Source organism: Mauremys mutica, chromosome 1 (genome assembly GCF_020497125.1).
Source record: "Mauremys mutica isolate MM-2020 ecotype Southern chromosome 1, ASM2049712v1, whole genome shotgun sequence".
Taxonomy (NCBI): Eukaryota; Metazoa; Chordata; order Testudines; family Geoemydidae; genus Mauremys; species Mauremys mutica.
This window is the reverse complement of record NC_059072.1, coordinates 211201106-211777821: the sequence shown is the minus strand read 5'-3', so window position 1 is coordinate 211777821 and position 576716 is coordinate 211201106. Positions and strand designations below refer to the sequence as shown.

The following is a 576716-nucleotide window of genomic DNA, read 5'->3' as shown; positions in this document are numbered from 1 at the left end:
GCTTTTTACTCCCAGCAGATCGACCCTGTCGCTCAGGGAACCCCATCCTGCACCCGGACTCTGGCAGCAGCTGCCCTGCTGATCACAAAGGCAAAGAGCCTGACCCTGGGTCATTTTACCACGGTTTGGACCTCTCATGCCTTGTCAGCCCTTCTGCGTAGGGGCACAACCCAGGTCTTTTCGGCCCATCGTCAGCAACAGCTAGAGGCCGAACTCTTAGAAGACACTAACCTAATTTTTGAAAGGTGTGGGCCCCTTAATCCAGCTACCTTGCTTCCTGACCTGCCAGTCCTCCAGGATCAGCACGACTGTGTGGAAGTAGTTTATAGCATCTTACAGATAAGGAACAACCTGTTTGACGTGCCACTGGACAACCCTGATTGCATCCTCTTCTCGGACGGAAGCTCCTTCTATGTTGATGGCAAGCGTTTCACCGGTTATGCAGTCACCTCTGAATGGGACATTCAAGAGGCCGCCTCACTGCCAGGCAACTGGGGAGCCCAGGCCGCCGAACTCTATGCCCTGGCCCGAGCTTGCCAGTTGGCCGCTGGTAAGACCGTTACCATTTTTACTGATAGCAAGTATGCTTTTACCCTGTACCGGTACCTGCTGCTGAACTACAGTCGTGGGAGAGCCTCGGAGCCACTCTGGTCAAAGGGACCTGGCTTATGCCGGATGGCCGAGCCTGCCTCCCTCGCTCCACATACCCCGTGGCAGTTCGCTGGCACCATGATAAGGGGGGTCACTACGGCACGCACGCCCTTGTGGACACCATCGCTCGCTTTTGGTATGCTCCAGGCATTCAACCCTACTGCCTGTCAATAGTGAAAGCATGCAGCACATGTCAGCGTAATGGACCTGCTCCGCCTCTTAACAAAATTAAGGGTGGAAGACCTCCGCCTGCTGCTCCATTTCAACATCTTCAAATTGACTTTGCAGATATGCCAAAGGCTTTTGGGAAAAAGCACCTCCTTGTTTTGGTTTGCCCTCTGACTTCATGGGTCGAAGCTTTTCCTACTGCTAATTGTACTGCTGCCACAGTGGCGAAGATCCTCCTTAGAGACATTGTACCCCGTTTTGGCATCCCTCTCATACTTGACTCAGATCGCGGACCCCACTTTACTGGTAATGTCCTTGGCCGTTTAGAACAAGGACTGGGCATTTCACACTCCTTTCATACACCCTACCACCCCCAGTCTAGCGGGAAAGTTGAGCGTATGAATAGGGAGCTTAAGCTTACATTGGCTAAATACTGTCAGGAAACAGGGTTAAAGTGGCCTCAGGTACTTCCCTTGGTCCTGTTTCACCTTCGTACTCGCCCAACCCGCGTATTGGGATTATCCCCCTTTGAACTGCTCTATGGACACCCCCCTTTCAAAGGCAGGGCGCTACCACATGCTGATGTTTCACTATTGGGAGGGGATCATATGACCGCGTGCCAGTTTCTCTCCCTACAGGCTCGCCTCCGTACCCTTTGGAAAGCCTCGCAGTTTTCCCAGACCGTGCCACTAGAAGAACAGATCCACCCGTTCCAACCAGGGGACTTCGTCTGGGCCAAAAAGTTTGTTCGTGGCGACACCCTCCAGCCGAGGTTTACTGGACCCCACCAGGTTCTTTTAACAACCCAGACTGCAGTGTTCCTGGAAGGACGCAAATCCTGGATCCACCACTCCCACGTCAAGCCAGCCGTAGTGGACCACAGTGACGGACCAGCAGCTCTTGCCACCACTGAGGACACTGCCTCTGACCAGTGGACCAGCTTACCTCTTTCAGACATCAGACTTAAATTGACTCGAAAAAAATGAGAGGACCTTTTATTCTGACAACTGTATGTTTTTTATCATGCCTTTTTAGTTTATTTTCTGCTTATGAAGATAATGCTTTTATTAGATATTCCCACGAGGTTAAAACTCGTATTTTAGGAAATAGAAGTAATTGCTGGGTATGTACTCAATTTCCAGTAAATGCAGAACAGGGACTCCCCTTCACACCCATTCCCCTGACCACTGCTAATATGACTTGGATGCCACCGGCTAGAGTAAAAGATCCAGTCCAACACAATCTTACATGGGACAAAACAGGAGTGCCAATTAACAGATATCTCAGGGTAACCAATCAGACAGGATCACTGTGTTTTGTTAAAGAAAAGGGGTCAACTTTTGTGGGAACAAGTAAATGCAACATGTATTTTAATGGCACCGCCTTTAGTAAAAATCTTGGCTTCAAGCCTTGCGCATCCCACTTATCCCATATGTGGATCCCCCACAAGCCTTCAGAGTCAGCTTTTAAGAAACCCTGCTCAGATCACGAGGGTGTCCAACTAATTGTTAAGGGATATACGATTGCCTTCTACAACTGCTCAAGCAGTACTACACTGCACTTTGAAAACACCACTACCAAATTGTGCCTCTGTGGTTCGCACAACGACCCTTCTGCGTTACCAGGGGAACAGTGGTCCAACGGGTGGTGGGTTACCTCCTACTTTGAGAAATGGAATACCCGAAACGCAATGTATGGAACATACTGGGTGTGCGGGCCCAAAGCTTATTACTTTCTCTCCCCTGATTGGGCAGGGTCATGTTATTTAGCGTGGCTCACACCGCCTTCTCGCATCTCCCTCACCTCCCCCCATTTTCCCCACGTTCGTAACATCCGTGAAACCTTCAGAGATATTAATATCCGTGATGGTTTGTCGTGGCAGCGGTGGGCTGGTCTCATTAGCTTGAGGGGTGGTGTCATCCGTCTACAGGGACTACTAGAATCTTTAACCAATGAAACTGCGACTCTATTTGAGAATCAGGCCGGGGAAATGTCCCAGCTGCGCCAGTTAGCTTTGCAAAACCGAATGGCTTTAGACATAATGTTAGCAGCCCAAGGAGGAACTTGCGCCCTCATAAATGAAGAATGCTGTGTTTTTGTAAACGACACCTACCCTGACACTTTTCAACGTACCAAACATCTAAGGGAAATGGCTAAGAACTACTCCTCTGGCCAGCCACCTTATGATTGGTGGGGAGCCTTATGGAATTGGCTGCCTGGATTTGGGTGGGTTAAAAAACTCTTGGTGGGTATTGTTGGGGCCATAGTAATCCTTATAATACTGTGTTGCTGTATTCAGTGTGTCCCCTCCCTCATAAACTCATGTAGGTCAGTTTATTCTTTTCCTACTTCAGCCAAAGGCCTTACTCTCTTCGAGTTGGCCCAGGCTGAAATTGCCAAGCGGCCCTTGGCTCCTTAAAATGGGGTGTAGCTTTTGGTAAATAGTTATCCCAAAGCTACAAATGGAGGAATGTTGAGTCTGAACTTTTTATAAGTTTAAACTTAACCCAGACTTGATGTCTCTATCTGAAACTTTTAATCAAAGCTCTGACCTGCGAACTACTCATGACACCCCCCTCCCCTTAAGTAGCCATCTCCCCCTTTGTCTTTTCTAATTTACATTTTAACCTGTTTTATCCTGTAGAATCTTGTTTGATTATGCATGACCATTATGATCTGTTAATCACTTTGTTTACTTCTGTGTATAAATATTGATGCTCACCCCTAATAAACTTGCCACACTTACTCCGAAGGCTTTTAAGCTAAGGATAGTGTGAGCCCGTTGATCAACGAAGTGTTGTCTGGTCTCTGACAGATTTGTGAGCCCCATACCAACTCCGCACGAACTCGGGTGCTGGAGAGGTGAGTAAGGACTTGCTTTTTTACCTAACACTACTAATCAGTTGCTGTGTTCGATCTCAGAGATAGCTGCATTTTAGTGATGTAGTCAGAGGATTACTTTAAACAGTTTACAACGTGTTTTGGATTCTCTGGATGAAGGAAACTACATAATGTAAGACATTATTTGATCTGATTCCTCTCCTACTCTGTCTCAGTAACTGCTACCACTGAACTCTGCATCTGGCAAGGTTTACTGCTGGATTCCATATTAAATATCAACCATTGTATGTTGGCAGGAAACAGAAGGGCAGACGACACAGCACAGCAATTGATATCAGACTGCACAATTTAAAATAGTTATAGAGATCAATATAAAACAAAAATCTCTCTCGTTAGGAAGTAAAAACTCTACAATGGCCAAAACTGCTGCTACTTCAGTCACACCTTAGCTAACACATGAATTTAGCCAATAGTTTTGGACCAGCACAGATCTGTTTAAAATATAGTTTTTTCAAAAGTTTGTGAAGTACTTTTTAATAGTTAATGCTTTCATGCCCATACTATTCTTCTTTCCTGCTGTAGCACCCTGAGATAGTCAATCAATGGACACAGAAACCATATCTTAAATAATGGTTGTGTCAGAAAGGAAATATTAGGCTTGTTCTGTGAAAAGAGAGTACCATGAATTTCCCCCCTCCTCCCAATTTCCTTCCCTGATTACAATCCTCCCAGCTACAGAATCCATACAATTGTTATTGTCACTTTGGTTTTATTGTCTCTGCTCCCTCAGGCTGCTCCAATCCTGTCAACTTCCTGTGCTGCTCCAATCTCTTCTAAGCTCCTTTGTGCCTCACCAATCCCTAGTTAATTCTTCAAGCAACTCCAGTCCCTCTTTTCTATCAGCTTCTGTGCTACAAATTATCTTTATTCACTCAATATTTATGAAGAATATTTCACTTGCCTTTAAACAAGAAATGGAAGCACTTTGATAAACAGACTGAAAATATAGATTGCAAAATCCAAAAGAGATTTGGAGGTGTGGTTTGAATAATCAACTGAAAGTTTGGGAGTCATATTCTACACAGATTTTCACTGTGCACATCCCCAATGGGTTTGCATGAAGTAGGGTAAATTGGCACAGAAACTAGCCACATATTTTTCTGAATCTATTTAAGGCTCAGTTATTTTCTCTCAGTCCCTCTTTGCATCTATCCAACTGAATCCTTCATCCGACACTCCACTCTCTCTCCTAGATCACAACAGGACCCCTAAAACGTAACTCCTTTAAAATGGTCAGGCCTTTAGTTTTGGTTATATTCCTTGGACATTTGAGATATGGCTCTCTCTGCTGGCCTCCAGCCATCTACTGTGTTCAACTCTTTAATGCTCACAGAGCCCCACAATGTATTATCCCACCTATGATTTCCAAGCAGCATTGGAATTCACAAAGTTTGAGGACAGTGACCAGCTAAGCCTAAATCATCATCATCTGTATTGTGGTAACACTGAAAGGTCCGATTCAGGCTCAAGGGTCCATTATGATAGGCACTGTACAAACACCCAGTTAGAGACAGTCCCTGTCTTGAATAGATTACAATCTGAAAGGAAAAATGGATGAAGAGACAGAGGATGGGATACAACATACAAGCAAAGTTCTCAGGGTGATGACAGGCACATGTCTCGTTAGTCCCCTTTTTTGTTTGCTTTCTAAAAAAAAAAAAAGTACCTGGGTTCTTTTTCTGAGTGTTGTAAACTGTGAGACTCAGAAATGTACGGCTAGAAGGAGCCTCAGGAGGTCATCTAGTGAGTCCATCCCCACACACAGGATTAAGAGTACCTAGACCATCACTGACAGAGATTTGTCCTTACACGCCTCCAGTGATGAGGATTCAACAACCTTCTAGGTAACCTGTTCCAGTGCTTAACTATACTTATAATGACTCCTCCTCCCGCCCCACCCCTAATATCCAATCAATCTCTCTTACTGCGAACTAAACCAGTAACTTCCTGTCCTGCTCAGTGGACATGGGGGGAAATTGATCACCAATACCCTACTTATAACAATCTTTTACATATTTGGTCATCATGTCCCTCTTCAGTCGTCTCTTGACTGAACATGCCCAATTCTTTCAACTTTTTCTCAGTTCACTAAATCTCTTATAATTTTTGTTCTCTCTCTGGACTCTCTCCAATTTGTCACATTTTTCTTAAAGTGTGGTTCCCAAAACTGGACACAATACTCCAGCTAAGGCCTCACCAATGCGGAGTAGAGTGCAGTGATCACCTCCCATGTCAGATATATTAGACTCCTGTTAATACATCCCAGAATTACATTTCCCTTTTTCACAACAACATCATAGTGTTGACTCCTATTTAGTTTGTGATCCACTATCATCCCCAGATCCTTTTCAGCAGCACTCTGTGTAGCCAATTTCTTATTTTGTATTTGTGCATTTGATTTGTCCTTCTTAAGAGCAGTCCTTTGCACTTGTCTTTACTGAATTTCATCTTATTGATTTCAGACCAGTTCTCTAATTTATCAAGATCATTTTGATGTGCAAAGGTTTCATCCACCCTGATTCTGTGCCAACATTGCCCTGGGACAGATTTCTTGAGGGGACCTTTGTTGGGGTAGCCTTCAAGACCTTATCCAATTGGTTCCCAAGAACTCAGTTCTACTTCAAACTCATCACTGAGGTTTTGTTATTGGCATCCAGTCAAACTACACTTGAGCTGATCAGGCTGAAGTGCAGAGAGTGGGTAAAGCAGTGTTAGCAACTCTCATGGTTTTGTCACAAGTCTCATGATAATTGTTTTCCTTAAAGCTTCTGGAGTCAAGTGGATGTGTGATGCTTTCAGCCTTCATTCTTAAAGAAATTAAGTGTCTAGTCCTCATGGCTATGGGGAGAGCTTCAAAACGTGACCCCAATGCACCCTAAAGACTCAAAAAGTAGAGGGCAAATAAAAATAACACCACATCTATTATTTTTACATAATCCCCTGATTTTTGAACATTGGGGGTTGGCAATACTGGTAAAGGGTATACCGCACACCGAACATACAGCTTCATAAATCAGCCTATAGAGACGCTTACACTGAATACTATTGATTGATACATCATATCACTCACTTTATGATTGGTCTACTTCTTTTTGTAGCCAGTTCCTAACTAGAGCATGAGCTTTCATGCACTACACTAAGCATTAGGCCACAGCTGCGAGCTATTACACATGTTTACTAGTCAACTATTTTTTGCATATTTACCAGGCTACTGTAAATTCATGCTTTGTTCATGGTGTCGTGTCCTTTCTTGAAATAAACCTACAGACTTGAGGTGAAGGATGATAAATATCCCAGGTCTCCCATAGAAACAGTGTGCTAGAAGCACAGAGGATTAAGGCAAAAAACTTGGCCCTGTGGTCTGACTAGGTGGCATCAACATAGCAACAAGTTAATGGGTTGCATGAAGCACAGTCAGTTGCTTCCTGTCAGTACAAGAGCCAGAGAGGGGGAAGGGCAGCCTCGGTCTACAATGCTTCCTAAGCCCTACAGATCACCCCACAACATGGTCTGAGCAGGAGTGGGACAGAGGAGCTTGAGAGTGACTCAGCTGCCATGTAGAGCACCCTGAGCCTGCTAGGGGGAGGGCACATGAAGATTTTGGGAGGGGAACAAAGGTTTGCTGGATCTATGCCTCAATCCAGCCCAGACTAGAATAATAGATTATTAGGGTTGGAAGGGACTTCAGGAGATCATCTAGTCCAACCCCCTGCTCAAAGCAGGACCAAACCCAACTAAATCCCCAAATGGCCCCCTCAAGGATTGAATTCACAACCCTGGGTTTAGTAGGCCAATGCTCAAACCACTGAGGTATTCCTCCTCCTCCCCCCCAATAGAAGGGATCTTTTTTCCCTCTCTGTCTCTGGGAGTGTTACACAAGGTTGTGCAATGTATGTTGATGCACTAGCCTCTCCTGTATTCATACAAGATCCTGCACTTTCAAGTAAAACACAAGCCTCAACATGGTCTTAGGAGGTTTTCATTTGCTTCCAGAGTGAAAACATGTTTGCCAAGCATCAGTCTGATGCGATCTGAAGCAGCTGAAATATTAAAATGCACAAAAAGAAAATATATAATAGAAATGCTGGCAGACCTTTAATTATTGCCATGCTTGTGGGCACCAACATAATAATTCAAATTAAAATCCTCTCCCCCTCCTTGCATTTTTAAATAAACCTCATGTAGTTTGGACTGAAGGACTGTCCTCGCTTGTCCTTTTCTCTCAAAATGGTTGGAATAATATGCCTGGATACAGAACCAAAATTAAGGGCACTCTTGTCCAATTGTCGGTACAATATTTTTAAAAACTAGATAATATTGGCTGGGTTTTGAGGGGCATTCTTGATTCCAGTCCCCAACTCCTCCACTTAGTAAGGGTCGCAATACTCATTATTAATAGCAAGACTGAAGCACTGTTGCAGGCTTCCCTACAGCAATGCTTTTGATAGTGCTGGCTGGCAGCACAGCAGAGTATCCTTGCTGAACGGGGCACAGATGCTCTCATTTTCCTCTCCTAGCTGCTCTATAGACAGATTCTCCAGGCTGATTCTTTTCTCAGCTACAATGGCAAAGATCACTCTAGATTACACGGGTGTAACTGCAATCAGAATCTGGCTCCTTGTCTAATATTGTGGCAAGAAAGTTAGCTGCTTAGGTTAATTTCTGCAACTAAATTGGTTTATATAGGATGAGCACAGCAGCAGCAAAAGTACAACAGGCCGTACAAAACTGCAGCTCCCACCTCCTCCTGAGGAGAATGGAGGGAAAGTATGGCAGAGACATACTTACTCTCCTAGCCGGCAGATGAAGCATACTCATACCATGCAGCTATTCTTTTGCAGGAAATGCATTACCTATCTCTCCCACTATGACCGCATACAATTCATAGTGGCGGACTTAATTTCATCACTCTCAGAAAGGCTGTGTTATCTACAACTCTTTTCACTGTCACGCTGTCTGGAGGAGCTCACAACCGTGAGTGCCTACCTCAGGGCAGGCTGTCAAAAACCGCGCAGACCTCTCAAACTGGTGGGGTGTTCTATAATTAGATTTCACCAAGCCAGGAACAAATGTGAACTCCTGGATCACTGTACCAGTCTTAACATGGAGTCAGAGACAGTCCTCTAAGGGTATGTTTACACAGCAACTAGACTTTCAAGCTTGGCAGTCTACATAGGAAGGAAACAGCCTCGCGAGCTCGAGTTGGCTAGCACAGGCCAGCCATGGGTCTCTAGTTGCTGTGTAGACATACCCTTAAACACTCTAGTCTATCTTGCCACCCAGACAAACTGGACTTAGTGATAAATGGTCACATACCGCCAAATAAATAAATAAAACCCCACACAATATTCAGGTTGCTTCCAGTCCCAAGAGACTAGTCAGTCACTTACCCCAGATCAGTTGGTACCCTAGATCTTACCCAAAAGACAACAACATCTGTAGCCAGTCCTGTAATAAACTATCTAAAGGTTTATTAACTAGGAAAAAGAAAGGAGAGAGTTATTTACTGGTTAAAACAAGTAAACATCTGCACACAAATGAGTTACCATCTAAATCCCAAGAACGATAGAGCTGTAGTGATCTGGCAATTCCAAGTGTCTTTTAGGGAAGACTCTGGAGGTCACCGCTGGGGATCTCTGGTTTTGGTTTAATTTCTCTGGCCCTGTGAGAGTTCAAACAGCAAAAAGATGAAAAATCTTTATGTCATCTCTTTTTATTTCCCTCTTCCAACATTCCAAGCGATGAGGCCTTCTGCACATACCTCTCCGTGGGTGGGGCAATTAACGATGCTTTTGTCTTATAATGGCCCACTTAAATTTTGATAGTCCTCCTGGATGGGCAGGGGGACAGATTCCCATGCCTGGGTTCACAAATTCAGAGCAAACATTTTCAAAGTTTGAAAGCAAAACTCACATATTTTCTTATAGCGTGGAATACAGACATTACAAGTGAGATTACTGCAAGCAGCAACTTACAAGTATTTCAGAAAGTCTAAACACTAAATACATTCTTATAAGACTAATACCTGTTCTGCACAAAGCTAACATATGGGTGGACGGGTCTTGTCTCCAGCTACGAGTTTGTTAGTTCTTAGCTAATGCTTGGAGCCTGGGCAATAGCTGGTACCTGGTCTGCCAGCATCACAACCACATTCTGAGAGTCCACGCTGCTAACCAAAGCTGCATCATTTCCTTACATGTTTTACAACTGAATTTAACTTGGGGATTGTTATTTAGTTCTGGGTTATTTCAGCTTGTGGTCTGTATTGTTTGAGAGAGGCCTGGACTAGTTCCCCAAATGCAGGACTAGGGCCCAGAAATTGACTGACACACCAAATCCTTCTGTGGCCTTGGGCAAGTCACTTTGCCTCTCTGCCTTAGTTTCCCCATGTGTAGAATGGAGATATATTTATCTACATCCCAGGGATGTAGAGGATTCATTAGTCAACTGGTCTGTTTTTAAGTGAAAGGGGAAGAGCATTTTACAAATGTTAAATATTGTTTCCTTGGGACCACACACACGCAGCACGGCTACTTCAGAAGCTCAAGAAATGTGAAGTGGAGAACACTGGGTTTGACACCCCAGAAGGATCTGGGAGGGCTGAAGAGAGGACACTCGTGGTGACAGGATGTGACTCACCACTGCAGTGCCTCCTACTGGCTGTATGGGGAATTAGCGCTGCACCCTCTCTGGTGGTGTCTTGCCTGCTGTCACCTCTGTCCTGGACCCACACCACTCCCAGGACCACAGCGTCCTCTTCAGTGACACTGCCCTCTGGCTGTGCCACACTATGTTTCCCCTCATTCCAGGGGGACCTGCAGCCTACTGTCCAGCCACTCCCTTCAGTGGCAAACTACAGTCCACGGTCTAGACACTTCCCACGTGGCTCCAGTACCCTCTTGCCCTTGCATCAGGGCCTCAGTCTGCAGATCCCTGCAGCCTGCCAGGAGCTGCCTTTAGTTCTTTGGGTCTCTGCCTGCAGCACTGCTCTGTCCAGGGTGCTTGCAGCCCTCTGCCTGCAAGGCAGCCAGTCCTCTTCCCTTCTCAAGCTGCAGGGAGTGACTGACCATGCTCGGTTCTGCAGCCCTTCTTATATGGGCCAGCCTGACCTGACTCGCTGCTCCTGTAAGCCCTTCTGTGATTGGCTGTGTCAGGCAAGAGTTAAAATTTAGCTAACAGCTAAGACAGAAGCCACAAATCAATCGGGAATGTTTCAGTAGCCCAAGGCCACTGACAACTGTAAACACCTAATAAACTTATATGGTCAAATGCCCATCCAGTAACTCAGCTCTTAGAACAGAACAAACCCTCCCTTCACAGCCCACCGGGTATCTGTAAGCACTCATCCCTACACACACACACACACACCCCGCCTTTTTCCCCTGCAAGGTAGCCATAAATACTTAATGCAATCAGAATGACCTCTATACGTACATACTGTTCCTATTTTTATCTTTGTTCAGGATTCTCTCTCGACTTGTACCAATGTCTGTCTCTGTATGTACAAATAAATGCAAATACATTTATAAGAGAATGTATATAACTGGCCACTGTGGCACCATATTTTTATCAGTCTTCCCGGTACCATGAATAAACCCCCTTCAGTATTGTCTGTGCTTGCCTAATTCTTGGAGAAAAGAAATTTTTTACTTAACAGTTGCCTTCTGCACAGCCTCCCTAGGGCTGCTTTTAACCCCTTTTCTGCAGACACCCCATCACACACCCTCCCCCTTAAGACCAACCGCCTGGGTGTGAGGGGGAGAGAATTACCTTCCCTACTTCCCATGCAGCTGCACCCGCAGGATATTCCTCTCCTGCCTCAGCTTATCCACCAGGAGGCACCATCTGCCACCCTCCTTCAGGGTCTGAAGTCCATATTGTGACATGTTCTGCTCCTGTGTGGGTTCCCTTGTTCATCAGGGTCTTCTTATCCACCCATTCCCTATTGCCCCTGTGGGAGATGGCTCCCCACTGGGTCCACAGTCATCACTGCCACATCCCTCTGGGCAGTCTCTGACCCAGCCAGGCTCTCAGGCATCCCCTTTTTATCCCATCTTCTCCAAAGGGGGCAGTGTTTTTTTAATATGGCCCTCTTCACGGCACCAGAAGCAAGCCCTTTGCCTCCCCTTGGCCCTGGGCCTCCCACTGTCCTTCCCTTGCTCAGCCCCTTCCTCTGGGCTAGCTTCAGCCCTGCAACTAAGAGAGCACTCCCTCCTCAGGTGCCCCTGCTGCCCACAGGTCCAACACGCCCATCTGCTCCCTGTTCTCCTCACAGGGAGGACTCTCTTGGGCTCCTGCCCCTTCCCAGTCTCTGGGAGAAGCTTCTGTCCCCCACCCTGGTAGGGGCAAGCTCTCTTCCAGTGTCCTTGTTGCCCATAGGCAGAACATTCACTTGGCCCAGCTGCCAGCCCCGGTGCTGGGCTTCGTCTCTCACTCTCCGGAGCCTCTATAGACCCCCCCCCCACTCGCAGTGACTTGAATAGGTACAGCTGCTGCTCTGCTAGTTGGGTCATACAGGCCTGCAGGTACTCCCATGCCTCCCATTGTCTCTGCTGGATTGTGAGCACCTGAAGCAGCAGGGTCTGAAGTCGCCCTTGCTGCTTGTTGGCTCCTTTTCACAGGGGCACCAACTCTGGAGTCCAGTCTGGGAAGCCACAAGAACCCTCTGCAAGAAAGGCCTCTGCATACTCTGACTCCATTGTCTCCACCTTCTGTGTCCCCCAGTCTCTTAACTCAACTCTGAGACAGGCAATCGTCCCCAAAGTCTCTATCCTCCCCTTATATCAGGGGTGACCATGTGCCCACATTCTCCACCACATGTGACAGGATGCAACTCACCATTGCAGTGCCAGCTGCTGGCTGTATGGGAAATTAGCACTGCACCCTCTTCTGATGGTGTCTCAACCAATGTCACCTCTGTTCCTGGACCCAAGTCACTCCCAGGACCACAACATCCTCTTCAGTGACACTGCCCTCTGGCTGTGCCACACTATGTTCCCCCTTCTGGGGGAACCTGCAGTCTACTGTCTGGCCACTTCCTTCAGTGGCAAACTGCAGTCCACAGTCTAGACACTGCCCATGTGGCTCCAGCACCCTCTTGCCCTTCCATCAGGGCCTCAGTCTGCAGATCCCTGCAGCCTGCCAGGGGCTGCCTTTAGCTCTCTGCCTGCAGTACTGCTCTGTCCAGGGTGCTTGCAGCCCTCTGCCTGCAAGGCAGCCAGTCCTCTTCCCTTCTCAAGCTGCAGGGAGTGACTGACCCTGTTCTGTTCTGCAGCCCTTCTTATATGGACCAACCTGGCCCTGATTGGCTGCTCCTATAAGCCCTTCTGTGATTGGCTGCCTCCTGCACAGCCTCCGTAGGGCTCCTTTTCTGCCAGTGTGGGGCAGATGCCCCATCACACTCAGCCACAGAAGGGAAGGGATGTGCAGCATGAAGCCATTTTTACTCTCCTAGTAGCTGAATATTGAAGTGTTCCAATTCCTAATGGTGGCTGAAGGATTAATGACATGCTGAGAATAACTAAAGGGAATTAGTAATGGCATAGAGGGACTCTCCTGTAGGTCACTTGTTCAAGTCCAGCTAGATAGGTAGTGGCCAATGTGAAACCACTAGTTGCCAAAGTTCAGTTCCAAGTGGATGAGTGCGCACACCACCAAACATCCTACCAGCGCTGGGAATCTCAGCAGCGAGGCCCAGGAGTTGGTGGGCTCACTGTCCCATCTGTCCAGGTGGTTCTTCCAGAACAGGATTGAAGCACATTGGCCAGGCAGTGTGAGGAAGCCTGCACAGCTATTACCCATATTGTACCTATTCTATGGGGGAAAGGAAGGACTTCAGGCCTCCAGGTTTATTAATCCAGCATCTTTCACCAGTTCTAAATTTCGTTTCAAAGAATTACAAAGGAAAACAACCTATTCTATCCAGCTAATATATTGAGAACCTGTCTCAGGGAACTGAAGGATTGGTGTACATGCTGACTGCTGTCACCGGTGTGCAGGAAAATCTGTGATCAGATGATTGGAGCATGCTGCTGCCCTTGCTCTTGTCTTGCCAAAACAGAGAAAGGGGAAGCAATAAAAAGTAATAGCTTTCCTAATTTGGCATCTAAAGAGAGTGAGTGAGACAAAAACAATTACACATGCTTATCTTTCACCAGTGCCATCCTGCACCCTCATCAAAATGAGAGCTGCCTCATCATGAAGACAACACTAAAAGCATGTCTGAGTGACACTATAACTTGCAAAGGGGGAGCCATACTATGGAGAACTGGCACAAGCCTAGGAGAGTTTGAGGGTGATATATGCACACCACCGTTCACGTTCCCTCTCCACATAGCTGCAGCCCTTGTACATGCTCACACCTGGTCCCACCTTCTCACACCCCCAACCCCCTCAAGTATACCTGCATATATTTGTACATGAATTGCTGCATGACGTGCTTTGCTCTGTGTGCAATGCACTCAGGGGACCTTATTCCTCTCCCTCTTACACCAGTGTAAATCTTGCTGATGCCAATGGAGATAGACAAGAATAAAACTGGTGAAAGTGAGCTCAAAAGAAGGCAATTCATATAGTGATTTTTTTATATCTATGTAGACTATGGGCTTGGTCCAATGCTCACTGAAATCAGTGGAATAATTCAGATAGATCAGATCCTATATGAAGGAGTATCTTTAGACACAGACTGTAGGCCAGGCCCACAGTTGATGTAAATCAGAGTAATTGATGAAATCAATGGAGCTATGTCAATTTACACCAGTTGAGGATCTGGCCCAGTGCGATTAACTTTTTTCAAAATGACAAATCACGTATTACTCTAAAGACAGAGGAAAAGCCATGAAATCTGTCCTTTATGTTACTTTCTCCATGCCAGCAATGGCTGTAGTGGCCACAGACATGTTATGTGACCACAAACACTAGGACAGACGGTTTGTGTGTCTGTGCATGGGTGGGGAACGGGCTCACACAATCAAGAATGGGGTCTGAGGTGTTCACATGACAACCTCTCCATTATGGTGCGCTCCATAAAATGGAAGAACCCTTGGTCTAATTTACATTAGCTAAAACTTGGGGGGAAGGGAGGGGGAATCAGTTAAAAAAAGAAAATTGACAGACATTACCACTCTGTTGGATCTTAAAGCAAGTCGTTTTTGCCTGCGTTTAAGAAAGTTGCTGCTCCTCCATGAAGCTATCTCTTTAGAAGGTATATAATGATAATGCTCTCTCTTTACAGAGTTGGTCATGTCTGTGCAGGTCCATTCCTGTCATTAAAAGAGCTTGTTTTAAAATAATGTTGCCACAGAAAATGATGGAAAGGAATCACTTACAGAAGTGCTGTTCTCCACTCACTTCTTATCACTATGGTGCGCTCACAGTAGAATCCTATGCGTCATTGTGTACCAGAAGAAGAGGTTCTATATCCGGCCAAGATTTCAAAACAACAACAAAAGTGGGTGCCTAAATTTAAGAGCCTAAATCCATATGTGGGCATCTAAATAAGTGGCCTTGTTTTCAGAAGGGCCGAGAGCTCCCACTAATTTAACTTCCCGGTTCCCCTCTTCCTTCACACCAAGCCCCTTCTGTACATGGTGTTTGTACTATTGTGACAGTACTGAGACACTCATGTGCACCAACAAAACATCCTGCTGTGCTTCTTGCATGGAAGAGGATGGGGAGGAAAAAAGGATCCTTTGATCCTCCCCCAACATTTTTGCCAAGCAGCACAACAAAAGGCCAAACCCAACCGAGCATATCTTCCATGGTGCTGAATATTTTTCTTCCTCTTGATACAGTTCGTTTTACCCCTTGGCCAAAGGCCAGTACAAGGACTATGTAGCACTTCAGTTCCACTTAAAGCCCTCAAAATACAGTGTAAGTGGGACTCACGTGGTGCATAAGCCTCGTGTTGGCCCTCTGCACCGCAGTGAATGTCACTCGGTAACGCCTTTGTTTTGTTAGACATTTGAGCCTTTTATTTGGCTTACTGGATTTGGAGGCAGTTCACTCTACTTTGTTCAGTCTCTTCTCTCCCTGCCGGAGCCTCATCAGTGGCCTCAGAGAACATCCTGTACCCTGCTGAGAGATCCACTCACAGGAGGACACAGCAGCTGGAGTGACAACCTGCAGGGTCCTTAAAACTGGGCAAGGAGACTGAGAATTAAGTAAACAAGCTTGTCTCTCTAATATCCTGGGACCAACACTGTTACAGCAACACTGCATACAAGCTGGAAAAGAGGTGAGACCAGGAGTTGCATCATCTAAAAGAAACAAGAATCACCCGTCACTGAAAGTAGGAGGCCCTTCAAATATGTAAGTGCATCACTGAAATCACAGCAGAAAGAAAAGCTGTTTTAAGAAAAGTATTTAGTCTATTTAGTGAAGGGGCCAAATTCATCCCTAGTATAACTTTATTGAAGCCAATGGAGTTACACCAGAGTTGGATTTGGCCTAGCAGGATTAAATCATGGGTACCAGTGGGTAATATTAATTTGAAATAGTGGGGAGGGAAAAGGCGGGAGGAATGATCCACTTAAAATTCCAGGATAAGTTATTTTTTTGGTAAAATCCACAGCTATGTTGATTAGCTTCACTCTGGTTGCTAAGCAACATGGTCTTTTGTCTATAGCTACACAGTGTTTGGGAGGAGAATGCGTAGGGATAAAATTAAAACAGCTTCTATATTTAAAAAAATTCCATGGCTTTCCTCAACTAAACAGAAACCAAAATCTGTCTCCTTGACTTTCACCTCTTTTTAAAACACACACACACACACACACACACACACACACACACACACACACACACACACACACACACACACACTGAAGACAATTTTTTGAAAAAAGCTGTAGAGAGTTTAATCTGAGAATATGTATTTTAAGAATGTTCTATGCCCGATAGAGAAACCAGGACAAGTCACACGTTCTGTAAATACAACATCAATATTCACCTGCTGTATCCCTAACTGGCATTTTTTTAACTCCTAGATTCAGAAATATTTACAACTTTGCAGTTGTTGGTGGAAAATGTTACTTTTCAGCCAGACAGTTTGGCTTTTCCAATTTGCCTTAATGAACTTCAGACAGCTATCCCACCCTGGCTCAGAAACCACATACTTAAGTAACATATAGTTGTAGAAATGTTGAAAGCAAAACCATATGACTCTGGTTATGAAAACCATGCATCTGTAGATGCAGCATTTGTAGCAAAATTCAGCTAACTGAACCTTTGATTTCAATATATACAGCTTTCTTTTAGGCCCTAGAGCTCAGGCGTCCAGTAGGAAATAGCTTTTGGATCAAGAAATGCATAGAGAAAATTATATTTCATGAAATTTGTGAAAATCCATGAGCTTAGAGATATCTAAAATAATCATTTATCTGTAACAAAGAAATGAAAGTACTTTTATGTTTTGATATAAGAGGAAAACTAAATCCCTGCTGTATAAGCATGGGATGGTAGGTGAAACATAACACATCACACAAACTACTGTGAATTTGTGCCTTCCTTCCTCAGTTTATGTTTTACTTTCCTCTTCAAAACACATGTACAGACGCACACACTTTGATAATACAACAGTAAATGTTAAAAGAAAAATACACAATCCTTAAAGAGCCCAGTTTCCTTTTTGGCAGATAGGGCCATGGATTTAATTCTTGATTCACAAAGGAAACACCACAGGAAAATGCTCTTTGCTAACTAGCATGTGGGCTGACTGGAGGAAATTTCCATATCCAGAAAAACGGGCATGGGAAAAAGACACTTTTTTTTTAAATGTTGAAACTCCTTTTACATTGATCTCATGAGGAACTGACGGGTTTGAAAAGGAGCGAATTAGCCTTTTAACACACAGCCTCCGCAGACAATCTCACCGTTCTAAGCAGCCAGCAGAGGAGCCTGCCAAGCCCCAAGAGGGAGCCAATTACAGATCTAAATTCCTTTACTTGCATTGTAGGTTACCCGGGAGCGCAGACATCAGTCCTGCCTTCCAGGAGACATATGCCAAGGAACAGACTCTGAAATTGTACTCTTCAGGCCACAGAGGGCTCAGGATCCTTCTTACCTACTATCACTTAACTAGGGGCCAAATTCTGCTCCCAGTCACATCAGAAATTAAAATTTTCAGTGTGATTTAGACAGATTTGGCAAGTTATGCAGCCCTATCACAGAGAACATCCAAATAGGATTCTGTCTTTCCAAAAACATGAGGATCTTGGCAAACCGGGAAGGTATGCAAGGGGGAAAAAAACAGCAGCAACAGAAAGAGAAGGGTGAGCACCAAAGGAAGAGGCTAGGGAGGAGCTGTTACTTATTTAACAACTCAAGTAACAAAAATCTCATTGCCAACTAGGGAAAAATAAATTATTTCATAGCATGTAAGGTTGGCTGTACTTCTCTGCCTAAAATCCTCGGCACATACTCAAGATGGCTAGCTGCTCCCTTGCTCATACCGCCCTGGCCACACTTCTATATTTAGCACACGAACTCAGAGGTAGCGTGGGTATGTCTGCTCAAGCTGGAAATTACATCTTCAGCTCCAGTGTATACATACAGAGGACTGTTAGTGAGTGCTCCCAACACTGTGGCTAGCATCAAAAGGAAGCAGGGGAGCTCACAACTGAGCATAAGGGAATCCCAACAGTTTCTAATCTCTTAAAAAAAAAAACTAATAGATTTCCATTGCAGAAAGACTGGCATGGGAGCTACTTTGAAAGCCTTGTTCCCAAGACTCATGTAGGACACTGCAGGGCTCCAACCAAGCTGCTGGATAATTTACACTAATGCCACTGATGTTTGACACAATCTTAGATAGAGTGCATATAACATTGCTGTTCTTGATCAGCGTCTCTTCTATTGGAATGAAATAATCTCTCTATACATATACCCCCACCAGCGCCATGTTCTTCTTAACTCAATTTCCTTCTTCTCTAGTTCTGAGAGAACCAGCATGTGAAAGTGTGAGGAAATCATAAGGTATGGCCAGGGGCGGCTCTACAAATTTGGCCGCCCCAAGCAGTCATGCCCGGGAGGCGCCCCCGAGCCGCGGGAGTAGCGGACCTCCCGCGGGCATGACTGCGGAGGGTCCGCTGGTCGCGCGGCTCGGCTGGACCCCCCGCAGCTGCGGGCGGTTCGCTGGTCCGGCGGCTCTGGTTGAGCTGCCGCAGGCATGCCTGCGGGAGGTCCAGCCGAGCCGCGGGACCAGCGAACCGTCCGCAGTCATGCCTGCGGGAGGTCCACCGGAGCCGCCGGCCGAGTGGACCTCCCGCGGGCATGACTGCGGCAGGTCCACCAGCCCAGCCTGCCGCCCCCCCGGGAAAGGGCCGCCCCAGGCAGGTGCTTGCCCCGCTGGGCTCTGGAGCCGGCCCTGGGTATGGCTCCCCCTTCTGTACTGGAATGTGATTGTAGCAGAGAAGTCACACAAAGGTCATCAAAGCCAGAAGATTGTTCTCATCATAAGGTGGCCTAGTAGACAGAGCATTGACATGGATGTACGAGACCTGGATTCAGTTCATGAGTCAGCCATAAACTTCCTGTGTGACCTTGGGCAAATCACTGAATCTACCTTGTACCAAAATAAAATAGGAATATTTTCCTACCTCAAAAGATATTAAAAGGAGGAAATCTATTAATGATTGTGAGGTGCTCAGATACTATGGTGATGAGGGACATCTGAGTACCTAGACAGGGCAGAACATCCCATAAGACTCACCTGCCATTGGATCTACAACCTGCTGCACTATTTTCCTTTTTGCCCTTTTATATGTGGGTGTTGTAACTCAGTGGTTCGCAACCGTCCCAGACTACTGTACCCCTTTCAGGAGTCTGATTTGTCTTGCATACCCCAAATTTCACCTCAAAAACTACTTACTTCCAAAAATCAGACATAAAAATGCAGAAGTGTCACAGCACACTATTACTGAAAAATTGCTTCCTTTCTCATTTTTACCATATAATTATAAATCAATAGGAATATAAATATTGTACTGACATTTCAGTGTATAGTATGTACAGCAGTATAAACAAGCCATTGCCTGTATGAAATTTTAGTTTGCACTGACTTCACTAGTGCTTTTTATGTAGCCTGATGTAAAACTAGGCAAATATCCAGATGAGTTGATGTATCCCCTGGAAGATCTCTAAGTACCTCCATGAGTACACATACCTCTGGTTGAGAGCACTGTTTAACTTAGCCAAATCTTCTGAGTAGTTATAGTTATCTAAACCAGAGCTGGAAACCAGGCTCTTTTGGGTTCGGAGGGATGGCATAAGAGGGATGGGTTCAGATCAACCTAATCAAATTTGAACCTACTCCTCATTTTAAAAAAAAGAGGAGGAAAAAAAAGATTCGCATTCCAGGTTTTGATTTTGCACATCTCTGCCATGGTATGTGTGGCTGTTACAAAGTAAGGGCATTTTCATAACAGCGTAATGAAATTTAATGTCAAAATCAGTTACATGCAGAAATCTATGCATACCAAAATGAGGATATTTTTCTCTGAGTTACAATGCATATTTAAGGCTTTGAATTCAAGACATCTCAGGCAGAAGGACTGACATTTTACAAGGGAGCTGTAGCTAGGTTGTCCTGATCAGCTGCAAAGAGCAACTAAAAGACTGTGATAAATAACCAATGACAGGTAGTGCTAAAATATAAACTCTGTTTCCCAATCAATACACATACGGGCGGGCATAAGGTCCATCTTCCTTACAGATATATTTACTATTCTACAAACAATTCATTGGTTTTGAGTATGCTTGTGATCATCTTTTCAGTTGCAGTGGGGACGTGTGTTAGGAGAAGCACATCATTCCCCAATCTTCCTTTTGAGTTGTCTTCAGAGAGTTTGCTGCTTGTGTCTGAGTCCTTTCAGCAACCAAAACAGATGGTGTCTGTCCACACTCTCTGCCCAGAATATGAGACTCTTAGCTGCATGACCAGTGACTTCCTACTGGTTATCAGTGAATAAAACTGCCCTTGTACTTAAGGCAACCCGGGATGAGACTACAACAGTCTGCAGAGCAGGCTGTCTGAGTAAGAAAAGCGAAGGGTGAAAGGAGATGCAGAATGGATTGTCTATCCTAATAGCCTCATGAGAAATCCTTCTCTGGTGCCTTTGGTCAGTGTTAAGAGGCAGATTTAGGGGGCTTCCAGAACACAGACCTAGCCAATTTTCATAATAAAAATACATTTATTGTTTTGCCTTCTTTTTGCTAAATACCAGAGGCAGATGCAGACTACTGTCAATTCACACTCCTCGTTTTAACAGTAACAACTGAGAGACAGGGCTTTTCCTGGGAATTAACGATTACCTGAGAGTGGAGTTGAAGCAGCAGGCCATTAACGTCACCCAGTCATTAATTCCCTAGGAAATGTCCTGTTCCTCAATTATTAGTTACCACTATTACCCCCTTTCCCTCCCTTTTATTTTTATAAGAAAAAAATTAATGTTTTCTCTTGGTGTTTTTTCCATGGCACCATCACTGCATCACCACAGGGGAATGACATTGACTGGTGCTGCTGCAGGAGTTGGGGATTTTTAGGGGCAGGGAAGTCATGGCCTGGCAAGTAGCCACCCCTCACAAACTCTGCTTGAGTTTGCAATAATCTATCTTGTTTTGCAGCAGCCAGTAATAAGGAAATATTCCTTCATGCTTATGCTGAACAAGCACCTGCCATCCAAAATGGGTCATCTGTAGTGTGGGCAAAGTTCTCGGATTTGATACAGTTTAGCTCATTTTGAGAAAAAAGTCGGTTTCCAGGACACAATACAGGAGCAGGCGAGGGGAGCACAAAGTTGCAGCTCACCAGCAGCAGTGGTCAGAGGCTTTCTCAGGGGCAGTTCTTACAGCCCCTCTTACCGGTGCTGACATCATATACTCCCCCAGCTCTGGCCTTGGATTGTCAGCTGAAACATTGCACGGAAGGGAGGGAGACATGCTCCCACTCCATACAGCCACTTCCCCTTAGAGGCATAGAGTGCTAGGGCGGGTGCTCTGATCCCCTTCACAATGTGTTTGTGCAGAACAAAGCACTGGGTTTCTGCACAAGAGGAAAGGCTCACATCCCCCTTTTCTACAGCTACCACACTCTTGAGGTCCAAGCTACAATAAAGACAGAGCATCTGTCATTCAGAGGCGACGTAGGCAGTCCCTTGACTTTATGAGAGCTGAAGTTCAGAAACATGCTTGTGTTTTCCTGGAGTCTGAAAAGGTTTCCTGTTTGTTCTAAGACAAGTCTAGCTGCCCTTTTTTTTTTGGGGGGTGGGGGTGGAGGGCACATTCTGTACTACTTCACCACCTGTGTGCAACCACAGTAAAGTCAATGGAGTTGCACAGAATGCAAACCAGTGCAGATTTAATCACATCGAGCTCTGGAACCAATGTCTGTTTGCAGACTTCAGATAGTTGTATTAATCTACTGAGACTACAGGGAAGAGAGGTGTCATAAGTAGTTAGTTAAGGGTTAAGGTCTACCTGTAAAGGGTTAACACAGACCTGGTGAAACACCTGACCAAAGGACCAATCAGGGAAGAGAATTTGAAAATCCCAGAGAGCGGGAACTTGGGTCTCTGTGTTCTTTGTTCTGAGTTCTTAGCCGTCTGGACCTACACCAGACCAGACGCTTAACCAAGTCTGCTCATCTTTCTGAACTAATTTCTTCTATTCAAGCTAGTGAGTATTAGAAGAACTGGGTAATTGCATATAAGAATCCTGTGTCTGCAATTCTGTGTGTTTGCATTGATTATTCGTAATTTTGCCTGTATTGTTTGTACTGAGGAAAAGGGAGAAATTTCTCCAGGGATTAATAAGATTAGACCCTATGAATGTCTATCTTGGATTCATAGAGATTGTGTATTTTTTTCTCTTCTTCCTTTTATTCTTTTAATAAACTCTTTTAAGTTCAGGACTTGGTTAAGTTCCTTACCTGTGGATTCAGGGGAAGGAAGCTAGGCACCACTCTGTGGAGACAAGGATTGTCTCCAAGCAGAGAGAGAGCAGGAGAGGGAGGGGGGAAGTGGGCTGCTTCCCTGTGTGTAGAGATTCAAGGGGTTTGAATCTGGGTTCCCCAGGGGAAGCTTGGGGGACAGGCAGTGCGTCAGACACGTTAACCTGACTGGTGGCAGCGAGAAGGAATCCTACCCTAAGGGTTAGGGTGGGGGGAGAATACCTGCGGGTCCCCATCTTTGAACCCACAAGCTCAAAGTGGGGGTGAGATCCCAGGACATGGTGGCAGCGGAGTTTCGAACCCATTGTTAGAAGGAGTTTTTTCAGCTGGGCTACGCTGAAGGAAGCTATTCTCTTCTTCTAGAGCAGGAAAGCAACCTGAGAGAAGAGGTAGTTTGCTAGTCTTCTGTTTCTAAGTGGTATTGTTAGAAGCAGTTCCAGCAGTTTGGCTGGAGGGAATTAAGTTTCCAGCAGGCTTTGTTGAAAGCAGTTTCTTTCGGGTGGCATAGAAAAGCACCTTGGAGGAAAAGAAAGTGTGTGCATTCCTTAGGTGGGGGGAAGTGCCCTCACAGGTTTGCTGGGCACATAAGGATTCTCAAGCCAGAAGTTTTTAGCTCTGGTTGCAAGGAGGTGTGTCCCTCCTTTGTGTGATCAGGATTCCTTGGGTGGGGGGAGTGCTCCTCCGAGCTCATCCCGTCCAACAGGGAAAACAGGTTTGGTGAGGAGAGAGAGCTCCTGAAGCCAGTTTTTTTGTCCTGTGACTTTTGAAATGCAGAAGCCAGGAAGCCGAGATTTTCACTAGTCTTTTCTCACAGAGAGACAGAGAGTTTTTTAGATTTTCCCTGTTGCTCAGTACAGAACAATAGAGAGTTGCAACACACAATTTGCTATACACAGAATTAATTACCCTTTCTCTACTCAAGTTATCATAAACAGGGAGGGGGTGTCCAGCACCCCAAGGCACAGATATGACGGAAACAAGTGACCAACTAGAGCTTGCTCGATTGCAAATAAAAATCCTGGAAGCCAAAGAGAGAGAACACCAGATGGCCATGGCGGCCATGGAGGCAGACCAGAAAGCCAGAGAGGCAGACCACATCAGACAAATGGAATTAAGAGAGAAAGATCTGGAAATCCAGAGGCAGGCTCTGGAAGTAGAACAGGCTAAGCAGCATAATCCACCACCCCATCCACCTACTGATCAAACTTTTCGGAGAAAATTTCCCGCCTACAGGGCAGGTGAAGATGTTGAGGCCTTTTTAGAAAACTTTGAGAGGGCCTGTATTGGATACCATCTTCCTAAAGACCAATACATGATGGAGCTGAGGTCACAGCTCAGCGGACAATTATCCCTTGTGGCAGCTGAAATGCCTAAAGACCAGATGGACGACTTTCCACTGTTCCTAACCAAGGCCAGACTCAGAATGGGCATCACCCCTGATCACGCCCGTCAGCGTTTCAGAGCCCAGAAATGGAAACCAGAGATGTCATTTCCAGAGCACGCTGCTTACCTGGAAAGACACTATTTCTCCTGGATATCAGGATCCAAGGTTGAGGAGCTAGACGACCTACACCTCCTGATATTGATGGAGCAGTTCCTAGATGGTGTTCCTGAGAACATTAGACGCTACATCCAAGATGGTAAACCTAAAACTCTCACTGAGGCAGGAGAGATTGGAGCCAGATGGATGGCATCGGTAGACAACACGAAAGCTACTGCCAAAGGGAGCGATTCACACAAGGTACCCACCGAGACTAAACCTTACCATCGAGGGCCAATCAAGCCCACACCTACAACCCAAGCACAGTCACACCCTACCTCTTCTTCTACCTCACCAGTTTCCAGTAAACCAACACCACCCCGTGACCCATCAAGTGGGCGATGTTTTGGATGCAATGAACTGGGGCATATCAGAGCCAAATGCCCAAAGAACCTGAACCGGGTCCAACTCCTTGCACCTGCACACCAAGGAAACCCGGAAGTAGATATCTCTCAAATACCCATATGCTTTAGGGAAACTTTGAGAGTGGACGGAAAGGAAGTTATCGCATGGAGAGACACTGCAGCACATGTGTCAGCTATCCACCGAACCTTCGTGGACCCCAAATTCATCAACCCGAAAACCAAAGTGACAGTTCGCCCCTTCATGTCAAAACCTGTAACATTACCTACAGTGCGTTTACCTGTCCAGTACAAGGGCTGGTCAGGGACGTGGACTTTTGCTGTCTATGACAATTATTCTGTCCCCATGATACTGGGCAACCACTTGGCCCATCACGTTGAGCCGCCAGAAACAGAGGGAGTGGTTACACGCAGCCAAGCCAGACGAGCTGCTGCACCCATACCTGTTCCTGAGCCATCCACCAAGACCCCGTCTGTGTTACCAGAGACCCAGACAGAGGTGGTGGAACCGGATCCCATGCCAACACCTACAGCAGCCATAGTACATCCAGTCCCAGAACCGGAACTGGAAGAGCAACCAGCGCCAGCACCGGCGCCAGCGATTACAACTCCACCGCCAGAGGGCGACAACGGGCCTGAACTGGAAAAACCAGCACACAAGCCTACCCTAGAGGCTCAGCCGGAGCCTGAAATAACACCTCGTGGACCAGCGGAGAGCGGTTCACAGTCAACAGAAACAATCTCATCACCTACATCACTTCCAGAGGAACTGGTGTCTCCCGCCTCAAGGGAACAGTTCCAGACAGAGCAGGAAGCTGATGACAGCCTCAAGAAAGCATGGGCGGCGGCACGCAGCAACCCACCGCCTCTCAGCTCCACTAACCGATCCCGGTTCGTTGTGGACCAAGGACTTTTATACAAGGAAAGTCTTTCTGGTGGACACCAGGAGGGCTGGCATCCTCAAAAACGGTTGCTAGTTCCGACGAAGTACCGGGAAAAGCTCTTAAGCTTAGCCCATGATCATCCCAGTGGCCATGCTGGGGTGAACCGAAGCAAAGACAGGTTGGGAAGGTCCTTCCACTGGGAGGGGATGGGCAAGGACGTTGCCAAGTATGTCCGGTCTTGTGAGGTATGCCAAAAGGTAGGAAAACCTCAAGACCAGGTCAAGGCTCCTCTCCAGCCACTTCCCATAATTGAGGTCCCATTTCAGCGAGTAGCTGTGGATATTATGGGTCCTTTCCCAAAAAAGACCCCCAGAGGAAAGCAGTACATACTGACTTTTGTGGACTTTGCTACCAGATGGCCGGAAGCAGTAGCTCTAGGCAACACCAGGGCTCAAACTGTGTGCCAGGCCTTAACTGACATTTTTACCAGGGTGGGTTGGCCCTCTGAAATTCTTACAGATTCGGGAACAAATTTCCTATCAGGGACCATGAAAGACCTGTGGGAAACTCATGGGGTGCATCATTTGGTTGCCACCCCGTACCACCACCAAACTAATGGCCTAGTGGAAAGGTTTAATGGAACATTGGGGGCCATGATCCGCAAATTCGTCAATGAACACTCCAATAATTGGGATCTAGTGTTACAACAGTTGCTGTTTGCCTACAGGGCTGTTCCACATCCCAGTTTAGGATTCTCACCATTCGAGCTGGTATATGGCCATGAGGTTAAGGGGCCATTACAGCTGGTAAAGCAGCAATGGGAGGGGTTTACACCTCCTCCAGGGATTAACATTCTGGACTTTGTAAGCAACCTTCAAAACACCCTCCGAGACTCTTGGGCCCTTGCTCGAGAGAACTTAAGAGATGCTCAAGCGGAGCAAAAGGTCTGGTATGATCGACATGCCAAGGAGCGGTCCTTCAAGGTAGGAGACCAGGTCATGGTCTTGAAGGCGCAACAGGCCCATAAGATGGAAGCGTCCTGGGAAGGACCATACATGGTCCAGGAGCGCCTGGGAGCTGTTAGCTACCTCATAACATTCCCTGATTCCTCTTTAAAGCCTAAAGTGTTTCATGTTAACTCTCTAAAGCCCTTTTATCCCAGAGAATTACAGGTCTGTCACTTTACAGTTCAGGAAGGAGATGACACCGAGTGGCCTGAAGGTGTCTACTACGAAGGTAAAAGAAATGGTGGTGTGGAAGAGGTGACCCTCACCACAACCCTGCAACGTCTGCAGCGTCAACAGATCAAGGAGCTGTGCACTCACTTCGCGCCCTTGTTCTCAGCCAACCCAGGACGGACTGAGCAAACCTGCCACTCCATTGACACAGGTACTGCTCACCCGATTAGGACCCCACCCTACAGGGTGTCACCTCATGCCAAAGTTGCTATTAAACAGGAGATTGACAACATGTTGGAGATGGGTATCATCCGCCCTTCTACCAGTGCATGGGCATCTCCAGTGGTTCTGGTTCCCAAACCAGATGGGGAAATACGCTTTTGTGTGGACTACCGTAAGCTCAATGCTGTAACTCGTCCAGACAACTATCCAATGCCACGCACTGATGAGCTATTGGAAAAGTTGGGACGTGCCCAGTTCATCTCTACCATTGATTTAACCAAGGGATACTGGCAGGTACCACTAGATGAACCCGCCAGGGAAAAATCTGCCTTCATCACCCATGCAGGGGTGTATGAGTTTACTGTGCTTCCATTCGGACTGCGGAATGCACCTGCCACCTTCCAAAGGCTGGTGGATGGTCTACTAGCAGGATTGGAAGACTGTGCAGTTGCATACCTCGATGATGTGGCCATTTTCTCTGATTCATGGCCTGAACACCTAGAACATTTAAAAATGGTTTTTGAGCGCATCAGGCAGGCAGGACTAACTGTTAAGGCCAAAAAGTGTCAAATAGGCCAAAACAGAGTGACTTACCTAGGACACCAGGTGGGTCAAGGAACCATCAACCCCCTACAGGCCAAGGTGGAGGCTATCCAACAGTGGCCTGTCCCAAGGTCAAAGAAACAGGTCCAATCCTTCTTAGGTTTGGCCGGATATTACAGGCGATTTGTACCACACTACAGCCAAATCGCTGCTCCACTAACTGATCTGACCAGAAAAACCCAGCCAAATGCAGTTAAGTGGACTGATGAGTGTCAGGAAGCCTTTATCCAGCTTAAGGCGATGCTCATGTCTGACCCTGTATTAAGGGCCCCGGACTTTGACAAACCCTTCCTAGTTACCACCGATGCATCTGAACGTGGGGTAGGAGCGGTACTAATGCAGGAAGGACCGGATCACAACTTCCATCCTGTCGTGTTTCTCAGCAAGAAGCTGTCTGAGAGGGAAAGCCACTGGTCCGTCAGTGAAAAAGAGTGTTACGCCATTGTGTATGCCTTGGACAAGCTACGCCCATACCTTTGGGGACGGCAGTTCCAGCTACAAACCGATCATGCTGCACTAAAGTGGCTTCATACTAACAAGGGAAACAACAAAAAACTTATCAGATGGAGTTTAGCTCTCCAAGACTTTGATTTTGAAATTCAACACATTTCAGGAGCTTCCAACAAAGTTGCTGATGCACTCTCTCGTGACAGTTTCCCAGAATCTAGTGGCTAAAAAGTGTTCTTTACATGTTATATGCTTAGTAGTATATGTAATAGTGCATGTGTTTATTACTCTGTTGGTTTTGCAGTTTAGGAGGAAATCACCGCCAGTGCTCCCACTGTTGGTGATTTGGGGGGCGTGTCATAAGTAGTTAGTTAAGGGTTAAGGTCTACCTGTAAAGGGTTAACACAGACCTGGTGAAACACCTGACCAAAGGACCAATCAGGGAAGAGAATTTGAAAATCCCAGAGAGCGGGAACTTGGGTCTCTGTGTTCTTTGTTCTGAGTTCTTAGCCGTCTGGACCTACACCAGACCAGACGCTTAACCAAGTCTGCTCATCTTTCTGAACTAATTTCTTCTATTCAAGCTAGTGAGTATTAGAAGAACTGGGTAATTGCATATAAGAATCCTGTGTCTGCAATTCTGTGTGTTTGCATTGATTATTCGTAATTTTGCCTGTATTGTTTGTACTGAGGAAAAGGGAGAAATTTCTCCAGGGATTAATAAGATTAGACCCTATGAATGTCTATCTTGGATTCATAGAGATTGTGTATTTTTTTCTCTTCTTCCTTTTATTCTTTTAATAAACTCTTTTAAGTTCAGGACTTGGTTAAGTTCCTTACCTGTGGATTCAGGGGAAGGAAGCTAGGCACCACTCTGTGGAGACAAGGATTGTCTCCAAGCAGAGAGAGAGCAGGAGAGGGAGGGGGGAAGTGGGCTGCTTCCCTGTGTGTAGAGATTCAAGGGGTTTGAATCTGGGTTCCCCAGGGGAAGCTTGGGGGACAGGCAGTGCGTCAGACACGTTAACCTGACTGGTGGCAGCGAGAAGGAATCCTACCCTAAGGGTTAGGGTGGGGGGAGAATACCTGCGGGTCCCCATCTTTGAACCCACAAGCTCAAAGTGGGGGTGAGATCCCAGGACAAGAGGAAACTGCTCTGCTGTGACATACCTGTATGCAAATGTAAGAATCTGTAATGACATTTTCACACTCAGGTAGGTCTACACTGCAAAAAAAAAAAAAGTTCCACAGTAGCAAGTTCCAGAGCCAGGTCAACTGACTCAGGCTTGTACATTTGGGCTAAAAATAGAGGAGATATTCCTGCTGGGTTTCAGAGCTGAGTCTCCTGCCCAAACCCAACCATCTACACTGCTATATTTAGGCCCAAAGTGCAAGCCCATGTCAGCTAACCTGGCCTCTGAGATTTGCTTCCATGAGTTTTTTGGGGTTTTTTTTGTTTAAATAAAGAAACACAGCACAGACATACCTAGGTCTCCGGCTTACAAGCATTTGTCAGTTTTACCAAGGACCCATTTTAAGTGTTGGATAATGCTGCTGAGTTACTCTACGTTTTACAGTGGTTCTCAAACTTTTTGTATTGGCAGCAAGCTTCTGAGTGTGACCCTCCTCCCCATATAAATTAAAAACACCTTTTAATATTTAACATTATTTTAAATGCTACATTTATAACTGTATAGTTGAAAATGTATTAGCCTTTTCTCACTGATTTTAAATTAAGACTAAAACATTTTTATCAAATTATTGTTATAAGCAAAAAAGTTATTTTTTAAAATAGTTACTGTTTAATACTGGGGAGACACAAATAAACTGTCAATATCACTTTTCACAGCAAACTTACTAGCGCCCCATTGCCACCCTTACTTCTGTACTGCTGATGGCAGGTGCTGCCTTCAAAGCTGGGTGGCCAGAGAATAGTGGCTATTGGCCAGGTGACCAGCTCTGAAGGCAACGTGGCTGCCAGCAGCAGCACAGAACTGAAGTCTAAGAGGCAAGTGCACACTCCAGCTATGTATTCCTCTCTTTGGACTGCTGAGGCTTTTCCTTCCCTTTAAGCCCAGAAGAGGCAGCCATTCTGAGAAGGGGAAAGTGGCTCTTCATCACAGCTGTTTCCCAATAGCAATTAGGGGAGGGCACAGCTAAGATGAATCATCGGTTTTTCTCCTCCAGGTGGTTTTCCATACAAGCCTACAAAAAATAGTTATTGACTAAAAGCATATGGAAGTGGGAGGTCAGGTAGCTGCTACTGGATGTGGGGCTAAAGCTTTATAAAAAGGAGGGGGGAAATCTTCTTCTAGCCAGGCAGGAGCTCAGAGGAGAACTGAAGCCAGTTTGAATAAGCTATTGCTTGGGAAAGATTTAAGTTTTGTCTCTGTAACTGAACTTATGTGGTTTGGTTTTTTTAAATCTACTTTTCATAAAATGTGCTGAGAAGAGATGGCTAATGACAACTTGGTTTACGGACACCACACCTCTCTGCTCAGACTACAGCATCAGCAACATGGTGTCATGTGGCCATGGTTTTTGTGGTTTCAACAGAGCCCAGTTCCAAAGAGTCTGAAAAGCAGAGCACATCAAGGGATGGGACAAACACCTGCCCTCTCACTTCTTTTCAGACAGCTGGCATTGCAAACTTTAAAACAAGGACTTCAGCTCTTGGCTGCTCATTCAAACATGCTCCACAGCTCAGCAGGGAGTAAAACAAACAGCACATACTGTCCTGAAAACACAAATTGAGAGAGCTCCCTGAAGCAGCACTATTAGATAAGGTTCTACTATTGGTTGCACCTGGGAGAACTCTCCTGCACCCAGGTTTCCCCTTCCAGCTGGATGTGTCTCACTTGGCTAAGGAAATTGTGGGACGAAGGACTCAAGATGATGGAGGCTCTTTTCAGTGTTCTGTACCACCTGTCACAGCACCCATCTGTCCTTCACCCAGTAAGGATGCTGCGGCCAGTGCAAGGTTTGATATTTATTATCCAGTTCCCCACTGCATATAATGAAATCACCCAAGTAGCCAGATCACACCATCAGCACATGATGTTTCTGGAGCAGCAGAAATTTAGACAATCTGTATATAGTTCCACCTTTCTGCTTCTAGTCCAGCCCCTCTTATTAAAAACTTGGATCCACCCCTGATAATAGATGCTGCTTAAACTAAAAACTTCTCCATACTGAACTCCAAATATTGTTTCAAGCTCTTTTGTTTCTGTATTGCTGTGTCTAACACTGAGAATGTGGCCAGATACAGATTAACATGGAAATAAGACAGTTAATCTTTTATGGGTAGAAGGCTCCTGTTTTGTCAGCATAAAATAAAAAAAATTTCATACTAGTTTTCCTAGCCAATTTGCTGACAGGTAAAGGATGGCGCTTCAAGCATGTAACTACGTGCTAGAGAAAACAATCTATTAGACATTTTAATTGGTTTCATGTGGGTTTCATTACATGGAATAATAGAGAAACACACTCATTCTGTATTGCAGAAGCAGGTTACTCCACCCCATCACCCAAAGGCAGAAGGGTTCTCTTTATTCCTGAACCCCTACCCCTCCATCCATTGTCTGTGGCACATATAGGGATAGAAAGTGCAATCCCTCATGAGTCCTTGGTCTGTGGGCCATTTACCCTAACCAATTCCTTTTCCATATGTGAAAAGTTCCTTCATGCCCAGGGATCTTTAGGCAGTAGCTGTAATCTCCAAATCAGCAGATCAATACAAGCTATAGTTACTGTTAAACGACATATTGTATATTGGGAAAGAGGAGAGAAACAGACATAATTTACTTTACTCATGTGTAGACATAGGTACAGGAAGCTGCAGTACCGTAGGTCAAAAAACATATGTTACAAAGATTAAAGACTGATAGTGGAATCATTACTCACTCAAAATGTTTCCCACTCTGGTTAACTCCCCACCAAAGTCCTGTACAAGTGCCTTAACGCCTTATGGGGCCCTATTTTGGGCTCTCCCCAGCAAGAGTCTCTCAATTTCTTGCTAGCTGTCTTTCAGGCTCAGCTCCAGGTCTTCCTCCTGTTCTCTCTAGAGCAGGGGTCGGCAACCTCTGGCCCGAGGCCCGCCAGGGTAAGCACCCTGGAGGGCCAGGCCAGTTTACCTACGTGCCGCCTCTGCAGGTTCAGCCGATCGCGGCTCCCACTGGCCGCGGTTCACCGCTCTGGGCCAATAGGGGAGTCAGGAAGCGGCGCGGGCTGACAGATGTGCTGGCCACGGCATCTCACAGCCCCCATTGGCCCAGAGCAGCGAACCGTGGCCAGTGGGAGCCGCAATCGGCCGAACCTGCTGAGGCAGCAGGTAAACAAACCGGTCCGGCCCACCAGGGTGCTTACCCTAGCGAGCCGTGTGCCAGAGGTTGCCGACCCCTGCTCCAGAGCTTTGCAGAGTTCCCAGCCTGCCTCTCTCAGATTTCCTATTAAACCAGGAGCCTCTGTCTCCCTACTTCTGGCTTAGGGACTAGCCTCCTTCAGCTCTGGGCAGGCTTCCTTCTTTATAGGCCTGTGGCTGCCCTTGCAGACACACCTCTTTCCCAGGCACCACAATGGGGGTCCTACTTAAGATACTCTCAGTTTCATTAACCGTTTCCTGTGTCCTGTTCCTTCTTACCTAAACTCTCCTTGGGGAATTACCCTTTCAGGCACAGGGCCCTGAACTAGCCCTATGACAAGAACATGCCATTTTCTTTACTGAGGGTTGTTTTTGATGTGGTTTTTGTTTGTTTTGTCTCTGCAAGAGATTACACAGCAGGAGGAGAGAGGAAGGGGAAGCAAGAGGAAGAAGGCTTATGACTGGGGTGGGGTTGAAGGTCCAAGAGTAGATGTCAATACTGAAGTCACACAGCTGAGAGTCTGTGGGGACTGGCTCCAGGTGCTGTTGCTGAGGTTGGTGGTGGTGGTGGTAGCGGTGTTGCTGCTGCAAGTGGGCCTGCAAGGGATGGGGCCTTTTATAGGTTGCTCCCAGTTCTTCTTCATGACAACCAGCATCTTTTCCTGGGCATGTACAACAGTTAAATTTCCTCCATCCTCTCAATCAGCTGTTGTCCTCCTGACAGACATTCTGTAGCCTTCATCAGTGCACACTGGAGCACTTTTAATATCCAAGTTAAGTGATGTAGGCAGGGAATATTCTAAGACCTCCATGCCCAATAGAATCACCAGGTTGTACAAACTCCTAGATCTCATCCAATTCTCCAGTGTTTTGCCTGTGCATGTATAATGGCAGGTTTTTTCCATTTATTTCTGCCCTTTGACAACAGAAGACTTTCTTCTCTCCAAGCTTCCACTTTACAGTAACTTACCTTGTTTGGGAAGGGCTGGATTCCCTTTGGAGCCATCAGTGCTGTTTCTTGCTTGCTGAAGAATGAAATAGAGGGTTTCCTCTCCTAGGAGAAACACACAGGGGGACTAAAAGCCCGTATCAAACCTGCTAGGTTCTGGGACACAAACTCAGGACCTATACGGCAGTGCTAACCCCTGTGCCAGCCCATTATCTCATTTATTAATAAGTTTAAATCCTCATCTGTAGGGCCGGATTTCCAATTAGGCATGTGCCTAGGGGCAGCTCAGCATTCTAGGGATGCCTTGCCTCTCTAAAACTGTGCGCAACACAAAGGTCAGATGGAGGGGGGTGCTGAAGATGCTGTGCCTAGGGGCGCGTAAGGTGTAAATCCGGCCCTGCTCATCTGTTGTGGTACAACGGAAGCCTGAGGGTGAATAAGGCAATGAATATTTTCAAGAGCCCCACTTTTGTGGTAGGTTAATCTGAGGCAATTTAGGTACAGGCCCAAGTGAATGCTTAAATCAAAGCAAAAACATCACTGGCCTCAGGATAAGAAAAACATTTTAAACATAGCTGGTCTGAAAAAAGACGGTTACTCACTGTTGTAACTGTTGTTCTTCGAGATGTGTTGCTCCTATCCATTCCAGTTAGGTGTGCGCGCCGCGCGTGCACGGCTCTTCGGAACATTTTTACCCTAGCAACACCGGCGGCCGGCTGGGCGCCCCCTGGAGTGGCGCCGCTATAGCGCTAGATATATACCCCAGCCAGCCCGTCCACTCCTCAGTTCCTTCTTGCCGGCTACTCCGACAGTGGGGAAGGAGGGCGGGTCTGGAATGGATAGGAGCAACACATCTCGAAGAACAACAGTTACAACGGTGAGTAACCGTCTTTTCTTCTTCGAGTGATTGCTCCTATGCATTCCAGTTAGGTGATTCCCAAGCCTTACCTAGGCGGTGGGGTCGGAGTGAGACGTGGCAGAGTGCAAGACTGCGGAGCCAAAGGCTGCATCGTCTCTGGATTGCTGCACCAACGCGTAGTGGGAAGCGAAGGTGTGGACAGAAGACCAGGTGGCCGCTCTACAGATGTTCTGGATGGGGACATAGGCCAGGAAGGTGGCAGACGAGGCGTGTGCTCTTGTAGAGTGAGCTGTGAGACGGTTAGCTGGTACACAAGCAAGCTCGTAGCATGTTCTGATACATGCAGTGACCCAGGAGGAAATCCTCTGAGAGGAGACCGGCTTGCCTTTCATGCGCTCCGCAACTGCTACGAACAGTTGGGGCGAACGCCGGAAGGGTTTTGTTCGCTGTATGTAGAAAGCCAGGGCCCTGCGGACGTCCAGGGTGTGCAGCTGTTGTTCCCGACTCGAGGCATGAGGCTTCGGGAAAAAAACAGGAAGGAAAATGTCCTGGTTTAAATGGAAGGCCGACACCACCTTAGGGAGGAAGGCCGGGTGTGGCCGAAGCTGAACCTTGTCTGCATGAAAGATGGTGTACGGTGGACCGGCCGTCAGGGCCTGGAGCTCGGAAACTCGCCTCACTGAGGTTATGGCGACGAGGAAAGCTGTTTTCCACGAGAGATGGAGCAGCGAACATGTGGCCAAGGGCTCAAAGGGGGCTCTCATGAGCCTGGCCAAAACCAGATTCAGATCCCAGGGTGGAGTAGGATGCCGCACTGGCGGGAACAAGCGATCTAGGCCTTTGAGGAAGCGGGAAACCGTCGGATCGGAGAAGATGGACCGGTGACCGACGGGCGGCCTGAAGGCGGATATGGCCGCTAGGTGCACTTTCAACGATGAGACCACGAGACCTTGCTCCTTAAGTGACCAGAGGTAGTCCAGGATCGTTGGTATAGGGACAACGAACGGATTCAGGTCTCTCTGATCGCACCAGATTGCGAATCGCTTCCATTTCGAGAGGTAGGTCGAGCGAGTGGAGGGCTTCCTGCTCTCTAGCAGGACTCGCTGGACCGCCACCGAACAAGCACGCTCCGCGTGGGTCAACCACTCAGGCACCAGGCTGTAAGATGGAGGGACTGCAGGTCCGGGTGGCAGAGCCTGCCGAAGTCCTGCGTTATTAGGTCCGGCCATAAGGGGAGAGGGATGGGATCTCGTACTGAGAGCTCGAGCAGCAGAGTGTACCAGTGCTGTCTCGGCCAGGCCGGAGCGACGAGTATGAGGTGGGCCCTGTCCCTCCGAAGCTTGAGAAGCACCCGATGTACGAGCGGGAACGGAGGGAAGGCATATAGGAGGTGACCCGACCAGGAGCAGAGGAATGCGTCCGACAGGGAGCCCGGGGCGCGACCCTGGTACGAACAGAACTGGTGGCACTTCCTGTTCTCTCTGGAGGCAAACAGGTCTATCCGGGGAAACCCCCACCTCCGGAAAATTGTGTGCACCACATCTGGGTGGAGGGACCACTCGTGGGAAAGGAATGACCTGCTGAGACGGTCGGCCAGCGTGTTCTGCACTCCTGGAAGATAGGATGCTACCAGGTGAATCGAGTGGGCTATGCAGAAGTCCCACAGGAGCATCGCTTCCGTGCAAAGCGGGGAAGATCGGGCCCCACCCTGCTTGTTGACATAAAACATCGCTGTCGTGTTGTCCGTCAACACCGCGACACAACGCCCTTGGAGACGGGAGCGGAAGGCTTGACACGCGAGGCGAATCGCCTGCAGCTCCCTGACATTGATATGTAAGGAGAGCTCTCGGGGCGACCAAAGACCTTGGGTGTGCAGGTCGGCTAGGTGCGCCCCCCACCCTAGCTCTGAAGCATCCGTGGTCAGAGTGACGGATGGTTGAGGAGGGCGGAAAGAGACTCCAGCACACACGACTTCTGGGTCCAGCCACCAGGTGAGCGAAGCGAGGATCGGCTTCGTGGGCGTGACTACCAAATCGATGGAGTCGCGGTGGGGCCGGTACACTGACGCAAGCCAAATTTGAAACGGGTGAAGGTGCAACCTCGCGTACGGAGTGACGAACGTGCACGAAGCCATGTGGCCCAGAAGGCGGAGGCAGGAACGCACCGTTGTCCGTGGAAAGGATTGTAGGCCCCGAACTAGGGAGACCAGAGACTGATGCCGAGGTTGGGGCAGGCAGGCCCTGGCCAAATTGGAATCCAGGACCGCTCCGATGAACTCCACTCTTTGCGATGGAGTCAACATCGACTTCTCGGCATTTATCATAAGTCCTAGGCGCTGAAACAGGGCTAGGATCGTGGTCATGTGAGATGCCACCAGTCGGACTAGCCAATTGTCGAGATACGGGTAGACATGTATCCGACGGCAGCGGAGGGCCGCAGCAACCACTGCCATACACTTGGTGAATACCCTCGGCGCTGTGGAGAGGCCGAAGGGTAGCACTGCGAACTGGTAGTGCGTACTGTTGACAACGAAGCGCAGGTAGCGTCGATGAGGAGGGTAAATCGCGACATGAAAATATGCATCCTTCATGTCGAGGGCGGCAAACCAGTCTCCCGGATCCAGGGAGGGGATGATAGTCCCCAGGGTCACCATGCGAAACTTGAGCTTGACCAGGTACCTGTTGAGCTCTCGGAGGTCGAGTATGGGTCGTAGACCTCCCTTCGCCTTGGGGATGAGAAAATATCGGGAATAGAATCCCCTGCCCCGCATGTCGTGAGGCACCTCCTCTATGGCACCCAAGCTCAGCAGAGACTCGACCTCTTGTAAGAGGACTTGCTCGTGAGAGGGGTCCCTGAAAAGGGACGGGGTGGGGGCGAAACAAACTGAAGGCGGTAACCGGACTCTACCGTGTGTAGCACCCAGTTGTCCGATGTAATCTGGGACCACGCCGGGAGGAAGTGGGAAAGACGGTTGAAAAATAATGGGGAAGGATCCAGTGGAGAGACTGATGGGCCGTCCTCGGGCGTCCCATCAAAATGCCTGTTTCGGTCCTTGAGGGGCCTTGGAGGGCGCCTGGGACTGGGTACGCCGATTGCCCGATGGTCTATGGCGGTTCAGTCTGCCTCTGCGTCCATTATCAGGCCTCGACCTGGACTGATTGAATAGGCGATAGGGCTGCTGCCTGAAGGACCTCCGCTGGGTCGCAGGTGTGTGCATGCCCAGGGTGCGGATGGCAATGCGCCCATCCTTAAGGGTCTGGATTCTGGAGTCCGTTTTCTCCGAGAATAGGCCCTTGGTATCGAAGGGCAGGTCTTGCAAAGTATACTGGACCTCTGGTGGCAAGGTGGACGATTGCAGCCAGGAGATCCTCCTCATGGTCACTCCTGATGCCAAAGTCCTGGCTCCGGAATCTGCAGAGTCCAGTGAGGCCTGGATGGAGGACCTGGAGGCTTTCTTGCCCTCTTCTAGCAGGGCGGAGAACTCCTGCCTGGAGGCTGTGGGAATCAACTCCGTGAACTTAGAGAGAGCCACGAAGTTGTCGTAGGCATAGCGGCTAAGGAGAGCCAACTGATTTGATATTCGAAGCTGGAGGCCACCAGCCGAATAGACCTTTCGGCCCAACAGGTCCATCCTGCGCGCGTCCTTGGACTTCGGCGCTGGCGCGGGCTGCCCATTTCTTTCCCGGTCATTCACTGACTGTACAACGAGGGAGTCTGGGGCCGGGTGTGTATACAGGTACTCGGTCGGGGGTACGGAGTACTTCCGCTCCACTCCTCGAGCAGTGGGAGGGATGGACGCAGGCGATTGCCAGATTGTAGTGGCATTTCTTTGAATAGTCCGAATAAAGGGCAGCGCCACTCGCATGGGGGCCTCAGCTCCAATCACATTAGTGACTGGATCCTCATCCTCAGTGACCTCTGCGACCGGGAGGTTGATGGCTTGTGCCACCCGACGGAGGAGGTCCTGATGGGCACGCAAGTCAATCGGTGGGGGATCCGATGATGAGGACCCCGCCACCGCCTTGTCCGGCGAGGAAGACGAGGAATGGCCCTGACCCATGGCTAGCGGCTGTGGCTCGTCCATGGGGTGCGAAGTCTCCGCCTCTATGGGATGTTCCGCCGGTACCGGTGGCGGTGGAACCTCAACCGGAGGTGATGGAGGGGGCCTGCTGACGGTGGCTTCCGGCACCCTGTGGTCGGAGGGCCTGTGTCGCTGGAGGGAGGGGGCGCCCTGAGCCTCATGAAAAGCCAGGGGGTCCAGAAGCCCCATTGCTGAGGACCGTGGTCCTGTCCTTGGGGGTCTGCTCGGTGATCTGCCCCGCTGTCCTCGTGCGAGGCGACCGACGGTTGGCGGGAAGGCCACGGGGGGGCAGAGGCGCTCAGTGACTGCGCCGTCGATGCCACTAATCTGTCCGTGTACGGTGCCGGGGACCGGTGCCGATCGTCGCGGTACCGGGAGCGAGAGCGGGACTTTCGACCGCGTGAGTATCGGGAGGTCGACCGCAATCTCGACCGTCGTCGACAGGAGCGGCTCCGAGAGCGGCGACGGGAGCGGTGCCGTGATCCGGGCCTTCTTCGGTGCCGACGGTCCAGAGACCGGGACCGGGATCACCTCCGGGAGTGCGACCGGTACCGCGATGAGGAGCGGTACCGGGACTGCGACCGGCACCGAGACGGAGAGCAGTACCGGGATGGTGACCGGTGCCGGGACCTGGATCGGCGTGAAGGTAACCGTCTCCTGGATCGGGATCGGGAGCGGGACCTGGATCGCCTTCTAACCCGTCTGTCAGGGGAAGGAGGCCGTATCATGGCCGGCTTGCCCACTGACTGCACAGCCCGCACCGGTGGTGCCGGGGGCCGGAGGCTCGGTGCCTCTGTTAGTTCTATGAGCTCCCTCGCCGTCGAGAACGTCTCGGGCGTGGACGGGAGAGGCAGCTCGACCACGGCTTGCACTGGGGGGCACGGAGGTACCGGACTCAACGGCCCTGTTGGCGCCGGAGTCAACGGTACCGCGCATGGTCCGTGCGCTGTCAAGGTCGGTACCGAAGGCGCCGCCACTGGCTGCTGGACAGGTGGCCTCGATGTAGCAGTCTTCCCAGACTTGGGCTGCGGCTTCCGTTTCCCGGATGGTGAGAGGGAACAGTGCCGGGGCTTCGGTGCCGGTTGTTTCTTCAGAGACTCGGTACCGGACCGGTGGGGGACCGCTGGAGCGCTCCGTGCCGAGGACGACAGCGGAGCCGATGGTGTCGGCACCGCAGGGGTAAGCGCCAATTCCATTAGGAGCTGCCTTAATCTAATGTCCCGCTCCTTTTTCGTTCTAGGCTTGAACGATCTGCAAATAGGGCACTTATCTGGTCGATGGGCCTCACCAAGACAACGCAGGCAGGAGTCGTGAGGGTCCCCAATCGGCATGTGCCGCTGGCAAGCCGCACAGGGCTTAAACCCCGGTGTCTTGGGCATACGCCCGCACCGGACGGGAAAAGAGGGGCTAAGCCCCCCTAATTCCCCTAAATCTACTTAATAATTTACTTAACTAACTATCTTAACAACTATATACACTAACTACAAAACTAGAACCAAGGTGAGCTAGGGAAGTGGAGGACAAACGAGCACTCCACTGTTCCAACTGGCCATCACGGGCGGGAAGAAGGAACTGAGGAGTGGATGGGCCTGCTGGGGTATATATCTAGCGCTATAGCGGCGCCACTCCAGGGGGCGCCCAGCCGGCCCGCCGGTGTTGCTAGGGTAAAAATGTTCCGAAGAGCCGTGCACACGCGGCGCGCACACCTAACTGGAATGCATAGGAGCAATCACTCGAAGAAGAATAAATATTTGTCTAAACTTCCAGACTGCAAAGAGTTGCCTTTTCTCAGGTGATTCCTTAGTGCTGCTTATCGGAGGGGCTTTTCCCTTTCTCTGCCTTCCCACCTTTCAGGAAAGCACAGGCAAGTGCTTGGAGCACAGTCTTTCCAATTCCCCCTGCTGCTCGAGAACAACCACCTCAGCTCCTCAGCTGTCAGTCAACTCTGACTGACAGAGGGGAGCCATGTAATCATGTGCTGATTACTATGAGGTCCTATGAGAACAGTCTCACTCAGATTATGTATTTCAAGTACATTTACTTAGATTTCCACACATGCTATCATAGTTCCAGATGACTTTGTGCATGCCGCCATCCCTGGCAGAGAGTGCCCCATTACCTAGTGAGAGTAAATATGCCTCGTAGGTTATCAGCAAAGCAAAGCTCTGATTAAATGATTGAGAGTACCAGACAGATTTCTGAACTTCTGTAGATCCAAGCTCCCAGTTCCATGCAAGACAGTGGATAGGCTGTAGTGTGGAGAAGTCTGGGTTTTTAATTGTTGTTGTTCCTTCCTTTTGTTTTGCTCTGTTTTTGTTTAGTTGTTTTGTTTTTAACTCACTTTCTGTTTGAGCTGATTCATGCCTTTACAAATGGTCAATTCACTTGTCAAGTCAGGATCCATTGAAACTCAGTTAAGATCATTCTGAGGGTAAGAAAAAGACAAATATGAAATGGCTTCATAATATAACCAAAGGCTGCTCAGAACACACCCCAACACTCCTCCATCTCCAGGGCTAGCCTCAGGCATAAGCACTGCAAGGGACTGCTTGGTGCCTCAGGAACTCACAAGCCAGCCCAGCCTTCCCCATCTCTGGCAATTAATTCAGAGGGAAAGCAAACTCAGGGACTGATCTCATAGCCTCATAGCAATAGAACCTATAAATGGTTAGGCCAGTCTATTTCACTCCACCCTCAGAAAACCACACCCCTCCTTATAATGATATATTGGAGTATATGAATTAGATAGAAACATTTTCTGAACTAATTAAGTCAGATTCAATTTCCTCTGAACATGGCTATCTTATTGACCTAAGTTTACTTATATGGCCTCCATTACCTTAGGAGCTGAACATCTCACAGGTTTTATTTGTATTTATCTTTTCCACACCCATGTAAGGTAGGGCAGGGCTATTATCCCTATCATAGAGGCTGGAGCACCCACCAGCAGCGCCTCGCCCTGCCCCACCGCCCCAACTCACCTCCGCCTCCACTCCGCCTCTGCCTCCTCCCCTGAGTGCGCTGCCGGATCCTGCTTCTCCCCTCTCCCTCCCAGTTCTTGCACTGTGAAACAGCTGTTTCATGCAGCAAGCCTGGGAGGGAGGGGGAACACGGTGCACTTGGGGGAGGAGTCAGGGCTGGGGTGGGAATTTGGGGAGGAGTCCAATAGGGGCAGGGAGGGGCGGAGTTGGGGCGGGGACTTTGGGGGAGGGTTGGAATTGGGGTGGGGGGGTTGCGAGCACCCACCAGCGCTGAAAAAAAGTTGGTGCCTGTGATCCCCATTTCCCAGGTGGGGATCTGGGGCAAAGGGAGGATAAGTGACATGCTCAATATCACCCAGGAAGTCTGTGATGGAACAGGGACTTAAATATAGAATAAGGACTTGAACTCAGGTTTAGCTAGATCCTAAACTAGGGCCCTAACCACTAGGCCAGCCTCTCTCTCTAGTACATGAGATAACCTATAGACTGAAAGAGAAAAAGTAGAGCTCTGTGACAAGACTTAAATACTATAGGACTTTGCTTAGAGTTAAAGTTTTTTTAAAACTTTAAAGTTAAAGATCTTCTCCCCACAGTATGACCAGTATTGTAACAAGATGCAATACTTGTTTTTACAGCCCCCTAATGGTGAGAGTGGAAAGGAAGCCATGAACTATGTGATGTTCCAAGCAATGTCACAAAGGCATACCTCAATGCACCTGGCACTGGTAACTGAATAACCTTTACTGTGACACATATGTAATGCTTACATCTTTAATTAAATATGTTTATATAAGAGAGGGAAGGAATCTTCCTGGGGAAAAAACGATATAACCAATGTGGATGGTCCTAGCTAAAAGACAACTTACCTGAACTAGCAAACAATTAAGATAATCAAAGCATTAGTTTTTAAGGAGCTGTCACTTTTTACAAAATAGTATGTGCCTTGGAATCTACAGGGGAATTTAATCGGACATACTGTATGAGTTACTGTGTATTACAGGGAAGAGGTTTCAGTACAGTGGGAAAAGGGGAGCAGAGTTTGCCTCTGTGCTTCCTAGTTGGGTTGGGAAAGGGATGAACGGTATTGCCAGTCCCAAGCATTCAAAAATCATGATTCAGCCCCCCAAATCATAAGATTGGCTTAAAAGTCACAAAATTTTAAAAAATAAATGTGAAGTCTTCCGGATGCACTTGAGTCGCATTTTAATGCTTTTGTCTATAACCACGAGGGCTAGAAAAACTTACTTAAAAATAAAAAGAAAGAAAGAAAGAGCTGAGATTCTCATGTATTCAGAAGACTCAGGGAGCTAGGGTTTAAGAAAGACACCAAATATTGTGAGTCTCACAATAAAATTGCAAGAGTTGGCAACTTTGGGTTGAACTCAGAACCTCACATGAGAGACAGAATGTGCTGTCTGGGAGGACAGAGTTTGTCTTGGGGAGAAAAATTATGATATTTGTGGACACATAGAAAAAACAACATAGTTGAGGCCTAAATCAATATCCATACCTGTTCTCACATCTAGAATCAGCAAGAACTGTACATGTAAATAAAGCTAGATTATATTCATCTCATGCTTGTGTTTACTTATTTATCTCCTAAAAAGAAATTAAACTTCTTATGGATTCTTATGCCACCTGACCACTCAGGTGCCACTGTCCATACTACAGCCACAGTAGTATTTATTCAATATTTATTCAACATTCAGTTGACTATCACAAGATGACCCTACTACAGGCTGGAAATGCAATATTCCCAGAGCTGTTCAGGAATTTTACATCAAAATGTTTTGGTTTTTTTATGGAAAATGCAGTTTCTACAAAAACAAAATTTTCTGTGGGAAAATTTTGATTGTGCTGAAAATTATCAGTTTTCTATTGGGAAAATCAAAACAAAATATTTCACTTCATATCAGGTTGACCTAAATAAAAATGTTTTGTTTTAGTCAGTTCTGTAGCAGTCTGTGTCTGCTTGAGTTGCCACAGTGCCACGTGAGAGTTGTAGTTCAGGTGCTTATTGTACTTATTCTTTCCTTTGGGCACAGTCTCCATGGCTAGACTACATGTCCCAAGATGCACTGTGGTCTCCCTTCTGATGGAACTGATTGGTATCACAAGACCATAATGTATCAATGGGAGATGCAGTCACACTGGAGAGCCCAGGCCACACAGGAGAAGGAAAATGTAAGACTTTAGAACTACAAATCCCATGAGGCGCTGTGGCAGTTTAGGGGACTGATTAATGTCAAACTGAGCTGTTTTGATTCAATTTAACAAACCAAAACTAAACAGTCCATTTCAGGAATGTCAAAATGAAACATTTCAAATCAATTTTTTTTTGGATCTTTCTGTTCCACAAAATATTGCAATATGTTGTCTTCTTGTGCCATTTCAGAATGAAAACAAATATTGAAACAGCAGAATTTTCCACAGAACAGAAATTCCCAATTTTCAACCAGCTGTCAGGATTATACACAGTATCAAATGCAAAGAAGCAGTGTTGCCACCTGACAAAGGAGGGTGAACAGCTCCCAGAACTGCTCCGACCACAGCTTGGAAGGGGGAGAGGGAACCCTGCTGCAGCCCTCCAGGCCTGCGAGAGGGGAGTGAAGAACCTCAGGAGGAGCAGAAGTGAGGCTGAGCTGAGGGGAAGTTGGAGGAGGGGGTTGAACTGGTGAGGACATGCTAATGGGGTGCTGAACTGAGGTTGGAAGGGCTGAACTGAAGGGGGCTCCTTCAGCAAGGGCCAGAATGACCTTACCCAATAAATTTGGGAGAGTGGGCAACACTGTCTCACACTCACACTGGGGAGAGGCAAGGGGAGTTCAAAACTCAATAGACAGCCCAAAAATAAAATCAACTCCCTCCTCCCCCAACAATATAGTCTTTTAAAAAGCCTCCTGATTGTTTGGGCCAGTCTCCTGGTACTTTGGGGACTGACTCATGATTTTTGATCTCTTCAGGTTGGCAATCCTGAAATAGCCAAAGCAAAGGTGCCAACTTCTGCTGGCACCGGTGGGTGCTCGACTCCCTTCTGCCCTCGACCCAGCCCCAACTCCACCCCTGCCCCGCCCCATTCCAACCCCTTCCCCAAAGTACCCGCCCCAACTCCGCCCCCTCCCTGCCCCTATTCCAACTCTGTCCCCAAATCCCTGCCCCAGCGACACCTCTTCCTCGCCTCCTCCACTGAGCGCGCCACGTTCCCACTCCTCCTCCCTTCCTCCCAGAGCTTTTTACGCTGCAAAACTGTTGTTTTGTGGCAGCTGGGATGCGGCGCACTCAGGGAAGAGGCGGAGGCAGAGGTGAGGTGAGGCGGGGGGGCGGGGAGGGGAGCTTGGCTGCCAGTGAGTGCAGAGCACCCACCAATTTTTCCCCAGCGGTGCTCCAGCCCCAGAGCACCCATGGAGAAAGCGCCTATGAGCCAAAGGGACAAATAGTATTTGTGTTGTTTGTCACAAATGATATAGTAGGAGAAATGGACCTCCAGTGGACAGTACTATCATCACACAAACCTTCTGTGAAAATAATGAAAATTTACAGCAAAATATAATTAAAGGGAATGGTCTAAACTTAACAAATTTCACATCAGTCTATACAATAGGCATTCCCAGCTCCTGCTGATGCCTCAGTAAAACTAATATTTCTTCCATCATAAATGCATTGCAATAGCCTAAGGGGAAACAATCCAGAGGTCTGTGAGAGTTGAAATAGTAATTTGTTTTGAAGAAAATTAAGGAGTGACGGGCTCTATTTGAGAAATTAGAGGGAAAGAGTTTTTGTGCCTTTGTTTTAAACAAAGAACTGGGTTTGAGTTTTATTTTCCATGAGAAAAGTTCTGGCTAGTTTTGCAAAAAGTCACCTGGTTTTCACATGAGGAAATACAGTATTTCTGTGACAAAGCCTGTCATTGTTTTCTTTATCAATTTTATCTTTCAGAGGTTTGTAGCTCAGAGATATGTGCTTTGTCCTGAAACTTTACAGTGCTTTTATAAACTTTACAAAGGATTTATAATAATAAATGTATATGGCTCTTTACAAACATAGATAGGTCATTATCCCTGCCCCAAAGAACTTGCAGATTAAGGGGAGGTCTACACTAGTGTAAGGCCAATTTTCAATTATGCCATTTTGTTTTGATAAAGCTGTTGTTTGGCCTCCATGTTGTTATCCCCTTCTTGTTTGCGCCCTTTTCAGTCCAAGGCAGGAAACTGCAGGGTTATAGAAATTTAATCTGCCTGGATACTGCTGGCAAGTCTGCCCAGTAACCAGAAAGAGCGGGAAAGAACATGTGATCAGGGTGTAGTCTATATAAGGACTTGTCACACAGAGACTGGTTGCTGTCCATCCCAGTGGCAGCCCAGTGCCTACAGTCCTAGCCAAGACCTCAAGTCAACCCTAGATGAAAAATGACTAGCGTAGCTTTGGTTCCTGATTCCCAGTGTTATTATTCCTGGTTCCTGCATCGTTCCTGAGGGTTCCCAAGTTCCTGTATTCCAGTGATCCTGTTGTGTTCCTGTCCTTGAGAGTGGTCCTAGTTCTGTCAAGCTTATCAGCTATAGTGATGTATTAGTTTCCTTGATTCATTGTACCTACCTGTCCTGTATTATTCTGGGGTCCCTGGCTGCAGGCCAGACTATAGTTAACGAGCAAGTACTTTTGCTTTGTTATATGTTTTCTGTTTGTTAATAAACCTTGTTCTGTTTGTACTTTATACCTGCCTCTTTGGTATTAATCATACCCAGTGATAGATAGGGGAGGGGGATGAATCTGTAGTGTGGAGGTTTGGAGGTAAATCCGTAGCTCCCTGTTGAAATAACCTGCGTAGGGGTTTAACAGTAGAAGCACTACGTCGGCGCAGCTGCACCACCGTAGCACATCTGGTGAAGATGCTCTATGCTGACAGGAGAGCGCTCTCCTGTCGGCATAATTACTCCACCTCAACGAGAGGTGTAAGCTATGTTGGCGGGAGAGCATCTCCTGCCAATACAGCACTGGTGTGGACAGCACTTAGGTCGCTATAATTTGTGTTGCTCCGGGGTGTGTGTGCTTTTTTAATCCCTGAGCGATGTATGTTACATCGATTTAAGCGGTAGTGTGGATCTGCCCTAAGATCAACAAGACAAACACAGACAAGAAACAGGACAAGATGAAGAGGAAAGGTCAGGAAAGGGAGATTATTGCGATGTAGAGAAGTAAGGAAGGACTCCTGGAAGGAATGGATTTAAGGAGGAATTTAGTAGAGAGAGTGGGCTCCATGGATAGAAAACGGGAGACTGGACAAAGCATAGAGGGCAGAATAATAGCTGATCCAAATCACAGAATGCAAGAGAGAGATCAACAGAGCAGTAAGGCTAGAGGATTGGGAGATACAGAGGGAGCAGGTGGGGAAATAGGAGGAAATAAGATCAAAGATCTCATGAAATGACTTTAACTAACCATGGTAAGAGTAGGTGTACCAGGTATATCCTGAATGAGAGCAGAGAAACATAGGGGAGTCTTTCTAGAGCATGATCTTTCCTTATTAACATCATTACTTTGTTTCTCATTAGTGTACCTAGAGTGAAGCACCCGGAGATTCATGGATGGCAGCTGTTTCCTCTCATTCTAAAACATTGACAAAACTATATGCACATAAGAAGTAACATTTCCTTTAAGAATACTGGGTGGTTAGTCGTTTGGGTTGAGAAACCTTCAGGTTTACTGCTGTAGGCCTGTGGGTGTAACTTATTTTCTCTGTTTTAGCAGGCCAGCCGTTTTTGTTGGAGAGAATTTCTCAGTTATAAAATTCCATGGCTTTACAGATAATAGATAAAGTGCTAAGCAATAAACTAAGATCTCCAGAACTAGGGGCCATGTCTACACTACAGACTTTTGCTGACACAAGTTACATCGGCATAAAGCCACCGCAGTTAGTATATCACTTGTGCGCATGCATATTTGGCTACTTGCATTGGGGCTGCATGTACTCACAAGGAGGGATTGTTTTGATGCATAGTGTGGTGCATTATGGGTACGTGTCAGTGTGCAAATTGCCCTGTCCAGTGCACCATCTTTTAGGAAGTTTTGACAATGCATGGTGGAGCAGCAACAAATTGCAACTCTCTCAATCCCATAATGTCATCTGTATCCCATAATTTTCGTGTCTATTTTGAAAATCCCCCAAACCTGCGCAGCACTTGTCGTTGCCTGCCATCTCTGCCAGAAGCATGGAGCCTGCACAGTTCTGCACTATTGTCATAAGTGTTGCAAGCACAGGATGCATGATCTTCCAGTATTTGCAGAGCCACAAGAAGAACCAAATCTGAGAAGATCATGATGATTTCTTGGAGGACAGATTGCTGTGGGATACAGCGAGAAACAATTTAAGATGGGATTCATGGAGCAGCTGCAGATGGTGGAGTGCTGCTTCTGGGCCTGAGAAACAACCATTGATTGATGGGATTGCATCATAAAGCAGGGTTGGGAGGACAAGCAGTGGCTGCAGAACTTTCAGATGTGCAAGGCTATATTCTTGGAGCTGTGTGTCAAGCTACCCCAGCCCTCCAGCATGAGAATACCCAAAATGAGAGCTGCACTGACAGTGGAGAAGTGAGTGGCAATTGCACTGTGGAAACTTGCATCACCGGATTGCTACCTGTCAGTGGAAAATAATTTGGAATTGGAAAATCCACTGTGGAGGCCATTGTCATGCAAGTGTGCAGGGCCATTAAACTTTTCCTGCTACTCAGGACTGTGACTCTCAGCAATGTATAGGACATAATAGATGGATTTGCAACAGTGGGGTTCCCGAACTGCAGTGGAGTGATCAATGGCATTCATAGCCCTATTTTGGCACCAGACCACCTTGCCACCGAGTACGTCAACAGAAAGGGCTACTTTTCTATGATTATGCAAACACTGGTGGATCACTGTGGGTGCTTCACCAACATCAGTATGGCTGGTCAAGGAAGGTGCGTGACACTTACATCTTTAAGAACACAGAACTGTTCAGAAAGCTGCAAGCAGGGACTTTCTTTCCCAACCGGCAGATTACCATTGGGAATGTTGAAACACCAATAGTGATCCTGAGGGACACAGCCTAGTCCTTTCTCCCCTGGGTCAGGAAGCCAATCACCAGCCACTCTGACAACACTAAGGAAAGATTCAACTACTGGCTCACCAGGTGCCCGATGATAGTTGAATGTGCTTTTGGTTGATTGAAGGGGCACAGGTGTTGTTTACTCACAAGATTGGATCTCAGTGAGAAAAACATCTCAATGGCTGTAGCTGCCTGATGTGTTCTGCATAACAACTATGAAGCAAAGGGGGAAAGGTCATCCCTCAGGTGGAGTGTGGATGTGGAACAGATGTCTGCTGAGTTTGAAGAGACAGACACAAGGGCTATCAGAGCTATACAGCTCAGGGAGGCTTTGAAAAAGCACTTTAACAGCAAGCCCAAGTAATGCATTGTGACCTGGCCCTGCAGTTTGGTGGCCTGTTAGGAACTGTGTGATGCTTGGTGCACATCTATGAATATAACTTTGTCAATGGACCTATTAATGTTGTGGTGCTTTCTCTACATTTATAATGATTACACTGTTTGTGTCACTGATCCTATGAGTTGTAACACACTGTACAATAATGAGTGCTTTCACTACTGCCAGGCATTCTGCAGCATATGTTGGGAACTAATAAAGATGAATGATTTTCCAAACAATACTGTTTTATTGAGTAATGAAAACACTTAAAAAAATTCTGTGCAAATTAAAAGCAAATACATTAAAACCTTAATAAATGTATGGATCAGTGTTTAAACAAGGGGAAGGAACATTCATAGACATGGTGGCTATGCATACAGCAACCGTGGCTCTCACAGGTCAGTGTATGTGTAGTTGTGGTTGTCCTTAATGTCCCCCAGTGGAATGGTGAGCCTAGGGATGCAGCCCCTGCGGTCCTGTGGAATGTTGAAGGTGAGCATAGGGGGGTGCTATACTGGAGTTCTCCATGGACTACAAAGGGAGGTGAGCACAGGAATGTTGAACCTGGAGGTCCACAAGAGACTGCATCATCTGTATTTGCTGCCAGAAAAGCCCCATTATGCCATGGTGCATCTAAGGCCTGGTCTACACTAGAAGGGGATCGATCTAAGTTACGCAACTTCAGCTACGTGAATAACGTAGCTGAAGTTGACATACTTAGATCTACTTACAGTGGTGTCTTCACTGTGGTAAGTTGATGGCTGACACTCTCCCATCGACTCCGCCTGCGCCTCTCGCCCTGGTGGAGTACCGGAGTCGACGGGAGAGCGCTTGGCGGTTGATTTATCACATCTAGACTAGACGTGATAAATCGACCCCCGCTGGATTGATTGCTGCCCATCAATCCAGACGGTAATGTAGACAAGCCCTACATCTCCAACTCCTGGGCCTTTCTCCTGTCTGCTCTTTCCTTCTCCATACAGCCTGCAGTATTCATCCTTCAGGCCCTTTGCTCAAGGTACGATGCAGCACTGGCTTGCAGGATCTTGCTGAACATGTCATCCCAAGTCCTGTTCTTTCTCCTCCTTCTCTGGCTCAGGCCTTCCGCAGGTGTGGCAGGTGAACCCCTCAAGGCCACAAAGGCAGCAGCTCCAGATAAAACACACAGAGGTACCACTGTCAGTATAGTCAAATGGAAAGCAAAACTTTAGATTCAGAATTCCCTTCCCTTGCTCTGCTAAAGTTGTAAACCAGACATGCTTATTGATGCTTCTGCTTTGGGGTGCTTGTGCATGGTGCCATTCACAGCACCAGCCATGGTGAGTATGACCTGCTGGGGTGATGGAAATGAGGAGGGAATTGCTCAGCTGAATGAAACTATGAGAATAGGGAAAATGCACTGAATACTGGCACCTTTTCCCTCAGGTGGTGACAATTTTAGCTGATCTCACTCCAGAGAGTAACAAAGGCACAGAGAGCACAGCTGATGCTAGTGTTCTGAAGCCACCTAGGCCCATATGCTGCTAGCCTGTACTGCAAAAGCGCCTGCCAGAGTTATCACTGACTGCTGTGGGAAAGCGTCCTACCGTGGAGGAAGATAAGGCTGCCATCCCTAGAAATCTTTGGCAGAGGATTGAAGATCACCCCCAGGAATGTTTCATTGCAAGCTTGATGCAGATGCGGATGCAGATATCTGCAGACCATGTTTTCAGATTGCAGATGGATGTGGATCCAAATGTTATATCTAGAGCCCTGCAAATCTATGGATATCTGTGGACCATGTTTGCACGGATACAAAGTTTGTATCCACACAGGGCTCTAGTGGTGTTACTATGTTGGCATAATGGAGAGCTTGCATCAGTGGGAGATGAATTTAAGTGTGGACCATGCACAACTAAGTTGATGCAAGGCAGCTTACATTGATCTAACTTTGTAGTGTAGACCAGGTCTAAGACAACCAGTTTCAGCAGGACAGGTCCTATAATGGGTTAGCCTGTGTTGGGGTATGGTACTGGTTGAGCAGGCCTATTAATACACATTCCCTTATGCAGAAGCTGCTGCCTCCCATATCTTGCCTCTCAGGATCTCTCAGAAGAGGCTCTAGATGGGAATTCTCCTTTCCATACTGCCCAGGACACTCCTGAGACTCTGCCTCTTCCTGGGAAAGGCATATGACTGAACAAACCCCTGTGTTCACACACTGCACCCTATTGTAATAATCTTTGTACAAAGTATGCCTTGCGAGGAGTCATTTGAAAACTCATAATTTACTGGTCAGTATTGTCCTCATAACATATATGTGGCACCACTGTATGTGAAGTTATAATATTTCCCTGTATGATGTTATTAACACATGTTCCAAACCCCGCAGCCCTGCCCAAGCCGAAGTCAGCAAACAGGTCTGTCCTAAACAAAGAAATGTGTGCGCGCCTTAATTTGCATTTAAGCAGTAAACAGAGTCATCAAGCAGGAAGGGAAAACAAAGGAAGTTCAAACAGGTGGGGAAAAAAACAGCAGGGAATATACTTCCACATAGGCTCTTTCTCTCCTGGATCTCAGCTGGAAAAGTTTTTCAAGAGGGGGACTGAAACTATTAAAAGGAGGGACAAACATCCCAAGACACCCCTCCTCTCTCTCCCTGTCCGTCTCTGTCACCGCACCTAAGACGACAAAGGAAAATAGTCACTGGACTCTGAAGGCAGGGTCCTGACCTGAAAGTTTGGTCAGTAATCTACTGGAGCATGTGGTGAGATTCAACTTTGCTGAATCTAATATTGTTTGTTAAGTTACGCACTAATATGCATTTCATCTTTATTTTTCTTGTAATCATTTCTAACTTTTATGGCTCATTACTTGTACTCATTTAAAATCTCTCTCTTTTTAATTAATAAACTTGTTTTACTGTTCTATTTAATCCAGTGTATTTAAATTGAAATGTCTGGGTAACTATTTAAGGTAATAAACTGGCATATCATTCCCTTAAGGGAATAATGGACTTAATATATTTTTACTGTCCAGGAGAGGGCTGGGCAGTACAGGACATACATTTCTAAGGAAAGATCCGGGACTGGGGGTGTGTTGGGTCACCCTGCAGCATAACCAAGGCAGGTCAGAGCTAGGGAGTTGCTGGCAAGCTGCAGTTACACACAGACACATGCATGTTGGAAGGCTGTTTGTGAGTGGCCCACGTGGGAACTACTACAGCAAGACAAAAGGCACCTGAGGTTGTAGGCGGGGTGACACAGCCCCCCCACTAGTTGTGACTGTGCCCCGGTATATGACAGGGCAATATCACAAACCCATCTGTATGGATTTTCTCGCTCTGTCAAGGTTCTTTACATAGGGAGAATCATATTTGGAAGCTCTCGAGCTTAATCAGTGCTTTTGTAGCTGGTATGTGTGGAAGATGGAGTGCTGTGCGCATGTCTGTGCGGAAGAATAGATTGCTGTATGTAATTTTAGTCAAGGACAGAATGAATTTCACCAGCAAACAGTCAATTTCACTCCAGCACACTCATTGATTAAGTTTGCTGGTGAAATTCATTCCCTCCTTGAAACTGACTAACTTGGCTGGTGAAATTAATTCCATGCAAACTCCATGAAATTCAATACTTTGCAATTTACACTACTGTGAATTTAAAAAAGAAAATTGTGATTTACTTGAAGCCCTACCTATAAAGAATGGTTTTATGAGACAAAGCTTCAGGTGCTGTCAATCTTACCCAGTTCACCTACCCCTCACTACAGGGCCAAAGGCAGAGGAACTCGGAACGATGTCTTAAGCTCACATCTGACACTGCCGTAGCCCATTCTCCTCTCCATAGCAATGTTCAATTCTCAAGTGTATCTATGGGAACTATGCATACAGAACCTGAGGAAAATACACCGCCACATATTTGTCTAATTCCTCTCCTCCATCCTCCTTTGTGCATAGGTATTACAAAGGTCTTAAAATAGTGTGCAACATGCCACATCTTTGCTGCAGTATCTACAGCAGATACTTGAGGCATCTGCATATCGAGAGGCGGTAGGTATGTAGGAAGCCTGTGGCTGGAGCTGACCTGCCGAGCTCCAGGCCACCCAGGGGGTCAGCTCTGAAGGCAGCACTGCCTGCCAGCAGCAAATTTCTCCATTGCTCTGCTGGTTGGCAACATAGCCTTCAGCTGACCCCCCTGGCAGCAGCCTCCATTCTCCGCTCTGCCTTGCAGCCAGGACAAATGCCCAGTTTTGGCAAAAAAGTAGCGACGTCCAGGACAGAGCTGAAAAAGAGGACTGTCTCAGCCAAAACAGGACCTGTGGCCACCCTACCATACAGATACACACTGACACACACAATGAAAGCAGTGCACTGTTCAGGAGCGAGAGATGGATATCTACTGTAATTTAGGATGGAAAACATCAGGTTATCCACTTTTATATGAAGATCAAATTCTCCCCCGTGTAATCCTTAATCAACAGCTCTTTGAAATTCTGATTCCTAAAGAATGTAATGTTGTCCATTTGCTGACATGAAAACTCCATCATAAAAAGCAAAGACTGGTATTTCTTCTGCTTCCCTACGCTGGAAAGCAGACTTCATGCACCAAGGTAATATATTGTTAGAGCTGGTGCAATTAACAGAATTTCTTCATAAGAGTGAAATAAGTTTTATTTTATTTGTAACCGTGTTTGCTATTTTTGTTAAACTCCTTCCTCTCAGCTCCTGCCCCAAGTAGAAATTCTGTCAAGAAGATTATTTTTGGCCAAGTCTCCTTCAAAAAGTCAAAAATCAGTAATCTCCCTTATAGCAACCTTGAGGCAACCTTGAGGAACACAGTAAAGGATGTTGATGGTAGTTTCTATGTGCATCTTACTTTATCTAAAGGCAACAAATGAAATATTAAATTAAATAGCATTTAAATGAGTCGTTTCAACTTTAGCTTTTTAGCATTAGACTCTCCTCGGCCTAGTGGCACGAGGCAACCCATTTTTCCACACTGCTGTCAGTCCAGAGCAAGATGTTTCATTCCTTTGTAAGTTGTCTCCATGATGGCATATCCTTTTGATTGTCCTGCAATTGATCATTCTTTGTCCTCCACACCTTCCCTTCCCTCCAGGTGGGATCCAAGCTAAGACATACCATATGCTTCTGCCAGAGGGTAGCCTGATGGCATGGCCAAACAACTGTAGCCTTCTCTATCTGATTACTAAGTCTATAGTGTGTTGACCCGTGCAGCGTACCACTTCCACATTGGTTATATGATCTCTCCAATGAATTCCCAAGATTTTTCTTAAACAATACTGATGGGGTGCATTTGACTTCCTGTTGTGTACTTCCACGTTTTTGAGGTGTACAGTAGGTTGCGAGGACAATAGCATTGTACAATCTCATTTTAGTGTGTGGATGTATTTCCTTATTCTTCCAGACATTTGATCCATTGGTTTTATTGACCCTTGTCTTCCCTTCTTTAAGTGAGCTGGCCATTAGCAGATATTGTACTTCCAAGATAGATGAAATAATCAATTCTTTTGTACCCTTCTACATCAATCACACATATGGCCATTGTTGAAAGCCATCTCTCCTATCTCCATGGTCTTGTTCTTCTGTTTACTGACATGAAGCCTCACTTTGGCCACTTCTCCTTTAGCCGTTGGTCTGGCTCCTACTCTTCGACCCTCTCTGGCTTGGGTGGCCCTACCAGGAATTCTACTCTTGCCAGCATAACTCTCAGGGTCACCAGGGTGCACATGTCTTCCCACCACAACAAGGCACTGTCCCTGGGGAATGATTTAAACAAGTCACTTATCACAAAGTGTTTCTCAAAGTGCACAGAGTAAATCAAAATCAGAAGAACACAAGGAAACTGGGCTTTAGAAAAATAACCTTGCCCTTCTATACCATCAACATCATAAAAGACCTTGGAAATCCACTACAGTAAAAATGTTTCTCACTTACACAGAATAAAAGTATTCATGCTTCAGTCTTTTTTAAAGAAAATAATGGGGCAAAGTGAGTCCTGATGTAACTGCATTTAATTAAATCAATTTGGATACATTTGGCCCAGTGGGTTGTGAAGAGGGGAGTTGTAGAAATATCCTGAAAAGCCCTTAAGTAATAGATCCCACAGGTACATAGAATTCCACTCCACATTTTCCTGCTGAGTTCCTTTGCTAGAGTGAATCACCAACATAAACACTCAAACAACAGCTTCAGCTTACAAACAAAGTCCATTTTATTAGATTCAGCTAGTGTGACCAGACAGCAAATGTGAAAAATCAGGACAGGAGGTGGGGGGTAATAGGAGCCTATATAAGAAAAAGACCCACAAATCAGGACTGTCTCTATAAAATCAGGACATCTGGTCACCCTAGATTCAGCACCATTTTTAGGCAGCAACTGTAAGCCGAAACTCCTCATGATAAGCTGTGTCTCTCCCTTTCTGCCATCGCCTTACTATAAAATTATTGTGGGATCTCTTGCAACTTCTCTTAGGTCCATGGTCTGTGAGGTATTTGGAACTGCACTGAGGTCACATATTTCTGTAGCTGTTCTGAACAGCTACAGAAGGAGGTATTAGCAGTAAAGACATGCCCTAAACTCATTTAGTGGTGCAATAAATAGGACCATCTTATAGTGAAGTGCCTTTTCCTCTCCCTACCACCTCAGAAAGAAAATACCAGAAATACCTAACTAAAGTAGAGTTTCATGGTAACAGGAAAGGGCTCGCTTGGCAAAAATACACCCCCGCTTCACCATAGGAGTGGAGGTGGGGATCGCTCTTGACCCCTTGTCGTTGCAAGAGGCGCTGGCAGCTGTGCAGGTGAGGTGTCTGTGGAAAGCCACAGCTGAACTCTCACTAGGAGAGCGGCAGCAAGATCAGGTACCACCGATTTTTCATCTTTTCCCCTGAAGGGATAGTGATGATGTTTCCTTCTCCCTGTACCTCTTTGTTCTTGTGACCCTCCTCACTATCTCCCATCCTCCTGCTCCACCCCCTGGCCACAGGGCTGTTGCTGTGCTGAGCTGCCCTACACTTTGGACATGTCAACACCCTCGATACTACAGTGCCCTAGCAATGCCAGCTTAACTCCGTGCAGTAGATGCAGCCTAGGCTACAGTGCCAGAAGGGAGTTTTCCACCAATGTAGGAACCCCACCTCCTCGAGCAAAGGTAGCTGGGTTGATGGAAGCACTCTTTCATTCGCCTAGCTGTGTCTACACCAGGGGCTAGGTTGGCATAGCTGTGGAGCTCAGGGATGCAGATTTTTCTCACCTACAAGAGCTGTAGCTATGTTGACCTATATTTTAGGCCTAAAACGTTGGGCAGAGGAGGAGAGAAGAATAGCTTAGGCAAGTAGAGGAGACAGAGCCTCTATCCAGGCTGCTCAGCACAGTGTCCCCTACTGCTGGGTAGCTGGCATTGCAACTGCAATAGTCCTATGACAGGACTGTAATACCCAGGACAGCCTCAGCCAAATCAGGACAACAGGCAGCTATGGTTTCACTATAATCAGAGTGCTGTGTATCATGTGATTCCACTGCTGAGGAATTCATTCTTTGCTGCAGAACTGTGATCCAGAATATCAGCTTTCTAGTCCTTAATAGTTGCAGACATAACCTCAAAACCAGGAACTGAGTGCCAACTGATACAGCTTCACCCGCTTGAGTCTGCAGAGCATCTGAAACAAAAGTTCTGAAAGATGTGACCTGCCTCATTCATCTCACTAGGGACTCCTTGATTCAATGGCTGAGTAACGTGGCATTTTCCCCATATGGCAGCCACGGAATAATTTTTGCCACAGAATTCACTATTTTGCGATACTGAGTGCCTGACATTTTATTTTCTGTCTCCCTGCTCTGCCAGAACCTTCCTCCAGCTGCCTCTTAGGGCTGGTCTACACCCAAAGCTCACATCAGCATAGCGATGATATGTGAAAAATCCGCACCCCTCAGCAATGTAGTTAAGCCAACCTAACCCCCGCTGTCATCGGCACTAGGTCAATGGAACAATTCTTCTGTCGACCTAGCTGTTGCCTCTTGGGGAGGTGGATTAACTATGGGAAATGGGAGAACCCCTCCTGTTGCTGTACCAAGGGTCTGTACTAAAGCCCGACAATGGTGCAGCTGCAGTGCTGCAGCATTTTAAGTGTAGACATAGCCTTAGTCTCCATCTTTCCCCACAGGAGTTAATTGGATTGCAGTACATGCCCTGCACTATTTGATATATTGTGAGGAGGGATAGCTCAGTGGTTTGAGCATTGGCCTGTTAAACCCAGGGTTGTGAGCTCAATTCTTGAGGGGGCCATTTAGGGAGCTGGGGCAAAAATCTGTCTGGGATAGTACTCGGTCCTGCTGTGAAGGCAGGGGACTGAACTTGACTCAATAGCCTTTCAAGGTCCCTTCTATGAGATAGATAGGTTAGAGGGGGGTGCTGGACTCCAGCTTGCAGCTATGGAGTGGGGGCAAAAGTGTAAGCTGGCAACCTGTCCTGCTTTGAGTTCAGCAGCCATGGTCTGGAAAGCTGGTTCATAAGTTCCTGAACCTGGCTACAAATTCTCCTCTTCCCAGGCAGGTGTTTTGGGGAAGGAGGTTCTGAGCTAGATCACCCAGAGAACATCACAGGAGCTGACAGCTGGGGAGCCAGGGAAGTGGCACACTGAAACCAGCTATAAGCACTCCCCTTTCCTGGCACACATGTAGAGAAGGAGGTCTAGAGCCTCCTCAGGCAGGTGCTGAGAACAAGCTCCTTTCTGTAGTTGGCCTGGGCTCAGGCATAGCCTCATTACATCTTTTGCCCCTGAGTCCCATACAGAAGCCCCATTCCTGGGCAATATCACTGTTCCCAGCTGGAGTTCAGCTCATCTTCAGGGTCTTTTCAGAGTCCAACTACAGTTCACTTGTTTCTGGTCCCTGGAGGCATTCCTACCACCAACTTCCTTTCTTTATAAGCCTATCCCAACTCCACCGCCAGCTGGGCTTCATCAGCTATTAGGCCTCATCAGTCCCTGGCTCTCCTAAAGGTGCAGCCTATAAGGTTAATTGGTCTATTTTACCTGTTCAGGCCTTGTATAGGGTAGATAGCCCATCATAAGTCAATTTCACCTTTTTAAGCTCCCTTTCTCCAGGTGGCACATGTTCTGCAGATGTGCCAAATAGGCACCATTTGAGTACAGGAACATCATCTAAGCAGGGCACAGAAATGTACCTTGTGATCTAATCAATGAAAACTAACCAATACAACTCAAATTTCCGAACTGCAAATACTCTTAATCAACTCCTCACAAACAAGCGACAGACGAAGAATTATTTACAGAATTTATCAGTAAATAATTCTGTAAAATTAAGATGTTTTTCAAAAATTGTAAATTGTTCTGAGGCAGTTTATGAACACAAAAAAGTGAACATCATCAAATACATTTCACTATGAATTATTCTTTCAGCTCTCCTTATGAGTAACTGAGTATTCTCACCCAGCTAATGTCCAAAAAAGTTCTGAATACTAAAAGAAAATAACCCCTTGAGGGCTACTACACCAAGTATTGTCTCAGAAGCCTGCCCCACTGCCATAGTATGAAGCAGGAGAAAATGCCAAAATGCGAGAAAGAGAAGAGATAAAAGAACAGTGAAAAGAATATGTCTGGTAGCTCAGCTGTGGAGTAGGCGATCATAGCTATCAAAAACCGTGATCTGCAGCTCTCTTTAAAATAACTCATTTCCTATGATCTATTTTTGCACTGGGTAGAAATACAACGCTGCCCCATAATCTATTTTTAGCATTTAAGTTCTCATGCAGGAAATCATTAATGACAAAGTTTAAACAGTATGCAAACTATGGTATGAGTGAACAGTCCAATTCTGCTTCCATTGAAGTCGATGGCAAAACTCCCACTGAGTTCAATCAAAGCAAGATTCGAGTCACTGGATGATCTTGCACCGTTTTGGCAATGGAAGTTTTGCCATAGGCTTTAGTGGGAGCAGAATTGGACCCCTATGGTATAATCAGATAGATAGCCAAACACATGGAATGAAAAAAAGCATAGATTATTTGTTTTTATTAACTAAACTTTTTTGAGTATTGATTCAGAAACACAGTATGTTGAGTATCATAAATACCCAGAGGAAATATAAAATCAGAGTGCAGCAGATATTCTGACAGTCTTCCAAAGTCTGGTTTTATTAGCTGGACTACGGTGCCAAATACTTTTCCATGTTATATGGTAATTGATAGTTTATTCAAATGATAAAGAGAGGAAGTAGTCAGATTACTTTTCTGCGTGCACTGGGAAACTTTGTGCCTATAATTGTAATAGTGTGGTGAAAATGTATGCATGAGGTATAACATTTGTATCTGTCTCATGTCATGTCACATGTTGTAGAACTGTATATAGCTCTGAAAGCACATGACTTCTCAAAGGCTCTGATCTTGCACACACTTATGCACATGCATGTAAATAGTTCCATTGACATAAAACATTTGTGTAAATATTAGCAGGATTGGGGCCTAACTCAGGGCTCATCTACACAACATGGATATTCAGGAAAGTTAATCCAAATTACCTAAAGGTGTGAATTTAAAGAGAATAGTTAAAGCACATTAAACCCCTGCATGGACACTCTCATTCAGAATTAAAATGGCCTTCATTCATCTTAGCTTTAAAACAAACCAGATTAAGACCACTGTAATTCTGAATGAGAGTCCAGACTCTGATTCAGGACAATGCTCAAGCACGTGAATCCCCCCTATTCAGAAAACCATGTGCTGAAGTCCAATTGACCTCAATGTAATTTACACACATGCTGAAGTGCTTTCCTGAATTAGGGTCTCAGTTAGTGATTTCTACATTCTCAGACCACTGGAGAAATATAATTTGTGGTTTAGGGAAAATCATAGCCCCAACGACTTTAAAGCAGGATGAAATACATTTCCTGTGCTGACCTCCAGATAATATCAATTTTGCCAATGTGTGTACAACAGGTTTTTTTTTACATTTGATAGACATTTTTAGTAGGAAATCGCTGATCAACATACCACAAAAAATGGTTCTGTAGGCTGGAATTATTTTTCACTAGAAAAAGGAAAGGGAATTACTCTTCCTTTCTGCAGGAAATCTTTACAATGGTGTATTCTTTTCTTAAACCAAAGCTGGTAAATCAGTCTATTCATCCCCATTGGAAAAGATGGGTTTCCAACAACTATGATTATCCAGGATTTTATACTTGAAAATTGTACAGTTACTCTTAACCCAATTCCACAGAAGTTTACTTACGGTGTTTGATTCTGGAACATCACGGTTACTTACGGTGTTTGTTTCTGATTAGTTGAAACAATAGTAAAGAATAAAATTGTCAGACACATAGAAAAACATAAACTCTTGAGCAATAGTCAACATGGTTTCTGTAAAGGGAAATCGTGTCTTACTAATCTATTAGAGTTCTTTGAAGGGGTCAACAAACATGTGGACAAGGGGGATCCGGTGGACATAGTGTACTTAGATTTCCAGAAAGCCTTTGACAAGGTCCCTCACCAAAGGCTCTTACGTAAATTAAGCTGTCATGGGATAAAAGGAAAGGTCCTTTCATGGATTGAGAACTGGTTAATGGACAGGGAACAAAGGGTAGGAATTAATGGTAAATTCTCAGAATGGAGAGGGGTAACTAGTGGTGTTCCCCAAGGGTCAGTCCTAGGACCAATCCTATTCAATTTATTCATAAATGATCTGGAGAAAGGGGTAAACAGTGAGGTGGCAAAGTTTGCAGATGATACTAAACTACTCAAGATAGTTAAGACCAAAGCAGATTGTGAAGAACTTCAAAAAGATCTCACAAAACTAAGTGATTGGGCAACAAAATGGCAAATGAAATTTAATGTGGATAAATGTAAAGTAATGCACATTGGAAAAAATAACCCCAACTATACATACAACATGATGGGGGCTAATTTAGCTACAACGAGTCAGGAAAAAGATCTTGGAGTTATCGTGGATAGTTCTCTGAAGATGTCCACGCAGTGTGCAGAGGCGGTCAAAAAAGCAAACAGGATGTTAGGAATCATTAAAAAGGGGATAGAGAATAAGATTGAGAATATATTATTGCCCTTATATAAATCCATGGTACGCCCACATCTCGAATACTGTGTACAGATGTGGTCTCCTCACCTCAAAAAAGATATTCTAGCACTAGAAAAGGTTCAGAAAAGAGCAACTAAAATGATTAGGGGTTTAGAGAGGGTCCCATATGAGGAAAGATTAAAGAGGCTAGGACTCTTCAGTTTGGAAAAGAGAAGACTAAGGGGGGACATGATAGAGGTATATAAAATCATGAGTGATGTTGAGAAAGTGGATAAGGAAAAGTTATTTACTTATTCCCATAATACAAGAACTAGGGGTCACCAAATGAAATTAATAGGCAGCAGGTTTAAAACAAATAAAAGGAAGTTCTTCTTCACGCAGCGCACAGTCAACTTGTGGAACTCCTTACCTGAGGAGGTTGTGAAGGCTAGGACTATAACAATGTTTAAAAGGGGACTGGATAAATTCATGGTGGCTAAGTCCATAAATGGCTATTAGCCAGGATGGGTAAGAATGGTGTCCCTAGGCTCTGTTTGTCAGAGGATGGAGATGGATGGCAGGAGAGAGATCACTTGATCATTGCCTGTTAGGTTCATTCCCTCAGGGGCACCTGGCATTGGCCACTGTCGGTAGACAGATACTGGGCTAGATGGACCTTTGGTCTGACCCGGTACGGCCTTTCTTATGTTCTTATGTTCTTAACATTTATAATACTCAAGTGCAACAAAAATTGTGAAAATGTAAGAATTTTACACAGTAAGGTTCTATTCAACAAGATAACTAAGCATGTGATGCTTAAACTTATGTACATGTTCAAGTACTTTGCTGAAGTGGGGCCTAAATGTTGTTTCTGAATTATATTTTATTATTGTTATTTATGTAGCATACACTCTGTGATAAGTGCCAAGTTCTACACTGTTTATTTTAATAAAACAAAGTAAAAAAGAAAATGCAATGTGTAGAATAATGCTTCCCCCCAAGCAAATTATGCATAGAGCCAGAAAGGCTAATCACAGAGTCAAACAAATTAGGCACACAGCCAAGATTCCCCTCACATAGCATGGTTTAGCAATAGTCAGCTCATACTTGAATACAGCCTAGTTCCTGGTCCTTCCAGCTCATTCTCCAAACAACAACCACCTCATTGTCCCCCAGCAATTTTGGAAAACAAAACACACCCAATCTCACCCCAACTGATGGGATGGAATACTCCTTTAGCTGACAATGGTCTCACTGACCACGGAAGGATCAAGACTTGATAAACTTTGCACACCTGGCTGCCAAGTGTCCCAATTTTGGCTAGACTGCCCCAAATTGGAGATAAATTCCTACATTCACTCTATAATAATGATAATAGGAGATTAGTATATCTCCTAGAGCTGGAAGGGACCTTGAAAGGTCATTGAGTCCAATCCCCTGCCTTCACTAGCAGGACCAATTTTTGCCCCAGATCCCTAAGTGGCCCACTCAAGGATTGAACTTACAATGCTGGGTTTAGCAGGCCAATGCTCAAACCACTGAGCTATCCCTCCCCCCTCTGCTTCTAATTTGTGCTGTTAATGAGAAAGCATCCTTTTCTGTTCAGTTTTATTCAGGCACTTACAGCACACTCATCTCCATATTACTGAGTGCTGGCCAGAAAGGGCATGAGGTACAGCAAGGGCATCCAGGGGAAATGCTGATTGACCACCTTAATGGCCACCTAATGGCCACTGTCAGGTGCAGGACTTTGTACAGGTCCCTTCCCTCTACTGCCTCTTGAACTGCTGTCTTCTTTTCCCTAGGCCAGTTCCCTACCTTTCCTCTAATCATAGAAGAAGAAAGGAAAAGGGAAAATGTGCAGGAGAATAAAGTTTTCACTAGATATTATTCTATATCATTACTATGTTTCTCAGACAGGCATGGAGCAGCATATTGCAGTGGGTGCAGTGGTGCCTCACTGTAATTTTGCCAACACAGTTTCTAGGCTGTCCCTGGTTCACTTTTATTGAAAAGGCGGCAAAGATACCTGTCAGGATGAGCCATAAAAGCATCACCAATGTTGATGAGTTTTGGGGACTCGGGCCGCCATCAGATGCCAGTCATCTTCCTCCTTGTGTTTTGTATTTGCTTCACAGTAGAACACCCAGCAGTGTATGTCCCTGTTATCATCAGCCCTTGAAAGGGAAGCCTTCTCTAGAGCGGTGGTCTCCAAACTTTTTTGATCGCTCACCCCATCAGTAAAAATTTTTTGAGCACGCACCCCCCAATATATGTATATTTATTTATGTATAAATTATAAATGTGTACTACTATACTAATATATTATGTACATTACAAAACATACAAAAATAGAAATTAAAAAAGGATGAGATAAAGATGAAATAAACAATATTTTTAAAAATGTTATTGTATTTTATTTATTAATGGTAAAAAAACCTTTTCGCGGTCACAAAATTTTTTATTATTAATAATAATCTTTTTTAGTGAGAGTAATGTGATTGAATATGCTTCATTATTTCTGAAAATCTTGGTTTAACACTTTGTGATACAGCGATTTGAAGGTCTGGATTAGGGTTAGGATGCAGGAGGGGGCTCAGGGTGGGGTGCAGGGTCTGGCAGGGAGTTAGGGTGCAGGAGGGTGCTCAGGGTGGGGGTGTGGGAGGAGGCTCAGGGCTGGGGCAGGCAGGAGGTGCAGAGCACTTACCTGGGGCAGCTCCTGTTTGGTGCAGGGGGCGTACAGGTGGCACTGCCCCCATGGCCACGATTCTGGGAGCCACGATTCTGGGAGCTCCCCTCCACCCCCCGGGCAGGGCCACCCGGAACGCAGGGGCTTTAGGGGCTGCAGGGCCCTGGGCTAACGGGGGCCCTGGGGCCCTGGCCTGCAGCTCTAAAGCCCCTGTGAGCACGGGCCGGAGGACTCAGGAGGAGCAGGGGCAGCCATGCAGCCACCGGCTGGAGAGAAACGCCGCTTTCCCCGTCAAAGCGCCGCTTCTCTCCAGCCGGCTTTGAAGGGGAAAGCGCCGCTTCTCTCCGGCTGCTGGCTGTGCGGTTGCCCCTGCTCCTCCAGGGGCCGGAGGACTCAGGGCCACATTCTGAAAGGGGCTTTACAGCTGCAGGCCAGGGCCCCGGGGCCCCCTTAGCCCAGGGCCCTGCAGCCCCTACAGCCCCTGCGTTCCGGGTGGCCCTGCCTGCGGGGGGGGGGGCAGCTTCCCCGCTCGCTCGCTCGTTCCCTCCCTCCTCCGGCCACCCTCTTTTCTTTTTTTCCCCTCCAGCGGCGCGCCTCCCACCACGTCCCCCAGTGGATCGTCTTGCGCACCCCACTTTGGAGACCACTGCTCTAGAACTAAAGCTTGTCAGATCTGGTTTGAATGCGGACTGGTGGGTACTTAACTCATGGGCAGTAAAACAATGGCCCCCATTCCCAGACAGGTGTGTGTCCTAATGTACATATACTGCTGGCGCCATTTAATTGACACCGAGATAATAAGGACGTCCACTTCCCTGGGATCCATGGCTGGGAGCCCTGTCCGTGAAATGTATTTAATAGCCTTTAAATTCTGTTTTATTGTGACACTCTGAGACCACGTGCTGGATTCTAGAGAAGGCTGGAAGCTGATGTGGCAGCTCATTAACATTCAGGTAACACTGTTCTATACAACACAGCATTTACTTTTACATTTAAAATGTTCAGGGGAACAATTCAGGTGGCATTAAAGTGAAAGGGCAATTGTTTAAGATGCATGAAATATTCAAAATCGACCCTTTTTACAGCACTGAAATAATGCAGATGGAATGCATAGAAAGTACCATTTACAAATGTACACCTTGTCAGTAGCATTGTTTTTGTTCACAATGTTTCCTGACGCCTGTGCTCTGTGAACCCCCAACATCAGCTACCAGGGACGGGTGGCTAATTGGAACATTCTTTGCCCATGGAGGTGTCCCTGTTATTCAGATCCTATCTTCTGCCTGAACCAGCTTAGTCCAGAGTCTATTTTATTTTAAAAAACGTATAACCCCTTGTTAACTTTAAGGCTGCGGAAAGCAGGGAAACGCCCTTTCTTCGATGTTTTACAAAGGCCATAATGAACTCTCTTTGCAAATAAAGTCGTTAAAGAAGAAGTGAAAATGTCAGGCTGCATCTGATTGCCAGAAGAGTGGCTGTTTCCCACACTGAAAAAGAATAGCTATTTGCCCCTGAAACTCCCCCACCCCACAGTGTGAAATGGGGATTTTGCAGTTCACTAGTTTTCTCAGACAGAACCCCAGTCCCTTCTGACTCTTCATGGCAAGAAGTGGAGTAGTACGGAACGTGTTGAATGCACCCGATTTTGCACTGCCTTCTGCCAGCATACGCCAAGGCACGGGGCCACCAGCACAAAGCCACTGTAACCTCAAGTGTGCAAGGAACCTGCAAACAGCAGTGCAGCGTGAAAAGTAGGTAACGCTGGCCAGGGAGGGGAAGAGCATGACAGGGTAGCCAGCAGCAAATACACTGACTGCTCAAACCATTCCCCAGTGAATCCCTTCCTTCAGTGGCTTCTGCCAGATGGGCTCCTATTGAGTGCTCAGAGGAAAGAAAATCTAGCCTCACTCAAAAAAAACCCACTGGAGGTGGGAAGAACAGGTAGTGTTTTCAGTCTTCCCTCCCACAAGCTGAATTCCACTCACAGTCAGGGAGCAAAGTGAAACCCTCAGATGGAAGGAGGTGCAAATTGTACTTTCCTGTGCTGGCAGGGGTTAAGCCCACCCAATAGCTTTTTAAGGGTGGTGTTTAGGGTTGCCAACCTTCCAGGATTGTCCTGGAGTCTCCAGGAATTAAAGACTAATCTTTAATTAAAGATTATGTGGTGTGATGAAACCTCCAGGAATATGGCCAACCAAACTTGGCAACTCTATTGGTGTTCACCGCATTATTTTGCTAAGCCAGAATATCTGTGGACATGAGGATACATACAGTAAATTGCAGAAGCAAAAATCTATCCATGAACTGGATAGGGCCAATTTTTTTAAAGATGACCATTATATTGGTGCCAGCAATTTTGAACACACAGACTGAGTCATCAAGCAGTCTTCTACTGGATTTACATTCATGAATTCTGTTCATATGAAAAATGGCAAATGTCCATTTAGGAGGTGGCTGGTTATTATTTATTGGTCACTGGCAGTGCGCTTGTCCTGCAAAACACCCAGAGAAGATGCAATCCTTGCCATAAAGAGTTTTTAAATGTAAAAGGGTCTGGAAGTTCCTTCAGGAAACTTAGCTCTGTAGTCAATGTCAGCTGGAAAAACAGCAGAATGATCTCTAGTAAAGAAAGATAATTTCAGACCCAAATCCCTTTGTAGCTGAATTGTCCAGGATCTTTCTGGATAATAAAGTAATGAAGGATTTTCTGACAGTGTAATTAGGTGGACAGAAAGATTGAAGGAAAGTGAATCTGATGCAATCTAGGTTTATGCTGTTGTTTGTAGATTAGCACTCTTTATTCTGTGGTTTCACAGCTGTTTCCCCCCAAGAGGACCTTGCATCTACTTGTCACAGATGACAGGCTGCACTGTGCCAGAGGCTGGATCCCTTCTTGCTGGCAGATCAGTGATGAGTCTTCCAAATAACTCCCTTCTTGATTATGTAATTATAATCTATAATAAACAATGTATTTATTTAGAAATTTTATCAGCACCCACAACTAATGTACTGGGGATCTTCTATCATTTAAAAAAATTACCAGATAAATCCTTAAGCTTATAGACTTAATAAATACTACAACATCTTCCCTGCAGACAAAATGACAACCCCCTAATTCCAAATATTAAATTGTTCCTAAGATTAATCAACAGTCTGACGTAAAAAATACATCTTGCATCTGTTCTTATTCCCACCAAACCTCTGTTCTGGAGGGAGGAGGGTGCAGAGGCGTGGGCCTTCCAATGAGACAAAGAAGTCCTAGTTCTCCTCATGCTGCAAATAAATTTTCGTGATCATAAATCACTTTGTAAACCCAACTTTGTGCCTCCATTCAACCTCAGAAACCAGTGCTTCATGGGCCATGAAGAATAATAATCCAAGGCCAGATACACAATATCCTCCTTGCAAGAATTCTGTCCAGAAAAGTAGTAATGGAAGCACTAATGGAAATCAGGGTCATCAGCTGTGACTCTGATCCTTGCCCTTCTTGATTGGTAAAAGAACACTAGTCATACCTAAGGCTAAGATTTAGTCATGGGTATTTTTAGTAAAAGTTATGGACAGGTCACGGGCAATAAACAAAAATTCACGGCCTGTGACCTGCCCATGACTTTAACTATAAACACCCCTAACTAAATCTTAGCTGCCCTGGGGCCCCGATGCTCTGGGAGACTCCAGGCCAGCCCAGCCACCTGCTGCTCAGATGGTCTGTGGGGCCAGCTGAACCAGCCACTGCTCAGGCAGTCCCCAGGGCCGTGCTCCAGCTGCTGCTCCAGCCCACCCCGGGACTGCAGCTTGTGTGGCTGCCCCCCGCCCCTGCCCCCTGGGGCCGCTCCAGCAGTGGCCAGTGCAGCTGTCTGGGGGGCCACTCCAGCAGCAGCCGATATAGCTGGCCCCTGTGGTCAGCCACACTGGCCACTGCAGCTGCAGAATTTCACAGTGGTCACGGAAACCTTCGTGACCTTCGTGACAGACTCGCAGCCTTACTCAGATCCTCATGTGACGATGGGAATCAACCACCTACCCCTGATTCCTCATCCAGGCCCTGTGCCCCTCCCTACCTTGACTTTTGGGCCCAGTCTCCCTATCATGCCCTTGTCCCTCTTTGCCTCCTTGCCTCCTCCATCCCCCCAGACCTGGATCCTCACACCCCTTGGATTACAGTCAGGCTGTTCCTCCTTCTCCTCCACCACACTGCTTGGGTGCCAGCAGGGGAAACATTGAGAGCACAAGAGAGAACATCTCATCTCCCTGCTCTCAGCTCCTGTGCCCACCAGCACCGTGGACCCCAGCAGGCAAGCGGAGCATTTCAGGGGAAGTCCTGATCACCCCTTGCACCTCCAGGTTGGAGCATGCTCAGTGCAAATGGAATTTGCAGAGAATGTAGCAGCAAATCTCTAACAAGTTGCTACTGAGCATTTGCGAACTGAAATTTTCAGAGGCACATAATTTGGCCAGATATGGGAGGTTTTTCACAGAAAAATCAAAAGGCACCTCTCTGACACCAGAGACACCTCTCCTGCCAAATTTCAACTCCCTGCTGCAAACCTCAGAGGCGCTAAAACGTCACAATGAAACAAGTTATAAGAATTTTATCATATAGGCAAAATAACATAATGTCTCCTACTCTCAATCTGAGAAATGGCTGAATCATTTTAGCTGAAATTTCTCCCCAAAATACCTTCAGACTGAGGCTGACACCAGGCATGGAAAATTTCAACCCAAATGGTTAACGTCTGACAAAGTTATAAGCAACTGAAAATAGGATCTTATAATACAGTGGTTCTCAAACTTTTGGACGGGTGACCCCTTTCACACAGGAAGCCTATGAGTGTGATCCTCCCCCTTATAAATTAAAAACACTTTTAAAATATATTTAACACCATTATAAATGCTGGAGGCAAAGTGGGGTTTGGGGTGGAGGCTGACAGCTTGCAACCCCCCACGTAATAATCTTGCAACCCTCTGAGGGGTCATGACCCCCAGTTTGAGAACCCCTGCTATAATAGGAAGTGTCGGGCAAACTTTAGCACAGATGTGGCTATCTGCATTGCCTATAATATCTTCATTATCAGGGCCTCAGATACTATTGTAATGGTTGCTATTAAAATACCTCCAAACTAATGTCCCCATATTAACCTTCCCTTTTGTGGAAAAATACCTATAAACTAGTAACGTGAGTTGAGAGTGCTCAGCACCTTGTCAGGTGGCTCTATATGAATGGACTAATTGCTGTCTGGCCTTGGCATTGACCCCTGCACATAGGAAACAAAATGAGATAGAAATGGCAAAGCAATGTGGAAACATGCTGGCATTTTACTAAAAGACTTGCAGCTGAAGAACATAGATGCCACCTTTTTGTCTTTAAACATTATATACCAATCCCCTTCCTACAGCCCCTTGAATTTTCTTCATTGCCTTCTGGACAGGGAGAGGGAGAAGGCAGAGAATCCAGAAGTGACAGCTGAATTCTCAAATCAAAACCCAATGAGCTGGAATACTCCCATCAAAATAGATGATGGCGCCTTTATTGAAAATCCTCTCCAAGAAATGGCTGGCTCCCGGAGTACGCTGGGGCAGCCAACCATCTCTTGGAACACAGTTGGTATAAATGAGTAACAATCCAAGGTTGGATCCATGCCAGACTTCCAGGTGTCAGCCAGATTTGTACATGCACCACTGGGATATTTAATCTTCGGCCCCTTGGCTCTATGAAAACCGACCTTTGCTCAGGGAGCAGCTCCACTCTAGCTCATCCAGTAAAGGGAATTGACAATAGTGAAGCAAATATTTTAAAAAGGTCTTTGATGTGGCATAATTAAAGGGGGATGAGCCTAAGGGAGGAGACTACAGGGTGGTATTGCCAACAGCTGCCATTAGGAACAAAGCTCTTGTGGCAGCAGCTTCACTGCTGGGAACTAACATGTACATGAGCCAGTCTGACATTCCAGCAAAGGGCAGGCGCAGCCCAGCACAAAAGCCACCACATGCCCTGGATGGTGAGGCCTGCCAGCCTGTCTGCTGTAGGGAAACGCTTGGATTTATCAACTGATGCCTTGGTTGCTAAAACAGTGGAACGGTGTTAGGAGTGAGAGCACAAACAAACCCACCTAGTTAAATGGGATCATACGAACATTTAACAAGTATGTCTGATCCAGGCTGTTCAGCAGTTGTTTGAGTTTCTTTATCCTGAAATACTAAAATTGGAATCTTTAGGGAATAAGAAGAAACTAGAGAGCATTGAGAAGCAGCATCCAACTCAGCGCATATGCTTGGTTTACCGTACAGTGAGTACAAATTCCACTGACTCCCTCTGGATCTTTATTGTTTTCCCGTCACACAAATTCCCAATCCACAGCTCAAGAACAACTTTAGTTCCAAAAAGAGCTGTGTACCAGACAATAAATTATTTGAAAATAAGATAAAACCGTAATGGTCCCAGCCGCCCCGTACAATGAAGGGACATCACACTGAGTCCCAGAGTGGTCCCTTCCTGCGGTCTGATTCTAGCCCAGTGAAGGCTCAGCTTGCTATAGAGTGATACTTATTTTTGGAGCATACAGCTGCTTGGGCTACCAGCTGGCAAAACTTACACTGACTCAGAGGCTGAGGTTCAGACACCCACAGTCAGAGCTGAAGTGTTGTGAAGGGAGAGATTGAAGTGGTAGATTGAATAAATCAGCTTATCTGTGCCATTTCTTCCAAAGAGGGGCCCAAAATATTCCAAAAGGGAGAGTCCCCCAAAGTGATTAAGCCATTTCCCCCTTCTCAAGTAGGAAAAGAGCACCCACCCCAATACTATCAGGAAGCACTCCACGTTCTTCTTTCCCCTATGTGTGGGATCGTGGCCTTGAATTTTAGGTCAATACAGACCACCTTTCATTTTCATCCATGCTTGACAAGAACACAAAAGGGCCTGGAGGATACATACAGGAGATTTATTAGCAGAACCACACAGTTAGACTCCAAACAAAAGCCTTAGATCTAAACACCTCTAAACTTTGGGCTGTTGGAAATCTAGGCCTGAATTTTGCCACTGGCCTCAATCTTTATAACAGGTTGAACCAAAATCTCAGATCCAAACACTCGGCCAGATTCCAATACCTTTAGTCACATTGAGTAGCACCGTACTCCACAAAGAGTCCTAATCTAAGGGAAAGGGGACCAGAACCCAGGGCCGCCCAGAGGGGGGGGCAAAGGGGGCAATTTGCCCCGGGCCCCGGGCTCCGCAGGGGCCCCCAAGAGAAGAGTGGAGGCTCCCGCCTCCGCCCCTCCCTTGGAACCTCAGCGCATCAAGCGCCGAGTCTCCGGCCGAGCCCCTGAGCCCCGCCCCGATCCGAGCCGCGTGGTGAGGGGGCGGGGTTGGGAGCTCCAATGGGGCCTGAGCCCCGCCCCGCTCAGAGAGGCGTGGGGAGGGGGCGGGGCAGCTGCCTCCGCTGGGCGTGGAGCTCACAGCCCCGCCCCCTCACCACGCAGCTCTGAGAGGGACGGAGCTCAGGCCCCACCGGAGACACGCTCGGGGCCGGGGCCAGGGCTGGGGCTGGGGTGGGGAGGGGCCGGGACGGGACGGGACGGGACGGGGGGGAAGCGGGACCTGCCGCCGCCGCCGAAGCGCAGCCCGGTCTTCGGCGGCGGGGGCTCCTTCTGTTCCGGGACCCGCCGCCGAAGTGCCCCGAAGGCCCGCGGCGGGGACCCCCCCCCGCCACCGAATTACCGCCGAAGACCGGGCTGCACTTCGGCGGCGGGTCCCGCTTCGGCGGTAATTCGGCGGCGGGGGCTCCCACCGTGGGTCTTCGGGGCACTTTGGCGGCGGGTCCCGGAACGGAAGGGCCCCCCGCCGCCGAAGACCCCGGGCCCCCGGAATCCTCTGGGCAGCCCTGCCAGAACCTGGCCCTCTTCAGCACTCTACATCAGGATTCAGATCCATGTTTTGCAACTTGGGTCTGTCCCTGAGCAATCTGGCTCATCTGGTTATACTTTTTCCCCTAATTAAGTTATATGGTTAGAACATGAATGAAATACTTCTGCAGTTAAAAAAAAACATTAAAAGCCTTTCTCCAATACATTATTGAAATTCATGTCAAAGGTGTAAAATTCAGGCTATAGTGTGATGTCATTTGCATGCACTAACTTTATTCTGACACTAGGCTGAACCAAACAAAGAGGGCTAATGAAATATACGAAGGCAGCAGTGGTTTTTTGGCTGGAATTAGCACTTTTAGTACTTTCTGTTAGAACAGATAATCATCTCATAAGCTTTTCCTTGATGTGCACTTTGATTCCATACACACAGGTTAACACCGGGACATGAATTAATTAGTAACATGGTGAAAAAGCTCCCTAAAGTCAATGCTCCATTAATATTTAAAAATTCAAACAAAATTATTCTTTACACAGCCCTGTTTAATCTCATGCTTTGCCCTTGGAAGCTGGACCTAACTTCTGAAATGAAAACATCATGCAGAACCGCATGCTACAAATCTTACTTGAGCGCTCCTCATGCCCATTCAGGAACTTACACTAGAATTTGTGCACTTGATTCAGCAGAAAAGACCTCTGCCTTTCTGAATTACTTCAAGTACAGATACAGTCAGAAAAGCAACTGTGTAAAAATCATAGACTCATAGAAACATAGCGCTGGAAAGGACCTCGAGTGGTCATCAGGTCCAGCCCCCTGAACTGAATCATGACCAAGTAAACCAAACCATCCCTGACAGGTGTTTGTCCAACTTGTTCTTAAAAACCTGCAATGACAGGGATTCCACAACCTTCCTTGGAAGCCTATTCCAGAGCTTAACCTTTCCCTACAGGTCATATCTAAGCCTTTTATCATTTTTGTAGCTCTCCTCTGGACTCTGTCCAATTTGTCCACATTGTTGTCCAGAACTGGACACAGTACTCCAGCTGAGGCCTCACCAGTGTCGAGCAGAGCTGGACAATTACCTCCCATATTTCATATATGACACGTCTGATAATATACCCCAGAATGAGACTAATCTTTTTTGCAACTTCATCACATTGTTGACTCATATTCAATTTGTGATCCACTGCCACCCCCAGGTCCTTTTCAGTAGCACTTCCATTTAGCCAGGTATTCCCTGTTTTGTAGTTGTGCATTTGATTTTTTCTTCCAAGTGCAGTACTTTGAACTTGTCTTTACTGAATGTCATCTTGTTCATTTCAGACCAATTCTCCAGTTTGTCAAGGTCATTTTGAATAATTATCTTCTCCAAATGGTACCTTCTTGCTCATCATAATTGCTCCCTGTGAGTATATAGAGACTCAGAGACAAACATAAATGTTTCTTAGTTTTACTCCTGTTAACCCAGCAGAGGCTACACAGTTCTGGGAAAGTGACCTGGATTCTATTCTGGCTCCTGTATCAACAACAGAATTCTCAACTAAAAGTACCAACTGCAGAATTTTTACTATTAGTAATGATGAATGAGCCAAAGAGAACCCAGTTTCATTCTCATAACTCAGGTTGAACATGCAGGAATGGTAATTAGAAAAAAAATCTTTTCATTTGTAAAGTAAGCAAATGAAAAACTGAAGTTACTGAGAGACAATAAGCATTAGTTGTTTTCCTGAGGTGATGCTTACATTTGATGGCCTTATTCAAACTTATTGGACCTACACAAAACTTTAACTTGTTTGGTTTCATTACAGTGACCATCTGTCTGTACCTTTAAAATCACTAATGCTTCAGTCTCAAGCATATCAAATAACTTAATAATGTGCATGTGTAGTCTTATAGAAACATCTCAGTTATAATATATAGGGAGCTGGCCAGGAATGTTGCTATTATTATATACACACACACACACACAAAAATAAGGGACACATTTTTCACAAAAAGAATTTCCTGTTTTCCAACCAGCTCTAATTATATATTGTGACCTAATAGATGGAGGAGGGAACTGGAAGTTTTGACTTCCAATTTTGATTTATGACTCTACAACTGACTCAGTGTGTGATCTTGGGTAAGACTCTTAACCTCTCTGCATTTCAGTTTGCTCATCTGTCGAACGTGGATGCTACTTCTCCTGCATCCCACTGATGTTGTGAAGATTAATTGATTCCATGCTTGTAAAGACTTTCGGATCATAAAATGAAAAGTCTTACAGAAGTTCAAAGAATTCTATTTTACAATATTTATAAATAAATAAAACAAAACTGTATTTTTTAGATCTTATTTTTAATATAGACTTGGAACAGCCTGGTCTTAAATATGCTTCTCTCGTGGAAAATGGATTGGATGCCAGGGCTATAGCCAATGTTTTCTCCCAGGTCAGTAGCTCTCCCTGGGTTAAGAAATGTGAGAATGTGGCTGTAGGCCAGATCTCTTCTGCAGAAAGGGAGTGGAGCACCAGGCTTCTGGCCAGTACTTACCAACAAAATCTGCACTTTTCTCATAGAAAGCTAATAGGAAAATGCATCTGCAAGCCAATGAGTTTTGCACTGCTGAGAACTCTGCAGCTGTCTGACTAGGAAATTAACATGACATAAGCTCAGAGGCCCTCCTGTATCTTGAGGGAAGGCAGACAGGGGTTAATAACTTTGGCCAGTCTTGTACTTAATACAGGCTATAGTTCTGTCAGACCAAATCACTTAAGGTAGAAGACAATTTTGGAGCTTACATTTCACTATAAGGCCAAAGATGGGAAGCCCAGGATTCAGACCAGGGTTTCCTGACCTGGCTCGGTGTATTTATTATATATTCTGCAGTACAGGGAGGAAGAGCTATGACTGCTGTTTCTCAGTCAGGAAGGGTCTACTGATCTGTAAACTGCAAATGAAGAGGGGATGCAGTTACGTTTTCTGCAATATGTTTGTTGCAGCTTCTTTCCTCCATTGCTCTCCTGTGCAAAGTAAACAGGGTGACTAGGGTCATCAGCTAGCCACAGCGTTTCTGCAACAGCTCAGATAGGAAAGGAAGAAAGCTATGTAACAGAGGAAGGATGGTCCAGTTGTTAGTGCCCTTGCCCATCACTTGGGAGGTCTGATTTCAATTCCCTTCTCTGTCACAGACTTCCTGTGTCAGTTAGGCACTTAAATGCCTTTAAAAATCTGGCCATTTTCTGTGCTTCTGTTCTCCTTCTGTAAAATGGGGCTAAAAGCACTTCCCTCCCTCAGAAGGGTGTTGAGATGATAATGCATTAACATCTGTGAGGTGTGCAGATACTACGGGAAGTGGGGCCATATAAGTTCCTAAAATAAATAACAGCCATAAAGTAACCCTCTTGCACAGCTGTCATGTAGTTTAGGAATTTATATGGCCCCACTCCCAATAGCATGTGAGTACCTCACAACCCTTAAAGTATTATTATCACAACACCTCTGTGAGGTAGGGAAGTATTAGCCCCGAGAATATGTGCTTTATTTTTGTGGCAGATTATTTTTCTTTTTCAGAACAATCAGGCAATAGGGTACATAAACGTTGGCAGAGACATTACTGTACATCACTGTAAGCGTTGGCAAAAGGGAACGTTCAGCGTATCAATTCGTTTCACAGAGTGTGGTCGGGATGGAGATGTATAGCAGTAACTGTCAGTAACAAAACCTTCTTGTGTCTATACGTCAATGCTAAAAGCTTCAAACGGTGGTCAGGAAATAAAGAAAGCATTTGGGGAAAGCTTTACTATATGCTGGCTCATGGCTATCTGCCCCAGCTTGAGTTGTCTATATTATAATATTATTTTTCCTTGTCTGCAGACAGAAATAAAACCTTCTAACTATATTTAAGAACCATGTTGTAGCCTAAGTGATAAAGGAAGAAGGAGATGGCATTAGCTGGGCCAGCTGGAATTTTGAGCCTTTAAACGCTCATATAAGGCCGCTGGCAAGCAGTGATGGGTGCAGCTTGCAAAGTTTGTTGCATATACATGGCTCTGAACCAAAACCCCAAACCCAAAGACCCCATAATTTTAGGAAAGTTCTGATCTGGATTTGAATCTGGACCTAGCACTTGGGTACATTTTCAGTGTGGAAATTGCATTTTGACTTGACTAAGTATTCCAAAGTTTGGCTGTGATTTGACTCTTTGATCTAGAAATTGGTCTTGAAAATTCAACAGGCGTTTTGTGCAAGGATTCACACGTGTGTAGGTGTGCGATATCTGGTACTGTTGATTTCATCCAGATTAGAAATATCACGATGGGCTTACCTGAGGTACTTGGGTGTTTCTGGCCCCATTCAAAAGTGGGAAGTGGAGAGAACTGTGAAAATTAAATTTAAAAACTTAACCACACTTTCCAAACCTCAAAACATAGTCAGATCTGGGCGGTTTAGGTTAGGACTGGTTCTTATTTTATCCAAACCATTTGCTCATCCCTATTGGTAATCTTTCTGCACTAATAGGTCAAATGGAGATTAGTGTGCTTTGTGCATGATAGATGGATAATTAGACTGAGAAACTGCAATTGCAGGGAACTTCCTGGTATTTTTAATGAAGGGCTCACGCCTGCAAGGCGCTGAGCACTCTGGCCCAATCCAGCACAGCACTTACATGCATGCTTGAAGATAAGCACATGAACAGTCCTGCTGAAATCAATTGCAAAACTGAGTACTAAACATGCGTTAACAGCAGAGGTGGCTGACATTGTTCAGACCCAAACCTCCAGGCCAAACCCAAAATAAATATTTTAGGTTCATAAAAATTGAGGTAACTTTCCCCTCAATTGATTTTCATTTTTGCACCTTCTGCACTCTGGACCCAAAGAGCCCTGAACTTTGTGGATTGTTCAGTAACCGTGGGAACTGAAGATAACAAAGTGCTAAAGCACTCCCTGCCAGAGTCAGACAGACACAAGGGACAAGAGACCACATTTTTCCTGACTTTTTCCAGCTGGTTCAGAGAATTCAGCTGAAATGCAGCCACTTTCTGAGAAACCATGTGGAAATAGCGGCTCGTGAGCTAGGCTGCCCCTCCTGCTCATATGGGAGAGTTTCAACCAATCAAGGACACAGAAGAAATACCTAGTGACTCACACCAAGAAAAATGGAGGGCCAGGTTCTCTCCTGTGCCAAGAGTATAGGAGAGAGAATGGACCATCAGAGAGCCCATGGTGATTCTTAAACTGTCCTGGCCCTAGCCCAGGCTAAATTAGAGCAGGCTAGGGGGTGTTTCAATCTTACAACAACTAGCTCTATAAGGTGACCAGGCGTCCGGTTTTCAACTGGAACACCCGGTCGAAAAGGGATCCTGGTGGCTCCGGTCAGCACCACTGACTGGACTGTTGACTGTCTGGTTGGCGGCGCCCACTCAGAGGGCTAGGCTGGTCTCCACGCCGTGCGGCTCCTGGAAGCAGCAGCATGTCCCCCCTCTGGCTCCTAGCTGTAGGGGCAGCCAGAGGGCTCCGTGCACTGTCTCCCCCCAAGTGCCACCCCCGCAGCTCACATTAGCCAGGAACCGTGGCCAATAGGAGCTGCGAGGGCGCCTGCAGATGGGGCAGCGCACAGAGCCACCTGGCCGCGCCTCCACATAGAAGCTGGAGGGGGGACATGCCACTGCTTCCGGGAGCCGCGCATGCCCGAGGCTTCCAGTTTGGCAGGGCAATGCCAGCCCCTGTCCCCCAAACTATACCCATGTTAAAAAGTGGGAGGGCATGGACCCCTTGGCCCCTGGTTCTCGTGCCAGCAGCCCCCCGACTTTTACAAAGGTTCGGGTATGCCAGGCAGAGGGGAGCAGTTGGTGTAGGAACAGGCTTTTCTGTCTTTATGCCAGCTGAGAATGCCTCTTTGCTAGACTGAGTGGCACAAAGGGGATGGATTGGGGCTGAGACTCAGCTCAGAGTCTTTACCACCCACAGTGGTTAAATGGACTGGACGTTGCAATATTGCCCACTCTACGTATAAAGAATACTGCAAATACTGATGTAGAGGCAAATGTCATGGTACAGAAAATGCCCATATTTTAAAGCCGCCCACTGTAATTTCCCTCACGTGACCTATCCCAACAAATCAGGCTCAGACTTGAAAATGCACTGTGAATAGCACTGGATAGGGCAACAAAGTTTGCAAAAAGCCTCTACAAGTGGCTTACGGACAAACCATTGCTGATTCACACAAACACGCACACACGACTCAATCCAAGGATGACTCTGAGTATGGTTTGAGCCACACAATTCACTATGCCACATGAGGAGCAAGTACCGGTATTGGGATGAAAACTACAGGTGACGTATAATCAACAGTAAGTGAGGCTTTTGAAGGTGTGCAGATATCATTTATCTCACTGAAGCCTCTATCGCATTATGATGGTCTGAATATAATTATATCAGCTGCACACGTCAGCTGGCATACAGAACCTTTCCAGCTAGACTGACCTGCTGTCTTTTTCAGATCACTGAATTTATGCTGTAACCCAGAGGATTTTATTTAGAGGAAATCAACCCATTTCCCTTAGATCATCTTCTCCCAAGCACAGAAACACAGAAATTCTTTTGGAAGCAATTCATTTTTTAAGGGCCTCTTTGTTAGGCACAAAGAACAGGAGTACTTGTGGCACCTTAAAGACTAACAATTTTATTTTAGCATGAGCTTTCGTGAGCTGCAGCTCACTTCTTCGGAGGCACGTTCATTCTAGCATACACGCCATCCACCAGCATCTTGTAAAACTTTACTGGGCTTACTTGTTTCGTGTAAAGCAACACAACATAGCTGTCCTTCATCTACTGCCTCCTTTGCCTCGCATTGAAATGGTCCTTGGGTTGATTTTGAGCTGTAGAAAATGGGGGGGGGGGGGTTCAGCTGCCTCTGAGAGTCTGTGCTGCTGCCTCTAATACTCTCTGAATGCGTTAGTGAATTAGCTGCATAATTTTTCTGTATAGATTCTGAAGCGATTCACGGTTATAAGATTTGTGTGTATGTTTACTGCATGGAAAGTTCTAGTCTGTGATTCAAATGCTGCCATCCAATTAGGCATAGACGTTTTCCTTTCAGTTTGGCAAAAACACCAGAATGATTTCCCAATGACACAGATGCTTTATCTGCACAGAAACCCTCCAGATGCTCACACTGTCACACAAGAAATTCTTGCCTGGTCCAGGCTGTTGAAGGCTGTCCAGCAATGCTCCACTGATCCCAATAGCATTTACAAAATAAAGCTCAATCACATTCCCCAAAAGAAAAACAATATTTAAATAACATGAAAGTGGTGACACCAAGGGGGTACTGGTCGGGGCTGAGAACATCTGGACCCTCAAATTCATGGACAATGAAGACTGGCAGTTCCCAAGGGTGCCAGATGTTTTAGAGTTTTTGCTGCTTTGTACTTAATTTCTGACAAAAATAAGGATTTGTTTTGGTTTTGGAAGGAAAGGATTGTAAGGGCTTTCAGCCCCTGATCCAAAGCCCATTGCAATCAAAGGGCGTGTTCCACTGACTGCACTGAGCTTTGGATCAGGCCCAAAGTAGAACAAAGTATCACATGAAAAAGCAGCAAAGAGTCTTGTGGCACCTTATAGACTAACAGACGTTTTGGAGCATGAGCTTTCGTGGGTGAATACCCACTTCGTCGGATGAAAGCTCATGCTCCAAAACATCTGTTAGTCTATAAGGTGCCACAAGACTCTTTGCTGCTTTTACAGATCCAGACTAACACGGCTACCCCTCTGATACTTGACACATGAAAAAGGACACCTGAAAAGTGTCTTTGGAAACAGAAATTAAAGGGATGCTGTCAACTTAATGAAGACCCCAAATGTAATGTTGGGGGGACGGGGGGAATCTAAATCCTTACTTTCTACATTGGTTTTAACTTTGCTTGTAATCCTTTCTGTTTGCTTCGAGCATTTGTCACTGGTGTCCAGGACCCAAAGCTCACAGGATGGAATGTGTTCATGAGCATACATGTGTGTGCATGCATATGGACACAGCATGCAAGGAACAGCCATCACAGAAGTAGCTACCTGAGCAGAGTTCTGAGTCTCTCGAGTGCTCAACAACCAGACAGCAGGCCCCTTCGGCAGCTGCCATCATGATGCCCCACAGTGAGATGAAGGGATGAAGAAAATGCTGCCTGGACCCCTGCATGGTGATGTGAAGCAGCTGTTTCCAGGGCCTCTGCAGGGGAGGAGGAGGCAACCAATGGAACCCCCTGCAGTGGCAGAGAAAGAACCCCACATCTGTTCCTCCAAAGGCACCTCTCAGAGGAGGGGTGGAGCAGCCAGCCACTCCACCAAACACCTCTTCAGCTATAGCTGGGGGACAATTTCCCTTCCCCACTTGCTGCTACTGCCAAAGGAAATGCTTTTGGAGCATCCCCAAAACTTAAGATGGGAATTGATCAGGGATGGTCGCTTGATGTGGGAAAGGAGTGAGTGTGTGTGGCAATTGGTCAAACCATGCAAAGGAAGCAGTAGAAAGGGGCATTGGAAAATACAGGAGTTTTGTCTTAAGTTTATTTTCATTTTGGAGGGGTTGGGAAGGAAATAGTTACTGACCGGGGCCCTGATTCAGCAAAGCACTTAAGCATGTGCTTAATTTAAAGCATAGTTCCATGGATTTCAATATATGCTTAAAGTTAAGCATGCACGCAAGTGCTGAATCAGGGCTCGGAGGGTAAATGGGAGTAGGGGTGAAATACTGGACCAAATCTAACCCTGATGCAACTCCACTGCTTGCACCAAGGCTGAATTTGACCCACAGGGTATAAATGTGAGGATTTTTTATTTAAAAATATTTAATAGTGATATAACATTAAACAGATTTATTTACTAACATTCTCATTGCAGCATTTTATGCTTATGTACTACAATGATAAGTGCCGTATAAATGCTTAAATAGCTCTTTCTGCATATTCCCACCGCCATAAAACACTGTTCCTTCAAGAGGTGGAAAGAAAAGTAGCTTCCAAACCAGGAGTAATAGAATTCTGCATTTGAAGATCGCATGGCTCCCAGGGCAATGTATATGCGTTGATATGAGCTGGCTGTGACCAGAATACTAACAATAACAATTTCACTTTAGACCAGGGATTCTCAGGACAAATTTTTCAGTGGCCTCAGAGTGCAGCCACCAACTTGTGCTCTCACACTTTTTCCTAAAATACTTAATTAGCTTTAGGAAACCAAATAAATATGCACATATACATGTCCAAATCATAATTTATTTACTGCTAGCTAGTAGGTCTGTTGTGAAAAGTGATATTAACAAACATACAAGTTTCACTTTTCACAGCAGATTTACTCAGCCCTGGGAAGCCTGGGGACAAATTAAGCCCTGGATGGAGGGTCAGGGGAGGAAGTGGGGGGCCAGGAGAGATGGGGGTGGGGCACTGGAGTCTGAAGCCCCGCAGCCAGAGCCTGCCTCCCCGCCACCCAGGGCTGAAGTCCAAAGCCTGACCCCACCGTTGCTGGGAAGATGGGAAACCCACCGGCTGCCTGCTCCTCCACCTTTGTGCCCTGGGTGTCTCCATAGGAGGGAAGGGCCCAACCTCTGCTGGTGGCCCCAGCAACCAACATCAAGGTGGTGCATCCAGATGCAAGAAGGAGGGGCCGCTGCTTTGCCTTCCCTCCTCCAATCACAGCCAAGAGGCTGTGGCCACAAGAAAAGCTCCTGGTGGCTGCATTTGAGAAACACTGCTTTAGACCATGCTCTCCTGGGCAGGATCCTTACGTTCTTGCATTTAGCAGTACAGCCCCACGCACATATGTAACACTGTAGAAATAGAGTAATTCTCATTAGTATCAGCAAAAACTGTTGTAATGCTAATGTAAGACAAATTAGCGAACAGATTTTATTTTAATTTCGCACTGATTTCTTTAGTTATAAAGTGAAACATAAAACAGTTATTTCAAATTATGGTTCTGAAGTGGACAGTGCCTCTTTTTTTTAGAAACACAGGGGTCATTCTGTTCCTTGTCTTGTTTCTGGAATGTATCATATGCAAACATATTCCTCTAATTAAGAAAGAGCATGATCTAATGAGAGAATTATCTAATGTACTGGGTTCAGGGATGAGAGCCAGGAATTTCTGATTTCTACTCCTTGATCTGACATGGTCAATGGCCAAACTTTCTCTGTCTTAGTTTCCTCATTTGCAAAATGGCAATAATAATACATACTTCACCTTCCTACCTGACAGGGGTGCTGTGTAGATCAGTTACTATTTTTTCAGTGCTCTGACCATGTGAAATGATACAAAAATGAAGTGTTATTATTTTATTAAATAATAGAAAAACATTCTTTAAATTTCCATGTAACTTTATATGAATATTATTTGCTTCAGGGAAGTTGTGTATTGCACCCTATAGAATTTTTAGTACTTTCAAGAACAATATTGTGTGATATCTTCATGTTTTAACCTTGTCATTAATTGGTTTCTGAAGCCATGTCATTTGGTGTTAATGATGCAAGCAATATTGTTTAATACTTTGATGCTGCCTGACACATTATTGCTCTGGTCTGTGAAATGGGAGTGCTTTTTAATACTTCTTCCTCTTTCTAAAATGTTATTTAATTTATTACAAAAGTTTTATAAAAAACAGCTCTTTCAGAACACATCATTTCTAGATAAAATAAAATTATAACGGTCTTTAAAAATTACTGCAGTGACCTAAACCTCTGAAGTAAGACTTTCCCGAGCTCTGGTATTTGGGAAAAGTACTGTCGTTTATTATACTACAATATCCCTCTGTAACAACTGTACACAGTACAGCTTGAAATAGTATAACTGACGTGTCATCATAGTGGAATGTAGCATTTGTTTATAAGGGACTGTTCTAGGCAGAAGTTCTGCAGTGAATCAGGGAAAGAGACAGAGCAGTTTTAGACATAATACTGTTTTCCTTATTCAGATAAAGCCCTATGTTCAATGTAAGAAAAAAAAATGACCTCTGTGGTTCTTTACTACTGTCATATGCCAATAGGAGCAGAGGCAGGAGCAGTGTTTTGTTCAGAGGGGATCCAGTGTCCGTTATGCTCTGAGAAGCACCGGTTGCACCCTTGCTATGGCACTCACCTGAGAGGTGGCAGATCCCCACTCAAATCCTTTCCCATAGGACACAGGGGGAACTTGAACGAGTGGTCTCCCACATCCTAGGTGAGTGTTCTAACCACTAGGCTAAAAAGAAAGCTGCCTTCTTCCCTCTCCCCTTGCTGTTCTGTGTGGAGTTAGGTGGTGTCTGAGCTTCCCTATCAGACTGGGCCCTGCATGCGAGTTCAGCCGAGTCTCACCTATCTTTCACTGTTTTGTGGCTCTCTAGCAGAGATAGGTGCCTCCCTGCAGCCTGGACTTAGGCACTTATCTCTGTAAGAGGGATGGACTTAGCACACACCTCTCATTGGCATCTTCTATTGGCTAGCTTAGGCAGCTCCCCACCTAGAGTTCTGGCTTTTGTGGATCTCATTCTAACGCTCCCCCTCCCCACCCCCCGCCATTCACTGTAGAGGAACCTAGGGATCTAACTCTTCCTGTCATTTTCTAAGCACCTACGTCCCTTTGTGGATCCAAGCCTTAGCTTTTTGTTGTTGTTGTTGTTGTTGTTGTTGTTTTGGAGAGGGGAAGCTTCGATGGATACAGGGTGCAAAGCAGGGAAACCATAAGGGAGTTAACGTTCATGGGTAATTAAAGTCTTCATAAAAACCTATGTAAGCCTCACAGAACCGTGGCCCCTTGCTGAGAGAATATGGGCCCGGGCTAACAATAAGAAAGAAGCCTCATTTCATCAATGACTGGCTGAGCCCACACACAGACTTTGGATCCAAAGAGCTGAAGTTCATAGATATTCTTAGCCGAGATTTGGGTTCAAGCTTATTTCTAATTTTCATATATCCAAACAATGCTGGCCTACTACTCCACTTGCCAGCTATCTAAGCAGCTTCAATGAAATGCTGCAGCCCCCAGTCTTTTCTGAACAACACCAACTTTCTATACCTAAGGAATGGGGGGACTCCACTCAGAGCCAATCATGCCTCTTTATAAGAGGGCACCAATGTACACAGATCTGTTACGGTTGCCTCTATAGCATTCCTAATCCCAGCCACCATATTAGGGAGAGAGAGAAACTGGCACGAAGGCTAAACCCAGGACTCCTGCATGGCAGAAGTATAGGGCTAACCATGCGTTCTCACATTTTAGTTTCTAGGCAGTCTTTTCTTGAAAACGCCACCACAATGTGCTTCTGCAAAAGCTTGAGAAGGGTCTCAACTACTGTAGCTAATTATAAAACATCTTTGGGTAAAGAAATGCTGTTGTATCCTTCAGACCCATTGTTCTGACCTCATTTATTTCTTCAAGACAGGTGTCAATGGCACCACAGTCTGTCAGTGCTGATTTCACATTGCACCTGACATTTTTATCTTGTTTCTAATAGCTTGGCAGTTCTTTGGGTTTTATCTGTGTTTTGAATGGACATAAGGAGCTAATGATTTTTATGAGAACATGCAGTAAAGTGATTCCAAGACAAAAGACATTGTACTAAGCAATTGTCCTAAAAAGATGCTCTGTTACACAGTTAATTATACACAGCAATGAACGTACAGTGCCTGTGGACAAGGGTCTTCTGAAAAGTATGTTATTTTGATCATGCTAATTTGTTTTAGATGTCTTGTTCTATATCTTCAATAATAGCACCATTATTATTAATCAATCCAAAATGTCAATTACCTAACCGATGAAGTAGATTGGTTATAAAAGTAGCTTTTTTCCAGATGTTGCAGATTACCAGCAACTTTTTCTTTACCTTTGCAAGTAGTTTCAGTAAATATTTGGGTTGTTTACTTCGAAACAACTGTTTGTGCATGAGCCTTAGTTTCTGTTAAGTTTTTATACAGATACATGTTTTTGTTTGAAGTTTCATGTGTATTTTTAAAGACAGCAATAAGCTTCATATCTAAATCCTTAAACTTTAGAATTGTTTAAACCACTTAACTGTAGACCTTTTTAAAACTATCAAGGTCTACCCCACTTAAGGTCATGTGGCTCATTCCATACCCACACTGACCCATGTAATCGTCTTTATGGCATTGTTCAGGGATAAAGATTGCTTTTTCCGGATGCCCTTGACTAGATACTCATCTCTTCCCCCACTTCTGACTCAGTGTCCTCCGAGATTAGAATTCAGTTTCTTTCACTTCAAAGTGCCTCAACACAGTTATCCTAAATTTAACAATCTTCACATCCAATACAGAAGGAAAGCACAAAATGAAAGCCAGCTAATAAAACTATGTTTAGTGGGTCCCTAGGAAAAGTGCACTCAGCTGGCCCCAAAACTTAGTTATAGAATATTGGTTACGTAGGATGAAATCCTTATATGGTAGAAAGATCTGTTAGTGGCTTGCAGCTGAATTCCTGTTTACGCTTCCAAAGGGTTGTGAGATGCATGGGAGCAGTTCATACAGAGCTATGGTTTCAGGTGGTTTATGTATGGTTAGGGTGACCAGATGTCCAGATGTTTTTAAAGGGACAGTCCCATTTTTGAGGACTTTTTCTTATATAGGCACCTATTACCCCCCTGTCCCGTTTTTTCACAGTTGCTGTCTGGTCACTCTATGTATGGTTCATGTTTTGAAGGTAATCACTGAAACTGCAAGGGTAAGAGACGTCTGTAAAGTCTTAAATTCTAGCACTTCTCACGTAAGAGGTTCTAGGGTGGTTTGCTGTGATTTATTACAGGAAACACATTTTAATTGTCTTCCCCCCACAAAAAATCCACAATTTGGTAACCTAAACTGATTAACTTCTTACATTGCCTTTCTCAAACCAGGTTCAGTTTGATTTAAGCATGTTCTCCCAGCCCACAACAGGTATCAATAACAGGCAAGACTCAGTGCAGAATGTGATCATACGTAAATACAAGTGGGCTGATTTACAGAAGTATTTAATACACACAATTCCCATAGAAAAACATGGGAATAGGAGGTGCTCAACAACTTTGAAAAATCAGGCTACTTGTATTTAGGTGTCTAACTATGGATGTTGGAGCCTGATTTTAAGCACCCGAATTTAAAAATTTTGGCCTTAGCCTGGTCTACACTTAAGTGTTAGGTTGACCCAGCTACATCACTCAGGGTGTGAAAAATTCACACTCTGAGTGATGTAGTTAAACTGACCTAATCCTTGGTGTAGACAGTGATAAGTCAACAGAAGAATTCTTCCATCTACCTAGCTACAGCCTCTTGGGGAAGTGGATTACCAGATAGCAAATGTGAAAAATCGGGACAGGGGGTGGGGGGGTAATAGGAGCCTATATAAGAAAAAGACCCCAAAATTGGGACTATCCCTATAAAATCAGGACATCTAGTGACCCTACGACAGGAGAATTCCTCCCACTGGTGTAGGTAGTGTCTACACTGAAGCACTACAGCTGTGCCGCTCAGCCCTGAAGCTGTGCTGCTGTAGCACTTCAAGTGTTGACAAGTCTCTCACCCTTGCAGTTGCAGTGATTGCATTCAGAACATGCACCATCTTGTGAGATTTGGCAGTTTTTCTATAAAATTTAGTCTAGCATCAATGTAGGCAGATTATAATAAAATACTAAACTGTTGTGAATAAGCTTTTACCTCTTATTAAAATGTAAGAGCTGGGTCAGATAGGATAGGAAACAAATTTATAACTCCCCACAGAAATTCTGTAGATTGGAGGGAGGGGAAACCCTGCAGATTTCTCCAAAATTACCTGCAAATGTCCATCTGCCTTAGCTCTGACTCAGCTTCAGTCATCATCTAGGCAGCTCTAGGCCAATGTTTACTGTACACAATAGAAAAAGCTGTAGTGGGACAGAACTGGAACCTGACAGGGAAGGATAACTAATAAAGTGAAATGCTGCTCTGGATTGTTTTGGTTTAATTTAACCTTTGGTGGGGGGCTGCAGAGGGGTATGTCAATCTGCAGAGTATGCAGCTCTATTGCAGACCATAAGATGGCGCTAGAAGAGTGCTTTGTACATAATGAAACCAATTTAAAATGTCTAATCAAGGAATGTGGAACTGTTTCTTGTTTCTGCCTTGTGACACCCTACACATGCCATATTTGCTTTGCCTGTTCCTCAGGGCTTGTTTACTAAACTCATCAAGAATGTTTTGAAATGGTTTGTTCATTATATTTTAATTCAGCTAAGATTAGCATGCATCACATAGAAATCTGAATCCTGTGGCACCTTATAGACTAACAGACGTTTTGCAGCATGACCTTTCGTGGGTGAATACCCACTTCTTCGGATGCAAGAAGAAGAAGATGCATCCAAAGAAGTGGGTATTCACCCACGAAAGCTCATGCTGCAAAACGTCTGTTAGTCTATAAGGTGCCACAGGATTCTTTGCTGCTTCTACAGAACCAGACTAACACGGCTACCCCTCTGATAGAAATCTGAATTACTTTCCAGGCAACGTTGGATGAAAACTTGTGTGTTGTGTACTCTATGATGTTTTAGTACTGTTTGTATTAATAGTTATGACAATTGTTCAATATTGGGGTTAAGTTATGTCTTCTTGGACATTTTCACACGCTTTGCCCTAAGGGTGGAAAAAACTGACAGACTCTCATGTGAAATCCAGTTCCAGCTGGAGTCGCTGTGGAACTTTGGTGCCCTGGTGCTTGTAAAAAGGATTCCACGACTGTTAGCTGTCGCTGTCCATCTGAGAGGCAGTCGAGTGCGGTTCCTTTGCACGGCAACAGACCGAGACCAGCGTTGTCAAGGAGAGCAGTCATATACCATCTAATCAAACTTATCTGTCCAGTATCCTGCATATCCAGAGTCACCAACTTACCTGGGTCCAGATCCAGTCTGATCCTGTGTTCTTCTCGCCTTGGTCCAAAATCAGTCATCAGGCGATTTGAGGTCCAGGGCCCTCCGAACACCAGCTACGAAAGAAACAGCATTTTCTCATCATCTGCCCAGAAGCCTCTGACAGAGTAGAGTATTGGGGTATTTTGGTTTCCTTTATTTTACTTTGTTACCAGGGGAGGGGTATTTGGGGCCCGGGTTTCATACCCATGGGGCAACCACAACTGTTTGTTATCTTTTTACGGTTAATAGTTTTCCCCTTTTCTATCTTTGTTGCTATTCCCAAATAAACTGTTTGTGTTTTCAAAGAGCTTTGTTTCTCTCCTCTTCTTTCCCTACATACACACGTACATAGGTGGGAGGAGTGGACCAGATAGACACTTCACAGGTGACAGACCCTGGGTGCGGGTGAAAAAGACCTGCCTACTGTAATTGGGGGTTTCTCCCTTTTATTTCACCACCTCTCTTATCCCCATTACAGCAGAAACACAGGAAAATGTAAGTTTTTTTTTAAATTTAATTAATTATTATCACTGCCTTCTACACACTCAACTTGTATGCCTTTAACTATACCAGCATAGTTAAAGGAAGTACAACTCCTCAGGTGTGGACACAGTTATAACAGTAGAGCTTATTTCTGTGTGGGATCTGCGAACAACCAGTATAACTGCCCACACTTGGGGTTGTACTGGTATACTTATATCTTTTTTTTTTTTAAATCACACCCCTAACAACATAGTTATACTAGTACAAAAACTGAGTATAAACAGGTCTACTTCATTCAAAGATGGTAATTACTCTGGACTGGAACTCGCATGACTTTGAAGCTGTGAATCTTTAGCTAGATAAAATGGAGTTATTTCTTATACATACATAATAAATAAAAAAATCCTATTTTTAATTGTTATTAATAACCACCAGGATGGTGCACTACACCCCAAAATTATTAGAATGTGGAAAAATGTTTAAAATACTTTTCTAAACTTCAAAGACAATCATTCAAGTGAGATTAATGAGGAAAAGAAGTGTGAGGTCTGGTGGCTAGGGGAGGGTCCTGGGGTTGGAGTCAAGATCCCAGGGTTCAAGTCCTGACTGCCACTGACTTCCTGTGTGATCTTGGGCAAGTCTCTGCCCCTTGCTGAGGCACCTCCCCTCAGTTTATCTGCCTTGTCTAGTTAGACTGTAAACTCTTCAAGGCAGGCACTGTAGCTTACTACTGGTATGCAAAGTGTTCAGACAATGGGGCTCTGATCTTAGTTGGGGCTTCTAGATTCTACCATAATATAAATAAATAATAAAACATTGTGTGGGGGATGGGTAATAAACATGGGGCACCAGTGGTCAGACTAAGATAATACCCCCGCCATTTCTATATTTGACTAATGTACAGAATCTTTATTCATGTCTATGTGTATAGCAGCTGATCCTGAAAATTAGAGACTTTTCCTGTATGAATGGTGGCTCTCAATGTGGTTCAGATGAGAAGGCTAGTAGTCTCCAAGATTCAAAAGCCACTTATAGGCTGCCTGGGAAAGGAGTAAAAGCACAGTGTGTACCTCCCTCCCTTTCTTCAAAGGTGCTGAAAGCATCTGCCTGCTGTTTAGACAGGAGACCACCTGAGTTAACCTAACACACTGGTGTCCAAGGCACTAAGCTCTGACGTAGTTTGGTGCTAGCCAGTGGTGAGCTTCAGCCGGTTCGCAGCGGTTCGCGGGAACCGGTTGTTAAATTTAGAAGCCTTTTTAGAACCGGTTGTTCCAGGACAACCAATTCTAAAAAGCTTTTAAATTTAACAAAGGCTCGGGCAGCTGTCTGCCCGGCCCCGGCCCCAGCTCACCTCCGCCTCTCCCCTGAACGCTCCGCCCTCCTTCTCCTCCCCCTCCCCTGCTTCCTGCGAATCAAATGTTCGCGGGAAGCCTGAAAAAAGGAGCAGGCAGGTAAGCCGGGCGTGTGGGGGAGGGGGCGGGACGGCTCCTCCTGGCCCTGGCCGAGCACCCCCGGCTCGGGCAGGTCCCGCCTGCGCGGCTCGGACCCGGCCCAGCTCGGGCACCGCAGCTGTGGCTCCGGCTCAGGTCTCGGTGCCAGGGAGTCGGACCCCGCGGCTGCGGCTGCGGCTCCGGTCCCGGTGCCGGCCGGGGGAGTCAGGCCCCGTGGCTGCAGCTCCGGCGCTGGTCCCGGTGCCAGCCAGGGGAGTCAGGCCCCGCAGCTGCGGCTCTGGCGCCGGTCCCGGTGCCGGCCAGGGGAGTCGGGCCCCGCGGCTGCGGCTCCGGCGCCGGTCCCGGTGCCGGCTGGGCCCGGGAAGTTGGGCCCCGCGGCTGCGGCTCCGACCCTGGCCCCGACCCCAGCAGGGGTAAGAGGCCAGGGCCAGGGCCGGGACTGGGGCGGGGGAGGAGGGGTTGGATCGGGCAGAGGTTCTGGGGGGGCAGACAGGGGATGGGGAAGGGGGGGTTGGGTAGGCGCCGCGTGGGAGTTCCTGGGGTCTGTTGGGATGGTGGTGGATGGAGTCGGGGCAGTCAGGGGACAGGGAGCGGGGCAAGTTTGGCAGGTGGTGGGGTCCTGGGGGGGAGTTAGGGTTGGGGGTCTTGGGAAGGAGTGGTCAGGGGACAAGGAGCAGGGCAGGGGGGGTTATGGGTTGTGGTTTCTGAGGGGGGGCAGGACGTGGGTGGGGGGTGTACTCACTGGGCGGTTCCCTACCGGGTCTTCGGTGGTGCGTCCTTCAGCCGCCGGAGCCGTGCCGCCGAAGACCCAGTAGGGAACCGGTTCCTAAGATTTTGGCAGCTCATCACTGGTGCTAGCCCAGTAATACGTTTATCTGAGACCTTTGGCAGTTATTTGAGCTGTCTTTTATTAGCTCAGCCTAGGAGCCCAGGTTTGCCAACAGAAATGAGACTGTTCCTGATCAGGGCCGGCTCCAGCTTTTTTGCCGCCCCAAGTGGCAAAGCAGGAAAAAAAAAAAAGATAAAGCTCTGATCGGCAGCACTTCGGCAGCACCTCTACCGCGCCGCTTCATTCTTCATTCTTCGGTGGCAATTTGGTGGTGGGTCCTTCCCTCTGAGAGGGACTGAGGGACCCGCCACTGAATTGCCGCCGAAGACCTGGACGTGCCGCCCCTTTCCATTGGCTGCCCCAAGCACCTGCTTCCTTCACTGGTGCATGGAGCCGGCCCTGTTTCTGCTCACATAAAGAAGCTTCAAACAAGGACAAGATCCCTAGAAACACAGGCAGTTCAATGGCAGGGCTGACAACTTTTCATACTGGACCTGTCTGTCACATTGTAAGTACTGTAAATCCCTAAAGCAGGCACACATGCCTCCAAATGATAGTCCTTCTGATGAGTCTCTCTGCATGTCAGCAGTCTGAAGGCTAATAATAGAGCAAGGCTCTGGAACTTGCCCAGTCTCTTGACACAGTAGCAAAGGAGTTGTCAGCCCTCACTAGTGGAAGCACACATTCCATTAGTGCATCAAAAATGTCAGGAACTGCAGAGGAAGCATCACAGAAATCCACACTGAGTGTTTCCTGTTTCATTTTAAAATTCCATATTTATTCTTTCTGCAGGTTCTAGATAAGTTCTCTATGTGCTGTAAGCCCTAATAGTATATCTCATTAAATGGACTTTTGGACTGGTGTTTACAATTAGGGTCTGGCATCAGGAAATCATTATTCCCTGTGTGGAATAGTTAATAGGGTTTGTTAAATAGGTGAAGTGTTGTCCAGTGGTTAGAGCAGGGAATTAGGAGTCGGGACTCCTTCTACTGTCCAATACTTTCACCACTGTGGCAGCAGAATAAGGCCCCTGGATTCTGTCACTAGCTGTGCTAAGTCTACTTTAGGAAATCTATCCACTTCTCACAACAGGCAGTGCTGAAAACAGATAAGTGCAAGTATAGATGGGACCCCACTATGTTCAGCACCATTTCAGAAACTGCGATTGAGCCTATAATGCTAAATACAGTTTAGGCCTATCTATACTTACAGTTGCACCACCGTTAGTAGCAGTACAGCTGCACCACTTGCTAACATGCTTGTCATCATTTGGCTAATGGCTTTTAGCAAGTCACTTAAACTCCTGAGCCTCATACACTAAGCCGTGGTCTACACTACAAACTTAGGTCCGTATAAATATGTCACTCTGGGGTCCAAACCCCTGATCAATACAGCTATACCTACCTAACTCCTGGTATAGCAAGTGCTATGTCAAGGGGAGGGCTTCTGTTGTCATAGCTACTGCCTCTTAGGGATGTGGAGTACCTATGCCAGGAGGTAGCATCTTCACTAAGCGCTACAGTGGTGCAGCTGCACTGCTGCAGCACTTTCAGTGTAGACAAGCCCTAAGCTTTTTCTTATGAACCATCACTGCACTACCATCATTTTATCTTCACTGATGACAATGCTAGTGGAGACAGGGTTCCAGACAGCTGCGGCATTTTAAGCACCACATTACAGTAACTCCTCATTTAAAGTCATCCCTGTTAATGTTGTTTTGTTGTTATGTTGTTGATCAATTAGAGAACATGCTCATTTAAAGTTGCACAATGCTCCCTTATAACGTTGTTTGGCAGCCACCTGCTTTGTCCACTGCTTGCAGAAAGAGCAGCCCATTGCAGCTGGCTGGTGGGGGCTTGGAACCAGGGTGGGCCAGCAGCCCCTCTATCAGCTCCTCGCTCCCCTAATTTCCCTGTGCAGCAGTAGGGTAACCAGATGTCCCGATTTTATAGGGACAGTCCTGATTTTTGGGTCTTTTTCTTATATAGGCTCCTATTACCCCACCACCACCACCACCCCGTCCCGATTTTTCACATTTGCTGTCTGGTCACCCTATACGGCAGCTGCCCAGCAGGCTACCAATTGCCGGCAGTTCAGCTGTCCCTCCCCACACTGCCATGTGCTGCTCCTGCCCTCTGCCTTGGAGCTGCTCCCAGGAGCTTCCTGCTTGCTGTGCAAGGAGGGGAAAGGGGGGGCTAATGTCAGGGTGTCCCCTCCCCCCTGCTCCCGCACCCCACTTACCCCATCTCCATAGAGCAAGGGGGACACACGCCAGGGCTCAGGACGGAGGGAGCTTGCTGGTAGCAGCTGCTGTCTCAACTTGCTGATCTACTTAAAAAGGCAATGTACTTAGAGTGGGGTCAGCGTACTTAAAGGGGCAATGCGCATCTCTCTCTCTCTTGCACACAGGGTGTGCATCTCTGTCTGCCATGCTGTCTCCCGTCCCTCCATTTGTGCTGCCTTGTAGAGTCTGAGGCTACATTAACAACGTGTTAACCCTTGAGGGCTCAGCCGAGTGCTAGTTCATCATTTAGCAGTAAGGCATTCCCTGGGAAATAGCCCACCCTCTGACTTCACCACCTCAACCAAGCTTCACCGTCATCATTGCTGTGTACAGTACTAAATTGTTTGTTTAAAACTTATACTGTGTGTGTGTGCGCGCGTATATAAATAGTCTTTTGTCTGGTGAAAAAAATTTCCCTGGAACTCAACACCCCCCATTTACATTAATTCTTATGGGGAAATTGGATTCGCTTAACATCATTTCACTTAAAGTCGCATTTTTCAGGAACATAACTACAACGTTAAGTGAGGAGTTACGGTATCTAATCCAGCTCAGGGCAAGTCTGCAGAACACGGTGCTTCAAATGCTGGTGGTCACTAGTTCTCTTGCACTTACCAGAGGCGCTGATTTTCTGAGTTCTCAGGGGGTGCTCGACCCCAGCTCTGCCCCAGACCCCGCCCACACTCCACCCCTTCCCCCAAGCTCTCACCCCTGCTCTGCCTCTTCCCACCCCACCTCTTCCTGCCCCATTCCGCCCCCTCCTCCTGCCCCCTGCTGAACAGCCAATTGTGGCAGGTGGGATCTGGGACGCTGGGAGGGAAGGGAAGGAGCTGATTGGTGGGGCCTGCTGGTGGATGTGGAGCACCCACTATATTTTCCCCATAGGTGCTCCAGCCGCCCCACAGCACCTATGGAGTCGGCGCCTATGGCTCTTACTACCAATAGAAGAACTGAAACAGTAGTACAACAGCAGGAGATTTTAGAAAACAAATCCTTATAGAGACAAGGTCCATGTCACCTCATTTTTGGCCTGCCCTAAGCAGCAAATTGCAGTATAGTCTGTTTCATCAGACAATTTTAAGACTTGGAGGTTTTGCCACAAGAGACTGAATACAGGAGAAAAAATTCACTCTCATAGAAGCACAACTTGGATCTTAACCAAGATCCCAGAGAAAAGGGTCAGAGTTCTCCCACTCTGTACATTTATGGTATTATTCTCCTATACTGGGCTTCCCTGAGAAACAGACTCCCACTGGGCAGCGCAAAGTGGTGTAAAGGTTTAGCAAAAGTTCAATTTCATAGCAGAGCTTCTGCTATTTTCCCATGGAAGAAACAAACACAAATGAGAGCAAATGAGAACACAAGAGCAAGACGCAGCGAGTGGGACAGAAAGTTCTTTTACAAACCACCTTCCTGTTGTGATTTGTGGAGGATAACAAACCCAAACAACAAAACAGAACAAACAACATAAAAGAGGCCAGAACTGCCAGCTACAGACCCTTGTTCTCCTTCCTGCTTCCAGCAGAAGGATAGCAAGTTACAGAATTGCCAAAGTTAACCACCAAAAACATCATTAACCAGGCCCCCAAAAATCAGGAAGTTGGAATAAAAGTCATGAGGTGTTTTAAAAACCAACAACTCTGGGGTTCTTTTTATTTTCCTGTTGGGTTTTGAGCTCCAGGGTTCACATTTTCAAGCTTTGCTCTGCAACCATAAGGGCCTGAAACCTTTTTTTTTTTTTTTTTTAAGTGAAAGCTGAGATTTGTTTGCCCTGTTGTTGTAGCCATGTTGGTCCCAGGCTGTAAGAGAGATAAGGTGGGTGAGGCAATATCTTTTATTGGACAACTTCTGTTGCTGAGAGAGGCAAGCTTTTGATCCACACAGAGTTCTTCTTCAGGCTGAGATTTTTATGTATTAACATGACTTCAGGAGCTGGGGCTTTAAGAAAAACATCAAGTGTTGTGAGACGCCTAATAAAATTGCAAGCTGACAAGACAAGTTATGTAGATATACGACAAAGACAAAAGTGATAACAGTCACATGACAGTTAGCCTCATTCTGATCCTTGATGTAAAGGGACTGTTGCCCCCTTACTAACATTCAGTGGGGGTGTTTTGGTTGGCTAGCTCCCAGCACTAAAAGATTGGGGAGAGGCCAATGCTCCAGGTAAGCCTCAGCCTCTGAGCCTGATTGAGAGGGCGGGCAGGCTAATCAGGGAGTCAGGAGGGGTCCCGTCCTCTGTGTGAGCTGGAATTGCCTGGGTCAGACAGAGTGGGGCCGAGCTAAGGAGAAAGCAGGGGCCCAAGCTGAGCTGGGGAGCAGAGCCGTGCCAGATCCAGAGGGGCCAGAAAAGCAGCTCAGGAAGTAGGTCAGAGTTGGGAACAGAGCCAGAGACACAGCCTAGGGAGAGAACAGATCCTGTGCTGGGAGCAGAGCTGCATCCACAGAGCCAGGTGTGGTGAGCAACTGGGGCCAGCCAAGGGGGGACCTTGGGCAAAGGGCCCAGTGCAGAAAGATACCCCCAGCCAAGGGTCCTTGCAGGCCAGGCTGGGAGGGGGATCTTAACCCGACGGGGGGCTGATGCTGGGAAGAAGGGTCCCACCACCCAAAGCCCAGAGGCGTGTGGCCACCACCATTGCAAGTGTCCAACCCACAGCATCCCTGCAGCACTGCCAGGGCCTCAGAAGGAGACCAGGGACCTATAAAGAACAGACTGTGAAGTGCCCTGATGTCCAGAGACACTGTTTGTAATGTTCCCTGCCACAGAGCAGGGTGATGTGTTTTCCTTTAACCTTTCTCATTTTTCCTTATTCTTTTTTTAAATTAATTGTTAATTAAACAACTTGTATTTGCTTTAAATTGTATGAAATGATCAGTGGGTCAGGAAAGCATCCAGTGCAGAGAGAGCACCCCGGAGTGGGGACACCTAGCCCCTGTCCCAGGTGACCACAGCAAGGTTGGGGGTCGAGCCCCCCAGGAATCCTGTGCCCAGCCTTGTTGGGGTTACGAGGACTCTGCCAGACAGGAGAGTGGAAGGGGAGTCCTCGAGGGCAGGGAAGCCTCTGGGTAAAGGAAGTGGGAGCAAGAACTCAGATCATTTCACTAGCCCACTTCACCAGGTAGTGCAGAAGTCAGGAAAGTTCCCCACGATAGTGGGACCATTCCCCCGCTTACATTGAGACAACATCTCTCCCACCACCACACTCACATAACAGCAGTGTAAGATCCTTGATTTAAATTAAATGCAAAAGTACTACTAATCATAACCTTTTCCCTTGTGCTTCCTTCCATGTTGCCCCTTACACTTGGAACACCTATTCTCATCCCCCAAGCACCCTCTTGCTGATTTGTAGCACTCCTCAAAAGTCAGCTCATTAAGCCATCCTTCCTACGCTATGCTCATTATCACCCCTTTCTTGAGCCATTGTCCTGTGGTTGTCTAATTTAGATTACAAGCTCCTCAGTGCAAGAAACATACTTTCTTATCTAAGTAAAATACTCTGTATCATTCATTTACACACACCCACACCCCTATATTAGAAGAACATTACAGTTGCAAAGTCAAGCACTCAAAAATTAGGACATGCCAGAATTAAGGTTGCATATTCAACCCACTTATGCATATGTACTAGGATACAATTGTTAGTTACATGATCATGTACTATTTTTTCCACCAGACTTTTTCCTCATTCAGTGCCCAGGATGGATGGGGCTCACTGAACAAGCTGTGATTCAATATTTTGTTTTATCCTCATTGTTCAATGGGTGGCCTCAGGCCATGTTTACTGCACACTATTCAAATGCTGCTGTGAAGACAGAATTAACTTCCTCCTGGAAATGTCTATGGTGCTCATCACTGTGGTATATCAGGCCTTCAAGAACATCAATAATTTATTTTCACAACACCTCTGTGAAGTGATATTGTTATTCTGAGACACAGAGATTAACATCAAATGTCCACTAATTTGGGGTGTTTGATTTGAGGGCCTGACTTGTCAGAGCACTTAGCAATATGCAGCATTTTAATGTTCAAAGCACAGCTCCCATAGATTTCAATTGCAGCTGTGAGTGATCAACACTTTTGCAGATCCGGAACACACAATTAGTGGCCACCTATGAAAGGTTTGGTGTAAGTGACTCGCCCTGCATCACACAGCAACTCTGTGACACAGATAGGGATAGAATCCGGTTCTCCAGGGCAGTATTGCATTGTCTTAATCATGAGACCCTCCTTCTCTTCCTGTGATCCCATCTCACTCACTACACATCTTCCAACTACTGCAACAAATGAGGCAAGAATCCTACAGACAACCAGCCTCCTTGACTACACAACTCTGATTCAAACCCAGGGCATGCCTCCTGTGGCAGCATGGTGCCTCACTGAAGTCACTAGAGCATCAGTTAGGCACAGAAGCCCATTGCACAGCTATCACTGCAGAGCCAAAGCCCCAGTATGTCCTGGGTCCAGTGTTTTCCCCAGGTATTGAAATGGGGGGGGGAGGAGGGCTGTTTGAATTTACAGGGGGGTGAGGGCCCATGGTGAAACCGTGAGGGCGAAGGTAGGCTGTATGGCACCATAGAAAAAACTGAAAAAAAAATGTTTGACAGAACACTCATGTTTTAAAATCATCACATAAATTAAAGTTGGTTACTCAAGCCTTGTATGAAGCCGTACATCTACATCCTTCTTGGCTTTTTGTTGCAATTTTGCACAACTCTGTTTATGAACTTCCCAATGCAGTGCATTCACCTTTGGTGGCTTCTCATATGTCCAGTCCTTCCAGTCCTTCAACTGATATGCTCATTAGTTCTGTCACATGACCAGGCAGTAGGCGACTTCTTTCAGAACACAAAATTCTATTCAACGAGAAAAAGAACACTCCCCTGTAGCTGTTGGGAGTAGCAAGGAATGATTTCCTACTTCTTTCATCCTAGGAAATATAGCACAAAGATCGGGTCAAGCCACTAGTGATGATAAAAAAGAAGTTGAAGTAAAATCTTCATTCATTTGTCATATGATATTCCACTCTGTGTTCAAATTCTCCACTCAACTGTCAGTGTTTTATAAGGCAGGCATCTGTAAAAGCTACGTAGAAGTTGAGCAGAATCCAGAAGTTGCTGTTGTAGATTTGTAAGAATCAAGTCTGTGTACTTTTTCAGCTGGCTTAACAAATACTTCTTGTCCTCTTCACTTAAGGAGTCAATGTAAGTACCTTAATTAGTCAACTTTTGGACTGAAATCTTTGCTTCTTCCAGTATGTTTTCAATAGATATCTCTCTGATTGATCAAAGTGTAGATTCTATTGCTGGACAAAGATCTACTACTGTTGTAGCAGATGCCTGGATGGCATTGTTTAACGACCCAAGTGATTTCAACAGTAGATTTATAAGAGAGAGAATGGCAATTATCTTCTCTGAACGTAGCAGCAAAAGTACCAGCCTCACTACTTAGATCCATCCCATCTCAGTAGATGCTTTCCAAAGCCAGTAATAATGGTTGCAATAATTTTAAGACAACAGCCAAGGATTGCTCATGAGAAAGCCAGAGGATTTTCCCAGGTTGGACTAATTTGAACATCAGTCCCACTGTATCATCAGTCTTTTTGAACTCTTGCAAATAAATAAATAAAATACAATGAAGACATTAAATGTATGGCTTTTTTTAATGTCTCTTGAAGATTCTGCAGCTTGTACTAGCAGTAGCTGGAGTAGATGGCCTCTGCAGTGTGTATAGGAGAGATTAGGGTTATCCTTTTCAGAGAAGTTTGTAGCTCCATCAAATGCACAACAGCCATCTCTTTGGGGTTCAATTTACAAGCATTTAACTCTTCTAAGTTGTCACAGATGCAGTTTATGAGGCTTCTATATCCTGAACATCTAGAATGCATCTACTAGCCTACCACTGACATCAAGATAACGTACACAATGATTTAATACTTGGTGCCTATTTGCATCGGTGCATTCATGAGTCATGTATGCACATTTTCTGAATGTGGTGAGATAGTTCTTCGCTTTTTCAACTGCTAAGTCTTTCACTGTTGCACTGTGAGCTTCTAACCAGTCAGTTAAGTTTCTTGCAGAAGGACAGTGAGCATTTGCCGGTCTTGGTCAGAACCAGTGTCCAACTTCATGATTAACAAGTGGCAATGCACTTAACATTGGCCTCTAGTTTGTAGTGTGTTGAATCTCTTGCTTAAACAGAAAGAATGATATGACAGCCATGTTTGTTCGCATAAACCAGGAGTGGCCAACCTGAGCCTGAGAAGGAGCCAGAATTTACCAATGTACATTGCCAAAGAGCCACAGTAATATGTCAGCAGCCCCCTATTAACTCCCCCCCCCGCTCCCAGCACCTTCCCCTCCCTCCCCGCACCTCCCGATCAGCTCTTTTGTGGCATGCGGGAGGCTCTGGGGGAGAGGGGGAGGAGCGAGGGCACGGCAGGCTCAGGGGAGGGGGCGGAAAGGGCTGGAGCGGGGGCAGGGCCTGTGGCAGAGCCAGGGGTTGAGCAGTGAGCACCCTCCGGCACATTGGAAAGTTGGTGCCTGTAGCTCCAGCCCTGGAGCTGGTGCCTATACAAGGAGCCACATATTAACTTCTGAAGAGCCACATGTGGCTCCGGAGCCACTGGTTGGCCACTCCTGGCATAAACTATGTTGTGTCTCCAGCATTCTTAACAACCTCATTAAGTGTTTTTAAGATCCACTTTGACAGTGACTGGTTTATAAGGCTTTCTGCATGTTGATACAGTCCAGAGGCTTGGTATTTTGTATCCTTTTCATGTAGTTTGTCAGCATTAATTTGGTGATTGCTCTGGCAAACCAAGCTCCTCCTGTTTTACCAGTTGTAGCAGTGGGAAGCTTTTCTTCTTTATAAGCCTTTTTGCAAGAGGTGCACCAGTAACCATCTTCTGTAACTTCAATAAATGGGAAAACTTTGACCAACAAACATCGGGAACTGCCTTGAGATTGTGGAGACACTGTTTCTTCAGTAAATAGCAGTATTTGTGCTTTGGGCTGTTCAGATGTAGCTACACCACTTGAAGATTCAGCTGACATATTGGTATAGTCTTGATATGTTCTCCATATTGGTTCATTTTTGATGCCTTTGAATGGAAAAAATTGTTTTTTTGTCTTTTTATCTTCACTTTGACCTGCAACTATGAAACAGATATGCATAAATTAAATGTTTTCTTAGGATACTGCAAATTTAACAATGATAATGCAAATTATACCAAACCACATAGAAGATTTAAATTTCTAAAACAAAAAATATCAACATTTTCAAAAATATATTTAATTGGAATTGACTTTTGAAAAAATTATGATATAATAATACAAATCTTTAGCACATAAATTCCCCAAGATAATGACCTCTCAAGATAGCAATGATGTGAGATAACTAGTGCATTTTTTAAAATTTGGCCTACTAAGAAACATACATTTATATGTTTCCGAGTCACAAGTCTAGCATTTTGGAGCAAAGTCATTAAAACATAGTCCAACAGAAAAATGTTCCTTTAATGTGCCCCTCCTCACTCACAGTTGTTGTCCTTGGTCAATGGAGACCCAGAGTTCAGAGATGCTTTCACATGAGTTCACCTCCCACTGGAGGGGGGGCAGGGAAGGCACCTTGCTCATTCCTCTAACTGCTGTTGTTCTTCATGCCACCGTTCCATCATCTGCTCCATTGCTAATGGCCCTGCACCATCACCTTCTGCTGCCACCTGCCTCTCTACTGTGACCTCTGTGAGTTGGGGCTTGGCTACACTTGCAAGTTGCAGCGCTGGGAGTTACAGCGCTGGTCGTGCAGCTGTGTAGGGACAGCGCTGGAGTGTGGCCACACTGACAGCTACCAGCGCTGCAGTGTGGCCACACTTGCAGCATTTGCAGCGCTGTATTGAGAGGCGCATTGTGGGCAGCTATCCCACAGAGCACCTTGGCCCATTTTGGCGCTGTGGGTTGTGGGAAGGGGACGGAAGGGTGCGGGTCATTCCGCTTCCTGTCCCAACGCCCCGTGGTGCATCGCTTCGCATCCCAGCATTCACAGTTTTTCCGGCCACGTTTGGCGCCCTTGTGAGTCTCTTTCTGTTTTTTACTCTCTGTCTATGAATCGCGATTTCTGTGGGAAATGGAGCCCGAGCTGCTGAGGACTGTGCTGATGAGTGTCGTCAGCACAACACGTTTGGCAGTTGAGCTCTTCCTTCAGCTCCAAAGTGACAGTGAGGAGTCCGACGATGATATCGAGTCACCTGCCGCGTGTGACACTACAGTGCTTGTGGCATTCACGGAAATGCTCAGCACCGTTGAACACCGCTTTTGGGCTCGGAAAACAAGCACTGAGTGGTGGGATCACATCGTCATGGAAGTCTGGGATGACGAGCAGTGGCTGCAGAACTTTCGGATGAGAAAAGCCACTTTCATGGGACTGTGTGCTGAGCTCGCCCCCACCCTGCGGCGCAAGGACACAAGATTGAGAGCTGCCCTGACAGTGGAAAAGCGGGTGGCTATTGCAATCTGGAAGCTGGCAACTCCAGACAGCTACCGGTCGGTCGGGAACCAGTTTGGAGTGGGAAAGTCGACCGTTGGAATCGTGTTGATGCAAGTTTGCAGGGCAATTAATCGCATCCTGCTAAGAAGGACCGTGACTCTGGGGAACGTGCAGGACATTGTGGATGGCTTTGCACAAATGGGTTTCCCTAACTGTGGAGGGGCGATAGATGGGACGCATATTCCTATTCTGGCACACACACCCCCACCTAGCATCCGAGTACGTTAATCGGAAGGGGTATTTCTCTATGGTTCTCCAGGCGCTTGTGGATCACTGTGGGCGTTTCATTGACATTTACACAGGCTGGCCTGGAAAGGTGCATGATGCACGCATCTTTCGGAACAGTGGCCTGTTCAGGAAGATGCAGGCAGGGACTTATTTCCCAGACAGGAAGATCACAGTAGGGGACGTCGAAATGCCCATTGTGATCCTTGGAGACCCCGCTTACCCGTTACTGCCTTGGCTCATGAAACCCTATACAGGGAAGCTTGACAGGAGCAAGGACCGGTTCAACTACAGGCTGAGCCGGTGCCGAATGACTGTGGAGTGTGCTTTTGGGCGTTTAAAAGCCCGCTGGAGGTCCCTGTATGGGAAGCTAGACTTGGGGGAAAGCAGCATCCCCGCGGTTATATCCGCATGCTGTACCCTCCATAATATTTGTGAAGGGAAGGGTGAAACATTCAGTCAGGCATGGACCACCGAGGTTCAAGTCCTGGAGGCTGAATTTGCACAGCCAGAGAGCAGGGCTACTAGAGAGGCCCAGCACAGGCTACAAGGATTAGGGATGCCTTGAAGGAAGAATTTGAGGCTGAAAGCCAACAGAAATGTTTGCTGCCTTGCATGGGAGTGAAGTGCAGTGGTTACACTGTTTGGATTCTATTATCCCTAACATGATTTGCAGTGACTGTTTCTTTACTGGGATAAGGTATCTTTCACTATCTGCAATAATAAAGACTGTTTTCAAAGCCAAGATTTATTTTATTGAAAAGAAAAAAACTTCATTGACAGAGACACAACATTTCAGGAACCTAGGGCAGGAGGGTGGGTTGGTGAACTGTACAGTCACAAGTTTGCATATGTCCTGTCTGCAGTGCTGTGCAATGGCTGCTGCACTTCAGGGTGCATATACTGCATGGTGATGGGGGTTGAGTGCAGAGGGTAAGAGTCGTAGTTCTCAGGGCTGGTTGGTGAACGTACAGGTGTTGGAAGCAGCTGGTGGTGGTAAGAACCTGGATGCTGGGGAAGGGGGTTTGGAGCTGACATTGGGGCAAAAGAGAATAAAATTTGGGACGGGGTGGGGGCTGTGGGGCAGCACGGGACTGCTCTGCCTGCATGGCTACGAGTGCCTGGAGAGAGTCCGCTTGGCGCGCCAGGATGCCTAGCAACTGGTTTGTGCTTTTCCTCTTTGCCACAGCGTTTCTCCGCCAATGTCTCTGGCGGATCCTGCTTTCCCTTTCTCTCCACTCCTGCAGGTGTTTACTCTCTCTAGCAGAGTGATCAATAACTGTTTTCAGCATGTCTTCCTTGGTTTTTCGCGGCTTTTTCCTCAGATTCTGTAGTCTCTGTGCTGTGGTGGAGCTTGGCAGTCCAGCAGTCAAGGTCACTTTTGGAAGGCAAAAATGGCAACAGTTAACAGGGTAGCATTGTTAATTATCTCATCCAAACAGTAATTCCCACACACTGAAGGAGTTTACAGTCTTCACTTTAGCATACTTTTCCCATACCAAATAAGAGCACACATAACACAACAGGAGCCACGAAATGGTGAGTAAGGGGGACTGATTGCTTCAGGGCTGTGCAGGGGTTTCTGTGCGTTGGGGACAGCAAACAGCTGCAGGGGGGATCTGCACTAAACAGTCTCCCAACATTTTCGACAGGAGTTACTCCTGGAAGATATCTCGCTGCTGCGGGTCACCAGGGAAGAGCGGGAAGGTCTTCTACAGCAATGCGGATTCCGCCCTGGACCCTATGCAGCTTGCCTGTGTGCAGCAATGGTCCCCCCACCCCTCGCGGCACAGTGGCGCGGACACGTTAGCCTGACTGGGACAAGGACCACAGTGGCTCTCCCTATAAACCTGCGCAGGCACATTGCCCACGCTCTGGCTGAAACTTTTGAGGAGATTACTGCAGCCGATTACCGCGACGTGATAGACCACATCAATGGGCTATTCCACATCTAGGCATGCATGCATGCAGCCTTAACCCCCCCTCCTCTCCCGAAACATTTCCACCCTGAAAATAAAAGCCGCTTACCGGTAACCCGCTCCTCTGCTTGTCCTTCAGCAACTGCTGGCTGCTGCGATTGGCTACCTTCCTCCTGGCTTGAGAAGAGCTCCTGGCTGCATGCCTCCAGGGACTCTGGGTGTCTTCCCCCATCCCAGTAGCTTCACTCGCGGTTTCCTCCCCCCCCTCCTCCTGCTGTCCCCCACCCCGCTCAGAAGTGTCCATCGTGGTCCTCGGATTGGCAGTGGGGTCACCCCCAAGTATCGCATCCATCTCCCTGTAAAAACGGCAGGTTGTGGGGGCAGCGCCGGAGCGGCAGTTTCCCTCGCAGGCTTTGTAATAGGCACTCCACAGCTCCTTTACTTTAACCCTGCATTGCAGCGCGTCCCGATCATGGCCCCTTTCCAGCATGGACCTTGATACCTGCTCAAAGATATCATAATTCCTACAGCTGGAGCGCAGCTGGGACTGCACAGCTTCCTCCCCCCAAACACTAATGAGGTCCAGCAACTCGCCATTGCTCCATGCCGGGGCTCGTTTGCCGCATGGAGGCATGGTCACCTGTAAAGATTAACTGATTGCACTCCACACCTGGCTGCAGCAAACAGGAAGGGGATTTTTAAAATTCCTGGGGCATTTAAAGGGCGGGTCACCTGAGGCCAGAGCAGTAGAGTGCAAACTGATGAGCAGAGTGGCTGAACAGGAATTCTGGGATATCTCCTTATTCCCTGGAGGCCAATTAAAGCGCTGGTGTGTGTCCACACCCCAACCCGACCAGGTGCACAGCCAGCGCTGCAGCCAGGGAGTTGCAGCGCTGGATGTGCCTTGCAAGTGTGGACGGAGAATAATTGCAGCGCTGGAAAGCCTCCACCAGCGCTGCAACTTGCAAGTGTAGCCAAGCCCTAGGTCTCTTAAGGTTCCACCCAGCTCTCAATGATTTCGGGCTTGGCTACACTTACAAGTTGCAGCGCTGGGAGTTACAGCGCTGGTCATGCAGCTGTGTAGGGCTAGCGCTGGAGTGTGGCCACACTGACAGCTACCAGCGCTGCAGTGTGGCCACACTTGCAGCACTTTCCAGCGCTGTATTGAGAGGTGCATTGTGGGCAGCTATCCCACAGAGCACCTCGTCCCGTTTTGGCGCCGTTTTGGCGCTGAGTATTGTGGGAAGGGGAAGGAAGTGTGTGGGTCATTCCGCTTCCTGTGTGCCAACACCCCGTGGTGCATCGCTTCACATCCCAGCATTCTGTCTTTCTGGCAACATTTGGCGCCATTGTGAGTGTTTTACTCTCTGTGTGTGAATCGCGATTTCTGTGGGAAATGGAGCCCGAGCTGCTGAGGACTGTGCTGATGAGTGTCGCCAGCACAACACGTTTGGCAGTCGAGCTATTCCTTCAGCTCCAAAGTGACAGCGAGGAGTCTGACGATGATATCGATATCGATTCTCCTGCCGCGTGTGACACCAAAGTGCTTGTGGCATTCACAGAAATGCTCAGCACCGTTGAACGCCGCTTTTGGGCTCGGGAAACAAGCACTGAGTGGTGGGATCACATCGTCATGGAAGTCTGGGATGACGAGCTGTGGCTGCAGAACTTTCGTATGAGAAAAGCCACTTTCATGGGACTGTGTGCTGAGCTCGCCCCCACTCTGCGGCGCAAGGACACAAGATTGAGAGCTGCCCTGACGGTGGAAAAGCGGGTGGCTATTGCAATCTGGAAGCTGGCAAATCCAGACAGCTACCGGTCGGTCGGGAACCAGTTTGGAGTGGGAAAGTCGACCGTTGGAATCGTTTTGATGCAAGTTTGCAAGGCAATTAATCGCATCCTGCTAAGAAAGACCGTGACTCTGGGGAGCGTGCAGGACATGGTGGATGGCTTTGCACAAATGGGTTTCCCTAACTGTGGAGGGGCAATAGATGGGACGCATATTCCTATTCTGGCCCCCCCCCCACCTGGCATCAGAGTACATTAATCGAAAGGGGTATTTCTCTATGGTTCTCCAGGCGCTTGTGGATCACCGCGGGCGTTTCATTGACATTTACACAGGCTGGCCTGGAAAGGTGCATGATGCACGCATCTTTCGGAACAGTGGCCTGTTCAGGAAGATGCAGGCAGGGACTTATTTCCCAGACAGGAAGATCACAGTAGGGGACGTCGAAATGCCCATTGTGATCCTTGGAGACCCCGCTTACCCGTTACTGCCTTGGCTCATGAAACCCTATACAGGGAAGCTTGACAGGAGCAAGGACCGGTTCAACTACAGGCTGAGCCGGTGCCGAATGACTGTGGAGTGTGCTTTTGGCCGTTTAAAGGCACGCTGGCGTTGCTTGTATGGGAAGCTAGACTTGGGGGAAAGCAGCATCCCCGCGGTTATATCCGCTTGCTGTACCCTCCATAATATTTGTGAAGGGAAGGGTGAAACATTCAGTGAGGCATGGACCACCGAGGTTCAAGTCCTGGAGGCTGAATATGCACAGCCAGAGAGCAGGGCTAATAGAGAGGCCCAGCACAGGGCTTCAAAGATTAGGGATGCCTTGAGGGAAGAATTTGAGGCTGAAAGCCAACAGTAATGTTTGCTGACTTGCATGGGAGTGAATTGCACTGTTTACACTGTTATTCTATTATCCCTAAAATGATTTGCAGTGCCTCTTTCTTTACTGGGCTAAGGTATCTTTCACTATCTGCTATAATAAAGACTGTTTTCAAAGCCAAGAATTGTTATATTGTAAAGAAAAAAAATTCCTTGACAGACAGACAGACACACAACATTTCATGAACACAAGAGGGAAGGGGTGTGGGTTGGTGAACTGTACAGTCACAAGTTTGCATATGTCCTGTCTGGAGTGCTGTTTAACGATTCCTGCACTTCAGGGTGCATATACTGCATGGTTATGGGGGTTGAGTGCAGAGGGTAAGGGTGGTAGGTATCAGGGCTGGTTGGTGAACGTACAGGTGTTGGAGGCAGCTGGTGGTGGTAAGAAACTGAATGCTGGGGAAAGGCGGTTTGAGCTGACATTGGGGCACAAGGAAAAAAGCTTTGGGACGGGGGGGGGCTGTGGGGCAGCACGGAACTGCTCTGCCTGCATGGCTACGATAGCCTTGAGAGAGTCCGCTTGGCTCGACAGGATCTCTAGCAGCTGGTTTGTGCTTTTCTTCTTTGCCACAGCGTTTCTACGCCAATGTCTCTGGCGGATCATGCTTTCCTTCTCTCGCCACTCCTTCAATTCCTTTCTCTCTACAGCAGAGTGATGAAGAACAGTCTTCAGCATGTCCTCTTTGCTCTTTCGGGGATTTCTTCTCAAATTTTGTAGCCTCTGTGCTGTGGAACATCTGCCCACTCCAGAAGTCAAGGTCACTGTAGAAACCCAGAAATGAAACATTTAACAGGGGCAGCATTGTATCCACTATCTCCAGACATGAATTGTTACACTGAGGGAGTTCGCACTTTAACATTCTTTTCCCACACGCATAACACGACAGAAGCCACGAAATGGTGAGTGAGGGGTGCTTATAGAAGGAGAAGTGGGGCTTGATTGATAGAGGGGGGCTGGTTGCTTCGGGTAATCTGGAGTGATAGAGGGGTTGAGTGAAGATGCAGCTGCAGGGGTGATCTTCACTATCTACCTATCTCTTCACTAAAGAGTCTCCCAACATTTTTCACAGGAGTTAATCCTGCAAGATATCTCCCTGCTGCGAGTCACTAGGGGACAGCGGGAGGCTCTTTTACAGCAATGTGGATTCCGCCCGGGACCCTACGCGGCTTGCCTGTGTTCAGAAATGATCCCCCCCCCCACTCACGGAACAGTGGCGCGGACGCGTCAGCGTGACTGGGACAAGAAACACAGTGGCTCTCCCTATAAACCTGCGCAGGCATATTGCCCACGCTCTGGCTGAAACTTTTGCTGAGATAACTGAAGCAGATTACCGCGACGTGATAGACCACATCAATGGGCTATTCCACATCTAGAGGCTGGCATGCATGCAGCCATAACCCCCCTTCCTCTCCAGAAACATTTCCACCCAGAAAATAAAAGCCGCTTACCGTTAATCCGCTCCTCTGCTTGTCCTTCTGCAACTGCTGGCTGCTCCGATTGGGTACTTTCCTCCTGGCTTGAGAAGAGCTCCTGGCTGCATGCCCACTCTGGGGTGTCTTCCCCCATCCCAGTAGCTTCACTCGTGGTTTCCTCCCCCCCCCCGCCTCCGCCGCCGCCGCCTCCGCCTCCTCCTCCTCCTCCTGTCCCCCAGCCTGCTCAGAAGTGTCCATCGTTATCCTGGGATTGGCAGTGGGGTCACCCCCAAGTATCTCGTCCATCTCCCTGTAAAAACGGCAGGTCGTACGGGCAGCTCCAGATCGGCGATTCCCCTCGCGGGCTTTGTAATAGGCACTCCGCAGCTCCTTAACTTTCACCCTGCATTGCAGTGCGTCCCGATCATGGCCCCTATCCAGCATGGACCTTGATATCTGCTCAAAGATATCGTAATTCCTACGGCCGGAGCGCAGCTGTGCCTGCACTGATTCCTCCCCCCAAACACTGATGAGGTCCATCAGCTCGCCATTGCTCCATGCTGGGGCTCGTTTGCCACGTGGAGGCATGGTCACCTGGAAAGATTAACTGATTGCACTCCACACCTGGCTGCAGCAAACAGGAAGGAGATTTTTAAAATTCCCGGGGCATTTAAAGGGCTGGTCACCTGAGGCAAGAGCAGTAGAGTGCAAACTGATGAGCAGAGTGGCTGAACAGGAATTCTGGGATAACTCCTTATTCCCTGGAGGACACTTAAAGCGCTGGTGAGTGTCCACACCTGCTGAGCAGCGCTGGATCACCAGCGCTGCACTCCTTATACCCCTGCCGGGATGGGTTTTCAGCCAGCGCTGCAACCAGGGAGTTGCAGCGCTGGTTGTGCCCTGCAAGTGTGGACGGGGTGTAATTGCAGCGCTGGAAAGCCTCCACCAGCGCTGCAACTTGTAAGTGTAGCCAAGCCCTTTAGCTCTCTGTGGGGGAACCTCATTGCTAGTGCAGGCTGGGCAGCATCTTCCACATTAACCCTATCTCAGAACAGGCCTAAGCCCATAGACCTGCTTAGCGATAATTTCAGCTCTAGTGGTCACTTAACAAAACAAAAGATTCTCAATAGAGCCTAATCAGCTCTATACTTAAACAGGAGAGTTGGGGAGGTCAAATGGTGCCTGTAACCAGTAGTGCCTTAGGCAGAGCCCACACCACCAGGCATAACACTTATCCTCACTCTCAACTGGGATCTGGCATCCAAACCCCCTGCTTAGCGAGGTCAGTTCAGTTGAGGGTGACCCCCTCAATCAGGACAGGCTAAATACAGTTTTGCTGCCCTTTACTCATACAATAAGGATAACCATATTTTATTACCCCTGCATTCAATTTTCATTTTTTTATTAAAGATAATGCTAAAATTATCTAATGCACAGGTTAAAGAAAAAGTTTCATTCACCTGGGTATAATGCTTACATTATTCAAAAGTACAAAGTTTGATTTTAAAAGTCATAAAATACATATAGTACATAATCTGCAATATCCCAAATTAAGGTTAATAAATTTAATAATACAGTTGAAATATTAGCATCCAAATATTTGGATACATCACTAATAAAAAGTTATACTAAGTGTAACTTGTGGAAAGCAAAAAGTGATTTGTAACCCAACACCAGCCAAAACTGATCATTTGGGCAACACAACTCTGTCTGCTGGATACCTAGACAGAGTAGGTGTATTCATGTAAATACAGGCTGGTCCTAAAGCCTTTTCTCCCCAGCTCATCACTAGCTGCAGGGGAGAGAGCTCATTCAGACCTTAATTTCAAATTATGATTTGTAAGCATTAGGTCAGCCAATAGCGCCAAAATGAATTTGCCTAGGGTTACCATTCGTCCGGATTCTCGGGACATGTCCTGCTTTTTGGGTTAAAAATAGCGTCGGGGTTTTTTTGTAAATATCTAAAACTGTCCGGCACTTCCCCCCCATGCAGAACAGCGCAGCTGACAGGGCAGCCGGCTGGATCGTGCCACTCGCATGGGTCTCCGGCAGCCAGAGCCCCTCCTCCGCTTCCCCCCTCCAGCTTCAGATCACCGGCTGGGCGGCCTCCGGCAACTCTCGAGCTCCTCCCTTCTCCTCCTCCTCCTCCCCTGCTGCCCAGCGCGCCGCCCCGCAGCACTCTGCAGGGGGGGGACCGGGCTGTGCGCTCCGCTGGGGAGCGCGGAGCCCGACACGCTGGTCTGAGCTGCGCGGTAAGGGGGCCAAGGGCCTGGAGAAGGGACAGGGGGGTTCTGGAGGGGGCAGTCAAGGGACAGGGAGTGGGGGGTGGGTGGATGGATCGGGAGTTCTGGGGGTCCTGTCACCGGCGGGGAGTGGTTGGATGGTGCGTGGGATCCCAGGGGTCTGTCTGGGGGCGGGGGTGTGGATAAGGGTTGGGGTAATCAGGGGACAGGTAGGGGGTAGGGTCTTAGGGGGGCAGTTAGGGTTGGGGGGTCTCAGGAGGGAGCAGTCAGGAGACAAGGAGCCTTAGGTAGGGGGTGGGGTCCTGGGGGGCAGTTAGGGGCAGGGGTTCCAGGAGGGGACAATCAGGGGACAAGGAGAGGGGGGGATTCTGAGGGGGGCAGTCAGGGAGTGGAAAGTGGGAGGGAGTGGATGGGGGCAGGGCTCCCCCCATCCTCTTTTTTGATTGTTGAAATATAGTAACCCTAAATTTGCCGACATTGTCATAACAAACACAGCTGTGTGAGGACGCTAATCATTGTTCATACTTTTCAAACCTATATGCTTTTTCAGGTACAAGTATTTTATCATATACAGTATATGCTTTTAAAGTGTGTATTAGGGTGACCATAGTTCCCAAAGGGAAAACAGGACACCAGGTGGAGCTAGCCCAAGTGCCCCATGCCCAGGCTGCTCGCCCAAGCCCTGCCTGCCACCCGCATGAGGCTGGGGCTGGCATTGCTGCTCACTTGGGCCTTTGCACAGGGTTGGCATCACCACTTTCCCCCATATGTTCCTCTGCACCCCACTTTTGCCAAAAAAATTGGGATAGCCAGGACAGGGCTTAAGAAAGGGGCTGTCCCAGGCAAAATGGGATGTATGGTCACCGTAGCATTAATATTTCATTTTTCAATTTAAATTTCTAGTCAACTAAATGGAATTTTTCTCCCATTAGAAAAAAAATTTAACAACTAGATCTGGTTGGAAAACAACTAAATTAGCCACATTGCAGATAACTAGTTGATCACTGGGGGGAAGGGAAATCCCTGCCTGGGCCACTATCTTTGGGAGCCACAACACAGAGAAGCAGGACACACATACCCAACAGCACATTCCTGTTACCAACAAAAACCAGCAACAGCCTCGAGGGCAGAGGCCAGAGCCACCAGCAAAGGCTGACTGGAGGAGTCAGAGGAGCAACACTCTGGAGAAGCAGCAAAGAATCCTTTGGCACCTTATAGACTAACAGACGTTTTGTAGCATGAGCTTTCGTGGGTGAATGCCCACTTCTTCGGATACACTCTGGAGGAGGCTGGGAGCCCCTGGCAGGCTCCCACCCATCTTTGCTGCAGTCAGGCCAAGTACACCACACAGCCGCTACCCCTGGGGGCAGGGCAGCAGCAAAGTAGTTGTCACCCACATCACTGTGTGGGGTGAGCAGGGAGTCGCTGAGGGCGGCACACAGCCAGGGCTGGAGAGCCCCTGCTCCCAGAGCTGAGCAGGCTCCATAGCCAGGCGGGGAGGGGGCTGCTATATTCTGCCAGTGGTGCTGGAACCAGGATTTCTGCCCCCCCCGATTTGACACAGTAATAACAAACACCGGATACATTTCCATTAGCAGCATCGCTGCACCAGAGGCGGCCAGCGCCGCTGTGTTCACACGGAGCCACCAAGGTTGCTGGGCCTGTCTCCTCAGACGTGTGTGGAAGAGGGGGGCGCAGCGATCCCCTATATTGTGAGTGGTCAATTTAACTGTCAATCCGCCATGTGCCGGGCCCCGCCTCCTGCAAAGGCTGTCACGTGGGATAGGATGGAGCACACTGGGGGTGGGGGGGAGGGAGGGGTAGATCTCCCGCATTGTGAGTGGTCACATCAGTTGCCATTTATGAGTAGAGCTGCCGGAGAGACCCCGCCCCTTACCCGCTCCCAGACGGTAACGAGGCCGCTGTGCAAAGATCCCTCACCCTGTGAGCGGCCAGGCTGGGTGTCACTCAAGAAAAAGCCCCGCCTCCTGCCCGGGCTAGGGACTGGCCGGTCAGTTCCGGGGCAGTGACGAGAGAGGAAGAGAACTCTCACACTATGAGTGGTCAGTTCCCCTGTCACTCAGAAGATAGCCCCACCCCTTACCCCTCGGACCTACCAGATGGGCGCTCTGTGAGTGGCTGGCGGGACTGTCAGTCAGTACTCTCGGGAGGGCGGGGTTTGTGGGGCTGAGTGTGTACGGCCCGGGCGTCCCTCTGCCCCAGTCTCGCAGCTGTCGGGCCGTGGCTGGGCCGGGATGGGGCGGGCCGGGATGATGCTTTGGGCCCTGGCAGCGGCGTGCCTGGCTGGTAAGCGGGGGCGGGGGGGGCCGCTCGCAGCTGGGCCCGGGGCAGAGGCCGTCAGCGGGCGGCGGCGGCGGCGGCGGCTCTAGGGATCAGCGAGGGGCGGGGGCGGTAACCGAGTCCGAGGAGCGGCTGAACGGCCGCCCGCTCCCTCGTGAGCAGCCTCCGGCGCCCGGGCTCCGGGGCGCTGCGCCCCCAGCGCGGGGGCGGCCGCGGTCCGGCGCGAGGCGGAGCCGGAGCCGCTTTGCTGCCCGTGTCTCGTGACCCTCTGGCGCCGGCTCGGTCACTGCGCGGCTCCCGCTGGCTGACGGGGCCGGTGGGATCAGCCCGGCGGGCCGCGGCCGTGACGTCCCCTCGGACTCCGGGGTTATTCCCGGCCGCTGCCCTCCCACTGGGCAGCGCCGGCGGCGGCCGCTGCGGGAAGATCGGCCCTTCCCGGGGGGAGGCGCCGGGCGGGTGTCTGGTCGCGGCCGAAGGGGCAGCTCCCCGCGGGTGACCCGCAGCGCCTTGCCCGGGTAGCCGCATCCACACGCCGGCGCTGCCCGGAGCCTGGTTTGGCGCTGGGGTCTGGCGGGATCCCCAGGTTCCTAGTGCCTCACCCACCAGCCTCATCGGCTGAGGAATCGATGCCCATCGGTTCTCTGCAGCAGCTGCCGGGAGCCTTCCCTGCTCTCCTCGGGGTGCTGCGGGGGAGGCAGGTCCCCTCCCTCTTTGGCGGACCAATGGGCTTGGTTCAAAAAGTTCAACAATTGTGGGACACAGACATTCTCCTTTCACACCGCTGCCCATGAAGGCCACAAGTTGGACATCAGTGTCCCAGGGTGTGATCCAAAGTGTCAGTTGTGGTTAATCCCAGAACTTTCTGGTCCTGCAGAGAGTTACCACCTGAGCCATAAATTGACTCCTTATGATTACATTACCCTTCTGTGTTCGGATAGGAATATGCTTGATGAATTGCAACTCAGAATTGTGTTCCAGGCTTCACAGAATGTGTAGCTCCATGAGTCATTTTTGGTCAAATGATTATAGCGTAGCTGGAAAAACGGTTGGCTTCCGAGTTCAAATGCAGTTTTGTTCACTGTGACCTTGAGCAAGTAACTTAACTATTTGTGCCTGTCAACCTAGCAAGGAAAATTGGGTTTAAAAAAGAAAAAGCTCTAAATCAGATACCATCTCAAAGCCAAATTGTCCAGAGCAAATTGCGTGAGTGTCTTGTAGCCTGTGAAGTAGTAAAGAAACATGTTAAGGCTGACAGGCTACCATTATTATTATTATTAGTCTATAAATTGCCCCCACACATATTGATCCAGAAAAATAGTATTTAGAAGTGAGGGTCCTTACTTTATTAAAACTGCCGCTGTTCAGCAGGATGAGCTGCCATCAATAAAAAAAGTGCTTGAATTTTAGCAAACGACTGTAGGTTGACCTATTCCTCTGTTCTTCTGCATGCCATTGTTTTGAGAGCAACAACATGAAATTCTTGAGGCACACTTTGTACAGTTGCTGTGAATATGTCATATCATGGCTTATATTTACTGTCAACACCTGCCTGGAATTTATGATCCAGAATCAGGTTTCGGAGCATAACCCTCTTCCTCCAAGGTCAAAATGGAATAACTAATTGAATAATTTACTAATGGAACCTCTTTCATACCTTGATTTTGTTTAACACCTCAATTTGTCTATATGTAACTCTGTACTGGAATTATCCATTGCATCCTACTACGTTGAAATTAATGGCTCTCTTCGGCTGTCTCTCTTAACTTGGTAGATCTGTGCACTGGAAGGCTGAGAATCAAGAAGTGGTTGTTGCAATCCAGGTCAGCTTCACAGGGTTTTAAGAAACTCGTGCTTTACCAGACTTGCCTGTCAATAATGTTTCTGTTTTAGGTGTCTCTGGTGATGAGTTTAGTGTCTTACGATCACCCCAATCTGTCGTTTTCCGAGATGGAAGTTGGCCAATACCAGGGGAGCGGATCCCAGACATAGCTGCATTATCCATGGGCTTTTCTGTTGAAGAAGTATGTTTCAGTTTTCATTTTGAAAAAGCTGTAAAATGTAAAATTCTGATTAGTTGTTTCTGAGAGCTTTGAATTATAGTTGTGGTACACAGATTTTATAAAATGTGATGGAAATAAAGTAGGAACTAGTAAAATAGACCACTAAGAGGAAATTCAGAAACCTTGGGAATCTAACTTGTGTTCTTCCTTCTCTATAGTGAAACTGTTATTAAAGGGCTAACTGCAATATAAATGATTAATAATAAAATGTCTACAGGTCCTCTTGTGTTCTATCTTTTGCACTATGAAAATACCCTGTTAACAGGCAACTACACTTGCAGTCTTGAAACTAAGAGCAGAACTTCTTAAGAATAGTTGTAGTGGCTTTTCCATTAAACAAAGCAGAACTGATTATGTACTACGTGCACTGAACATCCGCTTGAGGCACAAGGTAAAATCAAATACTTTTTGGCCACCTAGGCAACTTGATTTTCACCATGCTGCTTTTCCTGGGGTATCTGTGAAATGAAATGGAAAACTTATTTTGTTCAGCAGTCTATTCCTTCTTCTAAGCTAGGTGGTCCATGCTTAACTGTGAGGGCCCTTGGGTCTGTCCAAAACTAGCACCCCCCATTCCCACCCCCCACCCCCATATAAAGAACAAAATGTCAGAAGAGTGTGGGGAAGGAGAACCCTCCAAATTTTGTTACAGCTCAAAACACTCATTCCTCCACTCAAAACAACAAACACACAAAGTGAAAGTAGATATCAGTATAATGATTAAGGCTTTGATCCCATAATGAACTCCATACAGGCAGACTCCTGCAGCTGTGGGGAGCTCATTGCAGAATTGGAGCCTTAATTTGTGGTCTTGACATGACTCATAATCTAGGAGAATAGAAACTGCGCTGTAGGAGATTTTTAGGATTCCACCTTCAGACTCTCTGGCATTCAAACTTACATTTTTTAAAAAGCGATCACTTGTGTATATTAATGCACTTTTAAGTTATCGGGCAACCTAAAAGATTTGAACTTCCCCATTTGCTGAACAGGCTGAAATGTTAAGACAGGGGTCTCCAAAACAAATCCTTCTGCAGTTCTCTCCCTGTAGGGGAGGATAAAACTAATAATCTTTTTTTTTCTCGTAATGGGGATCTCAATCAATTTCTCTTTCACGTATAAGGAATATATAGGTCATAGCAAACATGATTAATTTTAAAATGCATTTAGCTTGGTCTTGTAAAATTGCCATCTGTATTGAGTAACTTTTTTTTTTTTTGTGGGTGAAAAATATCCTGGTCAACGTTCATGTAAATTCTGCAGATATACAATTACATGCAAAATAGACTCAGCTCTTGCTCTTAATAAGCTGCCAAAGCATCTGTCTATGTTGCAGAACCCTTCCACTGCTTCAGAACCTAATTACTTCTACTTAAATGTCAGAATCATTAGCCTTTATTGTTTATAGTTGCACCAGAAACATCCCGGCAATGTATTTTTCCATTGTGGCTAAATATTATTGGTCTATAACAAGCATATATTTGAATAAAAATATTCCTCCAACTAGCTACATACTAGAGAAGCTTGCTACTTCCCTCAAATCATGGGAAGTTGCTTTTCATATCACTAGAAAATGGACTCTTAGTGAATCTTTTGGAATGTAGCAGTCTTGACTGTGAAACTTGGTTCAGTAGCCACATAAGCAGTTTAATAAGCCAACATTGTACAGTATGTGAATGACACTTTTTCTTACAATAATTTTATGGAGGACCTGCTGTTAATAGAGAATTAATAAAGAAACGGGGGGGGGGGGCTTTCAAGCCTTTAGACTCCCTACTAAGTTTCCAGTAGGTTCTATAAATATTTATTGATATCACTGCAAATTCTCCACGTTAACCATTTGATATAGTTTGATGTGTATTTTTTTCTTTGATTTCAAGCTAAGCAAAAGGTTTTGCTTTTAAATTTGTTACCAGGACCTTTCCTGGCCTGGACTTGCAGTGAGTGATATATTTCATCGTCCTCGAGCTACTGTTCTGGTGACTGTGAAGGGGGTAGACAAGCTGGCGATGCCTAAAGATGGAATTTCTTACCCTGTTGAGAATGTAAGTATCTGCAGTTTTTTGTATTTGTGTCTGTTACTCATACTTCTGTTAATACTGAAAGTATTGCTTGGTGTTTGAAAGAAATCCCAAAAGCTTACCTTTCACCAGTTATGCTTTTTATACTTGACATAGCTTTTCATGTAGTCAGAGAATTAAGGCCAGAAAGGACCATTAGATCGAGTCTGACCTGGAAATCACAGGATGGTAAACTTCACTAAGTTTCCTTTGCATTGATTCCAGTAACTTGTGTTTGGCTAAAGCACATCTTCCAGAAAGGCATCTAGTCTTGTTTTGATGACATCAAGAAGTAGAGGATCCATCACTTCCACTGTTAGTTTGGTCCAATGTTAAATTGTTGTCACTGTTTAAAAAAAAAAAAAAAATTGTGCCTCACATCCAATTTGAATTTGCCCACCTACAGCTTCCAGATATTGGTTCATGTTATGCTTTTCTCTGCTAGATTAGAACCCTTTAGTATACATGGTGTCTTCTCTGTGTGAAAATACTGACAGTGAAATTGTCACTTCTCAATCCTTTTTTGGATAAATTAAACAGGTTCCCTTTAAGTCTTTCACTGTAAAGCATTTTCACCAGCCCTCCAATCATTTTTGTGGGTTTCTGAACCCTCTACAATCTTTCAAAATTCTTTTTAAAGTGTGGCCACCAGAACTGGATGCAGTTGTCCAGTTTTAGTCTCACCAATACTGTATGCGGAAGTAAAATCAACTCCTTATTCCTACTAACTCCTCCCCTGTTTATACATTCAAGAATCATATTAGTCCATTTTGCCACAGAATTGCACTGGGAGCTCATATTGAGTTGCTTGTCCACTAGGAATCCTAAATCATTTTCAGAGTCACTGCTTTCCAAGATGCAGTCCCCCATTCTGTAGATATTGCCCACATACATTATTCCTACATCTATATCTTTGCATTTGACTGTATTAAAAGCCACGTGTTTGAATGGGCCTTGCATACAAAGCAATCTAGATTGCTGTCTATGACTACCCTATCCTCATTGTTATTTACCACTCCAACGATCTGTGTCATCTTTTTTCAGCAATGATTTTAATGTTTACTGTCAGATCATTGATGAAAATTTTGAATAGCATTGGGTCTAATATTGATCCTGCCACAATTAGAATCACTCCCATTCAGTGATTTCCCCATTGACAACTACTTAGAGATCCATCAGTTAGCTCAGAGGTGGGCAAACTAAGGTCTGATGGGCCACATCCGGCCGGGGGACTGTCCTTCCTGGCCCCTGAGCTCCAGGCCGGGGAGGCTAGCCCCTTCCCCACTGCCCCTCTTCCCCTCAGTGCGCTGCGCTGCCAGCACTCTGGCCTGCCGCTCCTGCTGAGCAGCGTGTCGGCGGGGCTGCAAGCTCCTGCTGCTCTGAGCGGGATGGTAAGGTGGCGGTGGGGGATGGGGGGTTGGATAAGGGACAGGATGTCCCAGGGGGCAGTCAGGGGACAGGGAGCAGGGGGGATTGGCTGGGGGGGGGGGAGCTGTCAGGGAGCAGGGGTGTGGATAGGGGTCGGGGCAGTTAGGGGACAGGGAGCAGGGGGGTTATGGGGTGGGGACCCGGGGGGCAGTTGGGGGTGGCAGTCCTGGGAGGGGGCTGTCAGGGGACAAGGAGCAGTGGGGGTTGGATGGGTCGGGCATTCTAAGGGTCGCAGTCGGGGTGGGAAGGGGCAGATAGGGTGCAGGGGCCAGGCTGTTTGGGGAGGCACAGCCTTCCCTACCCGGCCCGCCATATAGTTTTGCAATGCTGATGTGGCCCTCGGGCCAAAAAGTTTGCCCAAGCCTGAGTTAGCTGGTTCTTAATCCATTTCACATGTACTTTTAAAAAATGACACTATATAATATCAGTACTCAGAATGTTGTGTGGTACTAAGTCAAACACTTTTTGTACCAAAGTCTAAGTATATTACAAATGTGTAGTTAACTTTATCAACCAAACTTGTGATTTCATTAAAGAATGAAATCAGGTTTGTTTGAGATCTATTTTCTATAAAATCAAGTTGACTGGCGTTAATTATATTCCTAGTCTTTAATTCTTTATCAGTTGAATCCTGTATTGGCTTCTCCATTCTTTTCCCCAGGATTGATGTCAGGGTAACTGGCAAATAGTTATCCAGGTCATCTCGCTTGCCCTTTTTGAATATTGGCACAAGATTAGTCCTCTTCCAATTTTCTGGAATTTCCCCAGTATTCCAAGATTTATTAAAAATTAACATTAGCAAGCCAGAACTCCTCAGTGAACTCTTTCAGGCTTCTTGGAGGCATATAATCTAGGCTTTGTGGTTACAAATTGTTTATCCTTAGTAGATGATTGTTTAACATCCTCCTTAGTTATTAATGGACTGGAAAGTACTTCATCATCCTCATGTGATAAGAGTACATCATCCTGCTTCTTTCAAATACAGAACAGAAATATTTATTTTACTTTACCATCATTAACAATTTAACCATCTGTCTAGTAATGGGCTTAATCCGTTGCTAGAATTTATTTTGTTCCTAATAAGCTTTAACTTCTTATTGTTTTTAACCTCGCCAGACAGATTTTTCCCCAATGTCTTTACCTTCCCTCATAAATTTTCTATACCATATAATGTCTAATTTATATCTATTTCCTCCTTTTTCCACTTATGTATTGCTTTTAAATTTCTAATGTTGGCATCCCTGTGCCACTGAACCAGGATGGGCTTTTAGCCAAAGTTGTCTTCGTTTTTTATTGTAGAATCATGTCTTTTTGGCCATCTAATAAACTCTTCTTTAAGAACTCTCTATTTTCATTCACATTTCTCTGTCTAAACTTTTCCTCCCAATCAATTTCACTCATTTTTCCTCAGTTCTGGAAAATTTTTCCTTTTTTGAAGATGAAAGAGAATCAACTCTGAATACCCCTACAGACTCCTAAAAGAGCAGTCAACCTTTGCAAAATCATCCTGAAATGTTTTGTTGTAGGTAGAAAACCTACTACTTCACATTATCATAATGATGAAGTAGTTAATATTTTACTCAGTCATCAAAAGTGAATGGGTGACTAAAACTTTGCAAAGTTGAGCTGTTCTTGAGAACAAAACTAATACTAATTTATTAAATTTGTCCTCTATCTCCTCATAAGCCATGTGCCTCTCCAACATCCCTCAAGGAATGTCTTTATCTTGACACAACTAAACAGTTCATATTTTCACATTGTCTAGCATTGAACTGGTTGCTTTGGGAACCCTTACTCTGAATTTCCTAGTACCCCTTGTAGATTTAACATGAGCATATGAAGGTGGCATTTTCTTTTATAGAAAACATCTTTGCTGTAGGGTGGGTAGTATGCATTCCTTTCCTTTTTGCATCTTCATTTTTAATACGATTTAATAAGGTTAATTTTGTATTTAACAAGGGACTCTAAAATTGTTCCCCTTTTCTAAACTTCTGGGGAAAGTATTAAATGCTGAGACCATGCCCACAATGAATACAGCCACATCTGTTGCACTTTTATCAATTAAGACTGGCTGCATGCAGGCTGTTGTATAAATGTCTCTGTTTGAGCATAAGTATGTAATCAATGCACAAAACAGAAAGTCACAGTTTTTGTCCCAAGGAGTTTTCATCCTTATCTACATGTTGCTTTAGCCAGAATTCCTTATTAGAGCTTTATTGTTTTTCAGGCTGTTCCTTTCAGTCTTGACAGTGTTGCAAATGCTATTCACACCTTGTTCTCTGAGGAAACCCCTGTAGTCTTGCAGTTGGCTCCCAGTGAGGAAGTGAGTATTGATTCATCTCCTAAACCATTTGAAATAAGAGTTAAGCCACACAATTGGGAACTGGTGTGCTTAAACCTCTTGGCTGTATGAGCATCTTGTATTACCAAAAAAAGAACAGGAGTACTTGTAGCACTTTAGAGACTAATACATTTATTTGAGCATAAGCTTTCGTGGGCTACAGCCCACTTCATCGGATGCATAGACTTCTTGCTGTATGTTCTAGTCTATGCATCCGATGAAGTGGGCTGTAGCCCACGAAAGCTTATGCTCAAATAAATGTGTTAGTCTCTAAGGTGCCACAAGTACTCCTGTTCTTTTTGTGGATACAGACTAATACGGCTGCTACTCTGAAATCTTGTATTACAAAAGCACCTGCATGTGTAATGGAATTAATCTAAGAAGTTTGAAAAATCCAAAACTGAACTATTCTCATATTACACAATGACTGTTCTTACAGAGAGTTTATATGGTGGGAAAGGCAAACTCTGTATTTGAAGACCTTTCCGTCACGCTGCGGCAGCTACGGAACCGCCTTTTCCAGGATAACTCCATTCTCAGTTCAATTCCCCTCAACTCTCTCAGCAGAAACAATGAGGTAAGAAACAGTGGCCGATGAATACTGCTTTAATTAAACTGCCTCTGATCTACTTTTATGAGTTCAGTTTAAGAAATATGCTCATTCATTTTTCATCTCCTTGTTGTCTTAAGGGGGAAGTTGCTCCCCAAGTTTCAATATTTAAGTACTAGAAAATGGTGATTAATTGATTTTTGGGCATTGTTTGACCCAGTAACAAACGTTGCAGGACCAAAAAAAGCTACTGCTTATAGCTGCAATCTGCTGAGATGTGCAACAAAATTAGGCTGCCTCATCTTCAGTTTCTGTTCAGAAAATACTTGTTTCTCTCCCCTAGGTTGACCTGCTTTTTCTGTCAGAACTACAAGTCCTGCATGATATCTCCAGCTTGGTGAGCACGACTTTTCAAACACACTCTATATCAGGGGTTCTCACTCTGGGGGTTGGGACCCCTCAGGGGGTCACGAGGTTATTACTGGGGGTCCCGAGCTGTCAGCCTCCACCCCAAACCCCGCTTTGCCTCCAGCATTTATAATGGTGTTAAATATATAAAAAGAACTTTTAATTCATTATTATTTCTATGGGGGGGGGGTGTCGCACTCAGAGGCTTGCTGTGTGAAAGGGGTCACCATACAAAAGTTTGAGAACCACTGCTCTATATGTCTCACATATGATTGAGGGAATTTTGAAAGACACTTTTTGTTAAAGTCTGACATCCTATGTGTGAAGATCTCTAGGGCAGTGGTGTCCAAACTGAATTCCCAAAAGCCATTTGTAGGTCTTAGGGATTTGAACTGTGGGTCAAAAGTGTTTTAAAATGTGTATTTAGAGATTGAAAATGTGTTCCCTGAGATGCACCCTGTAGTTTCTGAGCTGAAGTGTTTGAATTAGCTCTGCCACGGAAATGAGGGGAGGTGGCATCATTTCTTGTCCCTTGCAACAGCCCTGGTGTGAGCTGGGGCACTCTGAGCCGCTGCTTCCCTTTCCAACATCGCTGAGGAATCCCCAGCAGGTGATTTGTGGGTGGTTCCTGTTTTCTTTATATGCTGCCTAATGGTGCAATGGGAGTAGAACTGGGTAGAGAATATGTACCTGATACTAGCTCCTTGACCTTCTTGAAATTAATGATTGTTCTGCCCCCTAGATGAAGAGGTTGGACATTGCTGCTTTAGTGCATGTTTCCACAACAACTAGTCAAAAGCTATAGCTGGCTGAGTGGGTTAAATTTCAGTACAGAGTTATTACAGAATCATAGGACTGGAAGGGACCTTGAGAGGACATCTAATCAAAGCTGCAGAAGCTATCTGTAGCCAGCATCCCAGGCAAAGGGAAAAAAATTGTAGGGAAGGATATTTCAGACCAAGCTGGATGAGCAAGCATCTCAAACAGGTGATTTAAGAGAAAGCAGCAAGCCTACATGAAATGGAAGATGGGAGGGATCAGCAAGGAAAGCTACTTCTTGGAGGTCAGAAAGTGTAGGGATAAAGTGAGAACTGCCAAAAGCCAAGCAGCATTGGACCTTGCAAAGGGAATTAAAACCAATAGTAAAAGGTTCTATAGTCATATAAATAAAAAGAAAACAGGGAAAGAAGTGGGGCTGCTAAACACTGATGGGATGGAGATTAAAGGTAATCTAGGCATGGCTCAAAACCTAAACAAATACTTTTCCTCCGTTTTTAATAAAACTAATGAGAAGCTTAGGGATAGTGGGAGGGTGGCCAATGGAAATGAGGATATGGAAGTAGAAATTACCATATCTGAGGTGGAAGTCAAACTCAAACAGTTTAGTGGGACTAAATCTCAATCTAAATTTGGATAATCTCTGTCCAAGAATATTGAGGGAACTGGCACATGAAATTGCAAGCCCAATAGCAAGGATTTTTAATGAATCTGTAAACTTGGGGGTCATACCCTATGATTGGAGAATTGCTAATATAGTACCTATTTTTAAGAAAGGAAAAAGTGATCTGGAAAACTACAGGCCTATTAGTTTGACCTCAATTGTATGCAAGGGCTTGAAATAAACTTTGAAAGAGAAAGTAGTTAAGGACATAGAGGTGAATAACTGGGATAAAATACAAGGTGGTTTAACAAAAGGCAGATCATGCCAGACTAACATGATCTCCTTCTTTGAGAAGAGAACTGATATATTTTTTTTTAACAAAGGAAATGCAATAGAGCTAATCTACTTCATTCTCAGTAAGGCATTTGATAGAATTCTACATGAGAAATTGTTAGTTAAATTGGAATAGATGAGGATTAATATGAGAATTGAAAGGTGGATAAGGAACTGGTTGAAGGGGAGACTACAAATGGTCATACTGAAAGGTGAACTGTCAGGCTTTGAGGAAAATTAGTGGAGTTCCTCAGGGATTGGTCTTGAGACCAGTTGTATTTAACATTTTTTATTAATGATCTTGACACGCAAAGTGGGAGTGTGCTAATAACATTTGCAGATACCACAAAGTTGGGAGGTATTGCCAATATGGAGGAGCATTGGAATATCATACAAGAGGATCTGGATGATCTTGAAAACTGGAGTAATAGAAATGGGATGGAAATTTAATAGCACAAAGTCAGGTGCTTAGGGACTAAGACATAAAGAATTTTTTCACAAAACTGGGGATGTATCAGTTGGAAATGAGAGGAGGAGAAAGATCTGGGTGTATTGATTGATCACAAGCTAACTATGAGCTGCCATTGTGATGCAGCTGTGAAAAAGGCTAACGCAGTCCTAGGATGCTTCAGGCAAGGTATTTCCAGTAGAGACAGGGCTACTAGGATGATCAGAGGAGTGGAGAACCTACCTTACAAGAGGAGACTCAAAGAGCATGGCTTGTTTAGCCTAACAAAAAGAAGGCTCTGGGAAATACAATTGCTCTCTCTAAATACATTAGAGGGATAAGTACCAGGGTGGCAGATGAGTTATTTAAGATAGCACCAGTGTTGACACAAGAACAAATAGATATAAACTGGCGATCAGTAAGTTTAGGCTTGAAATTAGTTGAAGGTTTCTAACCATCAGAGGAGTGAAGTTCTGGAACAGTCTTCTAAGGAGAGCAGTGGGGGCAACATACCTAACTGGGTTCAAGACTGAGCTTGATAAGTTTATGGAGGGGATGACATGATGAGACAGCCTACAGTGGCATTTGGCTGATCTGTGACTGCTAGCAGCAAATATCTCCAATGGATTGTGATGGGACACTAGATGGGGAGAGCTCTGAGTTGCTACAGAGAATTTTTTCCCAGGTATCTGGCTGGTGAGTCTTCCCAACATGCTCAGGGTCTAACTGATCACCATATTAGGGATTGGGAAGGAATTTTCCCCTGGGTCAGATTGGCAGATACCACGGGGATGGGGAGGTTGCCTTCCTATGGGGCACGGGTCACTTGCAGGTTTAAACTAGTGTAAATGGTGGATTTTCTGTGACTTGAAGTCTTTAAATCATGATTTGAGCTCTTCAGTAACTCAGCCAGAGGTTAGGGGTCTATTATAGTAATAGGTGCGTGAGGTTATGGCCTGCAGTGTGCAGGAGGTCAGACTAGATGATTGTGATGGTCCCTTTTGGTCTTAGTCTATGAGGACTTGCCAGTATACCAAAGACCAGAAACAAAATTAAGGTTAAAAAAATGCAGTGATGATAGAGGCAGGTTCAAGTCGCTGTTCTCCCACAGATTGTGTAACTTTGGGCAGATCACATAGTCTGTCTCCACTTCCCAGATGCAAAATGGGGGTAATAGTACTTCCCTAGCTCACAAGGGTCATGGGGATGCACTCATTAACGATTGTGAGGTGCTCGGATTCTGGGGTGATTGGGGGCATAGTCAAATACCTGAGATTTCACATCTTGAAGAAATATTCTTATATAGCTGGGCAGCAGAAAAAAAAACTTCATCTTTAATAAAATTCACAGCAAAGGTCAGTTTAGTAGCACAGGAAACCATGGGTATCCATGGAATTTATGCATTTTCCTTCATGCTGTTATACAAGCTCTCTATTATTACAGCAATCCTAGAATGAGGATTTTGACATAAATTGTAGGTGTTCCTTAAGTTTATGGATGAGACCCCTTTCAGTGGAACTGTAACTCTTGTTGCATGTGCCTCTTTAAAACTCTCTCTGGCATAAGCTTACCCAGGCACTTGCTACCCTGCCTCCCATTTTGAAGACCATATAGCCAGCTGTAGACACTTCTCTGATCCAAGATGGCAAGTTCTGGCAAACTTCCAAGTCTGCATGGAATATGTCAGACAAAAATGAAACTGACTCAATCAGTGATTAAATCTCATTGGAGTGAGTATTTAAACTAACTCATTTTTTCCCTGTGGTTCACTTTTTCCCCCCCTTAAGTTGTCTAGACATAAGCATCTGGCGAAGGATCACTCCCCAGACTTATATTCACTGGAACTGGCTGGCTTGGAAGAGATTGGGAAACGGTATGGAGAAGATTCTCAACAATTCAAGGATGCCTCTCAGATTCTTGCTGATTCCCTGCAAAAGGTAAAAGGAGATCTACCATAAATACTGTTCTGTAAAGTCTGTCTGAATAACAATTCTAATGTGAACAGTACTGGTTTTGTATTAACAAGACAGCAACAGGTCTAACAATCTTGGCAGCATATTTATTTTAATTAATTGTTATCTTCCTAATATGAAAAGGCTATTAGTGCCACATGAGCTCAGGATCAGCGCTGTTGTGTAATTTAATATCCTTCCCTCATCCTCCCCAAACTGTGTCACATCAACATTCATTGGTCATACAGCATCGTACTGTGAATTGCCATTCCTTTGTGTTGGCCTCTCCATCTCTTGGTTCGGTAAACTCTAGTCCCTCTGTCAAGTATCAAATCAAACTTCTGTAGTTTGGTCACCCCTGAGCAAGAAAGGTATTAGAGGGCCTTTTTTGCAGGTTAGATCTGTTTGTGAAGGAGTCAGAGGGTGATATTAACAAATGTGTAAATCAGTAAGTCCTGATGAATTGGTTTTAAAACAGATACTTTGTGTTTATAGGCATTTCTCACTCAAACTAGCTGAAAACGTGAAGGAAATAGCTCTAGCTTTAGCTCAGCACAATGTGGTCAGGTGCTGTGTGTTCTCTCCCTCCCCCCCCCCCCCCCTTGAGCAGTTCTACCATTTCCAAGTCTCCCAAATATCCGCTCTTTCACTCCTTTCCTGAGCAGGCTGCCAGTTGTGGATTTTATCTAAACAAATGTCCATCAAGATCTAAGACAACTCCATCTTGCTAGTATCCAAAGTCTGATGCCAAAATATAGTGAGGCCAAATACTAGATACTTAATTCACTAAGTTAAACAGGTCTCTTCTGTAAAATATTGCATTCATATACAGCAGTGCCGCGTGTGTCAAATGTTAACGTTTGATCAGAATTGCTCTCAAGTAGGAATCTTAGATTAAGTACAGAATAGGGAAATACATGGGCCAGAGCATGTATAATGGGATATTGCCACTTTCATATCAGAGCACATGTTTCTTACTGACCTCCTACAGATACTCTTAGGATCCTGGACAACTGTCCGGTGGTCTGTAAAGAGATGGTCTAAACTAGCTCTCAGTTGGCATTCTTCTTAGCAGACTCAAATCATTGGAGACTTCCATTTCTCCAGATTGTTCAGATCTGCTGCCTTGGTGCATCTTCTGTTACAAGAGTCAGATTTAGTAACTATTGCATATATCTGAAACTAAGCTATTGTTGCTCTTTCAGTTTGCAGATGAGATGTATAATCTCTACAGTGGGAATGCCGTAGTAGAGGTGGTGACTGCAAAGACATTTGATACTCCCCTTGTGAGGAAGAGTCGGTCCATTCTCCAGACTGCAGAGGTAATGAATGCACTTTAAACCCCTTTTCTGCAGACGAACTATTAAAAATGTGACCATGTGCATCGCTCCATTTTGTAGAACTAGAATATTGACTTGATACTGTAGCAATCTTTTAAACTTTTAGTGGCTTAGACACTAGGCATGATGAATCATAGAGTATCAGGGTTGGAAGGGACCTCAGGAGGTCATCTAGTCCAGCTCCTACTCAAAGCAGGACCAATCCCCAGCTAAATCATCCCAGCTAGGGCTTTGTCAAGCCTGACCTTAAAAACCTCTAAGGATGGAGATTCCACTGCCTCCCTAGGTAACCCATTCCAGTGCTTCACCACCCTCCTAGTGAAAGTTTTTCCTGATATCCAACCTAAACCTCCCCCACTGCAACTTGAGACCATTACTCCTTGTTCTGTCATCTGGTACCACTGAGAACAGTCTAGATCCATCCTCTTTGGAACCCCCATTTCAGGTACTTAAAAGCAGCTATCAAATGAACAAACATAGCAAGTGCAATGACCTAGTCTCCATTTACGATGCCAGTCACGTAGGTGCATTAGTATTTAGTGCAAGTAACTCCAGAATTGCCTGTGCAAAATATCCATCTCTTGGTATGGGCAGTCTGAATGTTAGTATAATGAGAATATGTTCTGTGTGCAGGCTGACTTCAGAAGCATTGTGAATGCTGGCCTCCAGATGTCTCACTTCTTTAAACTTTCCTTCTTTCACTGCAGAGTACCTCATATAACCTAGGATATTCATACAACTTCAACTACGCTGTGGTCTTCAACATAATTCTGTGGCTCATGATAGGCCTTGCATTAGCTGTGATTGTAATCTCCTACAACCTCTGGAACATGGATCCTGGCTATGACAGCATTATTTATAGGATGACAAATCAGAAGATAAGAATGGATTGAACTTCAGTCCAGGGAAAAGGAGTATGGCCGCTTCTGAAGTGTATTAAAATAATATTTTGGCATGGTTAAATGTGGACATCTTTAAAGCTGCTTTTATTTCTCTAATGGTTCCTTGTGTTTTCTTTTTGTCTCTCTTTAGATGCAAGTAGTACTACCAGAGTGGATTTACAAAGCTGAATCTACCGCCTGCTATAAAACCATGCCCTAATTATTACTAAACTATATAACTTCATTCCATTTTGGTAACACAAAATGAATTTTAGAAATAATACTCTGTATTCCTTGTGATTAAATATGTGAAAAAATGCACTGAAATGATAGCAACTTTCTGATTTAAACTTTTTACACAGGAGGTTTAGAAACTATTGTTAAGCTGTGTTGTATATTATGAACCAGATGTAAATGTTTGTTTGATGTAAATATTTCTAATGGTACATGTAGTGTTCAGGGAAAAACAAATTATAGCCCTATTTATGTAAAGCCTTCACTATGGGAATAGTTCCACAAGAACAATTCTGGTTGAAACAGTATTTGGGTTTTTTTACATTCCAGCCACCACCATGAACCATAGCCAAAATGAGGCTTGGTGTAGATCTTAACATCAGCTCACTGCTGCATTTAAAAGGACTGCAGAGAGATAATAGGTAAGAACACTGGTGTGGTTGGGCTATACAGTTAGGAAACTACAAATATAGAAACTAGTCTGGGTGCTTAAAGTTTAATGTAATATACTGTAGAGGCTTACATTATGATGCGTCTGATTCTTTTCATGTATGTTCAAACACCTGTTTTTGGTGGTAGAAGTGGACCAATAACTGGCACTTAGCCACACTCCATTTTTATTACTCATGTGCTTCAACCATTAATAAACAGAACAAGTAACATTTGCTGTGGAGTTCATTTATTTTTCCTACAAAGTTCCATTAAGGGGTAGTCATACTAAGTACAAAACTGAGTTAACTTAAGCTAAACCAAACAAATGCAGAAGGCTACATGTATCTAAATACATTAGGCCTTCTTGGAAAAAAAATGTGCACACATGAACGCTGGCTTTTATGCCTAGCTCAGTTTGCCCCATCTGTAAAAAATTGGGATGATACTGACCACCTTTTGTAGCGGGTTTTTCATGCATAGATCTTAAAGTGCTTTGAAAGTTAATACCTAATGGCTTTCACAAGCCAGTAGTGCTCTAACTATTCAAAGCTGCTCCCTGTTTTCTATATTGTTTACACAAAACCTTTACCTGGGTAACTAGTAGATGAAAGCCTATGCTGTTGTACAGGTGTATCAGGTGACTCAAGTAATCCACCATCTGTGCTCTGTATCTAGTTAAGTTTTCCTTAGGCTTGCTGTGACCAGTGAAGGCAGCTTTCTTTCGTGGCATTGTGTATGGTCAAAGCCTAGAGTGGTACTGGTAATAGTGCTCCCATATACCGGTATGTATGGAAACTGTTCACTTGTCTAATTCTTCAACCAGATAATTTCAGGATTTGTGGTAGGCCTCCACACCAGTGTGTCTGTGCACTGTTTTCCCAAATGTCACACGAGTAAACATGCTAACATAAAGCAGCATATACTAGTGAACAGGAAACCATATAGAGCAGCAGTAAAGCTGCAAATGTAGGTAGTATTTTGGGGCTCTTGTTCTGTGCTGTAGTGAACATGTTCCCCAAAGCTCGTGCACAGAGCTGCCCCCTGGCTGGAGGCACAACCAGCTCTGTTAGCCCCCTTCCCCATAGCGGTTACCCCCACCTCCTCTGATCAACTGTCACATTCCAACTGCCACAGAATCTTTGGCCTCCAACATTCCATCTGGCTCTTGCAGGGTGCAGTGCTTGAACTTGCTGATATTCTAAAGAAAAAGCTCCCAATCATATTCATAGCTGTTTCCATCCTTTCACACTGAGTCAGAGATCCTTGTTTTTTTCAGAGTGATACACACACAATGACAGTCCTGGAAGATGTGTTCATGGGTGCGGGTGGTGAATGAGTGGCTATGTTCAGTTGGAGAGGTGGCTTTGAAGAACTATGGAGTTGGGCCAAGTAATCCACCAGCTGTGCAGTCTTCCTCATACAATCAATGAAATTTGCATGCAAATTAGCTATAAAGCTAGTGTGGTAACTGGACTCTTAGTAGGGCATAGATACATGCCTTAATGTAGCTGTGTACTGCAGGGATGTAAGTTTTAAAATCAAAAGGGGTGAAAATTCAAAAATTGAACAATAGCCAACTAAGTGCCAGTGATGATTCAAGCTGGTGATATTCTAACCAAAAAGCCCTCAGCCATGTTTGTAGCTGTTTTGATTGCCTCACCCTGCCTCTACAGCCATTCTAGGCTTCAGAGTGACTCTCAGGGAATCTTATTTCATAGGGGCTTGTGCTGAAAGCTCCTGTTAGCATACTGCAATTAAAGAGTTGAAACTCATATGGCTTAGTACAGTTTTATTTCACGAGGAAACCGACAGTTGCTGTCTGCAATACAGAAGCAGCAGTGTAGTCTTACTGTTTTATAACCTAGGATATTGATTCACTTTGCTTGTTTAACTCACTCCATCAGTAGTGGAGCCTTTTCCATCCCAAAATAGAAAATAGCCAAACTAAGTTACATTCAGCAGCTTTGTGGAAGTTGAAAGTGGGTGGGGCAGTTAGTCTGTCACATGTTCATGTGCTGTGCAAGCTTGACTGTGTCTTTAGTCTTAGTTGGGTAAGATGCTGCAGCTTAGGCTGGGTGCCCTACCATCAGGCATGTCAGCAGCAGTGTATGTAATGGAATTTAGAGTGACAGTTTACCTAGTATTAAATTCTTGAACTGGGTAAAAAATACTTGCTCTTTAATAACTGGTCTCCTAGAAGAGACAGTACATGTTCTTCTGAACAACTAACAGCTCCTCTAACAATGAAAATATGTCCTATCTAAACTACAGCCCATTACCTGTTTGAGCTTGAGTTCAGTTGTGATTAAGATATGTTTGCTTATTAAGTATTCTACCATGATTTAAGTATAAAACCAGGAATTAGATATTACTATACCTCAGTTATACCATATCTCCAGTTTGTCATCAGTAGGATAGTGTCAAATAGATTTGACATTTCAAATTGCTAAGCAGTCTTGACTATAAAATAGTACTAGAGATGTTGCTATTAACTTTCACTACCTTCTGATTTTGGCTGATGTGGAAAGAACCCATTACACTGCATTCCACCTCAAATGCAGCATCTTTGCTAGGAGAGAGGCAATCATGTTGGCTCTATCAGATATATATAAAATAAACTGTGCCTCTTCCGTTATCTGTATGTCAGGTTATCAATATGTCACCATCAGAGGAAAACTTGGTGGTTGGAAAAGGAGCAGTCAATAAGGGCCTGAGATTATAAACACATTGAAATCAATGGAACCACTAATTGATTTCAATGGGCATTGGGTCAGGCCCTTATTGACTGCTCATTTTCAAACCACCAAGGCTAACTATTAGAGCAGGTACTTCATAGTTGAGTAGTAGATTTGGGGGATGGGAAGAAGGGAAAGATGTTATACAGGGATCTCATCACCACCAAAAGGACTAGCCTGCAAAACTAGAGTTCATTCAAAATGAAACACTAGCTTTTTGTTGTTGTAGAAATAAGTGTGCAATGAGAGCTTCAAGTTATGACAGTGCAAGACTACCATAATCTGTAAAAAAGCTTTTATCAGTGGTCACTGATACCTAAGAGGAGAGAAGGAATATTTGCAATGTTCCCCACCCCACAAGTAGTTATATCATTCTCTGCTGTACAGTTAAGTGAGCAGAATTCCCATTACAAAACAACAAAATAAAACCCAAAAAGTCGTTGTGGCAGGGAGGTTGGACTCTTTGGAACCAGTTCCTGCTGTTGATGCTCTGAGACCTAAGGTAATATAGCCTCAGTATTGATTTTGGCCTCCCATAGTTTGTCTACTTAACTAGACTATTGTCAGATTATATATATATATATATATATATATATATATATATATATATATATATATATAACCCACACTTATCCCTTAAACATTAAACTGATGTTTTTCCATTTAACTTATTTTTATGGTACTCTAAGAAAAACTGAAATGAGCATATAGTCAAAGCCTGTTAGAAATATTGATTGTTTTCCCCAAGATGTGAGACACACTAATTATTAATTCTCAACTAACCAAAGAAAAGCCACCACTCTCTACCTGTACATTTTTCTTTCAGCTAGTGAGGAGTCTTTGAAGGGGGGGAGAGGAGATGGTGCTGTCCAGTATATTGATTTCAATACTTCAGCAATATTATCTGAGAAGTAAAATTCCAAATATCCTGGCCCTTTATAAACTTTAGTTAACATACATTTCTGTACTGATTATCTAGACCTAAAGAGTAAGTCATAAAACTGTCAAATCTAACAAAGGACTGACAGAGCTGTCATTTTAACAAAAGAGGGCTGAAAGAAGCAGCTTTTGCAATAAGAAGGAATTGGAAATCAAAGTGTCTAGGCTGACAGCTACATTCTATTTATTTATTTATTTATTTTTAAACAGAACTTGCGACTCCAACTTTCAGCTGTCCCATATCTGATACTCTTGTTCCTAATCTGCTTACTCCAATAGGAGCCTTTCAGTGAAGTGTCACTTAAAGGGCAGCACCAGTAAGAGATAACAGGCCACTTGAGTGGAGATAGTGATGCAGATTTTTCTAAACTTTTTAAAAGATGGTAAGTAGGTATTGAGTTCACAATCACAGCAGTTTTCTTTAACTCCTGCATCTTACATTTAAGTTGATCATTGTACATCAACATGCTCCTACTGATTCTAAAGTTTGTCAGAGCCCCTTAGTTTAAATCTCTAACTTTTGCCATTGAGGTAGCCTCCCTTCTCCAGTTCTGTTCTAGTATCTTGCCTCCTTCCTGTGATGCTTTAGGGCTCCAGAAACATTAGCTCTGTTTTATTGCATGGCAGGTTGTGGAGCAGAGTCAGAATACTCACATTTCCCACCACCCATTTTTAAAGGTTCATTTCTACTCCCACCTCCTTTTCAAGCCTGCCTATACTCCAACCACCACCTTATCTTAACACCCAAGTTTGTGTGATGAGACAATACCAGCCTGCTTACATCCTAGAGCTGGAAAGGGTCTTGACACCACTCCTGACTGCAGGCCTCCCAGCAGCTTCTAAATCTAACTTCTGAAAACTGCAACTCGTATATCTGTTTTTCTTTTACACTATTTCCTACATAACCACTGGCCCAAAAGGCACCTTGTTTTGTTTGTATGCAGCAATCCACTACCATTGTAATACAAAATTGATGTGACACGGTTTGGGGAGGATGAGGGAAGGATATTAAATTACACAACAGCGCTGATCCTGAGCTCATGTGGCACTAATAGCCTTTTCATATTAGGAAGATAACAATTAATTAAAATAAATATGCTGCCAAGATTGTTAGACCTGTTGCTGATCATTCTCCTGTAAATTACATCTGTTTTGTTCAAGATCAATGTGGCAAGGCAGAAAAGCCAGAATCACTATAGACACAAATTGTAGGATGGAAATATGGGTCTCTTCCCAATTTAGTTCTTTGTGGTATATTTTCTATTAAATATGCCTCAGATATCACACACATTGGAGATTAACTCCTTTGCACTGCTGAATGGAAAATATTGAGAATAGACCCTGATGTCCCATTCTTTTGGGGGAAGCAACATGATAGTTCTTTTGTAGAGAAAGTCCCATCAGTTAGAGTTCATAGAGAAGGATTTTTAGGATAAGGCAGCCATGGAATGAGCAGGGTCCCTGAAGAGCAAAGGGCCAGGAGAAACAATCACATGCCCAGTGGTAACCAGCTCCTTCATCCAGGTGTCAGATGGTGTGATAGACCACATATCTGCAGAGTTTAGTGTGCAGCACTCCAAAGGAGTGGAGGTTAGCTGGTAGCGGAGGTGAGCTGGGCTTCTTAGATAAGGAAATAGAAGGAGTGGAGCAGAGTGTCTTGGTGCTAAACTCCACAGCATCTGTAGAAATGAAGCGTGAAATGAGAGACTGATTATGAGGCAAAGAAAGAGCCAGAGGCCCACAGAGGCTTCTTTTTGTCACCCCAGCGACAGAGGACAGGATGACCTCAAGCACTGGAGCTGGGAAAGAGGATTCTTGCTCCTCGTAGCTTTTCCTAGATTCTCCCCCACAAAAGTGTGATCCTTTTAAGCAGGAGATCAGCTAGATTAAATTTTGCACACTTCTCATCATTCCAGCCTTCAAATTAAACATGTCCATGGTCATATAGTGATAACCTCCATAGATCTTGAAGTGATCCTGGCACTTTTGCAGGCATGAGTAAGGAAGAGCCCTTGACAGAATCTGAAAGAATACTAGCTTTGTGGACAGGTTCAAGGAGAGGGGACATAAAGGAAGAGACCTTTTCTGTGGTCCACCTGCAGAACACAAACGTTGAGCAACTCTGAGAGTAACTGCTATGATTTTACGGGTCCAATGAAAAGCCAAGTCTTCTGCCAGTGGAATTAAAGGCGAGGGGCGGGGGGGTAATCTCTGGTTGAGGAGATTTGCATCCACCTCAGGGACTGGTAATATTTGGGTCCTCTAGGGAGACTGAGTTCCACTTTGGCCTGAGACAGGAGTTGAGACCTTTTTTCCACATGTTCCCACTCTACACACTACATGGAGAATGTCAAGGTGCAGGGGAAAGATGGTTCATACCATGCTAAGGAAAAGTCTTGAAAATGAGATGACCTGCTCTCAACAGGGGTTTGATTACTGTCTTCCACTCCCCTAGGTTAATCTTCATCACAGTGGGCCCTGAAGGAGGGGCGGAGGCTGGATCTTTTAGCCTTCTCATGGCTGTGCACCTTAGGAAAGAATTAGGAGTAGAGGAGGAGGACTGAAGCGAGGGTGCCATGCTTCCCAGTCAAAGACAGCAAAAGAGATGGGAAGAGAAAGGGCAAACAGGGGGCTTATTTCCTGTCAGGTAGAGCCATAGTGCAAGCTGTCCCTCTGCAGGCATAGGAGAATGAGAAACTATAACAACCAGAATTATGTGAGAGTCATTTTCCTGTGAAGGGGCTTTGTGCCACTAACTATGCAAAGAGGGTTTTGGAGGATGGGAGAGATTAAATAAATAAAACCAGTATATGACCACAGCCCCTACATATAATCACAGAAACATAGAACTGACACAAAAGGAAATGAAAAATTAATCTCTCATCTGCTAGCAGCTACTTGGCTCAACCAGTTCCTCCCTATTTGTCAAAATCAAATCCAGAATAACTCTTCCACTATCTGCTTTCTCTATCTTCTGTAATAAAATCTTGTCCCCAGTGCATTCCAAGAACTTGTTGGATAATCTGTGTCCTGCTGTATTATTTTCCCAAAACGGGTCTGGGTAGTTGAAATCCCCCATCATCAAGTCCTGTGCTTTGAATGATTTTGTTAGTCATTTAAAAAAAGCCTCATCCACGTCTTCTTCCTGCTTAGGTCATCTATAGTAGACCCTACTATGACATCACCCTTGTTTTTTACCAATTATCTGTACCCAGAGACTTTCAACAGGTCTGCCTTCCACTTCTATCTTGACCTAAGTACATGTATACATCTCTGATATACAAGAAAACACCTCCTCCCTTTTTTCCCCTGCTTGTCCTTACTGAATAAGTTGTACTCTTGTATACCAATATTCCAGTCATGTGGATTATCCCACTAAGTCTCAGATGCTAGTTATGTCATAATTGTGATTATTTCACTAGTACTTCATTTTCTGTTTATTCCCCCATACTTCTTGCATTAATAATACAGACATTTAAGATGTTATGAGATTTCTCCTCTGTCTCCCCTCTTGTCTCTCCTTTGTCCCCTGCTACGATTGCCTATGTTCCCCCCAAATTCCAGCCCTTCACCCTGGTCTCCATGCTCTGGAAATACCTGTGGGTTTTTGTCTCCTGCCAACATCAACCTACTTTAAAGCCCGCATCACTAGGTGACCAGTCTGTATCTGAAGCTTTCCTTGACAGGTGGGCCCCATTTCTGCTCAGCAGTCCCCCTCAGAACAGCATCCCATGGTCAAGGAAGCCAAGGCCCTCCTGGCAACACCCTCCTCACAGCCAGGCATTCACCTCCAGGATGTGTCTGTCTCTGCCTGGGTCCCTACCCTTGACCAGGATTGATGAGACCACCACCTGCTCCCCAACTCCTTCACTCTCACTCCCAGAGTCCTATAGTCACTTCTGATCTGCTCAGTGTCCTACCTCACAGTATTATTTTTGCCTACATAGATTAACAGTATGGGGTAATAGTCATAGGGCTGGATGACCCTTGACAATCCTTCTGTAATGTATTGGATACAGGCTCCTGGCAGGCAGCACACCTCCTGTGGTGCCTATCAGTAGGCACCTCTCGCACTGGATGGTCTCCCCAGCCTGGCTTTCTATGACGGGGAAATGAGTAGAGGCATCCATGGTTGGGTTCTCTGGCTGGACACAGGTGCAGGTGGAGGAGCCAGGAGCAGTGTTGGCACTGGTGATGTAGCCTTTCCAAACCATGATTTTTTTCTCTCTCCCGCCTATAAAATCCCTCTCAAACTTCCCTGTTTGAGGCTCCTTGGTTATTTAGCAGCTGGCTTTTAAGCCCCTCTCTCCTAGTCAGCCCTGCCCCCTCATTAACACACAGAGAAAGGGTGATCAAGGCTCAGAGGCCAGGAGGTGAGAGCCTTGCTCATGCACACTCAGCTAGCTGCTAGTAGGCCTCTGGCCCCCACAACCACACAATTCCCAAAAGACCACACTGTAAACTTTAAGCAAACCAGAAGAAAAACCAACCAGACAGACAAGCTCACTCACCCCAAGAGTTAAGCTCTCGCTTCTTCAGCAACACCCCTCCACCTGCAGCTAGAACCCACCCTAGCCTGCAATAACCCCTATACACAAGTTTATGGTCACTGGATCTGCATAAGTGAAGACTCACTGGCATTCGCCAACCCACTACCTTCAGGCTTCTCCCTGGCACCTGCTCCAACACCACACACCACTTCTGTAGTCGGGTTTCTCCATGGCACTTCCACTGATGATTTCACTTTAAGTGAAGATCGCTAACGTGGCAATGGCAGATTTGCATCCATCAGCTGAAGATTTGGGGAAAGGCCCATGAGTGGGGCTCCACAGGACATTGATACTACACAGGGTGTCAAGGCATCCCTTTATGACTCTTGAAAATCATTACATTTGTCATGCTGAGGAACAGTGTGGATTCTGTGAAGGATTCAGTTGTTAAATTACCTTGGCTACATAGATTTCTGTGTTGTGCTTCTCACATGACAGATGAGGGGATATATGGTGTGGAAGTTCTGTGCAACAATGCTCTGTTATTATAAAGAGAGCAGAGACACTGGCTGCTGCTGTTGGCTCATTCATTACCAGAATCAAGAGACTCACATAATGTTCCCGCAGACATTCCCCCATATCTTTTATAGACAGCCTCTGGTGAGATCAATCAATTTTTACAACAGCCCAGGGAGTGATTCTCTCCAGCGCATGCTCTCCACTTTATGCCTTAACTAGACACTGATAAACAGGGCTCTGAACCTGGCTTGGAAAAGCAGCTTAAGGAAAAAGAATCTTTTAGACCAATTTGAGATGAATCATCAGGAAAACTCTTCTGGGACAGATGGAGGAATAGTGGAGATGACACAGCTAGGGTACATCTATGCTCAAATGCTGGCTAATGACAGCTTTCTGAACATCAGGACTCTCCTGATGACGACGACACATGGACATACAACATCAGCTACAAGACCAAAGAGAACCATCCTACTGGTTCAGAATCTCAAGATTCGCGGCACAATGATGGATTCTACAGCAACCAGCCTTGCCATAGCTATCTTGTTACCTAGGATCACCAGGCTCAACACATCACTTACTTCCTGCTGATTTTCATGGTAATACTCCAGAACACTGCATAAGCACAGTCAAAGTGCACAGGGATGTCAAACTCAATCACAGAAGGCCATGTTTTATTTTTAATTATGGTTCATACATTTATGAAAAGATACTCAATTCATCCAGTGAGTGTGGGGTGTGTACAAAACCAAGGGTAGAATATGGCCCATATGTACTAAATAAATAAAAGTTTAGCTTAGTTACTTGTTTAGTATCTTATAGTCACATCCACGTCACTCAGTAGGAAAATACACCCACCCACAGGAGCAGTGCTGTTTATGTCCTTCATTGCTTTTCATTCTTCATCCTTCTCAGTCTTTCCTCCTACGTCTGTCTCTCCTTTCTTCCCTCTTCACTTCCTTCCCTGCAGCATCAGTTCGCACCTCTTGCCCATCCACTAAGATCTTCAGATATGAAAGTGAATGATATCTAAATGTAATCAATTTGGTTTTAACCCCCAATGAGTTAAATGGGGGGTAGGAAGGTCACACGTCTGAGTCACTCTTTCAGGCTCTCTGCAGTCTTAAAAATACTGCAGCAGGTTACTCTATTATCATATGGATGGTTTTCATCACAACTGTGAAGAAATATGAATCTTTTTGTTGTTGTTAAATGAAATCTTAGAGTCTATAAACTCTGAACACCCACACGGGCCCCATAATTCCATAAAAAAAGGTGGGTATTTGATGCCTTTGCATCAGACCCTAGGTTTAGGGATGGGGAATATCCTCTCCTTGGCTTTTCAGTAATTTAAGCAATAAACTGAATCTGAAAAGAATGAGAACTTTTTTGAATTCTCGCCACTGGATTTTAATGCGTCAGGATTTCTTCTTGTTAAAATACAATTAATCACAAGGATGTTTTTTCACTCCATTGAATGTCATGTTACTGGAAATGAATACATTTCTTGGTTAGTGCTCTGGCAAAACGTATTTTGTAAATGTTATATGCTTCATAAAAAATGGAATTTAAGTACTGTATTTTGTTAAGAGGTTACTGCCTATTGAAAGGCCTTAGTGCCAGTATATTTCTATTCACGTGGTAAGCCCCTCCCTGTTAGTAGTCACTTATAATGCTGGAGTCAAAGTCATTTGTGAGAATAACTGACAGAACAAAGGAGTCCATTACTATACTTGTATAATCTATTACAGTATTTAGACCACTGCTGAACTGACAGACAACTATTACTACATCATACAGGAAAGCAACTAAGCCCAGAACATCGTCAATCAAAAACCTTGCTAATGGAGAACTTCAGCACTGAGCCTCAAAACCCTTTAAACTGCTCAGACAACTATCTCAAATCCTAGGAATCTATTTCTGTCATCCTTGTTCTCTGCAATAGTAAAAAAAATAAAATGTGTCAATTGTTCTCAAACTTCGAACTGCAACTGGGAGCTAGATTCTTCTCCTATTTATCTCCATAGCTAAACTTCCATTGACTTTGCTGGGGGCAGGATCAGACCCTTTTTCTAAAGTGAACACCTCTAATAATTGCTGTAGCCAATACTCACAGTGTCAGATTTTCAAAATATTAGTTATTATAGTGTAAACTATAGTAATAAGGAATATCACTGGCTTCTGGGAACCTCCAGGGAGGTGAAGCTAGGCCACCTCTTTAAGAGTAAATGCAAAAAAGTACCATCTGCTCACTTGGCTTCCCATACACCTGTTCCGCTATTCTAACAACAGGCAGGCTGGTGAATTCCAGCAACACCGAAAAGCAGTTGCCCAGTCAGAAACTTGAAAGAAAGAAGACTTTTCTAGGCCATGAAAAAGGGACCAATATATACATAAAAACAACAAAAACAATGAATCTGAGGAGAGGAGACACAAATATTAACGTTATACATTCATAATATATGAATTTTGTTCCTTTTATTGATTGCAAAGTCTTTATTAAAAAGAAATGGTAGATCTCAAGAGATTAAATACATTTATGTTGCTGCCAACCCTTTTAGAGGGTACTGGAAAGCAAATGTACCTTAACATTCACATTTTGTAAAAATGAGGTTTTATAAAAAACTAAAGACTAACAGAAATGTTTCCATTAAAAAATAAAAAGTCTAATGAAAATAGTTGCCGGGAACATTTAAGTAAAAATAGTGTCTGAAAACAACAAACAACAACAACAATGTAGCACTAAGAAACTGAAATACTGTAATATTGACTGCACAAAATTGAAACTGACCTTGCTGATCTCCATTATGTTAAAGAAAAAAGAAATAAAACTGAAAAAAGCAAAAATAAAGGTTTAAGTGCCTGTTTTTTTTTAAATTACATCAGTTTCAGTATTCTGAAAGGTCACTGATTTTAAATGTTTTATTATAAATGTATGATTATTTTAGTTGACAGTGTCCCTCACTTGCAATGTTTTTGTTCTTAGTGGGAAAAACTGGGATTAATAATCTCAAATTATTAATTAATAATCTCAAATAATCTAACAAAATTATGCTCTGCCAGTACTAAATGCATCATCTGTTGGCATAACTAAAAATTTATTTTTTTTGAATGTTTTATTGTGCTTGCAAAAAATTCTTTACAAATAATAATTAAAAAAAAAAATAAAAAAGGCACAAAAAGCCAGGACTTTGTTCCATTAAAATTGGTACTACGGGATTCTGACAGCTGCAAATTTAGCAGAAATCCTGAATCCACTGTTCTCAGGGTTAAGCAACTACATAGGACTTGACCATGCAAAGCACCACTGAAAGAAACATGGATAGTTAAAGCATTGGTGATGAGCATTTTCTCAAGAACGGTGCAGCAGTCTGCACGTGGTACTGAGAGATGCACGCAGTTTTGAATCATGTGAGCAAACCTCCATGCTCATGTTGCAATGAGCGCTCATGAATGGGAAAAATGGCCATGCCGTGAGTAAAGACAGGACATGGTCAGGGAACGGTGTAAATCTGTTGTACAGTGGTCATTTTAATTATTTTAAGATGGTTTTGCTGCCACCCTTAAATATTGCTGCTTTACACCAAAGTGACTGAGGAGCCAATGTTAAACTGAGAACAGAGGGTGTTATGAGGCCCAGACACAGAAACAAATGAAACTCTCTCTTACAGCCAGCTGCTCGAGGCCTCATGGTATATGCTAGGGACTGTATTTTTGCTGCCCAACATCCAATCCATTCAGCTTAATTGCCTTAATGGCTCAACAACAACAACAAAGCCCCAGTGGTTCAGTACTGCCTTCTCTCAGTCTCCCATACCCTTGCAAGATCAAGTCCTTCAAGCCTACAGTTTATTTCCTGGCTCTAGCTATGTTTCTCCACATTCTTGAAATTGAAAAAGGAGGCGGTGGGGTGGGAGGGACGGAGTACATGACATTCTTCCAAGAAACAAAATCATCAAACCACAACAGGAAGTTTTGAAATTTTAGAAAGGCATCTCATGACAATTCACCCTTTAAGTTTGTATTCCAAGCCACTGAAGAGGCTAGGCATACCCTCATGCAGTGAAAGACAGACTACTTGTCAATCACTTACAGGAACTTCTCTTCAAAATACAGTCACTGGCATTTTCACAAAAGTTGCTCTTTGGGAATACACTTCATTTTCTTTAACGAACAACCTATATTTAAACAAAAAAACAAAACAAAACGCATCAGTGAATCTTCCTCTAATCGAATGTTGCACTTGTTTCTTACATCAGTATTTTTTATGCTTTTTAACCTGGTGGGTCCCAACCTGTGGAACAAATCCTCACGCAGATTATCTCTTTATTCCTTCTTTTAACCTGTATTTGATCATTTCTGTAAAGATGTCTGAATCTTAACAATTCCACATCTGCTGAAATACTACAATTGATGGCCCTGACAAAACGTGTCTCTATTAAACAAAAGTTTCACTAACACTGTGCAATAGTCACTGCCATTCATTATCATAGCCTAATTCGTTCCCTGGGAGATGCCCCACTAAAGCATGTGTGTCAAAGCAACACATCCTGATAAAGATAATTATTCTACATGACAGTACTCTTTTCCTCAAACTCCTTTACAAATTTTTGCTTGTAACATCCAAGACAGCTTGAGAGGAAAAGCACATTTCCTAAATGAGTAAACTTGCCTTCATCTTCCTCCTGATCAGGATATTCTTTCATGGTCTCTTTCATAGATCTTCTTTGGTTGTACCCCTCTTTTTCAAGGCCTTCCAGCCTCTGCATATCTGCCTGAAGACTTATTTGGAGATCACCACTGTCCTTTAAGAAGTTCTTTGTCATCTGTATCCTATTTAAGTTCTACAGCAGCAGCAAAAAAAACAAAAAACACATCTTGATGGAGCCAAATCATTACATATAAGCTTCTTCAACTATCACACTTTCTCAATATTTGCTCTCTTACATATAATTTCCACATCCTCTAATTATAAAAAGGCTTTTTTGTTGGCTTGTTTAGGATTGCTGCATTTTCTGGCCAGAAATAGAGAGTCCTGCTATTAGACTCTCATTTATTTTAAATATGCAGTGTTGTAGCTGTGTCAGTTCAAGGACATTAGAAAGACAAGGTGGGTGAGGTAATATCTTTTATTGGACCAACTTCTGTTGGTGAGAAACAAGCTTTTGAGCTTATACAGAGCTGACCTGAAGAACTCCGTGTAAGCTGGAAAGCTTGTGTCTCTCACTAATAGAAGATATTACCTCACCCATCTTGTCTCTATGTATTTTAAGAGCTAATTTGTTTTAAGCTTTTTTTAGAGCAAAAGCTGGTGAGTGGGAGTGTAGCTTCAGCAAAACGAGGACAGAGAATGTGGGAAACACGTGAATCTGAGGGCAGGTTGCCTTTAAATTCTTCTCTGCTGAGAAGCGTTACTCTGGTATGATAGATCATCTTTAAGATACTGGTCCATGTAAAGGGCTTGTTCGGACCAGCCCTGTGGAGGAAGGATTTTTATCATGTAAGCAGATAAAAATTTGACAAAGGCAGGTAATCGTTGATAGAAGATTGGACTGTAAACCTGCCTCTGTCAATGAAGTCCGAATAGCTTCACAGCAAAACAAATCCACTGCGCATCTTACCAAACCTGTTATGGCACATGCACCGTACATTTTACATTTAGATAATACTTAGTCCTGCCTTGAGTGAAAGGGGGCTGGACTAGATGACCTCTCAAGGTCCCTTCCACTTCTATGATTCTATTGTCTCAGACTTTAAACTATAATAGTAGATTAATATTCTGTTAAAGTGGAGTGACACTAACAAAGAGCAAGAAAATTATAGCTTATGGTTGTTACAGTAACCTTAATTCATCCTGACATGTGTGTGTTCTAGCACATGCTACATGTATTTGAATGTATATTCCCAGTTCATTTCTCCTCTCCCCACAAGCAAGAAAATTCAATGCAAAGACTGAAGACTATCTAAACTCTCTATTTTTTAAAAGTGAGGGTGAAATGAGTTAAGTTTATTTGTAAGATATTGGCCTATTTGCAATTTCAATTGAAAAAAATATTCCCAATTTTTGGCAGGTTCCCCCACTTCATCGTATGATGATGTGAGAGGAAAAGCCACTTGCAGTCTTTGGTAATCAAGTCTTCCCTGCTCACAAATGGAGACTACAGGAGGCAGTTTATCCCCGAAGAGATCTTTTCAGATGGTACAAGCAAGCAGCAAGAAGGGCCTGGGAAAAGCAATTCCCAACTCAGAGACCAGCAGGCAGCATATACTACAAACATGCAAGGAAGCCAAATTACAGCACCGTGGTGGCCACATCTTTGCACGGCATGCAAGTTTAAAATATCTGACATCATGGTAAAGGATTTTTTTTAAATTTAACTATTGTTTAGGATTTTTTTATTTGAAAAGGTGGGGTTCTTGTAAAAATCCTCATCTTAATCTGGCGTACAGGAAGAGAACTAAATTTAAAAAAGTTAGAAGCAGCTGATGATGGGAGGAAAATGTAGACTAGGACAAAGGTTCTCAGACTATGTCTGTGGACCACCAATAGTGTCAAAATTTCAACCTGCGCAATCAAATATTTGGTGACTGGAGGAGGAGGGGAAGAAGGTGACCATGAAAGGATCTCTCTCAAAGCGGACAGGAAAATGAGAGTTGGAAAACACCGAGACCAAAAAGAGATGAATTTGAAAATATGGCACCAGTATTGAAGGGATATTCTTGACTCAGCTTTGGGAGCACAGCAGAAGTGGGGAAATGTGGGACATGGAAATGATCAGCAAAGGGCAAAAGTCTTTCCCTCTTTTTAAAATGTTTTCTTATGGATGCTAAGCATATCATGCATGCTTCTGGGGGTGAGAAGCATTCAATTTATATGAGAATTATGCATGCTACATACTTTAGTAAACAATTTTGTTTTGTCCTGAAACATAAAGGAAAGCCAACCTGAGGGCATTTTTCCAAGAGGCATACTCAACTGCAGAGAATATTTTCACTAGCAACAACAGTTCTTCAAAAACACTTGCAAAAGGTAAAATTGAGTTTGTTCAATAAAGATGTCAATGAGAATGGAAGACTGAGGATAAAGAAATGCCACGTTTGTTAAACATTTGTTTTACTTCCTAATTTACAGTGGAGGAAGAGAATGAGCCATATACAGATTGATCACATTTCCCGGAATGAGGGGGAGGAACTGCTGTGTAAATAACAACTGAGACTGTTGAAAAGGGGAGTATTTCTTACAACAGAAAAAGGAGATCCAGACAACATACTTTTCATGGAAGACACTGAAAAAAAGAGATGCTAGAAATTACATACGCATTGGACAGTGTCCAGGTTTCAGGGTCAAAGTTTCACTTACTTTAAGAAAGCTTTTTGCTCAAGGTTTCACTTTAGGTTCTTTCCAGGTTAATTGAAGATGCAAGAAGGACGTAGAGGTGCTTAGAAAAAAATTAAAAAGACACCCAACAAGTCTGGTTCTAGCCCTAGAATAATCAAACCCGTTTATAGCTTTTATCTTTATTGTGACAAGTCAGATGAAATTTGAGACAATATCACAAGGTCTCACAGACCACCAGATGGGTTCAACCAGGTTTGTCCAGGCCGTAGGAATTATTTTACTTGTTCATTTTAATACCTTCCCACAGAATTTAAACTGAGGAAAAAAAATTCCTTTCAGCCTGGGTTCAGAGCCTTGTAAAAAGTAAACAATCCTCCCCCCAGTCAAGGCTTCCTTGGAGCTCAAAAAGGCTCTCTGCAGCCATGGTTTCAGTCTTGTTTTAAAACAACAAGAAAGGGCTTTTTAGATAGCATGTTCCTCTTCTCTTCGCCTCCACAGAAGGTTTTGCTCCTGGTGCGTGGCACTCAACAGCACCTGGGAGTACCTCCCTCTTATTAGTATCCTGGGAAATTAATACATAGCAGCTGGCCCAGTCTGGTTACTCTGACAATCACTAGGGTAACAGCAAGCTCCTGTAGTCTTGACTACAGACAGTGTTAACCCTCTTTCTGCCAGTCCCTGGAGAGGATCTACAGACTTTGTCACAGCTTTCAGCATGCTCGTGCAAAGCCTTATGTTGAGATCAAGGTTACATTTTTTAAAATTTTCTTGTAACTTAAATAGAGGAAAGATTTAAAAATTCACAGAAATACTGTCAAGGTAAGACTTGAAAAAAAAAATACAAAAAGTCTTCCCTTACCTCTGCTACTAACAAAAAGGTTAAAGTATTAAAAGCAAAATAATTTGAACCTAGTTTACTTTTCTCCTTTTGTGGTGTTTGCTCTCTCTGATTTTTTACATGTACAACAAGGAAAACTGACTAGTCAGTTTCATTTTGTTTCTGTTAGCTAATACAATGCTCATGTTTGCAAACATGGGAGGGAAATGTTTCTATTTTAAAAAACTAATTTTTATTGGAATAAAAAAATAAATTTTAGGTTTTGTAAAAATGTTGTTTTAAACAAAACTTTTTTTTAAATTAAAATTCCCAACAGTGTTTCCTTCAGCTATATATGCAGAAGCAAGTTTTAAGACAATTAGAAGTTTGTGCTAAAAACCTTCACAAGTTATTTTTTTTAAAATGCACCTTTAGAAATTCCAATAACTCAAACATAACACCATTAATTTTAGGACAAAAGTTTAAAGAAAATATAGAATGTGCAGGGGAAAATTCAGCAAAGATATCCTGCTTGCTTAAGGGAATTGTTCTATTCTAGGTGCACATATGTAACTACTATTAATGCTCAAGAGAGTTACATAACTGTATCAAAAGAGGACAAGAACATCTTGAAAAGCAGGCTATATAGACACATGCATATCAGGGATCTTGCGCACAGATTATTACCATATTAAATCAGGGAAATTCAATGTATGTTGTATACAATATTCACATTTTAAATCATCTTCTGTACCTCAACTAGCCAGTCTTGAATGCTGAAGTTTAGGAGTCCCTGGAAAGGTGCTCTCAGCAGGCAGTCACATTCCATTCCGTATCTCAGCGTCAAACTGCCTAGATGTAGTTAGTACTGAAGTGGGAGGTTTTTTGGAATGTCTCTTATGCTCCTGGAGGGATTTCAAGTTTACTATATGGTAAACTGTAAGCTTGCCTTCATTTGGCTAGGCCTTTTCCAGTAAATATTGGTTTAAACGCAAAAGAGGAATCCTGTTCATTACCCAGAATGAGCCATTAACTGGTTTCCTTTAAATATCTGACTAATACGTTAAGTCTTCTTTTTTGTTTTTTTAAATTTTAAAAGTACCTCTTCAGACAGCATCTCCTGCTCTTCTACCAGAAGATAGATCTCTTTAAGTCTTTCCTTTATTAATTCCATCTCTATTTCACTTATTTGGCTCCCACTCATGCAAACTTCTGTTTCTCCTTCCAATCCATCTGGCTGATCATCTTCCCCTGGTATATAAACAGCCCAATCCGATGACAGAAGCTGTTTGGTTTAAAAGAGGAAAATGAAATAAGTGATTAAATTTAAAAAGGCATTCTTTCTGGGATCACAGAGAGCTCTAGTTAATGCTACTGTAATAGAGCAGCCCTTCATTTTATGGTTTCAGTAGCGTAACAAAGTACTCAAACTATGCAATGAGTTCAGATTAAATGAATCTAAATACTTTTCTATAATCTTTATCAGTGTTGCTCCTGAATACGTCTAGCTCCTCATTTCTATAACTGTACAAAGTGAATTTTAGGCTAACTTTTACCTCCAACACCACAAAGCAAGCACTTGTGGTGTCATGTCTTGATTGTGCTGGGCACCAGGTTAAAGGTCTAGTGCTCTAAGCACATGAAATTGACATATGGAACACTAACTCCCATAATTTAGAATATATGGGGGTACATATAAAATGGTTATTTCAGGATTTCAGCTAATTTGTTCCAACATGCATAAGCGATCAAATTTAGGTGTTCTTAAACAGCTGCCTGACCACATGGTGCTGGCTCTCATATTCCATCAGGAGAAACATCACAGGGATGGGGTGGGGAGGGGACAAAAGGAGGAGTAAAAGAAGCAGGCTGGATAAAAATCTATGATTTTAGAAAAACAGATTATTTAAATCAGATTTTTAAAATTTATATTAAATACAGGTTTATTTAAAAAAAATAAAAGGTGCAGAGAATATTTTTTCATTTCAGTTTATTCAGCTAGTTCAGTTCAATGATTAGTTCATTCAAAGTTAGGAAAACAATGGGATGGGAGTTGAAAAAAGCATAAAAGCTTGTTTTTCTTTTTCTATCTATGAATAAAAGCTAGATGTGAGAGGATGGGATCTACTAATTCTAAAATCTTAAAGGACATGGTGATCAGAAACAATCAGTTCAATTCACTAACTACAGATAATACGTCCTTTGTTTAATACATCAGTTCATTTTAAATGCAAACATATTTTGATAAACTTTTCTCATATATCCAGCACAATTAAGTTTTATTTAACAAAAAAATAAATAAATAAATGCTTTTTAAATTGAATTTATATCTAAATAGAGCTTGACAGAAGTAAAAAAAATCAATTTAGTAAATAAGAAATGCACCATTCACCATTTTCTAATAAAAAAAGTAAGTGTTAAGAATCTGAATAAATGTATGTTAAGCTCTTTAGTTGCTTAAATAAGTGTATAAATATAGCATATGTTCTTGATTAGCAAAAAAGATGTACCACGTTTAGCACAAAGGCTGTATTTAGTTGCAAATCAATATGTTTTAATGGTTTCCAACCAGTGAGGCTTAACCTCTTTTTAGGAAAATAATTAAAAAGTATAAATGCAATGCAAAACAAAATTAAAATCAATTTATTTAAATTGCTTTGAGTTAAATGAAGCCACCCTGAGAACGAGAAAATGTGAGTAACTCTTTTTGAAAAGTACAAAGCATTTATCATTCCAAAGACAGAAACATAAATACGTACTTCCATACACCTGCTGTTATTTTTCATGAAAGAAATTGCTGTGGTTGCCTCAGGGGTGTTATGCAACAGAAAAAAGATGGGGAGGTGGTCCATGTGATGGAAAATGGGAGAAGAAGAGAGCCCTGAAATAATCTGTCCATCATGGTATTGTTCACACTATGAGAGTGTGATGGTCGTTATACCGTGCCCTTTAACCCTATTCATTCCCTTTTCTCCCCACCCTTTTTCTTTTTTTACACAGAAGTCAGTCTTTTGGTAGAAGTTGGTGATAATATGTATAAAGGAAGCATCTATGAAAACTACACTGTACTGTGTAATTAAACAGCTCTGCACCATTCTCAGTCTGTAGCTTCAGTTCAAAGACATAGGAAAGACAAGGGCTGTATCTCTTGAACATTTGGAGGTACTGCCTACGGAGTGTCAGAAGTTATCAGCTTGCTGTGGTGACAGTTTTGGAGTTTATCTATAGCCCTTACAGGGAAGAATGAAAGAAAAGTAATTTGTTCTCTCTAGTGCCTCTGCAAGAGCTTGTTTAATGGGCTGTGTCACAGTTGAGGGCAACTGCACCTGTAGTTCTCTGTGTGGTCCAGCAACAGCACCCACATTACAGGCTTACAGTTCCAGCTGTTGCCTTTCTTGGGCGGAGACAGACGTCTCACCCCAGTCAGAATGGAATATTTCTGGGCTGCACAGTTCCCTGTCTTCACTGTGTTATTCCCAGCAGAGACAAGCTGCCCAAGCACAATTATTTGCTTTCTCTTCAGAGGCTGATAAGAGTGATTGTCAACAGTAGTATGTTACCTCACAGCTCTTTTTATGCAAGTCTTCTTTATTCTTAAGGTAAAAGCACTACCGAGAGAACATACTAAAAACAATAAAAGAAGCTTCATGCATGCTAATAAGTTTACCAGAGATCACCCCAACTGTACCATGGGCTCCAGGAGCAGTCCTTCAATACTTCACCAAAGGATTTCTTGTTGGATACAAGTTCATCACCGCCTCAGCTCAGAACTAGCATGCAGTCTTACGTGGCCTCAGTAGGCCCAGTCTTACCAGCCCTACCCTAAGAATTGGGGCCCTCTATGGATAGGGATCTTGTCCATTTGCTGGATCAGGAAGAATAACCTGAGCCAGTTTAAAACCAGGCTATTCATCAAAAAAATCCTTTCTTTGCCTGTTGGTCCCTGGAGAATCCAGTTTGAACTAGTATATTGCAACCTCTCCAAGGGGTAGCATCGAAGGTCTGATAAGAGAGGAGTTTCATTAGCATTCCCCTCCTGCTAGAGCAGGTGCATATAATTCCACAACTGCACATACACAACTGCATTTTAATACAGTGGACCCAAAGGTAGTAAGCCTAATTCAGTAAGGTGTAGCTTAATTCTATAAAGTTCATTCAGGATATTGCAGAAAATTCTCAGTCGGTCACAGGCTCAAAAGCCTATTTTAATAAAACCACTCTATTCTGTCGATTAGTAACAGAAAACAAGCAATACCAACAGTGACTTAAGCCCAGAAAACCCTACCAACATTTCCACTTATCAGGCAGCATGATCAATTTCAGTTCTTTTCTGCACAGACCAATTCCTCAAATGAATATTCCCTTAAAACCAACTTCCCAACTGCTGCTTAAACTTGTTGGCAAATAGGTGGCGTGGCGCAGACAACCTTTCGTTTTATCCCCTCATCCCACCACATTGTGCAGCAGCCACATATAAAAGTAAATACAGGTCTATATAACCTCTTAAACACCTGAAAAGCAGCTGTAATATTTAATATTGGAAGAAGTAATAAGTTGGATGGACATGCCAACTCCCCTAAGATCTCTAGATATAAACAGGTAGGACAAGAGCATGTGTAGAAGAATGAGATACTCTGGGGTGTGGAGCTGGTACTTGTGTAGAAGTCAGAGTCAAGAGGGATATCTGCGCTGCGAGTAGTGTGGTCCTGACCCAACATCAGGAGGAGGATTATAGATAAACAACTACTTCTAGACTGGGTACAAGACAGATAGATGAGGCAGACTCAGCTCTCTTGCTTATAGTAATAGATAGAGGATTGCATTCAGAGGGCAAGTTAGGAAGATGCTGTCTCTTCAGTACAGAGGGGAGGGCGAGATAAGTCTCTGATCTGTATATGAATATGAAGAGACAAACAGGTTAGCGTAGCTCCCTCATAGAGGGAGGGTAAATTGGAGGAAGGAGCATGGATGGTTGCATTGGAGGAACAAATGGCCCAGCAGCCCAGGGACTGGGGAACCTCAAAGGTGGCATATAGCTACCAATCAGGTCTTGCGCCAAACAGAGCTTGGATGGACAGTAGGACCAGGGCCAAAACATCTGGTAGAAAAGGGCTGTTTCTGAGAACTGGCTGGTTCCCGCTCAGCCTCGCAAATATTCCATTTACAGTGGTGAGTTACCACAGACCCAGAACCTGCAAACACTAGAGAGTAGCGCTTCCTATGATGAACAGTCCCATTGACATAAGGTATTTGACTCTTTTTGTAACGTACAATGAGACTGGACATTTAAACAGAGTAGAAAAATATAAACCCCCAGTGAAATTCCACAGACTTTTAAAAGTCTTTGCAGATTTCTAATGTACTGGATTATACCTACAATTTATAACAAAAAACTACAGACCAGAATTATTTCTTTTACCTTTTCTATCCTTGTACTAGCTGTCATAACTTCTGGAACATTCTGGAGTTCCTTTAATAAATTCTGAATCTTCTTTCCAAACTCTTCCAACCATAAAGAAGAAACTTTCATTTCTGAAGAATGCATTAACTCATTGCGGCACTTAATCACCTAAACAGGAGAATGAAGAAAAACAGCACTGCCACATTACGGTCATAACCATCCTATCACACAATTTACAGCATTTTACAGAATATGTATTAATTAAAAATAGTTCTTGGAAACAGTCTGGGAGATTTTACCTCTCTGACTTTCTTCTGGTCAATACCACTGAAGTGATCACAAAAGTTGAAAAGGTTTAGAAGAGCAGCTGCATCACACTTGTCTGGTCCAGAAATATCCATCTGCCCACGAGGCATATAAGCCTACATAACAAAAGTGCACGATACCAATGTCATTTCTGGTTTCAGGAAGTACACAAATATGTGATTTCCTTATCTGCCTATAAGCACTGTTTATGTTTCAAAATGATATTGCCTAAAGTAAATGCAATAAACTAGAACACAATCTCTACAACTCCACTTGCTACATTTGCCATTTAACAATGTGTTCAAGCAAATGGTTATTTCCTTCACAACCCTTAAATCTTTCCCTACTTGGTTATTTGATTCTGCAATGAAGTCACAATGCTAAATGAACACTATAACATATTGTATAGTTATACACACTCGTGACTTCCCTGCATCACTAGGGAGTTGCACACTTTAAAGCAGTGGTTCTCAAACTTTTTTTTACTGGTGACCCCTTTCACATAGCAAGCCTCTGAGTGCGACCCCCCTTATAAATTAAAAAAACACTTTTAAATATATTTAATACCATTATAAATGCTGGAGGCAAAGTGGGGTTTGGGGTGGAGGCTGACAGCTCGTGACCCCTCCCATGTAATAACCTTGCGACCCCCTGAGGGGTCCCGACCCCCAGTTTGAGAACCCCTGCTTTACAGCTTGTGTCGGCTCAGTTCTTCCCTCCATTCCCTGCATGAGCTTCTTTTGTGCCCCACTCCTATCCCCCTCTATTTCAGGGACACCCCACACCTCAACTCCCTCCTTCATGCCAGGGGCTCTGTGTTTCCTCCCACCATCAGTAAATGACATAAAATGCATGTCTAATACATTGCGTATCTGCACATCACGTTACTGTAAAATACAGTATATAGAGCAGTATAAACAAGTCATTGTATGAAATTTTAGTTTGTACAGACTTCGCTAGTGATTTTTATGTAGCCTGTTGTAAAACTAGGCAAATATCTAGATCAGTTTATGTACCCCCTGGAAGATCTCTGTGTACCCCCAGGAGTATACCTATCCCTGGTTGAGAACCATAGATCAAAGAACTGGTTGGTGGCAGCCATTAACTCCTTCCATTTATAACAATACCCCCCCCAATCTCAGTTCTGCCTAGTCTCTCAATACAGTTTAAGATGTTGACATCCAGAATGACTTGTTTCCTACCCCATGGAGGAGTGGGGGGGCAGGGGCGATGGATTCTTCCTAAAAGTGATGGAGCTACGAGGCCCTGCCCCCTCCGTGGCCCCTGGCCAAGCTGGAGCCGAGTTGGGGAGCCCAGGCCCCTCCATCTGGCTGGGGTGGGGACATAGGCTTGGGGCTGCTCTCAAGCCCCCGGGCAGGTGGAGGGGTGGGTCCTCACAGCTGCCCAGGGTAATGCCCAGGGCTGAAGTTGTACTTTTTAAGTGAGGTGAAACTTGGGGTACGCAAGACAAATCAGACTCCTGAATGAGGTACAATAGTTTGGAAAGGTTGAGAACCACAGCAATAGACCATAACAGATCTGATTAAAGTTGCTAGGTCTGCTAACCAGATGCCAGGGCATCATGTGTCCCCCATTTCACCCTTTTGCTTTTGTGATTTTCACCAAAAAAATTGATATTCTCCCCACCAATGCCGAGAACATTCCTTGAAATTTTGCAATTGATCTGATGTGGCACTGAAAAGTTATTGCCTTACAGACAAACAGACGTAGCCCCTCAAGTTGAGCACAGAGCTGTGCAAGTTCAGCCATTTGGGTGGGAGATTAGTGAGTGAAGGGAAAGAGAGATTTTAAATACACATATTTGGGGGGAGGGATAGCTCAGTGGTTTGAGCATTGGCCTGCTAAACCCAGGGTTGTGAGTTCAATCCTTGAGGGGGCCACTTAGGGATCTGGGGCAAAAATTGGTCCTGCTAGTGAAGGCAGGGGGCTGGACTCAATGACCTTTCAAGGTCCCTTCCAGTTCTAGGAGATTGGTATATCTCCAATTATTATTTATTATATCTGCAATAGCAGACAAAACCAGGAAGGGTTGTGGTGGGTGTGTAGGAGGGTATTACTTTTCACTTCAGATGCACTGTTGTTCACGTGTACCAGCACATCATACCACCCCTGTTCCTGGAACACTACCCAGCTACAATATTTTCTAGAATGAAGCACCAGGATTATATGGGGACTTTACCCGGGGTTAACTGCCTGCCTGCACAGACCACCACCACTAACACATTGGTTCAGACAGATGAAAGTAGCCTAGTTAGTAAAAAAGTTTGTGTGTTATTTTGCGACTCTTAAGGGGTTTTCTTTTTTTAATTAAATAGGTTAAATTGAACTTCATCTTTTCATGCACAAGCTTCACTTTTAAAGAGATCTGTGAGACTACAAGTATTTATTCCATTGAGAATTTAGATACATTACTGAATACTTTACAGACCATGTTTCAGTTAGTGGTTATTTTAGAGGATGTTCAGCAAATCAGGAAGCAGAGCAGAAATGCCAACAATTTTGCATGGTACCATTGAACTTTACAACACTGTAAATATTACCAAATACTATTCCTAATACCTTTTCATTGTATTTCTTAGTTCAGCCCAAAGAAATATTGCTATACACTGGCCTGGATTTAAGCCTAGTCAATGTGTTTTCAAATCCAGGATGAAATAAAAATGAAATCACGCTGGTTAAGCCCAAAAGGGTAGTGACCTGGATGCTCAGATCATGGAAAAGCACAAGGTTAGCCCTTGAAACCTTTCCTTTTGTCTACTATTAGCAAGAAAAAAGGACAATACATGTGCAAGTTTGTTCTCCATGGATGAAATCCTGCCCCCACTGAAGACAATGGGAGTTTTGCTATTGTCTTCTACAGGGCCAGGATTGCACCATAGGTCCAAATCCTGCTCTGACAGACTCCTATCCAGCCAAACTGAATTCATTATGGAACCACACGTGGATGAAAGTGAGGACATGAGCTGACCCCAAGTGTGATTCTTCTAAACAATGAATTTAATTATGTTACCTTTGCAAGTTCCCATGAGTTAGAAGGCCAAAGCCAAGGTTTGCAGTTTCCCCAGTGAACTTCTCCATTCCTGTTGGTGTGATGATTCAAAATCTCCTTTTTCCACTCTGTGCACAGTGAACAGCTGGACTGAAACTAAAAAGAAAAAAATAGGAAAGAAACCAAAGTAATTTACCTTAGTACTTGCACCCTTTAAATTACACTTTAAAAAGCGCACAGGGTTACTACTACATTGCAGCAGAAGCTAGAAAAAGGCTTCAAGGAATGTTCATTCAGAAATTTGATCAAATGCACAGATTCTTGTATGCAGTGTGCTGAACTGTTATGAAGAGATGTAATTGAGAATTTAGGTATAATAAATACAGTAGGTTAGGCCAGTAGCCTCTCACCTGTAGAGACCTGGGTTCAATGAGAGTCAGGACTCAACTGGAAATGAGTCTGAAGCTTCTCCTATCCAGGGTTGAGGCCAATGCTAGCCAGATGTCTCAAATGAGGCTTGCATGACAAACCCCGTGGTGAAAGAGAAGAATGCTTTAGCAGCAGAATTTGAAGTTACATATTTTTTCCTTATAGTTTACATTAGGGTTAATAAAAGACATATCTGAACATGGTTGAATCCTTAGGGTATTTTCAACTCGGAAGGATGTCTTAACAGATAAAGCATATAACAGTTTATTCCAATTTAACTTTTCTGATTGTTCACTCTCCATGTGAACGCACATACAAATACTCCTCCACCTTTGCCATTAACTTTGTAGGGCAGAGGGATTAAATGTGTAGGTGAATTAGACTGTAAACTCCCCAGGGCAGAAACTTTGTTTTATTTGTAGTTCTAATATAGTACCCAGCACTCTTATAGGGCTGCACAAATAAATAATTGTGGGTGGCGCTCAAGAACACCAAAGTGAATGTTTGTTATCTTGAATTATGTTACAGGGTTTGTTTGTTTTTTTAATGTACTCTAACAGAGAGGATCAGTGAACTGCCAGCTCTCAATATGTTGTTTCTGGTATGTAATAATAGTGATTATTATTACTGGATATTATGGAGTCACAGGTCATGCTTCCACATGCTGAAGTTGAATTTAATTTTGCACTTAACGCAGAAATTTAACCACTCTGTTATGTATGAAAAACACAGTATATCCTCTACAAGACTATGGAATTTACTCTGAGCACAGAATGAGTTTTCTGAGAATGTACAAGTAAATTCATTCATTAGTTTCTATTAATTAAAATAGATACACGTCTACCCCGATATAACGTGACCCGATATAACACGAATTCGGATATAACGCGGTACAGCAGCGCTCCAGGGGGGCGGGGCTGCACACTCCGGTGGATCAAAGCAAGTTCGATATAATGCACCTATAACGTGGTAAGATTTTTTGGCTCCCGAGGACAGCATTATATCGGGGTAAAGGTGTACTTTAAAATATTCATCCTGTCTTAGTCCTTTTTGGCCCTATGAGCTTAATAATGGAGTATGCGGACACCATCATAACAACAATAGGATCATGATTAAGGCATTTGAGAATGTAGTCCCAGATCAGACTAAACAGATTTTTAAAAAACATTTTATTTATTTAATTTCTTCAAGGTGTTACTATAGAGCAGTCAAGCTAGTTTTGGTGCCCTTACTGCATTTCTATACCTTAATTTTGTTGGACTTCTTTTATATCTAAGCATAACTCTGAATTTCCTGGGTTGATAATGCTTGCTTTTAGATAATTACAATATCCACAAGTGGTATCTAACACAATGTTCATACTTCTACGTTACCGTTACAATAAATTAACATGAGCGAAAGGTAGATGAGGAATCTCATTATGGTGCTTAGGGGAAGCTTTCTTCACAACATTAAACTACCCTACATAGATTGGCACAAGCATCAGTTTTCCCTCACAAGAGTACTAAAGAAGCCATGGGAGAAGCTTCCACTATGCCCAACCCTAGCCAGTACTATTAAACCTTCACTTTCATGTGCACTAACACTTACTACAGTAGACCCTCCGAGTTACAACACCTCGGGAATGGAGGTTGTTCGTAACTCTGACATGTTCTGTAACTCTGAACAAAACATTATGGTGGTTCTTTCAAAAGTTTACAACTGAACATTGACTTAATACAGCTTTGAAACTTTACAATGCCGAAGAAAAATGCTCCTCATTTTTTTTTGTAGTTTACATTTAACACAGTACTGTACTGTATTTGCTTTTTGGGGGAGAGGTCATCTCTGCTGCTGCCTGATTGTGTACTTCCACTTCTAAATGAGGTGTTGACTAGTCAGTTCGTAACTCTGAAGTTCTATTGTATTCACCTTTCTTTATCTTTCCTGGAAACTAAAAACAAAAGTTTTATCACAACTAGGGCTGTCAAGCGATTAAAAAAATGAATCATGATTAATAGCACTGTTAAACAATAATAGAATATCATTTAAATATTTTGACGTTTTCTACATTTTCAAATATATTGGTTTGAATTACAACACAATACAAAGTGTACAATGCTCACTTTTTATTTTTTATTATAAATATTTGCATAGTAAAAATAAAAGAAATAGTATTTTTCAATTCATCTAATACACGTTCTGTAGTAAAATCTCTTTATCATGAAAGTTGAACTTACAAACATAGAATTATGTACAAAAAATAACTGCATTCAAAAACAAAACAATGTAAAAGTTTAGAGCAAGCGTCGGTAACCTATGGCACGCGTGCCAAAGGCAGCACGCAAGCTGATTTATCGTTGCATGCTGCTGCCTGCCTGGGGTCCCCGCTGTCGGCCTGGATGGACGGAACCCCGGGCCAGCAGCAGGCTGAGCGGGGCTGGTGGTTGGGACCCCAGACCCGCAGCAGGCTGAGCCACTTAGTCCGTTGCCAGCCTCAGGTCCCGGCTGCCGGCCTTGCTCAGCCCACTGCCAGCCTGAGGATCCATCCGCCGGCCCCTGTAAATGTAAAATGTATTACTGGCATGCGAAACCTTAAGTTACAGCAAATAAATGAAGACTTGGCACACCACTTCTGAAAGGTTGCCGACCCCTGGTTTAGAGCCTACAGGTCCACTCAGTCCTACTTCTTGTTCAGCCAATCGCTCAGACAAACAAGTTTGTTTACATTTGCAGGAGATAATGCTGCCTGCTTCTTGTTTACAATGTTACCTGAAAGTGAGAACCGGCGTTCACATGGCACTTTTGTAGCCGGCGTCACAACATATTTACATGCAAGATATGCTAAACACTCACATGCCCCTTCATCCGTCAACCCGCATTCCAGAGGACGTGTCCATGCTGATGATGGGTTCTGCTCAATAAGAAAGCAGTGTGGACTGACATGTTCATTTTTATCATCTGACTCTCATGCCACCAGCAGAAGATTGATTTTCTTTTTGGTGGTTTAGTTCTGTAGTTTCCTCATCGGAGTGTTGCTCTTTTAAGATTTCTGAAAGCATGCTCCACACCTCATCCCTCTCAGATTTTGGAAGGCACTTCAGATTCTTAAACCTTGGGTCAAGTGCTGTAGCTGTCTTTAGAAATCTCACATTGGTACCTTCTTTGTGTTTTGTCAAATCTGCAGTGAAAGTGTCCTTAAAATGAACATGTGCTGGGTCATCACCCGAGACTGCTATAACATGAAATATATGGCAGAATGTGGGTAAAACAGCAGTAGACATTCAAGTCCTCAGGAGGGAATTGTGTCATAAATTTAATTAATGCATTTTTTTTTAACAACCATCATCAGCATGGAACCATGTCCTCTGGAACAATGGCCAAAGCATGAAGAGGTATATGAGTGTTTAGCATATTTGGCATGTAAATACCTTGCAATGCTGGCTACAAAAATGCAATGCGAACACATGTTCTCACTTTCAGGTGACATATATAAGAAGCGGGCAGCATTATCTCCCATAAACGTAAACCAACTTGTTTGTCTTAGCAATTGGCAGAACAAGTAGGACTGAGTAGACTTGTTTTATATTGTTTTGTTTGAGTGCAGTTATGTAACAAAAAAACCCTACATTTATAAATTGCACTTTCACAGTAGAGATTGCACTACACTAACTTGTATGTTGTGAATTGAAAAATATTTTTTTTCATTTTTACAGTGAAAATGTTTGTAACAAAAATATAAAGTGAACACTCGACACTTTGTATCCTGTGCTGTAATTGAAACCAATATATTTGAAAATGTAGAAAAAATCCAAAAATATTTAATAAATTTCAATTGGTATTCTATTGTTTAACAGTGCAATTAAAACTGTGATCGATTGCATTTTTTTATAGCGATTCATTTTTTTTTAGTTAATCACTGTAATTAATCACAACTGATCTTCAAAACAACAACAAAAAGATATCTAGCTCTGTATAACGGCTATGTATGCCATGCAAAGAGACAGGCGTTTGAGAGCAAATACAAGGGTCAACAAGGCTTTAGGCAGTTAAGTGCCTAGCAGACGAGAGCACAGTAAGCTGCAGAAGAAGCAGGGTAGAGATCCAGTTAGTCCCATAGCACCCTCTGCTGAGCCAAAATTGGACTCAGAAATTGAATGGCTGGGATAATAATGGACCATACAACTGAATTCTAAAGCAAAGAAATTCTCCATCTCTGAATTTCTTGTCTAACATCCCACCTAGAACTTCTTTTCTGGGCTAACAATCAGGAACCCCATTGTGAAGGAAGCAGGGAGGGCCCAATCCTGCAGCCTTCCTGGGACTGTAGTCGGTGATTAAGTTAACGGAGTTGTGCAGGTAGAACTGCGAGGTCTCTCATGTAGGTCTAGTTGCAGTTAGGGCTGGAAGAGAAGCAGCCCTGCCCCCCCCCCCAAGTCTTTAAGAACTAAGGTACTCAAAAAATGAGTGAAATAGACAAAGAGAAAAGGATAATGGTCTAACACAACACAGTGCTCACAACTCTGTGCTCTGTTCCTAAACTCCAACACCTCCTTCCAAAATCAGCCCAGTTTCTCTGTGTGTTGGTACTGATTTAAGCAGCAGTGCCATGCATAACATTGCTGATGCCAAGTGTTCAAAATTCACGAATCAGCCCTCTAAAAATCATTAGCATTTTAAAAAGTAACATGCTGGGCGGGTGGGGGGAATAGTTGCCTGCTGGTTCTCGAGCCTTCAGGCTGCTCTCAGATCATGTTTTCAAGGTTTTCTCTGCAACCAAGAGGGCTACAAACTTATGTCAAATGACAGTCCAGAATCTCTCATCATCCCCACACAGCAGAAACCGGAGCTTTAAGAAAACTCTATCATCACCAGACGCACAACGACATCACCAGAGCTGGCCATGCTGACTAGTGCGAGGTTGGTGCTCGCCACGCGGCACAGGCTTGCCAACCTTGCAGGAGTGTTCTGGAGACTCCAGGAATTCAAGATTAATCTTTACTGAAAGGCTGTCACGTGAGGAAGTCTCCAGGAACACATCCAACCGCAGCAGGGGGCCGGGGAAGGCTGGCTACACACTGGGGTAACAAAGTGCACAGGCCGAGCGGAGCCTAGCACCTTTGAACGGCGGGGGCAGGGCCACCCAGGGGTGGGGTGGGAAGTGGGGCACTTTGCCCCAGGCCCCACAGGGGCCCCCACAAGAATATAATATTCCATAGTATTGTAACTTTTTTCTAATGGAAGGGGCCCCGGAAATTGCTTTGCTCGGGGCCCCCGGCATCCTCTGGGCAGCCCTGCGGCGGGGAGGGACCCGCTCCCCCCATAGGCCCCCCCCCCAGCACTTGGGCGCTACCTGCAGTCCAGCAAGAGCAACCTGAGCGCGCTGGGGGCCCGGCTCTCACCTGCCTGCCCCGGGGAAGGCAGCGGCTGCGGCAGAGGCGGCCCGGGGGCGCCAGGCGGGCGAGCAGCTGGCGGTGGAAGGCGCGGAGCTGCTCCCCGGCGAAGCGCTGCAGGGCGTCCCGCAGCAGCAGCAGGCAGTGCCCGGCCTTCACCCAGTTCTTGTACTCGGCGCAGTTCAGCCGCGCGGCCAGCTCCGCCAGCGCCATGGCCCCGCCGCCTTCCCGGGAGGTGGGGGCCCGGCTGGCCCCGCCCTGCAGCGCGGCCGGCAGAGGTCGCTGAGAGCCACGGGGAGCTGGGGAGCGTTGCAAGCTCATTGCCTTCCCCTGCAGCGAGGCCGAATAGCAGGGCCTGGCTTAAGCGGGGAAACAATCCTGCGTTTTATCTGAAATAGGGGTGTTTAAGCTGGTCTTTCACAGTACCTGTGGTTGGAGCCCTGGGCCTGAGTGTTGTCAAGCCCCTGCCTGGCTGGAAGGAGGGCGGCTCCGGCCTTGTATTTACCACCATCCCCCATCGAGGTTCTCATGTAACCCCATAATTCCAGCAGCTGGAGCTTTAAGAGAAACAACTCTAGCACTTCGCATACTGAAATGACAAGATAAGCGTCACAGGTTGTACTTGCAGAAGTCATGAATGGGCCCTTCTAGATCAGTTCCAAATGCAAATCCCATCTCCCAGCCTCAGTTGATATAGGCTACACACAGATTACCCCACATTGTTAAGGGAGAACAGCACGTCAATGAACTACTTCTTTACTGCTCTGATAGCACAGTAAGGGATGGCAATTTAGACTATGATGCATGCATGTTAGGACAGTAAAGAACACAGCCCAAGCATAAGGTGCCACATTCCCAAAACAGTGCAAAGTCACAAAGCCATGACAGAAAACCCTTAGCAGAACCCTGAACACTTAAAGGCCACCAGAAGTTAGTAAAAGCATAAGTAAAGCAGTACATCTTACAGCTCAGGCTTAGACATTTATAGAAGAGGAGCCTTTGTCTTTGTGTAAGTCCAACCAAATTCATTTTGTCCAACTCGAGAAGTCTGTTAGCATACCTCAGAAAGGTTCTATGCACAGATCCCTATGATGATTAAAAAATATCCTACTGAAACGTAATTACAGTGGAATTCCTGAGAGCCACTCAGATTGCTGAATGGCTGACACCATTCACTAACATATTGCAAAAACCCTTCATCCTGTCAGAAGCCAAGTTTATCCATCAGCATGCAAACATTTTCTGCTTTGACAGATGAGTTTATTTCTGACAGAATTACATATGCTAGAAACTAAAAATTCTCTAAGCCAATCAGAATGCAGCATGTCACTACTACAGCCAAGAAGAGAGATCACTCTGATGCACGTTTTTATCAAAATACATGTTATCCTACCATCCATCAGGTGGAACCTACGCCATTCACATAGTATGAAGGAAATAAAAGTAAACAGAATTTAGAAGTTTCACTCATCTGCTTTTGAAAATAAATATCCACACTTTGCATAATAATCTTCCTTAGTATTTGTGCAACAGCAGAAGAACGATCTCAATGTAGTTTCCACTATAAGATACTGTTTTAAAGTTAAAGTTTGGCAATGTTATAAACATTTGGACTGAAATTTTCCATGCTAGGTGTCTGCCTCAATTTTTAAAAATAAAAAATTTCAGCCAAAATGCTTTAGCAATGTCAAAAAAAAGGAGGGGTGGGAATGATGTATTGCCCATTTAAAAAAAAAATGCTGGCAACCTTTTCTTTGAAAAACTCGTGTTCCCAAGCTTTGGAGCAGGGACTTGAAATTTGGCAGGGATGTGCCTTTTATCATCCCTGTGAAAACACACCCAAATTTGACCATGTTATAAGACTTGAGGAGAGGAGGGGGCAGAAGGTGTCTCACCCTGTGCAGTAACTGAGGTTCTTCGAGATAGTTGTCCCTGTGGGTGCTTCACTTTAGGTCAATCTGCACCCCTGCACTTGTAATCAGATTTTTAACAACAGTGCCTGGTTGGGTCATGCATGTGCTGTCCCCATCTTGTGCTATCTCACATGGTCACATAGGACTGTGCAATCAACTCTCCCTCCGTTTCTTCTCTATTACAGTCTATTGTGCAAAAAAACTCTGAAGTAGAGTGGAAGGAGGGTAGTGGAGCACCACATGGACAACTCTCTCAAAGAACCTCAGTTACTGCACAAGATGAGTTAACCTTTTCTTCAAGGAGTGTCCCTGTGGGTGCTCCACTTTAGGTGACTGTAGAGCAGTGCCTTTCTATGGAAGAAAGGGGCTTCAGAGTTGCAGTCATGGCAGATGATAAAACCACAATTACCAGTAAAGAATCTGACAACAAGTGCTGCTCCATGGCATAATGCTGTGTGAACATATGGTCTGATGCCCAGATTGCTGCTTTGAAGATGTTCATAATTGGTACATTGTTGAGGAAGGCTATCAAGGCAGAGTGCACTCAGGTCCCTGGTGGGGGCTGTAGCTGTTGATGGTGATAGCAAAGGTGAAAGCATCTGGAGATCCATTTAGATAGCCTCTGTTTGGATATGGCATCCCCCTTAGATCATTCTGTGATGGAAAGAAATAACTTTAGTGACTTTTTGAAAGACTTTGGCCTCTCAATGTACAATGCTAGTGCTCTTCGGATGTCCAGGATGTGAAGCATTGGTTCTTGTTTATTCCCGTGAGGTTTTGGGAAGAACGATAGGGAGATGGATGAGTTGATTCAAATGGAATGAGGAAACTACTTTAAGTAAGAATTTGGGATCTGGTCTTACGGTAACTTTGTTTTTGAAAAATATTGTGTAGGGGGTGTGGCATGACGGCCCTGTTCTCCTACTCATCGGGCGGAAGTGATAGTGATGAGAAAGGCCACCTTCAATCGAGAAGTGGAGAAATTAATGGATGGATTGTGTTGGATGGGTCCAGCAATAGAAAAAACCCTCAACATTGTTGTTTAGAGGTAAGTTATTGGGATGTCGAGGGCTGGGAAGGGAGTGGTCTCCGTCTTGCAGGTCTCTGCCTCTGCGGGCCACATTGCCTCTGAGGGTGTGTGTAGGTTGCAGATCTAGATCTTTGCGCCAAGTAATACTTGCCCGATTTTTTGTGTGTGTGTGTGTGTGTGTGTGTGTGTGCGTGTGCGTGTGCGCGTGCGTGCCCCCAAAGATTTGAGTGTTGCTCATGAGTCCTTCAAAGTGTGAAGGGACTCGTGTTTTGGCTGCGAACAGCTTGGGGCCTTCCAACAGGACACAGTTGGTTGTACCTCTTTTGGAAAACCAGAGAGGTGGAGCCAGGAAGCTTGTTGCAGTATCTGCTCTTTTGCAGGCAGGCGGAATTGTTGCTGGGATCTGCCAGATGGTCTTGGTTGGGTCTACAAGAGCCTCGTTTATTGGGAAAGCAATCTTGGAGGAGGTTGAAGTCTGGAGGATGTCCAACAACTTATGTTGGGCCCCCACAACTTCTTCCAACAGTATCTCCAGGGAATCCTCAAACTTTTCCTGCAACTGTTTAAAGTCAACCGCTGTCATGGGTGGTGGGGGCATGATAGCTTCATCCGGAGATGATGAAAAATTGGCATCTGGCATGACTTCCTAATCTGAAGTCTCCTGCAGTTCCTCAACTGCCTTTTCCAGAGGTTCAGAGGGCCCAGGTACAGAGGGTGATGGAGAATGCCTTGACCTCTCCCTGAGTCGACTGGGAGGCTTAGGGTAGTGTTGGCAGCACGCTGCTCATGGGTCCCAGTAAGGCTACTGTGGTGAAAATGGCATACATGGCGGCATCCATGGGCGTCTGTTCCATCCTTGAGTTTCAGGTCTGGTATTTATGGTGCTCTGGTGGACCTGGTCTTGTAGCTGTGAGTATAGGTGAGGAGTAATAGGAGGAGTAGATTTCCCCTTCATCATCATCCTCCTCATTGCTAGATGAAGGAGGAGCTGATCTGGGTGGTGTGGTAAGATGGCACAATACCGAGCGTGCTGGAGTAAGGTCGGAACCAAGGAGTGGAGATTCCGGTGCCAAGGAGACTAGAATGTCATAATGGAAAAGAAATTGTTGAGATACCGAGAGCATCAGTATCAAGGAGGGTGTTATCAGCCATACCGATGCCTTTTCCGTGGTTGTCAGTGACGAGGGTCATGCACTATGTGCTGTAGAGGCAGAAGGTGGCACCACAGACTGTAGCACTGCCAAGCTGCTCGGTGCTGCATGTTAGAGCAGCTCCGGCAGTACCAAGGCAGGGATGATAGTTTCCCTTTAGTGCCTTTTTCCCAGCCAGCCTGCTTAGGGTCTTTGCCTTGCATGGTACCCATTGTACTAGATGGTCCCGCTACCTCAGAGATCAACGGTGTTGGTGTGGTCAGTACCAATGGGGTCCGACAGGTTGGGGAACGGTCTTTTTTTGGCGGTTCCTTGAGGACAAGTCGGAGCCCGCTTATTTGTTGTCTTTTTAGCAGGGTGTTCCTCTGAGAGGGTGGTGGGGAACTTCTGTCAGATGCTGCCATTGGTGCCCAGTGCCCAGGAGGAGTCTGTGATTTCAGATGTCAGACGCAGAGACTTCTCCATCATGAGGAGTTTTAGCTGTAGATCCCTAGCTTTCCTGGCATGAGCCTTGAGATTGTGGCAGCGTGAGCACTTCTATGGTATGTCTTGCTCCCAAAGGCAGCAGACACATTGTGAGTGCCCATCAGACACCAGGATTGAGGACTGGCAAGTGAGGCAATTTAAAACCCAGAGAGCCAGGCATGAGGGAGGCTAACTGTACTATACTAAGGTGTATCCTAATATCTGAAACTTAAATTCCTAAGAATAAAAACCAAAAAAATAAGAATGAACGGGGAAGACACAGGGTAATAAACTAAACTATTAACTATTGGTTAACTAACTAGTATTCTAAAATTAAAGATAGACTAAGATTAGCTCAGAGGCGCTGCCAATTGTTACATCTCAAGCCCAGGGCGATGGAGAAGAAACAGAGGGAGGGAGGGTTGATCACACAGCACTATGTAACCGCCTGAGACAGCACGAGACAAGGACAGAACATGTGCGACCCAAGCAGGCACTGGAGAATTTTAGTAGCAATTACAAGCGTACGGGCGCAGATTCACCTAAAGTGGAGCGCCCACAGGGGCACTGCTCAAAGAAGAACAGCAGTTTGCATGTGCTCAGTGGAGACTTGCTGGAGCTTAACAGAAACTCTATGAGCATGCTCCATCTTCTCACAGCTCTTACACCTGCAACATCTCCATAGAGCAGCTAGCTTTGCTCCAGCCCCAGACTACCGGAGCAAAGCCACACTTTCACTATCATTGCTGCTTGAGGTTGGGGTAGGGTATCAGAACTGAGAGCAAGGAGCCCGTCCCTCCTGTGCTCACAATGACCTCCTGCTGGCACCAAGGCATCATGGAAGATGAAGCTTCCTGATTCAAATGCAGACAAGATTCAGACCTAGGGTGTTGTGAGGGAGGGGCGGTGGGGGAGTAGATTGGGACAAGAAGCCTGGGCAATAGAGACTGGGACTTGAGGCTGACAGGACTAATGGAGCAAGGAGAGAGAGGTGACAAGCTGGGATGTGGGGGGAGAACTGGGTAGAGACTGGGGCAAGGATCCAGAAGTGAGGACACAGATTAGATGAGAAGCTGGAGGAGGAGACTGGGACCCAGAAGAGACAGGGAGCATGAGTGGAGAAGGGAGCAGGAGCACTGCCAGCTTTTTTGCCGCCCTACGCGGCAGAAGGTTCGGCTGCCACGGTCGCCGCCCCCCAAATGTTAGTGCCCTAGGTGACCACCTAGGTCGCCTAATGGGTTGCGCCGGCCCTGGAAGAGAGAGACAGACTGGGGGACTGGAGAGTGAACTGGCACAGGCTAGGCAAGGAGACTGGGACTAGACATTTGGAGGAGCAAGACTAGGATTTACTGGCAAGGAGATTGGACCAGGATCAGAAGCCTAAGGAGTAGAGACTCTGTGCAACCTTAATTCAGCCCCCTATGTTTCCATTGTCTCTGTCTGTCTCTCTCATTCTTCTGTCAGGAGGCAGCTGTGTCTGAAACAGAGTCAGAAAGTACCAGAAAGTGCTGTGCTCCAAGGCAGTATTCTCAGTTACTCAAATGGACCGCCAAAACTTTCCATAACAATAATGCTCTGGGAATAATTCAGTGTGGTAAGTGGGTGTAAGGGTCTTTCTAAAGTGCTCAGCCCGTCCAAAGCCCTCTGTCTTACAGCACTTGTGTCCCTGAACGTTGGTAAAACAGTGATCACATCCCCTTCTCCAGAAGCTGGTTCCTTAGGGCAGGCAGCTAGTGAATATTGGAATTATCACACCATGAATAGTAACCCAGTCTAGTATCTGATGTAATACTTTTTCAGCTCCGTGAGTTCTGGTCTACTGCAGACATCATTAGTGCATCCCCCATCTAGTTTCTAATTTCAACCTGCATGTGAAGGCAGGAGTTGAATGAATAAAGTAGGTTAAAAGTTTCAAGTGTAGAGAGTTTAACCATCTTTCACATAATAGATAAATACAAGAGAAAGGGACCAATATACACAGAAGAAAAAAAAGTAGCGGAAATTTGAATCAGAGACCAACGTGAAGGATGTTCCAGATAGCAGGAACTTCAGAGGAGATGGCTCTTCCACCAAAAAGGAGAGATGCATGTAGAAAGCCCAGGAAGCAGCTGCTAAAGAGAGAAGAGTAGAAACACAAAGTCCATAAAGCAGGCAAGAGTAAACCCATGGAGGATTTTTAAAATTAGTTTGGAACTGATTCTTAAGATGAATGGGTAGTCAATAGAACTATTTGAGAATCTTCATTAAGACTGACAAACTTTTTCATACCTTCCTTTTACTTGCCAATTTCCCAATGTAGTGTCCAAGTTGAGAAGTTAAACATGAAGTTATTTCTTCACTTTTCTTAGTCAACTTCAGCTCTCCTGAATCAGTTTGTCCAACTTCACTGAACACAATTTGAAAACAAGATTGCTTCGTAATTCTTCTACTTCTCTCTCCACCATCTGACCCCTATTCCAACATTATATGCAAAATTAAGGATTTCAATAGTAACAGCAGTATGGGGTGGGGGGGTGGAGTCCTTAAAATGAAAGGCACAAGAAGAATGCAGGAGCACTGAGAAAAAATGCCTACTCGCACTATATCACGTGGCCTTTGCTATGTATATATGGTGTCTTTTCACTTTGATAAAAGAAAACTAAATTTATATTTTAAATAGTGTTTATAAACTAGAATTGATATACTATGCAAGTACAGTTTCCTTAAGATTTAAAAATAATCAGAATTATTGGTAGAGTGAAGAAGTCATCGTTGGGGAGCAAAATTATTTCTTCCACAGGGTTGGGGGCAGAGAAAGGATGGGGCCAAAAACGCAAACAGCCATGTAGGAGATAAGGCAAATGATCTGAAGTGGCTGAAAAAAACCCTGATAGTATTTTTAATTATAAAAAGTGTCACATCTAAGACAACAACACGTATATCAAATTTTAGTCAAACATTTTACAACGATTCACTTCCTAAAGTGATATAATAGAGAGAGAGGGAGAAGTTCTTGGAAATCATACAATCTTAGTTTAAGGTTTTTTATCTAGTTTATTAAATATTGCTTTTTTGGGGTCATGTTAACAACAAGCCCAAATAATTTGTTTAAAGATTCAAAGCAGTAATATTAAAATACAGTTTCAATATAAAGTTTGTCACAGTTTTACAGTATTCAAAATGACAGATCTGCCTTAAAAAAAACAAACCAACCAATTCTATTACACCAAAACGTAAGAAAAAAAACAAACAAGTTTGGCATTTTCCATAATCTTCGTATAAAACAGAATATTAAATCTATTAGCTGCAAGCTGACACTTTAATCTATTACCTAGTCTGAAATGTATCCCTTAAAACACACTATACAAGAGCACTATATAAAAGTTATGGGTTGATGATCATTTGATGAAAGTGCATCCCTGAAAGTTTCCCAGTTTAATATATTTAGCTCTTTAAAAAAACATAACATGTCAAAATGTCCTTTTCTCCTTTTTTTAACTGAAGGCTTTACTTCAGAGATTGATATTTTTGCTGCTGAGTCTCTTGTTTTTCATCCTTGTTTTAAAAGTGTCTATGGGCGCCCACCAGGGGATAGGGCAAGATTAACCATTAAATCACGAACAGCTCCAAATATTGTGCATTCACCTGGAAAAGGAAAAAAATACAAGTTAGCATGACAGAAAAAAATGAATTAAACAATCAGGGGTTAATTCAATTTAATTTGTAACAAACAAAGTATGCTACTCAAGCTCGCTCCACACTGGGCTCACATAGTGCTTTCTGATTTTTAAATACCGTGTAATACTTTAACATAGTCTAAACAACTATAATTTACCCACACTGACCAATGTTTAAAGGATTGTTTAGACTATGGTTTTAGCCTTAGAAGGGAAAGCTCCTTAAAGACAGTGCTAATTAAGACTTGCAAATTCCACTGACCTCAGGGACTTAGCCTGCATGAATGTGTCATTTCAGGAATGTTGTTTTTGTATCTCTGGTTCAAGTTTCCAAACCCATTCACTCCAACAGAGTTAGAATTCGTGAATATGTCAGGTAAAGTAATTTCAGCTTGAATTTCTCAGCACAGTGTCTGGCCAGCCATAAATCTGCCAGAAACTAGTGGCAGCTAGTATTAAGGCTTTAATACCTTTTGAGTCTCATGAATCCATGGGATGATTTATCATACAAGGAATTTCTAGTTCTTCTGTAACCTGTTCATAAAAAGCTTACGAGTGCTGCACCTTATCAGATTTGGTTTCATAAAAACTTCAAGAAATTGACAGAAGTTTACATATAGTTGCTGATTACGAGCAGCAACTAAAGATTTAAAAAAAATCAAGAAGTTGAAACTAGTGCTGGGTGGAAAATGGTTTCCTGTCCACAAGAATTTAAGATGTCAAAAAAATTCCCATCCTAAAAATCAGGATAAAAAGGCAAAATCAAAATGCAAAAAAGTTTTAGATGGGGTCAACTGAATTTTTTTAAAACACTTTTCACTTAAGTTAACTTGAAATGACGTTTCACTTCAAAATTTAACACAAAACATGAAACTGTTTCAAAAATATCAAAGTGGGACATGGACAATTTCAAAATTTCTCAATTTTTTTGAAATGGGAAATTCTTCAAAATCAACCCTTTTTCATGAACAGTTTCAACAAACCAGCATTTCCAGCAACAAGTTCCCCAAAATGTCCCTACTTGAAACCTCTTGTGCAGATCAGTTTCAATGACCCCAACAGTTGTTTTAGAAGACTTTGACAAAAATATAAAAATATATAGCCACCACAAGCCAAGGTCAAGAATTTTTCATTTTTATTCCAGCAAGACTCCATATCTCAGGCCACACAGTTCTCTAATTCCTTTCCATCAGGAAATGTACAGCAAAGGGTATGGTACAATTTAAAAAAATAAAGAGTTTAAAACAACAAGTTTTTGCCTAGTCAGGTTCTTTAGGATACATTCTTCCTCTCCACTTAACTTTGGGCTTCTTAAGCAGTGTCAATTAAGATCTGTTATGTTCTGCTGCTGAGGGACGATGGTGTGATCTAAGTGATTATAGTAGAGTGCACTGGGAGCCATTAATCCCAACTGCTGAACCAAACAGTCACAGCATGACTTTGGACATGTCCATATCTCCTTGCACTGTACACCAAGCTGCAAAAATTGGCTAAATAAAATGAAATACCTCAGTGAAAATCAGATATTTAGAAAAGGTTAGCTCAGGTGAAGTGTAACAAAAAAACCTGAAGTGTTTGAAGGCCTTGGTCCTACAAGGTCCTCCACATAGGCAAACCCTGGCAAATCCCCACAGCTTGCAGAGCAGCTTGCAGGACCGAGGCACAAGCTTAACCACATTGGTCCACAAAATACGGTTTCTCTTGGGATTCTCTGCCTTTTTTCAATGTAAGGTTAATCTTTTATTGAACAATTGGTATTTGATTTCCTTTTGGGGAGGTGGGGGTGGAAGTCTTTCCTGAAAGAGATTCACTGCGTATTCACTAGGAGTTAATGTTTCAGGGAAACAAAGATTTAGGCAGTGTTTAACAATAGGTACCTGAAAATAAAACTCTGCCAAAAAAGTCACTTTTCAGTTACTAGTATTTTATTAAAAGGAAAATGAAGTTGAGTACAAAATACTCTCTCACAAAAAGAGAGAGCAAGATAAAAGATACAGCCAAAATGAGGCAACACTGATTATAGTATACAATAAGTGTAAATAGTACCATAAGTGTTACTTCATGGATTTTTAATCAGTTCATCTCATTTGTCTCATCCTTCCTCAAATATTTCAGTTGTGAGCATAACACAGGTAAGTCAGTCTTGCCATTTCCTGTCACTTTTATTGCTGCAATCACATTCCTACAGTGGATATGTTTTTGTAACCACAAAGATGGAACATTTATCATCTATAGTCACAATCATTCAGACAATAGGTATGTGTCTTTGTTGAAATTAAACAATTTGAGACATTTTCCTAAACCATATTTACGGATACATTCTTGCAACAACTATAGTTTTCTGACAATGGATCGGAAGTAGGTGTTAGAATACAGGGAGTGCAATTCTCTGTCCTTGGCTAAAACCAGGCAGGAAGCTCTCCCTCTTTTCCCTGACATGGGGAGTCCCTGTTCCACTCCGCTGGTGTGGTGAAAATTCACCAAGCAGGGGAATTTGAAGTGAGACCAGCAGAAGGAGCTAATGCCTTGCTGGGAAGTTTCTGGGTCTCCGGATCCTTCCAACTAGTGGGTGGAGCTGCATAGCATTTGTCAAAAGTGATGTCCCAGCAAAGAAACCCTTATTCACACCTCCTGTAAAAAAAGAGATCTGTCCCCAGCTAGCTATCCCTCTCCTTCACTGGGGACAGGTATAACCTTTCCTACCCCACCAAAGAGACAAAAGGAGAACCCCCTCCACCCACCTATACATCTTTCCAAAGGTCTTAAACCTTTAAAATGGCAGCAAACTGCATCATGCATTTCAAAAGTTTCCAATAGAGGGACACCCCCCTCTCCTTTTTTTTTTTTTTTTTTTTTGTTAATAACACATCAATACAGACACTATATCCTGGTAGAAATGGGGCTGGAGTACACAGGGATGTCTCCTACCTACTCCACATATTTCCTTGACTGGCTAGGATCCTACTCGAGGACATGAGCGCCTTTCAGATACACTTTTTTCTTGTCCCCATTCTGTTCCGTGGGCTGTGTCCCATCTCATTTAATCAAGATCTATGGTCATAGCTACAAAAACTGGTGAGCTCCACCTTCCTATCTTGATCAATTTACCAAAGAACAGATCTCAGTTTTGGACATTACAAGTAGCTTTGAAGATTGTTCCCTATGCTGTGGCATTCCTACGATATTTTACTGTGGATTTCATTTAATCATAACTTCAGGAACTGAGGTACTACAGTTAGGCTCAGAGAAAGATCTATATTTTTCTCCACTAGTACTCAACAAGAGAACTTGCTCTTCTGATACATTCAGTAAACTTTGTTTTTTGAAGGAGTGCTATTTACCCAGCTGAGCATTCCAATCTATTGTGTACAGAAATCCTGTGGGTAAAAACTCCTTGTTAAAAAAAAAAAAAAATCACCACTGTGTAAGATGTTATTCCAAAACATCAAGATTATCACCTATTAATTTTAAGCAAACAATTATGTTTGGTTAGTTAAGTGGAACAAACATGTCCTGTTATAGGTAACATCATGCTCAGTAATAAAGTGCCCAAACCTATTTATCTTTAAATCTACAAATGGGGAGGTGGTGTAGGACTGAGATCGCTCACACATGACCCTTGGACAAATGAAATTGCAAGTTCAAAGTTATTTCTGAGAGTTCAATTGCCCTCTTCCTCATCCTGCTAGTTCTCAGAAAGTGTCTAATACAGGATAAGAGTCAAGCCACAGAAGGAATTAAAGTAGAGGACCCTATGAGGTCTGGGAAGCCTTGCCCAAGCCTTATTTGTCTCCCCCCCCCACTCATCTACATTGCTAGTAAGTTTAATATGACAGAAGATGCAATATTAATGTGAACATGGCATGATTTCCATCAAAATAGGTACATCTCTACCAATTTACAATGTTAACATTCTAAAATTCTGTCACTCCAAATAAAGCATCAAGCATAACAGAAGTATTGTGAATTAGATTAAGATATATAAATACTTAGAAGAGAAGCAGAATTCAGCCTTTGAGTTCACCATTTAAACCCTATCGGGGTGTGTTTTAAAAAAAAGTGTCTTTTTTAAAAGTGGTTAAATAAAAACGTTGCAGCAAAATTGAAACAATTCTCATTCTTAGAAACAACTTACATGCAAGAGCTTCGCAGCGCATTTGGTAGAAAGTGAAAGTTTTTACTGCACCCATTACAACACTGGTAGAGCGTACATTCAGCAAACAATCACTCAGATCATTTTTCATTCTTCATGATACATGGACAGTGTTTGATCAGTGCTTTAATATATCTTTATGCTATTCTATTGAAATGGTTTATTAATCTATGGTAAACCATGAAATCAGATGTTTTACCACAGCATTGCAATTGTTATTTACACTGAGTCCACTCATGAACACTATGTTGCTGTGACTGCAGTAGCATAAGCCATGTCAAAATACATGCATTCTACCTCCTAGACAAACAGTAAACTAGCTTGTGCCATTAATACAACCCTCTGGCACAAATAACTGGTATGGTCTCAACAGTAATCAATAACACATAAATTAACCCTATCAGGACCTGCAGATCACCTTAAGAAAGGCTGATCGATCCTCTCTCCACAAAGACATGCATTACAAATCACAAACTAAATCCCACTTATTCTTAAGTCTGAATACTTCTTGAGTTCTGTCTACTGGATGTGTACAGTACCTGGTCGTGGAGAATTCTGTTCTGCAAACCTCTTTAGAATATTGCTAACCAATATGGGAGCAGCAACGGAAGAGTTCTGCTGCCTGGGAATGTCTGCCTGTTGCGTTGTACCTGAAGCCATATCATAAATGATTGGGACAATAATGCTAATGGCTTCCTGTGGGACTGTAGTTTTCTGTGTTAACTGAAGCTGTGAGTAAAACAAAAAAGATAAAAAGTGCATTAAGATGAAACAGTATTTTTCAGATACACACATAATGTTAGGATAGTTGCCTTGCTACTTCAAGCCCTAGCTTGTAGTCAGGTCCTTTTTAATTTCATTTCCTTTTACATTATCTCTATGTGGGGAACACCTTCAATACAGTAACACACAAGAACTAGGTGTCACAAAGATTCTACACCTAAGAAAAGGTATTGAAGTAAAACTAATTGTGGCCATAGCTTTCCACATTGTCTTCATACACCATACAGTCTTCACATTTTATGAGAGCCCCCTGTCCAAAACAGAACTGCTCACTGCAGCAAAAGTTTTAAACATTTCTAGGCCTATATTTTATACATATCTCATGTTTCATAGATAACAGCTCAATAATTAGGAATAATCTACATCCAGTCTCAAGACACTATAGTTGAAATAGCCTCCTAAGGACCATTCGCACTGCCAGGTACAACTGATTTTGTAACTGGTTAAAGGCACCATCATCTAAACCTGACTATTAACACAGTTCAGTTTGTGTCCACACAGTGGCTTTCCTGCCATCAGACCACATTTGTATCACAACATTCTGGGAATATGCAAGCAACTATCCCATAGTGTTTCAGCAAAGAACAGAAAGACCAGAGGGGACACATACAGAATGGCACCAGCAGTGCATGAAGCAATGGACTTTATGATACTTTATCACAGCATCTACAGAGAACAAGAAGGAAGACTAGCCAAAAAAAGGTCCACAGGAATAGTAATGAGGTCATAGCCGCAGAAAGGAAAAAAGTGTGAAAGCGTTATAGAAAAAAACAGTATGCAACCCTAGGCCTCTTGCAACAGCAGCATTTTTAGCTACCATGGTTACTAGCCAAGAGTAACCAATCCATGTGCAGACAGAAGCCAGGTTTACAGAACTGACCCTTCTACTAGCTGGTTAGTAACACTGCTCTTCTTTCAGACCCTGTCCACGCTGCAGCTTTTAATAAAAAGACAGCTATTATACTTACGAAAAACAACATTTTGGATTTCAGCACAACAGCAGGTGTTCCTGGAGGTGCAATTGGTGGGGCACTGGGAGGAATCGTTAAACAAAACTGCACATTCCATTTCAATTGGCTTGCTTGATCAGGGAACTGTTTTAAAAATATGCCACAGAGAACATAATAAAGCAAGGCACATTAAGGTAACATATGTGTTTGACTATTGTAACATGTTGGTACTGTTAAAATGACACTTAAGCTAGACTCTTCAAGCTTTCAGATTTCACATTTAATATAAATATAATTAAGAGTTAAATCTCCTCTTGCTATGAGAATGGTTCTGTGAATCTACACTGAGATAGTAATGAAAAGATACTATACAAACACATAGTTGTGTGATTTTCATCAAATGCGTCAAGTCTAGGGAGAGGACAAGTGTTTGTTGACCTCTTAGTAAGAAGTACAGTGAACACATCTTTATTGAATTTATGTATTTAATATTAGATTCTGTATCTTCATTTACACTACAGGGTGGAATTCATTCTGCAGTCACCACAAACAGATTTTTATTATTTCAAGTGCAGACTTTGGAGTTGAGCAGACTAAACGTTGTCAATAAAGTTAAAAAAATGTAACTTACCAACTCCAGTTTCATGATGTGTACACAGTCCCTGAGGATATGCGTAGGAGCGCCTAGTAGTTTTGTAAAAGCTATTAACGTGTTTGCTTTAAATGGTGGTCCTGCAACCTACAATAATACAATACCAATTAGTACTGTCCATCTAGATCAAAATTGGTCCATTTGCTATTTACATAGCACCACAATTGTGCATAGCTGTTAATCACTACTCTTATCCTGCAGCCCTTACTGTCATCATTAGTTCCACTGATCTCAAGAGAATTATTCATGAATAAGAGCTGCAGAATAGGCCAATATTAAGGTGACATACAAAACAAGACTCTGAATGTTAGTAGTTTAAGTACATACTCTTGTTTCAAAGAATTTCTCCAAAACTTGTAGTTCCTCTGGCTTCCATTGTCCTGCATTTTCAGGTGTTACTTTTAGCTGCAAAGTCTGGTTGGTTTTCGGATTAAGGGCAACCCTGCACTTCAGTGCATCTGTCTTAAACATTATTACACCTGGTTCATTGGAGTTTATTAGCTGTAGCTGTATGAACAGAAACAATGCATCTAATTAGTACTTCATGGAACAGCAGAAGAACAAACTCACTCCTCAGGACCCCCTCCTCCCCCCCAATTTTGAAGGCTGTTTCTTTTAACAAGAGCACCAATTAAGATTTGGCCATATAAAAACAACACCTTCAGGAATAATACAGTGCTAGATTCCAGCCCCGACTTGGCTCCTTTTGCATTGGTCTGGAAGCACAAAGGAGTAGAAACTGACCTCCTCTCCACAGCTGTTGATTACTTCAGCATGGAGAGAATCTTCAGCACTTCCTCCCCATCCCTAGGGGTGAGGGTATGGCTGGAGCACACTGAGTTCTGGTCATTTCCAGCTGGGGGGGGTGACTCCTTGGAATGTACAGCCAGCTGGAAAAGTTCAGAGCAGCCCCAAGCCTGCTCCATGCACCACTTAGAGTATAACCACCCCCAAAATCAGGGATCCATAATCTGACACCATAATGGCTCTCCACCCCACCCTGCTGCACCTAGGGGGGACTGGGTATCAGAGGATCTGGGCCCCACTCATCTTTTATTTATTCATTTTTTTAAAAGAACAGCTATCACGTTATATGGCTGCACAGTTTTTCCTTTTTTGGGGGGGGGGGCGGGGGGAAGAGGGCAAGGGAAGGGAGGAGAAATCACACAATATGTTGCATACAGCTAGGAAAGGTAATTTATCAAGAACTCAGATACTACTGTGATGGGGAAACGTAAGTGCCTACACAGAGGGACCAGATATTTACTGTAGTCAGATAAGTAGGAGACTCCACACCTAGAAGTGTGGGTTTCCCCGAAGTTAAGGACTTCAGAATATGGTCAGCCTAAATTTGGAGGGGATTAAATTGTGTTAAACTGTATTAATAGACTGATACAGTATTGTTTCACGTTGCCAACAGCATGAAAAGCATATGCAAGAAAGTTAAAATGTAAGTTTGAGATCCTCTATATTTATATAGAGATTTACTAGCATTAATTAAGCCCTCACTTCCCAGATGTGAGGGTTAGGCAAGTATTACGCCCATTGTACTGATGAAAAGAACTGAGGCAAGAAGAGTCAGTACTTTTTTCTTAAGTTCATACTTGAGTCAGTGAGAGAGCCAGGAATAGAACAAGGAATTCTGACTCTTCAACCCCTACTCTAATCACTGGACTTCATTTATTCTAGATCTATTTTACACAGTTCTTCAAAATAGATGTTGAAGGTGTATGGTGTTCCAACTAGAAAGTTGGAAACATTTATTAGTGGCAACATTCTGGATATCTGTTCTTACTTTCTCTTTTTCGGAGATGCTGAAAGCAATTACAATTCAGACAGAATAGTTTGTGATTTATTATGAAGCAGACCTACAATGCAAGCATGTGACAAACTACTATTTAGAAAGTTACACTTTAAAGTCAATAGTTAGAGTTACAAATTAATCACCGTTTCTTGCTGGATGATCCTCTGAAGGTGTCGCCTCATAATAACTGATCCAAGAAATCGCTCTAGAGGGGAGCAAAGATAGCTGCCGGCTAGTCCTGGTACAAGCCCAGGAGTAGGAGAGGGCAGCAGTAGAATATTCAAGGCACTGTGAGTGAGGATCGTGGGGATAGATGCAGCCCAGGAGCGCTGAGGTAGTTTACGAGGTGGAGGCATATTAGTTGGCATTGTTTGGGAACCTGATGGAAATAGAAAAATTCTCACTTATTGAAAGTGTACAGAGTTTGACTGCACGTTATGTTTTCAAATTTTTGGAAGACACTGTACAAAAAAGTAACAAAGATGACAGTCCTTGCCCCAGAGAGTGCGCAGGGTGTCAGACAGGATGGAACTAATGGACAAAACCCAGAAGTAAATGGGGATGGGTTTGGAGGAAGAGGTAACAACAAGACTAATAGCATTACCATGAAAGCAGAAGTTTCATCCTGCCAATTTCATAAATTTAAAGACTAATCTTTGCTTTATCTTATAGAATCATAGAATATTACGGTTGGAAGAGACCTCAGGAGGTCATCTAGTTCAATCCCCTGCTCAAAGCAGGACCAACACCAACTAAATCATCCCAGCCAGGGCTTTGTCAAGCCGGGCCTTCAAAACCTTTAAGGATGGAGATTCCACCACCTCCCTACATAACCCATTCCAGTGCTTCACCACCCTCCTAGTGAAATAGTGTTTCCTAACATCCAACCTAGACCTCCCACACTGCAACTTGAGACCATTACTCCTTGTTCTGTCATCTGCCACCACTGAGAACAGCCAAGCTCCATCCTCTTTGGAATCCCCTTTCAGGTAGTTGAAGGCTGCTATCAAATCCACCCCTCGCTCTTCTCTTCTGCAAACTAAATAACCCCAGTTCTCTCAGCCTCTCCCCATAAGTCATATGCTCCAGCCCCCTAATCATTTTTGTTGCCCTCCGCTGGACTTTCTCCAATTTGTCCACATCCTTTCTGTAGTGGGGGGCCCAAAACTGGACACAAACTCCAATCTTCCCAGGTAGTTCCTCCTCAAGGGGATTTACAGCACTAGTTGCCATACAACATAGGACCAACTATAGCAACAAAGTCAAGTAGTTACGATCATTATACTGAACCCCTGAAGAGAATCTCGTAATGTTAGCAACTAGTATATCGGCCCTTTTCTCTCTCCCAAGCATCAGAGGTTAGGGGTGAGCCAGCAGATGGCAACTTTGTACTCAATCAGTTGGCAGAAATGATCAAGAAGTATAGTTAAACCAATCTTGCCAAGACCATTTTACAGTGTTGAAGTGTGACATTATACTATTCTTGTACTCATATGTACTTTCAGATTTTCTTCACACTACTGCTATTCATCTGGACTTCTCCCGACCTTGAGGCATCAAAGGCTTAAACACAAATATTCAATTTCAACAGCTCAGTAAATAAACAAAAAACCTTCAGAACCAGATAAAAATAGATCCAGTGCTAACCATGATTTGACTTGCTTTCCATTTTTTATTAATTATTTAAGACTCACGCTGGGCCAGAATAAATGCATATATGTAGCAGAGTATTATTTTACTACGAAAGGGTAGCAGATAAAAATAAGGAATGCTACAAAAGAGATAGCACTAGAAATATTAACTTTAAGTGCTTCACAATTATAATACTGTTAAATATAACTAACTTGTTCCAGCTCGTGGGGAATGAGAGGCATCTGGGACTGGAGAATGGAGAGAAGGATTGGCTGGTGACATTCCAGGCATGCGTGCAGCCGGTGAGGGACCAGACACTTGAGGAGATCCCGGCCAATTCCCTGCACGCTGACTGGGTGACATCATTGTGTAGGGTGAACTAGGGTCTATGGTACCTGTGAAATTCTCAAGGTTATTTTTTTAATTAACGCTTTTCTTAAGTCATAGAAAATATGGATCACACACAATGATTTCAAACAAAGTATTCAAAAACTCAGTGTAAAATACCAATATGACACATAGCATCCACTTCCTTTTATCTCATACTCCATCTGTAGCTGTTTGTAAGATGTAAGCATTTTAAGGAATTAAATTTAAAATAGAAGTTTACACATTTATTACTTTGCCTTTAAATTCTATTAGTTATGGACTAGATTCTGCAAAGGGATTCTTCCATACAGAGTACCACTGACTACAGCAGGTCTCTACCTCCCACTAGCTGTATGAAAGCTGGACACAGTGAAAGACAAAGGGTGTAGTTTACTCAGGTAAATGCCTCAGTCACTTCACTTCACTGCAGTCAAGTTCCATAATAAAATCCATTCGTGTATGCTCCTAAGAACATAGACTGTAGTGTCTACAACAGACTGTTTCTCAGTTACTTGACTGATATGCTGAAAAATAAATGCCAGTCTTAAGTTTTGGTGATTTAAGTAGTAGTGGTGCTATAGAGAGCAGAATCTAATGTACTATAATTATAGAGGAAATAATTTGAATAGAGTTTTCCAAGTAATTCAATAACTGAAGGGGCGGGGGAGGATCAGTTGCACTTTTTTGTGCACTGTAAAACAAGACGACTTGGTCAACAATTTTCAAGTTTTAAGTTACTGAATCTCTTTAGCCTGTTCTCAGTTACTTCCCTTTTTGATTCAAGCTGCATGTGAAGGTAATTAACTGAAGTTGTTTTACATTTAAAGATACAGGGTAAAGTAATTAAATTCAGCTGAAACCATGGCCTCGTAGTGATAATGCATGATAGTCTAGGTCAATTTTTCCCACATTAGTAAGGGGCAGTGAGTGATTGGTACAGTAACTGCTCACTTAACATCGTCCTGGTTAACGTTGTTTTGTTATGTTATTATATTATTGATCTATTAGAGAACACACTCAAGGGGGGAGGGATAGCTCAGTGGTTTGAGCATTGGCCTGCTAAACCCAGGGTTGTGAGTTCAATCCTTGAGGGGGCCACTTAGGGATCTGGGGCAAAAATTGGTCCTGCTAGCGGAGGCAGGGGGCTGGACTCGATGACCTTTCAAGGTCCCTTCCAGTTCTAGGAGATTGGTATATCTCCAATTATTATTATTATTAATTATTATTATTATTAAAGTTGCACAATATTTGCTTACAACGTTGTTTGGCCTTGGGGGCCTGGAACCAAGATGGGCCAGCAGCCTCCCCATCAGCTCCCCCCCACCCTGCCAGCAGCCCCAGAGATCAGCAACTCCCGCCTTCCCTCCCTGCAGCTGATTCCCAGCATTCAAGAGGCTCTGAGGGGAGGAGGGAGGAGTGAGGATTTCATGCACAGCCTTCTCCCCTGAACCTCCAAAACATCCCGAAACAGCTGATTGCGGCGGGTGGGAGGGGTTTTGCAGCATTCAGGAGGCTGGGGGGAGGGGAGAGAACGTAGCATGCTCGGGGGGAGGGGTTGGAGCACCCCCCCAGCACGTTGGAAAGAACAACAAGAGGAGCAACTGGACGATCCATCCTCTTTCACGCTCTGACTCCACCACCTCAACCAAGCTTCATAATCATCATTGCTGATTACAGTATTAAACTGTTTGTTTAAAATTGTTTAAAACTTATGCTGTATATGTATATAATGTCTTTTGTCTGGCAAAAAAAAAATTTCCCTGGAACCTAACTCCCCCTCCCCCCCCCGTCCCTCTTACATTAATTCTTATGGGGAAACTGAATTCGCTTAACATTGTTTCGCTTAAAGTTGCATTTTTCAAGAACATCACTACAACATTAAGTGAGGAGTTACTGTACTTAATTTTCAATAGACTAGCAACACCTCAAAGTTGTTGAAAGCATCTGTATGGCTATAATTACCAAGAAAATCCACATCCGCACAAACTGCTATTTCAAGCCAATTGCTGAACACATTATTCCAAACAGTGTAAATCTCCAGACCTGAAGAAGAGCTCTGTGTAGCTCAAAAGCTGGTCTCTCCCACCAACAGAAGTTGGTCCAATAAAAGATATTACCTCACCTACCTTGTCCCTACGTCTGCACAGACAGGGCTTAATTTTAAGAAACAGTTTACTCATGTCAATATAGAGATGTACTAGTACAAGAACTCACCATGTGGGCTGGTAAAATTAGCTGTTTGTCCCATTGTTATTCCAAGGGAAGAAGGTGAAGGAGTTGGACCAAATGACGCTGGTGATGGAGCTCTCAAAGCACCACTAGGGGAGCTTGCAGCATGCAGATTTCCTAATAAAGACATCCAGACACAAACAGCAATTCATTATGTTTTCTACTTTTCTTTCAAAAGCTTGAGTAAACCAATAGCAAAGAAAATCAGAAAAAAGGATTGTCTTTCTTAGAGACAGGTCATACTAGAGTTTTCGGAGTGACCTTTACCCCCAGAAGCTGCATCTTGGACATGAACCAGCAACCAAACACTCTTACTGAGCAGACAGGATACTAACTTATACAGTAACCAATCCTTCTTCAAAGGCAAATGTGAACTAGAAATTCTATGGTACATTTTACATGTACAATACATGATATTCTTAGGTAATAGGTATAATGTTTTTCCTTGTTACAGCAGGCGCATCAACATAACTACAGTTAAGGTTGCATAACTATTTCCAGTTTAAGCTCTGTTCTCAGGTGCTCATAACTTTAAGTTTACACTTAGTTTTGGTCTCCATCCAAGTGTAAATGTCTAGGAGTAGAAAGCGGAAATAGCCTTTTCAGAAAAGGATCTTTAAGTGAAGATGTTTGATTTGACCAAATTAGGAGCCTGTAAAAATAATTACATGTTATGCAAGCACAGTAAATGCCAATTACAGAACCATGGCTGACGTTCATGCAGAGCTCACATGCAGCATAGCTAAGACCAACCACGCTGCGCATGTCTCATAAGTAACAAAAGGTCACTTTATGAGAGAAGTATGCCGTAAATCATACTATTCTTTAGAATATAAAAAAGTGTACATTCCATAACATCTATTGCCAATATAGAATTGAGAGCCATCTTACCTGGTGACTGTGTATGCATCATGGAAGGAGATGGGGTCACTGTGTTGTGATAAGATGTGGGTGGTGAAGTAAGAGGGTAAGCTCCTGATGCTCCTGCCTGTTTTGCAAATGGCTGAAAGTGTCAACACAGTAAAATGGAAGTCTTCAGTGATTTCACGCTGAATCTACTAAGTACTAATATTAATAGATTTGGCAAAAAAATGATGGTAGTTTGATATCAGATCTGTCTAATCAACTTAACACCATAGCATCCAAGTCTTCACACCTCCTTATTCAGGGCTTGTTGCTTTGTTCCACAGTTTTTGAAGAAGTCTTTACGCCCTTCTTTCAAACCACATAAACACTACCTTTACACATCTAACCCTCTTCTTCACTTCCACCCTCCAAAGACCAAAAATCCAATACAGGCCCTCAGGGTACCAAAAAAATCTTATTTTAGGCCCTCATTGTTTCCCCTCGATTACATATGCCTTTTCTGTTTTAAATAAGACATGTTGAATGATTCTCCTGAATAGCAGTCAACATGCTATGTGCTATCTATGATGCTATCTCAAAGTAAACATACATTTTAAAACATGAATAAATCTTCCAAGGGCTAATCCAAAGCAGTATAGTTTATACTCACCTCTCATCTGCTATTGCCACCCCTCTCGAGGAAGAGAGACATACATTTTTCTAAAAAGGTAGATATAATAATGGAGAACAATGGAGATACAGTGTAACTTGTAGTTTTATTATTTTGCCTACATTTTACCTGTTGCTGTGATTGTTGGGGTTGAAGTTGTGATATCAATGAATCCATCATGTCCCCCCCAATAGGAGAAGGCGGATTATCATCCTCATTTACAGATCGTCTTCGTGCATCTTGATTGCTGTCAACAAACATGTTCAGGAATGTCTGTGGATATATTTGATTATTATAAATTTATTTACACGCCTCTAACAGCAATTCTATACTTATAATTGATCTAAGTATCAATAGCAGTAGTGTATGTGTGCTATTTATAACTTATTCTGTTATCCTTAGATTAAAATATAAATTCCATTACTTGAAATAGAATTCAGAAGATCAGGAAGTCAAAGACCAATTTGGTTACTAAGAAACTGTTGCTGTTTGCCACTCTGGCAAGTTCACCCGCAAAATTCAGTAGCCTTTCATACCAATCTCCTATTAAAAAGGTAGTAAATGTTTTAAGCAACTCCAGTTTTCTAGATCAGTACAAGTTTATTCACATAGAAGTTTTGGCAAAACAACCCCCTTCCTGTTAAGTTCTACTGGCTTATCCCAAACTATTATCAAAAGATGGAAAACTAAGTATCCAGCTCTCAAATATAAAAAACTGACTCAACGTTGTTATAGATCTTCCTGAGTTTGATTTAACCATTTGTAAAGCATATAGCTCTCAAAAAAGGTTTAAAACTTAAAGGTATAACCAAGAAATAAAATAAAGGACATAATAATTTGAAGTAAATGTATAGGAATCATCACATACTAGTCACTGAACAATAATTTTATAAAGATTCTGTATTTAGATAGGACTGTCAGTTAAGATGTAGTTGTAAAGATAATTTTTACACTTGCAAAATTATAAGTACAACAATTCCCTTTTTCACCTCCTCAAATAGAAATAAACCCTTTACTTAGAAGGTATCCTCAAGAAGAAAGTCAAGTAAACTGGAAAGGCATATGCTTTCCCAGTGTCCCCTGACCAACAGCCAATTTCCTAGAAGGCTTTGAAATTTTTGTTTTTTAGCCAATGGGCACAGGAAAGACAATGAATTTGATTACTAAGGATATCAAATATTTAGCTGAAAAGAGGTTTCTAGCACAACTAAAGGACATTTATGCACAGCACTAATTCCCAGAATCAATGGCTTATAAAAAACAGGTATAAAAAAACGGTAAGAGCACAGCTAGTCACTGGAAGTTTCATTAAAAAAAGATAAAAACAGCAACAAAAAAAACCCCACCACACTTCTGAAAGATACAATTTACTTGGAGGAATTATGATCAAATCAGCCGGTGTCATTTCAAGAGATTCTTCTCTTCTTTAAAGAAAGACCCTATAATACCATTGAGTGCCCACAGAACCTTACTTAATTTGATCAAAAATAAATCCAAACTTGTTAGCCTACAGAAATGCAGGCATCCAGAGAACTTTAAACACTGCCCTACAGTGTCACTAAGCAATAATCATATGATTAAAGTATTTTAGTGTTATTGGTCCCGGATTATACTAAACTGATTTTTACAGTCTGATTTTTTCCTTCCCATCGACCCCGTTTCTATCCCACACTTATGTCACTACATGGCATTCACACAACCTTAAAACTCTATGCAAACTGTTCAATACTTAACCATATTTGGGTTTATTTAAAATGGCAAAATCCCTGTGGTGTATTTTACTATTTACTGATATGTACTTTCAACCATAAAACCATCTTAATATAGCTTGCCTAAGAATTTCCCTTTCCCTTCCCCCCAAAAATTTACTTGATTAGTATAAAAATAAACCCAAAGAGAATGGTACCATGAGAGCTTTCTAATGACATGAAGCATCAGCCTTAACATTAAAAACTTTAAATTGCTGTATTCACTTGTCTGCTCTAGCTGCTTTATGCTATTCTGGAGCAGAGCATGCTGACCAGTTAAACTACATTTTGAGCTGCTTCGCATTGCCAGAGCAATAAAAAGTACACGTCTACCCCGAAATAACACAAATTCGGATATAATGCGGTAAAGCAGTGCTTGTGGGGGGGAGGTGGTGCGCGCTCCGGTGGATCAAAGCAAGTTCAATATAACACGGTTTCACCTATAACACCGTAAGATTTTTTGGCTCCCGAGGACAGCGTTATATCGGGGTAGAGGTGTACTGGGAATTTATACTCCTAATTCCCCCTTGCGTCTCCCAGTATACCCTGCACACATCCCCAATTCCTCATTCCCTCCTGCACACCCATTTTCCCCTCTCTCTCTCTCCTGCATCTCTTACATTCCCCTATACACAAGCACACCAGTCTTCTCCCTCCTTCCTGTCCCCTTCCCCACTACAGACCCCCATTTCCTCTCCAACTGTGTAGATCTGGAGCAAGGGTAGATGCTGAAGAAAAATATTTAGCACTAGTGTTGATTCTTTGCTATTAATTTTCATAACTGAAAGTTTCTGACAGAGGCTGGTGCATAAAAAAATCTTTCCGAAAATTCAGAAATTGCCCTCTTTAAAAATGGCTGCCATTCCCATTTCTCACTAGGACTGAAGCATACATGCCCTCTTTCAAAAGGGCCACTGCCTCCTATTGTTTCCAGTGAGAGCCAACTCAGCCATCATCTTTAAGAGCAACCTCTGGCTTCAGTCCTACTGAGAACAATGGGAGACTACAGCCTTTTCAAAGAGGGCAGTTCTACACAGGCTTTTCTGAAATAGAAAATTATCCATCAGCCCCTGCTGAAGAAGTGTTCAACTATGGGAGAATGGGGGAAAATTACCATTAATCCTTAAAAAAAGTCTTTAAATGTAGCTTTGGCACAAGATTTCAGTGAGGTTTAACTATGAAAGAAGCCTCAAGTGTCTGCATTATTTCATTACTAAAATCATTCAGGGGAAAAAAACAAACAAAAAAAAAACAGTCTCACATTGAGAGCTAAGTTTCTTGTTGGACACATTTTGAGTTAAAATAAATTTATACTAATTAACCAGTTTACTTGTAAACCAGAAAATTCTGTGCTCAAAAAGAGTAAGTGCTGTAATTTTGAGGAGATACAGTGTATACTTCACACATAAATTGACTGTAAATGAAAAGCTAATCTCAACCTACACAATGGAACAATGAGTGATGATTCCATAAGATGCCAGAAAACACAAGATCAATTACCTTTAGTCCTGGTGCAGGGTAAAAACCTTCAACTATTTTACTATTGTCAAAAAGACTATATGCTCCATCACGTATTGCCACCACCCCACGGCTCCGGCAGTAGATGTCAATGCAGTACATATTCCTAAAAGCCAGCCTGATGTGCGTGGGTGACTGTGGCAGGATTGAGAAACACTGATAAGCAATGTTGATGCGTTGAGTCAGACCCAGCATTGGCACAGTTGGAAGTTTGTTGATGGCAACTAATGGAGCTTGAGTATCAAACAATACCTGCAAGAGAACAGATGTTGAGACATCAATTAGCTTCCAAAATCAATCACAAACAGTTTACCTTTAAGGGAACCAGGCCTAGTCTACACTACAAAGTTAGGTCAAGGTAAGCTACCTGGCATTGACCTAGCTATGCATGTGTCTAACTTAAATTTGTCTCCCACCGACATAACTACCCTTTACAGCGACACAGTAATACCACCTCCCCAAGTCACAGTCAATGTACTGAGATCAACACAGTGAGAATGTAGACACTGCATTATTTATGTTGACCCTAACAGTCCTCCAACAGCTGTCCCACAATTCCTGACACTGGCCGCTCTGGTCACTCCACTGCCCAGGGGTCACAGAGGCCCCTCCCTTAAAGCCCTGAGAATTTTTGAAATGCTGTTTCCTGACTGTCCATCTTGGCACCTCTCCAGTTCTGAGAAACTGCATATATCACCATGCCAGCTACACATTCCAGCCACGCTCCAGTTTGGAGTCGACAGGAGATACTGGATTTCCCAGGCCTGTGGAGAGAAGAGACTGTGCAGGCATAGCTACAGACCAGCAGAAGAAACACGGACATCTACAAGCAGATTGTACGGGGGATGCAGGAAAAGAGGTAAACAAGGACTAGCAGCAGGGCCGCACGAAAATGAAGGAACTGCGTCAGGCATATCAGAAGGCCAGGAAGGCCAACAATCAATCCAGTGCTGAGCCACAGACCTGATGCTTTTACAAAGCCATACTTGGCAGATATTCCATCACCCCACACGCCACCATGGATACCTCTGAAGAGCCCGGGACACACACCCCTGCTGTGAACAGGAAGGACGAAGAAGAAGCAAGTCATGAAACCAGGGGGATCAGTTATGCCACGAGCCAAGACCTGTTTGAGACTCCACCACACTCCAGTCAGTCCTAGCAGTCACGCATGGGTGAGCCCAATGAAGGGAAAGGATACTTGGGCAAGTCTGTAAATATATCTCCCATTATGGTCTTGGCAATCCCAACTTAGCAGGACACAGCGGTCAACTTTTCATTAATTTACTCATAGTAGAAGAGGTAACAGCACAACTATAGAAGGTAGTGCTATCTGCTTTTCACTCCCCTGTGGAGTTAGGAAAAGGGGCCATGCAGAGCAGTTTGTTTATGTATACAAGGATGTTCCTTGAATCCTCCTGAGTGATCCTGATGAAACTTTCATGGAGATACTCTGCAATCCTCTCCCAAAGGTTTCTAGGGATGGCAGCCTTATTTCTTTCTCTACTGTAGGGCACTCTCTCACACTACTCTGCAGTAACTTCAGCAAGCACTGTTGCAGTAAACAGGCTTACACATACAAGCCCCAGTGGCTTCAGACACCGGCAGCAGCTGTGCTCTCTGTGCTTGTTTCCCTCAGGAGTCAGATATCAGCCAAAATCACTGCCGCCTGTGGAAAATGGTGCCTTTGCCCTATACTCAATTTCATGCAACCAAGCAATTCCCTCCTAATTCTGAATCTTAACTTTCACTTTCTGTTGTGACTATACTGAAAATGGTACCGCTGCATGTTTTAACTATAGCTGCTACCATTCTGGCCTTGAGGGGTTCACGCTCTAGACTCGCGGAATGCTTGAGCCAGATAAGGACGACAAAAAGAATGACTTTGGATGACACGTTCAGTGAGATCCTGCAAGCCAGTGCAACATCAGACCATGAACAGATAGATCGATCTAAGATGGCGGAACCGGAAACCACTCCCAATCCTCAGACTTCAGAAGAAGAGAAAACTGAAACAGCACCAGCTCAGGAGGTTGCCAGCCCTGAACAGGACATTAAGCATCCACTACAAAACAGGTGGGCACTCTGGTTCTTCAAAAATGACAAAAGCAAAACCTGGCAAGCAAACCTTTGTCTGATCTCAAAGTTTGATACTGTTGAAGATTTTTGGGCTTTATACAACCATATCCAGCTCTCTAGTAATTTAATGCCTGGCTGTGACTACTCACTTTTTAAGGATGGGATTGAACCTATGTGGGAAGATGAGAAAAATAAGCGAGGAGGCCGATGGCTAATTACATTAACTAAACAGCAGAGACGAAATGATCTTGATCGCTTCTGGCTAGAGACACTGCTGTGCCTTATGGGAGAGTCCTTTGATGACTACAGCGATGATGTATGTGGAGCTGTTAATGTTAGAGCTAAGGGTGATAAAATAGCAATATGGACAACTGAATGTGAAAACAGGGATGCTGTTACGCATATAGGGAGAGTATACAAGGAAAGATTAGGACTTCCTCCAAACTAGTGCTTGGCTATCAGTCCCATGCAGACACATCTACTAAGAGCAGCTTCACCACTAAAAATAGGTTTGTTGTTTAAGACGACACCTTCTGCGTATTCTTTCATAGGAGACTGCGTCAAGCAATCGAGATTTGGGAGCTGAACTAAAGCCTTTTCAAAAGCAGAGTAGACTGCGTTTAAATTTGATTTCCATCTAAATGTTGCTAAGATTTGTGAGAAGTCTCATTCGCCTTTGTCTTGTACTTCTGTGTTCATTTTTTCTTCTATTTTGGCTGAAGTAACCATTATTCAATCAAAGGATTTCAGGACACAGTACCCCCAGAATCCATAAAGATTTTCCTGGCCCACTCTGTAATAGCTTAGTAGGACATTACTATTACAAAAACATTTGTTTATCCACAATATTCAGAAAAGAAAATGCATCTCTATACCTTACAGAAAAAATTACTTGTTTTATATTTGCATTGTATGCAGTAACATATTTTGCTGGTTTGGAAAAAAAGTATGGTGCATAGAATTTTCTAGCAATTTTCTTAATACAGCATTGTCTTAGCTGTAACCTATGCTGATGGCTGCTAGACTTAATTTATTTGTTTCCCTAATTGATAACATTAATGATACTCTGAGTTCAGTTGTTCTTGCTCATGTAACATTGGTGAAGGATCTGGGAATATGACAAAGGTGGAATAAACATTAATTTTGTGCATTCTTTGGTAACTTTTTTTTGTAACATCAAAGCTTTGCTACAGACTTCTGCATTTCAGTCAAATCAGTGATCTATGTTTGTGTGATTTCCTAAACATAATTGTGAATTTTTTTAAAATTAACACCATAATTTACATTCCTTACTAGAAATAGTATGTCTGTTTTTGTATCTTATGCTGTATTTTAATACTTTGTATTACTTAGGTTATAGTCTTTGGTTAAAAATGGCTCAAGTAGACAAGCAGTCCCATTCATATTAAGACAGTGTACAAAACTGTAAATAAAATGTGTACAGTGAATTGTCTTTTAGACAAAAAAAAAAAAAGACCAAACAGCCTGGAAAAGGAAAGAGTGGACAGGCAAAAGACCCAGGACTCCCAGCAGGAAAAGAAGAAGGAGATGCACCAGGACATAATGGGGCTTCTCCAGTAGCAAACATAGATGCTGCAGATTCCTGTGGACCTACAGGTTCAACAATTACAGGCTCACTTCCCTTTGCAGTACAGAAAGAACTCCATTACAGCACCTCCCTATACCCCTCCTCAACATTCTCATGTGGCATCAGGGGCTGCATCTCTACCCCTTATCACTCCATCCCAGGTGACATTAAGGACAACCACAACTACATGTTAAGTAACCTGTTAGATCCACAGTTGCCATATGCATAGGTAAAATGGACATGAATGTTCTCTCTCTTTGTTAAATTTTATTCCATTATTAAGTTCTTAATGTATTTACTTTTAAATTGCACAGAATATTTTTGCACTAGTTTTCTTACTGAATAAAACTATTTGGAAAATAATTCATCTTTATTATTAGTTCCCAATGTATGCTGCAGAGTGCCTAGCAGTTATGAAATCACCCACTTACTTGTTATTGTACAGTGTGACAACTCATAGGATCAGTGACAAACAGTGTAATAATCATAAATGTACTAGCACTGCAAAATTAGTAAGTGCATTGACAGTGTTTTATTCATAGATGTGCACCACGCATCACACAATTCCTAACAAGCCCCAAAACAGCAGGCCTGGTAGAGCACAGTATATCACAATACATTACTGTGGCTCACTGTTAAAGTGCACTTTCAAACCCTCTCTGAGAAGTATAGCTCTGCCCTTAGCTCTAACAGCCCTTGTGTCTAGCTGTTCAAACTCGGCAGACAGCCACTTCATCTCTACCCGCAATCCCGGCAGAAACATTCCCCTTTTGCTTCACAGTTATTACACAGGACACAGCAGGCAGCTATAACCAATAGGATGCTTTTCTCACTGAGATCCAACGTCGTGAAGAAACACCACCAGCATCCGTCCCTTCAATCTACCAAAAGTGCATTGAATTATCATTCTGCACCAGCTGAGCCAGAGCTAAATCTTTCCTTGGTGCTGTCCAGGAAGAATGTATGGCTTCATGAGCCTGGGGAGCAAGGGGTAAGCTGGGTCTCCCAGGATCACTATTGGCATTTTAGCATCATCAACAGTAACCCGCCTGTTGAGAAAGAAAAGTCCCTGCTCGCAGCTTTCTGAACGATCCTGGGTTCTTAAAAATGCAAGCATCATGCACCTTCCCTGACCAGCCAACATTGATGTTGGTGAAGTGTCTCCGGTGACCCATCAGTGCTTGCATAACCATAAAAAAAAAAATAGGCCCTTCTGTTGATGTACTCTGTGGCAAGGTGGTCCGATGCCAAAATAGGGATGTGTGTGATGTCTATTGCTCCACCATAGTTCAGGAACTCCATTGCTGTAAATCCATTCATTACGTCCTGCAGATTGCCGAGAGTCACCGTCCTGCACAGCAGGAGACTATTAATAACCCTGCACACTTGCATGACAACAGCTCCCACAGCAGATTTTCCAACTTCAAAATGATTTCCCACTGACCAGTAGCAATCTGGCATTGCACATTACCACAATGCCATCACCACTCCCTTCTCCACTGTCGGTGCTGCTCTCATTTTGGTCTCTGCACTGGAGGGGTGGATGAGCTCAGCACACAAAACCAGGAATGGGGCCTTGCGCATCTGAAAGTTCTGCAGCCGCTGCTCGTCATCCCAAACCTGTATTATAGTGTGATCCCACCAGTCAACACTTATTTCTCGGGCCCAAAAGCAGCACTACCATTTGCAGCCGCACCATGAACAGCACCACCAACGCTAAGTTGGTTCTTGCTATATCCCACAACAATCTGTCAAAGCAATTGTCACATTCCCCGCTGATTCATCTCTTCTTGTGGCTCGTCAACTACCAGATTGAGTGTCCTGGGCTTGCAACACTTATGGCAATAGTGCAGAGATGTACAAACTCCATGCTTCTGTCAGAGAAGGCAGACAGCAAGGAGCACTGCATGGGTTCATGGGATTTTTTTAAAAATATGTGAAAATTATGGGCTATAGATGACATTATGGGATGGAAACAGTTGCACGCTGGGAAGTTGACCTCTTGCTCCCAATCACCCTGCATAACTCATTTCTGCTCCACCAGGCATGCCAAAACTACCCAAAAGAGTATGTGCTGGACAGTGGCAGGTTGCACACTGGGATACTTACCCATGGTGCTCCACACCGTGCATCGACACAAGCACTCTTGGTGAGTATGCGCAGCATGGATGCAAGGAGCCAAGAATGCATGTGCACAAGCAATATGCTAGCTGCGATGGCTTCATCCCAGTGTTACTTGCATTGACCCAAGTTTATAGTGTAGACACGGCCTCAGAAGAAAAATCAAGTCATGGAGGATAATGAGCCCCGACCATTACCTGCTCTTCCTCAATCAAAAAGAACCATCAGTAATTTATTAAGGGCCAGATTCTGATACCCTTGAAGGAAAAAAAACAAAAAACAAAAAACCTCAACCATCAGAATCTGGGCCTTAATTATCTTACACTTCTCTAAATTCTATCTTTTCATGAAGAGAAATAAAAGTTACCTGTAATAACTGGACCACATTTGGTGTTTTATTGAACATCTCCTGGAGCTGGTGTAGGATGGTATTGTGACAGTTACTGCAACCTGAATTTGGGCCAACTGTTCCCAATGAAATGTGGAATTTCTGATGTATAGAATTCCACTGAATACTGATCTATAACACCAAGTAAGAAGACAAGAAGTCTTAGAAACTGATTACAACAACCAGATTGGATTGCAAGTTGTGAACCAGAAAATGAAAATTAAACATACATAAATATGAAAGTAATTGAAGCTAAAATGCCATGTAGAAAGCTATGCTAACTTTCTACAAAAGCGTGGGGGCTTTTGTTTTTGTTGTTGTTGTTAAGAAGTGTATATAGGAAATCCCCATGAGGATAATTAGCAAGAGATGGGGAGGGGGGAAGGAAACTATAGAAATAAATTAGGCTATTTCCTTAGTGTGTTACTCAGAAACCAGAAGCCTCATTTGACCAAAAAGGGATGAGATAAGGGAACTGGACTTGAACCCTTGATTACTTCAATATCTACAAAACGGATGCATTGGTGAGGCTGGATGCGTCTCAACTACAACACACTGAGACGCTATGATGCGGTAGGCCAATGTGTAGTGGCAATGTCATGCAAAATCCAGTGCGCTATTCATGCCATTTATGGAAAGTAACTAACCATTACAATACATGTTCTACATGTGCAAAAAATGCTCCTAAAAAACCCAGGTTAAAGAGAGCCATGATAATTCCATGTGGCATTGAAACAATCCACAGTAAAATGGGGAAATGTTTCATGAGATTCCTTTTTAGATTAAAAGTGGAAAAAAATGTTAAATTTCAGCAGTTTTGTCAGAGCCTTCATTTATTTTTTTATTTTTTTTTAAAGACCGCATTCCATCCATAACTGGCATTTAACAACATACCAATTATGCAAATATCTAAGCATCCAGCAAGTTAATGATGGTCTAACATCTATTACTTATAGCTTCCCTGCTTTTGTTAATATAAATTTTTTACTGTTATTTTAATAAGGTGGAGGGCTTTTTGCTTAAATTCCAAAAGCTCTGAACCTGTATAGTTTCTGTTTTCAAATGTAGCTTTAGAAGTGTACTAAGAAAGTTACTTACTGAGCTTCCCTTGGTAGTTCCATAACAAAGGATAAGCTTGCGGTAGTTGTAGACACGAACCTCTGAGAAAACATTCAGATGGTTGGGTATTTCTTTTGAAGAGGAAAAAATAAAAAGATGAGTGAGAAAGCTTACATATTTATATAAGATGCACCAAAAATGTAAAAGAAAGGACAGGGGAATATTTTTGTACCTGGCAAAGATCGTGCAAACTCCAGCACACATTCATATAGTCGAGCAATACTGTTCCAATCATTGAGGAACATCTCAACAACTTTTCGACCTCCAACTGGTTCAGACAATTGGTTTTCATAAGTCAGGTAGACATGACGTGTTGGTCCTGCAATGTCAATAATGATTAGCATTTGACAGAGAACATGGTAAAGAGAAAGGAGTTAAATCTGCAAAATATTTCTGCAAAACTAACCTTGCTCCCTGGAAGATGTGCTGTTAAGTGGACAGTTCGCAAATATCAGCTCAGCCACCCATGTGCGGTTATTTCTACCTTGCAATCGGAAAGTGCAATCAAGGAGAGACCGGTCCAGAGCCTTCTGGGTTTCCTCGCTTGTACCTTTACATGGAGGAATTCTGTCCATGAAGAAAAGAGTGCACAATTGTACACATTACAGCTCCATGAGTGCATAATACATGTTAAAGTATTTTCCAGAATGACATTTAAATAACTTTACTTGAAAGAAAAGATGCTCTGCAGAATAATGAATGGAAGAGACCTGGGATTGGAGAAATGAAGCCTCGAGCACCAGCCCTGCACTCCCATTGGCCAAGAACCACGGCCAATGGGAGCTGCGGGGGTAGTGCCTGTGGGCAAGAGCAGCGCGCAGAGCCTCATGGACCCCCCTGCTTAGAAGTCAGACCTGCTGGCAGCTTCCGGGGTGCAGCGCAGAGCCAGGACAGGCAGGGAGCTTGCCTTAGCCCCGCTGCACCGCTGACTGGGAGCTGTCCAAGGTAAGCCCACGCCCCAACCTCCTGCCCCAACCCTGAGCCTCCCACACACACTCTGAACCCCTCATTTCTAGCCCCACCCCATAGCCTGCACCACAACTGCACCTCAACCCCCTGCCCCAGCCCAGTGAAAGTGAGTGAGGGTGGAGGAGAGCGAGCCACCAAGGGAGGGAGAATGTAGTGAGCGGGATACAGGACCTCAGGGAAGGGGCAAGACAGGGGCCAGGGCCTGATGGTAAGGGGCAGGGCTAGGGTGTTCAGTTTTGGGCAATTAGAAAGTTGGCAACCCTAGGTGCGTGCAAGGTCACAATGCATGGAGGATGCCATTTTGTTCTACAAAATGGCATCCTCTGCACAGCATGACCACACATGCACAATACTACTAGGTCACACTGTGCAGACGAAATCATTTTATAGAACAAAATGGCGTTCTCCATGTAGCATTAACTCACACATATGGTGTACAAAAGGTCACCCTGTGAAGGGGACACCATTTTGCTCTTCAAAATGATGTCCTCCATGCTCTTTGGGCTCCCAAGCTAAAAAGACTTCATTAAAATGGCATCATGCTGGCAAAAAGTTTGGGAACCCCTCTCCTAGAGGGACTCTAAGTTGATGCAATTTGCATCTTCTTTCCAACACCCTCAACTTGTTACAAGTTCACATTCCCTCTACAGACCTTCTTTCAGACTTGCTTAGACTTCATACATCACTTTGAAACATGGAATATGGAGTATAAGGGCTTGTATGCACAGTTGTGTACTGCTTTAACTATAACTGTTTCTAAATCAATAGTTAAAGCAGCACAACTTTAGGGTAGACACAGTTATATCAGTATAAGGGTGCTTTATCAGTATAGTTTATTTTCATTACAGAAATATGAAGAGGTCACACAATATTATACAAAAGGTTTTTTTTAGGATGGATATAAATCCTCTTGCTTCAGGGTATAAGCTAGCCAATAAATGAGGGGGCTTAGGAAGAAACTCCATCTACTAGCAGTTTCTCCCTTCAGGATTCCTTGCACCTTCCTCCAAAACAGCTGGTTTTAGCCACTGTGGGAGACAGAACACTGAACACATGCACCACTGGTCTGATCCAGCATGACAATTCCTACGTTCATGGCTTAAGCTGTGACTGCATCAGAGAACTCTCCTCATGAGCCATCACTAGAGGTCACCTGGAGTTGCCGGAACTAGCTGTCTCTAGATATTAGGATCTGGGGCTATTGATGAGTATTCTCAGTGAAAAGCCCTCAGGTTAGGAATGAGTTTCTCTCCACTGGTCCATTAGAGCCCAAGTCTGTTGATCTTCAGGGCACAATACCAGGGACTCTTGTTAAAGCATTCAAGCTTTGCTTGAGGACAAGTGATTTGAGATGTGGGGAAATAAAAATTGCTGGCTTCTACAGAACATTCCTTTTCTTTCACTTATTGAAAAAGGTAAAATTATGTTAATTTTGGGAGTCCCAAGATACAAGAAAGGGAACACTGTTCAAATCTACAAAAATAAATGAAGGAGGAAGTACAGTTCAAGAGAACCATATACTGCTATATTAAAGACTTCACCTGGCAGACGGATGAGACGGAAGCTGGTAAGAAAAGGGTTACCTTTTCCGTAACTGGTGTTCTTCAAGATGTGTTGCTCATGTCTATTCCACAATAGGTGTGCGTGCTCGCCACATGCACCGGTGCCGGAAGTTTTTCCCCTAGCAGTACCCGTAGGGGAGCACCCCTAGTGCCCCCTGGAGTGGCACCTCAGTTCCTTCTTGCCAGACAACTCCGACAAAGGGGAAGAAGGGCAGGATGTGGAATACACATGAGCAACACATCTCGAAGAACACAAGTTACGGAAAAGGTAACTGTCTCTTCTTCTTCGAGTGATTGCTCATGTATATTCCAAGCTATATCTGTTGGAGGTGGGTAGGAGTTCACAAACTCTCGAGACAGAGCACAACCCTGCCAAACCTGGAGTCTTCCCTACTCTGGAAGACAATTGCATAATGTGAGGTGAATGTGTGAACTGAAGACCATGTGGCAGCCCTGCAAATGTCCTGAACGGGACATGGGCTAAAAAGGCAGCCGATGAGGCTTTTGCCCTAGTTGAGTGTGCCCTCACAATTGACGGGGGAGGGATTCCCACCAGGTCATAACAGGTACGGATGCACGAGGTGATCCATTTGGAGAGCCGCTGAGTGGAGATTGGCTGACCCCTCATGCATTTGGCCGAGGCGATGAACAGCTGCGAAGACTTCCTGAACGGCTTAGTCCGCTCCAGGTAAAAGGCCAGAGCCCGTCTCACATCCAGCATGTGGAGGCGGCACTACTCACTGGATGCATGGGGCAGAGGACCATCAGGAAAATGTCCTGACCCATATGGTAGGTGGAGACCACCTTCGGGAGGAATGAAGGATGTGGGCGGAGCTGGACCTTATCCTTATGGGACACCATGTAAGGGGGCTTGGAGGTCAGGGCCCTGAGTTCTGAGACCCGTCTAGCAAACATGATCGCCACCTGGAAGGCCACCTTCCACAAGAAGTGCAACCAGGTGCATGTAGCTAACCACTCAAAGCACCAAGTTCAGGTCCTACTCCGGGACTGGGGGTCTTGAACCTGTCTGGTGGGAGGGAGGCCCTGGCCGACATTGCGTCCAGGACTGCCCGATAAACTCTATGTGCTGTACCAGGATTAACGTGGACTTGGTGTCGTTTACCAACAGGCCCAGGGTGGCACACGGACAGGAGGAGAGCCACGTGATCCCACATCTGCAACCGGAACTGCCCTTGACCAGCCAGTCATCCAAATAGGGGAAAATCTGGACCCCATGATGTCTGAGGTAGGACACCGCCGCCACCACAGACATGCACTTTGTGAATACCCGGGGAGCAGTGGACAGGCCAAATGGGAGGACCGTAAATTGGTAGTGCTCCTGCCCAACCGTGAAACGGAGGAAGCGCCTGTGCCCCTCTAATATATGAATGTAGAATTACGTGTCCTGCAGATCAAGGGCGGTGTACCAGTCCCCGGGATCTAGGGAGGGGATGATGGACACCAGAGAGACCATGCGGAACTTGAGCTTTACCTTGTACTGGTTCAGGCCTCACAGGTCCAGGATGGGCCTGAGCCCCCCTTTGGCCTTCGGGATAAGGAAACAGCAGGAGTAGTACCCCTTGCCTTTGAACTCCGCTGGCACCACTTCCACTGCTCCTAAGCCAAGGAGCTGCCCCACCTCCTGCTCAAGCAGGGCCTCGTGAAAGGAGTCCCCCAGGAGGGATGGGGGCGGGGGGTGGTTGGGCGGGGTAGAAATAAACTGGAGGGTGTAGCCCTGGGAGATGGGGTTGAGGGCCCATCGGTCTGAGGTCAGCCGTGACCACTCTGGGAGAAAAGCACACAACCGGTTGAGAAGGGTAGCTTTACTGCGTGTGGATCCCTGATGTGAACTGGTAGGTCGCCCCCAGGCGTCCCATCAAAACTGCCATTTTCCACCTGTTCGCCCTTGGAGGACCCCGGTTGGGGGGCAGACTGGGACTGCCTCTGCGGGCGTTTCTTATAGTCCTGCAACTTTTTATAAGTGGGCTCGTATTTAGAGTGGATGGCCTGGGTGGGATCCTGCTGCAGCTTAAACGTAGGTATAGGTAGAGCCGGAACATAGAGGCCAAGTGTCTTAAGCGTAGTATGGGAATCTTTCAGGCCATGCAGCTTCACGTCCGTCTGTTCTGCAAACAGAGCCTTGCCATCAAAAGGGAGGTCCTGCAAAGAGTTTTGCGCCTCACTGGACAGTCCAGACTGCAGGAGCCACTACTCTGCTCAACCTGAGCCAGAGGCTTGGAGGCCAATGGGGACCGAGGACTGCCCAACACAGGTCTAGCCTCTCCCCTGGTCTTGCTCCGAGGTCACAGTGGAGAAGGCCTCTTCTTAGCCTTCTTGGTGTGCCCCACAGACGGGGAGCGGTGCCAACTGGTAGATGGCACCGAGGGGTTGCCATGCACGGACACCGCGGTGCCCAGTGCAGCATGCCGGAGTCAGGATAGCCCGGAGCCAAATGTCTCTGTCTCTCTTGGTCCGAGGCTTGAAAGATCTGCACATTTTGCAGTGATTGCTGACATGGGTTTCACCCAGACAGCGTAAATAGTCCGTGTGCGGATCACTCACTGGCATCGGTCACCTACAAGTGTCGCACGACTAAAAACGCAGGGCACAGGGCGTGCCCTGGCCCGGGCGCACTAAACTAAACTAAGTTACACTAACTACTTCAACTACAGGTACTATTATACTGAACAAACAAGAGTTCTGGAGGAAAGCTGCAGACAAAAATAAATAAATAGGTGTGTGTGTACACACACACACACACACACACACACACACACCCTCCTCATAGAACTGGAAGGGACCGTAAAAGGTCATTGAGTCCAGCCCCCTGCCTTCACTAGCAGAACCAAGATCCCTAAGAGGCCCCCTCAAGGATTGAACTCACAACCCTGGGTTTAGCAGGCCAATGCTCAAACCACTGAGCTATCCCCTCCCCCCCAGACAAGCTGGAGCAGAGCAGTTCCAAAGCACCTTCACTGGCGGCAAGAAGGAAATGAGGGTGGGCAGAGCATGCAGTGCCCCTTATAACCCTTATACAGAGGTGCCACTCCAAGGGTTGCTAGAGGCGCTTCCCTACAGGTACTGCTGGGGGGGGGGCGCGGCGGACAAACAAACAAACATAAAAAAAACTTACGGCACCGGTGTACATGGCAAGCATGCACACCTATAGTGGAATACACATGAGCAATCATTCAAAGAAGAACTATTGGCTGGATGCATTAGTATAATTCACATTCCTGGAGAGAGGTACTGTGAAACCTCCCAAGCCAAGGTTCTAACCTCCTGATTGCTAAGAGATGCACAGGGAACCTGGGACACAGGCTACTAGTAGAATGGCAATTCCTGCCAAGGATGGTAGCAGGAGATGCTAGGTTAGCAAGCCATCTTTGGCTGGAACAAGAAAGGACAGATCTTGGCTACAATTTTGTCAGAGGTCACAGAATCCTTGACTTCCAGAGACCTCCATGACTTGAGCCTGCAGCAGCAGGGAGCTACAGGGTCCCTCTGCCTCCTGTGGTGGCTGGGAATTGTGGGGGTGCCCTGGAGCTCCAGGCCACTGTGGAGGGCAGAGGTGCCCCAAGCTGAGAGCCACTGGAGGTGGAGGAACCCAACAGTTCTGAGCCGGGGCCCCTGGGGTGGTGTGGGGACCCTGCAGCTCCCCATTTGCTGTAAAAGTCAGGGATAGGTCACGGGCTTCTGTGAATTTTTCTTTATTGCCCATGACTTTTACTAAAAATATGCATGACAGAATCTTAGCTTTACTTATAGCTGCTGTGCATTTGTCATGTTTGGAAGAGAAAAAGACCATGCCCTTTGGCTGGTCAATTCTCACCTATGAACAGACACCAGGACTGGCTGTTCCAACAATAAAGGGCAATACATTATTCTCCTACTCTTCCCCTCCCCACCGCAGGCCACATTACCTTAAATGACTGAGGTTGTAAAATAAGCCATTGTTTAAAACAAAAATGCTTTTCAAAGTTTACTGTTGCAAGGTGTCAAACTCTTCAAATGCTGCTTTTTCCTAATACTGTTCATGTACTTGATAAAATGAAGTGTATAACAATATCTTACTTTAATAAACGTATAGCATGGCTGAAGCCATCTCCTTCTACCTGTACTCCTTGGTGCGGAATCTCCATATTAGACAACTAAAGAAAAAGGAAGATTTCACTAAGTTATAACAAACAAACTCACTCAACGGGGGGGAGGTGGGGGGGGGGGGGCGGGGAGGTGTACACTTTCCCAAGGTGTGTGTCTTGCTACAAGTGACAGTTTCACATTCTAAGCATGGAAAATTGAGAACATGGGGGGGCACACTACAGACACTTGTCTCTCCTTGACTATCTCCCCTTTTCTCTCTTCACTTTCTCCTGTCCCCTATCCTGCCTTTCCCTCTCCCAAGCATCAGCCGTGGCAGGGAGTCACAGCTCCAGCTGGAGTAGGAGGACCGAGCTCTAAAGCACTTAGTTGGCCCATGCAAACAGATTCCTGACATTGGCCAGCTGCACATTTAGAATGGAAGGCAGAGAGGACTAGAGAAGGAGCAGTATGCAGGCATGTCTGAAGACATGTTAGCACGTGCCTCCTGTAGGGGGGTGGTTACCCCGCTCCTGCCCTGAAGGGCTTAAAACAGCCCTGGGAGAGGGCTGTGGCAGGGGAAAAGCTGGGCTGATTGGGAAAGCAGCCACAGCTGTAGCCAGTTCAATCAGGGCCCAGCTGGCCCTTATAAGAGGGCAGTGGGCCAGAAGGATGAACAGACACTCTCTAGCTTGCTTGAGAGAGAAGGACCTGGCTGCCTGGGAAGCTGAGAAGGGTATCTAGGGTGAAGCACTGCTGGGGAAGGGCAGAGGGAGCTGAGGAGCTCCAGCCTAGCAAAGCCTCAGGCTGCAGGCCGAGTTAAGGGCCAACAAAGGTACTGGGGCTGCAGAGGGGCAGCCCAGATATAGGCAGAGGCAGCTGGTCCAACCACCCTTGCCAATGATGAGTGGTTTATAGACTGCAATCTGCCCCAGGGAGCGGGGGCTAGATGACTGGCAGTAGCCACTGAGGCACACTGGGGATGGGGGTTCCCCTGGGTGGGGAGACCCAGATTGTGGGTTGCTGCTAGGGGGCAAAACCCTGATGGTAAAGGGCACCGGGGTCCGGGAGGGACACGAGGGGCCAGCTGCAGGCGAGACATCAGCCAGCAGAGGGCGCTCCGGAGCTGGAAAAGAGCTAATTCCCTGGACAACCAGCAGGAGGTGCCATGCTGGTGAGTCACCCCACCCCACCCCCAAATATAGATAAATCAGTTTATACAAAGAAATTCTAGGAAAACTTTAATCTCATAATACTTACCTCCATACGAAGTCCTATAAATGGCATATTTGTATCACACATTGCTACAAGATGAGCTAGGACTTTATTGAAGGCACACATTTCTCCAGATCGTTTTGGTTTCTTAGATTCTACAGAACAATGATCACCAGACAACTAGAATTCAAATAGAGAAAAGACGATATGTACTAGCCCATTTGGAATAAAAACAGTCACCCTTCAAAAAGGTCATGATGCAGAACAAAAGCTTGATCAGCTGTTATGTTTGAAATGAAATACTCTCTGGGCACATATGGTTACTCTTAAGGGTTAGAGGACTCAATATGGTTTATTTAAAAGCATTCTCTAATTTTTTCACAAAACAATTTAGTGTTTAACACACTTGCAAACCTTCTTTGCGTAAGCTAGTTTACTGAGTCCACACACAGCACTCTCCCCAAAATATTATGGGTCTCCTGAAGTACCTTTCCACATAGCGACTAGACCAACTCCTCAAATAAGAGGGTTTGGGAAGTTGCAATCTGCATTACCTTACAATCATTTAAATTCCCTCTGAATATCCATTTAAGCCACAAGACTTCAAGAAACCTATTACATCTTTTACATATTCACTGTATCATTGAAATATATTTGAAATACACTAGCTTTTGCTCAATAATCACAGCATCTGATTGATGATGCCTCATCCTTTCCCCTATCCCTTCTACTGTCCAGTCAGCCTCCTCATTGCTTTATATCTGAAGTTAGTTTGTAAACTACCTGAGCAGATGACACGAGGGAACTGGAGCAAAAATGTAAAGAACACAATCCTATCAACAAGCACTTTCAAATATATAAAATGGCATATTTTTGTAAAACAGGACACCGATAATACATAAACATATCTAATGTTTTGGAAACTAGAAAGGCTCCAGAACTGCCAAAATTATGTAGCGTAGACAAGGGTCTAGTTAAGAGAAAAAGAACCCTCCACACAAACAAGAGTTACTTAAACACAACTGAAATAACCAAAAATTATCACAATCATTCTGCTTATTTTTTTAATTAAATACAAAGTCACAGTTAAAACATACACTTTATACATCTTTAAACATTAGGTCCAAGAACACTGCACACTTAGGGTATGTCTACACTGCAATTAGACACCTGCAGCTGGTCCTTGCCAGCTGACTCGGGCTAGCAGGCTCAAGCTAAGAGGCTGTTTAACTGAAGTGTAGATGCTCAGGCTAGAACCCAGGCTCTAGGACTCTGAGGTGGGAGGGTCCCAGAGCTCCAGCTGCAGCCCAAACATCTACACCACAATTAAACAGGCCTACAGCCCGAGCCTAAGTCAGCTGGCGCAGGCCAGCCACAGGTGTCTAACAGCAGTGTAGACATACCCATAGGAGCGTGACCCTGCAGTGAGCACAACACAGACAGGCTCTTTGCAGGAGTCTCTGTAATGACTTCAGCAGGACTTTGCCATGCAGATCTCATTGTAGGATTACAGTTTTAAAGTTTCCATACCAACAGCACTTTAAGTTTATTACCTTTCAAACATTCATCACATTTTTAATTAGAAAATGTACACTAACACTCCATCACATGAACTCAAAGATCTTTCCATCTATTCACCACTTCTTGTAAAATACCTCCCTAAAAAACCACCTACATATATTCAATCCATGATAACACCAGGCAGCATAGGCAAAGACTACCGTATATACTCAATCATAAGCCAGTTCGTTTATAAGCCAACCCCCCCAAAGATGGATAAGTAAAAATGGAAATTTTTTTATAACCTGTTCATAAGCCAACCCTATAATTCAGGGGTCAGCAAACTTTGGCTCCCGGGCCGTCAGGATAAGCCGCTGGTGGGCTGAGACGGTTTGTTTATCTTGAGTGTACACAGGCACGGAGGTAAACCTAAGTAAACAAAGTGTCCCGGCATGCCAGCTGCTTACCCTGACGGGCTGGGACAGCAACTGGTGGGGATTTTATTTGGGGGGGAGCGGGGGGAGAAGCTGGGAGTCAGGAGAATAACCCCTGTGACCACCCCCTACAGGACCCCACCCCTAGCCTGGGACCCCCACACATTTCCCATCCCATCCCTTCCCACCTTATCTGGGGAGGGCCAGGGGAGGAGGTCTCTGGCCTGGCTGGAGCTGCTCCGGCAGGCTGGGCAGCGTGGCCACAGCCTGCTCCGGCAGGCCAGACCGGGCGGTGCAACCACAGCATGTTCCAGTGGGCTGGGCCGGGCGGCACAGCCGCAGCATGATCCAGCAGGTCGGGCAGCGCGGCCACAGCCTGCTCTGGGGTGCGGGGCAGAGCGGCACGCTGCAACCTGCCAGTCCCGGAGCTGCAGCTGCTTCAGAGGCTGGGAGGAGAGCAGCATGGCCAGGAGCGGAGAGATTCTGGCCCCGCCTCTTCCCTTTTGGCTGTGCTGCCTCTCCTTGCTCCCTCTGTTGGGCAGGAGGGACTGTGTCCCACCTCTCCCTCTCTATACCTATTCATAAGCCAATCCCCTTCTCTGGTGCTTCCCTTTCTTACTAAAAAATTCAGCTTATGAACAAGTATATATGGTACTTAAAAAGGTAAATAGTTGATCTGTTTTTAATCACTGGAGTCTAGTAACCTTGAAATTTTGCTTTTAAATGTATACAGTTTTAACTATTTGAGTATCAGAGTCAAGTTTAATTAAGTTACTATTACTATTCTAATATTAACAAATTAATGTTGCCTTTATCTAAAATATACTTGATTTAAAATAAATATGTAAGCCCAGCTTGTCAAAACTAGTAGTACACCTCTATAACTCGACCCGATATAACATGAATTTGGATATAACGTGGTAAAGCAGTGCTTGGGGGGAGGGGTCTGCGTGCCTCCAGCGGATCAAAGCAAGTTCATTATAACACAGTTTCACCTATAACAAAGAAAGATTTTTTTGGCTCTCGAGGACAGCGTTATATGGGGGTAGAGGTATAATAAAGTCAGAATGACTCAAGCCCCCTAATTTGTTTGTAAAGCTGCTAAAACAAGGGAAGACCATACACAGTGAAAGGGTATTTGACTAAGGTCTCATCTACAAATGGAACTTATTATGGAATAAGGCAGGGTGTATGTTTAAAGCACAATAACTTTTCTGGAATAGCTATTGCAGAGTAGCTTATTACACAATAGCAATTCTGCTTCATTTCCTCATGTAGAAGAGAGGTGACGTTATCTGATTAAAATATGACCATCTAGATCATTGTTGCTACCAGTTATATATTTGCAGCAAATCTTGTACAATGGTTGTTGAGTGAGGGGTCTATGAAAAGGTTATGATTTGCTAGGTCTAATTATGCTATCTGTATGCATTTATCATTTTTGTATGTGAAGTTCTAAGTACTGGCTCTATAACTGGATTTCAAACATTTGCTCCTGGGCTAACGCCCACAAAGTAATTAGCCAACACATCTTAGAGGGACTATTCAAATTGAGTAACCCATCAAAAGAACATTTAACTAACAATGGACCATAGGAGACACCCATCTACACTTAATGAAATTTCATGCTGTGACTAGGCAAAATGCATGGACATGTGACTTGCCCATGTGACTCCAAACTCCATCTTATTGCTATGATTTTCCACAGTAAGAACAATGGGATGTCTTCAACATGGCAAAAGCTATAAAAGGCCCTGGAAACAACTCCATTTGGTATTCAATCCTGCTTCTTACCTCTGGAGGAATTTTGCTACAAACTGAAGCTCTGAACAAAGGACTGAAAGACCCATCTAAGCTGTGGATGTGTTCCAGAGACTTGACTTAAGCCAGCAATTTACTCCATCACTACTACAAGCCTGAACCAAGAACTTTGCCATTACTGTATGTACTTTAGTCCTTTAACCAATTTTAACTCTCACCTTTCTTTCTATGAATAAACCTTTAGATTTTAGATACTAAAGGATTGGCATCAGCGTGATTTTTGGGTAAGATCTAAGTTATATATTGACCTGGATGTGTGGCTGGTCCTTTGGGATCAGAAGAACCTATTATTTGATTAGACCGGTTGTAAAGAACCACTCATCTCTGAATCCAGTGTTCTTGGTGGTGATATAAGAACTGGAATGCCTGAGGAGACTGCCTTTATGTTTTCTTGTTAGCCAGTGTGGTGAAATAGGAGTTTATTTTTGTGGCTGGTCTGGTATATCTTATAAAAGAATAACCACCAGTTTTGGGTTGTGCTTGCTCTATTTCTCAGGGGTTTGTCCTGAATTTGGCACTCTCTGTTATGACCCACTAAGACACTGTTACGGAGGTGAGCTACGCAACATTTCAAAATATACCATTATTAAAGCTGGCAGTTATCCCCACTAGCTGCATCTAACTTTGAACTGGGACAAATTAGGTACTTATAATTCACCTACAACCAGACACTATTCACAATCTTAGGGCAAACACAGGTTTAATGTTTGTTTCCATATGGAAATACAAACCTTGCGCTTGGCACCGCCTTTTGCTTGTTTCCCACTTTTTGTGTCTAGTACCAACTCCTCGATGTTTGGTTTGAATTGCTGTAGTAAAAGTGCAGTAGCAGGGCTGTCATCTCCTTCAGGACAGCTCACAGAGAGAAAATGATTCTTGTACTCCAGTTCTGTGGGGTTGCCAGGAACTTCAAACATCTCTACCACCTATGTTTAAAACAAAACATTCATTTTGAGAAGAACCTTGACAAAATAAAAAAAATAAACAAACTACATTAGGTTTTTTTCCCTCTTCCAAAAACTGTTTTGTCTCTTTCTAAAAAGATTGTATTATAGTAGGGAAAAGAACTCAGGAAGAGAAGGGAGACCAGCCTGCTAGGAAATAAAAAGACCAGATTTTGGTAACAAAACCAGATTATGTTCAGACAAACCATTATTAATAGACAGACCCTAGGAGCTAGAGAAATGGGGACTAGACATTTAAAGCAATCATCACTGGTAGCCAGTCTATCATGCTGTATTTACTATTTAAAAGGAAAAAAAAGAAGAAAAAAAAAGAAAAAAGTGTTTGTTACGCTTTTGTCTCCAGGCACCAAGTTCAGAAAAGTGTTTTTCAATTACTTACAATGTAATACTGTGGAAGGCGAGTGAGTTTGATAAACAGTTTGTGCTTGGAAAGGTTTCCAACAGGATGGCTAGCATAATTAGCTAGCTGCAATGTTTCACTGGTTACTGTAGGCAGATGTTTTATAGACTGTTTGCATCGCTGCTGTCCAAGCCAAAACCTTGCATTAAAAAAGAAAGAAAATTAGTGCTTTGAGTTTTTATGTATTAAAATGCTCCAAAACAGTAAGTCATACAGGGTCACTATCAAATTAAAAGTTATATACAAAGTGAAGTTAATGTAAAGTTAATTACCCTAGACCAATAGAATTTTAAAAATTAGATTTACTTGTCACTATTTATGTTTATATTTTGTCTCCATCAGCTTGGGTAATAATTCAATTTCATTTATTTATAGTGTATTTCACTTTTAGATTCTTATTGCTGCAACACTTGGATTTCAGAGACTACAGGGAAGTGTTCTTTCATTTAAGAACTATATTCAGTGAGATTTTAAAAGACATTGCTGCAAATATTTCTGCAGGATTACAGAATTAGAGAATACCTTAGAAAACCCTGGAGGTTTTAGTGAGTTCACAATGTGGCCCCTTCCAACTTTACCGTGACCCATTACAAAAATTTACTGGAGAAAAATTCTTCTTACTTCAGTGTTCTGGCAAGCCATGTCACAATTTTTTAAACAGACACTGACACTGCACTATTCTGTTACTTTCTGGGTTTCTGCTATTTTCTAGCATAACTATATGAACCTGAAATTTCAGGGATGAAGAAGGCCTGATCTATATAGAAGATATTACAGCACATTTATCCTAATATAAAACTGAATCGGAGTCAGAATATTTGAGATATTTACAACTGGATTCTGATCACACAGGCAAGACAACAAGTCACAGCTAGGTCTGAGAATAAGCCAGAGATATATAATTTGATTTTCAGATGTACTGAGCATCCAGTTTCTGTGGTCTCCAGCTGGAGTTTTGGGTGCTTGGAACCTCTGCAAGTCAGGACAATAATGCCCAAAGGTAAGCCTGCCATGTCCTAATGGCTGTTACAGAATAGAGAATAGCTGCCTCAAGGTTTGCAATGCTATCTTGGCCTTCAGTTACAGGCCACAATTTATAACACAGGAATGTTGATAATTTCCCAGGATGCCAATAGAGTATGACTCTTACAAAAGTGTGCTGGGAGTTGTGGGAGCTGCACACGCGCGGGGGTGGGGGACGGACAGATCGAACCCGGATGACAGAAAAGACGGTTACTCACCTTTTAACTACTGTTCTTCGAGATGTGTTGCTCATATCCATTCCAATTAGGTGTGCGCGCGCTGCGTGCACGTTCGTCGGAAGATTTTTACCCTAGCAACACTCGGTGGGTCGGCTGGGCGTCCCCTGGAGTGGCGCCACTATGGCACCGGATATATACCCCTGCCGACCCATCCGCCCCTCAGTTCCTTCTTGCCGGCTACTCCGACAGTGGGGAAGGAGGGCGGGTTTGGAATGGATATGAGCAACACATCTCGAAGAACAACAGTTACAAAGGTGAGTAACCGTCTTTTCTTCTTCAAGTGCTTGCTCATATTGATTCCAATTAGGTGATTCCCAAGCCTTACCTAGGCGGTGGGGTCGGAGTGAGACGTTGCAGAGTGCAAAACTGCTGAGCCAAAGGCTGCATCATCTCTGGACTGTTGAACCAGAGCATAATGTGAAGCAAAGGTGTGGACCGAAGACCAGGTAGCTGCCCGACATATCTCCTGGATAGGTACACGAGCCAGGAAGGCGGCAGATGAAGCCTGAGCTCTGGTAGAGTGTGCGGTGAGGTGGTTCGAGGGTACATAAGCCAATTCGTAACAAGTACGGATACACGCCATTACCCACGATGAAATCCTCTGGGATGAGACAGGTAGACCCTTCATTCGGTCTGCCACTGCGACGAAGAGCTGGGGCGTTTTACGAAATAATTTTGTCCGCTCGATATAAAATGCGAGTGCTCTACGGACGTCCAGGGAGTGCAATTGTTGCTCCCGTCGTGATGAGTGCGACTTCGGGAAGAAGACCGGAAGGAAGATATCCTGGTTGACATGGAATGCCGATACCACTTTAGGGAGGAATGCCGGGTGTGGTCCCAACTGCACTTTGTCCTTGTGGAACACAGTATACAGTGGGTGCACCGTTAGAGCACGAAGCTCGGAAACTCGTCTGGCCGATGTAATGGCTACGAGAAAAGCTGTCTTCCAGGACAGGTATAGCAACGAGCATGTTGCCAACGGCTCAAATGGGGGAAGACATAAGTCTGGTTAGAACCAGGTTGAGGTCCCATGTTGGGATGAGGGCATCGTACTTGTGGGTATAGGCGCACCAGGCCCTTGAGAAATCTAGAGACCATAGGGTGTGAGAACATGGAGCGGCCACTCCCCCCTGGATGGAAGGTAGAGATGGCCACCAAGTGCATCCGCAACGAAGATACCGCCAGGCCCTCCTGTTTGAGAGACCAGAGATAGTCCAAGATGGTTGGGATCGAGGCCTCAGTGGGGGTGACACTGTGTGTCCCGCACCAGCAGGAGAAACGCTTCCATTTGGCCAGATACGTTGACCGGGTGGAAGGCTTCCTGCTACCCAGGAGTACTTGCTGTACTGAGGCAGAGCAACGCAACTCTGACTGGTTTAGCCATGCAGCAGCCACGCCTTGAGGTGAAGGGCCTGCAGGTCTGGGTGGCGAAGTCTGCAGTGGTCCTGCGTTATGAGGTCTGGGTGGAGTGGCAGGGTAATCGGGTTGGCTAGTGACAGGTCGAGCAACGTGGTGTACCAGTGCTGCCTGGCCCACGCTTGAGCGATCAAGATTAGGTGCGCTCTGTCCCTGCGGAGTTTTAGCAGGACCTTGTAAACCAGTGAGAACGGCGGGAAGGCATAAAGCAGCTGGTTTGTCCACGGTATCAGGAATGCGTCCGAGAACGACCCCGGTGAGAGGCCTTGGAAGGAGCAGAACACCTGGCATTTCCTGTTCTCGCGGGAAGCAAACAGGTCTATGTGGGGAAATCCTCACCTCTGGAAAACCGAATGAACAACATCCGGGCATAATGACCACTCGTGGCAGAGGAATGACCTGCTCAGTCGATCCGCCAGAAAGTTCCGAACCCCCGGGAGAAAGGACGCTACCAGGTCTATCAAGTGGGCTATGCAAAAGTCCCAGAGTCTGATGGTCTCCTGAAAAGAGGGGAAGATCGAGTCCCTCCCTGTTTGTTTATATAGTACATGGCCGTTGTGTTGTCCGTAAACACTGAGACACAGCGGCCTCATAAACGTTGCAGGAACGCCTGGCATGCCAGGAGAACTGCTCTCAGTTCTCGGACATTTATGTGCAGCATCAGATCCTGAGGTGAACAGAGGCCTTGTGTACGAAGGCTTCCGAGGTGCGCGCCCCAGCCGAGAGAAGACGCGTCCGTCATCAGGGACACTGAGGGCTGAGGCGGATGGAACGGTAGCCCTGCACACACCAGGGAGGGAGTCAGCCACCAGTCTAGAGAGCCTAGAGTCCTCGGGGGAATGGTGACTATTGTATCTATTGAGTCCGTGCTCGGGCGGTATACCGAGTTGAGCCAAGTTTGTAACGGATGGAGGCGGAGCCTGGCGTGCTTGGTTACGAACGTGCATGCAGCCATGTGACCCAAGAGACCGAGACAAGTGCGAACCGTGGTCGTCGGGAAATTCTGCAGACCGCGGATGATTGTTGCCATTGCCTGGAACCGCGGCTGTGGTAAGCAGGCCCTGGCGAGATTGGAGTCCAGGGTCGCTCCTATGAAGTCTAACCTCTGTGTGGGAGCCAGAGAGGACTTCTCTATATTGATCACCAGGCCTAGACGATTGAATAGGTCCCTGACGATGCCCACATGCTGGGTGACTTGTGTCTCGGAGGTCCCCCGGATGAGCCAATCGTCCGGATACGGAAACGTGTATCCGACGTCGGCGGAGACATGCGGCGACCACGGCCATGCACTTCGTGAATACCCTTGGGGCTGTGGAAAAGCCGAAGGGCAGGACTGCGAACTGGAAGTGTTGACGGTCGGCTACGAAGCGGAGGTACCTCCTGTGCGGAGGAAAAATGGTGATATGAAAATATGCGTCCTTCATATCGAGGGCGGCATACCAATCTCCAGGATCCAAGGACAGGATAATGGTCCCCAGGGATACCATGCGCAACTTCAACTTCATCATAAACTGGTTGAGTCCTCGCAGGTCTAGGATAGATCTGAGACCTCCCTTTGACTTGGGGATTAGGAAATAACGGGAGTAAAACCCCTTGCCTTTTTCGTTCTTCAACACCTCCTCTATAGCCCCCATGGTGAGGAGTAACCCCACCTCTTCCAAGAGGAATTGCTCATGAGAGGGGTCCCTGAAGAGGGACGGGGTGGGAGGGTGGGGTTGAAACAAATTGGAGGTGGTATCCATATTCCACCGTGCGTAGGACCCAGAGATCCGAGGTTAACTGGGACCACGCCAGGAGGAAGTAGGAGAGACGGTTGGAGAAGGGAGAAGGATCCTGGTCTGTAACTGGTATTCCGTCCTCGGGCGCACCTTCAAAAGTTAGATTTTGGTCCCGGTGGTGGTTTCGAGGGACCTTGATTTTGGCCCCTTTGGGGTCCTGATTGTTGTCTACGCCCACCTCGGCCGCGCCGTCTGTCAAAGTCCTGTCTGTTTCTAGGCACAAAGTATGGCCTGGGAGGTTGGGGGCAGAAGGACCTGCGTTGGGTCACTAGCGTGTGCATGCCTAGCGAACGCATTATGACCCTATTGTCCTTCAGGCTTTGCAGCCAAGGGTCAGTCTTCTCCGAGAAGAGGCCTTTACCATCGAACGGCAAGTCCTGGATGGTGTACTGCAGCTCAGGCGGGAGGTTGGAAACCTGAAGCCAGGAGATACGCCTCATGGCAACACCTGAGGCCAGAGTCCTGGCTGTTCAGTAGGCTGCATCGAGCGAGGCTTGGAGGGAAGTTCTGCCCACCTTTTTTCCTTCCTCCAAGAAGGCCGCGAACTCCTGGCAAGAATCCTGAGGGAGTAGTTCCGTAAATCTCCCCACCTCCGTCCATGTGTTGTAATTATAGCGGCTGAGGAGGGCTTGTTGATTCGCCACCCGGAGCTGTAAGGCACCCGCTGAGTACACCTTACGGCCGAGCAGGTCCATTCACCTAGCCTCCTTCGATTTTGGAGCTGCCGCCTGCTGGCCATGGCGTTCCCTCTCATTAACTGACTGAACGACCAGTGAGCAGGGAGGAGGATGGACATACAAATACTCGTACCCCTTAGAGGGCACCATATATTTATGCTCGACTCCCCTGGCCGTAGGTGGGATGGAGGCCGGCGATTGCCATATAGTGTCGGCATTGGCCTGGATGGTACGAATAAACGGTAGAGGAATCTGGTGGGAGCATCCGCCGACAGAATGCTCACTACCAGGTCCTCCACCTCTGGGACCTCCTCCACCTGGAGGTTCATGTTGAGTGCTACCCTCCTGAGGAGGTCCTGGTGGGCCCTCAGGTCGATTGGAGGAGGGCCCGAGGAGGATGTCCCTGCCACCGCCTCGTCGGGAGAAGAGGAAGAGGAGACACCTGGGACGAGAGGGTCCTGCGTGGCCTCTTGCTCCTGAGCAACCTCCTGCTCCAGTGGGACTAGGGAGTCCAGTGGGCAGACTGGAGCTTCCTCCGTACCAGCCGGAGGGGGACAGCTGATTGTCGCCTCTGGCACCCGGTGCTCTGATGGTGCCGAGCGGGACGGGACTACTGGTGCACCTTGGGCCTGGTGGTACGCCCAAGGCGTCCAGAAGGACCACTGGTGTGGGCCTAGGTCCTGGGCCTGTGCCTCTTGGAAGACCCCAGTGGGCACATCGGACTCGCGGTCCTGCGCATAATAGCTGTCCGCGCGGGACGACCCTGAAGCGTGTCTGGATGGCCATGGAGGAGTGGAGAGGCCCTGAGCAGAGTCCCTGTCTCTAGCTAGCCTAGCTCTACTCAGCACCGGAGACCGGTACCGGGAGCGAGATCGGGACCTGCGACCGGAACGGTCCCGGGAGGTCGACCGCGATCTCGAGGCTTGGCGTAGGGAGCGGCTACGGGAGTCACGGTGCCTGGAGCGGTGCTGGGAGCTGGAGCAGTGCCGAGAATAGCAGGCCGGCGACCGGGATGCCGACCGGAGCCGCGAGTGCGACCGGTGCCAAAGAGGAGAATGGTGCAAGGACTGCGAGCGGCGACTGGAGCGGGAGTGCCGCCGGGACCTGGAACGTCTGTGGGACCGTGATCTTGAACGGTGCCGGTCTGCTGTACTGACAGAGGGTGGCTGTATCAAGGCCGGCTTGCCTATAGACTGTATCGCCCGCACCGGCGGTGCCGGGGGCGGAGGCAGCGTCGACTCTGTCATTGAAATCAGATCCCTCGCCATTGAGAATGTTTCCGGCGTGGACGGGATAGTAAGCTCTACCATGGGTCTAGCCAGGGAGCTGACAGGCACCGGACTCAACGGCCCTTGTGGGACCAGAATCGACGGTGCCGACATTGTCAGTGCCGCGGTGGGTGTCGGCAACGGGCGGTCCAACTTGGACGAGCTTCCTGGCTGCAATGCAGGTGGCACGGAAGCAGCAGGAGTCTTAGACTTTCTCGACCTTGGGGAGAGGAAGCGGCGTCGAGCCGGCCTCGGTGCATACTGGAGCGGTCCGGTGCCGAGGAGGTGCTTCTGCTCGAAGAGTGACCAGCACTCAGTGCCGAAAGCGAAGGGGTGAGAGCCGCCTCCATGAGGAGCTGCTTTAGCCTAACGTCCCGCTCCTTTTTTGTTCTTGGCTTAAAAGCCTTGCAAATGTGGCACTTAGCTGTCAGATGAGATTCCCCGAGGCACTTCAGACAGGAGTCGTGCGGGTCTCCTGTCAGCATCGGCTTGCGGCAGGTCGAGCACGGTTTGAAACCCAGTGAGCCGGGCATGGGCCCCAGCACCGGGTGTGGGGAAGGGGCTATTCCCCAAACCCCTCTTAACTATATTCTATTAAATATACTATAAAGTGATAAACTAAGTTGAACTATATAAAAAGTTTTTAACTATATACACAACAAGGAACAAGAGAACTACAAGTAGCTAGGGAAGTGGAGGTCAGCTAAGCCACGCTCCACTGTTCCAATGACCGACACAGGCAGTAAGAAGGAACTGAGGGGCGGATGGGTCGGCAGGGGTATATATCCAGTGCCATAGCGGCGCCACTCCAGGGGACGCCCAGCCGACCCACCGAGTGTTGCTAGGGTAAAAATCTTCCGACAAACGTGCACGTGGCACGCGCACACCTAATTGGAATCGATATGAGCAAGCACTCGAAGAAGAAGATGGGATTTTGTTTTCACATGGCTTTAAATTGTATTTGTATTACTTGTTACAGTCAGGCTTGGGAGGCTCTAGGGACATAAGGACATATATTTTATTGAGTTAATACATTATTTGCTTAAAATTATTAGATGCCTCAATCTTAGGGCTTCAGAGGACATCTAAAATCTATAAGTTAGAATAGGGGTAGGCAACCTGCGGCACGCGAGCTGATTTTCAGTGGCACTCACACTGCCTGGGTCCTGGCCACCCATTCGGGGGGCTCTGCATTTTAATTTAATTTTAAATAAAGCTTCTTAAACATTTTAAAAACCTTCCTTCTTTTACATACAACAATATTTTAGTTATATATTATAGACTTATAGAAAGAGACCTTCTAAAAACGTTAAAATGTATTACTGGTACGCAAAACCTTAAATTAGAGTGAATAAATGAAGACTTGGCACACCACTTCTGAAAGGTTGCTGACCGCTGGGTTAGAACATCTCTTAATGGTATAAATTGATCAAAACTGAAGCGCTAAAATAACTGGATAAGAAGTGGAATGCATTATGCTGACAATGGGCAACTCCTGTTCCTTCCTCTGCTGCTACAAAGGGGAGGAGGGAAACAGGATTTGGGGAAGCTGTGCATGTGTGCATGCACGGTGAAATTTTGACCCTAATGAAGTCAATAGGAGTTGACATGGACTTCAGTTGGGACAAGATTTCACCCACACGATGCTGTGAAGGCCAACTACAAAGGAGCTCCCTGTGCGCACACACACATGGGGAGGAATTTTCAGACAGACAGAGTGAGATAAAGATAGGCTAGGAAAGGGCTATGGAGTCTACTCCAGCAGAGGGAAGAGGAGATAGCCAGCACCTTAACTTACTTGGGATAGGGAAAGGCTATGTCTCCCACCATGCTAAATAACTTATTCTTGTATGTTATAATACATAATATGTAAGTCAAATGAATAATTGCAATATCACTTACTTGAGCTGTTGAAGCCAAGGGATAATGCGTTTCATGTCATCATTGACCGACTTTTCTATGTCATCCAGTGTCAGCTGGTCTATAAAAATGCAATTATTTAAGTGAAAAAAAAGTCTAACATCTACTTTGTAAATAGTGAATCCGATGAAGTGGGTATTCACCCACGAAAGCTCATGCTCCAATACGTCTGTTAGTCTATAAGGTGCCACAGGACTCTCTGCTGCTTTTGTAAATAGTGAAATTCGGACCTCTGAGTAAGAAACAACTTCTTGTATTTCTGTCTAATTTGAGTCACAACCACATTTTTGTATATATACTTAAAAGTGAGCAGTAACTCTTTTGAAATACTACCCAAGCACAAAAAAATTATTATACTGTTCAGAAAAACTAATTTATTTTCTCATACAATTTGAAGCTTAAGTCACCGAACTTGTTAGGCATACGGTGTTGAATACACACATACAGGAGCAGAGTCTTAAAACCTGTCTGGTCACACCAGGTGTTTACATAGAGCTCTAGATAAAATGTGCATTACATCACTCCATTCAATAAAAGCACCACCAAATCACGATGAATCATACAAAACATGCAATTTAAACAAAGCCTAACTATTTAGCGTTAATCCTTCTACAATAAAGTATTCAGAATATCTTAAATTAATTGCAAATCCAGTCACATTAAGGATTTGTAAATTTATATACCTAATGTTAGACCAAGACTGCAACATTCACTCATGTAAGCCTTATTCATCTACACAGTTCCATGGAGTCAGTGGAATCACTCACATAAAGGAAGCAAGAGTAGAGCCTTTATAAAGTATTAAGTATGGCCTATTTCACCTACTTACCGATTCCATAAAGCATTAGTTGGAACATTCCAGAATGAAGATCTACAAAAATGTGAAGACATTCTGATCGACCACATGGCTCCAAAATTGGAACAACAAGAGTTGGAAGAGCCGTTTCAATGAACGCTAAATAAATATAAAAAATTACTACATTGCACATGACATTCTGATCCACTTAATTAAACAATGGCCCACCACAGTCAACCAAAACTATGGTCCTAATCCTGCCAATCCATATGCAACATCAGTAATCCTCACTTGTAAGTAGTCCCATCAAATTCAGCAGGACTATTTACACATTACTACATTTATCATGCAGGTAAGGAGTTGCAAGATAAAGGCCCCTATGTTGAAACAAGGTTAATGTTGGAATAACAGCCAGAAAAGCAATGTATAGTTAAGGGAGAAATCCCTAACACCTACTAATAACAGGATGCACCAAGAACATTAAAGACCCTATCCAACTGCTATCAGTTTCAATAGGAGTTGGATCAGGCCTAAGTGCTCCATCCAAAGGCTACTGAAGTCAGTGAAAGGACTTGTATTTCTTTTTGACTATAACAAGTTTCAGACTAGAAGACTTCAGCCCCCGCCATCCAAAACATCATGCACTACAAACTTTAGCTTCTGTACTACATGTAAAATTAGATATTTGCTAGAAACATTAAGTACATAAACTTTCTGAAGCAGTTATCAATGTATGATGACCAGGCCTGGTGCAAGGATGTTTCACGCCCTAGGCAAAACTTCCACCTTGCGCCCCCCACCCTCCCGCAGCAGCTACCCTCCTCCGCCCTGAGGTGCCCCCCTTGTGGCAGCTCCCAACCCTCCGCCCTGAGGCACCCCCCCCCCCGCCCCATCTCACCCCTGCTCCGAGCATGAGCACCCCGAGCACGCCATGGCTGCTTCCCTTCTCCTGCCTCCCAGGCTTGCGGAGCCAATCAGCTTAGGCGCTGCAAGCCTGGGAGGCGGGAGAAGTGAAGCAGCCACGGTGTGCTCGGGGAGGAGGCGGGGCAGGGGTGAGCCGGGGCGGGGAGCTCCCCCCCGTCTTACTTGCTGCAGGCAGCCCTCCCCGCGCTCCCCTGCCCCAGCTCCCTCTGCCTAAATGCCAGTGGCGACCGGGGCGGCCGAAGACCTGGCCACCACGGTCGCTGCCAAAGAAAATGGCGCCCCCCAAATCCCAGTTCCCTAGGCGACCGCCTAGGTCGCCTAAATGGTTGCACCGGCCCTGATGATGACTTGAAACCATATCTTGCAGCTTGTGAATACATTTTACTTTTTTTAAACTTGTCATTAAGCTGCAAGATGCACAGAGAAACAAGGAACGAGAAGTGAGGTGGACAAAGATGACAACCATTTTCATGCACAATAAAAGAAATAAGATTAAATGTAAAAGTCATAACAAATACACATACAATTGTCATTAACATTGTAGCTCTTAAGGATGGCTTTCAGCTCCTGAAGTTTCTGATGAGATCTCGCATGCACGCTGTCTATTAAGAGTTTTTCTATTGATAAGTGGTCAATCTGTAGAAACAAAATTACAAGAGCAAATTTAAAATAAAATCAAGGTACTATGAGAGGAGCACGCAATACATTTGAGTAAGAATTCCTAACTTTACAAGTGAACATTTTAAATTGGTTCACTGTACAATTCTCAATATACCTCAATATATTCTTAATATACCATAAATTTGTACCCACAACTGAAATGTCTGGATAACATCAAAATAACCTTAGCTCTGCCCCTAGTGCAGCAACTTAACACTGGAAGGATAATTGGGGGAAGAGAAAACTAGAAGAACTTACGGCTTGTCTGCAGAGAAAAGATTCACAAGTTATACTGGTATAACTGCCCATGTGGAAACACTTTATTTCGGAGTAAGAGTGGCTTTTTTTGGCTTAGCTTAAACCATTTCCAAAGAGACAGACACTAACCTGAAAAATGCCGTCTTTATACCAGAATAAAAGTGTGTCTACTCAGGGTTACATCAATATAACTATAGTGGTTTAAATTCACACTTTTGCTAATACTATAGCATGTAAGACAAGCTCTCAGAAACAAATCTTACCCATCCATAACAAAGGGTCTCAACTCAGTGACCAATAGCAGTGGAACTCCTTCCTCATAATCACATATTGGATTACTCCAGTTTCTTCTATAACCATACAAAAACCACAACAAATATTGTACAATAGCCTGCTTAGACAAACAACTTACTTCAAGTCATCATTCTCCATTAAGACTCCATAGATTCATCTATATTTTTATTTTTATGTTTTGTTTAGGACCTTATTACTATGATGTCCTACTGTCAATCTACCCAATGTGATTATTATGCAATTAACAGTAAATATAGAGGGAGTGTGTAACTATGCATACAAGCTCTCTAGGCTCAGATCACCAAGTTATAACAGTGAGATGAAGTGAGCCAGTGTGTGATAAGTCATACACTGAGAATGTCTCCACACATACCTCTACAAACTGCAGTCCTGTTTTAGGAACGGTGCTCAAACACATGCTTGAGTTCCACTGACGTCAGTGGGACTTACACACATGTTGAAAGTTAAGCATGTGCTTTTCTGACTTGGGGCCTGTATAATTACACCGTAAACTCCTTACACCTATTATGAAGTAAGCCGGAAAGTGGGAGGAAGGTCATGGTACCATTACTATATCAGTGGCTATCAGCCAACTATTGTACTATTGTCCAAGCTTCTTAAAACGCTGGGGGGGTGCAGAGTCCTTCATCCTTACAATGAAAGGGCTGACAGGATTAAGCCTTAGGTATGAAGAGAACAAAGAATGGAAGATCGGGGCTAGTGTTAACTTCTAGTGTTACTAGAGGGGCAGAGTTAAGGTTTGTTTTGTGCTGTAAAGATTTCCCACTGTAAGAATGTTCATATAACTAACCTTAGTTAACTATTTCTATTGCTTACTTTTTATGGTAAGCACTGGTATCAGCATGTCACAATCGAACTTGACAAGGAAATTACAAAAGACTTAATTATTTAAAAATTCAGGGCAACAGAGGTTTGTTTTGCCCAACTTAACTAGTACCATGTCAATGGAAGCTACCAAAATAAAAATCGCACCCAAATAGGAATGGGGGTTATAGTTCTTTATTTCAGACCACTCTGACTATCCCCACATATTTTCTTAATTTAAGATTGGGGCGTTAGTAGATTAAAGAGTCAATAAAACAGACCAGTGAGATTATCTACAGTTACTGTGCAGAATTAAGTTTTACATTTCTACAAATTGAATATATATAAATCTTTTAGTATAATACTTATACCTATAGGCCAAGGTTTTCAAACATGACTAGTAGTTTTGGGTGGACAACTTCAGACACTCTGAAGAGGCCTATTTTCAGAGGGCGAGTATGTGGGAACTCCTGAAAATTAGGCCTTTTAAGATGTCTCAAGATGGCCACCCAAAATCACTAGATACTTTTAAATCTCTTCGCCATAGTTTCGCACCACCCCTTTGTGATGCAGTAAGTGAGGCATTCAGAAATTTTATGGTCAACTTTGAAATATCCTCTAAATCAGCAATTTGTGGAGGTCACAAAAGAAATGGCACTTAACCTAAAATAGAATTTGATGCTGGACTAGATTCTGAACTCTTCAAATAGAATCTAGTAGTGAGACTATATATCAACTCAATATAGTTATAACTGCTTGATTTGGAAAACTAAATGCCTGCTGCAGCTAGAGAGCCTTACCTTCATGGCTCTTTCCATTAATTTGGAGTCACAAGCTGGCAGGGGAGGTTCATGGGAAATTTGTAAGGGTTTTGAGACATCACTCTCATCAATTTTAATGGTGACCTTGTGAAGAGATGCAGTCCCGGTTTTTCTCCCAACCACCTGTTGGCTTAAAATTAAAAAAATGCAATACTAAATAACTTTATATTTTAAAACAATAGCCTAAAAGTTATTCTTGCTGAAGCACTCCAAGCCATGTTGTGATATTACAGCTAATGTAATCATAGTGAGTAGGAAGACGTTTCTTCAATAGTCAATATCTGATTGCGAAAGCACTGCACAGAAAACATTAAGCAAGTTGTGCTAAATTAAAAGTGATTAGAAAAATACAGTGACAAAATGAAATATTTAAACTGGAGCACATAATTAGTTTACGAGGCTCACTATTTGCAGGATATCAAATAAAATGTCAGATTAAAGCATGTTAGATATATGAATCAAAACAGCATCAACAGTTATGCTAATATATGGCACCTAAATAAATGTGGTTCAATTTTCTGAGGTACTCACCACCCACCATCCCCACCTAAGTCAACATGATGTGAAGGTGCTCAGCATTTCTGAAATTCAGACCATATATTTAGGTGATTAAATATGGTAGTTGAGGAGACTTAGCTTTCAAAATTCAGGTTTGAAAATTCTGGCCTAAGTTTATTAATTACAAATACACCAACATTTAAGAGTCTTCTTCTTGCATGTCTGTCTGTCAATATAAATAAGTCCTTGGAAATTATTTAACTTACTTCCAAACAGAGAGTGAGAGACACTTCCCTGCATGATATCGTTCCACTTGCACAAGGTCACCCCAGCGTTCCCGAATCAGCATTAGTGTTTGTGAATGCAAAACTTCTAGTTGAAGCGATAAGCAGAAAGAGTCTAAGGAATGGAGTTAAGCAAATACAAAGCCTCTGTATGCTATACCAATTCACAGTAAGACAACAGAAGATCATAAATCTTTTCTATGGTTCTTTATACATACCCATTGCTTCCCCAAGACAGATAAATACTTGTTGGTAGTTTATTTTGTACAGTATCAAGTATTTTTCAAAGCTGTCTTTATCTAACTTCTTGCACAGAATCCTCTCTTAGGCCTGGTCTAGACTAGGGTGGGGGGGTCGAACTAAGGTACGCGACTTCAGCTACGCAAATAGCATAGCTGAAGTCGAACTACCTTAGTTCGAACTTCTTACCTGTCCAGACGCCGCGGGATTGAAGTCCGCGGCTCCCCCGTCGACTCCGCCACCGCCATTCGTGGTCATGAAGTTCCGGAGTCGACGGGAGCGCGTTCGGAGTTCAAACTATCGTGTCTAGATTAGACGCGATAGTTCGAACTCCGAGAAGTCGAACGCTACCCGTCGACCCGGCCGTAAGTATGGACGTACCCTTAAACTTCTAGGGTACTCTTTTCTAACTGCTTCAAATATTTGAAATCAGGACTGCCTTTTGGTGAAAGGAGAACATTACAAGAAATGCAGTTCATAATGAAGTTGGTAGGGAAAAAAAAACCACTCTTAACATTCTTAAGATAAGCTTGTAGTGTATTTCTGCATAGAATCACTCGTTTCATTGACAAGTATTTCACATTACCCAAATATTAATTGATTCCTTGTGTGCACAAAGTCAATTTAATGACTTGTGCATAAATTATTTTCCACTTTATTGACTAATAGAATGGCAGTGTTTGTAGACTTCTGTTGCATCTGTGGACAGTAAAGATTGTTGGCTACTGCACCTTGAAAGTTAGCATTTTATTCTATATCATTTGCCACATGCAGCTACCGAAGTGTTGTAGGGGTAAACAGTTTAGTACACAAAGCTACCCATCCAGTTTGCTTCCAGGTGACTTGAACAATCAAGTGAATGATGCAATCCAGGTAAGTATTGGACACTGCTTCTTGCAATGAATCTTTCCTGCTGGACCATGAGAATAACCTCAAAAACCATTTCCACTACGCTAATGGGCATTATCCTTGTGCTTAACAGCATTTATGTTCTCTTTTAAGCTCTAACCACTAGAGTGTGAGGCTATTATGTCATTCTATTAAAAAGCAATCTTTGGAAGGATACGTAGGCAGCTGTACATGTCCTGAAGCGGTTTCTCATCAGCAAAGAGTCGAGACTGGACCAACTGATGAATGAAGCTGATCTGCATACTATGAACCAAAGCTCGACCATCTTCCATGAATTAAAAATAGTTCACATTAGAGATCTAGACATCAAGTCATTTTAAGAAAAAGACCACCACACTGAATAGCTTCCAAAAGGTTAAAAGGTATTTAGCAACTTGGGTTCTATACAGTTCTCTCAGTATATTTGGGGAAATGCCATTGAGACTGTACCCCCTAAAGGTACAAAGTACACAGAGCAAGGTGGTGAAAAACAGGACGTTAAGTATGATTTATCCATATCAAGTTGGTGGCATGCAAATATAGGCTGTACAATTAGTTTTAATTCTGATTAATAAAACAACCATTTTGAGAGCAGAACCCCAGATCAATATTAAGAACATAAAAATAAAAGACTTCTGATGTTACCTCCAGTCTCTTTGTCCTCAACCAGAATTTCCAGTTTGAGGAGGCGCCATGGAACGTCAGGGTCATCTCCCATCACTGTCAAAGTAGCTTCAAACTCCCCCTCAACTCGAAATTTCACACGGCCATTAGCTAGGAGAAATCATGAACTTTTTTTATGCTCAGCATGCTAAACAGGCACCTCAAACTTTAGAGTGCAAGAGGGCTTCTAATATAAAACAAAATTAATCTTCTATGATCCCTAGTCTGCTACATGCATTTCTACAAAATTTTAGTCAATTATTAATGTTTGTGAAAGAGGAAATACAAGCCAGCACAGTGTGGGCACATCCCATATAAATTTCCTTAAACAGTATTACTTTAGTCAGGACTTCTAACACATCTGCCAGTTCAGTATAGATTATCTCCTGAGCAGCTTGCAGACACTGAGGCCACGTCTATACTTACCCGCCGGGTCGACGCGGCGAGTTCGACTTCTCGGAGTTTGAACTATCGCGTCTGATCTAGACGCGATAGTTCGAACTCCGGAAGCGCCGCGGTCGACTCCGGTACTCCACCGCGGCAGGAGGAGTTGCCGGAGTCGACCTTGGAGCCGCGGAGTTCGCTTCCGTGGCGTCTGGACGGTAAGTTATTCGAACTAGGGTAGTTCGAATTCAGCTACGTTATTCACGTAGCTGAATTCGCGTACCCTAGTTCGAACCAGGGGCTGTGTGTAGACCAGGGCTGAATCACATGAAAAAATATTTAACTGGTAGTTTAACATTTCCAGAGATGAAAGACTAATGAACCTACTTCACCAATCACTAAGAGTGTATCTACACTTACAGACACTATACCAGCACAGCCCTCTACTATAGATGCAGCCTACACCGACAGAAGAAGTTTTTCCTGTCAGTGCAGGAACACCACTTCCCTGAATAACATAGCTGTGTCTGCACTGGTCGGAACAACTATGTCAGTCAGTGGTATGGCTTTTTCACACCCTGACTGACATAGCTATGGAAATATAACCTTTCACTATATACCAAACCTGAAATGTCTACCCTCATCTTTTTATTCTCTGATGCACGCAAGTGTTCACAGTGCCTTGTGCGTGTACCCAAGTGACAGTCCAATCATTTACAAATTTATGAACAAGACACCCAAGTTTAGTACAAGTAATGCACCTTGATGAAGGCTACCTATACCGACGGTATTGGCCTCCGGGTGGTATCCCACAGTGCACCATTGTGACCGCTCTGGACAGCAATCTGAACTCGGATGCACTGGCCAGGTAGACAGGAAAAGCCCCACGAACTTTTGAATTTCATTTCCTGTTTGCCCAGCGTGGAGCTCTGATCAGCACGGGTGGCGATGCAGTCCCAAATCCAAAAAGAGCTCCAGCATGGACCATACGGGAGATACTGGATCTGATCGCTGTATGGCGAGGCAAATCTGTTCTATCACAGCTCCGTTACAGAAGACGAAATGCCAAAGCATTTGAAAAAAATCTCCAGACAGAGGCCACAGCAGGGACTCAGCACAGTGCTGCGTGGCAAGCGTAACGGAAAGCCAAAGAATCAAATGGACGCTCATGGAGGGAGGGAGGGGGTACTGAGGACTCCAGCTATCCCACAGTCACCGCAGTCTCCGAAAAGCATTTGCATTCTTGGCTGAACTCCCAATGCCTGTAGGGTCAAACACATTGTCCAGGGTGGTTCAGGGTATAGCCCGTCAATTCCCCCCCAGAAAGAAAAGGGAAAAAAATCGTTTCTTGACTTTTTTCAATGTCACCCTATGTCTACTGAATGCTGCTGGTAGACACGATGCTGCGGCAGTGAACAGCAGCATCCTCTCCCCCCACCCCGGTGGCAGATGGTACAATATGACTGCTATCCATCGTCGTCATCAGCCCGTGAGTGCTCCTGGCTGGCCTCAGGTGAGGTCGGCCAGGAGTGCCTGGGTAAAAAATAGGAATGATTCCCGGTCATTCCCAGTAGATGGCACAGAACGGCTGGTAACCGTCTGCATCATAGCAACTGGGGGCTGAGCTCCATCAGCTGAGCTCCATCAGCCCTTCATGTCTAAAGAAAAGATTCTGTACTGCCTGGACTATCATAGCAGCAGGATGCTGGGCTCCTCTCCCCCACACCGCTTAATGTCCTGCCTGGACTATCATAGCAGCTGGAGACTGCCTCACCCTCATTTTATCTCAGTAACAAGTCACTGTTTCTTATTCATGCATTCTTTATTACTTCATCATACAAATGGGGGGGGACACTGCCACGGTAGCCCAGGAAGGTTGGGGGAGGAGGGAAGCAACAGGTGTGGTTGTTGCAGGGGCACCCCCCATGAATGGCATGCAGCTCATCATTTCTGCGGGATCTGACATGGAGCGGCTGTGCTCTCTGGTTCTCTGATACACTGGTTCTCTAGTACACTTGCCCCATATTCTAGACAGGACTATTTTTAGATACCATAAAGGAGGGATTGACTCGGGGAGTCATTCCCATTTTTGGCTTTGCGCCCCCGGCCGACCTCAGCCAGGGGCACCCATGACAGCAGCAGACGGTACATAATGACTGATAACCGTCATCTCATTGCCAATTTACAATGGCAGCAGACGGTACAGAACGGCTGATAACCGTCTCTGCTATCATGCAAAAGCAAATGAATGCTCCTGTGTGGCGCTGCAGTATCACCTCTGTCAGCGGCATCCAGTACACATACGGTGACAGTGTCAAAAGGCCAAACAGGCTCCACAGTTGACATACTATGGCGCCTGCCAGGGCAATCCAGGGAAAAAGGGTGCGAAATGATTGTCTGCCGTTGCTTTCCCGGAGGAAGGAATGAGTGACAACATTTACCCAGAACCACCCGCGACAATGATTTTTGCCCCATCAGGCACTGGGATTTCAACCCAGAATTCCAAGGGGCGGGGGAGACTGCAGGAACTATGGGATAGCTACGGAATAGCTACTCACAGTGCAACACTCCAGAAACTGACGCTAGCCTCGGACCATGGACGCAAACCGCCGAATTAATGTGCTTAGTGGGGCCGCGTGCACTCGACTTTATACAATCTGTTTTACAAATCCGGTTTATGTAAAATCGGAATAATCCTGTAGTGCAGACGTACCCTCAGATAGGGAAACAAGGCACAGAAGACTGACTTGTCCAAGGTCCAAAGTAAGCCCATGAAGGAACAGAGAATTGAACCCACGTCTCAGGTTAGCACCATAGCCACTGGATAATCCTTCCACTCAAGGGCCACTGCAATTATGTGACTAAGTATGCCATATGATTATATAACTTGCCATTCTTTTACAAAGACCACGATGGGTAAAATTTATAAAGTAACAGAGTCACTTAAGTACTTTTGACATTTTTACCCAATACTACACATTTAGACGGAGTAACTGACAAATCCAGAAAATTCAAAGATTAAAAGCCCAAGTCAGTTACCCTGCCTAGAGAAAAATGGATCCACTATTGAAGTTTCAATGACTTCGTATTTACCATTACATGCACTAATGGACAATTTTATATGCAAAACCCTAGTTGCTAAAAATCATGTTATTAGTTAACACCAATGGGAAGATGAGCCACAGGAAATGAGGGTGGGGAGAAACAGAAAAGAGAGGCCATCTTGTCTGCCAAACATCAGTAGGGGAGGACATGGAGTAGGAGCAGTCCCCTGAGCAGTCGAAACTGTGTGCAGAAATATAAGAAACCATGGTTCATGAAGACCAATGCTACAGTCAGAACAGAAGAGCAACCTTTTCTTCTGTTGTCAGAGTAACGTTTTTTGAAGATTTTACAGTCGGTTTAAATAAGATTATACAACTCCCAGTTCTTGCAGGCTGTGGGAAGTATGTACACTAATGTCACATAGGGGCAGGGTTTCAATCTTTTTAGACGCTTAGAAACTTTTTCCCAGTTATGTTTTAGTTAAAAGTCTAAAATCACTATTTTAAATAGCCTGAAACAATTGAGTCTTTAAAAGTAACTTCAGGTCCTTACCAACTGTAAGATTCGCCAACTGTGGAGGAAGATCTGTAGTCACTAGTCGATGTCGAAGAATCTGGTTTAGCTGATGAAGTGTAGTTTGCTTTTCATTTTTTGTTATTGGGTCAGGAGGAATTATTTTATCCTGTTAAGGTAAGTATCAACATGTCTGTCTCTCTCAGACTGAAGAAAACCACTACTAAATAAACCAACTTTCATAAATGATACAGAAGACCAACACTGGAAGTCTGAAAGTACAATAGGATACAGTATTTATATTTAAGCAGGCAGTTTTAAAACATGCATTCTATAGCCTCTTGAATTTGCCTTCCAGTGAACTGGATTGTGCCCTAGACAGACCACCTTATATTTAGGAAGAAATCACTAAACTCAGCCCACTTCAGACTATTCCAGACCTTGTACATCAAGTTGCCTTAGTATTCTTAAGTGATATTGCTACAAAAATTAAGGTTGATAGCCAGATTTTTATATTTAAAAGAAAAATAATCTAGAGTTCTACAATCTTACATGACTTTGGAAAAGCTTGCTTAACTAGAATGCAAGCTAAACAAGGAAATTACAAAGCAGTATTAAAGATAGCTGAAGGTGTTTCCATGGATCTCTAGATACAAAAAAAGGCAGCTGTTTAATTCTGGAGGGATACTATAATAGCACGTATTAAGAGACTCATAGCACCATCCAGAGACAGTGTGAACAGCGATTTCAATCTCATCTTAGGTTAGTTGTATATTTTTCTGGGGTTTTGGTTTAGTGTGTACAAATACCAATAAATGACTAATAAAAAAGGAAAAAGGTTTGTTATTATGTTGGTCCTAGAGCAGAAGTAGTCTAGCAAGATAAAATCCTTGATAGGGAAAAGTTAGCTTGTTGATAAGAATATTCTACATATAAACAAGTTAGAATTTTGCACATTTTGTAACTGGTTCTGTATTAGCATGCACTTTAAAGAGATATGTACTTGATCTGCAGTAATTACAGGAGGAGAAAGATGTTTGACACTGTTAGTTTCACTAATTTGTGTTTGTTACCTGATAAGATATTTTAGGAGGGATCTTTTTCAGCTATACTGTAAAGACATTTACCCTTATACATGTTGGGAGACGTGGATATGACCCAGTTGTCAACACATCAATAGCATATGGGATAGCAAAACTGGGCAGGCGAGCATGAACCAAAGCATCTCTAGCTAGTGATGCTAGACGATCAGCAGTGTCCACAAATAGGATAGCTTGTTGATCTAGAAAACTTGATATCATCTATAAAAGAGAAAAAAAATACTGACTGCTGAAGTCAATCCCTTGCCCAAAGTAACTCTAAATAATATTTCCCCCTTTTCTCTCCTTCCATCCCACACAATTCAAGAAAGCCTATCTTTGGGGTGAGGTGGAAGGAATATTTTAGTAGTTTCTTAAATAAATACTTACTCAAGGACATTTATACATTTTATTTCTCCCATCAGCAAACCCTTTACAGATAAAATGCCAGAGTACCACTCTTTAATTAAAAGTAAGTACCTCATTTCACTTCTACTACAGGGAGGTTCAATTCTGAATTTAAGAAATTCCTGGAGAAGGAAGACAAGTTCAGGGAGCTTAGTAGGAACAGTCCTGGCTCCCTGCCTTTGCACTACAATTCAAAGTTCCCTGAGAACAGAGCTTCCATTAGTGGGTGGCAGCTCTCTTTACTTCTCTTCACAGATCATGTGGAAAACATGAATGAGAGCTTGGGATTATTTATTTATTTATTTAAGTAATTTCACAAATGCTTTATCTGTGGGGTATCCATCACCAGAATTATGAGAATAAGAGTATTTTGGAGGCAGTGTTGCTGTACCTGTGTCAGTCCCAGGATATTTTAGAGACAAGGTGGGTGAGGTAATATCTTTTATTGAACCAACTTCCATTGGTGAGAGAGACAAGCTTTTGAGTTTACACAGAGCTCTTCTTCATGTCTGGGAAATGTACTCATCGGTCCCATAAAAGATCTCTCATCCACCTTGTGTGTCTAATATTTTGGATGGAATGTTAAAGGAGGATCATTTGGTTTCAGTTTGTACGCCACAGAAGAGGTTTCCACTCCTACATACTCTGGTATATTTGTGGCAGTTCATTTGTGGACTGTTACTGGATTACCACAATACTTATTTATATTCTACCAATAAACTGACTTTTTGCAACATCCTGGACTTTGAACTTATTTATTCAAGAGCAGGACTTACGGTAACTATCTCACAGTGCCTATATAATGTATTCAAGTGTAACAATAAGAACTAGTGCTGAGATCAATGCCCCGGCTCTCCCCTCTACCCCATCTCCTAACCTCCTAATGTTCTGGCTCCTGATAAAATAATATTGAAGACAATATGCAGTCATGCCTTTTGCTTTCCCTTTTCATGAGTTTTTGGGGTTTACTGCAACAGTGTGACTGTCTCTTAAAGAGAGAAGAAGTGATGCATTACTACTATACAAACTATAACTTACAATTATTGAACAGAATGAGAAGAGCATATCATTTAATAATGTATAATTTCATGTACATCATCATATGGAATCTGGCTTTTTTAATGTGAGCATTTTAGAATCTATTCAGAGGGTACTAAAAAGCCCACCAACAAGTATTAGGTCATTTTACACCAAGTTAAGTTGCTAACTTACCGCACATTTTTCCACTTTCCCAGCATTGTTAGCCCATTTGACTAAGGCTAATAATCGAACAAACAGTTGACGTGTGCGGCTTGCAAATTGCACTATTTCTATTTTTCTGTTAAAAAAAAAAAGTCAGTCAGTACTGAAACATCTCACAAAGGTGCAGTTCAGTTGCAGTGCAGTTTGCTAAAGACAATTACATAGAAAATGCCATGCATCAAGTAAAGTTAATACTTTGCATAATGTAGCATCAATTTCAGTTGTACAATTTCTGGGGGGGCCCCCCCCCCCCCCCCCCCCAACATGCTTTAATCTTTTCATACATTAGGGCATGGTGCTGAAAAGTGAAAATTCAGGATATCTTCCTGAGACACTTGTTTTTTTCCTCTTTACTTACAGAAATGTTACATATCCAGTCTTCCTCCCTCCTCCCCACACCATTTTTAACAATTACTCTATCTGCTACTGGTTGAATGCCTATATCCACAGCCTCATGTGTACTCATCACCACAGCAGAAGCCTGTCTATACCAGATAAGAAAGCCAGAGAGTCATGCTTGGATCTCAAGTCACGCTTTCATTCCAATCTCTGAGACACCATCTATGGTATGGGAAGCTTCTGATCTCAAATAATTTGGTCAGAACCTACGACTTCCAAGGAGTTACTTTGAATTTACACAATTTATTGCTGTAAATGCTGCTGCAAGAACAAGGTTTAAGCTACATTAAACAATTTACAAAAACAATAAATTATGATTTGTAGTCAATAAAGATTCATAAATTTAAGGTCAGAAGGGACCATTATGATAACCTAGTCTGGCCTCCTGCAAAACACAGGACACAGAACCTCATCCAATAATTTCTGCATCAAGCCAAAAAATTCTGTTGGTACTAAAGCATATGTTTTAGAAATATATCCTGTCTTGAAGACTTCAAGTGATGGAGAAACCACCACATCCATAGGCAAGTTGTTCTAAAAGTTACATTTAAAAATTTGCATCTTGTTTTTAATCTGAAATTTTCTAGCTTCAGTTTCCAACTGCAGGTTCTCATTGTATCTTCCTGGTAGATTAAAGAGCCTTCTATTATAAGAAATCTCTGGCTCATGTAGGTATTTCTAGCCATGATCTAGACACCTCAATCAATTTAGTCTATGCTAGAGAAGGTTGAGCCCCTTAAATCACAATATAGTGTTATTTTCCAGACTGCAAATCCTTTTTGTAGCTCTTTTCTGAACCTTCTCCAAAATACTCTTTGAAGTATTAGCACCAGAACAGGACATAGTATTCTAATAATGGTATCACTAATGTCCTATACATAAGTAATACCACCCTCCTGCTACTATTACTACAACTACTAGTGGATAGTCCCCAGATCATCACAGATCCCGTTAGCTAGAGCACTGAACAGTGAGCTCAGATTCAACTGGTTATCCATCACTATCCTTAAAAGCCTTTTATAGAGCCACTACATTCCAGGATATAGTCCCCCACTATATAAATGTGACCTACACTCTTTGTTCTTAGATGTATGAGCTTGCATTTCGCTGTATTAAGAGACATATTGTTTGATAAAGATGGCGCTTCAAAAAGCTAGTGTAAAGCCTGTATAAAACACGTAAATATAAATAAGAGTAAAACAGATTTTCTGATCACTACACAAGAGATCACTAAAAAGCCTGCTCCTCTGTATTAATGGATATTTAGCAAGTATAAAAAAAATTGTCCAGAAAGTAGATTAAGAGTGAAGTAGGAGTAAATAACTGTCTTGCCATTAGGAGGAAAAGTCAATCAGTGTTTCAGAGCTATTACTGTAACTTAGTATTTATTTGTAATTATTAAAACCTTACCTTAAACAACTTCATAAGTCTGCTTTTTAATTAAAAAAGTAGATTCTTTCAATCCTTCTGTGTAGACAGGGCCCTTATTGCAAATTAAAAGGACATCTACTGTTGTTGAGACACAATACCTCATTCACTGACTAAAAATACTGAGCAATAATTTTGGAAAACTGAAAGTTTATATAGCTATTCAAAGTATCTAAACAAGAGTTTTCTTTTAATACTTCCCAGCAGGAGCTCTTTGCTGATGTAAAGCAGAAATGAGAATTCAACTCCTATTTGTTTACATTGGAAAGCAGGACCCTTCAGAGCCGATGTAATCCAAGTTCCATTTAAAAATACATATGATATAACAGTCATTAATCCACTTAGATCAAAAATATACATTACTTTATATGTCACTAGAGAGCAAGGAAGGAAACAGGAATTATGAACAGTGAGAATGCACAAGTTACCTGTTATTAAAAGCCAAACCCATCGTCTCCCCACCATGTTACAAATGAGTTCTCAGTACCACTGCACCATATTATCAAGGTAGTTTCCTGTCCAACTGCTATTTTGTATTATTGCATGTAATACTGAAAGTAATTTACTCTTATCTTTGTGAAGCAGTTAGAATCTAATATTAGTGGTGTCCTTTGTATATAATAAAATTGCATATCTTTCAAAAAGATCCTAAAACAACAGGATCCATAATTTCCTACACGCTTTGCTTATTGAGAGGTCCTCAAGAAGAATACTCTAAGTAAGGGACTTAAGCTCTAATTAAAATCCATGTTAAGTTTAAGACTACCTCCATCACTGATGGGCATATACTGCCTGTCACCAAGGCAGCATCCTGCAAGCTTTAAGAGGTTCAGGAGTCTGGTGCTATTAAGTTTCTCTGCATCATTACTGCTGCTATGGTAGCTTTCATATGCAGGAGCAACAAAGTAAGTTGATTAATTAAGCAACATCCCTTACAGCAATTGTAGGCAACCTTAAAGAGCTAGAGAACCACTTCGCCAAATGGCATCAGACAACAACACATCCTAATATCACACTGTAGCTTACAATATACTGATCCAAATATCACAATTCTATTACAGACACCACAGATTGCTTGTGCCTCTATGTAACCATTCAACATTGTCTTTCTTTTCTCCTACCTCTCTCCCACCTAGTGAAAGAGATCCAAGCTGATTCAGTCCATTGACCAGCTTGACCGTGTGAACCTCACAAAGCAAGTTCCCATTAAACTCACAAATGCCACAGCATGTCTTCAAGAGAAGAGGAGAAAAGAAGTCTCAAGAAAACATCCCAATTTTTGATTCCCCCAAACCATGATCTGGAAGTGGAAAAGTTTAAACCAGGGGTGGGCAAACTTTGGCCCGTGGGCCACTTTCGACCTGTCAAACGTTTAGATCCAGCCCTTGAGCTCCCGCCGGGGAGAAGGGGCAGGGGCTTGCCCCATTCCACCCAGCGCTCCCCAGCCCCCGCACTCACAATTCCCTTGATGAGCACCATCTTCTGGCACACAGAAACACACTGCTCAGGCACGACTTCACCACACTGTTTCCAGGATCAGAACCCCGCCCCTACGCAGCAGCGTGCCCAATCCCCTCCTCGCCTCCTACAGCCTCACCCTCAAGAACCTCAAAAATGTCCAGGGGCCGCACCCATCTCAGCTAGGGTGCCTCCACCCATGGCAGTGCCGGGTACGGCCACCTTGGTGTCACTGCCAGCAGGGTCCCTAGGAGTTCCCGGTACTGCCCCGTAGAGCCCCGCCACACCACACCCCATGAGTCCCCCCTCTCTCCACCTCAGTAACATCCCTTATAGAGCCTCCTCAATGGTACACCCCATAGAGTCCCCCTCACCGACTGGGCATTCAAGGTCTGCCATACAATTTCCATACCCATATGCGGCCCTCAGGCCAAAAAGTTTGCTCACCGCTGGATTAAACCCTGTTAAAAAATAATTTTGTACAATTGAAATCTATGCCATATTATGCAAAGTACATGCTTGACTTGATACATAGTATTTTCCATATAACTGTCATTAGAATTATTAGGATTGTGTGATCTGCGTATATCTTCAAACTAAACTAGATCAAAAGAAAAAGTTAACACAGATAGCAAAGAAGCCAACATTACATTTTCTGGCAGGTTCTATAGAAGCTACTCAAACCTCCAAACTAAGCACATTAAGTACTTTGAGCTTAATAAAAAAAGGGATACATTTCTGAAGTCTAGAAAACTAGGAGGGGCAAATAAGAGGTTTTATTCTATGTACATTTTTAAGCTACTAGTCCTGTATTGGTAGAAATTTCTTCTCAACACATCTATATTTGTTTAGGTTCTTATTCTCTTTCCAACTAGATTAAATATCAGGTCAGGCACGCCCATCCTCCAAGTTTTAATGTCCTATCACTTCCCACACAAAAAGGAAATGCCCTAATATGAACTGCACCTCCTGCTGGGGAAAGAACTGTTCAGAAGCACATTAACAACAGAACCCAACAATTCTAGGCAGTTGCAAATTAACATTGCTATTCCTGTCACAAAAATGTTACTTCTGTACAGTAACACAAGGACAAGCCACTAAAGAAATAATTTTTAAAGGTTCTTTTATTCAGGCAAATCTTGAATTGAGAAAATATTTTATTTCAATGATCCCACACTCACCTCAATGTTAAATATTAAATTTAAGCATACATTAATAGCCCACTCTTGTTGTGACTCACCTTTCCATGTCAGTCTTTCTTGGTAGTCTATTAAAAACATAAAACCATTATTTAATGTTATATTATTACATTTCAATCATTTAGATATTTAGCTATACATTCATTTGCATCCAGTGAGGAGATCTTATTATGTAATGATTACATTTAAGAGTTAGCACTACTCCAACATGAATACATCACACACTTTGGAAAGTGTGTTTCAAGAAGTTGTGTAGTATTTCGCCGTATTCATGAAACTAAATTTGTCAAGTTTTACTGTTCAAAAAAGGTGCTGGTTTAATAGCTCTAGAAATAAGAGTTGTCTATTTATACACACAATAGGTGCAAAATAGGCAGCATCAGCATTAGATCCACCATTATGCCCTACCAGCCTGCCTAAAATTGGAATTAGAAGAATCAACTTGAAAGATGGAAGACTTTAGCCTATCCGCTGAGCTAGCCACTATTGATATCTATAAGTACTTATAAGGCCCCCAATCACTGTACCTCACTGATAAACCTCCAGAAGACAGGACAAAGACCAACTAGTTTATTTCATGTAGACTTAGATGACAATTACAACTTTTGGCCCAAATGATACGTGGATTGCTGCCTGTAAATATCCACAAAGCTATCTCATTATCCACCTCCAAATTCCTCCTCAAAACTCTTTTTTGTCATGATGCCTAGAAAAAGCTTTGCAATGGTTAAGCCACTAGTGTGCACAGACCACTGTCTATCATGCTGACTAATGTTGTCTCTCTGTTGAACTCCCCCCATCTATTTATAATAGTCTGTTCTGTCTTGTCATGCTTAGATTGTAAACTTTGCAGGCAGAAAGTGTTCTTTGTTCTATACTTGGAAGCTACATTTTTGGTCACAGATCTAGACACATCAGTACTTTGTTTGGACAGTTAATTCTAAGCAAGGGAGATCATCACACAAAAATAAGGATATTTTATAGAGATAAGGAGCCCCTCTGCTAGCCAAATGCACAGAACATGTGGCATGTATTGAAAACCTAGGACATTCACATTTGGTTGAGATCCTGGACAGTCTATAATTCAATAGTCGATCAATTGTCCAACATATTCTTCAAGCACTGTTAACCCTGACAGTTTTATTTTGTATTAATTACATGAAGTTCCAATGTTTGGTATCATATCATAGTACACAGTGTGCCTAATGCAAATATTTTTATAATACATAGAGCTAACTGAATGTGAGAATGCAAGAAGTCAGTACCACTTACATTCAGTGCATTTTACTGTGGAAAAACCTAAAACTCTAATTAACACACACTAGACACTGAACCAAGATTGTTTTCTTTACAGACTACCTGTAAATAGGATTTATAAAATGTCAGTGCACCCACAAATGTGCATCTCCAAAACCTGCTGAAATTCTAAAGTGGCTGGGCACATCATGAGAGTAAGCTAGTCCATGGAAATACAGTTTACATGATCAGATTCAGTAGTTCTTGTTCTGCACAGAACTATGGGTACTTTCCCATTGGCTCAATAAATTACTCCTTTCCCTATACCCCCTACACTACCCCGTTAAATTAATCAGAATAACTCAAGAGATGAAAGGTAGTTTAGAAGCTAAATTAAACAAATTGTTCAGATTTACGTTCATTCCTTATTTGTTTTCACATCAAGAATTGCAGCAACCAATAGTAGAAGGAAACAAGATAAAGATGGACTAGCTTAGTCTCATTATCCAAGCTATTTTTTTATTTTAAAGCTCTTCAGTGTGAGACGTCAGAACTTTAAGACTCTCTCATAGTGTAACATATTACTAATGTAATTAATTTTAAAACTTGCAAGTTCCAATGTCATTAAAATTAATTTAGAGGCAAACGTAAATGCTTTCCGAACAAAAACTACGTTCAAGCTTCTTCTCTGTTCTCCATCTTTTAGGCCATTTGACGGATCCCCACAATTTAGCAGGGGGTGGGATGAACCGGGAGCAGGTACAAAGACGCACAAGGTCTAGTACCCCCGGGGTGCAAGCTTCGGGCAGGGGCAGCTCTGGGCACCCAGCTCCCTCCGCCCTCCCCAGGGGCAGGGAACAGGGCGCCGAGCGCGGCACTCACAGGTCCGCCAGCACCGTCAGCTCCGCGTAGGTCCGGTGCAGCAGGAAGTCGATGAGGGTGCTGAGCCGGTAGCCGGGGCTGGCCGCCGCCGCGGCGGTGCCCGGGGCCGGGGGGGCCGGGGCCGAGGCGGGGCCGCCGCCGGCCGGGACCAGCTGGTTACTCTCCAGCTGTACCGGCGCCATGGGGGCGGCAGCGCGTCAGCCCGGGCAGGAAGCGCGCGGGGCCCCGGCTCCCCCCGGGACCCGACCAGCCGCAGGGACCCCGCGGCGGCTCCCCGCTCCCCGGCACGAGCGGCCGAGCTCCGGCAGCAGGGGACGGGGAGAGAAGGCGGCGCCAGGAGCCTCCGCGGAGCTCAAAGCCCGCTGGGCGCAGGGGCCGCCGCCATGATGGGGGAGACCGAACCGGAAGAGAACCGCTGCGGCGGACCGGAAAGAAAACCCTTCCGGCAACCCCGCGGGCCCAGGGCTGCGCCGCGGCTCCCTCCAGGCAGCGCGGGGGGCGGGGCTAAAGCGCAACGGTCCAAGCAAGCGGCAGCGGCGGGAGTCGTTGGGGCTGGCGCGAGCTTGGGTGGGGGCGCGTCTGGCGAGCGAGTCGCAGGGGCGGGGCTGCTCTAGTGAGAGGGGGCGGGGCAAGCAGCTGGGGGCGGGGCTGCTCTAGTGAGAGGGGGCGGGGCAAGCAGCTGGGGGCGGGGCGACGGAACGCAGCCCGGGAATGGCCCTGGCGCTGGGGCAGCGCGCGGCAGGGAGCCCGGCCCGCCCAGCGCGGGCAAGTGGCGGGGAGGCGGCGGGAAGCTGTGGCTGCTCTACTCGGGTGGCCGGGCTGTCACCGGGGGGCTCGCATCAGGGGCATCACGTGGAACTGCACCCTCAAGGGCAGGGTCCGTGCACTTTGTAGGGCCTGACTTTTGCAAAGTGCATAATCAGGTCGGGTGCCTCCGTTTTTGGGTGCCCCATGAGACATTTTAAAGGGGCCTGATTTTCAGACAGCGCCGAGCATTCACCTTCTGCAAATCACACCCCGGAGAGGTGTCACAAGTTGGACACATACACGTACGGGTTTAAAAAAAAATACTAATAATGTGGAAAACGTGGAATGTTGCGCAGAATGTTGCCCTGGCCTTACATCTTACAATCTAAACAGAGTCGGTCCTAGTCATTTCTTATTTGGATTTAATTCTAGTCACTGACAGAAGCCATAGGCAAAAGAAAGGAAATATCTGCCTCAAATGTTGAAGCAAACTAGTGAAAATAAGGAATCAGTAAGTAACTGGTTTCATTTTCAAAATGTACAATTATTAAATATTTGTGTTACTGTTAGCCAAAAGGGCTCGTTTCCCCCTGGAGCTTACCTAATTACACCAAGGAGGCACGGAGACAGGAAGACAAGTACCACACCCTTTATTGATCGGTCAGCTGAGCGGGTGCTCTGATCGGCTAGTGCCAGAAGAGAGACACACCTTCCATGGCCAGATGGGCTTACCTTTATACCCCGAAACAAACAACTTAGCCTACGTTTGTCTACGTCATTTGGTTGACCTGTAGAACCTGTACATGCATCTGTTAGGGGATAATTGGATATGCAGGATACATATATCATTTTGTGGGGGCTACAAGATACATCTGTTGAGGATACATTTGTCATTCTGAAGGGGACACAAGATACATCCGTTGACCCTTTGTACTAGATACTTTGGATGCATACATGTGAACACAGCTGCATACACTTGGGGAGCCAACATATACTTGGGGAGCCAAACAAAACTGATAAGCGAAATAGCTGACTTAGGTAGATACACGGCCTTCAGTCTAATGAGTTCTGTAAGCTTTCCAACACAGTTTGGACAAGCATAACATAACTTTGGTTTACTCAGGCCTAATACGGAAAGGCTTCATTAGCACTATGATTTTTCCAACAACTCCCCCCTTTGAGAATACTCACCAAACCTTTTGGCTGAGTTTTCTCACACCTTGAGGCCAAAAAGCAATGAAGCCCTGCAGAAATATTTACAACTGCTCTTTTAAGCTTAGTCACCCCCAACCCAGGAATGAATGCATGGACAAAAGAGTGGAACCTTGTTCATTTAACAACTAAGGGATCGGGGCACTGACTATAACTCAGGTAGGTATACCCAGTGGTTTAATTTCCCAGATGTCTCGGTGAATAATTTAATCCCATATGCATCCTCCCCATGGACCCGGCAGGATTCGGTATGTGGGAGCCACACCCACCCCAACCGCTCCATATGCTTGGAAGGAGCACTGTAAATGTACACACTTCCACCCAGAAAGTGTCCAAGTATGTCTTCATGACCACAGATCAGATGGTACTCCTGATATGTCTGTAAGGGCAGTGGGTCAAGTCTGGTGCTCAAGATCACTTCAAATGGCCATCAGCTGGTCATCGAGGAAATCCTGAAATTTTAAACATACTAGATCCCACTGCAATGCCTTCCCAGCCTCAGTGATATTCAATACCATCTCTGTCAGTAACTTCTGGGTTATAGAACTAAGGGTGGAAATGACATGTAACTTACCAACTCCAGCCTATACTTAAGATAGCTGAGCTTCAAAAATAAGGCTAGTGGCCTTTTCTAGTTGGCCCAATTTCTTAGCATATTCTTGGCTTTGAAAAATAATTCAGATGACTGCAACACTATTGGCCCCAGCCCACAGGGATCTGGTCAATTCCCCTTTCTCCAGAGGAAATAACCCAGGCTCTTTGTTGTGCTAAGCTAATGGCAGCCCCTTGTGAGCAATCTGGGTATGTAAAAGTGATCTGAAAACTGGATAAAGACAATGTCATTTAAAATCCAATTAGGAAGGGCAATACATACTAAAGGATTTATCCAAAACACAGGGCGCAGCCTGTAGAATAAACCCCAAAATCCAATTAATTCCACATTCCCAAACATGGGTCCCACAAGTTTTTTTCTGCCAGTGTATAATTCCTCGGGTTTCTTCACCAGGGTCAGTTCTCAATGTCCTTTTTAGTCAGGAATTCCTGGACTTTGGCAGTGTCAGTGAAGTGAGTGTTTCTTCTAGAAAAGTTCAAAGGCACAGTTGGTCTGTCAGTGGACAAGGGAGAGGTTAGCTAGCACGTCACCTTGTCCTTTTTCCCTGCTGTCCAGAAGCACAGTTGAACTAGAAGAAAGAATAGGCTAATCATATAGGAGAGTTCTCCTGATGTGGACGGGTCTTTTTGCAGTGAGAATCATGGGTCCAAGCAATCAGTCTTTGGCACATCACAGCGGTGTTGGTAATCAGCAGGACTCAATAAGGGCCTTTCCAGTGTGGAGCCAAAGCAGTCTTCGTTGGTGGACCTGTACATTGATCCGGTCTCCAGGTTCCATGGAGTGGCAGGGCTGCTAGGGTCTTCGGGTAGTGCGTCTTTACCTGTGTAAAAAGGAAACCTAACACATTGCATTAGTGTCTTTGCAGATTGTACAGCCCCCCTTTTCTGGTTGTTAGCCAAGTGTCCTTGAACGAAGTCAGTGTATCTCTTTTTTTTTTTTTTTTTTTTTTTTTTTTTTTTTGACTGAGCTTGCTAGTTAAAGTTTTTCTCATTTAACTCGTTCTTTTTCCTTTTCCCCTTTTTGGCTTCCTTTTTTTTTTAACCTACAAAGGAAACTTTTACGTTTTACTTATACACCTTTTGACTTTTACTTTTTACTTATACACCTTTTGTTAACAATGAACACATACACATTGCTGTTATACAGTACATTAGTCTTATTATTTAATATATGCCACATATACCCTTCTACTAAAATAACATTATTACAGAGCTTTGGAACAACAAGCCAGGACAAGCACACCCACTTTGATGAGTTCATTTAATACAAGCTCTAGTTCAATAGCTTCCCACCATCCCCAGCCCTCTGGCTAGAAATTTGAGGTAGCCAGAAGGATGCCATGCACAATATGGGGAGTGGGTTAACTTTTCATGTCCTCGCTTCCAAAGACTGTTAGTATGCAAATTTTAACAACAATTTTCAATTAAAAGATTTGGCCAATGTAGTTTCTTTCTCTTACTTAAGAAAATATATTAGACTTTAATAGATCACATTTTTCTGATGTATCCAAACACTTTGTATTTTAAGTTGAACAAAACAAATATCTGCATTTCAATTCAAGCCTTCTGCTTTATTTCAAACCAGACCATCCCATGAAAATATTTTTACTCTGCCAGTAAATCACGATACGTTGAATGCTGTTCAGCTGGCATTAGTTTTCTTTGATTATCTGAAAGACCAAAACAGAGGTCTACCCCTTCTGGGCAGTCAATTATTGCTTAAAATATACAAATACCCTTGTTGATTTCAGGCAAAACAAGGGAATTACCCCATATTGTCTTATATGTGTTTCATAGACAGCCCAGATTTCAGTGGCCTCTACCTTATCAGTTAGATAATTTGCATTAATACAGATGCTTTCTGGCTTGCTTTTTACTTTTAACTCCTGCTTTTAAACACTGAAAGAAAACATCACCACTTATAGTGCCTTAGAGCCTAATAAATTTTCATTTACATAGCACTGTATACATTCTTCAGCTAATTCAACAAAATTGTTCATAGCCAAATGATTGCAATCTAATAATTTCTTTGCCTGAATTTATTTACAAACATTTAAAAAAAAAAACACCAAGAACTTTTCTCTTTAGCATTTTTACAAAGTTCAACTACTATTCCCTCCAGCAACTACAGAGTTAACTTTTCACTCTCCTTCAGATCACTTGCTCTTTCCTTATATCACTTGCTTGGCTCCCAACAGCCACTTACCAATCCAAATCGCCATTCCAAATATCCTCCTGAGTATTTGAAATCCCCATGCTTACACTCACTTACTTCTTCCTTCCACGAGACCCTCAAAAGTTTCCAACCTGTTCTCCAAGCTCTCTGTCTGTTGCCTGGCCGCCTGGGCCCGATCCTTTTTTTTTTTTTTTGCTGAACCGTTTCTTTCATGGGCTTCTGCCCCCACCCTTCTGGTCTTTTCCCTAAAACATTTTATTCATAAGACTACCCGAGTCCTCCCGTGTGAGGCTCGCCACCTGGGCAAAACGCATGGCCCACTGGCGTTTAACTATTTAATTGCCTCTTGTAGCAAACACACTGCTGTTACGGCGTATGCTGAGCACAAATGGTTAAATTTTAACAAGTCCCTAAAGGACTGGTACTTGCTTAGCCAGGGCTTCCTTGTATAACTGGAAGTCCTGTCTCAAGGCCTGCAACTTGGCCTGGCGCAGGTTTGAGTTGCTGCCTGGTTCATGATCTATGCTCTTAATTGCTTAATTCCAGTTATCAAATACACATTTTTTTCCTTTTCTCCAACTACTCTATTGCCCAGTCCTGCTACGACTGGGGGTAGATTCACCTGCCACCCTTCCTGGTCAACCAGGGTGGAGAGAGGAATGCTAAACCCTTCTCCAGTTCTCAGACTTACTGCAGCTGAGAATGGGCACACCTTTAATTATGCAATCCTCAACATATAACACCAACAGAACCAAACAAAACAAACATAAAACAACAAGGGTAAAACAAATAGATGGTGTAAATTCTACAGGGTTCCCCCATTCTCTATTGCTCACCAAACTGTGACAAATTTCTGTTACCAATTTATGCCTCATGTCAGGTGATCAAACTGACACTGCAGGACGTTGCAGGAGGATAGAGAAAATACACCATATAACCAAATTTTAAAGCTTCATTAAAATGATAAAACAACAATGGAGAGTGTTGGGAATGCTTCCACATCACTCATAAAAAATACGAATGCCCCATACTTACACATATCCAGACTGGCCACGTCTGTATATAACATTCAGAAAAGGGGAATAGGTGGACGGGAGATTATCCTGTATACAGCTTGTTCAGAATTTCCAACATGCTTCCGCTCTTGGGAAGGCTGTTCTTTTACACCCTGGAATCTCCTGCGGTGTCTCTTTCAGAGATTCTAGTCCAGGTCAGCTACCTCTGGCTTCTCCAGTGTCACCAAGCCACACCAGCACCGGCATCCGTCACAAAGTCAGACTGTTGGATCTCACCAAACAGTTAAGCTTTGCAAATGTAATCTCAGTTCTGTAACTTGTACTGCCTTTGGTTTGCTTGACCTTGAGCATAAAACAACTTTCTCTTTTTATCTCTGGGCGAAGCTGAGTTTTAAATTAACCCGTTTCTAGACAAATTGCTCACACTGTGTCAGAGGCTTTTCTTTGGTGATTAAAAGCTCCTCTGAGATATATGATCTTATCTAGATTAAAGGTCCCTTTTAATGGGCATTGTTTAGATGGATCTTCACGCGTATAAAGATTCCAATTCTCTAAATACCTGCAGGTTTTAGAACCATAATGTACGTACATATAATATGCTGGGGTACCCTTAGGGGGTGAGGTGGAATGTTTAGACTGTCCCTTACCCACACGGAAAAGAAGGGGGGGAGAGAAGATGGGTTCACACGCTCCTAGACCCGGTTACAGTTTTGGCTTCCAGCATACCAATAGAACAAGAAACAAAAGTACCCCTACCAAAAAGAAAAGCCAGCCCTGGGGCTGCTCTAAGTCCCAGTAATTGTTCAGCACGGCCCACGGACTCGTGGAGTTAATGGAATTATTCATTAGCCGTGTCTGAACCTAGGTACCTTAACCAGAAAGCTTTTACCCACACACCTTCCTATTTGTGGGTTCCTTTACCATTAGGGGCCCAAGGTCCCAACCCGCACTTCGGGGGCGTTAATCCTCAAACCCAGGAGGTAACGCACTTACCACGCCCGGAGTGGCCACGTCTGGCAGGTGGACTCCCCTCTTCTGGTACTGTCTTGCCTCCGTGTCGGCTGGAGTTCTCTGTGGAGGGGGCGTAGCCGTCCCGGCCGATTGCGGCGACCCGGAGCTTGAGCAAACCAATAGCTCAAGGTGGCCACTCTCCTGAGCCGTCCTCGGCCGCCGGTCAGCGCCCCCAACAGGGAGAGAAGTCCCGGCGTGGAGTCGCCATTTTGTTAGCCAAAAGGGCTCGTTTCCCCCTGGAGCTTACCTAATTACACCAAGGAGGCACGGAGACAGGAAGACAAGTACCACACCCTTTATTGATCGGTCAGCTGAGCGGGTGCTCTGATCGGCTAGTGCCAGAAGAGAGACACACCTTCCATGGCCAGATGGGCTTACCTTTATACCCCGAAACAAACAACTTAGCCTACGTTTGTCTACGTCATTTGGTTGACCTGTAGAACCTGTACATGCATCTGTTAGGGGATAATTGGATATGCAGGATACATATATCATTTTGTGGGGGCTACAAGATACATCTGTTGAGGATACATTTGTCATTCTGAAGGGGACACAAGATACATCCGTTGACCCTTTGTACTAGATACTTTGGATGCATACATGTGAACACAGCTGCATACACTTGGGGAGCCAACATATACTTGGGGAGCCAAACAAAACTGATAAGCGAAATAGCTGACTTAGGTAGATACACGGCCTTCAGTCTAATGAGTTCTGTAAGCTTTCCAACACAGTTTGGACAAGCATAACATAACTTTGGTTTACTCAGGCCTAATACGGAAAGGCTTCATTAGCACTATGATTTTTCCAACATACCTTAGTGTCAGAATTTAATAAAAACATTTTAAAAAATAATTTGGAAAACTGAAACGTGGATGGGTAATTATTTTTAATTTTAGGATTGTGCCTCTCTAATGTGATAGACTTCTTTGAGTACATCAACAGAATAATAGATGGAGAACCAGCTGACAATTTTATCTGGACTTTCCGGAAGTGCCTTTGACACAATTCCTAACAGACTATTAAAGAATCTGAGTAGCTAAGGCTACATACTAGGACCAGGATTATTTAGTTAACATATGTTTAATGTTTTGAAAAATGTGAAATATTTGCAGGTGACACAAAATTATTCAGGATAGTGAACACTACAGAAAGCTGAAAGGTATATCTAAACTTCCTATCAAAGGTAGGTTAATGGGCAGCAAAATGGCAGATAAGATTCCGTGTTGACAAATTCAAGCTAATACACATAAGAAGAAATTATATAAACTCATACATATGTTTGGCATCTAAATTAACTACAATCACTGAAAAAAAGACCTGGGTGTCACTGTGGAGAGTTCTATAAAAAATTCTGCTCAATGTGAAGATAAGATAATATAAATATCACAGCTCTATGTCTTATTTCAAAGTGTACTGCAATTTAATTCCATAAACAATGCATGTAGTATTAATGCAGGATATTCTATACATTGAAGATGCGAGACTGAAACATTATCTAAATTATATTCTTTCATACAATAGACCTCACTAAATTTTACTAACTGGGACATTGATAGTGAATTACTGAATTTTGCAACTTAGTAAGTAAGAATAATACAACATAAATGTACTTTATCTGTAAATGAAGTGTTTTGTAATTTGACTGTTATAACACTCTCCTATTAAATCTTTGCTGAGAAGCAGGGAGTGGATCACTGGGGGAAGTAGGGGGTTTCCAGGCTAGTTAAATTCAAATTAACAAATTTCCCCTGTACTTTTATTTGCATGCATTCACTTAAGTTCAGCAATTCCCAGGCTTCTGCCTATTAAAGTTTTCTACAAATTTATCTATATTAATAATGAGAAGAAAGCATGTTTCAGTGGACAGGGAACTACATTAGGAGTCAAAGGGTCTGGGTTCTGTTTCCATCTCTCCCACTAACCTGCTTTGTGATCTCCAACAAGTCACTTCATTTCTGTGCCTCAGTTTCCCCACATGCAAAATGGGGATGATGATACTTGGCCTCCTTTCTGTAGCACTTTGAGAGCTACAGATGGAAAGTGATAAATAAAGTACAGCTAATAAAGCATACTGTAGATATTTTAGATTGGCACACAGATATTCATAATAGAACTTAGATGTTGGTGAATCAAAAGTATTTCTATTTAACTGCAGACTGACAAGGTTTTAGAATCAAAGGGGAAGGCAACTTGATAAATTTCTTTTTCTTGAGGAGGTTAAATATTTGTCTTCCCCTGGAGCCATCTTTTAAATGTTTTATCTGAGCCAGGAAGATGGACTGTACTCTTTATATGGGTGCTTTCTAACTATCCTGTCACAGTATATTTTAGAGCTTGGTCATTTGGTTCCCAAGTACAACAAATAAAATGTCAATCTCTGCTGTCACACAGCACTGTTTAATGACACAAATACTTTCTTCACTTGATACTGAAGAGCTCTTCTAATAGTCATATGTAAATAACACAAAAATATACATTTCAGAGGTTTTGTTGATCGATCATTTGTTTTATTTACAGGCTTGCTATAGTGTTTAGCATTGTAATATCTGAGCGCCTATATAAATTATATGTGTAATAAAAGTTTTATATAAATAATATGTTTTATATAAATCTCATGCTTTTAAGAAGTAGTAAGGCAGAAAATGTTTGTATAATTCATCTTTCACATACAAGATCCATTACTGTAATGCTAAGTAAAGTGGACTAGTTTATGAAGCTTCAAACTTTTATTCAATAAAACTAAAATACACAGTACTTACAAACTAACATACATCAATGTGCATTATACAAATATCAATGTCAAAATGTTTAGGTTTTTCCATTGTAACAATCTTATCAGTATCAAACTTTCATCTACATGGATATGAGGCAGTTCAACTGAAAATTATTGATGCTACTGTAATCACAAAGTAATATAATGGAACAAATTACTAGTTTATTGTAGCATTTGTTTTTATTAGTGACTACTTTATCCTTTGAAAATTCAGTGTTCTGTAGCACAGACCATTTGTTTGTCAATTATGCAGGATTTTTATATCTACAGTAGAGCATTCTTTATACAACAGGGAGAGTATTAGCTATCTATTGCGTATATGTACTACTTTTGTGTTTATTAAAAGTCCATGTTTTTTTTAAATGTCTTTCTTTTTTAAATGTCATTTTCTTTACTTTTGTTCATATGATCATATCTGGAAAACATTTGGTTTTTACATTTTTAAATTGTAGAATAATTTACATTAACAGGTTGAAATTTTTGTGGTAATAACTGATGCCTTGTAAAACAGTGTGTTACTGTGACAGAGAATTGCTTGTACAGTTTAGTAAAGTACATTACAGTTCTAATTATGTCTTGAACAACTTAAGAAAGAAACATTCTCCAAGTCAGAAAATAAAATCTTTTATTTTATCTGTGAATATACAAAAGTCCCTTCTCTTGAAATACTGCAAATTGGATAGTTTTAGATTCTGACCATATTCACATTGCTCTGAACTTTACTAACAAAGTAGATATCCACTGTAAATTCTAAATCTGTCTGTCTGTAGGAGACAGGAACTAGAGTTACTAACAGTCCTTTCTATCCTCAAAAGACTGGTTGTCATCATTATTGTAATCCAATTAATTATAACTAAATTTACAGTCCCAACCACACACTGTATTTTTCACTGGTGAAGCAATGAAATGTCCAGTTTTACAAGTAATTCTGAAATAGGAGCAAAACAGTTATAGCGTTTCTTGACCCCACATCTTGGAAAGGCTAACAAAGAAAAAGAAACCCTTGATCTAGCTCATGGTAGTAAAGAAATGAATTGCAGCGTTCAGTTATTGCCTTAAGAAGCTGACAATATCAGTAAAGCCATGGTTCTCCCTGTCTACTGCTTAGTGCTATTCACAGAATTTGACAAAAAAAAAGTTACAGAAAGAAAATACAATGTGAGCAAATATTTCAACATGAAAGTATTTATGGAGAAATGACTTTATCTATTGAAGGTCCTCAGAAGATGGAGAAAATGGTAGGGAAAGTAGGCCTGATTAGTCATGCCCAGTGGGAGAAGGATTGCAGCTGTGAAGTGTTCTGTCCAGAGATCTTGGTTAAGTTACAAACAGACTGCTTGATCATAGTTAATTGTTGCTGGTTAATAAATCCATGTAGCGGGGTGGACCCCCTCCCGCTACTGCACTGAAGGGTTAAAAACAGCCCTGGGAGGGGGCTGGGGCTGGAGAAAGCAGCTTTTAGGCTGGGCTGATTGGGGGAAGTGGCTGCAGCTGGGGCAATGCCCCAGACAGACTCAGCTGGCCCTATAAAGGCAGAGAAGCCAGGGGCAGATAGAAGTCAGTCTTCCTCTACCTGAAGAGGGAGAAGGGTCTGGCTATAGGGAGCTGGACACAAGGTACCTGGGGAAAGACAGAGGAGCTGGGGAGCTCCAGCCTGGAAAGACCCAGGCTGCGGCCTAGCATTGGGCTAAAAGGTACTGGGGGTTGCAGAGGGCAGCCCAGGGGTAAGCCAAGGCAGCAAGTCCAAACCCAACCTTGCCAGTGATGAGTAGGCTGATACTGTAGTCTGCCCCAGGATGGGGGGCTAGACAATGACTGGCAGTAGCCATATACTGAGGCAAGGTGGGGGTTCCCCTGGGAGGGGGAGACCCTAAGATTGAGGGGTTACTGCCAGGGGACAGCACCCCACTTAAAAGGGCACGGGGGCCAGAGGACAGGCAGATCACTGGCCTGCAGAGGGTGCTCTGGAGCTGGAACAAGCTAATTCCCGAGGACTACCAGCAGGACATGCTGCAGGGGTGAGTCTGCATGTCTACAATCCACATCGTGCAAGCTTGCAGTGAGGCCCACTCTTCTAAGACAACTAAATTCTGGTTCCCACTCTTAATTGAATACCCGTTGTAAATCCATAAATATACTAAAATAAATTAGGGCTGTCAAGTGACTAAAAAATTCAGTGTGATTAATTGCACTGTTAATAATATCACTTAAATATTTTTGTATGTTTTCTACATTTTCAAATATATTGATTTTAAATTACAACACAGAATACAAAGTGGTCAGTGCTCACTTTATATTTTTATTACAAGTATTTGCACTGTAAACAAAATAAATGGTATTTTTCAATTCACCTAATACAAATACTGTAATGCAATCTCTTTATCATGAAAGTTGAACTTACAAATATAGAATTATGTACAAAAAACCTGAATCCAAAAATAAAACAATGTACAATTTTAGAGCCCACAAGTCCACTCAGTCCTACTTCATGTTCTGCCAATCACTCAAACAAGTTTGTTTATATTTTCAGAAGATAATGCTGCCATACAGCATTACCTGAGAGAGAACAGGTGTTCTGATGGCACTGTTGTAGCTGGCATCACAAGATATTTATGTGCGAGATGCAATAAAGATTCATACGTCCCTTCATGCTTCAACCACCATTGCAGTGGACATGCGTCCATGCTGATGACGGGTTCTGCTCGATAACTATGCAAAGCAATGCGGACTAATGCATGCTCATTTTCATTATCTGAGTCAGCTGCCACCAACAGAAGGTCGATTTTCTTTTTTGGTGGTTCAGGTTCTGTAGCTTCTGCATCAGAGTGTTGCTTTTTTAAGACTTCTGAAAGCATGCTCCACACCTCATCCCGCTCAGATTTTGGAAAGCACTTCAGATTCTTAAACCTTGGGTCGAGTGCTGTAGATACCTTTAGAAATCTCACATTGGTACCTTCTCTGTGTGTTGTCAAATCTGCAGTGAAAGTGTCCTTAAAATGAACAACATGTGCTGGGTCATCATCCGAGACTGCTATAACATGAAATATATGGCAGAATGCAGGTAAAACAGAGCAGGAGACATACAATTCTCCCCCCCAAGGAGTTCAATCACAAATTTAATTAACACTTTTTTTTTTAATGAGTGTCATTGGCATGGAAGCATGTCCTCTGGAATGGTGGCTGAAGCATGAAGGGGCATATGAATGTTTAGTATATCTGGCAAGTAAATACCTTACAATGCCGGCTACAAAAATGCCATGCAAATGCCTGTTCTCATTTTCTGGTGACACTGTAAATAAGAGGACAGCATTATCTCTGTAAATGCAAACAAACTTGTTTGTCTTACAGCCTGGCTGAACAAGAAGTAGGACTGAGTGGACTTATAGGTGCTGAAGTTTTACATTGTGTTTGAATGCAGGTATGTAACAAATCTAAATTTGTAAATTGCACTTTCACAACAAAGACAGTGCACTTCAGTACTTGTATGAGGTGAATTGAAAATTACTATTTATCATTTTTACAGTGCAAATTTGTAATAAAAATTATACAATTTGATTTCAATTACAACACAGAATACAATATGTGAAAATGTAGAAACATCCAAAATATTAAATTAATTGGTATTCTACTAACTGCAATTAAAACTGCAATTTTTTTAAATTATTTTTTTGAGTTAATCGCATGAATTAACTGATTAATTGACAGCCCTAAAATAAATTTAAGACTGTGGCCTACACCAGTCAAAAGCAAGGACATTCAGAATTAAGCCTGGATCACCATTCTCAGCCCACACCGACGTTACCTAGGTAATTGTCTGAGTTTCCAATTCGAGCTACTCTGAGTACCTTCCTTGGACAATTTCCAGGACTGGCAACATTTTCGAAGGGGTAAATGCACAATCTCAAACATTTATGACCAGTAGGTGTAAATTACTTACACCATGCCTTCATGTAAAAGTAGGTTATAAACAACATACAACAAGTGATTCTAGAGTAAGGTAGGTCTCAGATATCTAACATATGGCTTCATGTTTAACTGAATGGCTGAAAACTTAGGTGAAAGTTTTGTTAAGCTCCTTGAACTCATTAATGACAGGCCTGGTTTAAAAAAAAAAAAATACAGTAAAGGGGAAGACTGTGGTATTAGCAGCCACTGCAGATACATTGGAGATGGGGGGCACTGCACAAGTGGCAGTATCCAGTAGCACTCTGCATATGGAGGAGAGGCAAGCAGAATGCCAACAGGTTCACTAGGGAAAGGCAAGCACAGGGAAAGAGCAACTCCACCCAGTGCCACCTTGAAACAGCAGCTGAGGCAAAATGAGATCATGGCACCACCTCTTTTAGGCTGTCTAGTTCAGTGGCTCTCAACCATCCCAGGCTACTGGACCCCTTTCAGGAGTCTGATTTGTCTTCCATGCCCCAAATTTCATCTCACTTAAACTACTTGCTTACACAATCAGACATAAGACAAAGTGTCACAGCACACTATTGCTGAAAAATTGCTTGCTTTCTCATTTTTACCATATAATAAATCAATTTGAATACAAATATTGTACTTGTATTTCAGTGTATGGTGTATATAGAGCATAAACAAGTCATTGTGTGTATGAAATTTTAGTTAGTACTGACTTCACTAGTGCTTTTACGTACCCTGTTGTAAAACTAGGCAAATATCTAGAATAATTGATGTACCGCCTGGAAGACCTCTGAGTACCCCCAGGGTACATGTACCTCTGGTTGAGAACCACAGGGTCTAGTTCTACTGGAGGCACTGACCTTTCTGTGCACCAAGATTCTGGCTGCCCCTTGTGCAGGAGGCAGAGGGAGTACTTCCTGGTCCCTCTCCACCCATGGCATACCCATGAAAGAGCAGTTAGAATCCGGCTATAAAGAAACCCTAACTGATTAGGATTTGGTGTAGCTGTTTCACAATCGGATAGTGCAAAAAAAAATACATGGAATTTTGCTAAATTTTAACATTTTCCTTTAGGCTGAGAACAAGGCTAATCTCTAGTCCAAAGGGCAATTATTGTGTGGGGTGGATTGTGTTACAGAAAATAGTGCGCATCTGAAAATAGTTTTTATAGTGCAAATGTCTCCTGAAAAATAAATAAAACATAAATACTGCAATGTTGTAACATACTGTATATATCATATGGGGAAAATGATTGCTCTTCCTCTCCATATATCTCTTAGGAGTCTTCTTCCTTCAGGCTTGAAAGCATGATTGAAAAACAGAGCAATAGAAAAGCTATCTCCCTCACTCTACCGCATACGGTGCTAGACTTTCAGTTTAGTTCTGCAGGTGTAGCAGCTCAAAGCAAGACTGTAACACGTGCAAAAAATACCCTTTTTTCAGCATATTTAGGACAAGCAAAAGAACATTCACAGCTAATTTTAATCAGCCTTCAGAATGCAGTATAACACCTATGAACTCACTCATACTTAATTCACTTCAATCTGGTATTTTTAGAAATCATCATGCAATTCAGCAGTACTCCAGCCCATATCTTTTTTGTAATGGATGACTCAGCTCTACTTCCCATTTTTATTTATAATTAGCTTGTAGGCTTTACCTACACACAAGTTATATGAATTTAACAAAACTGGTTTAAAAACCGAATTAAGTAAGTGCAACCCCCTTGTGCGGCCCTCTTAAATCAGTTGAAGAGTCCAGTATATCAATTATCTGACAATGGGTCACAGTTTAGTGGGCATGAGTTTGAGCAGTTTGCAGCTTTTAGCTGCTGTCGTTTGTGCTTGTTGGAGACAGCAGGTTGAAGCAGTGGAGCCCCAGAACATGGAATTGCCAGAACAAGTGGGCTTGCTGCCTCCTGATAGCAGTAGGGTTGAAGTACCAGGGGAGCCCCATGCCACTGTGCAGGGCACCTTAAAAAGTAATCAAACATTGTAAGTACATTTAGTTATTATGTTGGTTAAAAGTATTTGTAATTGTGTGTTACATTAATGTTGGGTTTTAAGTGTTACTGTTGTTAAGGTTTGGCTTAAAAGGGAAGACATAGAATTGGGGACTGTGTCTTTACAGCTGAGCTTCCTGATCAGAGAGTCTTGGTGGGGCACTGTGAAACTCTTGTAGTTATGCACAGCCAGGTGAAACCAGACACAGAACAAAGCAGAGCTTTGGCAAACTCCTTAAGCACTGACTGATCTGTAAGCACCACAATTGTGAGGAGGATGTCGTATCACCGCTCTCTGGGAGCATATATCTTCCACACAGGGAGCAATATGTTTCTCTCCTTTTCATTCAGCCTCAACCCAGGCATGTCATTTTTTCTTTCATAATAGGCACCATAGAAGCACACCACTTCATTGATTCAGTAATACACCAGCCAACTCTTCCTATCCATTTATTTCTTCACCTTGGGATCCCTGCCCTCCTGCATGCTGTACTAGTGCAGTGGTTTTCAACCTGAGGTGTGTGGACTGTCTAAAGGGGCCACAAAAAGTTGTCATTACCATAGAAGAGTGGCTTTCAACCTGTGGTCTGTGGAGCCCTGTGGGTCCGCAGACTATGTCTAAGATTTCTAAAGGTATCCGCACCTCCATTGGAAATTTAAGGGTCTGCAAATGAAAAAAGGTCAAACCACTGTGCTAGTGCATAATGCATGGCCTTGTCTTTTTGTGTAGGATCTGTATTGGTTCTCCTTTTAAGCAGGGATTTTTTGCCAAACTATTTCAGCTTCCTCTATGCATTTTATGAGGTCCATCTTAATGGCTGTGGTTTAGTCTAGAAGACTACTTACAGTGGTCCAATAATGACAAAGGTGTCAAACACGCACCTGGCCTTCATCGCTAGTAAAGACTTTGAATTGAACCAGACAAATTATCTGGCTTCCTGGGTTACTGAACACTATCTTGGGCTGTGTCAGCTGGGAGTTAGACTCATCTGCTTAAACTCCTTTACATTCAGTCATTTGTGCCACTGAATCACTTTTAAATGTAACAATAATATTGCAAATGGTAACTAGTCATTTGTATTTGATCATGAATTTAAAGTGTGGTCCCTAAACTGCACTGTCTGATTTTTAAAATGAAGCATTTGAATAAGCTCTATCACTACAGTGAGGAGGAAGGGAACATAATCTCCCCAGTTGCTTCCCTCCCAGCCCCAAGAGCAATTCTGCCTGAGCGCTGAGTGCTCTGACCAGCTGTTTTCCCTTCCCTGCGGCAGCTGTTCAGCAGCTCCCCCAGGGTCCAAGTGCTGCATTACAGGGGAAGGAGGAAACAGCAGCTGTGGATCAGTGGTTCTCAACCTGCAACCCAATCAGCACACAGCTGCAGCCTATGTGACAACCTCAGGGCCATACAGGTACTGTATGGTGGATGCGTATAGTATATAGTGTAGATGCAGTCCACATAACACACAGAGAGCAGCATATGCGGCCCACAATAGTAAATAGGTTGAGAACCACTATCCATTGCTTGTTTCCCTGCCAGGCTGAGAGATACAGGAAGAGCAGACCTATTTGGTCCCCATGTTTATGATGGATCTCCAAATGAGATCCAGCTGTTCAACCAAAAGGCAGCCCCCGCTACAGAGCGGAAGGACCAGGAAAAAAATAAGGGGATCAACTAATTCCAGAGGACAACAAGTGAAAAAAATAGGAAGGGAATCAGGATAGGAATTTCACTGGCTCTGCCTGAGCCTAGGGGAACACCTGCCAAGTGATAGTGTCCCTCCCCCACATAGCTCCCCCAGGACAGCCTATAGGAGGGTAGGGTTGCCAACTTTGTAATATTTAAAAACCAGATATTCCAGCAGGAGTGCTGGAACCTCCCCTGCCCCACCTCTTCCCCATAGCCCTGCCCCCATTCAGTCCACTTCCACCCTCCCCCCGTTGCTTGCTGCTCTTTCCCCCCCCCCCCCCCCCGCGTCGGGAGGGACTCTCCTGCAGAGCCAGGACTGGGAGCTGAAGCTGCCCAATACAGGTAGGAGGCGGCCCTGGATGAGTAGGGGCTGGTCGCAGGTGATGACCCAGTGCCTCCCTGCCTCCACCACCCGCAGTAACCGAACTTTTGCTGTCAGATCTACTTACCAGACACAGTCAGGTTCCCTTTTCTTCTGGACTTTTTGGTTGAAAACCAGACACCTGGCTACCCAGGGGGAAAAGAAGAGAAGCTGAGAACCAACAGCCAGCTACGGCTCCTTGATTCTCTGCCCCAGCCCTGTCACAAGTTAGAGGGATCTGCTCTAACTTGTGCTGCTGGCAGGGACCATACACCAACTGGGGATTCCCACTCCCTGTGTCTGACATGCCGCTCCCCATCTCAACACTCCTCTGGCACCAGTCAGGGAGTGCAGGCTGGGAGGCATAGGAATAAGACACACTGTCTGTGCACCCTGGATCCTCGTACTCAGGGAATCTCCAACAAGGGATTGTAGGTTGCTTTTGCTCCAAGGAAGCAGAACAGGAAAGAGAATCTGTCACAAAGTATTGATTTCAGTTCCTTAAGACTTTTGAAATAATGTATTTGGCCCTCAGGCTGAAGAGGTTGATACCAATGAGATAGATATTAAAAACAAAACAACAGGAGCTTAAACACAGAGGGCCTTGATTTTGATCTATTACACCAGCATACATCCAGATAATGCAGTCACTGTGGATCTACACCTGTGTAATATCAGAATCAGGCCCAAAGTACAGTAATAAAACAATTACGGTTGAAACAAAACCCAAGACAAGTAACAAGATTCTAAATAAGGGCTGAGACATCACCCTGAACTGTGCCTTTATTTCCCCCCAGACAAAACTTGTCTGTCAGAGAAGCTCCCAACTTAATATTTGTATTATGGAAATACCTATAGGCCTGAATAAAGACTGGGATCCCATTGTGCTAGGCACTGTATACACACATGGCACTGATACACAATTACTATGGAAATATGTCTCCAGTGTGGGATAAATGTATGAACAGCTAATATTATTTTGCACGTCTCTTGAACTACAGTATTTTTGTATAAAGATATGCAAGAGTGAAGACCATGGGTCATGTGGCAACAGTAATAGAGAGAGCCTGAAGGTACACAGGCCTGGCATAAATATATTTCTCTCAGTTTCAGCTAGCACAGCATTTTGCTGCAGGAAGATGTATGGAGGGAATCTGGAAAAAGATGGTTTCATTTAAGATAATAAGGAAAGAAAAATAGTTAGGAACCAGCTAAAAGAATGAGAGCAGCTAGGTGGGTAACAGTGACATTTTGAGTAAGTGTAGCACATTAAGAACCTGTAGAAGCAGCAAAAAGTGAGCAAATGTTGGAGCTAATTTACTTGAGAAGCAGCAAAAGAACCTTGTGATCTGTCTATGATGGTCCATGCCTTGGAAGGATTGCTACAGACTGTGGCAAAGAAATCTTGACATAGGAAAACAGGCTTGTAATATGGAAAAAGGGAAGAAAATTGGAGAAATGAACAAGCTGTAGGCAGCAAGATGGGATATTGGGTACATCTAAATTGTGACAGAAAAAACACAATCCATGGCTGATCATAATTCATGAGGTTAAAAAGACAAATGAGAGTGAAAGCTACTTCGGAAACTAGAAGTTGGACTTCTGGAAGATTACGGTTTAAGGGAAATTTTTAAAAGGTGCAATTTATAAAATCTATCACCAAAGCCCGAGACCTAGTTACATTTGTATTTGTGATTCAGACATTGCATTTTCAAATGAAAATGTAAAAAAAAAAAATCTGAATTTAAAAAGGGTTACAGCAAGGGAAACAATTGTTTATAACTTCTGGTTCTTGGTAATTCAAGGATGCAGTTCTCTGTAATTACTGCTTTGGCCCAAGAACAAAGGGGTCAAGAGTCCAATTTGAGAAAACATTTGTTAGTCAGGATGAAGACTAAAATTAAAGAAATGCAAAAGTCATCTTCTAGGGCCTGATCCTGCATTCCATGCACACCCAAAACTCCTATTTGCTTCAGTAGGTGCACAAAGAATATAGGACTGGATCCTATGTTACTGCCAAGGTTGCTCTGCTGCCATGCAAGGGCAGAGGTGACAGCATTTCTAAAGCATTGGGATAGGAATTAAGGTGCTGTATATATGTTCAAAAATTATTCTTCTAAACCAGTAGTTCTCAAACTATGGGGCAGGCCTCCCAAGGGAGGCGTGGGAATGTGTCAAGGGAGGCACAAGCTGTGTGCTTTTTTTTTTTTTTTAATTATTATCATTAAGGGTTCTGGCTGTCAGCCCTGTGGCTGGGGCTTGTGCAGAAGAGCCATGCACACCTGGGAGGTGGGGATAAAGGGACAGCCAGAGCCCTGCCACCCAGGCTCCAGCTCTCCCTCCCCCCAATTCCTCACTGTGAGGCAGCCCGGGCTCAGGGTCTCCTCTTCCCCCCCCCCACCCCCAATTCCTCACCTGGAGGTGGTGGGGCTCTGGCTGTTCAGCCCGGGAGTGGCAGAAGCAGTACAGAAGTAAGGGTGGCAATGGGGCACTATGTCTGCTGTGAAAAGTGGAACTGTTCACATTGCACCTTTACTTCTGTGCTGCTGCAGCACTGCCTTCAGAGCTGGAAGCCCAGCCAGCAGCCCAGTTGTATATGTACTGGGGGATGGGGGGTAAACAGCTACAGACACAAAGAAGGGCCCGATCAAATAAGTTTGAGAAACACTGTTCTAAACAAATGGGGATCCTGCAGTTTCCAGGACGGCTGGACGATATTATTCACTTCCAGTGGTTTAAGTACATTAAAAGAGGAGGAGGAGTTTTAACTGCACCGGCCAAAAAAAGAAAGGGAGCAACAGGGGAGCTCTGCTTAGCTAAGCTAAGGAGAGAAAAGGGAGCTCCTCTCTGCTTTAGAAGAGGAATGGGAGTTGTACCCACTTCCATTCTGTTCAGTGCCCCCTTATTTTAACACCTGTATATTTCATTTGTGGATAGCTACTACAATTATTAGTGGGATATGCCACCTTTGATCCTTCATGGTTTACAGTGCTTCACCCATTCCTGTAACGTTCCTGAGGAGAAGAGTGCTCTTAGAGCCTCCAGATCATATGCCTCAAAGGGGTCCCATACAGTACTCCTCTCATTCTCTGAAACTTCAGGGGTACTTATCAGGGTGAGTTGGGATAGACAGAGAAGAGGAAATACAGATTCAGTGGTGACTATCTAGAGACACATAGATCCATGTGGTATAAAGGATTTAAAAATACAATTAGGGTGAAATATCAAGAACACTAAAATAATGGTAACAAGATGCAGAGGCAGTGTCAAGTAGTTTGAGACATAATGGTGACCTGGTTTTACTTTAATAGTCCCGCATTTAGGTTAGGTCTGCTACTAATGCAGGCCAGGAGGGTTGTGTTCAGGGGTTCTCCCTTGCTTCCCTGCATCACTGGAGCTCAGCCCACACCACCAACTTGTAGGGTTACTGGTTACTCAGATCATGGAGCGGAAATAGCTTCCATCTCGACATTTGGAAAAACAACATTGTAATCATAGCTGTCAGACAAGACATAGGAATGATGGGTTAAAATGATGGTTCAGAGTGTGAAAGATACTCAGCACTTTATAGACTAGCCCTAAATCAGATAAGAACTCAAAGGTAATACCCTCATAAACCATAGTAAGTCAGACTTGTGAAGTCACAATCTGTTAGAAGTTTGTGAATGTGAAATTACTTATGATTTGATCAGTCTCTGAGAAAAAGAGACAAGGTGGGTGAGGTAATATTTATTAGACCAACTTCTGTTGGTGAGAGAGACAAGTTTTCGAGCCACACAGAGCTCTTCTTCAGGTCTGGGAAAGGTATTCCCAGCGTCATAGCTACATGCAAGGTGGAACAGATTGTTTAGTGTAAGTAGCTATCATATATTATAAACAGAGGAAGATTAAGATTTATTGGGGTCTAGGGTTGCCAACTTTGTAGTCGCACAAAACCGAACACCCTAGCCCAAGGGTGGGCAAATTTTTTGGCCTGAGATCCACATCAGGGTTGCGAAACTGTATGGAGGGCTGGGAGAAGAAGGCTGTGCCTCCCCAAACAGCCTGGACCCTGCCCCCTATCTGCCCCCTCCCACTTTCTGCCCTCAGACTGCCCCCCTCAGAACCACTGATCCATCCAACCCCCACACCGGCTCCTTGTCCCCTCAAGGCCCCCCCTGGGACCTCAACCCCTATCCAACCCCCCCGCTCCCTGTCCCCTGACCCCTAGCCACACCCCCAACTGCCCCTCAGAACCCCACCCGCTCTCAACCCCCCCCTGCTCCTTGTCCCCTGACTGCCCCCCCAAAACCTCTGCCCCATCCAACCGCCCCCTGTCCCCTGACTGCCCACCGGGACCCCCGCCCCATATCCAACCCATCTCCTCCCCCACTGCCTGCCACCTTACCATGCCGCTCAGAGCAGTGGGAGCTCACAGCCTCACCACCTGGCCGGAGCCAACCATGCTGCCGCGCTGCCCGGCAGGAGCGGCAGGCCAGAGCGCTGGCGGCACGGCAAGCTGAGGCTGCGGGGAAGGAGGAACAGCAGGGGAGGGGCCAGGGACTAGCCTCCCTGGCCAGGAGCTCAAGGGCTGGGCAGGATGGTCCTGTGGGCCAGATGTAGCCTGCGGGGCATAGTTTGCCCACCTCTGCCCTATCTCTATCTCTTCCCCAAGGCCCTCATCACATTCCCCCGCCCTCAATGGCTCACTCTCCCTCACCCACTTTCACTGGGCTGGAGCAAGGGGTTGGGGTGCAGGAGGGGGTGAGGGCTCTAACTGGGGATGCAGGCTCCGGGTGGGGCCAGAAATAAGGGGTTCAGGCTGTAGGAAAGGGCTGTGGGTTGAGGCAGGGGGTTGGGGTGTGGGAGGGGGTGAGGGCTCTGGCTAGGCATGCAGGCTATGGGGTGGGGCCGGGGATGAGGGGTTTGGGGTCCAGGAGGGGGCTCCAGGCTGAAGGGTGGGGCAAAGGGATTTAGAGTGCGGGAGGGGGCTGTGGGTTGAGGCAGTGGGTTGGGGGTGCAAGAGGAGGTGTGGGCTCTGGGGTAGGGCCAGGGATGAGGGGCTCAGGATATAGGAGGGGACCCTGGGCTGGAGCAGGAGGGGTGAGAGCTCTGGACTGCGGGGTGCAGGCTCTGGGATGGGGCTGAGGAGTCTGGGGTATAGGAGGGGATTCTGGGTTGGCGGGGGGGGGTAGAGCTGGGGCATGGGCTTACCTTGGGCAGCTCCTGGTCAGTGGCTCAGTGGGGGGGCTAAGGCTGCCTGCCTGTCCTGGCATCGTGCGCAGCCCAGAAACAGCCAGCAGGTCCCCGTCCCAGCCGAGGGAGGGGGCAGGAGGCTCCATGCACCGCTCTTGCCCGCAGGCACCGCCCCCCGAGCTCCCATTGGCCAGTTCCTGGCCAATGGGACTTTGGAGCTGGTGCTCAGGGAAGAGGCAGCGTGCAGAGCCCCATGCCCTCCCCCCCCCCCCAGTTCCCTCCCAGGAGCTTCCGGTGTGCAGCGTAGTGCCAGGACAAGTAGGGACTAGCCTGCTTTAGCACCGCAGCATCACCGACCGGACTTTTAACAGACCGGTTGGCAGTGCTGACCGGAGCCACGAGGGTCCATTTTCGACCAGGTGTTCCGGTTGAAAACCAGACACCTGGTCACCCTATGGGGCCCTGAGCACAAAGAACATTTGGGCCCCCATACACGCACCCCTGCTATGCTGCTCTGCCCCCTGCTCCTCCCTGTCCACCCATGGCCCTGGGTGGAAGCCAGGCCATGCTAAAAGCTGCCCAGAGAGCTTGGGCTGCTGTGAGGAGCTCTGGACCCTCCACCTGTCCTGGATGGCACACCCTGGGGGGCAGGGACACGGACTGGGGGCTGCTGTCAGGCACCCCAGCTCCTCCCCCAGGGCAGGTGGAGGGTCCAGGGCGAGGAGCTGGGAGCCTGGGCAGCTCTTACTATAGTCTAGGGTGACCTTACGTCCCCTTTTTGCCAGAACAGTCCCCTTCTAAAGCCTTGCCTGGACATACCAACATTTTTTGACAAAACTGGGCACTTGTCCATAATTAGTTGACAAGAGCAAATGGGACAAATGCCCAGTTTTGTCAAAAAGGGATTCAGGCAGGGGGGAGCTCCATATGCGGGGTAGGAGGAGAGAGGGACTCGGGCATTCCCTAGAAGGCAAGATCTGTTTACAGATACAGGGAGCAAAAGAGAGGGGGGTGGGGTGTGTGTGGGGGGGGTGTGTGGGGGGGTGTGTGTGGGGGGGGTGGGGGGGGTGTGTTTAAGTGTTTAAAAAAGAGAGAGGAAATTTTGGCTGCCTAAAAGCCCATTCAAATAAGGAAGGAATGTGAGTGAGGGTGAGAGAGGAGCAGAGAAAAGCCTAGACAGCTTATATATAATGTACTGGCTGGGGGAAAAAAAAAACTTTAAAAAACACAAAAAAACCACAGCTATAGGGAAAACTAGCTATTTATTGAAGACAACAAAGGAACCGGGTACAGTTGCTGCACTTTATTATACTACCTTTATTATTTTAAATGAGTTAGAGCTGCCTATCTTGTTGCAACAGGTTTAATAAAGAAAAACATGTAATGATTTCAAATACTTCAATTAGTCCTGTTTAATTTAGATATATGTAAATTTTCCTTTTTAAGTGGTTTGAGATGCCGATGTAGTCAGAGCGTCTGAGCACAGGCTATGGAGCCAGAAAAATGAGTTCTCTTCCTTGCTCGGTGATCTTTGCTTGTTACATAATTTTGTATTGTCTGAATTTCACATCATAAAATGAGTTTTACTTATTCACCTCCCAGCAGGGAGTGAGAATTAATCATTTAGCTTTTATAAAGCAGCTCAAAGTTTAAAAACACTAAATATAAGCTACATATTAATTGGAAAAATACTAGATTGTAAAGCTGCTCAGGACAGAAGCCTTGTTTCTTTACATGTCAAAGAATTTAAAACACTAATATAAAATAGGAAGCATAGAAATAAATATGAATGAAAATAAATGGTACAATGCACTAAAAATGTGTCTATCTTAAAGTTGTAATCTTGTCAATAAATTGTTTGGTTTTGAATTAATAATCCTGCTGATACTTGTGACAGTAGTTTTGGAACCTGTAGTTTCAGGTGAGTGAGTGTGGACAGCTGCAGCTGTCTGTACACATAATACAGCATTATAGACTCATAGACTTTAAGGTCAGAAGGGACCGTTATGATCATCTAGTCTGACCTCCTGCACAATGCAGGCCACAGAATCTCACCCACCCACTCCTGTAACAAACCCCTAACCTATGTCTGAGTTATTGAAGTCCCCAAATTGTGGTTTGAAGACCTCAAGCTGCAGAGAATCCTCCAGCAAGTGACCCGTGCCCCATGCTGCAGAGGAAGGCGGAAAAACCTCCAGTGCTTCTGCTACTCTGCCCTGGAGGAAAATTCCTTCCCGACCCCAAATATGGTGATCAGTTAAACCCTAGGCATGTGGGCAAGACTCACCAGCCAGCACCCAAGAAAGACTTCTCTGTAACAACTCAGATCCCACCCCATCTAACATCCCATCACAGACCACTGGGCATACTTACCTGCTGATAATCAAAGATCAGTTGCCAAATTAATTGCCAAAATTAGGCTATCCTATCATACCATCCCCTCCATAAATTTATCAAGCTTAGTCTTAAAGCCAGATATGTCTTTTGCCCCCACTACTCCCCTTGGAAGGCTGTTCCAAAATTTCACTCCTCTAATGGTTAGAAACCTTCGTCTAATTTCAAGTCTAAACTTCCTAGTGTCCAGTTTATATCCATTTGTTCTTGTGTCCACATTGGTACTAAGCTTAAATAATTCCTCTCCCTCCCTAATATTTATCCCTCTGATATATTTATAAAGAGCAATCATATCCCCCCTCAACCTTCTTTTGGTTAGGCTAAACAAGCCAAGCTCTTTGAGAACTCTACCTAAGTGCCAAATATTGTAATAGCTGAGACATGAGGTTTTTTTATTAAAACAGTATTATCTATTGGTAAGTGTTGGAGACTGGGAGTCAGGACTCTTGAGTTTTCTAACTAGCAGTCAGGGCTGGCTCCAGGGGTTGCTGCCCCAAGCAGCCAAAAAAAAAAAAAAAGCGGGAGTGAGGGACCCTCTGCCGAATTGATGCCGAATACCTGAAAGTGCCGCCCCGCTCCCAAGTTGCCACCCCAAGCACCTGCTTGATAAGCTGGTGCCTGGAGCCGGCCCTGCTAGCAGTGATACTTGACTCACTTTGTGCTTGACTGTAGGCAATTCACTTAACCTCTGTATGTTTCACTATACCCATGCGTAAAATGCGGGGAGGGAGGCGGAGGGGGGAGAGAGAAGCTGCAGGGGACAGCTCTGTGAGGGGGGAGGGGAGAGAGGGGCTCCGCCAGCCCCACACTGGAGGCAGGGGGAATATGCTCACCCTACCACAGCTCTGGCATCACACCTGGCCAGAGGGCGGGGCCTCAGGGGGAAGAGGAGGAGCAGAGCAGTAGGGCCTGGGGGTGGCAGGGAGGAAGAGGACAAGCAGGGGGAAGGGCCAGAGTTCCAGCCTGCAGGGCCCCCGGCCCATACAGTCCCCTCAGCCTATACAGTCATCCGCTACTGATTCTAAGGGACCATTCAAGATAGAGGGGCCTGTTAACACCTCTGCAGTCACAGGCCAAAAAAGGGGCGGTTAGTGATTACAGATGGTTGTAATAAGCCATAAATCCAGTGGCTCTGTTCAGTCCATGATTTTTAGTGTCTAACAAGTTATGAATTTAAACTCGCAGGCTCATCTTTAGAAAGTGTTGTGCAGGATTCCTTTGAGGATGAGGCCTGATCAATCACTCCATATCTGACCTCTTTGTGAAAAGTGTTCACCCACAGGTGACAAGGTGTTTTTGTCTTTTATCATTGTCCTGTGAGAGTTCATTCAAGAGCCAGAGGGGTATTAGTCTATAAGGTGCCACAGGATTCTTTGCTGCTTCATTCAAGAGCATAGTGATTATCTGGTTTTACCCACATAGTTGTTATTGGGGCATTTAGTGCACTGGGTGAGGTACACCACATGTTGTGACAGTCATATGCAGGATCCATGGATCTTGAAAGGTGAAACCAGACAGACAATCACTACAGTCTCAAATGAACTCACACAGGAAAATGATAAAAGACAAAAACACCCTGTCACCTGTGGGTGAACACTTTTCACAAAGCGATCACTCTATATCTAACCTATCAATCCTCATCCTCAAAGTAAACCTGCACAACACTTTCTAAAGATGAGCCTGGGAACTTAAATTCATAACTCTGCTAGACACTAAAAATCATGGATTGAACAGATACGCTGGATTTATGGCTTATTACAACTCTATAACCCACTAACCAACTCTTTTTGTCCTATGACTGCAAGGGTGTTAACGGGACATTCTACCTTGAAGGGTCCCTTAGAATATGTGCTAACTACTTATGCTAAATAATCTGTTCCACTTGCATGCAGCTGTGACACTGGCACAGTACCTTTCCCAGGCCTGTGTAGGTTGAAAGCTTGTCTCTCTCACCAACAGAAGTTGGTCCAATGAAAGATATTACCTCACCCTCTTGGTCTCACTAATATCCTGGGACCTACACAGCTGCAATTACACTGCATACATGAGAAAGAGAGACATTTTAAAATCGGTAACAGTTCACTGATGTACTTTTGCTTATACTTGGGCTGAGTTTCTCTCTGCCATTATCCAAGTCCCACTAAGCCTCTCCGTAACTTTGTAACTCATTTGTCCTTTTAACTTAGCTTTACAAATAATCAAGCACTACTATAAATGACCTACATAAATAAATAAATTTAATGAATAAATTATGAGTGAGAGAAAGAGTAAGAGAATGAATGTGTGAGTGTGTGTAGGTGGATGACATAAAGGACCAGGCTGATAATACCAGCAGGAGCTATAATTTTATATGCTGTCATCACCACTGGAGCACCAGGGAAGTGCAAAGACAATTAGGGTACATCTACATAGCAAAAAAAAAAAAAAGAAGCCGCGGCAGCGAGTTTCAGAGCCTGAGTCAACTGAGTTGGGCTCGCACTGTGGGGCTAAAAGTGATGTAGGCATTTAGGAGCCTAAGATTCACTTAAAGTCAATGCGACTTAGACCCGAGTGCCTAACAGCCAGATTTTCAATGGTATTCAATCATACACACTGCCTTGGCCACAGTTGTTGTGAATTAGGAATACAATACATAATGGTGTGCAGGAACCTTTTAATCTCTATTTTTCCCATTCACATCAGCTCCACTTTATCAGTGCTGCAATCCCATATCTTGAGTACCCATTTGCATATAAATTTCCTTGTTGCTTATTATGTTTAATTCCTTTAAGATATTTATTTCCCTGGGTAGATTGGCAGATTTAGCACCAGCTAAGATTGTCTTTATATAGAATCATAGGACTGGAAGGGACCGCAGGAGATCATCTAGTCTAGTCCCCTGTACTCATGGCAGGACTAAGTATTATCTAGACCACCCCTGACAGGATTTTTTCTAACCTGCTCTTACAAATCTCCAATGATGGAGATTCCACCACCTCCCTAGGCAATTTATTACAGTGCTTAACCACCCTAACAGTTAGGAAGTTTTTCCTAATGTCCAACAGTAAGCTGCGTGGCCATCCTGCCATGTCACTCTCTGAGGGAGGCCATGCCACCTCACTATCACATATCTGTAAAGGTGAGCTCAAAAAGTGGGGGGGTGGGGGAGGAAATTAGCTACATGTAGTGCTCCAGCCCTCAGTCAGTGCAGGGCAGCAAACAGTTAGTAGGCCCTGACCCACAATCAGGGCAGAGCGGTTAAGCAGTCTATGAACGCCAAGGTAAGGGTAAGCAACAACAAAATCTAGACTAGACTCAGATAAGGGTATAGTCCAGGGGCTCAGGCAGGCATGGACAGCAGGGTACCACAGGCCTCCTGACCTAAGATGGGAATACTGCCACCCCAAGGGTGGGGTGGCAGCAGTAAGGGGACACAAGCCCACCCAACTCCACCTTGTCCCAGCCCAGGACCCTGATAGTGGCAGAGTGGTCCGCCACTGGATCCACCTGCAACACGCTGACCTAGTATCAGGCCATCAGTCAACCAGACTGTCATCTAGTTTCCCTGGGCTACATCCTACATCCCCAGGATCTGGTACCTCTATGTTATAGTTGTCCTCTGTCTCCCCAGGGTAGGTGGCCAGCAGCAGCCCCAGCAGTTTGTCAGTGTCTCGGTTGTCCAGTGGCCTTGGGAGCTCTGGCCAGTCCTCAGGAGACAAACCCAGCAGCTCCTCTGCAGGCTACAACAGCAGGCAGGATTCATCTGTCTCCCATGGCAGCTCCAGCCCAACTGAACTGCAGGGCCCATCTGTTGTACTTCCACTTCCGGCGAGGAAGCCGTGGATTTCCTGGTTTGGCCCACCAGGGGTGTGTGTTGTGGTTTCTCCCTATCACTCTTTGAAGGAGGCCATGCCTCCTCGCTACATCAACCTAAACTGCCCTTGCTACAATTTAAGCCCATTGCTTCTGGTACTATCCTCAGAAGTTAAGAACAATTTTTCTCTCTCTTCCTTGTAACAATCTTTGATGTACTTGAAAACTATTATCATGCCCCCTCTCAGTCTTCTCTTCTCCAGATTAAATAAACCCAATTTTTTCCAATCTTCCCTCATAGGTCATTGTGGCAAATTCAGGCCAATTAGCTACCTGGAGAGGGGTAACAATTAGCCAGGAAGGCTTAGCCAGCAAAATAAGGTTCAGCTGGGGCAGGGGTTGGGAAGAAACTAATCAGGTTCAGCTGGCCCCAGTTGCTAGAGACCTTTTTAAACCCTCCCTGACAAGGAAGCCAGGGGGGAAGGAGGACGAGAGAAGCAGGGCAGCTGCCAGCAAGGAGGGACAGCTGAACCCTGAGACTCGCTGCAGGACGGAGGGCATTCTCCCCAGGGGGGGAAAAGAAACTAGAACTAGGAGGCTGGCTGAGAAGGAATCAGCCCGGCCTTGTGAGATTGAGAAGGGTTTTTTTTCCCTTGTGCCTAGCCTGTGCCTCTGAAGCTAGGACGGACTGAGCTAACAAGCAGAGGGGCAGGTATTTTGCCACACATGGTGTCAGGAGTGGGATCGCCCAGTGAGTGAGGCTCCATGGCAAGCCATAACTGGGCAGGGTGAAGACCACAAAAAAAAAAAAAAATTTTTTTTTCTTCTAAAATGGAGGATGTGCTGAAGGCACTGATGCAGGCCACTGCGGCCCAACAAGAGGCCACCCGAGTGCAGGTGGCTGCCCAGCGGGAGTCCGTACGGGTGCAACAGGAGACCAACCAGCTGTTGATGAGCCAGGCAGCCCAAGATCGAGCAAACCTGACCGAGGTAGTGAATCAGTTGAAGGCCCTGACCACGATGACGCAGGGGGCCCAGGGGACCCAACCGCTACGGGCAAGCAACTACTTGCAGAAGATGATACCAGAGGACGATGTAGAGGCATATCTCCTCACGTTCGAGAGGACGGCCGGGCGGGAGGCCTGGCCACAGGACCAGTGGGCCGGTCTGCTGGCTCCATTTCTATGCGGGGAGGCCCAGAAAGCCTACTTTGACATGCCCGCGGAAGCAGCCATGGATTACTCTCGGCTGAAGGCGGAGATCCTGGCGAGGGCAGGCCTGACGCCTGCCATAAGGGCCCAGCGCTTCCACGAGTGGAAGTACCGGGAGGACAAACCCCCGAGGTCCCAGCTATTCGATCTGATACACCTTGCTCGGAAGTGGCTCCGCCCCGAGGCCCATGGTCCGGAGAAGGTATTAGAACTACTGGTATTGGACAGATACATGAGAGGGTTGCCGCCGGACATACGGGGGTGGGTCTGCCAAAACGACCCCTCCTCTTATGATGATCTGGTTGCTCTCGTGGAGAGACACTTGGCAGCCCAAGAACTATCTCAGACCCCCGGGGGAGGGAGGCGCCAATATCAGAGGCCAGCCTCTACGCCGAGGCCCCCGTTCGCCCTAGCCCCGGGCCGGAAAATGGAGGGGAGGCAGGAGGTGAAGGAACCACCGGCAGGCCCGGAAAGACTGGAGGACTGGGGAAGAAGGGCTCCGGGAATGCGTCCCGGCAGCCCGAAAAATAGGGGGCTGCCCAAGGGGGGATACCGATGTTATGCCTGTGGTGAACTAGGGCACATTGCTGCCCAATGCCCTAACCTTGGGGAGCCTATGCAGTGCGAACTAGGGGAAATAGGGGGACCATGCGGGCTAATCAGTCTGGTCGGGGACACGATGGTCCCTCATAGATACACTCGGCCCGTTAAGCTGAACGGGATAGGGACCACAGCATTAATAGACTCAGGCAGTGCAATTACGCTGGTCTCTGGGAAGCTGGTCAAGCCGGGCCAACTATCCCAGGCCCCGCGCTCGGGAATATCCTGTGTACATGGGGATGTCGGCTACTACCCGACCGTCCCTGTACGCATTGAGGTGCTCGGAAACCCCACCGAGGTGACGGTAGGAGTCGTTCCGAAACTCCCTTACCCTGTCCTTATCGGACGGGACTTCCCGGGATTTGATGGCCTACTCCCCGGGAAAGAGGAGGAAGGGTGGGAGAACCCTGGGGGCCCAGGGGCGGCCCAGATGGGGGACCCTCTCCCCGCTTTCCACGAGTTTGGCCAGGACGTGTTCTCCCCACCGGGGAAGCCCAGGAAACCTCGGAGGGAACGGAGGGCCGACAAAAGGAGGGGGACGAGGATCCTGACCCGGTACCTGACGCCTACATTGGTGGGGGAAAGAAGGGGCGCAGCTGACAGCGGGGCCAGGCCCGCCGACTCCAGCCCATTTGTTGGGCCGGGTTCCCCGAAGGCTATCTCTGAGGGAGAGGGGGAGGAGGACCCCCCCGAAATGGGGCCCATAGGGGCCGCACGTGGGACTTTTGGTCAGGATCAGGCCAATGATCCCCTATACCATAACATTTTTAAAGAAGTAGTCGAGGTGAACGGGGTCCCGGTGGAGGGAAGAGCTAAGGGACCAGGACCGTATTACATGATTAAAAAGGATTTGCTGTATAGAGTAGTCCGGGTCCAAGAGCGAGTCATCGAACAACTCTTGGTCCCCCGGAAGCATCAAAGGGCGGTAATGGACCTCGCCCACAGTCATCTGTTCGGGGCCCATCTAGGGATGGATAAGACCCTCGACCGGGTTCTACAGAGGTTTTTTTGGCCTGGCATTTATGCAGCCGTCCGGCAGTATTGTTCCTCCTGTCCGGAGTGCCAACTACATGGGCCCCGACCATGCTTGCGGGCCCCTCTGGTCCCTCTACCAATCATTGAGATCCCGTTCGAGCGTATAGCTATGGACATAGTGGGGCCACTAGAAAAGTCAGCCCGGGGCCATCGGTACATCCTAGTAGTATTGGATTATGCCACCCGATACCCCGAGGCCATCCCCCTGCGGAATACCTTGTCCAAGTCCATAGCCAAAGAATTAGTCCAGATATTCTCCAGAGTAGGGATACCTAGGGAGATCCTGACAGACCAAGGGACCCCCTTTGTTTCCAAGCTGATGAAGGACTTGTGCGACCTGCTCCACATACGGACCCTCCGAACGTCGGTCTACCACCCCCAGACCGATGGCCTCGTTGAGCGCTTTAACAAGACGTTGAAAAACATGTTGCGGAAGGTGATCAGCTGCGATGGAAAAGACTGGGACACCCTGCTACCATACGTGCTGTTTGCCGTCCGGGAAGTACCTCAGGCCTCCACGGGATTCTCCCCCTTCGAGCTGTTATATGGTCGGCACCCCAGGGGCATACTGGACCTGGCTAAAGAAGACTGGGAAGAGCAGCCAAACCCGGGGAGAAACATTGTGGAACATGTGCTACAAATGAGAGACCGAATCGCCAGGGTCACCCCCCTAGTACGCGAACACATGGAGAAGGCCCAAGGGGCACAACGGACCTACTACAACCGTCAAGCAAAGGCCCGGAAGTTCCAGGTGGGGGACCGGGTGATGGTGCTCCTACCCACGGCAGAGAGCAAGCTCCTGGCCAGATGGCAGGGACCCTATGAGGTAATTGAGGCGGTAGGGGAAGTTAACTACAAGGTCCGGCAGCCAGGTCGCCGGAAGCTGGAGCAGATCTATCACATAAATCTGCTGAAACCCTGACAGGATAGAGAAACCCTGGTAACGGGGTTGGGGGCGCCACCCCCTAAAGACGATCAGCCCAACCAGGTGGGAATATCCCGGGAGCTGACCCCAGAACAACGATCCGAGGCGGTCAGCCTGGTCGAACGCAACCAAGACGTGTTCTCGGAGAAGCCCGGTCGAACTACGGAAGTGCACCATCACATCTTCACAGAGCCCGGGGTGAAGGTGCACGTCAAGCCATACCGGATCCCGGAGGCCAAAAGAGAGGAAATTCGGAAAGAGGTCAGGAAGATGCTGGCCCTAGGGGTTATTGAAGAGTCTCATAGCCAGTGGTCCATTCCCGTGGTTCTGGTGCCAAAGCCAGACGGCAGTATGAGGTTCTGCAACGACTTCCGCAAGCTGAACGAGGTATCCCGGTTTGACGCCTACCCCTTACCCAGGATCGACAAACTGATCGACAGATTAGGAAAGGCCCGGTTCATGTCTACCCTGGACCTTACCAAGGGCTATTGGCAGATCCCCCTGGCGAAGACCGACAAGGAGAAGACGGCCTTTGCAACCCCGGAAGGACTATATCAATACACCGTTCTTCCCTTTGGATTACATGGGGCCCCCGCTACCTTCCAGCGGCTAATGGATAAGCTGTTACGGACCCATAGGGAGTACACTGCTGCCTATCTTGATGATGTCATCATATATAGCCCCGACTGGGAGACGCATCTCGGAAAGGTAGAGGCAGTATTAGATACCCTGAGAAGGGCCGGGCTGACCGCGAACCCCTCCAAGTGTTCGATCGGGTTAGCTGAAGCCAAATACCTGGGGTATGTAGTGGGGCGGGGCGTGGTGAGGCCCCAGCTCAACAAGCTAGACGCCATATTGAAGTGGCCCCGGCCACTGCGGAAGAAGCAGGTCCGAGCGTTCCTGGGACTCGTGGGGTACTATAGGCGGTTCATTCCCCACTTTGCCACCAGGGCATGCCCCTTAACGGACCTGACCAGGGCTCGGGGCCCGGACATAGTGAAATGGTCTGCTGCGGCCGAAGCCGCTTTTGTGGATCTACGAACGGCCCTCTGCACGGACCCTGTCCTAGTAGCTCCAGACTGGGGGCAGGAGTTCGTCCTACAGACGGACGCCTCGGAAGTAGGCCTGGGGGCAGTGCTTTCCCAAATGGTCGGAGATGACGAACACCCCGTCCTCTACCTCAGTAGAAAGCTCCTGCCTAGAGAACGGAAGTACGCCATCGTGGAGAAGGAATGTCTGGCGGTAAAGTGGGCCGTAGAAAGCCTCCGCTATTATTTACTGGGACGGAGATTTGCCCTAGTCACGGACCATGCCCCGTTGCAATGGATGCACCAGAACAAGGACAAGAACGCGCGAGTGACGAGATGGTTCCTGTCGCTTCAGCCCTTCCACTTCACGGTTTGGCACCGGTCCGGGTCTCAACATGGCAATGCGGATGGCCTGTCAAGGGTACATTGTTTTCCGTCCCAAGTGGCCCAACCCCGTAGTGTTGAGCGGGGGGGGGGGGGGATATGTGGCAAATTCAGGCCAATTAGCTACCTGGAGAGGGGTAACAATTAGCCAGGAAGGCTTAGCCAGCAAAATAAGGTTCAGCTGGGGCAGGGGTTGGGAAGAAACTAATCAGGTTCAGCTGGCCCCAGTTGCTAGAGACCTTTTTAAACCCTCCCTGACAAGGAAGCCAGGGGGGAAGGAGGACGAGAGAAGCAGGGCAGCTGCCAGCAAGGAGGGACAGCTGAACCCTGAGACTCGCTGCAGGACGGAGGGCATTCTCCCCAGGGGGGGAAAAGAAACTAGAACTAGGAGGCTGGCTGAGAAGGAATCAGCCCGGCCTTGTGAGATTGAGAAGGGTTTTTTTTTCCCTTGTGCCTAGCCTGTGCCTCTGAAGCTAGGACGGACTGAGCTAACAAGCAGAGGGGCAGGTATTTTGCCACAGTCATGTTTTCTAGACCTTTAATCATTTTTGTTGCTCTTCTCTGGATTTTCTCCAGTTTGTCCACATCATTCCTGAAATGTGGCATCCAGAACTGGACACAACACTCCAGTTGAGGCCTAGTCAGTGCTGAGTAGAGCATAAGAATGACTTCTTGTGTCTTGCTTACAACACTTCTGCTAATACATCCCAGAATGATATTCGCTTTTTTGCAACAGTGTTATACTGTTGACTCATATTTAGCTTGTGGTCCACTATGACCCCCAGATCCCTTTCCGCATTACTCCTTCCTAGGCAGTCATTTCCCATTTTGTATGTGTGCAACTGATTGTTCCTTGCTAAGTGGAGTACTTTGTCTTTGTCCTTATTGAATTTCATCTTACTGAATTGCATTTGTCCAGTTTTTCCAGATAATTTTGAATTTTAATCCTATTCTCCAAAATACTTGCAACCCCTCTCAGCTTGGTATCATCTGCAAACTTAAGTATACTCTCTATGCCATTATCTAAATCACTGATGAAAATATTGAACAGAACTGGATCCCACCTTGACATGCACTTCCCAGAGAGTAGTTATCAGGTTCAAAGTAAAGTTGGTTCACAGTCAAGCTGGAATGATTTTCCAACCAGTTATGCACCCACCGTATAGTAGCTCCATCTAAATTGTATTTTTCTAGTTTGTTTATGAGAAGGTCATGCAAGACAGTATCAGATGCCTTATGTAAGGCAAATATTACTGTGTGCTGCTGCTCCATATTCTTTCCCCAAATAACTGTTTCACTTTCAGTTATTTGCTTATCCTCTTTAGATATTTGAAAATGAAATAGTTCAACAGATAGAAACTGTTCTAATTTATGTAGAATTTAAACACTATAGGACAGGTCCTCAGCTTGCTCGATACTTTTTTTCTGGATGCAGTAACTCAGAACGCTACAAAGCACTGAAATCACCCTTGGGACTTTATCCTGCTGTCTGTCTGTGTGCAGATCTCATTAAAGTCAGTGGGAGACCAGCAGATGGAAGACTTGCAGTGGTGAGCCCAGATGTTGGATGTTGATATCAGTATCTTCTAGTGAGGCTTTATTATTTAATGTCTCAATGCATAATACAGACAGAGAAAAAGGAAGAAAAAAAGTTTTTATTCTCCAGAGTTATCATATAGACACACATGCAGAAACATACACAGTGTGCCTAAACATACTACCACCCATAGAATATAGGGTCAGAGGGAATAACAATACAATAAGCATATAACACTACCAGTGTTCAGGTCTGTTTTGGAGTATGTTTCTCATGGATCCATTACAGAGAGTGAAAAGATGTTAAAATAATCCTTTCCATTTTCTTTAGCATTTTAGTATCTTGGTATACATTTGTCTTCTACTCTTAAAAGCTCTAATATCATTAGGCTAGGAGTTCTCAAACTGTGGGTTGTGACCCCTTAGGGGGTCATGAGGTTATTACGTGGGGGTCACGAGCTGTCAGGCTCCACCCCAAACTCTGCTTCATCTCCAGCATTTATAAAAGCGTTAAATATATTTTAAAAGTGTTTTTAATTTATAAGGAGGGTCACACTTAGAGGCTTGCTGTGCGAAAGGGGTCACCAATTCAAAAGTTTGAGAACCACTGCACTAGGCAAATGCTGCCCCAATTGATCCTCTCATGGAACTCCCAGTTTACTGCAGATGTCTAGGTATTACCAGAATTTCGTTTGCTAGAATCTCTCAGACCACAAATGCATATTCTGAAAGTGCTTATCTGGCTGCAGGAGTGGTGTGCTGAATCATTATGCACCTGCCCCTGGGCACAATTCAAGTGACTAGCTCTCCCTAGCTGTGGTTGTACTCAAGTGGGTTCTGTAGAATGAAATAGCCTTTGCCTCACAATCTAGGTATTAATGTTCATCACTATACTTTCAGAGCACTATGCTGATTTACAAACACAAAACCAGACCCCAATCAGGTCAATTGTGTGTAACTTGGCCGGGTTCCTCTACAAGTAGAAAATTAAGTAAACTAAGTTCAGAAAACTTGAGGTTGTTTAGAGAACATTAGAGCAGAAAGTCCACAGATGTTAAATGCTATGAACACTAGAGTGAGTTTTTCCTCAGGAAAAACTAAAACGTTGGAGAACTGTTTTTCAGTGCTAGTGGACAGATGGTAGGTGAGCCTGCATGATAAATGCAATTTACCACATGAATATCACCACTTCATAAGTGGGGTATATAAATATATATTACCCCAGAAAAACCACATTTAGTGACAGTTAATGTTGTGGCAGGACACACTCCATCCACCCAAAATCTGAAAAGCAGGGACAGAAGGTAAGGGGACAGACTTGTGCATTCCTTTCCACCTTTATATTGCCTCCATCACTGTCAGTAATAAACACCAGCGCTTTCTGAGGCTTTCAATTCCATCTTCAACAGATGCACCAAAGCAATATGTACCCTGACTTCAAACTACCACTCTAATGCAAAACCCTAACAGTGTCTTCACGCTTTTATATCAATTACATCTGACTTTCACATTCCATGCTTTTGGCAAGTCATTTTGCCTTAAAACTGCTGAAGTCACTGTTAAGAATTTGTGTTAGAGTGCCTGTGCTTATCGAGTGCATTATCAATAGCTTAGTATTTGGTCTTACTCATGTAAGTGGTGATGTCCCCACTACAGCAGGTTCACCTTTGCACACACATTATGGCTAAAACATTTATTAAAAGTTCCATAAACAAACAGTATCTCACTATTTTACTATATCCATCTGGAAATAAGTACTGGGACAGATATGGCAATTTCCTGGACAAACCTCATTTAATTAATCATATGTCTCACTGTGGGCCAAGTACTGTATGCATTTTCATGGGGGAGGGAGAACACAGCCTTCCAGGAGCTAAGAACAGGGGGGGAAATGTGTAAGTAAACTCACTTGGCTTGTAACACCTCCAGAGAGACACCATCACCTAGAGTCACTCACATATACTGGTTCAAAGTGGATTCCCTAGAGAACCAACAAACAAAGAAAGGACTTCTGGATAAATAGCCTGAGTTAAACTGATTCCAGGCCTGCTTTCTGATCAAGCAAACAAAAAGGACCTCCTGTCCAAGGGAGGCCCCAATCCTTCCTGGGAAGGATTGGAAGGCCTTGACCTATTCAATGGTATTCCTGCTCTTAACAAAAGAGGTTTTGAACTTGAAACTACAAACCCCACCTAGAGGTTTTTCTGAAGGACTGACCACCTGCTAGAGCCCTTGTTGGAGTTGGGGTGATCTCTGTTAAGCTTATTAGCATGTGTGTAGGTTCTTTTATTGCTTTTAATAAGTTCTCTCTGCAATGCTTTCACCTTAAAAATAAATGTGTTTGTTTAGAAAGAGCTGTGTGATACTTCTACTTGTGGGCACTTACGCTGTTTATAGCTTCTGAAAAGAAAGCAAACTATAGATGCAGGTCTGCTGAGGCAGTCTGACTCACTGGGGAATTCACCCTGTAGGCAGGGAACTGGAAAACCCCTGGTCAGGAGAGGGAGAGACAGGTCTCTCCCAAGTAGGGTGACCAGATAGAAAATATGAAAAAAAATCAGGAGGGAGAGAGAGAGAGTGTGTGTAATAGGCACCCATATAAGAAAAAAAGCCCCAAATATCAGGACTGTCCCTATAAAATCAGGACATCTGGTCACTCTACTCCCAAGAGATGACATCGGAGGAGCTGGGAACCTAGCATGCCCTTGCTGAACTACCAGGGGGAAATACAGGTGAAAGTTGTTCTGAACTGTGACAACTTCCATTATCCATTTCACAGTTGAGAAGAAACTGTAAGCCAGATCTTCTCTCACACTGCAGATCTTGTCTTTCTGTGTGTGTGGAACATTGAAATGAAGGTAAGTTAGGCAATCAATTATGAGAAGGTGCAATTCCATGAAACACACACATACAATTAATGTAGTCTTCCTCTCAGCCTCCTATTACACAATGAGTCACTTCACCTTTAAATTTTGGTACTTTGCCTAAGCAAAGCTTAATTCTGTTTTCCATTTCTTAGATGGATTTTCAGTTAACACATTAGCAAAAGCAACCCATGAAAAGGTTTAGCTTGTGTAACTTTAACACCCCCGTGGCCAAGATGGAGTCTGCTCTGCAGGCAGCTCTGGCCAAGAGAAGGCATGCGCAGGAATGCAGCAGGAGAAATCCCTTCCACCCCAGGAGCACCTGTTCCAAACCCCCCAGAGTGAACACACACCCCCACAGGAAAAGTACAATGGATATAACAAGGGAGATATTTACAGAGGGATGAGAGGAGAAAAAACAAGGGGAAATATAAGGGGAGCAGTAAAACAGGGCTGCATCCAAGCCAAGGACCCACAGGCCCAGTGGTAGCACAGGCTGGAGGGGCAGACACTGAGCAATGTGTCTGCACACAGAGTTCAGGAGTCCTGAGCAAAGTTCCAGTCTGGTGGTGAGTCTTGGGTGCTCCTGGTCGTCTTCGGCGCCAGTGAACTTTCCCCCAACAAACCCCTCCAGTGCCCTCTTCTGCCGCTCTCTGCAAAGCCACCCAGAGCAACCCCCTCTCCACTTAACTAGCTACAACCTCCCTCCTTGTTCCCAGTGCAGAGTCACAAGCTCCAGTACTCACAGCCCCATACAGCTCCGGCCTGTCCTGCTTGGGCGATTCTCCCCTGGCACAGGGCTCCTCCTGGCTCCTGTCCTGTGGGACCCACCACTGAAGTCCTGGAGCGAGTGAAGGGCCCGCCACCGAAGTCCCAGACCACCACCAGGTGAGTAGCCAGGGAAGGGATTCTTGGCCAGGGCTTGTGGGGCCCGGGGCAAATTGCCCCACTTGCCCACCCCCCAGCGGCCCTATCTGATATGTGACATGTAAGGGATCATTGGAACAAACAAACACCACCAATCATTAATATTCTTGCATAGTGTACATATGATAAACAGCCAAGGGACCATAAAAATATGAAGGAAATATAGAACTAAAATATGTTTACCAGACAAGTATTGGGAGCAGTAAACAGGCTTCTTCCAGTCAAAGGACAGGTTGGAGGGCCTCGTGCCGGGTGTTAACAGTGTAGATGAGCAATCACATGTTGTAACGGGTTGTGCTCACCACTGTGGGGCCTCCTGCTAGTTACTCCTGGAATTAGCTGTGTCTGTCAGCAGGGCACCCTCCTCTTGTGGTGTCTCACTCTCTGTCACTGCTTCTTCACTGTCTCCACTGTCCATGGGGACCCATGTCACTCAGGGACCATGGCAACCTCTTCAGGGCACAGCCCTTTGGCTGTGCCCCAACTCTGTTGTCTCCCCCTTTCCAGGGGAACCAGCAGTCTGTCACCCAGCCTCTCACTGCAGTGGTGAATTACAGCCCCTAGTCCAGCCCCTCGGTCAGGGGCAAACTATAGTCCTTCGGCTGGCCACTTCCTTTGGCTGGCAGTGGGGCAAAGGGGAGGGCCCAGGCCCACCCACTAGTCTGGGCCCTAACCCAGGTATCCTATAGCTAACAGCCACTCACTGCCTCTCCTTCCCCTCTGCCACTATCTGCTTTCCCTGGGCCACTTCCCCAAAGCTCCAGCACCTACTCAGCCCTCATATCAAGGCCTCAATCCAGGAGTGTCATAGGTTTATTCCCCACTTTGAACTTTAGCGTTCACAAGATGGGGACCTGCATGGACTCCTCTAAACTAAAATCCTAGTTTAGATCTGGTTCTTGCTGCCACCAGTCAGTTTTTAAGTGTCTGACACACTCCCTGTTCCCCCAAAACTCTCCCTGGGGAACACAGATTCAAACTTGAATCTCAGCACAAAGGGAAATAATTCATTCCCCCCACCTTCTTCCCCCTCCCCTTGTCCTTGGGAGAGATTGTTTGATTCAAGGAGTTTGAATCAAACTAAGAGGGATTCACTTCCCCCCCCCCCGAAAATCCAAACAAGGGAAGAAATCAATCAAGTTCTAAAAAGAAAAGATTTTATTAAAGAGAAAGAAAGTACACTCTCTCTAATACCAGGATGGAAAAATATCACAGGGTCTGACTTATAAGAACTGGAGAGACTTCCCCTCCCTCCTCCTCAGAAGAATCAAAGTAACAGCAAACAGAAATAAAGATATTCCTTCAGCAACACACACAATTGCAAATGCAGAAATTAATTAGAAGATTAATTTGCCTTTCTAATACTCACTATACTGGATAGTAGGAAATACTCCAGGAGAACTTGGAGACATGTTTGGCCTCTCTTAGATCCAAAGAGAGCACAGCAATTCAAACAAAGGACACAGACAAAGCCTTCTCTCCACAGAGATTTGAAATTATTCTGTCCCTTGATTGGTCCTCTGGTCAGGCATTCATCCGGTTATTGAGCTTGTTAATCCTTAAGAGTTAAAGTCTCTTTTACCTGTAAACTATCTGTTTATGACAAGGAGCCAGCCAGACTAGAGCTCCACTTACTCCCCTAACCTGCCCAGCACTGCTTTATCCCAACTACTTCTCCCTGAAGCTCCAAAGAGAAACTGAACTCTTCTCTGCCCTGCAGCCCTTCTTATAGGGCCTAACCTGGCCCTAATTGGCTGCTTCTAAGCCTTCCTCTGATTGACTGGGTTCTACGGTGCCGCTCCAAGGGCTGCTATTAACCTTTTGACAACTAGTGAGGGGCAGCTGCCCCTTTACACATGTCAAGTGGCCACTGATTTGCCTTTTAGCAAACACCAGTGAGGTAAGAAACCAGCATGGAATTTCTTTCACCAACAAATTCCTTGTCTCCTTCCTCATAGCTTGGATGAAGTTTACTTTGGGGGGTAACCTTCAGAAAACTCCATTTCAAGGGTTCATTAGACTATGAAGAGGGGCAAAGAATCCCAAGGTATGTTTCACCTAAGACGAGAAAGGAACTTTGGATTTTGTGGGAGATCCTGACCAGAGAGGTGGTCAGACATCATGCTGGAAGGTCATGTGGTAAAAATCTTACCTTGAACTAAGACTGTAGTTTTTCTAAGTCTTAGCCTCTAGAAAGCATTTTTCACTTTTATTTCCTTGTAACCTTTTTATAACTTTATTCTTTATACTTGAACTCACTTAAAATCCTGGGTTTTTTTGCTAATAAGCTTGTTTTGCTTTTAATCTAAACCAGAGCTGCTCAGACCTCAGTAGTTCAGGAGCCAAATTAGCAATCAACATTATCCAAAAGACCCACAGTAGCGTGAATTCATTGTTTCATTTACTATATATATATATTATTCTCACAGCAAAATGACTGACCAAGCATTATTATTTTATTAACTACAATTGGTTAATAACATAGTAAAAGCATCCTAACTGGTTAATAACTTCGATTGGTTAATAATTAAATCACACAGTGATTTCATAGCATGTGCTGCACAGAGCTGCAGAAGACATATTAAAGAGCCACTTGCAGCTTGGGAGCCCCAGTCTGAGTAGCACTGATCTAAACTACCCAGTGCTGTGTTTTAATTGAAGTGATTGTTAACTCCAGTTAAAGGGGTAAGTTATGCATTTTGTCTCTTTAGAGGAGCAAACAAACCTTATTATTCCTCTGAATGGTCCAGGAAAGGACTGGATGTTGCAGAACACACAGTTCTGGGAAGGAGGAATTTGGGATTGGGAGGTCTTGGGCCCATCTTGTTGGGGTAAACAAGGCTTTTGGAGACCAGAGTGTGACTGTGCTATAACAAGCAGGCTTCTGGAGTCAGAGCTGGTCCAGGGTAGCTTATCACACAGATGCTCAGTACATGCTTATATGCTGGCTGGGAGCATCCAGACAAGGGAACTACAGCAGCAGAGCATTTTAAGGTATGCAGGGTTATGAGGGAAATGATGACACAACCCTTTCTGGGTCTGTATTGCACCCCAGAATGTGGCAGAAAACTAGTCTGTAATTTGACCAGCTAACTTATGTGAAAACTACAAATTGCCTTGTCGTTATTAGGCTTGTACCTTGCATTAACTCAAGTTAGCTAGCTTGAGTTAAGAGCACACCTTTTTTCGCAGTGAAGTCATGGCCTTCAACCATTTTTGACAGTTTTGCTCTCCTCTGTAGCAGGCAGTTCAGGGCCCCTATAGTAGGGGAGTGTATAGATTTTATTTGCTCCTTTTCTGAACTAAAGGAAGATAATAAAACAGAGAAAGAAAGAACGTGGAAGAGATATTCAGTGACAGGTGTGATTGCTGCTATTTCCATGACTGCCAAATGAGTAAGTAGTGGAGAGGCTTTTAAAAGGTGTTACCAGATCCTAAACATAGGGTCATGTTCTTGGTTGGGTTTTTTTAATCCACCTATTTCTGTACCATACAAGGCTGCACACATCCTGGAAAAGCAATGGAAGGGCTCCCCCACTGTGAAACACTGGCACCTTTTTTTATAATTGAACCTGTCTCAGGGCTATGCCTCTCTCCTACTGGCTAATCTGAATCTTTTCAAACTCCTATGCAACTCAGGATTCAGCAGCATTGAAATGTTTGCTGGACAAATTTGTGCTGAGTCTATATTCAAATCTGACCAAACTCGGTAGAATTTAACTCCTTCTCTTCGATGCCAGCCTGTATATAAAGTAATAATCCCATCTCCGTGGGAAAAGTAGGTTATGTATTTCATCTTTGTGAGTTGTAGCTTATAGCAAGAATATAAAAATACTTTGGCTCACTGGCCCACTCCTTTCAATACTGAACAAAGTTATTCACAATTGTACCAAGAGCAAGTTGGGAAAAAGCCTATTAAAATCACTATGCAAAGGTTGGCATAGGAGCAGCATAATGCTCTGCCACAAGGGAGATTTATCTAGGTATTTATATTGCATGCATCGCTGTGGTAACTGAGTGCCTTAAAAATGTAGATGTTATATACAGAAGGAGTTCTGCTATTCTCTCCCTCTGCCCTTCCACCTGGTGGTCAGATTTTTATAGATGCTTCTACACAGGTGCTGGAACTAGGGGTGCTGCCGCCAGGGCCGGTGCAACCATTTAGGTGACCTAGGCGGTCGCCTAGGGCACTAGGATTTGGGGGGCACCATTTTCTTCGGCAGCAACCGCAGCGGCCGGATCTTCGTCTGCCCTGGTTGCCGCCGGCATTTAGGCGGAGGGAGCTGGGGCAGGGGAGCGCAGGGAGGGCTGCCTGCAGCAAGTGCGGGGGGGCAGCATGCAGGAGAACTCCCCGCCCCAGCTCACCCCTGCCCTGCCTCCTCCCCAAGCATGCCGTGGCTGCTTCACGTCTCCCACCTCCCAGGCTTGCGGTGCCAAAGCTGATTGGCGCCGCAAGCCTGGGAGGCAGGAGAAGTGAAGCAGCCTCAGGGTGCTCGTGCTCGTGTGCGGAACAGGGGTGAGCTGGGGTTGGGGGGTGCCTCAGGGCGGAGGGTGGGGACCTGCCGGGGGGGGGCTCAGAGTGAGGTGGGGAGGGCGCAAGGTGGAAGTTTCGCCTAGGGCGCGAAACATCCTTGCATTGGCCCTGGCTGCCGCACCTCCTGGCTTGAAGTGGTTTCCATTATATGTGGGATTTACAGTTTGGTTCAATGGCTCTCCGCACCCCCACTCTACAATTTGTTCCAGCCACCCTGTGCTTCTATTGTGAGAAAGCTAGGTGACTGTAGTGAGTGGTGCAGATCACTCTGAAATCAGTGAGGTTTGCTCTCATTCTGCTCAGATTTTCCATTGACTTCACTGTGCAAACCCTTGCACTGAGTTCTACAATCATGGGTCAGATAATAATAAAACCCTGTCTCTAACAGTTGCAAGTGTGGCTGGCAATTTTCATAGGCGCCTTAGCAATACCCAAGACAGAGGAACATAGCTGTTATGGGAGGTCACCAAATTCTAGCTCATATGCTCATCTCTTGCTTCCCATATGAAGAATAGGCTCATTCCCTATGATGGAGATGAGCAACTCTATTGATATCTTCTGCCAGATGTATTGAGCAGTAATCATAGAATATCAGGGTTAGAAGGGATGTCAGGAAGTCATCTAATCCAACCCCCTGCTCAAAGCAGGGCCCATCCCCAGACAGATTTTTACCCCAGTTCCCTAAATGGCCCCCCTCAAGGAATGAACTCACAATCTTGGGTTTAGCTCAGTGGTTTGGCATTGGCCTGCTATCCCTCCTTCCCTCCCCCAATTCAAGGAAATCATTGGTGTGACACAAAGCTTGTGAGGGAGAGAAAGGAGGCAATGGCTGGAAGGGATACTGAGCTTTGAGAGGAGCTTGGAGGATCCTCTCACACACATACAGGGGAAATTAATATTCAACTATGGACCTTGCTGCATGGTACAAATATTTCCTGCTTCTTTACAGAAAACATTGCCTGGTGAAAGCACAAGAGTCTGAGGCAGGCGGGTGCTCTTGTCTGACACTGAGGGCAACAACACTAACCTCTCAAGGGCATTGTAAGGCCAGTGCATTAGTGTATGCACAATGCTTGCGAGATTGCATCAGATACACACCTGTCACTGGGCTTGACTTCACTTGAACATTAATACATGCTAGGCTTGGATCCAACAGGGTTTACCCAAGATGAGGTGACACAGTATTAAACATAACTAGTCCCTGTCTACACTGAATACAAAGTTGTGGTTAATAGGACTCTTGAAGGTTATGTTCTAACACAACCTAATTTTCTAGTGAAAACAACCCATTGTGGCTTTTCAGAGGCAAATGTCTGAAAATGCTACACTTATTTTTATGGCAATCTAATGCACTGACAGAAAAGATTTGGGGTCAAGCCCCTAGCATGCTAGGGTAGCGGTGGTCAGGAGAATTGTGGAGGCAAGGTACTCATTCTTAAGGAGCAGGAATATTATACTTTTCTCCCTTGAGATCTTCTTTTACCAAAGTAAGAAATTGCACTGACATACTCCAAAGAGCTGCACCTATTTCTAAGTGACAAATGGAGAATTTATGCAAGGTAATATAGGGATAGGAAGTCTGGGAGAATTTAACCAAGGGGAAATTAGGTTACATTCACTGTATATTGTTGTTGATCTGAATTAGTTAGTATAATTAGTAGAATACGATGATATTATGAGCATAGTACTTTTTTAGCTGTAGCTCCATACTTAAGTAGGCACAAGGAAGGACCAAACATTGCTGCCTAGAGATTTGATATTTTATACACAGTATGATTTCTAATTGCTTGAATAATATTGCACAGTAAGAGTTATTTCTCACTGCCTGAGATATAATAACCTCTTCGAATATCATGTAGCTGATGATCTATTGGGAGCATTTTTGCATGAGCTGTATTCCCAAAAAGCTAAGCATTCAGAAAAATGAATCCGTAGAAAGTGGTAAAATAAGTTCCAGCAGCTGAATGAGAGGACTCCTCAGAATTTATATATAGATCCTTTTTCTTAAACACCCACAGTCCCCATATTAACAACAGTGATTCAGAAAAACATCCAGCAGAGCCCTGAGGCAAACTATTGTGCGTAATCTTTGCACAATTCATTTAAGAAGAAGCATTGTTTAAAAGAATGGAATGAACATTACAAACACTTTCTCAATAAAGCTGTTTTGCAGTACACTATCTTTATTTGGACAGGAAGCTTCCTACTGTTGCTATTTTAAATACACCAGCTTAATTTGTTTTGCATCACGGCATTAATAAAAACAGATTTTCCTTTAGGAAAAAAAATGGAGCAATTCATCCAGAAACCACAAAGCTGAATGTTCAGAAGAACTGAGTGAGCCTGAAAAGTGTAATAGGGTCAAAGTCAAATACCCATAGTCTGTGACAAAATAGCTTGTACTTGAGCTAAGCCTTTTCACTTTACGAGCAAGTCCGATGTTTGCCATCTAAATCTACAACCACATTTTGCTTTCAGGTTCATGTGAAGCCACTCCCATTGACTTCAGCCAACAGCAAGAGTTGAGGAGAGTAGAATTGAGCCCACAGCATGCACACTTTGTCACTTGTCTTATCTTGCCTTACAGCCACAGCCTCTTTTCAACATTTCCCTTTGAGAGTCCATCCACACCAGGAAAAGGGGTTTAGCTTAGTTTTAACCACTTGTTAGCTAACAGATGGTAACTAAAGTGCGATAAAATCCTAATGCGGACAAGGCAGGTTGTAGCTTTCACACGTATTAGTTATGTCAAGGTAAACACTAGGAGTACGTCTACACTGCATTTTAAAACTCTTAACAGTGAGTCGCAGAACCTGGGTATACAGATTTGAACTTGCAGGACTCATGCTATGGTGCTCAACCAGCTGTATAGACTATGACACCCTGGAACCGCAATATTCACCATTGTCATGTAATTAGGATATGTTTTGTACACAGTATGTTTTGTGAAGTATCATTCTAAAAGTCTTCATCTGCTAGACAAGGGGCAGGCAACTATGGTCCGGGGGCCACATCCAGTCCTTCAAACGTTTTAATCCGGCCCTCGTGCTCCCGCCGGGGAGCAGGGTCCGGGGCTTGTCCTGCTCTGCGTGACTCCCAGAAGCAGCAGCATGTCCCCACTCTGGCTCCTATGCATAGGGGCAGCCAGGGGTTCTGCACACCGCCCCCGCAGCTCCCATTGGCCGGGAACCGCGAGTCTCAGGCTATGTCTACACAGCACAGAGGTTTTAAAACACAGTGTAGATGTACCTTAAGAGGGAAGGTTGTACATGGTAGTAGGTATCTGCCCTTCTGTTTACAGAGTAATCTATGAGCTGAGCTTGCACAGGGGTGAGGGTGAGAAAGGGAAAGTTGCAGAGAGACACTTCCCCAGCACCAGGGGTGGCTCTATGTATTTTGCTGCCCCAAGCACGGTAGTCAGGCAGCTTTCGGCGGCACGCCTGCAGGAGGTCCGCCAGTCCCGCGCCTTCGGGGTACCCACCACCGAATTACTGCCGAAACCGCAGAACCGGTGGACCTCCTGCAGGCATGCCACTGAAGGCAGCCTGACTGCCGCCCCCCGTGGATTGCCACCCCAGGCATGCGCTTGGAGCGCTGGTGCCTGGAGCTGCCCCTGCCCAGCACCAATCCCCAGAGACGTTCCAAGCACACTCCACTGCAGCAGCCCCACCACTACTTGAAAAGAAGCAGCATGTGCATCCTGGTGTGGCAGCCTTTCTAGTTATCTAGCGGTTAGACAAAGGGGCTGCATTAGGGTTTCCCGTGTTCCCTTCTTTAAGACATCACATCATGGAATTTTTCCCTTGCTCTGGTCAGTTGATGTTAGGGCTCAGCAGTTATCATACTACAGTAATTTAGTTTTAACAATCAGTGGAGGTTGCAGTTATTATTGAACAACTGGTCTGCTTGAATCTTGCAATCAAAGCTCTCTCCGCTCCCAGAGACGTGAGCGGTGTCAACAACACTAAGGGCTTTACAAAAACAATCTCCGCCTCATCAACATTTTCCAACTCAGAAAGTTTAAAAGCGCATAGCCCTTTGAAATGTATTAACTTGCACTTAGGGCTAGACTATGGCTAGTCCTGCATGAGTGAGCAAGTGGGGGGGGCCACAAAAAGCCCTTCAGTGCCTTGCACATGTGTGCAAGGAGCAGCCACCATCTCAGGCTACGTACAGCCTATGTCAGCATAACTTATGGCGCACAGGGGTGTGAAAAAACCACTCCCCTGAGTGACGTACGTTACACCAACATCTACATAAGCACTTGCGTGCACAGCACTATGTCGGCTGGAGAGCTTCTCCTGCCAACACAGCTGCTGCTGCTGGCAGAGGTAGTATTATTATGCCAATGGGAGGGCTCTCTCCTGGCAGCATAGAGCATCTTCACCAGATGAACTGTGCCGCTGCAGCTCTGTACATATAGACATGGCCTCAGTCTTTGCACTGCTGGTACTGGAGGTGGGTGCCTAGTACTAACAAGGCTACACACATGGGTGGGGCCACACCAGGCTGCTTGGGAGGCACAGCCTTCCCCAGCCTATGATACCCGTCGCTCATGGCCAAAGCCTTTCCTCCTGCTTTACTAGAGAAAAGCAGCAGCACAGTTGTAAGAAAGGTGCCACACAGCCAAGCACACACTGTTACAATAACAGAGGCTGGGCTTTTCTATTGCTGTCGTACAAGCGGGTATTTCAGTTTTATACGTCAGGTGCTGATGGCATTGGGGCTGTCCATGTAGCTCAGGCACATAAGTGTATAGAATGCCAAATTACACACACACACACAGACACACACCGCAAAAAAATAGCCCCAAAGTACTTTCCAGTGTATTAGGGTTACCAAGTCTGACCAAGCAACCGGTGTTATAGGACTTCCTCTAAATGCCTCATCTCAAACAATGGTGAAGGAAGTTTGTAAAACATCAGGCAATGTACTCAGCATTAAGTGTGACCAATTGTTGGCTCATGTACATGGTGGAAACTGAATGGACTGCATGGAGCAAGAACTTTCCTAGGTGGAAACTGACAGTAACTCTCCTGCACTTCACAGAAACAACAGGTCTGATTTTTTTCCCCTTCTAGCATTAGTGAGGAGAATAAAAGGGTGTCTAGGAGAGTGGATGTAGCTAGTCAAAATAAAAGTCAGATAAGGAGTCACAATACTTCTTTTTGGATGACAAATTGCAGGCCGTGGGGTGAGTGAGGAGGTCAGCCCTTGCTGAACATTAATATATAGGGAAAAATCCTGGTGAAGTCAATGGCAAAACTCCTGTTGACTTTAATGGAGCCCAGATGTCACCTAAAGACTTTGAAGACATTTGCAGCAGTTGCTTGTACCGGGACTAAGGCCTTTTTTGAACTTTGGATCTTGCTCTTTTCAAAATGAATCCCATGCTCAATAAATCTGCCATTCTGAAGCCCTCTCTTTATCTACAGAATACCTAAAGTGCATGCATTAGTAGAGCAAGCTTCCTGCTATACTGCTTCCTGCTAGTGTGCCTCATCTCTGATCTGGACCAGCTTTTGTGGTAAGAGGACAGCCTCTATACCCACTCAATCATTGTCTTCTATGCAGAAACTACTGACAAATACAATGGTGTTTTTAGTGATGTGGCCAAATAGCCACTAGAAACTGAATTATGTTATCAGATGGTAATTTATGTGAAATAAGTTCAGGGTGGTTTTCAGAAAGGTACAAGTCTGGGATGAATTCAAATTAGGGACAGACAGTGCAAGTGAAAAGTTTTATTCCATTATCGGCCCCTTATGAATCAAAAACCCCTCGGGTGAATCCAGGAAGAATGGGAGTGTCAGTCTCAAGGGAGATCCATTGCTCAGTGAGGTGGAACTTCCAGTAACTCTCTCATGTCTCAGGTCAGAGCTAGCAAACCTCTGGTCAGTGTACCATAAGGCTATGGCTGACATCATGAGAGGCTTTAACACTGACTAGAGCAGGAAAATACTTTTCTTCTCCAGAACCCCATGCGTGCCACAATTAGACACGTTAACAAGCTCAGAGTTGCAAGATGCATGGGGCCATGGCACTAGCAATCTGTCTTTATGTGTTCACACAACACAGAGGGCATTGGTTGTACCCCATATATATATCTGTTGTTATGGAGAAATGCATTTAAAATTACACTGAGTTCGACTGCAATTGCTGAATAGTATGGGACATTGTGTAGTGCTGCAAAATCGTAATGAAAGACCCTATTGTAATGCACAGTACTTATGGGACACAAAATAGCTATAAGACTTATGTGCTTATGAGCTCACTTTTAACACTACATTCACAATTTTTGCAGCTATTTCTTTTGGCTTTGTTCCTATTAAAAGAGCAAGTCACCATGAAAGCCATGTTTCCTTTTTAAAGGAAAAGCAGCAAAGGGAGTGGAGAGAAATAAGTATAATAGAATCTCCCTTACAGTCTTCACTAAAGCATTGCTGCAACAGGTGGGTTATAGCTATTGAGCTCAATGTTTTTATTTATCATGATCTGCAGTTCGTACCACTTGTGTCCAGTAATTCAACAAGTAGCAGTAAATAACTAAAAAGTGCTAATGCATAAATAGATTCTGAGGAAAAAACCAAAGTTTGTAAAACTTGATATGAGCAGTGCAGAGGTAAAAAGGAAATCAGGGGAATAAACAGCAGAGATCAAGAACTGAGCAGGATTCAAAATAGATTTGACACGTATATGGATAATCAGAATATCTACAGTAACATTAGATAGAAATTTTTAAAAATTTCTAAGGACATAAATCCTTGTGCTTTAGGGCATAAGTCAATCACTAATGTCAGGTGTTAGGAAGAAATTTCCTCTACAAGTAAGTTATTCCATAATTTCTCACGTCTGATTTTCTTTTACTTCTTCTGAAACATCTAGTGGTGACTACGGTCAGAAGCCCAAATTCAGTAAGGTCCTTAACACATGCCTAAGTTTAAGCACAAACCATTTCACTGACTTTGATGGAACGATTCAGGGGGTTAAAATTAGACATATGCTTAAGGACCTTGTTTAAAATTGGGGCCAGAGCAGGCTATAGAACTAGTTGGACCACTGATCTGCTCCAGCATGGCATATTCCTAACCAGTGGTTCCCAAACTTTTTTCCACCAAGGACCCCTTTGGCCAGGGCCGGCTCCAGGCACCAGCATAGGAAGCAGGTACTTGGGGTGGCCAATTCAAAGGGGTGGCACTCCGTCTGGTATCGGGGCGGCACGTCCGAGTCTTTGGCAGGAATTCAGCGGCCAGTCCCTCATTCCCTCTCTTCCTCTTTGAGCTGCCGCCTAATTGCCACTAAAGAGGAAGAGAGGGAGGACCCGCCACCGAACTGCAACAGAAGAAGCAGCGTGATTGAGCTGCTGCCGAAGTGCTGCCGCTCTTTTTTTTTTTTTTTTTTTTTTTTTTCTCCTCCTTGGGGTGGCAGAAAAGCTGGAGCCGGCCCTGCCTTTGGCATCTGAAAAAATGTCCTTGACCCCTTTCATTTCTGGCACTACCGGAACGCTCCCACACCAGCGTGATCTCTAACGCATGGCATGTGCAAGTTAACACTGTGCAGATGATGCCCTTTTGAGAACAAAATGGCATCCTCCATTCAGCAAAAACGCTGGACCGCTGTTCTGGCACATTCCACCCTGACTCATAACCCACAGCGGACCCCAAGGGATCCAGGGACCCCACTTTGGGAACCACTGTTCCTAACAATTTATGCAAGGAATCAATTTCAGTGGTGACTCTGGAAAACAGGCCCTTGCATCTAGAGTTAGTAATGGGGCCACCTATTCTGTTACAGAAGATCCTGGTTTTTCGGTTAACCATAGTCCAACCTGAGATCTATAATGAAAAGTTTCTGCCAAAGACTCCAAATGTATAATGTAATAATGAACAGGCATTACCATCACAGAAGTAACAAAGATAGGCCACCTGGTATTCTCCCATTCAAACTTTAACCAGCCTGTAGCAGGGTGGCTACCCTCTCCAGCCCAGACAGGGTTAAAACCAGCCCTGGGAGAGGGCTGCAGGGCTGGGAGAACAGCCCAGGCTGAGTGGGAAGCAGGCTCAGCTGGGGCCACACCCTAATCAGGGTCCAGCTGGCCGTATAAAGGGTTAAGCCAGGAACTCAAGCAAACAGTCTCTCTCTCTATGGAGAGAGAGAAGGGCCTGGCTGCAGGGAGCTTAACCAAGTGCCTAGAGTGGAGCAGGACTAGGGAAAGGCCAAGGGAGCCAGGGAGCTCCAGCCTAGGAAAGCTGCAGGCCTAGGATAAGGCCAATGGGGCACTTGGATTGCAGGAGGCAGCCCATGGGTAGGCAAGGCAGAGGCAGCAGGTCCAGACCCCCCTTGCCTGTGATGGGTGGCTGTTACACTGAAGTCTGCCCTAGTGAACGGGGGTTAAGTGGTGACTGGCAGTAGCCAAGACTGAAGTGAGGTGGGGATAGGGGTTGGGGGTTCCCCTGGGAGGGGAGACCCTGAGATTAGAGGTTAATGCCAGAGGGGCAGGACCACAGAGAAAGGGGGTCCTGGGAGGGACACAGGGCCAGCAGTAAGGTGGCTCACTGGCCTGCAGAGGGTGCTCTGACAGCTGGAGAGCTAATTCACAGCAGAGACCAGCAGGAGGCACTGCAGGGGTGAGTCCCGCATGCTTACACAGCCTCAGAACTGCTTAGCTTTAAAAATATTGTGGAGATGAGGCCTATTCAGACCACTATGGCTATATTTTTTTTTCAAGTATCCAGGTACTACTCTATCAGTTACATTTTACCATGACTTCCATAATTTATCCTGCTCAGGATGCACTCGTACATCTGCAGAATTATTTGAGTTTGCTTTCTCACTAACTTTAAATTTTTATAAAATGCAGCATAGGTGCAGAGCAAAGATGTCCACGCAGTGTTCACCTTGAATAAAAGACCCAGAGTAATTGGAGTATACAGGGGCGGCTCTAGGATTTGCGCTGCCCCAAGCACGGCGGCATGCCACGGGGGGCGCTCTGGCAGTCGCCGGTCCCGCGGCTCCGGTGGACCTCCCACAGACGTGCCTGCAGAGGGTCCGCTGGTCCCGCGGCTCCGGTGGACCTCCCGCAGGCATGCCTGCGGATGCTCCACCGGAGCCGCGGGACCAGCGGACCCGCCGCAGGCACGTCTGCGGGAGGTCCACCGGAGCCGCGGGACCAGCGGACCCTCCGCAGGCATGCCTGCGGGAGGTCCACTGGAGCTGCCTGCCGCCCTCCCGCAGGACGCCGCCCCAAGCACGCGCTTGGCATGCTGGGGTCTGGAGCCAGCCCTGGGAGTATATAACTATTGAATGATGTTTCCAAAGATCCACTTTAATAGTCAGATATTCACGTATGGTTTCAAAATGATTTACATGTAATTGTGTCTTCTCATCTATCCACAGCTTCAAACACTGAGCATTATAGCCTGCTGGTTCTCTCTGAAGTTAAGGACAAGAATTTACTGTTCACTAAGTACACTTTTTTTTTAAGCATCCATAATTCTGCAGTTCCACAACCAACTTTTTTCCCCCAAAACTGGCAAAAGCAGAAGACTGCAGAATGTACAAGCCAACAATTTTGTTATAAAACATCAAACAATAGCATGTGAGAGTTCTCAGATGAAACACACATCCCACCTTATACCTGGTCAACATTATTTAAAATGAAACAGAATGAAAAGTTTAAAAAATCCAAACATTTTCACTTCTGACTCAAGGTCAAAGCAGAAGAAATTTCACCTCCAATGGTAATAAGCAACTGAAAACAGGAGTTTAGAGGGGAGGTGCCATCTTAACCATTACTTTGGCATCTCTATATTTTGACATTGCAATACTGGATGTAACCGGAGGGACTCAACTAGGTTTTGGTTGTATGTCTTCCAAATACTCAGCTTTAGTCATCACTCTTTCAAGTCTCCATTCTTACCTTTACTAAGTGTTAAGAAGCACTGATCTTTAGTTATAGCTCCTTTTCAATGGCTGTGAAGCTTTAGGAGACGGGGGATCTCTGTCATCCATGGAATCACCATGCAGTAAGGTGTTAATGTTTTTCTGTTTGCAGTAAAGCAACTTGTATTACTTCAACAAGGTTAAAACACTTGCTTAATGGAGGCAGCATGGTCTAAAAGAACGAGCACAGGCAGGGGCGGCTCCAGGCTCCAGCACGCCAAGTGCATGCTTGGGGCGGCATGCCACGGGGGGCACTCTGCCGGTCGCCAGAAGGGCGGCAGGCAGGCAGCCTTCGGCGGCATGCCTACGGAGGGTCCGCTGGTCCCGTGGCTTCGGTGGAGCCGCGGGACCAGCGGACCCTCTGCAGGCACGCCTGCGGGAGGTCCATCGGAGCCACAGGACCAGCGACCGGCAGAGCTCCAGGCTCCAGGCTCCAGCACGCCAAGTGCATGCTTGGGGCGGCATGCCACGGGGGGCGCTCTGCCGGTCGCTGGGAGGGCGGCAGGCAGGCAGGCAGCCTTCGGCGGCATGCCTGCGGAGGGTCCGCTGGTCCCGTGGCTTCGGTGGAGCCACGGGACCAGCGGACCCTCTGCAGGCACGCCTGCGGGAGGTCCATCGGAGCCGCAGGACCAGCGACCGGCAGAGCGCCCCTCGCAGCATGCCGCCGTGCTTGGGGCGACGAAATGTCTAGAGCCGCCCTTGAGCACAGGGCTGAAGGTCAGGAACCCAGCCTAATTTTCCTCAATACAATAGCATCCCTTGGTAAGCCATCTATCTGAAGAGGGTGCTGAAAATCAGTTTGGTGTCCTCTTGGGTTTCTTCTAGACAACTGTGATGTGGATCCATCTGCTACAAAAAAGGCTCTACTATAGAGAGGCTTATGTAGCAGCTGCAGATGAGGTACATACATCTTGCCTCTTCCTCATCTGGAATTCTCAATGGAGCATTTGTAAAGTCTGGAGCGTTTGGAGGCAGAATAGAAGCTAGGAAAATGCCCTGTAAAGCAACTACTCCCCTTGAATTGACAAATAGATGGATGCACTGCCAAAGAACCCTAAGATAATGTCAAGTTCCCTGGTCCCGAAAGGCATGTGGGAGTGAACAGAAAGGTAACTGTAAGTATGAAAATAGCTAACCATATTAATGTGAGCTATGGAGAAACTGACAGTGACTATCTGGGAGGGAAATCTCCTGAAGAGCTTTTCATTTTTTAATACAAATATAGTGAAAGATTGCTTTGTCCGGATTCCAGGGAGCACATCAGTACAACATTGTCACAGGTTAACTGTCTCCTGCTGCTACATAAATACCATAATAAATATATATTATTTAATATACTTAAAAAACCTTTACAAACAGCTTCCAAAGACTCAAAAAATGTCCTTGAACTTTCAAGCATTTCATCTCTGAAGAAGGTTTTACTGAAATGTCCAGGCTCAAGTAGAGACTTTTCTAGTCTGCTACACGGTAAATTACCCACCTACCTTTTAGATTTGCACATTGGGCATCAAGGTGGCAGCCTGGAATCCTGTACTGCAGGGGTGTTGGACAGATGAAACAGCCCATATGGTGGGAGAGGAGCAGAACAGTACAGTAAATGAAAATTACTACAGTGGGTGTAACACTATAGTACAGTAGAACCTCAGTTACGAACATCAGCGTTATGAACGGACCAGTCAACCACACACTTCATTTAGAACTGGTCACTGGAAATACACAATCAGGCAGCAGCAGACACAAACAAAAGCAAATAGAGCACAGTACTGTGTTAAACGCAGACTACTAAAAAATTAAAGGAAAAGCAGCATTCTGATTCTGCACAGTAAAGTTTCAAAGCTGTATTAAGTCAATGTTCAGTTGTAAACTTTTGAAAGAACCACCATAACATTTTGTTCAGAGTTACGAACAACTTCCATTCCCGAAGTGTTCATAACTCTGAGGTTCTACTGTAGCATGATGATGAATCAAGCCCATTAGCTCCATGCTTGTTAACTATCTAAATGTATTTGAATGGTGTTATGTGCCCCCTTAGGCATGCTCATAACATTCTTGTTTCTTTCTAGACTCCATCCAATTTGTACCTTTCTAGATAGTACAGAAGTGTCCAAAACTGAATTCAGTGTTCCCAGATGTGGTCTCCAACTTTCTGCTTTAGTCCATGCTTTCACTTTATGTGTCAGTGACTTTATATGTCTACACATAGACCCCCTTCCTTCACCACCACCCCCCAAAAAAACCCAGTTAGATTTACCTTTTTAGATGTAATGTGATCAATAAGCTATGTCTATAGTAACTTACTGTCCATTGTCACCTGTGGGTTTTCCTCTGTTACTGCTTTGTGGCTTTACCACTTCTATTGAATTATGTGCCTTGGAGAGAAGTAGTCAAATGATATGAGAAGCAATTCACAAATTTTTTTAGAATAAAAGGTGTGCTCAGTTCACTGTTATTCATGGAGTCATATTAACTGCTTGTGAACATTCAGCCAGCTATTGGGTGCTAATGAATATGTTTGTGAATCACAAATTTTATCATGAATGATTATTTACCCCAACATTTAAAATAGAAGTGTGTTATTTATAATCAGACTTTTTTTTTATTTAAAAAGTTTTAGTCATCCTACCAGGGACCATACACAATATTATGTGACTAAGGCAACCTATCACAACACAAATAGTAAATAATTGTGGTAAGCAGTTTGAAAATAACCAATAGGCTGAAATTTGCTCACCTAAGAATAAAATATTCAGCAAATACAAATATTCAAAATATAAAAGCAGGCCAAAATCATAACAAATATTATTCAGATTGAATATTCTGACTGCTAGTTTTGGATTGTTTTCCCTTGGTTTGTTAGCTAGCATTTTTTTTTTTTTTGCTGAATATGATCTGATTTGTTTGTTTGTTTGCACATTTCTAATCTCTATCTCCTTTTGTATTATTTCTCTGTCCTCACTGATGCTGCAAATACCTCCTTATTTACTATGGTATATAAGTTTCATTAACATAGTGTTTACTTCCATTTCCTGGTCAAAAATGAAAATATTCAGACTAGACCTAGGGCACCTCCCTCCCCAATGCTGTACATTGCCCTTAATCACCATCCTTACTTTACAGTTCTTTAGCTACTTTTGAATCTACGTGACACAGTGCTCATACCAAATCCAAACGGAATCAATATTATAAGCAACACTTAGGAGACATTGTCTAGCTTTAATGGTTTACTAAAATTCAAGTATTGTGTTAACTTCAGGCCAGATTTACAAAGCTATTTATACACCTAAAGATGTAGATAGGTGTCTAGTGGGATTTACTGAAGCAAGCAACTGGGAGTTAGGCCCCTAACGTTATAATAACTAGTTGGCATGAGCTGTTCTTTATAGGCCTGATCGAACTTCCCTTGACTTCATTAAGCAGGATCAGGCCTTATAAACCTGTGGTGCTCAGTACTCATGCTTCCATTATCCAGTAGATGTAGAGATTCACAGATTCCACAGCCAGAAGGGACCATTATGATCATCTCACTTCCTGTACAACACAGAACTTCCCCAGTATACGTCCTAGAGCGTATCTTTCAGAATAATATCCAGTCTTGATTTAAAACTTGTCAGTGATGGAGAATACACCAGGATCCTCAGTAATTTGTTCCAGTGGGTAATTACCCTCACTATTAAAAATGTACACCTTATTTCCAGTCTGAATTTTTCTACCTATAACTTCCAGCCACTGGTCCCATATTTTAGGGGACTATTGTCTGTTTTTCCTATTTTTTCCTAGAGTATTTATTGATATTTCCTTTTAATATCCTCTATTTCCACAACATTCTGCCCTCTCCAGGATAATTTCTTTTAATTGTTTGGCTTGCTTTTCTTTCACTCACTATCTGTCTCTTTTCTATGATTTTCCTTAGTTGTTTGAGGGTGGGGATGTGGGGAGGAGTTGTTTTTCAGTGATCCATGTACAAGCACAACAATGCTAGAAATGTATTTCTGCTGTCCTCTCTTTACTTCCTCTTCACCATCTGTCTCTTTACCCTTCATGTTCATTTTTTCCTGACTTCCTGCCTCCTTCCCTGGTTTGATTCTCTTCCAAAAAAAAGACAAAAAATTATAGTTTTGCAGCCACCTTGTCCATGTCCCTCTTCCCCCTCTATTTCCTGCATGCCTGTCTCCAGTGCATATTTTGAATGCCTCTTCTTGCCAATACCACTGTTATTCACTGTTTGGAATTAGCTTTTCCCATAGCTGATTTCTCTCATTACCCTCATGTTTTTTCCCCCTTTCAGAAGCTTCTATTAAATTCAAATTAAGAGGTTTGTATATGATGTCTTTTCCTCACAAACACCCACAGTATATACACAATAGCAGTTTTACTTCTGGCAGTAGATTATGAAGTTTATAACTGTCAAATTATAGATAAAGTTTTTTTTTGTACAGAGAGATTCACCCTTAACCTATCCCAAGTGATTATTCACACACCTATAGATTCCTAAGCAGTCCGTGTAAAGATAGCCAAGTGTTATTCAAATGAATTGTTCAATGCAAACTTATGCATCTGTCATACCTCTGCAACAAGTAACTCCACAACGATCCATTGAATTACCTGCTTCCAGAGGAATTGTTCATCATTCTTGATCCCGTAAAGTGTTTCTAGAAAATAAAGACTTATTTCTAGACCTGATCACAAAATTTTGGAGAACATTCCTGTTTATTTCTGCAGCAATTAAAGAAAAGGCAAAAAGACCAGCTTAAAAAATGATTGTCAGTTGCTCTGTGCTGGAGCTATATGATAGTTCATGTTTATGAGCTATATGAAAGTGGTTTTTTTGGAGTGGGAGAGGGTTATAAGAAAGTTGATTCACATATCAGTCTTGTTTCTGACAGACAGGAAGTGGGACTATTAAATGAGACCCTTTAAATTCTAGAGCATCAAATACTATCAGCATGGCCTAAATGGAAACACTTGTTTTGCATATGTTCACTAAATAACTAGGGGGACCCACACTCCCGTCAGGAGCAACAAGTTCCTCAAACTTCATAGCTAGCCCATTTCAAAAATACACAGAAAATGTATTATTTCAGAAAACAGATATAAGGTGCCTCTCATCATGCCATGGGTCAGCCCCTGATCCCACATAACTAAGCCCAGATTAGGTCCACTTTCTACCCAAGGGAACTTGGGAAGGGAGAAGGAGAACATATATTTAAACATTTATATACAAATACCTAAAAAGATAAGCATCTGGGACATATTAGGAGTATAGTTCATACAGAATGTGTTGGATGCCATTTACATAAGCTTGTTGTATGCTCTTAATACAACAGAGGTGTAAAATGCTATTTGATTAACTTACATTCTTTTAAGATTTCTACAGTGTATGTACTTCCATGAGTATGGCAATCAACCCCTCAGCCTGAAGAAAGGGGTGAATCAAAAGCAAAATTAAACAACTCCTTGCTAAAAGGATTAAAGTGTACAGTAGCCAAGCAACAAATTGAAGAAAGATTAGTACAGCTTACACAGTACACAATATAAGGCTACTTTTGAACTGCCTCTTCTGATGTTTACACAGCCTAGCCTAAAGTTCAAAAGTAAACTTGAGTAACATCTACCAGTACTTCAACAGGAGCCAGATAGCATGGTTTTTAATCATTCTAATCCTGAAGTACTAAGGGAAAAAACTTCCTTTGATTTCACTGGCAGTAGGGTTATCAGGATTTAACTTTACTGCATAGAGAGAGTTTATCTATCTCAACCTAGAACAAAGCTGGATCTGTGGTAGTTTTCTTCTTCCTTCACAGGTCCCTTGTTTACCCATTCCTGATTCAGTGACAGGTTGCTATGTAGTGCAATGCTTACTGCTATCACTCTCCTTTCTCCCAGGGTTAGGTACAATATTTATTATCACTTTTTGATGAGAAGTCTTTTATGATTACTGATAATTTGAGGAAATATCTTTTTCACACTTCCTTACTTTCAGACATTGGAGTAGAAAATGTCTCTCTCTCAAACTGTCTAGCTTATATGGTGCTCTCCAATCACCATAGTACCTCACAATCTTTAATGTATTTATCATCACAAAACCCCAGTTAGGTAAGGAAGTGCTGTTCTCCATTTCCCAGATGGAAACTGAGTCACAGAGACTCAGCAATTTACCCTAGAACAGGTCACACAGGAAGTCTGTGGCAGAGCAGAGAACTCAATGGGGTTCTCCCAAGTCCTCAGCTAGGATTCTAACCACAGGACCATCCTTCTTCTCACTACTGCACAGTCTCTTGGTTTAAACTGTGCTTGGTGCTTCCCAAATTCCACCTCCAGTTTATGGTTACTTATTCAGTGTTTGGTGGGAGTCTGCATTAAGGTGGTCTGAACACAAAAGCTGCACCACTTTAACTGTATATGTATATTTAATCAGTACACCCCTACAAGTATACACAGTTATACTGGTATAACGGTGCTTTACACAAGTACAGATATTCCTAAATGGGAAGAAGGGAATAAGTTTTACTGGTATAAGGCACTTTTATAGTAGTATAAATGCATTCACACTAGGAGTTGTACCAGTATAAATGTTTCAGTATAAAAATCACACCCCAACTGGCACAGTTAGAATAATACATAACCGGTCTGTATACTAGGCCTTACTTTTCCATATGTCACGATGAGAAGGTAGTCTGATCACACAATATAGTTCTGTGCAGGGATCTCAAACATTTTAGCTTGTTGCTGTTCATTGTTGTTCTTCCAAAATGTCTCGTATGTTGGTGTTGTAAGTGCTGGTCTAGGATTCTAATCATTTTTCAGCTGTGGGTGGGACTATTTACTTCACAGGTCAGGATGCTGGAGTTGCTGAGCTCAGGGACCAATGCTATATGTGAGTAGATCATGCTTTATTCACATTTAATTTTTGATCATTTAATTTTTTGCAGTAGAAGGAGCATTTGCTATATTGGTTGAAATGGCACCAGAAGATTAATACGCTTTTCTGTATGTTGATGAGCAGGGGGAATCAGCATTCTACTGCTCTGCAGCCATTGTTGCTGGAGTTCCTGTGCATATGGAATATTTGCTTTCAGAATTACTATGTAGGGTTGGTCACTACCAGTATAACCACTTGATAAAGTCGGGCCTCAGACTTCACTCCCTCATAGTATAATGGGTTGGATTATACTGTGAAATAACTTTAATAGTAGTTTTATTGGAGAGTTATATCTAGTTAGTGGTTTCTTTAAAGTACAGAAAGACCATAAAGCTTTTACTTGTAACACATTATTTTCCAGCAACTGAGAATTTTATAGCGCTTCCCACTAGAGGAACCAATGTTGTTCCTTAGTCAGCCAGAGGAGATGCCATTGAGCAGTGAGAGGAAACTGCTCTCACTTTCAGGAACAGTGCCTTCTGTCTCTCCCACCCCAGATTATGCCTGCATTGAAAACAAGAGTCTGGGATTGGCAATTTAACCAAGGGCTCCTCTGTCACACTAAAGACCACTAGACTATTCCTCTACAGTATAGTATTTTCTTGAGTGACATCAGTACTCATCTATTCAATAATCCACTCAATAAAGTTAATGTCTTCCTTGCTTGTTTCGGCATTAGTGTTGATTACACAGCATAGCTGTTTAATTAAATTGTTTCATATTAGTTTTTCCATTCAAGATGGAATGACTCTCAGATATTTTCTAATATCTATAATTATGAACTAAGTGGACTTGTTGAGTTCATGGCGAAGGCACATTTGCTAAATAATTTTATCAAAGGACTAATAATGGGGTTTCAATTGGATTCAGTCTTCAACATGCCAATGGTTTATTAAGGAAGTGTGTAAACATGAATGAGAATACAGTTATTTTGAGTGGTACATGAGGGTGTTACTAGAAGTAATAGGATGAAATTAAGAGAAAAGTGTACGTTGAATAATAGAGGAAGGATTGAATGTGGGTGTTCAGAGCACCTCTTACACACAGAGACTATTCCTAGTTTTTGGCAAATATTAATAATTTACTACACTCTCTTCCCCTGGGGGGAAAGAGCAGTATATTTTAATACTGTTAGTAGGTGTGCCCTGATTACCAGATCTGGCAATTTTACTAATTTTGGACAGTGTGGGGAGCCATAATGAAGAAAGGTAGGACAGTTACTGTATAATTAACAAGCACAATGTATTAGAGTTTTCAATTCTGCTTTGTGATGTTTGCAGTCCAGTCACTTCTAGTTATAGCCTTTGAACTTTTCCCAAGGGCTGCTGATGCTTGATCTAAAGCCTGAAGAAAGATGAACTGCAACTGCCACATTTAATTACATGAAAGAGACATTTAAATACAGACTCTGGACTGATCTACGCAAGAGTATTGTACAGATTTAATTAGAACTGTTTTGAAACTAATTTAATTAAATTGGTACAATTTTCTAATGTAGACAAGGCCAGAGTTGGTCGGTCGGTATGTTTGGGTTTTGTTGTTGTTGTTGCTGGGGGGTTTTTGTTATTAGTCTCCCATGTAGAGAGCCAAGCAGTCTTTGAACCTAGCCACCACCAGCAACCCTAGGGGAACTTTGTAGCTCTAGCCCTGGAGCCCTGCATGAAATTACTAGATGTGCAGTAGACAACTTTTATTCCAAGAAAGAACTGCCATGTGATGTCCATGTTTTGGGTTAAATTATCTCCACATACATAATACTTACACCCAGTTTAACTTTGATTGGTCGATGTTGTCTCATGCCTGTAACTTTAAAACTAGTGAGGTTTTTTATACTCAACTAGGGGTACGTCTATACTTACCGTCCGGGTCGGCGGCTAGCATTTGACTTCTCGGAGTTCGATATATCGCGTCTAATCTAGACGCAATATATCGAACTCCAAACGCGCTCCCGTAGACCGCGAACGGCGGTGGTGGAGTCGACAGGGGAGCCGCAGACTTCGATCCCCCGGCGTCTGGACGGGTGAGTACTTCGAACTAAGGTAGTTCGAGTTCAGCTACGCTATTCGCGAAGCTGAACTTGCGTACCTTAGTTCGACCCCCCCACCTTAGTGTAGACCAGGCCTAGGATTATATTCTTCCTTCATGACTACAGATCTGACAAGTTTGAAGTTTTTATATTTCAGAGGTGAAGCCCTAGCTATAATGAAGTCAATAACAAAACCTTTATTGACTTCAGTGGGCCAGAATTTTACCCTAGAAGTTTGAGTGGAATGCTAAAAGAAGTTTTAAAATTAAGCTCTATAGACCAGCCACTGGATAGTGACTAAATAGGATCGTGTAGTTTCCTTGCTCATTAGCTACAAAAAACAAATGGCAAACTGCATTCTTTATGGCTCACACATCACCAGTAACCTTGACCCAACTGAGGTGTATTCCAGGTGTAGTTAAAGTAAAGTTTGTCTTTACCTGTAGACAAAGTAAAGATTCTGCATTTGAAATGTAATAATTCTGTTGATGAACAACTCAGAAAATAATCTATCTCAATCTCCCAGATCTGTATTAGCTCTGCAGAGGCAACAGGAGTAAAACAAAACAATTTATATAATATCAAAGTTAGCAGATATGACTGAACTTACTCACCAAGGAGATTTGTGAAACAAGGCACTATTTTTTTAAAACAGTAACTGCACTCTAAAACTTGCTCCACTGAAAATCCTCCCCCTCACCCCCTATCACACATCAGAAACTCAAAAATGGCCAAATGACTTAGCCTAAATGTTAATTTGTTTGGTAAATTTGAGCTGAGGCAAATGGGTCACTTTTCAACAAAAGAGAAAAATGTAATAGAGTCAAAAGTGATTGAAAACAGGGGGCTCAAATGGAAACAACTGCTTAATCTTATCTCTAGGGCATTCGTTGCCACAAATGCAATCATGCACATTCAGAAAATAAAGGAAACCCAGTACTGACTTAGGCTATGTCTACATTATGGACCTTACAGCAGCACAGTTGTACTGCTGCCAGCTGCACCACTGTAAGATCTCCTGTGTAGCTGCTCTATGCCAGTAGGAAAAAGATCTCCCACTGGCATAATTAAACTACCCCCAACAAGCAGCGGTAGCTATGTCAGTGGGAGATGCTCTCCCATTGACATCGCACCCTGCACACCGGTGCTTTTGTCAGTGAAACTTATATCGGTTGGGAGGTGTTTTTTCACACCCCTGACCGACAAAAGTTTTGCTGACAAAAGTGTTCGTGTAGACAAAGCCTTAGTTTCTTTAACTATGACACATTAAAATGTTTATAATAAGATTACTCCAGTTAGAACTGCTTTTCGAGTGTAAACTCCCGAAGGTGATGAACCAAAGTGGTTACCTTAATATGGAGGTTCCTGAGGAAAAATTGGGAAGTTCTAAATATATCAGCAGCTGTTAAAGAGGAAGTTTAACCAAGATGTGGTCTTCCTCAGGGTTAAGTCCTAATACATATGATGGGCTTACAATCTATCAAAGTAAATTCTGCATGGATTTAGTGTGAAAATATTTATTGCATTTATTCTCGCTATTACTGAGTCTTATCATAATGCAGTTACATTAACTATTTCATTTTATGTTCTTTGAGTCTTGTATCAAAGAAGAGACTCTCAGCAAGTCTATTTTTTCTTAAACTGTCAGTTTATACACTACTACTACTACTACTACATAACCTACCCAGCCCAGTAGTTTATAAAGATAGCATTTTGTAAGTTACTCTATTTAATTCTACAGGTTAGAACCATAGGGTTAGAAGGAATCGCAAGGGTCATCTAGCCTAACCCCCAGGGGTAGCTCTAGCTTTTTTGCCGCCCCAAGCACAGCAGTCAGTCAGCCAACCCACCGCCGAATTGCTGCCAAATCCGTGGGACCAGCGGACCTCCCACAGGCAAGCCGCTGAAGGCCTCGCAGGGACCGGCAGAGCGCCCCCCACGCGCTTGGAGCACTGGTGCCTGGAGCCGCCGCTGCTAACCCCCTGCCAAGTTGCAGGATTTGTTGGGTCTAAACCATCCTAGACAGATGGCAATCCAGCCTCCTTTTGAAAACTTCCAGTGAAGGTGTCATAGGTCTCTTAGAGCTGTTGGGTTCCAAAATGGGGATCTGCATGGACTCCTCTAAACTAAAATCCTAGTTTAGATGTGGTAAAAGCTGCCACCACCCAATAATGTACGTGTATTGGGACACAGTCCTTCCCCAAAATCCTTGGGGATCCCAAGAGCCCCAAATCCATGGAGTTCTTACACCCAGGAGAAATAAACCATTCCCCCCTGCTTCCTCCCCTCTCCCTTTTCCTAGGAGAGATACCGGGATCCAACTACAGAGGGACGCCTTCCTCCTCCCTCCTCCCTTTTCCCTGAGAATTCACCCAAGGAAAGATCAACCAAGTCCTTAACAGAAAAGATGTATTAAAGAATAAAAAGAAAGTAACTGTCTCTGTAATACCAAGATGGAACAATACACAGGGTCTAAACTTATTAATCTCTGGAGAGAATCCCCCCTCCTTTCTTTCTCAGTAAAAGCAATAACCGTACAGAATTAAAGAAATTCTATAGCGAAACACACAATTGCAAATGTAGAAATCAAATTATAAGACTAATCCACCTTTCTAATTAATACTCACTATTGGATAGTAGGAACTACTCCAGGAGAACTTGGAGACATGTTTGGCCTCTCTTAGATCCAAAGAGAGAACAGAGCAAACAAGGAACACAGACAAAGGCTTCCCTCCACAGAGATTTGAAATTATCCTGTCCCTTGATTGGTCCTCTGGTCAGGTGTTTCTCAGGTTACTGAGCTTGTTAACCCTTTCCAGGTAAAAGAGACCTTAACCCTGATCTGTTTATTTATGACAGAAGGAGCTTCCACAACCTCCCTATTCTAAACAAACCCATGACTCCTTTTAAAAGAAGCAAGTGATTCCCTTTTCGTCTGTGTTAACTCAAGAAGTGGACTGAATAGGGGTTTATTTTCCAAAATACGGTTTCCCCCACATCTGACAGCTTTCAAAGTATTGTTTATATTTCTGCCCTTCATAGAGAAAGCAAAGGTGTTCATTTCCCCTATAAGGCTGACTCTGCCACATTCCAAAGCATGCAAGTAAAAATATCCTTCTTTGTCATTGGTCATTTGTCAAGAGATATGGCAGGAAGCAAGGGTCTCATACCTACCCTCGTTTGAAAACCAAACAGGATGCCGGATGCTGTGACCGAATGCACTCCTGTATTCATACCTCCCCGCTATTGTAATAATCTTTGTACAAACTATGCCTTGTGAGGTATCAATTGAAAACTAATAACTCCCTGGTCAATCATATCCTGGTGAAATGTGTGTAGCAAAGTTGTGTGTAAACTGAAGTTATGAACATAAACTGAAATTATGACTGAAATGTGTTTACCAGACAAGCCTGCAGAGGAAGTAAATCTATTTCTCAAAGACAAAGGACAAGCTGATGCCTCTAGTCAGGTGTCATCGAAGTTGATTGTCAATCATCTGTCAAGTGGATGTCCTTTGGCAAGGAAGGGGGACAGGAATAGATGGAGCTGCATTTTAGCAAACAACAACATGGACTCTCTTTCACCACATGACTCCATGTCTCCGTCCTCACAGCTGGAAGGAACTTTATCTAGGGGTAATCCTCAGGAAAATGCATTTTCCAAGGGTGACTATAAAATTGAGGGGAGAAAATACCCTGGGAGATATCTCTCTGTCTCTCTCTCACACCCACATCCACACCCCCTAAGGCAGCAAAGGACTGAGCCCTTTGACTTCGGGGGTGGCCCTGACCTGAGAAATTGGTCAGCAATGTTTCTGTAAACCAGGGGCAGCTTCAGGCACCAGCACGCCAAGCATGTGCTTGGGGTGGCAAGCCGCGAGGGGCGCTCTGCTGGTCGCCGCAAGGGTGGCAGGCAGGCTGCCTTCGGCGGCTTGCCTGCAGAGAGTCCGCTGGTCCCGCAGCTTTGGCAGACCTCCCGCAGATGTGCCGCCGAATCCGCAGAACCGGGGACCTCCCGCAGGCAAGCCGCTGAGGGCAGCCTGTCTGCAGTGCTTGGGGCAGCAAAACACCTAGAGCCGCCCCTGCCTTAAACCAAATCTAGTTTAAGTCTTATCTACTAAAGATCATTTTACCTTTATTCTTCTTGTAACTATGTCTGACTTTAATACCTTGTACTCAAAATCTCTTTGTAGTTAAATAAACTTTTTATATTTTATTCAAAACTAATCCAGAGTTGTGTTTAAAGTAGCAAGCTGTTGCAGATTGACCCCTTACAGGGGCAACGGACCTTTGATAACTGAACTGTCCAGGAGAGGGCTAGGCAGTGCAGAACACATGTTTTTGGGGAGAAGTCAGGCCTGGGAGTGTGGTGGGATCACCCTGCACATAGTAACCGAGGCTGATGGAAGCCAGAGGATGGCTGGTATGTTGCTGACAGGCTGCTGGGGTCAGAGTTGTTGGACCAGGGCTGCAGCTATACACAGACTCTCAGGGTGCGACCTACATTCTGGCAGGCTGTTTGTGGGCAACCCAGGCTGGGAGTACAACAGCAGATCATTGTGAGGCATCCAGTGGGGCTGGAACCCTTTTAATACAGTAACTCCTCACTTAAAGTCATCCCAGTTAATGTTGTTTTGTTGTTATGTTGCTGACCAGTCAGAGAACATACTCGTTTAAAGTTGCACAATGCTCCCTTATACCGTTGTTTGGCAGCCGCCTGCTTTGTCCACTGCTTACAGGAAGAGCAGCCCATTGGAGATAGCTGGTGGGAGCTTGGAACCAGGGTGGGCTGCTAGGCCCCCTAGGTTCCCTGTGCAGCAGCCACCCAGCAGGCTATCCAGTGCCAGGCAGTTCAGCTGTCCCTCCCTTCACTGCCGTGCGCTGCTCCCGCCCTGTGCCTTGGAGCTGCTCCCGGGAGCCTCCTGCTTGCTGTGCAAGGGCAGGGGGAGAGAGAGGTGCTAATGTCAGGGCATAGGCACCGGGTCCATGGGTGCTCTGGGGCTGGAGCACCCACAGGGAAAAATTAGTGGGTGCTCTGCACCCACTGGCAGCCAAGCTCCCCTGCCCCATGTCCTCCTCCTCCCCTGAGCATGCCATGTCCCCACTCCTCTGCCTACCTCCCAGCTTTTCCCACCTGGCTGCTGCCAAAGAGCTGTTTGGCAGCATTAACATGCTCCAGGAGGGGGGGAGGAGCAGAAATGCGGTGCGCTCAGGGGAGGAGGCAGGGCCGGAGCGGGGATTTGGGGAAGGAGTTGGAATATTGGCAGGGAGGGGGCAGAGTTGGGGTGGGGACTTTGGGGAAGGGTTGGAATGGGGGTGGGGCAGGGGTGGGAAGAGGTGGGGCCTCATGGAAGGGGTGGAGTGGGGATGGGGCAGAGAAGGGGTCAAGCACCCACAGGAAAGAGGGGAAGTTGGCATCTATGTATCAGGTTGTCCCCCACACCCCTGCTTCTGCCCCCCATCTCCAGAGAGCAGGGTGGGGACGTGACAGGGCTCAGGACGGAGGGAGCTTGCTGGCAGCAGCTGCTGTCTCAACTTGCTGATCTACTTAAAAAGGCAATGTACTTAGAGTGGGGGTCAGTGTACCTAAAGGGGAAATGCGCATCTCTCTCTCTCTCTGACACATATGGGGTGTGTCTGTCTGTCTGTCTCTCTCTCTCTCTCTCTGCCATGCTGTCTCCCCTCCCTGCATTCCTGCTGCCTTGTAGAGTGTGAGGCTACATTAACAATGTGATAACCCTTGAGGGCTCAGCAGTAAGGTATTCCCTGGGAAATATCCCACCCTCTGACTCCACCACCTCAACCAAGCTTCACAGTCATCATTGCTGTGTACAGTATTAAATTGTTTAAAACTTATACTGTGTGTGTGTGTGTGTGTGTGTGTGTGTGTGTCTCTCTATATATATATATGTATATATATAAAATATAGTCTTTTGTCTTGCAAACAAAATTTCCCTGGAACCTACTCCCTTTTCCCCCTCCCCCCCATTTACATTAATTCTTATGGGAAAATTGGATTCGCTTAACTTTGTTTCGCTTAAAGTGGCATTTTTCAATGACATAACTACAATGTTAAGTGAGGAGTTACTGTGGTGGAGGTGCTGAAAGCCAGCCCTCCTACCCCTGTCCGTGCCCGCACCCAGCTGGGGCCTGGAGCAGTGCCATATCTCTGGGAGGGGGGACCCGGACAAGGGGGCAAATGATGGGGGCGGGCACAGGGCCAGGAGCACTACCCCAGCCATGGGGTTAGTGGCCAGAACCCCAGGAGCAGACCCCTGGGAGCCAGGGGCCGGCAGGGAGCAGGGCCAGCGCATCAAGAGCAGAGCCCAGGGCATGGGGACAACGGTCAGGAAGTGGGGCCCCAGCATGGAGCCGGCGGCCTGGGACCAGGGCCGGAGGCTGAGGCTCAAGCCCAAAAATATAGGTGCTGCAGCAAGCCCCACGCCCCTAGTTCCTGCACCTATGGAGGCACCCAAGGTTACAGGGCAGATGGCGACAGCCCCTCACTCGTCTGAACTGCACCCCAGAACACGACAGATGCTCACTAAGATCTCCTTAGGAAGTGCACAATTCATAATAAACCTGAATATTATCCTCTGTCTTCACCAATGAAGCCTAAGGGGAGGAAAAAAGAGCCTAAAAGCATGACTATTAAAGATAGACTAACAGTAAACAAGGAAGCTGAGCACATATCTATGCAGAGCATTGTTTATTTTTCTCTGCAATGGTATGTAAACTTAATGTTTCTGTGTAATTGTATGTAAACTGTTAAAATGTATGAACTGTAGTTTAGTATTTCAGGGACAGCTGTTATCCTGTTATGGTTTAAGAATGTCTTCTGTTATTGCACCAGTTTATCCAATGATAGATTTGACTGGCTAATTTGATATTTGCAACGTCTCCCTGGAGCACACAATTTGATTAATCGATTTTTGCTGTGTGAACGCTTTTGTAGCTACCTGTGGAGTAGTAGCAATACATATCTTAAGATTGCCTAATACTAGCCATTTTAACCCCTTTTTTTCTATTGTGCATGACTTTGGCAAACAAATCATTCGGGTTGAAGTTTTCCATGCTTTGTCTCTGCATTGGATATGAATAAAAATTGAATCAGCCATTTTTCAAAAAATGAGGTTGAATGGTCCCTTAGAATATATGCTAGCTACTTATGCTAAACTATCTGTTTGCTCCTGTATTTATCTGTGATACTGAGTACTTTTTCCAGACCTGAGGAAGAGCTCTGTGTAGCTCAAAAGCTTGTCTCTCTCACCAACAGAAGTTGGTCCACTAAAAGATATTACCTCACCTACCTTGTCTCTCTAATATGCTGGGACAGACACAACTACAACTACACTGCATAGTGCATTCATTTTGGCCTTTCCAAACGTATGACTGCCTGACTTTGCAACCTTCATGTTCTTTTAACGGTGTTTTTGTACATAACATTAGAAGTGTTTAAACTCCTCAGACATAGGAATATACAGTTCTTACAGTGCTTTACCAGGATTTGCACAGCTTGATTTTTATCTCCAATCCCAGTCAAACAGGCAGAACATTTGAATGAGTTCCCTCCACCAAGAGAAAGGACAGAACGCTGGAATCAGAAGAGTCTGTGACAATTGGAGAGAAAAGGGAAAAACTGAAGCAAGAACAGGGGAGCCTCCCTTGCCCTTCCCCCACCTCCCTGCTAAGAGGAGAGGGGAATAGACAAGGCAGGAAGAAGAGACAGGCAGTGAGGGAAAGCTTGTGGGAATCTGGGTTAAGGGTGTGAGTAGAGCTGTGTGTCACAAAGGCAGAAAGCAAAGAGGTGAGAGGAAAAACAAATAATCAAAAGAACCGGGGAAGAAAGACAGACTGTGAAATTCCCCTGGAAGGATAAGTGCCAACCTCGGTATCATCTCACTGTACTCAGGGTAAAAGGTTTGATTTACAGCCCAAGCCTCATTGAAATATAATGGTTAAAACCTTCTTCAATGAATAACTTGTGTTTCCAGGACAGTAACTAGTTCTGCTGACAGGTAAAAAGGCTCAGAAGCTGACACTATTAGTGCCAAAGAATTCATGATGTGGCTGCCAAATCCCAACATCGCACTGCTATCATATATATTTATAAAGGCACTCATCGCTGTACTACCTAGGTACGTAATAGGGACTTTCAGTTCATACCTGTCTCCACGATGTTCACTATTCATTACTAAGAAATTTATAACTTCTTTGGGTAGCCTCTGCTCTCAATATAGCACATAAAATATAGCACAGGAAGACTTTTAGCCACCACATTTAGATGTTACCTCTGCTGGCCCATACCCCGATTGGGGTGACGGGCATGAGTGAGTGAGTGAGTCTGCTAAGTGGCTGTACCTGAAGAATCAGGATTTGTCAGGTTACCACAGAGTGGTGTCTGAAATTTGTACTTCAGTCACACCTACTGTGTGCTAGATGCTGCCCAAACATATGAAGACACAGTTTTCTACTATAATTGAAATAAACAGGAAATAACTATTAGAAAGTTACTTTTAAAATGTTAGCTGCTTTGTGGTAATGTGACAACTTTCATTGAGAAAGAAATTGAGAGAACCAGAACTGCCCTAAGATTTTCTAAAAGCACTTTCAACTTCTCACTCATAGGTGTTTGGAGTCCAGACCATCCTTTCCACTGGAAACCAAGGACTGCTAAGGAATCTGGAAAGGCAAGCCTTGGAAAATGCAAACTTATTTTAAAATGTTAAATTAAAAAAGGAAAACAAAAAAATTGCTGTCCTGACAGGAACTAACATTTCCACATTTTCCCTCCAAAAATGGAATTAAGGTATCCTGCAAAGGAAAAAAAAAATCTTTTTTTCTACTTTGTGTAGGGCCTGATGTTATTTATGGCTTTGTTTGTTTGTTTTTAAATTTTTGAAAATGCCCCCTCCTCCCTTGGTTTCGTTGAAAAACACAGAGAAGCAGACTGGGAGCTTTCCTTCCACGGGGAGGGGTAGTCTAACAGCCCTTCTCTCTCAATTGATAATTATTCTTGCCTCTTACAGATTAACTATCTGAAAGACAGCTAATTGAAGATTCATTAGATGTATTAACCTTGGCACAAAGTGGGAATGTGCTAATAAAGTTTGCAGATGACACAAAGCTGGGAGGTATTGCCAATACAGAGAAGGGCCAGGATATCATACAGGAAGATCTGGATGACCTTGTAAACTGAAGTTTAATAGTGAAAAGTGCAAGGTCATGCATTTAGGGATTGATAACAAGAACTATTGTTATAAGCTGGGGAGGCATCAGTTGGAAGTAACAGAGAAGGAGAAGGACCTCGGAGTATTGGTTGATCACAGGATGACTATGAGCCCCCAATGTGATACGTCTGTGAAAAAAGCTAATGCAGTCTTGGGATGCATCAGGCAAGGTATTTCCAGTAGAGATAAGGAGGTGTTAGTACCATTATACAAGGCACTGGTGAGACCTCATGTGGAATAGTGTGTGCAGTTCTGGTCTCCCATGTTTAAGAAGGATGAATTCAAACTGGAAGAGGTTCAGAGAAGGGCTACTAGGATGATCTGAGGAATGGAAAACTTGGCATATGAAAGGAGACTCAAAGAGCTTGGCTTGTTTAGCCTAACCAAAAGAAGGCTGAGGGGAGATATGATTGCTCTCTATAAATATATCAGAGAAATAAATACTAGGGAGCGAGAGAAACTATTTAAGCTCAGTATCAATGTGGCTACAAGAACAAATGGATATAAACTGTCCATCAGGAAGTTTCTAATCATCAGAGGAGTGAAGTTCTGGAACAGCCTTCCAAGGGGAGCAGTGGGTGCAAAAGACATATCTGGCTTCCAGACTAAGCTTGATAAGTTTATGGAGGGGATGGTATAATGGGATAGCCTAATTTTGGCAATTAATTAGTCTTGGACTACTAGCGGTAAATATGCCCAATGGCTTGTGATGGGATGTTAGATGGGGTGGGATCTGAGTTACTACAGAGAATTCTTTCCTGGGTGCCTGCCCACATGCTCACAGTTTAGCTGATTGCCATATTTGGGGTTGGGAAGGAATTTTCCTCCAGGGCAGATTGGCAGAAGCCTTGGGGGTTTTTCACCTTCCTATGCAGCGTGGGGCACGGGTCACTTGCTGGAAGGTTCTCTGCACCTTGAAGTCTTTAAACCATGATTGGAGGACTTCAATGCCTCAGACACAGGTTTGATACAGGAGTGGGTGGGTGAGATTCTGTGGCCTGCATTGTGCAGGAGATCACACTAGATGATCATAATGGTCCCTTCTGACCTTAAAGTCTACGATTCTATGAATACAAAATGTGTAACAAAAAACAGATTCCAAAGAATTCCTGCAAATTAGGACTGAAGAAAGGTGAATGGACTGAAGAAAGGTGAACCCATAACCACTTCTTTATAGCTGTAGTTACTAATTTGCATGAGGAGAAATATACATTAAGTTACATCATACGAGCTCTGCCACTCAGCTAGTCAATTTTAAGGTGTAAGCTGTCCCTCTTTTTGTTTACTGACTTGGTAACCTAGTGAAGAATCACAATTAGATTATTTCCCTTTTAATGGACACCTTCCACCCAGGGCAGTCATCTGTTTTAAAGGCATTAAAATAATCCCTCATTAAATTCAACTCACAATTGACCACATAGTCTCTTATGCATTGTGTGGGTCATTTCTGAGACACAGCCACTCTCATTAGTGAAATAGTTTGTAGGGTGTATGTAGTTCCATGATTAACCAGCATGTGCCAGTAGCCTCTCTTAAATCTTTAGATTTAGGTTTAAGACTGATCTTGGAGCTGGTTCACAGTTCTAGACCCTCAGATGAATTAGTTTTATCTTCTACAGTTTCCTGCCATCATGTGGAAATACATTTTATTTAACTGTTGCAGTATATTGGATCCCTCTCAATTTCTCAACCATCAGGTACGTTGACAGCCACCTCCTCCATGAAGATTACAGACAAAACACCTAAAAAGTTGAACTGTTAAGTGATACCAATTAGAGTTCTATTCAAGCAGGGGGAAAAATAGGTCAAGGCAGGGCCGCCCAGAGAATTCCGGGGGCCCGGGGTCTTCGGCGGCGGGGGGCCCCCGCTCAGGGGCAGCTCTAGACCCCAGCGCGCCAAGCAGGCGCGGGGGGCGGCATTTGGCTCCGGTTGAGCTCCCGCAGGCATGCCTGCGGGAGGTCCAGCCGAGCCGCGGGAAGAGGGGAAACACTCCAGGGGCCCCGGAAAACACTCGTGGGGGCCCCTGCGGGACGCGGGGCCTGGGGCAAATTGCCCCTCTTGCCCCCCCCTCTGGGCAGCCCTGGGTCAAGGACAGGGAGAATTGTTAGGGTTTATGCAGGGCTGGTGCAAGGAAGTTTTGCACCCTAAGCAAAACTTCCACCTTGCGCCCTCCCCCCCAGCCCTGCCGCAACTCCCCGCCCCCCCCCTCCGCCCTGAGGTGCCCCCACCCTGCTTCAGCTCCCCCCCCCCGAGCCATGCAGCACCTCCCCACCCCAGCTCACCTCTGCTCCGCCATCCTCCATGAGCACACTGCCCCTGCTCTAATTCTCCTCCCCTCCCAGACTTGCGGCACCAAACAGCTGATTGGCACTGCAAGCCTGGGAGGCAGGAGAAGTGGAGCAGCAACTGCGTGCTGGGGGAGGAACCACTGTAAAAAAAAAAAAAAAGTGGGGGCACCGCTTTTTGGTGCCCCCAAATCTTGGCGCCCTAGGCAACTGCCTAGTTCACCTTAATGGTAGCACCTGCCCTGGGTTTATAGCACATACTTCTCACCTCTCCTTTTAAAGAAGAGAGAAGAGAAATAACAAAATAATTATTCCAACAAAAACAAAAAAGCTAACTTGTTTAAAAACTTGAGTTGCCAACACCAGAACATTTACTTCTCTGTGTGTTGAAGAAATAATTCTTCTAAACCCAGATTTGAGGGGAGAAGGGATAGCTCAGTGGATTGAGCATTGGCCTGCTAAACCCAGGGTTGTGAGTTCAATCCTTGGAGGCCACTTAGGGATCTGGGGCAAAACATTGGTCCTGCTAGTGAAGGCAGGGGGCTGGACTTGATGACCTTTCAAGGTCCCTTCCAGTTCTAGGAGATTGGTATATCTCCAATTATTACCTTTAATCTTGCTGTCTATCAATATCTAAGCAGATCTTTAGGGTACTTACATGCATTCCAGATTCAGCTAGTATATCTAAAGAGAACAGGAATTCTGATTAAGAACCTAAATGCTGACCCACAAGAGCTTTTAAGCAGAATTTTAGATTTAGAATAAAAACTTCAGAATCCTCCTGAACTTTTTTAGCTCCATTAGCTCCTTTAATTAAACTTTATATTTTAAAGTTATAATTCCTGGACAGATTTTCAAGAGTCTTAATCTTCCTAGAGAGTAAAATCAGTTTGTGGCACAGTGGAGAATATTCAAACACATCATTTTCAAAGGCAGAATACAAGCAGCATTAAATATTTTCCCTCAAAACCACATCTATTTGTATTATTTTAGACAAGAGTTAAAACATCTTATCTTCTTGTTTTATTTCAAGGGACTTAATTGACAATCAATATTTGCTGATGTGATTCAGCAGAGCCACTACATAAGACTGTAGCAATAGAGCCAAAATATCTTAATATTTTACTTCAAAAAAGTTACCTCTGAAATGAAGAATAAAGATTATCACCCATAGGCAATATCCCTCTTTTTTCTGAACTGTACTACCTTTACTAATAAAAATAAATATTTCTACAGAGCATTAGTAGCACCTCAGGCCTATTCACTATTGACAACACTATTGTCATTGAATCTCATGATAATTATTGTTTTCCTTGAAGCGCCAGCTCCTAAAGTCAAGGGAATGTGATGATTTCCACCTTCATTCTTAAAGAAAATTTGAGCCCTCATAGCTATGAAGAAAACTTCAAAATATGACCACAGTGCACCCTAAAGTCTCAAAAAACAAAAGGCAAATTAAAAGAACATCATATCTATTATTTTTACATAATCTCATTATTTTAAAGCCAATCTATGTTTTTTGGTAAAACTAACTCATAACATTTGGGTTGGCAATATTGTTACCTTTAAGCCAGCTTGACTATATAATAGTTTTAGAAACTTCCACCTCCTTTAGGAAGTTCTCTTCCTTTATATTGGAACTTTTCCCAGCATGCTCCAATTTTTGCAGCTGAACCTTTAAATTACAGATGAGGAAACAGCTGTAACCATATAGTAGCCATTTTAGAAACAATGAATGGATTACTGCAGGCTGGAACTTTTCCTTTCTCATGGTAATTTATGTATTTTGGGGCTCTGTTTGTTACAAAGTTGTTTTTAAAGATCATTTAGGTTTTTTTAACAATGACACATTCTTTATGGGGCTATAAAGCCTGGGTTTCCTTACTTCCCCCAATCTAATCCCAGTCTTCCTACCAAACTAGTTTCTTTATGGTGAGATAGCATCCTAGATCTTTTTCACATCTGAGTAATGATAAAAAGGACTTATAGGCCCCCAAGTGTCTGTTATCACTATACATATAGTCATACAAGTAGGAGCTCTCAGAACTTACGCCCAAGTTATATTTTGTAATTATAATTAATTCAGCAGAGGTGGTTATAAGATTTTCATCTAAGAAAATAGAAAAGGAAGATTCCACTTGTCCTTTTAGTAGAAACTCTTCTTCTTAAGAAGAAAAAAAAGTTTCTGCTCCAGAATTTCTTAACCAAATCATTTTTTTAAGGAGAGTCTGATAACTTTTCTTTTTTATGAGTGAGTCTCAAGGGGCTTGTGAAATACTTGTGGTACCTGGTCCTCTCATATTTCATATTGCCCCCTCACTATTTAGCACATTTCATATTTTCTTAGGCATCACTCAGTTCCTTTCATCCCAAAACAAATTTTTGAACACCCTAAAGATGACTTTTAATTTTGCTATATTAGTGCTTTCACTAATTAGAAATGGTGTAACTTGACCCATTTCCTTTTGCGTTCTTGGAGTTAATTATCTAAGATGTGAAATGTATAGTTTATTATTGCACTTTTTTTTCCCTGGCTGCTTTAAAAATCTCTATTCTTATCATTTGTCTGTTGTTATAATTGTTTTTGCTGCATTCTCACTTCTCATGAGAATTTCACAACTGTGTTCTATATCAAATACTTGTCTTCATCATTGTGTAGTAACTTTCATGGAAATATCTCTACAGGGTGTGCACCTGACAATTTCCAGAATTCTGACATTTTGGTCCATGTTTGGTTCTTTACTAAGCAAACTGCAAACCTTTGTTTCCTCTCGATATATTCTTTATGTGCTACTGTTATCTTAGATGGAGTATATATTACTTGATGGCGTATAGTATGTCATCACATAATTAGACTATAGTAAACATACACAGGGGGCAAAGTATATATTGTGAATTATCTTCATTTTCACATTTCCTGACTTATGAGTGAGTGACTGTGTAGGCAATGATGTGCATGAAGTCAGTGAGTGTCTCTCACCTGTAGGGAGAGCAGCATAGCAGAGTTAAGTAATGTCATGAGGATGAGGAGGAGAACTTTGCTCAGGGCTTGGCTACACTCAAAACTCCAAAGCGCTGCCACGGGAGGCTCCCACGGCAGCGCTTTGAAGTGTGAGTGTGGTCGCGGCGCCAGTGCTGGGAGAGAGCTCTCCCAGCGCTGCAGGTACTCCACCTCCCCGAGGGGATTAGCTTACAGTGCTGGGAGCCGCGCTCCCAGCGCTGGGGCACTGTTTACACTGGCGCTTTACAGCGCTGTAACTTGCAGCGCTCAGGGGGGTGTTTTTTCACGCCCCTGAGCGAGAAAGTTGCAGCGCTGTAAAGTGCCAGTGTAGCCAAGGCCTCAGAGACTTTCAGTGTTGCTCTTCTTGGTTTGCCTGACCAAGTGATGTCTGTTGCTCTGCCACAAGCTGCAAAGCTGGTCATGCAACTCATTTATTACTTGTAAAACACAGTTTTCATATTAATAGCAGTAGTTTTGTAGCTAAATTGTATGTATAATAGGTATTTTTGAAGTAATTAATTTTGTTACAAATATAGATTATGCAATTTTTCCAATTCACAAGGAATTTGTATAAATATGTTGCATTTACAAAAGATATTAATTAATGTACAGGAGAACCAAACTCATTTTTATCTAGGCAGGGGCGTGCACAAGGGGCGATGTAAGCAGGGGGCACACACCCCCAATAATTGGCAGGGGGACAGAACTCCTCTGGCACCAGGGCACGGGCAAGGAGAGTAGGAGAGAGTTCATTAGGAATTATAAGTTCTGTATTTTTCTGAGGTCATCAAAATGTGCTGCTGTTGTATTTCTTACTATGCAGGAAACCAGGACTGGTGCTACCATTTAGGCCAACTAGGCGGTTGCCTAGGGCGCCAAGATTTGGGGGCGCCAAAAGGCGGCGCCCCCCCCAAAAATTTTAAAGCCATTTCAGCGGCCGCTGCACTGGGAGGGAGAGGGGAGTCTGAGCCGCCACCAGCAGCCCAGGGGTTCCACCGCGCAGTCACTGCTTTGCTTCTCCCGCCTCTCAGGCTTGCGGCTCCAATCAGCTGTTTGGTGCTGCAAGCCTGGGAGGAGAATTAGAGCGGGGACAGCGTGCTCGGGGAGGACACGGAGCAGAGATGAACTGGGGTGGGGAGGTACCGCATGGCTCCCTGGGCCAGGGAGTGGGGAGCTGCCGCAGGGGTGCCTCAGGGAAGGGGGAGGGGAGCTGCCACAGGGCTCCTCACCTCTGCTCTGCATCCTCCCCGAGCACACTGCCCCCACTCTAATTCTCCTGCCTCCCAGGCTTGCAGCGCCAATCAGCTGTTTGGTGCCGCAAGCCTGGGAGGAGAATTAGAGGGGGGGGCAGCGTGCTCGGGGAGGACACAGAGCAGAGGTGAGCTGGGGTGGGGAGGTACCGCGCAGCTCCCCGGGCCAGGGGGTGGGGAACTGATGCAGGGCTGGGGGGCGCAAGGTGTAAGTTTCGCCTAGGGTGCGAAACTTTCTTGCACCGGCCCTGCAGGAGACAGCTATATACTCATGTAAAAAGTTTAATATGCTCCAGTTCTTAGACGTGCAGGTGAATGAACCGGTGATGGTGTGGCTGGTGTAAATATGTGGGCAGAGTTGGCATCGAGGTTTGTTGCATGGATTGGTTCCGGAGTTAGAGTTACTATGGTGCAGTGTGCAGTTACTGGTGAGAATATGCTTCAGGTTGGCAGGTTGTCTGTGGGCGAGGACTGGCCTGCCACCGAAGGCCTGTGAAAGTGTGGGATCATTGTCCAGGATGGGTTGTAGATCCCTGATGATGCGTTGGAGGGGTTTTAGCTGGGGACTGTATGTGATGGCCAGTGGAGTCCTGTTGGTTTCTTTCTTGGGTTTGTCTTGCAGTAGGAGGCTTCTGGGTACACGTCTGGCTCTGTTGATCTGTTTCCTTATTTCCTTGTGCGGATATTGTAGTTTTGAGAATGCTTGATGGAGATTTTGTAGGTGTTGGTCTCTGTCTGAGGGGTTAGAGCAGATACGGTTGTACCTCAGAGCTTGGCTGTAGACAATGGATCGTGTGGTGTGCCCGGGATGGAAGCTGGAGGCATGAAGGTAGGCATAGCGGTCGGTAGGTTTTTGGTATAGGGTGGTGTGAATGTGGCCATCACTTATTTGCACTGTGGTGTCTAGGAAGTGAACCTCCTGTGTAGATTGGTCCAAGCTGAGGTTGATGGTGGGGTGGAAGCTGTTGAAATCGTGGTGGAATTTTTCCAGAGTCTCCTTCCCATGGGTCCAGATGATGAAGATGTCATCAATGTAGCGTAGGTAGAGAAGGGGTGTGAGTGGACGAGAGCTGAGGAAGCGTTGTTCCAGGTCAGCCATAAAAATGTTGGCATATTGTGGGGCCATGTGGGTCTAAACTCCTACCTGCCACATGGGGCCACAACCGTGGTACCGCTAACCCACCCAGCAATATCATCAATCTATCCAACCACACACTCAGGACAGACTTTTCTTCTGGGCTATCTCGGGGACTCTTTCTGCCCTGCCACCCCCACTAACATGATACAGTTCTGCAGCGATCTGGAAGCCTACTTTCGCCGTCTCCGACTCAAATACTACTTTCAGGATAACACTGAACAGCCCACTGATACACAGTTACCCTCCCACCAACAGCACAAGAAGAAGAACTCCACATGGACTCCTCCTGAGGCTGCTGCTGATAGCTCATCTTAATTGATTAGACTCTTCCAGTTGGTATGCATACTTCCACCTTTTCATGTTCTCTGTATGTATAAATATCTCCTGTCTGTGTGTTCCATTCTATGCATCTGAAGAAGTGGGCTGTAGCTCACGAAAGCTCATGCTGAAATAAATTTGTTAGTCTCTAAGGTGCCACAAGTACTCCTGTTCTTTTTGCGGATAAAGACTAACACGGCTGCTACTCTGAATCCTGAAAAAAATCTTTCTTGAACCTCCACTTCCAGCCTTCAGATAACGCTCCCATCCTCTCCAAGCTCATAATCAGAAGCAAGCTCCCCACCGGGGGCGGCTCCAGACCCCAGCACGCCAAGCGCGTGCTTGGGGTGGCATGCCGTGGGGGGCGCTCTGCCGGTCGCCGGGAGGGCGGCAGGTGGCTCCGGTGGACCTTCCGCAGGGGTGCCTGCAGAGGGTCCGCTGGAGCCACGGTTACCAGCGGACCCTCCGCAGGCACGCCTGCAGGAGGTCCACCGGAGCCGTGGGACCAGCGACCGGCAGAGTGCCTCCCGCAGCATGCTGCCCTGCTTGGGGAGGCTAAATGTCTAGAGCCACCCCTGCTCCCCACAGACCAGGACACACCAGCTCAAAGCAGCACCAGACCCTGCCAGAACAACAGATGCAAAATCTGCAGACATATCGCCTCTGCTACAACGATCAACCACATTCCTCACAACACAGCTTTCAAGATCTCTGGGTCCTACACATGCCTATTACAACATGTGGGGTACTGCATCCGGTACACTAAATGCCCCAATAACAACTATGTGGGTGAAACCAGACAATCACTACATTCCTGAATGAACTCTCACAGGAAAATAAGATAAAAATACCACATCTCCATCACTTGTGTGTGAACACTTTTCACATAGCAGTCACTCTATCAGTCCTTATCCTCAAAGGACACTTGCACAACCCTTTCAAAAGACAAGCCTGGGAACTTAAATTCATAACTTTGCTAAGTATCAGAGGGGTAGCCGTGTTAGTCTGGTTCTGTAGAAGCAGCAAAGAATCCTGTGGCACCTTATAGACTAACAGACGTTTTGCAGCATGAGCTTTCGTGGGTGAATACCCACTTCTTCGGATGCAAGTGGAATCTTGCATCCGAAGAAGTGGGTATTCACCCACGAAAGCTCATGCTGCAAAACGTCTGTTAGTCTATAAGGTGCCACAAGATTCTTTGCTGCTTCTACATAACTTTGCTAGACACTAAAAATCATGGACTGAATAGAGACACTGGATTTATGGTTTATTACAAAAAAATGTATGGTTTATTATATGGTTTGGGGGGAGGGATAGCTCAGTGGTTTGAGCATTGGCCTGCTAAACCCAGAGTTGTGAGTTCAGTCCTTGAGGAGGCCACTTAGGGATCTGGGGCAAAAATTGGTCCTGCTAGTGAAGGCAGGGGGCTGGACTCAATGACCTTTCAAGGTCCCTTCCAGTTCTAGGAAATTGGTATATTACCTTTACAACCATCTATAACCCACTAACAATCCCTCCCAGCTACTTCCCTCTTTCCACCCCACATTTCTTTTCCTCCCTATGACATGAGGGTGTTAATGGGCCACTTCACCTTAAATAGTCCCTTGAAATATGTGTTAATTACTCTTGCTAAACAATCTATTCAACCTTGTGACACTGTGACATTCTGAGGCCTTATATACACTGACACTTTATAGCACTGCAACTTCTTCCTCAGGGGTGTGAAAAAACACCCACCTGAGCGCTGCAAGTTTCAGTGCTCTAACGTGGCAGTGTAGACAGTGCACCAGCACTGGTAGCTGCACTCCCAGCGCTGGTAACTATTCCCCTCATGGAGGTGATTTTTTTTTATAGCTCTCTCCCAGTGCTCTGCCACGACTACACAGCCACGTTAAAGTGCTGCCATGGCACCGCTTTAACATTGCTAGTGAAGACACGTCCTGAGGCTATGTCTACACTACATCACTGACAGCTGTGCAGCTGCACTGATGCCTAAGCTTCCAGGAGAGAGCTCTCCTGTTGACTTAATAACTCATGCCTCTGCACAAGTGGTAGCTTTGTTGGTGGGAGAGCTTCGCCAGCATAGCGCTACCTACACTGGCACTTTGGTCGGTATAACTTATGTCGCTGAGGAGTGAATTATTCACACCCCTAAGCAACCTAAGTTATAGCAAAGTAATTTGTGGTGTAGACATAGCCTGAGTAAAGCACGGCAGTGCTTTAACGTGACTGTGTAGTTGCGGCACCAGCGTTCTCCCAGCACTATAAAAAAACCACCTCCATGAGGGGAGTAGCTACCAGCACTGGGAGCACAGCTTCCAACACTGGTGCACTGTCTACACTGACACTTTACTGCGCTGAAACTTGCAGTGCTCAGGGGTGTATTTTTTTCACACTCCTGAGCAAGAAAGTTGCAGCGCGGTAAAGTGCCAGTATAGACAAGCCCAAAGTTTCCCAGACCTGAAGAAGAGCTCTGTGTAAGGTTGAAAGCTTGTCTTTCTCACCAACAGCTGTTGGTCCAATAAAAGATACCACACCCACCTTGTCTCTACCTGAAAATAAGTTATTTTTACTGAAGATTTTCAGGTAAAATATAGAAGCACATAAAACCTCATATTAGCACTGTATGCAAGTGTACAAGCAATGGAAACCAAAAGTTAGAGGGACACTGTCATCTTAACTTTGACCCAAACTTTAAACTTGGTAAACAAGCTTTAATAAGGACTAAGAGCAACAAAAACAATTCCACAATAAACAAAATCCAATGAATACCATTGTTTTTAAATAAAAACATTCCCTTATATTGTTTAAAACTGAAATATTGCAGCACTTAGGACCTCAAATTGAAAATGACTACTGCAGGGATCTGCAACCTTTGGTAAGCACCCTGGCGGGCCATACCAGTTTGTTTACATGTCACGTCTGCAGGTTCGGCCAATCGCGGCTCCCACTGGCCACAGTTCGCCGCTCCAGGCCAATGGGGGCTGTGGGAAGTGGTGTGGGCAGAGGGATGTGCTGACCGCCGCTTACCACCGCCCCCATTGGCCTGGAGCGGCGAACCACAGCCAGTGGGAGCCGCGATTGGCCAAACCTGAGGATGCAGCAGGTAAACAAACCGGCCCAGCTTGCTGGTGTGCTTACCCTGGCAGGCCACGTGCCAAAGGTTGCCAATCCCTGGACTACTGGTTTAAATTGTCCAAATGACAGCAATAAAAAAGGTAAACAATGAGTATAAATAGTGACAATTAAATAGGTTTTTACAAATTTTTACTCAATCAAAGGTGTGAGCGATATAGGTAAACATGTTGTTAATAATATTATTTTAAAGTTTTTGTCCTTGTATTATATCATATCCGTATACTCCAGACTCACATTTACATCCATCTACCCAGAGGAAAAATAAGGGTATAGAAAGGAATCTCATGCAATGGGAAAAAGCAGCTTTTCTGTTTATGATGAAACTATATATAAAAAGATCCTCTGATAATTTGGATCGTAGTACAGTCAAACTAAGGTTATGTCTACACAGCCGACGTTAAAGCGCTGCCTCGTGGCTATGTAGTCACGGCTCCAGCACTGGGAGAGCAATGTTTGGAAATAAAACCACCTCTGTGAGGGGAATAGCTACCAGCACTATCTACACTGCCACTTTACAGTGCCGAAACTTGCATCGCTCAGAGTGGTGTTTTTTCACACCCCTGAGCAAAGAATGTTTCAGCGCTGTAAGTGGCAGTGTAGACAAGGCCTAAAATTCTTAGCCTTCTGGAGGGAAAATATAAGTTAAGGCTGTATACAAACTCAACATGGTGTTAATTTGATCATTTGCCTCTGAAAAGAGCTGCAACAGTGAAATAATAGAATACTGTGGTACAGTGGGCTTCTGCAATTGCCAGCAAATTAGTCTTTTAGCTGTGACTATAGCTCAGAATATGAACTGTTAATGGGAAAAGCATTGATGAAAGAAAAACTCGGTAGTGCCATGCTATGAAGCTGAATCACTTTCACATGGGCTGTTTGAGGAAACTGATGAGGATAAAATGGCAAGAAAGGGTTTCAGATACTGTGATTCTCATATGGGCAGGCATTCCAAGCATCTATACTCTGTTGATGAAATTACAGATGAGATGGGCAGGCCATGTCACCAGAATGTCAGATGAGCGACTGCCAAAGATCTTTTATGGCAAGCTAAAGGAGGGAAAGTGCTCTCAGGGAGGCCAGAAGAAACGTTCCAAGGACTCCCTCGAGTTATCCTTGGGACATTTCAACATTGACCCAGAGTTTTGGGAAGATCTTGCTCATGATCATTCTACCTGGCAAAACCTCATCCATACAGGAGCTACAGTCTATGAGCAGAGAACTGCTGAGGCAGAGCAGAAGTGCCAGCAGCGTAAATCTCACAACAGCAGCATGTCCGCTGTTAATCAAGTAATCCATAGCGGCAACTCTTGTTCAGTGTGCCACAGACCGTTCAAAGTTCGAATTGGCCTGATCAGCCACTCACGTGTTCACAGAAACCAAACCAACCTGTGATGTTATGATCATCTTCGAACTCAAAGGACGAACAACCAAACCAAATGTAGAAAAATAATGGAGAAAAATCAGTGCACTTGTCCCTTGGACGTACAAAATTTTCCAAGGCCTGTTGACCAATGGTTCTCATCTGGCAGACTGAGGAATATCACTGGCTAGTTTCAAGATGAGTTCTATCTGGGCCTTGTGAGTAGAGATTTAAAAGAAGTCAGGACTCTTCAAAGTTCACATGAATGCAGGGGACTTTCTGGGTGTGGGAGTGGAATCGGAATCGTTTTGGTGAGCTCTGTTCACGTTCTATTAGATTGGAGTCTATTTCACAAAAACACCATGACGTTAAGGACTGAATAGACAGGGAGACTAGACTACTCTTTATCCCCTTCCCTCCAAAATAGGAATGTGGGGATTAATAGGTATAGTGGTGGGGCAGTAAAGGGAAGTTTGCATGACAATTTCTTGCAATGTACTCAGTGTATGTGGCGGATAAACATAGGATTTCTCTTTGTTATGGTATTAATTTAACAGCTTTTCTGAGAGCTAAAATAGATTATGCTGAAACAATATTTTACACCACTTTTTGCACTCATCTTACCGTAAAACCTAGTAATAACTAGACAGCATTCTCCAGCTTGAGTGGCCTGCTAGTGTCTGACGCAACTAAGAATCAAAAGTGGCACAACTGGAGAGGCTATGAATTAGAGGAAGAAGGAAGTCTTCTATGCATGTGGAGAGCAGTAATCACTCACAACAGCCATGTCAGCAAAATCAACAGGAAATGCCTGTGCTTGACCTTTATTCATAGGAGAAAGGAGATCCAGCATCTCTTCAGAGCAGTTTTTGCAACATAACAGTGTATAACTTTTATAGGAATAATAAATCACAATTCAGAATTAGAAACAAATATATAAATACAATATGCAGTAATGGGCACTTAGGGGGCAAATGGTACATCTAAACATCGAAGAATGTTAAATATGGGTTAAGTTTTTCTTTTTTAAAATTCCAACACTCCTTTTAAGTATATATATGTCACTTTTAAAAGTTGCAGTCCAAATACTGAGAATTTTGAGTATATATTGTGTATATATAAACATGGTGTATATAAGGATTTTAACAGGTTTCTGATTATTGATGTTCAGAATACTTCAGTTTAGTTTCATGCTTAGTTATCAGACTATTAGTGGAAGGTATTCGTATTTGTGCTTAGAAAACGGAGTTCTGATGATTTTTCTGTAGATCATGTTCATAAACCCAGATCTGCATATATCTGTAAATGACAAATCTTTTCACACAGAAAAAGGATGTATTTGTCCAGTAAGAAAACCAAATTATTGTAAAATAGAAATTGTCCTACAATGTCTTGATATTTTGTGTCATAGGAATAATATGTTTAAAAGGTTGCTGAATTACTGAATTGAGACAGTACTACACAGTCTTTTGTCTGTGATGCAGTATTTTCCTCTGCTGAATACACTAATCATACCACTTTGTATACCCTTTTGAATTGCAAGAGAACTGTAAACATTTAGCCATAGGAAACAGCCTCATGTTGAGGCTCAACAAATATATAGCCTAGAAGATTTTGCAAATCCCTGGAACCCTTCTCTATTCAGTCGTCATGTTTTACATATACAGAGTAAAGGATATTTACACACATATAAAGAATATGTATATAGACAGCCTGAGTTTGAAAGTATCACACATTCACTATTACTGGAAGAATAAAAAAAAGTTTGAGCCTGATTATAATTCCCAAGATGATAACATTATTTCATAACTAAGAGATGTTATAGGGTGACCACCTAAGTTTCAAAGGAAAAAAAGGGCAATTACAAAAAATAAAAGGCCCTTAATATTTAAGGCAGTGGTTTTCAACCAGGGGTCTGGGGCCGCAAGCAGGTTTCAGGGGTCCTCCAACCATGGCTGGCATTAGACTCACTAGGGCCCAGGGCAGAAAGCCCAAAGCCCCACCATGCAGGACTGCCACCCATGGCCCCGAGCCCCATCACCTGGGACTGAGGCCTTGTCTACACTACAAGACTATTTCGAATCAACTTAGTTCAAATTTGTGGATTCGACCTTATGAAGTCGAATTTGTGTATCCATACTAAATACACTAATTCGAATTTTTGAGTCCACATTCACGGGGCCAGCGTCGACTTTGGAAGCGGTGCACTGTGGGAAGCTATCCCACAGTTCCCGCACTCCCCGCTGCCCATTGGAATGCTGGGTAGAGCCCCCAATGCCTGCTGGGGGAAAAAATGTGCCGAGGGTGGTTTTGGGTAACTGTCATTATTGAACCGTCACTCCCGCCCTCTCTCCCTGAAAGCGCCGGCGGGAAATCTGTTCGCGCCCTTCTCTTGTCAGTTACAGCGCGTACGCCACAGCACTGCGAGCATGGAGCCCGCTGCGATCATCGCTGCACTTATGGCCGTTGTCAACTCCTCGCACCTTATCGTCCACCTCTTCCACAGTCAGCTGCTGAGAAATCGGGCTAGGAGGCTCCGGCAGCGCGGTGAGGACAGGAATTCACAGAGTGGCACAGACCTCTCACAAAGCAGGGTACGCCACGCCGTGGAGATCATGGTGGCAATGGGTCAAGTTCATGGTGTGGAACGGCGATTCTGGGCCCGGGAAACCAGCACGGACTGGTGGGACCGCATAGTGCTGCAGGTCTGGGATGAATCACAGTGGCTGCGAAACTTCAGGATGCGTAAGGGCACTTTCCTTGAACTCTGTGACTTGCTGGCCCCTGCCCTGAAGCGCCAGGACACCCGGATGCGAGCAGCCCTGACTGTGCAGAAGCGAGTGGCCATAGCCCTCTGGAAACTTGCAACGCCAGACAGCTACCGGTCAGTAGCGAACCACTTTGGCGTGGGCAAATCTACCGTGGGGGTTGCTGTGATGCAAGTAGCCCACGCAATCGTTGAGCAACTGCTCTCAAAGGTAGTGACTCTCGGAAACGTCCAGGACATCATAGATGGCTTCGCCGCGATGGGATTCCCAAACTGCGGTGGGGCTATAGATGGGACTCACATCCCTATCCTGGCACCAGCCCACCAGGCCAGCGAGTACATTAACCGAAAGGGCTACTTTTCAATGGTGCTGCAAGCACTGGTGGACCATAGGGGACGTTTTGCCAACATCTTCGTCGGGTGGGCGGGCAAGGTTCATGACGCGCGTGTGTTCAGGAACTCTGGTCTGTTTAGACGCCTCCAGGCAGGAACTTTCTTCCCGGACCACAAAATAACGGTTGGGGATGTGCAGATGCCTACAGTGATCCTCGGGGACCCAGCCTACCCGCTAATGCCCTGGCTCATGAAGCCCTATACAGGCGCCTTGGACAGTGAGAAGGAACTCTTCAACTACCAGCTGAGCAAGTGCAGAATGGTGGTGGAGTGTGCTTTCGGACGTCTTAAGGGGAGGTGGCGGAGCTTACTGACTCGCTCGGACATCAGCAAAAAGAATATCCCCGTAGTTATTGCTGCTTGCTGTGTGCTCCACAATGTCTGTGAGAGCAAGGGCGAGACCTTTTTGGCCGGATGGGAGGTTGAGGCAAATCGCCTGGCTGCAGTTTACGCTCAGCCAGACACCCGTGCCGAGAGAATATCCCAGCGGGAAGCGCTGTGTATCCGGGAGGCTTTGAAAGCAAGTTTCCTCAGAGAGCAGGGTAACCGATGACTCTACACTTGATTTTAAGAGAAGCTGATCCTGGGCCTGTGTCTATGTGTTGAGTGAGATCTGCGGTTACATACCCCGTTCTCCAAGTTTCCCCCACTTCCAAAACACGTTTTTAAACAAGTTAAATGGAACACTTATTTTTAATAAATCTTTCCTTTACTTTGCATTTCTGTTAAGGGTTTGAAACATGGACGCATACTGTGCTGGGTACGGTGTGCACTGATGTACAGACCGCTTGTACAATACAGGACGGACAGCCTCCTGCTCCTACATAGGTCTCTGGGGTGGGGGACGGTTTCAAGTGGTTGTGCATGTAGGGGTGGGTTTGCAGGAAGGGGCGAGTGGTGCCATCTTTGCATAGGGATTTGGATGCAGGCTCTGGGCTGTGGGTTTGGGCGTAGGAAGGGGTGAGGGGTGTGGGGGAAGGGTGAGTATCTGTCCGTGGATGAGGGCTCTTGTTGGGGCTTAGGGCAGCGGAGAGGATCGCGCCTACGGTGGAAGTGCATGGTAAGGGCAGCATGCCTTAACATTAGGGGGTGGCAGGCGCTAGGACCGTGGACAAGCGTACACATCACAGAATGACCCGGGGCAGCATACACCACACAGAGGGACCCTGGTGACTACTGAATGCAGTCTGTGTGTGACCTGCAGTTGATCCTGCCCCCGATAGTCTGTACCCTGCTAATGTAGGCTATCCTGTGCAATTATAAATCCCCTGCCCCCCCCCTACATACACAGTCTTCTGACACGAAAGACGTGACGGAAAGAGTGAACAACAGCAAACAGCTTTTATTAATCTACTACATAGTGGGGTGATGAAACTTGGATTTGGGACTGGGTGATCCTGTAAGGGAAGCGCTTCTAAACAGTTATAGCGTCAGAGGTGTGTGGAACATTAGCGCTCAGCTGTGGTGCAGTGACAGTTCTCACGGCCCCTACCGCCCCTCCGTCTTGTAATTTTCGGTAAGGGGGGGACAGGACTTCTTGGCGTTGGAGGGTGGTTGCAGATACAATGCAGGGGGGCTCTCTCCTCCTGCCTGCGGTCCTGCAGCACATCAACAAGGCGCCGGAGCGTGTCCGTTTGCTCCCTCATTAGCCCAAGCAGCGTTTGAGTCGCCTGATGGTCTTCCTGCCACCACCTATCCTCCCGTTCGATGTGTGTGCGGTGCTGTTGACATAGGCTCTCCCTCCACTGTCTCTGCTCTGCCGCCTCGGCTCTGGAGCAGGACATCAGTTCCGCGAACATCTCTTCCCGAGTCTTTTTCTTTCGCCGCCTAATCTGAGCCAGCCTCTGCGAGGGGGATGCCGGGGCAGTCCGGGAAAGATCAGAAGCTGTGTGATGGGAAACAGTAAATGATTTCCTTGAACAGATACATGTTTGCGAACAGTGAACACAGTCTAGTCAGTTTCTCTGAACAAGACCATACAGGGCACCAAGTCTCACGAGATGTCAGGAAAAGTTCGAGATTTCGGAATACGCTCTCATTGGCGGCGCCATTGCACAGGAGAGCGGACAAGCGGGGAGATACAGCATAATCCGTCTTGCAGACAGTCCTGGTAAGCCTTAAAGTAGATCATGCTTATCAGTTAGTGGATAGCTGTGCTCTCCTGCTAAAGGCAATCTGGAAAGCAGAAAGGCTGAGCCTTTTCCAGCCCCTCCCGCCAGTGCACGGGAAAGATCAATGTCTGCTTGTTCTCTGTGGCCTCCAGCACGTGGCTCTTAAGCGAGGGTCGTTGTTATGCAACCTAATTGTAAACCGTTAACAATAGTAACAATACACTAATTGCCCGACTTAGATGCAGCCTGTCCAGACCGACATCACCCTGAGGCGGGTCACTCGCAGTCAGAGAGAGCGGATGCTACTGGAAGCCCTGCACAGACCAGGACCATATGCAGCAATGCTGGTGGAGGCGATGATTCCTCTCTACATTAGGATCTCCTGGCGCGGAAGAGTGTGAGCTCTGTGTCTGTAAATAAATGGTAGTTTTGTTAGCTGTCTGCTGTCTGGCCTCAAGTGATTTCTTCCTAAACCGGCTGCACCCAAGGATATAACAAGTAGCGATGAGGATGGGATTCCGATGCTGTTCCAGTAACAGAAGGAAGTAGAAGTCAAGGTAAAGAACAAACAAACAAAAAAACTGCTTTTTTGCACTGACTGTGAAAGTGAAACTAAAAATCATGGCTACTCTGACCAGGCCCCTGGAGCCTTTTGATGAGAATACAGAGCAGTGGCATGTGTGTACTGAGCGTTTTGAGCTTTTTGGTATTGCAAATGACATTACAGAAGCGAAGAAGGTGCCAATATTCTTAACTGTTGTAGGGGCTAAAACCTACTCTCTGCTACGCAGCTTACTACACCCTGTTAAGCCTGAGACTAAATCTTACAGTGACATTGTGGAAATCCTGGGGTCTCATTTCTCCCCAAAACCACTGGTAATTGCTGAAAGATATAGGTTCCACAAAAGAGACCAAAAGGAAGATGAAACAGTTGTACAATTTGTAGCCATTTTTAAAAAGCTAGCAGAACACTGTGAATTTAAAGAAATGTTACATGATGCCCTGCGTGATAGGTTAGTGTGTGGCCTGTACAGTGAAGCTATACGGAAGCGCCTACTGACAGAGGCTCAGCTTACCTTACAGAAGGCTGTTGATATTGCTGTCTCCATGGAACTGGCTACAAGGGAGGCACAATACATCGGTGCACCCCCTAGGGTGCAAAAAGTGTCACAAGAACCGACCCACAAAACTGTGCAGAGTCAAGAATGTTACCGCTGTGGTAAGCCGGGTCACCAGGCATCAGAATGCTGGTGTAAGGACCTGGTGTGTCGACACTGTGGCAAAAAGGGACACATTGAGTGTGCCTGTAAACAAAAGAAAAAGAGGCCTGTGGTCTGGCCGACAAAAAGAGGAACCCTGCATACCCTAGAGCAGACCCAGGATGATCAAGGTGACACCTCATCGCAAGAGGAAGTGCCACTGCATGTTTTGTCTTTGGCAATGGGCTCACATGAATACTGGGTAACCCCGTTATTGGATGGCAAACGTATACGCATGGAACTGGACACCGGTGCAGCCGTCTCACTGATCTCCGAGACTGTGTATAAAGAAAAGCTACAGCATCTTCCGCTTAAGACAACAAAAACTGTTCTGAAGACGTATACGGGAGAAGCTGTGCCTATGCTGGGCACTATTGATGTTAAGGTGGAGCTCAATGGACAGGTGGCTAAATTGCCACTGTTTGTGGTAAGAGGTAACTACCCAGCCTTAATGGGTAGGTCTTGGCTTGGGAAGATTCAACTGAACTGGGCAGAAGTGCACCGGATGACTAAAGAAGAAACCAGTCTAACCCCTATACTAAGGAAACATGCTGCTGTTTTTGGAGATGATTTGGGAAGTATGAAGGGAATCACTGTGACATTGAACATTAAACCTGGCAGTCCACCAAAATATCTGAAAGCCCGAACTGTGCCATATGCCATCAGGCCAAAAGTTGAAGCAGACCTGGAGCGCCTGGTCACCAATGGAGTCCTAATACCAGTTACTCATAGCTGATGGGCCACTCCTATCGTTCCAACAGTGAAGAAAGATGGCTCCCTCCGGATTTGCGGTGATTTTAAAGTCACTGTCAACCCAGTGTTATGTGCAGAGCAATATCCGCTTCCCCGCATCGATGACCTCTTTGCAGGCCTGGCTGGGGGACAAAAGTTCAGTAAGATTGATCTGAGTCAAGCATATTTACAGATGCACATCGATGAAAAGTCCCAAGAGCTGTTGACTATTGTGACTCATAAGGGGCTTTATCGATACTGTCGCCTACCCTTCGGAATAACGTCTGCTCCCGCCCTGTTCCAGAGGGCTATGGACCAGATCTTGTGTGGCTTGTCAGGAGTTCAGTGCTATCTGGATGATATCCTGGTCACTGGAAGGAATGAAGAGGATCACTTAAAGAATTTAGAGGCTACCCTACAAAGACTGGAAGAGTATGGCCTACGAGTTCGCAAAGACAAGTGTGAATTCTTCAAGCCCTCTGTTGAATATTTGGGACACATCATTGATTCTGCAGGTCTTCATAAGGCCCCTGCAAAAGTTAAAGCTATTGTGGAGGCTCCCCCACCTCGAAATGTAAGCCAGCTGCGCTCGTTTCTAGGACTCCTGAACTATTATGGAAAGTTCATCTCACAGTTAGCCACACTGCTAAAACCACTTCATGAGCTCCTTGGCAAGAACAAGGCCTGGAAGTGGACTGAAGCCTGTGATGTTGCGTTTAACAAAGCTAAGGATGCATTGCTAAATTCTGAAGTTCTAACGCACTTTGATCCATCCTTACCACTGCAATTGGCCTGCGATGCCTCCCCTTATGGAGTGGGAGCAGTCGTGTCACATATTATGCCTTCAGGAGAAGAGAGACCTATTGCTTTTGCTTCACGCACTCTAAGCAAAGCAGAAACTAACTACGCCCAAATCGAACGTGAGGCATTAGGAATTGTTTTTGGAATTCGGAAGTTTCATCAGTACCTGTTTGGGCGAAAATTTACTCTTCTCACAGACCATCGACCTCTGACATCAATTTTTGGACCTTACACAGGCATTCCCCCATTAGCTGCTAGTCGTATGCAACGTTGGGCATTGTTACTTTCAGCACACACATATGAAATCAAATATCGGAAATCCACTCTACACGGCAATGCAGATGGCCTCTCAAGGTTGCCTTTGCCGGTCAAACACCAAGATAGTGCCCACAAGGAAATCTTCTACTTTGAACAGGTAGAGAATACACCCATCACTGCTACTCCGATAAAGAAGGCAACTCGCGTTGACCCAGTATTGTCCCACGTTATGGACCTGGTGATGCATGGAACATCTCGACAAACCTCTCCGGTCTCACCCGACCTTGTTCCCTACATGTCCAGGCGGACGGAGTTATCGGTCCAATCTGGTTGTTTGTTGTGGGGGAGGCGTGTCATTATTCCACCACCACTGAGATCACAGATGTTAGAACAGCTACATTCCGGTCACTGTGGAATAGTGCGCATGAAGGAAATTGCACGAAGCTATTTTTGGTGGCCTGGACTGGACAGCGCTATTGAAGAGAAGGCAAAAGCTTGTATGTCATGTCAGGGTGTGAGGAATGCACCCCAGTGGGCACCCCTACACCCATGGGACTGGCCTGAAAACCCGTGGCAACGTATTCACGTCGACTTTGCTGGCCCCCTTGAAGGAAGCATGTTCTTGGTGGCAATTGATGCCCATTCTAAATGGCCAGAAGTCTCTATAATGCAGTCCACTACTGCAGAGAGTACTATCCAAAAACTACGAGGACTCTTTAGTCGTTTTGGTCTGCCAGAACAACTTGTGAGCGACAACGGACCGCAGTTCGTTTCTCAGGAGTTTCAAAATTTTATGAAAGCAAATGGGATACACCACATCACGTCAGCACCATATCATGCGTCCACCAACGGATTAGCTGAAAGATTTGTGCAGACAATGAAAAACGCTTTGAAATCAGCAAGGGGACAACACTCCATTCAAAAGCGTCTGGATACCTTTTTACTTTCCTACAGAAACACACCTCATGCTACGACCCACGCATCTCCGGCCTTTCTAATGATGGGACGACAGCTGCGCACTTGCTTTGATCTGCTGAAACCTTCTGAACCCTGACAAATTGTGCAACATCAGCAGCAATATCAAGTCATCAGACGGGCACCCAGAGCAAAAGACCGAACCTTTAGCCCGGGACAGCCAGTTTTGGCTCGGAATTATACTTCCAGAGCTAAATGGGTTCCGGCCACAGTCATCACTCAAACAGGACCTGTTTCCTACACAGTCCGGACTGCAGAGAATCTTACCTGGCGGCGACATGTAGATCAGCTGTTGCCAGGTCATGCCATTCCTCAGGACCCATCTGCAGTTGAGGGGTCTGACTTCACCTCTTCTGGTGAGGGATCGAATCACGAGTCACCTGTTTCTGACTGTTCTCCTCCATTACTGCCGGCGGCTGAGATACCCCTTTGCCCAGCACGAGCTGATACCACCTCCTCACCTGTTCGTGCTGCGGACCCTGAGCCCCTAGTGCTTTCGGGTGCAATAACACCAGTAGTTCGCCGTAATCCACCTAGAGACAGAAGGCCTCCTCATCGGCTGGATCTTTAGCTAGGGCGAACCCACGGTTATGGGGCAAAATAATCCCCAGGGTTTAGCCGGGAATGGAGGCAGTCTACCCTCCTTCTCTAGTCTAGTGTGTGTTTTATTTAGGGGATGTTCTTATTAGGGGGGGAGGAATATGTTGTGTATTTGGTTGTCATGGTTTTGTTGCTATGGCAACTGAGTTAGATTATTATGGGTTAGCTCAACCGGTTTCAACCGGCTGAGGAGCTCTCTGTATATATGTAAATAAAATGGAGGTTTTGGTTAGCTGCCTGCTCTCTGGCCTCAAGTGATTGCTTCCTACACCGGCTGCCCCAAGGATATAACAATGGACTTGTTCATGTCCAGCTTTTCTAAACAGTCCTTAACGTGTTCTTTCACCACTGAGGGCTGTTCATCTCCTCCTCATAGTGTGCTGCCCAGTGCAGCAGTCTGGAAACTGACCTTGTTCATGAAGACCGAGGCAAAAAAAGCATTGAGTACTTCAGCTTTTTACACATAATCTGTCACTAGGTTGCCTCCCCATTCAGTAGGGGTCCCACACTTTCCCTGACCATCTTCTTGTTGCTAACATACCTGTAGAAACCCTTCTTGTTACCCTTCACATCCCTTGCTAGCTGCAACACCAAGTGTGCTTTGGCCTTTCTGATCACACCCCTGCATGCTCCAGCAATATTTTTATACTCTTCCCTAGTCATCTGTCCAAGTATCAAATTCTTGTAAGCTTCCTTTTTGTGTTTAAGCTCACCGAATATTTCTCTGTTAAGCCAAGCTGGTTGCCTGCCATATTTATTATTCTTTCTGCACATTGGGATGATTTGTTCCTGCACCCTCAATAAGGCTTTTTTAAAATACAGCCAGCTTTCCTGGACTCCTTTCCCCCTCATATTAGCCTCCTAGGGGATCCTGCCCATCAGTTTCCTGAAGGAGTCAAAGTCTGCTTTTCTGCAGTCCAGGGTCTGTATTCTGCTACTCTCCTTTCTTCCTTTTGTCAGGATCCTGAACTCGACCATTTCATGGTCATTGCTGACCAGGTTGCCACCCACTTCTACTTCCCCTACCAATTCTTCCCTGTTTGTGAGCAGCAGGTCAAGAGGAGCATGGCCCCTAGTTGGTTTCTCCAGCACTTGCACCAGGAAGTTGTCCACAACACTCTCCAAAAACTTCCTGGATTGTTTGTGCACTGCTGTATTGCTTTCCCAGCAGATGTTAGGGTGACTGAAGTTCCCCTTGAGAACCAGGGCCTGTGATCTGGAAACTTTTGTTAGTTGTCCGAAGAAAGCCTTCTCTATCTCATCCTCCTGGTCTGATAGTCTATAGGAGACACCCACCATGACATCACCCTTGTTGCTCTCGCCTCTAAACTTAATCCAAAGACAGTCAACAGGCTTGTCTCCAGTTTCATACTGGAGCTCTAAGCAATCATATTGCTCTCTTACATACAGTGCAACTCCTTCACCTTTTCTCCCTGTCCTGTCCTTCCTGAACAGTTTATACCCATCCATGATAGTGCTCCAGTCATGTTAGTTACCCCACCAAGTCTGTTTTTCCAATCACATCATAGTTCCTTGACTGTGCCATGACTTCCAATTCTTCCTGCTTGTTTCCCAGGCTTCTTGTGTTCATGTACAGGCATCTAAGATAACTAGCCGATTGCCCTACTTTCTCAGTATCAATCAGGAGGCCACCCCTGTTGTTCCCTCCTTGTTTCCTCTCGGTATCTCATTTCCCCACTTACCTCTGGGCTTAGGTCACCATCCCCCCGTGAACCTGGTTTAAAGCCCTCCTTACTAGGTTAGCAAGCCTGCCTGCGAAGATGCTTTCCCCTCTCTAGTTAGGTGGATCCCATCTCTTCCTAGCAATCCTTCTTCCTGGAACATCCCATGGTCAAAGAATCCAAAGCCCTCTCTCCAACACCACCTGCGTAACCACGCATTTACCTCCACAATTTGATGGTCCCTACCTGGGCCTTTTCCTGGGCTATTTCCCATCTACATTACAGATTCTAAGATGTTTAAACACAGTGGCACAATCACCTTATATCTTTTGTGCAGATAGAAGAAACTATGTCTTTATAGTGCCTTTTAAGAACCCTTTTTAGCCCAGGTTCCAATATCTACCAAAGTTAAAACATGATACTTGAACATGGCGAAGCTATGCTAGTGGTGGAAACAATGTGCATTTTAGGGAAATGTCAAATGTAGACTAAGTCTGAGTTTTAGTTTATGGAGCTGTGCAAAATATAACTGCACAACACAACTTTATTACAAATGCTTTGTTTTCTCTAAAACGACATTGCATTAATATTTTTTTTTGTATTCTAAGTTAATTTAAAGTGTCAGGAAATGCAAAAGTTTGGAGCAATGTCAGCTCACATATAATTTCTGATTGCTAGCTACTATATAATTTCATATATGATTACATACAAAATCTACACTAAAAAAACTAAGGCTGAAAACTCAATCCCTCAAAAGTTAGGAAACACCAAAATTAAAGTGGTCTATTCTACCTTAATTCAGACTTCTTCTGTGTATGCATTATGATAGTCTTAAATTATATCATGATATACTATTTTTTTTCCACTGGACCCCTGCTTTCCACTGCTAGTTTCGAGAAGTTGTGTAGTAATAAAAATGTATAACTATTGAAAGGGATACTGCAAGATAAAAATCTAGTGTATGGAATATGTAGAGTAATTAATTTAAATATCCTTGTTCATAATATATTAAACTGAACATTTTAAACATCTTAATCTTCACTGCTGTCAACTTTTTGCATTTATTTCAGGTTGGACAATTAAACTAGATTAGTCCATTTCACATATTTATAGCTAGTTTCAGTTTGAGTTTGGTATGCTGACTAGAACAATGCTGCAGCTTAATGAGTTGGAAACCTTGCAGGGGAATGCTTAAATCCTACATTTTTTAAAATTGAATTAAAAATATCATGTAAGAATTTCTAATCAGATTAGGGCTAGTCTACAGGGGAAAACTGTCCCAATATTTTGCAATATCTATCCTGGAATAGATGTCTGTGTGGACACTTTATTATGGAATAATAAGTGTGCTTTGTGAGCACTTGCTCACTAACTGCTGTCTTCCACCCACCATTCCTCTTTAATCAATAATTTATCTACTCCCTTATCTGTTCATCTTCTCTTCCATATTAATATTCCCATTTTGTGTGCAGCAGTTATCTGCAGTGCCCAAAAGTGGTCCACAGACTTTTGCATCAGCTGCAACAAAGTTTCATAAAATGAGCTGAGGAAACCAACTCAAAGGATTCTGGGGCATATCTGGGAAGCCCAAATGAACATAAGCAGAGGCCTTTTTTTGTTGGTTAGAGTGGAAGAATTGCACAGTCAGACAAGACTGTTTTGGGATTTGCTTGTTGAATAACAACAGACCCATTGCTATTCCAAGGACCCCTTTTATTTAATGCCATAAATACCTGTCTGCGTGAGCCTATTGTGATGTTTGATTAATACAGCTACAGGCAACTATTGTCCTGGCAAAATATTTTGGAACACATCTTTTTAAAATGTTTGACAAAGGAGATAAAATATCAAAGTACCAGAAGAAATATGAGCATAATTTCTTTAGCATAAATGCACAACCCCAATTTTGTTTCAATATTTTTGAGACTAGTAAATTACAGTAATCAAAAATTGCATAACACTAGGTTTGTGTGTGATGTAAGTAAACTACAATCTAAAATGAGGAAAATACCACCAAAATAGCAAGGACACGGGAAAGTCATGGAGAATTCACATCTGTTGTATACTCCAAGTTGAAGCTTTCAGTTAAATGCAATGACATTTCTATTCCTTTTCTTTGTTAAAGCCTTCCTTACAAGTTAATGTAATTATCCTGTTTGCTAAAAGTTGCTTGGGGTTTAATAGGGCTATTAGTAGTATCTAATGATCTTTTGTTGAATTATGCGAACTGAGGTCTGAGTCCATTTCTTAGTGGGCATTATAAAAACTACCAGTACTGCTATCAGTCTGTTTGATGCCATTAGAGGTGCCAAAGACAGAAGGGCATATTCTTTATTTGAACCTAGGATAATACCTACACATCAGGATAAAGTTATATTGTCAGGACAGCATAGGGAGGCTGCACTGCTATTACTTGTACTATTATTTGGATACATAGGGGACTTTAATTTCTAGTGCTGTCAACCTGGCATTTTTTCATAAAAATTAAACTAATCCACTTAAAGATAAATAGGAAATAGACACGACTGTAATTAGACACTACTAATTGTTTTAAAGGGTTGGAGGCAGTTGAGAAGTGCACACAACTTGAAAATTCTGATCTATTCTGACAATGCACTTATACCTCTGTAAGTAAGCTGAAACAGTCAGAGCCTAGAGGGTTTCTGCAAAACAGAGAGTATTGAGGCAAACAAGAAAGTGAAATGAAGTAGAATTGCAGACATTCTGGTCAATTTCACTTTACTGTCTGCCCAGGGGGGGAAAGGAGAGGAAATGTGGGTGACAAAACAAAATCAAAATGGAATAGAAGGAAAGAATGAGTGATGGTGCAGAGAGGGAAAGGAGATGGGAAGGTATAACAAGAGGGTGAGATTGAGACATCAAAATCTCAGGAAGAGGTGTAGGAAGTCATCAAAACTGAAATAATTGGGCTGTGTTTGATGTAGTTCTTAAAAGCAAACAAAGGTTGGTAGGCCTAAACTTTGATTGATGTTTACAGTGACCATAGTCTGAAATTATTACCTTGTTTGATTAATTCCTTACATTTTTCATTGGTGGTAAAAATATATTAAAAACTAGTCTGACAGTAAATAAACTACTGCATTTGTAGTATAACAGGATAGCAGTAGGTACTGGTTTGTTTACTGAATGGCAAACATTAAGGCCTGGTCTACACTACAGGGTTAGGTCGGTGTAAGCAGCCTCGCATTAACTTAGCTATAGATGTATCTTCTCTTAAATTGGTTTTCTGCCAAAGTGTCTCTCTACACTGATTTAGTAACACCACCTCGTGGAGCAGTGTAGAGTCACGGCTGATATAACTAAGCTGACAGAGGGTCAGTGTAGACACTGGGTTACTTACGTCAATGTTACTGGCTTTTAGAAGGCATCCCAGAATGCTCCACACTGACAATAAAATTGATACAAGCACTCCTAGTGAGGATTTGCATTGCTAACACAAGTAACCAAGTGTGTGCGCGCGCACACACACACACAAAGTGATTTAGTAACTGTGGCGGCTGTATATTGACAAAGGTGGTTGACATAATTTTGTAATGTAGATGGCCCTAAGATGTGCTTTTGCTGTCCTCTCCAAATGCTAAAGGTTGCAGAAAAACACAAGTAAATCAGGAAATTGCACCATAATTCACCCTTCAGTCCCAAGTTTTAAAGACTGTTTACAGGAAAATCGCTGAGCCCAGTCACTATGAGTAGTTGTTGTTTTGGTCTGTACAGAATGCAAACACTAGAGATAAACATTTTTCACAAGTTAAGGTCATTAGCCCTGGCCTCCTGGTCATATTCCAACTCCTTACATTCTGCATAAAGTTACTCCTGCACTTTTAATTGGATACTGTTGTCTTCACTTCCTGTCGTGAAACTGTTAGCATGATATGGGCCAATGCTGTATAATTAGACTGTCAAATTGAAATATATATATTTAAAGGTAAAAGTAGTTTCAAGTACTAGATTTGGTTGAGTTCCATCTCCCTGCCAACTTTTGTGGTTTTAGACTATTTCCTATTTTTTAAATGTGTTTTCTCCCTCCTCTTGCTGTATAAAAAGTCCACATGAATGGAGAGATATGACAATATTAAATTTACTATATTCTAAGTGCTGTCAAGTAAATAACTGGAGGAAAAAATAGACAAAATAATATGTTATAGTAACCTTAAGTGTTACAAGGAAAAAAAGTGGGGGGAAGGAAAACAGATAAATTTTAGTTTTACATTGCTGATACTCTTTAACTAATTATAGTGTCTTACTCCAGTGGTGGCTGCATGCAATGAAGGGTGAAGTAATTGCTCTGTGTATACAGTATTAGCTTGTATGTCAGTCTAAGGGTCCTAGTCTACTGTCTAGGCAAAACTCCGTAGTCTGACTCAACTGAAGCATTAGGTCCTAAATTGGTAAGATGCTTTGGGGTGAAGGGTGCTGTAGGCATGCAAGACTCTCATGAAAAACGAGTGCTGCAGCATGTCTGCACGCACTGTGCCAGGCAGCCCCAGGAAATTGTTTCGCACTGAACTTTTCCCAGCCTTTTTGTAGCATCCGTGCCAGAGCGAGGGGCAGTGACTCTTTGGGCTGTTACGCGTTACGGCTACTGCTTGTGACCTAAGCCACGGGCAGCCCGGTGCGGGGCGAAGTGCGGCGGAAATGCCCCGAGTCGGCACGAGGCGTTTCTCCACCTCCCCCCCCCCGGCTTGGGCCGGCGCGCAGGGCTCGAAAGCGGCTCCCGGCCCCGCGGGGGAGGGGGACGTCAGCGGCTGCGCCAGGCCGCCGCGCGCGCCTGTTGCCGTTCCACACCCCCCCGCCTCAGCCCCGAGCAGGAAGCGTTGACGTCATTATCCGGGCTCTCCGCGGCGGCGCTGTTCGCACAGCGGGTCACAATGGAACCCAAACGAGCCTAACTGACATGAAACGGCCGCGCAGCCGCCCGCCCCAGTGAGCGCGCCCCGGCCCCCCCCGCCCCGCCGAGCCCCGCGCGCGCGCGCCCCGAGGGGGCGGTGACCGCCGCCAGGCCTGCCCCGCCGTCGGGCTGAGTGACACACGGCGAGGGGGGGGGGTGACGCTGTTTGGGTGGCGGGGCCGCCGTCGCGCTGAGTCGGAGTCTGCGCCGCTGGCCCAGCGCTGCCGGAGCCGCCATATTGCCCAGGACGTAGCGAGACGCCAGCGCCGGGAGTGAGGAACCGGCCGCGCCGCCGTGTCTGTTCTCCTCCGCCCCGTGCACGCAGCGAGCGGCCAGTGCCCGGCCCCTCCCCCCGCCGATCCCAGGCCCCGGTGAGCGGCGCGGGGAGCGTGTGCGCCCCTCCCCCGGGTGTGTGTCTGAGCCCCGGACGGGGCGGAGCGTACAGGCCCCGGCCAAGCCCCGGGCTGCCGGGCAGGAGCTGGTGACGCAGGAGAGACGCCCCGGCGCCGCTGCCGGAGGGAACCAAGCGGCCAGGCCGGGATCCGAGCGCGGGCAGCTCCGCACAGCGCCGCGGGGCCCGGGAACGGGCAGCCCCCTCCGCCCGCCGGCTCTACGCCGAGTATGACTCGCTGCCCCGCTGGCTGCCTGGGATGAGACAGCCCCCGGCGGCGCATCGTCTGCAGCAGCAGCACCCAGGGGGGGAGCGGGCCGCGGCAGCAGCGGGAGAAGAGGACACCGTGCGGGGGTGAGCATGGGCCGGGGCAGGGTGCCGGGGAGCGGTTCATGTTGCAGCCGGTGGCCGCGCTGAGCGCAGGGAGGCGCAGGCTGAGCGGCTCGTGGCCCTGGGGGACGGGGCTCCCTGGGCGGGGGGGGGGAGCCGGAGGCCGCTGTGTTATGGCTGCGGTGAGAGGGGAGGTGGCGCCGCCGCCCCCGCAGCCCCCGGCGTGTGTCCGTGTATCGCTGTGTTTTGGAGCGTGAGGGAAAATGGCTGACGGCGTCTCATCCTCTCCCCGTCCTGTGCGGGGCTGCGAGGCAGGCTGGAGGGAGCGCACCCACCCTGGCCCCTCGGGGAGCGTGTCCGCCGGGCGGTCCCTCCCTGGACTGCTGGGGTGAGGGGGGCTCCCCGCAGAGCGTGTGCACCCGCTTTTACCTCTCCCGAGTCTCGTTTCATTTCACACCAAGCGCCATTACTGAAGTGGAGTGATTGGAGCCATGTAGGCCAGGGCTACGCCTGGAAATAAGGCCCTGCTCAGACTCTTCCCCCAAATCGGAGTGAAATCCAGCAACACCAGCTCACTCCCAGCTGCTCTAAGCGTTATTAACACGGGTGCAGGCGAAGTGTGTAGCTCCTGTAGCTCCCATTCCTAATAAAACTCTTTCTATGTGGAAAACGGCCTTGCCCCTTTATGCCCCTTTCTCTTTAGTTCACCCTGTTAGTTCTCCAAAATGACAACTTAAGACTTTCCAGTTGTGTTTCTTTTCACCAGTGTTAAAACGTTGCTTTGAGATTAATATCTGAGGCTGGGGAATTGGGACATAATTTGTAACATGTAGGCCATCATTTCAGGTAATTGAGGAGATGACCACAGGACACCCCCCGCCCCCACTGGAGTTATCTAACTACTATTCTACCTCACTTTTGGCACCATTGTCTGCTTACAGTGAGGATGTATATGAAAAATCCATATGACCAGTCGTTTGTTATTGCCAGATGAACTTGTTTCTATATAAATGTCATAGAAATGTCCTAGGTTGTAAGGTGCCATATTTAATCTGTTTATTGTTGTTCAGGAATCAAGTTGTATATTGACTGATCATGTAGCAAAAATTAATTTATCAATATAAAAATTTGTAATTCTAATTAGAATTTTGAAAGGACTAAAATCTTTATACAAATCAGGTGTGTATTATTGTTCTCTCAGGCATGTTGATTTTGTCTGCAAATTGTTTTAAATCCTTGATCCTGATATTGGGTTCAGTGTGGGTGGACCTTTGCATCTGAGCAAAACCCCTGAAGTCATTTTGGTTATGTGCAAGGATCTGCCCATATGGTCCTAACTGGAGGATTGAGGCCTAAATTTTTAAAACCTGGCTTTTATATAAATAGTGCTAAATATGCTAGGAACACTTGCTCTGGCAAAGTGACTTGCAGGTTTGTTTGTCTCTGGGCTTCTTATTATCCATTTGCTAGCTAACTACAGTTGTGCTGGGCTGTGGGACTGGTGGTAAGTTTTGAGAGGATTGGGTCTTTGCTGATTAGGTAGCTGTAGTGGCATGTCTACCTTGAGAGGTTATGGGTAACAGATTAGCAGTTATCTACAAATTTCAAACTGCTAGCTACATCCTGGATCTTTTGGGTGCTGCTTATGATAAAATGGTGAGGCTTCCTCCTTTAGAAGCAGCAAAGAATCCTGTGGCACCTTATAGACTAACAGACGTTTTGCAGCATGAGCTTTCGTGGGTGAATACCCACTTCTTCGGATTCACCCACAAAAGCTCATGCTGCAAAACGTCTGTTAGTCTATAAGGTGCCACAGGATTCTTTGCTGCTTCTACAGAACCAGACTAACACGGCTACCCCTCTGATACTTCCTCCTTTAGTATTCCCAGATGAGGAAAATGTAGGATGAAGCCATCTATTTCAGCAAAATCTTAATTCTACTGTATATTGATTTTGAGGTTTTTGTTAATCATGTAATGATGATTATTTTCAAGGCAGCAGCACCATTTGTTTTCTCAAACCAGAAGAACACAGCAGTTTTCTTGGTCATATTTCCCAAACATTAAAATTATTTCCCTCAGTTGCAGTATTTAGAGCAGGAGAGTAAAGTCCAGCTGTGCTGGATGTCATGGATACTTAAAGATAGCTCTGAATAAAGACATAATCAGTATAATCTAGAATAAAACTGTAGTGGAAGAACCTTGAACATCTAGTTATGTGAAAAAAGGCTCTAGGTTAAAAATAAACCCATAAATTTGCATCACTTTTTTCTTCTACTTTTTCAGTTTTACCTTATGCCCTTTCTATCATCTTGCCTCTTCATATAGTCTTTTTAAAACATTTCCTTTGAGCAACCTCTGTCATCTTACTGTTTCCAGCTTGCTGCTTCATGTCTTCGTGAATTTACTCTTCTGGTGATACTACTTCCTATTGAACTGACAGGAAGGGCTGCTTCTGTACATACCAATCAATAAGGGCAGTGAGAGCAGACCATGTGTGGGTTTTGCATCTTTAGACACCACTCCCTTTAGAAGTGTTTTGTTTCCTATATTAGTGCATTCATGTTTGAGGGTACCCCACAGCATAAAGCAATCCCCGTTTCTATTACCATCATAGAATATTAGGGTTGGAATAGAGACATCAGGAGGTCATCTAGTCCAATCCCCTGCTCAAAGCAGGACCAACACCAACTAAATCATCCCAGCCAGGGCTTTGTCAAGCCCTTATGTATCCAGTCTTGTCAGTTATGTATTGTATTGAAAATGCTGGAATTGTTTCAAAGAAAATGAGGAAAAGATAAGTAAATAACCACTTGAGGAACTAGAAATGCCTACAGTAAAGAAACCACAGTAGTATTCTCGTGCAGAGGTTCTCAAGTCTAACTATGCAGTTCATTTAGGGCTTTTCAAAATGTCAGATATCCTGAGTAAAACTGAATACGAATTTTGTTGTTGAGTGTGTATCTAAAAGTTATTTTTAATCACATCTACTTTATTATTGAGGATTTTTCTTCAAGAGTCATAGGAACCTTTTTATTTTTTTTCCAATATACTCAACTGTATTTAAAGTATTATTAGAATTTAACAATTACATGGATTTCAGGCAGGATAGCTATTTTTTCTGAAAAAGCATTTGTTAGCTGATAAATAGAATTAAAAATTGCAGCATCATTTTGAAAACATTTTTACTGATAAACATAAATCTAATTTAAAATTAAATTACTTCCTTCAGTTTGTTATGATCATATTTTTAAGGAAGAAACAATGCTTTTATCCTTACTTGCATTCTAAGGAGCACTGAAATTGTTATGCTGAATCAGACCAGTGGTCTATCTGATCCAGTATCCTGTCACCGACAGGAGTCGGAACCAGTGATCTCCGATGAAGGTGTTAGAAACCCTAATGGGGAATAATTTGCACAAGGGGAAAGTTTTCTCCTAATACCTAGTAGTTAGAGATTAAACATGAGGGTTTATATCTCTTCCAAAACTCTTTTTAGTGTTTACTCTTATAATTTGGGATGCTACTGTTAATATCCAAGTGCTTAAGTGAAAATTCTTTCCGGTGTTCAAGAATCCCTATTTTTCTAGGAAAATCATGCTTTGGAAATATTGGCTCTTCTTAACCATTAACTTGATTATTGGGTGAATCCTTAAAAATGTAGTACATAATAGTTGTATTGCTCTTGTCATATTTGTTTTAAATTTAGGGGCTAAAGTTGTAGTTCAGGAGTATTATGTGAACTAAATTTGAGTGATTGGACATACTTTTAGTATCATAGAAGATGGTATATCTTTTGCAAAAAATAATCTTATGTACCTATGGTACTGGGTTGTAGTCTTTCTCCTTTGTATTTTACAGTGTCATCTAACATTATAATATAATAATATACGCAGACTTACTGAGGAAGAAGTAAGGGTTGCTACGCACAATATACCTGACATAAGAAAAAGTTAAGCCGTCTAAAGCTGTGATTCTCAAACTTTTGTGTTGGTGGCCCATTTCACATAGCCTCTGAGTGTGACCCCCTTATAAACTAGAAACGCTTATTAATATATTTAACATCATTATAAATGCTGGAGGCCAAGCGGGGCTTGGGGTGGAGGCTGACAGTGCGATAAGAGGGAAGGTCCTCTCATGGATTGGTAACTGGTTAAAAGGAAACAAAGGGGAGGAATACAAATTTTGTTGTTGAGTGTGTATCTAAAAGTTATTTTTAGTCACATCTACTTTATTATTGAGGATTTTTCTCATGTTCAGTTTTCAGAATGGAGAGAGATAAATAGTGGTGTCCCCCAGGGGTCTGTATTGGGACCAGTCCTAGTCAACATATTCATAAATGATCTGGAAAAAGGGGTGAACAGTGAGGTGGCAAAATTTGCAGATGGTACAAAACTACTCAAGATAGTTAAATCCCAGGCAGACTGCAAAGAGCCACAAAAGGATCTCTCAAAACTGGACGACTGGCCAACAAAATGGCAGATGAAATTCAGTGTTGATAAATGCAAAGTAATGCACATTGGAAAGCATAATCCCAACTATACATATAAAATGATGGGGTCTAAATTAGCTGTTACTACTCGAGATCTTGGAGTCATTGTGGATAGTTCTCTGAAAACATCCACTCAGTGTGCAGCGATGGTCAAAAAAGCGAACAGAATGTTGGGCATCATTAAGAAAGGGATAGATAATAAGACAGAAAATATCATATTGCCTCTGTATAAATCCATGGTACACCCACATCTTGAATACTGCTTGCAGATGTGGTCACCCCATCTCAAAAAAGATATATTGGAATTGGAAAAGGTTCAGAAAAGGGCAACAAAAATGATTAGTGGTATGGAACAGCCGCCATATGAGGAGAGATTAGTAAGACTGGGACCTCTCAGCTTGGACAAGAGATGACTAAGGGGGGATATGATAGAGGTCTATAAAATCATGACTGTTAAAAATGTGATTTACTCCTTCTCATAACACACGTACTAGGTCACCAAATGAATTAATAGGGAGCAGGTTTAAAACAAACAAAAGGAAATATTTCTTTACACAACGCCCAGTCAACCTGTGGAATTCTTTGCCAGAGGATGTTGTGAAGACCAAAACTATAACAAGGTTCAAAAAACTAGATAAATTCATGGAGGATAGGTCCATCAATGGCTATTAGCCAGGATGGGCATCCCTAGTCCGTTTGCCCAAAGCTGGGAATGGGCGACGGAATGGATCACTTGATGGCCCCCGTGTAACAACCTCATGATCCCCTGAGGAGTCCCGACCTCCAGTTTGAGAATCCCTGATCTAAAGGTATGTCTACTCTGCATCTGGGAGCAAGCCTACCAGCCTGGGTACAGAGACCCATGTTAATGGGTCTCACACTAGTGCTCTAAAAATAGCTGTGTAGATGGTGCTTTGACATTGCAGGTTGGCCTGGTAGGCCCCTAAGGCTTCAGAGCCTGAGCTCCAGCCAGAGGCACAACATCTACACAGCTATTTTTAGTGCCCTGGTGCGAGCCCCACAAATGCAAGTCTATGGGCCAAGCTAGGAGGCTTGCTCTCCTATGCAGTATAGACATACCCTAACGGTACATAGCCTCTAATCCTCAACCTGCAAGCACAATACCTTACTATTACCTCAGCTGCTATATATCACAGACCATACACCCCTTGTATGCAAAGAGAGTGTGGCTACAAGGATGATGGAATGCTGCCACCGTTCCTAGGTGGCAGAACTAAGATTGTGGTGCATACTTTATATCACAGACTATGTGCTTGTGTGTGATGATAACATTATGTGATTTGTATTAGATGAAAAGTTCAAAGGTTGAGTTCTTTTGGATTCTGGAATTACTAAAAATTACCACCAGACTTCTCATATTTTAATCTTTAATTTTTTTCTCCCATGGATATGGTGGCATTTAAAACTTTTTTAGCTTTGATATAATATTGTCATAATGGGTATAACGGCCTTTTTGAAAACAACTGTACTTTTTGACCATATTCCTGAACAGAGCCGTGGTGATAGCTTTACTTGGGAATGCGATTAAAAAAGAGTTCCAACTATGCTTGAATACAGAATCATGTTTTAACTTGGGTGGGACAATTTTGTTCTAACTAGGTCCTCTGATGTAGTTGTTGCTTAGTGTGGACAGGATTTCTGAATTTGTCTGTTTGTCTTAATTTTACCCTCTCAGAACTTTGCTTGTGGACTTCAGGGATTCCCCCACACCACATGCATACATCATGCTTTTCCTGTAAATAGAATAAATCTGGCTTAGTGGCCTGCTGGATGATTTGTCAAGTTGGACATCAGTAAAGGTATAAGACAGCTCGGGTACGAGCATCTAACGTGGGGTGGGAGGAATAAATTAAAAAGATGACAGCATTCCAAAGTGGAATTTTTAAAAAAAAAAAAAGGAAGTTGATTAACGCACCAAATTCCTGTTACATTTTTCATTGTGAACTTTATTAATATTTCTTCTTTGTTCAAAACAATTAATTTTATTCTCATTGTAATTCAGAAAGTTCAGTTCTGAGCTGCTGGATAGAACTTGCTATCTTGTCTTCTAGTTATTGACGTGTTTGGGATGATAGTAGGAATTCAAACATTGATGGAATAAAACAAAGACCTTACATTTTCGTACTTGCTTACGTTGGGGAAATTCCTTGATTGTATGGGCCTCTTTTTCACTAGGTTCTGGACTGTTTTTCCATGGTACCTGAAGTGTAACAGACAACTGCATTTCTTGTAGACAAATGGTATCTTTTGCAACTAGCTGAATATAAACATTGATTGACCTGGAAAACTGTATTTACAAGTTGATCTAATATGACCTCCTTTGATGCAAAGGCATATATAGTAAAACCTGTTTGAGAGAGACCAGCTGTTATGAGCAACTTCTTGCAGAAGCCATGGAATATGACCACTGTCTGCTATGCAAACCTTTGAAGAGAGACCACGTTTTACAAGTGACCACTTTTGCTAACTCAGATGAGTGGTCGCTCTTGGCAGGTTTTGCTGTACTTTGCATTATAGATTCCCTAGGCACTGCAATCTTTCTGACACTTAAGCAGATGCTTAAGTTTATGCACATAGCTTCAGTAGGACTGGAATAGAGTAAAGTACATGTATTTGCAGAATGGGAGCTTTAATATTTTAGGTCAGTGATGCTCAACCTTTTTGGGCTCAGGACCCATTTGTAAATTCTTATGGCGACCCAGTAAATAGTCTGGAGGTGGAGGTCCTAGGATAATTTCAGTCAGATCCTGCCCCTGGGGGGTGAGAGGGTGGTCTTGCCAGCACTCACCCCGCAGTGGCTGCTCCTGCAGCCCCGGTGCTGTGAGGCTGGTTGGGCTGGACTTAGCTTGGCTCTCTACTCTGGGTGTTGCAACTTCTGGGGTTGCAGTGCCACTGAGGTTTGGGCCTACCCACCTAACTGGATCAATTTTGTGTGAATGAGTTGTGACCTGGCTCATGGGCTTGCAGTGCCACTCACTCAAATTTGGCCTACCTGGACTCCCATTGTCATGATGGCTGGACCAAACGGTGGTGAGATAACAGAGGTTGCGGTCCCTGGAGCAGGGAGATGAGCCTGGCCAGCCCTGTGGGACAGGAGCCGCAGGAGCTGCCATGTGACCCTTTGAAATGTTCTGGATACCACATGGGTCTTGGTAACTGTAAAACAGCAAAAGGGACTTGGGGGGGGGGGGGGGGAGCTGAACCTCATTAAACTTGCAGATTCTTTAGGAATGTGTAGAATTATCTTGAAATATGCCTCTCATCAGAGACAGAATTTTTGAGGTGGGTTTCCCTCAACACTGTGACATAGTATAGAAGTTCTAGAAATGTGGGTTGGACTCTAGGTTATTGATCCTTTTGTACTAGAAATTAAACCGTTTACAAGTCTGTGGAGGGGAAGCCTCTTTTAAAATTTTCTTTGTTGGTTTTCCATAATAGCACTGTAAATTATACAATGAGAAATGTTACTGTCAAACGATATTGGCATCTCAGTATGTTTTTATATACTAGTGGTTATTTTTTCTAGTTTCTGTTGTACCAATAAAATATTTAGCACATTTTTAACAAGTTTCATCAAACTAAGTCCATCCATGATTTTTAACTTAATAAAAGAAAGAAAAAGGGATTATTGGAAGATTTGATTTAGTCTACCCTTTTACAGGGTTTGGGGAGTGAAAACACATTAGCCTAAAATTTTGTTAAAGCATGGAATCCTAGATTTAGGCTATTGATGTTTTATTTGTCATTTGCAAGAGTAAAGAAAGTGATAGTCATTCATGATTTGAACCTTCCTTTTTATCTAGTTCTGGTAGGTGTTTGGTTGTGATAGTATTCAGTCATTTAAAAACTGTGGCATAGTCCCAGAAAATATATAAAATCTGGAGCTTGGCTGGAAATAAGATAGCTTTGTCCAGAAAAATCAGTGATTTGATCTGCTGTTTTAAGCTCAAATTCTGTACAGATCTCCATATTGGTGGACCCCTGTGGCACATGATTAACTTCAGTGGAACCTGAAACTTCAAAATGCTAGTTCTTGCATTTTAACTTAATAAATTTAAAGAAAAATATATCTTTTCTGATAGTAATGCTTTCATCTTTTTTCTGAGCAGGATAAAGTGTTACTGTCAGTTTTCGTTAATACATCAGTTGTCTCTTGTACTTTTTTTCCATGGTCCCTGCAAAGGTGGATTAAGATATATTAGGGTCCTGGGCACAAAGAACATTTGGGCTTCCCACATGCCCCCCCGCCACTCCTTCCGTTCCCCTCCCCTCAAACGCCCCGGAAGCTGGGCCATGGTATGAGCTTCCCAGGGAGCCTGGGCTGCTGTGGGGAGCCCTGGACCCTCCACCTGCTCCTGGGTGCAGGGACAAGGTCTTAGGATCCAAGAACAGCCCCCCTGGCGCCCTGCCCAAGGTAGGTGCAGGGTCTGGGACTCCCCACAGCTGCCCGGGCTCCCTGAGCAGCTCTTACCACAGCCTAGGGAAGTGGCTCTCAAACTGTGGGGCATGCTCCCATAGGAAGGCATGGAGGAACGTTTGGTGGGGTGCAGCAGGGCCCAGCCCTACCCCCAGCTCCACTCTGTCCCTGGCCCAGCTCTGGCTCTGCTCCTGCCACTAAGAGCCACCAGCCGCAGGTCCCGGCCCTGGCTCCTGGTGGTGAGGGGAGCAGACTGGAAAAGTTTGGGGACCTCTAGCCTAGGATGACCATACTTCTCATTTTGGTCCCAGATGTCCCAACTTTTGTTTAGCAAAACTGGGCATTTGCTCTTGCCAGCTGATCACCAGTGTTACTAAGGCATTTATTTCTCATACTAGCTACCCACATCTGGTCAGAGCAGGGCTTAGCTGTGGTTTTCAAAATGGTGCGGAGCAAGGTTTGTCCTTGCCTGTTTGCACTAAATTATGTTCAGCACCAGTTCAGTTAACAAATGTCTGTAACAGGGGCGTCATCAGTGGGTACTTTTCTTGGTGTAGACAAGGCTTATGATGTTGACTCCTTCTGTGACATCGGGTAAACCATTAATTCTTTTGCCTTAGCTTTCCTGTCTGTAAAACTGGGAAAATAGGGCTTGGAATTTTGATCAGTATGAAAGATGGGAAGAGAGGGGCACCAGGGGAGGGGAGTGCAAAACAAGACCTTTGTTGATAAATCCCACCTGCAGTTGCTGAGATTACTTCTAAGATGCTGTGACCTTGCTCAGAGGCTCCATCTTTAATAGCCTCTTGCTAGTAGATGTCTGAATTTGAAGATCCTTTTCCTTGTATGTTGGAAGGGGGAATTTTTTTTCTTTTCTCCATCTTTGCCAGCACTCCAGCCCCTGTGTCTTCTGACTTTGAGTGACGGTCTTTACTAGCGTCCTCCTGCCCAAGAGTCTTGGCTGGTATTGCTTGGTCGGAGGATGCAGAGATGTCTCCTAATAGATCCCTGGCTTGGCCTCCACTTTTTTTCATTGTTTCCTCATGGATAGTGCTTGCTTCTGCTGTTTCTTACAACTTCCCCCATAACAGCAAGTTTCATTGCTGCCTAGAGATAGCTGAAAAGCAGTAGTGAAAATTACCAAAAACTTGTTAATTTCACTGTGTTCCTCCTTGACAATGCAGTGAGTAATAGCAGAGGCTGTCTGAATACTCAGAAAGACTGCATTGCTTCATCCTCAGTTCACACTTAGAAGGTTTTTACATAACTGCATGGAGTGGGGATTTAATTTTTAAAACATGAAAGGTTAGATTCTACAGAAATTGAGCTTAGATCTCCCTTCCCCACTTCCAGGTCACTAGGGAAAGCATCTCCCCAGAAGTGAATAGATTTTTTTTTCTTTTCTTCCAACACTGAGCATAATACTTCTCACATGGGTGGTGAGGATTAATTAATATTTGTAAAATGTTTTGAAGTTCACAATTATATTTTATTCTTGATGCACTTTTCTTCCAAAGCTTGCAGTTTGCATAGTTGGGTTATCTCTGTTTCACAGGTGGGAAAGCTGAGACAGAGATGCTATGTAACTTGTCTATTGTTAAACAGCAAGTTATTGTCTGTTGGACCTAGAGAACTCTGGTCTCTTGACTCTGAGCCTGTGCTGTAGCCACTAGACTACAGTTCCTCTCTAGGTGGATATAAGACATGCAGCCTGATTTCTCCCCCCCCCCCCCCCAGGTGAAGAGTGACTACATCTCTCCTTGAGTTCAGTGAGATTTGCCAAGCACCTCTGAAAATCAGGCTAATATGAGCTGAATACTGGTGTGTGACATGTAGAATCAGGAAAGGATCTCAGCTTCCGCTTCTTACTATGCCAGCTGACTTTAGGATAATTGCAGTGATTTAAGTATTTAAAAAAAGACTTTACAGTTCTAAAATTGTTTAAATTCTAAATATTCCTCAGTCCAACTCTTTTTTGTTTAGTCTAGTGTGATGTGTTTGATAACAGAACAGTAAGAACTAATATCTAGTTCAAAGTAATATGGTTCATTTGGGAAAATTCTTATCTGTTAATGTTGGTGCTGTTTTGGCTTACTTAAAAAAAACAAACAAAAAGTCACATTTTTACCTGAGAACTTTTAGTCCTTCAGTTTTATGGGTGTTAATTTTGTGGAGCAAACCAGATGTATAACTCTGTTTTTGTTTTCAACTTTGACTCTTAAGTCGAAAATGATTGTGTTGTACAGAAACTGAGCTAGTCAGTGTCTTCCAAGAGGAACAAATACCTAATAAATATACCTTTTTTCAGTCAGTCGTCTTAATTTTGGTGGGTAGGAGCTGCTCATGTGTACTTCTACAGTAACTCTCACAATCTAAATTAATCTCTCTCCAACCAGATTTAGTATAAACTGTTCCTAAACTTCAGGTCTGCTCATCAAGACTGCACAACTTGATGCTGAAGTTTAGGGATGTGTTCACTATGAAGATGCTTGATCTTTATATGCATAGTCTAATACAGTAGTTCTTAAACTTTGGGCCACTTGCTGCAAAAATCAGCACACAGCTGTGGCCCATGTAACATACTCGGGGCCAGGTGTGTAGTGTGGATGCGGCCCACATAACACATACAGCTGCATGTGTGGCACCCAATGGAAAATAGGTTGAGAACCACTGGTCTAATTTTACAGTTTTTGCTCACTTGTGAGGCTTGCAAAAAAAGATAATTGGGGTCCTGTGAGTCCAGGGGTTCTCAAATTTTTGTATTGGTGACCCCTTTTACAGAACAAGCCTATGAGTGCGACCCCCCCAATAAATTAAAAATACTTTTTTTTAAAAAATAATAAACACGATTATAAAGGCTGGAGGCAAAGCGGGGTTTAGCGGTGGAGGCTGAGAGCTCACGACCCCCATGTAATAACCTCGCAACATCCAGTTTGAGAACACCTGTGTTAGTACAGTACAGACCCGTTTACGCACGGATGTCAGGAGTCAAGCCATCACGACCACATGTTAACGGACCGTGGGTTAAGAGGTCCATGCTGAAAAAAGTGTGATTCACTTTAAAAAGCCATTATTTTCTGCTCTTTCATGCTCACATTTTTTTCTTATGAAGTCTGTCATTCGCCACAGATGAATTATTTTGATATTTTCCGCATTTTGCTCCTCCATAAATCTTACAACAATTTCTACAGCACTAAGGGCTTCTGTGGGCGAAATTTTTACCTTTTCAGTGACATCCTCATTGTCATTTAGGCCTGCATTATTAGAATTCTCGCCATCGCTTTCGCAGTCCGACATAGCCTCGCAGCCTGTTAATATTTCTTCCTCAGACAGAAATTCTGAAGTCGGGCAATCTTCATCCATCCCCAGCCACTTGGTTACGATTTCCAGCGACGTATCCAAACTAAAATCTTTTATCATTTGAAAGAGTTTACCTTTATCCTCTTTTGTCTGTGTGTGTGTTTGTAGGACTTCTTTCGAAAATCCTTCAAAGTCTGGCTCTGAATCAGTGCTACTGCTAGAGTTTTCCGAGTCTGACCCATCTTTGACAGAAAAGACATCACCGAGAGCCTTCATCCAGCTGTTTTCAATGGGCTTTTGTTTTACTCTGTCCCAAGCTTTTTTAACTAAATAATTTCCTTCACGTTTAACTGTTTCAGAAATTCGGAAATGCCTGAAGACGTGCATGACACAATTGCCGAAATCAGCTCCTGTTGATAATTGTTTTTAAAGTTCTGAATAATGCCTTGGTCTAAAAGTTGAATTTTTGATGTTGTGTTGAATGGTAGGTATAGCACTTGAATTTTTCTGTCGCTCAATACAGTGATTCGGCTGGAGGATGGTCTGGACAATTGTCAAGTAGCAAAAGTGCTTTGGCTTCGAGTTTCTTCGACTACAGATGCTTACGGACAGCTGGAACAAAGCTGTTGTGGAACCAGTCGTCAAAAACGTCTCGTCATCCAAGGATTTTTGCTGTTAGTGTATATTACTGGCAGTTTGGCTCTATTGAGGTGATTAAAGCAGCGAGGGTTATGAAAGCGGCCAGTGAGAAGGGGGTAAGCTTATTGCTGCCTGTCTTCTTAGTACAAAAAAGAGTCACATGTTCTTTTATCTTTTAAAATCCAGCTGTTTTCTGTGTCTTGTAATTAAAGGCTAAAGTCTTATCAGGTAGCAGTTTTGCAAATAAAGCGGTTTCATCACAATTATAAAGTTCTTCAAGGTAGTCTTCATTTTGTGAAATAGATTTTAACTTGGCGGGAAACGCGTTGGTGGCCGATTCATCGGTTGATCAGCTCTCTCCAGAAATTGATACCTGCGCTATACTATGACACTTTTTAAAACTACTTATAAACCCCTTGCTGGCTTGGAATGATTCATCCCCCATTAAATTTCCAAATATTGTCGCTTGGGCTTGAGGAATTGGCCCACTTAGCGGCATTCCTTTCAGCCTTTCCTGAGCAAACCATGTGCGCATGGCTTTGTCTGTTGTGGGTTTTGCTGAATAGCGCACAAGTTTTCATGCAAGCCCCACAGCAGAATCGATATTTTGTACAAAGCCATTCAGTTTAGATTAGTTTTTTAGCCATCCTCGGAGAGTAGATTTGGCAGTCCCAATATCTTTTGAAACTTTGGCCTGGATTTCTCGGCTATTTACTTGATCAGCTAGCTTTTCTCCTATGGTGTAGGAACGCTGACGCTTGCCCTCTGCCATTATATTAGGCCTACGGTTAAAATTTTCTAATGTGTATATATATTATATAGTAGTTATATAGTATCTCTAGTGTGACAAAGACTAAGCGTGCGCGATATTAATTTACCAATTTCGGTAAAGACATACAACATGTTTCCGCTCCACACTTCCTGTCGATTTCTATGTCAGTGAGTTAGTGAGCAAATCTGTAGTGCTACATAGCAAGTTCCTGTACCACATGTTAACAAGTCTCGCATGTTAAATAGGTAGAACTGGGAGGCATGGTGCTACTGTGCTTTAAGTGGATTTGCGCGTAAACGGGACTGTACTGTATGATTTTGAAAACTGGCATAATAGCTATAAAATTTTTTATAAAACTGTTGTTTTTTTTTTTAAACAAGCCATGGCTATAACGTTTTTTTTTTAGGTGCCTATAGAAGAACCAAGTTACTTTTTTTATTTTATCAGACCTAAACTGTTTAGTTACGGTGTTAATTTTTTTAAGTTTAAGGAATAGTAAAAATTGAATTCTATATGGATCTGATACAATTACTGTCAAGTCTTTCATTTGAGAGACAAGGTGGGTGAGGTAATATCTTTTATTGGATCAGCTTCTGTTGGTAAGAGAGAGGAGCTTTTGAGCTACACAGGTGGTCCTCAGGTCTGGGAAACTTACTGAAAACATGGTCTTACAGTGGAAACTTACTCAGTGTCATAGCTAACTATCATTGTTCATTTTCTCCCTCACTACCTTTGAGTTTTTCCTTCTTCCATTTGGTCCATTGTATTTTTTTCTCCCTTTCTGTTGCAGAAAATTGTGTTGGTTTCTATAATTAACCAAAGCATCAGACTTTTTTTTTCCTTTTCTCTTCCAATTTTACCACTTTTAACCTGGGGTCTTCCTTTGCTCTTATTCCCTTGTTTTTCTCTGTGCTGTCTCATCCTTGTATTTTCCTCATGGTTCTGTTTTTGCTTTTCTCCGCCTATCTTGGCTGAGTTAGGGTGGAGTACGAAGTTTACAGTGGTGCCATGCCCACACTGGAAAGAACCCCATTATGGACCCATCTAACTTGGGCCCGTGTTGGGGACAGTTCAGCACCCAGGCCTTGGTGTGTGAGCAGCTCTCAGCCAGCAGGCCCTGCTCACCTGTAGGGGGCTCGTTGCCCAGCAGCAGGGCTCCACCATGTGGGCTGGGCTGGGCAGGGCTCGTGGCCGCGGGGCAAGTGGGCAGGACCAGGTGGGCTCTTGAGGGTCATGTCCCAGGAGTCTGCCCCGCTCCCCCGTGCGGCTCCGACTCTGAGCGGTCTCTGCTGCCTGCCACCTGCAGGGCCCCACCTACCTCCCTAAGGTCAAACCATTGGGACTGGTGCAGAGGCTGGTCTGGTCTCGGCCGGTGGGTGGATGGGTGGGGGTGGGGGGGCGAGTGCGAGGGGGCTCAGCCAAGCCCCACCAGGCAAGTGGGTCCTGAGGGAGCCCAACCCAGGCAGGCCTTGCTCCCACTCTGACCTGGTTGATTGCGCCACACCCGAAGGGCTGGAGCAATCCCTGTTCTGGGACTGGCTCTGGCCGTGCTGCTGGCTTAGCCTGGCAGACACGGTCACCTCCTAGCAGGGTCAGTGAGTGCAGCAGGGTGTGGAGGAGTGGGTCTCTGGAGGGTGTGCAGGGTGCTGTGTGGTTGGGGGTCTGCAGGCAGGGGGGTGGGGTGTGCGGGGGGTCTCAGCAGTGAGATGCTGGGCATAGGGGTTGAGAGGTGCTGGGCGGGGGGCAGTGTGGTGCGGCATGGGCCCATCCCCAAGGGGAAGGGGCACACCGGCAGCATAGTGCCAGATGGGCCTGTGTGCATCTGGCAGCTGCCAATTTGTAAACTCTTCCCTTGTGCTGGGTTGGGCAGAGTGGGGCTGCCCCGGTGTGCTGTACCCCATTGCCTCTGACTGGCCCCTCATTCCAGAGACTGGCCTCTTTGGCCTTGACTACTGCACCCTCATTCCCCTCAAATGTATTCAAAATAATGCTGCTAAGATCATTTTCTGGCTTGTCATTCTGACCACATCACCTACCTCTTTCATTCCATCTGACTCCCTCTTAACCACTGTATGAAACACACAGATTTCTTGTCTTTAAGTTCCAAGATCCTTCACAGTTTAATCCCACACTATTTAGTTGATCTGGTAACTTTTCATGACATCAACTCCTGCCTTCTCTCTGCCAACATTCCCAGTCTTTACCATGTACCAGCCAGTCTCTTTCCCTTTTATGTTCTCTCTCATGCTATCCTTACGCATGGGGAAAATTCCCTAATACAATAACCACTTCCTTATCCTAGGCTTTATTTGTTGCACACCGTACAAACTCAGCACTGAATACAGAATTAATTCTTCATGAGCTTCTCTTTGGCAGTCTTACCTTAACATCTGTGTGCTTCATAAGCATTAATGAATTTATCTTCACAAGGTGAGGAGGCAGTGTTCTCACCATTTTACAGATGGGGAATTGAGTCACAGAGTTTTCAAGGGCAAACTGTCAAGTGTTACTAATATTGGGTCCACAATTTGAGCTGCCTAGGGTCTGATTTTTCAGAGTATTTAGCATTTTTAGAGCCCTTCATGCGTTTAAAACACAGCTCTCATTGACTTCACTTACAGTTGAGAAATTGCCACTTGTGCAAATTAGGCCCCTGATATCTTAAGATAGGGATTTAGAAAATGAGGAACATGCAGTTAGTTGCCACCTGTGGGAAATTTTAGTTTGTGACTTACCAAGCAACACATAGAAACTTTTGTTCCAGAGACAGGAATAGAATCCAATTCTCCAGAGTGACATTCAGCTCCCTTAACTACAAGACCTTCCTTTCTCTTCCTACAGTCCCCTGTCTCGCTCAGTACACACCTTTCAGCTTCTTCAGTAGTTGAGGCAAGGGTCCTGCAGACATCAGCCTCATTCACGAAACAGCCCTGAACCCTGTCTACCCTATGAACTGAATGAGGTAGTGGTTCTGTGGAAAACATTGTGTGACTTTGTAACTACAGATTGTATCAAAATGCATATATAAGGGGGACAAAAGTAACTTTGCCCATACAACCTTAATCTTGCCATTTAATTTTTGAGTGCTTTATTTTGTAACGTTAATGTTCTTTTAATGTAGTTTTTGTAATTTGTAATTTCCTGATTTTTTTTGAAAAGCCAATAAAGAAATCTGAAATTCATCATATGAAACTATATTGATCTCCACATTGGTCATCAGAAAAAAGGGACCTTTCTAAATCCACAGCATAGCCCTTAACCGCATGAGCTAACAGAATAATTGCTAGCAATTGAAGGCTGCTGTGTTTTCTGTGGATTTGTCAGTTAGAGGGGAATGATGACACACTTTGCCCATGAGTTTCACATTCATTTAGTAGACAACAAAGGAATGTTGAGACTCAGGAATAATGGTTTCAGTTCCAGGTTCTGGAGGGGAATGTGCTCTGCTGGTTATCAACTCTTCTGGCCCTGCCCCCTCTGATTTGATTCCTCAACCCCCCCCACTCCCCAGACTCCTCTCTGTCCCCCACCATCATCAGCTCTCTGCTTCTCACCTCTCTGCATTCAAGTCAGACTGCATCCTTCTCCATGCTGCCCTAGCTGTCAGCAGAAGGAACATTGAAAACATGGTGGGGAATGTACCTGTTCATCAGTTCCTGTGCCTGGAATAGCACTTGCTGGAAAAGTCCTCTTCAGCCATGGGTTGGAGCATGCTTAGTCACTGTTGTGTGGGGTAGAGCAGTTTAGTGCAGACAGGATCTTCAAAGATTTTAGCTGTGAGCTAACAAACCTCTGTAGTTTGTGTGAACTGATTCTCTCTCCTCCCCCCCTTGAATGTGTACAATATATTGGACTTATTAAAAATCTTTATCTGCACACTGTGCAGATGCATAATCAGCTGAGAGTGAGAACACATTTTAGTAACACCAGTGAGTGAGCTTGGGAAATACTGCCATGTTTTCCCTTCCCTCAATCAAGAAGAAGCCTAATGAGCTTAGAAGAGTCCCCTGGGATGTGTGAGCCCTCTCAGTGAGAAGCCAAGCTTAAGAAACCCAGCAGACCATGTGAGCCTCTTTGAGAGGTAGCCAGACCCAAAATGGATGTATTCATATGCCCCTGAAGGGAAAGTGGGACTAAGGAGCCCAGATTGTGTACATGGTTACATTTTGAACATCTGCAAAATCTGTGGGTGGTGTCTAATGGGTGGAGCTCAGAATAATGCCCCAGTACCATTTTTTGAATCTGATCCCTAACCAAAATGTAGTTTGCTAATGTGTAATTTCAAAAGTTAGCTAACTTGTAAATTATTAACATGACTGTGAAATGTAGACTCCTGCAAGCATAGTGTAAAACGTTAAACAGATCACTGAAGACCTCAGAGTGCTGCTTAAAAAAAAAATAAAAAAAATAAAAATCTTTGCAAAGGCAGACCTCAAAATGTAATCCCATCTATGGTCTTATCAGTTGGGGGTAGGGAATGCTCTAGCTTTACCCCTTCTGCCAACTTCATTATGTCCAAAGGACTGACAGTCTCCTCCTAAAGTCTACAGCTACGAGGGAAATGGGGCTTGCAGGACCAAGGTGTAGGGGAAGAACTTTCCTACATCTCCTAAGGATCACCGAGGGTTTGACACCTCTATCCTAAAACCAGACCTTATTAACACTGCTGGATTAGGCCTATCCCTTTTGTGGACATGCTAGAGTTTAAAGGAACAGGGTTTCTCTCCAGTAGCCTCTAGGACCAGACTGGAAAAAGTCCAACCTCAAACTAAAGAATTTCCCACACAAACTATGCAAATTCATGAAGTGAAGGTACCAGATGCATATCAATAGTTTGACTGCACTTTACCTTAGAAGAACCTGAGATTATAAACAAACGAACAAAAATCCTTTAAACTCAAGATGTAGAATTATGGTTGCACTTCTTAAGCAAGGCATTCAAATGGCCTTAATTCGGGTCTGAGAATTAGGAACTCGTATTGTCTATCCATAAGTTTGTTTGCGATCACACAGATAGGATGTCTTACTCGTAATTGAATAGTGATTGCACTGCTTAGTGTCTTTTACAGTCATACACATCTCTCTCTGGGCTTGGCTACACTTGCGAGTTCAAGCGGATTAAAGCAGCCCCGTGTGCCCTAGCTGACTACCCATCCACACTGGCAAGGCATGTAGAGCACTCTGACTCCAAGGCTAGAGCGCTACTGGTACTCCACCTTGGCAAGAAGATTAACGCTTGGTGCGCATTGGCTGAAATGCCCAATGTCAGTGTGAATGAGGTGTTGCATTACTGCTCTCTGATCAGCCTCTGGAAATGTCCCGTAATCCCCTTAAGTCAAGTGACAGCCAGCATCTGCTTCAAGACAAAGCAGTCATTACTGTGGAATGCTGTGTGTGTGTGTATGTGTGTGTGTGGGAGAGGGAGGGTCTGCTGCTGTCTGAATTTACAAGACAACATGCTCTCAGCACCCCAAAAACCCACTCTCCCCCCACATACACACAACACATTCCCTGTCACACTCCACCCCACCCCACCCACTTGAAAAGCATGTTGGTGGGATAGCTACTTCAATACACTGCTCTCTGTGGCTGTTGCAAGAGCTTGTAATGTGGCCATGTGAGTGCACTTGCAGCTGTCAGTGTGGACAGATTGCAGCAGTTTCCCTACTGCGCTCTGCAGAGCCTGGTTTAACTCAAAGCGCTCTACATCTGCAAGTGTAGCCATGCTCTCTCTCTCGTGCTCTCTCTCACACATACAATTAAAAAAAATACTTAATAGAAGGATAGCAACATGAAGGCAATCATTCTTCATTGTTAAGGATCCAGTCCTGCCAGATGCTGAGGACACTCATCTTAGTAGGAAGTGATCAGCACCTTACAGGGTTGAGCCCCATGAATCAATATGCCATCCAGTTGGCCAAGTGTCAGGCAGATAGGTAGCGTGTCTCCACATATAAACCTTGTATACCCAGATCATGAGGTTAGCTCTTACTAAAGAGAGCAAAAGTTAGTGTGGTAACAAAGCAGTACATCCGGTATCAGATGTGTGTATGAAATAAATGAGAAAATCTGTGTTCTGTGATGCACAGTTTTGATGATCTACATGTAAAGAAGGGAAGGTGATAGGCTGACTTCTCGGGACAGAAGTACGGTAGTTTGAGTGCCGCGCTTTTCAAAGCAAGGTACTATCTACAGCCATAGAAGGAGACTCCATGCTCTGTTAATGATCAGTGATATTACTGGTGTTGACTTACTCCATGCTGGGTTGTCTCCATCCAGTGGGACAGTTGCTTTCTTGAAATGACAAATTAGTGGACTTGCAAAAGGGATGTGTGGGGGAAATAAAACATAAAACTTGGTGAAATTCCCTACTAATTATTAGGCGATTCTTTTGCTACTATAAATGGGTGGGGAGATGGATGTCTATTGTTTAAGGAATGTGATTATTGAAAAAGGTCCCCCCCCCCCCCCAGAGCCTGAGGTCCCCTCCAATTTATTCAGGAATGTTTAAGGAAACTAACTTTTGTATTTCACCTCATCCAGCATTTTTATGGATTTATCAAAATAGGTTCATTTTTATTAGTTGTGTATAACTGTAGTGCCTAGGCGCTCTAGTCATGGACCAGAACCTGCTGTGGTAGATGCTGTACAAACATAAAACAAAAAGACACTCCCTGCCCCAAAGAATTTACAATCTAAACCAAAAGGCAACAGATTGACAGATGAGGGAATACAAGGAAACAATGAAACGATATTGGTCAGTATGATAGGCTGCTTGTGTGTGAGCATATTGCCTAACTGTTAAGCATTTTGTTTTTTGTAAGCATCACAACAAAGTTTTAAGGGTTTTCAGGGTGGATAATGAGGTAGCTTTGTGGATGTTTACAGGGAGCTTCTCCCAAGTTTAAAGGGAAGCATGGGAGAAAACATGAAGTTGCTTGTGGGAAATTTTAAGTGGGTGATGGAGGCTGGCATCATGGCCAAATGGATATAACAGTCAACATCTCAATAGTGAATGAGATGTTAGGGAGGGGATAGACCTTGAAGGGTCTTGAAAGTGAAGATCATCAGCTTATGTTTGAAGTGATAAAGAAGGGGGGACCGGCAGAGAGATTTGAAGAGGGACATCATTGCCAAAGTGATGGGCTGAGAGATGGTCTTTGGAGCAGCATTCGAAAGGATATGAGTGGAGCAAGATTGCGGTTGTCAAGGCCAGAGAGAAGGATGTTGCAGTAATTGAGATGTGAGCTCTGATTTTTTTCAGCTGTGTGGATGGACAAGAAAGGTAATCTCTTAGAGATACTATGCAGAAAAGAATTGGCAAGACTTAGACATAGCCTGGATGTGAGGACTTGGAGAGGTTCAAGCTGAAGATGATGCCCAGGTTACAGACTTAAGTGACTGGTGAGTTCAGACCAATGGTCTGTCTAGCTCAGAGTCCTGCCTTCCAACAGTGGCCAGTGCCAGATGCTTCAGAGGGAATGAGCAGAACAGGGCATCATCAAGTCACACATCATAGAATCTCAGGGTTGGAAAGGACATCCTCTGTTGTCCAGTCCCAGCTTCTGGCAGTCAGAAGTTTACGAACACCCGTAGCATGGGGTTGCATCCCTGAACCATCTTGGCTAATAACCATTGATGAACTTCTCCATACATTTATCTAAATCTTTTTTTGAACCCAGTTATACTTTTGGCCTTCACAGCAACCCCTGGCAGTGAGTTCTGCAGGTTGACTGTGTGTTGTGTAAAGAAGCACTTCCTCATTTGTTTTAAACCTGCTGCCTAGTAATTTAATTGGGTGACCCTAGTTCTTGTTATGTGAAGGAGTAAATAACACTTCCCTATTCACTTTCTCCACACCATTCATGAGTTTATAGACCTCTATCACATCTTCCCTTAGGTTTTTTTATAAGATGAACTGTCCCAGTCTTTTTAATCTCTCGTCATATGGAAGCTATGCCAACCCCCTAATAATTTTTGTTGTCCTTTTCTATACCTTTTCCAATTTGATGTGGGGTGACCAGAACTGCAAGCAGTATTCAAGGTGTGAATGTACCATGGATTTATATAGCAGCATTATATTTTCTGTTTCCTTATCTATCCCTGTCCTAAAGGTTTCTGAACATTTAGATTTTTTGACTGCTACTGCATGTTGAGCGATTTTTTTTTCTTTTCAGAGAATATCCACAATGACTGCAAGATCTTTCTTTAGTAATGGCAGCTAATTTAGACCCTATTATTTTGTATGTGTAATTGGGATTGTTTTCCAGCGTGCATTACTTTGTGCTTATCAACATTGTATTTCATCTGCCATTTTGTTGTCCAGTCACCCAGTTTAGTGAGATTCCTCTGTATGTTTTCATGGTGATCTTAACTATCTTGGACTTCACCATCTTGGCTAATTTAGTTACATTTATTCACCTAAATTTATATTGTTGCTGATTATGCACTATATGTATCTTATGACTTTTAAAACAAACTTTGTATTTGTGGATAATCTAAGCACTATACCCATATGTACAGACACTCTTTTCTTAACCTGTGTATTATATAATGTTTTAACATTAGCTTTAATACAGTTTATCTGCAAACTTTTCCATCTCGCTGTTTACCGCCTTTTCCATATAATTTATGAGTATACTGAACAACACATTGCCAGTACAGATCCTTGGGGGGACCCTGCTATTTACCTTTTTCCATTGTAAAAACTGACTCTTTATTTCCTGTCGTTTAGCCAGTTACTGACCTATAAAAGACCTTACCTCCTATTCCATGTTTGCTTAGTTTGACAAGATCTCACACCGAGGACTCTTGAGCAAAGACTTTGACAGTCCAAGTACACTATATCAAGTGGATCACCCTTATCCACGTGCTTGATCATGCCCTCAAATAATTCTAATAGATTGGTGAGGCATGATTTCCCTTTACAAAAGCAATGTTGACTCTTCCCCAGACTATCATGTTCATCTATGTTGCCTGTTAATTCTGTTCTGTACTGTAGTTTCAACCAGTTTGCGTAGTATGGAAGTTAGGTTTACTGGCCTGTAATTCTCAGGATTGCCTCTGGGGCCTTTTTTAAAAAGTCAGCATTACAGTCATCTAGTATAGAGTCTGATTTATGCAATGGGTTACGTACTACAGTTGGTAGTTCTGCAATTTCATATGAGTTCCTTCAGAATTTTTGGGTGAGTACCATCTGGTCCTCATGATTTATTACTGTTTAATTTATCAATTTGTTCCCAAACCATCTCTATTGACACATCAATCTGAGACAGTTATTCAGATTTGTCACCTAAAAAGAATGGCTCAGGTATGGGACTCTCCCTCACACCCTCTGCAGTGAAGACAGATGCAAAGAATTCATTTAGCGTCTCTGCAATGGATTTGTCTTCCTTGAGTGCTCCTAATCATCCTTTGGCCCCCTGATTGTTTGGTAGGCTTCCTGCTTTTGGTGTATTTCTGATGATGGTGGTATCCACTGAGTGAGTGTGTGTGTGTGTGTGGGGGGGGGAGGGGAAGATAGTTGGGAGGGCTTGTGGAAGTTGTGGAAAATTAGGAGCGTTCTTTTAACTATTTTTAGCTTTAGAAGTTGGCTAGACAAGGAGATGTCAGATTAACTTTAGACCAGGGGTCGGCAACCTTTTGGAAGTGATGTGCTGAGTCTTCATTTATTCACTCTAAGTTAAGGTTTCGCGGGCCGGTAATACATTTTAATGTTTTTAGAAGGGCTCTTTCTATAAGTCTAATATATAACTAAACTATTGTTGTATATAAAGTAAATAAGGTTTTTAAAACGTTTAAGCAGCTTCATTTAAAATTAAATTAAAATGCAGAGCCCCCTGGACCAGTGGCCAGGACCCGAGCAGTGTGAGTGCCACTGAAAATCAGCTCGCGTGCCGCAGGTTGCCTACCCCTGCTTTAGACAGAAGGAGACAGGTCTGGAGTAGAGAGGTAGCTCTGTAAGTTATCAGCATAAAGGTGGAAGTTTAATTTGTGTTTGTAGGTGAGATTACCCAGCCAAAAATAAAAAAAATAAAAAATAAATAAGGTGCATAGGGAGAAGAGCTAGGGACCAAAGACAGAGCCTTGTGGAAACTCTGAGATGGCATCCTGCTTTCTGTCTCTAAGGTGTTTGGCTGGCTGACTTTTGCTCATATGCTCAAGGTCTTACTGATCACAGTATGTGGGTTCAGGAAGGAATTTTCCCTGAGGCCAGATTGGCATGACCTTGCTGGTGGAGTTTGCTTTTCTCGCAGCTTGTGGAGCAGGTCATTTGCTGGGAACCTGGGTATATCTCAATCAATTCCTGGCCATTTCAGGGCCCTCAGGCATTGGTGCACCACAGTCTCTGCCTGTAGCACAATATTAGTTTAGTCTCCAATGAGCAGTAATATTTTCGTCTAATTTTGTTTGTTGTGGTTTAGTGTGATCATCTGATGGTCTCTTCTGGCCTTAAATTCTTATGACCTCCACAAAAAGTTGGAGGGTGGATGAAGAGGATACTCTGAAAGACACACTGAAGGAGCAATTAGAGCGATAGGAGGAGAACCGTGAGAGGACAGAGAAACCAAGGGAGGGCAAGATTTCAAGAAGACCATGGTTGAGAGTCAGCACGAGCTGACAGGTCAAGGATGATGAGGATGGACTACTGGTTCTGAGTTTAGTTAAGGACAGTGGTCTCAAACTGTGGAGCGTATCCTCCCCTAGGGGGATGTGGAGGAATGTTTGGGGAGCCGCAGCCTGGGTCAGCCCCCACGGGGGGGTGCGGAGGGAGTGCCACCGTGGCCCCAGCCTTGACCCTCTTACCCTTGTCTATGCACCCCCCAGGAGCCACAGCCTCACTCTCGTGGGGGGGGTGCTGCTGACAGAGATATGGGGGGGGGGAACTCTGAGAAGTTTGGGGACCGCTTCTGAGCTAGGAAGAGGTCATTAGAGACTTTGGCGAGAACAATTTCAGTGGAGTGCCAGAGGCAGAATCCAGAGTGGAGAGCATCTAGGATAGAACTAAAGAAGAGGAACTCCTGACAGCTATTGTAAAGAGCATGTTCAGTGAGCTTAGATATGAAAGGAAGAAGGGCTTGTACCTGGAGAGGCAAGTAGGATAAGGGTGGATTTTTTAAGATGGAAGCATGATTGTGTTGTGATGGGAAAGACCCAAAAAAGAGTGTGATGTTAAGGAGAAGAGTAAGGGAGGGGAAGAGAGTAGGCATGAGGGAGATCAGGAGATGGAATGGGGGTACTGAGGCAAATGGAGGGGTTAGAGGAGGAGAGCAGACAAGAAACTTTGTCATGGGGAAAGGGAAGGCAAGCTGAAGGGAGGGCAAAGGTTATATTGTGTTCTGCCAATTTCTTCCGAGAGAAAACTGACAAGATGCTGTGCAGAGAGAGAAGTGGAGACAGGAGGATGAGAGGGGTTTGGGGAGTGAGTTAAAGGCATTAAATTTTAGTCAAATTTAAAATGAACAGTCTAAGGTTCTTGTGACCAGTTTTGAACAAAATGCAAAACATTTGCAATAAAATAACATAATGGCCAAGCAAAAGCATCGGTGCTAACTTGGATGTACAGTAACTCCTCACTTGTCGTTGTCCTGGTTAATGTTGTTTCGTCGTTACGTTGCTGATCTATTAGAGAACATGCCCGTTTAAAGTTGCGCAATGCTCCCTTATAATTTGGCAGCCGCCTGCTTTGTCCACTGCTTGCAGGAAAAGCAGCCTGTTGGAGCTAGCTCGTGCGGGTTTGGAACTAGGGTGAACTGGCAGCCCCACTACTGAGGGAGCTTGCTGGCACAGCAGCTGCTGTCTCAACTTGCTGATCTATTTAAAAAGGCAGTGTACTTAGAGTGGGGTCTGCGTACTTAAAGGGGCAATATGTGTCACTCACACATGGTGTGTGTCTCTTTCTCACGCACACATGCGCCCCCCCTGGTACTTTGGAAAGTGGAGGGAATGGTGCACTCCAGCGGGATAGCCTGGGTTCTTCATCACATTCGGTTTCCACAGGTGGGATATTTCCCTGTTTGCTGCCACTGCCATGCGTCTATTGTGTCTCCGCCCGCCATTTGTGCTGCCTTGTAGAGTGAGGCTACGTTAACAATAATGTGTTAACTAACCCTTGAGGGCTCAGCCGAGTGCTAGTTCATCATTTCACAGCAAGGCATTCCCTGGGAAATATCGCATCCTCTAACTCCACCACCTCAACCAAGCTCCACCATCATTATTGCTGTGTACAGTATTACAGTGTTTGTTTAAAACTTATAGTGTATCTCTGTCTATCATATCTATATAGCTATCTAATGTCTTTTGTCTGGCAAAAAAATTTCCCTGGAACCTAACCCCTGCACCCTCCATTTACATTAATTCTTATAGGGAAATTGGATTAGCTTAACATCGTTTTGCTTAGTCGCATTTTTCAGGAATAGAAATACAACGTTAAGAGAGGAGTTACTGTAATTGTTATTGACAGTTCTTATATTTATCTGCCAAAGATGCAACAGAGAAACAATCAAAACTTTATAAAAAGTCTAAACATTTTTTGTCCTTGTTTGTCATGGGATGTTGTCTTAATGATTGAAATGCAAATAGTGCCCAACAGAAGAAAGAAGATAGGTACAATACACTCACCTTTTTGTGTCTTTCTGGGATACCTGAAAGGTCACACTTCAATGTTTTGTTAAGCAATACATACTAGAAGCCAGTATAGTAGGTAAACTGTTAATTGACTTTTTAGGCTATTTCCTCTATATGAATGTACCTTCCCAGCCTCAAAGAATCCTGTGGAACCTTATAGACTAACAGACGTTTTGCAGCATGAGCTTTCGTGGGTGAATACCCACTTCTTCGGATGCAAGTGGTGGAAATTTCCTGGGGCAGGTATATATAAGCAAGCAAGAAGCAAGCTAGAGATAACGAGGTTAGATCAATCAGGGTGGATGAAGCCCTGTTCTAGCAGTTGAGGTGTGAAAACCAAGGGAGGAGAAACTGGTTCTGTAATTGGCAAGCCATTCACAGTCTTTGTTTAGTCCTGAGCTGATGGTGTCAAATTTGCAGATGAACTGGAGCTCAGCAGTTTCTCTTTGAAGTCTGGTCCTAAAGTTTTTTTGCTGTAGGATGGCCACCTTAAGATCTGCTATTGTGTGGCCAGGGAGGTTGAAGTGTTCTCCTACAGGTTTTTGTATATTGCCATTCCTAATGTCTGATTTGTGTCCATTTATCCTTTTCCTTAGAGACTGTCCAGTTTGGCCGATGTACATAGCAGAGGGGCATTGCTGGCATATGATGGCATATATTACATTGATGGAAGTGCAGGTGAATGAACCGGTGATGTTGTGGCTGATCTGGTTTGGTCCTGTGATGGTGTTGCTGGTGTAGATATGTGGGCAGAGTTGGCATCGAGGTTTGTTGCATGGATTGGTTCCTGAGCTAGAGTTACTATGGTGCGGTGTGCAGTTGCTCTAGCTGCTCTAACCCCGCAGACAGAGACCAACACCTAGAAAATCTCCACCAAGCATTCTCAAGACTACAGTACCCACACGAGGAAATAAGGAAACAGATCAACAGAGCCAGACGTGTACCCAGAAGCCTCCTACTGGAAGACAAACCCAAGAAAGAAACCAACAGGACTCCACTGGCCATCACATACAGTCCCCAGCTAAAACCCCTACAACGCATCATCAGGGATCTACAACCCATCCTGGACAATGATCCCACACTTTCACAGGCCTTGGGTGGCAGACCAGTTCTCGCCCACAGACAACCTGCCAACCTGAAGCATATTCTCACCAGCAACTGCACACCGCACCATAGTAACTCTAGCTCAGGAACCAATCCATGCAACAAACCTCGATGCCAACTCTGCCCACATATCTACACCAGCAACACCATCACAGGACCAAACCAGATCAGCCACAACATCACCGGTTCATTCACCTGCACTTCCACCAATGTAATATATGCCATCATATGCCAGCAATGCCCCTCTGCTATGTACATCGGCCAAACTGGACAGTCTCTAAGGAAAAGGATAAATGGACACAAATCAGACATTAGGAATGGCAATATACAAAAACCTGTAGGAGAACACTTCAACCTCCCTGGCCACACAATAGCAGATCTTAAGGTGGCCATCCTACAGCAAAAAAACTTTAGGACCAGACTTCAAAGAGAAACTGCTGAGCTCCAGTTCATCTGCAAATTTGACACCATCAGCTCAGGACTAAACAAAGACTGTGAATGGCTTGCCAATTACAGAACCAGTTTCTCCTCCCTTGGTTTTCACACCTCAACTGCTAGAACAGGGCCTCATCCACCCTGATTGATCTAACCTCGTTATCTCTAGCTTGCTTCTTGCTTGCTTATATATACCTGCCCCAGGAAATTTCCACCACTTGCATCCGAAGAAGTGGGTATTCACCCACGAAAGCTCATGCTGCAAAACGTCTGTTAGTCTATAAGGTGCCACAGGATTCTTTGCTGCTTCTACAGAACCAGACTAACACGGCTACCCCTCTGATACTTGACAGCCTCAAATCACAAGACCCTAATCTATCTTGGATTGTCAAGTACAGCTGATTGGAAAGGGAGGAAAAGAGCGAAAAATGTCAGATTTTTTTCCCCTCTTGTATTTTTGTCAGACTTCTGAACTTTTCAAAATTTCCCAACCAGTTATATTGCCAAGAATACTTCTGTGGGAGACTGTCCCTTAGTAGATCGGAAAAACACAAAATGAAAGCATGGTATTGTATTGTTTATCAGGCATGTGATTACGTCCTATTCAGTCTAAAATGTATATGTGCAATACTCCTTTTTTTTTTTTTAATTTGAGATTGTCACTATAAGTTTTGCCCCAGGTGAAGAGAAATATCTTTAATTTCTTTCCATTGTCACACATTTGGTAATGAAAGTCTAGGATATACAAGAAAGGGTCTTCATAGTGGGTAGAAAGCACAATCAAAAATTTCAAAAATCTTTTAACAATTTGAAGGCTATTCTAATAGGAGTGATTCTATTAGGAAGCTCACTATTTTTTAAGTTGTAGTACACATTTTCCTACTGTCTTGTTTCTTTGCCAAACTTGTCTAACATCAGTTGCTTTTTTCCAACTTGCAAACTTTAGTTTGTTTTACTCACAGATATGTGACCAAGGTCTAATTTCTCTCTTCTATTACCACCTAAACACCGCAACTCTAACTTTTTTCAGTCTCAATTTTAGAACAACTGAATCTCTGGCTTTCACCCACATTAGCCAATAAGTGCAAACTCAGAACAGGAATGGTCAGAGTGCATAACCCCCTACTTTCCATAGATTTCTACACAGGATCTGTAGTTTTGGATTCTTTCCTCTATTTTGTGAGTTGGAAAAGCAATTTATTAACATGTAATTTATGTACTTTTTGCAGTGTACTAAGGCATGCTGATGTCACCATAATGCCACAATTACGACATCTGTATAGTTGAGGATGCAGTTTTTCCCTTCTCCCTCTGTTAGCCTTAATGATCCTTGAGATACTGGTTATCTATTGCTTTAACAAGCCCCTAGATCCTACATTGTAATATATAGGTTTTGAAGGAAGTCTGTCCTTCCATTTGCCCGAGGACTTTCTATTTAAAGAGGTGAGGCACTTATCCCTTTCAATCTTTGAATGTGCTTCCTTTTCAGCCATTCTGTCCCATTGTCTGTCGTGTGAGCCAGACCCAGGAATGGGAATTGAAATCTGGTCTTCCACTTGACAATTTGGAGCACTACCTGGTCCACTTTTTTACATTGTGATTTCATAGAATGGAAAAAGAGCATCTTACCCTAGGATACTGAAAGCTATGAAGGTAATGGCACATTGTCTAACAGTTATTAAATATAGCAATACTGTACAAGATTCAGATTTTTTAAATCAACAGTTCTGACTTGGAAATGTTAGCTAAAATAAGAGTTTCAGACATAGACTGTACTGCGGTTCATGGGCCCCTCCATGTCAGTTTGATTTCAAGGATCCGAAACAGTTGTCTGGAGAGCTAAAAGTGGTTCTGTTGCTGACATAAGCAGCATCAAGCTTCTCTGGATCCATCTAGATCAACTCATATTCAGTGCTGTAGTCCAATGTCATCAGTCGTGAAGCCACTTTCAAAGTGGTTCTATATCTGACATAAGCAGCATTATATGTCTAGAGCTCTTCTGGATCAGCTGAGTCCAGTGCCAGGAAGCAAGCACGTTTGCCTATGGAGCAGAGCTTGCCAAAGAGGCGATGGTGTCCAGATCTGTCTGCTTAGGGTTTCCAGCTCTGTTGTCCATGCTCAGTTTAAGTGGCATGGAAATCTGTAGGTCCATATTGGTTGACTGAGTCTTTGTTTAGGATCAGTCACTGCACAGAGCATCTCCTTAACATGACTCTGGATGGACATTGAAATCTGTGTGGCGATTTCTTGGTTTTCTTACTCATTCTCTTGGGTTAGAACAGCATTTACTTCACTCATGTCCAATGCCATACATACTCCCGCTATCTCCTTTGTAGTCCTGTAGTAGATTCATGATGACCCTCTGGATTACTGACTAGCTGCTGCAACTTGCTTCCAGTACTAAACCAAGAAGAGCACTTTTTGGAGTCCAATTCTGGAGCCACTCTGGTATGGAGTGGGCAGCTGTAGTCCCTAGCACCCTCCCAGAGTATGGAACTGGTCATTGCTGTTCCTGTGATGCTGAGCCCCACCTTGGTGTTAGAAAGCACCTCCTTGGATCCAGTGGAGCAATCATGCTTTGTATTTGAGGGAGTCACAGCAGCTCTAGCTTTGTCTGCCAACAAGAAGTCATAAATAATCAATTTGTATCAGTTCCTTGAGCATTTTTAAATTCAGCCAAACGTTGCCTTGTGGGAAGAAACACTAGTTTAGGAACCTATGGATTTACATCTAAGGATAAAGACTTTCATTACAGGGGCTTATTGGTGTGTAAGATTATTCCTTAGCTATCAAGCAGTGCTGACCATGATTTCTTCACATATGGCTTGCTACTGCTCAGATGTGTTATCCCTCAGAGGATTGATACAAGAGAGTGCCTTTCCCATTGAGGTTCCACAAACAGTGCTTACTGACTTCCACCCACCTAGAAGTATTCCTTTTACCTATGGGGTCTTGCCCATTCAGTTGCATTGCAATTTGGAAATTGCCGTTTCAATCCGCACACTTGATGGTAAGGCTTTGAAAGATGCCTACTTTCATGTTTTGATCTCTCTCATTTAATATAGCTCTGGCTAGTATAATGGAAGACATCTACCAAATAAGTGTTCTGTACTTCAGCATTCTTCTAGCACTACCAGTTTTAACCAAATGCTTGGATATCATAATTATTTTTCTGGGATGTTAGGGCATTAATTTCTGTGTCTAGATTTTGGCTTTCAGGAATATGTTCACCTTTCAGTTCTTGGAACTTTGTATAAACAAAACATGGTTAATTTAATCCCTACATGAAGGGATTGGGGTCATTGGAGCCCTAATGGGGCCCAAACCAGAAAACTTTCCTGCTGCAGGACAGGTTCTTAGTGCACTTGGGTGCAACCTTTCATCATGCTATATTTTAGGCCTCTGTGTGCCTGCTGCTATGGATATACAACTCCTGTCTTTGACTATGAACACCTGTGACATTTCGGGCCCTATGAAATCTGTTTTATTGTGATGAGTTTTTGGATTTATTTTCCGATTTCGTTTTTTCCATTTTTAAGAGTCTTGTTTTTAATCAATATTGACAACAATTAAGTGGCCTTACTATAAATTCAAGTGTTCAGAATTGGATTGCAGTGGGGGGAAAAACTGTTTTAAAAAAAATCCTACAATTTAAATAAAACATCCTGCAGATATACAGTATATGTAAAAGTAACACATTTTAAATCTTCTTCTTTTTTTTTTAAGTAGCACTCGGTTAGTAAGACCAAACTAGCATTGCCGAACAGTAATACAAGAAGTCCACAGAAGTAAGTCTCTTAGAGTGTCAATGTAACTGAATTCATATTTGAATAATTAAAAAACAAAAAAATGCACTAAACATAAAATAATTCATCTTTGCAGCAGTCACTGTTGCCATTTTAAATTAAACTCTAACTGTCAAGCTTCTTATATTCTGAAGGAATGTTTAAATCAGGGGTCTGCAACCTTTCAGAAGTGGTGTGCCGAGTTTATTGCTGAGTAGCATTACAGATTGACAAACTTAAATGTCATTATTTTTGCTATCTCGGGCATACATCTCCATTAGCCTTTTAGTGTTATCCTCAGAAAGTGATTCCCTCTTGTCTGTAAGTAGATTTTTATATTTACTAAAGCTTTTCTTTGTGTCTAAAAATCTGACAGGAAAGAAGATGCAAGGTAGAGCAGTGTCTGCTACTTTAGGCACTTGTCCCTTTATAATCTTCAAAAAAGAACTAGATAAGTTTGGAGGATAGGTCCATCAATGGTTATTAGCCAGGTTGAATGGGCAACAGGGGATGGATCACTTGATGATTATCTGTTCAGTTCATTCCATTTGGGGCACCTGGCATTGACTACTGTTGGAAGACAGGATACCTGAGTAGATGGGCTTTTGGTTTGACCCAGTATGGCTGTTCTTTTGTTCTCACATTCTTATCTTCCAGTAAGCGCCAGAGATCCAGTGGATCTGGGTTGGGCTCATTCTGAGTGCTGCATAGAAATACCAGCCATTGTTCACACAATTCTGATGAGGGGTGGGCAAGAGATAGTATATTGCTGTACTGATCAATGTTTTGCCTGTCTAGCGATTGCCAGGGATCAAACAAACGGATCAGGCAATACATATCTTTTGCTGGATGGATATCCCAGTGTTTGGAGAATTTGGTAACAGCAAACTGATAGGTTTCATGTAGATTGTTGAGGATGTATGTCTCTCTGTCTCTCTTTGTTTTTTGAAGAAGTCATCCTCTTGGGTGTTTCTTCACCAAATCCACAAGTTTTGACTGTTCCAGAAATCAAGACTGACCTCAGGTAGTCCATAATATTGATAGCTAAGGCAGCTGTAGGGCAGTGGGTACCCTCAAAGATGATTGGTGCTGTTGTCTGTTTGGGGAAAGCAGTTTTAAGGCTCCATAACACCCTGTGAAAATGTGGAATGGTTTCAGCTCTCCATGAATAGAACATCAGTCAAATAGTACTGATCTTCAACTCCTGGGGGGGGGGAACTGTCATAACTTTTCTACTTGTTTGTTACTGGAGGATTTCATTACAGAATCTTAAAGTTCAGTAATGGAAAAAAATCCAGCTTCAAAATCATTATAATTTAATGTTAAAGGGATTTTTTTATTATACAGGCATAATATTACAGGTGCATTGCAATACACAATTAAATTTCCCAGTGCATATTAAATACGAAATGGTTGATAAAATTAGCAAACACTTTATAGAATAGCTCCAGAATCCCAGTGTGGTGGATATTTTTTGGCTAAGGTTATTTTTAAGTTATAGCATATTAAACATTTTTTCTTAAATTATCTGTACTTTAAATCATATAAGTGGTTAGTCTTTTGTGAAAGTTTTTTTCCTAAAGGCCAATGTACTTGTTATAAAAAATCTGCTTAGGGATCTGTCGTCATAGTAAAAGAAAAAAAAACGTAGCTATGACAATATTTAGCACACTGCAGTCTTGGATATCTGTTGTCTCATTGATCACCACTGTAATCTTTTTCCCATGGATTTTGACTAGCATTCACTGCTACCATGTGCTCCTGATAAACATGTTGCAGGTGAATCTGTTGAATGCTGCTTCATTTTCAGGCAAACCTCCCCTCCCTCCCCCTCCTCTCCTCCTGCAGTGTTTAAAGAGGGAAAAGTCAACACTATTTCATTTTTTCCAATGGGATATCAGCCTCAGCACAGACTGCCACAAAAATCTTCAACAAACTCCTGTCTGGCATCTGCAGATTTCATATTGTCTGTCTGCAGTTGTTCTCTGTAGTGAGTGAGAACCTTGATGAGTCCCGTCCAATTTGGAACAATTTTTCAGATCGGCTTTTGACATTAGATGATAGTTGCAGGTATCATTTTAGGTCCACTGTAGTGTATGTTGACAGCAGTTGCAGAATCTCATACTGCTCAATTCATAGATGCCATTAGGAAACTGACTAACTCTTAACTTTGGTGTCAGCAGCATGTCATTTCTTAGCTTTCTGGATGAGCATTTTCCAGTTGTAGAATGACTTTTAGACATGTTTAAATCAAGTCCTGAACCATGGGGTGGGGAGCCACGCTAGTAGTAGCAGGTCACGTCTCTAAGCAAATCTCAGTTAATCTATGGTGGTGGTGAAGGGCAAAAACTCATATACAGTACACTATATAACTATAACGCCCTTTGTAATACCGAACCTTGTGCTATAGCGAACCTTGTCCCTGGATCCCATCTCGAGTGGATGAGGGCACAGAGCTCTTCCAGCCATGAATTTTTTTATTTTTTTATTTTTTTTACAGCACTGGATTCCGTGCTGTTTTGATTCTGTCTGTGTTCTCTTCAATGTGGATTTCATAGGGCCCTAGATACTGGCTCAGGACGCTTGTGCTTTACTGTGGAAAAGCAAAGGATGAACAGACATGCCTATCATGTAGTTCTGTTCTCCCCTCCATTGTCATGTGTAGTAACGTTTTCAGTAGTAGACTGAGAAACTCACCTTGATCATACCCTTTTCAAGGTTTGTGAAATCTTTAATGGATGATGCTCCACATTGATATACTGAAGCTGAGAGCTATTTGACCTCTAAGGCTTTCTCCTGCTGACGAAATTCAAATGTTCAATTTCTGACATGACACCATAGTGTTTAATAACACGAATTGCCAAAGAGCTGTTTGATATAGTCAGCAGTGTTGGGGAGTTTTCATTGCCCCTTTAAGTATACCCAACCATCCAGAGCTGTTGCTTGTTTTGTCAGTTCTGCTGACAAAACTTCTGTCCTCGTTTACCTAGAATTCTTCAGTTCCCTTTCCTAAGGGTTGTATTGCTCGCTAAACTCCCACAAGTGATAATACGGAGATGCTTCTCAAAAAAGATATGGTGTTTACTTTCCAATAACTGGAGTTACTTGAGACGAGTTGCTGCGTAGTCTCAGCCCTCATGAGATTTCCAGCTTCTTTGGATTCTTAGGTTAGGAATTCCCAAATTAATGGCAGGAACTGAAGAGCAATGGAGGTCACTTTTTTCTTTTTCTTATCTTCAGAGCCCTTTGGGACTGGGAGAAGTGTGTGGGCTCAACAGATGTGCACTGCCAGCTTCTGGAGACCAGCAAGTGTCTCACACTTGTGAACATGCATAGACCACTGAAAAGTCCAGTTACTGAAAAGGAACCTTGATTTTTTTTTCTTGTGAATGATTTGATTTGCACTTTTTCATATTATTCCCAACCTCTATCTTCACAGACCTTGAAAAGTACAGTGGTAGTATTGTACTACATTCAAGTGCACTAGGGAATCTTTAGTGCACTATCAGGATCTACATGGACTATTATTAAATGTCAAATGTCAAAGTGTAATGTTAGTGGACTTTAGAAATCACACTCACGAAGAGCATGTTACCCCACCATGTAGGCAAGCCTATAGCTTCTCTGTGGCTTGGTATTGTGAACTATAAAATGGGAGTAATAGTTTGCTGTCACATAGGGGTATTTTAAAGCTTAATTTGTTAGTGTTTGTAAAATCACTTTGAGAATATGTCTGTGTTGCAGAAGATGGAAAGCAGTGCCATAACTATGCTGCCATAACCTCCTAGTGGGAAGACATAGCCTACGTTGATGGAGGATGCAGGAACACCACCTCCCAAAGCGATGGTAGCTAGGCCAACAGAAACATTGTTCTATTGACAGAAATGTCTCTCTACTGGGGGTGAGGTTGGCATCATTTTCTTTCAAGGCTGTATTTTTTCACGTTCCTGACTGACATAGCTATGTTGCCTAAAATTTAAGTATAAATTAGGCTTGAGAATCTCAGATGGAAGGTGCTCAAGAAATCCACAGTTTTTTTTGTAAAAAGCATACTTTCCTTAACCTTAACCACATTGAAATATTCTACTTTATGTATGTATCTCTTATACTAAAATAAACACACTTGTTTCTCATACAACTTAGTGTATCCAAAACTATCTGGTAAAGGATTGTGTCTCCAGTGTCTATTAAATTGAAGATTCCCTTAATTTTGTTCAGAAAATCATGATCCTACCATGTTGTCCTTCAGGTAGTCAAGGTTATGTTGTGACTCTGTTAAGGCCAGAAAGCTAAGGAAAGGAAAGAGAGTGAAGTTCCATTCCTTTTCAGAAGCAGAGTGTGAGGACAGTGGAGCTCTGTTTCCTGTCTTCCAGCTGGAAAGAAAAAGGTGCTGTCCCTTGACTCTGTTAAGGAACCCTTTTCTGGTAGAGTGTTTTGTATACTACCCATGCTATCTGGTGTGGTCTGGAAACCAGAAGGGTGCAATTAGAAAAATTAAAATTAAATTTATTTAAAAATTTAAGAGTACTGTCCCATGGACTGTCCACAAAGTTCCGCCCATTTGCCATACCAAAACAGTATGCCAAAGTGGAACTCCACTCATAATTCGAGCTGGCTGGAAAACATTTGTTTTGTGAAAAATTGAATTTTCAACATTTGTTTCCATTCTAGCGTGGAGCAAAACTGAGACTTATTAAAATTCTTTGTGAAAAAAAGAGTGAGATTCCCCCACCTCAGAATAGCTGATAGCTTGATGGGATTTTGGAGACACTGGTTCAAATCCCTGCACTGCCTGTTTTAGACCAGGGACTTGAATTGTTGTCTCCATCTTTCTGTTGGTGCTGTTCTACTTTTTGTATAAATAGGTCACATTAGGCCAGAGTCTCTCACACAAACTATTTAGCCCAGTGATTAGGGCACTCACCTGGGATGTTAGAGGCCCAGGCTCAAGTCCCTGGTCTGAATCAGGCAGCTCAGGGATTTTAACCTATGTCTTCCACATACTGGGGCATTAGGTATTTGGAGGTGGTTTCTTTCTCTCTGAAACCAGCACTTTTCTGCCAAAAGCTTTAGTTCGATGAACCCGCAATTTCTGACACACAAATATATAGTTGACAAATGCTTGACCAGCTCTACTACTCATAGTTTGTGCCTATCTTCATAGTATGTTCATCCCTCTTTGCTATGAGCTTTGATCAACAGTAAAATATTTATATGTAGACAATCATATTAGACTTCATTTAACATGCTGTAGAGGTGAATATTTCCATTTTTAGTACTCTACAATATGAGTGCCCATTCAGAGCTTTCGACGTATTTGACAGTCTTTTAGTATAAATACACTAGTAAACAGAACCCAAGAGCAAAATAACTTGGTAACATCATAGCTCTAATAAACTGTTCCATGGAATCCACATAGCATATGGGCAGTTCAGACCTCTCAGCTATTTCAGGGTATTTGCAGATTCAGAGAGCCATCCCTGCATCAGTTTACACTGGTTCAGATTTTGAAGACTCTCCAGTTGGCCCAAATCAACCTCTTTAGTAAGCTTTAACTGTAGAAATTCAGAATGAGTGCATATAGAATGAGTTAAATAAGATGGCTGGAATTCAATGGTACAGCTAGGTAATCAATAGTAGAAAGCTGGAAAGAATTTTAAAATACAGTTGTCAAGGCTACAATTAACTTTTTGCTACTGCGTAATAGATGGCTTATCAGAAAGGTAAAGAACAGTATAAAATAGTAAAAATGCAGAAATTGGAGGATTATTTGCAGTTAAAAACAAGCATAAGTAAAGTATACAATGAGCATCAAATTACAGAAAATAACTTCAAATAAAAATATTCTTGTAACATATCAGCATATATGGAATAGGCAAGTAATAAAGAACTACTGGATCCCTTACTGGTGGTTTGGAAGTTTTGATTGAAGTTACTTTTGTGTCCGTTTTTATGTAGGAGGAGGGTGATATTTGCTTTTCTTTTAGAATGCTCTTTTCACAATACACTCCTGCTTAAAAGGTGGGCAGCTGCACTCTGAACAGATTTCAGTTTCTTAATAGTCTTGATGCTAAGCCTCATAGCTTTACATGTAGCATACAGTAGTTATAGACTATTAGAAATGTCTTCTGTCGAGAGTGAGTACATATTTAGTCATACTCACTGGCAAGGAGTATTATGCTATATGAAATAAGAGTAAGTTTTCTTACTTTAATAAAGTTGTATTTGACTTGATACTTTTGTTTCTTCATGGATGTGGATTTAAAATAAGTTGGTATGTATTCTGATATTTTTATTTGTTTCAGGTTATGCAATGGTCTCTGCAAGATGGCTTGTTCTTGAGTTGGAGCTTTTTAAGGCAGACATATGCTGGTACTTCAACTTTATTAAGCGGACTATAATTTCTTTTCTCACGACAACTACATAAGCAGACAAAATTGCAAAGATCTGCCCTGTGTCGAGTATGACAGCCACGACCCGTGGCTCTCCAGTAGGAGGGAATGATAGCCAGGGCCAGGCTCCTGATGGACAGTCTCAGCCTCCCCTCCAACAGAATCAGGTATGATGCTAATGCTGTTAGTAAAGCTGTCTAGAAAAACAATAGTAGTTCTGCAGCGTTACTTTTCCCGGTAATTCTTTCAAAATCTCCTTAGGGTATAATTTTATGTCTCATTGCAGCAGGGTCAGGCCTAGTTTGTACTATGTTGGAAGTCTATTGATGAGTCACTGCTGAACAACTGCCTCAGTATGGTGATAGGAGACCCTGTACCGCAGAAGGTGCTGCCTTTAGATAAAATACCATAGTGATGAAGTAACCTGCCCTTTCAAGTGTCTTTACTTTGGGCAAGAAGTCTGCTTACCAGGATGTCAGATGCTTCTTCAGCGCCACGTCTGATTCACCTACTTCAGATTTTGTGATGTCAGCTTGATACTCAGAGCTCTGAAACACCTTTTTGACCCCCCTCTTCCCCCCCGAGGAAGAGAGAGACTTGTTTTTATTCACTAAAATTGATGCCTTAATGGCCGATACATCCACCAGAATGGTTTCAGAATTGGGGGCCCTCTACATAGAAGAGCAGTGCTGTACCTTCTGTTTGAATAAAGTAACACATAGGAGTGTCTTAAGCTTTATTCTGGAGATCAGCTTCATCTTTTGTAGTTCACAGGTAATAGTTTTCCTATCTTGCTTGCAGAAACTGTCTGAATGAAGAACTCTAGCATACCCTGGGTCTATTTATATTCCTTTCATTAAGCAGTTCTGCAAGTCCTGCACCCACTTTAACTGTCATCTTAAAACAGATTGAACACTTCAAGTATAATGTATCAGGAAGGTCCTTTTCCAGATGCTGTAAGTTGAAAAGCATTGGCAGTTCACACCTTCTGTAGGATTTACAAGCTGAGGGTCCAGATATCTGCCAGAGTTGTATGTGGTAGGAGAGGGCTTCATGTTGTAGTCCTCTCATATCAGAGAATTGGGTTAAATCCAGTATATAGTTTAATGTAATTTCTGCCCTCCCTGAATTTACATTGCTATAAAAATCCCCACTGTCAGGAGACCTGTTGATCTAAAGATGGAGAATAGAAAAAATTGATCCCTGTATACCTGACTTTTTTTTTCAGAGTAGTAAGGGTCAATGATATAACTTCCCCCTTTTCACAGTTTCAAACAACTTTAACAAATTTCAGAACTTTTTTCACTGGAATCTTTAAAAACAGTGTGGAAACGTCTGTTACTGGTGCATTAAAGCTTTTTTGGAAACATTAAATTTTGTTCCAAATTTAAGTTGACAATATTCCTTTAATGACTAATAATTTAGGGAAAATGGGTCTTCAGTGATTCACGCATTGGTAAGTGGTGAGTATGGCCTTGTCTTCGTTGGATTTTTTTTCCTTAGTATTTCCCCACTATTGTTTCTACCAATAGAGTTGATCTGGTAGTATGAATGATAGGAAATTTTAAGAAAAGAGAGTCTGGAGTAGACAAGGCAAGAGAGAGTCTCTCCTAATTTGGTTTCAATCTGACCCATGTCAATAACGAGTAAAAATGATCTGATTGCAGAACAGCTGTGAATATGAAGTGTTCTTAGTGAAGAGAAATCCAGTTCAAATTGGCATCTTTGATGGTAGTCTCACCATACTGACCAAGGATTGCATCAAGTTTGAATTATCTTGTCACCTATAAATGTGGTTATCTGCAACTTGGTGCAAATGAATAGGTCAATGTATAGAAACGTATGCTACTGAACATACTTGTTAAACTTTTAATGCCCAGTTGTGGGGAACAAAAATACCACAAATGTAAATGATACAGAATTTTTCTTTAGCAAAGATGAGAATTTAAATAGTACAAGTGAGAACTAGATTTGAGTGTGGTGGAGAAGATAAATCAGGGTCTAAAATTCAGGAATAGCGAAGAGTGCTTCCTGTGTTGTGGGTCAAGTGGATATAGGTGACTGAAAGTATTTTAAACTAAAATCTGTCGCCTTGTGTCAGAATTGAAGTTAACACACAGACTAACTTTGGTATGCAAATTTCACCATGCCAAATACTGAAGGGAATTGAAGGTTGCGATTTAACATGGCTAAGATTCTAAGTACTGTAAGTTACGTAATAAAATGGGGTTTAGAATGCTGATAGACATTAATGTGACATTCAGAAAGTTTTATGCCCAGACAAGTTAGATTTTTGTGTAATGATTTTTTTCAAAACAAATAGAAATGTTAAAATTATTTACATTTATATTTGTTATTGGTTTGAAAAAATCCCTGAAGTATTTGCAACCCAAACATAGTAATATTGTTCTAGTGCATGAAAATCAGAGTGAATTATTCCACTGATTGGCTCCACTTACTGGAAATGCAAAAAGTTAGAAACAAATATTTAAAAAAACAAAAAATTGATCTTTGAAAATAAGTTTGTTTTTTTTGTTTGTTTGTTTTTGTGATCCAAGAATGGTGCCAAGTTACACAGGAAAGAAAGATTGATTGTTCTTTCACCTCTTCTTATGTTTCTGCACCTTCTGCTATATTGTCCTTTCTTTAGCTCTTTGGAGCAGGGACTGTCTCATTTTTATGTAGCGTGTTCAGTGCAGCAACTAGGGTTGCCAACCCTCCAGAATTGTCTTGGAATCTCTAGGAATTACAAATTGTCATATGATGAAACTCTCAGGAATACGTCCAACCAAAATTGGCAACCCTAATGTACAGGACCCTGATTTTGATGGAGGCCTATGGGTACTACAGCAGTGCAAATATTGTGAATAAAGGACCACTGCTTAGTTCAAATTTGAAGTAATGAAATCTTTACCATATTTTTGTTGTTTGAATGAATTTTAAAATTAATTTGCTATTGGCATTATTGGAAGACTGAACTCTGATCTCAGCAAAGAGACTATATGAAACTACATTCATGCTGTATTAACGTTGAAATTGTAATTGCCCAAGCGTTAAGAAACCCCGAGTTAAAGGAAAACCGCAATGGAGTGTAAAAATATGCTAATTACTACATTTTAAGTTATTTATGTGTGAAATTAGGTCCCTCAGTCCATATTTAGGCATTTAATTGAGAGTGCAACTGATGGAACCAAGAGCTAGTTTGAAGAGGAGTAAAGTTCTTGGAAAGGATATCAACCCAAGCCTGGTCTCTCAGCTATTTAATACTTTTTAGTGTCAGAAAAGCAGGGTGGATAAAAATCAATTTTTAAAAATAAATCAACTTTCACTGGATTTTTAAAAAATTAAGTACATTTTTCTTTTACAATATGAACCTGAGTAAAATTAAATTTGATATTGACAAATGAAGTTCTAAACTTACTGTAATCTATTAAAATTTAAATGGAAAAAAAATGCTGCATCACTGAGCCCTTCCCAATTTTAATAAGTTAAAAGGTACTGCTTTTTAAAGTATGTGTGTGTGTATATGTATATGTGTATAAATAAAAGAAATAAATTCAGTTTTGGGGAAAACATCTTAAATTTTGATGTCAGCTCAAGCTATTTAAATGTTACAATGTTATATGCTTCAGTAAGTATATTATTTTCAGTCTTTACAGTGGAGCGAATGCTGGTATTTTTTTTCCAGATGTAAGTACTTCCTGTTTTCTGTTGTGCAGAAAACCTTTCGCCTATATTACTTTTGGTTTCAGTTTAGGTAGCAGGTGGAGAGAATATTTTTCTCATTTCTTCATTCAAAGTTGAAAAACAGTAGAAGAAACAGGAAAACCTTCAGTCTATGAATAAAAAACAGATGGAAGAGGATGAGATCTAATTCTAAAACTCTAAAGGATAGAGACAGATTTTCAAAGGTCTTTAGACACTTAATGGTCTTTAGGCATTAATGATCACAGTCCATCTACTTTACTCTTGGGGGAATTCTGTGCCACTGCGCATGTGCAGTATTTATGTCCCCTGCAGATTTCTTTGCTTCCCCACAGAAAAATAACTTTTTGACTGGGAAGCAAAGGGAAGCCACAAGAGCAGTCATGCGACCCACCCTAGCAGTATGTTTTGGGTGCCTCCCGCTTCCTGCACCCATGGCTCCTCAGCTGCAGGGGGAGGGATCCCTGTACAGGGAGCTGCTCCCCCATCTGCACAACCCCAGTGCAGCCAGACCTCCTCATACCCAGACCCTCCTGCTGAGCCTCACTCCCCCTGCACCTGGACCACCCTGACAATTCACCTGGATCCCCACCCCACCAAGCCCCAACCAGCTGTACCTGGGTCCCCACCCCACTCCTCCAGCATCTGGACTCTCCACTGAGTTCCCCACACCCAGACTCCTCTGCCAAGCTCTATCACGGTACATCCAGATTCCCCCGCCCCGCACCTGGATCCCCCACTGAGCTGCCGGCACCCAGATTTTCCAACCCAGAACCGCCTCAACCCATCCCTGGGTCCCCCCACACTAAGGCCCTCCACACTTGGATCCTGCCTTGCTGAGCCTACCTGCCCATACCTGGCGCAGAGGGGCAGGGTCCTGAGTGGTTTCTGGAGCAGGCTTGGGCCTTGAGCTGTGTCAGCATCGAGTGAAGCCTCACTGCTGAGGCCATGTCCTGGGGGGAGCTGCACAGTGATCTCCTACCTCTGTGCAGCCAGTGGCCTCTGCTCCCCAGTGCCATGCTGGAGCCTCCACATTTATTTGACAAATAAAATTTGCAGAATTTTAAAGTATTGTCCAAAATTTTATTTTTTTTTCTTTTGGTGCAGAACTTTTATTTTTTGGCACAGAATGCTCTGAGGAGAAATCAACTCACTAAGTGCAGTTAATGCTTTTTGTTTAATAAATCAGTTTTAAATAAAACAAATGATTTGATATTTTCTTGTCAGCACATTTAAGGTAGTTTTATTTAACTAAAACAGTTTTTTAAGTGCTGTTTCTGTGTGCTTTTAATTGAATATCAGTTTCCATCCAAATATATCTTGACATGATGAATTTGGAGTAAAAACGTTATCTAGTAAACAAGAAATGTCGCTCATTTTCTAACATACTGAAAAAATATAAAAATTAAGACTATGAAAAATATGTTGAGTGATATAGTTGCTTAAATAAATATGTATAAACATAATATGTTATCCTGGTTAGCAAAAATAAGTACCAAATGTAGTGTAAAGGCTTTGTTTAGTTGCAGATCAACATGTTTAAATGGTAATACCAACCAATTAGAATTAATCTCTTTTTAGGAATATAACTAAAGTACACACACAAAAACAAGATTAAAGTAGATTTAAATCAAGATTCCTTCTTGATTTAAATCATGATTAATATTGGTGGTTTGTAATTTATTGGCAACTGCTGCGAGAAGGAAGGGAGGGAATGTTAAGTTCATATGTGCTCCCTTCAGCGAGTGAACATGTTGCATTTTGGGCAAGTAAAGAAATTGTTCCCTGCAGCTGGCAAACTGTTAAGATGGAATAACAATAGTCATGTTAAAAGAAAATCAAGGCTTGGGTGGCAGTTACCGGATTCCCACGAGAGGGAGCAGAGGTATAACCAATGCCAAACAGTTATATAAATAGAAATCTTTAGTATGTGGTTCTTCATGATCAGAGGAAGATCTGTGTGTAATTTGTCTTATCAACTATCTGCGATCCACACAACCAGGGCAATAGAATTCATAGTAGCAGTGCTTACCGACCATCACTGATTCAGTCTTGTTTCAGTACGAGCCAGCTATCTTGGCTGGATTCAGTACAATCTAGTTGCCACGCACCAAGTCAACATTCCCCTTCAGGGAGGCTCTTGACTAATGGAGCCATGCGGAATATATCGAGCAAGGCGTATATAGCTGAGTCTTCAGAATATGCATTGCTTTCAGTAATCTTACATTTGATAACTCTAGGAGAAGTGGGGGAGCCTTTCAGAAAGTCACAAGATAAACTAGGGGGCAGATTTATATTGGACCATCAGAGTTTGTAATACAAACAGATTTTGTGTGAATTGGCGGTTGCCTTATTTTGTCATAAATACACGAGTTTGCACTGTTCCTGCTAGCTGTTCTCTACACTTAACACTTAACATGCATGCTCCTCACTCCCAGTGACGACATCCATCTTGAATGGGACACCTGATCTCCCTACACTTCCATCATTCTGAACAGACCACCTCCACTCTTTTGTGCATCCTTTGAAGCCCTTCTACTTGCACAAAGAGCACGCCTCCTTTTCCTTAAGACACTCTTTCACGCACAGAATTCCAAGAGCCCTCATTTTGACCTTTTCAATGAGAAATAGAAAGTTGGTCCACTAAGAACAAAATCCTGGGCCAACTTTGTTTCAAATGATACCTTTTTCCATCTTCCAGGAAACTAGCTTTGTTTTTAGAAAATATTTAATTGGACTAATAAATAATTTTAGTTCAGAAATTCTGAAAGCTTTAAATAGTCATATTTTGTGTTTTTTTTTCTTAAGATTTTTTTTACATTTTATTGAAGTTCTCTGTTTGCTTTCAAAATTCAAATGAAATTTAAAGGGAAAAAAGGAAGCCAAGAGTAAATGATGGACATCTACTACAGTATCTGAGAAATAGGATGAATATTGTGCATACAATATTTAATTTAAATCCTTGAAATGTTTTTAATTCAGACTTCTTCACCTGATTCTTCCAATGAGAATTCCCCGGCTACCCCTCCTGATGAGCAGGGTCAAGGGGATGCCCCACCCCAACTTGAAGATGAGGAGCCTGCATTTCCACACACAGATCTGGCAAAGTTGGATGACATGATCAACAGGTACTTTAGGAAGAGTGCATCAATCTTAATCATGTGGGTTATAGGTAAAATCTCTGAACATTGCCATCAAAATTTCTGGGTCTTTCTTTGTGTTTGTGTATTAGATTGCATGTTTGCGGATGGGGGGGAATAAAAAAAGAGATGGGGATTGACGATTTTTTTCTAAAGTTGAGCCTTCTTTAGTGGGTTAAAAATAGGATAAAAGTGTAAATCTAGCCTAAGGGCATAATGAAAGGGAAGATATGTTTTAATTTCTTTTCAGAAACCTAATTAAAATGCAGTACTTTTTTTAAAAATTCAGACCTCGATGGGTTGTTCCTGTGTTGCCGAAAGGGGAGTTAGAAGTTCTTCTAGAAGCTGCTATTGATCTTAGTAAAAAAGGTAAGTTGAAAATACAATGAATGGTTGCTAGAGGGATGTGTAAATCTGGCTCCTTAAAGGTCCTCTGTATCCCTGTTGGAGCTTTATTTCTTTAATAAATTGAGATCTAAGATTCCTAAAACCTGGACTAGCATGAAAAGCTGCATAGATCTTTTGAAAACAGCATAGCTTGACACAAGCACTGGGGAACACTGAGCCCATAGCTATAAAAGTCTTATTGGTCCTTTCCTACTTGTTTTCTGTATTTTTACTTGCATAACAGACCCAATCAGGTCTGTTTTCCTGACAAATTCTTATATTTTAACTTTGAGGTTTAATTTTTTTTCTCAGAAAATTTTTGACAAATACCTTGCTAAAATCATTTCTTTAAAATCTACGTTTAGACACTTTAGATAATACTAGAAAACAAGATTTGGAACAATTAGAAACTGTGACCCAAAACAATTAGAATGATATAGTTAGATGACTGTTTGTCTTGTCTAACTTATCTGAGTCTAGGACAGTTCCCCTGAAGATTGTGTTCTTTGTGTTCAACATGTTGTTAGGTCAGAGTGGCAAATGTCTCTTACATGCTTCTCCCAGCCTCATCAAAGTAATCTTTCCAGGCCCTATAGATGAGAGATCTGTAAAGTCACAGAGAAAGTAGTTGGTGAATTAAGGTGCCTTAGAGGAAGAATAGTATTGTTTTAAATATATTTTTATTGAAATATAAAATTGCCTGTTCTTTACCCTTGGATAGTTGGACTAGGAGGAACTGACCTCATTGATAAATATTTACTCCTAGAATTGCCAAGTAGTAAAGGTTGTTGTCAGCAGGCAGTTCTGGCCTGCAGGAATTATTTTGTATGAGTGTTAGTCATCTGTTTTGAAGCACCTGCTGGAGAAAAAATTGTATTAATCCAAATATCTTGAGTATGTCTACAACGTGATAAAAATCCCTTGGCACTGAGTCTCTGAGCCTGGGTTAACTGATTTGGGCTTGGGTTGCAAGGCAAAAAATTGCTATGTACATGTTTGGTCTCAAGAACGGGCTCTGAGGCACTTCCAATTCACAGGGTCTCAGAGCCTGGATTGCGGCCTGAACTGAAACTTCTACATTGCAGTTTTATAACCCTGCAGCCTGACCCCCCTGGGAGCCCGAATCAGCAGACCCAGGTCCAGCTGTGGCCATGTGGTGAGTCTTTTATTGCAGTGTAGACCAAAGGTAGGATATGATGCACATGTCTTATTGTGCAGTTGATCTGGTCTCTGGGACTGCAGTTGCCATTGACTTTTGGTAGATGTGTGCCTGGCTGAAATCTTCAGCTGAGCATAGAAGATCTCAAGAGGTCACGTTTGTTCAATAACAATACAAATGCCATCTTTCGAAAAATTTGAAAGATGCAGCTAGCTACATCTCTGGGTCTGCTGCTGCAGCACACTGGTAGGAAGAAATCCTCTGGTCTCTAGTTTGAGAAGTTTTTTGGGTGTTGGCAGCAGCTATGTCTGCCTTTAAAAAATCATACCACCATCAGTAGTGTAGCAAATAAATATAGACAGCTTCTTCAGCTGCCCTACGGACCACACCTACACACTCCACCACAAGGCAACAAATTTGACAATCAGTTTGGGAACTCTTTTTCACACATCTCCCTACCCTTATGAAGAAGATCTGCAAAGCTGCAATTTGGAGCTCCATTCATATAATATGTTCTAAGCACCACTATTGTTGAATTTAGCATCTAGTTCTAATATCAGTTTTAGGCATATGTTCTACAGTTGCTGTTCATTACCGCTGGTCATTCCACCCTTGGGGTTTATGCTGCAGGTTACTTTCCCACAAGTGGAAAGAGAGGTTACCAGAAACTGTTGTTAAGTGTGTTGCCTATATGTGCACGCTTCCTATCTTTCCCCACTCATTGAAGTAATGGAAGATGGCTGAGGCTTTTGTCCCTTTTATAACTCTGAACAGTCAGATTTATGAGTGAGGTGCTTACCTGTTCTGAAGTGGGGCACTCTTTTGCTAAATGGTCCTGAACTTTGAAAGTGTGGAAATGCAAGGGCAATATACTCCAAGAATGATTATTATTATGTAACCTTTCTGTTAATCTGTGGGAAATGTACGTCGCCTTCAGTGAGATTATGTGAGTTTAGGTACCGTACCACCCATATGTAGACTTATTCTTTAAATCCAAATGGTATCTGCTGGAATGGATACAGAGAGGATGAGAGCTGGAAGAAAGGATTGAAATTGAAAGATAACTGTGGTCCTAATATTGTCATTGATATAATTTTGCACTTAGATCTGTGGCTCACCAGAACTTTAGAGCAGAGGAACCAAATATGTTTTGGAAGTCCACTAGATTATTACACCACAAAACTATTTTTGTTGCATGTTTTTTGAGAAACCTTGTGTCCTAATGGATAGAGCACTGGACTGGGATTCAAGACCCGAGTTCCATTTCTGACTCAGCCACTGTCCTGTTGTGTGATCATGGGTCAGTCACTTCATCCCATCTGAGTCCTTATCTATAAAGTGACTTTGAAAACTAGTGATGAAGAGTGCTATATAAATTGAGATGGTTGTATTGGTATTGTTATCTCCTACTAATTTGAGAGAAACATAGGAGGAGGATGACTGGACCATTTAAATACTTTGTGATACTGGCAGTCTGATGGTTGAGGCACTCTGGTGGTTGTCTGAGTTTTTTCTGAGATTCGAGAAGCAACCTGTTGAAAGAATGGTACCTATCAACTCACTATTAAATAATTATAAAATCTCTAAAACCAGGGACAGTATTTTTTTAATAGTGGCAGTTATTCCAAAAAAATAAATGTTAATAATTGAGCTATATAGCATATATTACAACAAAAAAAATTATGCCTGGCTCTTATGCTCTGCTTCCCCCACAAAACCCCTGCCACAGCTGGTCTGACAGCTGACAGGTGTTCCCGTTATGGGGTGTGCTGTCTCGGCTCATGATTTTGTAGTAGGGACCTGGTTCTTTATAATGTTTGTGTTCAGTTATTTTTTCATGTTGCTAAAATTTTCCCAAGTAGTGCAAGTAAGAGGAAAGGAAATGCCAGGTTTTAACAACTTATAACTCAATCCTTTATTTCTGCTGAATTTCAAATACCTGTTGCAGTGGAGGTGTTAGTTCCTCATAACAGATCACAAGAATTAAAGAAAATTTTATAATGAAAGGTATTAGGCAACTCAAATATAGGAGTTACTGCCAGCTCCCTGAATTTACCTCTCTTTCTGGGTGGCTCTTTGAATCTCTGTTGAATTGTGGGGGAGGGAAATTCCTGTTCCCATACTTGTATCTTCTTTGTTACTCTTTTGAAGTCGCATGTCTTGATCATTATTCATCTAGACTGAATGGAACAGGAATTATTTATTTTCTGGGTTCCCAGTATTGCCTGTGGTTGGTTGGTCACTGTTTTCTGAGGCTGGGCATGTCATATTGCATAAGGAGTGTGATTTCAGGACTGAAAATGAAATGTGTCCTGCACAATAACAGTGCAAGATACAACCACTAGGCTATTAATGTGATAGTTTATATTTGCGTAATTCCTCTTTTCATGGATTTGTAGATAAAGCCATAAGGGACCATTGTGATCATCTAGTCTGACCTTCTGTATAATACAGGCCATTGATTTCTCTGAATGAAAATGTTTGAACTTGTTTTCTGCAAACTGTTGTATTCAGTGTATGTGTGACTCAATATATTGAAAATATATTTTCTGTCCCCAGAATTGAGTTATTTTCAAATGAAAAATGAACTTTAAAGGGATAATGTCAACTTAAAAATCACATTTCTGTGTGAAAATCTGAGGCCTATTGTTTCAAGTAACCCTGAAAGCTAATACAACTGAAAGAGTGCAGTATTTTTTTATCTTGTATATGGCCAATTTCACTGTTTTTGTTGATGGTCAGTTTCACTTTCTCCTTCATTAGCATAGCTCTCAGGTACAGCTTTGGAGTGAGTTCAGTGCAGGAACAGCATTAGGCTTCTCCTTGACTCCCGTTCCCTGGAGAGGCAGGGGTAGCCGCAAGGGGGCCTTCTAGTATTTACCCCTGCAGGTGCTTGTATCTATTTGGGTGAATGAGCAGGGCCAACTCTAGTTTTCCCTGCCACATACAGTCTTCTGCTGGGATAGTGTTGGTGAGACCTACCACAGGGGTGGGTCTTAGAATTAACACTGCTTTGAGATGTATGGGAAAGTCCACTCCTCTCAGAGCCATTGTTTCAGGTTCTCTGCAGACCTGAGCAGCTCTCTATGCATTTGTTGCATTCTGATCATGTTTTCACAATTTTCCTTTGTAACTGTACACCCCGCCCCCCCAGCATTAAATCCAAAGTTTTGATACAGTTGCATGACTCAAGGATGTGGGGCCCTAGGGATGGGCATTTAGTGTCTATGTTGTAAATATGGCCCTGCGTATGTACCCTGCAAGCTGGTTTTTATCACTAACAGCAAACTGAAGAGACAAAAGGCAAGTGTGTACAAAACAAAAAGGAGTGGAAGGGGTGTGGTTTTGTATTCTTGATTTGACATGACCAAAAGAGTGTTTAAGTCTCAAGGGAGCAGAAAACGTTTACAATTTTTAAAGCAATTTAAATATAGGACCTACTATTTTAAAAGGATGTTCTATCAAAAATAATGTTTTGGAATTAATCAGTTTCACCAAATTAAAGTTTACGTTGTAATTTAAAGAAAACTTTGAAGCTGAAATGTTAAGTGGAATTTGATGGGAGAAGGGAAAATTAATTGGCAATTTTAAAGTCTAGTCACTGAATTTTGACACTTTCTGACATTTGAACGCTATTCCTTTTTTAGTTTGCATGGCTATATTCCTTTTATTAGGAAATATCTACAACTGAGAAACCTTTCAATGTATATTGAAATTGTTCGAATATTAGGAGTTGAGATCTAAAAATAGGGAGAAAGCAGTCTAGTGGTTTAAGTAGGGGACTGGGAGTCGGAGCTGCTGTTTCATTTTTAGTTCTGCTACTGATTCACTACGTATCCAGTAGGAAAATCAGCAAACCCCTTCTCCCCCCCCCCCATGCCTGTTTATCAGTCTATAAAAGGAGCTTGATAATAGCTACCCTACGCAATGTTTTAAATCTTCATTTTTTGTAAAGCACTTTGAAGTCCTTGGATGTGAAAAGTGTAAGTCCAAAAATATGATTGTTTAATGTTAAGTGAGCATTGTAGAGAACCAGTAAAATGGAGTATATTAACTGATTTTCCCTTTTCTCTTTTAAACAGGCCTTGATGTTAAAAGTGAAGCATGTCAGAGATTTTTTCGAGATGGGCTAACAATATCTTTCACAAAAATCCTTACAGATGAGGCGGTGAGCGGCTGGAAGTTTGAGATTCATGTAAGTTTGTATTGTATTTTATGAAAAGCAAGTAAGTTTAAACAGTGATGGAGCTGCAGAGGCCATCTGCTTATTTGCAGCCATGAACAGTTTTTGAAAATCAGCTTCCTTCTGCCAGTTCTTCACAATTCCATGACTTCTGGGAAATATATTTCCTTCTTCCTTCCCTTCACTCCTCACAGGTTCATGGTCTGACCTGTAAAACGAGTAGTGAAGGGAGCGAGAGATTGGTTTAGTTGGAGATCACATGTGAGCTAGGAGGAAGTTTGGGTTGAAAAGAAATCAAACTTAGGGCCTGGTGTGATTGGGGGGTATCAAGATCCCCTTCCTGCGTTTATCAGTGCAACCCCTTGTTGGGCTCCTGGTTATGCTGGACACATGTCTGTACTCCTTTCTACTCCCCAGAGTAATTGTATAGTTCAGGGGCATGGAGCTATATATATTTATATTTTGGTAAATGCTTTAGAAACTTTGCTGATTTGTGCATGCTCATGAGCAACTTCTTAAACACAAAAATTTTCCTCTCATTAAGGACTAGCCAAATTTGAGGTTGTGGAGTTACTAGTGAGTAAATAAGTCTGGGGAAAAAAGTGAAGTAGAAAAAAATATGTATTTCTCCTTCCACTGATAACTCAAGCACTGAGAAGATTAGCTCAGATTTTTGTTTCACCCCCCTCCCCAATTATGAAAATAGGCATGAAAGGTTCAGCTTAGACAACTTTTTTTGAGAAAGCAAAGGACAAAGGTTTATAAGGAAAGCAATTTTGTAACTTTGCTTCTGTGAATGCAGTAATACAGTTTGTAATTTGTTACATTTCAGTCAATTGCCAAAACTGTTAAATATCTTTTTCTTAATAGAGGTGTATTATTAACAACACTCACCGTCTAGTAGAGCTATGTGTGGCCAAGTTATCCCAAGATTGGTTTCCTCTTCTTGAACTTCTTGCAATGGCCTTAAATCCTCATTGCAAATTTCATCTCTATAATGGTACACGTCCCTCTGAAACGGTTCCTGCGGGAGTTCAACTGGCTGAAGATGAACTTTATGCCCGTCCTCCTGACCCACGATCACCAAAGGTAAATTGATATTTTTTCAAACTAAAATCCTAAAACCTTAAAACTGAAGTCCATATTAATATTTGTAATTAAATAAAATCACTCCGTATCGAATTAGAAAAATAATTTAGGAGGAAAGAAGCCACATAACACTTGCTGCTTTTTGTTTTGATATTTGATTAAGTCTTGTGACTGTAAGAGCGTCTCCAATATTTTCCCCTTCTTCCTCACATATTTAATCTTTGCTCCACAATCAGGGTCCCCATGGTGATGGACCCACCAGTGATCAGTGCTGGCATAACTGTATTTGGAATGTCCGTTCCACTGCTTTAGTTGGCCAGAATTCATTGATAGAGTGACTGGATTTCCTGTTTCATACCACTTTGATTTTTGTAGGTGTAACATGGTTGTAAAGATGCATCATCTGGTTAAAAATCATATTGTCAAAAACAGAATTATTCTTTAAGTGACGTCTACACATTCGCGTTCTTTGGATGTGGTAATGGTGTACCTTGGACCAGTGGCATCATCTAGTAGTAGTGCCCATTAGAATCCTCTCATGCCTCTACCCCAAGGGTGGGCAAACTTTTTGGCCTTCGGGCCACATTGGGTTTCTGAAATTGTATGGAGGGCTGGTTAGGGGAGGCTGTGCCTCCCTAAACAGCCAGGCATGGCCCAGATCCCACCCCATCTGACCGAACCCCCCCGCCCCGCTTCTCGCCCCCTTACGCCCACCCATGCAGGGGCGGCTCTACCTTTTTGGCCGCCCCAAGCAGTCATGCGCGGGAGGCGCCCCGGAGCCGCGGGAGCAGCGGACCTCCCGCGGGCATGACTGCGGAGGGTCCGCTGGTCGCGCGGCTCGGCTGGACCTCCCGCAGCTGCGGACGGTTCGCAGGTCCGGCGGCTCTGCTTGAGCTGCCGTAGTCATGCCTGCGGGAGGTCCAGCCGAGCCGCGCGACCAGCGAACCGTCCGCAGTCATGCCTGCGGGAGGTCCACTGGAGCCGCGGGACGAGCGCCCCCTCCACAGGCATGCCTGCGGCAGGTCCGGTCGTCCCGGGGCTCCGGTGGACCTCCCGCAGGCATGACTGGGGCAGGTCTGCCGGCCCAGCCTGCCGCCCCCCCCGGGAAAGGGCCGCCCCACGCGCGTGCTTGCTGCGCTGGGGTCTGGAGCCGGCCCTGCCCCCATGACTCCTGCCCCATCCGGCCCCTCCTGTTCTCTGTCCCCTGATGCCCCCCCGACCCTTGCCCCATCTGCCCCCCATTCCCATAGTGCCTCCAGACCCCCCACCTCTGACTGCCCCCCGCCGCCGCATCCAACCCCTCCTCTCATTCCTGATGGCCCTCCCAGGACTCCTGCCCCATCCAATCACCCGTTCTCCCTGTCCCCTGACTGCCCCTGGAACCTCTGCCCCTGACTGCCCCCCCGCCACCCTATCCAACCTCCCCTCTTTCCTGACTGCCCCTTCCCCCCCGGATCCCTGCCCCCATTCAACCCCTCATTCCCTGCCCTCTGACCTCCTCGACCCCTATCCACACCCCTGCTCCCTGACCACAACCCCGAACTCCCCTGCCTTCTATCCAATCCCCCCTACCCCCTTACCGCGCTGCCCAGAGCACCAGGATAGACAGCCATGTCGCCTGGCTGGAGCCAGCCATGCCACTGCGCAGCACAGAGCATTGGGCAGGCCGCGGCTCTGCAGCTGCGCTGCCTGGCAAGAGCTCTCAGCCCTGCTGTCCAGAGCATTGCACCGGCGGTGCAGTGAGCTGAAGCTGCAGGGGAGGGAGAACAGTGGGGGAGGGGCATCTTCTCTAACAGTTATCCCATTCAAGTCAACACTATCTCCTTTACCAGTCCTCTTCAGAGATTCTTCGCACAAGAACTTGCTAACATATAGCTCATTCATTTGTAGAGTCAGGTGCCATAAAGGAAGTTCCTAAAGAGTTTCATGGGAAGGGATTTTTTCACATGTATTTTCTGATATCAAAGAATTATAAATGTCTCCCAACCCCTTACAGACTTTTGGAAGCTAACTCTTCAGAAAGTTCAAATTCCTCATCCTTATCCTACCTGTGATCATATCCGCCCATGCTTGGTTTGGGACCTCTTGATTTAGAGGGTACCTATTCTCATATCTCAGATTTTCACATCGAAAATACCTAAGGTTGGTTATGGGAAAACATGACCAATACAAAGATGTTCTTTTGGCATGTCTATGGCACCTTGCGTGTTCACAAAGGGCCTTTCAATGGAAGCAGCACATTTGCGATGTAGGACATCCATGTCTGCTTGTTTGGATGATTGGCTCATTAGGATATCCTCATAGAAGGACCTAGCAAAAGATATGACACAGTCATGACTCTGTTCCAAACACTGGGGTTCAAGGTAAAGTGGAAGACACACAATTTCCAATCCAGATTATAATTTTTATTAGGGATGTTATGGACTCTCAAAAATAGTTTTTCTTCCAGATGACAGATATTTAAAAATCCTTTATAGCAATAGAAGTACTACAGGAAAACTCATTTCAAACAGTGTTTTTCCTTAGTTTGATGGACATTATGACTTCAGTGACATATGTAACTTCATAAGCTCATTTAAAGATGAGGCTTCTACAGCATTGGCTAGCCAGATGCTACATATGCCAATATAGGCAACATGTTTATGAATTTGACACTGCCTAGGATGTGTCCCTAACCCTCATATGGTGGACTGCACATCACAATGTCCTCAAAGGAGTTGCGTTCAACAACCCAGCTCTGTCTTTCATAGCCACCTCTGATACTTTCAGTCTGGAGTGTGGAACTGATTGAAAGAATTTAAGACTCAGTCACTGGAGTTTATGGGAGAAAAAGCTCCACATAATTATATTTAGGAACTCAGAGCCCAACATGTTGCTCCTTTCTCCCTCATCTGCTTCGCAGAATAGTTCAAATAGTTACTGATAATAGTACAGTGATATTAACATGAAGTAGCAGCGGGAGCACATTCCAGCTAGCTGTGCAAAGAGGCCAAAACTCTGAGTGGTGTATAATACACCAAGATTTATCTTGTTGCTGTCCACGTTACAGACAAGGACAATATACTGTCAGATCAACTCAGCAGAGACTTGCACAATTAGTATAAGTTGGTCACTCAGGAACATCATATCGTTGTGTGGAACTATCCAGAGAGAGTCTTATTTACAACAAAATACAACTCCAAATATCCAATATTTGGTTTTTCTCCAGAGCAGGAGCAGACAACCAGTCTATCTCAAACGTTTCTTCTAAACTAGAGTGGAGAATGCATTGTAGTTCTTCTCTCCCTATCCCTCTTTTTCCAAATTCATTTAATTCTGACAGTTCTCAGGGAAATTAAAGAAGAAAAACCAAGATTTTTGATTGTCCCATCCTGCGGAAGACAATAGTAGTTCTCAGACATACTTACTCCTGGGGGAATTTTGCACCAAAAAATTAAAAATTATGCACACAGTATTTTAAAATTCTGCAAAATTCTGCACATTTTGTCAAAATAACACAATATAATCACTCTGGTTTCAATTATTTCAGTAATTTTATTTAAACTACAATACACTGGGTAGAGAATGGGAGTAGAGAGCAAACCCCCTTGCCTAATAGTAATGTAACTAGGTTTCACCCTTTATTTCGAGTTTAGTCAACAAATATATTCAGTCATATGCTGAGTGTTACAACATAGGCAAGTGAGGGCAGGTGAATCAAACACACAGTTTATATTGGCATCTCCAGAAAGGTCAGCAGAAAACAGTTCATGGCAGGGCTTTGGAACTGTGCTCCGGCTCCACTCCAGCTCCAGGCAAAAACCTGCTGCTCCGCGCTCCAGCTCTAGGCTCCGCTCCAAAGCCCTGGTTCATGGAGTACATTTTGAGAGGAAATTTTTTCAGTCCAAAAATGTAGACCAGTCCTAATCACTAAAGCTCCAGAAGCAGTTATAAGGCCATACTGTCTTTTATACCACTCTGACAATGTAAAGGAGCTGTAAAACTTTTACACCTGTTTTATACTCCTGGGGGAATTCACAAAGAGTGGAAATAATTCACTAAGCAGAGAGGCTGCTACATTCTGCTCTGTGTGAGGGGACAGAGCCTGCCCCACACCTACCTCCTCAGAAACATCCCTAAGCCCTGCCCCTCCATCCCAAGTGTTCCGCAGTAGCGAGTGAGAGGGACAGTCTATCTCTCTCTCACACGTGGACCCCCTTCCTGGTGGTGATTTACGTCTCTACTGGTTGCTCTGGGCGCCCAAACCAACCTGCCTGTGCTGCCAGGGAGAGGCACTTGACCACTCTTGCGAAGAAATCTGCAGGGGACGTGAATTCCCCCAGGAGTATATACTACAACTATCACAGGACAATTTACTGTTTCTTCCTGCAATTCCAGAATTACTGGCCCAGCAGAGAGGTCAGATTTGTCATCTGGATCCATGCCATCTCCACTTGACAGAATGGGCCATATGACTTCGACAGGAAAAAAAACCTGAAAAATGGAACATGAAATGGAGATAGCAGCACATTCATATAGGCTTAAAATCATAAACAATTAGCTATTGTTAGGGGAAAACTGAATATCATGACGATAGACATCACTGAAAAACCCCTCAGATATACAAAGCAGAAATTTTAAATGAAAAAGGAAATACATGCAGTAAGTTGTTGGCTGGAAAACCTGAGGATTAGAAACCTCGGGGCTTCCCCCCCCACCATTTAAAAATGATCAGCAACAGGTAGTTACTCTTAATGAAATATGTACAGCTTTTGATGCTTAGTAGAATAACTTCAAACCCTCCACAGTCTGAAGTTATTTCAAAATATCTGGAAGTAGTAAGTTTGCCACAGATCTATGAGATTCATAAGCAAACTTTGGATGCAGAAATTATATAGGAGGTGGTCATTGAGGCAATAGCCAGCAAGAAAAGTGGTAAACTTCATGGTCTTATGGCTATCCATCTTAATTTTACAAGGTATACAAGGAGGTTTTAGGAGGTCCTTCAAGGGCTATGTTTCTATACTGTTTTTTTAGGGAAAGATCTTCTTAAGGCTTGTCTACATGGTGCCGCAGTGCGTGTTGTGGACGTGTGATTTCTAAAACACACCATGTACACTAGCTGGCCCGTGCAGTCTTTCCTGGTGTGCATGATTTACACAGGCCAGTTAGTGCTCGACTTTGGTGCACTTTAGAATTCTCACCCCATAGTGTGCATTGTTGCACTGTGTATATGAGCCCTCCATCTATAAAGGACACCACTGTTGTGGGTTCTTTCTAAGATAGGAAAAGATTGTACCACATGTAGTTATCGAATCATGATACAAAAATCTTAACAAAAATACTATCTCCATGTTTCCTATCCAAACTGTTAGTTTACAAACAGCTAGATCAAACTGGATTCATTAAGGGTAGGCAAGTGTTAGATAATGCTCATACAATACTTGAGGTTAGACTAGATGATCAGAAGGGCCTCTTCTTGCCTTGGAATCTACTGAATCTATAAATCATTCATAGTGCCAGATCTTAAAACAATAATTTTATTTTAATCACTTGACTCAGAAGGTGTTTGATAGGTTGGAGTGGAATATTTTATTTAAAAGTTTTGTTACCCATTGGCCCTTATTTCCTTAAGTGGATTACTGGTCTTATTTCCATGCTAAAAGCAACTATGGGAATTAATAGGGTTAAGTTTTCTCTGATAGTTTATATAGTGGAACTCAACAGGAGTGTCTGCGGTATCCTTTACTTTTTGCACTGGCCATGGAGCATTTTGCACAGAAGACAGCGGATAACTGATTTGTTACAGGAGTAAAACTGGAAGATGCCACAAAGTAGCGCATGGGACACTATTATTTTTAATTAAACCAAACACTTGCTTAACATTATAAGAAATTCATCTTTTGGGAAAGTTTCTGGCTTAAACTATGCTGCTAGCTGTATATTTGCCAGATTCAAAGAAGTCATTCCCTCAGAGAAGTATTGAGTGTAAATGAACACCACATTGTATAAGGTATCTGGGAATTCAAATTTCAACTTAGAACATCTGTATGATTTAAGTATCAAACTGTTACTTCATCAAACTGAAAATGATTTGAAATGCTGGGAGAACCGTGCAAATTCTTGGCCAGGGAAAATAACCATGGTCTAATGAACATTTTGCCTAGTTTACTGTCCCCACCCTCCAACCACCACCAAACAGACACAAATTTTCCTATAGTCATCCCAGATAGAAATAACAGGTATAGAGAGGATGATGGTATGATGTATACCACTGATTAACCAGAGTGGGCTAGCTGTTTCAAGCAATATGTGATTTTTCGCAAGCCAGCCAACTCAGATTGATTTTTTTGGCTTGGTGGAACTCTCATCTAGCTAAATGCTGAATCACCATTGAAGCAGAAAATAGCGATAATGTGAAGATTTATAGATTACTTGGCTTATTATTTACTTCCTTCATAAATGTGTACCTATCTGTAGAGAACTACCCTTTAAGTTTAGGGTAGAATTAGAGATATAATAAGGGTTTTTTGGTTTTGCTTTTTAATTTGCCAGTGGCACACATTGCAAATAATAGACTTTAACTCAAATAATGAACTTGAGTTTCAAAGACTTGAAAGAGTCTTGGAATATATTTGTTTAGCCAGTTTACTAATAAGACATTTCTGTCATTTTTAGAAATCAAAACAAACTTTAATTGATCTGCTCTTCCAGTAACTTCCAAGTTAAGCATAATGTTTCTCATATTTTCAGAGAGACATGTTTATTATATAGGAAGCTAATTTGAGTAGAACCAGTGGCTTCAGGATGAACAGGAAACAAACATTCCTCTGCCCCTCCCCCCCCCCCCCAATTTATGTCAGGTTTTGGTGATCACACAAGGTGATCAGAAAAAGACTTGGAATATGATACATTTGAACTTTCATATGATCTGATGAGGAAAAAAGGGTTTGGTAGGCAAATGACCCTGGAAGCAAATGGGCTTCCATGTGGAAAGAGGCAGTTTTGATTTGCAGTGCACAATAAGAGAAAATGAATTTGATACTGTTTCAATGGTACCTTATACCAACAAGGTAAAAATAGATTGGGTAGGAATAGATGTTGGGGGTGGGGGGAGTGATTTTATGCATGTACATGTCCAAGTATTAAATAATATTGGGAATGTATGTTATCATATATTACAATTTTTGGACATTTATTATCAAATGATTAATTGATTATCCTTCTGGGGCTTCCTAGTGCAAATAGTCTCACTCATGGAAATAAGTAATGGCAAAATTCTTGCCATATTGAAGTCAGTGGGTTTTTTTTAAGTGGGGCAGATTTCACCTAATGAAAAAGCAAGATGAAAGATTCACTTGTTAGTCAGTATCTGCTAAATTAATTTGACCAAAATTAGAACAGAAATGCATTGCTTACTATTAATTTACTACCCAGTACATGGATACACAAACAAATTATATTTGACAAAGTTCTTTGAATAATTAAAAGGTACAATGTCTGCGCTTTGGTTTATTAATGAATAAAGACAGAACTATCTTTCTGCTTAAAAAATAAACACAACAACCCAGAAACAGCACGTCCTGGATTGTGTAGGATCATATGTAACTTGTTACCCTTACAAATAGAAAAACATGATTATATTTGTTGCATAATGAGTCTCTAAACAAAAGTGATGTTTATTTTGTAATGGCTAATATTGTATTTCTGGCACTTTATAATGGTATCAGTTTTTAAAAATGAGGAAGTAACTAATTTATTGTGTTGCAGGGTTGGTTAGTAGATCTCATCAACAAGTTTGGCACATTAAATGGGTTTCAGATCCTGCATGATCGTTTTATGAGTGGCTCAGCATTGAATGTTCAGATAATTGCAGCTCTCATCAAGTAAGTGCCTTAGAAAGCAGAGTCATTTTGGGATATGTTCATTGAAAATAAATGCAAATATTGAGCTAAGGATTTCAAGTATCCATTTATTTTTTCTCTTCTGAAAAGGGGTACTATGGTTTGCTATCAAGTATTGTTTACTTAAATGTCTGGAATCTGAATTACCTTTCATTATTTTGTTCACTTGTAAAAAAGTTTCCTGAACAAAATATTCTAATATCTTAATAAAAGTAGACAAGTATTCACTATACATCTGATGTTTTCTATTGTTTTTTAGACCATTTGGACAATGCTATGAGTTTCTAACGCTACATACAGTGAAGAAATACTTCCTTCCAATTATAGAAATGGTTCCACAGTTTTTAGAAAACTTAACTGATGATGAACTGAAAAAAGAAGCAAAGAATGAAGCCAAAAATGATGCTCTGTCAATGATAATCAAATCTCTAAAGAACTTAGCTTCAAGAGTCCCAGGACAAGAAGAAACTGTAAAAAACTTAGAAATATTTAGGTTAAAAATGATACTTAGGTAAGGCACTCTTTCTGTTGGAATGGTAATTTTTGGGTTTTTTTTGCATTTCTTACACTTAATATCTCTTACAGATTATTGCAAATTTCCTCTTTCAATGGTAAAATGAATGCACTAAATGAAGTTAACAAGGTGATATCTAGTGTGTCATATTATACCCATCGGCATGGTAATCCTGAAGAGGAAGAGTGGCTTACAGCAGAGAGAATGGCAGTAAGTTTTTGTTCTTCTTACCTGAATTATGTTAAAAGACCTTTTTTCTTGAAATGTAATAGTAATTCTTCAGAGGTAAAGTAATGTGTACATACTGTGAATCCTCATTATCTGGTTTTATCCAAAGTCATGAAAACTAACTCTTTTTATAATTACTCGCAGTAATTACTAGTATGTCATAAGGGTTTTTATGGCTTTTCTGTTGACATTACTATATTTGTATCAGGTTTGCTATTAAAATGTATTCAGGGATTTATAAGAGCTGCAAAAAATTATTTTCAAAGTGGATCTTGTGTACCAAGCTATAGCACAATTTTAAAAATTATTTTTTTAAATTGAATGTAAATATAGATGTGTACGGAAGTTGACACTTTTGTACCACTATAATTAATATAACAGTACTTTATACAAAATTTCATGAGTAATTTCTGAGAGAAATGTTGTTGATAATTTAAAAAGAATTATTCAGATTCAATTTTGAAAGTGATTGCTCTACATGCAGGTCTTCAGTTTGCGTCCTAACTGAAAAACTTTTCGTAGAATAGTTTTGTGGTAACAGACTTTTTTATAAATTTACCTAAAGATACATTTTTACAGGTAGAACAGCTCATTCTGATTTTATGTGTAAATAGATTCATAATTTTAAATTTAATATACAGTCCATACATTCAGATGCTTTGAGTGCTGGTTTGTCCTTGAGTATAGATTTGAGGAATCTCTGAAATAGAACCTTTATCAAGTTCCAACATGCTGCATTTTAAGATGTAATTGCTTCAGCTGTTTGCTTTAGCGAGAGAGAGAGATTAAAAAATTCACATGCTCTCTGGGTTTAGTGACTTTTTTCCCTGCTGTGAAATTCATAATCTGTAGGAGGAATGCTATGGGGCAGGATTATGTAGCATTTGTGCTATATGTACTATACGAATGAATAAGGGCTCTTGACATAACTGTGGAATTAGGTGTCTCAAGCAGGATTGACTCTTGTTAGAAATACTCAGTTTTTTGACAGAAATAATGTATTTATACTGGAAAATATAAAGTACAGATAATTGAAAAACATTATTTGTCCAAGTCTTATTGACTCTTCTAGTTATATAATAGAGTATAGCAACTCTGAAGGGATGGTCACCTTCACTCATTCCTTTTTGGTTCTGGCACTCAGCAGACATTCTGCTGATGCCTCGGTCTGAATGAAAGAGCTGGACTACATTGTGTTCCTTGTACTATATCAGTGCTACCTTTGAAATCATCTTAATTTTTATCTCCACTTCTTAAATCTTGCTTGAACTCTTTTCTCTAGTTCAAGTAGAAGTTGAGGCATTTAAAGAGGTGAAGCTGATTAAGGAGTTCCTTTTTCAGAATATAGCTTATACCCTGATGCTTTCCAGTGTTTAATCATCCTCTTGTTATGTAATATGCTATGCTATAAGTGTACCAATTGAGTTACAGATATGTTAGACCGGAGTCACTAAAATGACTCTAAGCTACCGAAAAAAAGTGTGTCCCTGGAAGAAGTAGGATACACTCAGTCTTCTCCCTGTCCCCTTACACTGGAAGTTGTATGAGAATTTTTATGTTCAGAATTCACAGTTTCACTTTGCTTGAAAAACATTTGTAGTGAAGTGTCCTTTTCCACTGAACCTACAAAGCATGGGAATTATTGCTGATATTGCCTTCAAAAGACAACTGCAGGAAAAAAAATCGTGCGTATTACAATGCGTAGGATATCAGAATTGTATAAAGTACTGACTTGCTCTGATTTGGGGGAAGAGAGGTGATATTGCATTCTAGGACTTGAAAGTGAAGTATAAATATTCTTTCCTTTTGGTGTGTTAGTCTTACCTTTATAAGAGACAGAATGATTTCTGTTATATTTTCTGGTTAACTATAATCTACTTTTTGAAAAAACTTCAATATTTTGAAATTGTCTTTTAATTAAAATTAGGAATGGATCCAGCAGAATAATATTTTATCGATTGTATTACGAGATAGTCTTCATCAGCCTCAGTATGTAGAAAAGTTAGAGAAGATTCTTCGTTTTGTCATCAAAGAAAAAGCCCTCACTTTACAAGATCTTGACAACATTTGGGCAGCTCAGGTAAGGAATTAAACTACTGCCTTGAGCAGGATTGATCTTACTTTATAGCACCTCCTGACAATTTTAAGTCAAACTTCATGCCATTTGTTATGTGGAATAAATGTTATCAAATAAGGAAGAAGGGTAATGGATTTCATGTAGAAGGGAGTGTGCTTTGAGTTTGTGTTGCTGGTGGTGTGCATTGGTATATACAAAAAGAAATGGAGGAGGAAATCTTGAAAGCTAACTTTAGACTGCTAGCTGGACTCAAGTCCAGGATCTCAGGCTGCCTTTTCAAATGTGCTAAAAGTTCAATGGACAGGACTAACTATGCAGGAAGTAATAAATTCTAGAGGCACAGATGAAAAACTGGTAAAGAGGAAGAATTAATATTTATTAAGCGGCGTGTGATTCTAGATTCTCTAGCTCACCAGTGGACAAGATGAGGCAATTAAAGATAATGGTGGAGTAGTGTAAACCATTTAAAATGACTGTTTTGGCCTAGTTTTACTGTAAAGGACAAGGGAAATTTCTTTTAGGGACGGTGCTTTAATTTCCATTGAGAACACAGTACCATTTCCCATGAAGTTTCTAAGGCCTCATCGACACTGAAAAGTTAAGTTGACCCAGCTATGTTGCTCAGGGGTGTGAAAAATCCACACCACTGAGCAGTGTGGTTAGGCTGGCATAGCCCCCTGTGTAAACAGCACTAGCTCAAAGGAAAAATTCCTGGGGGAGGTGGATTACCCACACGGATGGGAGAACCTCTCTCACTGGCGTCGGTAGTGTCTACAATGAAGTGCTATGATGGTGCAGTTTCAGCACTGCATTTGTGCCACTGTAGCGTTTAAAGTGTAGACAAGCCCTAAGAAGAAATTACTGGAGCAAATGAAGTGCAATAAATCTGAGAGCCAAATGAGTATTCTGAAGCTTCTGAAGGAAATAAAGGGTGAAACAGTGAATTCCAAACACCCGGTATAGCCATAAAAGTAGTGACTGTTCTTGAAAGCCTGTAGTGTCACTAGTGTGCTCATCTTTAGTCCTTTTTTTTTTTTTTAAAGAAATAAAGGAAGATTCCAACAGTTACACTGAGTCCTCACCTCGGTTCCAAGGAAACCGATTTGAGTGTCTCATTACAGCACTAGAATAAAAATACAGTGATAAGATCAAACCAGCACATGTTGTGGGGAACAGGGGAAATCATGCTGCTTTAACCTGTTAGGAGATCTAAAATATTTAGCTTTTAGTATAACATTTTCAAGTATCTCATGCATTCCTGCAGACAAAATTAGTTCATGTAGGTTTGGGGAGTAATACTGAAAGCAAATACTAGTCCTCAGTGGCAACAGATTGAGTGAGTTTCAGGGAAGTGTCATGAGGGGAGGGAATTGATTGGGACTCAATCTTATTTTCCTTCATTAATGATCTAGATGTGGGAATAAACAGCATATTACCTGGAGCAGTGGTTCTCAAACTTTTGTACTGGCAATCCCTTTCACACAGCAAGCCTCTGAGTGTGACCCCATCCCTTATAAATTAAAAACATTTTTGTATATATTTAACACCATACTAAATGCTGGAGGCAAAGCAGGGTTTAGGTTGGAGGCTGACAGCTTGCGACCCCCTCCCCCCCCAAGTAATAACCTCGCAACCCCCTGAGGGGTCCCGACCCCCAGTTTGAGAACCCCTTACCTAGAGGGTCACAGGGTTCATTGAGGTCTCCTTCCATTCCTTGATTCCCTCTCACCCTCTTCTATTTCAGGGGCTCCCTGCACCACCACCCTCTCCCTCATGCAAAGCGCCCTGTTGCCCTTCCTTCCCCTCCTTCTGCTATGAGCCTGCCGATATCTCCTTTCTGACACATGCCGTGGGCTGTGTGCCCACATTCTTCTTCCCCATGCTCCCTCCTCCCCCATTCTTTCTTCATTTTTTTTTTTTTGGTCTGGAGATAAGTCATTCGTGGTGTCAATGTTTTAAACTGTATTGGGAGGATGGATGTGTGGGGGTGGGGGTGGTAGGGTTGAAAGTGTTAATGACTACCATCAACTGGTTCTTTGATCCACAGACAGAGAAATGTTGTCCAGTTCATTTGTGTAAGGGCTCACAAGCTTCCCCACTGAAAATTCACAGATACTAAGTTGAGAGATGTTGCAAACACCATTGGGGACAGAGTAATCCCCTCTTCTGTGTTTGTGGTGTTTATACTGTCCTTTGTGCTGTGACCTTGTGTTCATAGCTGTCCATAATGTGAAAAGCGCACACATAAATAGTAACAAAAAGAATGAATGAGTCCAGAAATGGGCTGAAAATAACAAATTGAGATTGACTTGGAAAATAATCATAAACAGATTCAGTGGGAGGAAAGAAGCTAAAAATCAGAAATGCCAAAAATAGGCTTTGGCATGATAGTGGATAAATTACATATGAGTAGGAAAAAAGGCCAATGACACTTCGGACTGGTGGTGATCACCTCTCTCTCCGTATGATGTTGGTTTAATGGCAGTTAGAAGTTAGCATTTAAATGCATGTCACATTAATACTAGAAAGACAACCAATTGGAGGGACTTCTTTGAAGTCCAGAGAAGAAACTGGAGGAATTGATTTAAAAAAAATAAGAGATTTAAATTGGTCAGCAGGGGGACACTAATTTCTAAAAAGATTGGAATTATTTAAATTTAAATTTAAATTTTTGAATTCCAAGAGTGAAAAGTATGTTTAGATTTACTGAATCAGGAAAATTAAAATTACTGAACATTTGAAATATTCAGCAGTATGACTGCCAGTCATTCTCTTTTTTTTTTTAAAGTCACTGCATAAAATTTAGAACAAATACAAAGTAGTAATACTGCGCACCATATAATTTTAAGATATTGAATTGAGGACTGCAAGGGGTGAAGTGAAATACTGATGCAGAGTTTGCAAAGTAATGAATTTCATTACTATTAATGCATTCATTTTTAATACTGAATGAAATTGACAGTATTTCTAAATTTTGTTTTCTAAGCTTTACAATTTACAATAATGGGTTAGTCCTGCAACTTTACATATTGATTATTTGAAATGTCTATTTAAAAAAATGCCATCTCAAATCATACTATTGGTTCATCTAGTCAGGAATCCTCATGTTTGATAGGCATAAAACCCGAATAAGGCATCTGTGTTAGCATTAAACCAGAAAAAAATTGATTTCTACCCCAAATCAAAATGTCAACAATTACCGGTTAAGCCTCTCTTCTCCCCCCCTCAATTTTAAAAAGTCTTTGTATGACACCTTACCTTACCATGGCTGTTTTCTGATGTTGCACAGCTGATCAATGGGTAGGTTCACCTTTACAGTGCTGTCAGCCAATTTTTAAGGAAGGCCTTCAATTAGCCATTAAATATTCTCCCCTACCATCTCAGGAAGAGTTCAAGACACAGTATAGAAATACTGTATTTAAAATCCATTTAGACACAGAACAAAGCATCATGATGAAACATGCATTGATGTGCGGGACAGCTTGTTAGAAATATTTTAATTTTAGTTCTTTGTAGAAATCACTATCTTCTACATAATTGTGAAAAACCTTGAAATTTTTGACCTACAGGTTATTTTAAAACCCAGTCCCTCCACTAAGTATTTCACCTGATTTTTTTAACTTAAACTAACCAAATAGAACCAGATAATCAGATGTCCTCAGTGTAAGATATCTAGTCACAGTGGGTAATCCTTCCTACCCATTTCAGGTAATCATCTGACAAATTTGAAGCATTATATCTTACTATCTTTATCTTCATATAGGTAGTTACAAATGTTAATTTTGTTTCTGTGACAGGCAGGAAAACATGAAGCCATTGTTAAGAATGTACATGATCTCCTTGCAAAGTTGGCTTGGGATTTCTCTCCTGAACAACTTGATCACCTGTTTGATTGCTTTAAGGTAACACTGCATTTTTTCAGCTGTTCTATTACTGTAAATACTGAATACAGGTAATTTGCCTTTAATGTACTGTATGTAATAGGTTAGTATTTTGATTATGCATAATCTGCTAAAAGTATTTTTATATATTCGAATTACCATAGTAGGACTCTTTAAATTGTCTATCATACTCTTTAGATAATTTTGTGCAGTCTCCACAGACAGGGCACTTCCCGTTGCATGTAGGGATTAACATGGTTCTAACTTTTGTATACTGCTGTACTGTTTAGAGCACACTGTGGGATATTTTCAGAGTATTTCTTCTGAAATAAAACACATATTTAGACTATGGCGTAGTCTACACTAGAAAATTAGGCTGGTTTAACTACATTGGTCAGAAGTGTGGGAAAAAAGCACACCCCCGGGTACATTGTTAAGCCCACCTAAGTCCCAATGTGGACAGCATTAGGTCAACAGAAGAATTCGGTTGATCTAGCTACCTACCGCCTCTTGGGGAGGCGGATTACCTAGGCCGACAGGAGAACCTTTCCTCTTGGCGTAGGTAGTGTCTACATTGAAGCTCTGCAGCAGTGCAGCTGAGCAGCTGTAGCATTTTAAGTGTAGACATACCCTACTTGTTTTATTGATAACCTGCTTATCTGGTTTTTTTCAGCTAATGCACCTTCATTGCAACTTCAAGCTCAATACATTCAGTTTTATTCCTTGAGCACTATCATTTCATTCAGAAAGTAAATTTAAATGTACAGCTATTTATAATTTCTTTTTTATAGTCCAGGGTCTTGTCTTCATTTGGGGGGGGGAAAAGGTGTGTTCTTAACTCAACTTAGTTAACTCGTGGTAACATCCTAGTGAAGATAAGGCAAGTTGTAGTTCTTCTTTGAGTGCTTGCTCATGTCCATTCCATATTAGTTATGTGTGCTCGCCACATGTACCGGCGCTGGAAGTTTTTCCCTTAGCAGTTTCTGTAGGGACCTGCTCTGGAGTGGTACCTGCATGGTGCAGTATAAGGAGCTCCGCCGGCTCCCCACACCCTCAGTTTCTTCTTGCTGCCAGTGACGGTGCTGAAACATCTGCAGGGCCGCCCAGAGGATTCAGGGGACCTGGGGCAAAGCAATTTCGGGGGCCCCTTCCATAAAAAAAGTTCTAATACTATAGAATACTATATTCTCGTGGGGGTCTGAGGCAAATTGCCCCATTTGCCCTCCCCCCCCCCCCACTCTGGGCAGCCCTGAACATCTGCTGCTTCGGCTAGTGTTTCATTTTTCTGTTCTTGTGAACGTTGAAACCTGTAATATAGTTGTGTATATAGTTAGCAGTTTCTTAGTTGCACTTAGTAGTAGTTCTCAACTCTCTTAGTCCCAAATGGGACTCGGACGGGGGACGCCCCAGTCCCCAGGCTTTAAGCCCTGCGATCCCTGCAAATGGCTTATGCCCATCAGCGGTCCACATATCAGCTGCCTAAGGTGCTTAGGCAAAGGTCACATAAGTGACAAGTGCCGTATCTGCAAGTCCTTTAAAGCTAGGACGAAGAAGGAGCATGATATCCATCTGAGAGCACACCTAATAGAGTTGGCATTCGCTCTGGTGCCAGAGCAGTGGTCCGACTCTGTACCGAGCACCGTGGCCTCCGTGCGCAGTGCTCTGCCAGCGCCATCCACAAGCCGGCCACCGGTCCCTCTCCATGGCTCAGGTCAAGAAGTCAAAGACGACTGGGAGGAGAAGATCTCCTACTTCCCGGAGAGTAGTACTGACACCCAAAGCTCTTTGAGTGGCTTGAGATCCTGATGCTCCCGGTGCAGCCCACACCAGCTGCCACGGTACCCTGGTTTCGGGGAAAACCCGCGATGGGACCTATGCGTGTGTCCCCGCCTCAGCGGTACCGATCCCCATCGAGAGAGATGTCCTGCTAGCATTCGCCCGCCCAAAGCCTCCATGCCTCAGGGTTAGAGAGGAAGGCTCAGTGGAGCCCTCTTTGGTACCCACACCAGGGGCACCGATTGAGGGACTCGCAGGTAAATTGGTGCAGACTCTCTGAGGCACACGACACCTGGCAAGAACTCCGGGTCCGGCCCCGATGGTCTCCAAGGGGCTGGGACCGATCGGACACCAGAAACCACCGATCACTGGGCTGTCATCGCCTGTCTCCAAGAAGGAGGTCGCCCTAATCAGGACAATCCTCCCGGCAACTGGCCCGTAGTAGCTCCTGGTCCTGTTCGACGTCCCAATGTAGGTTGAATAGCGTGAGGCGTGGATCTCCGGGTATTCGATGCAGATCTGCCGAACGCCATTGGTCCCCGAGAGCCTGACCAAGACAGCCTTGCTGCAGAGGGGGGCAGATAGGGAGTGCTATTCTGCCCCCAGCCCTTCTCTGGCCGCAGCCCCACTCTCAGCCCCAGCTCTGCCCCCGGCCCCATACTTGCCCTCAGTGGCACCAGCCTTGGCCCCTTTACCCCTGTCTGCAATGGGCCCCAAGCCTTGGTCCATCTCCTGGCCCCGTCTCCCCTAGAGGAGGGGGCAGGCATGATGTGAAAAGGGGGGACCACTGCAGTAGAGGGATGCTCATTGCTATCACACCTGACCATTAAAAGACTCCTCTGGGGTATAGTAAATCTTTTCCCACAACACCAACTCTCTACCCCGATATGAAACCTAAACCTGGTATTGAAAGGACTGAATATGCACCCCTTCGAACTGCTGGCTACCTATTCACTTCTATATCTCTCAGTGAAAATGGCCTTCCTTGAACCCCAAAATTTCTTTTAATTCTCAAAATAACTTTATTGTACAACAGTTATCACTGAAATTTGTGCTCTTAATACGTCTCTTCTTTTATGATTGACAGTTTATTAAAAATAAATGAGGAGGTTGTTTTCACAGTATTCTTTTGTAAGTGGACATGTCATAATGTATAAGACCAAACTTAAATATCTGGTGGTTTTTCATTTTGAATGAAATTCTTTGTTTACCAGGCAAGCTGGACAAATGCAAGCAAAAAACAACGGGAAAAATTACTTGAGTTAATCCGTCGTCTTGCTGAAGATGATAAAGATGGTGTGATGGCACACAAAGTATTGAATCTTCTGTGGAATTTGGCACATAGTGATGATGTACCTGTTGATATCATGGACCAGGCTCTTAGTGCCCACATTAAAATTTTAGATTACAGCTGTTCACAGGTAAGAAATTGATTGGGGGTTTTATTAGGACATAAGAACTACCATTCTGAGTCAGACCATGGTCTGTTTTGCCCAGTATCCTGTCTCTGACAATGGCCTGTACTGGAGCTTGAGGTGGGGTGTACAGAACAGGGTAGTTGTGAAGTGATCCACCTGGTCTTCCACTTCACCTTCTGGTAGCCAAAGGTTTAGGGTCACCCGGAGTACAGAGTTGTGTCCCTGACTGTCTTGGCTAATAGCCACTTGATAGACCTATCCTCCATGAACTTGTCCAGTTTTTTTTTTCAACCCAGTTATAATTTTGGTCATTACAACATCCTATGGCAATGAGTTCTACAGGTTATTTGTATACTGTGTGGAAAAAGTAGTTCCTCTTGTTTGTATTAAACCCTTTGCCTGTTAATTTCATCCAGTGACCTCTGTTTTTTCTGTTGTGGGAAAACGTAAATGACACTTCTCTATTCATTTTTCTGCGCCATTCATAATTTTATAGACTCCTATCATATTCCCTGCCTTAGTTGTCTTTTTTCTAAGCTGAACAGCCTTATTCTTCTTCGAGTGATTGCTCCTATGCATTCCAGTTAGGTGTGCGCGCTGCGCGTGCACGGCTCTTCGGAAGATTTTTACCCTAGCAACTCCGGCGGGCCGGCTGGGCACCCCCTGGAGTGGCGCCGCTATAGCGCAGGATATATACCCCAGCCGGCCCGTCCGCTCCTCAGTTCCTTCTTTCCGCCCGTGACGGCCGTTGGAACAGTGGAGCACAGCTCAGCTGACCTCCATTTCCCTAGCTACTCGTAGTTTTCTCTCGTTCTGTTTATAGTTGTAGTTAACTCTGTTTGTTTGTAGAATAGTATAGTGTATTTATTTTACAGGGGTTGGGGTTTATCCCCTTCCCCTCACCCGGGGCCGGGTCCGATGCCCGGTCCACAGGGTTTTCTAATGCTCGGCCGGCCACAAGCCGCTGCCGACGAGATCTTCTCCTAAGTGCCTCGAGGGATCTTACCTCACAGATAAGTGCCACATTTGTGAGGCCCTTAATCCGTGAACAAAGGGGAGCGGGGCTTTCGTTTTAAACAGCTCCTGAGGGAGGCAGCTCTTGCTCCTCCGCTCTCGGCGCCGAGCGCTAGTTAGTTTTCACGGCGCGCTCCCTCGGCACCAGACCGCCGGTGCCGCCAAGGCCTCCTGGCACCACCGTCGCTGACTCCGACGTACCCTCGGCATGGACCCCTCTCCTGGAGGATGAAGAGTTACTCCGTCCAGGCAAGAGCCGTCGAGTCCGGTGCTGGAAAGCTCCCCGGTATAGACCGTGGTCGAGCTCGCTATGAAGCTGCGTCCGAGCCGCCTGCTCCGCAGCCGAGCGCTATGCTCCATCGGGTCGGCCGCGGCACCGACAATATCCGCACCGTTAACTCCGGCCAGGCAAGAGCCGTTGAGTCAGGTGCCGGAAAGCTCCCCGGTACACACCGTGGTCGAGCTCGCCCGGAAGCTGCGCCCGAGCCGCCTGCTCCGCAGTCGAGCGCGATGTTCAGCCGGATCGCCAGGCACCGATGTCTGCCGCGGCACCGACAGTATCCACACCGTTAGCTCCGGCCAGGCAAGAGCCGTCGAGTCCGGTGCTGGTAAGCTCCCCGGTACGGACCGTGGTCGAGCTCGCTAGGAAGCTGCGTCCGAGCCGCCTGCTCCGCAGCCGAGCGCTATGCTCCGTCGGATCGCCCGGCACCGATGTCTACCGCGGCACCGACAATGCTCGCACCATTAACTCCGGCCAGGCAAAAGCCGTCGAGTCCGGTGCTGGAACACTCCCCGGTACGGACCGTAGTCGAGCTCGCTATGAAGCTGCATCCAGGGTGCCAGCTATGGTCGAGCTTACTATTCCCTCCACGCCGGAGACAGTGTCCACGGCGAGGGGGCTGATTGCAACGACAGCATCTACGCTGCCTCAACCCCCGGCACCGCCGGTGGGGGTTACATAGTCGATGGGCAAGCCTGCCTTGATCAGACCACCCTACCTCGGCACCGCACAGCGGCACCGTTCAGAGTCGCGGTCCCGCAGATGGTCTCGGTCCCGTCACCGATCTAGGTCTCGGCACCGTTCTCCATGTTGGTACCAGTAGTGCTCGCGGCACCGGTCAGCATCCCGTTCGCCGGTCCGGGACACTCAGCTCCGATCAAGCCCCAGGCACCGGGACGCTAGTAGCCACTCCTGATCATCGAGCCTCGCACCCTCGGTCGACCGCCTGGCACAGCTTCGGTGGCAGGTCCCGTTCTCGGTACCGGTCTGTCTACCGGTACCGATCCCTGGTGCCGCGTCGAGCGACGTCAGTTACAGACGGAGACTCTACCAAGAGCTTTCAGCTCCTCCAGGGCCATCCAGCCACGCATCAGGTCGTCCTGTGCGGACACTTCATATGCGTAGCACTCTGTTTTCCGATGTGCCCTCCAGAGTCTTCCAGGAGACCTATCAGTGGTCATTCTGGACGCCGTGGGTGTACTACCACGCCAGAGGCGTACCGGTGATCCCATCTCGCTCCGTTCCCTCCGAGCTCTGGGTGCCAGAGGTGACAATTAGTCGTCCCCGTCCGACCGGTACAGAGCAACCCCCGGTTCGGCACCGGGCTCCCAGATCCCACCGGATCAGGAGGTTGTCCAGGAGCTCGAGCCCACACAGGACCCGCTTGTCCCGGGCCTTTCTTCTTCCTCCTCCCCAGATGAGGCGAGGGCAGGAACATACCCCTCCGGCCCTCCTCTAATCGAAATGCGACCAGCCCCTAAATCCAAAGAGGCTGGGCGTGTGGTCTTACTGGGCCATAAGATGTACCCGGAGGGGGCCCTGCAACTTCGTGTAGCGAACCAGCAAGCCCTGCTTATCCGCTACTGTGGGTGGCGGTGGGCAAATTTACAGAGTCGGTTCTTCGGAACTCCCGTCAAGAGTTCGATGCCCTCCTGCAGCAAAGGACGGAGCTGGAGAGAGCTTCCCTCCAGGCCTCGTTGGACGCAGCTGACTCCGCTGCCATGACTCTGGCCTCGGGTGTTGCCACGCGGTGCGTTTCAGGGCTCCATTTATCGAGCCTTCCCTCGCAGCTGCGGCACGCTATACAGATCTTGCCCTTCAGTGGCACAGGCCTGTTCTCTGACAACACTGGCCGTAGGCTGCAGAACCTAAAGGGCAGCAGGGTCACTTTGCTCTCTCTCTCTCTCGGCATACACATGCCGGTAATTCAGCGCCGACGTTTCCGTCCCCAACCTCCGCTCTTACCCTGCGCCTTGACAAGGTCAGGACATGGCCAGCGGGCGTGGCTTACACGGTCGTGGCCATCAATCCGCACCCCAAAGGAGCCAGAATTAGGGTCCTTCTGACCACCAATGGGGCAAAAGCCTACCCATCCTCGCCCCTCCTAAGGACCCCTCTCACGAGCGATTCCTCTGGCAAGAGGTGCGGACGCTCCTCCTCATCGGAGCTATACAGGAGGTACCTAAGGGCGAAGCCTATTCCCCTAAGCGAAGGGAGGTCTCAGATCTATCCTAGGCCTGCAGGAACTCAACAAGTCACGATGCAGATGAGTTCCGCATGGTACCCAGGGCGACCGTCATCCCATCCTGGGATCCCGGAGACTGGTACGCCGCCCTCGATATGAAGGGCGCGTGTTTTTCACGTTGCCATTTCTCTTCCGCACAGAAGGTACCCTCGGTTTCGGGCCTACCATCGTTATTCCCAGTATACGGCCCTCCCGGTTGGCCTCTATACAGCCCAGGGGTATTCAAGGTGCATGGCTGTAGTCGCCGCCTTTCTTCGCCACCGTCTGATACACGTTCTCCGTGTCTAGACGAGTGGCTCATTCGAAGAACCCCCGGGCCCAAAGTACCAGTCATGTGGGCATTGACACGAACCTATTCCTGTGTCTAGGCCTGATGATCAATAGTAAAATCCACTCTGATTCCCATATAGGGAAGGGAATTCATTGGGGCCGTCCTGGACTCCAGACTCGCCAGAGCCTGCTTTCCTCAGCCTTGGTTTCAGGCGAGGGTAACAATTGTACAAGGTCTACGGACCTTCCCGCCAACTTGGGCTCGCTCTTGCCTCGGTTTCCTGAGTCACATGGCTGTCTACACGTTTGCAACTACACATACCAGGCTTTGCCTCTGTTCACTCCAATCGTGGCTCACCTGGGGGTGCCACCCGGGCAGAGATGGCATACTCGTGGTCGTCTCGTTTCCCCCGAGCAGCCTAGGCTCCCTCGACCGGGAGTCGGCGTCCTCCCCGGTGTATCCGGGGATGCTGTTTCATTCACCCCTCGGGGTCCCTCATGACAGACAGCCCATCTCTCGGCTGCGTGCGCACCTGGTGTAGTTTCGCACTCACGGCCTTCGGTCAGCGCAAGAGCTGGCCTTACACATCAATGTCCGAGAGCTGAGAGCAGTCTGCCTTGTGTACCAGGCGATTCAGCTGGCGGATCATCTCAGCAGATCCTTCCTGTCTCACAAGTGGTGGTTTCCTCCCGTCTTTATCTATTCCGTTTTCCAGAAGTGGGTCTTTCCCCACATAGCCCTCCTCGCTTTCGCAAGAACGGAAAGAGAGAGAGAAATTCTCCTCGTTCCAAGGCCTCTCCCCAGGCTCAGTCTTGGAGGATTTTCCTGAGGCCATGGATCAGCCATCTGCCGTACGCTGTCCACTGTCCCCGCTGGTTCACAAGGTCTTGCTCAAACTCCGCAGGGACAGAGCGCCCCTGATCGGGTTCGCTCCAGTGTAACCTGGGCAGCACTGGCACACCATGTTGCTACACCTCTCGGTAGCAACCCTCTTGGCACAGACCCCATGACGCGGAATCACGACAACCGTCACCACCCGGTCTTGTAATCCCTGCACCTCACAGCAGGACTCCTGCGTGGCTAAACCGATCCAAGTTACCTTGTTCGGCCTCGGTTCTACGGGATTCTCCGGGGTGGTAGAAAATCGTCCATTCGGTTAAAGTATCTGGCCGAGTGGAAGCGTTTCTCATGCTGCTCCGAAACGCGCAATGTTTCTCCCGCCGAGATCCCGCTCCATTCCATCTGGTTCCTCGGCTTGGAGCGTTTATACACCCTCTCCCCCCAGTGGGGCCCCGCCATAAACCTGGCTCTTCAATCTGGTTCTACCCAGTTTTATGACTGCCCTATTCGAGCCAATGTCAACATGCTCATTGATATAACTGTCCTGCAAGGCAGTTTCCTGTAGTCTTTCCTGCGGCCACACGAGTCTCCGAGCTTCAGACTCTCACAATAGGCCCAAGGTATACTGTGTTCCTCAAGGACAAGGGCAGTTATTACCACGTCCGACCTGCCTCCCTAAGGAGGTGTCGGCCTTTTATATCCACCAGGATATCTTCCTTCCGGTCTTCTTTCCGAAGCCACTCTCTGTGCAAGGAGAGCAACGGTTGCCCTCCTTCGACATCTGCAGGGCGTCCGCAATCTATATCTAGCGGACTGAGCCCTCTCGTAACGCCCCCAAAACCTTCATCGTACCGGCATACCGGACGAAGGGCATACCTGTCTCCTCCTAGAGGATTTCATCTTCAATGACGTTGTGCATCTGCACCTCTTCTGTTTCGGCCCATGTGCCATAGAGCCACCTTGCTGCACATTCCGCCAGGGCTCACGCTTCTCAGCGGCCTTCCTGGCTCGCATTCCCTTTCGGGGGATGTGTTGTACACCTATCTGGTCCTCGGTCCACACCTTTGCCTCATTGGTCCGGGAGTCCAGAGCTGTTGCAGCCTCTGGCTTAGCGGTTGCGTTCTGCAACATCTAACTCCGACCCCACCGCCTACGTAAGGCTTGGGAATCACCTAACTGGAATGCATAGGAGCAATCACTCGAAGAAGAAAAGACGGTTACTCACCGTTGTAACTGTTGTTCTTCGAGATGTGTTGCTCCTATCCATTCCAGACCCGCCCTCCTTCCCCACTGTCGGAGTAGCCGGCAAGAAGGAACTGAGGAGCGGACGGGCCGGCTGGGGTATATATCCTGCGCTATAGCGGCGCCACTCCAGGGGGCGCCCAGCCAGCCCGCCGGAGTTGCTAGGGTAAAAATCTTCCGAAGAGCCGTGCACGCGCGGCGCGCACACCTAACTGGAATGGATAGGAGCAACACATCTCGAAGAACAACAGTTACAACGGTGAGTAACCGTCTTTTATTTTTAGTCTCACCTTGTATGGAAGCCATTTCATATCCTTAATCATTTTAGTTGCTCTTCTCTGAACTGTTTTGAGTTCTACTATATTCTTTGAGATGGGGCGACCAGAATTGCACACTGTATTCAAGGGGTGGGTGCACCATGGATTTATATAGTGGCATTATATTTTCTATTCCTAATAGTTCCTAACATTGTTAGCCTTTTTGACCATTGCTGCTCATTGAGTGGAAGTTACCACAATGACTCTAAGATCTTTCTTGACTGCTAATGGCAAGTTTAGAGTCCATCATTGTATATGTATAGTTGGGATTATTTTTTCCAATATATACTATTTTGTACTTGGCAGATGAAATTCAATATTGCCATTTTGTTGCTCTGTCACACAGGTTTGTAAGATCCCTTTGTAACTCTGCAGTCTGCTTTGGAATTAACTATCTTGAATAATGTTATGTTGTCTGCAGACTTTGCCACTTCACTGTTCATCCCCCTTTCCAGATCATTAATGAATATGGTGAACTACCTAGGTCCCAGTACAGATTCTTGGGGGACCTTGCTGTTCACCCCTCTATTGTGCAAACTAGCCATTTATTCCTACCCTTTGTTTCCTATATTTTAAACAGTTACTGATCCGTGAGAGGAACTTGCCTCTTAACCCAGGGCTACTTAGTTTCCGTAAGAGCTTTTGGTGAGGCACCTTGTCAAAGGCTTTATGAAAATCCTAGTACAATGTATCGAATGGATCACTGTTATCCATATACTTGTTGACTCCATCAAAGAATTCTAATTGATTGGTGAGGCATGACTTTCTCAACAAAATTTTGTTTATCAATGTGTCTGATTATTCTGTTCCTTGCTGTAGTGTCTACCAATTTGTCTACCACTGAAGTTAGGCTTATTGACCTTTAATTAGCAGGATCACCTCTGGAGCCTTTTTAAAAAAATTACATTAGCTACTTGCAGTTGTCTGTTACAGAGGCTGGTTTCAGCAATTACATACTATAGTTCTGGAATTTCATATTTGAGTTCTTTTAGAACTCTTGGTTGGGAGAATACCATCTGGTCGTGGTCACTTGATAAATTTAACAGTATTATTTTGTTCTAAAACCTCTTTTACTGACACATCATTATGGGACAGTACTTCAGATATGTTGTCCAGAAAGAATAGCTCTGAAGTGAGTATCTCCCCCACATCCTGTGCAGTGAAGACCAGTGCAGAGTTCATTTAGTTTCTCTGCCATGGCTCTGTCTTCCTTGAGTGCTCTTTTAACACCTTTGATGTCTAGTGGCCCCACTGCCTGTCTGACAGGCTTCCTGCTTCTGTTGTACAGTAAAATCTCAGAGTTACGACCCAGTCAACCACACACCTCATTTGGAACTGGAAGTACGCAATCAGCAGCACCAGAGACACGCAAAAAAAACCAAATACAGAACAGTGCTGTATTAAATGTAAACTACTAAAAAATAAAGGGAAAGTTTAAAAAAAAAATGACAAGATAGGGAAACTGTTTCTGTGCTTGTTTCATTTAAATTAAGATGGTTAAAAGCAGCATTTTTCTCTGCATAATAAAGTTTCAAAACTGTATTAAATCAATGTTCAGTTGCAAACTTGAAAAAACAACCATAATGTTTTTGTTCAGAATTACAAACAACCTCCATTCCCAAGGTGTTCATAATAGTTTCACTGTTTGTGTCTTCAGCAAGCTGCTTCTTGTATTCGTTCTTGGCTTGCCTTCTTATACTTCTACATATTTCTTGCCAGAGTTTGAGCCTTTCTACTTTCCTCATTAAGATTGGACGTCCAAATTTTAAAGGATGCCATTTTGCTTCTGATAACTTCCATTACATTGCTAATTAGCCATGGTGGCATTCTTTTGGTCCTCCTGCTGCAGTGTCTCTCAAACTGGGGTTGCTGCTTGTGTAGGGAAAGCCCCTGGCGGGCCAGGCCGTTTTGTTTACCTGCCCCATCTGCAGGTCCGGCCGATCGTGGCTCCCACTGGCTGCAGTTCGTCGCTGCAGGCCAATGGGAGCTGCTGGAAGCAGCGTGGGCCGAGGGACTTACTGGCCTCCACTTCCCGCAGCCCCCATTGGCCTGCAGCAGCAAACCGCAGCCAGTGGGAGCTGCGATTGGCGGCCGAACCTGTGGACGAGGCAGGTAACCAAACTGGCCCGGCCCACCAGGGGCTTTCCCTACACAAGTAGCAACCCCAGTTTGACAGTCGCTGGCCTACTGTCTTTTTGACTTGGGTATACATTTAATCTGAACCTCTCTTATCGTGTTTTTAAGTAGTCTCCATGGTGCTTGGAGGCATTGTACTCTTGTGACTGTTCTTTTAAATGTCAATCGTCCTCATTCTTATGTAGTTCACCTTTTTAAAGTTAAATGTTATGGTGGTGGGTTTTTTTGATGGTCCCCCTCTCTCCCCTACTAGGATGTTAAATTTAATTACATTATGGTCACCATTACCAAGTGGTTCAGCATCTCTTGGACCAGATCCTGTGAACCGCTTAAGACTAAGGGCTTGGCTACACTTACAAGTTGCAGCGCTGGTGGAGGCTTTCCAGCGCTGCAACAACACCCCGTCCACACTTGCAGAGCACAACCAGCGCTGCAACTCCCTGGTTGCAGCGCTGGCTGAAAACCCATCCCGGCAGGGGTATAAGGAGTGCAGCGCTGGTGATCCAGCGCTGCCCAGCAGGTGTGGACACTCACCAGCGCTTTACCTGTCCTCCAGGGAATAAGGAGGTATCCCAGAATTCCTGTTCAGCCACTCTGCACATCAGTTTGCACTCTACTGCTCTTGCCTCAGGTGACCCGCCCTGTAAATGCCCCGGGAAATTTAAAAATCTCCTTCCTGTTTGCTGCAGCCAGGTGTGGAGTGCAATCAGTTTTAATCAGTTACAGGTGACCATGCCTCCACGCGGCAAACGAGCCCCAGCATGGAGCACTGGTGAATTGCAGGACCTCATCAGTGTTTGGGGTGAGGCATCTGTTCAGGCACAGCTGCGCTCCGGCCGTAGGAATTACGATATCTTTGAGCAGATATCAAGGGCCATGCTGGATCGGGGCCATGATCGGGACGCAGTACAATGCAGGGTGAAAATTAAAGAGCTGCGGAGTGCCTATTACAAAGCCCGAGAGGGGAATCGACGATCCGGAGCTGCTCCCACGACCTGCCGTTTTTACAGGGAGATGGATGAGATACTTGGGGGTGACCCCACTGCCAATCCCAGGATAACGATGGACACTTCTGAGCAGGCTGGGGGACAGGAGGAGGAGGCGGAGGAGGCGGCGGAGGCGGAGGCGTGGGGGGGGGAGGAAACCGCGAGTGAAGCTCCTGGCATGGGGGAAGAAACCGCAGATTCCCTGGAGGCATGCAGCCAGGAGCTCTTCTCAAGCCAGGAGGAAAGCACCCAATCGCAGCAGCCAGCAGTTGCAGAAGGACAAGCAGAGGAGCGTGTTACCGGTAAGCGGCTTTTATTTTCTGGGTGAAATGTTTCTGGAGAGGAGGGGGGGTTATGGATGCATGCATGCCAGCCTCTAGATGTGGAATAGCCCGTTGATGTGGTCTATCACGTCGCGGTAATCTGCCTCAGTTATCTCAGCAAAAGCTTCATCCAGAGCGTGGGCAATATGCCTGCGCAGGTTTATAGGCAGAGCCACTGTGTCCCTTGTCCCAGTGACGGTGACGCGTCCGCGCCACTCTTCTGCCAGTGGTGGGGGGACCATTTCTGAACACAGGCAAGCCGCATAGGGTCCCGGGCGGAATCCACATTGCTCTAAAAGAGCCCCCCGCTGTTCCCTAGTGACTCGCAGTAGGGAAACATCTTCCAGGATTAAGTCCTGTGAAAAATGTTGGGAGACTCTTTAGTGAAGAGATAGGGAGATAAGATCACCCCTGCATCTGCATCTTCATTTCACTCAAACCCTCTAGCACTCCAGATTACCCGAAGCAACCAGCTCCCCTCTATCACCCAAGCCCCACTTCTCCCCATATAAGCACTGCTCACTCACCATGTCGTGGCTTCTGTAGTGTTATGCGTGTGGGTAAAAGAATGCTTAAATAAGAACTCACTCCCTCAGTGTAACAATTCATGTCTGGAGATAGTGGATACAATGCTGCCCGTGTTAAATGTTGTCATTTCTGTTTCTACAGTGACCTTGACTACTGGACTGCCCAGATGTTCAACATCACAGAGGCTTCAAAATTTGAGAAAAAATCCCCGAAAGAGCAAAGAAGACATGCTGAAAACTGTTCTTAATCAGTCTGCTCGAGAGAGTAAGGACTTGAAGGATTGGCGAGAGAAAGAAAGCAGGACACGCAAGAGAAATGCAGTGGCCAAGAGGAAAACCACGGAGCGGCTGCTAAGCATCCTGGAGCGCCAAGCGGAGTCTATAGAGTCACTCGTTGCCATGCAAGCAGAGCACTACCGTGCTACTCCCCCACCCGCCCCGTCCTTTGTGCCTTGTGCCCCAATGTCAGCTCAAACCACCTTTCCCCAGCATCCAGGTTCTTACCACCACCAGCTGCCTCCAACACCTGTATGTTCCCCAACCAGCCCTGATACCTACCACCACCCTTACCCTCTGCATTCAACCCCCATCACCATGCAGTATATGAACCCTGAAGTGCAGGATTCATTAAACAGCAATCCAGACAGGGCATATGCAAACTTGTGACTGTACAGTTCACCAACCCACACCCCTGCCCTCTTGTGTTCATGAAATGTTGTGTGTCTGTCTGTCTGTCAAGGAAGTTTTTTTCTTTTCAATAAAACAATTCTTGGCTTTGAAAACAGTCTTTATTATAGCAGATAGTGAAAGATACCTTAGCCCAGTAAAGAAAGAGGCACTACAAATCATATTATTATTATGGATAATAGAATAACAGTGTAAGCAGTGCAATTCACTCCCATGCAAGGCAGCAAACATTATTGTTGGCTTTCAGCCTCAAATTCTTCCCTCAAGGCATCCCTAATCCTTGTAGCCCTGTGCTGGGCCTCTCTATTAGCCCTGCTCTCTGGCTGTGCATATTCAGCCTCCAGGACTTGAACCTCGGTGGTCCATGCCTCACTGAATGTTTCACCCTTCCCTTCACAAATATTATGGAGGGTACAGCAAGCGCATATAACCGCGGGGATGCTGCTTTCCCCCAAGTCTAGCTTCCCATACAAGCAACGCCAGCGGGCTTTTAAACGCCCAAAAGCACACTCCACAGTCATTCTGCACCGGCTCAGCCTGTAGTTGAACCGGTCCTTGCTCCTGTCAAGCTTCCCTGTATAGGGTTTCATGAGCCAAGGCAGTAACGGGTACGCGGGGTCTCCAAGGATCACAGTGGGCATTTCGACATCCCCTACTGTGATCTTCCTGTCTGGGAAAAAAGTCCCTGCCTGCATCTTCCTGAACAGGCCACTGTTCCGAAAGATGCGTGCATCATGCACCTTTCCAGGCCAGCCTGTGTAAATGTCAATGAAACGCCCGCGGTGATCCACAAGCGCCTGGAGAACCATAGAGAAATACCCCTTCCGATTAACGTACTCTGATGCCAGGTGGGGGGGGGCCAGAATAGGAATATGCGTCCCATCTATTGCCCCTCCACAGTTAGGGAAACCCATGTGTGCAAAGCCATCCACAATGTCCTGCACGCTCCCCAGAGTCACGGTCTTTCTTAGCAGGATGCGATTAATTGCCTTGCAAACTTGCATCAAAACGATTCCCACGGTCGACTTTCCCACACCAAACTGGTTCCCGACCGACCGGTAGCTGTCTGGAGTTGCCAGCTTCCAGATTGCAATAGCCACTCGCTTTTCCACCGTCAGGGCAGCTCTCAATCTTGTGTCCTTGCGCCGCAGAGTGGGGGCGAGCTCAGCACACAGTCCCATGAAAGTGGCTTTTCTCATACGAAAGTTCTGCAGCCACTGCTCGTCATCCCAGACTTCCATGACGATGTGATCCCACCACTCAGTGCTTGTTTCCCGAGCCCAAAAGCGGCGTTCAACGGTGCTGAGCATTTCCGTAAATGCCGCAAGCACTTTAGTGTCACACGCGGCAGGCAAATCCATATTGATATCATCGTCGGAATCCTCACTGTCACTTTGGAGCTGAAGGAATAGCTGGACTGCCAAACGTGTTGTGCTGGTGACACTCATCAGCAGAGTCCTCAGCAGATCGGGCTCCATTTGCCACAGAAATCGCGATTCACACAGAGAGTAACAGAAAGACACTCACAATGGCGCCAAACGCTGCTGGAAAGAGTGAATGCTGGGATGTGAAGCGATGCACCACGGGGCGCTGGCAAACAGGAAGCGGAATGACCCGCACACTTCCTTCCCCTTCCCACAATACTCAGCGCCAAAACGGCGCCAAAACGGGACGAGGTGCTCTGTGGGATAGCTGCCCACAATGCACCTCTCAATACAGCGCTGGAAAGTGCTGCAAGTGTGGCCACACTGCAGCGCTGGTAGCTGTCAGTGTGGCCACACTCCAGCGCTGGCCCTTCCACAGCTGCATGACCAGCGCTGTAACTCCCAGCGCTGCAACTTGTAAGTGTAGCCAAGCCCTCAATCAGGAATTGCCCCTCTCCTTGTGAGTTCCAGGATAGCTGCTTCAAGAAGCAGTTATTAATGGTGTCTAGAAATTCTATCTCTGCATAATGCCTTGCAGTGACATTCACCCAGGTAATATGAGGATAGTTGTAGTCATCCATTACTGTTGCGTTCTCTGTTTTTGTGGCCTGTCTAACCTCCAATAGCGTTTTACAGTTACTGTCACCATCCTGGTCAAGTGGTTGTTAGTATATTCCTACTGCTACACTTTATTATTCAAGGATGGAATGTCTATCCATAGAAATTCTGTGGTACAGTTTGATTTATGTAAGATTTTCACCTTATTTAACTCTGCTTTTTTAACATATAAGTGCCATTAATATTGTAAAATTATCCATTTATATTGTCTTTTCATTAAAACTAGGAGGATATGGTGTGATAGCACAAAATGCTGTCATGCACAAGATCAGTGTCCTGGTACATCCTCAAAGCACTCTTCAAGCAGATTGTAGTGTGGCATTTTTTGAAGGTGACATGTTTTGGGGTTTAATAAGACGGTGTTGGTTGTATTGATTTGTCTCTACCTCATTGCAACAGATGGTGTCCAGAGGCATGGTGTAATGGCATGGGGGTCACCCACACCTACCCCCTGAAATCAGGCATGGTGCCACAATTTTCCTTCAACTGGGGTATAAACAAGTCCAAGTATGCCTTTTGTTATTAAAGGGTATTAAAAAGCACCCTTTTCAAAGTCTCTCATTTATTTAATAGAAAAAGGACAATATGAATACATAAATGAAACTCATCTGCTCCACTGGAAACTCTACTCCTCTGGGGTAATCAGTCTTAAGTGCTCTGTAGCTAGACACAATCAGGCTGAATACCCTGCCTGGAGCTTAGGCCTCTGCCAGGTGTTCAGTCGGATACTACTTTTTCCCCAACAGTGAGTCACTCTTTGTTGAGCAAGTCCCTAGTAGCTCTCTGGGAAGGTCCATGCCCAGTTCATTCTCTGGGGCTGCTCAGGTCCCTTGCCTGGGAACAGTTTCTGTCTAGGTCTTTTTCCTCTTTGAGCCTCTGCTCACCAGGGAGGCATCACTGGAAGTAGCTTCCTAACCAGCTGTCTTGAGGATTGTCTCTCCTCTGAGCTTTGTGTTCTGGGGCTCTTGACTGAGCTCTCATAAGCCTTTATTAGGCCCAAGTGTTCCTTAACTAATTAACTGCTTCACAGCCATCTGGGTTGGTTCATTCTTTTTAATGGAGCCTGTCACAAGTAGGCTGAGGGCCTGACCTCCTCAGAGCTCAGTTACCCTATGACACATGGTAACATGAGGGCTGTCACTTTGGGAGTAAGAGGTGTTCCCCAACTGAATTGGGGCAGGGGGAAGGCATTTCCCCTGATCAATTTTAAATTTGTTCCCTTAGTTTCATGGCTAATCCTTGACTCTTTATTGGAAGATACAGGAGATAAATGGGAAGCACCTAATTAACAATTTATTCTTAATGTTTTCTAAACTAAAAAGTCAGTTTTAAAATCTCAAGTTTTTTACATGCCTCTATAATTTCATTGCCTTTCTCTGGGTCTTCTGTATTGCTATATCATTTGTGAGATGAGTTAGTCAGAATTGAATATAATCCGTTTAAAGGGGTAATATTAATTTATGACACATTTTCAGTATTATTTTCTATCCTTTTCTTAATATTACTTGTACCAAAGTATGTCATACTGTATAGTCAGTATTTGGAAGTCACTAATCCTTCCATGTGCAATGGCACTTAAGAATATTATTAGCACAGTCTTTGGTTTCTTCTCTTTTTCAGGAAAAGATACTGAAACACTTGTTCTTTGGCCTAGTGAGGCCAAGCTTCTAAGCATGATTACCAAAATCAGCACCAGTTCAGATGCATTATTAGCATCTGGTAGTTATTCTAGTGTAGTCAAATCCTGCCACTAGTTTGATTGAGGGCAGACTCCAGGCAGGTTTGTGGAGATGCAAAGGGGAAAGGACAGATTTTAAAGTTCATGCAACTAATATGTAGAATGAACAAATTGCAAATTATGGATCTTTTACACCATTGAAGTCTTCTGCTGATGCCATCAGCCACTTGGGCTTCCCTCTTGTGATTCTGAAACTCCAGAGCTCAATAAAATTATTCTGATAGTTCAGTTACTTGTTCTATATTTATGCATGCACATGGATGGAAAAATAAAAATGGATAAAGCAGCTTTAATTTGGATTTTTGATGTATACTAAACTGTGAAAACTTGCTTTTTAAGGATCGGGATACTCAGAAGATCCAGTGGATAGATCGCTTTATAGAAGAGCTTCGCACAAATGACAAATGGGTCATTCCTGCACTGAAACAAATTAGAGAAATTTGTAGTTTGTTTGGTGAAGCACCACAGAACTTGAGGTAAGGAAGTAATGTGAATGGGGTAGAATTGTGGACAACGTTATAGTTTTTTATAAAACAGGATAGGTAATACATTTTATATTAAGTTGAAGTGTGGTTTTTTTGCTGTTAAAATGCATGTTAATGTGTGTGTGTATGTGCCTGTATAAATCCTTTAAAAATTATTGGATTTAAGCATTCGGGCGCAAGAATAAATCATTGTTGACTACTTCGTTACTTCAGGTGTATATAGACTGTTAAACTGAGATGTTACAATTTCTTAATTTCTCTCTCATTTAATATGGATTGAAAGAAGGATGGTGTTATGGTTAAGTCGCAGGAAATTTCTACCTGTGACATGGGCTTCCTGTGTAACCTTGAACAAGTCAGTTCATATCTCTGAGTTTTCATTCTTTAGCTGTTAAATGGGGATGATAATACTTCCCTTTCTCATGGTGGTAATGAAAGTATAAATTCATAGTTTTTTACCTTTCTGAGGATAGAGACCGTATAATTACCTAATTTAGAAACACACAGCTCAATTACTTTAGGGATTTTTGTTGATGCAAAATGACGTATTTGGGGGAATTCTTGACTTCTTAATAAGTTGTCTAAGAAAAGCAAATTGGAGATTACCCAGAAATGTCCATTAGTTAAAATTCTCTAGTTGTAACAAATTGGTTCTTTGCTTTGCTTTTTTCTATTTTATCATGCTTTTCTGGAAGAAAAGAAAGTGAAAGTTTAGCCAAAATTGTTTTTATATATTAACTGTTTATCTGTTGAAATTAACAAGCTTAGTTTCAGTTACTACATGTCCCCTCATTACAAAAATCTGACCTCTCAAACTGAAAATTTCAATACTTATGCTGAAGCTTCTGCAAACTCCAAAGTTTGTGCTTGTGTATTCATGTTCCACTGTTCTTTTGTTTGTTTTACCTGAATAGTTCTGTGAGCAGGCAGAGTAGAGTATTCAGTGTTTCAGTACCCTGTCTGCTTACAGGAATGGATAAGATGAAAAAAATGAGGGATGATGTACATATTTGCAACAGATGACAGCATTACTTTTTTTTGTTGATGGGTTGTCATCTTATGGAATTGTGGTAATATTGCATTCCTAGTTTTGGAAAGTTACTCTTATCCTTCTGTATTGGGTAATGTTTTAAAACTTTATATGACAATTTAAACCTTAAAACTACCAATTTACATAATGTTTTACACATGTCCTAGCGTGGTTTTTTTTTTTTTTTTTTTTTTTTTTTTGGAAGGTCAAAAAGATGTCAGGTCTGTTGAGATTTTTTTCCCATGCCTTGAAGATATCAGTAAAATTTCATGTGGAATCATGTCCAGTCAGGGAATACAACCAGTTTAGTTTGTTGGCATACTGTTTTAATTAAATGCTTTCTGTCTCATACTCAATTCTTAAAGTGAAGCTCACTACTCCAGTTCCTTAGTTTTGAAGGAAATCTCAATATTGCAACATAAGATGATGATTCTTTAAATTCCCAGTGTAGAATTTGAAGAAGTATAAGGCACTCAAAGCAAGATTTCTCTTCATGGTACTGAGCACCTGGAGCCCACGAGTTAGAGGAGATTTCTTCTATGTAGAGCAGGAGTCGGCAACCTTTCAGAAGTGGTGTGCCGAGTCTTCATTTATTCACTCTAATTTAAGGTTTCGCATGCCAGTAATAGATGTTAATGTTTTTAGAAGGTCTCTTTCTATGTCTATAATATATAACTAAACTATTGTTGTATGTAAAGTAAATAAGGTTTTTAAAATGTTTAAGAAGCTTCTTTTAAAATTAAATTTAAATGCAAGGCCCCCAGACTGGTGGCCAGGATCTGGGCAGTGTGAGTGCCACTGAAAATCAGCTTGTGTGCCACCTTCGGCACGCGTGCCATAGGTTGCCTACCCCTGATGTAGAGGAAGGTTTATTAGTCAGAATTAATTTATGAAACTTTTGTCTTTTGAGAAGTGACTATCTGCTAATCTTCACAAACTGTTAAGGAACTTTTTTAGCCCAGTACCAGTGCTGTTCAGTTAACTGGTTTCCCAATAAAAAGCATTTTGAAATAGTGAGGGCTTTTTCAATTCTTTAGGTCTTCTGGGTTCTGATAACTCTTGACATTGAAGCTATTGGAAGTTTGTAATCCATGAATTTGTATTGACTAAAATGTTTGACTACACTCGTGGTTCAGTCTTAAAAATATTCAAGAGACCAAATAACTGAACTTAGCCACATTTACTGTCTAAAGACAAAGCAGTACAGATATAGAGAGAGATCTTAGATATAGATATATAAAATATCCTTTTGCGAAGCAATTCTGATCTCACGGCATGTTCATCTTGCACAGAAGTTGTTTAAAAAATAAACATTTCAGCTAGTATATATATTATGTTTTTATGGGTTAAAACTATTTACATGTCACTAAAATCCAACCCACTAGTTTGTAACAAGTTCCTTAACTTATTTTGTTCTATACTTTTAAAATTTCTGTTCTTCGAGTGCTTGCTCATATCGATTCCAATTAGGTGTGTGCGCGCTGCGTGCACGTTCGTCAGAAGATTTTTACCCTAGCAACACTCGGGTCGGCTGGGTCGCCCCCTAGAGTGGCGCTGCCATGGCGCCGGATATATACCCCTGCCGACCCAACGGCCCTTCAGTTCCTTCTTACCGCCCGTGTCGGTCGTTGGAACAGTGGAGCGCGGTTTAGCTGATCTCCACTTCCCTAGCTACTCGTAGTTCTCTCGTTAATTCTTGTGTATATAGTTAAAAATTATATAATTGTAGTTAATTTACTTGTTTTATAATATAGTTAGTGTATATAGTTAAGAGGGGTTTGGGGATTAGCTGCTTCCCTGCACCCGGTACCGGGGCCCATGCCCGGTTCACCAGGCTTCAAACCGTGCTCGGCCTGCCACGAGCCGATGCCAACGGGAGATCCCCACAACTCCTGTCTTAAGTGCCTTGGGGAGTCCCATCTCGCCGATAAGTGCCGGATCTGCAAGGCCTTTAAACCAAGGACGAAGAAGGAGCGGGACTTTTGTCTCAAGCAGCTCCTGATGGAGGCAGCTCTTACTCCTTGGCACCGAGCGCTGGACAGTCCGCACCAGGCAGAAGCGCTTCTTCGGCACCGGATCGCACCGGTACTGCTAAGGCCCCTCGGCACCGACCGTCGCTGGCACTGCTGTCTGCTCGGCACCGTTGCCTCTCCCCGCGGGTGAAGAGACATAAGACTCCCACTGCTTCTGTGCTACCTGCGCTGCAGCCGGAGCACCCGACTAAGTCGGACCGCCTGGCACCGACACCTGCTGTGGCACTGACAACTTCGGCACCGTCGATTCCGGTCCCGCAAGGGCTGTCGAGTCCGGTGCCTGAAAGCCCCCCAGCGCGCGCCGTGGTTGAGCTCACTATTTCCTCCACGCTGGAGACGTTTTCCACAGCAAGGGAACTGATCGCGATGACAGAATCTGCGCTGCCTCAACCCCCGGCGCCGCCGGTGCGGGTAATACAATCTATTGGCAAGCCTGCCCTGATGAGACCATCCTCTGTCGGCACCGCAGAGTGGCACCGTTCACGATCGCGATCCCACCGGCACGCTCGGTCCTGTCGCCGATCCCGGTCCCTACGCTGCTTGCAGTCCCTGTACCACTCCCCATCTCGGTACCGGTCGCACTCGCGGCACCAATCAGCGTCCCGTTCGCTGCCCCGGTACTCTCGGCACCGATCCAGCTCCCGGCACCGTTCCAGTCGCCATGACTCTCGCAGCCGCTCCAGACGTCGAGCTTCGAGATCCCGGTCGACCTCCCGGCACCGATCCAGTCGCAGGTCCCGGTCTTGGTCCCGGTACCGGTATGGCTCCTGGTACCGATCCCCGGTGCTGTGCAGAGCGAGATCAACTAGAGAGGGAGATTCTTCCCAGGGCTTTTCAGCCCCTCCTTGGCCATCTCGACACACATCTGTGTCATCTCATGCGGACAGTGCTTCCTATGCACAGGATCGTGACTCAGATGTGCCCAGCCGAGTCTTCCAGGAGACCCAGGCCCAAGATCAAGGCCCCCATCAGTGGTCATTGTGGACACCTTGGGCATATCACCAAGCCGAAGGTGTGCCTCTAGTGCCTTCTCGCTCTGTACCATCGGAGCACCGGGTGCCGGAGGCGACTGTCAGCCGCCCCCCGCCTACCGGTACGGCGGAAGCTCCCGTTCAGCCAGCAGACTCCCAGATCCCACCGGAGCCTGACGTTGCCCAAGAACAGGAGCCCACGCAGGACCCCCTTCTCCCTGGCCTTTCCTCTTCCTCCTCCCCAGATGAGGCGGTGGCGGGGACATCGTCCTTGGGCCCTCCTCCAATTGACCTTAGGGCCCATCAGGACCTCCTGAGACGGGTGGCACTGAATGTGAGTCTTCGGGTGAAGGAGGTCCCGGAGATAGAGGACCCTATGGTGGATATTCTGTCGGCTGATGTCCTCACAAGAGTGGCCTTGCCATTCATCCGCACGATCCAGGCTAACGCCGATACCATCTGGCAGTCTCCAGCCTCTATTCTGCCCACTGCCAGGGGAGTTTAGCGGAAGTACATGGTACCCTCTAAGGGGTACGAGTACCTATACGTGCACCCTGCTCCCTTGTCGTACAGTCAGTCAATGAGAGGGAGCGCCATGGCCAGCAAGCTCCGGCTCCAAAATCAAAGGAGGCAAGGCGCATGGACTTACTGGGCTGCAAGGTATACTCTGCTGGGGCCCTCCAACTCAGGGTGGCAAACCAGCAAGCCCTGCTGAGTCGCTACAACTATAATGCCTGGGCGGCGGTGGGCAAGTTTACGGAGTTAGTTCCTCAAGACTCCCACCAAGAGTTTGCTGTCCTCTTGGAGGAGGGGAAGAAAGTGGCGACAACTTCTCTCCAGGCCTCGCTGGACGCAGCCGACTCTGCAGCCAGGACTCCGGCTTCGGGAATCGCCATGAGGCGCATATCGTGGCTTCAGGTGTCAGGCCTCCCGCCTGAGTTACAACACACCATACAAGACTTGCCCTTCGACGGTCAAGGTCTATTTTCTGAAAAGATTGACCCTAGGCTGCAAAGCCTAAAGGACAACAGGGTCATCATGCTCGGGATGCACACGCCGGTGACTCAGCGCAGGCCTTTCCATCCCCAGCCTCACTGCCCTTACCCCCCGCCTAGGCCAAGACAGAACTTGGGCAGAAGGCGTGGCCGAGGCAGTCGCAGACGGCAGTCTGGACCCCAAGCGGGCCAAAATCAGGGTCCCTCCAAACCACCAGCGGGACCAAAGCCAAACTTTTGAAGGCGCGCCTGAGGACGGCGTACCAGTCGCTTCCCAGGATCCTTTCCCTCCCTTTTACAACTGCCTCTCCTTTTTCCTCCTTGCGTGGACCCAACTAACTTCGGATCGTTGGGTCCTACACACGGTAGAATTCGGGTACCACCTCCAGTTTATTTTGCCCCACCTCCACCTCCCATCCTCATCCCTCTTCAGGGACCCCTCTCTCGAGCAATTCCTCTTGCAAGAGGTGCGGTCGCTCCTCGCTATGGGTGTTATAGAGGAGGTACCAAAGGACTCGAGGGGCAAGGGTTTCTATTCCCACTATTTCCTAATCCCCAAGGCGAAGGGAGGTCTCAGACCTATCCTAGACCTGCGAGGACTCAACAAGTTCATGATAAAGTTGAAGTTCCACATGGTATCCCTGGGGACCATCATCCTGTCCTTGGTTCCCGGAGACTGGTATGCCGCCCTCGATATGAAGGATGCGTATTTTCACATTGCCATTTACCCTCCACACAGACGGTACCTCCGGTTTGTGGCCAACCATCAACATTTCCAGTTTACGGTCCTTCCCTTTGGCCTCTCTGCAGCCCCAAGAGTGTTCACAAAGTGCATGGCTGTAGTCGCCGCCTCCCTTCGTCGCCGTCGGATACACGTTTTTCCATATCTCGACGATTGGCTCATTCGAGGGACCTCCGAGACCCAAGTCACCCGTCGTGTGGGCATCGTCAAGGACCTATTCAAGTGTCTAGGCCTGATGATCAATATAGAGAAATCCACTCTGGTTCCCACACGGAGAATAGAATTCATTGTGGCCATCCTGGACTCCAGTCTTGCCAGGGCCTGCTTACCACAGCCTCGGTTTCAGGCAATGGTATCAATTATACAAGGCCTGCAAAACTTCCCAACAACTTCCGCTCGCACGTGTCTCGGCCTACTAGGTCACATGGCGGCATGCATGTTCATGACCAAACACTCCAGACTGCGGCTCCGTCCCCTTCAAACTTGGCTATCCTCGGTATACCACCCGGGCAGAGACTAGACACAATCGTCACGATCCCCCCGAGTATCCTAGGCTCCCTAGACTGGTGGTTGACGCCCTCCCTAGTATGCGCAGGGATGCCATTCCATCCACCTCAGCCTTCAATGACCCTGACAACGGACGCGTCATCTCTAGGCTGGGGTGCCCACCTCAGGCATCTCCGCACTCAAGGCCTTTGGTCAGCTCGGGAGCTGGGCTTGCACATCAATGTGCGGGAGCTGAGAGCAGTCTGCCTCACGTGCCAGGTGTTTCAAGAGCATTTACAAGGCCGTTGTGTCTCAGTGTTCACGGACAACACAACGGCCATGTTTTACATAAACGGGGGAGCGCGTTCTTCCCCCCTTTGTCAGGAAGCTCTCCAGCTCTGGGACTTCTGCATAGCCCACTCGATAGCCCACCTCTTTACCCGGACCTTATAACTCAGGACCACGGCATACTTCACCACCCAGACCTGCAGTCTCTTCACCTCACAGCATGGTTGCTGCGTGGTTGAGCCAGTCCGAGTTACGTTGCTCGGCGTTGGTGCAACAAGTGCTCCTGGGTAGTAGAAAACCTTCCACTAGGTTAACATATCTGGCTAAGTGGAAGCGTTTCTCCTGCTGGTGTGACCAACATGATGTTATTCCCACCGAGGTATCAGTCCCTACCATCTTGGACTATCTCTGGTCCCTCAAACAGCAGGGCCTAGTGGTATCATCATTGAAGGTACACTTGGCGGCCATCTCTACCTTCCACCCAGGGGAGAGTGGACGCTCCGTATTATCTCACCCTATGGTTTCTAGGTTCCTCAAGGGCTTTGAGCGTTTATACCCCCAAGTACGCTGTCCCGCCCTAACTTGGGACCTCAACCTAGTTCTAATCAAACTTATGACTGCCCCTTTCGAGCCACTAGCGACCTGCTCGCTGCTGTACCTGTCCTGGAAGACAGCTTTCCTCGCAGCCATTACATCAGCGAAATGAGTTTCTGAGCTTCAGGCTGTCACAGTGGACCCACTATATACCGTGTTTCACAAGGACAAGGTACAGCTGCGACCACATCCGGCCTTCCTAACTAAAGTGGTATCGGCCTTTCATATCAACCAGGATATCTTCCTTCCGGTCTTCTTCCCGAAGCCACGCTCATCATGCCGGCAGCAGCAACTGCACTCCCTAGATGTCTGTAGGGCGCTCGCATTTTATATCGAGCGAACAAAGCCCTTTCGTAAAACACCCCAACTCTTTGTCGCAGTGGCAGACTGAATGAAGGGCCTACCTGTCTCCTCCCAGAGGATTTCATCTTGGGTGACATCGTGCATCCGCACCTGCTATGACTTGGCTCATGTTCCGATGAGCCACCTTACCGCACATTCCACCAGGGCTCAGGCTTCATCTGCCGCCTTCCTGGCTCATGTACCCATCCAGGAGATATGTTGGGCAGCTACCTGGTCCTCGGTCCACACCTTTGCTTCACATTACGCATTGGTTCAACAGTCTAGAGATGATGCAGCATTTGGCTCAGCTGTTTTGCATTCTGCAACATCTCACTCCGACCCCACCGCCTAGGTAAGGCTTGGGAATCACCTAATTGGAATCGATATGAGCAAGCACTCGAAGAAGAAAAGACGGTTACTCACCTTTGTAACTGTTGTTCTTCGAGATGTGTTGCTCATATCCATTCCAAACCCGCCCTCCTTCCCCTCTTTCGGAGTAGCCGGCAAGAAGGAACTGAAGGGCCGTTGGGTCGGCAGGGTATATATCTGGCACCATGGCAGCGCCACTCTAGGGGGCGACCTAGCCAACCCACCAAGTGTTGCTAGGGTAAAAATCTTCCGATGAACGTGCACGCAGCGTGTGCACACCTAATTGGAATGGATATGAGCAACACATCTCGAAGAACAACAGTTACAAAGGTGAGTAACCATCTTTTTTGGATACTACATTCCAAGCTAGTTGCCTGTTAAGGTACCTATTGTAGGACATAGAACTAATCTATTTTGCATTTTGACAGATTTTGTATTTGCTACTGCTAAAGCTGACTTCAGCTTTGCAAAGTACTGTGGGATATATTTAGCATGAGTGAACAAGAGTAAGCATAATACCATTCACATACAAAGCTTTGTGCTAACATTTATATAATATAATGTGTAATAGATATTAATATGATGTGCAATACATATAACACATTTACTTTAGCATTTGTGTATTATTTACAGCCAGACTCAACGAAGTCCCCATGTGTTTTACCGCCATGACTTAATCAATCAACTTCAGCACAATCATGCCCTAGTTACTTTGGTTGCAGAAAATCTTTCTGCGTATATGGAAAGCATGAGACAGTATGCTAAAGGTAAGTTATATTTTTGCTTCTTAAGTCAAGTGTTTCATAATTCCAATTGATAATCGGTGTTTAAAGCAAAGTATTGCTAGTGGGGGGGGAAGTGTTTATTTCACTTTCACAGGTTGTTAGATGTTGGAGGCCTACATGTGTATATCAAGCCAAAACAAATCTTAAAATTTAGATTTTAAGATTACTTTTCATAAATGTAAATATAAAAAACCAAATGCCTTTTGTAGTGGAACTTGGAAAGTGGCAGTCCCATTGCTCGTATTTACATTCAAGTTGAAGATAACCCTTTTATGCCCTGCTTAATTTGTGATAGTGATTTTTATGGAAAAAGTTAAATTCTGTCCCACTTGTAGCTTTCTGTAAATCTCATAATTCATTATTACAGAGGGAGTTTGTAGTAACACCTATATTTAGGTTGCTTAACACTTTCCATTATAAAATATTCTTAGTCTTTTGTTTTGAGAAGCTCTAACACCTCTGTTGTTCACAGCAAGCATTTGAAGTTTGGCAGGGAGAAAGCCCTGAGGCCAGAGAAGTGAAATTTATTAGTTACATGTAATTCTGTTCATATTTAGCTGTTATAAACTTCTGAAAAAACCTCCTTTTCTGTTGCTTGCTTTGTCAGTATGCCAAAATAATAATGAATATGAACATATTCCACTCTCAAGCCAATCCCCTGCAGATTATTCTGCACTGGGAATCCCAAGAGCAGGCATCCTAGTCACTGCTGTACAACTGTAGCAGGGATGATAAGGTGAAGAAGAAAGATAGGCCAGGTCATCTCAACACTCCCCAACCTGCCCTGTATTCAACACATGGAACTGGGGCACATCCTCCACCTTGTTGGCACCACGTTGGGCAGGAACTCTTCCCCACAAACAGAGGGTGAAATGGGGAAGGAGATCTGAGCTAGGTGCCCTGCTTACCCAACGTATGGGCCCAGTCACCCATTTCAACCTCAGGATTTAACAGCCTGTGAGCTTAATGTAACTAGCTGTGTCGCTCAGATGGTAGATATCTGCTGCAGTGTTGAGTTCAGGATTCAAACTTTACTGATGATACATGATGGGGGAAGGAGGTTGTTGTTACAGCTGCACATCAGAAAATTGTTTCCTTTTATATAACCTCACCTCCTGCCCCCCCCTCCGTTGAGAAATTTACATACAAAAATACTGTTAAAAGGTTACTCATTTTGCAGAGACAGCCTTAATTCAGGCATTTCCTAACTCTTCAGTGTTTGACTTTGTAACCTAAAGAGTTTAGTAGCACAACTCCAAGAGCTATCCAAGATTAACTTCAGCTTATTTTCACAAGGTCTAGAGAGCAACCTTTATTTAAGAGACATGGAGATTGCACGGTTAGTTTGTTTTTTCTTCATCTGGTGTTGCCTATTTTAAGTGATCGCATTTATTATAGTGCTGCAGTAGTTAATGTAGAGCTGGCACTTCCATTCTAATAGCTTATTTTTCAATTGTTTATAACTTTATCAGTTTACTGTATGTGCTGACATAACTCAGGCTTTGTCTTGTCTAGAAAAGTGGAGTGGGATATGTGCTAGTCTTTGCACATAAATCTTTATAAAAATGGGTGTGGCATTTTAAAGTTACCTGAATATTCAGGTTGGGGAGAAGAAATGTGTGGCTTCTTCCCCCCCCCCCCCCCAAAATCCTAAATTTCAGTTATCCAATATAATATATAATCCTGCATGAGGACAAACTGTGTAAAATCCATTTTTTTCCAGCTAGGAAAAGATAAGAATGTTGAAAACATACCATTCTCAGGATGTCCAATGTGTTAGTTTCTTAACTTCAAACTTCCACTGGAGGAACGTACTGAATCTTCACAAATGCAGATGTTTGACAGATTATACTTGTCTAGAACTAAGAGGAGGAATGGAGAAGAGTACCATTACATTTATTTCACAGGAAGTTAATGTTTTATATGAATAGCTTAGCTCTCTTAAAATGAACATTGTCCAAAGTTCTTTTCCTGGAAAAATAACACTTTTTTTCCTTTTCAGCTTATTGGTACAAAGGTTCACAGAATTATAATACTTACTGGGTAACAAATGTTCCAGATATGTAAATCGTGTATATGTTCATCCCAGGATACATACATTTAAAATAATAGTAAAAGTTGCAATTAATGAAACTGCTTGAAATTAGGGGTCAGACCATTCTGAATAGGACTGATCTTGTCAGATTTTTTAAAAAAGCCAAGTTGACCTCTTACAGTAATTGGATAAGGAGACCTCCAAAGACTGTTGTTGTTGTTTGTTTGTTTTTTTTCTTGGAACACATTCCATGCACCAAACTTAAGCCACCAATTTGTATTGAAGTTCAGTTTGAATTCCCCCCTCAATTTTTATTTGTTTTATATAATTGATGGTGCTGACAGCAATGCCTATAGTTAAGGTTGTCTAATACTTGCCCGTATAGGGCCGTTTCCAGTTCCATATAACTTTGCCAAACTTCAACTATTTACGCTGAAATTTTTTTATGCCTGGTGTCTTCCTTGGGCTGAACGTTTTTGGAAAGTTTCAGCAAAAACAGTTCAGCCATTTCTGATAATGAAGTTGGGGAGAAATTGTTTTCCTTATGTTAAGTGGGAAGCTCTAGGGCCTCCGTGGTTTGGAGCAGGGATTTGGATTTTGGCAAAGAGGTTCTTTTTTTACTTTCCCTGTGAAAATGCACCCAAATTTGGCCAGGTTGTAAACCTATGAAAATCATTGTCTGCCCATGCTCAGTGGAGGTTTGTTAGAAGAAGGGAGACTCTCTTCTGTGTTTTCAGAGTTCCCCTGCTGGCACCCAGGCATCATGGAAGAGGTAACAACCTGGCTTGAATTCAGGGTAGGGGGAAGGGGACAGACACTGGGTTAAATAGGAGGATGGGGGTTGAGGCGAACAGGGATATTCTATTGGCTATGCTGGGAAGAAGAATGAGGCAGAAAGGTCTGTAACCACTGGAAGAACACTTCATTCTAGAATCTGGAATTGAATCTGGAATTTGTGTCTCAGCATTCCTCTGGTCTATCAAATAGGAGTTAATCTCCCTGGGGAAGTATTCAGGATGGGTATATGTTGTCTTTAGTAAAAGGAATGGGAGAAGCAGATGACAAAATTAAGGGTCTTTTTTTTTAATGTTGAAATGGATATTAAAATCAGGGTAATGTTTCCTCCAGTTTGACCTAAGTTGTACTTTTAGGCTGTGTGCATTCAACTTCATGTCTAGTTGTCAGCCAGTTTCAAGCCGAGTGCCCCAAGGGTCGGTCCTGGGGCCGGTTTTGTTCAATATCTTCATTAATGATCTGGAGCAGGGGTAGGCAACCGATAGCGCTTCGGCACGCGAGCTGATTTTCAGTGGCACTCACACTGCCTGGGTCCTGGCCACCGGTCTGGGGGGCTCTGCGTTTTAATTTAATTTTAAATGAAGCTGCTTAAACGTTTTAAAAACCTTATTTACTTTACATACAATAATAGTTTAGTTATATATTATAGACTCATAGAAAGAGACCTTCTAAAAAGGTTAAAATGTATTACTGGCACGCGAAACCTTAAATTAGAGTGAATAAATGAACACTTGGCACACCACTTCTGAAACGTTGCTGACCCCTGATCTGGAGGATGGCGTGGACTGCACTCAGCAAGTTTGCAAATGACACTAAACTGGGAGGAGTGGTAGATATGCTGGAGGGTAGGGATAGGATACAGAGGGACCTAGACAAATTAGAGGATTGGGCCAAAAGAAACTTGATGAAATTCAACAAGGACAAGTGCAGAGTCCTGCAGTTAGGACAGAAGAATCCCATTCACTCTTACAGACTAGGGACTGAATGGCTAGGAAACAGTTCTGCAGAAAAGGACCTAGGGGTTTCAGTGGATGAGAAGCTAGATATGAGTCAACAGTGTGCCCTTGTTGCCAAGAAGGCTAACGGCATTTTGGGCTGTATAAGTAGGGGCATTGCCAGCAGATCAAGGGACATGATCATTCCCCTCTATTCGACATTGGTGAGGCCTCATCTGGAGTACTGTGTCCAGTTTCGGGCCCCACACTACAAGAAGGATGTGGAAAAATAGGAAAGAGTCCAGCGGAGGGCAACAAAAATGATTATGGGGCTGGAGCACATGACTTATGAGGAGAGGCTGAGGGAACTGGTATTGTTTAGCCTGCAGAAGAGAAGAATGAGGGGGGGATTTGATAGCTGCTTTGAACTACCTGAAAGGGGGTTCCAAAGAAGATGGATCTAGACTGTTCTCAGTGGTAGTAGATGACAGAACAAGGAGTAATGGTCTCAAATTGCAGTGGGGGAGGTTTAGGTTGGATATCAGGAAAAACTTTTTCACTAGAAGGGTGGTGAAGCACTGGAATGGGTTACCTAGGGAGATGGTGGAATCTCCTTCCTTAGAGGTTTTTAAGGTCAGGCTTGACAAAGCCCTGGCTGGGATGATTTAGTTGGGAATTGGTCCTGCGTTGAGCAGGGGGTTGGACTAGATGACCACCTGAGGTCCCTTCCAACCCTGCCTGGGGAAGCCCATGTCCCTCCCTGATGCAGTATCTGTCAGTTGTTTCTGTGGAAGGACAGACAGTCGAGAGTTCAGAGTCCGAAGACTCCTCATGGGGACGGCTTCTGACTGGGGAGACACCCCTGTACATTGGCTTGAAGATGGTAGGAAAACTCCTTTGTGTGTGACTCTAGCCAGTTCCCGGGCCCCTCTCCATCCTGTTCTCCCCAGTTCCCCCGCCTCTGAGAAAAAAGTTCCAAGAGAGTCAGATAAGTACAGACAGAACAAATGAGGAGGGAGACCCAAGCACAAGAGGGAAAGTTCACCATCCAAGAAGAGACAGAAGTGCCTGTCCCATACTAAGTTACAGGATTATCATGTATCAGTAAAGACCAGAATGCGACTTCCTCAAAGGGCAAGGCCATACTATCTTCCAGTACTGGTAGTGGGGTAGAAGCAGGCTATCACCAGTACTTTCAGTGAATAGAGGTAGATCATTGCTGCCTCCTCTGGTACTGGCAGTCTTCCCCTGTGCATCCCCTCCTCCCCCATTGGACTCAGGGTCACAGTCATTGGCATCAGAAGGAGGATATGGGGAAGACCTATCCCCATGCTACCCCCAAAAATGGGAGAATGGAGACCCATTTTTCTCCTCAGGTGGAAACTCCTTCAGTTCCCCTAAGTTCAGAATTGCGACCCTGTTTTCAGTTATCCCCTCACTAGATCAGAAATTGTTCACAGCCCTTGATCTCATGGATTTTCACATGGACATTCACCTGGCACACCTGAGGTTCATTGAAATATGACCCAGGAACCTTTGTGCCAACTGGTAGAGGGCACAGAGGGGCACAGGGTTTTTCAGGGAATCGTGGGTCAAGTATATGGACAATAATTCACCAACGGGTGCCATTTGAGGTCTCTACTGAGAGCCAGTAGCCCACTGGTTGTCATAATCATTTTGAAATGAATGTATGGATAATATTTAATGAGTTATGTACCTATACTGAAAAATATTATCAAAGCCTTGAAGTCAAGGCATGTAAACAGGAGGTGACATACCTCAGATCGGTTTTTTCCGGGCCGGGAGTAATAGACACTTATGTCCCTGGCTTGTCATAGTGTTTCATCCCGTTCACAATATAGGTCTATTTGCATACTGAACCAAAATGCTAATCAAGAGATGATGAAATCTTTGAGAGAGGACGTTTACAGGAAGAAATAAAACAGCAGGAGGGGATCCTTTTACAAGTAAAGACAATGGATTTGGGGGATATATTTGGGGAGGGGTGAGGTAGAGGTATCCTTATCGGTTTCCACTGAGGAGGCCAGAGGATACAACCCTGGATACTCCTGGGAAGCATAACATGAAAGTCAGCACTGCCAGTAGTGGGTGCTCCCATTCGGACTCTTGACTGTGCCGAGGGTTTCCCCCAAATAACGTCAATGATGGCAGCTCACTTTTGCTGGCAGGTGGCAGCCGTGTGTCCTTACTTGGATGATTGGCTTCTAAAAGGATGATCTATCTTACCAGGAAACTTGGAAAGCAACTGCTATGCTTCTGGACCTGTTTGAGAAGCTGGGTCTCAGGGTGAACCTGGAGAAGTCTACCCTGGCACCAACACAGATCTAGTTCATTGGGGCAAAGCTGGATGCTGTGTCAGCTGGGTTGTACTTACTTAAACAACGGTTTTCTAGGCATTTGTGAACTCATGCAGCAAAACTGGATAAGCACCTGGATGTCTGTGAGATCTTGCCTGGCCCTTTGAGTCATATGACTGCAGGTTCCTGTGAGTGTGTTGATGGGCTATGTACACCGGGGTACATGCAGTCTTGACTTGCCAGTCTTGGTTCTCCAAAAGGTTCTGGACTCCCTTGCCTGATGGGAGGACAAAGGAAAGGGGTGTGTGTGTGTGTGCGTGCGTGTGCATTCTATTCAGTTCCCTGAGGACAGGAAATACAGACTGCACATGCTGTCCTCATTGGTTGGGGGGCCCATATAGTGGGACAGGTAGCATAAGAGACATGGTTCACTCAGGAGTCTATGCTCCACATTATGTTGGACTTCAGAGCAGTCACGCTGACCTGTGAACAGTTCCTCTCTCTCATTCACGTCCAGCCAGTCCAGGTATGATTAGACAAGAAGACGTGGTGCTTTCCATTAACAAGCAGAGAGGGGCATGCTCTTCATAACTCATGCATATCTTTGCAAAGTGCTCTGACCACCCTCCATCTGCCAGGGGTTCAGAACATCCTAAGCAGATATGTCTCCAGAGAGTACAGGTGTGAGCTTTGTGGCCAGACTCTACTTGGAAGTATTTCAGGTGTGGGGTAGCCCGGTCACAGATTTCTTTGTGTCAGGCATGTACAAAAAGTGCAAGAAATTCTGCTCCAGAGTGGGTCGTGGTCTGGGCGTGCTGGGCAACACTTTCCCCATATGATGGTCAGAGGCTGTATGTGTTTCCCCGATCCCTTTGTTACTGAGGGTACTAAGGAAAGTCAGGCAAGACAAGACATGAGCTATTTTTCATAGCGCTGAGTTGGGCCCATATTGTTGCAACTATATCTACTATATGTTTTCACACCATCATGATCCTATAGTCTGACAACCTGCACATTACAGGCCACAGAACCTCACCTGCAGACTCCTGTAGTAGACCCGTAACTTCTGTCTGAGTCAGAGATTTTCAAATAGTTGTTTAAAGACTTCATAGGACTTCGGGCACCTACCTCTTTTAAGAGGGATGCTTCTTGTGAATCACCTGAAATGTACTACATGGAGGGACAAGTACTTGAGTAACCTTTCCTCCTTGTAATAACTGGAGTTTTTCAAGATGTCTGTACGTGTTGGCACCTGCCCTCCAGCCTCGGTTCCCTTAGTTGGGCCTATAAGTGGAGAAGGAACTAAAATGGCAGTAGTCTAGCAGCCCCCTTTATACCCTTGGCGTGTTGCACAAGGAAAGTGGGAAGCGCGTCCATGGACCAAATGGAAATTGCTAGGGAAAATTCCCTGATCCCATGCACATTGAGTGTAAGCCCAGCCAGAAGGGCACTTACATGTAGGGACAACACATCTCAAAGAGCTCCAGTTACTACAAGCTGAGTAATCTTTCTTCATTAGTTTTGAATTTGTTACCTTTACATTCCATTGACAGTCTCTTGTTCTTGTGTTATGAGATGAAGAACAGAACTGTCTCTTTTTTCATATCCCTTCTTATTTGTCTCCTTACTAAGGTGAACTACCCCAGTCTTTTCAATCTCTTTTCACATGAGTATTTTCCATGCCCCTAATCCTTCTTGTTACCCTTCTTTAACCCCCTCTGCAATATCCTTTTTGAGGTGAGGTAACCAATATTGCACACTATCTTCTAGATGAGAAGTCACCATTGATTTACATACGGACATAAGTTTCCATATTACTCTGTTCCTTATACACACTAACATTTTTTTCACTGTATATTGAGTGAAGGTGGTTGTTCAGCTGTCCATGGTAACATCTAGATCCCTTTCTAGACTTGATACAATTAATTTAGAGCCTTTTACTGTGACTGAGTACTTCTCATTTTCCTTCCAATGTACATTACTTTGTATTTTTCAACATTGAACTTTACTTGCCATTATTTAGCCCATTCACTTAGCTTGGTTAGGTCTCTCTGAAGTTCCTCAGTTTCCTCTGAATTTGACTAACTTTGTGTCATCTGTAGATTTTATTATCTCACTGCTCACTTCCCCTTTCCCAGCCATTTAATATATTAATCTGATTAACAAGTGGACCTAACATAGACCTAAACTGCTGAGCTTCAGTTCATCTGCACATTTGACACCCATCAGCTCAGGATTAAACAAAGACTATGAATGGCTTGCCAACTACAAAACCAGTTTCTCCTCCCTTGGTTTTCACACCTCAACTGTTAGAAGAGGGCCTCATCCTCCCTGATTGAACTAACCTCATTATCTCCAGCCTGCTTCTTGCTTGCATATATATACACCTGCCCCTGGAAATTTCCACTACATGCATCCGACAAAGTGGGTATTCACCCACGAAAGCTCATGCTCCAAAACTTCTGTTAGTCTATAAGGTGCCACAGGACTCTTTGCTGCATGGACACTTGAGGCACCCTGCTATTCAATTTTTATAATGGCAAAAGGTTGACCATTTATTCCCACACTTTTGGTTTCCTGCTCTTGGCCAGTTCTTGATCCATGAGAAATACATGGTGATTAGTTTCTTTTGAGGAACCTTCTGAGGCCTTTTGAAAGTTGAAATAAATTAACCAGTTCTTTGAGTGCTTGTTCATTTCAGTTCCATTCTAGGTGTGTGCCTGTGCACGTGCGCAGTCATCGGAGATGTTTGCCTTAGTGGTATCTGTAGGGTTGGCAGTGGCGTCCCCTTCCGTGCCACGCTCATGTGTCAGTATATCAGGTGCCGCCAGCCCTACGCGCTCTCGGTTCTTTCTTAATGCCAGTAGTGATTAGTCGGAGTGCCTTTCCTTGCGTAGCAAGGGCTAGCGGTTTTTCATTTTTACTGACTTCGAGCCTTAGGGCCTTGTAAATAGCTTGTTTATAGTAGTTAATGTTAAGTAGTTTAAGTGTAGTTGTAGTTAGAAATTAGAGTCCCAGCGGGGCATGCCCCGGTCTCCCGGGTTTAAGCCCCGCGTGGACTGTAACAGGCCTACGCTTGTAAGTGACCAAAATAGTAGCTGCCTCAAGTGCTTGGGGGGAATCTCACATGAGAGATAAGTGTTGTATTTGTAAAAACTTCCAGCCTCTCTCACAGAGCGGGATATTCGTTCATGGTCTCTCCTCAAGGAGGCCACCCTTCATCCGGCTTCTGTGCCATCCTGCCAGGACTCTCGGAGTACCTCGGCCTTGATGTGCAGTGCGCCCTGGCACCAGTCTCTGCCTAGCACTGTTCCCTGTCACTGGCGGCCAAAAAGAAGGCGAGCGAGCACCGCTCTTTGGCACCAGGCAAGAAGGGCAATAGGCAAGGGACCCACTTTGGGCCACCTCGCTACTCTGGAGCTACGGGTTCGTGCCTCCCCGGTCAGGGCCTTTAGCCCCTTAAAAGTCCATGACTGACTCCTGGGAGCGACATGGGACCTAAACCCCTGACCCACTGACACCTTCAGAAGCTCCGCCGGCTCTAAGAGAGTTAAGGTCTCTGCCCATAACTACAATGCAGCACGTGCCACAGGAATTGGCAAAGGCTCCCCACGAGGGCAAACTAGCCACTAAGACCCTTCAGGGGGCAGTGGAGCGCCACCAATTCCCCCGAGATGAAGTAGCACTCTCCACCTCCGAGTCGCAGATCGCCGGAGTTGCAGGACAGATCCTCTGGGCTTGCTTTTGATCACCACCATCGCGATTACAGTCCCCACCGTCTCGACACGGATCACCTAGAGGGAGACGGTCTCCATACTACCGGGACCGTTCACCCTGCTGCCAGTTGTCCTCTCAGTGCAGATCCTGGTTGCCTATCCCGTGGGAGTGCTATCTGTCATGGCACCGGTCCCCTCGCTCTGGCATCATCTCAGAAGGCGTCAGTCAGCAGACACAGGTATTGACAGCCCCATCATGGTTGGGGGGTCTGATGTATGCCTTCCCACCAGTGCTATTGATCTTCACAGAGTCCTCGTGAAGATCAAACAGGACATGGCTAAGGTTATCTTGATAGTCCCTGAGTGGCCTCTCCAATACTGGTTCGGCACGCTGTTGGAAATTTCGGTAGCCGCTCCACTGCAGCTACCTCTCCGGCTGGACCAGCTGTTCCAGGACTACCTGAACCTGGAGGTGTTGCACTTGTTGGTGTGGCTGCTGCGTGGCTGAATGTGGAATAGCAGGAGTGCTCGGCCTGTGTTCAACAGGTCTTGGTGGGTAGCAGAAAGTCTTCCACCAGAGCAACTTACCTGGCCAAGTGGGAAAGGTTAATGTGGCTGGGCTTCGGAACAATGTGTTCAGGCTGAGCAGTTCTCGTTGCAGGTGATCCTGGATTACCTTCTGCACCTCAAACTTCAGAGCTTGTCCCTGCCATCGATCAGGGTCCACCTGGCAGCTATTTCGGCTTTCCACCCTCCGTTCCAAGGCAGGTCGGTCTTTGTTCATGATGTGACGGCCCGGTTCTTGAGAGGTTTGGAGCATCTCTACCCTCACATCCGGGACCCTGTTCCTCCATGGGAGTTGAATCTCGTGCTGTCGAGACTCATGGGGCCTCCCGCCTAAACTCCGGCTTTCTGTTTTTCTTCTCTTTCTCTCCTGGAAGGTTTCGTTCCTAGTTGCAGTTACGTCTGCCCACAGGGTGTCTGAGATCATGGTGTTTACTTCAGAACTACCCTATATGGTCCAGTTGTGGCTGCACCTGGTGTTCCTGCCCAACGTAGTTTTCCAGATTCATACCGGCCAGAACATACACATACCGGTAGTCTTCCCAAAGCCCCATAAAGCTGAAGAGGAATGCAGGTTGCATGCCCTGGCTGTTAGGATGGCGTTGGCCTTGTATAGCGACAGGACAAAGCTGTTTCGCAAGTCAACACAGCTGATTGTTGCGTTGGCAGACAGGATGAAAGATTGCCCAGTTTCTGCTCAAAGGATTTTGTCCTGAATCACAGCCTGCATCCGATACTGCTACGAGCTGGTGAAAGTGCCTCCACTGGCGATAGTCAAGGTGTCCTCAACTAGAGCGCAAACGTCATCAGCAGCCTTCTTGGCTCAGGTGCCAATCTAAGAGATCTGTAGAGCTGCTACCTGGTCATCTGTCCACATGTTTGTGTCCCATTATGCACTTACTCAACGGGCCCGGAATGATGCTGGCTTTTCCAGAGCAGTGCTGCAAGATGCAAGACTGAACTCTGAGCCCACCTCCATTGACATTGCTTGTGAGTCACCAGGACTGGAATCAACATGAGCAAACACTCGAAGAAGAAAAGACGGTTACCTACTTTTTAGTAATTGTTGCTCTTTGAGATGTGTTGCTCGTGTACAATCCATTACTTGCTCTGCTGCCCCTCTGTCGGAGTTGCCTGCCAAAAGGAACTGAGAGGGCATAGGGCTGGCAGTGCCTGATATACTGATGCATAAGCGTGGCTCTCAAGGGAGCGCTACTGCCAACCCTACAGATACTACAAATGCAAAAATCTGACAATTGTGCACGTGGGTGCACATACACCTAGAATGGAATGGACATGAGCAATACATCTCAAACAACAAAAGTTATGAGAAAGGTAAGTAACCATTTTTCTCCTCTATTCACTGCTTTATTCTGATGTATAAAGAATTTTAATATTCGTGAAACATGATTTGCTGGTGTCATGATCTTCTGGATGTTTTGTTAATGTATATTTACTCCTGGGAGAATTCTGCGCTAAGTCTCCCTGCAGATTCTCTTTTCTTTCTGCAGAAAATGGTTTCTGTGGGGAAGCAAAGAGAAGCTGCACCAGTGTTCACTCACCCCCTCCCCGGGCTCCTCTGTTTGGGCAGCCTAGGGAGAGGTAAATCACGGGGGTGGAGGGTGTCAAAGTTAAACTCAGGACTCAGTTTGTCAGACCACTCTGTTTTATTAGCACAGCACTCTGCTAATAACACCCAGATAATGTGAGCACCATGCAAGACCCACACTACCTCAGTTTATACAGATAAAAAGGGAGCGAACTTGACAAGATAACAAAGGGAGCAGAACTGACAAGTTTACCGGAGGCTAGACTTACATAGTTAATTTCCTTACTAATTTACCAATCTCAGGCTAATGGTTTCACCATTAGCTTAAGTGGACTCATTGTTTATGCCTTAATGTTTCTTTTCCTGACACCTGTATTTTAACATTCCTTACTTTTGCTTAAAGGTACATACAGCATTTCTTTAATCCTTTCTATTTTTACAATATAATTCATTCTACTTTCACAAGGGGTGTGTGTGTCTGGGGGTGCCTTGGCCACCCAAGGATATTAGTCTCAGCTGGGCGGGGAGGGGTGGGGTAGTAGGATGATGGTGACTTGTTGTTTAATTTATCAATTTGTTCCAAAATCTCCTCTAATGATACCTCAATCTGGGACAGTTCCTCAGATCTGTCACCTAAAAAGAGTGGCTCCGGTTTGGGAATCTCCCTCACATCCTCAGCCGTGAAGAATGACGCAAAGAATTCACTTAGCTTCTCTGCAATGGCCTGATTGTCCTTGAATACTCCTTTAGCACCTTGATCATCCAGTGGCCCCACTGGTTGTTTAGCAGGCTTCCTGCTTCTAACATACTTAAATAAATAAATAAATAAAAATTGCTATTACTTTTTGACTCTTTGGTTAACTGTTCCTCAGATTCTTTTTTGGCCTTCTTAATTGTATTTTTACACTTCATTTGTCAGTATTTATGCTCTTTTCTATTTTCCTCTCTAGGATTTAACTTCCACTTTTTAAAGGATGCCTTTTTGCCTCACTGCTTTTTACTTTGTTTAGCCATGGTGACTCTGTTTTGGTTCTCTTATTATGTTTTTTTAAATTTGGAGGTATATATTTAAGTTGAGCCTCTATTATGGTGTTTTTAAAAAGTTTCCATGCAGCTTGCAGAGATTTCACTTTTGGCACCGTACCCCCTTTAATTTCTTTTTAACTAACCTCTTCATTTTTGTGTAGTTCCCCTTTCTGAAATTAAATGCTATATTAAATGTGATTAAATGCAATAATATAATCACACCATTTTCAATTATTTTGATAATTTATTTCAAAATACTCATCAGCAGATAATTGAAAATGATTATATTGTGTTATTTTCACAAATATGCATAATTTTGAAGAGTTTTAAAATACCGTGCATAGAATTTTTATTTTTTTGTCGCAGCATTTTTAACTTTTGGCATAGAATTCCCTCGAGAGTAATATATAATTATTTCAACATGTTTACTGGGCAAATATGTATTACCTACTAGTCTGTAAGTCCTCTGGCCACTCCTCAAGCCTTTATAAAATATAGGTACAGCATTTATGGTCATCCAGATCTCTGGTAAAATATCTTTTTGCACATTTTTGGTAGTAGCTCAGCCATTTTATTCTTGATCTTCTTTAGAACTCCTGGATGTATACTGAGACATTAGTATGTTCTAGCACATCTCCTTCTGACACCTCAATCTCTGACAGTACCTTATCTTTATTATTGGAAAAGAATAAGTCTATGGTAGGTATTTCCCCAACATTCTCTTTGGTGAAGGCTGAGTGAAAGAGATAATTTAGCTCCTCAGCAATGTCCTTGTCTTCCTTAATTGCTCCCTGGTGATCTAGCAGACTCTCAAATTCTTTTCCAGGTTTCCCGCTTCTGATGTAGTTAAAGAATTTCTTCACTTTTGTGTCTTTTAATTATATGACCTTCAACATTCATTTTAGTCCTCCTGATTTTCCCCTTACATATTGCTTGCTGTATTTATACTTCTGTTTAGGCTTCACTATGGTTAGATTTCTAAATTTTGAAGGATTTCTCTTTGGCTTGAATAGTTTCTCTAAATTTATCTTTTAGCCATATTGAATTACTACCTGCTTTCCTGGTTCCCTTTTTATTCATTGGTACACATGCCCTCTGAGACTTTACAACTAAGAATTCTACTTCCTTTTGTTTTGTTTTTTGTTTTGATCTAAATTTTTCATGTTCCTTAGCATTTTCTTCTGTCATGTGCCTGATGTTTACCTGGCCCTAGGGCCTTCAGTATTAGTCTGTAGCGATTCAGATAGGTGGGTTTTTTACTCCCCAACAGAGTGATTTATATTCCAGACATTTATCATTTTTTTAAATTATCAGAGTGTAAAGTTTTGCTTGAGAACCTATTTATTCTTAGTTGACTGGAAAATTAAACTTTCTAGCTGAGTTGAACTGCTGTACTAAACTGCTGAACTAAAATGCTGAGGCACAGAGGGACAGAAAGCAGAACTGAGTGGGGAAATCAAGAAAAGGAAAGAAGAGAAATTAAGGGAGAATGAAACAGAAAATGGAAACAAGGGAAACTCAGAAGAATAAAATCTTTACCTCAAGAGATTATTCCTTTTTATCTGTCAGAAGAGCTTTCTCATAAATAGCCAGTGAGACAAGGGGAAGTGTGGGAGCAATAGTGAATGTCCAAATGACTGAGCCCAAGGTAGGAAATCTGATGGTTGAATTTCAGACATGGAAAAGTGTAAATGCTGAATAAATTCTACTTACTAAATGTAACATTTCACACACCTATTCCCAGTGATAAATTTAGTAGACTGTAAAAATCACACTTTTGTATAGATTTTTTTTAATCTGCTGCTGTTACAAATAACACCTGGGATTACAATAATGGAATGGGAAAAATAGTTTTCTTTTTTAGTTTATTTTGTGTATTTGATAGTGCTCTTGTGTATATTAAGTTTCATCTGTTTGCATGGGTCTTTTACAAAGCAACAAGGTAGAGAGAGAATCCTTTTTTAAAAATAATGGAATGTGATTGTGAAACCACAGAAATTGGCAGGGACAGGTATAGTACCTGAAATTCTTGACTAAAATGACTAGTTTTTAAATTGGTGTACCTTTTTTTCACACATTCGTAGATGACTGTCTTTTCAGACAGTTCCTTTCTCCCAGTTCTGAACCATTTGCAGTATGCATTGACTGTTGGATCTATAAATTCGTTTTTTCTCCTAGAAGCAAAAGGAAATTTATTTTGTATCTTTTTACAATTCAGTAGAACCCCGTTTATATGTCTCTTCATTTTCTGGCTCTCTGTATTAACCAAACAGCCAGTGCACACAGGTCCAGAAGCAGCAATCTCTCCTGTGGCAGCTGGGTGGTGCTGCAGCCTTGCACTTACCCATTCTCCGGGTTATCTGAATTTTTGATTATCTGACGTGGCTTCCGTCCCAGTTAGATTGGATAAATGGGGTTCTGCTGTATGTGAATTGCATAGAGAGACTGGCTATCATGACATAGTTTCCCATTCTTGTCACATTTGTCAAAAGTAATCCACGTTATTTGTCAGATTTAATCCAGTTATTTCTCTGGATTATAATGAAGTTGCTATGCATTTGTGGCTAACACATGTTTAGTGGTAGCTTTTAGCTGCTCCATTCAAGGATCAGAGTCCTGTTATGATAGGCACTGTACAGAAGCATAGTAAAAAGACAGTCCTTTCATCAAAGAGCTCTGCTCTAAATGTAATCTAATTTTATGATGACCATACAGGCCCACACAAACACACCCAGTTATTTACAAAGCTAGAGGGTTCTTACAAAACCTTATTTAAATGAAAAAAAAAATTTTAAGTTAAATCTTCAACAATACCACGAACCCAAACATTATGATGGAGAATATTTACTAGGAAGTGAAATGGACTAGAAACAGGTGATACAGAAAAGTTAATACTATGAGTATAATTAAAGTATTGTCATCTATTGCTCTTTGGGGCAGGACCTGTCTATCTGAGGTTTTTACAGTGTCTAAAATGATAGTGCATTAATTCCTGACGGGGGCATTTATATTCTAGCACAATAGAGTTAATAGCAACAGTACTATTAGAGTACCACCAGAGATCATGGCCCTGTTTATGTTTAGTGACCGCAGAAACCCGTGGTAAGAAAGTCATTGCTATAAAGATCTTACAGTCTATAAAGAAAAAACATACAAAGGGTTGGAGAAAGGGAGAATAATACTTTCTATTTTACACATGACAAACCGAGTCAGAGATTAAGTGACTTGCCTGCAGTCACAGGAAATCTGTGGCAGAGCTGGCAATTGTATCCAAGTCTTCTAAGACCCAGGCTCGTGCTTTAACCACAAGTCCATCCTCCGTTATTTTAACCATTTATACCTCTTATTTTTTTCCACTGCAGCTTGGATAACTTTATGAAAAGCAGCAAATAGTATCATAAATGGTGAAAAATAAATTTAGTTTTTCAAATTTTACTTTTAGTAATCTTAAGTGTTAGTAACTGAGGAAGTGGCATTATTTTCTTTAAATGTGTATATATAGACTTCCTTTTAATTTAATGATTTGTGAATTTACTACTCGGAGACTTATATCTATATACAGTAGCAGGTCAATGATGAGTTCAAGCCAGCAGTACACTAATAATTAATAAGCACAATTAGTACTTCACATGCTGACTCAAACCTTTTTTCAAAGAAGAAAAGACTTAATGGAAGCAGAGGAACCAGAATCACATTGACAGGTTTTTTAGGAGATGGAACTAGATGCAGTCTATTACACAAGCTGGGTTTCTTCGTGGAAGACTGCATTTTTAGAGGTTGTCTACATGAGGAAATAGCCCAGAATAGGTATTATGCAGTAGCTATTTCACACTAGCTTACCACGTGGACACTTATTCTGCAGTAGGAGACCCTATGTGCTATTTAGCTTTAATCCATTTTGGAAGTGCAGCTGTAATATAGAGAAGTGGATTAAGTGGATAATACTTAGGAAATGGGTTGTTAAACTCACAAAGGCAGTTTTAGTGTGGAATAGGTGTCCATGTGCTGAGTTAGTGTGGGTTATTGTGCTTTTAAATTCATACGCTAGCATATTTTGCAGTAGCTTTCCTGTGTATACAGGCCCTTAGAAGGTCCAAGTTCCACCCGTGCTCATTATGGGATTTGAAAGGGTCTGGCTGATAGCAGTATGGGTAAAGCGTTACTCTTTTTATTATTATTAATGGAGCACTTTATTCAGAGAAGGAATCAACCTCTAGTCATGTATAACACTATAGATCACTTGGAATGGGGCACTAGTTGAGTGGAATTTACTTACAGGTAAACTCTAATATAACGGAATTTATCAATATTTGTCAGAAGCACCAGATATTCTCTGGTCCTCTATTAAAGTACTAACTGGCTCATTTACTACTTTAAAAAATCACATAACATCATTAAAAAAACGAGGAGTCTGTGGCACCTTAGAGACTAACAAATTTATTTGAGCGTAGTTACTTTTCCAAGAAAAAAATGAGTAGTGTTCATCTTGAGTGAAAATCTAAATGATTTGGAGCGTAATTTGCTGTCTGATACTTACAAAATGCTTTAATTTTTTCAGTGTGGTAATTCAAATAGAATGTTTTTATGAAACTTTATGTACAAGCACAAACACATGAATTCATTTCTGGGCTGAGATCAAGGATGAGAAAAATTTGAGTCGAAAAGTTATCTTTACTAGATTGGATTGAAATTAGGGATTTGAAATGGAAGTATTATTTCCACTTAAATGATTTACTATCATACTATGAGATTGTAAACTATTAATGATTAGTATAATTAGTTGTTACTGTAAATCTTCCTGAAGTTTTCAGATATAACACTGCAGCTCAGATCTTTCTTCCTGGTTTTGTGTCACAATGAAACCATGTTGTATTATAGCTGCACTTATAGCATATACATATGCAGAAATAAAACTTAGTGGATAAGATATGACAAAGATATGAGAAGAACCAGTTTGCTAAATCTTGCAGGAGGAAAAACCCCAAAATATATAACTTGGCTTGATAAAAGATAGGTCACGCTCTCTCTACACACACTCTTTGTAGCTTTGACTTTTGACTCATTACTAACAATAAAGTTGAAAAAACTTGCATCACAATAAAAGGGTTAGAAATACTAATTCTATGTATAACAACATCTTAACTGCTAATAAATATTGTTCTGTCCTATCTTGAAATTACCAGTTTATGACTAAGTATCTACATTTGAGTAAAAAACTGGTTCATCAATATAAAGATTGCATTGGATAGCGGTCATGCCTCTTCTCCCTCCCTACTTCCTAAACCCCTGATGTGATGTCAAATGTATATGGTAGCTTTAAAGAAACATTACCATAGTTGGTATCTCCAATATATAACCCATCTTTAAAACAAACCACTTTTTAAAGTGATATAATTCTGGAAAAAAATCTTGCCACAATGAAGGCTGGTTACAGTATTGTTAAAATTTCAACATTGCTGGGTAACCTATCAACCATATATCCAGTATACAGGATTTCTTCTCTGCTTACTTTGTTTTTCAAAGAAATAAGAGTTTGAAAGATGGAGAAATTCAGCTGTCCGAGTAAGCAGAATGCAGTATTCTTGAATATTTTAATATTCTGTTCATAATAAAAGACAAGCCTACACATCTGCAAGCAAAAATACAGTTGGTGGATCTAATCGTAGGCCAAGCATCTTTGAAGGTGTCTATCTTAATTTAATCTTTAATTGATTATGAGCAGGTCTCTAAAGATTGTTTTATTACAGATTTATGAATCACTTTTGTTAAAATTGGTTTGGTTCGCTGCAGAGCAACAAGACTTAAGTATTCCTTAAAATCAGCATCTGTTTTCTATATGTATTGCTTAATAAAACTTCTTAAATTTGCAGAGCATGGAGAGTATGATCCACAAACTGTAAGACCAGGAAGTAGATACAGTCATGTGCAAGAAGTACAGGAGCGACTTAACTTCCTACGGTTAGTTTCGAGTAACTTCAGTCATTTTCTCTAGAAGGCAAACAAATTAATAACTTAAACTTCTGAAATGGAAAGAAACAATTATATTGAACTTTTTGTTTCTTTTGTACAGTTCCAGCTTATTGTATGGCATTATCATTTAATTCCAGGACATCAAGATACCAAAATAAAGTAAAATGCTGGAGTTCTTGGATTTGAAAGCAGTTATAGTTATTAGAATAGCCAAGTGTGTGTTGGGGGCTGTATACAATAAGATGTAATCCCTCCCCCACAGAACTTACAATATAGGGCCTTGATTGTGCACTAAAATTTGTGCTGGCACACCACAGTGCTTGTTCCAAGTCCCACTGACTTAAAGAGGCTCTTTGTGGGTGGTGGGCTGCACCTCTGTGCATATCAGGTTAGGATCATGGCTTAATATTAGACATGTCACAACCACTGAAGGTAACACACAGTGCAGCAATAAACTCTTGGATACTTAGCCATTAGCATATGCATATGCCTAAAATAAACCTTTTAAAATGATTGACTTACTGTGAGCAACATGGAAAAAGTGAGTCTTCAGAAGGGATTTAAATAAAGAAAATTATGTTTGGATTTTATAACAACCATCTGATAGTTCTTGAATAAAGTAAAAAGAAAAAGGATTTAGGAAGAGAATTATTTGCCCCAGAATGATACTACTTGAAACTTGTCAAGTTTTTAGTTTGGACATAACAGTATTCTTTCACAGTTTATCTTCCTCAGTATATTTATTGTTATCCTTGTGGATGTATCATTCTTCCATTTGTCTGGTCCTAAATTTTTTTAAACTCATTCTTTAATGCAGATTCATATTACAACTTTGAATTTCACTCAGAACTGATTATAAATTAAACTAAATAGTACTTTGAGTAATGGGTCCTATTGTATTCCACTGAGGGTGCGTTTACGCATGTGTGCCATGCATCCGGAGCCATAGAGTTTGGAAGTACTAGTGTCCATTGGTCCATGCATGAGCCCTTCCTTCACCTCATGGTTTTGTCCAAGATTATAAAGGGCTGGACAGACCAATTGCATCCCCAGTTCCGTCTCATCACTGCATGGTCTGAATCCAAGTTGGAGTTGCTAGTGTCCTCTCGTCTGACACACTTTAAAAAAAAAAAAAAAGTTTCAGAATTGTATATAGTTAGTTTACTTCTACTGTTTATTGTTTGTTTTTGTTTAAACATTGTGTAGTTTTAGTAGGACTGGGAGTTCAGGGGAATCTGTTTACTGGTCCCACCAGCTTCCACACTCGGGTACTGGATTATGCCAGAGATTTCAGGATTCAAGATCTGCATTTCCTGCCTGCATTCGTTTTTGGTCAGCAACTTGCCCCAATGCTGCCTCTACTGCTTGAGAGAAGTCCACATTTCATCCAGGTGCAGTATCTGCTGGTCCTTACCAAGCCATACCTGAGAAGGCTGGGCTCTCCACCTCAAGAAGCACCTCATGGAAATTGCCATGAGGCCTCAGTCGGACCCGGGTTAGGGTTATGGACCCTGTGCTGGGGCCTAGTCGGGACGTAAGGAAGTATGTGTATAAGCATGCAGTAAGTCTTCCTCCAAAACAAAGAAGGATGATACACCTCCCATGAGTTGCAGCCACAGAGAGGCTGCACATTCCAAGGCATACAAACATGACAAAAAATCACGCAGACTGGCAGACCCGCTGGTACCGAGCACCGAGACCCGCATGCACTCAGTTTTGGCTACGGAATGGGTACCATTTAATGCTGGGGTGATGGGAGAGAGAACCAGAGCCACATGAGCAGTTTGTCCTAAGGGAACCAAGATCTCCATGCTTTCCTCTGCAAACCGCACCTAGGGAAGTCCGATCTCCTATGTGGGACTTGCCAAAGTCCGGTCATGCTTTGACTCTCATTCTCCGGTGGTTTACACGCTTCTGCCGTCTCCAGTGGTACCACCATTGGAACCAGGATCTGAGTTCTCATCTTTGGAGGATTCTGATGGAGTACAAGGGCCGACAGTTCCCTACCGCTAATACGAGTATCTGAAAGGATCACCCGTGGTGTGGCAATACCCTCTTTTCCATCAACAGGGAAGTTGCTGGTTGCCCTCCCCATGGGGCCCTCTGCAACATATTCCGGATCCATCTTGCTGGACCTATTGGGGATTCTAGCCCCAGTACCCACCCTGAGAACCCTGGTGAGGGAGGCATTGCCCATCCCTGCTTATGACGCCCTTGACCAGGCACTTCAAACTGGTTATGGAGACAAACCACTCAGCCGTGTTCCACCGGAGCAAGATTGTTTGCTTCCCATTGTCCTCTCCAGATGCTGCAGCAACTTCAGCCTCCACCTTGCTTCCAGATGACTTTCAGCAATTCCAAGAGTTCTTGCGAACAGTGGAAGACAAGCATCATATTCCACTGGAGGAAGTACAAGACAGGTAGCACCAGCTCCTGAACATCCTTTATTTCTTGCTACTGAGCAGGGTTGCTCTACTGATCAGCGATGCCATTCTCCAACCAGCCCGAACAGTTTGGCAAACCCTGGCCACTTGCAGTCCTACCCCCAGAGGGGCAGACCAGGAGATACTGTGCACCGGTGAAGGGGTCGGAGTTACTTTTTTTATACCCCTACCCAATTCCCTCCTGGTACAGGCAGCAATGGAATGGTCCAGGCAGCAACATCTGTGCTCTACCCCAACAGATGAGGGTAAAAGCTTAGACCTTCTGGGAAGCAAGGTCTTCTCTTCAGCAAGCCTCCAGTTTTGTATTTCAAACTGCCAGGCCTTGTTGATCAAATATGACTTCCTTAACTATGGTAAATTGGAGGACTTTATTGCAAAGCTTCTTCAGCAAGATGGAGCATGTTTCCAGTCTGTCCTGGAGTAGGACAAGCTGGTGGCTAGAACAGCACTACAGTCAGCCGTGGATGCTGCAGATCTCATCACACTTGATGGCCATGGCCATAGTCATGCAGAGAGAATCATGGCTGCACTCCATCTGGTTTCCCCAGAGAGGTGCAGAATACCACTGAGGGCCTTTCTTTTGATGAATCACACCTGTTTAATAAGACGGATGATTCCCTCAGGGATGCCAGTGTTACACTTTGATCACTGGGTATCTATCCACCTGCCCCAAGTGGAAATTCTACCACCTGCTGCCTACATAGTGATTCAGGAACCCCCATTTCTTCCACCAGAGGCCATATGAACTGCCTCGTAAGTGCCAGAAGACCCTATGACCCCGCCCTCCAGGCCTACCTTCATCCTCTCATGTTCAAACTGATCAGAAACAATATTTTTGAGTGCCACTGGAGAGCTGTCAACCACCATGCCTACTACCATGCAACCAACCCACCCTCTTTGGGCGTCGTCTAGCACTCTTATTACTATCCTGGAGCTCAATAACAGCTGACAAGTTGGTCCTGGATGTCATCCACTATGGCTATACAGTCCAGTTCACCACGCTGCCTCATCCACATCCTGCATCCTGATCCCTTTCCAGGGACCACTCATGACAGGATCTTGGCACTAGAAGTAGACACCTTACTGCAAAGAGGAGGGATAGAGCACGTTCCTCCGAACTATCAGGGCACGGTGTTCTATTAGACGTGGGGCTTGTCTTCACTACCGGGGTAAGTTGACCTAAGTTACTCTACTCCAACTATGCAAATAACGTAGATGGAGTCGACATAGCTTATGTTGACTTACCCCGGTGTCTTAATTGTGCTGCGTCAACGGGAGACGCTCTCCGGTCGACTTCCCTTACTCTTCTCTTAGAAGTGGAGTACCAGAGAGCGCTCTGCTATTGACCATTGCTATTGCTATTGCTCTGCCATCAATGTAGCAGGTTTTCAGTAGACCCACTAAATTGACCCTGCTGCATTGATTGCAGCAGCGTTGATCTCCCTATAGTGCAGACCAGCCCTTACTTTTTGGTAGATAAGAAGGGGAGGTGGAGGCTTATCCTGGATCTCCGTAACTTCAGCCGCTTTATCCACAAGCCCAAGTTTCGCCTTAGCCATCATACCATCTCTAGGAAAAGGCAGGCGGTTTATGGCTCTCAGTATGCAGGACGCCTATTTTTACATAGACATCATCCAGCCCACAGAGATTCCTGAGGTTCATGGTGGGTCTTTAGCATTTTCAGTACAGGGTCCTTCCTTTTGGACTCAACACTGCTCCCTGAGTCTTCACCAAAGTTTTCTCTGTCACCTCCTATGCTCGGGAGTCCTTATTTTCCCCTATTTTGACGATTGGCTGCTAGCAGCATGATACAGAGATGAAGCTTGAATCTCAACTTCCATGTGGCTCTGACTCTTTTCTTCCATGGAAGTCAGCATCAACATGGAAAAATCAACTGTGATTCCCACACAGTCCTTAGACTACATAAGGGCCTCTGCAACTTGGTCACAGCCTGATCTTACTTACCAAGGGACACATTCCAGACCCTGTAGGAATTCGTTCTCCGGGTAGTCAACAGTTCGTCTGTCCCAGTCAGAACTTGCTTATCCCTTCTTGGCCACATGGTAGTCTGCATGTACATCACTACCGTTGCAGTCTACAGATGTGGCCTCTGAGAGTCTACTTACCTACGCGACATGCTATGGACCTTATGCTGGCAGTCCGTCTCTCTTCCTTCCAGTGGTGGACAGACCCACAGCAGGTTTGTACAGGGAGCCCCTTTATCCCATCCTCCCTGGACAGAAGGCTCATCAGACACATCCCTCACAGGATGGGGAACACACATTGAAGAACACATGACACAAGGTACGTGGAACCTTTGGGATACCAGGATGCACATCAACGTTCTGGAATTCTGGACGGTACGACAAGTGTGTCAAGCATTTCTGTTTTCCATTCACTCCCATCATGAACTTAACAGCAATACCATTGTTTATTACATCAGTAAACAAGGGGGTACAAGGTTGACTGCTCTGTGCAGGGAAGTGGCCAATCTATGGGATTGGTGCATTGCCCACAAGATGCTGTTGTCGGCAGCCTCTCTTCCAGGGACTCAGAATGTAATTGCAGACTCAGCTGAAGAGTGGGAGCTTCACAGCTCCATAGTAAATGACATCTTCAGCCAATGGGGGATGCCGACCAGACCCTTTTGCCTCCCACGTCAACAACTGATGCAGCACATACTGCTCAAAAGGGGGGTGTCGTTATCCACTCTCAAGGTGATGTTTTTATCCTCCGCTGGTTGGACCAGATCAACTACACCTTCCCCCCCTCCCTTCCACTCCTCCCACAAGTCCTCCACAGGATCAGGGAGGAGAGGGCCACTGTCATTCTGATCACCCTGTTCTGGTCATGGCGATTTTGGTTTCCTAATCTCCGCATGTTGGCCTGTCCTTTGCTTTCTCAGAACTGCTTACACAACACAACAGGATCAGGCATCCTGATACAAAGATGTCACCTCAGAACTTGGTATTTGGATAGGCAGCTTCTCTAGAACAGGAGTGTTCATTGGGAGTTCGTCATCCTTTCGAGCAATAGGAAAGAGTCCATGAGATGTTTTTATCGGGTCAAGAGGAAACGCTTCACCTCCTGTGCCCAGCAGAATGGGCTTTCCCTGAAAGAAGTGGACATTCCCCTTCTTTTGGACTACCTGCTGTCCTTGAAGACGTCAGGACTCACCCTCAATTCTCTCAAGCAGCTTTCAGTGCCTTTCTCCCTCCCATGAAAGGACACTCATATTTACACATCTGTTGACTCTCAGGTTTTGGAAAGATCTCACGAGGACTTTAGCACCCGTACAACCTATTGCCTCCCAGTTGGACCTCAGCCTCGTTCTAGCTGCATTAATGAAACTGCTCTTTGAGCCATTAGCTTCATGCTCTGTCCCTCCTTTCCATGAAAGTGACCTTCCTAGAGGCTGTTAGTTTGGCGATAAGGGTAAGTGAACGTGGAGCTATGATGGCAGACCCCCCTTTCACCATGTTCCATAGGGACAAAGTCTCCCTGTGACTGCACCTCAAGTTTCTACCAAAGGTAGTATCCTGGTTTCATCTCAATCAACCCATACACTTACCTGCCTTCTTTCCAAAGCCTCACACCTCAGTGGAAGAGCGGCACCGTCACTCCCTCTGCGTTCGCAGAGCCATGACCTTCCACCTGCAGAGGACAAGACCAATCAGGAAGTTCCCTAGACTCTCTATAGCTATAGCTGAGAGGATTACGGGCTGACAATCTCCACACAAAGGATTTCCATGTGGGTGGGATTTCAGGGTCATTACGTTCTATCAGTTGTTGGGACTGCCTCCACACCTCGGGGTGAGAGCCCATTTCAGAAGAGCCAAGGCATTGACTATGGCCATCCTCCACACATATATAGGGCAGCCATGTGGCATTTGGTACATACCTTCACACCACACTACACCTTGGTGCAGGACTATGGACTCTGCAATGGATGTCTCATTCGGCATGGTTGTCCTCTGTTCAACCATTCCATCCTCTTTCTTGCACCCTCTTCTGAATTAAATACTGCTTGTTAATCACCCTCAGTGGAATATAACCGGGACCATCACTCAAAGAAGAGGCAGTTACTTACCTGTAACTGGAGGTTCTTTGAGATGTGTGGTCCCTATCTGTATTCCACTTCTCACTCTCCTTCCCTGCTCTGCGGATCTGTTTGATTGGTTGTGCAGAAGGAACTGGAGACACTGTTGGTCCACATTACCCTTTATTGCCTCAGATGAAACCATGAGGCAAAGCAAGGCGCGTGTGCAGAATAACAGACATGACTATTTTCAAATTCCCTGGCTCCATATACCCACCCTCACAGGAATACAGAGAGGGACCACTCGTCTCAGAAAACCTCCAGTTACAGGTAAGTAATCTCTTATTAAATAGTTATTTTATCAAAAATTGGGGGCTAACTCCTGGCCACCAATCTTTAAACAATTATCATTCTCTCATATTCTAATAGTTACATTATATTTTTTCTTGAAATTTGGCAATGATTTTGTTATGTATATAATTGAATAATATTGCAAAATTTATAATTGCATGTCATAATATACTATAAATACAAGGTTTATGATTTGCACTAACGATTTTGTTACACTTTAGTCCTTTATTTCTTTCACATACAATCAGAGTATATTACTTTGATCCATATATAACTGTTTCTTGAAGAATATAATCTGTGTATTTTCTTGAAATGTTCTTAAAAGAATTAGGGTTATCTTTCACACAGATGTACTGTAAAATTACAAACTTCTCCAAGACCTTTCTTGGAATTAAAGGATGCATGAAGAGTAATTCTGTCTTATTTTCTGGACTGTGAATGAAGTACTATAGAATTTCACTAAAGATTTCAGAGAAGTTTATCAATTTATTGTAATATTAAAGTAAATTTAAAACTTCAACGAGCCCATTTCCCACTTTCACTTCCTACCTCCAATCTCATATCAATTACTCAATCCATTGTAATTTTTCATTTTACTGTGTTGCATCCTCAGAATTAAGAGGGCTAAGAATGTTTAAATAATGCAATAATATGGTCGTTTAAATGTAGTTTTGCTTAATATGGAAAGAAAACCCGATTTTTTTGTCATGCATCATTTGTATAGTAATAACCTTAGTTAAATGTATTTAAAGAGATAAAAGCATGTTCAGTACTTTATAGGTAATGCATATTTTTGTCTAATCTAGTTTCCTTACATAGTTAGAATTCTGGGGCCTGCTCCTGCAAACTTTTACTCTAATGAAGACAATGGGACTACTCATGTGAGTGAGGACTGGTCATGTGAGTAAAAGTTTTCAGAATCAGGCCTATAACATATGTTATACATAGCATATAATATGAAAATAAAAAATATATATTGTTTACTGAAATTTTAGTGTCTCTACAATTTTAAGATGTCAGTGTTACTAATTGTCTTTGTTTTGCTCAAGATTTTTATTGAAGGATGGTCAGCTGTGGCTCTGTGCCCCTCAGGCGAAGCAAATATGGAAGTGTTTAGCTGAAAATGCAGTCTATCTTTGTGATCGTGAAGCCTGTTTTAAGTGGTATTCCAAACTAATGGGCGATGAACCAGATTTAGATCCTGACATTAATAAGGACTTCTTTGAAAATAATGTGCTTCAGTTGGATCCTTCCCTGTTAACAGAAAACGGAATGAAATGTTTTGAACGTTTCTTCAAAGCTGTGAACTGTCGAGAAGGGAAGTTAGTAGCGAAAAGACGAGCCTATATGATGGATGACTTGGAATTAATAGGATTAGACTACCTTTGGAGGGTAAGTACAGAAGGGGAAACATGCAAATGGCTTACTGCTCCATTTTTGTTAAAAACAAAAATGATTTAAGACTGTAACTGAATCTGTGTAGACTTAAATTACAAAAACGTAAGTGTTTTTCAAACTAACTACATGGAAATTGGCTCTTCCATTTTCCCTTCATACTCTTATGTTAGTTATTTCCCAGGGCTGAACCTTGAACTCAGAATATGACAGAGAAAGAAAAAAAGGAATTAAAAAATTGTGTATTGGTAATGTCTGTGCATGTGAGATTAAGGTTTTGCTTGTACCATAAAACCAAACCCATTTGTTTAATTTTTAAATATCTTTGACTTGTGTTGTTCATTTACCTTATGCTCTCACTCACCAGTGATTTTACTTATGAAATCACCATTTCTCCAAATGGCCAGTAGCATCTGGGGGTTAGGGAAGAAGATTTATATGTTTCTAGTTAACAGGAAATGGAAACGAACTTTATTTTGAGCATCTGAGAAACTGGCTCATATAATTAATTGCAGTATTGTGTAAGTAACAAATAGGTATTGCGCTCTCATCTCTGAACAAGGTGATCATTGTTTTAGTCCTTTTACTAAATATGGGGCTTATACTCACTACTGCAGATAGATGCAGTCTTTTCGATGAAAGATTAGACATCAATTTTTGTCCAAAGTTGGTGGTTTCTAGGTGCCAGTTGATGATCCAATGATAGTTATTAAATTGAGGACACTGGTGTTATCCACTCCAACTTTCAGCATTCCATTTCTCAAATACCCTTGATGTCTAGTATATAATGGCTGCACTACAGCATCAGCATTAATGGTTCATTTTGTAAAGCACTTGAAGTACCTAGAGTGTAATCCAAACAATTGAGAGATGCCCAGTGGAAAAGCAACAGGAGCGCTCTTCAGAGCTGTCAGTTGTGGGCAGTAACTTCCTTGGATCTGCCCTTCTGCCTGGAGCTACTATCTTTCTACTTTGTGGCACCAATTTTTGACAGCTTTTCAGCTTTAATTCTGGCCAGTGGCTAGCAGTAAGTTTTCAAATATTCAGATTAGGTTCAACACTCCTTTTTCTAGGTTCTGAAGTAAATTTTTAAACCTCATCTTAAATGGTGGCAAAGATTATCTTGAGTTGAGAGAGGTCTTTAATGGTATTAAATTGTTTAATTCAAAATAACTTCTTAATTGCCCAGAACTCCTAACTAAGATAAACACAAAACTTGTAAGTACCGGTAGACCATTGGAAGGTTAAAATTTAATTGCAGCTAAATAAATGTTTTTGTGAGTCTCAAACTTTGTTGGTAATGATGCAACAAGCATGTATAGTCTTTAGAACTAGTGGCAGTAGAAACGTAGCATGGAGATATTTAAAGGAAATTTTATGCGCCATTCTGTCACTTTACAAAGCATAATGTGTTTTTTGCAGATACTGGTGAATTCTTTTAAAGCAGTTAATTTGATTGAATCGTAATCTTGATTGGAGTCACGTTAGACAGATAATTTACAGTGATTGTACTTTAATTATATACTCTAGTTAGTTTTTTGTTCTGATGAATGAAAAATATTTTATCCATGTTCATATGTAGTCCTTCTGTTTTTTAAACTGGATACTAAAGAGTTAAAATGCATTAATACTTTTTTATTGCTTTAGGTTGTGATTCAGGGAAGTGATGACATTGCCAGCAGAGCAATAGATCTTCTTAAAGAGATCTATACTAATCTTGGTCCAAGGTTACAAGTTAATCAGGTAAAAAAAAAAATGGAGTGGAATGTAATATTGAATAAAGATTATTGTAAAATTTTACAACTGTGATATTTTGATAGCTTAAAGTTTTGAAAATATGGCAGTTTCCATCCATGGAATGGCCTCTTGGAGAATGTGCTCTTGCCCATGTATAGATTTTAATGTTGATGAACCTATCCTTTAGTTCTTTTTAGCTTTTTGCAGAGATTTAGGCATCTACTAAGAGTGTTTAAAGATTAAAATTGCTGGCTTTTGAGAAATCACCAAAGTTTAATGCACTTGTTAGTTATGTCTGTATTTCCATTAGCAAAACAGTGGCTCATGCCAAATACTTAATTTTGCATTCTGCTGGGATTTGAGGTATGTGATATTTTATTCAGTGTGTTCACTGGCTGGGGCTAGGTCATGCCAATGGTGGCTAATACAACCCTTGAATTCATTTTACTTCTCACACAAGAGAGCATTGCAAAGCTCTCAGAAACCAGCAATCTAAACCAATCTCTGGAGAATCAAATCCTTTCTCTCAAGATTCCAACCTGCCTGTTAGTATGGTTCATTAGAAAGTGAGAGGGACTTGCAAGTTTCTAGAAAGATCAGGGAAAGGATAAACTATTGGGATTTCTGAAATCTCCTTTGTTGTTATCAAGATAGTACTACTGGGCAGTATTATTACCAGCTTGCTCATGGATATTGCAACCATTGAGCCAGGGAGGGAAGTGCAATAACAGAAATCTTCTGTGCCTTTCTTGAATTCAGTAGTTTTAAGTATAAACATTTGAAAACATAATCCCAAAGCTTTGAGGACTTTTGTGCCCTCAGATAACCTCCAACAAATTTCTTGTATCTAATGTTAGTTGTACTTCTTAACCCACAACCCCTTGCTACACTCCACTTTCCTTAGTTATTCCATTAAGGACACTTTTTTTTTAAGTCCTCAAAACCAGCAGTCTGCAAAATACAGTCTAAAGATATAGGTACTACCTGACAGATGGATATGTAAATATTCCATATTATAGTCTGTGGTGAGCAGCAACTAAATGAAAGAGTAGTCCAAGGCCTGGTCTACACTAGGGTGGGGGGTCGAACTAAGGTACGCGACTTCAGCTACGCGAATAGCGTAGCTGAAGTCGAACTACCTTAGTTCAAAGTACTCACCCGTCCAGACGCCGCGGGATCGAAGTCCGCGGCTCCCCCGTCGACTCCGCCACCGCCGTTCGCGGTGGTGGAGTTCCGGAGTTGACGGGAGCGCGTTCGGAGTTCGAACTATCGCGTCTAGATTAGACGCGATAGTTTGAACTCCGAGAAGTCGAACGCTACGCGTTGACCCGGCAGGTAAGTATAGACCTGCCCCAATTTAGTATCCTTCACAGAGCTACATTTTGCTTACATTGCAGCTGTTTGGTTCAAGTCGATGGGATGAGGGGCAAGGTTTGTACCCCCCACACCCACACACACGTTGTAGAGTTAGCACTGATAATTTAAAAAAAAAAAGTATAGTGTATTAGATTCAGTTATCAACTGTAATGTTAGTGTGGAGAAAACCAAAGTTGTGAATAGTCTTGAGTAAAGATTCGGTTTTCAATTAAGATTTTATAGCACATGTTTGTTTGATTCTGCAGCTGAAAGGTGGCTTTGTAATTTGTCCCAATTTCTCTTGTACATTACATTAGGTAGTGATCCATGAAGACTTCATTCAATCCTGCTTTGATCGTTTGAAGGCCTCCTATGATACACTGTGTGTTTTGGATGGAGATAAAGACAGTATTAATTGTGCAAGGCAAGAAGCAATACGAATGGTGCGAGTATTGACTGTTTTAAGGGAGTATATAAATGAATGTGACAGTGATTACCATGAAGAGAGAACAATTCTACCTATGTCAAGGTTTGTGAAGAACTCAGAACTACTATGATTCATCTTCATTAAAATGATCTTAGCAGTGGAAAATGTTTTTGTTTCAAAATTAATTTAACTTCCTTTACCAGTGTATTAAAAAAAAAATCCTGTAGCAATTATCCTAAGTGAATATTACAAACTGCTATTGAACAAATAACATTTAATTTCCTTCAAAAACTTTCCTTTAAATTAATGTAATGCACTTCTAAGGCATTCTAAATAACTAACTTTCACAATTCCTTTGTGAGGTAGATAGGCGTCCACATACAGGTAGGAGCTAATTGGTTAACAGAACTAGAATTAAATTTGCATTTCTGGCACTTGGTCCTATAGTTGACATATAGTGTCATTAAAGTATTTTTTTTACTGTATTTCCTTTTATTTCAAAAATATTCAATTTTTGTATTGAAGAAAAAAGTATTCTGGTTTTAAGTGCTGGCCTGTATGTGTATTCCACACGATACGCATGCATACCATGTGCTTGAGTCCGGAGATTTTAATAAGCAGTGTCCATTTGTTGTACCAATATAATAAAAACCAGCAGGATCTTATTAAGAGGGATAAGGCAAAGATGCCACATTTATTGTAAATACCATAACAAAACAAAAGACAATGTTTTCCTACTTGTTTCCATTACTACTTATTCCTTATACACACACACACACATATTCATCCACACAATCATTCATTCAGGTTCTGTATAGATGTTATAGTTACCAGCCTAGATGTTGCTCATGCCAAGTTACTGGCCAGGTATCTTGGTCATGAGGATGGAGCCGAGTCTGTGTCAGATGCATCTGATGCTCCTGGAGGCTGGCGGCAGAACCATAGACTCAAAGTCCTCAGTCTTTAGAGTCCAGTTTTATAGGGATTTTTCCCTATGTTAGTTCATAGGAGTTGCCTCATTCTGCTGTTGCTAAATCAATCAGCAGATGGCTGGCTCCATTCTGTCAGATGCTTGTTTTTCCTTCCTTTGAGGTGTGGTGGGTCATCTGGTTGATCCCACTTGACAGCTTCTTCAGCCAACACTGAATTCTTCAGACTGGTAACTCCCTAACCATTCAGTCACATACATTCTCTATCTTAATCACATCTATTTCACTGTTTCTTTACTTTTTGGGGTGTTACCAATTTATGTGAGACTCCCTGTCTTTTAACAATCAAAGGTAAAGTGAGATGAAAACTTACAGAGGGTGGGGGGTCTCTATTTATACACTATAACAGCTACTGTTTTGGCTTACTTAGAGTTAATTAATGTTTAACAAGTTTTATACAAAGTATTTCTTTGAGCAGGCTTCACACAGACACAGCTGGTGGCTTGCAGGTTAGAATCACAAATTTACTTTTAACATAAACCTTTAGTTATGAGGCATCAATTAACAATAAGTCATTTTTCATATAAACCATGTCTAATATAAACCTTCTTTAATATCCCTACACATTGGCCTGCATATGCACAGTAGATCTCCTCATGCTCCCAAATGAGGGTATGAGAAGCAGTGTGTTGATGCCCTCTCACTTGCTGTCACATGGTCTGAGTCAGAATCCAGTGTCCTCTCTTATTTCAGCCTTTCAGAAAACCTGTAAATAAGATTGTAAATTGTTCTTTAGCTTAGTTCAGTTAGTCTTAGTGTAGTTAGTATAGTTTGTTTCCCCGGATTGGATACTATGCCCAGACTCCTGGGCTTCAAAAACTGCATCTCCTGCCCTAGACCCTTCTCCATCAGTGATGAACACCAATGCTGCTACTGCTGTTTGGGTGAGACTGTTATTTCAGCAGTATTTATTGCTCATTTCCACCAAGAACTTGCAAAGGTCGTGAGCTTTGCCTGAGAAAACACTTAATGGAGAAGGCTATGAAGCCTCTCTCCTATCTGGGCCAGGAAGACACACATCCCATACGTGTGTGTCCTCACCAAACAAGCAGTGCCCGCCCTTCTGAGCAGGAGCAGAGCCATGGGTGTCTCCGCCCAAAGACTCTTCCACGAGGGCTTCCTATGAGAATAAGGGACATTTTCATGGGGTCAAAGACTGTCCATAAGAGAGACTCCTTCCCGAGCCCATTGAGGTGTGTAGGAAGAAGGATCTTTGACCTCGGTCCTGGAAGGTCCTAGGGCGGAACCCGTTGCAAATTCTGCACTTCTCCTTCTGGTGGCTCTCCCCGAGGCACCGCTGAGAGGAAGTGTGGGGGTCACTTAGGCATAAACGTTCCACAGTCCTCACGGAGCTTGAACCCTGGGGACTATTAACTAGCTAAAACTAGAAGCTATAAACACGAAGAGTGGACACTGCCCAAACACACTTGCAAAGCAAGAGCAACAGTTTGTTCCAGCTAGCCATCACCAGTGGTAAGAAGGAACTATAAGAGGGTGGGGGGTTGGCAGGGCTCTATATTGGGCGCCAGGAAGGGGCAACTCCAGGGGGCACCCAGGCCGACCCTACGGAAGTTGCTAAGGGAAAAATCTTCCGGCTGGCATGCATGTGGCGTGCACAAACCTGATTGGAATTGACATGAACAACACATATGGAAGAACAGTTACGAGAAGGCGAGTAACCGTTTTTTGTCAGTGACTGAGGAACAATGGCTGTTATCCACCGATCCTGTCCACAAGTGCAGCTCCAGACTCTGTGCTACTGACATGTCCCAATGGGGACTAGAAATATGGATGCACCATGCTATCCGTGTCAACCATCAGAACTCCCCATGGATCAGGGTGCACAGAGACCTATACAGCACGGGAGGATATATTTCTCTACTACCTGCAGTCTCCTCTGGACCAGTGCTCCTGAGGGACGTTACTACACCAGAAGACGATATTGCTTTGGCATCCCAGGAACCATCCCACTTACAACCATCAGGCAGGCTTGCCCTGGTGCTGATGGCTCTGTCATTACAGCAGGAGCAGTGTTTGGATTCGAACAAATCTAATGAACCAGTCCCTCCTTCGCAGTGAGAACCAAACCCAGACAGGCAATGCAGGACTTATGGTCGCTACCTGTATGAACATGACCTCCCTAGGGACTGATAGTTCCACATGCAATGGTCCCCCCCTCAAATTGTTGTCTCCTCTTTCTGGCCCTGTTGGGGATCATGGGATCTCTGTATGGATGTCTGGGACCCACACAGGAGTCTTTCCACTCCTCTCCCTTGCGCCAACCATCAGTTCCGCTGGTGCATGAGGAGGAGGATGATGTTGAACCAGAACCACAGATTATGACAGGAATCTCCTCTTCTTCCCCAGATGAGGCAGTCTCTTCTTCTTCCTCATCCCTACCAAACTGCCACAGACAATACCAGCACTTACTTTGAAGAATGGCTAGTGATGTCCAGATATCTCTGGAGGAAATCCAAGACCCACATCACCAACTATTGGACATTCTGCATCCAGTTAACAAGGTCATTGGAATTGGCAAGATAGGTGTGTGTGCGTAAAACATTGGGGTGTACCAGACCAAAGATGTCTCAGAAGTGTTGTTTTGTTCCAGCAAAGGGAGCTGAATTCCTGTTCTTCCACCTTGCTCCCAACTTCCTGGTGATACATTCCATAGCAGCCTGTAACATGTCTCAATACTGAAGGACCACCCCATCAGAAAATGGCTCCAAGAGATTGGACTTCCTGGAGAGAAAGGTCTTCTCTCTGGGCTTGCAATTTCGCATTGCCAATTACCATGACTGCCCCATTCCCAGTCTGTGTTTAGGACCTATTTTTGATATTTTAGTCAAGACCCGCTCACCGTCTCTGATGCCACGTGCCTCTCCTTCTGACACCTTTTGAGGCCGTCTCATTCTGTTTGCCCGCAACTGGGAGTTAATTGTGATTGACGGTAGGGTCTTGGAAATTATCCATCAGGGATAGTCCATAGAGTTCATCTCCTTCCCTTCCGTATTGCCCTTCATGGACCACTCTCATGAGGCAATTCTTCAACAGGAAGCAGAGTTACACTGAGGGGGAATAGATCCTTAATATCAAGGAAGAGAGTTTTATTTTCTAGTCCCCAAAAAAGAATGAGGATGAAGACCCATTCGGGATCATTGGCAACTCCACGTCTTCACTCGGAAGATGAAATTCAGGATGGTCAGGTTGGCATCAATAACCTCCTCTCTTCAAGAAGGAATGTGGTTTGTGGCTCTCTATATGTGAAGGATGCATATTTTCATATAGACCTCCCACAGGGTCCTATGGTTTATCACAGGCCAGGGGTACTTCCAGTTCCAGGTCCTCATCTTTGGAGTAGCAACAGCACCCAGAGAGTTTACAGAAGAGTTCTCTGGTGGTGGCCTAGATGAGAAGTCAGGGCCACACAGTTTTTCCATATCTCGACAGCTAGCTCCTTGTAGGTTGCTCTTGACAGGAGGTCAGGTTGGCTATTTAATACCTCATTCAAAGCCTCACAGCCCTGAGGGTTTGGGTGAACAGAGAGAAGTCTATTTCTCTCTTCCTCCCCCTCCCCCCCCAGGACAAACTTTATCGGGGCAGTGTTGGGCTCTGTTTACGTAAGAGCCTTCCCTGCAGAAGGGTTTCAGATGATGCACGACCTAATTACTTTGATTTCCCACAGAACAAGGATTACAGTGTGGATGTGCCTATTGCTGCTAGATTGTATGGCAATGTGTACTTATGTACCATCCTTTGCCAGGCTTCATCTATGTTGCCTGCAGGCCTAGCTCAGTTCGGTCTACTTTCCCAAGAAAGACTGCATCAACTCCAAGATGACTGTTTCCACTTGCTCCTAGTGCCACTATTCTAACACTGCACAAGTCACATGGACCAGGCAGGAGGCCAGACTACATATCAACATCCTGGAGCAGCGGGCAGTTCACCTTGTGTGCAAGGCCTTCCTTCCGCTCATTCGCTACCTCCACATCCAAGTAGTGTCAGACAATATCACCACTATGGTCTACATAAACAAACAACAAGTGAGATCTCTCTCACTTTGTCTGGAGGTAGTCAGGCTTTGGAGCTTGTACATCAGGCACATCACCACCATCCAGGCAGCATACTTCTCTGGTATCCACAACTCCTTAGCAGGCAACTTTACTCCAGACATTTCCCAGCAGGCCACAGGTGGGAAGTCTGTGACTCTGTTCTGACAGACATCTTCATGCTTCGGGGCACATCTATATGGGACCTTTCTGTGTAACAAACAAACAAGAAACTACCCCTATATTATTCCAGAGGAGCCATAGGTCATGACTCCCAAGGTGACGTGCTTCTACTGTCATGGATGAGCGGTTTCAGATATGCCTTTCCTCCCATCCCTGTTTCCGCAAGTGCTGAGAAAGATACGTTACGACAGGGCCAATGTCCTTCTCCTACTGCTCTACTGGCCCGAGCAGCTTTGGTTCCCCGAGCTTGTCAGTGTCTCCAATCAAGATCCACCCCTTCCCAGAATTCCTGATGCAGGACAAAGGAAGGGTTAGACACCCCAACCAGGGTTGTCTCTACCTCACAGCCTCATGTTTGGGTGGGTGTTAGAGGTAAATCACTCTTATTTGGCGGTCCAGGCTATTCTTACCCAGAGTTAGGAAAGAATAGAGCAGATCCTGTTATCTGGCTAAATGGAAACACTCATCAACCTGGGTGCAGCACAATCAGTCTCTTCCAGTCCCTTTAAGCTTTGTCCTGATAGTTCTTGTCTCTTACGTGTGTGTGTGTGTGTGTGTGTGTGTGTGTGTGGTGTTTTTTGAAAAATGGTCTGGTCTATCAATCAGCTCATTATAGATCCACCTAGCAACTATTAGTAGCTTCTTCCCCCCCAATAGACAGTCTGTCTTTACTTAACCAGCTACAACACGGTTCATGAAGGGCTTCATTGATGCCTCTCCGACAGTCACTAAACCCACACCTCTATAGGGTCTGAACCTCATGATGTCAAAGCTTATTAGATCTCCATTTGAACCCTTAGCGACATGTTCCATGTCCTATCTATGGAAGTGGCATTTCTAGTAGCCATGATTTCGGCCAGGAAGGTCAGCAAACTGGGAGCCATCATGGTGGAGCAGTTCTTCTGCTCTCCTCCATGCTGATTAGGCCTCAACTGGAGTGTTGTGCCCAGTTCTGGATGCCACATTTCAGGAAAGATGTGGACAAATTGGAGAAAGTCCAGAGAAGAGCAACAAAAATGATTAAAGATCTAGAAAACATGACCTATGAGGGAAGATTAGAAAAAATTGGGTTTGTTTAGTCTAGAGAAGAGAAGACTGAGAGGGGACATAAGTTTCTAGTACATCAAAGGTTGCTACAAGGAGGGAGAAAAAATGTTCTCTTTAACCTTTGAGGACAGGACAAGAAGCAGTGGGCTTAAATTACAGCAAGGGCAGTTTAAGTTAGACGTTAGGAAAAACTTCCTAACTGTCAGGGTAGTTAAGCAGTGGTATCAATTGCCTAGGGAGGTTGTGGAATCTGTGTCATTGGAGATCTTTTTTTAAAGAGCAGGTTAGACAAACACCTGTCAGGGGTGGTCTAGATCAGCAGTCCCCAAACTGTGGGGCACACCGCCCTAGAGGGGCGCACAGGAACATTTGGGGGAGTGTGGCAGGGCCTGGGCCAGCCCCCAAGGGGTGGGGGTGGGGGTGGGAGCGGGAGCGTCACCCAGCCCCCTCTGCCCCCAGATCTGGTCCAAGCCCCAGCTGTGCTTGGGCCAGAGGCATCACACTCCCCAGCTTCCAACTGCAGTCCCGCTCCCTGCCCTTACTGCAGCTCTGGTCCCGGCTCCTGACTGCAGCGCCAGCCATGCCTTCCGACTACGATTTCTGGTAGGGGTGCGGACAGGTTCCCTCATGGATAAGACTTGGGGAATGATGGGGAAAGTTTGGGGACCACTGGTCTAGATAATACTTAGTCCTGCCTTGAGTGCAGGGGACTGGACTAGAAGACCTCTCGCGGTCCCTTCCACTTCTATAAGAAGCCAATTTTCCATGTCCACTTTGATATTATTTTTAGACGTTTGTGCTTGAGTAAAAGGTTTTCTCAAATCCTAATTTTTCTAGTTCTATCATATAGTCAGTAGTCTTGTGTTGGTGCATTCAGTCTGTTGCTGTTGAAATAATTGTCACAAGCAGAGCAAAGTAGGAGGGACGACTAACTACTAACCACTCCAGATTTATTTAAATAATTAACAAACTAGGCAAGAAATTCTGAGAAAGAAGTAAAGGATAAATTGAGGTTCCTAAAGATAACACACTATGAAAATCCTTCTTAATTATCTGGTGAGAATGTTCTGAGTTTACTAAAAAAAAAAAAAAAATTTCTATTCACCATTGCTGCCAAGAAATTTTAAAACCTCATGACCTTGCCATATGTTTGAAATGCTGCTACAGTAGTGGGAGCAAAAGTTAGTTAATATACTAATAGCATTCAGTAATTACAACAAGGAATTAAAGAAGGCAAATTCATGTTGACTTTTATGCTGCAGAAACAATAAAATATAAGTGCTAAACTGGATAGAATAAGCCAATAGGACTGAAATTGTATTTCCAAGATTTGAACAGAGAATTGCGAACAGTGAAGAGAGAACCAGAATGTGAACTACACAATTACTTTAGGTTTACTTCAAATTCTGTGTGTTCAGAACGCAAGTGTAGAACTGATTGTTCAGTAAGTTTGTGGGTGTGCACTTTCCACTCTGACTTGTGGCTGTATGGATATTCAGTTTACATGCAACAATGCATGTGCGAAATAGTCATATGCTTGCACTTTCCAACAGACTTACAGAAAATCATTCTGTAATAGTTGCAGTACAAATGACTGCATGAAAAATAACCACTTTTGTTGTACTTGTTTTATGCCGGCAACGATGACTTTATTTAGCATGTGCTCTCCATTTGTTTTGCAGAGCTTTTCGTGGTAAGCATATCACACTGGTGGTTCGATTTCCAAACCAAGGTCGACAGGTAGAAGACTTGGATATTTGGTCTCACACAAATGACACAATTGGTTCTGTACGGCGTTGTATTCTGAATCGTATTAAAGCCAACAGTGCACATACAAAAGTAGAACTGTTTATTGGTGGTGAGCTGGTAGATCCTGCAGATGATAGGAAGTTAATTGGACAATTAAATCTTAAAGATAAAACGGTGAGTGCTTTTACTTTAGTCAATTAGTTAATATTACTCCACTTCTATAATTATTTGGGGGGGGGGGGAATGAGAGCAGGAGTATCATTAGAAATGTGAGAGGCAAGTAATATCTTCAATTGGACCAACTTCTTTTGTTAAGAGACAAGTTTTCTAGCTTACATAGAGCTCTTCTTCAGATACGGGAAAAGTACTCAAGAATTAAGGCTTATTACAATTATAATTATAAACCATTATGTTATGGATTATTACAACAATCTATAACCCACTGTTCCCCCAAAGTTCCCCAGCTTCTCGCACACCAGTGACTGGAGAGGTATTAATGGGCCACTTCACCTTGAGTGGTCTCTTGAAATGTGTTGCTACATAGGCTGAACAATGTGTTTCACGTTGTATTTTTAGCTGTGAGAGTCTTGAGTACGTTTGCAAGACCTGAAGAATAGCTCTGTGTAAGCTTGAAAGCTTGTCTCTCTCACCAACAAGACACAACAAATATTGTCTCTCTAATATCCTGGGACAAACACTAATACTGCATACTTTATTTCAAATGATCCATTCTAACTTAGTGAAATATTGTATTAGTAGCTCATTTAGTATAAGAAGTTCTAAAGTTTATAGTTTTCATATCTAATACTTATTAAAGTATATTAATCTTCTACAAATTTATTTTTCAGCTAATTACAGCCAAGCTTACGCAAATAAGTTCCAATATGCCTTCAAGCCCTGATAGTTCTTCTGACTCTTCAACTGGCTCTCCGGGCAACCATGGCAATCACTACAGTGATGGTCCAAATCCAGAAGTTGAAAGCTGTTTGCCTGGAGTGGTAAGTATATGTATTGGTCCAAAAATCTTATGAAGTTAAAAAATGACACATTGTAAATATTAGCACAAATTGTTTCAGTTGCTGAAATAGCATGACAAGTTTTTATTTTTGTTTTAGATCATGTCACTGCATCCTAGATACATCTCATTTCTTTGGCAAGTTGCAGACTTAGGCAGCAGCCTAAATATGCCACCTCTTAGAGATGGAGCACGTGTCCTTATGAAACTTATGCCACCAGGTCAGAATATAATTTTAATCTTTTTATATTTTGAGGTTATGTCTCATCCGTTTTCTGGAAATGGAATCCTTCCTGAAATCCTTCCTCCTACTAATTTAGTGTATGGTAGTCGTGAGAGTACGTTCATTTATTTCCTGTATTGCTATATCTTGTCCATAATATAAAGTTAAATATTTTTAAAATAGTTTTTTAGATGTCCGTGCCTGTTTAGCTTTGAAAATGGGGAAAGGTGTTAAAATTGAAATTATTTTGCAACACTTACTACTGTATAGGAGTATCAGGGGGGTAGCCGTGTTAGTCTGGATCTGTAAAAGCAGCGAAGAGTCCTGTGGCACCTTATAGACTAACAGACGTATTGGAGCATGAGCTTTCGTGGGTGAATACCCACTTCGTCGGATGCATGTAGTGGAAATTTCCAGGAGCAGGGGTGTGGGTGTGTGTGTGTATATATATATATATATATATATATAAGCAAGAAGCAGGCTACAGATAACGAAGTTAGTTCAATCAGGGAGGATGAGGCCCCCTTCTAGCAGTTGAGTTGTGAAAACTCAGGGAGGAGAAACTGCTTTTGTAGTTGGCTAGCCATTCACAGTCTTTGTTTAATCCTGAGCTGATGGTGTCAAATTTGCAGATGAACTGGAGCTGAGCAGTTTCTCTTTGAAGTCTGGTCCTGAAGTTTTTTTGCTGCAGGATGGCTACCTTTAAATCTGCTATTGTGTGTCCAGGGAGGTTGAAGTGTTCTCCTACAGGTTTTTGTATATTGCCGTGTCCATTTATCCTTTTATACTGTATAGGAGGAGTCTCTAAGTGCTGTCGGTAATAAATATAACACAGTACCTCTGAAGAATCTGAATTTGTGTGTCAGTTACAATTCCTGCATCTTTTCTTATCTGATGTCCTTTGAAGTTTCTCAAGTTGATGGGTATTAATTATTAATTGTAGTGACTTGTTTTTAGGTAACTATGGCAGTAATGTTTAGAAATTGTGTTTTTATTGCAGATAACACTACAGTAGAGAAACTAAGAGCTATTTGCTTAGACCATGCAAAACTTGGTGAAAGCAGCCTTAGTCCATCCCTCGACTCTCTTTTCTTTGGCCCTTCTGCCTCACAAGTGCTATATCTAACAGAGGTTTGTAATGTTTTTCTTTAAAAAATAAATTAAAAAAAAACTTTTATATTTTAAAACTCTTTTTGGCATTTAGGTTACATTTTCTATGGTGGAGTTGAAGAACAGGGTCAAATTCTGGTGTAAAACTAAAAAGATTCAAAATATCTGTCAAAGCGGCAAAGTGTGGGAGGCGTGCATGGGGAGAAATATCAAAGCATTGTATAAAATGTACTTCTGTGTACTTCCATTTTTTGGTGTATGTGTTAATAAAAAGTTTATCGAGTGTGTTTGCTAACGTGTTTTATTTCTTTCTTGCAGGTAGTCTATGCCTTGTTAATGCCTGCCAGTGCACCTCTGGGAGAAGATGCCAGTGACTTCCAATATAACTTCTTAAAAAGTGGAGGTTTGCCTCTTGTATTGAGCATGTTGACTAGAAATAATTTCCTGCCAAATGCAGATATGGAAACTCGAAGGGGAGCCTACCTTAATGCTCTAAAAATAGCCAAATTGTTGCTAACAGCAATTGGCTTTGGCCATGTTCGAGCTGTGGCAGAAGCTTGTCAGCCAGTTGTAGAGGGCACAAGTACAATCTCACCGGTAATGTACTTTGACTTTTTTTTAACACCCTCCCCACCCACTAAAAAATGTCTTTTATAGAAATACTAATATGCAGTAATTTACATTCAGGTCTACAAAGCTGCCTTCCTATAATAATACCACTTTTACTTATTCTTCTGTCTATATTTCAACTGTATGATTCATAAGGAACTCATAATACTCATTTTTTAAATGTCTGAGATAGTAAAATGTTCTGCCTCACCAATTCCTAACACCTACATTGTTGCAAGTTTAGTTCCTTTCTGACTCTGGAAAGTAACAGAATTCCTGCAAGAACAGCACTTCCAATACTGTTCCAGCTTGTCTCAGTAGGTATTTGCTGCTGTGATTCTTCATTTATGTGTACTTGTGAGTTCAAATGACTCTCCGCATGAATTCCACTCTTGGTGCATATACATCCTCTGCATGCAAGATCAGATTCTTCTGGCAAGATGTGCCCGATGGGGCTGCACCTGCACCCTGATGTCCTTCATGCACCTAGGGTAATCAGATAGGAACTGTGGAAAAAACAGGATGGGGGTGGGGGGTAATGGGAGCCTATATAAGAAAAGGTGCCAAGAAACCGGACTGTCTATTTAAAAATGGGACATCTGGTCACCCTACATGCACCCCACCTGAAAGCTTAAAGGGCACAGTGGGATTACCACCCCTCAGTTCCTTCTTACCACCCTTGACAGCAGTATTGAACCCCAGTCTTTGCTTACGCTGCACATTGTGATGTCTTGTTAAGCTGGTTAATAGTAGTTAATATAACTAATGTAGATAATATAGGGTTTTTTGGGCAAATAAGTTTTTTGTCATATATATAGAGAGAGAGAGAGAGAGAGAGTGTGTGTGTGTGTGTGAGAGACAAGGATCCTTGCCTCTATGGCTGGGATTATATAATTGGGATTATATAATTGGATTGCCTACAGTAGCAGGAGATAAGGCTAAGTGATCCTGGAGTTCCCTTCCAGTTCTCCTGTTAGGTTGGTGGAGGAACCCACTTCATGTGTGAAGTACCTTTTGCTGCATCGCTGCCTACTAAGACATTGGTGATGCGCTGCATACGGATGGGGAGCTCATCTTTGCTACTTTCAAACCCAAGGGCATTGGGTCACCCCAGGAAGCTCAACTTCACATTGTCTTGGAGCTCAGAGCCATACGTCTTCATGCACAGTGTTTCTACTCTTGTGATCCAAGTGATAGTGCATGGCTGTGGTGTTGTCCATTATGTCAAGATAGGGAGAAGCATAATCATCTCTGGTCTGCAGAAAAGTTATTTGTGTCTGGGGCGGAGCATTTATCATCAAATCATACCGTCTTCCAGTGGTTCTGCATCTTCCAGGCTTGCAAAATGCCCTGGCAAATTGAGACAGCAGATAATTCTCAGACAGACATGAGTGGACTGTAAGGGTATGTCTACACAGCATTTTGGACTGAGCAGGAGAGAGCCTCCCAGCCCAAGTCAACAGACTTGAGTCAGCAGGGTTGACATTGGTGCTCTAAAATTAGCTGCATAAACAGTGCTTTGACATTGCAGTTTGGACTGAAGCTTGGGCTTTGAGATCTAGGTTTATCCTCTGAGCATGGTAGCCACAGCTTAACCCAGACAATTCTGGTACTTGGATCTGGTGAACCTGTCAACTCATCCTTCGGTCATGCTACCTGTTCTACCTGACATGGTTTTGCGAACAGAGGTCATATCTTATTCAGAGCCGGCATCATTACATCTGAATTTGTCACTGGTGTCAACACTGCTGGAATGCTGTATCTGGTTCTGGTGTCCACAATTGAAGAAGGATGTTAATTTGGAGAGGGTTCAGGAAAGAGCCAGGAAAATGGAGAACAAATATTTGATGATGGGTTTTTCAGTCTAGCAGACAAAGGTTTAACAGGATCCACTGGCTGGAAGTTGAAACTAAACAAATTTAGACTGGAAATAAGGTGCCAATTTTTAACAGTGACAGTTATTAACCATTGGACCAATTTACTAAGAGTTGTGGTGGATTCTCTACCACTGACCATTTTTTAATCAAGATTAGATGTTTTTCTAAAATAAATATATGCTGTAGTTCAAACAGGAAGTATTTTGGGTCAGTTCTATATCCTGTGTTATATAGGAGTTCAGGCTAGATGAATACAATGGTCCCTTTTGACCTTATAATCTATGAAGGCAGGAGCATAATGTTTTAAGACAGAGTTACTCTCAGGACTCCTTCCAAATTCCTGTTTTTAAGAATTTTGTGTGAACCAGTTTATTCATATCGCAGTTTTTCTCCATGCCTCACTCCCCCACAGGGAAAGATAAATGTCACACAGTTGATGTAGTTAGGGCACTATTTTCTTACATTTACAGGACAAAACTCTTCAGGAACATACCTAAGCTTTATGGCCTTTGCAGAGAGATGTGTGTCAGGCAGTATCCTCTCTGAACTTATCTTAGTCTTCAACTGTATAAGGACATGTTATTAGTTAGGTTAGATCTACCTAGTTGTAGTAGAGCTCAGGCAGCCTTTGCTGCTTGTTTGAAGAATTTTCCTATTTCTGAAATCTCTAGGGAAGCTATATGGAGCTTGATCAACACCTTTTATAAGACATGTTCTTTGACAGTGGCTTCCAGATAGGATGCCTTCTTTGATGTGATAGTCTTACTTAAACAATGACGTCAAGACACTTATTTCCAATCTCCAAGCAAATGTGTATCTACTTGTTGTGCACAGCAACGGGTAGACTAGGTCCAGAGGTCCCCTGCTGGAAGCCACGTGGCTGTGCCTGCCCCAGAAAAGAGCAGAGGAGAAGTCCTCTAGGTGGCTTAGAGTGGCTGCAGAGAAGCAACCAGAGGGGCTGCTGGAGCAGACAATGAGGGGCCAGAAGGGCCCTATAAAAGGGAGCAGCAGAGGCAGAGTAGTCAGTTGCTGCCCAGATCTCGAAGAGGGAGGACTGGGTTCCTGGCTGGCTGGAAGAGCAGCAGGACCTTGGATGATAGGTCAGTGCAGGCAGGCTGATCCCGGGGGACTGAGCCCAGAACTTAGTCAGACCAGGCAAGGGTACTGTGATGGGCCCTCCTAATTTGGTTGAAGTCTAAGCCCAGGCAAGGGCTGCCAAAAAGACACCAACTGAGGGTACTAAGATGGGTCCCTGTTGGTCTGTTAAAGAAGGCAGTGCCTCTGGGGAAGAATCCTTGGTGCTACAGCCCCATACCAGGACCGTGAGAAAGAACTAGAGACTGTATTCCACAGAAGAGGGAGACAGTGTGTGAGACTCGGCTGGAGGGCTGAGTTGCTGAAGACCTGTCGAATAGCCATCAGCTGGGGAATACTTGCAAGAGGCGGGTGCCACCTGTTGTAAGAACAGAAAGAAAAACACGCTCACATCTGACCAGAAAGGGAATGCCTGTGAGAGGTGGGTGCTGCCCCGTGGAAAAAAACCTGAGTGGCACATATCAGCCAGAGACGAGCGCTCATGAGAGGCGAATGCAGATGCTGTTACTTTACCGACCCTTACATGCACCAACAGTGTAATCCAAATGGACAGTTACTTTAAGAAAGACTGTTTACAGTAACTGTTCTTCAAAATGTGCTGTCCACATGGATTCTGTGACCCATCCTGCTTCTATGTAGTCTTACTCCTCTGGGATTTAGTGTTGGCAAAGGAACAGAGAGGAGGTTGGCCCACTCTTCCCTTTATGATGATAGGTGTAGGTGCTGCCCCCAACAGATTCTGCTGGCAAGAAAAATCTGATCTCCCAATCATGAGGCGCATGCACACCAAAAGTGAAATCCATGTGGTTTCAAAGAACCACAATTGTTATAAGATAAGTAATCATTCTTTCCCCTTAGTCTTTGAAGTTCTTTTAAAAGTAATTAATGTGTTTTTCATGCATTCACTGGGGATACTTTAAGTAACGCATTGGAAACATGGATTGTTTTTTGCTTGGGCGATATCTTTAACGCTGTTTGGGGTGTGAGAGGGCTTCAATCCTTTGGCACTGTGCCATTTGTCTTTGGGTCTCTGGTACATCTGTACTGCTTTAGTGCAGAGCACCCTACACATTTTGAAGCTTCAGCGTGCCAACACACAGTATCAGTAGTGTTTCAAGACTCTCTCTCTTGATATGAAACAGTTGTTTGGAGGAATTGTTTAATGTTTCTCTTTGCTTGACCCTGCCAGCTATTCTTTGTTGGAGTTTGAGGGGAGTCTTCCCTATACTTGTCTGGGACAAACAGCTTATTAGTTTTAAATGTATGAAGTATGATCATACTATGTCTGACAGATAACCATAATCTATGCCTGGGAGAAGAGAGGCTCTCTGTGCTAAGATGGCATTCAGATTGAGAAAGAAGTACCTGAACTCTTTTCCGGCCTCCATTAGAGGCTGTAAGTGTTTCATATCTTTCAACCTCAAAGTATAAAACATCAGCATCCCCACATCGGGCGCTGAGTTTGTGTGGTACTGTTTTCTTAGGTTCAGGTCTGGAGATGGATAGCTGTAACAGCACCACTTCCTTACTTATTCTGAAGCTGCTTCCTCTTGATCCTTCTGAGTGCGTATCATTGCGTCATCTTGGTTAGATGATACTTCTCTTAACAAAGAGTCGTCATACCCTTCAGAACACTGTGCTCTTCGAGGAGTGTCCTTGTGGGTGCTCCATTTTAGGTGTCTTGGTTCCCTGTGCTGTAATAGATTTGTGGTAGCAGTGCCTGGTTGGGTAGTGCACGCGCTGTCGCCGACTCTCACCGCTCCACACAGTTACACAACACTGCGTGACCAACCGCCCCTCAGTTCCTTCTCTGCCGCCTTTGGCTTCAGTTGGAATGATCAGCATCACCCTCTCTTAGCTTTGTAAAGGCTAATCTTATCTATAGTTTATAGTTGGTACTATAAGCAGTAGTTAAATATTTCCCCTTTATAGTTATTTTATTTTACTTCATACAATTTTTTCCCTTTATCCACCCTTATTCCCCTCAGTAGGTGGAGAAGTTAGACTTCCGTAGGTTTATTTTCCTCCTTTCGTTTTGTTTCTGTTTTTTGTTTCGTGGCAGACTTTCTCCTGCATGCCCAGATCATCGGACTTCAAACGCTGTCTAACTTTCGAACTGTCAATTCTGGTCTCTGACGGACATGCACAGTATGTCCACTGTCTTGGCAAAACACACATTGCTCCTAAGTGTCCACATTGCTAGAACCTCACAGCCAGAGCAAGAAAAGCTAGGGATCGCCAACTTAAATTCCTTGTGATGGAGAAACCCCTCAGACCAACTTCAGACCCTGAGTCCAGGACACCTCCAAGCCAATGGTCGCCATCGGCAGCCTCTGACAGAGGTCCTGCCCCTGCCGAGCCTATGAAAGAGCCCTTACCGAAGATGGCTACTGAAAAGCGGTGCCAGACTTTTCTGCACCATGAATTGGCCAAGAAAAAGTGATCCTCGACCACAAAATGTACCTCAGTACCGACAGCACCAAGCATGTCGGACCATGATGCACCAAGATCTTCTAGTACCGAGAGTTCCCAGAAAGTGAAAGACCATATGCGGGCAAGCTCAAACGGAGGCCTCACAAAGCAAAGTGAAACCCTCCACCTCAGTACCCACTGAGCTGAAAAGAACCTCTGCACAAGCGGTGCAATGGTGCCACCTGCAGTACCTATGCTACACAGCTCAAAACCCTCAGCACTGGTGGCTATAACTCTCACTCCCATGCTGCCAGCGATGCTGACCTCTGTACCGAAGCTGACGGTTCCGCAACTATTCCTGAGACATGCAGACTCGCTAGTCTCCTCAACACCAGACTCTTAGCTGATCAGAAACACCACATTGGAAGGGATCCAAGGATCAGTCCATGCCACTTATAGTGTGTAGTAATCAATATCTTCATGTTCCAGGACACGATCCAGGATGCTGTAAATGTAGTGGAAAGGATTTGCCAGAGCCAGCGGAGACCATAAAATAGAGGGAGTCTTATGACCACAGCAGTTTTCCTAGTACCATACCAGTACTTAGTGGTCACAAGGCAGTCTCCAGTGCAGTTTTCTCTGTCTCTTTCTACAGAAGGTTTGCAAAACTGTTTTCTCCATGTATTTTACAAATCATTGTTAGATTTAGTATCAAGAGAAGAATCCAGGTTTTCTGTACTACTTTTCCTACCTCCATGTGAGGGGTACCCAGACTCAACTTTTATCATTTTGTGTTTGGGATGCCCACCTTTTGAATACTTTTGCCTTAATTTTCACTTTTGATGTAATTGAGTTTGTTCTGGAGAGTTCTCTGTCTAGATAAAACTTCCTCTCCTCTCCCCTCCCCCCAAATTTTCTTCATGTTTTTTTAAGTATGTTATTGTTCGCTATAAACACTGCTTCTAGGTGCTGCAGTTTTTATAACATTTTTCTTTTAGAAATGCCACTCAAGTTTTCCAACATTAGCAGAAATCTAGAAGAGAAAATTACGTGCTTGTAATGCTTGTTCCTTGATTGTCTGACTAGATTCTCACTTTTGCACCTACCACCCCTCAAAGGTTGAGAAGCTACATCTGTTTGTTTTTTTACCATTCTGTGGAATGTTTATTTTTGTTTTTTGACTGTTAAATTCTTATGCAGAAACAAACTTAATTTGGGGCATTGGAGAGTGTACAGCAGATCCTGTCAACTGGAATGTGTTTGTGAAGAACATTACTAAAACCTAAGAGGATCAAAAACTTCTTAGGAAGTTTTTCCTAAGTCACATTTTAAAAGCATGGACCCAGGAATTGGAAAACAGTAAAGAGAATTCAGAGAACTACTAAAGACAATTCTCTTGTACTTCTGACTCAAGTTTTACATCAGTTTTAATAATGTCCAAACAGTGATTTTATATTTTTAAAAGAAAATTAATTAAGGGGTACTTTTCTGGGCACTTTCTGGAGAGCAACATCTAGCTTGAAGAATGACACCATTAAGGGTGCCAGCTATTTACAGTCCATTGACATCCCATAAACCTGTTCCTTTCCTGTCTCAAAAGATGAGGGTTGGATGTCCCCCTAACTGTCGGTTTAAAATTTTATTCAAATGTCAAAAAAAAAAAAAAATTAAAAGTAGTTTCAGGTATTCTATACCTACTTATGATTCTCTCTGCCAGTATGTTTATAGTTTTACAGTTACATTTTCCCATTTTTGTAATGTTTTAAGAAGCTATTTAGACTTTATCCAGAACTTGTGTGGAATACCAATTTTAACAACAAAAATCAAATACATGAATGTGTCTATATTGAAATGTTTGTTAGTATTTGAAATAACAAAAATGTCTTTTTTTTTTGCATGTGTATTACATTTCTATTTAAATATATCTTCTTCTTCCACTTGTCTCCTCTCCCCACACCTACCAGATAATTTCTAGTTTCATACTTTAGGGTTTTCTATACTTTTTTTTTCATGTAAATGATGAAAATAACTTATTCCAGATAAACCAGGCTACCCATGACCAGGCAGTGGTGCTGCAAACTGCCCTACAGAACATTCCCAATCCAACTTCAGAGTGCATGCTACGAAATGTAGCAATACGTCTTGCTCAGCAAATATCTGATGAGGTTAGTATATTTTCCTGTAAAACCTAAGTTTTCTGTACTAGATTTTCCTTTTATTTCATCATATTTCTTAGATTTCCTTTCATATAGGAAAATGATAGATTTCCTTAAATTCAAAATACATTTAGGATATTTTGCATACTTGTGTTTTTTAACACTTAAAAGCATTAAATGAATTATTTCTTTACAAAATTATTTACATGTTTTTCATGTGTTTACTTGGGAAAACCAATATGTATAATGGAGTTCAGAGAGTATTAGCTAAGTGAACTATGTAAGAGTTCTGCACATCTATATTAATGGGTTCTGATATTGTGAGACCAGAACTCAGTTGGTATGGTGTTGTTGCAGATTTTAGAAGTAAACTTAGCATCATTTTTCTTGAGGTAATCGATATATTTGAAGAATAACCAGAGATTTTTAACAAGAAAATATTGTTACTAATATTGTAGTCTTTTTTACCTCTTATATTTGTCTTTGGTAATGTGCTTTTTTTAAAGAGTAATAGGAAAAATGGTGACCTGAAATGCCTTTTAATACAAAAAAAATTTCACTGTTGAGGTCTCAAATTATTAACAGAATATATAAAAAAATATTTTAACTACACATAATTGAAAATTGGATCACCTGGGTGGAGGAAAAGTGAACAGCTTTGCTCAGAAATGGATCATCGATCTAAGGGTAGGTTTACACTTACCTTCCGGGTCGACGCGGTGAGTTAGACTTCTCGGAGTTCGAACTATCGCGTCTGATCTAGACGCGATAGTTCGAACTCCGGAAGCGCTGCGGTCGACTCCGGTACTCCACCACTGCAAACGGCGGTGGTGGAGTCGACGGGGGAGCCGCGGAGTTCGACCCCCGCCGCATCTGGATGGGTGAGTAGGTCGAACTAGGGTACTTCGAATTCAGCTACGCTATTCACGTAGCTGAATTTGTGTACCCTAGTTCGACCCCCCTTCTTAGTGTAGACCAGGCCTAAATGGTGTGACTTGCCCTTATTAAATTTATGCAATGTTGGGTGAGATAATATCTTAAGAAGAGTACTGTGTAAGCTGGAAAGTTGTCTCTGTCACCAACACAAGATGGTCTAGTACAAGATGGTATCTCACACATCTTGTCTCAGTTATTAGATTTGGAATTTTTAGTACTCCATTTAATACATTGTGGCCTGTCAGGGGTGGTCAAAGGAAAAATTACAACTTCCTTTCAAGATGGTTGGTGCTGCATCAGCTTCCAAAGTCAAAGCAATGCTGACTTGGACTTCAGGACCTGTATAGGAAATAATCTCCTTATACCACCTCAGAACATTGCTGAGACATCCAGAAGTGTAGAAACCCTCCATGACCATTGTAACAATATGAAATGTACAGCGTCTGCCACAAGCAAAAAAAAGACAAAGGCTTGAGGAAAAAAGAGATTGATGGAACTGAACACCAAAACAGGATCCCTAGTTTTCATCATTGCTACCATTGATGGAACTGCATCAGTTGTGAATTTTGTATATGAAGTTGCCAGTGTAGAGATACTTCTTTAGTCATAGCTTTTTCCATAGAAGAAATAGGTCATGGAGGGAGGGAGGACAGGCAGGATATGAATTGTGATTTTTTTACATGCTCTGTGTGAATGAAGTTTTAAAAAAAAATATTAAAAGCAGAACACTAGCAATACCGATCAAAGAAACGAGACTCAGATTACATAGCATCAGTGCTAAAATACTATCTATATATTTGCAAAAAATGAAGAAAACTGCTGCAGAGCTAAATCTGAAGTATAATTTGGTTTATCCTGCAAGATTTTTCTTGTATGTTTTGATGGCCAATGATTAGTTTTTCCGCAGCAGATTTTTTTTTTTGTTTGTTTTTATTTAATTTTGAGAAATTTGATGCAGCCTGTGAGGGAAGAATAGAATAAGAGTTGAAGGGCATTGAAAAATCTACATATTTTTTAATTATCATACTTTAAAAACTTGAATTAACTTTTCTCCAGACTAAATTAACAAACATATTTTTGTTAATGTGTGAAAGTTCTCATTGCAATGCTTCTGATGCAAGGTGAATCTGTTTGTGGAGAGACTGGTGAAGAGCCTACTTTCTGTTCTAGCTATTCCCATTTCCATAGCTGTAGTGTAGGTTCATCTAGGATTAAAAGCTCATAATGGAACCCATTTATTTATTAAGCTTTTTATGTTCTCAGTGTTTAATAAATCTGAGTATTGGAAGATTTACGTTGACAGAAAAAAACGGTGACTAGATATCTGCCTCAAAGGATTTTGGAAGTTTTCCCCTGTCAGAGGGACATATGCTTCCTGAACAATGTTACCTTGAATATGAACTCCTGAAATTTTGATGAAAGCTTGTTGCAAACTGGGAGAAGTTACGATTGTGGTATTTAAATTTTGTATAATGATTTGGGTGTTTGTACTACCAAATATTTGAAATATATGAATCAATATAGTGCTTTATTTAAAACAGTTGCTAAAAGTAAAGCCACAGAAAACGTATAGCTTATCTTTACCAAATATGTATTTATAGGAATTAATTTGAAATACACATTCTGTTAACTACTTGGGATCTTGCAGATGGTTTTATGTATTAAGTTTTCCCCTCTAGCCTTGGATTTTACTGTTCCAAACAGCCCTGTTGGAATTATTTTATGTTTTTATAGCTCCCATCAACAAAATATAATATAAGGGCTCCCAAAGGTACTGTGTAACTCAACTAATCATAGAGTTGGCTTTAGTATGAGAACTACTGTTTTGTTGTTTAAAGTGCTATAAAAATTAGGAACTTAACTTGACTGTCATATTTCATGCTTGCATCACTATAGAGAGAAATGTCTTATTACACCATAGCTGAAATGCATGACTTTTCCTTAGAGCTGTAGTTGGATTTTATCCTTATCTGCTTTTTATTGTAAAATATATAAATTGGGTGGGAAGAGTCAGATTTTGGACCTAGAAACCTTGACATTGTCACTTTAAGACTGACTTTTTTCAGTTACTTAAAATACAAAATTGCAAGAATTCTGACTTTCATGTTTGAGAGTATAATTGCTTTCTTCTTCATTATATAAAGTGAGTACAGTTAATGTTATACAGAATACTTTTTTTAAGTATCTAAAAAGAGGCAGAGACCAGGATTTTAAAAAATGTCTCAAGTTAGACAGCTTCGGAACTTCTGCGCTCTCAACACTTTGGAAAGCCAGGCCACTTACTTAGATACCAGCGTCTGGACCTGCAAGCCTATCTTGAGGCATAGGGTTTTTATAATTTTTTGTTTGTTTTTTTAAAGGTTGACCTATATAATTTGCTATGAATATTCTCAAATACCATATCCTCCATCTTAAAAAAATTATATTAGGTGTTCCTATAAGGAGATTATGGCATATAAAACCAAGTTTACATTCTATGACACAAATGTGGTCAAGGGGAGGAGGAAGGAGATGCAGTACTCCTCAAAACTAAAACTTGGTCCTTATCTCGTACCTTTTGCTAGTTTTCCTTCCTGAAGAAGAATTTTAAGGACTTGTATTTGTGTATGAGGATGAGGTTGGAGGGGAGGCAGGAAAGATGTAATATTTCACTCTGATTGCATATTTTAAATGAATCACACCTTTATAAAGCATGTTGGAAAACGAACAACTCTTTTGCAGCAATTAGTCACTGATAAAAATGATGCTACAGCTTCAAAAATTTAGTACAGTAACTCCTCACTTAATGTTGTAGTTATGTTCCTGAAAAATGCGACTTTGTGCGAAATGATGTTAAGCGAATCCAATTTCCCCATAAGAATTAATGTAAATTGGGGAGGGTTGAGTTCCAGGGAAAAAAATTTTCACCAGACAAAAGACATTATGTACATATACAGTATAAGTTTTAAACAAACAGTTTAATATTGTACACAGCAATGAATGATTGTGAAGCTTGGTTGAGGTCCTGGAGTAAAAAGGTGGAATATTTCCCAGGGATTGCCTTGCTGCTAAATGATGAACTAGTGCTCGGCTGAGCCCTTAAGGGTTAATATGCTCTGGTTAATTTAGCCTCACATTCTACAAGGCAGCATGGACTGAGGCAAGAGGGAGGGAACACAATAGATGGAGGCCAGTAGCTGCAAAAACTGATACTAGACATCCTGATACTAGCACCCCTCTCCCCCAGCAAGCAGGAAGCTCCAGGGAGCAGCTTCAAGGCTGAGGGTGGGGCAGGAGTAGCACGGCAGTGGGGGGAGAGACAGCTGAACTGCTGCTGGGCAGCTGCTGAGCCACATACCTTACAGGGAATTTAGGGGAGCTGATGGGGGCGAGGGCTGCTGTTCCCCCATGATTCTAATCCCCACAAGGAGGGGCTGCTCTTCCAGAGAATCCTGCAAGCAGTGGACAAAGCAGTCAGCTGCCAAATGACATTATAAGGGAGCATTGCACAACTTTAAATGAGCATGTTCCCTAATTGATCAGCGAGGAAACAACATTAACTGGGACGACTTTAAGTGAGGAGTTACTGTATATAAACTAGGAACTATGCCCCCAAACTGTTGCATTCTAGTAATTCATTCATAAAACAAGACTCAGGTTACCTTTGCAGGTGTTCGGATCTGTGATAAACTTTGTATGGCCTATGTGTAGCAAAATTCCTTTTGAAAATTAATTAGGGGTTTGGATGAACTCTTCTGTGCTTGGATAGTAGCTAACATGCAATATCCTGGTTATTTTTCTTAATATCAAAATTAGTTATGCCATTTTGTAGGCTAATTGCTTTCCAAATCACAGCTGTTTTGGAGTTGAGAGCTAAGCAGACAAATCCAGTAAATGTATATTTTATGTATACTTCTCTAATGAAAAATGGCTGAGCAGATTATTTTCAATATTGTTTTTAAAAAAAACTAATTTTAATCTTTTTTGCTAAATTTTAGCCGGGATCAAATATTTTTCACTTACCTAATATCAGTTTATAATACTTATATCTCAGTAACTATAGTGGCGTGAAGGAAGATCCTGAGACACTACCTAATACATACATTTGGCTTTCATAAGCATTGCTAAGATGAAAGTGAAGTGTAAAATGATAAATGAAGACACAAGCATTTCTAAGTTATAGCATCATCTTTTTTTGTTTCAATATAAAATGTCTTAAAGTAGTGTAAAGATTCTATTTTTACTAGGTTAGTTGCCGTAATGGTGTAGAGTCCATTTTAATATTACTAGCAACTGTATTTTAATGTTGCCGTGGTTTGTTTATTTCTTTGTCTCCAGGCTTCAAAATACATCCCTGATATCTGTGTTATTAGAGCAGTACAAAAAATTGTCTGGGCATCAGGGTGTGGGTCAGTGCAGCTGGTGTTCAGCTCAAATGAGGAAATTAGTAAAATTTATGAAAAGGTAAGAATTCTTAAGCAACTTCTTTTTCTATTTAATTATTTGGTCAGCTATAAAAAGGACAGTGTCAAGTAATATAGGCTCAAAATGTGACCTATATTCAAGTAGTTATATTCTTGTTGGTAATATACGTTGGATTCTAATGTAGGGTCACAGTTGTGATACTGTAGTTAAGATTGAGATGGTACTTCCATGCTATGTGTCTATTTTCAATTATTTTGGGGCTGAAATTTCTTAAATTTGAAGTTACATTTTTTTCTATTGTATCCAAATGTGAAATAAGCATTTGTTACATACTAAATTTTTCAGGTGTACTTTTGTAATTTAGATAATTCAAATGCTTTAGTTTTTAAAGCTCAGAGTAGGCATATATGTAATGAAAAATGTTGTTGGCCTCCCTTTTTTGGAAGAAATTGGATTTTGAAATTGACACTGAAGCATTGGTAAAACTGAGTGATAGCATGTATAGCAGTTTATTTTCCTTAATTGCTTATGCACATACTTGGAGTTAAAATATCAGATCTTTCCATATACAGGATTTAAGGGGTGGGTTAGGCCAATCATAGAGAGATTTCTGGGTATCATATAAAATGTTTATACTGTCTCAAGCTTTTGGATCTTTTTCCCCTTGGTGTACACTGCTCAGAACCTTGTTTTTATAAAAGTAACCTTCAATTTATCAACATTGGCTTATAAAATTTTAAAACTAATAATATAACCGACTCCTAGAATTGTATTGCAAATACATGTGTATTGTGGGGTGATGTAGTTGAGGAAGTTGCTGAATTCTGGAAAGAGCAAGTTCTATTTGTGTCACATGTCTCTTCACTATCCCCTCTGAATTTTTAAAGTTAATCTGGCACTGCTCCGCACTTAGCTAAGTAAAGGAAGAAGGAATTTGGTGGGATGCTTTTATTCTTTGTATACTAGACCTTTTGCTTAAATTTTTGGTTTACAGAAAATTAGCTTTACTTCCAGAAAAAGCAGCTTCTCATTTAGCTAGCTTAGTAGTCCTAGCACTCCTGATTGCCTAGGTATCCTGTTCAGTTTCTCACAAAATGAGTTCCTCACTAAGAAGAATAATCTTCCCTTTATTTGAAGTTTACTAATAGGGCTAAATTCTGGTTAAGCTGGTGTGGTAGTAGAGAAGCAGAAGATGCTCCCATAAGTTTCTGCACTTGCTACACAGATCATAAAAAAGGAGTGTGGGAGGGATCCACATCCAGGTTTGTGGAAGGGAGCAGGCTAGGGCAGAACTTCTTGAAGTCTTGGCTCCTTGTCTCCTTTTCTACCAGCACTCTAGCCAATACAGCTGCCCTGGCATACTGGAGAGCCTGTGCTGTGCTATAGACCTGGCACAGTTTACCCCTGTCTTAGAATAACAAGAAAACCAGGTGGGGAGTATAGCAGTGCAACAATGTGCTGCTGTTTACTGTGGCTTTGTGGCAAAGTCACAATTGAACCTTGACTCTGTCTGTTTCAGGATTTACAATTTGTATTTGTAAATTATATATTTAAAGATTGAATTGAAAACGTTAGGCAGTGAGTATGTATCTTAAATAGGAATGGATATGGCCACAGAAATAACTAGAGGAACTACAGTTGGATGGATGATGTTGCAAATTATACACAAGTTGAGGAGAATCTTTCCTACACATGAATTTTAAATGCCATTTCACTTTGCTTTAAGAATTTCTCACATTTGTTTTAGATTCTCACCCAGTTTCACCTTGAGGTGAAATCACCCCATTGAGAATGCTAACACAAGACCTGTGCAACACTTTAAAAACAATTTAAACCCTGAAAATAAGACTTAGATGAAACTTAAACTGTGCACAGGCCTTGTGCTAGTTCTTTGCACAGGTAGAATTTCACCCTCTATGTACACAAACATCAATGTCAACCATTCTCTGTGGTGTTTGTGCCACTGATACTGATGCATGTATTAAACAAGAGGGCTTGTCTGCACAAACAGTTTGTGGCAAGTGGAGGTGTAAATCTGCCCCATGCTAGCTTGCTGTGCAGTGACTGTCCTCATGGACCCTGCTACTGTGCACAAAAAGTTCCTTGGTGTGCTTTGCTCTACCCCAGCTATGAAAAAGGAGTAGATTAAAGCACAATAGGAGACTTTTAGTGAGTGTCACCAGAGTCCACATGGACACTTAGTGCATGGCAGGTTAGTGCGGAGTAGATCAGTGTCACACAGAGAAGCCCAGAGCAGTGTAAGCATGAAATGTTATATGAGGTGACACTGGAAATGAAGAAAAAACACTTGGGAACAAACTATAAAAAGAAAGGAGAAATAGCGGAAGCAGAGTGAAAGAGGGATAAAAGCAAAAGTGGGACAGGAGGAAACAAAGTAAAATGGAAGAAGGGGAGAAATGGCAGAAATGAGGGGTATGATGGAGGAGAAAACTGCACAAAATCCAAGTTTTAAGTGATAGAGGCAACAGAGTAGGAACACAGACCACAAGAAATTACTGTAGAATAGTTAGTTTGTAATACTCAAGGCACGTCTACACTTAAAACACTGCAGTGGTGCAGCTGCAGCACTTCAGTGAAGATACTACTATGCCAATGGGAGGTTCTCCCATCAGCGTAGTTAAAATCCACCTCTGCTAGAGAGGGTAGCTGTCAATGGGAGAAGCCCTCCCATTCTTGTAGCGTTGGCTACAAAAGGGGATAGGTAAATATAACTCTGTTGCTAATGGGTGTGGATTTTTCACACCCCTGAGCGATGTAGTTATACCGATGTAAGTTTCTTTGTAGGCCTGTTCTGAAGTATTACAAAAACATACCTGTGACTATTTCGGGTATTTAACAATTTCACAGCCGGGAGCAGTTGACTAATCTGCTTTTCTCCAAAGCATTACACTTGTGGGAAAAAAAACTAGATGATTTTTTTTTTAAAAAAGCTGGCATACCAATTAGATTCTACCTGCTGGAGGATGGAGACGTTTCACAAAGGCGTCTTCTGATGCTAATAGTTCAATGGACCCTGCTTCATTTTTGACAATTTTGATTTTTCAGTGGAACTTGGCCAGACAGCTCTCATCAGAGTTGTCAGAATCAGGGCTGGCTCCAGACCCCAGCGCGCCAAGCACGCGCTTGGGGCGGCATGCCGCAGGGGGCGCTCTGCCTGTCGCCGGGAGGGCGGCAGGTGGCTCCGGAGGACCCGCTGCAGGCGTGCCTGCGGAGGGTCCGCAGGTCCCGTGGCTCCGGTGGACCCGCCGCAGGCGTGCCTGCGGACGGTCCGCAGGTCCCGCGGGACCGGCGACCGCCAGAGCGCCCCCCGCGGTGTGCCGCCGTGCTTGGGGCGGCGAAATTACTAGAGCCGCCCCTGGTCAGAATCCTCAAAACTAGAGTCTAGAAATTAAAGTTCAAAACTCACTTATTAAATCCATCTGGTGAATTTATTTTTCTTGTATATTAAAAATTAAAATGTATTTTAGAAAGTGGGTCCAGGTTCTTCTGGAATTCTTCCTTACCACCCCAGTAAGCCTTACTTTACAGCAGCCCTTCTGGTCAGGGAGGACTGCCTTTGGTTTTCCACAAAACCAGATCAGCACCCATCTTAAGCCATGGCACAGAGAGAGACTTTTGAAGTGCTCCCTACCCAGAGGATCTGAGTGATAATTCCACAGCCCAGCCAATTCTTGCGCTAAACAAAGAGATAAGCTTGGACCACTACAGGACTGTATGTTACCCTGCTTCTAGATCACAGGACTCGTTCCTGGCCTCCTCCCCCCAGCCCTCCCTCCCCTCCCAAATAATTAAAAAAACAAACAAACCACCGCCTTTGTAGAAGGAGATGGATTGTGCAGCATAGTTGCTCTTCTTGAGTTGTTGGGATTCTGTCTGCATCCTCAAATCACTTAACATGCCAAAGATGTCAGATTATCTAATGCAGTGATCATAAATCTTTTGTTTCTTGATTGCCACCCAAAGAAGAAAAATTAGCATAGCCTCAGTTACCAGTGCACAGATGTGTTGCACATTAGTTTGTGTAGACCCTGCTGGTGTACACTAAAAGTTTGTTAGAGAGCATGAATTCTAAGGCACACTTTCTTTGCTTTGTCCTCTCCTTCTACCACTTTCCCTAATTATCTCCTTTTCACACCCTTCTCTTCTTCCCACATACTTAACCCTGTGATCTTTCTATCTGTCATCTAAAATGCATATGTATATATACCCCTCTATAATACTGTCATATAATAATCACTGTTGGTGATGGGTAAGGTTGAAATTTGGTATGTCCTATTGGCTCAAAGCTTGTTCAAATAAATTAATTTTGGATTTTATATTGTGTGCCTGCCCTTTTTTTTTTTAAATCACCTTGCAGAAGCTTTGACAAAATCAGTTCAGCCATTTTTTAGTTATGCTAGAAGGGGCGCCTATATTCCAGTCAGAAAAATTACGTGTTATCTCAAAAATGGCCCAAATATAACAATCCAAATTTGGCTTATTTGAGCTGAAGAAAATGCTTTTCTGATTTTAGGAAAGGAGTGCTAAGAACTTCTTCCTGAGCACCTGAGAACCATAGAGCAACTCCTTAGGGCTTTCTAAAGCAATGCAGGATGACAACTCTGCTGTGTTTGAAGTATAGCTCTGCTTGCAAAATTTTAAACTCCACATTTGCACTGCTTTAGAAACTTTCCTTTTTATTGGGGGGGGGGGGGGAGTGAGCAACTAGCAGTAACATACAGAGATAGTAACTTCTATCCAGTAGCTCCTCCATTTTTGCACCTCAGTTCTTCCACAAAACTGCTATCCGTGCTTCCTTGGTCTTCCCCCAAGCTCCCAACCAATATTCATCCCTCCTCCTTGTGCAGTTTGCAAAGTAATGGCTCTCCTGGGGCATATAAAAACATGGTGGTGTTGCCCAGCGGTGCATAAGACTTTGCAGGGATCTTGGCCCTCCTCAGCAGCACATTTCAGGGTGTGCACGTATCCTGTCCCATCGGCCTGGGTTCATATTATCTTGTGCCTGGGATGACCCTGCAGTTGTCTGGCTTGGGGATGCAGTGGGACGGCCATGCAGCCTGTGTTGCCACAGCTGAATTTGTCTCTCTTGCCTACTGAGGATCTGGTCCCTTACCTGAGGGGAATTAGTGAAGCTCATGTCCGAGGTGTCTAACAGGTACAGCTGCTAGAGGTTTTTGTGCCCTTTAGTAACTTTTCTGGGTCCTTGAGTGCTTAATTTCTCAGTCTTAAAATTAAAATAGTAGTATTTTTAATACATGTACATATACAGTATGTGTGCATATGCTCACTCTAAATGGGGAGTCTGCTTATTCATAAGATTTTTGAAGAAGACTGAATATGCTTTTTAGTTTTTGTAAGTGACTGGCTGAGCTTCTCTGAATTGATCATTTTAATGCTTCTGAGATTTGAATTGTATTGTAGTTGTGTGTTAGAGTGCCTAGAGCCTTAAGCAGTTTTTAGTCCCCTCCCTCCCCAATAGAAATAAAAATTTTCTAAGCTGTGTTGCTTTCTTATCTCCGTAGAGGGAATGACTATTGTTGTGTTGGAGTGGGTGAACTGTCTTTTGCTGGGGAGGATTTCAGTTGTGTACCAAAAGGATATGCATCCTGTTTCACATCTTTTTTCTGAGTTTTGCCTTTCTAATCTGGTATAACTACAGAAACTCCTCGCTTAACATTGCAGTTATGTTCCTGAAAAATGTGACTTCAAGCGAAACAATGTTAAGCGAATCCAATTTCCCCATAAGAAATCATGTAAATTGGAGGTTAGGTTCCAGGGAAATTTTTTTCACTAGACAAGACACATATACACAGTATAAATTTTAAACAAACAATTTAATACTATACACAGCAATGATGATTGTGAAGCTTGGCTGAGGTGGTGGAGTCAGAGGGGGGAATATTCCCCAGGGAATGCCTTACTGCTAAATGATAAACTAGCAATCGGCTGAGCCCTCAAGGGTTAACAAATTGTTATTAATGTAGCCTCACACTCTACAAGACAGCACAAATGGAGGGAGGGGAGACAGTATGGCGACACAGACACACACTGTGTGTGTGTGTGTGTGTGTGTGTGTGTGTGTGTGTGTGTGTGTGTGAGAGAGAGAGATGTGCATTGCCCCTTAAGTACGCTGACTCCACTCTAAGTAGGTTGCCTTTTTAAGTAGATCAACAAGTTGAGACAGCAGTTGCTGCTAGCAAGCTCCCTCCAGCCTGAGCCCTGTCGTGTCTCTGTCCCCCCTTACCCCCCACACACACACTCTATGGAGATGGGGTAAGGTGGGGGCAGGAGGAGGGGACACCCTGACATTAGCCCCCCTTGTCTGTCCCCCACCGTCTGTCCTCCCTCCCCCCGCCCCGCACACAGCAAGCAGGAGGGTCCTGGGAGCAGCTGGAAGGCAGGAGCAGCACATGGCAGTGGGGGGTGGAACAGCTGAACTGCTGGCAATTGATAGCCTACTGGGCAGCTGCTGCACAGGGAACTTAGGGGAGTGGAGAGCTGATAAGGGGGCTGCCGGTCCACCCTGGTTCCAAGCCCCCACCAGCCAGCTGCAACGGGCTACTCTTTCTGCAAGCAGTGGACAAAGCAGGTGGCTGCCAAACAATATTATAAGGGACCATTGCGTGTCTTTAAATGAGCATGTTCTCTAATTGATCAGCAACGTAAAAATGAAATAATGCTAATTGGGATGACTTTAAGTGAGGAGTTACTGTACACATCTTATTATGTGGTGGTTTATACCATCCATGTCCTCATCTGTTAGTTTGACAAGTAGTATTGAGAAACTTTAACTGGAGGATGAGAGGGTGAAATAATATTAAGGCATACTAATGTGAAAAGCGTGGGGGGGGCAGAAATTGGTTAATGTATTTAAGAAGCTACCAATGTTAAAGGTGGAAAGAAAAGTAACTAAACAAGTATAACTAAGATCCAAGTGCTTGTTACTCAAGTATAAAAAGGTGTCTCTTCTGCATATATACCTCTACTTCAATATAATGCGATCCGATATAACACAAATTCGGATATAACGCGGTAAAGCAGTGCTCCAGGGGGGCGGGGCTGCGCACTCCGGTGGATCAAAGCAAGTTCGATATAATGCGGTTTCACCTATAATGCAGTAAGATTTTTTTTTGGCTCCGGAGGACAGCATTATATCGAGGTAGAGGTGTATTACTATGCATTAGTTGTATTACACTAGCACCTGCAGGACCCAAACAGGTCAGCACCTCACTTTGCTAGGTACTGTGCAGATTGATAGTAAGACAGTTCTTATCCCAGAGAACCTATCATTTATGACAAGATGCAGCAGGTGAGTGAAAAGCGTATATGGGAGAGAGGACTGAATCAACGTACGTGATAACTTGCATTATAGATTTAGTTGGGCATTGGGACACAAACTCTCGGTATCCCCTTGTGTGTTAAGTGTACAGCTAGATGCCAGACAGCTTTGTTGCACTTTTCCATATCCATTCATGCTGCTCATTTGATTCACTTTACAGACAAATGCAGGCAATGAGCCAGACATGGAAGATGAACAAGTTTGCTGTGAAGCTTTGGAGGTGATGACCTTGTGTTTTGCTTTGATTCCAACAGCATTGGATGCACTTAGTAAAGAAAAGGCATGGCAGACATTTATCATTGACTTGCTATTGCACTGTCACAGCAAGTAAGTGATTTAAAATAAATAACACTTGTATAGCTTTTTACCTCTTCAAAACACTGTACAAACTAATCTAAAACACAGAGTAGATGATCCAGCTATTTATCTTCTTTTTAACTACAAGGAGTTTTTTGTACAGAAATACTAAAGACTTTCAATGTTGGTTTGCTTTGGTATTAATTTTTTGACAACCTATGGTAAGTTCAAAATACGTTTTTGTTTTTTTGATTGGTTAGTCATGTACAAATATGTATTAGTATTCTGCATAGCAATATAACTTTGTAACTAGGTTCTGTCTCTCACCAACTCTCATTGAAATCAGAGAGTTACAGGTGTTCAGCACCACTCAGAATTGTGCTGTTTGAGTTTTTTCTGAGGTTTAACTGACTTTTGAAACACTCGTGTTTGAGACCTCCTGAAAAGGGTATTTGGCCATTCTGACTTTTGTTCATAATGTGATGCATGTATTAGTAACACTAATGTTGTTACTTTTTCACTTGTACTCATTTGTTCAAAAACTCTAATTCTTTCCTTCTACTGGTAAAAGTGAGAAGACTTAATGTATTATAAATGTCCAACTGACTTGGCAAAGTGCTTATTAAGCTTCCAAAAAGACCAGTAGATGTTATATTTAATGCCATTTAAAAAAGTTAAATATGATAGCTATAAAATACTTAAGTAATGTCAGCGGGATAGAACTTTGTCACAGGTTAATTTTCTCCTGTTACATGAATGCAGAGGCAAAGCTTCATCATTTATAGAAAGGTTTCAAGCTAGCATTGAATCGTAAGGTCCTCTTGCACTAAATCATCACTCCCATGAAAAATCATATTTTATTCAATGTTCATGCCACCCTTTTAAATATTAATCAGATTATGAAATGTGTGTCTGTGGTACATGGATTGTTAATACACATAAATAATGTTCTTCTTCGAGTGATTGCTCCTATGCATTCCAGTCAGGTGTGCGCGCCGTGCATGCACGGCTCTCCGGAACATTTTTACCCTAGCAACTCCGGCGGGCCGGCTGGGCGCCCCCTGGAGTGGCGCCGCTATGGCGCCGGATATATACCCCAGCCGGCCCGTCCGCTCCTCAGTTCCTTCTTACCGCCCGTGACGGCCAGTTGGAACTGTGGAGTGATCTCTGTCCTCCACAACCCTAGCTCTCGTTACTTTTTCCTTTATATAGTTCTTTCATTACTTAGTGTAGATAGTTCTGTTAGTTAGTTAGTTAGTTAGTTTTAGGATAAGGATAAGGGGGGTTCCCCCTCCCTTTCCTCTCCCGGTGCGGGCTCATGCCCAAGGCACAGGGCTTTAAGCCCTGCGCATCTTGCCAGCGGCCTATGCCTGTCGGGGATCCTCATGACTCCTGCCTCCGTTGCCTCGGGGAGAGTCACAGGACAGATAAGTGCCCTATCTGCTCCGCTTTCAAACCCCGGACGCGTAAGGAGCAGGACATTAGGTTAAAGCAGCTCCTAATGGAGGTGTCGCTCCTGCCCCCGGCACCGTCTGCGCCAGCACCGAAGACTACATCGGTGCGGAGCGCACCGGCAGCCCCGAGCCGCTCCGGCACCGAGGCTCCGCGACCTCAGCCAGCGGCACCGAAGGCCCGGCACCGCTCCCTGTCGCCATCAAAGAAGCGCAAGCCGGCGAAGGCAGCTGCCAAGTCCCACGCTGAGGGCCCAGCAGCCAAGTCAATTACGCCACCTGCGGTCTCCGCTGTGGCCGTGCACAGGACGTGCACCAGGCTGTTGACTCCGGCGCCGCAAGGGCCGTCGAGTCCGGCACCGCCATGCTCCCCGGCACCGACCGCGGTTGAGCTTCGGCTGCCATCCACGCCTGAGACTTTCTCTACGGCGCGCGAGCTCATAGAGCTCACAGAGGCACCGAGCCCCCAGCACCGCCGGTGCGGGCTGTTGTATCGGCGGGAAAGCCGGCGATGATGATCCGGCCCCCTTCTCCGGACGGACGGCACAGACGGCGCTCCCGGTCCCAGTCTCGTTCCCGGTCCCGACGCAGGTCACCGTCCCGCCGCTCAAGATCCCGGCACCGCTCACCATCGCGGTACCGGTCGCCGTCCCGACGCCGGTCGCAGTCCCGGTACCGTTCAACATCGCGGTACCGGTCGCACTCCCGGCGTCGCTCCAGGTCCCGATCGCCTTCACGACGGCACCGACGGAGGTCTGCTTCCCGGCACCGTTCCCGGCACCGTGACTCGCGCAGCCGCTCCCGGCACCGCAGGTCCGGATCCCGGTCAAGCTCCCGGCAGCGGTCGAGCTCCCGGCACCGCGGCGGACGTTGGTCTCGGTCACCATCCCGATACCGTGATGCCCGGCACCGATCCTCGGCACCGTCCGGGGCCAGACTGCCCTTTTCCACGGCGCAGTCCGTCAGCGCCTCCGCACCCCCATGGCCATCCCGCATCGGTCGCTTCCGGGGCAGACAGCAATGGGCACCTGCCACCTACTCCGCAGAGCCAGCCTCAGGGTGCACAACAGTGGGGCTTCTGGGTACCCTGGGCCCAATACGACACTCAAGGGGTACCCTTTCCTCCAAGAGCCCCTGCCTCCGAGCGCAGGGTACCGGAGGCCACCGTCAGCCGACCGCCCCCTTCGCCACCGGGTTCGGTTTCGGTACCGCCTGACCCCCAGAGGCATCCTCAGCCCGAGCCAGCCGATCAACCGCTGGAAGATCCACCCACGGAGGCTGTCGTCCAGGGCTTGTCCTCGTCGTCGTCACCAGACGAGGCGGTGGCTGGAGCATCTGCCAAGGATCCTCCACCGATAGACTTGAGGGCCCACCAAGACCTCCTTCGCCGCGTGGCGAAGGCCATAGATCTCCCCGTAGCAGAGGTCCAGGAGGATGAGGACCCTGTCACGAACGTCATTGGAGCGGAGGCTCCAGTCCGGGTGGCCTTACCGTTCATTCGGACAATCCAGAAGAACGCCACCACGCTCTGGCAGTCGCCGGCATCCATCCCTCCTACGGCCCGCGGGGTCGAGCGCAAGTACTCAGTCCCACCTACGGGCTATGAGTATTTGTATACTCACCCGACCCCAGACTCGTTGGTCGTGCAGTCGGTCAACGACAGGGAGAGGCATGGTCAACCCGCCCCTGCGCCAAAGTCGAAGGAGTCGCGGCGAATGGACCTGTTAGGCCGTAAGGTCTACTCGGCCGGAGGCCTGCAACTTCGCATCGCCAACCAGATGGCCCTCCTCGCCAGGTACACGTATGACATCATGGTGTCCCTGGCGAAGTTTACAGAGCTGCTCCCAACAGCCTCCCGCCAAGAGTTCTCGACGATGTTGGATGAGGGGAAGAAATCTTGCAGGTCCTCCATCCAGGCCGCCCTTGACTCCGCGGACTCGGGAGCTCGGACCCTAGCCTCAGGAGTGACGATGCGGCGCATCTCCTGGCTGCAGTCCTCCACACTGCCACCGGAGGTGCAGTACACATTGCAGGACCTGCCATTTGACACCCAGGGTCTCTTTTCTGAGAAAACTGATGCCTGGATCCAGACCCTGAAGGACGGTCGCGTAGCGATCCGCACCCTTGGGATGCACACACCGGCTCCACAGCGCCGGTCCTTCAGGCAGCAACCCTCACGTCTTTTCTCTCAGCATCGGTATCGCCCTTACAACAGCAGGCGACCGGGCCAAAATCGCTGTCGTCCATCCGGCAACAGGCGCAACCAGACCCAGGCCCCTTCCAAGGCCCCGCAAGGCTCCAAGCAGGCCTTTTGATGGGACGCCCGAGGACGGCCCATCAGTCTCTCCACCGGATCCTACCCTTTTGTTTTGCAACCGCCTCTCCCATTTCTTTTCGGCGTGGTCCCATATAACTACGGACAACTGGGTGCTCCAAACAATCCAGTCGGGATACCACCTTCAGTTTGTTTTCCCCTTCCCACCCTCCCTCCCTGTCCCTCTTCAGGGACCCCTCTCCCGAGCAATTCCTCTTACAAGAGGTCCAGACTCTGTTGAGCGTGGGTGCCATAGAGGCAGTGCCTCAAGACAGGCGGGGCAGGGGATTCTATTCCCGATATTTTCTAATCCCCAAAGCGAAAGGAGGGCTACGTCCTATACTGGACCTTCGAGAGCTAAAAAAGTATCTGCTTAAGCCCAAGTTCCGCATGGTCACCCTGGGGACCATCATTCCCTCTCTGGATCCGGGAGACTGGTTTGCCGCCCTCGACATGAAGGACGTGTACTTCCATGTCGTGATCTACCCTCCCCATCGACGCTACCTGCGGTTCGTAGTCAACAACGTTCACTACCAGTTCGCAGTGCTACCATTCGGCCTATCCACCGCACCGAGGGTGTTTACCAAATGCATGGCGGTGGTTGCCGCAGCCCTCCGCCGTCGTCAGATACACGTGTACCCGTATCTCGATGACTGGCTGATTCGCGGAAAGTCTCGGCGGCTGGTAATGGACCAGATGACAGAAATCCTGTTCCTCTTTCAACGACTCGGTCTTCTCATCAATGCCGAGAAGTCCTCATTGATTCCATCGCAGCGGGTGGAGTTCATTGGAGCGGTTCTCGATTCCACGTTGGCCAGGGCCTGCCTGCCACGATCACGGCACCAGACAATGGTCTCCATCATCAGAGACCTCGTCACCTTCCCTACCACGACGGTGCGATCCTGCCTCCGCCTCCTGGGCCACATGGCATCCTGTACGTATGTCACCGCGTACGCGCGGCTCCACCTACACCCGTTCCAGTCCTGGCTAGCGTCGGTGTACCGGCCGCATCGAGATCCCATCGACATGGTGGTCACGGTCACCAAACCAACCCTCGAGTCCCTCAGCTGGTGGCTAGACCCGGAGGTCGTGTGTGCGGGAGTCCCGTTCCACCCTCCTCGCCCATCCGCCACTCTGACCACGGATGCCTCAGCGCTCGGCTGGGGAGCTCACCTGGGCGACCTACACACCCAAGGCCTTTGGTCACCCCAAGAGCTCGCTCTACACATCAACATCTGCGAGCGATCCGTTTGGCGTGTCACACCTTCCGCACCCACCTGCAAGGCCGCTGCGTGACAGTGTTCACGGACAACACGACGGCGATGTTCTACGTGAACAAGCAGGGCGGAGCCCGCTCCTCCCTCCTCTGCAAGGAAGCGATGCTCCTGTGGGACTTCTGCGTGACCCACTACATTCACCTGGAAGCGTCCTTTCTTCCGGGAGTGCAGAACACGCTGGCCGACCGTCTCAGCAGGTCGTTCCTCTCCCACGAGTGGTCTCTCCGTCCCGATGTCGTGCACACAATCTTCCAGACGTGGGGGTTTCCCCAAGTAGACCTATTCGCGTCCAAGGAGAACAGGAAGTGCCACCTGTTTTGCTCGTTCCGGGGTCGCTCACCGGGCTCCCTGTCGGACGCCTTCCTTTACTCCTGGAAGGATCACCTCCTCTACGCCTTCCCTCCGTTCCCGCTCGTACACCGAGTGCTACAGAAGCTGTGGAGGGACAGAGCCCACGTCATACTCGTAGCTCCGGCCTGGCCGAGGCAGCATTGGTACACCCTGCTGCTAGAGTTCTCCGTTTGGGATCCCATCCCCCTTCCGTTGTGGCCGGACCTCATCACACAGGACTTCGGCAGACTCCGCCATCCGAACCTGCAGTCCCTCCATCTTACAGCCTGGTACCTGCGTGGTTGACCCACGCAGAGCGGGGCTGTTCGGCGGCAGTACAGCACGTCCTGCTAGAGAGCAGAAAGCCTCCCACTCGCTCCACCTACCTTGCAAAATGGAAGCGATTCGCACTCTGGTGTGACCAACGAGGACTCAATCCATTCGTAGTCCCTGTCCCTACCATCCTGGACTACCTCTGGTACCTTAAGGAGCAAGGTCTTGCGGTCTCCTCCCTGAGGGTACACCTGGCAGCAGTGTCCGCCTTTCGTCCATCTGTGGAAGGTCGGTCCATCTTCTCCAACCAGATGATTTCCCGCTTCCTTAAAGGCCTGGACCGCTTATACCCGCCGGTGCGGCGTCCTGCCCCGGCCTGGGATTTGAACCTCGTCCTGGCCAAGCTTATGGGTCCGCCCTTTGAGCCTCTGGCCACGTGCTCTCTGCTCTACCTCTCCTGGAAGACAGCTTTCCTCGTCGCAATTACATCAGCGAGACGAGTCTCAGAGCTCCGTGCTCTAACGATTGGTCCACCATACACCGTCTTCCATGGAGACAAGGTGCAGCTTTGACCACATCCGGCCTTCCTCCCTAAGGTGGTGTCGGCCTTCCACCTCAACCAGGACATTTTCCTCCCTGTTTTCTTCCCGAAGCCGCACGCCTCACTTCGTGAGCAACAGCTGCACACCCTGGACGTCCGCAGGGCGCTTGCCTTTTACATCGAGCGGACGAAACCCTTCCGACGCTCGACCCAGCTGTTTATCGCAGTCGCCGACCGCATGAAGGGCGAGCCGGTCTCCTCACAAAGGATTTCCTCCTGGGTGACGGCATGTATCCGCACATGCTACGAGCTTGCTCGCGTGCCAGCATGCCGCCTCACCGCTCACTCCACAAGGGCGCAAGCCTCGTCGGCTGCCTTCCTGGCCCATGTCCCCATCCAGGACATCTGTAGAGTGGCTACCTGGTCTTCTGTCCACACCTTCGCCTCCCACTACGCGTTGGTGCAGCAGTCACGAGACGACGCAGCCTTCGGCTCCACGGTTTTACACTCCGCCACGTCTCACTCCGACCCCACCGCCTAGGTAAGGCTTGGGAATCACCTGACTGGAATGCATAGGAGCAATCACTCGAAGAAGAAAAGACGGTTACTCACCGTAGTAACTGTTGTTCTTCGAGATGTGTTGCTCCTATCCATTCCAGACCCGCCTTCCTTCCCCACTGTCGGAGTAGCCGGCAAGAAGGAAGTGAGGAGCAGACGGGCCGGCTGGGGTATATATCCGGCGCCATAGCGGCACCACTCCAAGGGGCGCCCAGCCGGCCCGCCGGAGTTGCTAGGGTAAAAATGTTCCGGAGAGCCGTGCACGCGCGGCGCGCACACCTGACTGGAATGGATAGGAGCAACACATCTCGAAGAACAACAGTTACTACGGTGAGTAACCGTCTTTTACACCAGTTTACCTGCACAATCATTGTTTCATCTGAAAATCTGTAAGTTTGTCTAGCTAGTGAATCGGGAGGTGAGGGTCTTTACTAAGTATAAAACTCTGAATGCAGATAGAAAAGTTAGTAACATTGTGCTTCTCAGGTAAACTTTAATTCAAAAAATTTTCACAAGCAGCAAATGTGACTGGTAATGTCAAATTTAAATGTGTAGTTTTTGCTGGTTTTGGAAGACTTCCAGGTGGCAGCACTTTGATTGTCATTAAATGTTGAGGGTTACTAAAACATTATCTACAAAACTATTATTTTTATTAAAGACTTCTTAGTTCTGTTGTTCTGTCAGTGCTTTCCATGACTGTGACATCAGATATTTTAATTCAATTTATAAAAGATCAACAATAGGTAAAAGTGAATTAAGTCATGGTTGTCCAATCTGTTGAATGTTAGTTATCTGGGTTAAATCCTAGCCCCATTGAAGTCAATACAGGTTTTGAAATGGACTTGTATGGAGTCAGGATTTCACCCATAGTGTTTGATTTCTTTTCCTTCTAGATGTGACAAACTGTAAAGATTTCTACACTACTCTGCATGAAGTTCTGTGATTAACTTCCCAGACATTTTCTCTAACATATAACGCATCTAATACACTAGTGTTGAAAAAACATTTTTTCTGTGTGCATCTTCTAACAAATTCTTTATCTGTTGAGAAACATTTGTGAAGTGGTTGCCTCTTAACATTCACGCTGGCTGACATGGATTGCTATATTATCTAAGACTGAATCACTGGCACCAGGATAACTGAACTTAGTTATATATGAGCTGAGGATATCCCCAAGAAACATGAACTTCAGGTGTCGAGTTTTTTGGGGGGAGTGGGGCGGCTTAATACTGGAGAATAAGCATAATTACTTGAAATCAACCTGAAGCAAGGACACATTCTATCTGTTGGTTTGCTTGAAAGCCTTCAAAAGGCCAGACTCTGGGTGTGAAAGCAACTGACACACAATGTGTTTCAAGATGCTGTTTTTTCAACTTCTGAGATCAGTTACTGCAAATGAATTCTATGAATCATAAACATATAACAGTAAAATGTGACATGAACAGTAATAGCCCATTCCTCATAGTATTTTGTTTAGGAATATTTTGAGAATCAATCACAACCAAATGGTAAATATCATTCCACAGTACTGGGTTTACAGTAGTGTTGTTTAGCCATACAATTAAGTATCCCTGCCTTATCATAGGCTGCAGTTAACAAGGCTGCTATTACTTTGTGATATTGAATGTTGCCTTAGCAGCTTCACAAAAGTTTGAGAGCCACGCCTAATTAATTTACATATTAGTTTGCATAGCTTGTAGTAAAAAGAAATGCAAACAAACACAATTTGCTTAACTTTATTTTTAATCACCCTAACAGATATTAAATAGATGTCTATTTCACCAATCTCTTGTATTTTTAAAGCTGCCTTTCTATAATATAAAATCAAGGGGTTTTTTGATTCCAAGTATATGTACATTACACATCAAACCTGGAGGGTGGTTGCAGCAGAGATATATGTAAAGGTGTTCATTGTTCACCTCTCCTTGAACTTCAGATGCAGTGGTGGAAGACTTTTTTTTTTTTGTAAAAAGCTGTGCAGTCCTGATTGTGCAAGCTTGAATAATGCCTGACATCTCTGGGACAGTTTAGTATAGGATTATTCAAGAATCTAGCATCTGCATTTGATTTAATAGTAGCATTTTCCTTTACAAGAATTTTCTTTTATAAATCCCTAATATGTTCTGAATTCCAGGAAATGGATCTCATACTCCATGTGTAAATGATCTAGAAGTATGTTGCATTTATTGGGAAATGAAATACTGCATAGATCCATCAAGATTTTCTCATCAGACTTTGTGTGTACAGAAATTTCAGTTTTCCTTCAGAGACAGAAAGGCAATCAAATGTAGATGAGGCAAAATATCCATTCCCCTGCAATTTTTGATTGATGTAGGTGAGGTACCCACTATTCATGATGAGGTCGTCCATGTCCAGTTATATCTAATATGTGCCATGCTGTGTTTGTGCAGTAAACCAGCACCGTTGAGAGCAAGTTCCCTTTAGGGATTTGCATCAGCAGTGTGTTACACACTGCTTCATATGTTCTCCATTACTAAATGGTTTGATGCTTGGTTAACGCTCATAACTTTTAAATTTGAAGTAGTTTATTTTAAAATAAAGACCATTATATTGTAAAATCTTCTCCATGGAATGTCAGTCTAGATCTTCTATTTTTTTCCAACAACATAACTATAGTATTTGATTTATTGTGAATTTTCCAGCAGTATACTCTTTTTGTCATAGCAGCTATATGTGATATCTCAAGCAAATAGATTTCTACATCCTCTTTCAACTGGTTTTTTTGACAAGGCAAGGAATTTGTGATTTGCAGTTACATACTTTTTGGATCTTTTTTTATGTGAGAACTGGCAGTCTGTCATGGATCACACTCTACTATTGAATTTTTTTCTACATGAACATTCAACAGACCACTTTGCATTAGGTTTCCTTTCGCTATATGATTTAATCCAGGAGTGTCCAAGCTTGCTGAGCCTTATACAACAATCTTCAGAAGTTCAAGAGTCGGGGCACACTGGCCAAGGGTCGGAGCTTCAGCTGGGGCTCTGAGTTTCAGCCTTGCTCCTGCTGAAACCCCAAGCCCCAGCAGGCACACGCCACAGGGCTGAAGCCCCAACCCCCTCTTGTTGCTGGACAGAAGCTCCTACACCACCATCCCACTGCAAGGCAGACGTTCCAAGCTCTCTCCCCTCCTCCTCCTCCCCCCCCCCCCCAAAGCCTCATTTTAAAGTGAGCTGCACTTTAACTGTAAAAGAGCCACATGCGGCTCATGACCCATGGTTTGGCCACTCTCGAATTAATCTGTTTGGTCCTACTAGTGTGGCTAATATTTTGACATTGAAAGGAGCAACCAAAAGAACTATCCTAAATATTTAGTCTCCTATTACTATGAATGACATCTGTTATTTTGTAATGACAAATCATGTCTTAATGATAATTAGCAACTCCTTGTATTGCTGCAAGAACTGACTCATGATTCTTAACATTTAACTACATTTGGCATTCGCATAAACATCTGGTGCTAATATAACATACTGTATATTTCTCAGTGCTGATAAATCACAGAATTAATTTACAGTTGATCTGAACATCTTACAAGTTACATTTAGGATGAATTTTAAATATTAAAGTAAATTTACTTATGAAAGGTATTGGATTGACTGCACTAGAAAGTGAAGTAACCTGTTTACAGAACACACATAGTAGAAGCATAACAACCCCACCTCAAAGCTAAGTATCGAGACCCCTTCAGTCATAGGAGACTACTAAAACTGGTCAGCAAAGGTGCCATTTGTAATGAGGAGTTTTCTGTTCTGGGCATTTATGCATCAGTAACTGGACTACAGAATTCAAAGTGAAGTATGCATAAATTTGAAGGCCAGAAAAGGGACCATTTTATCTAAACTGAGCTGCTGCTTAACACAGGTCGTAGAATTCTCTCTGAATCTTGCATCTTGGCACAATTTGTGGTCTAACTAGAGCATTTTAGAAATACATCTAGTCTTGATTTGAAGACTCCAAATGATGGAGAATTTATAAGATCCTTTTGGTAATCTATTCCAGTGGTTAATTACCTTGCTGTTAAAACTGTCTTATTACCAGTCAGAACTTTGCTGACTTAAGCTTCCAGCCATTAGATTATGCCTTGCTAGGTTAGAGACTACTAGTGAATAGTTAAGCTTCCAGCCATTAGATTATGATTGCTAGGTTAGAGACTACTAGTGAATAGTTAAGAGACAGTGTTTACTTTTGATTGCTGCTAACTGGGACCAAATTTGAAGTGGTGCTTTAGTTTTGAGACATTTTGTTCTGTTTCTGTATCCTGGCCTGTTTCCCAGTGTATGAGACAATTGTATTGGGTCTTTCTTCCTGCAAACACTAGAGGCAGTTCAAACCTATCTGCGTTCTGGGGCTTGATCCACACCCCTTTTTTTCCTTGCATCTTAATTCTGTGTCCAACTTGCTAAACAGAGCAGCACTTCAGCTCTCCTGACTCATCCATTACCATCCCAGCCTTTAAAGATGATATGGTGCCATTAGCTAACAATTTTTCTCACTCTCACATGCACTAAAATTTAAGGGACTCTTCCCCCTTATATGGGGTCACCCACTGAGCTCCTTATCTCTGTTTTTCCCTTCTCCACCATCATGGTGAAGCACCAGATTTAGCATAATGAAGGATGTCAGCCTAGTCAGCTGACCAAAGGGTAACTACTTGTACTGTTTACTTCCTCAAGTGTTTGTAAAACTACTAGTAGTGGTGATAATCCAGCTAAGAACTCTAGCAACTTCTCTATACCCATTCTTAGAGGACCTGCTCATCCAAACAGCCTTCCCCTGGAACCACTAGAAGCAACCCAGAGGGCCCTCTCCATTCTTTGGCAATAAGCATTTATGATACATTTAAAGAATATCCAGAACATAGGTCTTCTGATCTTATGCAAAGAGTTTTATCAACAGGTAAGTTCACATAAGAGAGAGCTTCCAGATTTATTTCTAGGGGCCTGGAATATGATAATCTCCTCCTCTCCGCATTTCCCTCTAATCTTAGCCACGTTTGCCAGGCTTTGGAATTGGGGAGCATATCCGAAGAACCATAATACACAGGGAACATGGTCAAGCTCAGATCTTCATAGTGTCATATCTTCAGAATTATCACTTCCTAGAGGAAAGTAGTTGGATTGGCTCTTAAGGACTCCCCAGATCTCCTGAGAGCAAGGTCATGTGCTGTTTCAGTCAAGCAACACAGTGCTCCTGGCATACATAAATGAACAGCAGGGTACAAGAAACTCAAATCTAAATGTCAAAGCAGTTCAGATTCTTTTGTGGGCAAAATGTCACCTACCTTCTGTTATGGCAGTCAAGTGTAAGGGAGTACCCTGAAAACAAGAGGAGACTGGCTAAGCAATTAACAGATAAACACCTCAGAATGGTCCTTAAGTTGCCCCTGCAACAGAAGTGTTTCTGCTCATATTTCAAAGCTATACCACTAGAGATGCCATAGACCTATCTAGATGTAACTCAAAGGCAAGGGTCTCCTTCACCAGGAAACAGGCTCACAAATTTGCAGATTGGCTTTTCTACCTTTCCTCTACTCTTCCACTACTAGGCCGATATGTCAAAAGATGAAAGGGAGTAAGACATCTGTTGTTTTCATCCCCTGAAACAGGTATTGAAGGTATGGTACTCAGACCAAGTAGAGATCTCATGTCTCCACTCTATCAGCCTACTAACAGGCTGGAGCACTTATCCCAGGACTGTTGAACAGCAACTCCTAAACATTGCAATATCCCTTCATAGTAACAGGTGCTGCAAGCCTTCCATCCATCCCACTGGTGTTCACAATAGATCAATCCTAGGAAATATGACGTGTTTCAGCTCTTCTGTGTGTCCTACACGTTAAAACCTGATCATGTACCAACCACCATTGCATTCCATGTCTTAATATAAACCAGTCTCAGACTCAGGCTTATCCAAGTCTGATGTAGATCAGCCTCCAAGTTTGTTAGAGCAGCATCTCTAACCAAACCAGCAGTTCTCTTATCTTTTATGTCTGGGATCTCTCTTAATCCATCTATTCAAAATCTACTGTATACAATTACTTTGTATTTCTGTTCCATAAAGGCATAGTGGTCACCAAATCTCTGCTGTTAAGATACAAGACTTACTGCATTTTTCAAGAGGGGGAAAAAACAGTGGCTCTTTGGACTCTAAAATCTTTTGTTACAAAATGTTAACTTTTCATACGTTGCAAGAACTATTTTCCCCTCATTTTGCTCAAATACTCCACATCAGAAGGAAAAAGCATGGCACATGCTACTGTGAGGGAAGCAATTAAAATATACTTGATCAGTTCAGGAAAACATCATTCCTGTTCAGTTCCTTCCACCTTTAAATGCCTGGATCTGCAATGCATCCATATTTTGTGTATCTAGTGAACCAAGTGCTGTATCATTGAAGCCTATTCAGCCACAGATAGACTATTCCAAAAGGGATCAGATCCCATTCATTGTATTCCACAGTGGTCTCCTGGGCAGAAGATATGTCAGCCACAATAGGGGAAATCCATAAAATTGCCACCTTGTCAACATCAAGACTTTTTCATAAAATACTATAAGCTTTATTTTTCACTCCCAAGCAGAAGTGTCTTTTTAGCAGGAAGATGATCCAAGAGGTGATCCCAAAATTACTAATCTCTCTTACTGTAGAGAAGGGGAAATGATTCTCTTCTATTTTTCTCCCGTCATACTATTTTTTTTCTTACTGCTCTTTCTCCTGGGCGCCCAAGATATTTGGAACAGTTCAAGAATGGAAAAAATGTACCAGATTTCTTTTCTGTAACTGATTTATCTGCAGTTCCACACCCCCTTGAGTTAATTTTTTTCTGGATATATGTATGATGGCCAATTCAAGGTTCATGTGTATATACACCTCTACCCTGATATAACGCTGTCCTCAGGAGCCAAAAAATTTTACTGTGTTATAGGTGAAACAGCATTATATTAACTTGCTTTGATCTGCTGGAGCGCACAGCCCTGCCTCCCCGGAGCACTGCTTTACTGCGTTATATCCGAATTTGTGTTATATCGGGTCACGTTATATCGGGGTAGAGGTATATATTTAGCACAATTAAAGAAGGTATTAGAAGATTATAACATATTAATAATAAAACTTTTTAATGATTCCATACATCTGTGAAAGTACTCATTGAGCATGAAAGTGGGAGGGGAATACCTAACTCTCTGGAATTTTTTGGATGATTCTGAACTGCCACCAGTATTTTCAAAAAGAGAAGCACTACCCATATCCAGAAAAGAATTCTGTTGTATAAAATTACTTCATTTAATCATTTTATCTGATAGTTCTTAGTGTAATGACAGTTGTTCACAGTGACAGACGTGTGTGTTGGATTGGAGAACTCGGCCTGTTGTATGTTTGTCCTATTGTGTGTTTGCCAAATAAATATCTTGTGCTTAAAAATATCTTTTAAATAGAGCTTTTTTGCATGTTCCGGTTTCTAGTATTTTATTTTAAATGGTGAAGATATTAAGTCTCATCAAATTCCAACCATTTGTGAACATACAGTATTGTTTTCTTTTTTACATGTATACGTTGCTGCATGTTATGTTGCATGTTACTCTCAATTTTTAATGAAAGAAACCATGATCGTCTCAATTCTCTATCCTTTCCAGCCACTTGAATACTCGGAGAGCTTCTCTTCTTATCTGTGTTCTGATTACATCTTTGTCTTCCTCCCCTACTTTGCAGTATATGAATTTAATTTTAAACTTTGATCACTTAAGGGAATTCTCAGTAAATCATACTACATACTTGACTGGAAGAACTTTCTTAACAAGATGTAAAATTTATAGTTAGGTACATCGTGTTCATAAATTGTTTTAACTCTGATTTTTTTTAAATATGACCTGCAATTAGGATGCCAGAAGTCCAGTAACTTGACAATTATATGCTGAATGTTACAAATAGCAAAGGTAAAGGGCATTCAGGATATAATTTGTTTTAAACTTTGCATTCTCATGTCTCACTAAAGTCCAGGTCATCAGTTTTGACTTCATTTGATGTCCAGTACATACGTAATATGCAGGTGAAGTTGCATCTGCCATGGAATAAGGAGACAGTCTAGGAAGTAAACTGTTCTTTTACTGTATTGCATAGTTTTGCAAAGATTCTTTTAATGTAGTTTACACCCTATGGAGTACAAGATATTTAAAAAGAAACTGCAGTCTTCAAATGTGTTGAGGCCTTTTGTTTTTGTAAGTACTTAATGGACCACCCCACTCTCTAGTGGATTCTAGTGTGGGGTTAATGTCACCATGTTGGTATTGGACCACGGAGCAAGGGCTGGCAGTCGTACAGAATTGCTGGGTGTTTGTTCAATCTGTTTGCAGGTCACTTTCACTTATACTGAAAGAATGACAACACAGATTTTTTTGCTCATCTTGTTTTAAAGAGCAAGGTGAGATATTTAAAAGTTTGTTGTATTAATGATTCTTTTTATAGTTTTTGGTTTATAAATGAGTAATTCTCTTGAAAGAAAAAACAAATGAGGGACAATAACTAAACTGTGAAGGTATTGCTGTTTCTTACATTTTACCAAAAATAATTATATTGTGCAGTTTGATATATAATTTACAGTTTTATGAGTTTTCTCTTTCTAACAAAATGTTCACTAATTTCAAGAGGTATTTTTTTAGCCCACATTATAATTGTATTTATCCTTTATGGGAAAAATAAAATGTTTTTTCACTGTTTTCAGAACTGTTCGTCAGATGGCACAGGAACAATTCTTTTTAATGGCTACCAGGTGTTGTATGGGACAGAGACCTCTGCTTTTCTTCATTACACTGCTGTTTACTGTGTTAGGGGTAAGGCATTTGAAATTAACACTTTCATTATTCTAGTACAGTTTGATGATAGGATAAAATTATTTCAATAAAAAGTACATTACTAGCATGTATAATACACTTGAATTTACATGTTTTGAACATTTTTTCTTTGATTATGCTGCTATGGCTCTTATATTGCAGTGTGTTATAGGATAATTCCAATTTGATAGAGGTAAAAATGGTCTCATGCAAATACTACAAATATATTTTTAAAATGTAACTATTTTGCCATTTACTTTTAACTTTTTTTAAAAATGTTTACTCCTTAAATTAGATAAATATGCATAAATTATGAATATATTTGTGAAGCAGTTCTTCCTTCATTTCCTGTGCCTGTCAGGACTTTCAAATTCAGTGTACTTCTGGCTCTGTACTAAATGTTTCATCTCTTCAGTTGATCTTTGCAAGTTAGTGAAAGAAGCTGCTTTTTCAAATATTTAGGTTAAAAAAAAGTCATTTTTAAGTTTACACACAACTGTTAATTTCTTGAAATCTTAAACATTTTCATTTTATTTTTCCATTAAAATTCTATTCAGTTTAGGACAAAACTGGGTTTAGTGGCTCCAAATAAAAAAGGCATTTATCAGTTATACATTATTTATTTATTTTTGTGTTATAGAGTACTGCAAGAGAAAGAGCTAAGCATTCAGGAGACTACTTCACCCTATTAAGACACCTTCTTAACTACGCTTACAACAGTAATATTAATGTGCCCAATGCTGAAGTTCTTCTTAATAATGAAATAGACTGGCTTAAAAGGATTAGGGTAAGTTGTAATATCAGGTGAATTATAGAGATTGGTTTTCCAAAAATTCATATTAAAATCTAGTTGTAAATTTTACAAAAAATCTATAATTTCAAGTCTTGTAACATTTTTTTTTTTAAATGTTAGGATGAAGTGAAAAGAACAGGAGAAACAGGTGTTGAAGAGACAATCTTAGAAGGCCACCTTGGGGTAACAAAAGAGTTATTGGCATTCCAAACCCCTGAAAAGAAATATCATATTGGTTGTGAAAAGGGAGGTGCTAATCTCATCAAAGTAAGTTACAGTTTTTATTATATGTTAATTTTTAATATAATTACTTTGAAACCAGTTAAAAAAAAATTCGGAGAAACTTTTTGTTTTACAGAATGGAACCACAAAAGTGCCTCATTCCATGAAACATTTTTTGTTTGTAAAACAAATGGTTCTACTTGGAATTTATTAAACTTTTCAAAGTATAATGGACATGTTGGTCTGTTAAGAATACTTAGCATTTGCATTGCCTTTTACATCTTCAGACCACTGTTCGTTGGTTTGTTACAACTTAGCGAGATAACTTTATACTTAAAGCCCCACTTAACTTGTACTATTGCAGAAATTGTGGCTTCCACCACAATTTTGATAGCCCCCACTGTCAGCACTGGGCAGCCGACAGCAGAAGCCCTCGCTCTCAGCCCCATGTTCCCACTCTCAGCCCTGGGAGGCCAACAGCGGAAAATCGCAGAAAAGTAATAACGGAGTTTATTACCACAAATAATTTCCACTGTTACTTTTCTGCAATTTTCTCTGTCTTGTTCAGAACAATCTTCCCACAATTCAAGTAGGGCCTTTTATTTATATCCTTTTGTTGCTTCAGTTTCCCCAGCTGCAAGTTAGATTGACAAACAATGCATAGTGAGACAGATATAGAGCACAGAAATTATTTTTCCTTCCGTGTCCTAAATTCAGTCTATTAGCTCTTGCTAATTAATTTATTGTTCTTTTGTGTTCAAGTTTATGTGCAACACCATTGTGTTGTCTGAATAGCTGGTTAATCAAGTGTTTTCTGTGCATCAGTAGGGTGATAGCTCTGAGCTTTGAAGCTCTCTTGTTGAGAACACAAAGCAGTAACTAGAATAGTACTTTCCAAAGGCGATACACTAATTTAGCAAGATTTGTCACTGATCCAGATTGATTAGAGATTTACAATTACATTCTAAAAAGAGAATTAACTTGAAGATAGAATATTTCCAAAAGAAATAAGACTACCACTTTAATATCTTTTTTTAGGCTCCTCTTTATTATAGAATGAAATACATTTTAGTTTATCTATATTCTTTTCAATCATCTCTCTAACAAATGTTGTACATCTCTACCCCGATATAACGCGACCCAATATAACACACATTCGGATATAACATGGTAAAGCAGCACTCCGGGGGTGCGGGGCTGCGCATTCTGGCAGATCAAAGCAAGTTTGATATAACGCGGTTTCACCTATAACGTGGTAAGATTTTTTGGCTCCCGAGGACAGCGTTATATGGGGTAGAGGTGTAACGCTTTCCAGTCTGTTGAAAAATGCTTCAGTTTTTTAATAGTAACGGGTAACAACTTCTCTGTTTTTCAGGAATTGATAGATGACTTCATCTTTCCAGCTTCCAATGTATATTTACAATACATGAGAAATGGAGAACTGCCTGCTGAGCAAGCCATACCAGTCTGTAGTTCACCAGCTACCATTAATGCTGGTTTTGAGTTGCTAGTAGCACTAGCAGTGGGGTGTGTCCGAAACCTCAAACAAATAGTAGACACCTTGACTGAAATGTATTACATAGGTACAGCAATCACTAGTATGTAGCATTTTAACCATCTATTTTTCATTGTTTAATTTATGCATTGTATATGTGTTTCCTCCCACTTACAACTTGTGCTGTCAACTGATTCTGATGCGAATTACACCCACCCACCCACACACACACCAATTGAAAGAATCTTTGACTTTACAAACTTAAAGTTAATCACTCCAAAGTTAGGGAATGCCAGAGTTAAGGTTCCTTCTGCAACCTTACTTTGGCTCCATGGTATGTATGCATTATGACAGTCTTTAATAACTTGATCATGTCCCAGTCTCCTTGCCCAGACTCTCCCAGTTTATTTTCCACCCCCATAGTCCCTGTCTCCCACTTAATCTTCCTCCCTGAGCTCCTTGCCCTATATGTGTCCCTCATCCCCTGTCTACTTGTCCCAGTCAGCCCCAGTTCTTCCATTGCACTCCAGCTCCTCATCAGATTTGTCTCCCAGCACCTTTTTCTACTCCTTAGTCCACTCCCCCACAGATCCACTTCTTGTTTCTTTTGCATTTGAATCTGGCAGCTTCCTCCTCTATGCTCCCTGGGCCCACAAGAGGGTCACTGAGGGTGTACACTGCAATGTAAGCCCAATATAAAATACATTGTATTTTAACCTAAGTTAAGAATTTTTTGACTCATGCTCAAACCAAGGTCTCTGGCATCCATGATGCAGTGTGCAAACCAGAGTTAAAGTAACCATATCCCAGAGTCCCTAGGCTGCCCATGGCGTGCCCACACCCCCTCTATGTGGCTGCTCTGGCCCTAGGACCGTAGTGCGCTGTGGGAAAACTTTACTGCCCACCCTGAACATTACCAGAAAGCAGCTCGCTTTGCAAAAGGCTCGATCTGTTTTCTCTGCATTGCAAACCCAGGAGGCTCTCTGATAGTGTGCTTGCAGATAGGTGATCAGACCAGAATGAGTTAACACTGACCTGAATTTCTGCAGTTTGCAGAGGGAGTGTGGTGTCCATTTTCAATAGAGTGGATTCCAGATTGTTGGGATAGAGAGGACTAAGGAATTTGTCCCATGGAATTGTAGGATACTTCCGGATGACTCCCAGGACCTGAGTCAAGTGGGGCTGTGTCTACACTACAAAGCAGTAGGGCTTGAAACCTGGGTCCCAGCTTGACTCAAATCCAGCCCTGCAGATCCTGGGACCATGCATTTGAGCCTTGAGTTAGCACAGTTGCAGTATAGATGCAAGGGGGGTCTAGCCAAGCAAGGGCTTACGTTACAGTGTAGACATATCCTGAGAGCACGGGAGACCATCTCCCTTCTCTCAGTTCTGGTGCCCAGACCCAGCAGAGTCTGGAGCAGTCCAGCAGGGCAGTTGCAGGGAAAGTCTTGAAGAGCCTTGGGCTGGAGCATGCCCCATGCAGATAGAATCTTCAGGGAATTTAGTTGCTACTGTCTAAAGTCTGAGCATATGCAAACTATGATTTTTCAAAGGCTTATAACTTTTCTCCAAATTTGGATGGATTTTCATAGGGATGGCAAAGGCACGGGAGCCTATATATATACACAATGGATCACTAGCTTATGGGGAAAAAAATTATAGGTCACTTTCAAATCAGAGTTGCTTGCGTTAGTGTTGCTGGGACATCACTAGGTTGGCCTGTTGGTCACTGATTTTAACTTACTTGGTGACAGTAAAATACGAGTTGAGTCTGTGGGGGGTGGATTAAAGGAATAGTTCAAGTGCTGGTTCCTATGTGTATTCCACATGTGGCCATGCATGCACTTCATGCACCTGAGATTGAAGACTTCTAGCAAGTACTGTCTGTTGGTCTGGGCCTCTGCACAGTTGCTTCCCTCGTGCTCTTTACTGAGAGCATAAGGGGTGATGCAGACCAACATCTCTCAAGTTCCTTCTTATTGCCTCATGGCCTGAGTCGGAATCCTGTGTCCAAAGCTATCTTTGCATCATCTTTCAAAACCTGTAACTATAATTGTATATAGTTTTAGTATTCATAATGTTTTAGCATTTTAGTGTTTTTATAATCTAGTTAGTTTAGTTTCTCTCCATCTCAGGGATCCTGTGGAGAAGGACTATGCTTAAAGTCCTGAGATTTAAGAACTGTCTCCTTCTCAGTCAGTGATGAATACCAGTGTTTCCTTTACAGTCTTGGGGAGGCCATTGTCTCTGCTAAGTTCAGCAGCTGCCACTCTTTCCCTCCCCAAACCTGTGAGGGACAAGAGCTCTGACTGAGAAAGTACCTCAAGGAGAAAGCCATGGGACCCCACGTGGATCCAGGCCAGGGAGACCCTCTTGTTTTACAGCAAGCTCAAGCTCAGAAGCAGAGGCCAGAGCTGCTAAGCCCAGGGAATTGCTAGATCTGGGCTTTTGACGAGACTAAAGGGCTCACTCATATACTCAAGGACAGATCCCCTTCCAGGTCTTCTCCTGAAAGAAAGGATCCCTCCCCTACTCTGTCCAAGTTGGACAAGTCCTCATGCATGGGTCCTAAAGACCTATGACCATCTAAACCTCCAAATTATGAGGATAATGTGCAAAGGAGAAAGGATCCATTGGTACCAACTCCAGCTCTTAAACCTAAGGATCAATACATGCTGCCACCAACTAGGAACTCCAGTTAGGACTTCTCTTACATGGTATCATCTTGTCCCCAGAAGTACCCACTGACCACCATGACCATGGATGTGCTGGATCTAACCACTGTGACACTTCACTCTCCAGGATGGACTGAAACCTATACTTTTCCAGAGGATATTTTCGCCCTTCTTTATCCTCAATTGCCTCTCCCTTCGGGTCTGGTTCTCCTGAGTGACATATCCACACTGGGGGAGGAAACCACCTCAAGGAGAAAAGGATACTCCATATCCTGTTCACAAGTCGGAACATTCACCCACTGAGTTGGCCAGCTCAGATGTTCTAGACAAGCCATTGCTTCCACAGAAGACGACTAGTCTGGACGGAGACTCTGGGAGGTCTTGGATCCATCCTCCACTCAGATATCACTACCCATGGGACCAGTGATACCTGTTGTCTTGGGGTCCCCCCAGTGGGTTGACCCTTCAAACTGGCCATATTGGTGCCTGTAAGATCCCTACATTAGGCACCTTGGATCTGTACATGGATACCACTGGCCTTCCTCCTCTAGCCAATGCCAGCTGGCTCTGTCGGCATGCAAGGGGGAAGAAATCGAACCAGATTCACTGGTACCAATGGTTCTGATGGTGTCACCTTCCTCACCTGATGAGGCAATTGCCCCATGCTTGCCATCCCCACCTGACTACCACAGGCGGCAACAAAAGCTCCTGCAGAGGGTGGGGAGTGAGATCCAGATTCCACTTGACAGTTTGCAGCCCTCTGAATCCCGGTCAGGTGATCCACACAGCAAACAAGGCCATTGTGAAACCAGCCAGGGTAGTTTAGCATACTCCTGCTTCCTATGTTCCCATCCTGAAAATGGCTGAGAGGCAATATTTTGTACCAGTTAAAGGGGCAGAGTTTCTGTTTACTCTCACTGCCCACAACTCCGTAGTAGTACAAGCAGCCAGGCTTATAGCACTGCAAGGCAATTCTTGCAGACAAGGGCACTTAAAAGCCGTGACCTTCTGAGAGAGGAGGTATTTTTATCCGCCCCCAGCTTTCTGTTCAAAATTGCTAACTATGAGTCTTTATTAGCAAAAAAATGTTTTCACAAACACTTGAAGTTCAAAGACAAACTCTACAGGAGGACAGAGCCCAATTTCAAGTAAACTCTCTTCAAGCTGCAGTGGGCATGACTGATACTTCATTAGCGGTATAGCTACAGCTGTAGTGATGAGGTGTGAATCTTGGCTCCACTTCTTGGGGTTCCATAGGGAAGTCCAGAAATACCATTGAGGACTTGCCCTTTGAGGACCCTAATCTAGTCAATGAAAAGACTAATATTTATGCTTGCTAAGGACTCCAGGACAACTCTCGACTCCTTGGGGATTTATACCCTGGCCCCAGATTGAAAATACCATAAACCAAGTGTACAAGCCAAGACCTTTCCCTCAGCTATTCTACCACCAGTTCCTTACAAACTGCTGCGCAAATGTCAAAGAGCATAAAGACCTAGATATGCAGCTTCCTCCACCACAGCTATATCCATTCAATCCCCATCCACCAATCAGGTTACTTTTGATGGGATGCTTGAGAACCATGTATCTTTATTGATACCACTCCCTACTGCCTCCCAAACCTTTGGTTGCCTCACCCTTTTCACCCACAGTTGGAGGGGAATAACAACTGACAGGTGGGTACTAGAGATCATTCCATCCAACTACAATATCGAGTCTCTTCCCCCTCTTCAGGGACCATGCTCGCAAGGAAATCCTCTGTCAGGAGGTGGACTGTCTTCTACAGTGCAGGGCTGTAGAGTAATATATCTGCAAAGAAAGAAATTAGGAAAACACGTAGACTGTCACGATAGCAGAGCAATCGTGGGGACAAGCATTATTGGGTCAGAGACTCTCCAAGTAGATGTCCGTCTGTATCATTCTTTATCATCTGTGTGTAATTCTTTCCCCGGAAAGGGTGAGGGCCCATTCCACTAGAGCACAGGCAACCTCTGTAGCATCTCTTTAAACGTTTGTAAGGCTGCAACTTGGAGTTCCATCCATTATGCCTTAGTCCAGGCCTCTTCTGCAGAACCACCTGTTGGGACAGCAGTATTACAGACATGTACCAGTTGCATCCTTGCTTCCTGCTCCTGTTTGAGTACTGCGTACCAATTACCCACATATGAAAATACACAGGGAAACCAGCACTCAAAGAAGAAATGGAGGTCACTTACTTGTAACCAGATCTGCTTAGAGATGTGTGGTCCTTATCTATAGTCCACTGCCCACTCTTCTTCTCCACAGCTTTGAATCCTATATGATTCACGGTAAGCGAGAGTCCTAGAGAGGCATTGGTCCGCACCATCTTATACCTTTGGTGCAGAGCATGAGGGGAGCAACTGTTCAGGGGCGGACCAATGCACTCTACTTTCTAGAAATCTCCAGTCTCGGGCATGTGGAGTGAACCCACATCTCGAAGAACCTCCAGTTATAAGTAACAAACATCCATTTTCAGAGAAAAACCCAACTGTAAGCCATATTGATATCTTTATGTGAAATTGCATACAACTGTGAAGTAAAATGTGTGGCATAAACAAACATGATGTAGAATAAGATATTTAAGAGAACTATAGTCTGACTAGAGATGTATTCTTTTACACATTTCTTTACTTTGATAAGGAAACAAGTTACAGAGCCAAACTGGTGCAGTATTCTGAACTCTGATTCCTTGTCACTGCTAATGGATTTTGAATTCTTCAACCTTTAAAAGGTGAATCATTGGTCTCAAGGGAAGAAGTACTTCTGCTAATTTGGCACTAGCTATGTTTATTTTTAAATTGGTTATATAAGATACTTTTACTTAAAGATTTCACTTAAACTGTCATTGTCAACAAATGAGGTCATTAATTTTAGAGGTTTTTAACTATTTTCTGTTTGAAGGTTTGGTAAGTTAAACTTTGTTTAATATGATATTGTGAACAAATAGTAATTTCAGTTTTATGGAATTGCCTTGATTATCATAATATTGTTTTGTAATAAAATAATTTTTTAATCAATTTTGGTTATTCTCTTGTAGCTTGTGAAGCCCTTACAGAATGGGAATATTTGCCACCTGTTGGGCCTCGGCCATCAAAGGGATTTGTAGGATTAAAAAATGCTGGTGCTACTTGTTACATGAATTCTGTCATTCAGCAGCTATATATGATTCCAGCTATCCGAAATGGTATTCTTGCAATTGAAGGCACAGGCAGTGATGTAGACGATGATATGTCTGGAGATGAGAAGCAGGACAATGAGGTAATTATACAGATGACCTGCTGGTCATCTGTTTTAATACTTTCAAGTCATTATAACTTTTTTCATCAGATAGAATTTTATTTTAATGGGGTTGCCTTACATTTCTAGCAACAAAACTATAATATAATATTTCTTATTTGAAAATGCTAGCAACTAGAGTAGAAGATCCAAAAGATTAAAGGTCAGGCTTGCTTTTTCCCCTTCATTTTTTTTTCCCTAGTTTGGAATCCGTGATTGAAAATGTCATCTACAATGTAGATTTAACAGTCTACGTGTAGCATGTATAACTTAAAATAGAGGTACAATATGTAAATTACTAGTTTCCTCCAATAATCGTTCTGTAAAGTTAGGGTGCGCCATACTGTACATGGTTACCTTGTTGCTTGTTTTAGTTCTCCTATATTCTGCTTATATTCATTATGTTAATGAAGATTACATGACTGTGTTTTTGATAGAGCAATGTTGATCCTCGGGATGATGTGTTTGGTTATCCACATCAGTATGAAGATAAACCAGCATTAAGTAAAACAGAAGATAGAAAAGAATACAATATTGGAGTTCTGAGACATCTCCAAGTCATCTTTGGTCATTTAGCAGCTTCCAGACTACAGTACTATGTACCAAGAGGTTTTTGGAAACAATTCAGGTAAATAGAAAATTGGTTTTTAATATTGATTTCCGTTCACTGAGACTATTAAAATATAATAGTCAGTTATATGAAAAAAGTAATAGACATAAGCAGTTTGTATAAATTTTAAGATTTATGTGGCTTTATATGTATGTGCTATTTAGAATGGTGGAAAAGTAAGCTGAATTAAGCAGAAGTAACAGGGACATCTTTGAACTCTAGCAGTTTTTGAGACTTAGCAGCCAGATATTCGGTTATGTGAAAGGGAATGTTTAGTTTTTGTACCAGTTGATTCACAACACCATAAGCAGTTACCTATGCTCAGTAAAAGTGAATAGAGGTATTATTATTTCAGTGTATTTTTCTGTCCTCCAAAAATACCCCCAAAACATTTTTCTTTTTTTCTTTTTAGACTTTGGGGTGAACCTGTTAATCTCCGTGAACAACATGATGCTTTAGAATTTTTTAATTCCTTGGTGGACAGTCTAGATGAAGCTTTAAAAGCTTTGGGGCATCCAGCCATGTTAAGTAAGGTTTTGGGAGGTTCCTTCGCTGATCAGAAGATTTGTCAAGGATGCCCACATAGGTAAGTGTTTCGTTTCGCCTTTTTCACACTTAAACAGTCTACATTTATGTGAGAAGATGGTTACCAAAGTGGTGTTAAGCAAATAAACTGCCTTATAAAACTCTTCCTGTTAGAAGGATAAATTGGAAAAAAAAATTAATATTGAGGATATATTTCGCCTTTAACGGAATTTACTATCTTGTCTGGGTAAAGCCTTAACATTATGTACAGTGCATTAGTGTTTCTGTTGATCTTATTGCTCCCACTATCAACTGTGTTTAGAAATTCCTAAATCACTGTGTGTGTGTGTGTGTGTGTGTGTGTGTGTGTGTGTGTATAAACACAAACCATTTGTACTAGAATAGGAGTGCCTTGAGGGCCAAATACACTTCACAGAGTCCTAAAACATGCCCCACTGCTGTGTTCACCCTGGAACAACATGGTGAAGATCCAGCTGACCAAATTGCAAGTTTTTCTGTTCAGTTCAAGCACCAAGCTTTTTCCATTAAATAACAAAGATGCAAATTAAATCAAATATTATAGTAGTAATACAATTATTTTTATTTAAAATAATTTAACTTAAACATATTTATGAAAGGTACACTTTCTGACATGGCTTTGACTTAATGTGTTCCAATGTGACCTTCAAATTACAGTCATAGGAATGAAGCAGCAATGTATGGAGACAACCAATTAGGACGCATCTTGGACAGTAGTTGACCTTATTGGTATTTTATCAAATGAAAGGAAACTATGCATAGATCAAAAGGATTCTGCCTGTTCCACATAAATGTAAAGAATCTTTTTTTCTCTAATTTGTAAGCAGTTGTATATTCTCCTCTATGATAAAATTGCTGCTATTTTGAATCCATTCCTTCAAAACATTCAGTGACGTCAGCTGTACAACGCTCGTGAATTTGGAACTTTTACTTCCCTGCCATCTCTCTCATATGAATAAGATTCAAGAATTTTTTGTTTTGCTGTCCAACTGAGCGGCCATGCAGTATGTAGGTTCTTCATTCTGATTTGCTGCTTATATACATTAATGCCCCAATGTGGTGCCCGCGGGCGCCGCAGCGCCTGCTGGGGCGTCCAAGTGCGTCCGCGTACTAGCCAGCAGATGAGCATCCACCGAAAAGGCCGCCGAAATTCAGCAGTGACGCCTCTGGATGACGTCACGTGTCGGCGGCATTTCAGCAGATGCTCGTCCGCTGTCATGGTCCTCTGTGGCTTCTTGTCTGGCACCCGCCAGACGAAAAAGGTTGGGGACCACTGCATTAATGTATATTTGGATCATTGGAATGCATCATTTTCATGCTTTATATAACTCAAAAATAGATCCTTTTTTGACATTTTCTTGAAGCTTTGATTTGAGACTAAGCATTAAGAATTCATTCCAAAAAGATTGTGTGACTAGAACAGCTCTTTCAGCCTGTATTTATGGTAGGTACAACATCACACTCCCTCTCTGGAAGAAGAAACAGGAGTCTGCTGCTCGCTTTCCTCAAGGTCTCATCATTGTCTCAGATTTTGTTAAAACAGTGTCTGCCATGTTTAAAGAGACATATTTTTGCTGCTTTTAGGACTAAATCAAGCAAAACTGCTGCTAGCTAGGGTATTCACTGCTGTAAATAGATCTGTTAAAATAAATGGGACTATTCAAAGAAGTAAACGTCTCACCTAATAGTGTGTTTACAGTACTGAGCCTGTAGGATTGTACAATTATTTAAAGCTTTGCAGCTCACTAATTAAATGACCACAGTTCTATTCTTACTAAAAAAGGGGATTTTTAAAAATTGTTTTACCCTTAGCTTAGCAAGAGACAGTTATATGTAATTTTTCTTACATTGTTTCTTACCTATAATTAAAGGGATATCAACTTTAAATGTATGCATAGGCTTGACAGAATTTCTATTTAATTTTTTATAGTTTTGACAGATATCAATGTTCTTAATATTTTTATTTTTATCTGTTAAAATTTTCACAGTTGTAGGAAATTATGGTGGAGGGTCAGGCAATAATTTAGTAAGAGTAGTTGTGATCCAAAAAGTTAAAATTTTATACCAGTTAAAACACAAATTGTTAATTTCACATCAAAATATACAAAGTAAATATCTTTAAATCATACCTTAAGTTCTCAATCAGCATTTTTCTTACTTTGCCTATCTGTCCAGTTTGCTGCTTATTGGTGGAATTATTTTTCATCTGTTTATGTGTGCACAGTAAAATAGACATTTACTGACATTTACCAATAAAAATCCAATTCTTCTTAGCCTATGTATGCACTTTCAAACACATGAGCTAAAAGTATTTTCAGGTACTATACCTGTCTCTGAATGCCCCTACCAATTTGTGGTTTTACAGTTGCATTTTCCTCTCTCCAAAATATTTTTCTGTTACGTTGCTGTGCCAAAGTCCTGCTCAGCAGGAGAAACTGAGTGACTGTACAAAGAAACCAGTGGGACTGACTAGACATTGTGTTGTCAAGCACTCTATACAGAAAAGTATAATCTGATGTTACTTATAAAAAGAAATGCACCTATTGCTATAACTGAGCAGCTATTAAGATTGAGACCAACTGTTTTAACAGATCATTTTTCTAAGTGCTCTAAAATCTATGTACGTACTTGGTTTGTTTTGAAATTTGCAATGCCTCATGAGTGTCCAGGGTAGGATTAGTGGTTGAAATTTGAGCAAGAGGTTCATAGTAACACATCTGCTAATCTGCTCCAACTAATCCCGCCACCATTCAATACAACTACACCTAACACATTGAACACAGCTGGAGTGCACGCAGATAAGTGCTGCAAGTCAGATCTGCAGTGCCACACAAACTGTAGCATATGCTTTTAGTCATTCTTCATGTCTGCTTACTGTGGTACCATCTTTACTGATTCACTCGAAGTGGCTGTTAGCTTCAGGGGATGGAGTTGAGTTTTCTGTGGTAAATATTTATTTTTGTAAACCCTTTATCCTTTTTTTTTTTTTTTGGAGTATCAATCACCTGGTGGAGGGGTGCGGTTTGAGAAGGAGATCATGTTGAAGCTTAATACAAACCTATTGTATTTTGAACACATCAGACTGTTTTAAAAATAATGATCTACCATTTTGAATTAGCACTTAAGAGGAAGTAATTTCAACTGTCATCTTTGATAGTCAAAGCAGTGACTTTAAATACATAAGTTTATATAATAAAGAATGGCTTCTTATTTTAGAATGTCAAACTGTTGTAATCAAATGTCTAACAAAACTTTTTATGCTAGAATGTTTTGCAAACCATGTAAAATTGCCAGACAAACACATTTGTATCTCTCTCTCTCATCCTGCCCTTTCCCTCCTCCACCCCCCATCATATCTGTAGGTACGAGTGCGAGGAATCCTTTACAACTCTGAATGTAGATATTAGAAATCACCAAAACCTGCTTGATTCTTTGGAACAATATGTCAAAGGAGACTTATTGGAAGGTGCAAATGCATATCATTGTGAAAAATGCAACAAAAAGGTAATGATCCTTTTTGTGATTTATTTTTGTGCAAGTTTGTTACTGGTTTAACAAAGTTTTAGCTTGTTTTTAGCATACTGTATTTAAATTTGGTGATTTTTTAGCACATAGATAACTTATCAGTCCGTGGTTGGGTGGGGGCAGTTTCACTGTGAATATTTCTGAGAAACAATCATTTATTTAAATAAAAGACTTTAGAATTTGTGCCAGGAATCCAGATCTCAAATAACCAACATGCTTCTCTCCTACATCTAAAGTTACTGCAGCCCTGTTTTTTAGTGGTGAAATTTTTTTCAAAAGTGTGTATCTGCTTATGGAAAATTGAATTGGTAAGCAAACCTTTCAGAAGTAACTTGGAAATTTGTTTGAACTGTATAACAGATCAGATGATCTCATGGTGATGTAGGCTGTAGAGAACTGCTACAGTTTTAATAGTTAGCAATAATTCAATGAGATGTTAAGGATGATATTTTACTTCCAAGGCCATTGCATGCTCATTTTATTACATTTGAAATGCTGTTTACACCACGTTGTTTGCTTTGCAGCCAAGATTATATTGATGCTGAAGTTTCTCAGTATATTATTGATAAACATTTACAGTATTTATTAAATGGGTTTTTCATCATTAGACCTTAGATTTTGTGTTGAGTGATAATGAAAATTTAAGAATCAATATCTGTCAATATACTGTTATGTTTTTTTAGGTTGATACAGTGAAACGCTTGTTGATTAAGAAGTTGCCTCCAGTTCTTGCTATCCAGTTAAAACGATTTGACTATGACTGGGAAAGGGAATGTGCAATCAAGTTCAATGATTATTTTGAATTTCCACGGGAGCTGGACATGGAGCCTTATACGGTGGCAGGTGTAGCTAAACTGGAAGGAGATGATGTAAATCCTGAAAATCAGTTGATACAAAATGAACAGCCAGAAAATGAGCACTCTGGGAGCACTAAATACAGGCTTGTTGGTGTACTAGTACACAGTGGTCAGGCCAGTGGTGGACATTATTACTCTTACATTATCCAGAGAAATGGTGGAGATGGTGAGAAAAATCGATGGTATAAATTTGATGATGGAGATGTAACAGAGTGTAAAATGGATGATGATGAAGAAATGAAAAATCAGTGTTTTGGTGGAGAGTACATGGGGGAGGTGTTTGATCATATGATGAAGCGCATGTCCTACAGACGCCAGAAGAGGTGGTGGAATGCTTACATTCTTTTTTATGAACGTATGGACACAATGGATAAAGACAATGAACTGATCAAATATATTTCAGAACTAGCTATGACCACTAAACCCCACCAGATTAAAATGCCATCAGCCATTGAGCGAAGTGTACGGAAACAGAATGTGCAATTCATGCATAACCGTATGCAGTACAGTCTAGAATATTTCCAGTTTATAAAGAAATTGCTTACTTGTAATAGCGTCTACTTAAATCCTCCTCCAGGTTAGTATTTGAAAACTTCTTATAATATATTGTTCTTATAAAAAAAAATTAGTCTCTGTTGCCAGGAAATATTTTATGATCATTGTCTAGAATTCTTGAGTCCTAGCAAAAGTTAATTTATTGCATTTTGTTTTGAACATCTTTTTTTCTAATGGGTACTGCTTTTCTTTAAGGTTACCTGCACCATTAGAATAGTTTTTCTGATTTTCATTTTTAAAAGGATTTATTAAGTTATTTTTTATCTATTATGTTAAACTGTTTTTCAAAAATCACTAAACTTAAATAGAAGCAGCAAAGAGTCCTGTGGCACCTTATAGACTAACAGACGTTTTGCAGTATGAGCTTTCGTGGGTGAATACCCACTTCTTCAGATGCAAGACTTGCATCTGAAGAAGTGGGTATTCACCCACGAAAGCTCATGCTGCAAAACGTCTGTTAGTCTATAAGGTGCCACAGGACTCTTTGCTGCTTCTACAGAACCAGACTAACACGGCTACCCCTCTGATACTAAACTTAAATAATTCTTATGGATACCAGATTTATTAAATTTCTAGAATACTGTTGCCCTTTTTTTCCTGCCATCCCTTTCTTGAAGTCTTACTTGTTTGTTGAAGTTACATACCTTTCGTTTAAGTGTTTGTTAGTAAAGGCAGAAGTAATTAGCAGCAGCTGCTTTGGTTGATTAACTCCATCACTCAGCTGTTATCTAACCAGATTTTCAAGGTTTGGTCTAATTTTTCAGAAGTGACTAATATCTCAAGTTTGGCACATAGAATTACCTGAAAGCAGCCTATTGTTTTTCAGAGAGTGGAACGTGAGCACTGGCTTTTTAAGGTATCTCAAGTTAACCCATAATTACTGTTTGCTTTTGAAAGATAAGGCCTTAATCAGTAATGAGAGGCTCTGGGCATTATGTTAGATTCTATTTTGACCAGGTTTATGCTACTAAACAAGAACATTAGTTAGTCATTTTGCCAATTGTAGGTAAAATTGTTTTTTATTTTTTCTACACTTGAGTTTTTTCATTTTTCTTTAGGACAAGATCACCTGTTGCCTGAAGCAGAAGAAATAACTATGATTAGTATTCAGCTAGCTGCTAGATTTCTCTTCACCACAGGATTTCACACAAAGAAAATAGTCCGTGGCCCTGCTAGTGATTGGTATATTTGTCTTTAACAATGACTCTACTGTTTTGACAGTTTGGTTTCCTTTAACGAAATTCAAGTTGTGTAAAAATAGTGTTAAAACTGTTTGAGGTGTTCATTCCATGCCTCTTTCAAATGTGTATGTGGAGATGAGAGCTAAATCTGGATGGGAAAGTACAAAGGAGATATTGAGCCCTAAATTGAAATGAGAGCTAGCCTCCTTTTGATGTGTATGATGATGATTGTGCAGGAATAAGCTATACCATAGTAAAGGTTGTGTTACAGAATTCAGGTTTAACAATATTTTCTGTAAAAAAAATTTCCATTGCAATGGCAAAAACCAAAACATAAAATATAATCTCTGAGCACTGTTTGAATTTCTCATGGTGGTTTGATGAAAAATGACCTGGTGCAGAGAATTGCAAGTTTACAGTCACCACTTCTGTCAGTTTTTTGCTGGATTGTCCGTTTTCTTTGTTATCCCTTTTGCAAGAAATCTAATACACACATCATCTCCCCATTTTAAAAATACACTAGCTGAGAGTTTATGCAACTTCACTGCCTAAACCAAGAGCCCGGGTCTGAAACATGAGAAACCCATCTGAGGCTCTGTACCGTACTGCCTTTCAGAAAGGCTAACCCAGGGGTCGGCAACCTATGGCATGCATGCCAAAGATGGCACGAGAGCCAATTTTTAATGGCACACGGCTGCCTGCTGGGACTCCGCGTGCCATTAAAAATCCTGCCAACGTGGCAAGCCGCAGGGTCCGTGCTCCCAGGCCGGAGCGTCTGGCTGAGTGTAGAAAGCTGCCCGGCCCCTCCCCCGCCTTCCCCTGGAGCCCTGCTGCTGCGCCTGCAGTGCTCTGGAGGCCGGGGCTGCATGCTCCCGTGGGGCAGCATTTGGCTCTGTGGGGAGGGAAAGATGCTCCCCGCTCATCCGGATCCCTGCTGCTGTGCGTGCAGTGCTCTGAGGGGCGGGGCGGGGATGCGCGCGCAGCGGCAGGGCTCCGGATGACCGGGGAGCCTCATGGTAAGGGGTCCGGGGCCGGTGGGGGTTGGATAAGGGGTGGGGGTAGTCAAGGGACAGGAGCAGGGTGGGTTGGATGGGGGGGGTGGGATCCCGGGGGAGTGGTTGGGGCGGGGGTCTCTGGAGGGGGCAGTCAGGGAGCAGGGGGGGTTGGATGGGGCATGGGAGTCCCAGGGTCTGTTAGGGGTGGGGGATGGATAGGGGTCAGGGAACAGGGAGCAAGGAGGGTTCTGGGGGGGCAGTTAGGGTGGGGGGTCTCTGGAGGGGGTGGTCAGGGGACAAGGAGCTGGGGGGGTTGGATGAGTCGGGAGTTCGGGGGGGGCTGTCAGGAGGTAGGGGTGTAGAGAGAGGTTGGGGCAGGCAGGGAGCAGGGGAGGTTGGATGGGTTCTGAGTTCTGGGTGTCCTGTCAGGGGGCAGGGAGCGGTTAGATAGGCATGGGAGTCCAGGGGGTTCTGTCCGGGTGCGGGGGTGTGGATAAGGGTTGCGGCAGTCAGGGGACAGGTGGGGGTAAGGTCCTAGGGGGGCAGTCGGGACAAGGGGCAGGGAGGCTTAGATAGGGGGTGGGGTCCCAGGAGGGAGTAGTTGGGACAAGGAGCGGGGAGGGAGTTCTGGGGGGGGGGCCCGTCACCCAGCCCGGAGCCCTGACCTCCCCCCCCCCCCCCACACACACACACAGCCCTGAGCCCTGCACCCCCACATACACCCCAGGCCCCTGCCCTGAGCCCTGTACCACCCAGCCCTCTGACTCCTTCACCCCCCATGACCCCAGCCCTGACACCTGCCCCCCCCTCACATGCCCCCAGCCCTCTGCCCTGACTTTTGCACCCCCCACATCACATGCACCCCGCACATCCCCACCCCCACCCTGAGCACCAAACGGGAGCTCCTGCATCCCTACTCACATTCCCACCTGCACCCCCACACCAAATGGGAGCTTCCCAGGTAAGTGCCCCCACACCAAACCTCCTGCCCCAACCCTGAGCGCCCTCCCTCATTCTAGCTCCTGGCCAGACCCTTCACCCCCAGCCCTGTGCTCGGTCCACTCCCACCCTCAGCTCAGTGCAGAGAGAGAAAGAGAATGGGCCAGAACCAGGGAGAAGGTAGGTACCCACTGTATGTGGGCAGGGCCGGGACCCCAGACCGGCAGCGGGCTGAGCGGATCCGGCAGCCGGGATCCCGGCTGGCAGGAACCAGCGGATGGAACCACCGAGTGGCAGTGGGCTGCCAGACCCTTCCCAGCTAGGGTCCCGGCCACAGGCCCCACTCAGCCCACTGCCGGCCTAGGTAAACAGAACCCCAGACCAGCAGCGGGCTGAGCGGGCCAGTGGCGTAAGATCAACATTTTAATTTAACTTTAAATGAAGCTGCTTAAATGTTTTGAAAACCTTGTTTATTTTACAATACAACACTAGTTTAGTTATATAATATATAGACTTGTAGAGAGAGACCTTCTAAAAAACATTAAAATGTATTACTGGCACGCAAAACCTTAAATTAGAGTGAATAAATGAAGACTCGGCACACCACTTCTGAAAGGTTGCTGACCCCTGGGCTAACCCATACTGGTTTAGTCAATCTCTAACCACCATAAATCACACTCTTCTTCCAGATCTGGGAATAGAATACCAATACTCAGTTGCTGGCTAGTAAATACACCTCTGCCCCGATATAACGCTGTCCCCGAGAGCCAGAAAATCTTACCGTGTTATAGGTGAAACTGTGTTATATCGAACTTGCTTTGATCCACTGGAGTGCGCAGCCCTGCCCCCTCAGAGCACTGCTTTACCGTGTTATATCTGAATTTGTGTTATATCGGGTCGCGTTACATTGGAGTAGAAGTGTAGTTGTGCAACACACTGGGAAGGTGTTAAACTCTCCTCCAGTGATTGGTCTAGAAAGGAACTAGCATTTACTCCTGTAGCTCAAGTAGTAAAGGTCTAAGCTAGGAATCTGATGATCAAAAAGTTCTTATAACCTACTGCTGATCTGTGTGTGGTGGGGGTAGTACAACTGCATGCGATTCACACAATCAGACCTTTCTAAAGCAGGTTTTGTACTTAGAAACTACAATAAACTGTAAATTATGGTGTGAATCACCAAAAAACACATTTCATGTTTGTTTTGACCCACCTAGTGCTTGTGTAATTCATTGATCAGTTATGCTTCCCCCTCTGTGCCTGATCCACAGAGGAATTGAGTCTGTGATGACTCTCAGCTTGGGAGCCTACATTAGAGAGCAAATTTGATGAAGTTGGGGTACGTATTGCTTTTTGGCATGTGTTGGAGATGGAAATTAAAGCCTTCTGGCTTAATATTTAACTCTAATTGCGGTACTTTCATTTGAAATAATTTGTATGAAAGAAAACCACAGTATGTTCCTTTTTACTGTTTAGTGAACAAAACAGTTAAGACAGCTCTAGTCAGGCTAAGTAATCACGTTCTCTGTGGAGATGTGAACAGATGAACAAAAAGACCTATGTTTCAGGAAAAAGCAGATTTCTGTACAATTTCTAAAGGAATGGGTGGTTCACAACAGCAAATGGAAGACATTTATGCTATAGAAAATGAGGGTTGTATCTTGTAAATATCTGTTAGTTATTATTTTAATGCTGATGTTACATTACAACTGTGATAGTATCTTCTCTGTTTCAGGTATGATGCATTATGCATCCTCCTTCGTCACAGCAAGAATGTACGCTTTTGGTTTGCACACAACGTCCTTTTTAATGTTTCAAACCGCTTCTCTGAGTATCTTTTGGAATGCCCTAGTGCTGAAGTGAGGGGTGCATTTGCAAAGCTTATAGTATTTATTGCACATTTTTCATTGCAAGATGGACCATGTCCTTCACCTTTTGCCTCTCCTGGACCGTCTAGTCAGGTATTTACACAGTTTTCAGTCTAAATACCTACTTATTTGTTTTGCAACTTGTTTAAATGTTGATTTGGAACAAGTGTCAGCATCAAAGCTGCAAACTCTGCACAATTGTTTATAAACAAATATTTGTTTATAATTTCTTATAAATCTTCTGGTTTTAATGGAGGTGAGCCTCAGGTCTTTCATTCAGACTCCTGCAATGCTAGAGGCAGCAAAAATCATGATTTCAATATAGTTCAAAAGAAAAAAGTTAACTATTTTTTTCAATCTGGTCAGTCTGGATGCATAAAACTTATTACAATTCCAAAAACAAACCTTCACTCCATCAGATTAATAACTACAGAATTAAGTATCAGAGCAGTGACAGAAGTAAGTTTTTTATTAATTTTCCATTTGTATTCAGAAAGTGATAAATGGTGTAAAATCTAGCAATAGAGCATCTGTGATGATGAAGCTGGGCATGTTTTAATCACTGATAGTATTACTTCATGTGGTAGTTCAAATCTTGCTATATAATCCTTGTTTGGTCTCCTTTTATAGTCTCCACAGGTGGATTTGCTATGCATTGCATATGCTATGCATTTAGACGCAGCAGCTGTTTTTATATTAAAAGCTGAATGAAAACTTCAGCATCTGCATTATTTATTGCACTGTTGTAATAAATAATGATGCACTATCCCCTGTCTCCCACAGTCATTTTTTCTGTTCAAGTGTAATCTAGTCTGGAAAATGGGGCAGCTCCAAGTTCCTTTGTAATGTAAATAGATGGATCTGCTGCTGGGATTATTGAGCCTACTACCTCCCCTCTTCCTTAACAGCCCAGCTGTTTTAACCATTCTGTTTTCTACCTTTCAAAAAAGCAGATTTTATTTTATTTTTTAAGGGGTGGGGAAGGTGGAGGTAGTGGTTGTAGATATTTCTGGAAATCCGTGCAGACACGTTTTGTGTGTCCCTGTCATTAATGTGGGAATGTCCTCTGATTCTGAATTCCGCTACCAGGTACTGAGTGCAGAACCGTTCTCCAGAACCACTTACAGTTCTTCACTTAGTGGTCTCCTGCTCTTAGTTTTGAGAACTGCTATATATGGCCCCCCGCTATGAGATGTCAGCCAGAGTCTGAAGCCAGGACTTTCAGAATCAAAAGCACAGTCTTGGCTCTTTTCTGTAGCCCAGTGTCTCCCACAATTCAGATAGATATGGGATATTCCTCTGGTCTGCAGCTTCTTGAGGCATTTCAAAGCTGTAGCACAGCCCGTGCTAGCCATGCCTGCTTCTCTGGCCTTCTGTGTGCTGCCAGAATGTCTGCCTCCACTTCAGCAGTCGTGGTGGTTCACTTTGCTCCTGACTTTTCTTTGTCTGCTTATTATTGTATCTGTTTTTTTCATGTATTAGGGAACAGGGTTTCTATTTTCTCCCTTTCCTGGATCAGCTATTTAGCAGTGAGATGTTGTCAACCACCCAAATCCAGCACTATAGTGCCCCTTGGTGCCCAGTGCCCCTGCATGGCAGAGCTACCAAACTAAATCCAAGCAATGTGCTATTTGTGAGACTGCTTTTACGGGCTCTTTGGAGGGTCAGTTATGCCTTGCTTTTTCTCAACCAACCAACCTTTGCACTGCTAGGGCACAGGACTCTGAATTGGACATGAATGTTAGGTCCTTTTGTCCCAAGAAGCTACAATTCCAGCATAGAAAAGCCTGATCTGGCAATACAGAGAGGGAGAGATTCCAAGTTTGAGGAGAACTTTATCTGGCCAGCCCAGGAGGTAAATCCTGGGGCAGAACAGGACCGGAAGGAAAAAACCCTTAAGGATCTACAGATTTCCACTCCCCCGGACCCAAAATGAGGAAAAGTTCTCTGTTCCTCTTCTTCCCAGTTCGAATTGGAGAACTCCAGCATTGAAATCCCATCCCCTTGGCAGAGGGAGTGGGACTCCACAGGGGAGGACACCGAGGGAGACCTATCTAGAGAGCTCAAGGCACTGCATTTAAAGCTAGCTACAGAAAGGTGGCAGTGCTTACAAAGCAGGCTGGAAATCCTACAAAATCCAAAAAGAGCAAAAAGGTTTTTTTAATACCTTTTCTTTTCGTAAGAGAGATTCATTCTCTAACTCAGACAGCTGCTCCACTGAGGAAGGGGACCTCTCAGATTCATGCTCTGAGCAGGATAGAGAAAAAAATGCAACAAAGGGTCTTTCTCCCCCCCCCCCCCCCTCCACCCAGGATTTGAAACCATGTACAAAAGGTTGCATCCACAATTGAGATCCATCCTGAGCAGGCAGAGGGACAAGCCTAAAAGTAAATAACCTGCCTTCTAAATCCTTACCTGATTACAGTCCCATTACATCCATTTTTTGAGAATGTGATCAGAGAGGAGTGGAAAACCCCTGATGAGGGTAAACGCATAAGCAGGCATGTACTTAGGTATTACAAGTTGCAATAGCCAAAAAAAAAATATTACAGACATACCAAAGATTGATGCTGCAGTGGCATCTCTAGCAAAGATATGGTAATCTCATCTGAAAGAGATTTCTTTACCAAAAATCCAGCTAATAGAAAGGTCAATGCCACCTGCAGAAGGGGCTTCATCAGCCACCCTTAGAGCATCCCTAGCGGCTACATGCTTTCCAAGAGCCACAACATTTTAGCTGATTGACCTTAAGGCCATGAAAGACAGACCATACTGACTTTTGGTCTACACATAAGAAAATTTTCACTAGCAACAGCCTTTGTGGCAAATGCTTCAATGGATACAATGAGATTTTCAGTCAAGGCCATGGTATCCACCTCAGCAGCCAGATATCACATCTGGCTTTGTCCCTGGAAGGTTGATGCTCACTCTAAGCAAATTGTGTTCATCTAAATTCCCAGGCATTCTCCTTTTTGGGAAAACTAGTGGCAGAAGGCACAACCAAACCAAAACACTTTCACCCCTACCCACCCAGTAGTCTGAGGGACGACCAAACCCAGCAACAGACAAAAATGCTGCCTTTGTCCATCCTCCTCACAAAGGAATCAAACAAAAGACAACAGGTATATCAGGGCAGAAACCCTGCATGGGGGTGGAAAATCCAGAAGTGGATCCACCCCTTCTGAGTCCACTATGAGAACAAACAAATGTGTCTCCACCCAGACCTGAATCTAGGTGGCAGAATTTCCCACTTCTCAGAGAATGGCCTTGATTGACCACAGACAAGTGGGTGAGAGAGGTAGCAGATACTTCCTGGAACTAAGGGCCCCACATCATTCCTCCTTAATCCAATCCCCGTTTTGAGCAACCCCCTCAAACGCAAGACAGTGTTAAAATCTTGCTGCTTCTTTTAGTGTCTGTATGGGTGCTCCACTGAAGGTGTGTCTGAGTCCCGATGCTGCTGATTCGAGAACTTTGGTGGTAGTGTCCGCTTAGCCCACACATGCGCGGGCAAACCCTCCTCAGCTTCTTCTTAACTGCCCTGGCTAGAGATGGAACTATAGTTGTCTGTCCGCAGATCATTAGCTCTCTCAAAATTGCTAATCTGTAGCTTCTCTTGAAGCCTTTTTTCTTTACTTCGTTTACATTTTATTTTGGCTGTTGCCAGAAAAGGACTTTTGTCTTCCGCCAACCCCAGGGAGCGGGGGGGGGGGGGGGAACCACCTCGCGACAAGGGTATGCCCGGCTCTCCAGGCTTCAAAAAGTTCTTTAGTTGTAAGGAATCTATACCAGTGACCGATGGACAATTGCTGTGTGCTCTCTGCCTGCGAGAAAAACACATTCCACAGAAGTGTGGCTTGTGTCAACAACTGAAGTCCAGATCCAGGAAAGACAGAGAATTGAGGCTATAACTCCTACTCATGGAGTCAGCCTTTCAGTGTCCAGAGTCCCAATGTCCGCAACCATCTGCTTTGAAGGGAGGTGAGCCCAGGCAGACACCCGTGAGCCACTCACCTAAGGCCTTTAAGAAAAGGTCTGAGAGTCCCCATAGCAAGCCCCAACCAAGCCATAAGTGATCTCTGGCTCAGTCATTATCACCAGTACCCACGGCACTGAAGCCGTCTAAATCTGGTACCCAGGGCATAGGCAGTACCAAACGGACAGAGCAAGTCAGGCTGCCTAAAGAAAGACCCAGTGGGAGCAGGCAAAGAAGCACTGATACCACGGAGGGATGAGAAACATAGTTCCACCCTGGAGAAAGTTCCATTGGTACAGATATCAAGATTGGTGCTGCCGGTGATACACCAGGCACAGATTGACCCTGCTGTCAGTTTCACGTCTTCAGCTCAATCGGTATAAGTCTCTCAGCACTGACACCTGGCTTCTCTCCACTCTTCTTACCTGCCATCAGGCATACCCGCCCCTCAGACCCACAGCCTCCCTGGTTTTGGGCAGTTGTGGTACTAACCACTGGGCCCCTTCCCATCAAAGTGGCTGTACTGGGATCCTTGGCAGGTCCAAAGGTAACAGGCCTCCATCTCTACTGTGGCCTACCAGTAGCCAAGGAAGTACCCTCCTTCAACTGCTGCTTCAAGGGCCTCTGAACCCCTTGAGCAGGCAAGGGAGGGAACTGGAGGCCCAACATGAGGATGAAATCACTTCTCAAGCCCACTTCTCATTGTTCTCATCTGATGTGAGATGGTGATGCCCCCTCCGCCATCCATGGCTGGTAACTTTAAACTACTCCAAGACTTGGCACAGAGGGTGGCAGGAGCACTATAAATACCTCTGCAAGGGGTGACTGAGTCACACCAGAAGCTGGTAGACATTTTACATTCTTCTTCTTCGAGTGATTGCTCCTATGCATTCCAGTTAGGTGTGTGCGCGCCGCGTGCACGTTCGTCGGAAGATTTTTACCCTAGCAACACTCGGTGGGTCGGCTGGGCGCCCCCTGGAGTGGCGCCGCTATGGCGCAGGATATATACTCCTGCCGACCCATCCGCCCCTCAGTTCCTTCTTACCGCCTGTGTCGGTCGTTGGAACAGTGGAGCGCGGCTTAGCTGACCTCCACTTCCCTAGCTACTCGTAGTTTCTCTCGTTAAGTATATAGTTCAGATGTTTATAGTTGTAGTTAACTTTGTTTGTAGTATTGTATAGTGTATTTATTTCACAGGGGTTCGGGGTTTATCCCCTTCCCCCCACCCGGTGCCGGGTCCGATGCCCGGTCCACAGGGTTTTATAATGCTCGGCCGGCCACAGGCCGATGCCGACAAGAGAGCCTCTCTTAAGTGCCTCGAGGAATCTCACCTCACAGGTAAGTGCCGCATTTGTGAGGCCTTTAATCCGAGAACAAAGGGGAGCGGGACTTTCGTCTCAAACACCTCCCGAGGGAGGCAGCTCTTGCTCCTCCGCTCTCGGCACCGAGCGCTGGTTAGTCTTCAAGGAGCGCTCCCTCGGCACCGGATCGCCGGTACCGCCAAGGCCTCTCGGCACCGGCCGTCGCTGGCTCCGACGTCCACTCGGCATGGATCCCTCTCCTGGAGGATGAAGAGGCACAATATCCTTGCTGCGTCCGAGCCGCCTGCTCCACAGCCGAGCGCTATGCTCTGTCGGATCGCCCGGCACCGATGTCTGCCATGGCACCGACAATATCCGCACCGTTAACTCCGGCCAGGCAAGAGCCGTCGAGTCCGGTGCTGGAAAGCTCCCCGGTACGAACCGTGGTCGAGCTCACTATTAAGCTGCGTCGGAGCCGCCTGCTCCGCAGCCCGAGCGCTCTACTACGTCGCACTGCCCGGCACCTGTACCTGCCGCGGCACCGACAGTATCAGCACTGTCGACTCCGGCCAGGCAAGAGCCGTCGAGTCCAGCACCTGAACGCTCCCCGGTGCGAGCTCTGGTTGAGCTCACTATTCCCTCCACGCCGGAAACATTTCCACAGCGAGGGAGTTGATGGCAAGGGCAGAGCCTGCGCTGCTTTAACCCCCGGCACTGCCGGTGCGGGTTATATTGTCTATCGGCGAGCCTGTCTTGCTCACCACCCTGCGTCGGCACCACAGAGCGGCACCGTTCACGATCGCAGTCCCGCAGATGTTCTCGGTCCTGTCGCCAAGCCCGTTGCCGGCACCGTTCACGGTCCTGGCACCGTTCCCCATATCGGTACCGGTCGTACCCGTGGCACTGATCAGCGTCCCGTTCCCCGACCTGGTACACTCGGTGCCGATCCAGCTCGAGATCTCGGTCAGCCTCCCGGCATCGCTCCGGTCGCAGGTCCCATTCTCGCTCCCGGTACCGGTAGGCCTCATGGTACCGATCCCCGGTGCCGCGTCCAGCGCCATGAGCTGGAGAGGGAGACTCTGCCCAGGGCTTTAACTTCTCCATGGCCATCCATTTGGATGTGCACACCAGAGTCTTCCGGGTGCTCCAGGCCAGGACTCTGACCCCCATCAGTGGCTGCACTGTACATCTTGGGCATGCCATCAAGCCAAAGGCCTACCTGTGATCCCATCCTGCTCTGTTCCATCAGAGCACTGGGTACCAGGGGCAACAGTTAGCCGTCCCCCTCTGACCGGTACGGAGGAAGTCCGGTTCTGCCACCGGATTCCCACACCCACCAGATCAGCAAGTCGTCCAGGAGCGTGAGCCCACACAGGACCCACTTGCCCCCGGCCTTCTTCTCCCTCCTCCCCAGATGAAGCGGTGGCAGAAGCGTACTCCTTGGGCCCTCCCCTAACCGGCCTGGGGGCCCATCAGGGCCTCCCGAGACGAGTGGCATTCACTATGAATCTCCAAGTGGCTACTATCCCACCCGTAGGCACGGGAGTCGAATGCATGTGCATGGTATCCTCCAGGGGCGACGGGCACCTATATGTACGTCTTTCCCCCTGCTCCCTTGTTATCTAGTCCGTCAATCAGACGCAACGCTATGGCCTACAGGTACCAGCCCCTAAGTCCAAGGGGGCTAGGCAAATGAACTTCCTGGGCCATAAGATGTACTCGGCAGGCGCCCTGCAACTTCGCGTAGCAAACCAGCAAGCCCTGCTTAGCCGTTACTATGGGCTGCGGAGAGAGAATTTACGGAGTCGGTTTCTCAAATCTCCCGTCAAGAGTTTGATGCCTTCCTGGAAAAAGGGCCGAAGTGGCGAAAGCTTCCCTCCAGACCTTGTTGGATGTAGCGGTCTCCACAGCCACGACTCTGGCCGCGGGTGTTGCCATGAGGCGCATTTCATGGCTCCAGTTATCTCCAGCTGCTGCACTCTATACAGGACTTGTCCTTCAATGACAAAGGCCTGTTCTCAAACTGACCCTAGGCTGCAAGGCCCAAAGGACAGCGATGTCACTACTCCCTCTCGGCATCTACATGCCAATGTCTCACTGCTGACCTCTGCGCCACCCTCACCGCCCTTACCTTGCACCTAGACAAGGACAGGGCTTTGCCAGCAGGCAACGCTGAGGCAGTCATAGGCGTTGGTCGGGACCCCAAGGGGCCAAAATCAGGGTCCTCCTAACACCAATCGGGCAAAAGCCTATCCCTCCTCATCCCTCTTAAGGACCCCTCTCACGAGCAATTCCTCTTGCAAGAGGTGCGGGAGCTATAGAGGAGGTTCCAAGGACGAAGGGACAAAAGGTTCTAGCCCACTAGTTTCTGATCCCCAAGGTGAAGGGAGGTCTCAGATCTATCTTACACCTGCGGGAGCTCAACAAGTAATGATGTAACTGTCATTCCAGTTTATGGTCCTCCCGGTCGGCCTCTATGCAGCCCCCTGTGTATTCACAGTGTCTAGCTGTAGTCGCTGCCCTCTCCGCCACCGTCGGATACACGTGCTCCATATCTGGACGATTGGCTCATTCCAGGGGCCACCGGGGCCCAAGTTGCCTCTCGTGTGGGCGTTGACTAGGTCCTATTCCTGCGTTTAGGCCTCATGATCCATATAGCGAAATCCACCCTGATTCCCACTCAGGGAGTAGACTTAACTGAGGCCACCCTGGACTTCAGTATCGCACAGCCTGCTTACCTACGCCTTGATTTCATGCGAGGGTAACCATTGTACAAGGTCTACAGACCTTCCCGGCAACTTTGCGTTGAACTGGCCTAGGTTTCCTGAGCCACATAGCTGCCTGCACGTGCGTAACCGAACATGCCGGCCAGAGACAGCATGGTCATGGTCACCTCGGTCCCCCGAGCGTCCTAGGCTCCCCTGACTGCGAGTCGACGCCCTCCCTGATGTGTGCAGGGGTGCTGTTCCATCTACCTCACCCTCGGTGTCCCTCATGATGGACGCCCCTGTCGCTTGGCTGGGGTGCTCACTTGGGTCAGTTTCCCACTCCAGACCTTTGGTTGGCTCAACAGCTGCCCTGGCACATCAATGTCCGGGAGTTGGGAGCAGTCTGCCTTGTATGCCAGGTGTTTCAGCAGCACCTACAAGGCTGTTGTGTCTTGGTGTTCACAGACAACACAACGGACACCCGTTGCATAAACAAGCACGAAGGAGCACGGTCCTCTTCTCTTTCCAGGGAGCTATCCAGCGCCGGGACTCCTGCACAGCTCAATCGACGGACCTGGTAGCGTCCTTTCTCCTAGGGGTCCGGAACACTCTGGCGAATCGCCTCAGCAGTTCCTTCCTGTCTCTCAAGTGGTTGATTCCTCCGGATGTTATCCATTACGTTTCCGGAACTTTGCTCTCGCGGGAACAGAACGAGAGAGAAGTTCTGCTCATGCCACGGCCTCTCCCCGGGCTCGATCTTGGCTGCTTTTCTGATGCCGTGGACGAGCCGTCTGCCGTCCGCTTTCCCACCGCTCCCGCTGGTTCACAAGGTCCTGCTAACACTCCGCAGGGACAGAGCGCATCTGATCATGATCGCTCCAGCGTGGTCCAGGCAGCACTGATACACCATGTTACTAGACCGGTCGGTAGCCAACCGATTCCCCTGCCTCTTTGCCCAGACCTCGTAATGCTGGATCACAGCAAACTTTACCACCTAGACCTGCAATCCCTGCACATCGCCGCATGCCTGCTGCGGGCCTAAACCGAGCCGAGTTACGTTGTTCTGCCTCGGTTCTACAGGATTCTCCTGGGTGGTAGGAAGCCTTCCACTCGGTTAACGTATCTGCCCAACTGGCAGTTTTTTCTTTTGCTGCTACGAAACACAAGGTTTCCCCCACAGAGGTTCCGATCCATTTCCTCTTGGATTGCCCATGATCTTCTAACAGCAGCGCCTGGCGCAGTTCATGATTAAGGGTGCACTTGCCAGCCGTCTCTACCTCCCTCCCATGGGAGAGTGGCCGCTTCATGTTCTCACACTCTGTGGTTTCTAGGTTCCTCAAGGGCTTGGGGCATTTATGCCCCCAGGTTCGCCGCCCCACCAACTCCTGGGTCTTCAACCTGGTTATAAGCAGACTTATGCCTGCTCCATTCGAGCCACTGACAACATGCTCGTTGAGATACCTGTCCTGAGGGACAGTTTTTTCCTTGTAGCCTGTGCATCGGCTGGACAAGTCTCCGAGCTTCGGGCTCTCACAGTGGACCCACGGTGCACTATGTTGCGTAAGGACAAGGGGCGGTTGGGACCACGTCCGGCCTTCCTCCCTAAGGTGCTGTTGACCTTTCATATCATCCGGGATATCTTCCTTCCGGTCTTCTTTCCGAAGCCCCATTCATTCCGACGGGAGCGCATTTGCCCTCCCTAGACGTCCGTAGGGCGCTCGCTTTTTATGTCGAGCGGACAAGCCTTTTTGTACACCCCCAACTCTTCGTTGTATTGGCAGACCGAATAAAGGGCCTACCTGTCTCCTCCCAAGGCTTTTCATCTTGGATGACGTCATGCATTTGCACCTCCTGTGACTTGGCCCATGTTCCGTCGAGCATCCTTACTGCTCGTTTCACCAGGGCTCAGGCTTCTTCTGCTGCCTTTCCGACTCTCATACCCTTCCAGGGGCTATGTCGTGCTACTACCTGGTCCTCGATCCGGACCTCTGCTTCTTTGGTCTACTGTCCAGAGATGATGCAGCTTTTGGCTCAGCAGTTTTGCATTCTGCAACATCTAACTCCGACCCCACCGCCTACGTAAGGCTTGGGAATCACCTAACTGGAATGCATAGGAGCAATCACTCGAAGAAGAAAAGACGGTTACTCACCGTTGTAACTGTTGTTCTTCGAGATGTGTTGCTCCTATCCATTCCAGACCCGCCCTCCTTCCCCACTGTCGGAGTAGCCGGCAAGAAGGAACTGAGGGGCGGATGGGTCGGCAGGGGTATATATCCTGCGCCATAGCGGCGCCACTCCAGGGGGCGCCCAGCCGACCTACGAGTGTTGCTAGGGGGTAAAAATCTTCCGACGAACGTGCACGCGGCGCGCACACACCTAACTGGAATGGATAGGAGCAACACATCTTGAAGAACAACAGTTACAATGGTGAGTAACCGTCTTTTCCATCTCTTCCAGAGTGGCCCTCCCTATTAACGAGACTCTGTTGGACCCTGCCCAGATAATATGACAGACTCCCGCATCTATCCCACCAACTTGCAAGTGGGCAGGCAAGAAATATTATGTGCCAGCGAAAGACACAGGAATTTGTTTGCACACCCATCTCCCAATTCGATCATTTGTGGATGCGGTTATTTCTAAGGGATGCCAAAACCAGTTTAAGTCTACCTCTTATGATGGTAACTGGAAGCACCTGGACCTTTTTTGCAGGAACTCCTCGGCCACCCTCCAGTTCCTAGTAGCGAACTGTCATGCCTTGTTGGCTAACTATGACTATCAAAACTATGCCAAGCTTAGTTTGATCCCTACTGCTGTTGTGGTGAGACAGTCTTCGTGGCTTCATCTGTCTGGCTTCCCAAATGAGGTCCAATTGACTGTGGAGGATCCTGCTTTTGAAGGGACGAAGCTATTTGCAGAGATGACCCATGCCTCCCTTCACACATTAAAAGATTCCAGTGCCATCCTTTGATCCCTCAGGATCTATACTCCTGGATACAAAAGAAAATGTAGTCATCAGCCTCCATTCAAGCTCCGCTCATCCCAATATTCAGCTCGATGTTCATGGAGATCATATGAACCCAAAAGGAAGAAGCCCAGGTTCCCTAGACAAGGTGTCAGGATCTCAGCAAACTTCCTCTCAACCCTCCACCTTGAAAACACAGTTTTGAAGGGTTGGTTGAGGTGTTTATAGAACACTCTTCTCACCGCTCCATCACTCTGGAAAATTCCACCATCCCTTCGGGGAACATCTCCCTCCATTCTGCAGCACCTGGGAATGGATAACCTCTGACCAATTGGTACTGGAGATCATCTGGGATGTTGTATAATCGATCCATTTCTTCTCCCTCCCCCCTTCCAAACACCCTTCACTGTCCCTCTTCACTGAGCTAGTGCCCATACATCTAGGGGGTGGAGGTTTCTATTCTCGTTACTTCCTGATACTGAAGAAAAAGAGGGTTGGAGACCCATACTGGACCTCTGAACCCTCAACAAATTTATCAAGGCTCAGAAGTTCAGGATGTTCACGTTATCAAAGATCATTCCAATGTTAGAGAAAGGAGATTGGTTCTTGTCCCTCGACCTCCAAGATGCTTACTGCCACATTTCGATCATACTGGATCATACCTAACCTCCTATCGCAGAACAGGAGACAGACTCTCCATTCCATCCTGTGGATTCTGCAGCTCAAAGCATGGCTCCTTCATGGTTCCAGCACATAGACATCTTGCTCTGAAGAGGCACAGGAGGAAAGGAGCTGCTCATTGTACCCATGTACAAAAATAGAAGAGATTTCTGATCTGATGCCAGTCCAAAGGTGAGACTCCTAATACAGCCACCTTACTGGTAGTCCTGGACTACCTGTTGACTCTCAAGAAATACAGACTCTCTATTAGTTTGCAAAAGCTTCATCTAGTAGCAATTGCAACTTTCCACCAGCAGATAGGATACTCAATCTTCTCCCATTTGACTACAAAGAGGTTTCTCAGAGGCAAACCTCTTCCCACAACCCAGTCTTCCCAATCCTCAATGGGATCTCAATCTAGTGCTACAAGGACTGACTAGATTGCCATTTGAACCTATGGCCATCTGTTCATTGACTCACCTTTCCACAAAGATGACGTTTCTGATCACCATCAACTCTGCAAGAAGAATAGGGGAGATAACTCTGGCGCATACCCCTTTCACGGTGTTCTTCCCTGACAGTCATGCTCAGATCATATCCAGAGTTCACTCCAAAGGTGACTTCCGCATTTCATATGAATCAGCTTATTCAGCTTCAGGCCTTTTATTCCAAACTTCATCAGGATAAAAGGGAAGCCATCTTCCATACGCTTGACGTAAGGAGAGCCTTGGCTTTCTATTTGGACAGACAAGAGTTTTCAGAAAATCTGACTCTTCCTCTCCATTACAGATGGGTCAAAAGGTACAACGATTTCAGTTCAATGACTCTCTCTAAGTGGGTCTCAAGCTGTACTAAACTCTGTTACAGTTGTGTAATGTAACAACACATCTTCAGTACGCAAGTACTCTACAAGGTCAGTCTCCTCGTCCGTCACTTTATCCCTATATCAGAAAACTGCAGAGTAGCTACGTGGGCATCTGCACACACCTTGGAAGAACATTATGCCATCCTGGAGGATTCAGCTCCAGATACCAATTTTGGTGCCCTACAGCTCTATCATCCATATCAAACTCCACTCCGAAGTCCCAGCCTCTAGTGGTGGGCACTGCTCAGGAGTCACAGTGGAGTACCCACAGGGACACTACTCGAAGACGACATTACTCACCTTGTGCAGTAATGATGGTTCTACGAGATGTGTGTCTCTGGGTACTCCACGACCCATTCTCCTCCCCTCTGCTTAGGAGTTCTAGTAGTTGACTAGACTCTGTGGTAGAGAAGGAACTGAGGGGAGGGTTCACCTATGCATGCTAACTAGCCCCATAGCAGGTGGGAAGCAGTGCATGTGCTGGCTGAACTGACACTGCTACCAGAGTTCTCGGATCAGCTGCTCAGGGACACAAACACACCTACAGCGGAGCACCCATAGGGGGACACATTTCAAAGAACTATCATTACTGCATAAGATGAGTAACTTCATCTCCTGGACATAGGATCAATAGAAACTGTTTCCTTAAAAAAAAATTCTTAGGACTGTGCTCCATTTTCTTCATTGCCCAGAAGCGAACAGGGTCAGCCATTCTAGATCTCAAGCAGCCTAACAGATGAATAAGACGAGATTCCAGGTGGAGACTATAGATTCAGTGGTAACATCTGTCTCAAGGGGACTTCTGTGGACCTGGTAAACGCATATCTCCATATTCCTATATGACCATGCACTGTAGTCTACTAAGATTTGCTTAGTCCTTGCCTTGAAGAGTTTCCAATCTGTCTTTTTGTTCTGTTTGTACAGTGCCCTGTACAATTGGTCCTGATACATGACTATGGCCCATATATGCTACAGTTCTACAGATAACTAAAATTAGTCTTAGTGTATCCGTTGTTGTCTTTTTAGCTGGAAGTTTGCAAATCTGCTAAGTACCCTGAAGTTTTTTGAGGGCAGATTTCCATCAGTTTAATATCAAGCGATTCAGACTCTGTTGAGGAAAGATGTCCTCAAATCTAGATGTCTGACAGAGATTAGCTTGTAGGGGCATCTCATTCTGTCTCCTCATTTATGCCATGTAGGTACCAAAGCACCTGAACCATTATGATTGCTGTAGTGCTTATTTAAGACCCCAGTCCTGCAGCACTTACCAATGTATGTAATTTTAAGCACATGAGTCATTCCATTAAACTCATTGGGACTATTCACAAGTGTTTCCAGGATTGGAACCTAAGTGTCAATCTGTCTCACAGTGTGTATGTTCTATTCCAGCGGCTCTTCAGAAGTTAAAATGTGATTCCTTGCATAGGCATCAATTCCAGGGCTGGAGCTATAGTCGCCAGCTTTCCAATATGCTGGGGTGGAGGCGAGGAATGCTCACTGCTCAGCCCCTGACTCTGCCACAGGCCCTGCCCCTACTTCACCCCTTCCCCCAAGGCCCTCGCTCCTTCCTGCTCCCTTCCCTGAACCTGCCATGCCCTGGCTCCTCCCCCTTTCCCCCAGAGCCTACTGCATGCTGGAGGCATGGGGAAAAATCAGCAGGGCTGCTGGCAGGCTCGGGGAGCTGATGTATTACTGTGACTCTTTGGCAATGTATATAGGTAAATTCTGGCTCCTTCTCAGGCGCAGGTTGGCCACCCCTGTTCTATTCCAAGACAGTCTGGGGTTTCAGAACCTTTTATGTTTACTTGACTAATTTCCTTAACCAAAAGTCTGGACAAATTTTAAAGAAGTCTTTTTTCCAGGCTAGCAATGGCCACTCACCTGTTTCACTTGGCACTTAATGTACTTCATTCTGTCTTTTGCCGTTTATTTTACCTGTTGTCTGCAGGCTTTTGGTCATCTTAAGGTCTTCTGTAAAGCAGACATCTAATGTCACCTACACTTTTCTGTAGCTTTCTCTCAGGAATCTGTCTTACTCATGTTCAGAATCTATTTAAAGGAGAACTGGAAAGACTCACTTAGATCTCTTTTGACTCTGTTCCACATAATGCCAGAATTATTCTTTTGTCTGACTAGAACAATGGATGTCATCTTCTCAGTCCAAGAGATTTTGAAACCTAGCTCTTGGGTTTGTTGATGTGATTATGGAGCAAGATTCTTGAAGTTTAAGTCCAGAAGGGACCATTAGATGATCTAATTGGGCTTTCTGTATATCACAAGCTGTTAAATTTCACCCAGATACCCTTATATTGAGCCCAATAACTTGTTTGACTAAAGCATGATTTGTGTTTGGCTAAAACATACTTTCCAAAAAGGCATCCAGTTTTGATTTGAAGTTACCAAGAGATGTCAGCACTTCCCTTGGTAGTTTGTTGCAATGGCAGATGACTATCTACCCTCACTGGTAAATTAAATTTAGAAATTAGGCACTAATTTTTATCTGGCTTCAGCTTCCAGACATTGTTTTGTTATACCTTTCTCCACTAGATTTAAGAGCCTGTTCAGTACTCAGTATTTTCTCCCTGTGAAGGTATTTATACACTGTAATCAAGTCAACCCTGGTGGTTCTTTAGATACACTGAAAGACAAAGGGCCCAAGTTGTTTATCTTAAGGCATTTTCTCCAGTTTTTCAACATCCTTTTTAAAATGTGGACACCAGAACTGGATGCAATATATCAGTATTAGTCTCATCAATGATGTATATGTTTCAAGTCACTGCAAGTCACCAGCTAGATATTACAGTGACTGGTAATGTATCAATAACTAAAAGAGACATTCTGGACACTCTTGTTCATTCTTTTTATGCCTCAAATTCAATTGCAAAATTAGATTAGTAGCCACCACAGTCGCTCTTGGCTCCACAGATTAGGGTTTATTTCTAATGTGCTGGGTCTCTGCTTTGACAGAACCTCCAGTCTTTAATCCTAGATGCTGACCAAGTTTAAGGTGGTCAGAGCCACATATGGATTGTGAGGAGTCAACTTTTATTATTTATTTATTTATGTATGTATTGGTCATGGCCTGCCACAGAATAGCACTTTTTAGAAGTGCTGAGAGTGCTGCTTCAGCTTTGGGCCTTTTCTCTTACTTGTTCTGACCATGAGTCACAAGCAGAGTGAACGATGAAGTTATGATCAGAGGAGCACTCAATAGAGTCTAGGGAACATTTCATAAAGCTGTAATTAATGCAAATATAAATGGTTTGCCATTACTGGTTGGAGCTGTTCTTTGGGTGAAGTCTAGTTAATTGGTGTCTCAAGAAGTCTCATTGTTCAGTTTGTCTCAGTGTAGACAGACAATTGTCCAAGTGAGAAGGCATGAATACATCCACTGCATTTATTTGGTAGAGTCTTACCTCACAATGTCTGGAGAATCCATTATGGATTTAAGTCCACTGCCTGTGGGTGGAAATCCTAGCTGATGATGGCTAGTGAAAGTCAACATTGAGTTAGTAACAGGTTGGATTGATTTATTAATTCCTTAGTGTAGGGGGGTACAGAGCTGACTTTATGAAATTTGCTGAGGTGCAGCTACTGCTTAGGGAAGCCATCGCTTGACACTGAAGTCATAGAAGAAAGCAGAAGAGCGTGTTTTCCAGCAGTTTGAGTTCAGAATTGGGAGTCTGAAACTTTTTTTGTTTATTTTTTGTAACTTGAGGCTTTGCCACCCACTCGGATTTTGGACAAGTCACTTTTCTCTTGCTTCAGTTTCCTCTCTTCAAAATATGGGTACCATTTACCTATAATTCTTGACAGAGACACTGAGGATTGATAGTGTTTGTGAAGTGACTTGAAGATGTATAACATGATATATAAAGGCTAAACATTCATCCAACTATCATCCAGTCTTCCAACTCACCTTTATAGGAAAATGAATCAAGAAGGTAAGGTGGTGGATGGGCACTGTTTGAACCAATCTCTAGATGAAGACTAGTGCCGTAGAACATTCCAGGACTGCCCTGAATGATCTTGAGGCTTGCTCTTTTGTCATGATACAGAAAGAACCACAAACTCTGAGGACTTGGCAGTTCTTTGCAATGAAGCAAGGTTTGGCCTTTCAGTACTATAAAACAAAGGCCTATCTTCTGGATTGAATTAGCAACTGTTTCTGCCATCTGTTTAATTTTGTGTATTAGGCAAGGTGGGTGAGATAATATCTTTTACTGACCAACTTCTGTTGGTGAGAGAGGCAAGCTTTTGAGCTACACGGAGCTCTTTCTCATGTAGATTTGAAAGCTTGTCTCTCTCTCATACCTGAGGAAGAGTTCCGTATAGCTCTAAATCTTGTTTCTCATCAGCAAAAGTTGGTCTAATGAGAGCTATTACCTCACCCACCTTGTCTCTCTAATATCCTGGGACCAACACTGCATACAACAATGAAAAATATCTAATTTTGTGTACGTACACACACACAATTCATTAAAGGGGTGAGAAGCTTTGGGGTCCTTTTTAGCTCATCATTGAGCCTGAATGATCAGGTTGCATCACTGACAAACACCATGTTCCACCTCCAGCTTTCTAGGAAAATTCACCTTTCTTCCAGATGAGGATGTGGCCACAGTGATGCAGAGATTTGTCATCTCCAGGTTGAATTATTCACTATGTCAGAAGCTGACTTTTTGTAAACAATTCAAAGGCTCCAATTCGCACAGAATGCAGTTTCCCCCTCCTCCATGAGATAGGTTGCCATAAGTACAGCACTCCTGTACTTTACTCCCTCTACTGGCTCCTGCTCCTTCTCATGCCAGTTCAGGGCCTTGGTCCTGATTGGGAATGTCACTAAGGAATCATAGTCTGTAATGTAGCTGGGATATATCTCCCATTTCTGACCTGCCGAGACAGATGAACTCTTGGACATTGCAAATCACAAAGCCTAGAAGGAAGCATATCAGAGCTGGAGTTAAGCCGTTGGTGGTTGAGGTGACCCAGCCAGTGAACAAACTTACTTAGAAGATGGGTCTAATCAATAGTGTGACTACGTGTAAGGAATGCTGCAAATCCTTTGATAAACCTTTTCTGCCACAGACAACCCTGTTCGCCCTATCCCCTTCCTCCCTGCAAAAAATCCTCAGTAAAATTGGGGGAGGAGGGAGGAAACATTTGCAAATTTGACACCATCAGCTCAGGATTAAACAAAGACTGTGAATGGCTAGCCAAAAGCAGTTTCTCCTCCCTTGGTGTTCACACCTCAACTGCTAGAAGAGGGCCTCATCCTCCCTGATTGAACTAACCTCGTTATCTCCAAACTGATTCTGGCCTGCGTATTTATACCTGCCTCTGGAAATTTCCATTATATGCGTCTGATGAAGTGGGTATTCACCCACGAAAGCTTATGCTCCAATACATCTGTTAGTCCATAAGATGCCACCGGACTCTTTGTTGCATTTTACATGCTCAGATAGTGCTTCCCATAACCAGAGAAAGGGAGAAGAGCCAAAGACTTAATGAAGTTCACAAGGGTACCTCACTTTTACCAGCTATGATCCTGTGATGTGTTCATGTAGCATAGTGATGAGTACCAGTGCTAAATCCTGAGCGGTTTTTCAGTATGTTGGTATATGAACTTTTATTTAATATTAAAATTGTTAACTCTTAATTTTTTCTCCAGGGAATTAACAGTGATATCCTTTACTTTATTGGAGGCTGTTTACTCTTGCTAAGGAACATGAATTATTTTTATTGCATTATCTGTGATGATTGGTCACATTCTAAATATACAGGTCATTTATTTTAAATACATAACCGGATTTATTCTCCGATAGTTCCTTTCTGTCTTAAGTTCTTAACTTCTGGAGAAGATCAAAATATATGCAAGCAGTTGTTTTTCCCTTAAGTCTGCTTATCGTAGAGTATCGCTTGCCCATCCTCCTTCCTTACTAGTTATGAATGGGTTTTTCTTATAATTATACATTTTATCAAAAAAAATTAACTATAATTTGAGCACTTGTTTCTTTCCCAATGTATGTACTGCATCTTAATAGGAAAGCAGTGAATATTTTTCTTTTGTCGAGTACTGTGGAGCATTCTTATTTCTCTCACTTGGGACCCAGTAATTGAAGCTGTCTTAGAATTTCATAGACCTGTTTTTTTAACTATTCCCCTTTAAAGGGGCTTCACCTTATACTAGTTTGCTGCATGAAAAATGACACTTATAGGCTGACAGTGTAATCAGGTATTGAGCTCCTATGTAAGGATTTACTGAATAGAAACTGTTCAGGAACTGCCATTGATATTAGAACTTTTTTGTTTTGCAGGCCTATGATAACTTAAGTTTGAGTGATCACTTGCTGAGAGCAGTACTAAACCTTCTTAGAAGGGAAGTGTCTGAGCATGGGCGCCATTTGCAACAGTATTTCAATCTGTTTGTGATGTATGCCAACCTAGGTAAGTAGTTTATGAAATATGCTTAATGGTATTGCTGTAAGGCACTCTGTTTTTACATATAAGAAACTAATCATGCTGACTCAAATAATGAGATGACCAGGATCAATAAAAAATTGCGGGCCATATTGTACTTGTGGGGGTGTTAATACTTTTAAGAATATTTGCTACTTATGTTGCACTTCCAACTGAGTATTTCAAAACATTTCTGACAATGGGTGTATGAAACTTCACAACACTTTTGTGAAATAATGTCCCATTTTACAGTTGAGTAAAGTGAGGCATAGAGAGGCTAAATGGTTTGCCCAAAGTCTCACTGGACTGTGCATGGTCAGTGTGGTCTAGTAATCAAAGATTGGGACTATGAACTTCTAATACCAGGTCAGCAGAAGACTTGCTAACCTTGAGTAAGTCAGTTAACCTCTGATTCCTCTATCCTAAAATGGCGATAGTAATATTGTTTTTACAAATAGCCCCCTGCCAAATTGTTCCAGGTGCTGAACATCAGATCACAATTTTAAATTACATTAAAAACTTTAGTACATACCTTCGAGGGGTAGGGGGAGAGAAGTTAATTAAAGTTTGTACAGTGTTTAGACAGTGTAAAGTGTTTATATAAAGACTAAGCATTGTGATGAGTCTCACAATATGTTGCTGTGGTCTTGTTATAATGAGATAAGCAGTTATGCTCAGGCAAAAATCAGCTTAGCAAATCAGTTACTTGGAGGGGTTTTCTAACTACATCATGTAACCAATTCAGAGAGCCAAGTTTAAGAATTGGACTTAATCTTCTGTTTCCCAAAACTGCAAGGCTTGTTTATTTTCAGATCTAGATATTGATTTTGTGGCAATGTTTGCCTACAGTGGCTCTTTATTTTTACTGTACTGAATGTGGTGGCTGTTTACTTATTAAATAATGTAAGTTTAATCATATTCTAGTGACTGATGTTGATGCAGTATGCTGCTATTCACTATCATTCTTGACATGCTGCTTTCTGATTGGCTTGAGTTCTTACCTATTTTGTGCTTCAGTCAGCACAGTTTATCCATTGGTGACATTTTTAGTTGTTTACTGTCATTTGATTAATTAAGCTTGTCCACAACTGGATAATTTTTTTCATTTAAAATGTCATTTTTTTGTGGTCAGCAATCTGAATGACTGATACCTTTATGCTTCATGATAACATATAAAACTATCGTAAGGCATGTTTTCGCTGCAGTAATGATCTACAACTTAGATCACTTTGGATTCTGATTCTCTCGCAGTCTGATACAAGTGGGCTTTACCTTTCTTCCTGCAAAGTATTGGAGACCGTTGAGACTCATGACGCACAGACAACCTGTGGAACTCATTGCCAGGGGATGTTGTGAAGGCCAAAAGTATTTACCAAAACAAAATAAAAGTTCATGTAGGATATGTCCATCAATGGCTATTAGCCAAGATAGGGATGTAATCCCATGCTCTGGGTGTCCCTGAGCCTCTGACTTCCAAATGCTGGGACTGGACAATGGGAATGGATAACTTGATGATCACCCTATTTTATCATTCCCTCTGAAGCATGTGGCATTGGCCTCTATCGGAAGACAGGATACTGTGCTGGATGGACTATTGCTCTGACGCTGTATGGCCATTCTTATGTTCTTTAGCGACTGATCTCTAGTTACGTGAGCACTAATGAGCACCATTGTGGAAATGTTTTTGTTCATAATTCTGATGATATATGCAGTTTTCAGCTAAACCCTAATAAGAATCTAGTCCAACTTCTTCCCCCTGCCCCCATCTCCCTCCCAGAAGGAATGTATAACTGAGAGCATGAATAAGAACCAGCAATGGAAAAATATGACTTTTTTTCAAATTTTTCAAAAAATTTTACCAAAAAATCCAACTATATAAGAACAGTAACAATTAAGCTTATAAAAACGTATTGTTATCAATACTATCCATGAGATGTAATTTTTTTGTCCCTCTGAAGGTGTAGCAGAAAAGACACAACTTCTGAAACTAAGTGTACCTGCAACGTTCATGCTTGTGGCTCTTGATGAAGGCCCAGGCCCTCCAATCAAATATCAGTATGCTGAACTGGGAAAATTGTACACTGTAGTGTCACAGCTAATCCGTTGTTGCAATGTGTCATCACGTATGCAGTCTTCTATCAATGGTATAGTGAATTTTACAAGTTTTTTTTAAATGAATTGAAAACATTGGTTATAAGTTAGTAAATTATTAGTATATGTGGTGTTTCACTATTAAATTTACTCACTGGAGCAGTAGTCTTAAGGGGTTTGTTATGTTATATTTAGCAGTTTCTTACATTTTGTAATAAAGATTTTCCTGATTCTGCAGTGGCCAAATCCTATGTTGATATACGTATCCCACTAAAACTACAAATCATTCTCCATTAAGCCTATTTAGGCCTTTTAAAAGAACACAATTAGGAAGGTGTAGAGGACCTATTAATATCAAACCTATTGCAATTAGATGTTTTAGTTTTATAAAGACTGGGCTAAATTCTTCTCATTAAAATGAATGGAGTTGAACTGACATACCTGATGAAACTTAACTAAAACTTAACCCTGCTGAGCCAGTGCCCCAGGAAAAGCCCAAGATCCTGCAGCCTGGGGCACTGGCCAGAAGGAGCTGAGCCGAGCCCTGCATGTGCCGAAGCCTCTACACCTCTCAGCTAAACTCTGGAGTGGCGGGAGGGAAGTGATTTCCATCCTGTTCCTGCCCCAAACCTGCCCGCTCCACAGCAGCCCCCTTAGCAGGGGCTTAGCACCCTCTTCATTCCCTTCCTCCCCACATCCTGGGTCCTGCCCCCAGGGAGTGTGGGGCTGCTCCGTCCCCTAGGCACCCTACCCTGATGAGTCACCTCTCTGGCCAGGTTCCATGAAGCCCCTGCAGTCAGGTTCCCTGGGCCCTGGTGCACAATTCATCCATGGGGCTTAACCCCTTCCTGCCTGCGCTGTAGCCAGGGGACAGGAGGCAGCTGTTAGCTGCCTTTTGACACTCTGCAGGCAGGGAAGGGACAAGCTGCTTCCAGCGGTGGTGGCGGGTAAGGGATGAGCTCTGCAAATACTCTGGCCACGTCACACACTTGTGGCTGGACGCAGCTCCCATCCCTTTCCTCTCACAGTGCTGAAAGGCTGCTGCTGGCCACATTCTGGTGTAAATCCTGGCAGAAATCGGGGAGAGGGCATGTGACCCTACATGCCCACCTCTCCCCCACCCCTCCAAGTTTCCTTGGGAAGGTGCAGCGCCAGGTACCAAGAGAGGCAGGTCCATCCCTGGGGCCCAGCCAGGCATGGAGGGCAGAGAGTGCTGGGCAGGGAGGGTTGGTCAGGGTGTGTGTGTGTGTTTCTTTCTCTCTCTCTCACACACACCCACACGAGAGGTGTACAGGTGTGTGTGTCACCTCTCCCCATGTGAACCCTAAATCCTTAAAGATAAGAATGTATTATGCAGTATTTCTTTTTAACAGGGGCTCAGTTAACTTGATGTTAATTTGAATGTCTACTGCATAGCTCTGATTGCCATTGAACTCGCTTGAATATGAGTAATTTTACCAGGTGTCCCTTACTCAGCATAGGGAAATATGGTCACCCTAAGTATAATCTAACTAAAACCAAAATACCAGGAGCAAAGAAACAATTTTTCTCTGTACAAAACAAGTCCACAGAACTAAATACCCCAACCTCAGTTCCTGCACCACCTCTTATCTTCCTCACCAATGACCACCCCCCTCCAAAAAAATCTGTATGCATCCAAACCACCACATACATCCTTATCCCAATTGTCAGTTTAATTTTAGAGCATGCTGTAAAATTAAACCGATTTGGGTTTATTTTAGACAAGTGGGACAATGAGTGTATTCCAAAGTTGAAGGGCCCTCACTGAGGACACTCTGCCAACAAGTCATTCCCTTATATACCAGAGGAGCTCCAATGCTTTCAGTGATCTCAACTGTGGTAATGCCCCACAAAATAAGAGGTAGTTCACTCAGGTCACACAACTCCCCTGCCTCAATGTTAGAGAATCTAGCTCTTTATACCAGAGAACTTTTCATGGAGGGGATAGTTTATTATAAGTTCAGTATCTTATTTTAAGTCTTTCCATTGATTATACCATCTGTCTTTCATTTATTAGTCCCAGAGTTTAAATATGTATTTGTTTATATTAAAAAGTACTTAAGTACTGTTTCATCAGTATTAATTGTTTGTTCCAGGTAATCCCCCACTTTCAAACCCTTATGGCGATCCTAATTTATCGCAGCCTATAATGGCACTTCAGCAGAACGTGGCAGACATTTTGTTTGTACGAACTAGCTATGTGAAGAAAATTATTGAAGACTGCAGCAACTCAGAAGAGACCATCAAATTGCTTCGTTTTTGTTGTTGGGAAAATCCTCAATTCTCTTCCACTGTCCTAAGTGAACTTCTCTGGCAGGTAAAATAAAATATCCCATCTGCTTCCCTGATTTTTAAGTTTGGGCATATGTAAGTGTAAAAATGTGCCATAGAGAGAGGTGATATCCATGTGAGAAATTGTATTGATATGTGATAAATAAACTTCTCTTTGGATGCCTTCTGCTAGGATTTTCTCTTGGGGTTTCATACTGAAGTACTGTAGAATTCCCCCAGATCCTAAAAATTAGGAGCCCCAAGGGCAATGATAACAGGATATAGCACAACCAGATCATACTGGCCTTTGTGTGTCACCATCCACAAACTGGCTAGTTCCCTCCTAGCCACAGTCAGCAAAGGAGCTGCAGTTTCATTGATTCATGTCTTCAAGTATCCTTTTTTGTCTCCAGTCAGTATGTTGCAAAACTTCAGTGTATCTGCTAGGTCACATTTTCCCACCCCAGTAGAAGTTTTGTTTTACTTTTGGATGTCCCTTATTTAAGTTGGACTAGTTTTATTCCGTGTGACATTTATATTCATCATATAGGTTGGAGTGTCCAGTGGTATCTTAAAAAACAACATTGACATTAATATTACTGCTTTTTGCAGCTATTTGCAGTTTACTTCTTCTTTTGGGATAACCTTTGTGTGGCTTACTCTCCAGAAGCAAGAATTGTAATAGAAAGTATTTTCTTGTTGTTCTGCGTCTCTGAAGCTATATTTTTCACACAGGATTTTCATTCACTCACTTTCCTCCCCTCAGAGTTTGGGGGCGTCATTTTTTGATGTGTTTTTTCCCCTTAGTTTCATTTTTTAGTCAGTTTCTTTCCTTTTTAAATCTCACGTGCACATACAACTGAGGTAACTGGATGGATTGCTGAAATGTCAATATTTATATCTTGTAATAGAGGGGAGGTTATGTGCAACATATAGTAAGGGGCCTGGTTCATGTTCTATGCAGTGCTTGCTACCACCACCCCAAGGAATCAAAATTCCCAAGAGCTGAGGGAGTTTTGCCAAACTCAGCTTGGGGAAGCGAAGGCCCTAGTGTGACAAAAGTGTCTGAGATCGATCACCAGAGAAGCAGAATTGAATATTCAGAACATGAATATTGCAACCATTTCAAACTCATGACCCAGTTACCTTTATTACAACCATCATGTATTAAGAAACCTTTTTTTCTGAGACATAATTTTCACTTCATTTTCACTTCTTTTAAGGTTGCATATTCATACACCTATGAACTTCGACCTTACTTGGATCTGCTTTTGCAAATCCTATTAATTGAGGACTCTTGGCAGACCCACAGGTTAGTATTCTTTTTTTTTTTTCCATTTTACAGTAGAATTCCATCTTTTCATAATTCGGGACTCCCCAGTTGAACAGTTTCTCTTCCCAACTAAATGGTTCTGCTGATTAAGAGAAATGGACTTAAAAAATCTGAAAAGACTTAAACTCTACTAATCAAAACACAAGGACAAAACTTATATTCAGCTTACTTCATTTTTAGCCCTGCTTTTAAATTAGGCAACTTGTGTATTTAAAACTTGAGCTTAGAATTTCACTTTTTTCACAACAGGCAGAAAGCTGTTTAGCCACTTAACACCAATTGAATGCATCCCTCTAAAAGTGGAACCTTTACTAATATTCCAGTTAAGCAGCAGTCATTGGTACTCAGTGTCATTAGGCTCGACTGCTTCTTTGGAAACATTCTAGTAAAGTGTCTGTTCCATTTAAGAGGTAATAGTGGTGTTACTGGTCATGACACATTCCTATGTGGATAGGACTATTACCTTTGACACGAAGTTGGGAGAGTTTGCGGTTTTCAAAGACAGTAAACATTCTACATTAGTTCACATTTTAATAGACTGTTGTCTCTTTTGAGAGTGTCAGGTATTCATACCAGTTTGAAACACAATTCTCACCAATTGAGAGAATAAGGACTTTTTTAAATTACCATTAAAATGCTCAATTATTTTTCTTTGCAACTTTATAAATATTGACTTTTTTTTCTGGTAGCCTCAATCAAAAGCACTGTACAAACATAAAAGAAGGGACTGTCCATGCCTCAGAGAGCTTTCAGTCTGAAACAAAACATACATACACAGTGTCATGGAAGAGGGGTACAACTTGCAATAAATATGATCTAGGTGGTAGCTGGCCATGTTTTGAAATTCAGCCACTTGCTTGATAGCTTGTGTGTGGCAATATATTAGTAGTTAGATTTTAGTAAATCATTTGAAACCGTGTTGCAATGAAAACTGACTGCAGTGATGAAAATGTTAGGGGACCCTTAAGTCATTCCCTTTAGAGTTGGATTGGACTTTTTAGTTCAGCTGCTACCTGGACATATCCCTGAAGACCTTCTCTGAGAAGACAGTGGTGTAGCTTGCTGTTTTTAATTTATTTCTTTATTTATAAGTCTTGATTTACATGTTGAGAGGAAGTTGTTCCCAACAAACCTTCCAGGATATGTCTACAATACAGAGGGGAGCCTGGCTCCCAGCCCAGGTAGACAGTTTTCCTAGCTCAGTTCGAGCTAGTGCACTAAACATAAGCATGAACATTGTGGCACAAATGCAGGCCTGGGCTAGCCACCTGAGCTTGGACCCAGAGTGTAGCATGGGCTTGAGAGCCAGAGCTGTCACCCCAGTCACATCATCCATGTTGCTGTTTTTAGCATGCTAGCTTGAGCCAGGCTATTATGAATCTGTCTACCCGGACTAGGGGGCTTGCTCCCAGCTTCAGTGTAAACATTCCCTAGATTCTGAACCCCTATATAGTGTGTCAACACTTGCGTATCCAACTCAGCTAGATGTATAAAGTTCACATAGTCTTTAGCTTAAGAAATACTCTTGGAGATGGAAACAATTTAATAAGACGCAACATTAGACCTGTGCAAAAGTGCTGGGTAGGTTTGGGATTCTGAATAGTGTTACTGCTTTTCATATGTCCAACTGCTGGATTTTCAGCATTTGAAATAAGAGTTTAACTAGGATTTTTCAAGTATGCACACTGTGGATCTCACTGTACGTGTGCATGCACCTCAAGCATGTTATATCAGAGTGTTTTGAGTAGCAGTGTCCACTGGGTCTGTGCCACCTCATGCTCCCTTATGAGGGTATATAGGGTGGAGTCATCACAGCCATCTCCCAGTTCCTTCTTATCGCCCATGGGCACCCCACTACTTATTAGTGTTTGCTGCCATTCAGTTTCACTGATCTACCTGAAAAATTTGTTTTTCTTTCTCTCCACTAATAAGTGGACTGCTTTCAATTGAACCGCTTAAAAAAAAAAAAAAAAAAAACAAGACAGCCTTCCTGTACAGAGGGTTTAGGCACTTTGCACCAACTGCCACGCCTCAAGGCAAACTAAAAATCCCCCAGCTTTGAGTTCTGCCTATCCTGTGATGGTCTTATTCCACTCACCACTGGGCACTGCCACTACCAGTTTTGCCTTGAGGAAAGCCACATACCATACCAGTGCTCTGCTACTATGGGGGGCTAGGGATTAAAGCTCAACCACTAGCATGGCTCAGGCATGTTACCAGCCAGAACATTCTCAGTCTTGCATGTGCTGTCATGGGCACTGTTGGTAGAACCCTGAGGTATATACTGGCAAGAGTCTACGTCTCCACCCAAGATGTCCTCTGTGTAGAGATTGGCACTGGCTCCTCTGCTACCAAGATCACCCCATGTTTCGGCACTGCCAGTTGAAGAGATGTGCTCCTTGTTACCTTCACCTCATTTTTTCTCAGTGTTCAGCAGAGATCTATCTATCCTGGTTGCAAGCATTAGGCATTCCTAAGGAGGTGCAATGCACGATAGAGGAGCTGTCTATCAAAGGAATAGAGCTCTTTGGTAGTCAAACAGATGAGGTGTTCCACTCAGTAAAGGACTCTTGGGCCACATTGCAGTCTTTAGGGATATACACAAAGCCGATCACAACTGAGAGAACACCCTCTTGCTCCTAAAGTAGGCAACCTGAAAAAAACACTCCGAAAAATGCCCCAGTACTCCAGGGGCATTTACACTGTCCTTCTCTGCAATGCACGCTGCACCTTCTCTGAGGTAGCAGGTTTGACAGAAGTGTTGAGAGCCACTCCAAAGCCTGTCTAGAGCCAATCATTACCTCAGCAAGCCAACTTTGCCTCCTTCCAATAGGCCTGGTCTGCAATTACAATAGACAGATGGGTGCTAGACATCATTGCCCACTGTGCCATCCATTTCCAGTTCTTTCCCCCTGCCTACCCACTTCCCCATCCCTCTTCAGGGACTCTTCTCACAAGAGCCTTCTGCAAACAGAATTAGCCTTGTTGCTTTGTCTAAAAGCCACAGAAGAGGTCTCTCAAGAATACAGGAGAAGAGGCATCTAGTCCTGATATATCCTCATTCCAGAAAAGACAGGGTGTCTTCATCCTATCCTAGACCTGAGAATTCTGAAGTGTTACACACACACACACACACACACACACACACACATATCTCAGATTCAGAATGTTAACTATTGCCTCCGTCTTTCCATCCCTTCAGACTCAAGACTGATTCATGGTTTTCAGCTTACAGGATGTGTACTTCCACATAGGTACTTTCTGTGGGATAGGTGGATGGCTAAGCCTCACAGTGGAGCCCATTCATTATCAGTACGAAGTATTGCTGTTTGGACTCTCCATAGCATGCACAATATTTACAACATGTCTGCTGTTGTGGCATCCTATATGAGGAGAAGGTACATTCATATCTACCCTTACCTGGAATGATTGGCTGACCAAAGGTGGAAGAGCAGAAGAACATCGGGCCTGAAAACTGCCTTCTCCCTTTTCACCCAGCTAGACCTCCTGGTGAACTAAAATTGTTCCTTACTCCATCACAAGTGAGCAATCATAGGAGCTGAAATAGCCTCCTCACATCACTCCAAGGACAAGAACCTCTCTTTGCAATGACTACTGAATGGAATAAAATCAAATCAGGCCATGATGACAGTGCAGACCTGTCTGACTATTAAGCCAAATGTCAGCATGGCAATTATCTGACACCACTTGCTAGACTTCACCTGCGACTCTTAAAACTCTGAGGTCAGTCTGTTGCCCAGTAAGACACCAGATGTTCCACCTCGAGTCATCTCAGAGCAGAATTGGTAGCTACACCCCAAAAACATGTGGAATACCCTTTTCTGCTTTCCCTCCAACAGTGACACTAATCTCAAATGTGTCAGAGACAGGTTGGGGTGGTCACCTGGACCATATAAGATGCAAGGCACCTGGTCCTAGAGTGACATGAAATTCTGCATAAAAGACAACACATCTGCAGTGGTCTACATAAACACACCAGTGTGTGCTTATTACCCCTGTCCCACGGAGTGATCATGTTATGAATGTTGTCAGCAACACAGGATAACCCCAATGGCTCTTCACCTCCCAGGGGCCAGCAACAGCCTAGAGGACTTCTTAAGCAGACAGTCACTCACCAGTTATAAGTGGTCACTGCAGAGCTCCATCATCCAGCAGATATCTCGAAGTGGGAGTGTCCCACAAAAGACCTGTTCACCACTAGGGAAAACACCAAATGTCCAACTTTTGCTCTTGGGGGATCTGTGGAACTGAAGCCTCACTTATGCCTTTTCCCCAATTTTCCTAAAGTAATATGTAAAATCAGAGGGGTCAAGGCCACAGTTATCCTCATGGCATCTTACTGGCTAAGGCAGTTTTGGGTGAGAAACCTGCAACAAATGTCCATTCAACCTCCCATCTCTCTGCCAGACATAGCTCAGAACAATGATCATACTCTGCATTTAGCCCCAAAGTGACCACATCTGACAGCCTGGATGTTGGCTGGTTGAGAACTATTGACAGAGACTGCTCCTTTGAGATGCAGGAAATCCTTATACATAGTTGTAAGCAACATACAAGAAGGACCAGTTCCACAAAATAGAAGAGGTTCTCCGTATGGGTGGCCCAGCACAAGCCAGTCTCAGTAGAAACTTAGGTACCAAAGATCTTACCACATACTGCATTTAAAACATTCTGGCCTTTCATTTAGCTCTATCATGGTCCACCTGGCACTTGTACACTTGTCTTCGATCTTCTCACAACCAACTGTATTGAAGATCCACAAAGACCTCTTATATATTTAGACCCAGCTAAAGAACTAACTCTTGTGTGAGAGCATAATATCCTCTTCCTAAATCTGACTGTGCTTCCCTTTTGGCTACTTTCGGGATGCACCCTGTACTATCTTACTTTAAAGATGGTCTTTCTGGTTTCCATCATCTTTGCTAGGAGAATCTGTGAGCTCCAGGTCTTTGTGGCTGAATCTCTCTACATGACATTTCACGGAGACATGGTCGTACTGAGACCTCATCCTATGTTCATCCTTAAGATGGTATCAGAATTCCACTCAATCAAGTTAATTTGTATTCCAAAAACCCATTCTACACCAGGGGAAAAACTGCATACTTTGGACATTTCAAGTTCATTCATCCACTGTGTGGACAGAACTAAACCTTCTTCAAGGTGATGTCAGTGTGGATCCCACAACCTCTCCTCCATACCAACTTTTTCGGAGCCCTCAGCATATGGTATTCTGAATTGATGAGGGAACTGAGGGACGGTTGCGGACCCTCTGCCCTTTATGGCATTGTACAGGAATGTGAAGAAGCACAAGGTGCATGCACAGCCCCAGAAAAAGACTCCTATCTCACATGCATGAGGCATACGTGCATCTATAGCGGGATCCACACTGATGACATCTCAAGCAACATTTACTTGTAAGGTAAGCAACCTTTCTGAGATGTAACTATATTCTAGCATTACAATGGGTGGTAGATATTTATGGAAAGAATTTGTTTTAACTCTGTTGATTGAGAACTAATGATCAATGGGTTACACTTTATTGTTATAGCTATAATTGTCATTATACTTTTTTGATATCTGATTACTCCGATTTCGTATATCCAGGAGGTCAAGCATATAACTGAATTGTTACTTAACCCTTTTAGAGTCATAATTAATACATTACATTATAATTACTCTGTTATACTTTTTGATGAACACACCTACTACAAAATCCTGTAATCAGAATATTAACTTTTATAATTACAGTGTAATTGAAGTGTAATTCCAGTCACTGTTTTATAATGTGTAACAATGAACAAATTTGAGGACTAAAATTTGACCCTTTGGGGGGTTTTTTTTGGTTTGTTTGTTTTTTTTGCAGGATTCACAATGCACTTAAAGGAATCCCAGATGACAGGGATGGGCTATTTGACACCATTCAGCGTTCTAAGAACCATTATCAGAAAAGAGCTTACCAGTGTATAAAGTGCATGGTAGCTCTTTTCAGCAACTGTCCTGTAGCCTACCAAATCTTACAGGTGATACCTTCCATTCTGACTTCATGGTTGTTTTAGAATTCTAGATAGAAAGTAAGTCAAGCAAATTACAACAGAGTAAATTGCCCTCTTCCTCTAAGTAAAACTCATTTGAATATTTCTTTGTCAAAAGATCAGAAAAAGGAAGTGGGAGGGAGGGATTCAGCTAAACTTGACAGTAATATACAGATGGTATTAATGCTTGTGTGCAGCTGCTCCAAACCCACCAATGCTTCCTGTCACATTACCCTTCTGGAAAAAAATGTATGTACTCAGTAAAAAGAACTTTTGTTTAAACCAGGGGTGGGCAAACTTTTTGGCCTGAGGGCCACATCAGGTTTCTAAAAATGTATGGAGGGCTGGCTGGTTAGGGGAGGCTGTGCCTCCCCAAACAGCTAGACCTGGCCTGGCTCCTACCCTCTATCTGACACCCCCACACACACCCCGCTTCTTGCCCCCTGATGGCCCCCCCAGGACCCCTGTCCCATCCAACCCTCCCTGTCCCCTGACGGCCCCCAGACTCTCTGCCCCTGACCCTCCCCCGCCCCCTCTCATTCCTGACTGCTCCCCCCCCGGACCCTTACCCCATAACAACCACCCCTTCTCCCTGACTGCCCCCACAACCACTGCCCCCTGCCGCCCCATCCAGCCCCCCCTCCTTCCTGACTGCTCCCCCAGGACCCCTGCCCCAATCAACCTCCCTGTTCCCTGCCCTCTGACTGCTCTGACCCCTATCCACACACCTCTGCCCCCTGACCACCACCCTGAACTTCCCTGCCCTCTATCCAAACCCTTCTGCCCCCTTAACACATTTCCTGGAGCACTGGTGGCTGGCAGTGGTACAGCTACGCTGCCCAGAACACCAGGACAGGCAGCCACACCGCCTGGCTAGAGCCAGCCACGCCACCGCGCAGCACAGAGCACCGAGTCAGGCCGCGGCGCTGCCCAGCAAGAGCTCACCACCCAGAGCATTGTGAGTTGAGGCTGTGGGGGAGGGGGAACAGCAGGGGAGGGGTCAGAGGTTAGCCTCCTGGGCCGGGAGCTCAGTAGTTGGGCAGGAGGGTATCGTGGGCCGGATGTGGCCCGTGGGCCACAATTTGCCCACCTCTGGTTTAAACAGTGGGCTAGTGTGAAGATGGTAATCTGTTTCCCAATAGGTGGATGTTGTGGCAATAGAGAAGTATTGGTATTTGAAGAATAAAAAGGGGATTCTGAACTGTCAATTTTCTATCTCTGCAGAGCAATGGAGATTTGAAGAGAAAATGGACCTGGGCAGTAGAATGGCTTGGAGATGAACTTGAGCGTAGGCCATATACTGGAAATCCACAATACACATATAATAATTGGTCTCCCCCAGTGCAGAGTAATGAAACATCAAATGGTTACTTCTTGGAAAGATCTCACAGTGCTAGAATGACCCTTGCAAAAGCTTGTGAACTCTGCCCAGAAGAGGTAAAGAATTAGACTTCGGAAAGTTTAAATAAAATTGCTGCTTTAAATGCTCAAAATCCTTTGTACCTTATCCAGTAGTAGCAACAGTGAGTCGGGCAGCAGATTGTTCCCAGTTTCTGCTGGTTTTAGAAGTAAGAAGTTCTGTAACTTATTTGCTAGTATGAAACTGCCTAAAATTAACAATCATTTCCACTAACTGCCAGTTGTATAGTGCTGATGGTTTGTAGTAATCTTCTCTCATGTTACTTACCGTTTGTATTGGCATTAACTGATTCCAAAGTTGGAATACCCCTAATTGAACTAAAATGGTGAAATTCAGTTCTATGAAGAGAAGGTGGTATCTGATAACTTATATCAAAAGTAAGACTTTTCTCTATGATATTGAGCAAGTTGCCACTTAATGTTGCTTGTTTAAAATGTTGGGGGGAGGGACGGAAGGAGCGTCTTGGTCTCCGAAGAACAGTGAGATTACAGTTTAAGAATGGGATTGGATTTGATTTGAAAAGTAATATTTTACTGTACATTAATTTTAGGAACCCGATGACCCAGATGCCCCAGATGAACATGAATCCTCCCCACCAGAAGATGCCCCATTGTATCCTCATTCACCCAGTTCCCAGTATCAACAGGTAAACAGTGTAGAGCTTCACTTTCCACTGAAGGATGTGAAGTCTAACTTTTTGTTTTAGCTTTCATGCTAACTCACACTGTAATAAATATTTAACTAGAAACACATTATAGTTCAAATCTCACACTTCTAGAGTGATCATAAAGATGAACATTCTGAGCACCATTTACTAGAAGCAGTTTCTCCATCAGAATTTCACATAAAACCCAACATTTTACCATAACAGATATTTATCATTTATACTAAAAGCACATATGCTGACTGCCATCCCCTAGCGAATGCATACTGGTTTGATTCAGCTGTGCTTCTTCCATGTTTATCACCTTACTCTGTGAATTGCACCATTGACTTAAATGATAGAATCCCGCCTTACATTAGTAAATTGCTTTAGACTTTAGTAATTACCGGTACTTAAAAATGACTTTGTCCCATATATAATTTGTTCTGTGAACACTGATATCCAAGTTTAAAGTGCATATAAAATTTAAATCTATTTCTGGGTTAAGTGACTATTTTGTTAGCGTCTATTCAAACAGAAAGCTAGATTTGAAAAAAATCATACCTAGATTTATTGAGCTGGTAATAACTAAATTAGTAGGTCCCAGAGTTAACTGCAGTTTTTATTTTCCTACTTTTCTCCAAATCACTTATATATTCTGAATCTGCTAATTTAATTTCCTGCCCTGCCAAACCCATTTCCCCTTCATCTTGCTTTCCTTACTGATGTTCTCAGCAGAGCAGTTGGCAAGTGATGTAGACTTCTCCATCCCCTTGGAGTTAAGCCACAGCTTATCACGAACTCACTGATTAATCCTTTACTTGTGTGATGTGTTCACTTTCTCACAACAGCAGGCATTTCTCACCCTGTAACACACACAACCCTTTTTTCTTAGTATTGCAATAATAGGTTTATTATAAGGTCAAATCTTGCAGTTCCCTAAAGTATCATGGACAGACAACTTTTTACAATTGACAGTTGTATAGGTGTATTTTTAATCAAAAATTGTACTTGTTAGCATCTGGAGAAAATAACTGTTCAGATTTTATTTACTTCTGTAACAATTATTTTTTAGTGGGCAAAACCTAATGTATGTTTGCACAATTATAGCTAATTTCTTTTATTGTGTGTTTATTTTTTAAATTTTTATCCCATACCGTTTTATCTTTTGGTAGAACTATATATACATTTTAATGTAAACTGTACACATCACATAGGCAGCATTCCATTCATCCTCTTTTTTTTGCGTTGGTTTGCATGTAATTGTCTGCAACTTAAAATCTGTATTTACTAATTTTTCACTATAGCTTAATCTTTGCAAGTTCAATTCAGAATTTTTTTATCTTCAGCATAAATTCATTTAAAAGGTAAGGGCAGGACACTTCACAGTAATGAATAAACATCCTGAAATATGTATTACTAATTAACCAGTTCACTATGCTTTGGGATATTTTTTTCAGTGGTGTATGTTCAAAGGAGGGGGGGAATCACTATAATTGCTTAGAAAAAATTTCGCAAGCATAACATCTCCTTAAAATGTTTTATTCTATTTTACAGAATAACCATGTGCATGGACAGCCATATACAGGCCCAGCAGCACATCATATGAACAACCCTCAACGAACTGGCCAACGAGCACAAGAAAATTATGAAGGCAGTGAAGAAGTTTCCCCGCCTCAGACAAAAGATTAGTTAAATGCACATAATCAATTAACTTGCTCCATCAAGACTGTGCACCCAGGCCTTACAGTCCAACCTTTCTCTGTGTCTGGCTAATATTTAAAACTAGAAAAACTATTCCTAATCAACATGGAGTGGAGAGTCTATTCACTGTCTTATCTGCAGAAAATTGCTGTCAATATATAACCTGCCTGCAGTGGAAAGTGTATAGTGTTTTGTAATAAATGGCCTGATGCTAATGTGTAAATGGCAAAGGTGTATATAGTATATTAATGTTTGACTGTTAATTCTTAAGCAAGAAACATTTTTTTTGTCTTGATGAGACTCGCAGATCTACGAAAACAAAAAGTAACTTCTTGATATATCCGCTGCGCTCTGCAACCAGTGTTGCCTGCCTAATGGCAGTTGGATCAACTCCTTTATGAAAAAGCCTATCCATGTCAACCACAAAAATAGTTTCATGTTAATTCTTTGCCACTGGAGTCGATTTTACTATGAGCAACGTAATGGCTGGTAACCTTTTAATTATTTGGTTGATGTGGAAAATTGGTGATGTAACATTGTTTCTAGATCTTTTTTCATTGCCTTTTTCATTCTGGTATTAGGTTAATCACTTTGAAGCTATAGTTATGCTGTAACATTTAGCATGGCTTCACACCAGGTTAGTGTAGCCAATCGGGGAGGGAAAAAACAACCATGACAGTAGTTGTCCCAAAGTGACAACTGTATTGCTCAGAGCTTTTTCTTCTTACACCTAGACTACAAAATGGGAGAGGGAGGGAAATGTGACAAACAAGTGGTTTTCAGTTGCACATATGTTCCTCACATCTAATGTTGGACAGTTCTGTCTCTGGGTGGGATAAAAACACTTAGTTTTCAGTAATAGGAATTTAAAAGATTTAAAACAAATATGCAAAAATTTTGCTATGCCAGGATGCCTGGAGCATAATAGACTGTATTTGGTGTGCTTGTTTTGTTTCTTTGGTAAAGCTTATTAGATAAACTACTAACACTTTCCTTCTACTGCATCCCAGTGAAGTGGAAGTCAACAAAATCACACAGTACTTGTGAGTGCCACTGCACCAAGTTAACTTGCTGGTTTTCCGCTCATTCACAGTTCTACTTGAAAGCAAGAATTGTCTTAGCTCTTTAACCATTATACAAGAAATCTTAACTTTAGACGCAGGGTTTAATTATAAAAGAAACTACTGGTTAGTCACATACAATTCTAAGGTATCTCTAGTCTGGAATAAACATTTGTTTAAAGACTTCAAGAAACGCATCAGTAAATACTGTATTTAAATGAAAATTGGTAACTTGAATGTGTGTAATTTTTTGCAACCTGTCTAAAAACCAAATACCCCTGCAAAACAGATACAGCCCACCCTATACTATTTAAATATTTTGCTGTTTTATTTTATAGAAATTATTTTGCTGAATTCACAAATAGAATTTGATTTAAGAAGAATATTTTGTCCTGTGGTGTGTGGTTTTTTTTGTTTTATTTTTTAATTGACTGCACAGAAAGTTTAATTCTGTGCAATGGCACTATGCTGAATTCTGGAACTACAGTCACATTGAGATTTTTGTGCACAGAAAAATTTGGCCCTTGACTAAGAATAAAAAATTAGGACAATTACCCTGTAGAAGTTTCTTAATGTGATTTATCTTGTACTTTTTGTATGTTTTATATATATACATGTATATATTTAATGAGCACAAGCTTGATGGTGTTTTTTTATAATTAAGTTAATAGAAACAAAGCTGCTTAATCAAACAGAAGGTCTGTAGTGTTGAAATGAACAAAAAAAATAATCACAAGTGCATTTTTATGCATTTAGTGTAATATAAGGGAGGGATATAGAGATGAATTCATTTGATTTTTTTTTAATATTCTATGTAGCAATCATCACTTTTGTGCTTCCATGTGTTCTTTAGTGCTCAACAACTTAATTCAGTTTTTCATGGTTTTTTAATAATACCTGAACTTGTTAAATTTGGGAAAAATTTTCCCACTTATGTTTGGGGATACTTACTGGAAGTTATAATTCAAAATATTAGCCTTCTTATTAGAGCTGAAATAGTTCATATTTATTTGGACCAGTAATTATTGTTAAACACGCTATCTCCGAGATGATTGTGTATTTTTTTTTCTATTTAGATAAAAACATGTAATCTGCTAGTTCAGCCTTGCCAAATGTGATTAATTTTAACAGTGCAATGATTGTAGAGACATGTAAAAACTTGTGAGATTTTTGAAGGTTGTGATTTTTCCCCTCTCCCCTGAATTGGGGAATCATGACTGGTAGCAATTAATTTTCAGATGGCAAGTTGAGGTTATTCTGCATTTGCCACTTTGAAGAAAGCTAGCCTATGTTGTTGTTTTTGCTTTTCAAAATAGCTACAGCAAAAAGTGTGACGGGAAGAAAATCTTTTCTTCACTCTGGGCAAAATAGTTTTAAATTATATTAATTTAAGTAACAAATGTTGTACTTGCAAAAAGTTTAATATGCATGTTACTGTTGCAGCAATATGGCAGTGGTCATTTTCAGGCTATATCCAATACCTCAATATTGATATGGCACACATCCTCAAAGTGCCTAAAGGTTTAATGTCCCCTTCACTAATTTCTGGATGATATTTTCTGTTTAGAACAGTTAGTGGGGAATCTCTGGTCTTCCATAAAATAAGAGCCAATAAATAATAAAACAATTTCTCATTTTCCTGACAATTTGACATTTAAATGCATACAAATTGAACATTCATAGGTAATGTTATGTGGTGGTAATGTGTGGTTAAAGTGTATGTATAAAAAGCTACATTTTACCCAACAGAAGTTCTCCCTCTGTGTATTTAGATTAATTCCTGCTACCATTAGTGACTAAATTAAATTTTTACTGTTGTTACTGCAGGGTCAACACAGATGTGTGTGACTGGAAGGCCATTCCTCCTTATGCATCAATAAGAGTGTTAAATTCTAATTACAGAACTTATTAAGTACCCCTGTGTAAACCCATTGAAGAAAATGGGGTTTCACAGAGGTCAGTGAGGGCATAATGTGACCTGCAAGATTTGTATTACTGATGGTGATGCACAAGAAGGAAAGCCACCCAGCTTGACTTTGAGATTCCTGAATAGCTTGCAGGACTGGCAGTTAGGAGGGGAAATAAATACTTTTGTTCATAAGCTAGTATGTTTTGATGTGGAAACGGAGACACAAACATGCAGTCCCGCAATGCCATTTTTGTGGGGTCACTTATCAGAGTGAAACTGAACATTTAAGAGACAAACCAATTAAGGAAAGTGAGTTGAGGTTTCTACTGTATGCTTTCTCAATCGTTCTCTTGTGCCTAGTGCACATGTTTCAGCATATATGCTGAGGAAGAGCAGTTACTCTTCCAAAACCTTCCTAATAACACTTTGCACTCATAGCAAATCAGATTTGCTACTCTGCCAAAGCTAAATTGGCTGAAACTAGCCCACTGTAGCAACTTAATTTATTTAGGTTTTGCTTTGGTTTTTATATGCTTGTTAATTGGTTTTCCTAGCTCTCAAAATCCTGGGCCAGCAATAAGCATGCTGGTAAAATGATCCAAAATATATGGGTGTTTTTTCTTTTTTTATATAATTCCTATTAAAATAATTTTTTAACACCTAAGTGTTGCTGTAAAGTTTGCAATGCTGGCATTGCATTGTTGGAAACAAATTAGAAAAACATTATGATTTAAAGTCTTTTAATTGTATAAATAAAGGGAGAAGTGTGATATTAGGAAAGGATCAGAGTAGTAGTTGGGTAGCTATGTATTTTTGATTGCAGTAAAACCTTGCTAGCCCACACTTTGGTAAACTGCAAACCCACATTGAAAGTATATTTCCTTTATTGCTATTTACCAAGTCTGCTGGAGATGGAGCCACTATCTTAGACCTCGCAGTTCCCTTGGGGCAATGTGGGAGTTCCATGTCAGCACTGTGTAGTGCTCTGAAACAGAGCACACCTGTAACTGTGCTCTTCATCCTCCCAGCTCCCCTTTTCTCAGGCTCTCGCTGTGCCCACAGTCACAGAAATGACCAGCCTTTTATCTGGAGCAAGACGCAGAGGTCTTTAGAAAAATCACCACCTTGTGAATACTCCATGCTTCACTAAGATCTGTGTAGAAAGAAAGTGAAAGTAAATGAGACTCATGCAAGTTCTGAGCTTGGGAGAGAGAGAGACCCCAATTCTTTCCCCCTCCCCCCGCTTCTTTGTTCTCACAAGTAATCTGAATGCTTCAGGGAAGCAAAAAGATGGCAGCAGAGATGGCTTCCTAAAGGTCTCCATTCCTTACTGCAGATGAGCATCTCTGTTCCACTTCCAACAAAAATTATCAGGGGTATGGAACGGCTGCCATATGAGGAGAGATTAATAAGACTGGGACTTTTCAGCTTGGAAAAGAGATGACTAAGGAGGGGTATGAGAGAGGTCTATAAAATCATCACTGGTGTGGAGAAAGTAAATAAGTGTTATTTACTCCTTCTCATAACGAAGAGCTAGGGGTCATCAAATGAATTTAATAGGTAGCAGTTTTAAAACAAAAAGGAAATATTTTTTCACACAACATGCAGTCAACCTGTGGAACTCCTTGCCAGAAGATGTTCCAAAGGCCAGGATCATAATGGCGTTCACAAAAGAACTAGGTAAATTCATGGAGGATAGGTCCATCAATGGCTGTTAGCCAGGATGGGCAGGGATAATGTCCCTAGCCTCTGTTTGCCAGAAGTTGGGAATGGGCAATGGGATGGATCACTTATGTTCTCTTTGTGCAGACAAAGTGGGACCACTATGTAGCTGCTCCAGCAGCTTTAGTAGTGGTAAGGAGAAGCACAATAAATGTCCTGGCTCTGCTTCAGGACATTTCTGGCCCTCTCCCCAAGGCTGGTGAGGACTGCTGTGACTAAATTTCACTGATCTACACTGAGCCTCCACGTTAATAAGGACTAGCAAAATTATCTACTGTGCAATAAGGGCTTTAATCCACAGTAATTGGCACTGTTTGTTTTTACACAATCTTAACTTCAAAAAAAAGTTAGTACCCAAAATGTCAGGTGTCCTTGTTTCTAACTATTAAACTGTCTTCCTGACTCTCACATTTAAAACATCGAGTAGCCATTATTTTTCTTTCCCATAAGAGACATTGTTCAGTACTGGCTCGGCAGCAGCAGTTTATAGGCGATACTTAGAATTGTGCTGACATAAATGCTAGTGCTTAAAATGTGTGATGTGCTGTGAAGGACCTGCAGGTGACCTAATTCCTGTCCCAAGGACACTAAAGTCAAGGGTCCCAATCCTGCCATCTGATCTGCCTGAGTGCACCCCTGTGCCCATTAGATCCCTATGGACTTTAACTGGACTTGCATAAATTCCTCTGTGAGGAGTCCTGTTTAAATCCATTGGGCTCTTCAGGGATCTGCCCACATGAATTAGATTGCTGGATTTGTGGCCTAAGCGAAAAGCCACATCCAGAGCACCTGTATTTAAATGTAGGTGGGGGGGGGGGGGAATAGTATCAAAAGAAGAACAGACTTAACTCTTGGGAAGAAAAACTTTCCTGAATAAGGGCTAATTTTCTGCTAAATTTTAAGTATCCAAATTATATTTTCAACTTTAGAATTCAAACTGCTTAGTAACTATAAGCCACTTTTTAGTAGAATCTAAATGAACTTCTAGACTAACTTTTGTGGTAAGTAGAGCTTTAGCATAGAAAATCACTGTCACAATTGAACAAAATCTCTCAAAATACTATACTAACAATCCATTTTTTAGTCTCTGAATGAATGGTGAGTCATGAAAATGGAAATAGAGCTAAGTAAATAAGTCTTAAATCTTACCCAAAATCTCCATGTCATAGAACAATAAAATTTGGTGAAAGAAAATTAGGTCATTCAGTCCATCTCCCTGTTGATGTAGGATTGTTCCTTATTACATCTCTATTAATGATTTGTCCAGTCTAGTTTAAAAAGTCCCAAGCAATGGGGCTTCCATCACTTCCCTTGGAAGACAGAAATCTTTCTGTGATTATCATAATTTTTCCCTTTCTTAATGTAATTTTATTACTCCTAGTAACATCCTTTATACTGTGATAAATATGTCGTCATATTTGCACCTTTAGAACATTTGTACACTTATATCCCCTTTAGTCACCAATTAAGTTGTATGTATTTAATGCATTTAATCTTTCCATGTAAATCAGTTCCTCTAGCCTCCATGACCATTTTTGTTGGTCTTCTCTGGACTCTGTGATGGTTTTCTGGTAATGAAGAGTCTAGAACTGAATTCATACTTCCAGGTATGGTTACACTTGAGCCATGTAGAGAGTTTTCTTTTGCTGTGATGCCTCTGTGTATGCAGCACAAAATTGTCTTTGCCTTTTTTGCTGCTTTATTCCATTGAAATCATGTTAAATTTTTGTCCATCTCTTCTAAATCTCTTTAGCATTACTGCTTGCTAGGTTTATTCTCTTCTTTTGAAGATAGATACATTTTCTCTTGTCAAATCATCTGGTTTCCTAGTTTCCCATGATTTTCCAATAGTATTTTAAAGGCATATAGTACATTTATTTAGGTATTTTCATATGCTGGAATACATGTCTGGACTGACTGATTTGTAGAGTTATAAATTGCTAATTATTTGTTTATCTGCTGTTTATCAGTAGCTATTTTAGGTGATCTGGAAAATGGTAGTTTTTCCTAACTCTTAGGATTTGTCTCATTTACAGTGAACTAGCCGCTTCTTACACTGGTGATTATAACAATCTCTTTCTATTGGATCTCGCTATATTTTTTTAATATCTCAAAAATTGCTTGTTTGGAATCTAATATCTTAGTTCTACTACACGCTATGTTAAATTTAAGTGTTCATGGATCCAAGCTTCCTTTTTTCATTCTCAAGCAATTCCTATCTCTTAGAAAGTAGATCCATGATGGCTTCTCTAGTTCTCCACTTTTTTTGAATCGGAACACTTGTCTCTAACTTAGGAACCTCTTGCTGTTTGGCTGTATTTAAAAAAAAAAAAAAATTGAGGGAAGCTTCAGAGTCCTTAACTTTTTGAAAGCAAATTCCAAAGCCTAGGATTATCCAGGCTAACTGCAAAGGCAGGAGCAGAACCTATTTCATTAACTGATCATAAAAAATCTAACTTTCAGCCAATTAACTGGGGGGGGGGGACAGAAGTTGGGCATGTGTAAAGGGGCAGGGAAAAGTGGTGGTACTCTTCCACACATGCTTATGTTACCAGTTCCCAAGAGACCATTCTCACCTCACTGAACCTCAGTGTCTGACACTCCTCTCATGTTAACCCTGTGTCCTCAAAGCTATCTCAGCCACCATTTTCCCATCTAAGCAGGAATTCCTATGTATCCCATAAGCCTCTCCTAAACTGATAGGAAGAAGCTCCACTGAATGGTGTGAAAGTCATTCTCTTCTCCCTAGGTCTTCATAGAGGTATCCTCAAGCCACCATACAGCTGCTTGATATGGCTTCCTCCTGTGGTTTGCACCCCACAGTTGAACCTGTTATGGAAACAGCGTTTTAGTACTCGGCCATGGGTGGGTGAGAGGCTTTAACCATGGGCGTTTGACACTTTCTACCACTTACATCCTGAAACCCCTACTGAGACTCGCTACTACTTGAAACATGGCAGTGGCCTGACAGCCAGCTGAGCTTGTTTCCTCTTTCAACACCCATGCAGATGCAGAATTTTCTAGGCAATGACTTTTTGCCACCCACCTATGGGCCACTATAGTAGAATCTGCCTCCCATTAGCCCATGAAGCAAAGGTCTTGGATCATTTGAAATCTGATTCCAGGCATAATACACCTGTGGTTCACAGGGTGGGGGCTGTCAAACATTCATAGCTGGGACCTCCACTTAATAGACTGTCTCATGGACTCTCTTCTTCCCATTTACAATCTTGCATGCTCCTGCCTTTGCCATTTGATCTCAAGGAAGCATGCAAGATTGTGAAGATCACATAACATCCCTGTGGCAACCACAGTTGTTGTTTACATGAATAAACATGAAGTATGTTACTTTCAGTTGTCCAAGAAATTGAATAGTTGGAAATAAGGAAAGGAGGGTTAGTACCATGTGAAAAACCTATGTTCCACAGATCACAGTTTGAGCATTTTTAAATTCCTACATTGATTATGCATGCAATGTAACTATAATCATTGTATTTCAAGCAAAGTCTGTCAGTGGTTTCCTGAACATTTCTGCGGTTTGAACCAAAGGATTACTGTCAGCGTAGATTGTCGTGTCTATAGAATAACCTAGAACAGATTTGTATCATGGTGTTATTTACTGTCTTCAGAGTCATTTGGTAATGTTCTTTAGATAGGTTTCAAATGATGTGTAGAGAATTTGACCCTACAGGCAAAAGTAGTACCAGCAAAGCATAAAGAAAAATGTGGACTCGGCTGAAGAACAGGCTAGTTGAGAGGTTCTGTTGTGGATGTATTGAACTGCAAAGGAAATATAGTTGCATCAGCTTTAAGCATCTTGGAGACAGCAGTAAAGCTGAGTTGCTTTGTGTGAGAAGCAAAATAACTCTGCCTTGCATCCACTGTAATGATCTGGAGTCAGATTCTCTGTGCTCAGTGCAGAACAGGGATGGGAAAGGTAGCTTCAAGTTTCTGTGGTCCCTGGATCCTGAGGCCAGCTGGGGGCCAGACTGGACCCCAGTCTCCCTTAGAGCAGCCCAAAGGCTGGTCTAATTGATATTTGGCTGCTCACAGCGATCAGAGAGAATGCAGATACTCCAGCCATGCCCACTTCCCTTCAGGACTGCCCCCTATGCTAGGACCTGAGGGGGAGTGCTGAAGAGTCACCGATGGCTACATGCCTCCTGTAGATTCTTCGTACAAGCCAGCTATCTGACTGCTTTGCACCATCAGAGCTAGGGCCAGAATCTGGAATGGACTGTGAAAAGTACTGTGTCCTATGACTGAAGAATTCTGGTTTAGTAGAATTTTACATTCACTTTGCACAGAAGTGGGGCCCAGTAAATGATTACATTGGTTTATGGTGTTGATGTACCAAAAAAAAACAACCACACACTATGAAACAAGCCGCCCTTAGAAGTGCATGAACTCTAGCAAGAATAAGAATGTGCTCTGGTTAGCTATATTTTTAGCTATGGTGTCTGAGTACATGTTGCAGCACCAGCCATTAGTATTTCAATGAAAAAAGGGCACAATTATGAAAATTAAACTTTCAGATGCCCCAATGAATGTACATTTACAGTTACCACTCAGTTTTATGTGCTAAACAGAAAAGGGAAAGTTTTTTATCCAGGCAACTCAAAACTTTATAAATCCCACAAATGTTTCCCATTCGCCAGTAGTCCGTTTCCCCAGGAGTGATCTCTAGTGCTAAAGGGGATCAGATTTTTAAACTGAACTTCCTTTTACTTGTGAAAAAGATAAATGTGTAGTGCTTTATCCATGAGCTGCTTGAAACCTGTCAAGTATTCACATCCTGTTCTTATCCTGCCATTTTACACCAGTTGAACATATGGCCCAAATCACTTTCCATGCTCAGTTTTTTCATATTCACTTGTGTAATAGGTATAGATACCATTATCTCTACAGTATATACTTTTGAAGATAAGGCCTTTTACTTTCTCAGGGCTCTCTAGATCAGTGGTTCTCAACCTTTCCAAACTCCTGTGCCCGTTTCAGGAGTCTGATTTGTCTTGCATGCCTCAAGTTTTACCTCACTTAAAAACGACTTGCTTACAAAATCAGACCTAAAAATACAAGTGTTACAGCACACTGTTACTGAAAAATTACTTCCTTTCTCATTTTTACCATATAATTATAAAACACGTCAGTTGGAATATAAATATTGTACTTGCATTTCAGTGTAAGTATATAGAGTAGTATAAACAAGTAATGTATGACACATTTTTGTACTGATGTCACTAGTGCTTTTTATGTAGCCTGTTGTAAAACTAGGCAAATATCTGATGAGTTGGTGTACCACTGGAAGACCTGTGTGTACCCTCAGGAGTACACATACACTTGGTTGAGAACCACAGCCCTGGATCATGTAGCTCTGATTTCTCTCCCTCGAACACACATTTCCTACCTTTAACTTGAGACATTGTTTCACGACTACTGGATGAGATGGGGAATGCTCAGAAGAGCGTGGACACTTCTGGATCACTACAGAGGGTCTGTTCAGTTACGCTTGAACTGAGGAGACAATACTAATGAAGTAGTATACTTCACATATCTGTTAGTAAGATCTTGTATCTGTTGTGTGTGGGGGGGTACAAATTAGCATCAGCCACAGTGTTTGTGACCATGTTAAGACTAATTAATGAAATAGTGCAGAAAAAAATTGTAATAGGGCAGTTCCTTTTCATACTAGTAGGTATACTTTCAAAGAATGCCATACTTTATGGCACAGTGTCCCTGCTTCAGATTTGGTGATTCACAACATGCCTGTATGAAGGCATAAATTGCATTTTCTTTATCTCTTTAGAGCTCCACTGTTAAAGCTTCCAATTTTAAATGGAAGCCTCTTGGTATTCAACTTGCATGTATCCCTCCTAGCAAGCAAAGCCTTGTACTAGAACTGAGCAATTGAAACTCCTGTAGGAAAGTTCACATTTTAGTACCTTGCTTCTGAAACATGATCTGCTTTCTGTCAGAGTCTTCAGTATGGCTAGATCTTTGGAGATCTTAACTGAAGATAATATTTCACGATTCTCTTGTCATTTTTTTAATGACCAATGCTGTAGTTCTTATAATCGCGTCTATTGTGTTGCATTAACACTGGACTTGCTTTGAACTAATTTTGACACTATATTAACCATGTGATATAAATTTTGATCTTTCCTTTGTTTGTAAATTATGTGAGCAAATAAATTGTATAATCTGTGTCTCCTTCTCAATAACCAGCAAGAGCTGGTTTGAACAGGTCAGTGGGTATAATATGCATTTGTTACACATTAATACGTGCTGTCCAGCTGAATACAAGTATGTGCTCTTGAGTGGTAGGGGTGGGAGAACCACAGCCTATCATGTACGTCACAAATAAGATGTTAATGCAAGGCACCCTTGAGGATGCACACATTTATTCTACATTATTCATATTTATTTTGCTCTCTTACACTGTTTACATGGGTTTTTTATAAAGCTGCTGAAGGAAAGTTACAGAAGAAAGAAGATGAACCGTCTTACCACTGGGATTGCATTTCCACCCCACCCCCACCAGTGCTCTGAGAACTGCATGATTCCGTCCTCTTAGCAACATTGGAGCATTTCAAAATGGAAATGGGAGGTGCCCTGGGTGCCAGCTGGTGACTGACTAATAAAGGGGGATTTGAATAGTTTAACTTTCATGATATAAATCTGATTTCAGCTTTGAAAATACAGCAACCCGTTCAACACCAAAATCAAATAGACATTTATGGATTGCAACAATACCGAACAAAAAGGCAACAGCGTGAATGTGGGTATTTTGTGTGAAGTATCATATATTTAGGAACATAGGAATTGACATACTGCCTCACACCAATGGTCCATCTAATCAGGTATCTTGTCTGTGACATTTGCCACTGGTAGATGCTTCAGAGGAAGTTGCAAGAAATCACATTGTGAGCTATAGAAAATGAGACAGTCTTTCTTAGCCCCCTCAATTAGTGGTTGGTTCCTATGGTGAAAAAAAGCAGGAGGCTCATGCTTTTTATCTGTTTTTTGTTGCCCTGCTCAAAATATTCTAGTAGATTGAAAAGGAATGGTTTTCCTTTACAGAAATTGCACTAGGTCATCCCTGTTGTATCATGTCCAGCTCTACTTACCATACATTTCTACAGTCAGAATATTCTGTTCTAAATTATTTCAATCCATTTGGCATTGCAGTGAATCTCAGAGGTCTGTAATTCTCAGGATCATCACTACCACCTTTTATAAAGATAGGTAGTAAATTTGCTACCGTTCCATCCTGTGGTACAGCAAGTGATTCATTAAAGTTTGCATATTTTTCTCAGCAGCTCAGCCAATTTTTAATTTCCTTCAGAATTCTTGGGTGAATAACATCAGATCCTGGTGACCGTTTGCTCTCTAATGCCATCTGTTTTGATACCGCAGTCTAACAGTGCTTCATCTTTTTTACCTGAAAGGGGTAGGTTTGGGTTGAGTATCAGCCCAGCATCCAGTGTGGGGCTGATTGCACAGATGTATTGCTTTTCTGTGACGTCCTTATCCTGTTTAACTTCTCCCTTTACTCCCTGGTAGACTAGTGAACTCACTAATTCTCATGTAGGCTTCTTGCCTCTGAAATACTTAAGTAATTTATTTGTTTGTACATCTTTGGCTATTTGCATTTCCAATTCCTTCTTAGCCCTCCTAATTTCCACTTACATTTTAACTGCTCTTTTCTGTCTGTTATCACTTGGGCTGAACTTCCATTTTTGAATGATAACTGGTTGGTTTAAAAGGAATCCTTAACCCAGGCCATATAACTTGGCTCCCCCACCCAGCCACCCACTTTCCTGCTTCTATGTTTATTTAGTGGTGTCAGACTGTGCTCAATCACAGATTTTAATGTTCTTTCTTTAGGGCCTTTTGCCTTAGCTTCCTTATTTTTAATTTAAACCTCTCATTCCAAGTTTACAATTGTTCTGCTAGTTTTTGGCATGATTCCTCCACTAGAATGTTGAACTTAACTATGCGTTGGTCACTTAGTAGCTGAGTTATTCTTGATCTAAATAGTGTGTTACTTAAGACTATATTGAAGAGAGCCCTTCCTCTTGTGGGCTTTAGAATTAGTTTTTCCAAGAAGGGATTGTGTAAGTCGTCCTGTTGTGCCATTTGATCAGTTTATGTGCAGTAGTTGAAATCACCCATATTACTGTTTTACTAGACTGACTTGCCCTTTTGATCTACTCTTGTCATGATCCAAAGCTGAATGAAGTACCATTGACTCAATTCGGCTTTGGATCAGAATCTGTGTCCTTTTCATCACCTGGAGGCTGCTCGTATGACCCTACTAGTATATTTGTATTCCTGTGACCTGGAATTTGCATCCATACAGATTCTACAGTATGATCTTCCCCATCGTTACCTTGTTGGAGTCTACGGAATTTTCTAACCATAGCACTGCTCCTCCAGCTCTATAATTTAGTCTGTATTTCCTCTGCAATTGTCTCCAGATATTAGCATCCCACTGATTTTGTCCTTCCACCATGTTGCAAGAATGCCTGTTATGCCAGGAACCATGTGTCGGTACATAGCCATGTCTAGTTCTTATTTTTGTCCCTAGGTCTATTTTTATTAAATTCTATCACATCATTACCTTTCTGGAATCTCAACCTGTCCCTCTTCTAGTTCATCTGTAAAAAGTGTCTGGTCCTTTACTGCCACATATGGAGTTACTTTTGAAATCTCTGTCCAAACTGACTTACAGGATTTTTATATATATAAATAAGGTCTTTCCAAATGAGTGTTTAAAACTTGCTCTTTATATTCAAGGATGCTCTACATAAACTAAAGGAAGTTATGTTTACTTACAGACTGGAAGCTGCATCAGTTACTACAATACAGCCTTTAGTTTAGTTCTGCATTAAAAGGGTGTTCGTTCTTGATAAGTTTGGTTCAGAGTGAATGGACTCAAGTATTCAAAAATCCTCTTCTGGGCGTGTGAATTTAGAATGAAATGTGGCATTGCATCCTGTATATTTACATGAAATAGGTTTGCAGCTGCCTTCAGCAATATAGTGTGGTACTGTTTTTTGCTGCTGTTGTCCTAAGCCTGTAGGTTAGTGGATCCTTACAATACAATCAATGCAAATTGGTTCTGACATTCTTTTGCATCAACTAGTCTTAAAGAGTAACTTTCATGCACGAGAAAAGTTTCAAATGGCTTAGACTGAACGTGTAATTATACTTACCTTGGTTCTTCTCTTTGTTAGGAATTTAAACTCAAACATTTGAATCATCTTTCTTCTTCCTGTTCTAGGTTTGATGCCATAATGCTGGATTTATATCCAGAGCAAGAGAATGTAATGGATTCTGATTTCATGGCAGGAGTGGCTGGCATGTGAGACAACAAACGGTCACACCACCCAGCTGCAATAATAATGGACAATACACAAGACTGGCCAATTAAATTTTGGTATATAGTTTTCCAAAAAAATTTGCTCTACAACTTAAGCCAAAGTTGTTTTAGATAGCCTCAAGTTTGACCTATCATCAAATGGCACTTCCATTATAAATGCGTCTTTCAGGCACTTACAACCCGAGCTCACCTTAACTTCTAGGTAAACTTATGAAACAGTATTTCTTTCCTTTCTTCCTTCCTCATCCCTGCAACTGTAACAGACTGGGGTTCTCAAACTGGGGATTGGGACCCCTCGGGATCATGAGGTTATTACATGGGGGGGGTCGTGAGCTGTCAGCCTCCACCCTAAACCCCACTTTGCCTCCAGCATTTATAATGATGTTTAATATATAAACAAGTGTTTTTAATTTATATGGGGGGGTCACACTCAGAGGCTTGCTGTGAAAGGGGTCACCAGTACAAAAGTTTGAGAACTATTGGTCTAGTGTGATTGCACCACTGTGCAGTAAGCTGCCTTTAGCAGTTGGAGATGATTTTTAATGGGAATTTAATCTAAAGGACATACAGAGTGGCCCAGGATAGACAGGAGTGGTAGAACCTTGTTTGTGCTCTTAGTGATGGTTTGACTGGGGGGAGGATTCAGATTCTGTAAGGCACAGACTGTCTCCCTGTACTGCTTAAAACAAAAGGTCTAGGTCAGATCACTGCGATACTTTGTATTGATCAGTTTACATTTCTAAGGGAGTGGGCTAGAAATTCACCTCCTCCCCTTTAATCCCTTAATAGAAGCTAACATTTTCTTCATATTTAAGTTACACCAAATTAGAGGTACTCACCATGGGGGGTAGGGGAGAGGCTAACTCTTATAACTGAGATTGTGACCATTTGGTCTGCAACTTGTTCCTGTTTGCTCAGTGGTAGCTGGGGGAGGGGCGATTAGGTTTTTATTGTGTTGCCCTTTTTGAATCAGTAAAATGTGAATGGACCTTTTTTGATATTTTAACCTTTGCATTAGTGCTCAGAAGAAAGTGCCTTTCCCATATTTGAAGCTGTGTAGTTTAGACATTTTTAAAGTGAGTTATTGTGGATATTACTCTGATTTTATTAACATACCTGGTGTTTCAGCACATTGAATGCTGGTATAAAGTGGATAAAACCATAATAAATGTAGATGGGCCTTAAAGAACAGTGGTTGCTACTCTCCTTAACCTGCTAGTCCTCTTTAAGAGTTATATTCCAAAGTGTATAGGGCTAAATAATTGAATGTGTATTTGAATTCATGTGGGATTTGATAACAGCACTTCCTGTTACATCACCAAAAATGCTACAGGCAGCATCATGTGATTGTTTGAAATGAGTTTAGTTCTTACAAACCATACTGCTGATTTTCTTTGGATCTCTAGCCCCAACATTGCTGTATTGTTACCTTTTAAAAAAAATAAACCCTGGGGTGAGAGTGAGGTCAGAACTCCTCTTTGAATGCTGCGCCAGTAATGGACTTGAATACAACTGGCAAGCTTATGCCCCAGCAAATCCAGAAAAATGGGGCTGATTTGTCAATTGTTGTTCAGCTGACAAAGGACTTTCGTTGACTTGTACCAGCTGATGTGATTTCAAGGACACTCTCCTCCTGAAGATAGTTAACTTTGTATATAATGTATCCAATTCTGATTGTATTTCATAACTGAAGCCATTAAGAGGTATTTAACCTTGCAGCTGGCTACAGATTAAAGGCCTTATGCCCTGCCAATGCAATGTGGAGGGAAAGTTGTATTTCAGTTGATTGAGAGTGCTCCTTCAGTTCTTCACACCCCAGGCTTGCTTGATGGAAGAGATGGGGATTCAGGTAGTGCCTAGCAGAGGTCCTGCCTGCAGAGTACTTTTTTTTCCCCAGCAGCTCCTTGGCTAATGTTGGAAGGTATAGGGCTTGTTCACAAGTCTCTGAAATTTTTTCCAGCTAAATAGTATGTCCATGATTCATGCAACAGCTTATATGTTCACAGAGAACAATCAGTTTACTGCCTTTGTTCTACCCACCCAAAGATCAAGCATGGCTCCTTTTCTTTACAGGGAGGCATGAGGGAAATGTAAGGTATTCTCAGGCAGAACATCATGCTGGCTGTTCTTCCAAAAAATTGTAATGTTGATGCATAATGCTGAGTGTATGAGAGAGGCTCTGGTGTAGCTTGACAGGCAGGTACTCACCTGTGCAGAGTTAATATATTAACAATCATGGGGTAGTACTTGGTCACTAATTGTACTCAGGATATTGTTTAGTAGATAGAGCAGATGCTGTTTTTATAAGCTAGTGGTAAGATTTCAAAATGGACTTTTCTTACCTTCCAAGATTTCAAAATGGACTTTTCTTACCTTCCCCTTTTACAAAGTTTTTCAAATTGTCTAATGCATAAGCCATCCTTAAACTACTTGAATACACTTCTCAGTTGGAACATAGTGCCTGAAGACTCCCCTCCACTTTACTCATGTCTTCCTCTAGAGGCCACCCATTCATCTCCCAGGGCTTCACTTGGTCACCCACCATACTGTTACCACCTCCCACTTACCACTAGGTGATAGCATCAATCTCATCTTCACCCCTTAGTGAATCTGATCTGAACAGCTTCTAAAACTTATTCTTAGTCTCAGGCTATTCGATTGCAACTAAAGGCCCATTTATGCCTTCAATGAAGGCAAGAGTTTCATGATCCTTCCTCACTAATAGAGTCCTGAGAAGCTGCTATTACTCCTTCACAAAG

At 43.9% G+C, this 576716-nt stretch overlaps 4 protein-coding genes, 5 long non-coding RNA genes and 1 pseudogene across 17 annotated transcripts; 6 read left to right on the top strand and 4 right to left on the bottom strand.

Annotated features, from left to right (window-relative positions):
- The first annotated feature begins 33551 nt into the window (after positions 1 to 33551).
- On the top strand, positions 33552 to 45649 carry LOC123359858. The gene is made up of 3 exons (XR_006575932.1): positions 33552 to 33682; positions 41765 to 41854; positions 43525 to 45649. It is a non-coding gene; the product is annotated as an uncharacterized LOC123359858 (long non-coding RNA).
- Positions 45650 to 69205: 23556 nt separating this feature from the next.
- On the top strand, positions 69206 to 73438 carry LOC123362268. The gene is made up of 3 exons (XR_006576387.1): positions 69206 to 69588; positions 72486 to 72567; positions 73314 to 73438. It is a non-coding gene; the product is annotated as an uncharacterized LOC123362268 (long non-coding RNA).
- Positions 70093 to 111391, bottom strand: LOC123362270. Its single transcript, XR_006576388.1, has 4 exons — positions 111214 to 111391; positions 87014 to 87107; positions 75468 to 75519; positions 70093 to 70217 (listed from the first exon to the last, which is right to left on the bottom strand). It is a non-coding gene; the product is annotated as an uncharacterized LOC123362270 (long non-coding RNA).
- Positions 111251 to 127475, top strand: ATP6AP2 (ATPase H+ transporting accessory protein 2). 3 transcript variants are annotated; one of them, XM_045002696.1, is made up of 10 exons: positions 111251 to 111403; positions 113288 to 113418; positions 115374 to 115502; positions 119173 to 119268; positions 119726 to 119863; positions 120180 to 120233; positions 124194 to 124343; positions 125564 to 125680; positions 126406 to 126612; positions 126731 to 127475. In XM_045002696.1, exons 1-9 carry the CDS (start codon positions 111352 to 111354, stop codon positions 126589 to 126591), a joined length of 1053 nt encoding a protein of 350 aa, XP_044858631.1. In that variant the 5' UTR covers positions 111251 to 111351; the 3' UTR covers positions 126592 to 126612; positions 126731 to 127475. The 3 variants fall into 3 exon arrangements, with proteins under 3 accessions (XP_044858631.1, XP_044858632.1, XP_044858630.1); XM_045002697.1 differs by having other exon boundaries at positions 126406 to 126631; XM_045002695.1 differs by having other exon boundaries at positions 126406 to 127475.
- C1HXorf38 (chromosome 1 CXorf38 homolog) lies at positions 111645 to 162561 on the bottom strand. Of its 5 annotated transcripts, XR_006576384.1 has the most exons (9): positions 158609 to 158830; positions 152820 to 152954; positions 149782 to 149904; positions 149501 to 149650; positions 145184 to 145366; positions 140598 to 140769; positions 140019 to 140103; positions 115601 to 115863; positions 111645 to 113446 (listed from the first exon to the last, which is right to left on the bottom strand). XR_006576384.1 is itself a non-coding variant. In XM_045002700.1 (8 exons), the coding sequence occupies exons 1-7, from the start codon at positions 158810 to 158812 to the stop codon at positions 140054 to 140056; spliced, it is 1017 nt and encodes a 338-aa protein (XP_044858635.1). In that variant the 5' UTR covers positions 158813 to 158830; the 3' UTR covers positions 115430 to 115863; positions 140019 to 140053. The 5 variants fall into 5 exon arrangements, 4 of the variants coding, with proteins under 4 accessions (XP_044858635.1, XP_044858634.1, XP_044858636.1 ...); XM_045002700.1 differs by lacking the exon at positions 111645 to 113446 and having other exon boundaries at positions 115430 to 115863; XM_045002699.1 differs by lacking the exons at positions 111645 to 113446; positions 115601 to 115863 and adding an exon at positions 136596 to 137413.
- On the top strand, positions 128431 to 143951 carry LOC123362267. Of its 2 annotated transcripts, XR_006576385.1 has the most exons (5): positions 128431 to 130482; positions 131199 to 131302; positions 141997 to 142279; positions 142861 to 142955; positions 143058 to 143951. It is a non-coding gene; the product is annotated as an uncharacterized LOC123362267 (long non-coding RNA). The 2 variants fall into 2 exon arrangements; XR_006576386.1 differs by lacking the exon at positions 131199 to 131302.
- A 3514-nt stretch (positions 162562 to 166075) lies between the features above and the next one.
- On the bottom strand, positions 166076 to 233351 carry MED14 (mediator complex subunit 14). Its single transcript, XM_045002693.1, has 31 exons — positions 233155 to 233351; positions 231078 to 231104; positions 226523 to 226628; positions 224951 to 225124; positions 223863 to 223992; positions 219864 to 219992; positions 219397 to 219504; positions 218073 to 218205; positions 217288 to 217438; positions 214975 to 215086; positions 213560 to 213685; positions 212713 to 212791; positions 204389 to 204548; positions 203776 to 203970; positions 199335 to 199469; positions 198069 to 198145; positions 191870 to 192030; positions 191636 to 191782; positions 191443 to 191534; positions 190324 to 190476; positions 184151 to 184420; positions 181032 to 181175; positions 180278 to 180389; positions 179372 to 179503; positions 177001 to 177183; positions 175300 to 175535; positions 173680 to 173859; positions 173332 to 173439; positions 172719 to 172844; positions 171507 to 171696; positions 166076 to 166782 (listed from the first exon to the last, which is right to left on the bottom strand). The coding sequence occupies exons 1-31, from the start codon at positions 233334 to 233336 to the stop codon at positions 166709 to 166711; spliced, it is 4332 nt and encodes a 1443-aa protein (XP_044858628.1). The 5' UTR covers positions 233337 to 233351; the 3' UTR covers positions 166076 to 166708.
- On the top strand, positions 185943 to 186769 carry LOC123378165 (annotated as a pseudogene).
- Positions 233352 to 306590: 73239 nt separating the features above from the next.
- LOC123375392 lies at positions 306591 to 309103 on the bottom strand. Its single transcript, XR_006581429.1, has 3 exons — positions 309045 to 309103; positions 308140 to 308165; positions 306591 to 306951 (listed from the first exon to the last, which is right to left on the bottom strand). It is a non-coding gene; the product is annotated as an uncharacterized LOC123375392 (long non-coding RNA).
- A 25314-nt stretch (positions 309104 to 334417) lies between these two features.
- USP9X (ubiquitin specific peptidase 9 X-linked) lies at positions 334418 to 561572 on the top strand. 2 transcript variants are annotated; one of them, XM_045002691.1, is made up of 45 exons: positions 334418 to 334918; positions 372791 to 373044; positions 379565 to 379710; positions 380012 to 380091; positions 385351 to 385463; positions 386322 to 386540; positions 394290 to 394405; positions 394683 to 394934; positions 395009 to 395147; positions 397093 to 397245; positions 401040 to 401144; positions 404114 to 404320; positions 419305 to 419441; positions 427934 to 428067; positions 446894 to 446981; positions 454877 to 455219; positions 456870 to 456965; positions 458633 to 458844; positions 466693 to 466933; positions 467608 to 467757; positions 467875 to 467995; positions 468998 to 469128; positions 469426 to 469704; positions 477140 to 477265; positions 482510 to 482635; positions 490117 to 490283; positions 505735 to 505843; positions 506484 to 506630; positions 506757 to 506903; positions 508234 to 508441; positions 514087 to 514307; positions 514763 to 514953; positions 515348 to 515521; positions 518862 to 519003; positions 519708 to 520458; positions 521495 to 521618; positions 525284 to 525509; positions 544203 to 544332; positions 546303 to 546488; positions 548553 to 548773; positions 549951 to 550039; positions 555945 to 556101; positions 557338 to 557550; positions 558084 to 558179; positions 559734 to 561572. In XM_045002691.1, the coding sequence occupies exons 2-45, from the start codon at positions 372949 to 372951 to the stop codon at positions 559866 to 559868; spliced, it is 7644 nt and encodes a 2547-aa protein (XP_044858626.1). In that variant the 5' UTR covers positions 334418 to 334918; positions 372791 to 372948; the 3' UTR covers positions 559869 to 561572. The 2 variants fall into 2 exon arrangements, with proteins under 2 accessions (XP_044858626.1, XP_044858625.1); XM_045002690.1 differs by having other exon boundaries at positions 334427 to 334918; positions 508234 to 508456.
- The last annotated feature ends 15144 nt before the right edge of the window (positions 561573 to 576716 follow it).

Coding starts and splice junctions, on each gene's coding strand:
- ATP6AP2 (XM_045002696.1), top strand. CDS start 111,352: ATGGGGCGGGCCGGGATGATGCTTTGGGCCCTGGCAGCGGCGTGCCTG. Junction 111,404..113,287: donor GGCAGCGGCGTGCCTGGCTG/GTAAGCGGGGGC, acceptor TTTCTGTTTTAG/GTGTCTCTGGTGATGAGTTT. Junction 119,864..120,179: donor CTCTCAGCAGAAACAATGAG/GTAAGAAACAGT, acceptor TCTCTCCCCTAG/GTTGACCTGCTTTTTCTGTC.
- C1HXorf38 (XM_045002700.1), bottom strand. CDS start 158,812: ATGGCGCTGGCGGAGCTGGCCGCGCGGCTGAACTGCGCCGAGTACAAG. Junction 152,955..158,608: donor GCCTTCCCCGGGGCAGGCAG/GTGAGAGCCGGG, acceptor TTTTCTTTTTAG/TTTCAGTCCAGCTGTTCACT. Junction 145,367..149,500: donor CTAGTACAAGGATAGAAAAG/GTAAAAGAAATA, acceptor TAAACCAAACAG/CTTCTGTCATCGGATTGGGC.
- MED14 (XM_045002693.1), bottom strand. CDS start 233,336: ATGGCGCCGGTACAGCTGGAGAGTAACCAGCTGGTCCCGGCCGGCGGC. Junction 223,993..224,950: donor GTCTCCCAACATGTATAAGG/GTAAATGTCTTT, acceptor TTACCTTAACAG/GATAAAATAATTCCTCCTGA. Junction 181,176..184,150: donor ACCCTGCACCAGGACTAAAG/GTAATTGATCTT, acceptor ATATATCCACAG/ACATTCCTGAACATGTTTGT.
- USP9X (XM_045002690.1), top strand. CDS start 372,949: ATGACAGCCACGACCCGTGGCTCTCCAGTAGGAGGGAATGATAGCCAG. Junction 469,129..469,425: donor AAGTGCTATATCTAACAGAG/GTTTGTAATGTT, acceptor TCTTTCTTGCAG/GTAGTCTATGCCTTGTTAAT. Junction 550,040..555,944: donor GACTCTTGGCAGACCCACAG/GTTAGTATTCTT, acceptor TTTTTTTTGCAG/GATTCACAATGCACTTAAAG.